Genomic DNA, 569,811 nt, shown 5'->3' with positions numbered 1-569,811 from the left:
TGAGTTTCTAATTCTGAACCCAGAGGCCAGGAGTGCCTGCAGCTGGGAATGCTCATTCCTTGTGTCCTCTCTTTGGAGCTGTGGTCAGACTGGCTGTTTTCCTTCCAGAACGCTGGTGCTGAACCTCCCAGACAGCGAATCCACCTGAGGAGAAATGGAGCATCTGAATGTATCGCTCACCCTGCGAGGGTGATACAGACATGGACACCTGACTTGGGCTCACAAAGTTTTATTGCCATGAGGCCCTTGTTGAGTCTTTGCCCGTGGGAACAGGGCAAACCAGCACAATGTTCAGCAAGGACCAGCTCACATTTCTGCTGCCATTTAAGCTTGATTATTGTTCCTTCTTCTTTACTTCTTTCTTCCTTGCTTTATGCAAAGGAAGCCTCTGATTACTGAAGATTTTTCATTTACATTACTAGAATAACAATTTCTGGGTATATACATAGCAAAATTAAAAATTGAAATTAGTCACAAGGGTAAAGAAAGAGAGGTAAAAGAGCAACAAAATGAGGGCCAAGCAATAGGAAGAGGGATAATAAGGTGATACGTGCTGTCTGATGGTACCTGCTGGCTTCTAAGCTGGAGCTGAGGAGGAGAAACCCAGCTTACTCTTCTGACAGCACTGTAAGAGCCAGACCTGCTTTGGAGGCCAGGAGAGCTGAGCTGGGAGAACAGTGGGAGCCTTCCCCAGCAAGCCCAGGGAGGGCAGGTCCAGCATCCTGGTGTTGCCATGTCAGCACCTGCTCTGGCTTTTTGGCCACAGCCGCTGCCACCTCCTCAGAGTGCAGAGTTAATTCCTGGAGCTGCTTGTGCTGTGGTCAATCCCTGCAGGATGGGGGGGTCTGTGATGGAGAAGAGGCACTAAGGGATGATGGGGCCCGCTAAGTTAAGGGGAGCTGAGGGGGACCCTTAATTCCAGGAAAGGGGTCCCCAAACCACAGGGGAGAGAGGCACACCCTGTTCCCCTGCTGGCTGTCTCTCTGCTGGCTTATTTCTAAGAGCAGACTCTACCACTTTCTTTATTTCTTTTCCTATGCTTCTTAAATCTATGTTTTCCCAGAAATTGGCATTAACAGGCTGCAGAAGAGGTTTCACTCTCTCTTCCATGATCTGCTCTACACCCTCGTTCTTCAATTCTTCAATGTGATTCCTGGCTCCTTCCTCTAACGGGCCCTGCAGCTCCTCTCTCCAATGTCCTTCTTCATTTTTACAGCAGAACCAGCAGGGGAACACGTGGCACAGGCCACAGAGAGTGACAACAGCAGTGAGAATGAACAGCCCTGACACCTGGAAGAGAAAATACTAAAGCTAATTTTCACTGGACTTTACATTCCTAAAGATGCTTTGCACTTTTTTTTTTTTTTTTAAATTAGAACCCTTGTATTATTAAGTGCCACAGTTCTTCTTACAAAATATATTCCTTGCTCCTGCCATGGTCAGGTGATAAGTGATGGCAAGATAGAGACTCACTGGAACAAGGAATAGCAGCCTCTCTCTCTCTCTCTCTCTCTCTCAATCTCAGGGCATTCTCTTATTTCTTATTTTTGTAAAACTTCCTTTAAGAACCAGACACAAAACACACGTGTAATTTTCTAGAATAACCCTGGAGCAAGGTGTTCACAGTTCAGGTTTCAGCCTCAGAAAGAACATGATGATTATGAACTCTCATTTATATAGGCTAATTAAATCCAGAAGCATGGAAAAACAACAGGAAATAGAAATATTGTAAATATATAACATAAAAATCCTAACTGCAACTTAACACTTCATTCTCCACATGAAATGGTTCTCCCATTGCTGTACATCCCAGATTCTTCACACACACACAAATTGGTAAAACACTTACAATCCAAGCTTCCCAGGACTCTTACCTGAGATTTGGTGTAGAACTCACTGGGTAATTCAGCTGCTCTGCTTTGGATGTTGTTTCCTTCATTTCCTGAAACCACACAGTCGATGTATCTGCCATCACACAGGAGGATCACACACCAAATCCCAGGAGGTAAAAATGCCCTAAAAATGATCTGAGTCTTGCGGTAGCACGAGCACTTCCCAACACAGCGAGCCCAGGGAATGCAGGCAGGGTGGGAAGTCAAGCTCAGGACAAATGTAATGAAGGCTGGGCAGGAAAAGTAAGAAATAACATACCATAGCCTTAATGACTTTTCCTGAGGACATTTAAATTCCAGCTCCATTATTTCTTCTACCACAACCATAATTAAGGAATAAAGTGATACAGACAATACATTATAATGATTTTTCCAAACACTTTTGAATTTCTCCCTGACTTCCATTCTGCTCGGTGATCAATACTTCACCAACTCAGAAGGATTCTGTGCCTCTCCTCTTCTTATGCACTTTCTATCACCACATCTGCAAAAGATTAAAGACCCAAGAGGACATAAAAATTAAACACACACAGGAATTGGGTACAGATGCAGTAGGGGTGTAGCAGGGCATCTTGCCCCCCACAAGAGCTTATCTGTTACTTGTTAACTGCTGCGATAACTCAAACCCGACAAGCTGTCTTGTAGTGAGTTATTTTGTCACCATGAGGTTAACACTGGTCTGGCAGCTCCCAACTGCCAATAAAAATCTTACTGTGCAAGTGAGACCTGGAAAGAGAAGCAGCAGTTCTGACTGATGGACACCTCACTTCACAAACTATAAATCTACACCAAACTGTGACAAAGTAGAAATCTTCTACACATTCCCTGGAGATGTGTGGAGTTTCTGCCCTGAGCAGGGATGCCTGCTTTGTGGCTACTCCTCTGGAAGTTGAGTGAAAGGACTCTGTGTCCATTATTGTCATTTCAGTGGTAAGTTACATTTGGCTCCTAATCAATACTACTTCTTTTGCTAGCTTTAATATAGGTACCTTGATATCATGAACTTTTTAATATCATCTACTAGTAGTTCTTTTAGTTTTATACTGTGTAGTAAGTAACTGTGATTAAGATATTTTGTCTGTTATCTCCTGTCTGTTCAGTAAATAAGTAATTTTATAAATAGACCTGAACTGCCATCCTTGGAACTTGCAGGCTGGAGTAATCTCTTATATTTAAGCTGTTGTCAAAAATCCAAGGCTAAGGCAGGGCTTGTCTGAAGCTCCCACTTGTCCTGTGACATTACTGGCATAGTCAAAGGCAGGATGGCAAACGATTTAGAGAAATAGGCTGAAGGCATAGCAGATTCTCTGTGGTGGCACAGCTTTCCTATAGAAACTGACAACCCTTGGCCAGTAGAGAACTGATTTGAGTAGGGAAAAAATACAAGAGAAAACAGATGAAAAAAGGGGGTCACTGAAGGATAAGAAAGGAGAAGGTATTATTTGTCATGCACCGGAACTATGCTTAAAATCAGCTTGGAGATGGAGGGAACAGATGATAAAAGAAACTTACAAGCTGAAAAATGAAATAAAGGAAAGAAAACATGTAGAATTGTCTCTACAATACCAAAATGACAAACTGAAAGAATAGTTAAAAGAATATCCAAGGGAAAGACAAAAACCTTGGAAGAAAATTAAAATCTACATTATTAAAAAAACCAATGCTATGGATGTTCAAAAAATTCAAAAATTGATAATATCCTGCAAACATTGGGAAGGTGATTTATGGGAAATCCCTGGTGAAATTAGTGATGAAAATTCTGAATGGCATTCTGATGAAAGCACAGAACCTCCACTTCTTAAAGAGGAAGAAGTTCCAGGATTTAAAATGAGACCCATAATTAAGACTGAATTTTCCAAAGGACCCCAAGGAGGTCAGAGAAGGAACACGGTCAAAACAGCTCCCTGGGATTCTCTGCAACTGGCAAATCAACAGGAAAAATATGGAAGAATCAGAACCTGAATATTGTGGAGAGTTTGTCTCACTGGGGTGGTTGGACATTATTGGATGGTGCAAAGAATTTTGGGATTTTGGGTGCAGGGTTTTTATTACCTTAGACCTGAGCGTCCTGACGAACCCCATTCAATAACCAGCAGAACTGCATATTGGGAAGGAAGAACAGATATTATGGAGAGAGGGAACAGCCTCAATCCCCATGTAGACAGTTAATGACATCTCTGCTGCTGCTACCAAAGCCGCCTGTGTGCAGGCAATGCACAGACACACAGAGGGAGACATTCCAATCTCTGCAGAGATGGATATGTTAAGACCTCTTGAGAGGAGCTGCAAGTATGCTAAAAAGTCATTTGGTGGAGAGAGAAGAGAAAATCAAAAGAGATGTAATGCATAATGAAGCTTTGCAAGATCCACAAGCCCCGAGGAGGCTGATCCCTAGGTGGGCAGAACTCCTGCGTGATGTGGTAAACCATGCAAGGGACATGGGCAGGGAAAATCACAAAAAGAGCCCAAATACTGAAATGTGGGAAGCCCCCTGAAAGTCAAGTGAGGACTATGAAACATAGCCCCCCTGAGAGGAAAGAAACATCTAATCCACCTGACAGCAAAGGAACGAGCTGTGGAGAACAGCCCTGGCTTTGGGGATACCCAGAGCAGCCTTAAGAAAACAATCTAACAGTGTAATAGCAGAGCTAATCAGGGAAGTTCAGAGGTGGGGTGCGGGGAAAGTGGCAACCTCAAACCCTCCACAGGAAAAACACACCTCCAATTCTATTGCACCACAACAGGAAAGAAAACCCCTAGATGCTGGATGAACTTTGGGCCCCTCACCCAGCACATTCTTGCATATCAACAGTTTTCTGATAACAAGGGGACCCATATCTATTTATCTCTAGGAGCAGAAAGGCAACCTCTGAAGTTTTCAATTGATATGGGAGCTGAAATTTCTTTAATTGGCCCCATGGATGCTGAAAAACTAAATTTATATTTTATAAATAAAAAAAAATTGTTTGACTGCTTTTAATGGAAAAGGTTATTATCTGTTACACTGACAAAGTCCAACTATGGTTACTCTGGGAAAAGCAAATGACTTCACACATATTTGTGACTACAGATCATGAAAAAACATTTTAGGCTGTGACATCCTTAAAGGAAAAGTTTGGCAATTACTCAATGGGCATGCTTGGTCCTTCAGGCCCACAAAAGCCCCACTCAGTAAAAAAAACCCACACAGTAATCCTTCTGGGAAAGATAGAAAAAAGTAAAAGTGGCTCCAGTTTTACCTGCTTCTGCTGTAACTAACATTAAACAGTACCCTATGCCTCCTGCGGCCAAACAAGGGACAAAGGAAGTAATTAAAGGTTTAGAACAGAGAGATGTTATATTTGGGATGCATTCTGCTTACAATTCTCCTGTCTGCCCAGTGAAAAAAGCAGACGGGAGCTGGTGTTTAACAATTGATTATTGAAGGCTTAATGCAAACATGGGACCACTCACTGCAGCCATCCCAAATATTACAAACCTCACTCCTGTGCTACAGGCAGCTGCATATGAATGGACGGCAGTTTGGGATATAAAAGACATGTTTTTATGGTCCCAATTCAGGAAGAAGCTAAACCCAAATTTGCATTTGCTTGGGAAGGAACACAATACACCCTCAGTCGCCTGCCCCAAGGGTATAAGCACTCACCCATCATAGCACACAATGCTTTAGCTGAACCCCTTCCACAAACAAAAACTCAGGAAGGAGCACAAATCTATCAATATATTGATGCTGTGTTGGTAGGAGGTGAGGAGGAAGGTGCAGTAAGAACAAGAGCACTGGATATATGGAATACATTAAATGAGGAGGGGATAGAGGCATCCTCAGCTAAGTGCCAAGGGCCTTCTGAGGAGGTGAAATGCCTGAGGGATTAGCAGGCCAAGTTGTAATTCCAGAGGCAACCATTACAAAATTAGATGCTGTATCTACCCCACTACTAACAAGATGCTTCAAAAGATCAGGGTTACTTTGGGATACTGGAGTGTGGATACAATATTGCTGCTAGCAAGAATTTCTCTTGCTTCTTTCCAGTGCCGTGAGATATTTTTCTCTCTCACGGAAGACATTAGCAGAGTTCTATAAACTATGAACACCTGCGACCTTGCAAAGTCTTGTTTATAGTAGAGTAGGAAAATATTTTGACAGTGGATGTTTTAGGATTTTAGCCAATCACCCCAAGGGGTGGCTGATCCTCTGACCAATTAGACTATGAAGAAAAAAAGTCTATAAAAGAGTTTGTAAAATAATTAAATAAATGAATCTTGCTGCACAATTCCTGCCTGCTGGATCTCTCTTCTCCTCTCTACCCCTGTGGGACATCGTAATACTGGAGAAATCATGTTCCTGGATTTTCTATAATAGCAAGGCCCTTGTACACATTAATGAGGAAAAACCAAAATTGGCAATGACTTGACAGCCACAAACAGGCTTTGCAATGCTGATAGACGAGTTGGAAACTCTTGGGCCAGTTCAGCCCAGTGATCCTATTACTGGGGGTTTTGCTGATTGGGGTTTTGCTGAACATGGGACTTAACATAATGTTTCAGAAAGGCCACATGGACCCAGAAGACCATTAGAGTTCAGCTCCACAGCATTAAAAGATACTGAAAAGAGATATACTGCTTGGAAAAAGGGATTATTATCTCTGACCCACGCTCTTAAACAAGTAGAGAAAAATTCAAACAGCGTCAGCCTGTGAAAATCCAAGGATTTTCAATCTGTTGGCCAGTATTAGGAAAGGCAGGGCTCTGCTAAAGGGAATTACACAAACATCAACGGTGCACAAATGGAGTGCAAATATCTCTGGGGTCACAGATCCAATGGATGTCACTGAAGGGCCAACAAAACCTACAAAACTACAGATGTCTGTGACTCCAGACATGTCAGCTTTAAAACAGCCATATAAACCTGGTCCTATGCTGGATACTCCTGCACTCACTTCAGATGCTGAAGTTGAAGATGTCTGGTTCACTGATGCCTCAGCCAAACACATTGATGGTAAATGGAAGTACAGAGCAGTTGCTCTAAACATTGAAATAGGAGTGGAAGTAGTTAGGGTTAGGGTTAGGATTAGGATTAGGATTAGGATTAGGATTAGGATTAGGATTAGGGTTAAGGTTAGGGTTAGGGTTAGGATTAGGGTTAGGGTTAGGATTAGGGTAAGGGTTAGGGTTAGGGTTAGGGTTAGGGTTAGGATTACAGTTAGGGTTACAGTTAGGGTTAGAGTTAGAAGAAGGAGTAGGAATGCACAGGTGGAAGAGTTTAAAGCTGTATTGCTGGCAATAAAGGAGATAGCAAGGGCAGTGGATATTGATTCTTACACAATCTGGGCTGGTGCCACACAGTGGTTGTGTCAGTGGGACGCATTAGATTAGCAAGTGAATGGAAATTAATTTTGGCAGAAGAAAGTTTGAACATGGTCCTTACAGGCTCAGTTGCAACCAATTGTCACAGAATGGGTCAAAGTTCCTGCAAAGGGCCAAGATTTGCTGACTTCTTCGAAGAACAAGGTGGATCAGCTGACAAAAACTGGAAAAGAGAAAAAATTATCAGTTGGAAGATCTACAACATTGTTATTGATTAGGTGAATGGTTACATTGTGAATTGAGGCATACTGGACAAGAAGCTCTGTTTTTTCAGCACAAAGCAGAGGCTGGCCACTGACCAGGAAGATGTATAAAGGCATTCTCACTCAGTGTCCCCAGTGCCAGCTGAGACTCAGCAAAATCATCCAGACCTGGCACTGCCTTTACATATCAAAAGTGACAGAATGGTCTGGTGCACTTGGCAAATAGATTATATTGGGCCTCTGAAAACATCTAATGGCTACAAATAGAAACTAACAGGTGTGGAAGTGGTATCTGGACTGTTAGTTGCCACTAAAAGCAGGCATGCTGGTGCCAAAGCTATTTCTTGACTCAGTAACTGGTTTTCCAGTTTCCCTGTGCCAGACTCTACACAGAGTGACAATGGATCACACACTTCAACGGTGTGATGGTACAAGATTGGGCCAAAAGGGAAGGTATTAAATGGGTTTTCCATATACCTTATTATCCCAAATCCAACGGGATTGTAGAGTGTGCCAAAGGTTTGCTAAAATGCTACCTTAGGCCACACAAACCTGGATGGGATAAAAGGTTACTCTCTGTGTTGTATCAGATAAATAACCACCATGGACCAATGGGGAGTCCAGTTTCATAAACTTTCTTGAGCCCGATGGTTTTTTGAAACAGCTCAAAATGATAAAATTGAAGCTTTTCAGGACAACTTAAGGGTGGGCCAAGCAGTCATGGTGAAGTTACCCCAAACTGGGATTGTACCTATGACTCTGATGGACAGTTGAGGACCGATGGCCTGGGTGCTATTGATTCTGATGGCCACCAACACACAATCAGTTCCTGATGGATATTCCCCACATTCTAAACTGCTCTTCTCTTTGTACAAGGTTGTTTTATGTTCTCAGCAGAACAGAAGTTTCTCAAAGAAGCCTCGCAAACTGCCCTGTGTGGCAATGGTGAGAACAGTGCTGTGTCTGCACATGGAGGCCAGAAACCTCCAGTAACTCTGGAAAAAACCACCTGCATCATGATGCTTATGGTGATTTTTTGCCTTTTCTTTTATACCCCTGCTATACTTTTTTACAACTTCTGTATTCTTAGTGCTTTTTGCCTACATTTTTGGATTTGTCTGTCAAGCTGAGAGACTCAACATTTTAGAAGCTTCGTATCTAGGGATCAGAGTGCCCCAGAGCCCAAGGTCCTCTCCAGAACACATTCTGTAAACTAAGATAGAACCATCCAGGAGAAGGCTCCTTGGGGAGGGGGGGGGCTCACTCGAGCCTCTCATTGGGGAATCTTTGATAGATCTGCTAATTAGTAACGCCTATAATGTTATACCTGATCTTTTGGGGGTGTGCATTGTGGTGTGCATTGAGGTGCATTTGACCTGGACGTGTGCACCTAAGGATCCTTAAAATAAATACCAAAGTAAAATCCCTTTTTCCCTTCTAACCATGTTTGAGTCTTGATTTTAAGACCAGTAAAAGGCATCAGTTGCTGGTCCACAAAGGGACCCTAAAAACCTTGAAACCCATAGTCTTGGGTTGAAACACATCTTGCTTTGCCCCTCTCTCTGCTGGCAAACTACAGAGGGGCTGGAGCGATGATCCAGGACTGTGACCAGGACTTTAGGACCCAGCACAGAAAGGCAGAAGCACAGAAAGAAAGGTGAGTTAAAGAGGGGACTGATATTGTGCTAGCACTAGGGAAGGAGATCTCTGAGGGAGGTGGAAAGGTTGGGGTTTGAAAGTGTGGGCAGAGAAATCCGCAACTTCATGATTCATGCATCAATCATTGCATGAGTTCTTTTGGTTTCGTTCCTCTGATAGCCTTGATGTTCAAGTATATCCTTACCAGACAGAAAACGGAGTGTACATCTGGATGTGAGATGAGGAGTCACTCAAGCAGCAGTGGGAAGGACTGTTGACTACCTACATGGCTGTGATGGCTCCTGATAGAAATTCCTGGGCTCCTATAAAGGAATAAAGCCAGTTCCAGACACAGAGGGACTATACTGGACAGCACAGTAACTAATGAATCTGCTGTAGCTAAGGCTGCAACAGAATCAGAAACTCTGAAATAGCATGATAAAAAAATCATTACTGGTTTATCATTTTATGTTTGCAGAAAAATGTTTTTAATATTACAGCATGGTTATTTACACCAGATCACTCAGCCATCCCACAAGACCTTACAACTACAATTAGAAAAGAAAGGAGAGCAGTGTCTTTTTTCCTAAGGGTCGCTCTAATAAAACACATGTAGAACAAATAGTACCTGACCCTTGGAAGAAAAATTCACACCTAAAGCTAATGCCAGCTGTGACACTGATAACAAACCACAGTAATTGCTGGATTGATCAAAGGACAGATGCCATGTGGCCCACGGGCTGCTGGGAGTGGGGAGGTGATGTGTTGGGTCATATGAGGCGGCATCAGCTGGGGGACAGTGACCATTCGGAGAGCTCCTTTCCCTCTAAGAGCTTCTCCCCTTCCCCACCCAGCGCAGGAAGTCTCCAACCTGCAATGCTGAGCTTGGTGGATGTATCAGCGCTCCAGTCCCTGGATATCACAATGCAACTGTACATTCCTTCATCTGCTGGCTGGACATTCTTCAGTGTCAGGGACACATTCCCAGTGGCAAATCCATCTCCTGGCACTGATGTCCGCCTGGGGTATTTCTGCATTGGTTCACCCCCAAACTGCCCATGTGTGTAGATGTCCTCTACATATAGCTGCAAACTGGAATCCCCCAGAAAGGAGCAGAACAGCTCCTGGAAGCGTTACCTGAGACAGGGATGGCCAGAAGCAGGGCCAGAGCCAACAGGAGCCATCTCCTCTGCTCCATACCTGCAGTCCCCGGGGTGGGACAGTCCTGCAGCTGACCCGGAACAGGCACAGAAGGGAAGTGAGCAAAGAAGGGAAATCCTGTCCCAAACCCCCCTGATCTCTCTCACCTGGCACCTGGCACCAGCTGTGGCTTCTAAAGGTGCAACACTCTCCGACAGTTGAGTTCAGACCTCAAGAAAACTTGTGCCTTTCCAGAGATCTCAGTTACCCCTGCAGATACTGGGAGCTTCTCTCAGTTCTACATGCTCCAAGGAAGTTGTGACAGGGGATGCAAGAGAGGAAAATTTAATCCAGACCACACTACCTGCTCCTAAATTTGATGAACATGTCAATTAACACACCAGCCTCAATCTCTGGTTTAGACTGCTTGAGTTTCTCTCTCCATGCTCTGAGAAGGGGGAAAAGGAGGAAGAAACCATTTCCCCCACTCCCATGCCTACGAGGTGGGGAAATCCATGGCACTTGCTATCCTGACGTTACTGTTCCTTGGGAACCATCAGGCTGCAGAGTGACAGTGCAATCAGCTCAGCACAAACCTGAAACCATTTAGGGAGCTGCACCAGGGTCAGCTTTGCTGCACTGCACTAAAGATCTTGCCCTTCTCTGGCTCTCTCCGTGGACTAAACAAATTTCCTGTCATCCAAGGAGGGCCCACAAGAATCCTCACTGTTTAATGTGATCAATTACTTCTGAGACCAAAACCACATTCCCAAATGTCCTGGGTTGAAGTGTATTCTATTACCATCCTCATGAGCAGTGGAAATCAGGTGGGGCAGTGTTTCCTTGCCTCCTCCCCCCAGACTATCTTGCTGTTAATGGCCCATCATTGTCCTGCTGCATGACTCAGAGATAACTCCCTCCGGACTGTCTTCTGTTAATGAGCCTAATCAACACTTGGCCTCATGACTCATTACCCCATTGTGAGATGCTCCACCCAGAGGGAGGAACCAAGCCATCCCATCGTGGATATAATCTGAGACTCTGAGCACCAGAGACACTCTTCCCACTGGATTTCCAGAGGACAGGAGCCCCACAGCCACCACTGGACTTTCTGAGGAAGAGCAGACCCCTTCTACTACAGGATCACCATTTCAGAGGACTGCTACCACCACCCTGCCTAACAGGGACTCAGGTTGTATCTTGACTCTGTCAGTGTTTTCTTTTACTTTCTTTTCTTTTTCTTTAATTGCCATTAAATTGTTATTCTGACTTGGTGCCTCCCCCTGGTTTGTTTTCAAACTAGCATACCAAACAAGCAGAAGACTTTTCAAAAGAAGATTTTGTGAAACTAACCCTAAAAACCTCAAAACAACAGTAACCAAACACGCAAAGGCAGAGTTCCTTTGTCCCCCAAGGCTTCATGTTCAGCACTGCTAAACAGACTCGCTGGGACACAGTTTAACTGAGGGCAAGAACTGGTCTGGTTACACCAGAAAGGGAGAAAATAGAGTTGGGTTGACACTGACTCTGCAACACCTCTGAGATCTGCAAAGATCATTCAACTCTCTGGAATCATTAGATGAATGATTTTACTGACAAACAAAGATGATGCATGATGACATGAGGTTTGGTGCTTAGGAACTGACAACTTTAAACTTTCAAGATACTAACCAGGAAATTTTTAAGCTTATTAATATTTCTGCAGGGGTTACTGGGTGCTCTGGGAGTTATCATCATCCTGAGTTACCATAAAATCAAGGCAGTTTCACACTGTTGCAGCTTACAGCAGGAAAGAGTTCCAAGTGGCCAGACTTGGGACCAGCCTTGCTTGCTGGGAAGGAAGTTCCAGCATTATCATCAGCCCTACTTTGCCTCAGGGCCCTGCCCCAAGGGGGTCCCTGGGCCCAACAGCCCTTTCCAGAGGGGGAATTCCACCCTTCTCTCCTGCTCTGCAGCCTCCCCTTCCAAGCTGTACCAGGACAGCACAGCCAGCTCTGGACACCAAAGGCAGCAGAACCATCCTTGGGGAAACAAACACCAGACCCAGAAGGCCAGTCCATAGCTCAGCTTTTCCCCCAAATGACCATTCCCTGTCACTTTCAGTTCCTCTCTGAGCCCCCCTGGAAACACCTGTGCTGCTGATGCTCCCAGTTCTTGCCACGTTTGCTTGAGGAGACCTGGGGGATGGGAAGAGCTTGCTGGTCCCTGTGTGCACAGCTGGGGTGAAGGGAAGAGAGTGGTTCCTTTCTACCCGGACAGCAGCAGCACATTCACCACTTGTTCAGGAGAGAAAGAAACAACAGAGAGCTGCTTACCTGCCTCAGTCAGCAAAGGTGAGCACTGATATGGGACAGGTATTTTTCCTCTTGCTAGAGAAACTTCCACCTGCAGAAGGGAAGGAAAATGAATAGAAGAATCAGGTTCTGAAGTTCGATTACAGTGTTTCTGTAAGTGCCCAAAAAGTCACTTTGATGCCTGAAGGTCACGTGTCTCTGTTGGCATTGTAGGCAATTGGGTGTAAATTGATCTCTGATGGCACTGAGAACTTTAGGATAAGCAGAGATCCTGCTCCATGCCCATAAAATGCGTGAGCCTTATTTCAAAGTTAAACCTGGATTTTACCTGTTGTGAGGTAAGAATGATCTTCAGGTGCTACAGTGGGGATTACTGTAACACGCATATCAAACAAGGCGGCCCGTGGAAAAGAAATATATATAGGCCGATTGTTGGTAGATGTTTCAGAGATGTTTATTTCCCCAGCCGCGTGGCCGGGCTCTGCCGAGGAACTGAGGCAGTCACGGGACCCGAGGGTCCTTGCCCGCGCAGGGGAACACAAACCAACAATGGGGAACGAGGCTGAGCAGGGGCAGGGAAACCCCGTGCCTCCCTCAGGGTCCCTGTCCCAGGGCTACATGGCAGGGGGAGGGACCCCAACATTCAGGTCTTCAATCTATGAATCAAAGATGAACTGAAATGTTCTTATTGACTTTGAACAGACAATTTGAAATGAAGAATTAAACAGTGAGGATTAACTCTGGGTGTGGCTCTGCCTGAAGATCACGGACTCTGTAAGACTGATGTTTTCCTGACAGGTTACATAGGTAATGAAGGCAGGGTTTCCCCGGGAATTGACAAATAACCCTTCAGAGAAATCAGCTTGAAATGGGAGTAATTCTGCTTATGGACAAGGTCACATCTATGAACTGAAGAGCTCTTGGATTCCCTCTGCACTTTCCTCTTGGTGTCACATTTCCCAGCTGTTTCTTCCTTCAAAGTCTGTGCCAGAAGTATTTCTTGCTGCCCTATGTGCTGTTTGGAAAGGTCTCTAACTAATCTGATATCATTCTACGATGAAGCCTGCCTTGTGGATGACAGAGATGCTCTAGATGAAGCTTTCCTGTCAGGGAGCTCTTGTGCTTTATGGCACAGTTGCCTCAATTCCAGAAAACACACACAGTTTAGACTGAAAAAGTGTTGGCTAACAAGCCCTCACACTGATATCAAAATCATCCAGAAAAGAAACTTTCTAACACAATTTGAAGCATTAGAAAGCAGGAATTCTTTACCTGTGCAGGATACACAGAGGATGTCTCCTTATTCTGAGTGTGAGGTGAGACTTACAATAAGGTACTTATCCATCATAATCATACATATTCATTACCATGTGCCTCCTATCTATTACATAAACATCACTTTCTAGAACTAATTGCCATGCATCCACCTGGAAGTCCTTTTATGCTCCTGGAGGGGCATCTAAAGGGGTCTCTGATGATTGTATTCACTGAATGCTTCAATAGTAAAGGTAAAATTTTCTTTGTGCATGCTCTGTTGCCTCTTGTTACATAACTTGCCCAAAAAACCACTGTAGTCTTTTTATCTGTTTGTTTCTGGCTCCAGATAAATTTATCATCCTGTGTGCATACTTTAAATCCTTTTTTTTTTTTTTTTTGACAGTTTGTCTTTAACCTCTATCCAGCACCTTCAGGGGAACTGAAAATTTCTATTCTCTAACCTATTTATCAAGTCCCCTCTTTTCTTGAGACTGTCTTAGTACTTCATTTTCCAGCGCAAAGTGTTAGAACAGCTCTAACATTGAATACAAGGAAGTGCACACGTTACAATGGTTACAGTGAGCCCACAAATGCATTTCATAGCAGTCTCAAATTTGGTAGACCTGAAATAAGCCAATCCTATCAAGAAAAATTTTCTTCTTTCTGCCACTCTTCTACTGCTCTTTCTATTGATTCCTGTCTGTTGGACTTCCAGCCCATCACTAATAGAATGCAGCATTCCTGTCTTATAATAGTACAAACTTCCTCCTTGGCTAGCCAGCAGATAATCTAAGGCCATGGGATTCTGCAGAGCCCCATTCCTCCCAACATTATTTGAGAACATATCCAGAAATTAGTTACATTTAATATTTTACCTACTTTGATCTTTACATTTTCGTAAGAATTTTCATGACTGATTCCTTGGTGAAACTCTAAAACTCTTTTTTGCCAATGAAGACTTCAGTTAAATATCAAGATACTACTTACACTACAGATATAAGTAATATTTTAGTTACAACATTATTCATTATTTTTCCTCAATCTTACTTGGGCTGGGGACCACAATTCAGTTGTCTACAGAGCTGACACCTTTTTCTTTAATTCTAGAATAACACGCTCAAGGTCCTTTGCTGTTCAGCTTTACCGCAGGGTCTGTGATTAACAATACTTGGTAGGGTCCTTTCCACTTTGGTTGGAGAGGTGCCAGGTACCCAGTCCTTGAGGTACCCCCAGCCTCCTGGTTGGAATTCTGGTGCTGCTGTGTCCAGTCCCGTCACTCTGGCGACGACAACTGCCCATCATAAATCCTGCAATGTTTTGCCTAAAGACACAAGGGACTTCTTGAGGTCTGCCCCACCTTTAACATGCACATCCCCTGGGATGTGTGGGGTTTGATAGAGCTGCCCATAGAAGAGCTTAATCTTCCTGTGCCCTTGGGTTGGATCCTAATTCTCAACAAAGCAATTGGGAGCCCTTGTACCCAAGTCAGTGAGGTTCCTTGACAGTTTACTGAGTTGCAGCTTAATAGTATAACTCATCCTCTCTACCTTTCTGCTGGCTTATGGCCGGTATGGAGTGTGTAAATCCCACTGAGTTTCCAAGGCCTTGCTGACCTGTTCTACTATTCTTGCAATAAAATGAGGCCCTCTATCTGATGGCATTCCTAGAGGAACTTGAAAGTGCAGAATTTGTTTTAGCAATATTTTCACTACTTCTTTTGCCATATTGGTGCAACAGGGAAACACTTCAGGCTATCCAGAAAATGCATTCACTAAGACTAAAAGGTATTTATAGCTCACCTTACATGGCAGTTCTGTAAAGCCAATTTGCCAATAATCTCCTGGAGAGTTACCAGATTTGATAGCCCCAATCACCATTTTATTTTCTTGGAGACTATTTCTTGTGCAGTAACAATGACTGCCCATCCATAGGGGAGAAGTTTAGAATATAATGCTTCAATTAACTATCAATCTTTTGCACTCTATTCTGGCTTAATATCTGGTAGGCTAATCTCCCATTGCTACAGATGCCTTTTTCTGCAGCCTCTTTAGCTGCTCTACTGGCCAAGTAATTTCCATATTTTGGCCCTATTTGATTTGTCTGGTGTACCCTACAGTGAATTATTGCAACTTTAGCTGGTTTTTGTACTGCTTCCGCTAAGTGTAATATTTGTGTCCCATGTTTGATCAACGTTCCTCGTGCTGATAACAAACCTCTCTCTCCAGATCACCCCGTGGCATGCGCTACACCAAAAGCATACTCAGAATCCATCCAGATATTTACTTTCTCAGTTCCAATGCCTGTGTTAGAGCAACCAGTTCAGCCTTCTGTGCTGAAATATCTGGCATTGGAGCCTTAGATTCAGTTACCTCGCTCAGGGTAGTCACCGCATACCCTGACATGCATTTCCCATTGCAAACAAAGCTACTTCTGTCCGTGTATAATTCCCCATCTGAGTTCTCTGTTGGGCTGTTCTTTAAATCCAGGGCTGGAATAAACTTCTTTGATTGTTTGTAAGCAATCATGTTCTGGAGTACTTTCTACTTTGGTGGTTGACAGAAAAAAAGCAGGATTAACAATAGAGGTGGTTTTGGGGGTCCACAAGTACCACTTGGTACTCGAACATTCAGCTGGGAGCAGCCAGTGACCCCCCTTCTGTTCCAAGCCCATCTGTACCACACACGGTACACAGCGTTTGTCCCAGAGTCAATTTAGGAGCTTCCTGAATCAACAGCACTGTATCTGTGACTGCTTGCAAAGAGCTGGGCCATCCTTGGCATAAATTAATAATTCAAAAGATCTCATGGGATCTGGCAAGCCCAAAGACAAACCTATGTTTGAATGCAGCCCAAGTACCATCTGTCCATATAATAAAATCTTTATGTGTGGTTTTCAAAAGTCCATTACAGGTTGGACCTGTAATTACTGGATCCACTACCTGACCATTCCAAGAAAGGCACATTCTCTTACAATTTGTGGCTTGTATGTAGTTTCCTTTGACCTTGTAGAATTTCTAAACCCAGAAAGATCATCACTTGGGCCTTCTTCCTCGATACTCTGTATCATTTAATGCTAAAAACTCTAACAATTTAACGGTTAGGTTTTGGCACTGTTATTTAGTTTTGGTGGCTATCAGGATATCAACATATTGTAATACAGCCCCTTAGGGATTAAAGGTCTTCCATTCTCCTAATTCCTTTGCCAGTTGTTTGCCAAAAAATGGTGAGGCTATTTTTAGATACTTGTGGTAAAACAGTCGTGTCTGTGGATTTTCCCACTCGAATGTGAGTAGTTCCTGGCTGTCACAGAAAAAAGCATCTTTTAAATCTATTACACTGAACCATTCTGAATTTTCTTTTAGCATGATTAAGAGTGTATATGTGTTAGTTACCATACTATTTTATTAATTGCTCTTAAGTCTTGGACTAACTTACTGACATTAGCCTTTGTGACTCACAAAATTGGAATACTATATCTAGATTCAAATTCTACCAATAACTGGTACCTTAAAAACTTAAGGATAGGTAATAAGCCTTTTCAGCTTTCCAGTTTTGAAAGGTATTGTTTTTGTCTTACTGGGCCTGTGTCTGATTTTAGTTTGATTCTTACACATTCTGCTCTTTTTGATCCTCCAGGGCTCTCGCTGGCCCACACAATGGGGATTACTGCATCCTTAATTTTTTTTTTATAGGTTCAGTTTGGCAAATCAGTTCCTGTCACATAAGAATTGAAGCTTCCACATATTTAGACTTGGGGATTTTAATTTGAATATCCCCTTCCTGAGGCTTGATCTCTGCATTCAATTCTTGCAGTAAGGTTCTTCCTAATAATGGTTTTGGAGAGTTAGGCAGGTACAAAAATTTATGGGTAATCCGTAATTTTCCCTGTTTGAATTTTATTGGTTTGAAAAAGGAGAGCCTTTCACAAGTCCTGGTGGCACCAACAATTGTGATAGTCATCATATAACTTCCCTTGCAGGGTATTTAATACTGAATAACCAGCTCCTGTGTCTACCAAAAATTCTAGTTTTTAGTTTCCCAGTGTGGTTGTAACCAGAGGCTCTGGTGAGGAAGAAACCTCTGGTTCCCTTCACAAGTCCTCCACTATTGCCATGAGAGGGTTCAGAGAGTCCTGGATTTTAGCTGAGGACACTCTCGCTTCCAATGTCCATCCTTTTTGCAATTTATGCATTGATTTGTTCCCAATCTTCCAAATGAAGGTTGCGGAACCTAACCCCTTTTCCTGTAACAAGACTCCCCACTGCATCTCCCTGGGGTTAAGAATCTTTTGCTGATTCCTTCTATAACTGCCACCACTTTACTGCCCATGCAATGTCAAGCAGCTTCCCTGTATCTCTCTGTCCCCCGGATTTTCTGTAGTTTCATTCTAATATCATCTCAGGACCGTCTTACAAAAATAGGGGCTGGGTTATTTTTACCTTCTTCCATCTCTGGGTCTATATTAGTGTATTTTCAAGCAGTATCTTTGAGATGGTTCATAAATTCTGTAGGGGTTTCCTTAAAATCCTGTCTTACCTCAAATAACGTAGACATATTTATACCTTTTGGAATCACTTGTCTAATCCCATATAAAACCCACTGTTGATATCTAGTTAATCTTTCTCTCCATACAGGTATATTTGGGTCCCATCCAGGATCTGCCAAAGGGAGTTTTAGTTCCAGATTTCTGGGAAGGGTTCCAGCCAGGGTTTGTTCTTCGACAAATCTTTCACCTGTCTTAAGAACCATCTCCCTGTTATCTTTTCAAGTAACATTTCCAACATAGTGTCTATATCCTTCCTATCAGGGTCTTCAGTTTTAATCATCATTTCTAGGGCTTTAGCCATCATCCCTGTTAACTCCCAGCTATCAGTTTCCAATTATTCAGATCTGCAATTGTAAACAGGGCTTGTATTGTTATTGGTCCCTCAGCCCCTGCTGCCTGTCAAAGAGGAGCTATTATTAAATCATTTTGCTTTCCCCACATCCTGCCTGCTGCGGTGCTAAAGCCTTCTCCACCCTCAAGTCTTCTGCCTGAATTTTCTCTTATCTTTATGCCTCTTTATCTACACCTCCAGCTGGCCTTCCTGGTCCTCTACGCACTGGACTTGCAGCTAAATTTAAATCTTCTTCTTCTTCTTGGTTGTCTAAATGTTTAGAGCACTTGTCCCATGCTACACATAGAATAGCAATGCTTAATATTTTCTCCTTATTTTCCTTCTTCAAAGCCAAAACAAAGCAATCAATGGTGCTACGTTAATGCCACAATCCTGCTGCCATGCAGGGTGGTTTCTCAAAGTAAAAAAAAAAATCAGCATACATAGCATCATCCTATTTTTTGTTCTCAATGCAAGAATAGCATTAGTTGTAACAGTGTTATAGTCTAAGGTACCATTTGGTGCCCACTTTTCTTCCAACTCTAATTTATTCAAAGGCTACAGTTGATTACAATATTTAATTAAATTCTCCCTGAAAGCTGTTCCACCGGAGGATCCACCAACCTTCCTTCAGTATTTCAATATACATCCAAGTGGTGCTTTTTCAAAATACCATCCCTGTGGGTCCTTTTAGATTGACCCAAACCTATAATGACAATATATTATTTCATTCAAAAAAAACTCAAGTTCCAAAATACAAGATAACCAGGTTCCAAAATACCAAAAAACCCAGTTCCAAACTACCGGAATAACCTAGTTTTAAAATACCAGAAAACTAAGTTCCAAAGTATGAGAAAACCAGGTTCCAAAACACCAAAATAATCCAGTTTCAAAATAAATACCAGAATACCAAGTTCCAAAATATCAAAGTAACCTAGTTTCAAAATATCAAATTCCAAAATATCAAATTCCAGATGTCTTTTGGGGACGGAATTCTCAAAAGAATGCCTTATTATCAAAATGGGATCTTGCCTGTGTCCCAAATGAATCCAGGGGGATCTGTGGGCTTCTCCAGGAAAGTCCCAGTGTTGACAAGGAAAATCCAGAGACCCCCCCTTGCCTCCACAGGAGATCAAGCAGTTGTCCCACCTGGGTTTGCCAGAAATGATACCAAAATTGGCCAGAATAAATTTGCTAACACAATTTGAAGCATTAGGAAGCAGGAATTCTTTATCTGTGCAGGACACATGAGAAATGTATTTCCTTACTGTGGTGAGACTTTTGTGATGGACTGATTAATTTTAGAATAAGAATGCCTCAACATTGTTTGGGTTTTATTTTGAACTATCGATTGTAAATCTGTTTTTTCTAACATTAATGGAAAGTACTGGAAAAGCTGCATGTGTCTTGGCAGTACCAAGTGCAGTGCTTGGCAGCATGTGACAGTGAGTGCACAGAGAAAGGCTCTGTCTCTGGAGAAAATTTCTCCCGGCAGCTTATCACGGTGAAGAAAGCCTCTGTCGCTAGGGAGACTCTCCAGGCAACCAAATAATCTTTCTCAGGCAGTCGGACCGTGGGAGAGGCTACACAGTGTATGAGCAACAGCCTCCAAGCCCTGACAGAGCCTCACTCATGGCCCCAGCCTTTGCTCTGTCTCGCCCACTGTTCACCAGGCCTCCTTGCCCAGCCTTTACTGTCATCCTGCTCTGCTGCACTGTCCCTGCCACAGCCTCTGCTGTCCTCATCCTGCCCTCAGATCCTCCTCACTGCTGTCCCAATCCTGCCCTCAGCCACCACTGTCCCAATCCTGCCCTCAGCCACCACTGTCCTGATCCTGCCTGCAGCCCTTGCTCCCTGCCATCTTTCCTGCCACTGCTGTGTCTCCTGCCTGATCCTGACATCACTTACTGAGCATCTTGCTGTCCATCAACTGCAGAGTCATGCTCTTAACAGAGCGTTAAAATTGCACCCACACCCCACATGCCGACCAACATGAACAGTGCACTGCCAACACCGTATCGACGCCGTAGCAGCAGCACTCCTGTTCTCTCTGTCTCTCTCACTCCTTCACTCTTTTTTCTGCCTTTTCTATTGCCTCTATTAGGGCCATTTATTTTCTTTTATCAATACATGGCTCACAGGACATGACCTTGTTTGTGTCCAATTTGCCTAAGGAATCTTTAGAATCCCCCCATCTCAGTCTGGGACAGGACAACTTTACAACAGGGCTTTTATCCATCATAATCAAACATATATTAAAATGTGCTTTTTATTTAATACATAAACATCACTTTCCTAGAACTAATTTGCATGGCTCCGCCTCCCACTGGAAATCCTTTTATGTTCCTGGAGGTCATCTAAAGGAGTTTCTGGTGGTCAAAATCACTGAATGTTTCAATGTTAAATGTGATCTTTCCTTGAACTTCTTCTTTGCCCATGTGCTGTTGCTTCATGTTACATGACTTGCTAAAAACACACTGTAGTTCTCTTTATCTGTTTCTCCACTGGTTCCAGCCATGTTCATCATCGTCAGTGCATACTTTACATTCTTTTATCTTTTTTGCTAGTTAGTCTTTAAACTCTATCAAGGGAGCTGAAAATTTCTCTTCTCTGTGTTATTTATCAACACTTTACAATACACTTCTCAAAACAAGCCCTCAATTTTTACAGTACACTTCAATCAGCTCCCAGCTCCCACAGAAAACTTCTCAAAGGCTCTGGCTCATGAGTCACAACACACTTCCACAAGTTCCCACTCCCATGGCAAACTTTGGTACAGAGTATGGGGTAGACTATGACAACCACGTTCTGCCCAGACAAAGCAAGGGAGTAGAGAGATGAAGGAGGAAAAGAGAGAAAGAGAACAGAGAGTATCACCAGTCCTTAGATCCCCCTGCTGCATGGATAGTCCAGAGCTGGGAATAACAAAAGGGGTGAGCAAGGGGGAAAATTTAAAAAAGGAGAGAAACACACAGGTCTGCTTTCCTTTGTGGCTAAACTGTTGAAGCTGCATACTTTCACTATTGTTCTTTGAGCCCTCTTACAAGAATTGAGTCAGGTGGGGAAAGGGAGTTGACATATCCTGAGTCTCAGAGTGGAAAGGAAGCGGGGTCAGAACATGCTGCTCCACCTCCATTTCCTGTTGTTGTTTCTTCTCCCACGATATTGCCAATATCAGCTGTGAACTGGGAGGGAGGAAAGACTCTGGTCCTTCCCAGTTCACACAGAATGGCTTTTCCCTTGGAACAGAGAAATGAAGGGCTGGGCTCTGGTCACAGACGCTTGGCAGTGCCCTGAGTGGCGGTCCCTGCCCTGAGAGAGCCTCCTCTGCTCTCACAGTTGGCAGAACTGCACCCATGAGGAGAAAACCAGCCCTGCAAAGCCCAGCTCCGCCAGTGAGACAAGCCCATACAGCTGCGGTGAATGTGCACAGCCCCAGAACCTCCTCCCTGAGGACACTTTGCTGTCAGGGGGGAGATCAGAGCAGGATGGTCAGTGCTGGCCTGAGCAGCCACAGGGATCCAGCAGCCCTCTCCAGCCTCCCCCAAAGTGGTGCCTTGGTTTGACCTCATGGCTGCACAGCCCCCAAAGTGGCACAGCTGGAACAGCCCAAGGGCTCTCTCAGTCCCTCCCATGTGACTCCAGAGCTCCCACACTGAGCAGCAGGGACACAAGGGCAGCTCAGAGCTGTGGGACAAGGAAAAAATCCAATGAGACATGCTTCATCTCCTCCACACAGGAACCACCAGGAGCTGTCAGCCTGAGCCAAGGAGATGTATCCACAGCTTCTGCAGCTGCCATTCCCTTGCATTCACCCCTCCTGCCTGTTTGCACCCCATGTTTCACTTCATTAAATTGACAGTCAAATAGGAAATGATGTTTTTTCTTGAGGTCCCAAGTGCTTGCGATGTTGTGCTGATTTTCACCTCCTGTGACCTGTGGTACACATGTAAAATGCTGATCAAGTGGGATCCAAATCCTTTCCTGCTCAGATTGACTTGGACACGCCTGTATCCAATTTCTCTGAAAGGTGATTGCAGGTTTTTACATCTCCCCTGTCCTTTGCATGCACTTACCTGGGGCTTTTTGATATCTGAGATAGCCTTACTGGAAGTGCCTTACTTCCAAAACCATGTCATTTGCTTCCCTTGGGGTACCTGTTCCTCCCTTGAGGTTCCTGTTTACCTTTTAGCATAAATCAGTATTTGCTATTCTCTGCAGCACAAATACAAATACCCTTCTTCATGCTGGGAATCAACCACACTTTGGCCAAGGCCAGCACAGACACAAGTGACAGTGCTGGCAATAAAGCCCCCCAGAGCATCTCCTTGGGAGATTATTTGGATTTTCCCTTGTCCTTACCTCTAATAAGGCTATCTCAGGTATCAAAAAGCCCCATCCCTGGAGGGATGTCTGCTGAGATAAGGAGAGTGCTCAATCTCCTGGCAAGACTCCCTTGGAAAGGGAGCTACTTTCAGTTACAGTGAGAAGAAGACAGACCCAGAATCCTCTGCGAGACCCTATGCAGATCCTTTGTAACCCATTGGCCTTTACCCTCTGGCACCCACCCCCTGTATCCCTATAAAGCTAGCCCTCTGCCCCTGCAAAATGGAGAGATGTTTGTCCCTGGCTGTGGGAGACAGAGGAGTAGAAACTCCTGCAATTAAAGGAGGCTTTGATCTACAACCCTGGAAGAGACTAGGTCTGGCTTAATTGACAGAGATTTGTGGACTTTAAGCAACAGGATTACAAACTTGTGTTCCTATCATTATAAGTAAAATTGTACACTGGGTGTTTTGGTGAAGGGTTTTAAAATATAATAGTGTGATTTTATATAGTTTAAGTTAAGAATGTAGATGGTATAAGAGAGACAACTGTGTGTACGTGACATGAGAAGTTATTGGTCAAGACACAGCTGCATTGCAGTGAGGAGTGCCACAGGTGATAGGTCATTAATCTAAAACAAAGTGTCGTTTGAAGTATCTATTGGATTAGAAAGTTATAAATGACGATGTAACCCTAAATCTTGTGACTAGTTGCCATTACTCGGAGGTGTTGTAAAATCTCACGCCTTGACTGATGCGTTTGTTATTTTAAACAATAAATTCATGTAATTGCATAGTCCCATCCTTTAAAGTTATTTTCCTCCGACACGTGAAAGCGCGAGAAACGGACACCTGGCCTCCCCTTCACTGGACCAATAAAGCTACCTCGTGCGAACAGCTACACGGGCCTCTCGTCTCTCTCCCTGGTCTGGCCTGGAGGCTGCCTGTTGGGGAAGATGAAACAGGAAAGCCTTATAAATATGATTGCCTAACAAAAGATTTTGGGAATATGAAAACTATAAGCGACATCGAAATGAAGGCCATCTTTGAGATATAGAGTCTTAGTTACTGAACAACTGGAAAACAATGGTATAGCCGGCTGAAGGTAATCCCCTCTTGATTGAACAATACCCTCTGCTTGCAGACAGGTCCAAGGGTCAGAGCAGACCCTACTAGCTCAGCAGAAGGGGTCCAAGGAGTAGTTTTTAGAAGTTAAAATGTAACACTCTATGGTAATGTAATAACTCTTATAGGCTGTATGTAAATGCTATAGGATTTGTACCTTGTATTAGATTGGCTAGTGAGAATTAGAATATTCACTACAGAAGATGATTTATTGTATTGTAACAAGGACCTCGCTCTCTTAGTGACGCTCTTAGTAACTCTCTTGCTCTTGCTCCTCTCCTCTTAATTCAGCTCTCCTAGTAACTCTTTTTCTTAATTCAGCTCTCCTCTTAGTAACTCTCTTGCTCTTTACTCTCTTAGCTCTCAGCCTCTTGCTCTAGTGCTCTTGATTCATCTCTCTCTCTCCTACACCTTGGGCCTGCTTGGAGCTGCAGCTGGCAGCTCTAAGCAGTGCCCCTGTACCCACGCCCTTTGCAATAAACTCCATGCTCCAAAGACCTGCTTATAGAGATCTCTCGTCTCCCTCCGTCCGTCCATCTCCAGCCGGGCCCGACCGAACCCTCACCCTCATCACCATCAGTTTCGACAGCTGCCCTGCAGAGCTGAGCTGAAATCACGAGCTGACAGTCACTAAAGAGCTGACAGCTTCTGCACAGGCCCTCCAGCCAGCAGCTGAGGGAAGACACCGGGCGTCAGGAAGACGATCTCTTTCAGGACCATCTCTCCGGACCAGTCACAGCTTCCTTGGTCAGAGCTCCTGACCCCACATCAGCTGCCATAACATTCTACCCCATACTCTGTACCAAAGTTTGCCACGGGAGTGGGAACTTGTGGAAGTGTGTTGTGGCTCATGAGCCAGAACCTTTGAGAAGTTTTCTGTGGGAGCTAATTGAAGTGTACTGTAAAAATTGAGGGCTTGTTTTGAGAAGTGTATTATAAAGTGTAAGGGTTTGTTAGCCAACACTTTTCCAGTCTAAACTGTGGGATCATTTCTGGGGTAATTAAGGTGACTGTGCCATAAAGCACAAGAGCTGCCAGACACATGATCCGATGTCTTTGTTCAGCCTCATAAACTGAAGGAACAAGGGGTGGGTGTTTGTCTTCCCAGGTCACCATTTTGTTTGATGAAACCCTGGTGTCCTGGAGGTGGTGGAACATCCACCTGCCTATGGGAAGTAGAGAATTAATTCCTTGTGTTTCTTTTGCTTGTGTTCTTGGCTTTTGCTTTTCCCTAATAAACTGTTGTTTTCTCAACTCACAAGTTTTTTAGCTTTTACCTGTCCAATTCTCTTCCTAATCCTGCTGGTGGGGAAGCAAGAGAGTGGCTGCATGGGGTTTGTCTGCTGGTGAGGGTTAAACCTTGACATGCTCAGAGAGGAACTAAAAGTGATGCGGAATGGTCATGCTGACATATGGGCTGGCCCTCTGGATCTGGTGTTTGTTTCCCCAAGGATGGTTCTGCTGCCTTTGGTGTCCAGAGCTGGCTGTGCTGTCCTGCTACAGCTTGGAAGGGGAGGCTGCAGAGCAGGAGAGAAGGGTCGTATCTGCCCCTCCCCAAATGTCTGGTTTAATATCTCAACCCTAGTAATACCTGAGACAGCCCCTGAGAGCTCTTTTTAAGCGACTAAAGAGCAGCCCTCTCATCTCTAATCAAGATTGACCTGTCTCCCATATTAGCTGTCCAAATTAATGCCTCCTACAAAATTTCATATGGATTTATAACTGCCTGCAAAGCACAAATTTAGTGCCCATGAAAACCCCTGGACAGCAGAAGCAGCAAAATCTAACATGACAAATTCCAAAGTTCACTGCCAGCTGCAGTTTGACATTCAGTGCCCTGAGCTCCCTGTGTAGTTTATGGACATGTGGGTGATGTGTTCAGTGGATCTGAGTTTGTGGCCATCTCACCCCAAGACCTTTGGCTCCATGAATGATGTGAGACTCTCATGGTTTAACCCCAGATGGCCACTAAGTACCACACAGCAGCTCACTCACTCCCTGGCCCCCAGCACCGTCTGGGTGGGGAGAAGAATTGGAAAGAATGTTGTTGGTTGAGATAAGAACAGCTTAAGAATTGAAACAAATTTAAAAAAAATAATTATAAGACTAATAAGAAGAATTGTAATGGAAAGAAGAGAGGGAGAGGGAAAGGGAGAGGGGGAGGGGAGGGAGAGGGAGAGGGAGAGGGAGAGGGAGAGGGAGAGGGAGAGGGAGAGGGAGAGGGAGAGGGAGAGGGAGAGGAAGAGGAAGAGGAAGAGGAAGAGGAAGAGGAAGAGGAAGAGGAAGAGGAAGAGGAAGAGGAAGAGGAAGAGGAAGAGGAAGAGGAAGAGGAAGAGGGGGGAATGAAACCCAACAGATGCCTAATGCAGTTGTTCACCACCTGATGCCCAGCCTGTCCCTGAGCAGTGATCAGCCCCCTTCCTGCCAATTCACCACAGTTTCTATACTGACCATGACTTTCTGTGGTCTTGAATATCCCTCTGGCCAGTTCAGGTCACCTGTCCTGGCCCTGCTCCCTCCTGGTTTCTTGTGCAGCTCCGCACTGGCAGAGCGAGAGACACTGAAAACTCCTTGACTTGGGGTGAGCACAGCTAAGCAACAACTGAAACATCACTGTATTATCAACATTGTTCTCATCCTGAATAAAAAAAAGAAAAAAGAAAAAAGAAGAAGAAAAAAGAAAAAAGAAAAAAGAAAAAAGAAAAAAGAAAAAAGAAAAAAGAAAAAAGAAAAAAGAAAAAAGAAAAAAGAAAAAAAAAAGAAAAAAAGAACAACCCTGGACCATCTACAAGGAAAAAAGTTAACTCTATCCCTCTTACTGCAACCCTAGGGTATATCACTGTGTCCTGCAGCCATAGGGAGGAGGAGAAAAGATCCAGTAGGCAGAAACTGTGCAGCAAGATTGATTTATTTAATTATTTTACAAACTCTTTTATAGACTTTTTTCTTCATAGTTTAATTGGACAAAGGGCCAGCCACCCCTTGGGGGTGATTGGCTAAAATCCTAAAACATCCATTGTCAAAATATTTTCCTACTGTACTATAAACAAGACTTTTCAAGGCTGCAGGGGTTTTGGTTGTTTACATAACTCTGCTACCTCTTCTGTGAGAGAGAAAAGTCTCTCACGGGCTTAGAAAATAGCAAGAAAATCCTCGCTAGCAGCATTTTTGTATCCACATATCCCAGCCAAGACCAGGCCAGAGACCTCACAGTGCTCTTTTACCTCCATGTCCCATAAATACAGCTCAGAACAACCAGCTCAGAGGAGAAAGCCTGTGCTGTGGAGATCAGAGTGGAGCTGAATCCCCATTGTGGTGGTCTGTGGTGAATTGGAAGGAATCCTTCCAGGAGTCCCTGTGTCTCCTTAGCAAGTGAAGAGGGAGAATTTGTGAATAAAACCCAGTGAATTAAACACTTCCCCTGTAGCTCCAATTGTGCTTCGCCAGTGGCCAAACATGGCAGGTGTCTTCCCAGGACACGGATTGATCCAGAACAAGGAATACTGATGTCTGCCTTGATCCACCACCATGCTTGTTTCAACAGCATCCAATTTACTCGATTCAGAGGTAGCTGTGAGATGTTATAGGACCTTCTCTGGGAAGTATGGAAGTATCCAGACACTTCAGTGCTGTGTGATTGACTCCTGCTTGGATGTCATCAGGATGCCCCACCTTCCTTGCTGCTCAATAAACATGGAATATTAAATGCTAATACCGCAATACAGTAATAAAGATATCACACCAGAAGTGTTGCTATGGGGACTGAGATAAGGGCAGTCAGAGACATCCTGGAAATGTCAAAATGCAGAGGAAGCCAGAGCCAGGGAATCTGTAGTGTAGTGCAGCAAAGCTGACCCTGGTGCAGCTGCCTAAATGGTTTCAGGTTTGTGTTGAGCTGATGCACTGTCACTCTGCAGCCTGATGGTTCCCAGGGAGCTGTAATTTCAGGATAGCAAGTGCCATTGAGTCTCCTTCCCCCAGACACAGGCAGGAGAGAGTGAAAACAGTTTCTTCCTCCTCTTCCCCCATTTCAGAGCATGGACAGAGAGACCTGAGCAACTGAGACCAGACATTTAAACTGGTGTGTTAATTCCCTGGAGAAGAGGAGGCTCAGGGGGAACCTTATCACTCTCTACAACTACCTGAAAGGTGATTGTAGCCAGGTGGGGGTTGTTGTCTTCTCCAGGCAACCAGCGACAGGATGAGAGGTCACAGCCTCAAGCCTCAAGTCCTCAAGGCTCAAGCTGCACTAGGGGAAGTTTAGGCTACATATTAGAAAAAAATTCTTCACTGAAAGAGTGGTTCGGCATTGGAATGGGCTGTTCAGGGAGGTGGTTGAATCACCGTCCCTGGAGGTGTTATAAACAAAGACTGGATGAGGCACTCAGTGCCATGGTTTAGCTGACAATGTAATGTTAGGTCACAAGTTGGACTAGATGATCTAAAGGTATTTTCCAACCTAGTTAATCAGTGATTCAAGATGTCTGTTAACTTTAAGAGCAGGCAGTGTGGTCTGGATTGAATTTTCCTCTCTTGCATCCCCTGTCACAACTTCCTTGGAGCACGTTGGACTGAGAGAAGCTCCCTGTATCTGCAGGGGTAACTGAGATCTCTGGAAAGGCACAAGTTTTCTTGAGGTCTGAACTCAACCTTTTGAGCACTTGGCACCTTCAGAAGTTGCAACTGGTGCTAGGTGCCAGGTGAGAGAGATCCAAGGGAGCTGAGACAGTATTTCCCTTCTTTGCTCACGTCCCTTCTGTGCCTGTTGCAGGCCAGCTGCGGGACTGTCCCACCTCAGGGACTGCAGGGATGGAGCAGAGGAGATGGCTCCTGTTGGCTCTGGCCCTGCTTCTGGCCATCCCTGTCTCAGGTAATGCTTCCAGGAGCTGTTCTGCTCCTTTCTGGGGGATTCCAGCCTGCAGATGATCAGAAGTGCAGGAGCTGAGGGTCATGCTCTCCTGAGCAGCCCTGATTTGAACTCCACAAGAGCCAGAGCTGCCCTGCCCCTCTGCTCTTGGGGAATCCATCCCTTTGCAGCCAGAGTTTCTCTCCCTTGGTGGAGCCAGGGAAGCCCTAAGCCAAGGCAGCTCTGCCCTGTTCAGCCCTGCCCCAGTGCCAGGAGCATTTCCCTGCCTGCACGGGCAGTCGGCATTGGCACAGCTGCCCCACTGCTGGTGGCACAGGGCTGCAAAGGGGCAGGGACAGCTGGGAAGCTGCATGGAATGGCTCTGGACATGCTTTTATACTTTTTATTTTTTACTTTTCTTTCAAATAAACCCATCCTGTACAACGTGTATCATCCTGGTTTCTCCCTCTCCTCTAGTATTTTAGGCTTTCCAATTTCCCCAATTACCATTTTGCCTCAGAGAAAAGAAGCAAAGGAGAAAGTGAAAGTGATGCCTTAGGTTTTAACTTTTATATTTTTCAAATCACTGTACAGTTTAGTGTGTAACTCTGAAGTTTCTTGTAGCCTGTTAATTTCTGCTCTCTCATGCTAGGTAGACATTACCAAGCCTCTCCGGGCCTGCTCTCCAAGGACACTAGGCCCATCTCCAAGCCCACTAGACCATCCTAGGCCCAAAAAGTATAAACCAAAAACCCTCTAAAGGGGGGCAAGTTGAGAAGAATTACATCATTAAACTGAAGCTTTAATTGGAGAATTGACCCTGAGATGCAAATGAACCAAACCTATAAAAGTGTGAAGAACTCGTGACCTGTCATCCATCTTGGGGTCCATCTCGGCAATAGCCTCTGGCCCCCAGAGGGTACCTTTAAAGGCCTTTTCAAATAAATACCTACCTTTATTCTCTTACTCCTGTCTAGTCTCTGTTTCTAGGAGGCTTCTCAAGGCATCAAAAGAGTGAATGCCTCAAAGCAAAATCAATTTATCTCTTATAAAAACTGAAGAAAAAGGTGTTACCATTTTCATCACATTGTCAAGTATACACTCTAGGATTTTTCTACAAAACTGACAAATCCCCCTAAAGATCTCTTTGGATTTTATTTGTTCTCATTGTTTGGCTTTTTTCTCTGAAGATCTAATGTCTCATGGCCTTAAGGTGTATGAACAGAATGGTCCAAGGACATTAGTGAATAGCTGCAACTTTGAATTGTTCCCCATTATTTGTCCCAGTCTTCTGTGCCCTTTACACCAGTATGTTTTCTGATTGATTTCAGCCAGATGCTCACTCAAGTTTGGTTTCCACAGGAAATTTTGATGTCACCTCTCCCCAGAATGTAGCTGGAACTGTCAGCCAGGATACAATTTTTCCTTGCACCATCTCTTCCACAAAGCCACTGGACAACCCCCAAGTGCACTGGATAAAAATCACAGATGGGCACACAGAAGACATCTACCCACATGGGCAGTTTGGGGGTGAACCAATGCAGAAATACCGTGGGAGAACATCAGTGCCAGGAGATGGATTTGCCACTGGGAACGTGTCCCTGACACTGAAGAATGTCCAGCCAGCAGATGAAGGAATGTACAGTTGCATTGTGATATCCAGGGACTGGAGCGCTGATACATCCACCAAGCTCAGCATTGCAGGTTGGAGACTTCCTGCGCTGGGTGGAGAAGGGGAGAAGCTCTTAGAGGGAAAGGAGCTCTCTGAATGGTCACTGTCCCCCAGCTGATGCCGCCTCATATGACCCAACACATCACCTCCCCACTCCCAGCAGCCCGTGGGCCACATGGCAGCTGCCTTTTGATCCATGTCACACTTTATTTCTGAGTCACTGAATGGTCTGTAAGGAGCCAAGAAAATTCAAACCCATGTACCACCACTCAGGAGGGAACCCAGGAACTGGTGATGTCACCAGCCCCAGGAGGGCCATGGCAGCCCAGGTAGTTTTAGGCAAGGAAGGAGCCCTAAACCTGAATGTTCCAGGACACCCAGCCTGGACTGCACATTCAAAGGCAGTTGCACTGTGTGGTGAAATGGAGCAGGCAGGAACAGCTTGGAAAAGCTGCAAGGAGCCTAGGGGGAGTTCCTGTGCCAAGAGATGCTCTGGATGCTCCTTGCCCAGCCTGAGCCCTGTTCTGACCTACGTGGGGCTGGCGAGCTGCAATAATCCCTGCTGGGGAGGTGTGAGCCCACCTGAGAGACACCTGAGTGCTCAGCATCCCTGGCCGTGGGACTGAGGGGAATGGGGCCCTCCCTGTTGTGACTTCTCATCTGGGCTGAGATGATCTGGGCTACCAGTTCTCCCCAGCTGGACAGTGGGCACCGTTTGTGTGCAGGTATTGATAACGTCAGGTGGAGCTGGTCAGCCTGAATTCACTGATCAAAAATAGCACAGAATGACAGAATCAGGGAATCATAGAATGGTTTAGGCTGGAAGAGACCTTAAAGATCACCTTGTTCCAACCTTCCCTGCATGGACAAGGATGCCACCCACTAGACCAGGTTGTTCAAAGCCCTGTCCAGCCTGGCCTTGAACACTTCCAGGCTCCTACGTATTCATACTGAAAGAGGAATATAAACAGCAAACCTTCTCCCTGCCTGTTTCATGAAATAGTGGGGAACTCAGAGGCAAACCCATCCCAAACTGTACCTCTTTCTCAGCCAAAGGAAATCTGGCATTTATGGCAGATGGAGTGTGGGAGGACAGAAAGACCATTGGAAAGGTTGTGTGAAGGACTGACAGAAACTGGCAGGAAACTGGGTTAAGCAAGAGCTGTGAATCCAAGGAAGAGCTGCTTTCAGGGAGACTTCTCCCGCTAACAAACTCTCTTGCCTTTAAGATACTGGGGAAGTGTTTGTTGAAATCCGTGTCCCCCAAGGGCAAGGGCTTGAGCTTGGCTGCAAATCACAGGGATGGCCCCCCAAACCTACTGTCCAGTGGGTTACTGAGGATGGACAGGGGCCCTCTGTGGACACTGAAATACACCAGGACAGTGAGAAACTCTTCAGTGTATGGAGTCAAGTCACAGTTACAGGATAGGAAATGGGAAAAGTCACCTGTCAAATCCTGAACCCTCTGCTGCAGGTGGAGAAAAAAACTACTGTGCTCCTCTCAGGTGAGTCCCATTGTCCCCAAAAGACTTTGCTGGAGGCTCATGGTCTCAGGAGCCCTGTGAGGCCCTTCCCAGTGCCAGGGAAGGCGATAGCTCTCCAGTCCAGCCAGACCCATCCTAGAGCACCACAGGGCACTGCAGGCAGGACAGGCTGCAGTGAGAAATGAGCAGGGTCCCTCCTGCCCCACAGGCTGTGCACATCCTGAGGGAAGGCAGACTCTGCCCACCCATGGAGGACTGGGACTCTTTCTGCATTCATCTCCACAGGAACTCTTTGGGCAGGTGCTCAGATTTGGGGGAAATGTTGACTATTGCCAGGTGACACTCAGATATTTTTCAATATTCAAAGGTGCTGCTTTTCCACGTGTGTCTCCATTTGTTTCTGCCTTCTGGATACTTTCACTTTATTCCTTCTCACACTGGTTGCTGGTGCTGTTGCATTTTGAGGTAAGGGCTCTTGGTTCTCAGGACCTCAGAACCATGAAGGCTTTCAGAAGGGAGGCCACAGGAGGTCAATCCCTGTGAGAAAGTTCTCTGCAGAACCTGCTGTGGCAGAGGGTGTTCCTCATGCTTGGTAGAGGAAGACTGTGAAAAGATGGGTCAGAGGAAGTGGCTCGGGGTTTTATGCATCACTTCTGGGACTTGGTATGACTTTTTGACACAAGAAGACATTTTTTTGCCCCTTGTGAGACTGGTTTGACAAGCAGGATGAAACACCAAGTGGAGTCTCTTGCTCTATCCCATGGAAGCATTAGAGTTTGTTCACCCTAATCTCTCTTCAGGAAGAAGCTTTCCATGTGCTCATCTGTCATCCAGAGGCAAAAAGGAGACAGTCTCTCATGCAGCTGAGAGCTTGAGTGGACCATGGTATCTACAGGCAAGAGGAGGAAGGAGGATGGGATTGGGGGACTTTTCCTGATGGGAATTAGAAGGGTCCCTTCCTCTGTCTCCATTGGTCTCATCCTCCTCCAAGCCTCCAGTGGAGCTCGTTCATCAGAGCTGGACCTATTTCCCTGAAGTGTCAGTGGTGCCTCCCACCTTGGCAAGGGCCTCTCCAGAGATCTCTGTCTCTGCAGTCATGGCTGGAGACAGGTCCCCTTTCCCCAGTCCAGTGCCAGCCGTTCCAGCTCTGTGGCGTCCAAGGGCACAGCCATGCTCAGCCCTTTCTGGGAGGCTTTTGTGGACATGGTTTTCCTTCCTGGCTGGGAGCTGGAGCAGGGCCCTGCCAAGCCTGGAGAACCTGTGGCAGAGTGTCATGGCCAAGGGCCCAAAGCAGCCCCAGGAAACCATTGCTCATGGCAAGGCAGGACTGAGCCTTCCCTAACAGCTCTCCTGAGCTCACACCACTCACAGCTTCTGAGATCTGTGCATGGAGCTTCACCTGGATCTGGAGAGGTCCCCAAGGGCTGACAAATGCCCAGGGAAGGACCACCATAAGAACACAGGGGAAGGAAGAAGTACAGCTGACGAAGCCATGGCAGATGGGGCTGTGGCAGACACCTGGGGACATTGGCAGACCCCACCTGACCAGGCCATGTTGGTGACCTTGGCAGAGGCTCCTGGTGGCATTTCGACTGTTCTTATACCAGGTTCACACTGGAGTATCTCTCACCTGGCTGTGGGGTTCCTCTCTGCAGCACCACTGGGAGATACAAACCTGACCTCTCTGGTGCCAGGAGTGTTCAGCGCCCATTTGGTTGAAGCCCTGAGCCCTCAGCTTGGTCCTCAGAGCAGACCCTGCTCTCAGCAGAAGACCCCACTACACACCTCCCGTGCTCCTTCCCACCCTGAGCAGCTCTGCCATGTACTGACAGAGGCAACACCAAAGTCCCAAGCCAAGCCTGAAGAACCCAATTGACTTGTTAAGGAATTTTCAGGCACGAAGGAGAGCTGTCAAAGGAGGCTTTGGGAGGAGAAGGGCAGGAGCAGAACAATCCCTGTGTGGGATGTCAGGAGGGTAAGGGGCCGAGTGAGGCCTGAGCAACCTCCCTGTGAAAGGCCAGGTGGTGCTGCAGAGCCCTGGGGTGTGATTGTCACTGCAGGGAGAAGTGAGGCCAGTCGAGGTCTCTGCCCAGAGCACGTTACTTGCAGAACCCCTTCCAGTGCATGGAAGGAGCATGGAAGGAGGCCTGGCCTTTGAGGTGGGGTGCCTTTGGTCAGAGGGATGTCCCTTTTTGAGCAGAGACATATTCTCCTCCAGCAGAGGGTGTTCCTCATGTTTGTGAAGGAAAGCTCCCAAAGGCACAGCCCATCACTTCTGGGGCTCCTCTTCTTGTCTTTGTCCTCTAAAGGAGGAGTCTCATCCTCAGGCTACCACAGATGGGCAGAGGGACAGTCTGTGACAGCTTCTCTCACATCCTGTGGGAAGCCATTGACATTTTTCACCCTAACCTCTCTTGCAGGCAGTAACAACCAAATTTCAAGGTTTTCCAACAGGGGCAAAGGGCAGAGGCACTCCCGAGCAGGTGAGTGCCAGGATTTCCCCACACTACCTGGAAAAAAACCCTGCTTAGACAGAAGAAGATCCAGAGGCTTGCTGTGCATGAGGGCCCAGCACAGTGAGATCAAACAATCTCTCCCCTCCAGACATTCCCACCTCAAGGACCTCCAGCAAGTCCTTTGTTATATTCCCCATCCCCAAGTAGATGCCCAGGACCCCAGGCTCCGAGGGTGCAGAGCTGCTCCGGCAGTGGGCATTGTCCAGCACAGACCAGGACAGCCTGGACTCTGCTGGATCCCATTTCCTCTGGATTCTAAAGCCAGCTGTTCTCCTGGCCCTGCTCTTTCCAGCTGGGATGCTGACAGGGGAATATTCTTCCCTCCAGGAACACTTGACAATTAGCATGGCCTGGGCTCTCCCCCATGGCCTGGCTGTTGGGCAGTAAGGAGGCCATGGGGTTCCTTTCAATAATCCTCACCGAGAGGAGGATTAGATGAGACTATTGGGCACAGGTGCTCCAGGCCCATGTTTAGAAGGGCTCACAGTGGTGCTGAGACTCCTTTCAACAGACAAAAGCTAAAAGAGAAAGAAGTCTCCATGCCAAGGAGGAAAACTGGAGCCCCAGGAGAGAGGCCAAGGCTCCTTCCCGGAGCAAACTCTTGGTGGAAAAGGACTTGAAATCCAGGGAAGGGAAAAGTAATGGCGCCCACAGGTGCACCTGCCTGTGAATTCCCCATCTCTGTTTTTCAGAGATTAATTATTTCCAGGATTGCTGAATTAGTTTGGATTCTCTGGGCAAAGGGAAATATGGAGCACAGAAATTAGTAAATAGGCAGGACATGAGGGAACTGAATATGAGTTTCTTGTCCCTTCCCTGCATAAAAAAAGGAGGTGAAAAAAAAATCCCATATTGCACCTCCAATAGAAGGTTTAATTCCTGTGAGGTGAGGATTTATGAGGAAGAAAGAAGGAGGAACAATGAATGATCCTAAGAAGAGAACCTCAAGAAGAGAATTTGAAACAGAGGTTTTGAGAATCCCCAGAACAGATTGTGGTCTCTTCTTCAAGGAGACAACATCAGTGTCCCAGTGACATAAGTCTTTTTTTCACAGGAAGGACAGTAAAATCAAATACTGCCGGGGCTCTGGGATATGTGTTGCAGAAGGACCTCTGGCAGATCTCCCAACAAAATCAAACTCTGCAGGAAGCTTTCCAGAATATACAGGAATCTTCACAGTGTTACCTTGAGATCCTCACAATAGAACCAAACAATGAACAAGGTGAGCAGGGCCATTGCCCATCAGAACTTCAGCTCTCTGCAGGCAAAAGCAGCTCCACGGACAAAATTGTTCTGTGAGGTGATGCTCCACAGCTCCTCAAAAGGGGATGGAGGAGACAGTCCTTACACGGGGAACAGCTTTTTTGTTCCATGACACTGAAACCCCTCCATGCTGAAGTGTTCTTTGCAGGGGTCAAGGCCCCTCTTCTCTCCCTTGTCTCTGAAGGCAGTGTGTACCGTGGGCTCTCCATGACCCATGATGTGCTAAAGGTGTCCATCTGCACATCCTCCTACACACTCACCTTCCTCACAACAGAGGGGTGTCTCACACAGCCCGTGGATGTTGTTTGGAGAGATGGAGGGGGGTGATTCCTACCCTCCATCCTGCCCATCAGGCCTTTGCCAAACCCTCAGGAAAGCTCACAGTGCCTGTGCTCTTTCCACAGCCCTCCTGCAGTGAATCCATCCAAACCACTGCCGAGGAGCTGCGAGGGTCTTTGTTCTCCTCTGTCCAGAGCCCATGTGCCCCAGAGCCCTGGGAGCTGGACACTGCAGGGAGGGAAGGACCACAGGAGAGTGAGAGCCCCAGATGAAATGTAGGGCTCAGGCCTTGGGAAAGCCCTGCTGCCCTTCCCCTGGCCCAGGAGTGCCCGATCAGCCTGACAAGTGTCTCCATGGGTAACTGGTGCAGGTTCCTGGGGACCCTTTCTCTGTGAAAGCCCATCACCTTTGCAGTTTGGCCATTCCATGGCCTCTCTTTCCCATCGGGAAAAGGAAGGAGAGGCTGAGCTGATCTCACAGCAGGTTTTAGTCCTCCTTGAACTTCAGAGGGATCAAGCTGGAGCCATGTGCCCCATGTCTGGGAAACAAAATTATCACACCCCCTGATTTATTGTTTCCCCTTGGAGATTCTGAAAAATGAGATTAGAAGTGGCTAAGAGAACAGTGTGTGTGTGGTGGGGGAATAGGGGAGTGTGGGATGGCATCACTTTCACCAACGAGAGAGAGCTGTAGAATGCTGTTTTGATCTGCCTGTCCAGAATCAGAAGCCTAACATGATAATGGACAATAAGCAGATTTTAAGGTATTCTGAAAGTGTTGCACTGGGCAAGTATCAGTTGGCACCAGAAGATACTCAGGTGGCAGCTGCGCTGTGCTGGGGAAGGTGCATCCCTGCAGCAGATGGGAGCATTGAAGAGTCCTGCAGCTACAGACCCTCCCATCGTAGGAACAAACAGAGAGGTCTCCTGCAGAGAAATTCATCTCCCTTGTTTCCGATGAATCGTGCTGAAACCGGGCCAGGAGACACTTCAGAGACAGAGTCAGAGAAGCGGGTATTTGCTTTATTCGGCGCGCCGGGTGTGTGGGGATCGCTCCTCCAAGCACACACACCTGGTGCTCTCTACAACACGGTATTAAGGGTTAAATTATGAATATTCATCACTTTCCTTGGCACAGGTGTGGTTATACAAATTATTTCTCAGAAGTCGTTAATATCATTAGCATACGGGCCACGCATGCGCTGTGTGTCCTGGTGGTCACACTGAGGAAGGCCTCTCCTCTTCCTCGGGGGTCTTTCTGATGAAGGCCAGTATTCATCCTCACAGTGCACTTTTCACCTTTCTCCCTGGGCATGCGTAGTCCTTTGAGGAATGATTCAGCGGTCTCTGGGATAGTCCTTGTCCCCTCTATCTTGAGAAGATTAGGGTGAATTCAGCTTCTTAGGTTTTGTAATTAACATCTTCTGTCTGAACTAACATTTGCTGTCTCCCAATAGTTAACTTGTGCTTACATGAGTTAGTTATTGACTGTCCTTTCCTCACCTGCACCCCAAATTTCCCCTTCTCACACTAAAATTCCTCATTCCACCCCAAATCCCCTGATCGCACCCCAAATTCCCCTTCTACCCCAAATCCATCTTTTTAACCCCAAATCCCTCTCCAGACCCAAATTCTTGTTTTTCCCCAAATTCCAAATTCCTGCCCCAAATCTCACCCCAAATTCTCCTCCTTGCATCCCAAATCCCCCCATTCCCAACCCAAATCTGCCATACCCATCCAAAATTCCCCCGGTCTCACCTCAGATTTCCTCTTTTACCCCCCACCTTCTCTCCTTGCACCCAAATCCCCTCCTATACCCCAAAATACCTGATTTCCACGCCAAATCCCACCTCTTGTCCTAAAACCCCCAAATCCCTCCAATCCCCCCAAATTCCTCCCCATACCCCAAATCCTCCCTTCTCACCCCCAAAATCCCCATTCCCAGTCCAAATCCCATGTTCCCACTCCAATCCCCTCCCTGTACCCCAAATCCTCCATTTCTGCCCCAAGTCCAAAATTTCTCTCCTCCCGCCCCCTCCTGTCCCCCGAAACCCAGCAAATCCTGCTGTTCCCACCCCAAACTCCCCCTTCTCCCCCTCCCCACCCCAAGCTCCCCCTCAGAACCCCCCTGGATGTACCAGGCTCCCCCAATGCCCCCCAAAACCACCCCAATCCCCTGACCCTGCCAGCTCCCCGCTGACATTTTACCGCGGCTCCTCCACTCCCTCCCCTGGGGGGCAGTAGCGCGCCGGACACGATGGGTAGCGCTGCCTACCAAGGGGAGGACCCGCGCCACACCGCCATGCCAGGCAACACAGCGAGGCCATGCCCATTCTCACACCACGTCCACTCCAGCCACACCACACCCCACCCACACAGTCAAGGCCAGCGGCGTCTCCGTGTCCCTCCCGCATCCCCCAACCTGGCTGCCCTTGGGCATGCACCTTCCTGTTCTGCCTCATCTCCGACATGAGAGCCCTGCTCAGCCCAGCCGGCTTTCTGCCTTCTCACTTTCACTGAAATCCCTTTTCAAGAATAAAACTCCTACGATTTTCCATCTCCCCGCTGTAGTCCGTTTCCTCCCATCAGTTCTCGCCAAGAGGCAGTTCCTTTCCGTGGGAAGCAAGGTGATAGGAATGTGGCACGGCTTTGGATTCTCCAGGTCAGGGTCAGTGGTGTGGACCGCCAGAGCCAACAGCGCACAAGCAAACCCTCTGCGTGCTGGCACCACCCGAGAACTGCATGGGGAGAGCAGCTGGACTTCCAGAACACACGATTGGACACGGAGATTTCCAGCGGGGTGGGAAAGGCAGAACAGGAGCTGATAACTGGGACAGGAACAAACTCTGAGGGGAGCGGGCAAACACAAGGAAGCACCCAAAGCAATGGTGCAAGGACTTGCTGTGGCCATGGCAGTGCTAAGGAACAATCCAGTGTGACAGAGTCCCTCTGGGAGAAATCCCAAGGCCACAGATTTTAACTGCTGGGACTGGAGCATATTCACAGCAGCGGCTCCAGTGACTCCACATATCCCAACTTGAGTCCCCACGGAACCACTCACACAGTCCCACCAGGTTTCCTCACTGCTTCAGCCCCAGGTTTGCCATGGCAGAGTCTCAGACGTCTTGTTCCACAAAGCCATTTATTCACGATGCAGTAACACAGAAACAGCTCGAGCTGCTGAATCCAAGCAGGACCCCAAACAAAGCACCCCTGGGCTCGTGTCATTTGTCCCACCATTTTCTCGTTTTTATTCATGTTTCCCACCCTTTTCCCCTCAAGTTTCCCACCACTTTTCCTCTCATGCTTCCCGCCCTTCCATCCCCTCACAATTCCCATCATTTTTGGCCTCATGTTTCCTGCCTTTTTCCCCTTATGTTTCACACACGTTTCCTCCCGTTTCCCATCTTTTTCCCCTCACGTTTCCTGCTCTTTCCTTCCCTCACATTTCCTGCCCTTTTCTCCTCTCACCTTTTTCACCCCTTTTCCCCATCACGTTTCTTCCATTCTTTCCCCCTCACACTTCCTGCCCTTCTATCCCTTCACATTTGCCCTCACTTTTTCCCTCACATTTCCCCTATTTTCTCCCCTCCTGTTTCACACCCTTTCTTCCTCTAATTTCCCGTTCTTTTTGCTCAAGTTTGCTGTCCTTTTCTCCCCTCACCTTTCCCGCAATTTTGTCCCCTCATATTTGCCATTTTTTACTTCACATTTTCCACCCTTTTCCCCCTCATGTTTCACACCCTTTCCCCCTCACATTTCCCCCCATTTTCTCCACTCCTGATACTGCCCTTTTCTCCCATCATGTTTCCTGCCCACAAATCTCCCTTTCCTCTTGAGTTGTCCACTCATGCTGGGTGTCTCCGTGTCCATCCACCTGGCTGTCATCACAGGCCTTGCTCTCCTTTGCTGTCAATAAGGTTTGGCAGCTCAGGGCTCTTGCTTTCTTTCATTGCTGGTTTGAGTCAATTGTTCTTAACTCAACCTGTGACCTTTCACTTTTTGTCTGCATTTCTCCTCTCCATCCCGCTGCAGGGGAAAGGGGAGGGGGAGTGCGAGAAGGGAGCAGCACGTGATTTGGAGTGTTTCAGTGGGAACACAATACTGGGGGAACTGGGGTGTCACAAAGGGCCCCCTGTGACCCGCCACCTGCCCCTAGCAACGGCTCACAGGGTTTGTTGACGTGGAACCAGCACCCAGCCTGCAGTGTCCGGCAGGACAGCGACGGGACAGGACGGGAGCACGCGGCTGGCGAGAAGCCCGCTGGTTTTAGCTCACGTCTTGCCCTGCAGCAGGGAGTAAGGTATTAAACCAAACCTTCCCCCTTGCCTATTCTCAGAACTTCATCTCTATTCAGCAGAATGGAGAAGAGACCCCCACGCCAGGCCAGGGTGGCCTGGGAGGAGGACAGGGCTCCTCAGGAGAGCAGCTCTGCAGCGGAGCCCGCCGAGGTGACCATGGTGCAGCCATTGTGGCCCAGTGAGTGAGGGGCCCTGTGGGACTGGGCAGGGCTGGGATCAGGTTTCCCCAGCAGACGGGCAGATGGGGATCACAGGGGTGGGAGTGATGCCGGAGTGCTGGGGCTGCTCGGGGCAGGACACCAGCCCTGGCACAGCCTGCGCCGAGGAGGGGGAGAGCAGAGGGGCCCCAGCTGGGGCGTGGGCAGCGAGGGTCAGTGGCTGGCAAGAGGCAGTGGTGCTGTGGGATGCTGGACATGTCCTGCCCCTCTGCCAGAGCGCTCCTCAGCCCGGGGCACTGGGCATTGCCCTGCCATGTTGTGCTCCAGCAGGGCAGCTCCTCTGCAGGGCATCCTCCAGTCGGGAGCCGCACGGGAAGGCCGTGCCAGGGCACAGCATGGGCAGAGGGCAGATCTCCTTCCTCTGCTCTCTCCTGTCACCGCACCCGCCTCAGCTCTCTCTTCTCTCCCCCTCCATTAGATGCTGTGTATGGACAGGAAGCCATGGACTTCATCCAGGCCTTTGCCAGCAGCCCCAGCCAGGTACCCACGGCCTGCTGGGCAGCGGCTGTGCCCGGCCAGGGGTGCTGGCTCTGCAGAGCTACTGCTCCCATAGGGCACTGCACCCTAAAGGCTCTGGTCCAACTGGATGGGCATCCTCGCTTCACACTGCCTTGTTGTCTCTATCCTCCAGGTCCAGGATGAGGATCTGAAGCTGAAGTTCCTCGACAGCATCTGTACCCTGGGCAGAGCTGCTAAGGACTGTGGCTTCTGCCAGGACCTGGATGCTTTCTGCAACAAATACAAGCTGGGAGAGAAGATCCAGGTGAGGGGGCACCCAGTGCTCTGGGGAAGGGAGCAAGGAGCCCCAGCAGCCTGTGAGGGAAGCGCTTGGGCAGGGCAAGGCTCTGGGGGCTCTGGGTGCTGGCAGCTGCCAGGTTGCAGCCCAGCTGTGCTCTGCAGGTGCTGCTGCAATTGGAGCCCAAGTACGAGATTTGTACGGAGGTGCGGCGGCTGGCCATGCTCGCTATTGCTGGACTGAGGTACCGGCCCATCACACCTGCAGACCCCTGCCCAGCACTCCGTGCCCACCTGCCCATCCCTCCTGGAAGCCCAGCCCCAGTGCTGCAGGAGACCTTGAGGCGCTGCTCCCAGCACCAGTGTCCAGCTGGGCCCCTCTCTCTTTGCAGCACGCTGGGGACGGTGCTGGAGAACAGAAGCAAACTTTTAAGACTCTGCTTCGGCAGCATCTTTTTCCTTCCTCCAAGCGGGGAAATGCAGAGCCTGGAAGCGTCTCTCTATGCTCGGGTAAGTGCTGGGTGAACTGGAGGAGCCTCCAGTCTGTCCAGGCTGCTCCCAACCACCCCGTGCTGCCTAAGGACCAAAGATCCAAGGCAGGCCACGGTCTCAGCTTCGCTTTCCTACCCTCATCCCTTCATCCCGTGCCAGGCTCCAGCCACATCCAGCAATGCCGGCTGCTCTGCCCCCAGCACACAGCCTGCTCCTGTGTCCCTCCCCTCACACTGGCAGTTCAGATCAGTCTCCTGGGAGTGGGAGGGACAGCAGAATCACGGCCACTGCTCTCTGTCGTCCTTGCAGACCCTGCATGCCATGGACACCATGCTGGAGGTGATGGTGTTCAGCTCTCCTGCCTCCAAAACCAGCAAGATGCTGCAGGACATCTTGGAGGTCTGGCCTGTGCACAGAGTGGGGGGTTACAAGACTATTCCTCACTCAGGAGGGGAAGGAGCCCAGGGTTGTGTCCAGTCTTGTCCTGGCTCCTGCCAAATGAACCCTGTCCCAGCCAGAACCAGGACATTCCCCCAGTGCCGTGCAGGCAAGAGCGCACTGCAGGGAGGGTGCCCAGCTGGCCTGGGGAAGCAGAGGCTGGCCCCAGGCGCTGCTGGAGCACAAGGAGCAGAGGGCAGCCCCTGCCTTCCTTGCTGCCCACCAGCTTTGCCTGGGGCCTTTGTGCCAGGCCTGCCGGGGCCTCCAGGGGCAGGATCCCCACTGCAGGCTTTGCCTGAGGGCACAGGAAGTCTGGAGGGACGGTGCAAGTGTCTCTCAAGAGCGCGGCCCTGCCACTGCTGCTGCTGGAGTGGGCATTTGCTCACAGGGCTCACCTGCAGCTTCTCTCTTCCCAGGTTCTGCTGGACTACTGCCTTTATGACACAGCAGCTGTGCAGGAGAGGGTCATGGGCAGGGTCAGGCTGCTGAGCCATTTGCTGGCCGACTCTTCCACTGTGCAGGTAAGAACCGGCCACCCTCCAGCCAGGCCATCTCCCCATTCCTATGCCCAGGCACAGCCACAACTCCAAGGTGCCTGCAAGGCCTCAGCTTCCCACCCTCAGACCTTCTGCTCTTCTGCCTGCCTCCCCCAGGCTGGCCAAACTGAGGACAGCAGTGCTACCAGCAGACAGGTCCGGATCCCAGTCCTCGGGAAGCTGCTGGGCCATCTGTTTTTCAAGTTATTCAGGAAAGAAGAAACCAGCTGGATGGCACTGGATATTCTCTGCTTCCTCTTCACATTCCTCTCTGAGCAGAAATGTAAGAGAAGCTGTGGTGGGCGGCATCCCCCGTGCACTGCCTCATGCCCAGATACAGCTGCTTGTCTTCCTGGGTCTTGCGAAGGCCCCTTGTTGTGCTTGGTGCAGGTGGCACCATGTCCCCAGCGCTGCTGTCACCTCTGTTCCGGCCCCACGCTCTCTACCAGGCTCTTGATGCTCCCGTGTAGCTGAGCTGCTCCTCCACACAGGACTCCGCCTCACTGCGCCCCTTCCCCATGTCCCCTGGAGAGCTCGTGTCCTGCCCTGCCGCACTCCAGCCCCGCAAGCCCTTCCCCCTGAGCAGTACTGCAGCCACGGTGTAACTGGGAGCTGCATACAGAGCTCCAGGGGCTTGGAGCTTCCCAGGCCAGCTTCACTGGGTACGGACACTGGAGGCAGCTCTCCCTTCCCACCAGTGCCCATCACCTCCTCCCGTGACCGACTGCTCCCAAGCCATTCCTGCATCCCGACGCTTGTCAGGGTTGAGTCGGCTGCTGGCACAGCGGCTGTGTCTCAGCCACACATTCGTGTTTTCCCTCTCTTTAGGTGCCACACCGCCAGCGGTTCGTGCCCAGCTCCCAGCATACTGGGAATCTGAGATCACCTCCCTGCTGGATACGCCCAGCGCCTGGAGAGTTCAGGTAACCAGCCCTCCCCCTTGCTGGGCCTCTCATCCGTGGCATCAGCAGGGAATTGGTGTGCGCAAAGGGGCGCAGAATCAGCGGGGCTGTCCCTGGTGAGAGGCTTCCCGCTGTCCCCGAGCAGGGAACACTGCGGTGTCCCAGCAGCAGCATCATCTCCAGCCCTGCTGGCCACCAGCGAGCCCTGGGTCTCCGTAGGGCCCGTGCCCCATGCCCGAGAGCCCAGCCCTCCTCCCTGTCTCGGGGCCCTCCTCATCCTCCCCTGCATAGGAACTGTGGGCACTGCTGCCAGCTTTCCTGCGGCCACTGCCGCCAGCACTGCCCGGCACCTCTGGCCAGGGCTGCTCACGCTGCCCAGCCAAGCAGAACCCTTTGGGCACTGGCTGGCACTGGCCTCCACTCCCTTCCTTCCTTTCACAGGCCTTTGGGAGATACCTCAGGCCAGCTGAGAGGACAGGCATCGTCCTTGTGGCCATCGAGATCCTGGGACGCTCCAGCCTCCTGGACAAGAAGGCGCCCAAGGAGTTTCTGGAGGTGGCCATGGAATCCCCTCAGCTGTGGCTGATGGATGTAAGTGGCCTGTGGCTGGATTGCCCTGCCCTTGAGCCCTGTCAGGTTCCTGCCTCCCTCCCTCCCTCCCTCCCAAAGCCAGGATTGGGGGATGCCCAAAACCACCTTGACGCAGCAGAGAGGGTGTTAGGATCCCACTTCTGACACCCAAATAATGGTAGGATCAGCTCATTAAAAGATGCCTTGGCCAAAATTAAGATGCAAACAAGACCATATGCCAAGGTCAACAGTATGGATTTCATTTAAGAGTGAATGGGAGATAGAGAGGGGGAATGAGAGAGACACACACACACACACACACACGCATTACATAGAAAGATCGTCACCCACACGTGGGTCCCTGCGGCATCCCCCCGGCCCTTCTTCTGCTGATCCTCTTGGTGGTGGGGATTGCCAAGCACCACCCTCGCCTGTCTTCCCTCCAGGTGCCAAAAGTCGTGAGACACATCTTTGAGTACTGTGATGAGAAAATCACAACAGCCGCTCACAGCTTTCCCACACTGCTTGACCTGATGGCCAGTAAGTGGCCTCAGCGAGTCGTCGCGACAGCTCTGAAGGTCGCACCAATATTCAGGTACAGGCCCTGACCGCCCAGAGGGCTTGTTCCCTGTGGGGAGAGGGACCCCGAGACTCTCTGGCTGCCATGAACACATGAACACTGCAGCACCCCCCAAAGCAAGCGGGGCCCTCCATCCCACCATGCTTCCCAGCCCAGGCCCACAGCAGCCAAAGCCGGCTGGGCCAGCCCAGAGCCAGCACGCTGCTCCTGGTCCCACCGGGAACACCCCGTCAGCCATGTCCACCTGCCCAGGCTGGGCCCCTGCGCACCCCAAGTCCTGCAGGGCTGGCCCAGGCCACGCTGCAGTGGCCGAGGCAGCCCTGCTGACAGCGCTCTGCCTTGCAGCGACAAAGTCTGTCTGTGGAAGGTGATGTTCTCCGTGCGCCAGACTCTGGAGGAGGTTTTGAAGGAGCTGCACGTGAAACTCTGGGACCGGCAAAGGAACATCTCTCAGCAGCAGAAGTCCTGCCTCGCTTTCTTGGCTGTGAGTCATCAGGAAAAGCCCATGTGCCCTTGCCCTCCGCTGCCGGTGGGAAGCTGGAGCCGTGCCAGGACAGCCCTGCCAGCTCTGCCCAGGCTCTCTGCTGCTTTCTTCCAGATGCTGGCTGCTGATGATGTTGTAGAGAACAAAGTGGGTCCATTGTACAAAGCCTTGAGACTTCTGAGGTCGCCAAGAATGGAAATGGTCTCTCTGGTGCTCACGGCCCTTTTGACGCTGTCAGAGAGAGCCGAGACGGTGAGCAGGCTGCTATCAGGGGCAGACATGTGGCACCTGGACTCTGAGGCCTCGGGGAAAGTGGTGGCTTGTCCTGGCCTGCGAGTCAGGTGCTGGGGTGACTGCTCCAAACGCCCTGCCTGCCATGGGATGGCCTGGAGGCTGCCTGGGGAGCTGACCAGGCACAGACATTCTCACGGAATGGAAATTGTCTTTTGTACAGGCAAGAAAAATGAAGGGCCTCCTGTCCGAGTTGCTTAAATTCCTGTGGCATCAGCCTGGGGACATTTCAGTGATGGTCATGGACATCTTCCAAAATGTGCTGGGGCACCTGAAGAAGAGAGAGGCCAGCGCCATGGTTGTGAAAGTGGTGCAGAGGCTCTGGCACCTCTTTGACACAGTAAGGCTGATGTGGGAGTCTGAGCCCTGCAGCAGGGCCCTGGGCAATGACAGCTGCCCTTCAGCCCAACCCTGCAAGTAGCACTGGGAGCAGGCCCCGCTCCCCTGGGCTCCCATGGGATGGATTCTGGGCCTTGCAGCCCAGTGCTGATCCTGCCCGCTCTGGGCTGTGACCCTGGAGCATCGGCCCTCACCTCAGGCACCTCAGCTCAGCCCCTCCTGGCCACGGGCAGGGAGCCGCTGGGTGCAAAGCTCACCTTTCCTCCTTCCTACCAGGAGGAAGACTGTGTGCGGGAGCACTCCATCTGCCTCTTCAGAGACCTGCTGGGCAAAACGGTGTGGAAGGACAAGAAGGTCATGAAGGAAAACGCCTGGAAAGCCCTGGTCCGGCTCCTGCTTCACATGAGTGACCAGGTCCCCAGTGTGGCCAAGGTACCGATGTCCAGGCTGCAAACTGACCAAGAGATGGATGGCTGACACCCCCTGGGGGGGTCCCGAGCATCAGGGCAAGGGCTGCTGGCGGCCGGCAGCGTTCCCCCAGCACAGCCCCTGGGAACCAGCGCCAGCAGGGCCGGACAAGCTGGCACAGCCATTTCCAAGCCCTGCCCTGCCTGCTCCAGCAGGGCTCACAGTAGCCCGGCACCACTGAGGCCTGGACACGTGTGTCCCCAAAGGCTTCTCAGCTGTCCCCACAGGTGTCCCTGCAGGGCTTTGCACCTCAATCCCTCCTGCCCAGGCTTGTCCCCAAGAGACGCCCTCGCTAAAGCGTCCAGGGATGTCCCAGCTTCCTAAGGGCACGGTCACCCCAGGAACAAAGCCCAGGACTCCTTCCACAGGCAAGCCCTGGTGCCACCTCCCAGCTTCTATCCCACAGGCGTCTGCAGAAGCCGTCCTGGCTATAGCAGAGCTCCTCAAATGGAAAGAGCTCAAGCAGCTGGCGCAGACGGAGCAGACGTGGAGGATGGGCGAGTGCTTGGTGAGGACGAGACCCAGGCTGGACGAGGGCTGCCCACAACACCATGCCGGGGCTGTGAGCTCTGCAGCTGGGCCTCCCCTGGGCTGTTGTTGCCCAGAGCGCCCAGCCTGCAGCTGCACCCTTGCTCCTGTCTCGAGAACAGGAGTCTCCTCTAGGCCCATGTTCCCTTCCTGCCCCCAGCATGAGGGAGGGCTCTGAGCCATGGGGGTGCTGGCAGGAGGGGCTGATCTGGCCAGCTGAGGCCCTCTGAGTATTGCCCACACCCTTGTGCTCCCTGCAGTTGGCCAAGGACAGCAGCAGGGCCGAACAGTTTGTGTGGGACAGCAAGCCTTACCTGCGGAGCCCTCAGGCCCCCATGCGAGAGGCGGCCCTCAGGTTCATTGGTGAGTCCCAGTCCCCAGGTCCCTCTTTGGGCAGCCTGGCCCCATCCCCCCAGCCCTGGGGCTGCCACGGGCAGGGCCTCGGCCTCCCTGTGCCCCCCTGCCAACACAGGTGGCTTTGGTGGCCACCTTGCCAGTGCCACCCTCGGGCTGCTGAGGGGGTCAGGCAGGGCCAGGGGCCACGCTGCTGGGAGCACGCTGGGGAGCAGGGGCTGACGGAGCTCTGTGCCCAGGGCTGGCTGCGCGGCACCTGACAGAGCAGAGTGAGGACACCGTGGCTGAGGTCCTCTGGGGTGAGTGGGGAGCCAGGGCTCGGGGGAGCTGAGGCGTCTCTGCACACACAGGGGCTTATCTGGGATCTCTTTCTGTCACAGAACTTGACAGACTGCAAACAGGAGACAAGGATCCCGCCATCTGTTCCCTGGCAGCTCAGACCAGCTTGGTCCTAAAGTCTCCAAGGAAGCAGCGAAGATCAGGATTCTCCCTGCGTGCGCTGTGCTGCTGGTGCCTCTGACAAGAGAGGGACCTTGATGTAAGGCTTGGCAGGGACACACACTCAAACACCTGCTGAATGATTAGGTGTGGAAAGGATGCCCTGGCTTTCTAAGGTCCTTCTCAAAGCGCAAGCCGGCGTTTCCATGACTGCTGACTCTGCCATTGCCCTGACCAGTAGGGACCCATTCCCCCCAGCCCCTGAGCATGGCGTGAGGTGGTCTAGAATAACCTTGGGGTCGTGGCCAGTCCCCTCCTGGCTCCTGCCAAATGGCTCAGCTGCCAGCCCTCAGCCCTTCTGCTCTTCTGCCTGCCTCCCCCAGGCTGGTCAAAATGAAGACAGAGGTGCTGCCTGTGGAGAGATCCAGATCTCAGGCCTGGGGAAGCTGCTGGCACATCCATTCAAGTCGCTCAAGAGAGAAGAGACGACTTTATGGCTCTGGATACTCTCTGTGCCCACTTCAAGTTCATCTGTCAGCAGAAAGGTAAGAGAAGCTGTGGTGGGCTGCATCCCTGCGCACGGCCGCATCCCCCCAGTGCATCTGCTCGTCTTCCCGGCCTTGCGAAGGCCCCTTCTGTGCAGACACGGGGCTCATGTGGGCTCTGCTTCTGTCCCAGAACTTGAAATATTGCGGGCCAGAGAGAAGGATCCTGGGCGCTCAGACCTGCCTGCCTAAAATCCTGGGAGAGGAGTTGGTGTGGCTGGATCCAAGCCCAGCCACTGACCTGTCCAAACTGTGTATAGTTCTAGAAAGTTAATTACCTTCTATATATAATTTATATAAGTAAACCATATATATAAATTATATATATTATATATAATATATGAAAATTATGAGTAAATAAAATGAATAAATTATATATATTATTAATATAAATTTTAGATATTAGCTATATATATAGATTAGCTTTTCAAATAAAATAAACAATCTATTGAAATCGATTACAGAAATGATAATGACTGCAGCACACAGCTCTATCTATGAGTATAGTGCACCATTTTTGAAGCAATATGGAAGCAATTATGTTAAAGCTAGCAGACTTGGGAAGAAAAGTGAGAATTGTGGGTGGGAAATGTGAGGAGGAAAGGGTGGGAAATGTGAGGGGAGAAAACAGCGGGAAACACGAGGGGACAAAATGGTGGGGAAACATGAGGGGAGAAAAGGGCAGGAAACGTGAGGGGAGAAAAGGGCGGGAAATGGAACGCAAAAAAGGACAGGAATCTTGAGTAAAAAAGGATGGGAAATGAGTGGAAGAAAGAGTGCGAAACAAGGGAGAAAAGGTGAGAAACATGAGGGAAAAAATGACGGCAAATGTGAGGGGACAGAAGGGCACGAAGTGTGAGGGGAAAAAAGTGGTGGGAAACGTGAGGGCGGGAAAAAATGTGGAAAATGTCAGGAGAGAAAAGAGCAAGAAATGTGAGGGGGGAAAGATGGGAAACGCGGGGAGAAAAAGATGGGAAATGGCAGGAAACATGGGTGTGAAACATAAGGGGAAAAAGGCAGGAAACATGAGGCCAAAAATGATGGGAAATGTGAGGGGATGGAAGGGCGGGAAGGGTGAGAGGAAAAGTGGTGGGCAACTTGAGGGGAAAAGGGTGGGAAACATGAATAAAAATGGGAAAATGGTGGGACAAATGACACGAGCCCAGGGGTGCTTTGTTTGGGGTCCTGCTTGGATTCAGCAGCTCGAGCTGTTTCTGTGTTACTGCATCATGAATAAATGGCTTTGTGGAACAAGACATCTGAGACTCTGCCATGGCAAACCTGGGGCTGAAGCAGTGAGGAAACCTGGTGGGACTGTGTGAGCAGGGACGCGTTGGGTCACTGGAGCTGCCGCCGCTGTGAAGGGGCTCCAGTCCCAGCAGTTCAAATCTGTGCCCTTGGAGGTTCTCCCAGGGAGACGCGACAAGGTCACACTGGATGGGTTCCTTAACACTGCCATGGCCACAGCAAGTCCTTGCACCATTGCTTTGGGTGCTTCCTTGTGTTTGCCCACTCTCCTCAGAGTTTGTTCCTGTCCAAGTTATCAGCTCCTGTGCTGCCTTTCCCACTCCGTTGGAAATCTCCAATCACACAATTGTGTGTGCTTGGAACCCGAGCTGCTCTCCCCACGCAGTTCTTGGGTGGTTTCAGCACACAGGGACAGGTGGGCTCAGGTCCCTGGGACAAGGGTCCCCACGCCATGAAGCCCCATCACGGATGAGCTTGGGATTGGGGGTCCCTGCAATGGTTTGGGGGTCTCAAGTGGGAGGGTCTGCAGTGGTTCCAGGTGAGGGGGTTGGGGGATGCTGGAGGAAGGCTGAGGGTCCCCATTGGATTTGTGGGTCCCGGGGGCTTTTTGAGGTGTTCCAGAAGGTGGTTGAGTGGCCCCAAGGGCATTTGGGGGGCTGAGGAGGGGGAGGATTGGGGGTTCAAGGAAATGTTTGCGGGACAAGAAGGTGCCCAAGGAGTTTCTGGAGGTGGCCATGGAATCCCCTCAGCTGTGGCTGATGGATGTAAGTGGCCTGTGGCTGGATTGCCCTGCCCTTGAGCCCTGTCAGGTTCCTGCCTCCCTCCCTCCCTCCCAAAGCCAGGATTGGGGGATGCCCAAAACCACCTTGACGCAGCAGAGAGGGTGTTAGGATCCCACTTCTGACACCCAAATAATGGTAGGATCAGCTCATTAAAAGATGCCTTGGCCAAAATTAAGGTGCAAACAAGACCATATGCCAAGGTCAACAGTATGGATTTCATTTAAGAGTGAATGGGAGATAGAGAGGGGGAATGAGAAAGAGACACACACACACACACGCATTACATTCAAAGACTGTCACCTGCACATGGGTCCCTTCGGCAGCCCTGGACACAGCAGCACCACCTTCACCTGTGTTCCCTCCAGGTGCCAAAAGTTGTGAGACACATCTTTGCATACTATGATGAAACAAATGCAGCAACCGCTGACAGCTTTCCCATAATGCTTGTCCTGATGGCCAGTAAGTGGCCTCGGTGAGTCATCACAACAGCTCTGAAGGTCGCACCAATATTCAGGTACAGGCCCTGACCGCCCAGAGGGCTTGCTCCCTGTGGGGAGAGGGGCCCCGAGACTCTCTGGCTGCCAGACACATGAACACTGCAGCACCCCCCAAAGCAAGCGGGGCCCTCCATCCCACCATGCTTCCCAGACAAGGCCCACAGCAGCCAAAGCCGGCTGGGCCAGCCCAGAGCCAGCACGCTGCTCCTGGTCCCACCGGGAACACCCCGTCAGCCATGTCCACCTGCCCAGGCTGGGCCCCTGCGCACCCCAAGTCCTGCAGGGCTGGCTCACCTCTCTTAGCTGCTGGATCCCTTCCTCGAGTGTCTTCCATTGCATTCTATGATGGTACTCCTGCATTCTTTCTTTGTGAATGAACTTTTCTCTCACACTCATTAAGAGCCGCTCCCAGAGAGAAAGGGGCCCTGGCTCCCTCACAAATATCTGGTTCACACCTGGGTCCTGGGTCAATGATCCCAGATACCTTGCCTCACCACTATCCAGTTGCACACCTGTGCCCATAAGGTCCCAAACCCAAAGCAGCCAGGTGGTATAAGGCTCACGCCCCCTTCGCACAATGTCGTCTCGCATACCACGGAGACTGTCGTACGACAGGGACTCAATGATGATTTCTGGCTCTGGCTCCCCTGCTGGTTGTGAGGGCCCTGGTTCCCCATCATCATTAACTGGTCGTACTGATTTGGTCTTACACTTCCTCCTTTGCACAGGGGCGACTGCTGCTGGCTGTGATTGTCCTTGTGGTTCAGCTGAAACCTGGACGGTTGTAACATCCGTGGGTTCCACTGCTGCACCGTCGGACTCACCCTCTTTGGGGCAGGGAGAGGGTTTTTGACTAGCTGAGGAGGTGTATTCCCTTAGCAATTGGCATATCCCCTGGCACACCTGGCCCATCTTCTGGCACATCTCCTGCATCCCTTTCGCCAGTACCCCCACCCAGTTCGGGTAGTCCATTTCTGAGGTGGGCTGTTGGGCGGTATCAGGCTGTGGGGCAGGGTCTCTAGTGTCTGGGGCTGTGTCAGGTTCTGGGGCAGGATCAGGCTCTGGGGTAGGATCTCTAGTCTCTGGGGCTGGTGTCTGGGTAGTTATCCAAGCAAATCTCAACTTATCCTTGAGTGCTAAATAGAGCAGGCCTACCAGCAGCAGTTGGTTAGTACTCAGAGGGAATCTAAACCCTTTGAAAATTGGTGGGGTGGGCCCAAAGAACTGGTTGAGGGGTTGGGAGAAAACTTCCCCTGGTGTCATTTCCTCACAGAAGGTACCATTTTTAACATAACCCCAAAAACATGCACTCAGTGTGTGATAGCCCTTTATCCATGTGCCTACATTCCAGAGGAAGTTAAAAACCCATGAATTCCTCACCTTCTCGATCCATAGCGCAAGCTGGATAACAGCAACGGTAGCCTTAGTCAGAGGACCCATGTTTAGGTAAGGAGCTGCAAAGGGGAAGAATATAGCCACGGCCACATGCCACCCGAACCAGGGTAAAGTAGACCACATAGTGCTGCCTGGCAAGGTTCCTATATCCAGCACACAGAATTAAGCTATCCAGGAACTGTTATTCCTTTTTCACCTCTCTCTCTTAATGCCCTCAGGCCCCACATTTGGGCACCAAGATCTGTCTTGGTTTGAAAGACAGGTGTCTGCTAAGGAAGGCAGAAGCCTCCCTTGAAGTGGCAGATGTAACCCCTTTCCCTCCGAGTTATTATAATTTTGAAATCAAGGGCTTTTAGGCAAAGACGTGGGAAATAGGAATAACAGTTCTGTACTATTATATATATAGCCAGTCAAACAAAACAACAACAACTATGACAGTAACAGCAAACACAAACCCAGTCCCGGCCTTCTCGGCTGTCAGGCTATTTCCCCTCGGGTGCAGTTCCGCTCGCAGCCGGCAGGGGCGCTGGCGGCTCCCGGTGAGCAGGGCAGGTGCGATGGTTCCCCCGCGGCTGCAGGGGGCGCTCCAGAGCGAGCTCGGGGAGCACGCGGCTGCTCTGGTGCCCTGGGATCCCGGGGAAGGGTGGAACAAAGGAGCTTCACAAACCCCTGGGCAGCTGATCCCGGACTCTCGGAAAAAGCAGGCTGGAACGGCAGGCTGGAGCGGCAGGCACAAGCACAAATCCCGGGTGGCAGACGAGATGTATCCAAAAGGGGAACCCCCCGGAGGTCCAGGCAGGCAGGGTGAGCACGGCTACAATGCAGCGAAGGCTCAAAGCAGCAGCGGGGCAGGGCGGCCACAGCCCGGCCTCCAGCAGGGCAGGGGAAGCGGCTTTGGGATCCTGGCGTTGTTTCCAGCAGGAAGAAAAAAACGGCCGAAAAAAGGAACCAGCAACTCCTTTCTCTGCAGCTTCTCTCTCCAGACGCTGAGAGCGAACTGAACCCACACCCAGGTCAAACATAAGAGTAGCCAGGCCCTTTTGTCTCCTCTTAAGCACTCACCGATTTATTGTCTTAGTAACAGAATGGGGGAAAATTCCTTTAACAGAAAAAAACCCTAGATCTCTTAAATCCCCAAAAGCCCTTTGATTTCAAAGTTATAATAACTCGGAGGGAAGGGGGTTGCATCTGCCATTCCAAGGGAGGCTACCGCCTTCCTTAGCAGACACCTGTCTTTCAAACCAAGACAACACCAGTGTGCTATTAGTGCATATGGCTGGAATTCAGCCAGGATATGGAAAAGCCTCCGTGGTAACTCTGCTTGTCGTCTGGATACAAAGGATGTCTGAATTTTATCTGTCAGAAGTTGCAGTGCTTCACGGGCTTCTGGATTGAGTTTGTGAGGACATGTTAAATCTGTGTCTCCATTAAGCAAATTAAATAAGGGTGACAATTCCTCAGTGGAGATACCAAGGGTAGGTCTGAGCCAATGAACAGCTCCTAATAATTTTTGCAAATCATTTAGCGTTTCAATAGAGGTCCTCAGCACAACGGGCTGAGGAACAATTTTCTGTTCAAATAATAGAAACCCTAGCTATTTCCAGGGTGGGACAGTTTGGACTTTTTCTGCTGCAATATAAAGACCAAGTTTGTCAAAAGAAAGACGCAAAAAGGCAAAACAGTTCTGCAATACAAGAGGCATCTGCTACTAGCAGTATATCATCCATATAATGATACAATAGAACTGTTGAAAACTGTTGCTGCACCGGTTGTAAAGCACTTGCTACCACAACCTGGCATAGTGTAGGACTGTTTTCAACGATCCTTGAAGCCCACCGTTGGTGCAGCCCGGAAACGTTGCAGGTCTAGGATCATTTTAGGAGACTGTAAGTCTCTGTTCAGGGAGCCATTTGCAACGTATGAATGATGCACAGTCCCCAGTCCTGGTACCACCAGCAACATTTATTGAAAGTGTACAAAGCTTTTATAGTATTTTCACTCCTGGGTTGGAATAGTGTGAGCCTAGATAGCCAATAGTAGAACTGCTCATACGTCTGCTAGCCAAGAATATACGTGATCAAGTCCCTCATAGCAACATCAGCCTTTCTTCCCTGAGACAAGTGCTTGTAGAACAATTTCTTCTGCAAAACTACTGTGCTTCTGCTACTTGTTCCATTTTACATCTCTCCTGCCTTGACTGAATAGTCCTTTCTTTCTAACGAAACCTCTTTGTTCTCTTATTACAAGTTTTCTTTGTTTTCCTTCCCCACACACAACACATCGCAGAACACCGCAGAAAGGGGGGGGATCCCCCAATCCTCACTCAAAAACCCCCTCGGTGAGTGCCCCAATTCCAACACCAATTTCCCCCGGGGACTCCCTGTCTCCCCACAATCTCCCCATCTCAGAGGGGGTCCCTGACCCCTCCAATGTCCCCCCCCAGGCCCTGCTTGGGAGGGGCTTCTCCTCTTCCTCAAGGGGACAGCAATGGCCTGAGAGGAGCACGGGGTAATGTTGGGGACCCCCAAACCATAAAACCACCTCAAAAACCCCCTTTTCACCTCAAATCATCCCCATTTCTGCCACACCCAGGGGGTCTTCTTCTCCTTCTATTCCTCCCCCTCCTCCTCCATGGGCATGGGAGGGACACAGGGGGGACTGGGCTCCCTCCAAAACCCAACCCTCCCCCAAAACCCCACAAACTCCCCTTTCTCCCCCACTCCCCCTTTTCCCCCCAGTCCGTATTTTCTCCTTTCTCCTACTTTTTGGCCTCAAGGAGCCCCTTTTGCACCTCAAATCCTGCTCCCAAGCCCCCACATTCCTACTCTGCACCCCAAATTTCCCCTTCTCACAACAGAAATCCCCCATTCACACCCCAAATTCCTCCCAATACCCCCAAATCCCCTCAATTCCCCCTCCCCTCCCTTGCCCCAGCCCCTCCCGCCCACCGAATTCTCCCAAATCCTGCTCTTCCCACCCCAAAGCACCCCACACCCCCCCTTCTCCCTTCTCCCCTAACCCGACCTCCCCCTCACATCCCCTCTCCACCCCTCAAACCCCCCCAGGCTGCCCCACAACCACCCCGATCCCCCCCGACCCTGCCCGGGCCCTGCCGCCAGCTGACCGCGCCTCTTCCGCTGCCTAGCGCCGCCTACCGGGGGGGAGGACCCGCGTCCCGCTGCCTTGCCAGGCGACACCGCCTGCCCGGCCGCGCTCCCTCACGGAGCACCCCCGCTGCAGCCACGCCACGCCACAGCCACACTGGCAAGGCCAGCGGCGTCTCCGTGTCCCTCCCGCATCCCCCGGCCTCGCTGCCCTTGGGCACGCACCTTCCTGTTCTGCCTCATCTCCGACATGAGAGCCCTGCTCAGCCCAGCCGGCTTTCTGCCTTCTCACTTCTACTGAAATCCCTTTGCAGAAATAAAACTCCTACGATTTTCCATCTCCCCGCTGTAGTCCATTTCCTCCCATCAGTTCTCGCCAAGAGGCAGTTCCTTTCCGTGGGAAGCAAGGTGATAGGAATGTGACACGGCTTTGGATTCTCCAGGTCAGGGTCAGTGGTGTGGACCGCCAGAGCCAACAGCGCACAAGCAAACCCTCTGCGTGCTGGCACCACCCGAGAACTGCATGGGGAGAGCAGCTGGACTTCCAGAACACACGATTGGACACGGAGATTTCCAGCGGGGTGGGAAAGGCAGAACAGGAGCTGATAACTGGGACAGGAACAAACTCTGAGGGGAGCGGGCAAACACAAGGAAGCACCCAAAGCAATGGTGCAAGGACTTGCTGTGGCCATGGCAGTGCTAAGGAACAATCCAGTGTGACAGAGTCCCTCTGGGAGAAATCCCAAGGCCACAGATTTTAACTGCTGGGACTGGAGCATATTCACAGCAGCGGCTCCAGTGACTCCACATATCCCAACTTGAGTCCCCACGGAACCACTCACACAGTCCCACCAGGTTTCCTCACTGCTTCAGCCCCAGGTTTGCCATGGCAGAGTCTCAGATGTCTTGTTCCACAAAGCCATTTATTCATGATGCAGTAACACAGAAACAGCTCGAGCTGCTGAATCCAAGCAGGACCCCAAACAAAGCACCCCTGGACTCATGTCATGTTTCCCGCCATTTTCTCGTTTTTATTCACGTTTCCCACCCTTTTCCCCTCAAGTTTCCCACCACTTTTCCTCTCACGCTTCCTGCCCTTCCATCCCCTCACAATTCCCATCATTTTTGGCCTCGTGTTTCCTGCCTTTTTCCCCTTACGTTTCACACCCATGTCTCCTCCCCCATCTTTTTCCCTCACATTTCTTGCCCTTTCCTCCTCTCACATTTCCTGCCCTTTTCCCCTACACTACAAATTTCAAGTCCCCAGGCCCTGTCCCATCACACCCATACGCCAGAGTATGCAGCAGGGCAGAGCAGCTCTGGGCCAAACCCACTCAGGCACCCGTGACACAGGAGATCACAAAAGAGGGGATGCAACGAGGAGAGAAAACTCTCGGCGATAAGAATGACTGCAAGCACATCAAAGGGCTAAGGCAAAAGTCCTGCGACACAAGATGTCCAAAAGACAGGAAACGCACGATAGACAAGTGACACAACATGCACCGGGACTGCTCTGCCCTGTGCACCTCGACATTGTGATCAAATGTGAGACTTTCCCTTTATGTGGCCTACTGGGCCCCTTCTTGGGTATCCCCATCTCCAAAGCTGACTCAAAAATCCCTCCCAGTGAGTCCTGACCCGACACCTCGCTTCCATTCCCTCTGTGGGTCATAGCCCTCGACTTATCTCTCGGACATCTGGGGATGTGAATCTGCCTTGGGCACAAAAGAAGGCTGCCTCTCGCTGTCCGGGAAGTTCCTGCTGTCACCGGGCTGTTGTCTCTTAGTTGGCTACAATAAAGAAAACCAAACATCAGTACATGAACTTAGTGGCACATCGGCCAAAACCCAACAATTCTGCCACTCACCATCTCCTAAGAGGGCCAACCCACCTCGTTGCCGCGCTCCTCTGGCCTTCTCCATTTGTATCGGGTTTACATCCTATCCCTCTGCCGCTGCAAAAAAATTATTCGTCAATGTCACTCAGACACACAGGGAAAGCTTAACCTTTCCTAAGTTCTCCTGTGTCAAAGCGAACTGCCTAGGATCCAACAACAGCGTGCATTAAGACGAAGGGCGAGAAAACTGCGAGATGCTGCCATACCGCCCCCCCGAACCCCACACAGACGGGCCACGGTTGCTCGGTCTGAGGTGTGACTCGGGTAGCTAAGCAAAGCTAAAGCTTACCTGTAAAGTCTTCTTTCTATTCCTCCTACCCCCCACTCTACTGCACAGGGCAGAGCAGTTCCAGGCTAAACACAAACAACGCATTATGCTACAAACAGCGTGACACAAGAATGATAAAAACAGCTCTCAGGGAGAAGAATGACAGCGAGGACTGAGACGATGCCAAAAGAGACAACCAATGGCGTGTCTAAGGAGCAGAAGACAAGACTGTAACAGAGTGACCTGTTACAAGAACTGTCAGTCTCGACGATAAAGACAGCTGCGAGACAATGTTCAGAGCGCTCCTCGTATCCTTACGAGTCCCAGGACATTACAACTCACGGCTGGAAAGGATGGACGTCAATACAGCCAGGAACAAGGACTCAAAAGACATCCGACTCGATGCTTCCGAGATGCGATTCCGAGACACGGCCGAGCCCCCCAGTAAAAGAACGAACGATATCAGCATCGTGCCAAGAGGCGATAAGGTCCTCAAGGGGAAAAGGCAGAGATAGCTGATCCAAGGGATCCCAAAAACACTCTAGGCAACACGACACACTAGACAGCACGACACAGGCTGGAGCTGCTCTGCACACCCTACAGTTGCAATCAAAAGTAGAGCTGCTTCCTTTAGGTGTCCTAAGAGGCCCCTTAGAGGGCATCCCTTACCCCTGCACTAATTATTAAATCTCTCCCAGGAATTTCCAACTCACTACTCTGCTATCATCCCATCTCCAGGCCACAGCCCCCAACTTATCTTTCGGATGACTGGCGACATGAATCCACATTGGACGTGAAATGAGTCCTCCTCAGCAGTCTCGGAAGGCCCCGTGATAGCCAGGTTAGCCTCTTAGTCAGCAAGATAAAGAAAACAAAAATCAATGTGCAAGTTCTGGGGCATATAGGCCAAATCCTAGCAGTTCGGCTACTCGCCATCTCCTAAGTGCATCCAGGTCCTCAAGTCTCCGGCTTCGTCTCAAGTCAAAAGCTGTGGCCATTATTTCAATGGACACCTAGGTTAGCAAGGGACAAAGTTACACTGTGCTTCTGTGAGTGTGGTGGATGCATTTGTGTGCTTTAAGATATGTAAATACATCTGCTATGCTTGAGGAAAAGCCTTAGGGGGCCCCTAATGGACACCTTTTCCCACCATGCAGCCTTCAAAACCCCTCCTGGCACTTCCTAGACCAGTTACCCTGCTCACAGTCTCTCTCCCAGTCATAATCCACGACTTACCTATTGGAAGCCTCAATTTCAGATGTCATCTTTGACACGGGGCAGGTCCCTTTTGTGATACAATGAACACACCGAAAAAATTTGAAGTTCCGTACTTGACACGACCCAGAAGTTACAATGCTCCTAAGAAAAAAAAAAAAAAAAAAGAACAAAAACTGAATTTAAAAAAGCACCTCACCCCCCTGAACACTCAACCCAAAATCATGAGCTTAAATACTCCCTGTGTTCAATGCTATCTTCTTCATCATGTCTTCAAAGCCTCTGTTGCTTTAGAGGCCAAAAGTATCTGCTGAAAAAAAAGCTGAGATAAGCTGAAACATCCCCTTCATTGAAATAAGACAAAAGCTCTTATCCCAATCAATCCCAGAGAGGAAATAAACCCCTTTGGCAAAGGCTGGGGTTAATATACCCCTGGCCAGGCCCGCCTCTCATTCCCACAATGCCCTAGAAAAGGGAGGAGGTAATTACCAGAAGGTATAAAAGCTCTCAAAGCAGCTGTACCTGCTTGGCTCTTCTGACTGAAATTCAATGGAAGTAAAGGGCTGGAGTAAAGGGCTGGATAGAGGAAAAAAAAAACTTGTCAGGGAAATGATACCTTCTTTTTTACTACAGCTACATTGAGTGAAAGGGCAGAGACTGGGTAAGAAATAAAACTTCATGTTTTGGCAGCATAGATAGATAAGTGCGATAGTTAGTTGCTAATTTGTATAGTTACACCTTAGTAATTACTAAGTAGTACTCCACATATGACTAAGTAGGATGGAGAAGAATAGTAATTATATGAATGGTGTAACTCTCATTGGGACCTCTAATTAGGGCTATATACGTTACAAAGTAAAATTAACAGACTCCCGGGCAGCGTTAGGGCTACGCGTGTGCCGGGCTTGCGTCCATATGAGATATTTGGTACCAGGACACGGGTAGAAGTGCCCTGAAATGCAGATTTAAGGCCTTAAAATGCTGAAAAAAGGAGAGCTTCCTTCAACTGAACCCCTTAAAGTGAGGAAACAGGGTGTTTACCTCCACTTAAGCTGATACAATGGCAAATAAATGGCTTCTCCCCTTTAATTTAATCCCCTAAACTATTAGGAAAAGACGGGGTTTCCTCACTTTAAATATCTCAAATGATGGAAAAAGGGGGATTTTTCCCTCAGTTCAAACCCTTAAAAAGGGTTAACCCTGATTGGGCTTCCCCCTCAATTTAAACATTAGGATGATGAAAATGCAGGAGTTACCCTTAATTCAAACCCATAAAATAGCACTGTTGAGGTTTTCCCCTTCCATTTAAACTAGAAAATAATGGAAAATGGGGATTCCCTGCCAGCTGATACCCTTAACAGCATAGAAAAGGCAGGGTTTCCTTCAAATGATACCATTAAAATTGCAGGGGACTTGAATTGATTCCCCCTCCATTTGGGCACAGACAATTACAGAAAAGGAAGTTTTTTCCCCCAATTTAAACCCTTTTTCTCCTAATAACCCCTCTCTTTTCTGGGAGCATTGTGGAGGGACTAGGGGCTCTGGGGAGGGACTGACAAGATAAAAGAGGAAAGTTGAAACTTTTCCCCTGGCACCTCATATGCTGCCCCGCCTGCTCAGCTGCCCGGGTGCATCCAGCTGTTCCCTAGCCCCTGCTGGATGCTCCAGTTGTTGTTCCTGGAGGGACACTTGGGATGCCTCTGCTGGCCTGAATGTCAGTGAAACATTGATATAGTTTATAAATACTCCCTCTGCCTGCTACTCAGTCTTTACTTGTGCATCTGCAGGGAGCAGATTTACTCCATCCTTTGATCCCGTAGCTCTCCAGCCCAAATGCCGGTTCTTGCGGACGCAATCTAAGCAGAAAACTACTACGAGTGTTCGCTTTTAAAGTAAAATTCTTATTACATTTGGCTGCACAATTAAAATAAATACTTGTACTGGTGGTCATTGTGGGAAAGCTTTTCAGAGGAGAAAATAACCATTTTGATAGCACAGATGCAATTTTGACAATATTGCATTCTCATGGATTTGGGAATCCTGCCTGTATAAGACATCTGAAAATTGGTATTTTGCAATTTGATACTTTGAAACTGGGTCACTTCGATATTTTGGAAGTTAATATTCTGCTATTTTGAAACTGAATTAATTTGGTATTTGGAAACCTGGTATTCTGGTATTTTGAAACTGGGTAACCTCGGTATTTTGGAACTTGGTGATTTGGAACTGGGTTACTCTGGTACTTCTGAACTTGTTCTGGCAATTTGAAACTGGGTTACTTCGGTACCTCTGAACTTGGTGTTCTGATATTTTGATACTGGGTTATTTTGGTATTTTGGAACTTGGTATTCTGATATTTTAAAACCGAGATTTTGAAACCTGGTTTTCTGGTATTTTGAAATTTGGGTTTCTATTCTTTTGAAACTAGGTTATTCTGGTATTTTGGAACCTATTTTTTTGTAGGCTGGTTTTTTGTTATTTTTTTAGTATTTTGTAACAAGAGCTTTTAGTATTTTTGTAACCTCGGGGTTTGGATTTTTTGTAATCTGTGCTTGGCAGAGACCAGGGGCATCCTAGATGAGTCTCTTGGCTTCATTCACCATCTTCCGCTACAATTAACCTAGCACGGGAACTGTTAAATTGCAGATTATACCATGAGACGCTTCCTGAAACAGAAATAAATTACAGTTAAATGTCTCTTCCTACACTAACACCTGGCCCAGTTTAAATCCATACTTAGCCCGACTCTTCCTCGCCTCCCATTTCCTACCACTCTGCTCAGGGCTTTGCACCTCAAGCTCTTTCCTTCCTCAGTGGCATCACAGCAGAACACAGCAAGGTTTTGCCTGGCACTCGTGCTCTCCATGCTGATCTTACTGGGAACTCTTCTGCTTTTCACTGCACCAGCCACAACAACATTTGCTCACTAAAATAAATGCTTTCCACAATGAACTGCAGGTGCGAGGGAACAAGTGCCGCACAGCAATATTTTTCAGCCTAAAGACAAATACTTACTAAGGTTTGGATCCTGTTCCAGTGCACCAGAACCAAACCAATCTGCTTCTGCTCTGAAAACATCAGCAACACAAAACTGAGCTACCAGCATGAAGCACCTCACTGTTCCTACCTTGCCTGTCCCTCACATCCTGCTTTGTCGTGTCCTACGCTACCATGCTACAGGCTGCTGGGAGTAAGATTCATCCCTGAGAGCCATCACACAGATATCCTTGAACATTCCAACTTCAATGCCAATATTGTAGGAACCTCCTGCATTCCATTCCCTAGTACAGCAACAAGACAAAGTCCTCATCCACCCTGGATCTTCAAAAAGTAGTGTACAAGGTTTAAACAAGCCTCGTGGTTTGAAGGGCACCGTCTGCCCAAAAAGCCCAACTCTGCATCCAGATGAAATGAACATCACAAATAGATCAATGAACATCAGATGCACGGGACACTGTCAGCCTGGACCTTCAATTAACTCCGCCCCTGCCGCTGGATTGACACAGCAATGGAAAAACACGAGCCCAAAGATCTCATGAGAGAGTGCAAAACATATTGAACACTGCTTCTAGAAGGTGCCACATCATTATTTAAAGGTGTGGCTCAGTTGAAGAGCAATACCAACAAAGCCCAGAGACAAAAAGCCTGTTCTCGAAGAACAGAGCTGTGCATTTCAATTCCCTTCTCCTTTCTCTAACAATTCCCACCAGACCTAAAGCTGACACAAGAAGCGCTTGGTGCCCACAAATGTAAATCCAGACCTGGCCATCCCTACACCAGCAAGTCCAAACACAGAGTCTCAGACAATTTGCATTAATTCATACCTAACATTTAGGACGCAGCTCCAGCTGCAGCACAAAGTCAGCGCAGACAAATGATCCCCAGGAGCCGTGGAATTTTCTGCTCCTCCTGCAATAGCGTTTATGGCTGAACAGTTCAGAAAAAGGCCTGAGCACACAGGACTGGAGAATAAAGACCAAGTAACAACCCCTGTGCTTGGAAGGGGCCTGGGGCATCCCAGTCCAGGCTATTGGCTTTTTTTCCCTTTTTTCACTGCAATTAACCTGGAATGGGGACTTTTTAATCCATCCAGACAATCGACACATTTCCTGAAGCAAATCCTCCACATAAATGGGAAGTACAGAAAAGCTCACTGCCACATTCAGAAACCCTTCAGCAAAGCACTTGGAAAAGCAAAGCTGTACGGGATTACCTGGAATGCCAGGGAACTGAAGTGAAGGTGGGAAACCGGCCCACAGCAAACAGCTGCCACTGCTTCTCACTCCAGTCACTACACAAGCCAGCTTCCCTGGAATTTCACACTCAGCGTCTCTTCCAAGCTCCACAGGGGAACAAACAGGTACTCCAGCATCTCCCTCCTTTGTACTTTGGGCAGCACAGACCCACCGGGAGGAACTGCAATCCAAGGGCAGATCTAAACATGGGACTTCTGCTCGCCACTCTCTCCACCTTTTCTCCAGCTTAGCCCTGGGCTAGGAAACAAAAGACAACAAACATTTAAAAAACATCTTTGAGTTGTCTTGAGGATGCCCAGGCCTGGGAGACAGGCCTTCCCACCACCCTCTTGGCCTTTTCCCAGTCTGACTAACTCTGGAAATGTGCACCCAAACCCAGGTTAGACAGGCTGGGGTGTGTTCTGCACACCAAAGAGCACAGCCCCAAGCACCGGGAGCCTGAAGATGCTCTGGAGTACAATTCACAGCCTCGGTGAACCCTGCCATAGTAAAGCAAAGGGGTTTCTCCTCCTCTGAGAGAGGAAAATGCACAACAGCAAGGGCTGACCGAGCCCTTGTGGTCAACTGTGTCACCGAACAGGCTCACTCTGCTATTGTAAAATACTACAAACCCCATGGCTCTGGGGTTCAAAAGCTAGTTTTAGGTCAGCAAAAAGCTCTCCAGCTGGGACAATTCACTGAATTCACTGGTAGATCCCAAAATCTGTTTTCAAGTTTATAAAAACCTACACAAAAAAGTTCTGAGCACGCTGGAATTAAAGGTGCTTCAGGCACAGGTTCCCTGAACTCTGGGAAAACTGTCCTGAGTCTGGCTTTGGGCTGCTCCCCCTGCACACTGTGTTCTTCAGACCAGCCATCCTGCCTGGGAAGGCCAGGGAGAAGGGAAGGGGCATTGGAGGCCCTCTGGGAACCCCCAGCCCCACTGCCAGCAAGCAATGACACTGTCAGTGCCTGCAGCCCTCACTCCAGTTTGTGTCAGTGGGTAATTCCTGATGCAGCACTTGCAGATATAGGTAAGGGGTGGCCCTGGCAGTGCTGGAGCAGCACTTGGACCTGATGGTCTCAAAGGGCTTTTCCAACCTCAGGGATTCTATGGGACACCCAGTGACTGGCCCACCTGCACAGACAGGCACGGGAAGCTGTTACACACAGATTAAACTGCCATGAGCCAGAATACCACCCACCTTGCTCAGCCAAGAGCCCATCCAGCACTCACCGAGAGCTGCTGGGAGCTGAAATTCTCCCTGCTCCCCCTGCCTGGGAAACTCTGCCTCCAGCTCCGGCCCCACCTCCTTCTCACCTCCTGGGACAGAGGAGCTGCATCCTTGCTGGGTGCGCCCGGCTCTGACAGCTCCGACCTTCGGGAGAGCGGCGGGAGCGCGGGGGGGGCGCGCGCAGCCCGGTCCGGTACCGCGCGCGGTTCGAGGGGTCCTCGTCAGGAGCGGGGCGGTGCGACCGGCACGGAGCCGACCACGCCGCTGCCTGCCGCCTCCCGCCCCACCCCGGCGCCGCTGACCCCACCACCCGTGTCCCCACACCGGGAAACGCCGCGGAAAATCGCGCTGAAAGCGCTGGGTCGCTGTCGGCGGCCGGGCCAGGTTCAGGCAGCCGAATAGATGCGTTTCTGAGGAGCGCGCTCCTTCCCCGGCGCCGTCTTGCCATTACCCAGAAGCGCATGCGCACGATGGCGCCATCTTTGGAAGGACAGGATACGCCGCGGGGCGGGTCGCCATCTTTTGTGGGGGATCACGTGACTCTCCACGACTCCGCCATCTTGGGTGCTGGCAGAAGCTACTTCCGGCTAAGGTGCCATCTTTTGTGTGGCACGGCAAAGGGCCCCGCTCCTCTGAAAGGCGTCTCTTCCGCTGCCTGAACCTGATCCCGACTCTGACGCCGACTCTACTCTTGCACCATCCGTGTCCCCACACCGGAAAGCGCCCTGCGAGATCGTGCTGCAAGGCCGGGGCCGGGGTCGGACTCAGACACTCAGAAAGAGGAGAGAGGTCCTTCCGCGGCGCCATTTTGCCAGTCCCCAAAGCGCATATGTACCCGGCCGCCATCTTGGGGAGGACAGCGTCACCCGCGCCCCCGAGCCGCCATCTTGAGTGTGGTATTTGCCACCCGGCGGCTGCAGTGCGTCATTCTGGTCACCCGGGGGCAGCAGCGATTTACGGCCCAGCCAAAATCCCAGACAGTTCTACTGAGACAGAAAAAACCCTCTGAATACTCAGAGCTATTTCTATTGCCTTTATAGAGATATTTTCTTCCATTTTTCAAGCCCTTTACTGTTTAATTTATTTATACAAAAGTTATATTTGCCTTTTTAAACCCTCTATATCTATATTTGGAATTTCTTATACTCTTAAGATCCTGCATAAGAAAAGCTACAGGTTTTTGTATTTTTTGCAAAAACACACCCCCCAAACTTCCAAGCATTTTTGGGCTGTAACCTCCCTTTGAGAGGACCCCGCCTGACCCATCTCATACCCTACTCACCTTCTCCTTCAGTGCATCTTCCCTCTCCCAGTGACATTGGAATGCCCCAAATGACATCATCACCCCCCAGACTCCAATTCCCTCTCTTTTTCCTCGCCACCAAAGAAGGCATAAAATGAATCCAACTACCCTGGACACCAGCTTTAACAATGCTGTTCACATACATCCATCCCCCCTCCAAAAGGGGCATCTGCTAGAAAAATAAAGGGGAGTCAGCCCCCCAAATCATTAAAGTCCCTCCCTGGCTCCTGTCTCGCAGGCTGGCGGCTGCCCCACAGCAAAGGGGCAGTGTGTCCGAGGTGGTGCCTTGTCTCCCATTCAGGCTCTTTGCCCTGTCCCTCCTCTGCTACGGCGTTCCAGCCAGTGCCAGAGGCCTCATCCCTTCCCTGTGACCCTGCTGCAGGGAGATCATTCTGTAGGCTGGAGGACACAGCTACACCACAATAGGAACCTGCACTCACAGACCCACTGTAACAGCTCTAGCCCTCGTGCCGCTGCCACGTCTCCCTCAGTCAATACAGCAGCTGAAAGTCAAGTGGGAAAATTTGAAGAGTAAAATGAAAAATAAATAATCCTATGGTTATCCTTCTGTTGTCTCTCACTGCTGCAGCAGGCAGAGCACCTTCAACATAGACACATACTGAACAGAAGTAACCCAGTGACATAAAAAATCTAAGAACCATGAATACAGGACCAGAGATGTCATCAGGCCCCACAGCTGGGGCCCAGCAGGAACAGGGGCCTGATCCCCACCGTGTATCATCTCATCCAGTGCAAAGGCAAGGCAAAGGTGGCTGGTAAGGGTTAATTCTGTCACGCAGGTAGCAAGTCCCTGCAGCAAGTCTGCTCCATCACTTGGGGGCCCTGACATCTCAACCCAAGTTGTACTAGTGTCACACCTGAATTTAACAGAAAACAGAATAATGCAGGCAAGTATTCCATGCAAGAAAATTAAGAATGTACAGTGTTAACATGCAGTAATTTATTAACTTCTCCTCCTGAACTGCATGCTCCCAACTACCAGGAAGAAGTAAGGATATTACCACCTTTTAGAAGAATCAGTGTCAAAATTCCACTGCCTGACTACATACTTAAATAATTTTGTAGTTCCTTTCAAATGGGCATTTATTATTGAAAAAAGTGTATTTTTAATATTTAAAAAAGCAGGAAACACATTCTAATTACTGTCAAACTCTTCAAAATACAAAAGGAAATAATAAAAATTATTTGCCAAATCTTTTTTGTCTTCTGTCCTTTTATAGGACATTGGACATAGGCACTTGGTAATATTACATGTACTCCATGTCTACTCCTTATGAGTACCACACAGCTTCATAGATGCACAAAAACTTTTAAGACTACAAGCATCCAGGTGGAGGGAAATATGCAAATATACAGCTGTTTACTAAAACTGTTCCATTTCACAAAATTGAAAACATGAGCATGTATTTGAATATGAAAGCATATGTGTCCCACTGGTTTTGTTTCCCTGGTACATTTATAAATATGACAGTATGCAGTTAACTTATAAATTGTAAAAAAAAAAAAACCCACCTAGATGTCATTTCCATTTAACCACACTGTGATCTAACAGTAAAGCCATGTGAAGTATCTTAAATTCACAGTACACAAGTAATACATCACATTATTGCATATTAAAAAAAACCCCATGAGACTAGAAAGCAACTTGAAGCATTTTATGACATATCTTCCTACAAAACACAATAATTAACAAGTGATTTTACATTCATCAGTTTTTCAAGCATCCAAGCAAACATATTCCAACCACAGTTGGAACAACAATTCTAACCCTAACCAGAATTTTTTTTTTCTTCTGGCAGCAGGGACATTTTTCTTGTGGAGTTGCACAGTAATCTAAAAGTATGTGATGTTGACATGGATTCAGGATAATGCTATGATAACCTTCCTGACACACAGGACAATTTTTTGATTGAAGCTGAAACGTTACCCATAAAAAAATTACTGCAGTCAGTAAAAACAATTTCAAAGGACACAGTTGTGCTCTAGCAAATTCATGCTTAACTGTACCAAATAAAATTCTAAGCTAACAGCACAAAGGATTTCAAGTATACCCGTGCATAAACAGCTATGAAAATGTGCCATTAGGTAACAAACCTAGACAAGCAATTATTTACTCCAATCCTTTGATTTTTGGTACTTCCACTGGATGTAGTCCAAGATTTCTTTTTCAAATTCTACTAGTTAAGACCTCCCCACAAACTCCTGCAAGCATATTATGGATGGGTTTTAAAAGGTAGAAATTATATACAGCTGCCAAGTGCACTGCAAGATTAGGACAAACTGAATTTGCACAGACCACAGATGTTTTCAGCAAGTCACAAAGGTGCCTAGGTATTAATTCGTATTAACACCAAAGAAAATAAGACATCTAGTTACCTTTGGGGCTATATGCCTATTCAGTACTAAAACGAGAAAAATAATCAGTCCTGTCCTGTCCTGTCCACCCGTCGAAGAAAAGACAGAACTGAAAGACATAGATAATCTTGTTAAAGGAATGGGAAAAGAGATAATGTTCTGTGCATGGCTCTGAGGCACAATTTTTAGACAAAAAAAAAGTAAAACTCTCTGAATTAGACTGCATGGCCAAAAGGGATATATCTTCCTTGCCTCACAGTACTACCTATATGTAAGGAAGCTGCCTTTCCTTGCTTTGACATGTAACACCAGCAAGGAAACTGTGGAAAAAATTAGGAAACTACAGCACTTACCAGAAGCATTTCTAATACATTTAGGAAGCACTTTCGTAAGATCACAAAGAGCATATAACCAGAAATAATACTTTGCACAAGCCTTGAACTGACCAGCATCAGGGATGGATCAGGTACTCAGTGATTGTAAAGCCCATTTCCAGAACACGAGTTCTCATGTTATTACTATTTTACCACCTAGGAAATAAGAGTGCACCAGTGTTGATGTCAGGGTGTAAGTCTGCAGTAATAGTAAATCATAGAATGGTAGAATGGTTAAAGTTGGAAGGGACCTGCTATGGCAGGGACATCTTTCACTAGATCAGGCTGCTAACAGTCATCAAACCCGTATCTCTCCAATGTGGCACCAACAATCATCCACAGCTTTTCCTCAGTTCACTAATGCAGCTATTCCACCATAGAAGGCTACTAGATTAGTCATGCACAATTTGCCCTTGGTGAAGTCATGTTTGGCCATCTTTAACTGCTTCTCTGTCTCCCAAATGTTTTCACTTGTCTTCCAGGGGGATCTGCTCCATGATCTTAGCAGGCACAAAGGTGAGGCTGACCAGGGAGCAGATCCCAAGGTCCTTGTTTTTACCCTTTTTAAAAATGCATGTAATGTTTCCTTTTTTTGGGTCACTGGGGATTTTGCCCGAGTGCCATGACTTTTCAAGTATCATTGAGAATGGCCTGGCAACTACATCATCCAATTCCCCCAGGACCAAAGAATGCAACTGATTGCATCCCATGGACTGCTGCATGTTCATGTTCCTCACGTGGTCCCAAACCTGATCTTCGTTTTCGACGGCTACTATTACGTATTCCCCTGCACCTCCCTGTCTTGAGGTGTAGGGGCTTGAGAGATGTAGGAAGAGAGACTATCATTGAAAACTGAAGTGAAAAAATTGCTGAGTATCTCAGCCTTCTCCATGACATTTGCCTTTACTTTTCCCGTCCTCCTTACCAGGGGAGCATGGAGGGTGTGATGTGTGCATTTTCTTTAATTTTCCTTTTGTGTTCAACACACTTGTAGAAACCCTTACCATTATTCTTTGAATCCTTTGCCAAATTACACTCCAGCTGTGTCTTGGCTTTCCTGACCTCATCTCTGCTCCAGGCAGCATCCCGGTAATGAAAGAAAAGTATACACTGAAGATAAGCGTGAGGTTACAAGTAATTTGGAATTCAGCCATCCTGGGTTCCAGATCTACTGCCTATTTAAGTGCACATATTCCAGGATTTTGCACATTTCACATTCACATTGCACATTCACATTCACGCAAGAACGGCGTGCATTTTCAAGAAAGGTCCACTACAACTGCCCTGACCTATAAAAACTGGCGTTCAACAACTGCATGGTTATAGTGCTAACATTCATAGTAAGAAGTAATGCCATAGCCAGATGACAACACAGGACATAAATCTGAAACTGCATATTAAAGAAACATCTTCCAGTTGTAAACTGAGGCATAGTATTCTTGCTAAAATGGGATTATACAGACCTGCAGCTCTACAGTGTCTTCTATACCACATGAAAAAATTAGATACCCAGGAAATGCCAGATTTGGAATGTAGAAGTAGAGATTTGCATTTAACACTTCCAAGAACTTCCAACAAATGCCCACGGTGTACCAGGCATCTAATGTATTCTTACCTTTACTGGCTAACAAGTCTTTTTGTGGACAGGCTCCTTCATCTTCTTTATGTGGCATCTAACAGACACTGTATGAGGAAGCAAAGAAAGCAAGAAAATCAAAATTAAATTAACAAGATCATCTTATAGCTTTTGAAATGTACATTTCCAAATACATGTAGTTCTGTCATCACCTGTATTCTGGAGAGGCTAATAACACACGCCACATATTAAACAGTCACGAAATTGTAAACCTAAGCCTCGTAACTGTATAAAGCCAACATGAAATCAGAAGCCCTGTGTTACAGGTTTCCCAAACTCCTCATTTCGTTCAAAACCTGGAAGCTTTTGGAATACCAGCTATAACATGAGCTGTATCAGCTGACTTTCTGGTATAACCTCCCAAGCACTGCATCAACTCAAGAGGTGTGAATGAATGAGCCATGTGTGAAGGATTACCTGTATAAAGCATCTCACTCATACACATGCAGATAGACTGCTGAAGGGTTAAAAAGGATGGTGTTCTGAAACTCTCAGGTTCCCCAACCCTCTTTCCTTAACCCATTCCTCAGTGTCTGGATGAGATGAAGTGGTTGTATGGTTGTGTTAATCATGACCATTAATCCTCCAGAGGCAGGGGCTGGAGTGCAAGGACAAAGGTAGTAACCACAGTCTCCTACTGACCAGGATTCAGCCTTTCAGCACTTAAAACACTGCAAATCCTCTTTTGCAAGCTCAGTATTTGAGTCAAGGGAAGGCACATAACAATCAATGTGCATTCAAAGGCATAGTCCGTCTACCTATGCTCATTATTAATTCAGCTGCTGCTATTAGTACTAGAGGTCTGTAATTTTACAATAGAACAATTATAGAATAATTCACTACAGCTGCTAAAATGTTACTATGTGGCACAGAATGTAAGTGAAAAAATCCAGCAATGCACAGCTCTGCTGTGACACCTGGTGTCAGGGCCAGGTCAAACTACAGCTCCCTCCTTTGATTTTCAGAGAAGGAATTTTGGGGGCGCTTTCTGTGAGTTGACGGAAAGTCAGCCTAAATATCCATCTTCTCTAACTGATGGTGCAGGGACTGTCCTTCTTGGCCAATCCACAACTAAGTCCACACTTTTTCACCCCTGGAGGTGGAAAACTGAAAAATGTGGAGCTGTCATTCATATGTTCCATTACCCTCATCTCATTCACATGTTACTGGACTCATACCTTCCATTTCTAGGACATGTTTCTTTTTCCTCAGGTTCAAACCCATTACTTGGCCTCAGTGTCACCATATATATTGATTCTCATTTGCCCCATTTTTGCTTCTTGCTTCTTTTACTGCTCCTTCCACCAGAGGCTAAAATTCTTTTTTCTTATCACGCCTTTCCCACTGATCACCTTCAGGATCCTTAGGGTGTCATGTCCATGTGGGGCATGGGCAGTCCAAACAAAACATGCCACATATATAAACTGGTGCATGAGTTATTCCTACTTCATGAAGCTGCTAATATCAGTGGTTATTTTTCAGACCATTACTCAGGATATTGCCCTATAATTTTCTTGAACTTATTTTTAACAGTCTGCTTCATTCTTTTTATTTCTCCCAAGTGCTGTGGGTGGCAAAATATGAGCAGCCTTTCTTTAATTCCCTGCTTACTCCTGAAGGCTTGAATTACTTCACTTACCAAATCTCCTTTTTTATCTCCTGCTCTATCTTATGCTAGCCAGTGATCCATACTTACGGCGAATTTCTGTCGATAGATGTTTTTTTTACACTTACAGCTGCTGTATTTCTTTCAGTGGGGAGTAGTAAAGCCATTCCAAAAAGATGCACCTGATGATGCACATGATGATAAGCAAACACAGTTGGTTTTTTTTTTTTTTTTTTAATTTAGAGCAGTTTATATAATCTATTTGCACTCTTTACCAAGGTCCCGAGGGTCTCTAATGTGAGAGATGGAAGCTTGGTCGCATTAGTTTGCTGATAGAATTTAAGGGGGGAAAATGAGATGTCAGAAAGCATCTCACGGCAGCCCAGAGCTCTGACCCCCCGCTCGGACACCCTTCAGTAAAAACAGCCCACGGCACCGAGCGCGTCCCCCGCGGTGCACCAGCACGGCCAGGGTTTGCCCCTCGCTCGGGAGGCGCCCGGTGGCAGCGCCCGCCGGACCACGCCCGGGGCAGCCGCTCCGCCCGCCGGCCACGGCCCCGCTCCAGCCGCACGGCACCCGAGCGAGCGCGTGCACGACCACGACGCGGGCGAGCGGCCTGGGCAGAGCCACGGCGGGGAACGGAGAGCCGAGCGGCCCCCGCCCGGCGCAGTGCCAGGCCCCTCCTCGCCCCCTCCTCCGCCCCGGGGGGAGGCAGCCACGGCGGACAGGACACGTCCCGAGGCCCCCGGCCACCCGCAGGGATGCACTTACTTGGTCGGGGCCCAGGCATGCTGCCGCCAGCCGGGGGAGAACCCGCACCGCAGGGCACGGACAGAACCACGGCAGCGCACGGCGAGAGCCGCTGCCCGCCCCGCCCCGCCCTCACGGCTGAGCTGCGCTCGTGCGCTGCAGAGGCGGGCGGGGCGCGGCGGCTGCTCCCCGGCACGGAGCGGGGGACGGCGGCTCCGCTCTCCGCACAGGCGGCAGTGCGCGCCCGCCGGTCGGCACGGCGCACGGCTGGGGCGGCCAAAAAGTGTTACCGCTGGACCTGGGGGCACAAAAGGGTGCTCGGTTCTCTGTTCCCGGCCTCCCTCGTCGCTGCTCCTGATCTTCAGCTACGAAAGAATGTGTAGCATCAGAGCGCCAGATACTGAGAAAAAGCAGATCTGAGAGCCCTGAGCAAAACAGGAAAAGGAAGACTTCTAGTCCAAGCCAAGATGCCAGCTGTAAAAAATACATCACTTTTCAGGTTTCAGTTTTGATGGGTTACCTATGTTTGTCTGAGAATCAAAAAAAAAAAAAAAAAAAAACCAACCAAGAAACAAACCCTCCGCAACAACCAAAAACATTTTACAATGCCAGCTAATCACTGCAAATGTTACAGCAGCAGAGGAAAAAAGAAAACAAGCAGCCGGTAGTTTTTATATGCTCCTTTGTCACATCTGTGCCTAAAATAAATCACCCAAATAATGGGTTTAATTCCACATTAGTGCATACAGCAGTTTAGTGAGTTTATAGCTGATGGTTAGGCTTTATGAACACTTAGTATTTCAGTGCTACAAGGAAGAAAGTGCTGAGCACAGATGTTTGCAAATAGTGATAATAGGATAATAAATTACTGTAAAGCAAAGGCAAACTCAATGTCACAGACTTACTGCTCTTATTTATGCAGAAAAAATACCTTAATGCATTCAATAATAAGTTATCAAGAATGCCTGGCTGGTGCTGCAATGGGCAGACATACAACACACTATGCCTGAACACTAAGGGATTGTTCTGTCATTGTTTGAGTCAGCCTGGTGGAGGTATTTCTCATATCTAATTCTTTTAGTTTTCTTTAGTTGACAGCCCCAGCTGAAGTCTGATGATAAAGAAGCATGTTTTGGAGATGGCAGAGGCTGGAGGGTGCTGAAGTAGTTGTGCTCCTTCTTGCAGGGCAAGGCAAAGCCATTCTCCTCACCACAACTCAGGGGAACTGAAAGCTGGGGAATAAGAAGAGGGTTTTAAAGAAGTGAGATGGACAGCTCCAGTAGGAGCACAGAATCTGAGCCCCTTAATATTAGACCATGAAAATAAAATTATTCTAGATCTGTGCCTAATTCCTGCTTCTCTCTTTTTACCACCTGTTCCCAGTGTACGCTTGGTCTAGAGTATCGAAACTAGACTAGACTGTTGCTGAGATAGAGCTGAATTTCACAGCACATGCTCATCCTAACTAACATCATGCTGCCTGCAGGCTTTCCACATTCTCCTTGCCAGGAAAATATCACACCTACTTTTAAGACATCAGTACAAGTCAAGAACACTTGTTGATCCTCTGCTCATCTGGGCATAATTTTGGACATTCAGTATGGACCTGCTGGGGCAAGCGCCGGGACAAGCATGCGTTCCAAGCAGCCTCTCTGATATGAAGCATGCCACTTCTCGCAGTCACCCTCCTGCATATTAGCTATTTTCTACCAGATGAGAGGAGGAGTGCAAATTCTTCTGGCATTGGCTATATTATGGCACATGCCACCTGGGCACATTCCTCAGTATGTCTCTGGCAGCTGCCAGCTCTCAACAGTGCTCAAATAGCTCTCTGCCCCAGTAGGAATTTACTGATTTTCTCGTTTCTTTCCAGAAGATTGTAAGCGAACCTGATGGAGCAGAAAGTGAAAAGAACATGTTTTTGTGGGCACTGATTTGGAGCACGAAGTTTAACTTCGGCTCAAGACCCTTTTACAAAGATCTTCAAATACTGCCAAACTACAGCAGAGGCTGCAAGTGAGTGAAAAAGCTAACCAAACCTCCTTTGCCATTTAAAAGACAGAATGCCCCTAGAAGACAATTTAGCAATCATGAGAAAAAATACATTAAGTGCAATCAACACTGAAAAGGTCCTCTTCTTTTTATGCTGGGTTCACTACGTTCCTGTTCCTTCTTTAAAATTTTTTCTCTACATCTGAGACAAAATACGAAAATTAAAGCAATTTTCCTGTGTCCCTCATAGACAGGAGATTGATGATGTGTTTAAACACTGATCCAGTATACAGAAACCCTCCTTACATAACCACAGGGACATTATATATGTGTCTCACCTTCCTACCATAAGTTACTTTGAAGCTCCTCTGGATGGAAACACAAATACAATCCCATGCATTGTGCTGCTCAGACCCTCTCTCCTCACAGAGACAGTTCCCTGCCAAGAACAAAAAGATACGGGGTCACAAGAAACAGAACACAATGAAGGAGGGGAAGGCTCTATAGGCAATATATTCCCAGTATTGTCTGCTCCTTCAAAAGCTCTTAAGTGCAAGAAAATTGGCTGTAACTCTTTTGACATCAAGTGACCACTGTGGTCATCAAGTGGTACTGAGGTGTTGCTGGATTTGAGTTCCAGAACTCACAATACTACTGTGAAGGAGTAGGAATGTTAGGTGTTTGCTCCTGAAAGCTTCTTTCTCTCCAAATAGGGACTGCCCCTCTGAGAGAGTCCCAGGCATCTCATGTGGTTGTTTTTATTTAATGCCTTCCTGTCATTGGCAGAGGTTTTCCTTCTTTGACTGACCTACTTGTGTCAAAGAGCAGAGAAGGAACACATGTGAAGGCTCCTTGCTTAGATCTTTTTAAAACAGGTGGCAAGGCAGAAGTAGTGAGTGAAATATCTACTACGGCATGGGAAAGGCTTTTGTTGCAGTTTTATGATGTAGCTTCTATGGCAGAAAGAAACAGGTGGAGAGGCTGAAAGTGCTATTTCCAAGTGAAAATATGTCCACATCTCATGTCTGCTGTGTCACCTCATTTTACCACATTAAACGGTTGAACCCACATTTTAATTCAAGCTTATTGATAATGTTGGTAAAGGAGAACACCAGCTGAAACTGAACTACAGAACTACAAGCTGAGAATAACATTGTGCATACTTTTTGTCAGCTGTGCATGCTGTGCTTAACCTGGAGGTATTGACTGAAGAGAGACTTGTTTGTCCAAAACTGGCATAGTCCATTGCATGGTTTATCCATATGATCACTCTGGTTTCAGAATTTAGTCATCGCATTACGCAACCAGTAATTGGGGACCTATTCTGACAATTTTTGACTGACTGGCAAAGTTAGATGAGGATCCATGTGGGATCAAGAAAAACCTAAGCAAAACAAAGGGGAATTTTCTAGCTCTACAATCAGGTCCATGCCAAGTAGACAGCAGGAAATAATGCATAGTCACTGCTGCCTGTTTTAACTGATGTGGTATTTCTCATGCTCAGGCGAGAGACTGATAGTAGGCATCACAAAGACACCACTGTCACATCCTTTGTTTTTAAAGAAGTTTGTTTTGTGGAAAATGCACAAATTAATAATTTCCATCTTTTTGCCCTTTCCCTCCTCAAAACATTTCAGACAAACTGGCCTTTTCTAATAGAAATTCCTTTTAACCAAAGTGCCCTAAGTGGCTGTTCTTGTGAATAGAGACCTGAGATATCAGGCCATAGTAACAACAAAGTCTCGTCCCAGTCTATTAAAATCTTGAATGGAGCTTGATATCCATCTCAGGCAGCAATGTGCAGGGGCTGGAACAGTAGCATTACCTCCCTATTTAAATAATTCAGCTCTGGAATGGAGGCAACCAGGGAGAGGGGGTTTTTCAGAATTTCTTATTGGCATCTTGTTGACATGAGCAACTAAATAAGGGTCTTGTCATTACCTTTCCAGGGATAAGATAATTCATATAATGGGTAATTCTTTTCTGTGCATCTTGTAAATATATTGAGAGGAGCCTAAGTTTTCTCTTTAGTTGATACTGCTATTAAAGAGAATTGGTCCAGAAGGAAAGGTTTGAAAATGTCTCCATTTCTACAGTTAAATTCATTTTTCCTCCTTTTGCCTGAGAAGTTTTAAAGCCAAATGCCTGATTATAGTTTTCCAGTTGGGAATGTAATACAGCATTGGTGGACTCACTGCCAGTCACAGCTATCAACACAGCTTGAATGTCTCATACTGGGTACTCAGAGCTAAGTCTTAGCCCATAGAGTTATTTGGTTTAATATTTTTAAAAAAATGTTGGGCAATTTTCCATCTGCCTCAAGCACTGCTCCAATTTATCTGTTTTTTCACTATTAATTGGTATATAACACTCTGAGGCAGATGACACATTCATGCAAAGCAGAATGTAACAAAGGAAGGGATAAAATGCAGTCCTCTTGGCACTTTGTTTTCCTACTAAACCCTTATGACAGTTCTCCTTTTGACACATGCCTCATTATTTAGCTTATAAATTCATTATTCCCACTGTAATCTTGCTGGGTTTCGGGACAGATATAGAAAAGGCTTGTGCTCAAGCCAAGCAGTAAATAACTGAAGTAGCAATCTTGAGAACTGATGTCAATATTTCCAGGGCCATTTCAAAGCTCTTTGTGTGGAACCAAAACGTGAGATCTCCATTCTTTTATTAGCTCTCCTGAGAGAGGTAGTATTGTTAATATTCATCTTCCTCTGATACGATTTGGTTTCAGAGACTCCATGGGAACCAGCCAGATTAGAATAATATAATCATAGTAAATTGCTTGTAGCAAAAATTGTATATAAGGCCCCTCTAATACATACATTCAGTCTCTGGACAGCAGCAAAAACATGATAACTGAATTAGACTTTCAACAAGATTTTGACGATTGATGAAGCAAATACAACCTTTAAAACAAAAGGTTCCCTCCCCCTCTCCTTATCATGTCTGAGCTGTCAACAGAGAAATCTGGTCCACCTCCTTCATGAATTAGTCTCTCTATTTATGTATTGCCTTCCTCAGTGTTCCCATTTGCTATAAAGCTAGCCAACCCAATTAATTTTATTCCAGTATTATTAAAATTACTATTACCATTACAAATGTTTCCAAGGGAGATAATATTAATAACAGTCTCTCCCATCAGATCCTGTCAGTTCCTGAGGTGATTAATATTCCTGTCTGCAAGAAGCATTATATTGTTTAGAGAGGGCATATTGCTTGACTCATAGGCTGTTATTCTTCACGGTCTGTGATGAGTGCATTGTGATCTGCTATTATTGCTTTACTGTTTACACAGCTTGAGATACCTCATAAAGCAGCTAGGAATAAGATGAAATTCAGATAGACTCAGATCTAAGAAATGAGACAACCTTACAGGAAGATCTTCAGCTGTTTTCTTCATTCACCATGTCACATCCCCACTGACTGTTGCTGTCATCCTTTTCCTACCCAGGATGCAGATGGCAGCTGCATTTCTCTGTGTATGGCCAAATCCTTCCTCTCATCTCAGGAAGGATAACTTTCGTGGTTAAGAAATCCCCTTCTCACCAAAATCCTTGAACAGTGCTCAGAAGAGATAAGAAGGAAGAAATTATTATCAAATGGTAAATGAGGCTGTATGATAAACTAGTATGATACTTGAGCAGAAAAAGAGATGATTTGATGGTCCAGAGAGGTCTTAAAAGAGAGGACTGAATTTGATATGGGGGGAAAAGTGAGTTTTGCACCCCAGGGCAAGAAGAGAAGCATTGCAGCTTGCAGAGATAGGTGGAAAGTTTGTTTAGCTTCATGGTATCAAACCCTGGAAAAAAACCTGTATGTTGCTAAGATACTTGTTAATGGGCTCACACTTCATCTAAATGAAATCAAAAACGTTCCACTCCTCAGTCCATGCAGAGGATTTGCTCTGCCATGTAGCAGATTTGATCTGCCATTGGTAGCTTCTCTTTTTCATTTCATATTCTAGAGATTAATCTGCTGTGTTGAAAGAGCAAAAAGTGCACTGTACTGTGCTAATGAAATTTTAGTAGAGCTTGACGGTTTTGGTGAATAAACTGAAATAAGCTGGTTGTCTCTGCCCCCTGCACATCTTCATCTAGTTGAATATATTTCCTATTTTATGATATTGAGCACGTGGTCTCAAAACTGGGCTCACATTCAAGAGTTGCAAATTACTGTTCACAAATAAGGCGGACTCTGCAAGAGTTATTCTAGATCAAGATTAGAAAAGCAAATTTGGGTCTGCATTTTAAAAATCCCTTTGACTGGGAGTCACAGTTTAGGCTTTGGGTTCAGGTCTTTCTGGAGACCCGATCAAACTGCAAAATGCTAGGCTTTTCACTTTCACTTTTGTTAAGACTCGGGAATTTTTTTTCCTCTTTTTTTATGATAAAAAGGTATCAGTGTTAGAACAAACAGAATCTCAGCTATAACCCTGACAGTTTTTCTGAGGTTGATAAAGAACTTTCCATCAAAGCAAGATTCCTGCACAGAAAAAATTGTGCGCAGTACATGCAAGTGAGGAAGAGAGAAACTTAAAATATTTCTCACAGCATTTTTCCTGCTTCCTGATTATCTGGCTCTAAAGTGCCCATTTAAACCTCCCTCCCAACAGATGGGCAGAAATTGCTGGTCTGCTTATGCAACAAGTAAATCCTGCACTTGGTCCAGGCAAGACGACCATACTATCCAGCACCTGAATGAAAAAAACATCTCTATCAAAGAAAAGAAAGGAGAGAGTAAAAAATTAAATGAGACAAAAGAGAAAGAAAATAAGAGGAAATTAAGCAAATGCAAAATCAATTATGTATCTCTGAATTTTGTTAAAACCAAACAGAGAGGGAAAGGAGAGATATCATCCCTATGATGAATATACATCCAATATTTTACAGTAGGAAGTGTTTTAATTGCCTTTATTCTGTATTTAGGTGAATAATCACTATCATAGCTTTCATTGGATATTGCATTATCCAATGGGACAAAAAAATTGTCCCAAATCAGAGCTGGGACGGTCCCTTGATACTGTACACAAACACAGGAGAGAGGATCCTTATCTCAAGAGGGCCTGAGTACAATAAAGGAAACAAGAAGCCAGTGCAGGCAACCTTGTTACTTGAGTGCACAGTGCCCACAGGACACTAGCATGCTGTAGGCAACTGATATTTGGTAGTGTTTGAAACATACAGCATTTTCCTATGTTTTTAAAGTGAAAATTTCAAACTTAGAGAGCAGAAGCTTTCCCAAGAACACATATTTTTCTGAAAAAAAATCTTTTCTTTTCCAGCAGAAAGCTTTTTCAGACAGTGGCTTCCATGTGGTGGTTGATGAGGCCATGGAAATGATGCTCTGTAGTCAGCTTTCTGTCACAGCTTTGCCAGCAAAAGTTTTGATGGAAAGGCTACTTGTTAGAGTCATTTGCATATGGAAAAGAGGATCCAAAAGAGTAGGGAAATCATGGATCTAGATGAAGCATTTCTAAAATGCTAAAATGTAGAGGACCGGTGATTTGGAAGTTAGCATGATACTACATGAAATAGCAATTTCACTGTTTGGAAGAATTCCCCTTTCCATCTGCACTTTTTCATTACTACTACACACACAAACACCTGAAGCCAAGAGAGACTTAATTACTTTTGTCTCTAGATTTAACCTAGAGGTAGATACATAGAAAAATGCATGTTGTGAAATCTCTAACACAAACTGGTAATAGAAAAGCTTAGTTTTAATGACAATTGAGAGTAGGAACTCCATCTGAAACTATTAGAAGTCAGAAGAATGCCTGCATCTTATCAAGCTTTTTCTGCAAGGTCTCAGAAGAGCTGGAAAGATATGAAGGCTTTCCTTCATTCTCTGGCTTGGCTAAATGACCTCGTTAGGGAAAACAAACCCCATTCCAGCCAGCCATTATCATTTCATCCCCACCTCCCCATGCTTATTTCCTTTGAAGTTGAGCAGACTATAAAGATTTCCAGAGACGAATGTGAGCTCCCTATCTCCTCTACCTTAGCTAAACAGTGTGAAGGAACAGCCTTCCTCCCATACATAAAGCTAAGCACCAGCCTCAAAGCTGCTCCAAAATGAGCCACGGAATCAGCCAAGAAATACTTGCAGTAGAGCAGTCAGGAAGGTGCTGAGACACCCAAATGCTGTTGCTCGGAAAACTGAGTTTCAGTCCATCACATCTGGATCTTGCAATTGATAGGGCCACCTCATGTGTGGCCAGAGACACTGGCAACATACTTTGGAAGTTCACCTTTCAAAGGCTACACTGCATGCAGTGGCAGGATCAAAATAGAAAATACAACTGGAGGGAAGAGCTATAGCAAACGGGAAAGATTAATTACACTCCCTATATGCAGCTCAGCTTTTTAAGGTGTTAAGTTGGAAAGACAGTTTTGAACTAAGCTGTAAAATTTACTATCTCATTTGTGTTTTTAAAATTATGTTCCACAAAAACATGAGTCACATTCATACATAATATGCCCCCCAAAAAATCACTACACAGGAAATTTGGTCCAGGAAAATAATTATTTTCCTCTTCATTGTCAAAGTTTCTTTAGGACAGCATATGCATGTTATTTTCTTTAATTCTTTTAAAACAATAATCAGTGTGTGCACACTTGTATAAACATATCTATGTGTGTATTTATGCACATAATAATATGTGTATGTGTGTAAATACATACAAGTGCATATGAGTGAGGGGAGGTTTAGACTGGAAAAAGTTTTATCAGGAAAAAGTTTTTCACCCAGAGGGTGGCTGAATACAGGAACAGGCTCCCCAGCGCAGTGGTCGTGGCCTCAAGCCTGAGTTCAAGAAGCATTCAGACAATGCTCTTAGCCCCAGTGTGGGATTGTTGGGGTTTCCTGTGCAGGGCCAGAAGCTGGACTCAATGATCCTGGTGGGTTTCTTCCAGCTCAGGAGATTCTATGATTCTTTGTTTCTGCATGTAAGTATCTATACACAATAAGCATATTATAATTTATATGCCTGACAGTTCAGTTGAACCTTATGAAAAGCTCATCGTCTTCAAAGCTAGGCTGTCAACTAAGAGAACACAGGAATTGTAAGGTTGCCTGGTGGCCAGGACATACCGATGTGGTAATATACATTATCTATCAGTTACCATGCTCAGTCACTTAAGATGACTTGACCCAACAGGAGTTTAACTGAGGTTAATTAAATAATACAAAATAATGCAATTATGGGAACACAGTCCTTGGAGATGGCTGGAAGAAAAACACAGGGCCAAATTCTCTTACAGTGTAATCCTGGTGAAGCCAATGGAAACCTCCTGAGAATATCATGTCCTATTAGGACAAAAGAGCTGTGTTCTTGCTCGGTGGCAGTTGTTCATCCCTCTGGAGGGCACCAGTTTATACTCCTAATCTTTCCAGGAGGTTTAGGGAAGAATTTCTGTGAAACTCAGGGCAGATGATACCCAATTTGTCTGTTAAACCTCAATCCATAGCTCTCATGGGCAGGTACCATAGTTTCATTACTGTGGTAGCAAACCTTGCAGGACTACACAGCACTTGCTACAGACAGAACAGTTCTGTCTCTGTCCCTGGATTATCCTGCAAAGGACAACTTTAGCAGCCAGGCTGTTAAAAAGAAAAAGCTGTGTAATTCTTTCCAGGAAGTGTCTTTTTTGTCATTCTGCCTTCTAGGCACAGGGTCCACTCTAGGATCTACTACACTGTGTCGTTTTACAGTTGTTCTGCTCAGAGGGTACTTAAAACGGAGCCCATGACAACAGAAGTAAAACAAACAAAAAAACAAAGAACAACCTAACAGGGTGGAGAGGAGGATGAGGGGAAGTGAGGGGCAGTTACAAAGTGAGGGACGGGATATATAGAGTATATAGCTGTTTCTTGCAGTCTGTTTCACTTTTGTTTAAGATGACAGCTCTTTGGGCAGGAAAAATGTATTTCTCCATGTTGTGCTTAACAAGTAATAACAGCAAATTGCCAAGGAGGTCATCAGGACACACTGTATCTTTATACACATTCATACTTTGTTCTCCCAGAGATCCTAGTTGTAGGTTTAAAAATGACATAAGTAAATTATTTTCTTGCTAATTAAATCCACATAGGGACCTGTGCTATACAGATTACATTTCAATTGGTTATTTTATCACTTTTTGCACTATATCTGAAAAGCAGGCTTCATGCTAGATTAGTACAGATTAAGCAGATTGGTGTCCAGGTATGTGTGGGCAGTGTATGTGATAGAAGGATGTGGATGGATAAATTTGCACATATTTTTCCCTTGAACTGGATTCTTTGCAACTCACTTTCCTAAATTCTCCTTGCTGTCCATCAAAGAAAATTATTAATTTATTAATCTATATCTGGCCTACAAGGAAACTAGAGGTTGCTGAAAACAATTCAGGAGTTTACCCCTGCTATAAATAAAAGATGGAATACACAAATTGTCAAGAAAGTCAGCTGGGCAAGGGAGTTTTACAGGTACATCACGTAAATCAGGTGACTTGCAAGTAGGAGAAAACCATGCAGTGAAACAGTATTCAGAGATTAGAGACAGAAATAGGAGTGCTGAATCAATGATGTGAAGCAGTAGATAGTGAATGAATCTGAAGAAAAAAGGAGATAAACAAGATTACCAGCTTGGTTTCATGCAGGCCACAATGGAAGAACATGACCATTACTAAACCTGAAAATGAAGAGGGGTACAGTAACCAACAGAGAAGGTACTAGGGTCTGGGTAACTCTTCTGTCTGGGAAAAAAAGAAAAAAAAAGAAAAAAAAAAGAAAAAAAGAAGACAGTTAAAAAAAAATCCTGGACATGAAAATTACTCTGCAAAACCAAGTCACAATTCCCTTGTAGCATTCATAAATAGTCTAAATCTTGTTTACAGTTGTAATTTCTATTTGATGGAGTTATTGTCAAAGAGATTAGCAAATCCTTTCAGTTCAGAGACATTTAAATTTAGCAGCAGGAAAAAGAAGTTTGTTGAGTGTGGGATCCACCCCTGCTGCTCCAAAACAATCAGAAACAGGAAAAAGTAATCAAAAGGGAGTTTTAATGAGTTATAGAGCTATTGTTTACTGCGGAGGGCTGAAAGCCTGAAGTCGGAGCCTGGAGGACCTCTGTGACCCTGCACTGCCTCTCAGTGGCAAAATATTTGCTTGAAATTACGTCAAAACAACACAATGTATGTGTCTGAAGGCCAAAGGGGTGGGGGGAGTGCTGAGAAAAATAGTGGAAATTCCCTGAGTCTCTGAACGTACTGAAGGCTTTCCCTGAAAAACAAGGCAGTAAACAGCAGCTGTATTCCTACATTCAAGCTAACACAGGCAGTGTCTCTGTGGCCAGCAGGCCCAGGGTAAAGCAATACTGCCATGGTCTCATGAGCCTGCCAAATTCAAAGCTTCACAGGGGGATCTGGAAGCTCTTGTGGAGGGGCTGAAAATGGGAAGCTAATTTTTCCAAGGAAATAATTATACAGAACTGCTGGGGTTTTGAGGGAGGAGACTTCTGTTGCTTTCCCAGAACTCTCCCCAAGGTAAAAAACCACGACATTGAGTTTCTGCACAAAGGCAAGAGTTATGTTACTGTAGTGCTCACCAGCAGTTATGTATTCAGTAGTATGTGTCTGAGAGTGGCCTGCTGCACCTACCTGGTCAGGGAAAGATAGTGTTCCTCTCTGCCTGTCCCTGTTGACTTCTCGGTCCAAAAAAAAAAAAATCTCTGCCAAAATGTTTGTGTCTTGCATTTAATGCAAGTCATGCACCAGGAAATTGGTATAGACCCCTCCAGCCCTCCCAAAAGCATCCAGGTAAGGGGAAGACAACAGAAATGAAAATAAGCAAAAGGATGCAATGTTTCCTGTGGAAAATGGATGCATTAAAATGAACAGCAGACCTTCCCCATAAGAAATAGCAATGAGCTCTGTGAACTGCTCCGACAGCAGTCAGTGATAGCAGGGGTGCTATCATGGGGTGCAACATGTAGACTTGAGTTATGTAAAATAACACATGACCCGCTCAGCCACGTACTGCATAATCCAAAGAATTTGTCTGCCTGTCCATCACAGTAACACTCCCAACAGAACAAACTGAGCAGGGTACAGGCCAGATCCTTGGCAAAAGTACAACATGTGTGATGGTCACGAGCTAGCTGGCCTGTCCAGGCGTTCCTCTCCTGTATTTTACAAACTGCCTTAATTCCATTCAGTGGTACCATGCACAGTTATGCGGCATCCCAAGAGATTCCCTCCTGGCAGCTGGAAGAAACACATTTTGCAATGTGGAGCTAGACAGGAAGCGACTCACAGCAGCTTCCAGGTTAACCGTCCCCATGAAAATTTTGGTTCTTCCAACACCCAATTAAAAGAAGGCTTTCCATTTGTATAGCACTGGCCAGCATGATGTCACTAACAACGCTTAAATTTTGTCATTATTGGCACAAACAATCACCTGAAGAAGACAGATGACAGTTACTTCCCCTGCAGGTAACAGGGAATGGTATTTAACACAGTACAATGTTTAATACAGATTAAAAGTGCTGTTGACAAACTGTCAAGCCAAACCAAGTATTTTTATTTCACCAACACCTACTATGCTATCAACAGGTTTGTTAAGCCCCCAGATTTTATTTCACTTTCACCTTTGTTATAATTCAAAATAGCCATGTTTTATCTGCACAAGATCCCTTGTGGTCATATGGCTTTCCAGGGAAATGTAAAACAATAGCTTTGTCTAGAGTAATGTAATTTTCTATTCACTCATATCACTCCACCAAGAAGCCAAAATATTTTAATTAGATATAATGTGTAAATTCAAGTAAGAATTTAAAAGCAGAAAACACCCATAAAGAGACTTTCAAAGTGGCCTCTAAAATGCAGATTCTTCATTTTTTTGCAAGGCCAATTAAAGATTTTTAGACCATTAATGTTCACAGCACCGACAGCTGCCACTACAGCTGTAAGACAGCATTTCTGCAACTCAGGATGGAACAAAATTGAAGCATTTAGGCCCACTAACTGCATCTGAAAATTTCATACATACTCAATAATATATGCTTGTACATTTACATACTGGTTTTCTAGAATGTGCAGTCATGAGCAGTACTTAAGACCCAATGAGGTCTTACATTCCTATAATTAGCATCTCTAATTATAGTTCCATTTGGTACCTATGTATATGTTCCATTTGGTGTGCATATATATATATATATATATGTTATACAGGTGTTTAATAAGACCCAAGGTGTTTGTTACAAGATACTCTGTTACAATTATCATCTACAATAACTGCAATGTAAGCGAGCCAATACTACACAGTTTTTCAGCTTTTACCAGGCTGAAAACTTTAGGCCCATTTTTGAATTCAGAATCAGATTATGGATTTCCACAGACCTACCAATACATGTAAGAACACTGTGTTTTCATACATACACAGATGCCTAGTTACAATCATTCTGAATAGTTTTTGTCACATACTCTTCAAACCCACAAGCCCTCACAAGCACTCGTTCAGCTGTCAATCTGAAAAATGCCAGCAGGTCTCAAAACGTTGCTTACAAATGAAATGCAAGACATCAGTTTGACTTTTGGAGCAGGAGGGGGGCAGGAATATAGATATATATACCTTTTTTTTTTAAGTCAGCAGCAGAATAAAATTTACTTTCCTGATGAAGAAAAACATGTTTTGCCATGTCTTATATCTGTAAACAAAACTGGATGTGGGAAAAAAGACATATAGTAATAGGCACAACTACCCCCACCTTCCTCACTGCTCACTCTCTCCTGCAATTGTGTAAAGCGAGGAAGTAAAAAGCTGTTAGAGACAGAAAAACATGTTTTTCTTTGAAAGTCCATCTGCAGAAATATTTATCAGCTGTTGGCAAAACACATACAAAATAATAGCCAGGAGCAAATAGGTCCTTTTTTCACTGAAAAATGGAGGACATTTCAAGTCCCTACTGTTGGAAAATGAAAAACATGTTTTTCATTTGCTGGTTTTGTGGGTTTTTTTACTGCTCCCCAAAAGCTGATGAGGTCTTTTGCCACCCAGATCTGCAGTATTATCCAGGGTGTTTTTGCCCCTTGGTCAGTCAAAGTCTTCCTTTTTGATGAATGGATGTCACCAATCATAGAGAAGATAATTTAAAAACCCACTCATTTATCCAGGTGCTGTAAATAATGGCTAGATAATCAGCCAAGGATGAGTACATAGGCAGAGACAGGCTGTGTGCACACCACTGATTGGAGCAATAGGGGCTCTGGCACACTGCCTTCAGAAAGGTTAAATTTTGGAGGGTGAAGGATCCGCAGTGGGAGAGGTCTCTGTAGAATACATCAGATCCACAGTTCAGCCAAAGGCAACCTTTTCCTCGTTTAATGTAAGCAGCCTGGCAGGTCTCAGGGTCCAGGATGGTCTTGTGAACTAGGAGCAAAACCCCTGTCACAGTTCACACTGACCTCTAGAAGCAGACCTCTTTCTTCCCAGCCTCTCTGGCTCCCCTCTTTTCAGCTTAGAGCAGAGAAAGTTGCTCCCAAAGGAAACACACTTGTTTTCAGAGTCCTTCCATACCCGTGCTCAACAGAATCTGCAAAAATGGATTTAAACTCTTTTCCCACTAAGAGGTGCCCAAGGAAGAAAAAAAAATGCTAGAACAAATTATTTAATTTCCCCACATCATTTTCTCAGTGCCCACTATGCTGGGGCACCACATATGCTGAAACCACAGACCTTCACAAGACTTTGAAGAATCCTTCATTATGACAAAAAGGACACTTAGAAAATATGTAGAGATGCAAAATGTCCCAGAACTAGCATGACTTGAATTGTAATGTCTTTAGTGAAGAGATATGCAGAGCAGAACAAGATTCACTTAAAGAGGCTTCTGTATTTCTGTTTTAATGATAGGAAATAATCAGCTATAATCACCCCAGTACCAAATGATTTTATCACTATTGTCTTAACCAAGGAATACAAAAATCACGGAAAGTGTATGGTTCTGGCACAGCTAAGCAAAAATAAAGGTGTCCTAGAGTGATGGAAACTCAGGTTAAATGTTGTCTAGCTTTCTGGAAAAAAAAAAATTCCAATATCCTGATTTTAGGAAAGCAAAAGTACTTTTATCCACATTGAGAGTATGTAAGCTAGCGCCTCCATGGCTCTGAGTGAACAATCTGAAAAATGGTGCAGGCCAAGAACCTTTGGAAGTCTCCTGGTTACATGCACTGAGAAAGGATAGAGACAATAATGACATTATCTTCCTTATTAGAATCAATTACATTAATGAATATATGAGAAAAGGGAGTGGGGAGAGGCAAACTGCTTCAAGAGGCATATGAATAATGAGGTACTATTGTGTCATTTCTGTCCTCATGAATCAAAACACTTAAGAAAATTAAATAGCTTTTAATAATGTCACCTGATTAAATTTTGTCCCTTTTTCTCTGCTTGGATCAGAAGTGGACTCTAAGGAGCTCTGACCCAGCTTTAAAGGTTCATAAATGCTACCACCCAGCATGTACAATTGTTGTGCATCTTGTCACTTCAGACCTCCACATTAAAATTCCTTCAGCTGAACTTTGTTACTCTCCTCTTGATACTCTTCACTGAGAATCCCAGTCTGGGATTGGCATGTAGACAAGAGAGAAGGAATCAGTACAGGAGAAATTGCAGTATCAGTCCACTCTTTATCAGATGCTAAGAAATTCAGAAAGTTTTTTTATTTAGCAGTCCAGCTACAGGCAAGATCTTTAAATCAGACTTCACACTATGTTCTGCTTGAAAGGCAACCATGACACAAATTTATGGGAAGTTGAGTTTCATTAATTCCAGGGCTCAATGCTTCTGAGAGAAAGCACTGCCACAAAATGGGCAGAAGATATGCTTGCTCTGCTTTGACAGAATGGTTGTACAAACGCTTTCTTGTTTTGTGTACACATTCTTCTCCCAGTGATGTCTAAAAATGTTCAAAATACATAACTGGGGACTAATTCACTGAGGAACAATACTTATTTGGCAGTTCTGCCTAGAGGACATCAAAGAAGTGCTCCAAAGTAGGCTGCTCAGATACCTTCCACAGAGAAATTTCAGTGAAATCAAACCTAATGTCAAAATTAGGGATGAAAGGGGTCTTTACACCCTTAAACAGCTGTAATTACTTAGAAGTGCTTGCTGGTGGTAAAGCCATGCCAGGCAGAAGAGTGAGATTTCAGTTCTGATGCTCCACATGAGGAGCATTCCTGAGTGCATTGGTTCCATAAGGCTTTCATGCATCCTGTGTTGCTTATGCACCAAATTACAATCAGTATTAGTGGAGCTTCTCACCATCCATACCAGTCCCCAAGAGCAAGCTCAAAAAGTTGATTGCCTGGCTCAGTGGAAAATTAGTCAGAATTGCAGGAATGCCTCACATCCTTCTTCACGTGTACTTCCACTTGAAGGACATTGACTTGCACTGCAGTCAGGACATGGAATAACACCCTGGAACCACTTGGACTCCTCTAGACACAGAAGAATAGAAAAAAATGGTCTTGGTTGCCTATGAGAGAGACTGAAGAAACAAGAAGGGAGATGCTCAAGATAGGAAATTTTGGGCATTTCACAACTTTTTCATCCCAAATAAGGATCCCAGCATAACTGGTCCTAGGGGATAGATACATCACAAGCAGTTTATCCCACAATACAGGCCACTGTGAAAAATGTTTCCATATTCTGATCACACCACTTTTGTATTACCTCTCCTCATGCAGCATAACATCACCTTTTAAGAGCTAGGTTTAAATTTCTTCCTCCAAAGAACAATCAATAGAAGCACTCATGAACGGGGACCATAGCAGCAAGCTTGTGTCTCATTACATTCTTCTCACATTTATGACTAGGCTAAAACAAGGAAAGTTACATACAGGTTATATTTAGCTTAAAACATAGCGGTTTCTCCCCTAATTTGGTGAGAGGACTGAAGGTGAGCTTGTCTGCCTTATGACCCAGATAAGTCAACCTATCAAGATAAATTGCTTCTCTTGGCAAACATTGCTTCTCCCTTTGAAAATCACTTGCAGTGAAAGGACAGGCTTCTGTGTGTCTGAAAGTCACAGGAAACAATGAGAAACCCTTCTGCTGCCTCCACTACTGGCAATTCAGGTGGCCTAGGTTACAGCAGGCGTAAGCCACAAGTACGTAACAGCTTCCCCTGTTATCTGCTGATTACTGTAGGTACAGTCATAGGCAAAATAATTAGTCTCGATTTTGAAGGCAGCCATTCTAGGATCAACAGCATAGCTTGCTGGCAAGAAATCAGATAGTCTGAGGGGATTCTCCACTGTAGCACTCTATTGTCAGGAAGTATTTGGTGAGAAAGTAGCTGAATGCAAAGGAAAGGGTGACTTCTGAATGTTGCTGTATCCTACTGCTCTATTTCCTTAAGCCTAACACCAGGGAAACTCAGACATCCAAATCGCTCAGCTTTATGGGTGGAGCTGACAGGGGCTTTGCATTTGCTGTGAAAAGATGATCATGTAGGTAGAATTTATGTCCAAACTCAAAAATAAGAACAAAGATTTCTCACTGTTTACCATTTTCACCTACTGCATTTGTTTTTATGCTCTGAGGTGCACTTTAACTCCCTATCAGATACAGCTGACCTGCAGGCTCTTTTAGAAGTACCCACCAAATCAAAACTTTAGGGTAAAATTTTTGACACTCTCTATGAATGCAGAATTACAGAAGTTTGTACTAATTTCAGCTATGCTTCACTGGCTCTGCTAGTAGTGGGCCTTCACTGATGCAAATTGCAAATTATAAGCATGCATGTAGTTTTCTCCAGGACTACAATGGACTGCATTCAAACTGAAAGTGATTTGCTGAAAGCTCCACTTCCAGCTGCTAAAGGAGGCTTGATTGTAAGTGGGAAACTTCCAAGAGGTACTCAATGAGCAAAGCATGAGCTATCAATACTTTTTAGTCAAACTCTACTTGTACTGTCATTAAAAAAAAAAAAAAAAAAAAAGAGTGGCAGTGTTGCCACATTCAGTCACCTCTCCAATGCAAAGTCAGAGGGGCAATATTACAAATTTATGTTCCAGAGATTGGTGGCACAAGATCAATATTTAATCATGAAGATGAAAAGCATTTACAAATGCTTCCAATGGATAGGATTATAATCTGCTAATTAACATCCAGACTGTTCAATGAGGCAGCAGTGTGGACACAGAGGTGGGAGCAGCGGTGCACAAAGAGGCACTTTCCAAGATTTCAGTGTAGGTTATGGCTTGAATGATGAACTTCCACTATATCTGTTTTGGCACCCCACTAGTTAATACAAGTCTTTGTCTACGGGTTGCTTCGGAGACGGTTCCTGTATCTCAGGAAGCAGGGAGAAGAGAAGTTTCCTGTTTTGAAGAAGGTTTAAGAACTATTTTCCTCCAATCGGGCAGCAGATGCCTGGGCAGGAAATGGAGAATGCAGCTGCCAGCCCCACTCTGGGTCAGTGGCTGTGCTAATCAATGCAGCCAAGGTTTACCACAGCCAAAAAGGCCCCAGTGATAAGTAGGTTGCACAGTTAAAGTGAGGATTTGTGGTGGAAGGTGCCTGGACCGAGACTTTCACTGGCATGAGACCAAAACAAATCCAAATACTGAAAGGAAATGGGCGTTTGTCTTCCTCCCTATATGTAGCTCTCATACAACTGATTGCACCCAGTACATAGCTGTGATAAAATGAGGTATGTAATTAATTGCTGTAGTTCAAAACAATGCTCAGAGGTAGCAGTAACCATCATTGCTGTAACCTTTTCTCTCGCTGATGATGCACTGTCATTGCATGTGTTGGAGGGTATCAAATGCATGGTCCCATCAAACTTGGGAAACCAGCCAAAATTTCTCCAGCCGGGTGGAGCTTTTTTCCCCCCTCTTTCAAATGAAATTCAGCAAGAGTGTTTACTGACTTCAAGAACTGAAATTCAGCTCTGTCTCCAGTGCTGATGAGTTTGTTTAAGCCAAGTCTCAGCCTTTTTGACTTGGTGACCAATTTTTATTTCACTGACATCAATTTTACACCTGCATAACATTTGATCCTCAATGATATTGCTCCTCACTTACACTTGGTCATTTTGAGTGATGTCTGAAGCACCTGTCTGCCATTCTTCAGCTCCCAGCTCACCATTTGATTCTCTGTGATGCTATTTCCTCTCGTGCTTTATGTAACAGACAGCATCTGCGAGGGTGTGAAAGTTCGGAGAAAAACAAGTAACTGCAGTAGGCCAATCCATAAAAGTGTACTTTCAGCTACTTCTCTGTTTGTTGCCAGTAGAGCTGTATTGACATTTTCCAAATACAGGCACCAAGTGCTTCAGAGTGCAGAACTGTCACATGCCATTGAGTAAAGATAGACACGTTTCCGGACACATCCTTGCCCAAGCTAAGTTACATTAAATGAAGTCATACCTGGGTAAGACATCAGCAAAAAGTGAGTCAGGATATGAGAATTAGGTATCTGGGCAATTGAGTAGTAAAAAAATTCTCCATGGCAATGTGAGTGAGCAATAAGTAGACCCAAATGTGGGGTTTCTCAGATTTTGCACAATTGACTACAAATATTCTTTTCTTACAATTATACTAAGTGGTAAAAAGCTCATAAACTTGATGCATCAGAGGATCCTTGATGGCACCATAAGCCTGAATGGAAACACATAAATGTCCATCCTGAGAGGACTGGTGCTCTTGCTAGGGGCCCTTTACTGAAAATGGTGAGTGAAACAATCAGATGTTCATTTGATCAAGTGAGAGTCAAAGATGTATTTGGAGTATTTCACAATTGTATTCCTTTGTAAGGAATAAAAACACAGACTAGTCTCCCAGGAAGTGACGCCACTATCCTTGTAGCCTCCCTCTCCTACAGCATGCTGGGGTCTGGACACATCAACCATCCTTCAAAATCTAGTATCTCCTGTAGTCTGAAATGAACTCTCTAAACTAGATAACGGAGCATATTTGAGGTGTTAGTCACTAATAACTAGCAATTGTAATCCCTTCTCTTTTATTGCAAAATAGGGCCGTGAAGTATGCTGCAAAGTAATAAACTGCTTGTATAGAACAGAATATTCATCATGTAGCTATAACCTTCCCATTCTTCTGTTCTTCTCCACTCCCTTTGTGTTTGTCTTCACTTGACTTCTCTTGCCTTTAATGAAGATGTAAAATCAGGGGCCAAGGCTATAACATATATTCAACACATTCTTTGCAGTCAGTTTTGATGTAAAGAAGACACAAATGTAGAGTGAAGGCAGCAAGCAAACTGTTTGTCATAAAAGGTACATTGGTGCTCAAAAATAGGAAAAAATTGTCATTATATGCCAGCAAGTATTGTATTGAATTGTGCTGAGATGAGCAGATGATGCTGTCAAATTTTGACATGAACAAGCTTTGCTTTCAGACACTTCTAGTATAGCCAGGCAATGGGCTTCTGCAGAATGAAGGATTTCATCTCAGTCTCCAATGGACATGACAACATTTGTTTTAATTTCTGTCTTTTAAAGAAGCATTCACCATTAATCTTTGAGACCTCATCTGAGGGATGGTCCTTCAACTTCTTTCTGTACCAACAACTCTCAAGAGAGTGTTAACTTCACACTGGAGGAACTTGGAGTGCTACAGCACTACAAATTTAAGACACATCCTGACAGTGCAACTCCAGTTCTAATACAGCACATCTCTGGCAATGGCTCTTGTGGCTCCCTGGACAACTGGTCAGTACTGTCACATACAGCACTCCTTACTATTCTGCCTCTGAGCCTGCCTTGGTGTCAGTCAGGCTTTTGAGCAGAGAGGAAAAAGAAACCAAGAAAGTCTGAGAGATGACATTCGAGTCACTGAAGGATATAAAGTTTCATAGACACAGGAATTTGTTACCAGGTAGCAATGACATCTGGCTCCAGCGCTGTTACATCACAGCAAAGATAAATAACTGAAAAGTGTTTACCTACCAATATTTACTGTATTTGCCTATTACTATACTCAGCTCATCACAGCTGCCCATATTTTACATTTAAATTTATCTGGCATACCAAGGAATGCTTGTGGTTATTAAAACATCTTCACTTTTTTCATCCTGCTTTAGTAAATTATTTCACTTTTTGTGACATGCAGCACCATTTTACTGCAGTAATTGAAATGCTTTTGAAGAATAATGTTAAAGTAGACCTGATCAGCATTAATCCATGCCAATAGAACAATTTTCCCTGACACATTTAGCCTTTCAGATGTCCCAAGTACCCTTACAAAGAGAAACACGAGGGATTAGCTACCCTATGTATCCTGTGCTATAGATCTACACTCTTGGGTTTGCCAGGTCACCAAGAGAGATGTGCTGTTGAACCACTTTGCCCTGTCTTGAGGTTTCTTGGGTGGCATACTACCCGCTAGAATGTACCAGGTAATATCAAAATAATATGAAAATAGGTGATTTTTCAGGCAACTAAGACCAGATGCATGTAAAGATTTAAAGCAATGTTGGTTTCTGAAATTCTGCCTACTAGGAACTAAGAAGTTTAGCCCAATGTCATTTTGAGGTCAAACACACCCTCCCCCCACCCACTGTATTTTTAGTCCAAATTTCTTTTAGTAAGGCCACTGACACCAAAACAGTGAAAAAGAAACTCCAAACCCTGAAAGCCAAATCTACAAACCCTAAAGAAGAAGAGATAGGAGGGTGAAAGTTCATGAAAAATGCCCTGAAAGACTGCTTATAAAGGAACAGACCTCATCTTGGCAAACACCTCTATGGAATAATATAAAGAGACTTAAGAATAACAATTAGGATGCATAGGTAGTGTATGATGATAGACAGAGTCTGTAGAGCTCCATTAAAATGGCAAAAAGAATGCTAGCTTACATGACAATGATAAAAAAATAAGACTCCAGCGTGCTAGATAGCTCTGATATAACAGGGCACTTAAGTATATGGAGTAACCCTACTTAAAACAGATTATGCACTTGCTTAGATTTAAACATGTACTTAAAACATCTGCTGGATGGGGACCTATAAACCTAGGGCATTCATCTGAGTTTAAAATTTTAAAAATTTGTCAAATAGGTAGTTGGGTTATGTTAATCCATATTATGTTATGTAATCCTTTGTTACAAGACATCTCATTATTAAAAATAAGTCAAAAATATTTTTTAAATATATGCTTCATTTATTGCAATAGATTAGATGTGTCGATTTCACCTTTTGTCAATTAAGTCACGGGTTCTCCCTGGGGAAAATGATTTTTCTGATCTGAACTCTGCTTGCTTCAAGGAATGTGTTATGTGGTGTGGACTCCACCCTTTAAAACCTTAATTGCAGGATATGCTTGCAAAAGCAGAGATTCCTCTTCTAGCTGCAAAAATTTGATTTGACCCTTAAGCATCTCCTGAACATGTTCATATCCATTCACCTTCCCGTTCTTCCACTTGTAATACAGATAATTTCCCATTATTTTTCAAGGGGATTACAGAGTAAATGGATAAATTTCAAGCAGTTATTTTATGGTTCTTATTTGCATTTAGCTATAAAGTTCTCACAGCTTTTCATCATTTCTGTACAGGAAATTATACCCTGGATTGTCTTTTAAGCTAGTAATAAAAAGAATATAAGGCTTTTGCTTACTAAATATACTTTAGTTGCACAGATTTTTGGGGGTTTTCCCTGTTAAACCCGAATTGTAGTCTAATTGCCCATGCAGCAGTTCTTGGAGTCCAAAAATTCATCTGAACTGCTCAAGAACACAGTCATTGGTGAAGACTGTAATACCTCCTAGTAGTGCATTGGTTACCTTTTTAACCACCGCAAACCAGTTCAAAGTCCAAACCAATAAGATCTGATGAAAGAAAGGAGTCAGCAACTCCTGGAGGTACCCTGGCACCCTGCCCTTCACATTAGGAAGCAGATTTGAGCACAGGCAGTCAGAAACTTGGGAGAAGCACTCAGCCTTTGCAGAGCTAGGTCACAAAATTAATCACGGACAATGCCTGCCCCTTAGCCAGGCTTTGAGCTAATGGCATGATGTTAGGAGCAGGAGCTGTCTCCTTGATGCTAAGTGTAGGGTTCTGCTGGAGTGTTCAGCTACTTCCACAGAGAAAGTGAAACTTTTCACAAATCGATTGTTTGGATCAAAACCTATGAAGTGTCATGGTTCATTGTCCTACAGCAGACCAAAAAAAATTTTGTGTGAAGGGCTATAGAAATAGCACATTAATTACAAGACCATCTAGTCTATTTGCAAAATCTCTTTTACAATAGCTTTGTTTTGATAGTAACATATTTAACCGTTCTTTCATTATGTATCTAGGTATGAGAAGACTTTGCAATCTAGACTATGTTTTTCAGTTTATTAGGAAATACCCCCAAATTCTGCAGCCCTCATTCTCAATTCTTCTATGAAAACATGTTTCTTGCCTTCCTGCTGCCCCTTTCCCTACTGTTTAGTTTTTTGCAGCTGTTTAGCCAAAAAGTTATTCCCCTGGAAAACACATTTAAGGGATATTTTTCCAAATCACTTATACTGTGCTTGCTTTTTTAAAATTGTGCATTCTTTTTCCATTGTGCACCATAATCTTTTTCCCACCTTTTGTAAGATCCTAAATCTGTATTCTTGAAGCTATTTCACATGATGCTTTCTATTGACATGTTATTTATGTTACTTGACACAGACATCAAGGCTGCAGGTGGCAAAAATAAAATCAGGGACCAATACATGAAGATGGGAGACAGCTGCATGACTGCTGGTCATAGGTGGACCAGGGAAACCCATTACATTCCCTGCACCAGGGCACAGACCAGACACATTATGCTATGAGGGAATATATAGGCCTTTATGTCAGTCAGAGTAGTAATGAAAGAGCTGTTACTGTGAATTTATCCATCTCCAAAACCATACAGGATTGCAAATGCATGCTTAGAGCTGTACTGATACAACCAGAGCCCTCTAGAGAACCAGAACCCAGCATTCCTGGATACCAGCCTCACTGGGAGACACCCAAGTCCACAGAAAGAAGGGTTTAATTCCCATTTCCCTCACTGCTGGCTTTCTCTCTTGAGAGGTCAGTGCACTACAGTGCAAGGCACCCTGCACCCCATCAGTTACAATGAGACAGCATTGAAAGGTCAAGAAGAAGAGCTTTGCCTATACTACAGAGCACCTGCCAGCAGGATGATATTAGTTATTAGGCCCTTAGCAAAAACAGAACGGCATTTAAAATTAAGTTGCTCTGGATGGTGTTAGCAATTGTCATGATTCCTAGGGGATCCAAAATGTCAACACGACCTGACAGCTTCACACCCCTGCTTGGACACTGGGCAGGTACAATGTGCTACTTCTCCCCATACCCAGCCTTCTGGCCTGCAGGACTCTGGGGTTGCTGCAAACAACCGCCCTGCTCTGGGAAGGAAGGGTCCCTCCCCGACTAAGGGAAGTGAATCTTGAGGTCAGCTCAGCCCTTCTGAGATTTCTTTGCCAGGGGAGGGAAATTTGCCAAGTTGTGCTTACTTGCGTGAGCAATACCAGCCCCACTGGGAAACGCAGAAGGGCTATATTATGCCTCCATTGAGAGGAAGGGGGCGATCCAATTTTGTTTGGGTGTTAGTGCTGCTACCAGCCCGAAAACTAGGTGCCTGCACTAATCTCGTTGAGCCAGATGCTGGCTTATGGGAGAGGGCTGCAGACAGCAACCTGCAGCTTGCCTGAAACTGCTCTGAGCAAGCGTGGTTTGTATGCGAGGGACCGTGCCTGGCTCCTCTGCACTCAGATCCCGCTTCCAGCAGCAGGTGCTGTCGGCTCTGCAGGGATGCTCCCGGTTAGGGAAAAACGCCCGGGGCGGGGCGGGGGCCTCCCCGAGCCTCGTTCCCTACGAGGTTCTAGGCTGGGGCGGTCGTGTCCCTCGGGGGAATGGAGCGGGTGTGTGTGTGTGAATGAATAGATTGAGGAGGATGGATGGAAGGGGGGGGAATTATGGAGAGAAGGGAAGAATGGGCAGGGGGAAAAGGATGAAGAGAGGGAAAAGGATGGGGGGGGAGGGTCGAGGCGATATGGAGGGAGAGGAGAAGCCGGGAGAGGGGATGAAGAAGCGCATGAAGGAGACTAAGTAGGGCACAAAAGGGGGTCCAAGGGCGGTGGAAGGGGAGTGGGGACACGAAGGGGGGGCACGCGAAAAGGAGGCCAAAGGACCCCGCCGCGCCTTTAAATATTCGCGCGCCTGGGCATCCGTGCCGCATCCATGCCCTGCACTCCCCACGGGGACCCCGGGCTCGCCCCGCGGCGGGCGCTGCCTGCACGGAGTCGGTCCTGCCCCGCCCGGTCCGGCCCCGCGCGCCGCCGGCCGTGCGGGGCCCCGGCGCCGCCACCGCCCCCCGACGGGCCGCGCGCGGGGCAGGGCGGAGGCGCGCGGCGCTGACCGCCCCCGGCCGGCACCGCCACCCGCCCAGCCCGCCGTCCGCGTCCGGCTGTCCCGCTGCGCTCCCGTGCCCCCGCAGGGGCTGTAGGGCCGGGCGCGGCCTCGAGGGGCGAGGGCGGCGGGGCCCCCGGGACCATGCGCTGAGCGCCCGGAGCAGCCGGCGAGCGAAGTTGGGGTGGAAGATGAACAACGCCGGTAAGTGCGCGGGCCCGCCGGGAAGGGTCTCTGCTTCTGGACATCTTTTCCCCGGGGCCGGCGAACGCCGGGCGGGCTTCCTTCCTCCGGCACCCTCCTTCCCTCGGGCCGGCACATCCCATCGCCAAGGATGGCACCCCCGGGCACAGCTCCTCCGGGGCTCGCATCCCCCTTCTCCCCGACATCCCTCCTTCGGGGCCGGCGGGTTCGGGGCCGTGCCGCTGGGGCTGGCACCTCTCCTTCGGGCACTCTCCGTCCAGGGCCGGCCCTCCTTTTCCCTGCGAGCCAGCAGGTGCTCAATGGCTCCCCGAGGCTGTGAGTGCCCCATTGCTTGCCCAGCCGGTAAGGGATCAAGGGCGGGCGAGGTGAGGTGTTCCGGGGACAACCAGACTGGCAGACCGGCAAGGCTGCGCCTGCTAAGGAATGCGGCTGTGCGCCCACTACTCCCTCGGATACACTCAACCCTTCACGAAGTTCCTAGGGAATTTGCTGTCACTTTCTTTCCAAAAGTATATTTTTGGGGGGACGTAATGTTTTTTGCAGAATTTGCTCTCTAAGGCAAACCCAAACCCTTCCTCCTCCTTTCTGTTAACTTCTCAGAATTTTTCCTTGGAAACTGGGAAGGTGAAAGACACAGAATAAGGAAACAAGTCATTCAACAGTTAAAACATTAAAAGAAGCCACTGGAAAATTGGGGCAAACTTTAAACTGTTCACCCAGACTTTCTGATTTTCAGGGGCAAGGCATGTGTGTGAAAAACATAACAATCCAAGAAACAATTATGGCTAACTGGAGTTATTTAGAAAAATTTAATGCTGCTTCCAGAATTAAAGATGAAGAGCAACAGCTCTTTCTTGTTAGCCCTAAAATGTTCCATTGTTTCCTTGTTCCAGGTGAATATTTCTGGGCACCTCACTTGCAATGAATGGGTACATCCTGAAGCCCAGAGATTTTACCTTGCCCTACAACTGTTCTGTTGAATCATTGTTTGCCAAAGCATAGGAACATAGGATTGGAAAAGCTCTTTTAGGTCAAGCCCAGCACTCCACTGTTCTATCAGTGTTGTTATACCACTGCTCTGAGTTTAAAGCAAAAGGTTCTCTTTCCTCTTGGAGTAGAGAGTGAGACACTTTCCTAAAATCTGGTGACATTTCCATTCTATTTTCTGATCCTGGTCTGGACTGGATTCTGTTCCTCCCAGGAGACAAACTCATTTGAAAATGAAGCCAGGCAAAAATTGCTTTAGCAATGATGCTCCTACCTCTCTTTCTTCATCTCTCCATTATTTAAAACAGACCAGCTCTAATCTACTCCTGTTGTCAGTGGAAGTGCAGGGTAAGGAATATCAGATGTATCCATTCGTAAAGACCTAAACTTTATTAGCAGTTTTTATTTTTCAGGAATGTAGGACCGAATGGGACTATCTTCATTACCAAAAGCAGTACCCGTTGTTACTACTCCTTTTATTAATTCCTCCAATTATATTTTAAACAAAAACCTTTCAGGTTTCAGCTCTCCTGCTACTCCTGGTTTCCAGACCAGATTCAACACCATTTATTCGTGTGATTACATTGTCCTTTTGCTTAAAAATAGTTCTTTTCCTCTTCTGGTGTTTACCTCCAGGTTGTATTTATAGAGTGCTCATATCCCTTCTCAGCCTTTGTTTTGTATGTTCACACAATGCAAGGAATGTCTCCCCCATCAGTGCAAAGCAGAACTTCCTACTGAATCAAGGGGTATTTATTAACTGGTACAACTTGGGCACCAGCATTAGCTGTCTTTGTATTCTAGTAAGTAATACATAGCACCAGTAAGTAGAGTCATATGTGGAGGCATATATGTCAGCCTTGATCCCACAGAAATTAAAATAATGACAGACAGAAAACTGGAAGGGAGATATGGATTATCCTCAGAGATGCAGAACTGATATGAAAAGAAAGATGAAGCAATCCACCCAAGGCCACAGGAAATCTGTGGTAAGAGACAAGAGACCAGACCAGCCTTATATATAGGACCTTCCAGCCTCTAGTAATTTTTTTGCAAGGTGCTGAAATGATGCTGCCCATAGGAAAAAGTTACAGACATTAGACTCCAGATTGTTCAGATATATAAGCAGACTGTATATTCTTTCAGCCGCTACTAAAAGTGATATAGGAAAAGATGCTGTATGGACCTGTCAGAGAATTTTAGCCATCTTTGGCACCTAAGAAACAATATATGAAACAACAGGTTGCCTGCCTCAGTGTTAAGTTACTGTTGTGAAAACGGAGCCAAACTGGTAACGGCGCAAACACAATTACATGAAAAAGAAATATATGGTAGTAGTTTAGTACCACGATTATTTGTCATGTACCTGTGGTTTTTCATAGCTGAGCCCACCAGCAAGATATGTATGTACAGTCTGCTAGAGACAGTGAAAACACTGAAGAATTTTCAGGATCAAGATGTTTTTGGTATTGAAACATCCTGATTATATTGCCTTTTGATTTTTTCCCCTTCTCCAACAGTGTTTCACTATGGGATGTTATGCTGTTGCATTGTATTTACAGATGACTGCAGTAAAGCTATATAGTAACAGAAATTTGTAAGGTATTGATCTGATATCCCGGAGTCATAATGCGTTGATCTAATCATAGAGGATGCATTCCTGTAACTGTACATAGCAACATTTTATTTCTGCAGAGTGGGATATGCTTTGACAGCCCAGCTGTTAATATTGCAGTTATGACTTTTAAGAAGACAAAATTCCCATGGGAATTGTTGGGATAGTTAGTACTGACTATAGATCTGTCTTCACACTGTGGAGCCCTCTTGCTATATACAGAGTGCCTTTGATCACAGGAACATATAAGATAAGAGAGGATAGATGTTTCTCAAAAGTATCAGACTTACGAAGAACATGAAATACCAATTTTGTAAATATCTGAGGCATTTAGGGGCCAATTGCTGCTGATTTTGATTGGGACCTCGTATTTCAAGTTCCTAAAGTCCAAATTCTCATGCCATGTAAGCCATGTAAGTATCTAATACCTGTTCAAGTCAAACTGGTACCTAAATCTGGACTGAAATCCCATTTGAAAGGAAGTCTTACACTCCTACATGGTTTGAAATTCCTAGTCTGAGTACCTTTGCCATTTCAAGTGACTCCCAAGCAACTATTTTCACTTCTAATGTAACTTTTGTAATCTCAGACTTTTCTCTAGTGTGAAATAAGTGATGCACTTATATGCTGTAAAATAAAGAGAACTATTTCTACATCAAATATTGCACAATTAATGATGTCTCATTTATTTACAGTACATCCTGGGGTCCTACCAGTGACAGCACTGGTGTTTTACGAGTTGAACCCCCTCAAAGGAATGATACTTTCCTTGTAAATCATGCTACCTCATCTATTTAAATCTCCAACACATTGAAGCAGGTTACACAGCTTATGCTGGGTACTTAATTCAGGATGACATTAAAATGGCTTATCTTCATAGGCAGCTTGAACACACCCTCGCTGTCTCACTTGGACAGCTGGCAGAGTTGTAATTACATATTCGAACCTACAGCCTTACGTACTGGAAATGTAATAAATGAGTTTTAGGAGATGGTACTTGGCTTGCCTTACATTCCTGGCAGCATTACTATCGTGTTTTGTGCCCATTTTCTGGCCAGGTCCAAACCCAGCTGTTCATCTGCCAGAGAAGAGCTATCCATTTCACTTACAGTGAAGTTACATATTATTTGGATAGGAAGCTCTGTCTACCATTCTGTCAGAACAATTTATGCTTTAAGGAGGACGCACTATGGTCGAATGATAAATGCAAGCTGAAATAGGCACAGGTACAGAATTTCCTCTCTCTTTTATTTTGTTAAGAACTTGGTGTTGTTTTGGTAGCTGAGGTGTGAAAATTTTCTGCTTACAGCTGTATCGTGCAGTCACACTGTTTCCATGAGATTCTGGGTTTGTGCAGCAGTTTGCACACGCTGCTTTTCTCAACAGTATGAGCTCTTAGCACTGTCATTCTCTGACGTGAGAGGCAGTCTTGAACATGATGGCTGCTGCTATAGGATAAGTTCTTTGTTGTTTTATGTTGTTATCTAGTTCATAAAATAGAAATGCTACCATGAAATAATTTCTGTCCTTCCTGCTCCAAATAATTTTTGTCTCTAATAGTGTTTTTGCAAGCAAAAATAAATTTCTGTTTTTACTGCTATTCTTAAGATTGCTTATTCCCACTTCCTCAGTAGTGGTATTTTGCTTGCTTCAAATGAGGAATTTGATCCCAGTCTTTCGAAGAATGTACAGATTTGCTTGATAATGGCAACTATGTAGATGCAAAGACATACATGCATATCTATGTAGTATTTTAGTAGCACATTCTGATTTAAGAGAAAAACATTTATGTAACAGAAATAAAGGCTAAGGACTGGCTAGCTGTCAGTAGCGAATATCTGTAGTAGTTATCTCTGTAACATTATCAAATGGTGGTATGCATAGTGGTGGGACCAGGACATCCTTCTGCTTGGTAGGAAAGCAAACAAAAACATATAAGATGACAAAGTTTACTTTACGATGCAAAGACTGGTGAAAGGGTAATTAACAAAATAGGCAGGGCAGCTGTATAAACAGATCTGGATCATTAAGTTCGATCCATTCAAACAAATTACACTTAATACATATTACAAAGCAATGAATTTAGAGACAATCAACAGCCTTGGGAACAATTTAGAGGTCACAATGGACAAGCAGATCAACCTGATACAGTAACAAGCTAATGGAAAATTGTGAGAACTGGGCCTAGGAAAGTACTGAACTCTGTATACAGCATCATCAGTATGCAGTGTGGAATTCTTCTTATAGGTCTGCCCCATGTACTTTTATAGCAGCTATTGGAAAACTGGGAAAGGTTCTGAGAAAATTCAAAAGAAGATGCTTCAGGAAGGGCAAAATTGTCCAACTGCAAAGATTTAATGAGTTAATTTTTTCAGTTTACAAAAAAAAGAAGAACGTACCAGGACATAGCTGTAGGGAAGTATATATCTTCCCTAGAGAAAGACTGAACAATACAAGAGAAATTAACCCCATGGAAGAAACAATAATAAATGCTGGAGATACAAACTGGAGATAGAAGCAAGGCAGCACTAATTGGAAATAAGGGCTTTATTTTTAAAATGAACAATTAACTACAGGATTAAAATAACAGTGGTACTAAGGTATATAGTCCACCGTTTGATGGCTTTAGACCAAAGCCTTCTAGAAAATCAGTTTTAACTTCATTCTGATATAGCAATGTGAGATTATAAAGCTCCTGATCAGAGATGAACAAGACTTTCTGATGTCCTTGTCTGGATATTCTCTCTCTGCCTCCTGTTTCCTCTTACTTTCCATCTGTGGATTTAAATCGCTTCTTCTTGGGCAGAAGCAGTGGCAGACAAGACTTGGTTTCTACTGGGATTCTGGGTTTGGTGCAGTCCCACCCCGCTGTTGCAATATTGTCCCTTCACCTGCCATGTCACTTCCATCCAAAAGCTCTGCAAGTCCCTGAACAATGCATTTCTGCCCTCTGTCCTCAATGCCTTTCCCATTTTAACATATGTCTGAGTTGAATTAATGCCAAAGGCATGAAGGAAACACAAGTCCACAAAAGTTCATTCGTCAGAAAAAGCTACTTTCAGCATCTTAAGAGAAGCCTGAACTGGACTGCAGCACCAGTCAAGGCTGGAACCAGTATCTGCACTGTGGAACTACGTACTTTCTTGAGCCACTCACAAAGAGCATGGCCCTGGGACGTGTCTGCATATATCCAGGCAAATGTGAAACCTCAGTGTTTAGTTAGTTCTCGGTGGTGGTGCTTTATAGGTATGGTCCCTTCTAAGCCTTAATTAAATTCTAGGCTAAATTTGAAAACATTTGAAAGTGGGTAGTTGCAGTATTTCTGGTGATACCGCACTACAAAATGTTATTGTTTCAAAGAAACACTTGAACAGTAAAGGCTGCATGGGCTGATTGCTATTCCAGGAGAGCTGGTAGGCTACTGTTCACTGCTTAGAAACTTGGACGGGAGGAGACTAATGTAATGTAATTTCATACGGATCATGGCAGGAATGGAACTATGCAGGGTTGCCTGAAGGAAGGTGGGTAAGGAGAGGAAGCAGTCCTTGTCAGTACAAGGAAGCATCGAACAATAAGGGGAGGAGCAGGCTAAAGGAATTTGTATTCCCCAAGAGTTTCCTTTTAAGCACAAGGTGGGTGTGTCTCCCTCCAACATAAAATACATCCTAAAATAAACATGCACAATTATTTGTGAACATACACATTACTTATGGTGCAATGTTACATTGTGTCCATTTAGAAGTTACAGCCGGAACCTTTCAAGTGGCTCAGACAGCAAAGGAGGCAGAAACTGAAGCAGAATGAAATTGTTGTGATAAAAGGCAAGAAGCTGTGCTTTCTTTTGTTTGGGTTAGTTTTTTAAACAAACACTTGTACTCCTCCCACTGCCTCTCCCTCACACCCCCAGCAAAGAAAAAGGAAAATTGTTTAAGGAGCCTTGTGAAAGGCAAGATCAATGGACAAAGCAGTTAGGAAGAAAACTGTGTAAGCAAACAGTAGTGACCAGTAGCTGGCACAAGTGGGTAAGAGAAGGACATGACAATGCCTATTACCAGACTGTGAACAGGGTCCGTTATCATAAGTTCTCTTCCAATAGGAGTTTTACTGAAGGTAGCGGAAGGAAAAACTCAAGATTATTTGATCCTTTTGCTGTAGAAAATTGTCATTGGAGGGAAAGTGGGTAACTGTTTAAGCTGTATGTCTTTTAAGTGAATGTCTCCATGGTTATTTTACTTAAAGGAAATGAATTAATGACATTATTTTACTTCAAATTTGTTTATAAGACAAAGCTTGGAAGGCCCTGGCGTTCGCTACAGTTCAGTCTTTTCTTCCTTATTCACTGTTTCAGTACAGACACTCTCTGACAAGAACGAGGATGAGAACGTAGAAACTTCAAGTCTTGTCACATACCAGGAATGGACTAGGTGTATTTGTATCCTACTCTTGGATATACATAGGAAAGGCCAGGCACTGCAGAAAGTGGTGTAGTACCTCCAAAGTGACGGTTTTTTCTTGGAGTTAGTCCTAAAAATGTCTTATTATGGCGGTAAAGGTGTAAAGACTCAGTTTTAGCTAATAAAAATGTCATTAATTTTACTAACAGAAAGTTAGTTTAGGATGTTCAGTGATTTCAATAACCGATTTAAAAATGCAAAAGGTAGATCTCGCTGGGGCGCCAGGCTTACAAGATACTAAACCCACTTCTGTTGCCTCCCTGTTTTTAACTGGCAAGAATCTTCAGTACTCTGCAGCCTTCAACTGCTGCCTGCAAAAGAAGCAATGTTACTTCAGCAAAGGTGGTGTGTTTGGCACATAAAGTTTCTGACATAATGGGGAGGGAAAGGTGAGTTACCCGTTCTGTGATTAGACAGACACCCAGCAGCCTAAAGCAGCAGCAGTGGATACTGTGAAGCACCACAGTAACTGCAGACTGGTGAATACACAGTTCTCTCTCCCTCCTTTTCCATGAGTTAAGTCTCCCACATACAGCTGGATTGGATAAAACTCCAGATACAGAATAATTCTTAAGCAGAATACACGATAAGGCGCCTGATTAGAACAGATTTTTCATTCCTTCTGGGCTAAGCTGAGATCACTGACTCAGTTTCCAACTTAGATGAAATCTCTCTGGTGTCTCATAACTCTAGAAAGACTGTTTTCTGATTACATCAGAATGATTCTTTGTCAGCTTTTTTCTGGGTATCAGAAGAAATTTCAGGAAGGTTAAGAAGATCAGAAGAAACAGCCTTTTATGTCTCCCAGAGTCTAACCAAACAAATAGGCTAGTGTTAGTTCCTTACAAATTACTCCAATTATACTAAGATAACAGTAAGAAAAGTGGCATGCCACCAAATATCAGGACAATCAGTGAATCTTTTTCAAGCAGTTTGCATTCAGTATTCCTTTATTCTCAGTACAGTGCACGGCTCAGTTCTAACTGTCTGCACTTCCCCATATCTAAAGTCTGCATTTCAAAATACTCTAAATAAAAACAGCACAGAAGCTACACTTTCTGAAACTTATACCATGATTTTGTATAGGACCTCACATAGGAATGGTGTCCCAAATTTTCTCTTTTGAGATGCTATTCCCTTATTTCTTGTGTGTAGGGAATGAAGATTATGCTCAAAGAATTGTTTCCTTCTCTGTCATGATGAAATAGTTTGTCCTGTGCTTTTCTTTACAATGGAGAACTTTCCTTTTTCCACCACAATGTGCAAATTAAAATTATAAAAATAATTAGAGATTTCTGATTGCTTAACCATGTAATTATCTATTGATGGCTGGGAAACAGCAACAGGAGGAAACAACGTCTCCCTACTTACTACCATCTGTAACTATTTGTTATGCTGGCTTCTTCACACTACGTATTTCATCTCATCAAAAATCTCACAAGGGAGGATCCCTATTGCTGCCCATTTATGCAGTCTTTCAGCATTTCATTTAGTTTTTGAAGAATATTAATTTCAGGACCAAGACAGCTGGAAATGGCTGTGGCAGGCAAACTACTGTGAGTAAAATGGAGATATATACATGATTTAATCCACGTAGCTTCCATCTCGGTTATTGTCAGTCTGCTTGATTTCCCCTGCATGTGTCAGCACTACCACTAGAAATACACGGCTGGTGTTATGTTACAAGATAATTAACTTATTTTAAAATACATTTTGATGTTTAGAGAAGATTGTACCTGCAAGGGATCCTGGCATTTACAGGAGGAATGGAGGATCTTTTGACTACATGGCTGAAGAAGCTGTACACTGAAAACAGAACTTGAGTTTAAACCAGTAACTCTCTTCATGTTTTGGATTGAAGTATTTAATTCAGTCCATTATAGCTCAGCTGCATAATCTGTGTAAAGTATTAGCTGAGCTTTTAGCCAACTATCTTATCCCTCATGATTATGTTTGACAAAGAAAACATAACTCCCGATTTTGTTACCACGGTAATGGCAGATGGGAAGATTGTGTGTCTGGGCATCAAGACTTTGTTTGGTTAGGCTGAGCTAAACCTTAATCTGTTGGTAGAACTAATTTTGTTCAGTGCTGAAATTCCACAAACTACCTATTGAAATTAAAATAACTGTTATAAAGTGTTCGTACTGTGTTACATGAATGGCTACTATGCCTGAAAACCATTAGTTTCATTTCGGTGAAACACTTAAGCATCATTAAATCAAAGTGTTCATATTTAATGATTTGGCAAACATTTCTGTGGCAGAAACAAAAGGTCCCTTAATATTATTACTACTTCTGAATGCAGGAGGTGTTACACATCTGTGGGCACCTGTTGTGTGATACACCCTTGGCTCTGCAGCCGTACATCCTTCTCTCCCCAAATGTGTTGGGGCTGCATCTAGTTCAATTCAGTTTTGACCTTAAACTATGCTGACTGGAATAGCTACAGTGCCACATGGAGGGACAGTCCGTATGCTTTGCTCCTTCAGTTCTCTTTTCAGAGCTCAGCCTTTTATTGGCTGGACTACTTCTGCATTACAAGTCATTGATAAAGTCTATTGTAGGATATATTCTGCGGGCTTTAATAAGAAGCCAAGATGACTAATATGACTTTTGTCTCTTTTCTCCAGAAATCTCAAAACCACCATTAGCACCGAAACCAAAGATTATTGGTCATCTTTCTCCAGCACCTGTCTCCAGATTTTCTCCTTCACTGCCAAGGGCTGATATTCTTCATAACCCAAACTCTGTGTCTAGGGGTCCCAAACCGCCTATTGCTCCCAAGCCGAAATTCTCAGCTGACACTGAGGGCAAATCCAGTGTTTCTACCAACAATAATTTAAATAAATGTGCGAATGGGAAACTGGTGTGTCTTGATGGAGAGCTGTATGAAGGAAACCGATGCAATGCTGATTGCCTAGAATCCGAGGCAGATAATGAATACATTGTAGTTCCTGAAGTTCAGCTGACCAGAAAAGACTGCAATGATTTGGAACATGAGCATGATCAGAACCTAGACTCCTCTGTGGAAAATGAAGTCTCAGAAACTCCAGGAAAGGTAGAGAAGGAAGAGGATAACGTTGCTAGTGATGAGAATACCAGTAGTCGAGAAGTCATCGAAGATGAGCACCGTAACTCTTCAGATACTGCTGAACCAGGGGAACCAGACTCTGAGGAGTCAACCAGAGACTGTGACCAGTCGAAAGCACTTTGTGAGGAGTCCTTAGATGCCCTAGATGGGGATAATGATGCTACCAAGAATGCAGATGAAGATGAGGATGTTGTAGGTGATTGCACTGAAGCTAAAAACAGGCAGGAAATGTCTTACAACCTGGAACTGGTCAAGAACAGTAGTGATTGTGAGACTGACGGTGAGAACATTTTGAATAGAGGTGAGAAACTAATGGGTGATAACTGTAGAGATATCATTGCAATGCCACTGCCTGCAGATGAATCAGTCCCAGCTTGTGAGAAGGCAGAGCAAGAGGAGGAGGAACTGCCTGAGGTTTTAGAAATGGCAGATGGGTGTCTAGCACATGATGATCACCACAGTGTGCATGCAGAGCTTGATTTGAACATGGAAGGAGACTTAGAAAACGATGTCTGTGCAAGCCCCGACATGCTGCCTGAGGAGGCCAGTGAAGAAACAGGTCCTGGCTTAGAACTGTGTGGAGATGAACCCAGCGCCAAAAATGGTTTAGCAGAGTTCATCCATCAGGCAGCAGCTGAAGAGGAGGAAGTAGACCCAGATGAGCACAATAATACAAACACAGGAAATGGCAGTGATGGCTACCAGATCACTGAGAGGAGAAGTGAGAAGACATCAGAGGTAGCCTGTGAAGCAAGCAAAGACTCTGGGAAAGGGGAAGAAGAAACTGTGAATGCAGAGAATATGGATGATGGCTGTTCGATTGCACCTTGTGAGAATGAATGTGGTGAGGAAATACCCATGGAACATTCAGATGAGAATCTTCAAACAGAAGGGGCCTCTCTGCATGAAGATGGTATAATTTCTGATAGTCTACCTTGTGGTCCAGGGATGGAGCCAGAGCCAGAAAATGTGACTGTTGAAGACCATAGTGAAAATACTGTGGAAGCCTCTAAATCAGATGAGTTGCAACTTAAAGACAATAAGGTGGAAGCAAACAGCCTCAGCAAAAGTGTCTCAAGTTCACCTCAAGAGGTCCCACTTGAGGAAGACTTAGAAATCTGTAAGCATGGCAAAATTAATGTAGAATGTGGGACAAAATATGTTTTGCATGAAAATCTAGCAGTCCCTAAAGTGGTCATTGTGACTGATGAATCAGAGGAAAGAGAAACTAGCAGTGATTCCCTAGATGATCCTTATGTGCTTCCTGAAGAAAATGAAATTGCCCATGATGTGCAGACTGATTTAGGAGCTGATCACGGTAAAAGGGGTGAATTAGGCATGGATGGTGAAAACAACTTGCTGCCCATTGATCGTAAAAGTACTGTCACTAGAACACGATCTCTGTCTGGGAGAATGCCAGGTTATGTCCCAGAAACTGTTCCAGAAGAAACTGGACCTGAAACTGATTTACCCTCTTCCCGAAATGTCTCTGGGACAGAAGACTTAAGCAATAATTCCTTTTCATTGGAAGGAAAACCAGTGGAAGCCAACAGGGCTTTACCAACCAAGTCAAGACGCTTTATTTTATATCCTCGATCTTATTCTGTTGAAGGGAGAGAGATACCTATCTCTGTTTACAGAGAAAGTGATGTCTGTGTACTGGATGGTGTTAGAATAAAAAGGACAGAAGACAACCTGTCTTTGCCTTGTGTCAATGGTTCCTCAGGTAGTTTTTCCCAGCAAAATCATCTCTCATCATTTGGCATATCTACTCCATCCTCAGTTGTTGATATACCACCTCCATTTGAACTTGCCTACATCACCAAAAAGCCAATCACTAAAAGTTCACCTTCACTTTTGATAGAGAATGACTCACCTGATAAGTATTCCAAGAAAAAGAAATCTTCTTTTAAGAGGTTTCTCACTCTAAAGTTCAAGAAGAAAAGTGAAAATAAAGTCCATGTAGATGTTAATGTTTCTTCTTCAAGGTCCTCTTCAGAGTCCAGCTATCATGGGCCTCCAAGGCTGATGGAGCTGGACAGGAGGAGCCTAAGTAGCTCACCTCAACTAAAATCGCATGTGGGGAAGCTCCGTGCATCTGAGTCTTCCTCAGCTGTTCTTTTCTATAAGGATGGTAAAAGAAAAGGAACGCCCAAGTCCTTCAGTAGGAGCGTGGCAAGGGTGGAGTCCTTTGAGGACCGGTCTAGACCTCCTTTCATGCCACTGCCATTAACGAAGCCTAGGTCTATTTCTTTTCCCAATGCCGACACATCTGACTATGAGAACATTCCTGCCATGAGCTCTGACTATGAAAACATACAAATTCCTCCTCGAAGATCCACGAGAGCAGGAACTTTTACTGAGTTTTTTGAAGACCCCAGCAGGGCATTATCTGCTGCTAATGAGAATGACGGCTATGTGGATATGAGCAGCTTCACTGGCTTTGAGAACAAGCAGCAAACCACAGACCAGGAAACAGAAAGGTACTGTAATAAATTATTATGTAAGACCTGCTAGCCTTGGCCAAACAAGGCTAGGTATCATAGGCAGATTCTCCATGTTGGTTGACTTATACCCCTCTCAGGAAATGCTTACAAGAAAGATTGGAAGAATACAAGACAAGCCTCTATCAGTGAAAAAAAAAGACTTCAAATTAATTCCTTACCTTGTAAATGAATACTGGATCTGGATCCTATGATTTACAGGCAGAAAAAAAAGAATATTCAAAATGATTTGGTTTATCCAGTGGATCTAGTTTTTGTGGCTGGCAGGGGAAACGGGGGGAGCTTGCTTTGTTCTTCAGTCAGAAAGGTTTCTGACTTTTTGACTGAATGAAAAGAGAGCCTGTTTGCTGGAAGGGGTCCTGCTTAATTTTTTAATTCCTGTCAATTTCCCAAAAATCCAATATACATATAATTTATGTTTCAAAGTACATCAGTTAAGTATAAACCAGAAAATCCCAATCATGAACTAATCAGATTAGACAGTTAATTTTAGAAGTTGCTTTAAGGTCTATCATGGCCTTTAGACAGAGCTCCTAATTTATAAATGAATTAAATAGGTCTGAAATCATATGTACTGCTTACATTAATAACAATCTTTCATCCCATTCCGTTAGGTTATTTGCAAACAAGAAAATTTCTTTTTCATAGGAATGTAGGAGCAATGCACTCAACACCTTTGAATTTGAACCTGTTGTCAGATTATAGCATACAATCAGTGGAATGCAGAGATGTAAATAAGAAGTGTGTTTTCCATTAAGTTCATGTTTAACAGGTAATGAGAAAGCAAGGTGCAAAGCAAATGAATGAAAAGGAATGTCTTTAATGCAGTTGCATTTTGTTAGAGCTGTGTGAAAAAGATAAAAATCTTAGAAGTAAGGTTTTCATGTCCATTTCCATCCATCGTTCTCCAAAAGATTTAATACTTGTGTTTCTTTGCAACATTTATTTTTTCTGGTCTTCTCTCTTGTTATTGTGGATGGAACAAACCATGGGCATTTCACACACCCCTCTTAGGGTATTTCAGACTTAGGGAGTAAAATAATTTTTCTTTAACACCTCTGAATGAGTCTTGCAAACCATTTCTAAGACACAAATGATGTGGGGTAGTGAGTAGGACATGGGAAAAGAGATTGCATCAAGGCTTAAGCACTGGATCCAAACGCATGTGAAACGGAGGGATGTGGAACACAGGCCTATGGCCCAGCTCTTTGGAGCGGATGGCTGCCTGCAGTGTTGGGAGCTCCAGTGATGCTGACACAAGAGACATGGTGGAGCGCAGTGCAGCTTCGCAACGCACACCACCACATCCCCAGAACAACGAGAGCCACATTGCTCACTTGCTTTCAATAGTTTGCATATCACCCAGCACACTGACATTTGCTTTTGAAAACAACGGCAAGTTCTTTGTGTCTGTGAAACGCCACCCATTTTAGGTAGTTCTTGAAGAACCAAGTTAAAAATATTAGGACTACGTCAACTGCTGTGACTTGAGCCCATTTATGAACTTCCTGTGGAAACCTGTAGTTTCAAAGGGAGAGCCAATCCAAACTGGTTCAGGAAGTCTCGAGGTCAAGGCATGAACATAATTCTTCAGCCTGCTGCTTGTTGTGCATGCAGTTTTTGCCATTGGGAGTGAAATGAAGGCTAGGCTCCTGTACAGCCCCTTTATCAAGATAACCAGGGTGGAGGGGAAGAGCACCAGGCAGACATAATTACCGCTGAGATAGCTATTATTTGCTGCATTTGTCAGCATGTTTTGGACAAAGACATGCCTGAAAATCTTAGATGAAATGTAAATACACTCCTGTGTAAATGCACATCCAGTGGCATAACAGACTTGAAGAACCAGTATATGGTCTAATTGTAAAGCAAACAAATTGTACAAGCAGGTGCATTTATTTACACATGTATACATGATGTATGGATATGGATGTTTTATTCACTGCTAAAGCAGTTTGGCCTAAAATACCTCACCATGGATTTAAGATTTCTAGTGAGAATACCTATCAAGCATACCTCTGCCACAACCACACAGGGATAAAAATTACTTTGAACTGCAGCTTACTCATGTCCAGAGGCTGTTTTCAACTGTTTGAGAGTACAAGTGTGTTGGATTAAACCCTTGCAATAGATGGTATTTGAGCCCATGAACCTCTTTTTGGTGCATTCACCTGCAGAGCACTTGTATTTAGCATCTGGTGATACCTTATGGAATTGCTACATTATTGATGAATGGCCAAGTACAACTCTTTATCACACTTCAAAGAACTGATTGTGAGAGTGTTATAAAAGATTATTATAAACCAGGAACCTTCACTACTGTGTATGACTGGGGAACAGCGGGCTGGGAGGGGAGTTCACAGAACCTGTCAGATGAGAAGATTCGCTGTTTCACTTTCTTGCTTAAAAGGACAGACCATGTGTAGTAGATTTAAAAAAATAATTTCTAATTAGAAGCAATCAAGTTTTTATATCTGATAACTGAAGTGTTCTAGAAATAAATCTTAACTTAAAAGTACCATTGCCAGAACAGAACTGGGAACACTGCCCCCTGAAGAGCAGTTATTGTGTATCCCCAAAATCTAGTTATCTGGTATTAATAATTAAACTCTGATTCGGGTGTATGATAATATAGATCATCATTAGCCTTCTGTACGGTGTAAGAATAAGGGGTCTTAAGTGGAAATGAACAAAATTCCCCTACTCTTTACCCAGTCCACATAGTCTGAAGGCCTGAATCAGACCTAGTTTTCATTTTCCTGTGTAATCTACAATGACCTTGCCTTGCCAGGGAAGTTGGACTAGGCGGTCTCCAGAGGTCCCTTCCAAAACTAACGATTCTCTGATTCTCTGATTCACTGGTTTTTGAAAATCACTTCCTAGCTCCTTTTCTCTGAAGATTTGCACTACAGAGTGCAAAGCAACGCAAACCAATTGTTCAGGCTGAAAGAAAAGATAGCTGTGCCCCACCTCTGGGACAGTACACTGTAACCTACAGCATTGCCTTGACCCTTCACAAACCAAAGCAATTTCATCATAGTTACTGGCTTAAATTGCATCAGATGGAAGTCAGTTAGAGATAAAGTATTCTGCATATGCCATAAAGAACAGCTTCACTAACCTAGTTTGACTGTCAAAGCATCAGCCATGCATATGGCAGTGTGATAAACATCAGGGTATTAGGAAAGGGGTACTTCAAACACTCATTTCATAGTTTAGGAGAGAGAGAGAGAATCTTTTATCAGCATTTAGATAAGGTCAGGAAGATGGTCAGGAAGTTTTCAGAATTTCATTCCCCCTTTTTTGCTTTCTGGTTATAAGTTTCAATCATTCTTTCTGCTAAGATGCTCAAAATCCAGAGAGAAAAGAAGATAGGGAGAGGAATAAAAGGAGTATTCCTTCAGTTCCACAGCTAATCCCACTGTGATGCTGAATACTCATAGAAAATAAGCTGACAACCTGTGGTGTTGTAACCTGTACATTCCTATATCCTTCTACATAAAATGGTCATTGATACATACTAGAAGACCCTCAGTCTGATCATCATACTTAACCAGCAGCAGGACTTGCTCAGACTTTGACTCTCAAGTGAATTTTTGTGGGCCAGTGTGAGGATTGCAGTGCTATGTCCAACTGCACCAAGGCTTATGTAATATCTAACAGGTCTCTAGAATTGCCATCTCATGCCTGTAAATTATTCCCAGGGCTCCAACCTTCCACTGTTTTTCAAGACATAGGTCATCTATCTGATGCTTCTCAGCCTGAGTATAAGCAAGAAAGCTGATCACCTCTTCCATATACCATTCCTTTGTAAATGTGTTTTATTCACAAGGGATGTGCTTCTTCCAAGAAGAAGAGAGTGAAAAAAATTTATTTAGTAGAAAGTCAGAAAAAAACCATAGTCTATGTGTTAAGCAAGTGATATATTTTCTTTAATTTGACCAGTCTGAAACAGGAACACACACGTACTTAAGGACTGGTACAACAGTGCCAGCATCTGAAGTGCTAGTGTTGGAGAGGATGCTTCATGGGTAAGCAGCTCTGTTCAGAGTTTTGTAAGCAGTCTTCTTCCTGCATAGCCAGAATCAGTCTGGGCTTCTGTCAGGCCTACATGCAAGATCACAAGGATGATGTCAGCACAGACCAATTCCAAAATGTATACCAAAATCATATTATAGTTAGACAGCAAGAGAACCACTGTTTATGGTGCATGGATCATGGGGGACACAAATCTCCCTTCCTTTAAAAGGAGAAAAATCCAGTGGATAAGCAATTAGTTCCCCCTCCAGTGAATACTTATCTGTCCCCTTGCCTCACCACAGGATTCATCACCCTATGTTCAAATTATGACACTTAGAGTGATTATATCTTCTCTGCTCCCTGCAGGTCATCAGTCACTGACTGATCCATTACCCTTTTGTAGCAAACACAAAAAACAGCCTAACAAAAGTTGAGCATAAGAAACATCTTAGAACATGACTTCTCTGCCTAAAAATTGTCTGAATAGCATGCTACTTGTACGTTTATATGTCTTTTAGCTTAGGATGAAATTTAAATCATTAATAATGACTTTCCTCCAACATAGCATATATTTTTAACCAATGAAATCAAGATGTCATAGTCTGGGTTCTCTCTGTTCCTTCAAATGAGAAGTATGTAGGTTTTGTGAGATTATATCACCAACTCTTAGAGAAGCACAGTATAGTATCTAAAAACAGGATATGGTGGATGAGGTGAAAGTCTAGAGATAATTATGAAATGGAAGCTTCAGTATAAATAGTTCATACATGACAATAGCAATTACCAAGAAAGGACAGTGTTGTCATATTTATCACAGTAAAATAAATACACATTAATATTATATATCTTTTGTTAAACTGTGAATTGAGACCTGTTGAATTGTGAATCTATGTCATTTATATGACCTCAAGGAAATTCACGGTGCTTTAATTTACATGAAAGACCAGTAAGTTTCCTAATAAGAAGAAGGTTCCTGTTACAGCAATACTGGTAGGTTTGTCAATATTTTTAAAAATCAGAGAAGTACTTGGTGAACTGAGGCTCGGTAAGGGTGCCAATTAACCTACAAGGCTATTATTTAATGTTGAGAACAGACACAACTTGACAGTCTGATGTATACAAAGGCAGAAGCAAATGTTCAGGACTGTTCTGTGAAGTCCAGCAGAGTGAGCTGAATTAAACCTGCACGCAACTGCAACCATTACAATGGGGAGAAGCTGAAGATGCTGCCTCCTAATCTTTTTGAATTCTCTGAATAAATGAGATTTTCTTCATCAATATATTCTCCCCACTTTCCTTCATTTTCTTTTTCTTTCAATTAGTGAAGACATTTGAAAGAATTTAACTTCTAAACTTCTAAAATAGGTCAACGAATAATACCCACACCACCGAGAAAAGAAATCAGAACTGTTTCTAAAACAGTGGTCTGTTTTAGTGCTACTTAAATTCACATACCTAAACTCATTCCAAGAGTATGAGAGAGTGGAAGGGCCTCTGTAAAGGATATTAGAAGGGTTTAGGAAGTGTCATTGCAATTGGCCAGAGATCCCTTTCATTCAAATATTAATCAGACAATCAAAAAAATTTTCAAATTATTTTACAGAAGATGTCCGAGATTATAGTCTGGCCCTGGGGAGCTCTATTACTTGTAAGCAGAAAGCACTTTTTCTTTTTTCATAATAAATGTCATTACCATTATTTTCCTTTAAAAACTTTTACCCTTTAATGAGAGGTTAAGTAGGCCAAATCTTCCTCCCTTCTAGTGATCACGTGCTGTAGTCACAGATAGGTGTTTTTAAAAGCTTACATAAGAAAACAGGTGAGAAAGTGCATAGACCACAAGAGAACATAATCTGAAAATTAATCATAGAGCATTATGTAATTAATGCTATGTAATCTATCTAGGTAATCATAGAACATTATGCAATTAATCATATCCAGTGTAGTACATAGCAGTCAAAAGTCCTTAAATACAAAACACAGTCTGTTTGGAAAGTTACTGTCATTAACACATGGAGATGCTGATGCCCTCCTACACTGAATGCAATTACAAGTAGCTGAGCTTGGCCCTCCAGCTAGTCGTTCTTCCACAGGCCCTTCAAGTGTGAACAGTCAGAGGAGCTGACGCTGCGATGGAGATTTTCCTGAGGTTCGATCAGGAATGCTGTGTGCAACTGTCTGGAACACGGAAACAAGTTGAATGCATCTTGCCACATGCAAAAACATCTTCCCCTTACTTTACCTGTTAGGATTTATATTGCATTTGGAAGGGAAGTCCCAATTTGAGACCTGAATTCATTAAGGCAAAAGGCAAGAAGTCGAACAGATACAGTGATTGGAACAAAGGTCATTGACCAATAAGGACTTTTCAGTGTCTTCAGCGAGAGAGCAGGTAGATGTGCCCTTTGCAGTTGACTGTGCTGCTTTCCCAAGTAATTCTTGCTGCAAGTTGTGTTTTCCTTGCCACTCTGGGGATACTAACACTGCAGATCCCAGCATACAGCTGAGCTTTTGGGCAGATCATTGGGGAAAGGGAACAAAAAGCCTTTCCAAGACAGTAGCTGCACATCAGTTTTACTGTTTTCATTGAACTCAGAGCCCTGGAGAAGGAGTTGTGCTTAAATCTGTGCATTTACTGATCCCATATACCATTTCTACTGCAAATCAGAAGTTCCCCAGGAGCATTCCCTGAGGCTGTGGCAGGTGATTGTCAGTGTAGGGCTGGTTGCTTCCTGATGCCTGATTCCTGCAGCAGTTCTACAGTGCTAGGCTTTCTGAGGAAGTGAAGAAGCTGGTAGAGTGGGTCCAAGCAGGAATCATCATTTTGGAAAGAATGTAACTGTTGGTCAGAAAAAGATTAGGGCTCCTTGGTAAAGTCTAAGAAAGTTGCACAAGTAGGTATGACAGTCGTTTAGCATTTGAAATATGCTGCTATGCAGCTGGCAGGAGAATCCTAACAGCAGTGCCAAGATTTTAATCAGCTGTGAAAAAAACAGCTGTGGTATTGCATCAGATGGGCATGGAGAATGGCCATTAGAAACTCCTGAAGCCTTTCACTCCTTGGATAAAAAATGCAGCTGAAGCAGCTAAAGTACCTGATTGTTTTTTATACAGGTGCAACCTGCCCCTTTCAGTGACAATTAATTTAGGTGAACTGTGGCCCAGAGAAAACCATAAGGCTATAGTTGTTTCTGTCCCAACAAAGAGCAAATGAGGGGGAAGCATTCTAAAGATAATCAACATAACCTCATATACAAGTAGCTGTGAAAGGAGAAGCAACACCAAATTTCCAGATGTTTCTGACATTTTGTAGAAGACAGGGGCAGAAAAAAAGGCACAGAGTTTGTTAGCTGAAAAGCAGGTTTTGACCTGTACCACACTTGCCCATATGCTGACCATATCAAGACTATTCTCATTCCAATGAGCAGTCCAGTTACCATACATTCCTATTTATGGTAAAACTCAAGAAGAACTTTGTCAAGAAAATAAAATCAGCTCATGCTTTGTTTTTCTGCTAGTCCTAGCTAGAGCGGCTCAGTACAGGCATGGATGTCAGAGGATATCCAAAAAAGATACGCATGTTCAACACAATTCAAGCTGTCTTTTGCCTCACTGCTATGTATGATAATAGCAATGTTGCTCACATTACCCTGCATTTGTAGTAGAAGCAAGCTATATGTATACTGGAGACAAAGCTAGGCAAAGCAGGCTCTGAGCTACAGATTCAGCATAGGTTTTAGATAGTTGTTTTGGGAAAGATTTTCCCATCCTTTCCTTTTCTTGATTTCTCAGGAAAACAAATTCTAGCTGCTGATTCCACTCAGTTCTTAGTTCTCTGCTTCTTAAATCCTTGCTCTGTGACTACACTAAGCTAGCATGCACCCATAGCATTGATGAGAAGCTTTACAAGACAATTTTGGTTTTGTAGGTCTAGCACTTCCCAGGGCTGGTGATATGTTAATGTTAGTTATGGAGGTAGCACAGAAGTGGTCTACTAATGGGGCTTAGCTCCTTTAAAGACCTGTATGGGTCAATTGTATGGAATTTTGCTGACAATCATTCAGCCAAAGAGAATCAAAGTGATCATAAGCATTATGAGAGGCTTTTTAAAGAAACGTAATTATTTTTTAAATCACTTACGTAAATTTATACATGGTTTTTCTTTATGTCAGTGTGAAATGTGCTGTGCTCTAGATCCTGTAGGTGGGAGAAAGTCCCATAAAAATGCTGTCACAGAGGGAAGGAGGATCAGGGACTGAGCCTAGAGACAAGGGAAAGAGACGTTGTCACTTGTGATCTGGTGAACATGACGGAAAAAAAAATCTCATGAGCTTTCACCAGTTACTGAATTTTGCAGTATAAACCTGAAAGAAAGCTTTGTAAGCTCATTGCAGAGTAAGGGATTCCGGTGATATACTTGACTTCAGGCTGTGCACAACCTATTGAAAATCTTGACAACAGCTGCAGCCAGCTCTGACATGAGTCATGTTTTTATTTCTGTTTCCTCGAGTATTGTCTGAATTGCCCCCGGGAATTAGAAGATGATAGCAGTTAATGCAGGACTTCAAGCTGCTCATAGTCTGTGGGAGATAACCCGTTGCTGCTGAGAGCTGGGCACAAGGCATGCTTCACCTTGCATTGTCAGGCATTAGAGACAGCAAAACAAGATATTAAGTGCTCTTGGATGGCAGAGTTTTTCTAACAAGCACCTTTGAGAAGTGTCTCCAGACATTATCAGTAATGTCATATTAATACCAAAGAAGGAAAGATTTTAATACATTGCCCACATGCAGGTATCAATTTTCCAGCAGCTCCATGACTGCTCTCCCATTTCCTCATATCCGTGGAGCTGTTTGTCTTGGTTCATGCTGGAGATGCAGATGTGTGGGGATGGTATCGGTAGTGAGGAGGCCAGTGTGCTCCCCCAGCACAGCTTTGCATTGCACATCACCATCCTGCATACACAGCACAGCCTCAGAGGGCTGCCACTGCTCAGACACAACATGCTGCATCTCACCCTGGCTTTGTTTATGAGAAATCCCAGTCTCATACAGCTCCCAGGAAATGGTCCAAAGACCTCAGCAGATGTTGGCTTTATTAGTAGATGGACTTGATTGTGATGGCTATTTCTATGATCAAATTACAGTGCAGAAAAGAAGGAATGTGTACACATCACCATCTTCATGTCCTGAGGGCTTTTATGCCTGGGTACACTTCTCTGTCTTCCCTGTCTTCATTATATGAACCAGAAATACATTTCAGTGGGATTACACAAGAGGAGAGAGTCTGCTGTGTATTGCAGATTTGCCCTGGATGATGAATATGGAGCACAGAAGTGATACTGGTGTGATTTAAGCATTCCTAGCACCATGCAGAAAAAAAGCACGTGCTGCAGACAGGGTGATGAAATGTTTGTAATGGTCAGACCTTTACGGTCAATAACATGACATGGTATTGCATGCCATGTTCTGTGCATGCCTTTCTCCTCTCCCACCCCCACCACAAGCCTTACTGAGAAGATTTATTGAAGGAAAGATTGCACATTAGAATGCTGTAGTCTTTCCAGAATCCACTGCTCCATGACATGGCGTATATCTCTAGATTAGATTTGTAACAAAAGCAACAGAATGCTATTGCATTTTAAATGCAAATCCAGTCTAGTAGTTTATGGTTTGTTGTGCCACCCAGCAAAGTTATTTATAGTGTACAACACATTTTTAATTATCCTACAAGAATTCTTCTTTTACAGGACCCAAAGAAGGGTTAATGTAAAAACTCCCTCTAAAAATTTGGTGTTCAGTGGCATACAACACTTAATTTTACTTTAATCGACCAATTAGAGTTAATGGATGGAAGAACATATTTAAGAGGCACTGTTTGTTTTGCCAAGAACCCTCTTAAAGAGCTTATAAAAGGATTCTTTCCTTTAAAATATAAAAGGATCTATAAAAGGATCCAGTAATTGACTGGATTAATTAGATGCTATCCATCAAAGGCCTAGAGCAAACAGATTTAGACCTATCATTAGTGAGCACCTTCCAGTGCTCTGTCTAATTCATGCTACACCAGCTTTATGAGTGTCACAGGGATGTCCTCAAACTTCTTTTTCTCTGAAGAAATACAGCTAGGTACTGGTGAACTGAGACAAGGGATAGTTGCATATGTCTGCTCCACAGTCTCCATCCAGCCATCCTCAGCTGTCCCAAATTAAATACCTCTTCTGTCTGTTGGCAGTTTGTCCTTACGCCTTGAATACATTTACTAAACTTGGGTATTAACCCACTGCACCCCCTGATGGGCCCTCTGGGGTCATCCCAGAGGATGTCATCCTCTGACATCCATGCCTGTACTGAGGTGGACCTCATCAAGGATAGCTAGTTTGGTGTTTCTGATGACAGTTTCTTATCCTCTTACATTTCAGGTATCAGTCTGCATTCTTAGTTCTGAGACTTGGCTAGAAGAACTCAGAAAAGACTCTTCCTTAGCACACATGTCTGCAGGAGTAATGGACTGCATACAGCACAACACATCTTTGAAGTCAAATCTCCTGGTCCTTAAATAGAAAAGGGCAGTATGTGAGGTAAAACTGGGCACCTCAAAATCTTTCCTCTATACTTTCTACTTTCACGTTGTCAGGCTTAAAAAATCCAGACAGTGGCAGTGAGAAAAACTACATCACAATGAATACATCCAGAGTAAAGAGCCACTGTGAGAGTGACATATATTAAGTTGTCTGGACAAGTAATTTATCTTGCCATTCAATTGCAGTTTTAAGAAAAAAAATTGCTTCAGTGGCTACAAGAGATATAAAATATGTGTGCCTAATTGAAAAGTCCAAGGAAAAAACCCCAACAAAATAAAGGAATTCTGTGGTTCATGACATTTTTCCTGACTGTTTCATTTGCAAGTAAAAAAAATAGATACTGAAGTAAATTCTGAACTAAACCATTTTAGAGTCACAGAATTAGGATGGTTTTGATTTTACACAGTTATTGGGGAGAAGTGCCAGAATCATTTAATAGATTCATCCCAGCCAAATGTTACAAATCTATGTAATGTTTAATCATTCCAAATGTGATTTTCCAACTAAAAATGCCTCAGTGAAACAAAAGTACAGCCAACCCTAAATTTGATCTGGGAAATGAACCTGACCTCTTAGAAGACAGAGGAGAGTACTTTCCTGCAGCCCTACAGATTAGCAGTTAAGCTCTGTTTCTCTCCTTCTGGAAATACTCTGCTTTAATGACTGGGTGAATCTCTGAAATGCAAGAAAACTAAGTTCACTTGATCCTAGCTTCACTGCATTTTTCCCCTGGTTTGTCCCCAGATTTGGCTGCATGGTGTTGATAAAGCAATTGATCCTGGTTGTAGAGGGAAATAACAACTTGCCTTCCATCTTAAGAGTCCTGCAGGGCAGCATGGCGTTCATTATGTTGAACGTACTGTGCATATTTTCCATGGAAAGTATGGAATAACGAACTGGTAACAAAATGAAAATAGAACATAAAGACTCTGGTTCCAAGTTTTAGTGACTAAATTACACTGCCAAAAAATAAACAAAGTAATAATAATCAGGAACATATCCCTAATCTCCAACCTATGATATGTGCCATGTTATCAGACAGTTTCATTTTGTGAAATGTATCATCTTTTCTTAAGAGGATCCAGGACTCATAGCCAGAAGAACATTAGTAAATGTGTCATAGTCAGAAAAGTGACTATAGAAGTGGAATCTGGATGATAAATGATACGATGCCAGATGCTCATTTGGGGTACATATGTACCTCTGAGGATGTGAACAGCAATTTATGATTTGACTGCCTTGACGGTTTATGCTAGAACATGGAACTAGAATGAGCTGAAACATTTTCCAAAAGGGAAACATTCACAAAAGAACTGTACATGAACCATACATCTGTTTTGACAGACTTTAAAGCAACTCCTATAAGTTGTAGCCTAAGATATAGAAAACCTAGTCTCTGCTTCTTGCAGGTCTGGTTTTCCAGATCACTTTGAATCAGTCAGCACTGGTAATTAGATTCTGAGTTTCTCATAACCGGGTGCCTAAAACACCAGCCACAGGGAGGAGGAAATACCGACAGATTTTGGTCTCAAAAACCGAAAATGGACACAGTCCTTTTTTATTTCTAGAACATCTGAAATAATTTCTTTTCAGCTGTCTGAGGCTCAAAAATAAATTCCTACACCTCAGATGTTGCAGCAAAGAAAAACAGTTATCTCCTGGTCAAGTCCTGTACAAACTGAGCTAACACTTCAGACTTTGCAGTAATCAGAGTTTTCCATTCTACATATAGCACACAGAATACTTTTTCATCACGGCTTTAAGATGTGAAGGAGTTTGACTTTCAGAGTATGTGTAAAATCAAGTGTCTCAGAGGAAAAACTGGGTGAATGGGATAACAATTCAACAAGAAAGCTTCAAGGCATAAAAAGGAGCAATACTATGGCACAATTCTATTTTAAAAGGTATTTGAGGACTTTTGACACAGGTAGACATGGCACCACTTGAACCATGAAATCTGTGACAGGCCAGGGTAGCTGGGAGGTCTTGGAGCATCCCCTGTGTAAAGATACTGATTTACAATTCAGTGGTAAGTGAACAGATTGTTTAGAGCAGAGAACCTAACAGTGTACCTGCTGCAAAACTTCATGCTACACCGTATGGTATAAGGCCAGACAAGATCTTTTCAGAGTGGTCAGAGTTACCTCTTGACTTCACACAATCATTTGCAAGTGGCCTAAATGCCACAGTTTGTAAAGCAGCATCTATCTGCTGAAGGGTTGTTGAGCATATTTATCAGTAATGTCTTCATGTTAACCAGCCATTTCCTCCTATCAGTCATGTAGTCATTGGGAGAGTGTGAATCATTCACATCTCTTATTTTACCTGTGTTCATCCACTCCCAGAGTAAGGAGAGAACCAACAGCCATACTTTATTGCAGCAGGCAGCTGCAGAAAATCACAGCATAAGATAGGCATAACAGGGCATACTGGATACTTTCAAATCTATAAAGACAGTTGGCCTCTTCATTGCATTTTCCACGGCTCAAATGGAACCTGCCAAGGAGACCCTTGCACAGGTCTCCTTTCTGATCCTCTGTATAATACACTGGGCTTCCTTTTCATGGTGTCCTCTGAAAAGTAAACAGCATAAAGTGGTTGCAGAATACACTGTAGAGACAAGCAGGACTATGCACACACCAGGACACATTGGTGTGTGTATACCCCCCGTGGCCTTGTGCAGTTCCCATTAAAGTCCAGATGAGTGTTAAAATTTGCTGAGCTATTCCACTGCTGCCTAGTCCCATCCTCCTCCTTGACCCTGGCCAAGAAGGCCACTTTGTCCTCTTCCTCAGCATGTTCTTGCAGCTTGTCTGACCCCATTCAGACAGCTAAATGGGCAAAACCTATTCATGTTTCTGGTGCTGAGCTAGCTTCAGGTTGAGGACCCAGGCCATGCATACTGTTAGTCAAATGGTAATGGAGGCACAGTCTGACTCTCCATATTACAACTATACTGCCAGATCTCTGACTGTAATACATACATACAAGGAGGGTTATGCCCCCCTGCAAAGTAAACCAGTAGATGTGGAGCAAATCCTTAATCTGCCTGCACACAGAACACTTTATTACAGAGATACAAACAAGTTTAAGCCACAGAAAATGGTTGATGAGGGCCAGCTCTTGTCTTTGTATTCCTGCTCAACCTGTTAAAACTGGGCCATGGCTTCTGGCTACATCATTGCACAAACTGCTTGGAGTGACAGTAATGATTCTGCTTCTGTGTCTGGCTGTGCTCACAGAGCAGGCTGGGCTGCATTTTCTATGCTGGCACATTTGCCGAGCTGTGCCACAGCAGCAAAGTCAATGAGGGTGCCACTTGAAGAATGATGGCAAGAATCAGTGCTACTTTAGCCTGTGTGGGAGGTTTAAGCATGGGGTCATTTGGTCTGGGGGTGGATACAGAGGAACACTCAAGATCTCTTGAGGAATTAGGGAGGCTGTATTTAAAATACTTCTGAGGCTTGATCCTGATGCATGGAGTGTTGTCTCATAACAGCACTCATTTCTCATCTTTTTTTGTTCCGTCATGGTTTATAAGGCATATTTTACTCCTCTTCCTAATAAGTCAGCAACTGTGCCACAAATTGTCTGTCTAGATATTTAGACTTGGTTGTTGCCTTAATAAATGCAGCAGAGGAAAGTTCTAGGCCCCCACTTAATTCCCCAATACCTGTAAAGTCTAATGTCAAGCAAGCATCCAGACCAAAACAGTAATTTTTACCTTCTCCCCTTGCTCTAGCAACTTCAATGGACTCAGTTGTTTTGAGGCAAATATAGAGTATGGATCTTAGGGCTTGAATGTGAAATGAATAGGCTGATAGGTTTACAATATTTTGTCCCAGAAATGTAAATACCACCTTGAGGCCACATCCAAATGAAAACTCTTTAGTTGAAAATTAGCACCTGGACTTCAGCCTATAAATCCCCCTCATTATGGCTTTTTCCCCATGAAATTTACCTTTGGGGTACACAAGGTTTGCTTTTGTGATCCATTAATAATTCTGAACCTTAATATCATTAGCCCAACAAAATTATCTTTTTGATTTATCGTAAATTGAAGCCAGTACACATGCATGCAATCCCACGTGGGAGCTACTGGTTTGTTCTTTCTTCTTCTGGAGTGTTGGTAGCCCGGGATGCTGTTTGACACCTTATCAGCATCCACTGCTCCTATACCTTTCCCTTAACGCCCCTCTAACTTCAGCACCGTTCTCAGCCTGAGGCATATGTCAAATGGAGGGTTTATGCCAAGTTACTGCCAGACTGATTCTTTAACTGCAGGACAGAAAGTTATAAAGCACTCTGATCTCCTTGCCAGCTGCTACTGAAGGCACTCACATTGCACACTTGGGCACTCTTCTACTGCTGGATCTGACAGACTGATGTTGTTACTGCACTGAAAGTGCCATCTTAAAGCCATACATTACAAGTGTCATTTCCATTTTAGAAATGGCAATTACAAACCAAGGGTGTCCTACTTTTCGTAATACCAGTGTTGAAATTCCACGTTCTGCCCTTATTCTGCTATGTACACAACCAACTGTTGTTCTACTTACGCATGAATGAAATTGAAATCAATAATACTGTAACAATGCTTAGAGATAATTCTCATATTAGGACTCATTATTGTGCAAGGTGCTTGTAACTTCACTTCTAAGAAAGGTACTATTTGCAAGAAATTAGTATTTTGTCTATCATAGCAGACTCAGACTTTGTAAAGTATTAGTGTTGTGTTACTGCTACTTTTCCTAATTTTACAACAAAATACGCTTTTTTTTGAAAAGCAAGGAAAAAAAAACCCCAAAACTGTCATTACCTGCATTGGAAGTATCATTTTCTCTGTCATCTAAAATGCTTTAGGAATACTAATTTTAAGTCTTTTCCCAGTACAACTCTGAACAGCTTAAAAAAAAGGCAATGTTCTCTACTACAAAAACCAAAGCCTCTATCTTCCATCAGTTCTGATGTCTTTTGGAATTAGGTGCCAAGAATTCAGATTTCTGTTAATAAGCAGATCACTAAAAATTCTGGCTGCAACAAATAATGATTGATTCAAGTTTTGTGTTTGTGTTTCACTGACACCATTTCCAAGCTGGCATCCTCCTTTGAGGTTTCACTACTGTTATCACTTACGATTATGTTAAACTGGATATTCTGAAAGGATTATAATGAGTTGGATCCATTTGCTGCTATGATGGTCACATTTGCCAAACTGACACCTAATCACATCTCATCCTGGCTAGATTCCAGAATCAACAGTGCAATTCTGGCTGTACTCTTGAGTTTCAGGACTATATGTGCAAAAGTACAGAGCAACTGCTGTAGTGTACAGACCTAGACACACTAAGGAAGAGGACTTGTAAAGATATTCTGGTTCTGTGTAGCTCACTGTGTAGCTCAATAAGCTCCTTGTGCAGCTATGAAACACATCTGGACCAGATTCTTACCTATATAAAATTTTAAAGCTGTTTATTATGCTTGTAAGACAGAAGAACCATCCACCAACACGGAACATCTCCAGGGGAGCCCTGTGTGTGACAAAGATGCCTTGGTTCTGCTTGGCTCCATTTGTGAAACTCCCATACAATGATTGACACAGACCTTTTTCTGAAGTGTCTATCTGCAATGTTTTTATGAATTCTAATTCTTTAGGCAAGTAGCACTGCTTAAATCTTTCATTATTAGTGTTCTTCTCTAGTGTGTATCTGTCTTTGTGCAGAAATCACCAACTTGGCTGCCTGAAAGCCATTGAGAGCCTGTAACTCAAGAACCCTCACTCCAGCAGACAACAGCAATACTAGCAAGCATGACTGTTAATAGTTCCAGGTAGATTTCTGTATCTCAGCTTAGCCATAAAAATGAAAACATTACTCTGTGTCTTAAGCATGGGCATAATCCTGGGGGTACTCATCCCTTTTCGTCTTAAGGACAAAGTGAAATCCCTTTTAGTTTGCAGTAAACAGGAAGGAGAGAAGTAAAACTGTGCCTCAAGGGAGAGGGACAAAGCAGTTCTGGTTTAGACCCTGGTAGGCATTCACAGTGTCCAAAGCCTTCAGTCTAGCCTGTATTTTAAACAGGACATTGGTCTGGGATTACCCACCTTACACAACTGACTGCCAAAGCACTAAGTGAAGAAACATGCCAAAGATCATAACAAAGAATTTGTAGTAGAGCAGCAGTATCAGCTTTGCTTCCCAGACAGTGGTCTCCCCAGAGAGGTGTACTTCTTATATTCTGAGATGACCATCAGGTGACCAGCTGAAAGCCACTGCTTACTTAGATCTTTTCCTTCTCTTTGTTAATGAAGTTCTAGCTCGTTGGCTTATTCTGTCACTGATTTATAGAGAGGCATAACTCTTACAGAGGGTTCAGAGTGAAATCAGAGGGTATTATTCTGCTCAAAGATCACAAGTATAAATATAAAGTGACTTCACTGAAATTAGGGTGAATCCTCCCCAGTTTTACATCATCACATCTAAAGTCAGACTGTCACTGACATAAGTCATTTTATAGAGGAGGATAGGGCAAAAGTGTTGGGAGGTTTCACACTCAGAGGCCATTTGTACTGTGACTAGGGGTTACTCAGCAAATTATTTTAAACCCATCCTGATAATTACTGGATGTGTTCCTTGTTATCTTCTGTCCCTTGACAAAAATGCAGAATGGAGTTTCAACATAATGCAGATGTATGGTGTGCATGGTCTGGGAGGGAAGAAGAGTTTCACAGCACAATACTTTTGTCACTGCCAAGCACTCAGGTCTTTGTTATGCCCATCTCCTTTGCATTGCAAGGATTCAACACAGCAAAAGATTACCACAGATGGGGAAGGATAGGGTGATGGAGATCAACGGGGCTGGGATTTAGCAAGGGAAAGAAAGAAAAGAGAAGCATAAAAAGACTCTTAAGGAAAACCTCTGCTGGGGCTGTTGGATATAAAAGCTCTGGGGTGTCTGTGAATCTAATGATTTATTGAAAGTAAAAGCTCTGTGGTGGCTGACATGTGATGTAAACAATATGTTCAAAGGAGTCAATAAAGGGTAGAGCTGCCTTTAACAACATATTATGTATTATCAGCTGCCCCATTGTACCTTCTGGCGTGGTGGGGTGCTGGGTGTGGTGCAGCTGAGCGTCAGCCCTCGCTAGTTCATTGCCAGGTCATCTCTGGGGAGGAACTGTTCCCTGTTTACAGGAAATGCAGGACAAGGGCCAGAGGGCCAGGCTGAGCACAAGCTGAGGCCACCACAGCTCACTGCCTCTCCCTCATGCCTGGGAGAGCAGGAAGGGGGCATACCACTTGTCCAAGGCCCAAGGACACTGTGTTTTGTTTTCAGGCACGTCCAGCTCTTACTGCTGATTTGTTTTACCTATTGTTTTAAAGGCACAGGACTGGGGAGGGTAAGGGTGCTCACAGACAGCGGTGCACCCCAAGGTACATCACTGAGCCTAAAGTGTGGATTGGCTACACAGGTGCGTCAAAGCAAAAGCCTCAAAGCCATCCATTCTAGCACATCTGGGACATGGCTAGTTGAAACCTCACTCTCAGGCTTTCTCTTATCCCTTCTCTACTCATAGTGCCCCAGACTGGGCCAGAAGACATTCCCTGAAATGAAGCCCGAACACCTTCGTGCTCCTCACTTCCTGCATTCCGTTCCAAAACTAGACCTGCACCAGCACTGTTGTTCTGTGAGCATCTCCAGTGGTTGAAGCTGGGCAAGTTTTGTCCCTGAAGTTGTCTGGAACAGAGCAAAAGCTTTATGCACCTGACCAAAAATCCTCTTCCCCTCTCTTGTATTCTGCACCACAACAATGCAAGAGCAAAATTCAAATTGAAATGCTTGTGGAATTAGAAAGAGCACCTTTCTGGCCTTGGCAGGCAAACAGCTTATGCCTCAGAGTATGAAATGTGATTATCCCTGTGTTACCTTGCCTTGACAGGCTGTGTATGTTATTAGCAGACATCATGTCTTTCCTGCCCTTTCCAGACTTCAGATACAATATTTGCCTTGATGATCTGGCATAATAGGGAACTGACTGGCTAAACAAATGCTGCACTAATAGGCATCTCCTTTTACTGGCTTTAAATGCATTTGGACTTTAATTTCCTTTAGTAATGAGCCTTCCTTTTGCAGAATGAATTAAAACAATCATTTATGAATGGATGCAATAAAATAAATTATCAGTTTTAATAAAACAGGGTACTTCAGCACCCCATTGCATCTCCCAAATTACTATCGCTGCATTGGGTTAATATGATTTTAATTTTTTACAGTAAGAATGTCACTGTCTGAGAGTTTGAACTAGTAACTACTGGGCTTGGGATTCGAGATAAAGACAGGGATAGGGATACTGCATGCAGAAAAAAGCTGTATTCAATTCTCTTGGCCCAGCAGTGGAGGGTTGGGGTCTTTGAGTGTATCGATTATTTTTCCTTCCCACTGGATGGTGTGAATTTTATATATGTGGGTTTTGCCACATATACCCAGCTGTGTCCAGGTGAGATTCTGGTCTTGCATCCAATACATTATAACTAGTTATGAGCTGAGACTCCTGTGACAGAGGAGTTAAAATGGACACAGGGTAGGGTCTATGGATGGGGAGGTTATGGCAGCAATTTAGTAGTCATTTGTAAATTTAGCATATGTGATCTGAGTTGATGTGTCAAGCTCATCACCACTCAGCTAGACCCAGGGAATATATACTTGTGGAGGATGTACCCTACAGAGAAAGAACAGCTGTTTCTACCTTCTGAGGTAGTTTCTGTAAGCTTGCTTTGCTGACTCAGGTCAAATAACTGCTAGCGCAATCACCAATACACACAGAAAAATATTTAGGGTCATAACTGTCATTTATCTCAGAGCTTTGGTAGATCCAGGTCTAAATGAACTCAACACCACAGCCACTCTCTCCTTAGCAAATATTTGAAAGGATTGTCTTTTAGCAGTCCAGAAACATGGTTTTGTTAATGAATGGATGAAACACCCTAGACAAAAAGACATTCTGTTACCCCACAAGAGGCCGAGCAGAAGTCAGCGCTTACCTCAGAAACCCAGGCAGTTCACTTACTTCCTACTGCCACTATGTGGAAACAGTGAATATGGTGAGCTGTGTGTTGATAATTAATGACAAAAGCACCTTTAATATACTGGTTCCACTGTAGGAATGGGACCAAGGATGTGATTTCTAGCCTCTTCTACTGCTTTCTTCATCTTGTGGTGACATTTTTGGCCAAATAACTGCTATGATCTCCACTTGCAGGCACTTTTGAAACAATAAGAAATTTTCAGAAAATATATAGGGGGCCCTCTGGCCTTCAGCTATATTGGTGGTAATTAATTTGCATAATCCAATTTGCAGTTTGCAACAGGTGCAAAGAAAATAACTATTCTCTCTTTATCTGTCCTGACACTGACTGGGAATATAGAGTGAAAGACCACAGGGAGGCAGCAAGGAGGTAATCCAGGTAGTCCAGGTGTCTGAATGCTGAACAGATACCTGTTAACCAAATGACATCACAATGGTTGAAAGATCAGCACACCCTAAACACTGGTTTTGGAACTCATTAAGCAAGGTGTCCTTTTCTGACCTCTTGAGTTTTATTAGCTGGGATCATCCTTTATGCAGCATATGGAGACAAATTATTAGTTCATTTCAAATATGAAAAAAGCAGAGGCTCCTTAAGTGCTGCACTTGTTCATACCCTTCTTTAGACTGAAATACATTGAAACTTACTTCCAAAAGAAATCAGTTTAGTCCAGGGAAACTAATTCAGGTTGACTGGTGACAATGATTAATGATAAGCCACCCAGTCTCCTTCTCCAGGAACTGCATTTTATAATACAGAAATCCAATTATAGAAGTCCCCTGTCTCTGGACAGACACATGAGAATGATGGAGGTGCTCAGGAGCTGGGATGGGGTAATCTGGATGTCCTCACTGGCCACATCACACTTGTTTTGATCTGAGATGGATTCAGGCACAGGAGTCTCCCACTGGCCTGCTCCCTCCCGTATGATTAACATGGAGGGATTCTCCCCCTCTACTCTGCCCTCCTGAGACTCTATCTGGAGTATCCAGGTCTGGAGTTCTCAGCAAAAGAAAGACATGTACCTGTAAAAGTGGGTCCAGAGGAGGGCAAAAAAATGCTCAGAAGGCTGGAGCACCTCCACTATGGAGACAGGCTGAGAGAGCTGGGGTTGTTCAGTCTGGAGAAGAGAAGGCTCCGAGGAGATCTCATTGTGGCCTTCCAATAATGAAAGGGGGCTTTTAAAAAAGAGTGAGGGTGTCTTTTTACATGGGCAGATAGTGACAGAACAAGGGGGAATGGTTAATGATCTTAAACTAAAAGAGGGGAGATTTAGATTAGACATTAGGAAGAAATTCTTTATCTAGAGAGTGGTGGGTTGCCCAGGGAAGCTGTGAATGTCCCATCCTTGGAAGAACTCAAGGCCAGGTTGGATGAGGCCCTGAGCAACCTAGTCTAGTGGAAGATGTCCCTGCCTGTGACAGGGGGATGGAACAAGATGATATTTAAGGTTCCTTCCAATCCAAACCATGCTATAATTCTGTTCTGTGATTCTGTGATCACTGTGGCACTAAAACCGCATACATCTGAACCCTACACAAATGCTTGCTGCTTCAAGGAGATGCTGTATTGCTCTTGACTGACCAACAAATTTCTAGCACACTTCCACTGTCAGCAGCAGAATCAGTTGCAAGGTAGAAATATGCTGTAACTCTGTCCCAACACACATGATGATACCTTATAGGCACTGGGATGGATCTACTGCACTAGCATTTGAAGGGACATTGCCAGCACATTTTAATAGCCTGACCAGCTCCACTTCAGATGTATAAGGAGCCACTTGGTGGAAAGGATGAATACAGGTATCATAAAGCACAGCTGAGTGGTACCTTGCAGGAAAGAGGACTCCCCTCTTCCCCTCATTATTGCTGCTGGGGCATACACCATGAAGCAGAAGGTGAGATTTATGAGCCTTTCTTTAGGATGCATGAATTAATTAATTGAAAGCAAACTGCAAGCAATCTGATCCTTACTGGTACAGAGGACTTGTATCACACCAGTGGAAGTCACAGGCCTTCCCAAAAGTTTAGGTTTTCGCCAACCCAGATTTTTTTTTTGTTTGGTTTTCCTTGTTTGTCTGTTTGTTTGCTTTGTTTTTTCATGCAGTTGGTGACTCTAAAGGAAGAAACAAGAAATCATTTGGGTGTGTAGCCGAGATGAACATACAGCCAAGAGCATTTGTATTGTTTTGCAAACAAAAATACATGGTCTTCATGGGCCTTTATTACAATAACCTTGGCTGGGTACTTTTGCCACTGTTAAATCACCCACATAAATCCTTACATGTCACTAATGCTGACTGAATAACTTCTAAAAATCTTAAAGAATTGATGTGATCATTGCTGAGGAATGGGGTAGAATTTGCAAGGTCATTTGAAGGATAGATGTGAAAATAAAAGAAGAATTGCACATTCAAGCAAGAGTAAATACAGTATTCGTCAATTTGCAAATCATGTTCTGTGAGCTCTCACACCTGTTGTGTTTCTCCACAGTGCTCTCTCATGCATGTACCATCTGTGCACAAACTTCCCAGTCTGTGTTCTGCAGGGATCGTAGGTACTAGAGACTTTATTTACAAAGTGCTAGTACAATTATTAGTTCAGCTTCCCTCTCCTTGATGGCTTCACTCTCCCCTCAGTCACTGAGGTCACTTGAGGTCAAATGTAAGCATACTATAGGGGCAGGATAACCAGAGAGTCTGTAGACTCCAGAACACTTTTTCAGATGTAGCAATACATGTGAAGAGGTAAAAGTACACAGATAACTAGTAGGGTGCAACCATACAGCTTCTCCCTACTCTGTACCTATCAGCAGCTCTGCTAATTATAATGTAACTGGTGCTAACTAGAAAGACTTTTGCTGCACTGCATCCTCCTGCATTTACTCAGCCAATTAAACGTCAGACTGTCCCAGAAGGCCCATTGCTTCCTTTGTTGTGATGGGTCACTCTTGAAATAACAGGCAATTGCTGAAGGGACAGCAGATAATGTGCCAGCAATCTGTTCTTATCCAGCCAAATCATTGCTACAAGGAAGAGAATTAATTGGGGATTACCGTATCTATTGAGATACTGCAAACTCTTGGACTATTTCTTCCCTTATTCTTCACACTCACACTTTTATTTGCATCTTCCATTGCATTAAAGTTTATTGCTTCCCATAAGCTCAGTTAGCAGTGCTTTCAATGAGCTAAAGAAAAGTATCATTTAGTCATTCCTGGGCACAGTTCAAGCCTTCAAAAAGTAGGAGTGCTAGGAGATCACAGGAGCATAGACATAAAAGATGGATGATGACATGTGAGTTCATTGGATTAAGTGCATGCTGGGTACCAGGAAAGGTGCACTACCCAGGAGCTTCTGTGACAAAATAAAACAGTCGCAGAAGTAAAGACCTGAGTGCTATTGGAGTGGTCAGAGAAGAGGAGAATGGAAATGGTGGCAAATATACCTGTGCCTATCCCAAGTGCAAATGAGATCCATAACATTTTGAGACTTCTCTTTAAACTCAAGCTGGTGCCACTGGGATACAGGTCTACTGCAAACAAAGTCCATTAAATAGTTCAGCAATATTGCAAGTTCTGCTACTGTATGAACCTTTAATAATGCCATTCATAATGATTACAAGACTAATATACTGAGTTATTCTTCCCAAATTATAATGTGTTCTTTTATTAACATAATGCAGTCATTTATCAGAGAGAGAGAGAAAAGGAAGGAATACCTTAATTTCATGGCTTCTGGGACAAACAACTACAAAGTGCAGAAGGACTGTGTGAGTAAGGACTGAGACTGGCTAAATTATTAATCAGCCTCCTGAGCTGTTCCTGTATTTGCCTTGCTCTTGTGCTGAGGTCCCTTTGCTGTTGAAGCTGGACAGGTTTTCAAAAGTGTGGTGGTGCAACCCAAACTGAAAAACTGCAGATAGTACTAATAAGCCAGAGTAGACAATGATGAGGAACAGTGTTACTGCTTGAGCCTTTGCCCAGTCATGACAAATGCACTGGGTGGCCCGTGAGAACTCCTGGACTCTGCACATGAGGGAAAAGCTGCAGGCATAACAGAAAGGCTGACAGCCACACTTGCATGGGAGACACCTGCTTGCAGCTTAGAAATAAATGCAGATATGTAGGGAGTTCCCTTTCTGAAAGGAAATAAGAATCTGGTCAGTGACCTTGGGAGTCTCATCACTGTCTTCTTACTTACATTAGCCCATCTTTGCCCAGCCTTCTGTCACTCTAGTATTGGCTTTGAAGCCTTGGGTTTGTTCACACCTGGGATCTCCAAGTGGAAGATTAAAGAAAAATAAAGAGATGAAGCAGAGCTGTGAAAGGAAGTTAATGTGTCAGAAGTATAAAAATAATATAAACTGAGTAATCCAGGCCCACATTACAGACTGACCTGTCTGGCCAACATGTCTACTGGAAAACATGGAGATGTCAGATTTTGTTTCTCAAGACAAAAGACTTGCCCTGTTGGCTGAACACTGGAACCTTACCCTGGAAATGTAAAAGGCTTGGGGCCACTGTGGTGTATAAGCTGTATATAAACTCCCAGAATGACACTGTGGTCAAAAACCCAAATATGATCCTTGAATGTGAAAACTCAGTAAAGTCAGGTAGGAATAGATGGGTGTTACAGCTGATATACACAGCTTGGTATACATCTTTTGCCTGTGCTGGAATAATGAGTTTTGTGTTGCAGTACCAAGAGCAGTATCAAAAATGGATAGTAGCAAAAGCTGATGCTGAAATGGTTGGTAAATTGAATAATGCTAATGGATAATTGGATGAAGTTCAGAGATTTTAGAATTATTAAATCATAGGTGGCATGACACCAAAATCTTCATCTATTTCATATAGAAGTCAGAATGAAGGGACAACTTGCATACAGCTTGTGAGTACACAGTAACAAAATCTGGAAGACTGCCACCAGGTTTAACAAGATCCAGCAACTGGAATTTGGAGCTAAGCATATACAAATCAGCTTTAGTCATGCTTTGTGGAGGTTTTGAGAACACTGGCAATTTTAATTGAATTTTTTTTTTTTTTAATAAAATGCTGTGAAACCACAGGCCTGTATTGCACTTGCATGTGTTGCACACCAGGTCCAGTACTCTTACTGCACAGCTTTCTCTGGGTCTCTGGCGCTGGATCCATATTCCCTTGAAACAACTCAAGGATTCTGGAATCTGAGTATCTTGTATATCTCGTACTTTAATTGATGCCATTGGTATTACCATTATACTTTTCTCATCCTTTTGATGTTTTCACAGAAAACCCATTGTCACAATATCTAACTTCCATTTTAAAATGTTAGCATGATTTTACTGCATCCGTTTTGAGGGGTTGACTAGGGATGAACAAAGCAGTTCTGGTTGCAGCTAAGCATGAAGTTTTTACTCCAAACTGGGCCAGAACATTGGTCTTTGGGGAAGCTTGAACGAGTTCAGTTAACTTCCCATTGCTCCTTTCAGAGTCTTCTGCTTGCCTAAATGGTTGCCTTTGAACCTAGCAGCCAAAAAAACCCCTGCTTGATAGATCTTGCTTTCCAAGCCTTGCAGTTCTGCAGGGATTCTGTATGTCTGAGCAACTGTGAGTCTTGGAATAACACCATTGAGCTAGTCTGTTCTGTTTTTCTGCAGTGCCTACACTGAGCCCTACAAGGTGTGCCCAGTCTCTGTAACACCAATGGAAGTTGTCACATCAGATGAGGAACAAAAGAGTTCAGAAGATGATGAGAGCAGCCTTGGTAATCCCAGTCTCACCAACAAGGTAAAAAAACCTAAAAATGGTTAATGCATGAAACCTGGAGACAGAAAAGCAATTTGCAGAAGAACCTGGATTCTCAACTCTGCTCTTAGTCTGGTGCTCATTTAGAAATGGCAGAGCCATCAGTCCTTTACTCCCCCACTGCGCTAGGAACAATTTGCCTCTACAGCACGTGGCAAAGGCAAAGAATGTAGTCTGAAGATGGACAGTGGAGGCAACATAAACAGCAAGAAAGGCCTGACTTGAATGTCAGGAAAAATGTCTCACTCCAAAGCATTTAGTTGCAATCTTGAGAATTTAAAATTACATTGAGTGAAAAAAGACAAGGGCGTTATTGGAACCAGTTCTACATTGGCTGGAGTAAACTGTCGAATAGGTCTCTCCCATCTCAAAATTCTCCCATCAAGGGAAAATGCACTTGTGTTAGTATTTATTTTACTGATTTCTGATTAATAAAACAGCTCTTAAACAAATTACAGAGAAGACCATGGAAATGGGACCATAGCTTGGCACCATACAGTGCTTACTTCCAGTAAGCCGACTAAGTGCAGATGTTAAATGGTATCGAGCAGGTTTAGAGACAAATTGACCTTTGTTTTTCACGGGAGGGTGTGTGTGTGTGCATGTGTGCACATACATGTGTGTGTGTCTCTGTTCTTAAAACATAATATGAGCCTAACAATCTACTCCTGGGTGAGATTGTGCAAGCATCCAGAGCATAGCTCATTAGGCATGCATGCAAGAAATGGGTATGTTCTTCTAAAGTTTTCTGATTTGAGCCCCAGGAATTAAGGATGCCTATGAAAATAGCAAATCCTGATTTCCTACACATCTCTCTGCCCTTTCCTTTCGACCTGGTCTCTCAGTGTCAGCTATACGGCTTCCTGATTGTAGATGGCTTTTGTTTGGTCATGAGCATGTGTCAGAGCCTGAAAAAGTCTGTGCAGATGACTCTCGCAGGTAATGGCTAAGTCAGAGTCAGCTCTGTCAAGGAGGAGCATAAGTAGATTGATTCTAGGAAGATAGATCTCTTCAGGCATTTCCAGAATGTGAAGCTTTGTTTAGGGGCAATTATAGAGAGGGGAGCAGAGTTTCCCCCTTACCAGGACACCAGTTCTTGAGAAACACAAAAAGCAACAATGCAGAATGACATTGAAAGGCAAATGAAATTGCTGTTGCTCTAATCTCAGAGTGGGAATAGGTTCCTTTGATTTCTCTTCATGCTGTATCACATTTACCTCTGCCCTGCAGGGTGCTGAGCTGCCTCTGGTACCAGTGAAAAAGACTGTGGTTTGTTCTCCTGGATGACATGAAACAAGTGAAACAGTCACAACTAACCTTTATACTCTTTCCTCTGAGACTTGTGACCTTTTTTTGGTCGTTTGTTGTTTGCACGTTGTTTTGGAAAGGGAAAAGCCTTTAAATTTCTGATTTTCCCTGTTAAGTGAAAAACATTTTTGCCTTTCAGTTAATTTCCTACTAGTTAGCTGACAAACCACCAGCATTTCTAGAGCATGCCCTAGTGTCTTACCTAAGACAGTTAGGTTTCTCAGAATCTCTTAGTTGTGATGCTAGTTGCGAAGTGACAACACAATTGTGACTTGATTTCATGAGGGAAATGCATGCAATCATTGTGCACTTGGAAGCAAATTCAAGACTGCTAAAACCAATTTTATGCCATTTTTTGTAGGATTTTACTCAAGACGCTAAGAAATGATGCTTTTCTAAATGTCTCCCTTATCACATGTCATGCATTTTAAGTGTTCTGCTGTGCTGGTGTAACCACACTGGATAGCTGTCAAAGAAGGCAGCATTTAGAGAGAGCAACCATGTGCTTCAGAGTCTAACTGGAGGTATTCCTCCCACTCTTGAGGAGAACACAAACTAAATGCTTGCACATAGCTGACAGAGAACATCAGAACAGGTCTGGTTGCTTGGTTGGCCTTTGCTTCTCAAGCTAACAGTCAGCAAGGGTCACAGTACCCAGTGCCAGACTTCCACAAGCTCTTGGGGAGCTGCCTTAAAACAGCTTCATTTGACAACAGGCCATCTTTCCAAGCTGACTAATGAACCAGTGAGTGATCTTGTCTCAGAAAGCACTGGTATCCTTACAGAGGAATGTTTTTCCTACTCTACTGCTCCTGTCTTTGTTTATTATCTTCTCACACCAATCTTCCATGAGCCAAGGGAATGCTACCTACCCTAACAAAACCTGCCTCTATAATGACAAAGTGTACAGAACTTGTCCAGCTCCCCCATGAAGTGATACATCCCTTGGAGAAAACTCTTCAGGACAACATGGAGCAGCTATACAACATGAAAGAGTTCAGATGCACTGTCACTTGGAGACAATTGGGAGAGATATGTTGGTCTGGATGCAAAAATAGTGCTGTGGATTTCAAAATGAGCTAATCTTGCCAAAACAGCCATTTAGGGCTGGCTAAGACCCGAATTTAGATTTCCAAAAGACACACATGCATACACTAAAAACAAAACAAAAAAAATACCAAACCAAACCAAACCAAACCAAAAAAACCTTCTGGGGTTTGTTGGTTTGATTTCCTTTTCTCTCCTTCTCAGGGAAACTTGGTTTAAATAAAGGCATGAAACAGCCTAAATGATAAAACTTCCTCCCTGTGTCCAGATATATGAATTTCATTTTGCATTGAGATGGATTCTACCTGCTGTCTTTCATTGACATGAATGAATTCCTGTACCAAAATGCAAGCAGCATGTTTTGGTTTTGCTCACCTGCTTTCTCCCAGCTTGTTTGCTGGTGATTCACAAAACTTCCAGTTTGAAGCACATTTTTTCCTCTGATGTTTCTTTTTAAGGCTCAGTTTTACATATATATAATATCAAAATCTAGCTTTGTACTCACGTTCCTGGTATTGTTTCAACAGCTTGTCTCCTTTGAATTCCTGCTCTCCTAGGGACCAGATTCACATACATGTGGAGAAATTTTCAGGGGCTGCTGGAACCCCTGCACTGTAAACAATCTGAAATATAGCCAATAATACCTCTTGAGGTATCTTTTTACATTATCAGCTTTCTTTGAAGGAGCAAACAGAGGGGCTTTCATCTCTGTTACAGGAATTATAGAGTAAATGAGCTTAATAGTTTGGATTTGACTAGACACCGACTTTACACAGAGTTCCCTTTGTCAGAACTTAGTTTTTGTAGCAGTCTCAGAATTTCCAGCTTAAAAAAGATCAGAAATAGAGACAACATAATCTTGAAAGTGTACTTTTGAGAAGCGCAGCTCCATGCTTTGAAATGGACTAAAATCAATACATACTGGTAGGTTTCACCTATTTCTAGTTATGATCTGAGTTTATGAATTGCCTTGGTAGTTTGAGGAAGATGCTGCATATGCTAGATAATCAGCTACCCCGCCATATCTCGGGCCTCTCACTTTACTGTCAGAATCTTGAAGCAAAAGTCTTCAGACAGTTCCTTTCTTGTAGGTACTTTTTTAGGACTCGGTCTCCTGTGCAGTTGATAACCTTTGTCACCAGCCTCATAAAACCCCCAGTTGTTATAAAACTGACAGAATCCCTGAGACAATTCTAACCCTTGGCTTACTGAAGATAAGGACCCAGCAAGGAGGAGTGATTTTATGATACACCCAGAGAAGAGAAAAAAAAACATCTTTTGCAGAATAGTGGTCAAACTTGCAGGCAAGGCAGAAACCTAGGTTCTTGTCTTTAGGTTCATTGTAGGACAATCAAGTCTTTAAAGGAATTCACTGAGATGATAGTATGGGGAATGCATCTGCCTTCCTACTACATTACTACTACCACTGCATTAACAGCTCTACCTGGGGAAGTAGGTTAGGGTTGGGAAAGGGCAAACACATGTGGGACAAATGACAGCAGAGGCCTCAGGGTGGTCTGAACAGTTTCTGAGGAAATACACAGAGATGAAGCACAGGTTGGGAATCAGTGGGGATGGGTAAGGGGCAGGAACCCACCTACCAATTTAAGAATTCATTTTACTGGCATCTTGCAGAGAGCCATACATGTGGTCCTGTAACGACACTATAAAGCATCATGCCTTGGAGTGGGCTTCAGGAGCTATTTCCATCACGCTGCTTGATTCAGACAGTGTCACACAAATGCTAAAGATGTATGATATATGCTGACCAAACAAAGCAACAGGCTTAAAAATAACCCCAGTAGTCAATGGAAGGCATTTAGACTGCAACCATTTGCACGATTTGCCCCACGGCGATAAGAGGCTGTCTCCCTTTACAGGGTGCCTTTGGAAGGAAAAAGCAGTAGTTGGACAAATGGGTGCTAGAAATACTGAAGCAACATCAGCTATTTTAAGAACTCTGTTATAGTATTAAAGATATATAGCAAAATACATTAAGCCACTAGGCAAAGGAACAATTAAGAATGTTCCTTTAACCTGGTCTGTAAACACAGGAAGGAGAGCTGAAGGGAATCTCAGAAGAATAATAAGAATAAAAGAATGTGATTAATCTGTGTGAATACCTCTAAGAATTATAGTCTTTAAAGTACTCAGGAAATAAATTTAATACAAATCCTAGAACAAGTAATAAAGCCATAGCTGGAACATATAGACGTTTCTTCCATCCAGAACATGTATCTGTTTGCCAGTTAACTGTATGGGAAATCTAAAAGTAAACCAATCTGTATGCAAATACCGTTGAGTTTAGTCTAAAATCAGTAATATGTTACAAGGAACTGTATGAAGACAGCATATGAGGGATGTGATCTTACCCTGGTGGCAAAATGTGAAAGTCTATAGCAACGTGAATAGCATATAGCCAGAGAAAAATGGTATAAAAGAGAGGGAATTCAGATCAGATGTGTCTGAATTTTATGCCAGTGAAAACCCAAAGCATTCGGGTTAGTCACTTGGGACTTCTGGTTTAACATATCTAATTCTAGCCAGACTGGTGGTGTGCTGGAGGAATGAAGGGGAACTTCCTACAGACATAATCCCTAATGCTGTTCCTATGAAAAGGCAGCACTGGAGGTAAGATGCTCCACCCTTCTCCCAAGTATCATAATAAAAGACAGTGGACAAAAAGGGGGCCAGCCACCCCATATGGCAGATGGAGAAGAGCTGCATTGCACACAAACAGGGAACACTAAGCAGAGTCTCAAAGGTCTCACAAGCAGGGCAGCTACTGACTCAACAGTACATGAGAATGCCTTTGCTGCTCCTTACACATTTCCACTGGGTGGGCTTGGTGTCCAGATTCCAGTAATCATTCTGTTTTGCAAACCTCTAACATATTAAAATATGCACTCATGCACAGACACAAAACTGAAATATGCTGGAGTTGGGAATTACAGATTTGTGTGCCTTGAGGAAGCACCTAATTCAGATGCCTTTCAAGGGACAGCTCTTGATCTATGTAATTACACAGATCCTCCAGGACAGCTGCAATCTAGCTCTTCAAGGGTGGGATCTGGAAGACAGATGTGGACGGCTTTTCCTTCTCTCTCACTGATTCACAGAGCTAACCTGAAAAAGTGATTTGTTCTTGTAATGCTTCTGTTTACCATTGGCACTACTGGGAACTGCTACATAGTGCATAATAATTACAAAAGGGGCATTATGAAGTCACTCAGGGACTGAAGCTTATAAAACTGCTATAAGCCTCTGATTGTGACAGTAGCACTCTTGTCTGGGTACCATCAAGCTACAGTACACCTACTCTGAGCTATCTCTGAAATATGACACACAGAGTAAAATGCATGAGGAGATGCAGTTTGTCCACGCTAGCATGGCAAGTTAGTGGCACACACAGTGATGGAGCTTCTGCTCCCATGTCTTCACTAGTTGCCCTGCTTTGAAATCCAGAGGGTACTTACTCCAAAAGAGTACTCCAGAGAAGCGACTTGCACAATACTAATGCTTCTGGTTTAGGAAATTGTTCTGTGATCTACTTGTGCTGCTCTTAGGCCAAACAACTCCATTCTAGCCCCATGCTAGTTGCTGGGGGAAACTTTGCTCCCAGCCCCACAATTTTTTTAAGCTGGATCAGGAGACCAGTCTGGTTCTGATCAAGGTCATGCAAACAGCTGGGTCAGCACAACTGAGAGCTGGCACTATGCTCAGAAGGGAGGGACTGGCACTGTCACCAAAGTGCCATCAATCTTTATGATTAATATGTCTTAGCCAAAATTCAGGGACCTCAGTGTCCCATGGCCTGTCTAGAGCAAGTCTGAGAGTGTCTCTAGCCATTGTCTGTCTTGTGTCATTTAACTGCTACTTGTTTAACTGGGAAATGAACTCTGAGACAGACAACAGTGTGTGTAGACAGACTTCTGGGAACAGGGAGTAGAGTGGGTGCAGGTCCCTCAACTATTCACTTTCTGAAACAAAGTTCAAGTGATTATTATAACACTGCAAAGCTGCCAGCATTTTAGAAATCTTTACTCCCTGCAGCCATTCACCTGCCTAGTCCTGTAGTATAGCTCTCTCCCAGTTCCCTCTTCAGAAGCTCCCCTCCGGGCCCTGCTCCAAGCCTTTGCTTAGCAGATGGAGGCCATGGCAGCCATGTAGGGACCCCTGACTTTGTGCTTCACTGAGTCTTCTTACTAGCATACTTGGTCTGGCAAGCAATGTCACAAACACTTGATACTGTGCTCATTTCCCCAGAGTCCATTTTAGGTCACTGAGGGCTGCTTTTCTTTACAACTACTATTCCACTATTTTAGCTCCCTACTTCGTCACTGCTGAAAAAGTCAAACTTTTCCCAGTACATTCCTTTCAGTACATATTTCTATGCTTTGGTCATCTCTTACTGTAAGGACGAGTCACAAAGTAGGAGCAAAATACCCTATTAGCCACTTGCACCTCAGAGCCTGCAGTTTGCTTCTTTCACAGTTATCTGTGTCTTCCAAGATGCCTGCCAGTTAAGTAGATGCCTCTGAGATTTGAAACAATGTTGTCTGGTGAAGTACTGAACTAATTCTGGAGATATTTATGCTCATTAAGTTTAGACACTTTGTTTAGTACACAATAAAGCCCTTTGCCCCATTAGCTTCCACAGGTCTCACTGACAGCAGTCAGAACAGTCTGGAATATGACCATTTTGATAAAGAACTCCATTCTCCACATAGTATATCCTCAACAGCTGTGAAGCTAGCCTGTTCAAAGCTAAGCACTTTCTGCTTCTTGGACAAATTTTGGACCTGTAAAAATCCACAAAAAATTTCACTCCTCCTTCAATAACAAGACATTTTTCAAACTTGCCATCTGTATTAGCAGCTATTATATTGTACTGTATTACTAGTATTTGAACTGGGGAAACAGCCTGTCATGGAAAGTCCAGGATGCCAGACACTGAACAACAAAGAATAAAAGTCTGGTCACTATTTTTACTATAGAAATATGTCGGTTCAAAGTGCTCTCTAATAGTGCTTTACTTTGTGGAATGAGATGTCTCTTAATCGCCTCTGACTTCTTCTGTTGACAGAAAGAAGGCCAGTCCAGAGCTTACCTCATTGCCCAGGAGCTGATGTCTTCAGAAAAAGTGTGAGTTTGTTTTTACAACCTACCTGTTGCTCTTCTAAAATTGAAGTGTGCAGTCCACCCTTCAGTATTCATTTGATGGCAATTAATTAAAGTTTGTCTCTCTCTGCAGATATGTGGAAATGCTCCAGTTGTTATGTATGGTAAGTAAATAATTTTAATCACTGAAACCTAAATACCCTTTTATTTAGCTGCAATTTAAGAGACATAAAAGCACTGAAGGGATTTAAGTGAATTTGAGGAGGAATGGCTTACTGTGAACCAATCAAATCTATTATTTCTCATCTAGAGGGAAAAGCGTTGGCCAACAGTGCTCGTTGGGGCTGAGACTGGTGTAAGATGCAGACTAAGCCTAGTGCAGAGAAGGAGATGGTGATAAACGGGTGAACTCTCTCTCTTCAGAGTGAGACAGATGGGAACAGAGCTATGAAGCATGGGAATTTGGTTTCAATGGACTCACTCTGCTTCCATTTAAGCTTCTTGTTTTCTCATAATGCAGTACTGGCAATAGCCACTGTGCTCTGGAGATCCACAGTGTCACAGTGTCTTGGTTTAAGACAATTTAAGAGGTGGACACTCTAAAATGAGCTACCTCCCCGTTAGTTTTAACAAATCCCTTTCCACCAATAAAGAGAAAGGAACAAGAGTAGATGTGAGTGAAAAAAACAACAGTCTATAAAAAAATGAAACATCAACAGGCAAAAAATAACAGTAATACTCACTAGTTACAAAGTTGCTGAGATCTCAGGGACTCCCTGGGAACAAAGATAAACTCAAAAGGGCAGAGTAACCCCTCTCCCAAGATGGCACCCTCGGCAGACAAAGGAAAAATGGCTGCCTTGCCTATGCTGTTACTGGGTTAGGAAAATGCTTCAGGACTTTCCCCATCCCTTCCCTTTTCTGCTTCCTCTGGTAAATCCCCATGTAGTGAAATTTGTTTCCCTGCCTGCCCATCCCAATGGAGTAAAGGGATCTTACAAATGTTTTGCATGTTCTCATTATTTCCCTAATTATGAACGTAATTAAGGAAAAGAAAAAGAGAAAAAAAAAAGAGAAGTTAATATGTCAAATGAAAGTAGGAAATGGGCCTAAAGTAAACCCTTGAATGAATGCACTGGCATGCAAGTTAAGCCACTTACAGGTTGTGAAATGTCAGAATAACTGTAATCATGCACTGTGACTTTCCCTGTCCCAATTCCCATTGTCCTGGGTTAGAAAGTTTAATAAAATCTCATCAATTTTAGAATTGGGAGGAGCTATCAGATGCATGAAGTTTAAGAAGGGCAAAATCACAATTTTGATTAATGATTTCCTTATACAGTGGAAAAGTTCTTATGCTTCTTGACCCATACACTCCTTTAGGGGGTACAGGAGGCTTTTCTTCAGCATAGCCAACAAGCAAGTTTCTCAAACAAGATTTAATTATTTGTATGAGTTGGCTTTCTAACTGGTGAGGATGTATGAATGGAACCTGGGTTAGAGGATGAAGGAGAAGAGAGAAACAGGCAGCCTGTTTTCACACTTGTCTGCTAGTTCAGGCACTCCTTGGTTTAGAAGAGGTCAAAAATCTTTATGGGAACAGGCTCAGAGGGTATGTTCCTGTGTTTCATTGATTGCCTTTTGCCCTGGCATACCCCATCTCTACTGCTATAGGCTGACATCTGTATGATACCTACCTACTGCAGTGGCATTCAGAAATAATCTGCAGGTTTCTCTGTTGCAGTCATGTTCAATCCAAAAAGCTACAGCCACAACACTGTCACTTTTCCCACCCCAACTGCTGTTGGATCTTTATATTCACCTGTTGTCCAGTGCATTGTTCAGAATAACCAAACAAACCATTACCAATTTTACAACATGTAAGTCCCTTAGAATGTAGGTGTAATATTGCCTAACCAAGGCAATATTTTCAATACGTAACACTAAAAGTTACAATATCTAACTGCTCCTTTTTCCGTATTTGAATAGTTTTAGGAATACTCACATGAGCAAAAAATCATTCTTTGCTGTGCACTTGCTGTTGACACAAGTTCCACTGGCAGATTTCAGAAACAACCACAAGTGACCACAGCCACCAAATTGCCCTCAAGGTACAACACACCACTCATGGCCAGTTAGGCCCAAAGGCTTCCTTGACAGCATTCCTCAACCCAGGCATACGTTTCTCTCTGTTTCCCATCACCAACTTTCTCAAAAAACAGTTTCTAAATGCTTATCAAGTCTCAAGTTTCATCTTCTCATGTAAACCCACATATTGGTAAGAAAGGCAAATAACTAAACCACACCCTAGCTGCTTTCAGAAAGGAAAAAAAGGCTTTTCTTAGGCCTGCAGCAAGAGCAATTTCCCATCTCATTTCCAGGCTTGGCTCGTGCTGCTGTTCATTCAGCATAACAGAATCTGTTTGGCCTTTCAGTGGAGACTTTAATAAACTGATTGATTGCCAAAATGATGACATTTCCACACACCCACTCTGCTATTGAACTGAAAGACTGGAAACATTGCGTTAGCTCACAAACTTGGTATCAGTTGGTGAGGTAGTAGCGATAATAATCTAAAAGGTTAGCTGTTACTTGCCCTACTCAAAGGTAATGCAATTCTCTGGAGCAGTGAGTTAAGAACTCATTCTGGTCTGAGCAGATGGAACTGGCAGGGCCTTTTAGTCCCAGTCCATGATCTCTTGCTACTCACAGTTTTTCCAAAGTTGATTAGGCTTTGAATTTCCTTCAGGATCATTTAATCTTCAAGCTTTGTCATTCTGTCTCCTATTTTTCTTTCCCAGCAATGCAGGCTGCACTTGACATCCTTTTCTTAGTGCTTGTTCCTTAACAAAATGCTGCAGGTGGCTTTCTCAGCCTAAAATTTCCCACATCACCAAGATGGTTTATTTGCTTCCTTTCAGCCAGTCTGTTTCAAATGGCTTTACAAAATATACACAAATCAAACTTAAGTGTGACTCAGACTGCTTCAGGATCCCTGTCTGTATGGGATCAAGCATTTGCTTGATAGTGTATCACGGTCATGTTTATTTTGCCTTTCCTTTTTGATAGTGGACCTTTGGCTTTTGTACATAAAATCATCTTCTTTGCGTGCGTATAAACCCCTTTGAAGTAGTTATTACTTTGCTCCAAGAGATTTATTGAATTAAGGACAACTCTGCACTGAAAAGACATCAGCCACAACACCTCCTTCTAAAACGAAAGTTGATCCTGTTTCCTGGTCTGCATTTTCCTCATAACAATGGACCACAACTCTTAGAAACAAAGAGACCCAGATTCATGCTTCCTAAGCATTTGGAGACATGGATATGAATATGATAAGAACAGATATGTGCTGGTTCTCCAGCCTCCAGAGCAGTTTGGAATTCGACCATGCACTAGACATCCCAATGCTTATGACTGAAAAATAAATCTTAGGAAGTAAAAAAGAACAAAATCATCTTAGTGCTCAAGCCTCTAACTTGAGATTAAACCTCATTGATTAAACTCTAGTTTCAAAATTCTTGTTGGAAGCACATTCTCAAGAACAAAAAATAACTGCCCAATTTAGGAACCACTGCTACATGTTAGACAAAACAGAATTCCATCTTTCTAATTATTTACACTTCCAGTGAATGATTTGCTGAGCCTTTTTTACTACTGTGAATATCTTGGATGATGTTCAAAGTTCTGCTGGACCAATCAAGTAATTACTTTCCTAATTAAATGTTTTAGTGAATGCAATGTGCTGGCTAAACGAAGAGCTAGCTTGCTGTTAGGCCCTCTGAAGCTCTTATAAAAGCCTAAGGACACACTGTTACAAAAGAATAGCCTGCCCTCACTTACACTAGGCTGAATTTTTTCTCATTTATTTATTCATTGTTGCGTTCATCGGCAGTGGGAAAATAGCTATGTATTGGCCAGGGAGCTCCCACAGTGGGAATGTTGAGCCAAAACAGTTTTCAGATAATCTGTATATCTCTTAAAAGGAGAAGGAAGCCACACCAGCACATCTAGCATCAGGACAACCCCCTGGTAGCAAGGCACGCTGATACAGTATTCTCAGTGCATACTGTACAGTCTGCTGGTTCTGAAATTCATTTGCAGTGTTTTGGATGAATGTGTGTATTTGGCTGCATGTGAGCGTGTGCTGAGGTCAGGGTTCCTGACCTGGATTGTACCCTGCATGGCAGGATTAGACACTAACGTGGCTGCTGTGGTAGCATTTTCTGCTGTTCATCTGGCGTTGTTTCTGCTGAGTCCAGTAGTGAGAAATTTGAGATCACTGTTTCGTACAGATCAGGGGTCATTCAGTCTGCTGTAGGAGATGTGCCACTTTTTAATTCAGGAGTGCCACTTTCACTTTCATCATTAGGAGAGGGGCTGCTGACTATGATCCAGATATCTCCAAGAACTACCATGAGTCAGACTTGGTTCACAGGATACTGTACAGCACCTCATGTCTGCACTTGGCTTTAATATAGAAGCTCTCTTCTCTCCCTTTGAACTCTTCACCCTCCCCTCAGGTATAATGCCTAGATGTCCAAAAGAGCTTTGGATTCTGCAATATGCAGAATCTATTGAATCCACCTTCATTCTAAAAGTGAGAGTGGTTATAAAATTCTGCATCATTTTATGCAATTAGTGTAGACTTGTATAATTTGGGCTGCAACAAGATTTCCTGTTGTCCTCCCTGGCCCTCTCACACAGTGTCAAATATGATCACTTCCCGTTAGTATCAGTCCATTAAAATACCAGCCTGACTAGGGAAGCAATTGCAATTCTAGATATACATGTGAAATTATTTTGTATGCATGTATGTTAATATATGTATGTACCTTGCTGAAAAGCATAAAAGTCTGGATGCCAGGTGGGTGTTGTAGTGTGAACAAGGTAAACATGCTGTGTGCAGATATGATTTCTGTAGCTGAAGTGCTAGTATCCCCACGGGAAGACCAAGGCAGAAAAATGGCCATGGTTTTCCACTAATGCATCTGCTCTGTAAATTCACTACCTTTTTAATTTTTTCTCAGTGTTGCTCCTAATGGAAACTCACACATCTATTTTGAAAATTGTAGAAACATCCCAGGGGAATTTATTCACGCATCAAACCTTTCCCTTTTCCTTAATACAGAGTAGAGATATATGCAGAGAAGCTGATTCAGCTATGACAGCAATAGAGGTCAGACCTCTGCCTGGTATGAATTTACATCATTTTTCTCTGGCAAGGAACTGCAAGAACAGCAGATTATTAACTTCTTCAAAGCATTGCATCGGGTCCTTTTGAGCTAAGACTTCTTTACCTTGTTACCAACAACATGAAGCTAATTCAAAATCTGGGAAGCAGTTCAGCTCTATTCTGCTTTGTAGACGCTTTGTTCCTCCCAATGAGATAATGCAATAAAGAGCAGGTTGAGACTTTGTTTTCAAGATCTGGAAGCAAGATCACCCATATTCCTTAGACTGCAGGCATTCAGAGCTTTTCTAATTCAGCCACAATCTAGCAATTTTGTCATTCTAGTCTAATGTGCACTTTTTGTTCACAGAAATACTATTTGTTTCAGATATTTCTCTTGGCCTGTTAAAAGAGTGGCTTTGCTCTACAATCACCATTTTCTACTAGAACGTCACAGTTTCTAGCTCAAATGCAGGCCTGATGCTAGAACACAATGCTGCGAGCCAGTGAGAAGGAACCTCAATTCCCACCTGCAGAGCAACTGCTGCTCAAACCACAGGACTAAAAATTACTATTGGCAAAGCCAATATTAATGGTGATGTATCCCCTTCTCCTTCTGTTCTCCTGCCATTGTGGTCAATATGCAAGAACTAGGATTTCCATTATGACTGGATTAGAATTGTCTGTACTACTGCTTTAGAAGATGAAAAATAAGAAACCCAAGGAAATCTAGCAACTGATAAGCATTTCTTGAACAATCTCAAGAGGTTTTCTTTCAAATAGAGCTATCAGTTTAACTATACCTGTAAGTCAAAATCCCGACTTTCTCTTCTCCAGCGTCCTCACCTTTCTAATATTAAGAGGTGCTTTCAACCCACTGCAGGTGGTAGATCCATCAGCTTTTTACAGTAAAGGTAGAAATTAACTTCATTCCTATCACTTCCTGACTACCTCTACTAGACTGGTTGCAGTAGTCCACAGTTCCCAGGGATTCATTCATCTCCATTTGATGAATTGATCTAATTTGGCCTACTCTGTTATATACAGAAAAAGGAAACCAACATTCTGAATCCAGAATGAATTACTGCATTCCAAGTTATTTTCAAGTAGAAGCTGAAGAACAGGAATCACCCAACATAGCATATACTTATATGTAGGTATATATGTACAGAGAGGCAGTTTTTTCTCCTGGGTGAACTACTTGCCTGAAGCAGTGGTTTAGCTGACAAGAGACTGGCTTTCCTTCCTTTCACTAGGGTCCTGCAAGGTTAAAGGTTCTCATTTGACTCATGTAGCTAATAAAGGCTAACTAGCAGCAGGGCTGAACTGCAGAAAGGATAACAGTATGTATGGGATGTATCCATCTTGCGAAATGTCTGTTGACACGTATCCAGGATTGTTACAGTTGAAATTTGCAGCTGGACTCTAAAGCCCATTCACTCCCATTGTTGGAGAGATATGATACACAAACTAACTGTTTCTGCATCTGTTCACAAAATCCTGGAAGCTAAACCCAGAACTAACTCTTGTCCCATTAACTACACCTCTTGCCCTTCTATTAGAATATCACATTTCATCTAGATATTGAATCCTGTACAGAACTTTCTTGATAATTGCTCCACCAAAAACCTCTGGTCACTGGCATTGCTGACTTCTTTGAAAGAGTACCTGGAGATAACTACCTGCTACAAAAGTATCAAGGTTGGTGATTCCAGGTAAATTCGGCTACCTTTCTGTAGCCTGGAGCCACGTACATAATTTTTTTTCCCCCAAACCTCACCTGTAATCACTGTTTCCTCTTAGCATCAGCAAGCACTCCCAGCATCCTGCTGTGAGGCTCATAACCTCACAGAGGGTGTCAGATTCTCTTCCAAGAGCCAAACAGATGACAATTACACAGAGCTCCACATAAACCATAAGATCTTGTTGAAACCCTGCATTCCTCCTTGTCTCATACTCTTATAACAAGCTCCAGGTTACAGTTCCCATTTACAGCAGAGAACGGAATTCTTCAGAGGCATTCCTGGAGGGAAAAAAAAATGTAACTTGTGTGTATTAGTGATGTGCACAAACAAGAGAAGAAAAAAACCCCAAATCCAACAACCTTTGTGGTTGTGGGGTTTGATCCTCTTTGTTTCACTTCATTATTTGTAGGGTTTATATCAGGGATGTTAAGGGTGTGGCCATTGGATGGATATAAAGGGCTTATTTACGGGTGCCCAAAATGTAATGAAAATGTTTATGTTTCAGAAATGTATTTTTATAGCTGAGTTGCTAACCCTCTATGTCACCTACCCAGCTTGGGTTATGCTTTCCCATGCACATGCAGGTATAGGCATAAGACTGGTGCGAGATCTGTAGGCTCACCCACCCCTGGATGAGATTGAGCTTTGCAGCTACCACACCAGAGCCTTGAACCAAACAACTTCAGTTCATGAAGCTGTTCTAAGAAAGCTTTGGTCCATCAGGGAATTATATGGACTCAGTGTTTAATACCTCCTCCACTTAGACATTGGGCTTTTGTGACAGACTCAGAGACCTTCAGGTGCCATGACTGATTACAGTCAGTGAGACTGGAAAAGCACTTTGCATCTGATTAATGGCTTCACAAGCACTCAGCATTTTCAACAGTGACATAATTATTTTTTAATGGATGTTTATAGTGATTACTGTTATGCTACAGGGTTTTTATTAATCATTAGAAAGCTGGCTATCCAGACAACTGGAATTTAATTATTTGTCTGAGAATTCATTATAATCAAGGGGACAGACAATTAATAACTAATTAAATCCACTGAGATGCTGTGGGAAAGGAGTGTTAATCCTGTTGCTCACTTGTGGTGGAAAGTGGAAAGATACAGAGCTGTTTGATGTTAATTTGGAAAAGATGACATCTTTGTAACATAATAGATTACTTAAGCACATCAGTAGTGAATTTACTACAACTATTCACTTGTCCAGGCACAATAAGCTGAAAGAACCCTTTAGATTCTTTCCCTTTCCCTGGTCTGGATTAATTATGATGACTGAGGACTTTGAAAGGTTGCAGATTCCTTTGAGTTAATAAAAGCATCCAGAAGACAGCTTGATTGTCTTAGTTGGATGAAAAACTTCTGGATTATACACTGGCTGAAACATGAACTTAGATAGGCTAATTCACATCAGAAAAAATTGGAAATTTATTAACACAACATTGGGATTATTTATGGTACTGGGGCAGAACATATTGTGGAAATCAGACCTAGATAATTAGGAAACATAATTATACTTTTTCAGAAATCTTGATGATATTGTTTTATCCAGGATATAGTTAATCAAAAAGAAAACTGTCATCATGATCTTTTTTTAACCTAGTTCTAGTGGCTTTTCAGAAAACAAATGTTTTAGCTCTTATAGTTGCTAAAAAACCCCAACACTGTATGTTTGACTCTTGGCTAGTATCCATTAGATAATCCAGTCATCCCAGTTCATGGAGAGCCAGTGTGTTCACTGCAGTTGACAGTAACAACAGAAAAGCCACGAATGAATCTGAGGAGACTAAAACCTGATCTTGCCTGGAGGCAGTCCCTTATCGGTGAGAGAGGAACTCTGAAGTTCTTTGACTGGAGTCTCTCCTGCTTCTTACAGAAATTTTCAGCAGGATCACAGTCATAACAATCCAATCCCACCATGCTGAAATCAATACAGCAACCTTGATTTAATCAATCCAAAGTGGGCAATCTAATGTAAAGTATAGATTCACAGTGAAGCATACTCTGATGAGTTTCTCATACCTGGACATTAGCAAGTTTTATGGAAGTCAGTTCTTTTTAGACTCCTCCTTAATAACCCTATCTAATTAAAAAATTTAACTAGACAGAAGCCAGAGTCATGAGAAATGCCATGGTAAATCCCAGTATGGCCCAGGGACGTTCATAAGATTGTCCCTAAAAATTCAGGGAACAGAATTTTTTTTCTGAGCAATAGGTTCCTTCATCACTAGACCATGACAAATGAAGACACACAGCCTATTCCCCCCTGGTTCAGGGCTGGACAGAAACAGTTTGGCATCTTTCAATGAACTGTGCAACTTTAGAGGTTCCTTTTTATCAAGCCCCTCCTTTCTTTCACAGCACATTCAGCCAGAACACACAGTGGAGCAGGAGGCCAGGAAATGGTCTCTGGAAAAATCTAGCTGCCATTTCTATTAACGCATCCAGCAAAATAACCTTCCCAGCAATTGTGAAAGCAGCTGTATTTTTTTCATCCAATGAACTGGATAAAAATCTGTGGGCAGGCAGAGAATGTTTTTAGTGTACTTTTGAAAAAACATCAGATTTACTAATAACTCACTGTTGCAGAGCCGCATGTGAAAAAATAGATTCACAGAATGGATCTGGCCAGATTGATCAGACACCAGAGGTTTCCTTCTCACTAGATCTGCATCAGGTTAAAGCAGAGTGCAGTGCAAATCTGGTGGAAAATGAACTGCTGATGTGATGGTCTTAGTTTGTGGGATGCAGCTAGGGCTTTAAAACCAGCTCTGCTGTGACTAGATGCTTGGGCTTTGTATGTGGTTATAAACTACCTGACCCTTCATGAGATCACCAAGAGTCCCTATTGGGACTTGTTTTTTTTCCTCAGGATGCAGTGTTAGCCTAACCATAACATGTGGTAGACTCTGTCTTAAATCAAAGTTGGTTGTTTTCCTAGTAATGCTATATTCTAGTAAGTCTTGTGGTCTGGACTACTGACTAGACTACACTAGATCATATCATATCAATATGGTCCCCTCCTAGCTTCAAAGTCAGTGAATCTAAGTATATTCAGCTGCAAACCCTCAGTTCAATTATTTTAATGCTGAATTTGAAGACAATACCCAACTTGAGGTACTTACTGGAAAAAACCAGCATGTGTAGGGTGCCTAGCAATACGAGAGAATGCTGCAATGCCCTAGGCCTTACCTTCACACACGCCAAAAAAAAAAAAAAAAGGAAAGGAAGATCAGGTAAGGAAAGATCATATTTTTATAAGAAAGGAAGCTTCACAACCTCTTAGTCTGCAGCTGCTGCACCAAAACAAGTCATCAGGAGCTTTCAGGCTTCACAGTTAATGTGGCCTCTCTACTGACCTGTTTTGAGTATTTACTTTAGTTTTCACTTTCACACTTTTTTCCTCATCCTGCGCAATAAAATCTCCAAGCCCATCATGACTTACTGGGATGCAGAAAAAGACTGGAAAAAGGACTCACAGAATCAGTTTCTGAGGAATTGTACATAAATGCCAAGTTTCTGCTCTCATCACAAACTGGGATGCACTTAGGTTTCTAATTGTTCACTTATTTTCATAGAAAAACTGAGATTTAGATACTTTAACCATGTAGACCTGACTAGAAGGAACGGATAATTCAACAGTAAGAGCCCAGGTTGACCAAGATGGAGAAACACACAGGCTCATCTCCTTACAGGGAATACAGAGGAGGATTAAACCTTTTAACAGTTCTGCTAGAGGACCATCCTCAGGCAAACACTGGATACTGCATTACTGCTCTTCTATCACTTGTACTTTGTAGTAATATGGAAATCAGACCCTTTAAATTTTATTGAATTTTATTGAATGAAAGCTGATGCTTTTGAACACCAGATACTGCTAAGATGATGAATCATCTAGTTACAGTGCCTTAGCTCCTGGCACAGGCAGCCAGAGCCCCTGGGTTAGGAACCTGCCTAGGAACGTCGCTCAGCAGCAAAGTGTTGGCTCTACCTGTGCACAGCCTCAGCCTCCCTGCCCTGTGTTGTGCATCACCTTGCACCCATTGCCACAATTTGATTCAGGCCAAAGCCCAGGCAGCTTTAAATGCCTGAGCTTCTCTAGCCACTGCCTGTGAAGAGGGAACATGAGTGGCAGCAGCAGACAGGGGAAACAGCAGTGGCTGGTAGGCACCTGGAAAGGGCCAGGGCAGCACAGTGACCAAAGTCACTAAAGTGTATCCAGGCCCTGACAAAAGCTCCTTTACAAGTCTGAATCAGAGAAGGATTCTGTAGGAATGGGGCTTTGACCTGAAACCATTTCAGCATTGAGAGCTCTGGATGAAGCAGACGTTAAGCAATGTCTTGCACACAAAATATTTGCTCGCTGCTGTTGGGATGATTTTCTAACTTCTGGGGATCTAAGACAAATTATCACTGCAGTTTCAGATGGAGGTCTTATTCCTCACTTCCAGCTCAAACCTGGGAAAGCATTTTGCTATGCATTCTTAAATAGGTGCCCTATTATGTACCAGAGCTGGCTATATTTTAATATAGAGGAAATTACTCCTATGCCAACATAATTTATAAAACACTTCATGATGAAAACCATTTCTAAGATGAGGAAGAAAGGACTCAGGTTTCATAGGGAAAATTATTTGTTTCATAGCTTAAATTTAAGTTCAGAAGTGTAGGTAGTGCAAATTCTAGCACCTCTAGATGAGGTGAGAAGCTCATCCTTCACTTTTAAAAATTATGTTTTGGGTTAAGAAGCACTGTAAAAATGAAACAAACCACACCCAGAAAAACAGGGGGAAAAGGCAAGGTGAATAAAAAGATACCAAATTTATTGTATGCATAAGGGTCTTATGGATCAATCTGGTGAACTGTTCAATTTTAGGTTGATAGCATTGTGGGATTCAGCTGAAACTGTGTATGAACTAATGGATGGAAGAAAAAATATTCTGTGATCTCCTTGCTATACTGAACACTTTTGCTGTTGATAGCATACCTTTTAATTCCTAGAGAGCGTAGTTTAGGAGTCAAGAAATAGTAATAATAATTTCAGAAAAGATATTTTAAATCTGTTTGCCTCATTTCAATGCTGTTGTTCACAGGATTTCTATGAAGGTATCTTGAAAGTGCTTGGAGATGATGATGAAAATGAACAAGTTAAACTCAAGCAGGGTTTAAGTGAACTCCCTGAAATTTATGAATTACACCAAGACATCCTAGAAGAACTGGAAGAGAGAGTCCTTAAATGGCAAGTACACAATGGCATAGTTTGATGGCCTTAACATACCCTCCACAGCAGGTGGGTGAACTCATTGGTGTTCCCTTGACCATCCCAGCAGAAATGAAGAGTAGAACCTGAACTATGTTGGCAAATTTTGCATACAGACAGGAAGGAAGTAAATGTAGAGACTGTCAGGCTAAGAAATCAAATTCTGAAGTATGTGTCCAGTGAACAGCCCATGACTCTGAAATGGCCCTGTCGGTCAGTGGGAGAACAGTCAGCTTCATATGCATTATCCCCTGCCAGTTCTCAGTCATCACCAAGTGGCTTCACACTCATGGCCTGAAGGTCACAGACTCATGCTGTGGGAAGCAGGAACAACTTATATCAGAACCAATCCTAAAGATCACCTGCTTACAGAAATCTACATAGCAGCTGTGTAGCTCTCAGTTAAGGGACAGCCCCTTGCTCCCAGCACCAAGGCAGGAATCTGCTACCCTAGGCTTCCAAGCCAAACAGACACTGGCAGCCTGTTAATGGACTCCATCAAACATCCTTACAGGGCACATTCTTTCCATGAGAGAATAAGACCATGACTAGGACAGACAAAGCTCCAAAATTCATTCTGTTGAGGAGACCCCTGACTTAAGCCAGGCTGCCAGGTTCTATTGAATGATGGACTGTGAAGCCCCACACCTCCAGCCTGCTGGACTCCAGGAGGCAGTGGTCACTGAGAATGGATGATCCTATTTCTGCACTGAGAAATTAAGGAAGGCAATTAGATGAGGAGAATTTTTTCAGTAACAATGCTAAATGCAGGGCACAGGTCTCCTTGCAGCCCTGCACTTCCCAGTGAAAACACACAACAAGGAAAGGAGAGGCTAAAGGGAACTGTGTTTTGGTTTGTGTCCACCAAGGGACTGTTGGCAGAAAGACTTAAAAAGTGTCATTGATGATTTATGATTTATACACTCAGAACACAAACAGAAGTAGTGTTTCCAGCTGGGATCTAAAATGACTTGGGTACTAAAGAAGCCAGAACCCTACTCTAACAGCATGCTGCCAGTTCCCTAAGACAAAAGGAACACAACCGTAAATGCCCTAAGAGTTCTGTCCAGAACTACTCTGTGGCTCTGGGGATAAAATGAACAACACCCAGGAACTCACGTTCCTCTGTTAAGTACGATTCCTCTTTTGTGAACCCAGATTTAATTCTGTTCTCTCCTTGTACATGCTTTGTAAATATTTCAATACTGTGCATCTGAATACTGGGACAGATGACAGATGACAGTGAGGCAGTGCTGAGAAGCAGGCAGTGAAGGAGAGCTGAAGATCTGATATTACAACAGATGTTATATTCTCCCCCACAAACAGTGCTCAAAGCACTGCAGCATTTGGAAGGTCTGTTTACAGAAGCGGGAGCCATGTCCTGAAAGGAGCCTCACAGTGCTGCTCTGGCAGAGGCTCAGCCAAAGGACCAGCCCTGCAGGGTGCCCATTCTACAGCAGCCCGTGGTGTTGTCCAGTCTGTCACTGAAGCATTCCCTCTTTCCTTCCGTTTAGCCAAGGCTTTAGGTGCTCAGTGTCCTGAGCCACTGTGGGTCTAACACAATGAGCAAGAAGTATGGCTCTGCTTCTTCACTTTTATTTATATGTTTGTTTATTTGCTAGTTCTTTTCTTTCTGTGGCCTTAGGGAGGAACACCAGAAAGTTGCTGATGTTTTTCTCTCCAGAAAATCAAGGCTGAATCACCATACAGCATACATTATGCAGTTTGACAGGAATTTGGCTTTGCTAGATGAAAAGTGCCTTAAATATTCACAACTGGCTACCATGATTCAGGAGTTTGAGGTAAGGCTCACATGTTTTTTTACGTGCACTGATGCATGGCTTTGCCATGGGGATTACTCAAAGATTTTTTTTTTTTCTGGAACTCCACCAGTGTTCACACATAGGGTAGAATGGAAGAATAGTCTTCATAGCCCTGGTGCTAAAATTGAAGTGAGAAATTCACTTGTGCATGATATGTTTGTTTCTATCTCTGTTACCCACAAACTCCTGTGTGCATACAGAATGTGTGTTGGTGAATCTACAGATCCATGAGTATATTTTGCTGAAATATAGTGGAGTGGTTTCTCAGTAACTTATTAACTTATCAAGCTCTTTGGGGATGTGTTAGAGTTAACAACTAGGATTATAACTAAGATGGCAGTTTGCTGCTGAGCTCGCATCCCCCCTGATCTTTGTGTTTCTTCCCTTCCACTGAGGACAGCAGAGCTCTGGTGACAGCCCTTACAGTGTGAAACACCAGCTTTTGAAAGTGGTGCAGCGTGTCTTCCAATATCGTGTGATGCTCACAGGTCAGTAAAATCACTCTTAAAAACCAGTAAAATCACTCGCGAAAGTACCCAATAAAAACACTCCCATGATGTTCTGTGCCTCCACTGTGCTACACATTGACGCCAAAACAGCTAAAATAGGGCTAAAGAAGTATGGGATTTCCTGGGAACTTCAATATGCTTAGTACAGGATTCAGGAAGTGTCAGGCAGCCTGGGAAGAGGCAGGCACTTCTACAGGACAGTCACGTTGAAAGGTCACAAAAAAGTGTAGTCAGGTCCTTTTAGCCATTCCTTCTTGGCTTTTTCCTTCTGTGAATCAGGAGAGGCAGAGTTCAGCCTCACTGCCAACAAACAGGTTTGATTTTTTATTATATCAAGGGCAGTTACCAGAGACAGTAGAAGACAGGTGGACTCAGAGAGGAGACTGCACTGCATCCTGTATCCTTATCAACAAAGCAGCTGTACCCAGTACTGCACCATAAGTCCTATGCACAGTACATCTAAAGCTAGTGATTAGTCAAAAACCCACTCCAATCTTGCTGCATTATAGGAGGCAGAGATATAAATTTAAATTAAGGGTACACTTACAGATTTTACATTTACAGTTATACCTTCCCTTTACATTCAGGACCATATGTATAACTACCACCTGAGTCTCTCCGGAGGGGGTGTTATGTTCCTTCCTGCAAGCCACCCCAAATCTAGCAAGTCTGAGCCTGTGAGGAGAGCAGGCTTTCTGAAGCAGGATGTGGCCCTTAGAAAGAATTGGGAAGTTTAGAACTGGCTAGGGAAGGAAATGGTGAAATGTAACAATGAAACTCAGTGTTGTCAAGTAATTTAGTCAGAACACAAAAGAGCAAGGATCCATAGACATAAAGATAGAGAAATATTTTGGGCATATGTATATGTGTGGGTGGACAGGGATGCAAGATTAGTTATGCATGGTACAGTAACAAGATAGCCATAAACCCTGCCCATACAGCTGATGAAGGGCACAGCATACTAGAAGGGACTTCTATAAAAGCAGCAGAACAAAGTGACCATATGGAAAATTTATTAACAACACAGATTACCAGCAGGTTCATCTTGCTCCAGACGTTTTGATCAAGGATGCAACTCATTATTCACAGCTGGATTTGCTTTTTCAGTACAAGCAATAGAAATGAACACTGGATGCCAATACTAGGACTTTTTTTCTTTCTTCCCTCTCTGGGTGTGTCTACATTAAGGGCAACTTCCCAGACTTGTGGCTTGCAGTACTTAGCAGTCTCACATGATCCACAGAGTGTTTGAGGTGCATGCACGCAAATACTGCATTTATGTAAAGAGAATTGGCATATCCCTGTCAGAAATAGCCCTTCTGTTCTCTGTTTTCCCATTTCTGTGGTCCACAAGATAAATTGCAAACATGCATCATGGTATTTTGTGACGAAGCTGGAAGGGCTTCAGTGAAGCTCCAGTGACTGGATTCCATCTATGCTTGAAACAACTTGAGCTCCTCCTTGTCCCAGGTACTGAAAACTGGGAAAACAACAGCTTTTGTGTCCAGTGAGAGAAGGTCTGCTGGATTAAGGTATTACAGAAAATAGGTTTACTACTTTAGTTCTTAACCTCAAGAAACCAAGCCCCTCTTTGCCTGCTAGGACAGGATGAGTCTGGAACAGTGCAGTCCTTCAGATTCTCAGGCATACTTGTGTGATAACTGGCTGATTCTACCAGATAAGGAAGGGTATTTATGAGGATATTGGTTACCACTTACTGCACCACAACCAAAAGGATTTGTCCACTCAGTCCATAGCTAAGGACAGAGCTTGCAGCAGTGAAAAAGAACACTGAATACTGCCTGATGGCATCACACAATCCCTTCCTGCCTGCCTGAGTACAGGCAGATGCTTTCCAGAATGCTGGTAAAAGCCAGGTAGCATTCAGGATGCCAGAGAAGGCACAGCACTAGAAAGAGAAATGTGTATGGATAAAATATTCAAGGGAACAGACATCCATGCACAGCACCAATCTCAGCACAGAGGTCTCTAGTTCTTGGATGCAGAATTTAGGAGCCTGGACTAACCAGCAAGATAAGAATGAAGTATTTCCAGACTAGGCTCTTAAAACTGTAGCACTTACATACTACAGTCTTTAAAAGCATAAAGACCCAAAGAATAAGCAGATGATCCAAGAAAAGTAGTCCAAAAAACCACTAGTTAAAGGTTTGTATATAATGCAAATATAATTGCTGTCACACTAAGCACTACTGTAGGTATCTTACAGAACCTATTTTCAGAATATGATTAAGTTCAGTAGTAGTTTTTTGAACCCTGCTTGTACAGAACTAGTGTCTCCTTCCTGTGCCCATAAAAAGCATATGATTCATTTACACTAACTATAAATGTAGCCAACAACGTTTGTTCAGATGGGAAAACAGAATTCATCAGAAGAACAGTTATTTGTAAAGTGGTGCTACTCAGCAATTCTCTTGACCAAGAAACAATTTTGTCACTGTTTATTTATTTATACCTACCAAGTTATGTGAGCAGCTCAAATCTGTATCAATGCTCTTGCATTGATTCTCAAAGTAAAATACCATCAAAGATGAAAGTTTTGCTTTGGAAAGTGGCTATATATACGCTTAACTATTTGGGAGTAAAATGCTGTGGGACATTACTGTGGATGCCCCATTCCTGGACGTGTTCATGGTTGGATGGGGCTTTGAGCAACCTGGTCTGCTGGAAGGTGTTCCTGCCCATGGCAGAGAGATTTGAACAAGATGATACTTAATGGCCTTTCCAATCCTAACCAGCATCTGATTTTGTGATTAGGATTTAATGTTTTAGCTAACAATACTACAAATTATGTCGACCTGTATTCTGATTGTTGGATGTCTGTGTTTGTTTGGTCATTTCCTACAGATTACTTGAATAATCTTTGTCCTGATTCTACAGAGTATGAAGCCACACAAGGTAAAATGAAACTGGTAGAAGAAAAATGCTAACATTGCTTCTAAAGAGGTGCAAGATGTCTATACTGGTAGTATATGGAAGATGATTATTTTCAAGATTTTGCATTAATAGGTTAGATGTAAAATCTATAAAAACTGATTACTAATTTAGACAAATTATTTAGGACAAGAATCTTTTTTTTTTTTTTTAATTGAAACATACGGGCTTCCTGTAGTTTTGATGTGATGAAACTTACAGAAGAAGAAAATATCATCTATACAGGCATAGTGCAGACATTGTAGTTTTGCCCCAGCCATGGAGGAAATCCTAGTCCTCTTTGGCTTTGTGAATATTTGGCCGGGTCATTGTAAAGTCAGTTCGGGTGGCTCCCCCTTCCTGATTGTGTACCATTATCTATGGTATGCCTACTGTGCTCTGTGAACTTGGGAGAAACCCAGGAGATTTGACTTGCATATCTGTATTCTGGATTCTTTAAGGCTACCTAAAGTTGAAAGACATTGCATAAAAAGCAGTTCTGCAAAATCAGGAACATCCACTGCTAACACAATCCTGTCTAACACATGAGATAAAGCAGAAGTCTTTTACTCCCACTGAAATCAAAGCAAGGTTTAGTTGTGGTGTCTTGTGGGAGTAGTTTCCAGGCTGGAGTAAGCAGCAGTAACATTGTATTAAAGAAATCAGTTCACCCCTCTTACACTGATTGCAAATCCAAACCAACTCATAGCAATAAAGTCAGCGGTTGACTGAAAGTTAGTCTATTCTGCCCAAGAGACTCATGCAAGATTAGGACCCTAGTCCCTGACCCTAGTCCCTGACAGTATAACTACAGCTATATGAGTAATTTAAACAATAGCAGGGCAGACACTCAAGCCCTCTGACCACAACTGCCTACCTCATTTGTGGTTGGCAGATGCTTGTCCCATTCCTGGCCAGCGATGGCTAGCATGCTCCCAAGTTATGGCCAGAAACTGATAGGAAGCCCTGTGCCACAGGGGATGGGATGTGAAATAGGGACCTAAGCCATGTTATGCCACTGCTCTCAGCACCAGCAAACATGTCCTAGCCTAGATTATTTGCCAGAGGAGAATCCAGGAGTTAATTCATGTCACCACTTCATACACATTTCTGTCGGAAAGGGATGACATGTCCTCTCCCTCAGCAGTAACATCTTAGACTGCCATGCTGTTTGGTGGCTAATGTTGGGTTACATTCATCTCTCTATAACACAAGACATTGACAAAAGTCTGCAACTAGAAAACATTACCAAAAGATTTAGTGCCATGCTAGGTACTTAAAAGGGACCTCATAAGCTCTCTGGGTCAGCACAAGCATGATGCAGTTTCACACAAGAGAATGATGAAGGGAGGAAGGGGGACAGCACTGTGTGACATGTCAGTTGCTAGGCAGTTGCATTATGAAAGTGACAAAGAAGCCAAAGGATGCCCTTGCAAACAGGAGTGATTTGAGTTATTTTCCTACTCCTTTGTGTGATATAAGGTGTTTGTTCTCCTTCATCCCTCAGCTGCCTTATTCATCGTTTCTGAAATCACAGACCAAGCCAATGACAGCATGCTCCAAGCGGTGAGTCCTACCATGACACATGCTCTCCTGGTCAATAGTGTGTTTTCTGCACATCTGTTCAAGTGAATACATATGTCTGCTAAATTCTGAAGCCTCCTCCAAGGTGAGACTCAAGGGCTTGTACAGATCTGCTTTACAGTACTGCAGATATGGAGTTGGTCTATGCCCTTTAGTGCAGCCGTGCAAGATGTAAGACACCATAGCCAGTAGCACAAAGGTTTTTTTCCCCTCTTGGGGCTGCTGAAATGCTGTGTGGAGCAATGAAGGAAGAGGTGGGAATTTTCATGGTTCTACTTCTAGACTGGGATGTTTTTAGATATAAAACATTCAAAGGTACTATCAAATATATCAAAGATAGATTCTGAGCTCATTTACATAATTCTTCCACAATTCTGGGATCCCATTTTACTTCAGAAGAGTAGGTCATGATTTATAATCTTGCAAATGATCACACAACCAGACTGGCCAAACCTTTCATAGGTTAGAACTCATTTCTGAATTCAGATTTATGTATCTAAATAAGTTATATAGTTTTCCAAAGCAAAGTATTTTATCATTACACTGGGTCACAGACTTCAAGTTATTGGGAATGTATCATATGTTGGGGTACTTTTCACATTTTACTTCTCATTTGAATATTGCTGAATTTAACATCCTGCATCAGAATTTTGCTGTGCCTTTACTATATTAAAGAACTCTTTGACATTGCAAACATCATCCCCCTGGTTAATTACAGATGGCGTTCAACTCACTTCTTTATTATTTTATTTCCTGAGCAGAGAGAGGGTTGTTAATAATCATTCAGGCATCAAAACATGAAGTTCAAGAGACAAAGAGAAAAACATCACATGTAGCATCATCGCATCAATGCATATGAGGGGAAGGAATGAAATATCAATCTTCTTAGTAAGAGCTTGTTTTCAGGTAGGATTTTAAGGTTGAAGAAATGAACATACACGAATTGTTAGGGAAGAACACACTAATTGGTTATGAAGATGAAAGAACAGATGCAGGCTGCAGGGTGGATGTCTACTAAGCCTAGAGTTTTATCATAAAAAGGAATGTAATCTGACCCCTCTATAAACTAGAGTCTGAAGTACAGACTTACTAAGCAAAGTTTTCAACTGGTGTGATTCTGATTTTTCTTCTCCTCAAGAAAAGAATTTATAATCATATTTTTCCATTATTAAGCAGTCTTTGTACCAAAATAAATATTTCATCAAAAACCTGAGATCTTGTGAAAAGCTTCCAGAAAAAGCTCAGAGCTTTAGGGATCTCTGTGTTAGAGGTTGAGAACTCTAAGAGCTCAGTTCCTAACAGATCAAGGTCACACTCTTTTTCTGGCACCTCTGCTTCCTTAGATTTCACTCAGATATATGGCAGATTTCTATGAATACTTTTCTGAAGTTAGAAGTATATGTAAGTGCCCAAAATCCACTGTGTTGCATTGCCATGAAATCATTTTCTCTCTACTAAGCCATGCTTTAATATGAAGAACATCATTGTATCATCTGAGCCTTACCGATGTCACAGACTGTATAATAACTGCTATTAATAGTGTCTGTTTTGGAATAATTTAATCACAAATTCCAAATAGATTTTTACACTTATTTTTTATCATATCATCAGAGCACATCTGCTCTTTTTCAAAACTGTAGCATGGAAGAGATGAAACAAAATTTCCTTCTTTCCCTTCTGTGTGAATGCAGGGGGTTTTGTGAAGGTTCAGGTTCATGAGAAACAAAGTTCAATTTTCTGCTAAATCAGAGGTTATCCTCCTGAATTAATATCCCAGACACAAAAGCCACAACCAGCACTTCTTTTCTTTCTCTCGGTTTATAAAAAAAGAAAACATAAAAGCAAATAATTACTCTAATTACAGAAGAAACTGAACAATACCACTTATTTTAGAGAGTTAATAAATTGTTGTGTACCTGGCTGAATTTCTAAGAAATAATATACCTGGAAGGAGGAAGATTTCTGTTGCCACATACCAGCTCATCAAACGACACTCCAAAAGTCTCATAGGAGCACTGAATTATGATCTACATTTTCTACAGACTATCAGTGACCCATTATTAGCTTTTTTTGTTGTTGTTGTTTTATGATAATAAGACTCTAGCAGTTTTTCCTGGGAACTATTAACCCCGGATTTTCAAGCATATTATGACCATAACTATCTCTACAGCATTTTCACCAGGTAGGAAAATACTACTTTCAATTTACAGATGTACAAAAAGAAGTACAAGGCACACCATCACCTCAGAGTATTAGTCTATCTGTAATTCCAGGAGATGAACTAAGCAGGGTTTGTATGACTCTCTGAATGTCTACAATCTGTTAGAGGCCCTGAGGTGCTAAGAGCTATAAATCACTGTTGCTATTAACAGCTGGTGAATTCCTTGGGGAGGCGTTCCTGCTGCATAGACATCATGATAAAATTATGGAAACTGCAGTTCACTGCTAAAAAGGCCACAGCAGAATTTCTAACACCCACATCTGCAGTACTATCTGGGTGGAGTTTTGCTTTTATTCCTTAATTGTAGGATTGTGAAGGATCTTTGAAAGAAAAACGATGATAGTTCTAAAACCAATGAAGAAAGCTAAATAAACAGGGAATCTTGGGGAACTGAAAGGAAACTATACCCCCCCTCAGTTGCCCACATTCCCAGATAAACCACTATCCTTCACATGTGATGGCTGTTCACATGTGACTTCCTTCAGGAAATGAGTTCAATACTTCTCTGTCTGTTTCCTGGTGAACATGTGCCCATATTGCAAACATCAGCATTTCAATAGGCGCTTCTGCCAGCAGTCCTGAGAAAAGCTGGGCTGCTGCAACTTCTCCCCTCACTGTTGTAGAAACCCAGATGAGTAGTACTAGCACTGGCATGAGTGTACTCACAGGAGAACACTGCTTTTTCTGCAGAAGAAAAACACATTTTCATGGTGGAAGCTGTCAATTGGACAAGTCTTGCCAGGCTAAAATACCCTTTAGTGATGGGAAAGTCCTTTGCAAATCTTTTGCAAAAGTCAGCTGTCCCATGATCCCTCATATTTCCTGTGCTATTGCTTTATATGTTTTTTCCATTTTATTGGCCTACAGTATTTTAGAAGTGACCTATAAAATTCCATTTGTTACTTCCTGCATTGCAAAAGAGATATTTGACAGCTCAAATTCTTGAAAATGTTCCAACTGTCAATTACATCTCATGGGCACAGTGCAGCCCTGTGCTGGTCAAGCCTTGTAGGTATTTCCATGTATTTGACATGCAGTTATTGATTAAGAACTAAACTTAGTATCGTGCTAACAAGTGCAATATTTCACTAGGGCAGTAAGATAGGGAGGTATTTCAGGTTTATCCCAAAAAGCAAGCCTAGATAGGTACATTAATTGTGTTAGCTGAAATCCAGGGTAAATTAGCCTTGACATACCATCATGTTGACTTGGATGTGCTCTTTCTGGTATCTGTGATAACTTTCTTAATTAGCTGATTCTGTAGACACCACTGATTTGTATCAGGCAGATACAATGTATGATCTAATCAAGTCTCACTAATCCCAGGGGTATCTTAATGGAGCAAAGGTAAACAGACCATTGCCTGTTGTAGCAGAAAACTGTACTCAAAGGCTGTCAGGTCATGAAGCTGTATCAAATATGGTCCTTAGTCTGTAGTTTATCTGGGTGTATAACTGAGGATATAGGATACAGTGGCTAACTTAGATAGGAGACTCCTAAGTTTTAGGCATATTCCAGCGATGACTCACTGCTGCTGGGCAGCTCATTCTACTGTTCTGATCAGATAAAAACCACAGCTGAATCCTATGCACAAGCCTCTGTTTTAACAGCCTCACCTGCTAAATGGAAGGAGATTTGAAAAGACTAGCAGTATTGCAGAGGTACAGACATCCCTTCTTCCTTCTTATTCACCTGATTTTTTTCTCATGGGAGCATTATCTAGGTTAATCTTATTTACCATTTTCATAGATACGTTCATGCCTGGTGCCAGTACCCACTGACTGACTATGCTTTAAGGCCAGGTACAGTTAATAGTATCAGAGTTTGATCATAAACTTCCTGGTTTTTGCGAAGCATCAAAAAACAAATGCAGCTTCATTGCCTGCCTACTAGTACACCTTTTAAATCCCCTATTGCAAAGGCATTAATCCATTATCACAGAATGTAAATCTTCAGATAATCCTAGCAACAGTCTTAAAGTATCAAAGCCTGCTTTGGATTATCTGTGTCATGCCACTAATGCACAGGCCTTTGGAGCAGGTACTGTACTTTGTCTCTGTCCCTATTTTATTAGTTCCCAGAGCCAGAAAGTCGGCAAAGAAGACAATGTATAAATACATATGGAATTAGAAGGTCCTTTGGAAGGTGAACTGGGGAATCACAGGTAAAAGAACTGTAGAAGGTCATAGATGTGAATGCAGATGATGAGGTTCTGTAAAATCTGTAAGGCAGGAAGAAGACTTTCTGGGTGTAAAATCCTTGGTCCCAGTTCTCTCTGAAACCTAATTCTGTAATATCAGTTCTAAAGAAATAAAATGGTGAGGAGGGGTGAGGGAAGATTTGCTTGCTTGTATAAAAAACAGTTTCCATGCAGTCTTCTAAATGCTGTTTTTCTCTTCCAGGAGAACTTGCAGAAGCTAGTACACATTGAGCACAGTGTGAGAGGGCAGAGCGGCCTCCTCCAGCCAGGAAGGGTGAGTGCTGCAGGCAGACCTGTGCTGGTAAGGGCATTGTTTCCGGCCAGCAGTATCTCTGTGTGGATGGCCACATTTCAGACGTCTACAGATGATGTTTATGGAGCTATTGTGATACGAGTTGGAGCACTGGTTTGTGTTAAAAAACATCACTCTGGCAGTGCACAAAAAGAAGGTCATGCTGAGAAAGACATGCATTTTGTCTGCTTTTACAAAGCAGCCATTTGGCTTTTCACTTCAGCTGTGCTCAGCCACCCCAAGTGTAGTGTATTTTGATGAAGCTACTGCTTTCCTCCTTATATACTCCTGTCAAAAGGCTGCAACTCTAGCAGGAATTGATTGCAGACTGAAAAGGCTCTGCACTTTATATAGCTGGGTAAGAATCTTAAATCAGGACAATTAATTTGTTTTCAAATTTATATTTTCACCATTCCCCCGTGGTGTTTTTAATACAAGGCACTGTTTTTAAGCAACACATCAACAGAAACATGAGTGATTGTACAGCTCTGTCTTGCTATCCATATCAAAAGCAAATTTCTTCTTCTGGCTTTCAAACCTGTCCAGTCTCCTCAGCTCCAACCTGCTTCTACACTTCAAAAGATTTCTTTCTTGAGTTCTGCGACTCTGAATTTCCCTTCAGTCCACCAATATCTTTAACAAAATTCATGAAGCAATTTTCAAAGCATGCATACTCATAGCATAAGAATACTCATCAGCCAAATACTGCAGTCAACTTTTCTTTTTTCTCTCTAACATCAGTATTCTCACTTGCCCTTACCAGGTAATGCTTTAACAAATTCTGCAAAGCCCAGCATACAGAATTTGCAGGATTTGTCTCTTTGATGATAAACTGTTCTAGAGTGGAAAAGTACACCAGATCTGTTCTCCATCTGAAAAGAGCAGATGATTGCTAATCCACTGATGTAGTTTAGTTATGGCAGACTTTTTCAAACATTAGTGCAATGAAGTTCTAGTGTGCTGGTTTAGCTGCTTACATATGCACTCCTACCTACATACATAGTAACAAGATGGACTGAAAAAGTACTGTGCTTGCAAAATTATACAAATTATATGTGCAGGTATAGTTAAGTTCGTGTAGCATACTAAAGCCCAAGGTTACACCTTTTTTTTTTTTTTTGTCTATTTTAGAGGACTTTTAAAGACAAGAATTCTTTTCTAAAGCCCATTACATGTTAGCTTTGCAATCTGCAACAGTTACCTCTGAGCATAGTCCACAGTGCAGAAACAGTGGGCTGAGGACAAGTGCGTTTCCAACCCATTTTGTACTGACACAAATGCAAGCCATGAAGGGCAGCAGAGCTAACCCAGGCAAAGACTAAGCCAGATCATAAGGAGTAAGGCTAGAAACAAGTGCTGAGGTTCTCTACCTCTTCTTGTGATGATGAATGGCATTGGAGTAGCTCTCTCCCCAGGAGAAATACTCTCTTTTCTCAGTAAGATTCAGAATGAAGTCTTAGAATTAAAATCTGCTGTTTTCTCCTTCAGATCTTTGTTAAAGAGGGAACGCTGATGAAAGTCTCTGGCAAAAACAGGCATCCTCGGCATTTGTTCTTGGTAAGATTTTTTTATATTTTTACTGTCTCTCTCATATCTTTCCATGAATTTATGCAACCCTTAAGCCTGGCGGATTTTAGGCTGCAAGTCATTTAACCATCAACAGTGATGTGGTGAGTTAGTTCCTGTTGCTAACAGGCCTGTAGTCCTTTCCCACATCCCACTGGCCCCACATACAGGAATACATGCTGTGCAACTGTCTAGTTGTGCCACAGTTACATACAGCCTTCACCAGGACATAATTTTGCAAAGAAGTGCAAGTTTTCAAGGGAATCAGGAAGACAAGAACTCCTGAATACCTTCAGGAATTAAGCTGCACACTTGAAAATCCTAAGACCTTAGAATATTTAATCAGAAGCAAGAGAGAATACCCTACTGCTAAAGTAGCTGAACACTTTCTTTGGTCACACTTGGGAGGGATGTGAAGCTGAAGGACTGGGTTTTAGCCCCTGCTGTCCACGTATATGTAAATTACCTGATAACTTTGTGCATTGCCTCAGTTTAGTTCCTCTAAACACACACCTCCAGCTTACTGTGGATTAGAACAAGGTTTTCAGTGACAGTTTGCAACATTCTTCTAGGATAATTAGGAAGAATGGACCTTTCATCATTTGGCTGGAACACCCTTTACAAGGGCCCACAACCCTACTGCAAGTATTTGCAAAACAAAACAGATGAAACACCACTGTTTTGGAGACATACTATGAACACTCATGCTTTCTGTTTTGCATTACACACTCTATTGAGCAGTTAGAGTATCTGAGACTCCAGGCTCCTGAGCTCTGTTCTCAACTTTTCAGGTAGTTTATTGTTTAACCACACATATTTTTATGCACTTATCAATATGAAGGGGAATGATACTTGCCTGTGTCTTAGGACTTTATCACCTGCTTACCTGTTAATGTTTGAAAAATTCTTTAGAGCTCCTTCCCAGAAAAAAGCCATAAAGAACTGAGCATTACGGCTGCTATTAACATTGAAATATTGCTTGCAGAATTTATTTTTAAATAAATGGCTTATATGCCTGGAATACCTATTTGCTGTCACCTTTAAGTGCTGACAGCTTTTCACCATGGGATCATTGTAAGGAGGAGAGATGGCTTATTACAGAAGCCATATATTTTGCATTAATCCTTATTTCTCCCTCTTAGTTTTAACTCCTATTTGTGCATGAGCTTATGCACAAGCTTCTTTCCCTCCTCAATCACATATTGCAGTCATAATCAAAGATCAGATGGGATGCGACAAAGTGCTGGTGCTTCACTTTTTTGATGCTTTCAGTGGCTTCTGTGAAAATTCAGACTTTCATGTACTGAAAATGATGGATTTCGCCCAAATCTTCAAATATGGGATAGCTGCAGTTCTGTTTTACTGAGTCAGCATCAATGGACTGTAACAACTGCAATAAATGTCAAAATCATTACTTTGTTGCACTCAAGGGAAAAAGGTTAAGCCAGAAACTCTAGGAACTGGTCTTAAGAAACAATGTTCTCAGCAGTAGTAACTCTGAAGTCTACTGATGACCACTTAATAACAGATGATAATTAAATCCCTACTGATCTCTCTTCTGAAACACTTGCCTTTGCTAGTATTCAAAATTATTTTGGAATTGTGTCTAAAGCTGGGACAAAATTCCAAGACATTGCTACCCTTTTGACTTCCAGTGTCTTTGTTGAAACTGCCATCATAAACCCATTACTATGGCAAATGCTGAAGTGTTACAAACTTAGCTAGTGTAACTGATATAGAGAATTTTAAAGGAAGATCATAAATCAGGTCAGTAATAAATGTTGAGAGGAAAGTAATTTAAACTTGGGATAAACTTATATAAATTTCAAGTCATCCAAAATGGTTGTATCAGCTTGAAGGTCACAGGTCACAAGAGGCCAAAAGTATTACTGGAACAAAGCAAGCACAGAAATTAAGTTTCCAGCACTCTCTAGTTTAGGAACTATTTCCCTATTCCTAGGGAAAGTTCAGATGCTCAAAGTCAGATGTTAACTGCAAGGAGAGAAATGTCTCTTGACAGCTGGAGACATTACAGTAGCCAATGTCTTGTTAATAGATGCTCTCAGTATTCAGAAAAAGTGGTTTTTTCTTCCTTTCAGTCAGCAAGGCAAATTGTGACCAAATGTGCTGTCATGCAAAGAATGGGGTGGAGCTAGTCATAATGGTCACTTTCAAGAACAAAGAGACACATAAACCTGGCTTCTTTCCTGGTCTAGCACACTGAAGTTGCAATCACTTCAGGCTTCCTGTATTAGATATCCAGTAGGGGCAGGGAGAGGGTGATTGGGTCTTTGAAACTATTTGAAACTTATTGGCACACATCTACCTTTGGGTTCAGCGATTTTTTTTTTTACTCCAGTCTCCTCCACATGAATGCTCCTCAGGTTGCAAAGCAATTCCATGTACGGTGAAACTGCAGGAAAATTATTGTGGAAATGGTAACTCCTGCGTTAACACCTGAATGGTCTTGCATTATCTGCTTGTCACTACTATTGCTATGGATTCTCAGTGGTGCCACCACTGCACATGCCACTACCACTCCTGCATTGCTTAAAGGACTATTTAGCCTGTGGATACAGCAAGACACAACTACTGCATAGCTACATCAGCATATTTCTATCTTGGCATATAGCATGTTTTTGCATCGGTCTTAAGGCCCTACCAACCATCACTGCCAATACCTTTCACTAACAGGCCATGCCTGCATGAAAATATTCTTCCCAGTGTCAGTGCTCTCTTGATTCTGATACCTGGGGACACTGTGGAAGAAAAACCTATGCCAAAACCCCAAGACTAGAATAATTTCCTAAACATTTTCTCTTAAAACCGACATTTATTTAAGGCATTTATCTTCTAAAGATCATATTATAATCCTTTGAAGCCACTTGCAAAACCCAGGTTTGTGTATTAATAAAAACCCAAACCTTTCAGAACTTTTTTTTTAATGCTTCACATGTCAGTAGCAACTCAAAAAGGTCACCAGAACCCAGCATGTATAGGTGTATTGGCTTAGCTTTGATGAAATAAGTCTATTTACCTTCACTATCCAAAACAGATTTTTACATGAACAGCATTTTCTGAAGTTCTTAGTAGTGAATTTACTCTGATGGAAGCTAAATCAAGACCAGGACCTGGAAAGAATTTCAGAGCAAGAGTACACACTGGAGGATAACCCTGAGAATTTAATCCCTATACATCCCAGGAGATGAGCCCATCAAACTAAAGTTGTAGTTAGAATATGCTGTAAAACTTGGGTGTGTGCCAGATTCCTACTTGGCTTGTGCTTTCGAGGTATGCTTTAGTGGTGTGCATGCTTTTGCTCTGAATATATATCTGCCTATAAGGAGCACTGTATATCTGTGCAGAGCCCATATAGGCATGACAGTGTAAAGACAAATTTCAAATGTTTCTGCAGGTGTATGTTGTGTGTATCATCATGTTACTTGAGCTGGCTGTTTTGTGCAGGCTGATGGTATTGTTGAATCTGGTGTTTCCTGGCAGGATGTTTTGTGACTTTTGCTGTGTGTCTGTTTCCTGAGTCCAGTCTCTGTTTACAAGGATGTTGTGGCCTCTGTGCAGCACAGTATGGGCTGCTGAAACTAGCAGGTCCCCTAACTGCCCCCCAACTACGAGACTTTGCAACTCAGAGCCTCTCTCTTATCTCACGCTTCTAAGAATTTCTTTACAAAGGCCACTTGTGTTGAAAATGGGTTGCAGGAAGCTGCTACCAAATGGAGACTCTTTAATGCTCTATCTGGCAGGATTGGAGTATAGATTTTTAGAGTCACAGCTTGGAAAACACAGCTCCAGCACACATTCAGACTGCTCCACTGACACTCAGGGGATGTTTAACTCAGACTTGAATAGAAGAAGACAGGGTTCATAATTAACTAGCCTTTAAAACATTCAGAAAAACCAAACACGTGGTAGAAACTTTTAGACAGAGAGTATATTACATATGGATGCCAGCAGTTCAGCAGGGCATAAACTTGTCTGGATCACTCAGTTTGAACACTATAGGTTAGAAAACTTGCACTGACTCTAATGTCACTGCGTACCTGTCACAACACAGGGAATTATAAAAAGAAGCGGGGGGGGGAAGAAAAGTAGTAACAGAGAAGAAAAGAATTAAAGAGGAGACATATCCTTCTTTCTCTGTGTTGCCAACTGTTGTTTTGGGGAACATGTGTATCCATGGAGCAATGAAGAATAAGGATATTTGCTCCAATATCAAATTCTGAGCTGTCTGGGAATCCCAATTATTCAAAAGTATTCTGGCAAACAAGAAGTGTGTCTGAAGCCCAAGGACTTGCGGGAACTTCCCTGAGGGTTCTAGCAGTCCATCTCTTCTACTGCAGATTTCTGAGAGGCTTAAAGACCAGCTTTTATCATCAGCCAGTCCTCACTGCTTCAGGGAACAGTGGGCAGTTGAAGCAGGATGATGCATGAAACCACTGGTACTGATGGTAGTTCTGTCCATACCATTCATATGGCCAGCACTCAGGCCTCTACTGTGCATGTGGCAAAGGAGACAGCAGTGAGTGCAAACCCTTTCTTTCTTCATGAATATGTGTGCCTTGCTTCGCAAGCTTTGAAATATTTGTCATAATTTCACTGTGTCAAGTTGTGGCTAGTGGGACCTCCAAATCACAGCCTGCTGCTAAATACTGTAGGGGAGAAAAAAAGGAGGAAAAAAATGGCAGTGGGCAATTATAAAGCAAAGTCATGTTTAGTAAAATCTTGGGATATTAATCAAGAGTTGTCATGATAATGGTAGGCACCATGGTGTCATCCTTTATCAACAGTAATAAAAGTATAAGCAGCTTTTAAAAGAAATATATAACTTTTAAAATACATAAAATAAATTGAGTTTACTACTCAAGAAGCCTCATAGCAGATTATGTCAGAATCTGAAAATCTCTCTCAGGAGCTCACTTCCTTGGGCTTAGTGCCCTAAATGGTGCTCCATTTTAGGGCCAGTGCTCTTTAACATCTTCATGAATGACAGGGATGCAGGACTCGAAGGGATACTAAGTAAGTTTGCCAATCATGCTAAACTGGGAGGAGCTGTCATCTTCCTCGAGGGCAGAGAGGCCTTGCAGAGAAACCTCGACAAATTAGAGAGATGAGCAATCACCAATCATATGAAGTTTAGCAAGGGCTAGTGCTGGGATAGGGCAACCCTAGTTGTGTGTGTAGACTAGGGAACAAGGGGCTGGAGAGCAGCACCATGAAAAGAGACCTGGGGGTCCTGGTCTGCAAAAAATGGAATATGAGTCAGCTATGCCCTGGCAGCCAAGAGGGCCAGCTGTGCCCAGGAGGGCTTCAGGGTCAGCATCACGGTCTGGGTGACAGAGGGGATGGTCCTGCTCTGCTCTGCACTGGGGCAGCCTCACCTTGAGTATTGTGTGCAGTTTTGGGCATGACAGTATAAGAAGCAGCTAAAACTGTTAGAGAGCATCCAAAGGAGGAACACAGAGATGGTGAAGGATCTGGAGGAGAAGCCATACAAGGAGTGGCTGAGGCCTCTTGAATTGTTCGGCCTGGAGGAGACTGAGGTTAGACCTGATCACGGTCTGCAGCTCCCTCACAAGGGGCAGTAGAGAAGCAGCACCAATCTCTGCTCTCTGTGACAGGATCCAAGGGAACAGCATGAAGCTGTCAAGAGAGGGTTAGGCTGGATATTAGGAAAGGGTTCTTCACCCAGAGGGTGGTGGGGCACTGAACAGGCTCCCAAGGGTTATGGCCCAAAGGCTGCCAGAGCTCCCAGGAGCATTTGGACAATGCTCTGAGGTACAGGGTGGGAATGATGGGGTGTCCCGTGCAGGGTCAGGAGTTGGAATCAGTGATCCTTTTGAGTCCCTTCCAACTCAGAATATTCCAATTCTATGATTCTAAGTAGTTACCTTTTGCGGTTTGAAATGCCTTAAGTACTGGCACTGATGAGCGGCAGAGGAAGTCCAGTTTTCCCATACAATCCTTTGAACACGCAGGAGATAGCAGGATCACCAGGCAAATAGAAGATTTCAGTAGTATTCTCTTATTTCACATTTTCTTAATGTTAGCAATAAACTCTGCCTGTCTTTTTTACCCTTTTCCCACCTGGCTGGTGGAATCCTAGTTACCACTAGTAATAGAAAGTGAAAACAGCTGTCATCTGCTTTCCACTGAAAACGTTCTCAGTTTTGTCTCTTAGCCTCCTAGATAGTCAGTGGGTTGTGAGGAATTTACTGGCTATGCATAGTCCTGGTTAAAGTGTGAATTGTCATGTGGTCAGTACTGTGCAGGTGCCACTGTGCTGATCAGATTAATATTAGTGGAGAGTAATTTATGGAACAGTAAGTAAATCACAGAAAAACTGTTACAAGCAATTTGTCACCTTATTCTAAGGAAATTCTATTGTGTTGTTGCTCCAACTTTGGACTACAGAGAAGAGAACATAAGACTACTACTCTGACTTGATAGTAGGCTTTTATATCCTCAGCTGACAAGAGTTTGAAACTTACATAAAAGATTCCCTTTAACTTTCTTAAAAGAGCTTTAAAGGAGTTAAGACTTATTAGAAGGACAAGGAGAAATACACAGTAGAGTGTCCAGTGCAAGAAAGGATGGGAGGGGTTTTTTTGTTAAAATACTAGAATGAACTGTTTCAGTAATATCTATAAAAATATTGTCTGGTCCTACTCAATAAACTCAATTTGATTTTTAAAAGTCATAAAATTTGAGGCAAAAGTTTTGGGAAGCCACTCTTCAGTATGTTTTGCCTCATTTTAACCAGAATCTGCATTTTAAAGACATACAGCTAAAGCATATACGCCTGTTTTGCTGTGACTCAGACAGCTACTTAATGAACTGGTCCATGAGTGAATACATGTCTTTAATAAAGGCAACAACCGTTTTGCTGTTAAGTCTGAGGTGATAAGGATTTAATCCCATGCCTATTGATTCCATGTAATTTTTCTTTAACCATTGTTCCTGTTCTATAAGAAAGCTGAACTATGACCTTTAAAGAAAACATCCAAAAGGCTCCACTCTCCATTTTCTTTTTCAGGCAAATTAGTGAAACTTTTATACCAGCACTTTCAGGTGGTCAGGCAGTACTATCAAGACCCCAGTAATTCAATACAGGATGTATATCCTATATACAGGACACAGTATTTTAGTGCCAAAGCATTCTTCAGTTTCCTTGGTTTTACGTTGCCTTGCAATCTTTGTTCACAGTGTCCCAGTACAGTAGTCAAGGGTCTGACTGAGTGTATGCAAATAGGTACTGATGTGAGAGGTCTGGGAAAGACAGCAGGAGAGCATGACCTGGTCACTCAAATAAAGCAAGGAATGCATGCAGGCAGATGTTACTTTGGCAATGTTAGAGCCACCAATACTGCTACTTCTTCTAGTAGTAAGGGCAGGAGAGGTCTGGAAAGACCCACAAGGTCCATTTCTACTGCTTCATTAATTTGTTTGTTGGCCTCAAGGTAAAAGGCTGTGATAATGCCTACAATTAAGTTATGCACACTGCGGGGAAGATCTGGTCCCATTTAGTATGGGGCTGTTTGAAAAACATGCATTCTACAAGGAACTATGAGAACCACGGAAATATTTGGGGTGTTAAGGTACAGATTCCTTTTCCTCATAAAATGAAGCTTCTCATTTTTGCCCTTCCATCATCTCTGCTGTGGCCCACAGACCCAGCAAAGCTGTGAGATGTCTGGGTGAATTTCACTAGTAGTGAAGTACAGTTACTACTCTCCAATAGCCAAACCATTCCTCCCTGAATCATTCCTTCAGGCTGTGGCACCTCTCCTCACCTCCATCTCCTTTTTTGCCCAGAAGATGGAAGTCTGTGAATGCCAGCCCTATGTGTAGCCTCACTGCAGCTTCATTAAGGGATCCCCAAGGGAGTCAGACCTGCAGCACCACGCACTTAGTAGGTATTGCCAGCTAGTAAATGCAGAACCTGCCTTGCCAACTTGAACATGTCATTGCCTTTAAAACAAGTAGCTGTTTCACCTGTGCTGGATAAAAAAGAGCTGATTAGCTAACTTGCTTAGTCATTAGCAACAGTCAGAAATGGTAAGAAATAAAGTTCTGCATGCAGACTCCCTGGAGTTTTGTGGAAATGCATGTTTTGATCCAAGCTGTGTTGCTTAGGCCTGTCTTTAGTAACAGTCCCAGCAGTTCATCAAGTTACAGCTTGTTCTGTGTATCCCCCCCAGGAGAATGGGCAGGCAGGCCTGCAAACCATATTGCAAATTATTGATTTTGTCTTTCTTTTCATATAGATGAATGATGTTCTGCTGTACACATATCCCCAGAAGGATGGCAAATACCGACTGAAAAACACCTTGGCTGTGTCAGGCATGAAGGTAATGCTTCATCTGTATTAAAAGCTTGAATTAAAGTTTTATAGTGAGCTGCTGGTGCTTGGCTGGTTTATGTCTCATATCCAGCAAGGGGAAAGAGGGGATAGACCTGTTCTCAGAGTATTCCCTTGTCTCTTACAGGAGACAGAAGGAAAAATGGTATAAAACAAACAAAAATATTGTCTCTAAGTCTGTGACTTAGTATGGCAGCCTTATTCAGGCTGCATAAGTAATAAAGCCAAAATAAGTTACCCTCTGATCATGAAACAGGAAACAGAAAAGATATATTATACCATTTTGTCTCCAGCCAATGCACTATTGTTCCCTTCAATGTATTCACTAGGGCTTAGTCTGCCTGGTTTAAAACTCCTGCTACTCAAAATTTACACAAGCCTGGTTTTCATGTGCCTTTTAACTGTTTTCATCAAAGGCATTAATGGTTCAAAAAGCAATTAGCCAACTTTATGAGGGAAAGGTGTATTGGGAGTAATTTCATGCAGTGATACAAAACCAGTTTCTTCTTCAATAAATTTATAAATTGCAAACACAATTAATCTGTCCTTACACTCTTTCCCTACGTACTCATTGGGACCAGCACCTGTGGAACAGGAGATAGTGGACCAAAGAGTTCTATTGGACCTTCATAACTGTTCTATAGCTAATAATCCAAGTTGAATTTATGTGAAAGAGGATTTGAAGTGACAAGGCAGGAGTCTGATGATCTAGAAAACATACAAGATGAGAATAACTAATCATTAATTTCAGTGGAATGACATAGGAAGGTTAAGGTGTTGTGAAAAGGTGGGGGTGCTGATCACCTCAGGGACCTGAGAGTTTAAAACTAACTCAGGGATCACAGAAATTCCTAGGAATTGCCAAAATATTCTGCTGTTAAGCGAAAAGGAGTTGTGGAGCAAGTACTTACTGAAGTACATTTGAAACACTGAATCACTAGTGTAATGATGCTTGTTAATAAAAAATGAAACTATGAAGCTATGTTTCTCCTCACTGGCTGTTGCTATTAGCAGGCTACTAATATACTCCATGGTAGGGAAAAGATTTTAGCTAAGCTGTAGCTTTTAAGTTGGCTTTTTTTTTTTTTTGCTCTTAAAGAGCCTCGCTGCAGACAGGCATTCACTGAACTGGAGTACTTCACTGTATAATGCCTGCATGTCAGAAAAAATGTGATTTCTATTCATTACAAGCAAAGACCAAAATACTCTGATGCTTGTCAGACTAAACATCTCCTAAGCTTGTCATATTAAAATTAAACCCTCATAGATACTTTATCCTTATAGGCTGGATTAAGTGATTTTTTTTTTCCTTCAGCACACCATCATATTGAAATAGAGATCATTTCTCATTACAACAGCAATACAAAAAAACCCTAATGCCCATCTCTTTGTATTGAAATATGAAATAGATGGTTGGGATATCAAAGATCATATGCATTGAGACACGTATGGTGTACCGATTATAGACAGTTTAACTCATGTCCACACTCATGCTCATGGTATTTGTTCCTAGGTCAGTCGCCCAGTGATAGAGAAAGCCCAAAACATCCTGAAGATTGAATATGATGAACATTGCCTGACCCTGTCAGCAAGGTACTGTTCCCAAATGTCCATGGCAAAGGGTGTTACATTCTAGAGCTGTACCTCTAGATTAGTCCAACCAATACCCAAGACTGAAATGGTGTCTCATTCTTTTTTAACTAGCTTTTTTCAGTCTGCTATTGGTGACAATGGCTGAGTACTTGATTACACAATCAACATTCATTATAAATGCAAGGCTTATAAACTGTAACTAATTCAATTAATGTACTCCCTAAAGACTAGAAGTTGGCTCTTAATAACATCTTAAAGAGAAAGGAAAGAAGCAGCCTGGGTGCTTTCCATTATCTTTCACATTCTTTCCCTGTGACACTAGGAGTCTGTTATCTCCCTTTCATAAGTTCCCTTGTTTCCTCACACCTCTAGGGCTGTAAAACTGCTGGAGAAAATAGTAATTAGGTAATACCATACCACAGATATAAAAGCATTTAATAGTGCTTAAGTGACAAAGTTAAAATTAAACCTTACTGGCAACCTTATAGGTTTTTCTAATAAAAGGAATTTCACTAATGAGTTTGTGTATGACTAGTATTTATAGCAACTGAGAGTCAAGATCTCTGTTCTAGCATCCCAAGCTAGTGCCAAAAAGAGATTGTAGATCAGTTTCTGATCAGAAGATAGCAATGTACTGTACTTTTCATGCTTCTATCCCAAAACTATCCCACTGATTTACCTACAGCTATAGCAGAAAGGTAGGTGGCTTGTTTTCCACATGTAGTTTATTACAAAAGACATAGTACACTAGCAGTGGTATTAAAATTAAGTCTTCCAAATAGCAAGGTCTTCAATGCTTTTAAGTACTGACTTTCCCACCATCAGTCTGCAACTACAGTGTGCAACAGAATGCCTGGAAACACAGCTGACTTCCTAAGTTACACAGTGCAAGAGAAAGACAGGGATGGCACTTTCTTATTCAGAATCAGAATTTGGAGCTCTCATCCTTCCCAGAGCACTTAGCATCTGTGAGGAATGCTCAGCTACCTGTCAAAGCGTTTTGGTCCATTTCCTTTTATAACCATAACCATATCTGAGATTTTCTTAGACCTGCACGCTCATCACAATCCTCAAAATATACTCACAGTAATTCTGAATTACCTGCCAGTTATAAAAGCAGGATGTGTACAGTCCTCCTCTATTGTAGAGGGGAAATTCTGCTGCACGTCCCCTTTCCCTAGGGCAACTGAAGTTGTCATCCCTAGTGAGCAGCTTGGGATGCACTGCTTGCATTATTAGGATGTTTCTTTGCCTTTTGTACTCATATCAAGTCCATGCTTAATTAGCATAAACAAAGTATGTGAGGCCACTGTGAGCTGTGTTTATTTGGTAGTAGATAGAACCAGGGCCTGAGACTAAGGTTACCCTTCTGATAACAGACAGACAGAGACTGGATAGAGCCCCTTCCCTTTCCTTGTGTTGCTCATTCAGTGACCAATCTGCCATAAGTCACCCAAGAACAGTTCCTCCTCCTCCTTTTTGTACTGGCTGACAGAGCTGATGAGATACCAGTGAGCCAGCAAGCCAGCGTGCCCTCCTAACTCCACTGCACAACATCCTTGGCCTGTTACACTCACCAAGAGAAGCACCAAAGACAGAAAAGTGCAGAAAAGGCTTCAAGTGTCCCTAAATACTGTGTATTTTACTGCTCACACTGAGGTGCTGCAAGCCTGCACTAAAGGCCAGTTGTTAACAATCACAAGGCAAACCTCAAAGCCTTTATACTTGTATGAGACAAGGTGAATGCACTGAGGAAATACAGCATGAGTGCCAGGAACTAAAGGCAGTGGGCTAAGGATGACCAAAGCTCAGAAGTCAGCATAGCTATATGAGCAGATGGCACTGTAAAGTCTTTCCATTTCCTGCTGAAAATGGCTTGTTGACCTGAAGAGCCATGTTATTGGTTTTTGCAGGGAGCACAGCACCTTTATGGAGAAGGCTCTTATGCTCTTATATCTTTATTTGCATTTCAAAAATATTAGTCTTGCGCATAGGGATAACTCTGTGGTGCTTATATAAAATACCAGAGAACATACTAGAAGAACACAGTCAATATTACCTCCTAAAAGGCTAATTTAGAGTGATAGTGGTAGCACTGTGACAAAATCCTAACCTGGTCCAATTTCTATGTTCTGTGAAGGTCCCCTGCTGTCTAGTGAAATGCAGTGACAACTTGACCCCCTTTTTCTGCTTAATGATGAATATATCAACCAACATGAATAACTGATAGCACAGAAGATGCATCCCAAAAATCCCACAAGGACCAAATGTGGCAATAGTGAATCAAGGGCTGAGGTTCTCAGAGTTCAGCAGAAATTCCTCTGAGCCTTCATGCAACCAGTCAAATAGCTAATTAAGAACAAGCCTACGAAAATTGACATAATTGATCTTAGTCATCAGCAGACAGGTGTTATTCCCACATTTAGTCACTAATAACCTGCAATTACTTCCTAGAGATCTTTAATTGAGTGGAGAAGAGGCTAAAGGGGCCAGTTAGATATGAGACTTTCGACAGCATGTTGTCCTTCTTACCTGTCTTCCCTAAAGTGGCTTTAATTTCCATCACTATATGGGCCATGATTTCCTTTGTGATTTTTAATCACATCTTAATTCTCAAGTGCAGAGAATTGCCATGAAAGAATTAGCAGGAGAAATGTTTCAATCAGGAAAGTCAGGCCTTAGTGTTTTCTAGGCAGTGGACATGATTTGTCTGGAAGATACAGACATCTTCAGATTTCTTAGAAAGCATAATTAGACACGTGGTAACTTTGGTAGTTATAAGGAGTGACTAGGCTGAATAGAGCTCTGAGCAACCTGGTTTAGTGAAAGGTGTCCCTGCCTATGGCAGTGGGCTGGAATGAGATGATTTTTAAGGTCCCTTTCAACCCAAACCATTCTGGGATTCTATGACTAGTAGTGTGGCTCTTGACAGGGAGGACCTCCTGTCACATAGCTCCTTGGCTTCCAGAGGTTAGCCAATTTGCAGTACATACACTAGCTCAGAGTTTCTGCTCCAGGCTTGTTGAATTTTGCACAGGCTGATGTTTTTCAGACAAGGGCTTATGCTCACATTGCAGAGGGATGCCAAGTCAAAGACCATCAAGAAAATCTGGCATTTCCTCTCTTTTTGTACTCTTATTTTTTTAAGACCACAAAACACAAATTGTTCTCAGATGTCTTCTTGTTTGGTGGTCTTCATGAGGACAGTGTGAGGAAATCACAGCTGAACAGCAGCTGGCAATGATGCCACTGCTAGTTTTTACAACAAAGTCTAGTGGGTAGCTTTAATGTGAGTGGCTGGTATGATCTGGAGAGGGGAGACCACACTGACTTGCATTCCCTCCTGTGACTGAGGCTAGAAACCGCTAGAGCTGTGCAGAGTTTCAGATGAACAGGAAGTGCACAGTTTGAAGTCACAGCAGAAAAAACAGCTAAAATAGGCAGGATACCTCATGGGTGTAACAGAGCAAATGCATCTGTGAAATAACAGGCACCCTGCTGCTTTTGGGGATAGCTGGACTGGCAGGGAAGTGCAAAGTGCTCGCTGGTTTGCCTTGTGCACAGGGGGCACCTAGGGGCCACTCTGGAGAATTACTGGCCTCCACGCATAACTGCAACTCCAGGGAACGCCCAGCTTCCTTCACAAATTGCTGTCCTGGCTTCTTCTGTTCCAGGAGACTGGAGGTTGTCTGTGAAGAAGCTAAAGGAAAAACGAATCATTCACATCTCTATCGTGGGCGACACACTTCTGCATTTCCCAACATGCAATTCATCTAAGCATCCCACTGTAGAGATGAGCATAAACACACTTACTTTGAGCAACCCATATCTGCCAACGCTCTATGCACTGAAAGAGTGCCTGAAAGATAGGGCAGACAGGACAAAAAGAGACACTTCATATTGTCCTGTGTGATCTAGGATTGAGCAGCTTATAGCAAAGCCAGAGACTACTTTGAAATTTTTTCTGGACATTTAGTTCCTTCTCAGTCACAGTCCTAAGCATGGAGCTACACTAATCATCACTCTGAATACATCCAGCAGTCAATTTTGTTCCTGGTCAGATAATTATCAGTTCAGTGTAGTAGAGGGGAAAAGCAAACATTCATGAAGTGAAACTTTTCTCCTCTGATCAGCTTGTTTCAGTCCCTGCTGCACATGGCATTAATTGCTCTGCTGTATTTCATTCCCCAGCTCTTGCTCAGAAAGGGATGACTGGTACAGCTGCATCAGCAAACACATCCCAGATGACTACAAAGCTCACAAGACTTCGACTTTCCACAGCAGCGTGGAGGTAAAAGGAGGCCAAATCTTTCAATGCTTGAAAAGGGAAGGGAGAGAAAGAGAGAGAAAGGAGGAAGGTTATACAATGCAGAGTTCCTAGTAGCCAGATACTCTATTTTCATTTAAACAAGTATGCCAAGCTTGAACGATGAAACTCATCACAGCTCATGGGCTACCTCTGAAATGTTAATCACACTCCATACTCTGTGGCCTTTGCTTAGTTCTTCTGGAGGAAGATTGTTTTGTCCTAAAGGACAAACTAGTAGCTATTTTGGGTTAATTAAAAATAGCTACAAACTTCATAGATTAAAAAAAACCCCAAGCTGCCCATTAGTTACACTAATATCATATACACAATAAAGTCACTACCCGTGCAAACCCCACCAGCCATATTGAAATTGTACCAGTGCAATTATGTATATTATTATCTCATTATTTTCAGTTATACTACTCCCAGTTAAGGAGGCAAAAACATCTGATAAAAAGTAAAAATGCTATTTTAGAGTATGTAGAACCCCAGTTTTACTAAATAAGAAAGAGTGCTGGTGAGGCCACACCTGGAGTGCTGTGTCCAATGCTGGTCTCCTCAGTATGATACATGGAAACCTTGGAAAGAGTCCAACAAAGGGCAGCAAAGTTGATAAGGGACTGGAGCACCTCAGATAGGAGGAAAGGCTGAGAAAGCTGGCACTGTTCAGCCAGAAAAAGAGAAGGCTCAGGGAGGATCTATTGTACGAATACCTGGAGGGTACAAAGAAGAAGGAGCCAGGCTCTTCTCAGTGGTGTCCAGTGACAGGACTAGAGTCAGTGGCCACAAACTGAAACACAGGAGATTCCTTCAAACAGCAGCAAATACTTTTTCACTCTGAGGGTGACCGAACACTAGCACCCAGGGTTGCCTGAGGAGGTTGTGGAGTCACCATCCTTGGAGAGGTTCAGAAGACACCTGGACACAGTTCTTGCCAACTGCTGCTATGTGGCTCAGCCTGAGCAGAGTGGTTGGACCAGGTGACCTTCAGAGTTCCTTTCCAGACTCAACCATTCTATACATCAAGTTTTGAAGACCTCAGAAAGTAAAAAATTAACTCAAAAACAAAACAGGATTTTTTTCTGGCCTGTATCTAATCTACTTTCAAATATTTAACAGAAAAAAATTAGAAATTAATCAGCTTAGTAATCTAAACCAAATCCTTTTTCAAGAAATGAAAAAAAAATTTCTTTTGCAGCTCTGCTTCTGGTGTAAGCTTGAATGTACACGTGGAGAAATTTAGAGGAATTTGATTTGTCTGTGTTTAGATCCTATGTGTCTGCAGAAGTCTAATTTCCACATAGGAAACAATCCTGCAAAAGCAAAAAAGATTGTCCTGCTTGTGCCAAATGCTGAGCTGTTGTGAACTGACAGTGAGGTACCCATAATACTTTGGTGCTGAACCTGAAGTAGCACGGCTCAGCACGGCTTATTAGATTGCATTCAGTTCCACACTGGTCGTGGCTCCCTGGGCTTGGAGCAAAGGCACCTGAACATCACTGCCATGTGGTGCATTCCAAGAACTAGGAACAGCAGATAACATTTTCTAAAGCTGCTTACATATACTGAGATCAACCAGAAAGCATGGATCACATCTGGAGTGGAGTAAATTCACTTTGGTTTTACTGTTTTCTTTATTCTCTGTTCCCTTATCACACAACCGTCCCAAGGTGTAATGACAAAGAACTCAGGTGCTTTTTCGATTGAAGGTTGTAGAGCTTTTTATGGATATTATTTCAAAAGCTGCTAATAATATGCTTTTAACTCATGTTCCTGCCTGCAATTTTCATGTGCAATTAGTCAGATACTGGTCTGATGTGCTAGAGTGTCAGAGCCTGACCCAAAATAGATTTCTGTGGATTTTTACTTTTTGTGCTCTGGCTTTAACACCAGTGTGTACTAGCTTTCAATGCTGAAGCAGCTGTGTGTCACTTAGATAAATGCATTAGGAATGAGAAAAATTGGGGATCTTAGCAGGTGAAGGTAGACTGAAATGAGAGAATTGTATGTAATGGAACTGGTGGAACAGGGCTGACAGTGAACTTTGGAAGTGTGGATGCTTCTTCATTTATTCTTTCATTTTAAGCTAAGGGAAAGGCTTGGAATACCCTTGGGTGAGAGGCCTCCTATGCTGGTGCCTGTGTCCCATGTCATGATGTGCATGAACTGTGGCTGTGACTTTACCCTCACTTTGAGGCGACATCATTGCCATGCCTGTGGGAAGGTAAGAGCTGTGCAAGCTTCTCAGGGGGATTTCATTCACACCTCTAGGACATGGGCTGGCACTGCTGTAACCTGAAAATTTGTAGCAACATCAAGAACAGAATTTGACTTCTCACAGAACCAGTGAGCACTTAGGTTTCTAATGTCGTTAGAAGGCATAACAGTAACCTTGCCTTAAGGTCAAATTAGCTCCCAAAGGCTAGTAGTTAAAGGCTGACAGGGTAATTGTTGAGTGCAGCTGTTATTTATATCTGACACACAGCTAGCTCTAGAGACAATGAAGCAATACACTAAAAATACAGGCTCTGTTCTGGACCAGAGCAGTAGCACAACTACTCCATGTCCTGTCCCTAATAACAGCTGGTAAAATTATCTTCCAAGGAAAGTGAAGAAACTCAGCAGTAGAGCATTGTTTGATCAGTGACTGAAGGGAAAGTTTCCTTTGTACTCCATTGAAGAGCTGCTGCCTTTGGCCCTAAAGTTCAGGCGATCTATAAGCTTTCTTGGTTTTGTCCCTTAACCTCTTACTCTAGAGATTTACTTGTATACATAAACTTGCAGTCCTGTTTTAAACCACGGATGTCTTTTAAACTGATTTTTTAAAAAAAAAATTAATAAAACTACCAGAGATTTTTGACAGGATAAAAAAGCATTTAACTTAATCTTTTTTTCTAATTCCCCAGAGAAAATCAGTCTGTACCTACACAAGGTTTGGAGGAGCATGCAAGCTTGTTTAAGAAAACAAGGGTACTAACAAAGCTACAAAAACTGCAGTAGTATTAAAGTGGTCTTTCTATGATTCATTGATAGGGAAGGTGTAAATTTCTGGGGAGAAGGACACAGCAGTGGTGTGCAGCCAAATACAGTGACCAATTCTGCTTGGCTTACAACAGTGTAAACCTACAGCAATCACATTTCAATCAGCAGGCTTTTCCTGACTGCCACAGATTTAGGAGAGAGTCATGTGTGGTCCACTATCCAACGTCCTCTCCCAGCCAGCTCAGGGGATTTGTTTTGTATATGCATATCTATAAATTTAAATTATATTTATGGGCATCTCTTCTTGCTGGAACAGATTGTATGTCGAAATTGTTCAAGAAACAAGTACCCCATGAAGTACCTCAAAGATCAAGCAGCCAAAGTCTGTGATAGCTGCTATGCAGAACTTAAGAAAAGAGGTAAGATTCCTTCACTCTTGGCACAACTGACAAATCGATTTCCTGCTTGTATAATGGGGAGGCTTTAGAACCTGCCTACTATATTGTGTTTTGTTAAATAGTATTCCTCATTTCAAGCCTGAGGCCTGTGTATTGAGGTTCCAGGAGGGCCAGGCTGTATGGCAGCTAAAACTGCTTACCGAGCCATAAAATCAAGTTTAGCGAACTGTTTTTTCAAACTGAAAGAAGGAAAACTTAGGTTAGATATACAGAAGAAATTCTTTGCTCAGAGGGTGATGAGGCCCTGGCATGGGAGCCTCATTTCCCAGAGAAGCTGCAGCTGCCCCATCCCTGGAAGTGTTCCAGGCCAGGTTGGATGGGGCTTGGAGCCACCTACTCTAGTGAAAGGTGTCCCGCCTATGGCAGGGGGATGGAACAAGATGAGGTTTAAGGTCTCTTCCAACTCAAACCATTCTGGGATTCTATGATTATGAGCCAGGTTCTCTGAGAGCTCCCCTGGCCTTCTGATAAACCAGAATAATGATAAAAACTGTGTCCTACAAGGAGCAGCTGAGGACTCTGAGCTTATCTCCTTTGAAGATAAGGAGACTGAGAGGTGACCTCATTGCTCTCTGCAGTTTCCTGAGGAGGGGACATGGAAACAGTGGTGCTGATCTCTTCTCCCTCTGATCCAGAGACAAGAAACATGAGAAAGGTTCAGCACTTCAGCAGGGAAGATTCTGACTTGACATGAGGAAACATTGCTTTTCCAAGAGGGTGGACAAACATTGGAATAAGCTTTCTAGCGAGGTGGTCTATACCCCATGCCTCTCAGTTTTTAAGAGACATTTAAACAATATCCTTAATAGCATGTTTTAATGTTTGGGCAACCCTTAATTGGTGAAGCAGTTGGACTAGATTGTTGTAGGTTCTTTCTAACTCAACTATTTTATTCTGTGATGTAATTATAGGTGATAACTCTTCCCTGTCATTTCTAATTAATTATCCATTAAAATAAAACAATGTCTTTATGGTTCTTCACTGTCCTCATCCATGTTGTAGCTTTAACAAAAATAAATACTGAGGCTAAATGCAGAGTCACTAAAACTTTTCTACAGGGCAAGTTAATCTAGTTACAGATGAAAACGTGAATTCAAAGCAGAAGAGCTACTGCCTATCTAGAATTTTGTATTATTATCCTACTATATAAGTCTCTCTTCTGAATTTAAGTACACATCCAAATCAAAGACAAAAGGGGGAGAGGGGTTACAAATGTGTGAACAGAAAGTGAACAGGAAATCATTTTCTTGCACAACTACTCAGGCAGACAGTCTCTAAAAGTAAGTTTATTATATTGCCAAGAAAAAAAAAGGTGTGGACAGACGAAATTTAGTTTTTCCATCAGGATCAAGGGAATTCACACTAGCCAAGAAAACACATAAACTGATGTTGTCACAGCAGCCAGAAAAGCATCCCCAAGCCACTGTGTGTCCAGAAGGAGTAACTCAGCTTTGTGCTAAACTAATGCTGTGCTTTACTAAGAGCTAACAAATAATGTGTTGCCAGAAGTGAAATCATGAAGATATGAACTCAGACGTGGGCTTAATGGAAATTTTCAGAAACAGAATAACAGTCTCCCACGCACAATTCAAAGAGAATGAATGGTTCATACAGAAAGAAAGTTGCATTAGTGAATCTATCCTGCAAAGGTGTTACAGAACATAGAGGAGAAAGATGTCAAAGCCATTTGCTTAACGCTCATTTTGAATAAGAACAAGCTGTGTTTTGTGCTTTGTCAGCTTTCTTTCTGCAGGCCTTTTCAAGAAACTTTAGGTTACTACCATTTACTAAGGGTGCTATGGAATCCACTCATCAGACTTAGAGGGGTGATTTGAAAGAAAGACTAAAATAAAAGCTGTGTATTGCATTTTCCTTAGTTATTTGTATTAGTGTGTCATGTGTCTCCCCTAGCCTGATATGTACCAACTTATCTATTTCCCCCTTCTCTATCTGAATTTTCTTCATCTTGCAGAGCGGCCACTAAGTGTGAGCTTCCCTCCAACTTCATCCAGGTGTTCAAGCAGTGCCTTCTCCTCTGTATTCCACAATATTCATTATTCCTCTTTTAAGAAACAGAAGAGAATCCCTTCAGCTCTCATGGAGGTAGGACCAAGCTGCCTGAGAAAGGCAAGGAACTATAGAAAACTGTGTACTCACATTTCAGCAGCTCTGTTTTTAATTTATACTGTGTGCAGTGGGCTCAGCACGTGCCTTGGTTTACTTTCATCATGCAATTATTTTTTTTTGTTTTTCACAGTAGTGTTAAAATACAAAAATACTCTGAGCTCTAAAGATATCACAGAAGTGTCTTGAGCCCACTGAGAAACTCAGAGTACGGTACTTTAATTTGCTCATCAGCCTAGGAAGTCTTGAAAAAACTAAAGTGCTTTTAAGGCACTAGATAGAACAAGAGGGCAGATCCACAGAGCATGATATACTGTTCATCAGTTACCTTTCTTAACAAGACTCTTACTTCCGGAATCTTACTTTGATTTCAAGAGAAATAAAATAACACTGCCTTAGGAAACAGACTTACTTAGTGAATAGTCCTTGGCAATCAATTCAAGAGCACACATGTTTAATCAGGCACTTCCCCTCCAGCTCAAACAAAACTATTTCAAATCAAATGGGTAAAATCTTGATTCTACCAATGTAAACAAAATTCCCACCGATTTTAATGGGGCCATGATTTCTCCAATTATATTAGTTTTCTTTCCAGGAACAAGGTGCCAATCATGTTGATGATTGATTCTAGGTAGCTAAGCTGCCCATTGAACTTGAGCACAGTAAGGTACTCCCATTTCCTGCAGGCATTTATCATTGTATTAAAGAGACCAGGGTGCAAAAATCTTGCTGAACTCATTTTACAGTCGAGACACTGGAATTTCTTGAGGTTTGTTTGTGAAACTGTGCCAAAGATACAAGCATGTAATAAAAACACACAAATTGAGTACTAAAAGAGCTAGCAGGCAGAATTTCAACCCCATAAGGAAAAAAAACCCCATCACCTTTCTATCCACAGGGAAGCAGCACATCTTTATTAACATGAACTATCACTCAATAGCATTACTCCTGGTCCTGGAACATTTCTGTTCTGCTGAAAAACACTGCTATATTAATTCTCAGTCGTGTCTTCTATCAGTGTTACAAAAGCTGATTTTGACTCTCTGCCCTTTGTTTCTAAATTCAATACTATTACAGTTTACTCCTGTAACTAATGATGTACACTGCATTGCATGTGTGCATGTGTATAGCTCCATCTACTCAAAATCTGGATTTTTAAGAACATTAAGCACTTAGACCTCGAAATATTTCTATGAGAGGAGCAAGTCTTCTCAGAAATATTATTTTAAAAATAAAACCAAGTCATTATCAAGTGATTAACCTAAATTAATGTAAAACCATAGCACGGCCCTAAATATATCCACATCTCAAAAGTTTTCAGCCACAAAACTGTAATTCACTTCTGGAAGCATGTACTTTTAAAATACAAAAAGCACCAAAAAACACCAGATGTGGGAAAAGGGACAAGTTTGGCTTTTCAGAACACAACTGTAAACTTATTGACCTCAATAATAACTCAACTGCATATTTACCATTAGAGTTACTGAGAAGTAAGTTTAACTATAAATATTCAAACAGATAAAAAGAACCATAATACCATGCTTATATTTTTTCTGTATCAATACTTTTATGGTTTCACTTAGTGGTTGGTGCAATGCAAACATGCATAATCAGGAGGGGAAAAGCCTTTACTGTTAAAAATATCTAAAAATAATTTCTCCTATCCTGCTCCAGGTGGCAGCCTCAGGAGAGGGAGCTACCATCAGTGGTTACCTCAGCAGATGTAAGGGAGGCAAAAGACACTGGAAGAAACGCTGGTTTGTTATCAAAGGCAAAGTCCTCTACACCTACATAGCAAACGAGGTACTGTGCAATCTGACTTGAAATAGTTTTCTATCTGAGACCCCTTCTTTACTCCCTACAGGCAGGAGACCAGTAAATGGGAAAAGTATAAATGGTAGTTCTTACAACTACCTGCTTCTGAGACCTGGCCCTAACACACTGGCTCAGCCACAGTTCTAGCTGGACCTTGGCAGCCCTCACATGCTGCCCTTCATTATTTGATTTCTTACTATTCATGCTGTTATAAATTGTCAACCACAGTGACCCTTAACATACATATTTACACCTAAAGATTTCAAGATCCTTTGGTGTTCTCTAGTGCACTTAGTAACTGCCAGGTATTTTTGTAGATAGAGAGTACAATGATCCATTCCTAGTGGGGAGGAGAATCTTGTAGTTTGGCAAGTGTAAATAGGACGTGCTTGTCCTACTAGCACTGACAGGGAAAGACAGGAGGCAGTCTGCAGAAGTGAGAATAATGCCAGCTGTGTTGGCCTGTAAGTTCTTCCTTACAGCCAAGGAGGCTGAGTATTAACTAGATCACTTTTATGCTTTCAGGACAAAGTTGCTACAGAAAGTTTGCCTTTGTTGGGTTTCACCATTGCCCCAGAAAAGGAGGAAGGAAGTATGGATACAGTTTTTCATCTCTACCACAAACAGACTCTCTTTTATAGCTTCCGAGCAGAGGATAACAATTCAGCACACAGGTATGGGGATACACTTCCACATTAGCCAGTGCACTTATGTAGGGATTTTCCCCTCCTTCACTTCAGAATGCCTTCGTAACAGATGAAACAAACAACTTTCAGAATTTTGATTAAGCCAGATTGCACGTGACTGGCCTGATTGACATTGAAAATCTAGCTGGTGCTTTTCAGTTCCTTCAGGAAGGAGAATTTGCTCCCTTCTGTATGTAAAGAAGAGACTGAGCCTCAAGAGTCATAGCTAGAAGTCTGTCAAAGGTGATTAGTGTATAGAAACTTCTAATTTATATGTTCAATTTACTCATTTCTTAGTTTTCTCATCAACAAATAATTTTTTTGACTTCCCATTCTAATGTTACTGCTTTCACATAATAAGATACTCACAGAATTTGTAATAAAAATGCCAGCACCCCAAGAAACACAGAAAAGGAAATGAGTGTTTATAGGAGGTTTTGTTGCTTTAAATCATACATCACCAGATTCATCTTTCCTATTCTAAGAAAGCACTTGTACTATCTTTGAGATTTTACAATAAATTACTGGTCAAGATTGCACTAGAAAGCAAGAGTCCCAGTACTCATCTCCCTGCTTTAATCACAGAACTATAGATTCTATAGAACTATAGAGCTGGGGTGGAAAATACAGTGTTCTTCAGGCTTTATGTTCTTAAAATACTTATTTTCTTAAAATGAAAAAAAATTTTACATGTACCATTTTTCTTTCCTCTACTTTTTAGGTGGATTGAAGCCATGGAAGAAGCATCCATATTATAGCAGCTTTCACTCAATGAACTTGGAATAAATTCTCAGATTTCTATACATTTCCAGCAACCCTCTTCTGACTTACAAAACTGAACAGTGTATTTCAGGCCCACTGGCCACACACACTGGATTCACTGGAACTGTTTCCAGCTTGCTCTTTTTCTTCATTCTTCTTACATCCACATTGTTGCAAATGAAAATTTCAAGATAGAGATTATTTATGGTGATCTTTATGTCTGTGCAAATTCAGCCTGTACTATAAGCTGCTCTTCTGATCCCACAATAAACTAAGCCTACATCAAGACCAGAAAATACATGGAAATATTGACTACAGTAAGTAACAGGCTCAGTTTTACTTACTCTAAAGCACTATTGTATTTCATTGGATTGGTTTTGATGTCTACCATGACATGAGAAACAATGTAGTAAACAACAAATGATCATTTAAAGCACTTTATCATTTTTATTGAACTACAGCTTCATTTTCTTCATGTTTCTAAGGAGTTCTGTGGCCTGATGTATTACCCATCCGTTAACAGGTGCCAGCATGAAATTATGCCCTGCATATGCTAAATTGCTTCCACAGAAAATGAATGAACAATACATTCAATTTACCTGGTCTACCAACACTTCACTGACTATGATCCAACATAATTACCTACTATCCATTTATAATTTTACACAAATCACTGTATAATTTATGTTAAAGTTTTAGTTTCATATAACTGCAGTACTTTGAAATGCACTCCAGTAGCTCTACAGATCCAGATGCTGAATTATATCACTTCTCTCTAAATATTTCAGACTCAAACCCAAAGGTTATTTTTAATTTATTATAAACCTACAGACAGTTGTCTCCCTAGTAGTGTTAAGATTTTTATCATCTATTTAAATACTGTATCTTTATTTTCAAAATTCCTGTTGTTTCTGCTGTTCTTGTTATGAAAAATGTCATCAAAAGTTTAATCCATATAGCCAGCACAGCATTTGAAATATGCTGGGTGGGCTGAAATGCACTTGTCTGAACCTGTTCTGCTGGAGTCGTGTGGATCTCCTGTGGCTACACCTGTCTTATGTCAGACTGCTGCCATGCACTACAATCTCCAGGGCTGGATTCTCAGCAGCCAGCTGTGTCTGTAGGACTTCAAAGATGCTGTGGTGCTTTACACCAGCTGAGGATATAGATCTCTGGAGTTGCTGGGGGGGGGGGGGGGGGAGGTTTGTTTGGTTTGGGATGTTTTTTTGTTGGGGTGGGGCTTTTTAGTGTTTTTGGTGGGGGTTTTTATAAAGAAAGTTGAGAAGTGATGTTCTAATCATTGCAATACAATGGTTTTGTCCTCAGTCATAATGTCATAATATTTAACTGAGGAATAGAATGACATCTATGATTAAAATATATCTCTGTATAAAAAAAACCCACGTTCAAGAATTTACTTACATTAGATTATATTGGTGGGAATTTTTATTACTTTCATTTTTCCCTTTCTTCAAGAAACTTAATGGATATCTGAATTTTTGATCCTAACAAACTCTTTTAGAATTGTCCATATTTTTAAAGGTCTATAATATATATCCAAATGGTAAGGTAGATCAGTTTATCACCTGGATAAACAAGCTTAAAAAATACACACCTACCACTAAATGAAAATGTCATTGTTTTTGGGTTTTTGATACTCCTGAGTCTAACCATTCCATTAAGAATATATTATCATGTGCCAACAGAAACCAAGAATGAGAAAAATAGAACTTTTGTATTCTTTAGTTAATGGATGAACAGCAATGTTAACTCTTTGTTTCATGTACGAGCCATGGCCTTGCTACCAATACACTGTAAATGTTTACCCCCCCCTTGAAAACATTTTGCACTGACAAGAAAAATAAGACAACATTGAATACAGAGCAAGATCTCTAGCCATGGTCTGAAACAAAACAAAACTGCACTACAGAACGACAGTATTAGGAAGATTTGGGTGCTGACATTTTAGTGACTGTTGTATGAAGCTTTCAGTTAGAAGCAGGAAATGAATACATGAAAATATTTTGTTGTAAAAAATAGGATACAGTGCTATTAAACTTTAGTTTAAGTAATGTAGAAAAATAAAAGAGCAAAACATAACTGCAGTTCTACAGGCTTTTCCTTTACACAGTTTTTACTTTCTTTAATTCCAGCTTTGCAGTTCTAGTTACTGTTAACAGACACTTGCCTATTAAACAGTTCTCTGACAAACTAAGGAAGAGCATTAAATCAGAAGATGGTACTGGAGGCCTTCTGGTAGAAACAGGATTTAGATCTAATTGGTATGATGATGTGTTTCAGTCACACTGCATTTATCTTCTGTAAAGCCCACCTACTTTACTTCATCTTGGTTTCAGTTACAGATACAAATGGTCTCAATGCAGCATAAAGAAAGAGCAAAAAATGAAAATGTCCTCACAATTTCAATCCTACTTTTAACTGAATTTGAGCAAAGCTAAACACCAGAGACAGAAATTTTCAGAGTTAACCCAGTAATCACCTCTTATAATATGCTAACCTCTTAAAATAGAGGTATATACTCAGTTTACTACTTGAAATTTACTTACACAGCTTCTTCTTACTAATTTATAGCTAGGATTACTCCTTCAAAACAAAAATTTTGCTCCACGTCTTCACAAATTATATAAAAAAAAATTTAGAGTAAGTCACAGCAAATACCTGAGATTCAAGCTGTTCCCATTTGTTGTTTCAGAGTTTTTCTGTTTATTTATCTATTTATTGAAAAGCATTAAGGTTATTAGTTATTATCTGCAAATAATATTTAGACCTATTTTATGGTATATGCCTAGTTAAAACCTGGTTTTTAAACCATTATTAAATTTTTCTTCCTAATCAAAGTACAAGTCATTAGGAGATGGAGAATACAACCTCTATGACAAGATCCTATACCACTTACACAAGCACTGCTGGTCAAGACCTGGGACTGCTACTGTTCCTGAGCTGATTCTCTGCTGCTTTTACCACGCAGCTATGAATACCAACCAGGCTCTCCTGTTTGCATGCTACTTTAACACAAAAGCAGTAAAAACTATGTTGGCTGTAGCCACGTTTGGTGAATATCACTGTTTGTAAAGGTAAAAGAAAGAGACAATACTCAGTGAGGGGAAAAGGTATTCCTTTAAATACTACGGGAAAAAACACTAGTCTAACTCCACAAGTTACTTAGGAACATAACATATGAACTTGTGTGAATTAAAAGCAATGTAATTCTTCAGCCTGGGTAACACTGTGACCACTTTTGATCAAGTTTTGACAAGAAAGTTTCTACACTACAGGGCACTGTGGTATGAGGTCAGTAATAATCTTGGAGGTCTTTCCCAACCTTAATGATTTTATGTAGTGATATTTTTCTGCAGTCTACAAAACCTACAGCAGACAGCAAACTCATTTTTACTGAGACAAACATGGAGAAATGAGGGCAAACCCCCCCACCTGATGGAGGTCAGCAGCTTCCCTCAGCACTGCCCAGCCATGTACAAACCCGAGTGAAAGGCATGAGGACTCATACTTTAAAAATCATCTACTAACACTTAAAAGAGAGATTTAAATCGAATGTGTCTTTAACAAGACCAAACAGCTCTGTTAAAACCTTGTCAGTCACTTGTAATTGTTGATTTCTTTCATACTAGGTATTGGCTCTGCTCTGAAAATTTACCTTGAAAGTTCCCAGAAAATTTTAAGCAGCTGAAATGAGAATTTAAAAAACCCCCAAACAACCAAGCTCTACAATACCGTCTATCCCAAACATTCAAAACACATGAATAACCTCAAATCCTGTTTTATACTACTTGGCATGCCCTGAGTTTTGACCCCCTCTTAGTCCATTATATACTTTTACTGCCACCACCATGGCAAGAGAGAGAGCTTCGGCCTCTTGAAGCCCACACGTTCATTACAGAGGTTCTCTCCTTCCACACCTAGAGCCTCCTTCCCTCCCTGCAAGTAGGCACATCTCACCTTTGTTCTGTCGGGAATTCAGTCTGTTCTCCTGGGAAGGGAATAATTTCCACACGGTCCCTTCACTTCTCTTCTCTTCTTGCATGGCAGCTTCGTAGCACATTATTTCTTCTGAGGCAACTATCCCACTGCATGGGAGGAGCTAAAACGACCTTGTTACCAGCAGGCGCATTTGGAACTGACCACCACTAAACTCCCTTCTCAACTGAGGCTGCGAGCAGTTCAATCTTTCCGGGGAGGAACTGCGGCCCGAGGAGAGGCGGCCTCGGGCCACCCCGTGCTCCACGAGGGGCGGAAAGGAGCCCTGAGGGGAGCAGGCCGCCCTCCGTGAGGGGCGGAAAGGAGCCCTGAGGGGAGCAGGGCGCGCTCCACGAGGGGCGGAAAGGAGCCCTGAGGGGAGCAGGGCGCGCTCCACGAGGGGCGGAAAGGAGCCCTGAGGGGAGCAGGCCGCCCTCCGTGAGGGGCGGAAAGGAGCCCTGAGGGGAGCAGGGCGCGCTCCACGAGGGGCGGAAAGGAGCCCTGAGGGGAGCAGGGCGCGCTCCACGAGGGGCGGAAAGGAGCCCTGGGTGCAGCTCGGGCTCCCGGCAGGAGCTGCGCGATGAGGCGAGGAGCCCTCTGTGAGGAGAGCTCAGGCGTGAGGAGCAGAAGGGGCAAGCAGGAGCTGATTTGTGCCGTTTGGAACCCCCCATCCTCGAGGGCTGGATGGGAGAGGGAGTGAAAACTACACTTAGCAGAAAGCGGTGGCTAGAGAAGGTGGTATTTTAATTTTTGGCTTTCTCGCCATCCACATCTACTTTAACTGGAAATTAGATAAATTTTCCCCAAGTCTGTTTTGCCCATGACAGTAATTGTTAAGTGATCTCTCTGTCTTTATCTTGACCTATGAGCTTTTTCATGACATTTTCTCTCCATCCTGCTACAGAGGAAGAGGGGAAAGTGAGTGACTGGCTTATCATCTGGCTGCAATCCATGGTCAGCTCACCACAGTGTGGTAAATAGATATAATTATTTTCTTTGCTGCCAGTCTAGTTATTAACCTTTACTTGTAATCTCAGTTCTCTTTGATCTTTTTCACCTCCGGCATCTTCTATTAATTTCTCTCCAGTCATAGGTAAGGCCAAAAAGCACTTTTTACTAAGGTTCCTTTATACATCTCTGTATATAAATTTAGCAAATTTCAGCATTATCTAATACAATCTTGCTTATTAAATAAGTTCAGGGCATACACTGTAGTTCTACATTTCATTGAAATTATTGCAAAAACCACAGTGAAATTTGTCACCATCTTAATATGGCTTTCCTCAACCTGAGCGTGCATGGTGGAGCTGTACAGCAAGCATGATTGCTCTCCACCAGAGCTCAGAGTAAAACTTCTGCAAAACCTTCTCTGGGTGGCAGAAACAAGGAAGAAAGAGGAGACAAAAGCTCCTGCCTTCTAAACCTTTCCTCAAATTGCCCATCAGGAAACACTGAGGCCATTCATATTTGGCTTTAGCATTTTCCATTTTTCCTTTCATTCAGTCTCTTTTATAGACTATTTTATGAAGTTAAAAAAAAAAGTCTGCTTCTAAAGCTATGTGCATGTCCATATTTTGAGAGTTTGAAAATTCTTCATGTATTTAACATTACAGTAGTGAACACCCAAGGCATTTTTGAAACATTTTCCTTTATTTATGTATTGCAAACACATCTGTACATCACACACTTTGTTAATTCCTGTTCTGTGAAAATAAGGCTGTAGTTCATACATCTAGTTAATTTCTCATACCCTTACCCCAAAGAGCCAGTTCTAAGAAAAAACAACAAACAACCCTCAAAAAAAACCTAACAAAAAAAATCAGTGTACCGCCTGTGTAACTATTCAGTCAACAGCACATCTTGTTTATGTGGTTGTTGCATTCAGCTGCTATCTCTGCCATACGTTTTCTTTCAGGAGTTACCACCTCTTTTAGTTTTACTATTCATCTAACTACTCCTTAAATTAGCTTCTGTCAAAATTATTAGACTCAAGGGAAACTTACTAGAAGTATAAAGAACATTTTGATAAGGGTAGGTTAGGAAACAGCTACAGTTATGACACGGGGTGAACATCTGATAGCCTGTGAGAAGACGAGCACTGAAAGGTAGTAAAATCTTAAACCACCTCTCTGGTGCACCCAAACCTGTTTCGTGCCTACCACTGTGTATTTGGAGGCACAACATACCTCGCAGCCAGTTTTACCGTAAGAGTACTAATCAGTGACATTGACTTTACAAAATAAAATGAAAACTCGACAGTCTGGCGGTGGCGTTTGTGAGAGCCTTCTCAACTGTGAGCCCACCTTTAACTGCATCTTCAGCAAGAACCAAGGCACACCTGGAACACCAGCACCACCGGCGCACTGAACAGCCACCGCCAGCCCACTACCTCGGGATTCTGGCTCCTGAGGAGCCTCCCGAGCGAGAGGGTCAAAGGCGGCGAGCGTACCTTCCCCTCACTGCCCCAAAGACCGGGTTCCTTCCGGCACTTCCCCGGCCCGGCCGGAGCGGTGCGGGGCTCGTGAGGCCCAGGTAGCCCGGTAGCCCCTCCCCGCCGCCGGCCCCGCCCCGCGGGGGATGGAGGGGCCGCGGCCGGGCGGGCGCTGGAAGAGGAAGCGGGGACGCGCTCCGGGGCGGCGGTGGTGGGGTCACGAACTCTGACCTGTCACAGGGCACGACACACACAACAAAACACCCCCGACCCCAACACAGCCCCGGCCCCCTCCCCTCCGCGGGCCCCACAGCCCCTTGCCGCCCCCGCGGGGGGAGGGAGGGCCGCTGCTGGGCACCGGCCTGCCCGGGCCCGGTCGGGTCACCGCCACTGCACCTTTGGCATCCATTCCTGAGGTAAAAAAACATTTTTTAAAATAGAAGCGGCCCGGTGGGTTTGTTTCGTGGGGGCCAGGACGAGGGAGGGGTCGCGGGGAGGCGGCAGCGGGCCCTACTCTGGACACCCCCGCGAGGGGAGGGGTGGGGTGACGGTGGGTTTAGGGGAGGGGGATTGTACGGCTCCGGTATCTGGCTGGTAAGCGAGCACCGGCCGTGGTCTGGCCTGGTATACGGCTCCTGGAGAGAGAGGAGAGGAGAGGAAACGACCATTGTGGAGTGCTGGGTCGATCGGCGGGGTAGTCCCGTGCCGGAGCCGCTGGCTGCAGTGTGGGCCGGCTGAGGTCGGAGCCGGTCCGGTCGCGGTGAGCAAAGTCTGCTGTCCAGGGGGTGTAGGGCGATGGTCGCGGCGATGACGAGCGCGGGACACACAGAGAGACAGAAGATGGAGTCTGAGCGGGCGGAGGCGGCGGCTTGAACCCGACCCTTTTACCTTTGCCACCGGGAGGGCGGAGGGGAGGGGGCGGCGGGTACTTTGCATACGGGGCTGAGACCGCCGCCATCTTACCGGCCGCTTCCCCACTGCCATGCCTGGGCCTCCTGTAGGCTGACACAAGGCTATAGCGGAGGGGAGGGGAAGGGGCCTAATGGCGGCGGCAGCAGCCCCGCCTGGGCCCTGGCGGGCGGCCAGCGCCGCCATCTTGCGCTTAGTGAATCCCTGGGGGGCTCTACCTCCGCTCGAGGGGCGGTGCCGGCACCATTACAAGCGGGCCGCTCGGCCAATGGGCGCTCTGCGTAGGAGCGCTGCGCCTGTCATGAGGTCATTGGTCGCGCCTGGGGGCGGGCCGGGGGCGCGGCTCCGCCGTGCGCGGGGTGGGAGCTGCCGAAGGCTCTTCAGCAGCGGGCGGGGCGTGGCGCAGCCAATGGGGGCGGGCGGCGCGCACGGCGCAGCCAATGGGGGCGCGGCAGCCCCGGCGGCGGGGGTCGGAGGCGCTGCCGCTGTCTGGGCGCTGTGTCCGTGCTCGGTCGGCGGTTTCCGGGTGGTGCCGAGCCGCCGCCGCCTTCCTGCCGCCGGGACAATGCGCTCCGGGCTGCCGACAGGGTCGGAGCCGCTCCCCGCCCGTCTCGCCCATGGCAGCTTGCTGGAGGCCGCTCGGTGTAGCCGAGTCGAGCTCACAGTGCAAAGAACCTCGTTTCATCAAGACAAAGGAACAAATTTCAATAAGTTTGAATTCGGTCTTTTGCCATGTTTTGTCAGTAGGGCCATATCCTTAGAACCTCTCAAGTGGAATTTATGACTTGCTTTTGAGGTTTCACTGCAGCTTAGGGAAATCTTAATGATTTTACACTGTGTTCTGGACAGCATATACTGAGCTGGCTGCCACCCTGTTGCGCTGAAAATAATGTCCTGGTGCTGCAGGTGCCTCTTTGCAGTTTTTAAGTTTCACCTCTTCTGTTGGTTTGGGGCTTTTGTTGTTGTTGTTGCTGCCTTCCATACTGTTGCTCGGGGCTTTTGCTAGGAAGCCGATTTTGCCTTCTGGGAGTTGACACCATTAAGAAACTTGGCGTGGCTGTGTATGGTCTCTGTGCTTCACCTGGATTTGATCAGATAGCCTCATCTTAAGGTTCTTTTGTGAAGGTCGAAAGTACAAAAAGCCTTGGTGGATAGCACCAACAACAGCAAATCTGTCAGAGCCGTTCTACAGCAAGCACTTCTTTGTGTCTTGGAAAAGTACTGTTAGGAACAAAATATCTCATCTGCAGGGCTTCTGTCATCATAAAGCACTGAGAAAACAGCATGTTATGAGCATATCGTTATGTTTGTTGTGCTTCTTGCTGAATATAAAAGGAAATAAGAGAAAACACTGAAAAGGAATCACTGAACGACTGAGAAACCATCCATAAAGCTGGGTTTGGTGGAAATGGTTCATAGACTTAACATGCAAGTGCAACACTTGAATAAAATAATGACAAGCTGTAGGAGAAACTAGCATAAATAAAATTTCCATGGGGATGTCTCAACTTTGATTATGCATTGTTACAAATCATCTTTACTTGACATATACAAAATTATTTTCACATTTGTCACAATATAAGTGAATCCTTTTAATGATTATTTTGATGTATTTAACAATGTTAGCTTTGTAGAAGTTACATTTGAATGGGGGACATGTTGGTGCTGGAGACATGCACACATTTTTCTGTTACGGGTGTTGCTATTGTTTGCTGTATTTTTAAATTTTATATTAAATGATTGCTTTGCAATTACAAGCAGAGGTTTCCAATGAAATATCAAATGGGCCAGCATTCAGGAATGCCGTTTCGTTACTTACACCTGGATCAGAATCTGAAGTCTGGCCCTGTAATTAGCAAGTCACACTTAAAAACTGAATGCATTAATTGGAAATCTTAATTAAATTTACCTTGGAAGAAACACACCCCAAATAATGATAATTAAAAATATGTTGGAAGTGGTTTTTTCATGTTTTTTTGCCTTTGATTACTTTGGTTTTGGGGATTTTTTTAATCCCTAAAGTTGAAGGTGGAGTCACTCCGAATAGGATAAAATGATTCTGTAGTATTTTCTTCTCATTGTGATAATAGTATCATATTATAATAAAGAAATAGTTTAAATAATGGAAGATACATTTTAGATGTAACTGTTTATTTCCCTTATTGTGTAAGATTGCTCTTAAGAATATGGGTGAACACGGCGGTTTGACGGAATGACTTGGTAAAATTTTGTGCAAAACAGCATTCTTAGCTTGCTGCTCCCTGGTTCAGCATGTGGTGTAGAAGCAGTTTAACTGTAAGGTTTCTCCTGCCTGAGCTGAGGAAAGCACCTTTGAGATCTGTGAATTGCACAAGCTGCATTAGTTCTTGACTTTGAAATTGGTCCTTTCTCATTTATGAAATTAACATCTCTTTTTTTTCAGCTTAAATAATAGAGTGAAAATAGTATATTAGAGGCTTAATAAAGTAAAAGAATAACTGTACCTCAGCAGTTTGAACAGCATGGTTCCAGTATGCATGTCCCATATATGTATATATGAGTGTGTGTATGTATGTGTGCACATGCACACATCAATGGCATCTTCTCTTATTTGACAGATATATCAAGCAGAATTGTAGATTTTCAAAAAGTCATAGCAGAACTTTCTTTACTAATAAGAAAAAACCCCAACTTTTGTGCCTGATGGAAGTTGCTGGCATCTTTCCAAACAGGTTCTCTAATGGTCTTGTTTCACCATGGCAACCAATATGGAGGTGCTGGCTCAGCAGGTAGTGGAGACTCAGCAGGTGGCTGAGGTGAGTGACAGATGATATCACAACAGTTGGTATATGAGATTTTGAAATTAAAAACATATTAGGGTGTTCCTGCTGTTTACAATTAAGCATGAACTGAACAGAAGATCTTTATAGAAAAGTGTTGCTTTGCAGTTGAGGACAAGCATGAAACCAGTGCAACTGGGATGTATTTTGTTCACCCTACTTTGTTCTGGTGTCCCCCGTATTAGGAATGCAAGTAGGAAGTTCAACATGAGCTATAGAGAAACTTGGCTGTATTATAAATTGTTTAAAAAATTAATACAACAAAATTTCTTGTCATTTGATCATTAGATTGACCATTTTGGACATGGAAAGCTTCTGCTCCTAATTTGAATTGTAATCTAGATCCACCGCAGCATTTGAAGTTACCTGTTTTATGTATGTGCTAGATTGAATATCCAGTAAGGGGGTTAATTTAAATCAGGTTTTATATTTTGTGCCTACATTTAAAAGAAAAAAAGCACAAAACCTACTTAAAGTGATATTAAGTGATGTCTTGATGCATATTCACTGCAGCTTGGATGCTCAACAGCTGAAAATTTTAAATCAACTCATAAACTGCAAGTATTTATGGCCATAGAAAATAATTTATTTATCTCCTTTATTATGCAAAATTTCAGTCAAAAAATAAACTGGTTCTTTTGTCTGATTAAAATTACTCAGTTTAATATCCTTCAAGTTTGCTGTGATTTTTTGTATGGTTACATAATTAAGGGATTTAAAAAATAATAAAGGGCAAATGGGCTGAGAGACCTCTGTAGATAAGGCCACTTTTCAGACATTAGTTTGGAGTTTCCTTTCACCTATTGAGCTAAGATTACACCTGTATATTAAAACATATTTTTAGTTCAAGAAGAAGCTCTATGTAAGAAGAAAATATAAGTTTAATTATGTTTTTAGAAGTGGATTTGAGATTCCCTACTCAGAAGTACTTTTTCAAAAAAGAAATTTTGTTGTTTTTAGCGTGGAAAATGGCCTAGTGAGTGTCCTGGAAGTAACATCTATGGAATAGTTTAAAAAAGCTTCCTAAGTTTCACAGTGAAAACCAACCAGAGATTTTTCACTCTAGTTTTCTGTACCAGGTATGAATTTGGCAAGCTGCATTTTTGACAAACACTTCCAAATATACTTGGAAAGAGAAACCTGCAATAGAAATACTGACAGACTTTATACTATTTTGGTAGAACTTGGGTGCTGTAATAACATCTAAAGCACATAAAATATGTGACATTTGTAATTCCTCGTGCAGGAAATGCACCGTGGTAACATAGTGTGATGGTTGTATCTTGCCACTGGAGAGATCGCTCCATCTCAAGAGTGTATGAAGCTCTGTGATTTCTTCCTGGCCGGTGGGTAAATAGAGGGCTTCATCTCTTTACAGTATTCAGCTGCTGCTTAAATTATATGCCTGTCCACTGCATAACACCATGAAAACTTTGTTCATGGAAAAACAGTTGTAAGCAGCACTATCTTGTAAGGAATTCATTAATACTATGACCATGTTGATATTGAATCATTTCGTTATGAATGGCTGGCTGGCTGCCTGCTATTTGTGTCTTCCATCAGGTAATACAGGTAAATACATTACTAGTTGCCTTGAAATATGCTAAAATTCTATATTTGTACTCACCATATCTTAGAGAAAATGTAGAATCAAACTTGGCACTGGCTTTAAAAAATGAGAGATTTTCAGAGTATCATATTTTTTATTGATGAAAATTAAATGGAGTAAGAGAGTCATTGATCATGCCCTGAATTTCAGGTTATGAGCTGTGAGAGACAAGTTGCAAACCGGATAACCTAATGCAAATATTAGCAGCTTTAGCTGTATCTGCATCACTTTTTCAATATAATTGCCACATATGTAGTGTGCATGGGTTTACTGAGAACTGTGATGCCAAGCACCAAATCAGACTGGCATGCAAGTAGGCTACATGTTGTTTCCCTTTCTTGAGCAATAGTTGATCAGCTTTGTTTTTCATGAAACTGAATGTATCACAGAAGTTGCTGAGTGTGCTCCAGTATTGCATGTATTTTTGTACTTATTCTATTTTTAGGACTTTTAAAAATTGTTCTTTTAATGGTTTCAAATGTTTTCACTGCTTTTGCTTGCTTCTGCTTTATAAAGTGTTGCTTGTTTAATTTTTTTTCCAATTGTGCGTTTCTGAACAGACTGGATGAGAGTTCCATTTTTAGTGTTTGAAGTTGCCATTACTTACAGTTCATGAAACTAAAGAACAGAGAGCAGCTAGGGGGTTTGGAGGGAATTTCAGCAGTTTCTCCTCATCCTGAGCAGCTTTTGAAAAGCAGAAGAAATACTTAAGCCTTAATGCAAAAATACATAATGCTGCTTTTCTCAAGTATTTGTTTAGTACTGTCACTGTGCAGTATACAAGTGGCCTAGGTTCAGTTCCAGCACCAACTTAGATTTGATTTGAATACCATTCAAGAAAAATGTGTTTGGTTTTGAAGTAGAGGTGCATTCCCTGTGTAGTACCTGTGATTTTAATGCAAAATTTAAAAAAAATTTAAACAGAGCTGTGTCGGGGGCGGGGGGGCTGGAAATAAGGGCTGTTTCATCTTTCCAACAGCAGCTCTGGTGTGACCAGTAATAATTTTTAGTAGTTGCTAAAACTGTCTTTTGCCAGCTCTCTGACAGCCACAAACTACTCCTGGTGCATCCTTTTTTCCCATCAGAGGCTATAGGGAGAGAGTCACATGAGGTGACTATTGAGCCCTGTGCTTCCTGGATCTTGTTTATGACAGCTGCATTGCTAGAGAATTTTCAGTTGCTTTCAGTTTCCTAAGTGTCCTGATAGGAAACTATCAAAGTCTTGAGCCTTTCTGAAAGCATGTTTTGCCATGGAGTTCAAAAAATACTGGATATCTTTGTCACATAAAATATTTTCTTGACCCTCTTCAGACATCTCTGTTACATCATAAGTAGTTCAGCAATTCAGATTTTGGTCTAGATTAAGACAGTGTGCTGGAAAAGGAGAGTGGAAACACTGTTGTTCTGATGGAATAAGTTTTTACTTTGTTTTAAGAATTAATGAAGTGTGACATTAATATTTTACTGCTATCATTGACCACTTGCTTATTTCTGATGATTTTTCAAGGTGGAGCTTTGCGAAGTCGTTTCAAACAATTTTTGGTTCAAAACCAGCTTTTCTCAAGTTCCTGTTAAGGGTAAAAGACCCAGACATAGCATGAGCCTGAGAGGTATCTCACAGAAAGTGCACATGGGAGCAAGGAGATGCTACTGGGTTTAAGCAGTTTGTCAGCCTCTGAATGGAAGGCTGTTACCAGATGTGGCATAGCTGCTGCTATAAGAAGTGTGGGGTGTTATGTGAGACCTGGTCTGAGATTTTCTTTAGCATGCAGATACACCAGGTGCAGCTTCTTCTGTGACTTTTTATGTGCTATAAAAGATCTTGCACTGGCATCCTATTAGGGCAGTTAAACTAGAGTTCTTCTAGTGGTGAATTCGAATTTTATCTGCCATTCTACAAAGGACCCAAGTGGTCAGGAGAGCTCATTCCAAAGAGAATAATTGAAACTTTTTTTAGATATATTTTACACCTATGAAAGAAATATAATTGGACATACGTTTTTTGTTAAAGCCTATTATTCATTTAATAGCTAAAGATAACTCATTAGGAAAAATATCTATAGAAAAATAAATCTTTCTGATTTGATTTGAGTTGCAGATGTAAAACTTGGTACCATATTTTTCATTTAAATTCTTCAGTTGTTTTATAGGTGCAGTTAAAAATATTTGGTCTGTGATTGCTTAATTATGCCTTAATTAATATTATAGAAAAGAGAATAGAAATTATTGTCTTTGAAATTGGTTTACACATAGTGTATTCAGGCAATACTTTGGCTTTTACTGGAGTGAATATAGGAAATGTTTTTCTACTTAAGTTAGAAAAGATTAGAGGCTTTAAAAATTCCCCTCTATGTGGCCAATGGATTATTCCTTCAATTTATTGCTCAAATACTGCTTTTATAATCAATGTGGTGTGGGGAAATAAGCTACAGAAAGTATTTAAAATTTGGTTAGTCAGTACAGATATTTATTATATATGCACATATGCTCATACAAACACACACATAGATGCATATATACATGATGGACAAATCAGTAAGTTACTGTATCAACTTGACTATATGCCTATGAAGAAACTTTATTAATTTCTAATGATATAAAAATAATTAAATGCTTGGAGAAGCTTAGCTTCAAGCTAATGATTTTATATATACATATATATTTTATATATACACCTATCTACTGGAAGTTTAATATGATTTCAACTAAAATTTAGAAACTGAAAAAAGTAGGAAAAAGAAGATAAATATACAATTATATATATTTATGTTTATAAAATGGGAAAATTATTAATAATTTAAACAGAAGAAACCACATTTAATTTTGCCAGCCTTCAAAAGCACTTAATTGCCAAATACTTGGTTTTAGTTTAATGACGAAAAAGGTAGATACATATGTGTTTAAGTGTATTTTTATATTGCTTGAGCTTTGTGCAGATCTTCTATGTCACTTAAGGCAAATCATTATTAATTTCTATAAACTTCAGCACATGACATTGTTGCTAGTGATACTTACTGGTTTGAGAGCCCAAGCAATTGTATTTTAGATACAAATAATTCTTCTACACTAGATCACAGTTAGTTGGCCTAACATTTACACTGCTCCCCTGCTGTAAATACACTCTTGTAGATAATTATGTATAGATACTATTTTTAGAGAGATGTACAATAGATGATTGTGTTTTCTGTCAAGTAAATTGCCTAATTTCAATAGTGAGCACATTTCTGTGCTAAGGAGTCACTGAAATTAGATTAAAATACTAATGCTCCTTAGACACCTACGTTATTCATTTGCTGCAGAAGCTTTTGTAGTGAAAGTCCACTGGATTTTGTTGTTTATTGCTGTTAATAGGTTTATTGTTGTTTATAAGTTTATTGTTGTAAAACCTGTCAAGTACATGGTCACTTTCTCAAAACTTCATGTACTATAACTTTTAACAAATTTAACTTTTGAAGAACTTAAAAATATCTTCTGTTTTCATCCATTTGCCAGCTTTCACTGCAGCCTGATAAGAATGTTTTGTGGTGGAATGAACTTTTAAGGCTAAAGATGCTCTACAGGGAATCTGATGGATTTTCCTTTCAATTTTGCTAATTTGAAATTAATGATCTCGAGTGTGTTCACATGGCACACACAGGACCAGGGGATCAGGCCCAGCCAGCATGGGTTTAGGAAAGGCAGGTCCTGCCTGACCAACCTGATCTCATTTTATGATGAGGTGACCCAGCTAGTGGATGAAGGAAAGGCTGTGGATGTGACCACCTGTGTTTCAGCAAAGCCTTTGATACAGTCTCCCAGCATTCTCCCAGAGGGGCTGCAGCCCGTGACTTGGACAGGTGCATCTTCGTTGGGTTAAGAACTGCCTGGGTGACTGGGGCCAGAGAGTGGTGGGGAATGGTGCCACATCCAGTGTTCAGTCACTAGTGGGGTTCCTCAGGGCTCAGGTTTGGGCCCAGTTCTGTTTCATATCTTTATGGATGACCTGGATGAGAGGATTGAGGCCGAGGCCAATAGTGTGAGGTTCAGCAAGGCCATGGGCTGGGTCCTGCTGTTGGGTTACCACAACCCCACAGAGCACTCCAGGCTTTGGGCAGGGTGGCTGGAAAGCCGCTCAATGGGAAAGAGTCTGCAGGTGCTGGTTGACAGTGGCTGAGTGTGAGCTGGGTGTGCCCAGGTCACAAAAGAAGGCCAATGGCATCCTGGCTTGGATCAAGAACAGCATGGCCAGCAGGACCAGGGTAGTGATTATCGCTCAGTACTGGCCACTGGTGAGGCCACACCTCAAATCTTGGGGTCATTTCTGGGGCCCTCACTGCAAGAAAGGCATTGAGGGGCTGGAGCATGTCCAGGAAAGAGCAAAGGAGCTGGAAAATGGTCTGGAGAGTCAGTCATTGAGGAGTGACTGAGTGACCTGGGTTTGTTTGGCCTGGAGAAAAGGAGGCTCAGGGGAGACCTTCTCAATCTCTACAGCTCCCTGACAGGAGGGTGGAGCCAGGTGGGGGACAAAAGGAAATGGCCTCAAATTGTATCACAGGAGGTTCAGGCTGAACATACTTTGCAAACCCAGAAAAAGACGTGGTTGTTTAGTTCGAAAATGTTTAAAGAATTTCCATGCAGGTACCTTACAGCTAGCTGTCTGTCTGTCTTTCTGTCTGTCTTTCTCCATGAACAACATGGAAGAATAGACTATTCTTTATTTCCAAGCTGCTTGCAATACATTGTGGTGTAAGGTTTGAAGATGCATCAAAGAAAGGCTAAGGATTCTACAACTAAACAACTGTAAAACAGTTTTAAAAGACCTTCTTGCTCTAATTTAGACCTTTTAAAGGGTGCATAGCTTAGTTAATAATTTGGCATGGAAGAAGATCATCAATTAAAGTGTCCTCTAAGAGTCTGGATTTTTGGGAGTCTTTTTTTCTCACCTAGGTATATTGTTTTCTGCAGCTGAAAGCTTTGAATAGTCCAATAATTAGAAGACTCCTCTATTTCTACATCTCTCCTGTGTATTTTCCTCATTTAACATGCAACTTCTGTGACCTGTGTATTAAAGATAATTAGAGATTGTATGTTCAATTTAGATTATACTTTTACAGCATGTTGGACAACTTATGGTACAGGCAATGGGGGAGTAGAATGGTGTGGCTTCATTAAGTCTTGTGTATTTTAATACCTCTTCCCCAAAGAGACTGTAGTCCATGTTCCTTGATATCCAAACTGTTTTTTCTTTCTTTATGTCATAAATGAACTTCTCTGTATATTAAACAAAGATTTTTCAAAGCAAGCTAAAATTGACACTGCCCTATTGTCCAGCTGTACAAGTTTTGATATAATTCCAAGATTGCTTAAAAGAGGATTTAATAAAAACAACTTGTGACCATCCTGGTTTTGGACATGTTACTGCAGATAACAGGTTCACAGTATGGTTTGGGTTGGATGAGACCTTCAAGAATGTCTAGCCCAACCCCCTGCCATGGGCAAGGACACCTTCCACTATCCCAGGGTGCTCCAAGCCCCATCCAACATGGCCTTGGACACTTCCAGGGATCCAGGAGCAGCCACAGCTTCTCTGGGCAATCTCTGCCAGGGCCTCAGCACCCTCACAGGGAAAAATTTCTTCCCAATATCCAATCTATATGTTATCTTGCATGTTTAATTCAACATTTAACATTTTTGCTCTGAAAACAGCTTTGTGAGGGCTGTTTTTCAAGCTTTTTCTGGGTATCCAGAACTAGATTTGCATTATAGTTTGGTACTCTAGAAAGATATGGAATAGAACAAGAAACAGTAGTATTCAGAAGTAGTGCCAAAGTTAATCTCTGTCATTCAGAAGTACTTAAAAATTACTAAAAAGGGAACGACTTAACACTTTACATTATTTATATATGATGTATTTAATTTTTACAGAAGCAAAAAATGAGACGTGTATAATCAGAAGTTGAAAAAAGTATTTCTGCATTTCAGTAAGCTAAAGGATCATACAGAGTGGTGGTGGTAGTGGTGGTTTGGTTTTGTCAGGTTCATTCCATTTCCAGAAAAAGAAAATATTCTGATAATTCATTGAAAGCAGATCCAAGTTGGTTTAATGACTGTAACCTTTCCAGTAAATATAGATTCTATACTGTAGGGCTATCTGATCTTTTTTAAATACAGGTATTTTTAAAAGTGTTCAATACCTTAACAGTGAATTAAAATTCTGTATGTTATTTACAGGTGCCGACTGTTCAGACTTCGCTATCTGAATCACCAGTGATGACCAGCCCTTCCCAGCGTATCCAGATCATTTCCACAGACTCCTCTGTAGCTTCACCACAACGCATTCAGGTAAAAATCCATTAATTAACCAACTATCACATCTTCTCTTTTTTTCTCCTCCTCCCACTTAGCTTTATACAAAAGCATGCTAAAGACTATGGAATACTTCCTTTAAGTTTTGTGAGAACAGATCATTTTTAGTGAAAACCAAAATTCTTTCTCCCTCAGCATTTATTTGTGCTGACTAAATGGCTGTATATAATAGTTACATTGATGATGTAGCCAGTGAGGAGTATTTACAGAGGTTAAACCTAATCTACACAAGCAAATCTCCTGAGCCCTGGCCACAGCAAAGGGTCAGACATTATCAACAGAACATCTGAGATCACCTCCAGGTACATTCTTCCTCCCACTTATTTAGGAGCCAGCAGGAGATTGACCTATTCAGCATAAAATTGGCCTTCAGGAAGGCTGCACAGTGGCTCCTTGTTAACGGTAGATAATAAAGAGATGTCATTAATGTACCAGAATGTATGCAGTGGCAAATTATATAGGACTTACTAAATTTTAATGAAATACTTGTGCATATTGATATGGTTACTCTACCAGGCAAAATAGAGATCATGCTACCAGACAACTGTATCAGAAACAGAAACCTTCCATCATAAGAGAATCTTGAGAATCAGAGGGTGAAACAATAAGGCTGCCTGATTCCATCTTTCGTTGATAACTTTAGGGAGTAACATCTTACATAAAATTTGTAGGGAAAAAATGCATAGGTAAATGTTAACTGGAGAAAATCTCCTTAGTGACATTTATAAGAAAAAATTGGCCAGAGCTTCATAATTTTTCACTGATATAATTCTGAGATGGAAAGAAAGGCTTTAAAACATAAAATTTACTGTGGTCATTAATTTCTTCAATGTTTTACAGATTGTGACAGATCAGCAAACAGGTCAGAAAATTCAAATAGTGACAGCAGTGGATTCAGCTGTGTCTCCAAAGCAACAGTTCATTTTAGCTAGTCCAGATGGAACTGGTGCAGGAAAGGTGATCTTGGCAGCACCTGAGACATCTAATGCCAAACAGCTTATCTTTGCCACCACAGACAACATTGTGCCGGGCAGAATTCAGGTAAATACAGTAATTTAGATAAACCATGAAATTTTGGTTTTAATTTTTTTTTTGTTTCTAAATTAAGTCTAAATCACTGTAAGACCAATTGCAGTAGTTTTCTCATGACATGGATCAGACATACTAATTTTAGGCTTCATTGTTCAATCATAAATCCTTCAGTCTTCACGTTCCTCATGTATTCCATTGCACTCATCATCCCTCATTGTGTGTTCTCATTCAAGTTCCAAAGACATAAGTGAGTACATAAGATAGGGCTTGTGAGAAGTGCCTGGATTTCTCAGTCTGCTCAAGATTCACAGATACACAGAGATAAAACTCACCTGAGCAAATTTACATGAGTTCATACTTTACATTCCGTATCAAGACATTGCAATAAAGCCATTTAGATCAGAAGCTGTCCTCTGGTATGTTTTTTTGTGGGTCTTGAGCATAATCTACACCAACAGGAGCTTTGCAAAGCCAATGATGTAAACAATGATCTACCTCTAGTGAAATTTGAGATTTCTTCCTAGCAGTCTTAAAAAAAAAGAATGAAACAAAAGAAAAAGTGCTTGGTCCCTCTTGTTACTGTTACAATAGAGAATATTTTAAAGGAAGAAGAGTCATTTTTACATAAATATTTTTTAAATTGTAATAACAGTCTTTTAAAATTCATTTTTCCATACTAAATAGGATATCTGACATTACAGAGGGGTGGGGGTTTTAATTTTTCTTGGTTAAATGGAATTTTCAGAACAGTAGTTTTGGAATCCAAGGCCTTTGGAAGCTAAACTGTTTCTATGATAGATTTCAGCTCCAGGCAATCCCCTCTGAACCATGTATCCCAAGTAGCTAGAGAAGAGGAATATGGGAACAGCATCTGAAAGCTAACTGTCTTTGGCTAAAATATAGCAGCTGTTTGAGAGTATTTGCAAGAAGGGAAAAATACTGTTGATTGCACAAGTGAGGAGACATTTGTGCTGAAAAAAGCTAGCAGTTTTATTTGTAATTTGATATGACTGTTTCAAAAGTCTTGGTTGAAAGTAAGAACTATTGAGAGTAAGAGCTCTCATTAAATTGCATTTTGTACTACTTAATTTGATTTCACGTCGTACTTACTCATAAATTCAGTCCCCTCTTCTTAGCTGATACACCAATCTTGTTCGGTAGGCAAAGCTCCTTACCTTCACGTCTGGCTAATTACATCTTTTTGTTCTGGAATTTTGCTTTAGATAGTGACAGACTCTGCTTCAGTGGAACGTCTGCTAGGAAAAACTGATGTTCAGCGGCCCCAGGTAGTAGAATATTGTGTAGTCTGTGGTGATAAAGCATCAGGTAAGGAAGCATGCAAAGTGGTATTGAAGAAACTTGCTTGAAAGGATGACTGGGATGAAGAGATGGTTCTTCATGTGCTTTTAACTGATTTTAGCTATGCTGATGGCAAAAGCAATTGGGTTTTTAAATGGAAAAATATAACATACTGTGTATCTATACACAAAAAATAGCTAAACTCTGCTTGGAAGAATATTGGGTTTTTTCCTTGAACTGAAGCATGTGATAAATTGACTGAAAGATAAAACAATGATTAAATAGCTCCTGGTAATGGAAAAAGACTACTTGAAGCATGTAGTCAAATTCCCCACAGTGATGGGCAACCATGAAATAAACATGTCACCTAAAAAAGTCTAACTACTCCAGGAAAATGCTTCTTAGTGCTCTCTAACAAACTTAACACTTCCTGGTAGATTTTGTTCTACTACTATCACAAAACAAGGCAAGTAGAGATCACGTGAATCCTCAGTGTTTCAGATCCATGCACTAACAATGGGTCTCAAGATAAAATTTCTGTATTAGTCAAGGGAGTGTACTGTGCTTTCATGCTAGAGAGAAGACACCCTTCTGTCTCTTTTTCTCACTTTCTTTTACTTCTTTGAGTGTTTATGTAATAAAAAACAGTACCATGATTGATACAGACAGGAAATTTAAATGAAGATTGCATTTTAAATTTTGTTGTAAAATTACTTTTTTCTGAAATTACTTGAGCTTTTAGCCAGTATGTTCTCTAAATGTATCCTATAGTCTGTAACAGCAGAGAGAATTATGTCTGTACTTATGCAGAATGGGAGCTACCCCTTCATCGACTGCACATTCAAACATAGGCTTAGCCTTCCTCCCTTCTCTCCACTCTCTCACCAAAACCCCTGACAATAGGTAAACCAGAAATATCTTGTGAGACTGTAATAATGCTTTCATGGTCCAAAATGTTGGTACAAATACAAAACAAATTTAAAGGTTGACTTACAGTGTATTACTTGCTTAAAATAAATATTTCTATGCTAAAATATAAGTAATTTCCACCTGGTAACAATATATATGTTTCCTAGGTCGTCACTATGGTGCTGTCAGTTGTGAGGGATGCAAAGGTTTCTTTAAAAGGAGTGTAAGGAAGAATTTGACCTACAGTTGTCGTAGCAACCAGGACTGTATCATCAATAAACACCATCGGAATCGATGCCAGTTTTGTAGGCTTAAGAAATGTCTAGAGATGGGCATGAAAATGGAATGTGAGTGTTGAGTACTCAATGTGATACTGTGCCTACTGAATAACAAACATGTGGACTACTACTTTTTAGTGTGTTCTCTCTGTTTTGGTATATGTTGCTCACAGGAAACAGAACTTTTTGGCAGTGTCTAGTGGACCTTTCTTTCATCACCATTTTATGGCTGAGGTGCAGTAGTGGTTTGTTTTGAACCACGTCTCCAAGTACTGTTGTCTTTGAGGAGCCCAGTTACAGCCTCAATTAGAATGCATGTTAGAAACACATTGTATGTTTATAATACAAAATATTTTGACACGGATCGACACGAATCTGCGTCTAATATTCTGTTTTGAGAATCTGCTTTCCTACCAGATTATTTTTGTGGCTTTTTCAACCAGTGATGGAAGTGGTTAGTCTTTTTTCTCCCCTTCTAAACTTTTTATGTTAATTTGGTTATTTGTGAGCTGTGTTTTATGAGGCACTGTATAAACTGTCCTATGTTTTAAAATGTGCTTTCATGTTTGTATGCAGTACTTCATACATTTCCAGTGCTAGCAGCCAAAATATATTTTTGTTTTCAGTTTGTATCACCTGTTCTTCAATTTAGCATTGTGAAACTGTTATGAGGTTGTTTTGTGATCTGATCTAAGCAGGAAAATTCCAACCACTGAGTTCAAGGGAGGCAGAACTTTAGGCTGTAAATAGGGAGATAATTGTTGCATTTGCACTCTGAAACTCCAGACCTGTTGTGATGATTCTGGTGCTTTGCACACAATGTGCTGAATATAAGACAAGACATTTGTACAAGAAAAACTGCTGGAGTTCCAGAAAGTAAACCTTTCTTAGCCCAGTATGATTAGGGTATATGTTTACTGACTTCACTGACTTTGGGTCAGGTTTCTGATTAATAATTACGTATCCATCACACCAACAAATTTGATATACCAGCTTTTAAGCCCCTACATTTTGCTAATAGGAACAATATAGCAAAAATAAAATCAGGAAATAAGTAACTCTTGCTGGTTATGAAGATAACTTTCTGTAATGTGTTTAATAATAGTGTTTTAATATTATAAGGATACACTTTTCACTTTCTTTAAAAGTTACAAAGTAACTGCTTCTTACTATTTTTGTTAAACAATTTGCTACACTAGTTTGGCACTTCAGAGACTGAACTAAGTTTGTTTCAATTCTCAAGTATAAATATTATAGATAATGAAGGGGTTAGTTTTGGAACACTCTTCCCTGACTGGGTGCAATTAATGGATGTGAGTGAAGTGTATGTCATGCAGAGAGTATCCTCTCAAGGAATTAACCTGCATCTCTCAGGTTAGAGATTGCATCTCTTGACTTTTTCAGGGCTCCTTCTGGGTTTGCATTGTTTTGTGTCATCCAGAGTAGGAATGTGCCTAACATATAGATATAACTGTGCTTCTAAAAAAAAAAAAACCAACAAATTGAAAACACAACTGCAGAACCTTCCATCTTATAAAATGCCAAAAAAAAGGAGCAATATTTGATTCCAGTTCAGCAAAACTTGAAGCAAAAGGTCAATCTGTGGCTTTCTTAGTTAAAAGTATATATAAAAATATACATAACTCACAGATATAGTAACATCAGAGCCTGTGTTTCTTCACTCTTAATTATTAAATTTCCAGTTTTGCATTGAGCTGGTACACCATCATAACTGCAGGAATTTTACCTACTTTTTGTATTTTTTGTTTGAATTATTTCCTTTCAAATCTGAATGTTTCTATCTTTATGTAGCGGTTCAAAGTGAAAGAAAGCCTTTTGATGTGCAACGTGAAAAACCAACCAACTGTGCAGCTTCTACTGAAAAGATCTATATAAGAAAAGATCTTCGAAGCCCTCTAATAGCAACTCCAACATTTGTGGCAGATAAAGATGGGACACGGTGAGTACCTCAGTTCCATGCATCTTCTTTCACCTTATTTGTGCATATTACTTTGCAGTCACACCTTTCTCTCGTCTACTCTCAGAGGGAACAGAAAAGAACTCTTATGCACACATCATCTGTTTCCATTACCAAGGCCAATGCAGGTTCTGCTTCTCACATAAGTTTTCATGTCTGAGTACAGGTATGTGGTTTTCAGTTCAGAGCTGGCTCTTGTAGAGCCAGGTCAGAGCAGAGGCAGAGCACGTGAATGATATTCAAGCAGAAAGCATGTAGGCTAATGCTGTTGCATAAAACTCATGTATTCAGGGTTAGCACTTCTCTGAAATCAAATCTGCAGATGGCAGACCTGGGCTTCCTTCTCCTAAAGACAGTAGTTAAGGAGACTCAGTGACTGCTGATTCAGATCCTGAGAGACTGATTTCAACAACAGCAAAACAGCAGCTTCCTTTTACTATATGGAATATACTCCAAGATGGTTCCTGCACTCTCTGAGGTTTTCCATAAGTAGTGGGTGTGAAAATGCACATCATTACAAAGGCAAGATTTGGTTTTTTCTGAATAGAATAAAAAAGAAGTCTAGGTTAAATACGACATTTTTTAAACTGTAATTTATGAATGGTTGAGAACCACCTAAAAAACTGGATTTTTTTATTCAGTCTTCATATAGGTGTGTGTGTGCGCATGTGTTTAATTTTTTTATATACATAATTTTGTTGAACAGATTACACTGCAGTTAGGAAGTTTGGGCTGCAGGTTTCTTGGAGAATTGTTTTTAAGTGTTCTCATTTGAAAGAAGTACAGGCACATTTGCTTCTTAGAAATTTCCTTGAGCCACAGATCCATTACAGACCTATAAACAATACTGTAGTCATTAAGTACCACTCTGTTATTTATGTAGGATTCAGATTTGCATAATGCATGATAATTTGCTGCCTGTGCTTGTTCACAATGATAGCTGTTAGTGTCAGACCCCTTATACTGTAATGTCCTGCAGCCTGCACCTGTGTTATGTGCATTGGTATTGTGTTATGGACACTTGGAGCATCACATAAGTGGCAAATAAACTTGCTGACTGCAAAGACTTTCCACTGTCTCCATAAATTAGATACAGCAGAGGGGAAGGATGTTTGGTCAAAAAGCAGCAGAAGTAAAGGCAGCAGAGATTTTATGCAGGCCTTGATTACATGGCTGTTTCTGACTATATTTTGGAATGTAAAAATATTTTTTACTTTTTTTCAGTGCTGTCCATTGTCTAGCTTGGAATGCAGAGTTATGCCTTCCTCTCAAGTCCAATGTAAAACTAGAGCTACTAGGTGACTTCTGAGGGCATGAGAAGACAACAACTTTCCTTAAAGCAGACTAAGCCAGAACAAAAAGCAAATGAGAGGATATGCATTTGAGAAGTTGTCATTGTTTTGCACAGGAAATCAAAAGATATTCCAGTCTTTCTGTCTTTCAAGCTACTTTTTAGAAACTGTTTCAGAAAAACTTAAGTCCTGATGAATAAACTGTAAGCTTCACTAAATTATTTATTTAAAAACTTGCAATTCCTTTTATGCTGCCATAGGTTGTTAAACATTTGTCTGATTAACATAAAATACTATTGACTGTCAGATGCCTTATGCTTTTGAACAGGTCAGCTGGTCTTCTTGATCCAGGAATGCTTGTGAATATTCAGCAGCCTTTGATCAGAGATGATGGTACAGTCCTCCTAGCTGCTGACTCCAAGGTATTCCTGTCTCACTTTAGTGCTGAGCATATCTATTTATTCGTTCAGATTACTTTATCTGTTGTACATAGTCTCAAATAGTTGTTGTTCTTGAGAAGATAAGGTTGTGATAAGTGTGAAGAACCGTACGATTGGAGGTAATAAATTGATCAACAGAATCATGGCTTCTTTGGCAAGCATATTTCTGCAAAAGGTCAGCCACAGATAGTTCTCCATATGATGCCTCATCTGGGACTAGGATTGATAATTAGAATAGGATTTAAAGATAATTGAGAGCCATTGTTCTTCCTGTATGCATTCAGGAGGAAGGAAAAGACGCATAAGGGAAAAAGAACAAAAGTATTAAAAGTGGGAGAAAATTATATATCATATATTAATTATAATTTTGATTTACTAATATAGTTTTTCCTTTTTAGGCTGAAACAAGCCAGGGTGCCTTAGGAACACTAGCAAATGTTGTGACATCTCTTGCTAATCTCAGTGAGTCACTAAATAACGGAGATACTTCTGAAGTTCAACAAGAAGAGCAATCTGCAAGTGAGATTACACGGTATGCAGTTATATTTACACCTTATTTAGCAATTTGTGTTCTATGTGGTGTATCCTTACACTCATTCATTAAAGGAATTTGGCATTGTAGCACCAGACACAGTACAGATTGCCAGATTGCCCCTACTTTGAAACACAAAACCAATTATTTAGAAATCAGATTTGGCTCTTACCCTCTTGTGAAGAACTGTGTCCAGTGTTACAAGTGTAGTGTTCTGAAGCTAGACCAGATTTGATTCTCAGAAAAATAATAAATTACTAGTCTGTGACCTTGAAAGACTCTGAGAATAGCAACACGTCAGTGCCATTTTATTTCATAAGTGTGTTTTATGTAAGCTTCTTCTGTGAAATGCTTGTGCCCTTAGCCCTGCTCTTTAGGCGTCTGTATTACTGCAGATTTATTTTTGGGATTGTTCTGCCATAAAATCTCCTGGTAATGTAGGTTTAGAAAGAGTTTGAAGTCTTTCTTTTCTTTATTAATGAAAAATATGTGAAAAAGGAGCATGGAATATTAAAATTTCCAGCACAGCTTGGGATTTGCAAGGCTGGGGTTTTTTTTGTTGGATTTGTGTGTGTGTCTGTGTGTGTGTTTTTGCCGGGGGAGCCAGGTAGGTTGAATTTAGCAGGATAGGTTAATAAGATAAAATACTTGGGATCCAAAACTGTCCACTGTTTCTCAAAAAGAAGATTTTTAGAAGGAGCTTAACTGTCATGGTTTAGGAATGGTATTATCCAAGTTAATGTTCCCACTTAAACTATGCTGCCACTTGCTCCCTCCTCTGTCTCCAGCTGGAGGCATAAAAGACAAAGATTATGGGTTGAAATAAGAACAATTTACTGGAAACAGCAATGAGACTAGCAAACAAACAGTAACAGCAAAATGACACAGTAATAGCAACAACATTTATAACAAGAGGTATAAGACAAAGAAACGATTTACATGGAAAAGCCCCCAACAATAAACAAATAGCAGACCCTTCTGTCCACTACACCAAGTGGAAGAAACCTCTTGTCCTCTGAAGAGAGAGAGGGAGAGAGGGTCCCTTTCCTGCCCCTCCCCTCCCCTTGTGGTTGGTAGTATAGAATAACCTCTGGACCCCAGCCATGTCCCCTCCTGGCTACTGCAAAAAAATAACCCTGTCCTGGCTGGAAAAAGGACATTAATTAAAACTCTTAAGTCTTTCATTTAAACTCTTCAAGTGAAGTGAATTAATATTTGAAAATACTTGACACTGCAATGTCAATTTATGTCAACCTCATACTCTTTATTTAAAGCAGAAAAAAATTTACAAAAAATCCTCCACCAAAAACCCATCTTGACAAAAAAAGCGTCAAAGCAGCACTATACCATGATACTGTTCCACTGGTATGAAACTGGAACACAAAATTCTTCTTTACATCTAAGCTCTGTTGTCCTAAGAGAATTTACACTGATTTATTTGGGTAATGATCCAGCAACAGCTTGAGTATAAAGGAGACCAGGAACCACTCTCTCTTATGTCTTACCGTCATAAGGCCTTTAAAGCTCTGTCTGTACTGGGAGATCAGGAGTGCCTGGCCATATTTCATCTTAAGGGAAAGGAAATTTAGGCGTATTGTCTAGAAGAAAACCACACTGTTCTCCAGTGTTCCAAAAAATTGGAGATCAAGGATGGGGACAAGGACAGGGTCTTTGTTCTTCAGAGTATATCTGGCCTCTGGTAATCCCCACCTAATCTGTGAGAAGGGGGGATAGTGAATGGTATGTGTAAGAGGACTGTTGTGGGTTAAGCCCAGCGGACAGCTAAGCCTCCCACAGCCGCTCCCTCACTCCCCCACCAGTGGGACTGTGGATAGAATCAGAAGGGTCAAAGTGAGAAAACTCACGGGTTCAGATAAAGACAGTTTAATAGGTGAAGCAAAAGCCACACACACAAGCAAAGTAAAGGAATTCATTCCCTACCTTCCCTGGGAAGTCAGGTGTTCAGCCACCTCCAGGACAGCAGGGCTCCAGCACGTGTAACTGTTACTTCCAAAGATGAGTGCCACCACTTTAAACATCCCCCCACTTCCTCTTTCTTCCCCTTTCTCTATATACTGAGTGTCATGTCACAGAGTATGGAATATCCCTTGGATCAGTTGGGGTCAGCTGTCCTGGATGTGTCACCTCCCAACTTCTTGTGCACCCCCAGCTTCCTCACTGCAGGGAGGACAAGAAGCAGAAAAGGCCTTTACACGGTGCAACCACTGCTCTGCATAACAAAAACATCTCTATATTATCAATATTATTTTCAGAACAAATCCAAAACACAGCCCCATACTAGCTACAGTGAAGAAAATTAACTAGCCCAGCCAAAACCAGCACAGCACAAGACCCCTTTACTAGTACAAATACTAGGATAAAACTATCAGAGCAGGATTTACAGTAGTAAATCCTTTCCTTACAGGGGAGATCTTTTACCAGCAATATGTGGGCACATCTCTTCCTTTTATTAATGCCCAAAGAGTACAGAGGGACCAAACTCTAATGAAAAGTCTGACCTTGTGTCAGCCTAAAGAGTTCTTGTGTATGTTTTATAGCATTTAATTTGAGCAATATGAATTTTTTAAGGTCTGAGGAAGCACTCTTTCATTGTTTACTTATTTATTATTTTTAGGGCATTTGATACTTTGGCTAAAGCACTTAATACCACAGATGGTACAACAGCTCATAACTTGGCAGATGGGATGGACCCTACAGGAGGAGGGAATATTCATGTAATCAGTAGAGATCAGTCAACACCAATTATTGAAGTGGAAGGACCCCTACTTACAGATACACATGTCACATTTAAGGTACGTGCTTCTTTAAATGTCTTATTAAACAAACTAATGCTTAAGATGTATGAGCTCCTACATAATTTCTGGTCTTGTATTCCCAATTCACATTCTTTGCCAGTAGTAATGAGTTATTTAGTACAGTTTTACTTTGACAGCTTCTTGTCATACTGTTGATTATGGACTATAAGAGTAGTTTGTTTTTGCCAGTTATGCCATTGATGATAAAAACTGGTTTATGTCTGAACTATATGTATTGTACTGTACTTTTATTTTTTGCAGCTGACAATGCCCAGTCCGATGCCAGAGTACCTTAATGTACACTACATCTGTGAGTCAGCATCACGACTCCTTTTCCTCTCTATGCACTGGGCTAGGTCCATACCTGCATTTCAAGCTCTTGGGTAAATGGACATACTCTGTTTGAATTGTTTGCCTTTGAATGAATTTAAACACTGATCTGAACACTTCCCAGCTATTTTGAACTTTTTAGTTATGATATTGTTTAATTTTTAATGAACTATTTAAAATGTGTGAAGACTATGCAATATTCTCTGTTTTGAAGAATAAAATAGAAGATGGCAGAGGGGAGGATAACTACAATATCTGATATTACTGTGGTTACAGAAACTAAAGCCGAATCAAAAGCAAGCATTAATTTGTAGAAATTAAATACTTGATTATTATATCTTACTAAAGAATTGATGAACACCATTTCACAGATAACCTGATATGGTTTCCTGTAGTCTGTCTATCATTTCATTTTGCTTCTTGAAATACTTGTAATATGCTAATATCTGCCTTTTACTAAAATGTTTTGCAATTAATAAGGATTAATCCTTATTATTAATTGTTATCAATAACATAATTATACATAGGGTAATACCAACCTGATATGCAAACTACCTAGCATTTGATTTTCTGCTGTTTATAGGCAAGACTGTAACACAAGCCTTGTGCGTGCCTGCTGGAATGAACTGTTCACCTTAGGCCTGGCACAGTGTGCCCAGGTGATGAGTCTGTCCACTATCCTGGGAGCTATTGTCAACCATCTCCAGAACAGCATACAAGAAGGTATGTTGTCAGTCCTGCTAACAATACAGGCATGTTTGTATAACATTGCTCATGAGGTGTTTCCCCATCAGGGGCAGAATTGTTCACCAGGATCCAAGCAAAGGTGAAGCTTTCTCTTGCATAATTATGTTTCCCCTGGTGATCTACAATTTTGTTACACTGACCTCACAGAGATATCTGTGGGATAGAAGTGTCCATAAAGGAAATGGGGTCTTCTATGCCTAACTGACATTACAGAGAAAGACAATACATCCTAAAATATGCCTTGGATGTGCTCAGAGTTTTCTTCCCATCCAGATATATGTTTTTTCCTCTTAGAATAATGATGTCCTCTTCCAAACCACACCAGACTTTTTCCTTCCAGAACCTTCCTTCTCCTCTTTGCAGTGGAAAAACACAGCATTTGCCAATTATCACAACAAGCATATTTTTGCAAGTATAATGGTTTTGGATACTACTGTAATGCAGTAATGATTAATGTATTCTGAAGTGCCCTTGAAGCATTAAGCAACCTATTTTCTTGACATTCTTAACAAGATTTATGTAATTTTATTTTTTAATCCAATGTTGGTCTGTTGATAAGGATGATGATCTCTAGAATGGATGAAAATCTGTTATACTTGCTTTTTTTTTCATTCTTTAAGGATGCTTCCAGTCAATAGGATTGATTAGCATGAAAATAATATTAATTTTTAAAAGGAGGAAAAAAACAATACTAGCAGCTTTAAACTCTGCAAATACAGTATATTACATGAAAACTACCTTAAATTTAAATGTGCGTTAAAAGCAGTTATAGAATACTATTTGGTACCAATTTTTTTAATAATTTTTTGTGCTGTCATTATTGTGCATACAGCAAAAATTAGCAAACAGGTTTTTACTGAGACGTATTTTTCTAGAGCTGAAGGATATTAAATGTTTTTTCCAGTTATCTGCTTTGTACATTTTATAGTTCTACAATCAAGTTTTAATCTACTTTATTAGCTTCATCATGGTAAAGTAAATTAGATGGAAATTTGATTCTTAAATGGATAGTGTGCTTTAATTGCTTTCACAATGAATATAGGGTTTTTTCTTGCTTTGGTTTTGGGTTTTTGCTTTTTCGTTGGTCTTGGCTTGTTGTTTTGTCATTTAAGAGAGCCTGGAGAGCCCCAAAATACAACAAAGTGCTGCTCCTTTCCTGCTCAGAGAGGCAAAAGTTGAAGAGATCAGTAGGGAAACCTGCACGCTGGATGTTCTATGCAGAGTTAGGCTTTTACTTTTTATCTGTTTCAGAGTACACAGAGCTGTCTATTCCACCTCCATTCTAGGCAGTGAGTTTGGGGAGGAGTAATTGGTAGGGCTATCATAGCCTTAAGCTGGTTCCACTTACGTTCTCATGCACCAAAATTGTAAAAAATAATTTCTTTCTATAACTTGTACTTGTGGTCATGCTGCATTAGCTGAGACCAGTCAAGAAAAGAGGATCGTTGGTGTTATTTATCTATTCTGCAAAGTTATCATGTTGTACTGTTTATTATACTTTTAAAATTCAAAAAAAAGTGAAGAAATTTTAGAACTTTATCTAGGAACGCATTAGTGATGAGGCTGCTTAGAAACTCTGGAATTCAAGTTTGCTCTCCTGAGTTCTTCTAGACCATACTTTCCCACTTAATACAGCAATAAAAACATTACATTATGTCTGTCTTAATCCATCTTGAGTAATTAAAAATTTGTATAACAATTAATGATTTAAGAAATGTAGATTATGCTTTCATTCTTATTTCAAGACTGCAAAAAATGGTTCCTCCATTCATTCAATATTCTTATTGCAGTTTCAGAAAATAGATAAAAGAGTAATAAACTATGTCAAAGATTCAGTTTGAGGCACATGGGGTCTAAGCAATCCTATGCACTATTAGGTGTATAGACAAAAATAAAATTCAAGTTAAAATGATATGAAATACTAGCATTGGAGATTATGACTGGAATAAAATTATTCTAATATGTTTTTCAAGGAAAGGCTTTATCTCTTGTGAACTGACTTACTTCTGAAGTTTGATAAAAGTAATTATATAGTCAAAGATTTGCCTTAATGTATTCTCTTAATGTTTTTATTCCTTGACTAGTTTGTAGATATACAGTCCATTACAAGGATTTCTATTTACCAAAACAGAAATCTATCCCTTCCTAGTTTGGCAGCTAATATCACTCACTTGTAACATATCTATAAATAAAACATATTTTTAAACTGAAATTTTAAGATAGTTTATGAATCCAATATAAGGAATGTGATCTTTCAAATGTTAGAAGAATCTATGTATGTGTATTTCACTGAATTTACCCCGTCAGACGGGACAAAGACTATTTACCAAAGCTAATGAAAAGTTCACTCCTAAAAGTACAGATAGAGGAGAAAGTAGCACTGCCCTTACTGTTCTTGCATTCACTTTTGGAAAAGCTAATTCAATAATGTTTGAATTTAAAATTAGGGTTGCATGTTAGCATTTGCTTTGTGCTTCTGTTCATTCCCAGAATCGCTATAGCCATTTGTAGAATAATTCACCATAATTTGAGAGTCTCTGCTCAGAACAGTGTATCACTGGAAAAAGTTTGGTGTGGCAGATTATGGTGTCCTGGCAAAATTACACAGAAGAGTTAACACATTCAGGCCATCCCTACATGTTAAGTGGTTTTAAGACAGCAAAAGACTTGAAAATATCACTTGACTTGGTTTATAAAACTTTATTTGTTAATATATTAGAAATGCTTGAGCTCAGATGAAATAGTAAGCAATATCTTTTTGTAGATAAACTTTCTGGAGACAGAATAAAGCAAGTCATGGAACACATCTGGAAACTTCAGGAGTTCTGTAACAGCATGGCCAAGCTTGATATTGATGGATATGAATATGCATACCTTAAAGCTATAGTCCTTTTTAGCCCCGGTAAGGAATTTAGTAACCATATCTTTTTAAATAATAAGCATTAATATGTCAATTTTTTAGCATTTTTTTAATGAGACTAATGTCTTGAGACGAGACTCATCTGTTAAGTTACAGATTCAATGATTGTTTCATAATGATTATCACAATATGTGTTTTAAAATAACTTCAGAGCAACATATCCATGTTATTTACAATTCCAGTATATACATGTTTCCTGTACATCCACCTTAGATTAGATTCTCAAGTTACCTTCAGCTGAGAATCTATGAGTAATAAATTATCTGGAATGTGTACTAGCAATATTAGTCGGGTAAATGGTGAGGAGGATTAGAAGAAATGCATTCTCAGAGTGACAAAAAGAAATTTGCTTCAATTTCAGTATTCTTAATATACTAATAAGAGGAATAGGTGAAATATGAGCAGAAATACCTATTTTATATGAAACTCTCACAAAATCTCAAAAACTGAATGTAAACAGGCTGTCTTCTATTTGCTACCAAAAGAAATTATAGCAGACAACTAAAACATAGTCAAGTGTTTCTGAAATACGAGAATTTACTCAAAGAAGACACTTGAGCTTTTCTGAAATGATTAGGTAAGGACATTAAAGAAATTGGAAGTGGCAGTCTCTTCAGCTAAGGTGGTAAATGTTTCTAGGACATACAAAGGTTAATCTAAAACTGCTGACAGGATGAGGAAAAGGGAAAGTTTTGCTCAGAAATGCGTATTATTTATTTTAATTCAAAGGTAGTTACCACTTTGTATTTACAAAATACAAAGTAAAAGGGTATGTTGTTACAGGTGTGTTTGCTTGGGGGGTTTTTTGGTTTTGGTTTTTTGTTTGTTTTTTTTTTTTTTTTTTTGCATTGATATTATTTTTTCTCTTTGTAATAAATCTTAAGCAGAAGATTCTGGTGTCCTGAACTGTTATTTTGGAATTTTTTTGGTAGATTGTTCCATTAGAGTTAGATTTATTAGGGGTTTTGTTCAAGTTGGAAAAGAAAGAAACTATCCAAACTCAAGGTAGCTCTGTCCTGTTTCAAGGGACAAGCATTTTGGACACAACACTGAAGGTATTTAGGCATAGTAAGATAGGTGGTATTTTGTGGGTTTGCTTTTGTTTTGCTCTGATCATGTGGCTGTCTGAGGAGCTGAGCCAGCTGGAATTAAAACATGAGACAGACTTGGGAAGATTAAGATATCGATCTATCAAGTAAATAACCCTAGCTACTGCTTAGCCAGCCTAGTTAGAACAAATCTCAGAGGCAAACATATTTACATTTAAAGAAGCAAAGTTAAAAACAAACTCAGTGTCATTGCCTGGTACATGTGTACAGGCTTAATCTTTGACCACCTTCTTATGGATACACACAACTATAGAGAGAAAAGTGAACAAGCTGTTTCTGAAGCCAGGAAGTAAATGTTCACCTGAGTGGTTTCCTTTGTACAGCTAGCATGTTAAACATCACAATACCAGAGAAATATTTCATTAAATGTGAGAGTCTTACAAATAGATTTATTTCACAATGTATAGGGAAACAATCGACATACAGAAATGTTTTGTTTCTTTAGATCACCCTGGTCTGACCAGTTCAACCCAAATAGAAAAATTCCAGGAGAAGGCACAGATGGAATTGCAGGACTATGTACAAAAAACCTATCCAGAAGATACTTATAGGTATTTATTGTTTATAGTACCCAAAGTAATGTTGTGGGCTGTAGCTAACAAAAGTACAAAAATAACATCGTTGATGTTTTTGACATCTGGGGTTTGGGGTTTTTTGACTGTTGATGAGAAAGAACTAGAACCTAATTCATATAAGCAAGCAGGTTCGTTTAAAGATACGTAGAAACAAGAATAGCTGTCTAGCTTCCTCCATGTAAATTAAATTTATTAGTACTTTCTTGGTTTTTGAGGGTTTTTTTTGAGACTTTCATAGTCATGTTTAGAAAAGTAAACAGACTTACTTTTTTTAGAAGTTTGGGGAGTAACTGCTTCAGCTGACTCTAATTCACACTGCTGCTTTTTTCAAGTTATTATTTTAAAGCCTCTTTGCCAACTAAAAGGTGACTATTATCCTTGAAATGTTTTTCAAGTTACATATGCAGAAAAATGTTAAAACTGTCGGTTATCACCCTTGGAAAAAGCAGGATTACATATAACAGAAAACAGTAACCATCTCTCAAACTTCCGTTTATAAGAAATTCCCACATCCCACTTATTTTCTCCTTTGGCTTTTTTTTTTTTTTTTTTTTTTTTTTTTTTTTTTTTTTTTTAATTTTTTAAATTTCCAAGGACTTCTCTGAAATTATCTAGCTTGATTTTTTCACCTCTCAACTATTCTGTTTGTTACGTGCTAGAAACAATTACCATATTTTCTAAGTCTCTGTCAAAATTCAAAATTCATCAACACAATGATTTTCTCCACTGTCAGTGAAATTCTCACCTCTGTCTAGCAAGATATACTAGAATGTTCTTTTTTACTGTGAAAGGTATCCTCATGTAAAGAAGCAATCCCATACACTTAAGCACTGTCTGACAGTGGGGTAACTAAAAATAAAAGAAGAAAAAAAATCTGTCTGAAAAGGAGAGCTTCTCCCATCTCTGTTTTCTGCACCGGTCTTACAGAGTTAACACTGTGGTGCAGTGAAAATAGGATTCTCTGCCTCAGAAATATCCTCAAATCCCACATTCTTCCATGTACAGTTGAGTCCTTCTGGTTTGATTCGTGAGAGCTGAGTATCTACCATACAACTAAATATAAAATTTGTTCCATATACTTATATATACTTCTCATAATAGTGTTTCAGGGAAGAAAATCAGAGTTACATTCTCCAAGCAGTGTCCTGTATTTTAACTAATAGTGTCTGTATCTCCATGCTCACCCACAGACAAGTTTAGAGAACAAATTGGATTGTTTCTGAGCAACTGAGTGCTGGTCCAAATTGAGACAGGAGAGAAGTATTACAATTTTCACAAAAACAACAGCATAGCTTGAATCTTTTTGCCCTAAAGTTTTCAACATACGGTATATTAGCAGAATGGACCTAAGATATTTTCTCCATAAATATTCAAGCATTTTCCAGAGCACCTGTGGTCAGGGCTACCTGAGGTTTGCTATTACATGGTTCTGGTTCAGAAAATTTATTTGGTTTGGCATTTGTGATGTGCATCTGCCATATGAATGACAGCAAAATGCTTTCATCACTGTCCTAAATTTCATATGCATGAGAAGTCCAGCATTTCAATACAATCACTTCATTACATTGGATATATGTTAACATCCTGGTAAATAAAACACCAGAGCATTTGGGAATATTTATGCTCAACAATACATTCCCCCAAATTCCGTCTCTCATTAGATTCTCTTTTTTTCTGTTTATATACGTCCAGCCCCCTTCCCGCTATCTCATTTAGCATGAAGTTGCTAGGCAACTGAGGACTGTGCTGTTTATGGCTGAAATTTTAATTAAGCATTGTACTCTTAAAATTGTGCAAATGTTCGCACTAATCAGTATGAATATTATTAGTCTCAGCATTGTTTGTCCAGAGGGAATTTCAAAAGCAGGCCAAGAGAATTTTGTGTTTGTACATACATGGTCTGTCTACAAAGGGCATTAATATGTCCCTTTCATTGGAAAGCTACTTGGCTTTTCATTTCACTTGCAGGATAGAACAGTAACGATTCTTTTTTTGGTAGCCAATTAGCTTGAATTGCCTCTTTACTCCTATTCATGAATTATGGTCATAATAAAGGCAGATCCAGCTCTTTAGCCATGAAGTATCTTAAATGGGATTTATATGTATTTATAATCCACCAAACTTCTTTTTCAGGCTAGCCCGGATCCTAGTTCGCCTGCCAGCACTTAGGCTGATGAGCTCTAGCATCACCGAGGAACTGTTTTTCACGGGTCTCATTGGAAATGTTCCCATTGACAGCATAATCCCCTACATTCTCAAAATGGAAACAGCAGAATATAATGGTCAAATAACTGGCACGTCTGCATAGTGGGAACAACGCAATTTGAGGGATTGAAGTAATTTTCACAAAAACCATATAATTACGAAGTTAAGAGTAGTGTTTCGGTATGTGCAGATAATTCCAACTTGTTATCAGTTTCCTGACAGATTTCTCCTTGTCTTTTTCTGATGTTGACAAAATTTAAAGCAGCTATTAAAAGACCTGCTATAGGACTTTTTCTGCCACAAGGAATATTTTTGATGCCTTTCATTTAAAAGGCCATAGATGACTGAACATACTTTTCACATGCTTTGTATTTAAAAATTATCAGTGGTTAAAAAGAGTTTTATAATATCAGGTAGTAATAAAATTACTTTAAAAGTAAAAAGAACAGTATGTATATATTTAAAAATATCCTTGGAACTAATGTCTAGCACATGCCAGGGTATAATACTAGCACTTTGTAATCACTTCTTGTCAGATCAACAGCATTATCAACATCCTGCTTATGAGTATGAAAAATGAAAAAAACTGCATATGTCCTTAGTCAAAATGTTAGTAAATGATTTTTGTAAAAATGTAGAATGCTAAAGGAGACAATCATTTAATCTACAAGAAGTCACTTGCTGTTACGTTATGCATGAAATATTAATATGGACTCTTAAATCAGATATCCACATTATATGAAACTATATCTGTTAAATTAGTGCAGTTGTAATACGCAGTACAGTGCAGTCATAGTGACTATTATGTGCTACAGGAATTCCCCACACTAGAGAAAAAAAGTGTTTGTCACAATAATGATTAAATATTCAGGTTCCTCAAAGTGTCTATTCAGACAAACACAATCATGACAAATGTTATTCTAAGATGAAGCCTTTTGACTTTGGGGAAAATCAGTCACTAACTGGAAGAGCAGTAATTTTCAAATAGAGCCGTGTGATGCTATTTGAGTATGCTCTTTGTATGCTCCAAATTTACTCCTCCTCTCTATACTCTGAACACCCTTATGATCTAGCCACAGGTGCAATTTAAGACCTGAAATACAGAAGTAGAGAACCTCTGGCTGTAGCAAGAGTTTTATTACAAAGCTCTCTCACTGTATTTCTCCCTCCCTCCTTGCCTCACTGCGCACTCCCAGTTTTGCAGTGTTCTCAACTTTCCTGTCACTTAGTTTGAAACCAAAATATAGTTAGGATTTACTCTCACTCATGTAAAATTGCAGTTGATGACTGATACACCATGGAGATACAAAATGAACTACTTTTTAATTGTCTCCAGGGATGAGCCATCAACATGTTTGCTAGTATTGGCCATTAGCTGCTACCATAGGTTTTGTTTTAGTATAACTTATTATTATGGCTGTTAAGTATTTTAAAATCAAAGAATTTTTTTTAAGTCATAGCAATTAATACCTTCATCTGATCCTGCCTCATTACATGCATTAATTATTTTAATTATTTGTGTGTTAGAGGCGTTCCTACTTTTGTAGTTTTATGTGACAAAAATCTAATGAGAAGTTCAGCACTTTGGTTTTTCTTCTGTTACTGATATTTATTTAGAAACACCTACTAGGTTGGTGTTTGTGACTTTTCAGAGTCTCATTTGTAGCCAGAAGACCTTAAGGAGCTCTAGATGAGGCTTCTAAAGTAACAAAAAGACCTTGTATATGTCATGCTTGTTAGGAGGCTGACATTTGTAGAACTTACTGTGACACAAAAGACTATTTAATTTTAGCTTCTGGATGTATTAAAAGTCTTCTACGGTTACCATTTTCAGCACATTCAGAATCTTTTTTTCTCAGAAGGATATTACAGAGTCCAGTATACATGCAGAGATTTGTAATATTGCACTTTTATCTCTCTCAGCTTTTGCTATAGCAAATGAAATTGTCATATTGCTCACGTTATGGAAAGTCTGCTCTCTACATGTGAAGTCAGCTTGACTTCAGATTTTAATGCCAACCATTTGATTGTAGTGCAACTGCTGTGGGTTTGTATCAGCACTTCTGCTACACAGTCCCTATGTTAAGGGTATGCAACCTAAAAATTAATGGTGATATTAACATCAGAAACAGTAGCTACCTTGGAAAGAGTTGTGGCTGCTTTTGTGTTAAAATTTAAAATTTTATTGGGTTATGTCATTGTTCTACAAGCAGAATGCATTGAACTATTGTGATATTTTTTTATTGCCAAAAGGATTACAGAGCTTAATTTGCTTTCAGTATTTCATAAAAATCATTTAAGCAGATAAGAAAGCATTTTAATGGCAAATGAAATATTCCTTAGCACAAAAACTAGCCACTGGAATATTTGGTTTTAAATCTCAATACACACCAGCTAGCCTTTTCTTGACAAACATTTCAACTTCCAATTTTTCGAGTAAAAGGGCCCCATTTTCTGTGTGAAAATTTGTTTGTAATTTGTATTACTTGTGATCGTAACAGTTCAGGAAAGAAGATAAAGGCATTATAGTTTTTTGGGAACAAAGGGATCACATGAAATGAAATGTAAAATGTAAAATGCCTTGCATTGCATTTGTAAATCAAAATGATAAATATCATGCTGTTCTGTTTACAAATATACTACACTCCCCACAAATGCAAGGCCACATAATGATATCCTTGATCAAACCCTGGTAGTTACTTCCTCTGCAGATAGTTATTAAATAGCTTATTAGGGATAAAATATTCATTTGTGTAAACTGTGTTACAACCATGCAATCCATAGGTAGGTTTTATTTCTTGTGCATGTATTTAAAAGATGAAAATAAGCAGTTCCATCCTTAAGATTTGGATATTACCACCTAAAAGCTATAAAGTCCCTCTTTGTGTAGCATCATTAGCATGATTTGCTGGCTTGCAGAGGTCAGAACCAAGCTACTTAGTCCTGATACCATTAACAAAAAGTAGTCTTCCTAACTATACACTATTTTGATTCCAAGACTAACATTTTGGATTGTAGAAATTTGAACATATATGGGTGCCTGGGCTATTTCCTCCCCAGGGACAGGACTTTGTGCTTCCCCTCTTTGAACTTCATGAGGTTCCTGTTGGCCCGTTTCTCCAGCCTGTCAAGATCCCTCTCGTGGCAGTAGGACCCTGTGATGCACACAGTACAGCTGCAGAATCAGGCAAGTTTTGCACCATCTCTGCAGAAAATACTACAACACTGACATAGTTCTTGGAATTTCTGAGGTTTGTTCCATCCCTCCTGCAGTGACTGGAAGATGGCAACAGGCTAATCTTAATCTAAATCTTATTGTTAAATTAGTTTGGGGTTTTTTTCTCCATTGAAAGTGCAAACTTTTCCTTATGAATATTGGACAGGAGGGCTTTTTATTATTGTAATAATTATTGAAGAACTATTTCTTGAGTATTAAATACAGAAATAGCTTGTTTTCATAAAGGTGAAATTTAAATGCCAAACTTGTGTTCACAGAACTTGGAGTCAAAGTATCACAGTCACAAACCAATTCTAAGAAAAGTTCATCTCACTGAAGCTCTACTTAGTGCCTCAATTCAGAATTCTCTTCAGAATTTTTGAGGTCCTTTTGCTGCTGCTCTTGAAATGAAAGTATTTTAACTTGGCAGAAATACAGTAGTAAATTATCTGATCAGATTTATCTGAACCTGATCAAATGTGTATACTAGTCATAATTCATTCAGACAAATGTTAGAATTCTGTGCTGAGACTGATGGGGCATGATAATGAGGCAATGCAGGGAATGAGAGTGAGGCAATAATGTCCATTGCCCATGTGCTTCATTGTTTTCCAACTCTTGTGAAGGAACTAGATTTGAATCTTGTAAATAAAAAGCATTTGGGATTAGCTTTTTCATAATGATTTTAATGGCATTTGTGACAAATGGAGGAAGGTATACTACTTTTCTTCCCTTTATTACATTGGACTAAAGAGTCAGAACTAAGACCATGTACAAAAGTAATCTTTCTCTGCCTATTTACTTATTTGCTTATAAATTAGCTGCAATGCTTTTGGTATCTGTGGAGTTACTCTGGCATGAAACTGGTAGAAGAGGAAAAAAATTACCTCCAAGGAGAGATCCTTCTAAGAAGTCATACCAGGCTTTCTTTTAGCTGCCTTAAAATGTTAGATTATTATGAAGGCTTAATTTTCAGAGCACTCAGGGGCAAGAAACTATTGTTGCTCTCCACTGATTACTTGGTGTCATTTACCAAGTCTCCTTTTACCATCTTCTGAAGCCCTTGGCCCCCCAGGCAGCCTCAATGCCTCTGGTGAGGAGCTCTGGCTCCAGGTGTGCGTGGAGAATCCAGCTGGCTCTGCACTGCCATTACAGCCCCCTTTGGCAAAGGGCACATTCTGAGCCTGTGATAGAGAAACCAAGTCAGGGCTGACGCTTCCAGGGGAAATCAGTTTCCTGACTCTTGTTTCTCCTTTGACAGAGACTGTAAAACACTTGCGTGGGTTTGTTGTTGTTGTTGTGTATAGTACACAGAACTCACAGATTCCTGAATTATTTCATTCAGGATACTGCAGGTGTCAGTAGATTTTCCTGCCCATTAAAGTTCAGACAGTAGTTAGGATTCTTCCCTGATTACCTGCTGTTTAATTAGTAAAAGGCAATTTTTTAAAAAAAGCACCAAACAGCATGACTAGCAAAGGGCATCAGGAATACACTTTAACCAGGAAGACAAGACTGGAAATGAATGGGCTGAGGATACTGTCCAAGCAGTGACAAAGCAGCTTCCTGCACTCAGCACCAGTCAGGGCCCTGTTTGAATTGGGTGGGGGGAGCAGTAGAACTGGCAGGTCAGTCAGACACACAGGTGTACCAACACACGTCTACTGGATGATAACCATCCTGAAAAGAACAAAAATGTGATTTTCTATTTGAGATCACTCTCCTCCTCTCCACTTACACTTAATAGTGCAAAACCAGGGGAGGTTGGGGGTTTTTCACTTACTCTTGTCCATAAGAGGAAAAGCAGAAATGCTGGCAAACACAGTCAGCTTCCCACCTGTCCCAGTGTTTGCCACACTGGCCATACAGCCACGGAACAGCTTTAGCAGTTGTTGGCTCTGGTGATAAGCATGGGCCAGCTGTGATAGCAGCACACAACAGCTGCAGTCCTAACACCTCCAAACATCCAGGAGGGGTCAGCCAAATGAGGCCATGGTCACCCTAGAGAGGAGAGTGAGGGGCAGAGAAAGGACAAATTGCCAGCATCTAGTAGATATTGAATGACAGAAAATTAGTTTAGAAAACAGCTTTCTATGAAAATTTACCTAGAGGGCATGGCAAAGGAGAGACAATGAAAACATTTCCTTTTTGCACCTTTTTATTCTAAAGTTGCTGAGTCATTTTGACAGTAAATACTCCTGAATTAAGTTCAGGCTTATTGTTTGATGCCACTAACCCTTCTTGTTAGATAATGCTACAGCCCTACTTCAGCTGCAGTCAGTCTTATCAACATATGGGAAATTATTTGTGCAAAAAAATTATAACATTATTTATACTGGGGTTACAAGTTAAAGTTAAATTCTTTGTAAAGTGTAGATGCCCCAAGTCTGAATATATTAGACTTGGGAAACGTCATAGCCCAGAATTACCTTATTACTCAGCTTTTTATTGTGAAGTCATGCTAAGTTCATCACAGGTAATACTGTTGTAATGTTCCATAATTCCCAAAACCTGTTTAATCCTCTTGAGTTACATGAATGCTTTGAAAATGGCTTACTATTGTTAAATTCATGCCTGTCTTCTTTCTTTTTAAAGGGTTTGATAGAGTTGTACACATCTATGTTGTGCCTCCCACCGTTGTGCATTTCTGCATGTTCAGTTCTAAAACTCACTCAAGCAGCTGATGCATATGTACATAGCTGTATGTATGTGTGTATGAATGTATATGTTTATACCTCTCTGTCTAAATATATTCTGTACAGTGTATAGAAAATGTGTAGTGTATGTATATATGTACAGATATGGAGCCATTACTCATCAATTCTATCTGCTAAAGTTTTTTATTCATTTGCTAATCCAGAGCTTCCTAATTTAGTGAATCCTCACAAATTTCAGAGCTTTGCACCCTATTTTCTAAACCAACCCAAATTCACTATTTTCTGTTCAGAACTGTCAAATATATTCCATTAATTTTCTGGCTTTTACATTATTCTCTTTACCTTTTCTCATTTGGCCTGTAGAATTCTGCCAGTCAATAGTTAATTGAGCATATAATGAATAAATAACTATAGTCATAGAAAATACTTCTCTGCTCATTATATACTCATTCTTTTCCAGCCTCCTGAGATACATTTGTAAAGTCGTGTTTTTTGCAAAGCTTGGTAAGAGACTGATTCTTTGGTTTTAAGTCTTCATCAGTGGCGAATTGCAAATAAACCACGTTGCCACTTATCACTGAACTGCAGCACACAGAACATTGGTAGGAGGTAATGGATGCTGCTTAATAAATCAATATTCATATTGTCATAGTGATCACATGAAACCAACCTGTGAGTTAGAGACTGTGTGCTCTGTTCAGTGAAACAGCAGCTGTGGTACAACAGTAATTAAATAGTAGGGACATTGCAGGTAGTTCATTTCTTAGCAAGCATCAAGACTTCTTCAGGATTTTCACAATGCATTTCAATTGTATATTCACTTTCTGAAGCTGTTCTCTTTATTTTCCAGCCTAAACTGAACACAGCTGGTTGCTTGATTTAGTTGTCAGACTAATGTCTCTTTCCACATTCTGTCCTTTCCTGGGTCTGGAATCTGTGCAGCTTCTGCACTGCATATGACAGTCCCACTGTCCATGTGGGACCTGGGCACACAGTTGTGAAATGAGATGTGGAGTAAGACAATTTCTTATTCATAATGAGGACTCAAACATTTACATTATCAAAGTATAAATAGGTCTTGTTCTTTTTCCCTTTTGATGAAGAGAAAAAGGAAGCCTTCCATAAAGTAAATCTGTTAACTGTGGGTTTTTAAAAAAGCATTTCACAGACCATGCAGGGCAGTAGTTCAGTGAGTCTTGTTTCTGTCATTAAAAGGGGGAAGCATAATTTTCTGGGCATTTATTTCCACCTTTTGTACTCAACATGGCAAAGACTTGTGTATATTTAATCAGATAATAAGACAGCAATCAAAATAATATGAACTTCATGCATGCTTGAAGTGAACCACAAGTCTGAGGAAAGTTTGGAAAGTTTGCTATGGAAAATGCTGAGAATGTTCTCTTTCTTGGTGTATTGATTAGTGAGCATTTGTAAGCTTTTATTTCAAAAATAGGAATAAACCTGTAGCATTTCAAAACCTTATTTCTGCGATTTTCAGCAGGAAAAATATTTCAATTAATGTCAGGAAGTCCTGTGACAGATGGTCCTTCGTTGGTGCCTGGACAATTGGTGCTGTTTGAATGCTTGTTTTCCTCTTTAAAGGTGAATAGAAAACTGAAAGTCTGTTAAAGTCATTGAACTGCAGGAACAGTTTTAAAGTTTAGGAAGCCAATTGGGGCATTAATCAAGATTGAATCTGTTTAAAAATTCAACTGTGTATTCAGAAAAACAAAAAGCAAACAAAGTTCTTTTATATCCACATTTGCATTGTTTGTATTCTGAAGGACAAAATATTTGCTCAAATTTAGTGGCAATAAAGGCTCTGCGATAATACAACACGGGTCCATTTTATGGTATTTTCATGATTGTGGATTAAAGTAGGACTGGATAAATTTCAAACAAAAAGCATAGTCTTTAAGAAGAAAACATTTCACTTACAGACTGTATATGTTAAATTTTTCATATATGTAATCAATCTCATATGTTGGAATATTTTTAATAATTAATCTGTACTCTTAAATACGCTGGAAGCCAGTGTTCATCGTTTCCTAACTGAAAACTGCACGTTGTTGTATCTGTATTGGCCTACTAGGGAGTGCTGAGCTCCTACTAAAAGAACAAATTTTTATAAAAGGAAGCATCTACTTTCAATTCCTTGGGATATTTTCTGGAAGTCTCTGTTCATTATAATTTAGAAAACTATTGTTTATGTTTGTTTTAAAAACTTTGCAAAAGTTGTTAATTTCCCACAGCTTCTTTTGTGAAATCAGTATTGTTGTGTGTGATAGCATTTAAAAATAATAGCATGTTCTTTTTTTAAACTAAATTTTATATCCAATGTCTTCAGTCACAAAGAGGAATTTGCATTGTTGTGTTTGTATATAGAGTATTGCAGTGCATGATTTAGCTCATGCATTTTATTAAATGCTGTTGTGTCATTATATTGTTGTGGTTAATACTAGTAGCTAAATGAGGTTTCTACCATTAAAGTGAATTACAAATATAACTGCATTCTTGAGTTTTATTTTGAAGTTCATTTAATTTCCTCTTGAACAGGAGCTGTCTAAGGCAAATCTATAATTCACAATCTTTTAGGGGAGAAACAGCATTTTGCCTTCACTACAGTGATTATCTTATGAGAGATTTAACCGGGTCTGGTACAGAAGAGAAATCCCATTAACTTGCTGACTCCAAGGAGCTGCTCTAGGAGGAGAGGAGGCTTTTCCTAAGGTTTTAATTCATCTTGAATAGACAAGCTTTGAGTAGCCCCAAACGGATCGCTGCTGTGCCCCGCGCCCCTCACGCTGGCCCCGCCCCCCTCGCGCCCCTCGCGCCCCTCGCGCCCCTCGCGCCCCTCGCGCCCCTCGCGCCCCTCGCGCCCCTCACGCTGGCCCCGCCCCCCTCGCGCCCCTCGCGCCCCTCACGCTGGCCCCGCCCCCCTCCCGCCCCTCGCGCCGCCCCTGGCGCCGGCGGAGGGCCCGGTGCAGCTCGGCAGGGCTGCCGCCAGGGGGCGCGCGGGAGCGCTGCCGCGCTTTCCGGCAGCCGCCGCGATGCCGATGAAGGGCCGGTTCCCGGTGCGCCGGACCCTGCAGTACCTCAGCCAGGGCGACGTGGTGTTCAAGAGCTCAGTGAAGGTTATGACCGTGAACTACAACACGGCGGGAGAGCTGAGCGAAGGCGCGAGGTGAGTGCGGGGCGAGGCGGGAGCGTGGGCTGCCTCGGCAAAGACACCAGGGCTTGCGCGGGCCGCGCCCTCCGCAGAGACAACGCGCCAGTCCTTGTGTGCTTTTCTCTTTGTTTCCAGAAAGTTCGTGTTTTTCAACATCCCCCAGATCCAGTACAAGAACCCCTGGGTGCAGATCATGCTGTTCAGGAACATGACTCCCTCGCCCTTCCTGCGGTTCTACCTGGGTAGGTCCCGCCCGCGCCGCGGAGCCGAGGCAGTGCCGCGGCGGCAGCGGCCTTACAGCCGCGCTTGTGCCCTTCTCCCGCGGCCCTGCCGCGGCCCCAGCGCGCGGAGAAGCTGCTTGACAGGAACAGGGCTTGAGCCGCTAGCAGCTCCCCTAGGAACACCCGCATGGAGGTTTTGCTTTTGCACTTAAAACATTGCATTAAACATTAACTGCAGCAGGGAAGCAGATCGTTAATTTGTATGTGTTCAAAGCCTCTCTAAACGGCATACAAGGGGGAAGTGGTAGCACCTGACACATTATTATGAATTTTTCTTGACAGACAATGGAGAACAAGTTTTGGTTGATGTGGAAGATAAAACCAACAAAGAGATAACAGAGCACGTTAAAAAAATCCTGGGGAAAAGCAAGTAAGTAACATGCAGTAAGCTAACATACCATACACCATACATAATACAAACTTTTGTGGAACACAGAAGGAAATACCACTTTTCCCAGACAAAATTGACACAAGCATGGGGAAGTCCACAAGCTGGGGACTGTAAATCCATCTTTCTGGTAACCTGGGTCTACAGAATGGAGAGGAAGTATTGCAGTTGAGACTTCTGAGAGTAACAAACTGATCTCTTTTCTAGAGAAACACTTGAAAAAGAAGAAAGAGAAAGGAAAAAACTATCACATCCAGCAACCTTCGGGCCCAAGAAGTATCATCTGCGAGAATGCATGTGTGAGATTGAAGGCCAAGTTCCCTGCCCTGCTTTTGTACCACTGCCCAAAGACATGAGGGGAAAATACAAAGCTGCTATGAACAATGAAGCATCAGCCTGACATCTCAAGATCTCAAGTCATGGAGCTGTTTTTCCTCAGGGCTGGACAATGAAGGTGCTTCAGTGAGAGACAACAGAAGTTCGTGGGAAGAAGAACAAGCAAGTTCGTTCAGTACAGACAACTCTGCCTCATAAGCCTTCTTACAGCTACATTTGAATTGTTTGTATTATTACAAACAATGAATATTTAAGTGAAAAATAAATAAAAGTCGAAACTGGCACCAAAAAGGCTGGGGTTCTAAGTATTGCAGTCAACACTGGAAAACAAAATTACTAGAGTCTTACTTCCTATTCATGCCTGGACGCAGACAATTATGGCAAAACCAATATCATGTTTTCTTCGGGAGAGAGAGGCTAGACTAAAAAGTTAAATCTTGGAAGCAGCACAGAATTCCATAATTTATAGAAAGTGGTGCAAAAGTCCATCTTGTACTAACTGAAGACAGCCAAATGATAATGTAACTCCAATCTCAAATATTGAATTTTCTTAATTTATGTAGTTATGAATCAGAAACAGTTCAGAGTCTTCATTTCCAGCAAGATACAACTTTTGCAGTTGATCCTGCAGCTCTCAGAAACACTGACCCAGTCAGGAACGGAGAATGGGCAAACTGCTATATGAAAGATAAGTTTTACAATTATCAAAAAAACTTCTTCTAAATCATCACAGCTTCTGCATCACCAAACACACCACACCTGTAATATGTATAAACATGAGAGACTGTACTCCACTGTACAGACCTTTATGTCAGGCTTATCTGTGCAAGTTACTGTAGAACTGTATCGCAGCATTTCTGAACTCGTGGTTGAATACAAAATTTCACACTGATTGAAGCATCCTGTACAAATTGTTAAGGACAAACACAACACAAAATAAACATGTTGTTTTATTTCATCTCTTTTTACAAAGTTTTCATACAGAGTAGTGCATGCAGTTGTAACAAAAGTCAATGCTAATTAGTTATTGAGCTTTATGCTTAAGACATCTTCATTCCCTTGTGCCTTGCAAGCCTCACAGCACTCCCTATACCAGTGAAGTTCTTCACTTTTGAGATGACTTTAGTATTAGCTGTCTACTCTATCACATTTAACACTGACAAAGATCATGAGGTATGCTAGTCTGTTACCTGCTTGTAAAAATAATGTATTACATATACAATAAGAATACTTTAGTTATTAGTGTATTAGCCAGAAAATATAAACAAGGCAGGATAGGTGCAACAAGGAAAAAAACACATTTAATGTGAAAGCTGAAGCCACTGAAACATTTTTTCATGTTGATACCTAAAACAGCATTAGGTTAGAGTGCAGGAAGCAATCCTCCTGACTAGCAACCAAGTCTGTCCTAAATAACTGCCTGACACTATCTCTCTTAAGTAATTCCAGGGATTCTGTTTAGCTATCCACAGTTTTTGCTGCCTTCCTGAATCTGGTGCCAGGCACCTATGTTCTGTTCAAGACCTTTCAGAATCCTCTGTTCTTTCTTGGTGCAAAATAATACTCGGGGATTCAATCAGCTCTAATAAAACATCAGTGTAAGAACTTCATGGTCTTAAGCCAACCTCTTCTGCACACCTTTCAAATCCAGATTTAGGGTACACCAGACAGAACATCAGGTATCCTTGACTGGCTGGGTCTGAGTTACTTCAACCCCTTACTAGTGCTATTAAGTGAGGATATAGGTGGTTTGGGCTTTTTAAACAACAGTTCCGCAAGTCCCTACCTCCACTTACAGCTAGGAACTAGAGCTCCTGCTCTTTAGGTAGCAGTTATTTGTCTCTAAAATCTTATGCAGTGTTGGGGTTACAGCTATGTCAGTATCAGAGACATAATTAAAACACATGTCCCATTCCACAGAACTTCACACTTCTGAGTAAGGCCACTACTGTTAGTGTGATCTGCCTGATTTTCCTCTATTTCAGCTTTAAATAAAGAACCCTTTAAGACTAACTCACCACCACCACTACTGTAAACATTGATTTTTGATGATGAGCCTGTGCCTCTCAAAGATAAAAATCAAAGCAAGTCTTTCCCTTTTGAGAAAGATTCCATCTTTCTCAAAAGCCCTGCATTTACCCAGCTGTAGGTCCTTCTGCATCACAGGTACTGGCTGTCACCTGGTCATCCCCCAGGCCACAGGATTACAAGAGGTCTTCAATCTGAAGTTCCTTATGTAAAACAGATATGCCTGACTCTCATAAAAACTGAGGGAATCTAACATGAGAAAGAATTGCTATTTGGCACTACTGCAGCCACAGACTTTGTCTCCCAGCTTTCACAAAATTCCAGTTCAGTGGCATCTCAGCTTTCCATTATAAACAAAATTTTGTGTTGTTTGAGTGCTACAAAAAAGTGTTCTCACAAATACAACAAACATGATCATTCTGTCACCCAGATGATTTAAAGGAATGTGTAGATTCCATAATGTAATTAGCGATTGGAGGTTCACCCTTTATATTATAGTTAGAAGTGGTGCTGGCCTGATGCTTCTTTCCCTGGAAGTGAGCACTTGCTCCCTCATGAGCAGGTCTGAAGCCAGCATGATGCTATGACACCAAAGTCTGTGCTCAGAGCAAATGGGAAACCAGAACTGATGAAAAGAAGCATCCAAATTTTACTTGGGAATCTTTATACAGACACTAAAAAGCTACTCATAAACTAAGATCAGTTAGAAAGTTCTTCTCAGTCTTAAAATCCCTTTTATGTATTTATTAGCATTGCACAAACTTGATCTGTGAGCCTGTACATTCAGCACCCTGGAGAATCACAGCAGGTCTTTAACAGCATGTTTCCAGAACAGCATTAGCATCCAGCTACCCTGGGTCAGGAGAGGATGAAAGAGTTTTAGAAAAGTTTTCATCTCTCTTTAGTCAAAGCCACACTTGAAAGGCTAACACTACAGCAGGAAGCGGTAAAGAGGGCAAACCAACATTCCAACCAGTTCCACATCATAGTTCCCTATTAGCACTTAACCCCTTTGACCAAAATAAGCATTCAATAAGACCAGTTAGCATTAAAAGTGCTGTAAAAAAGTTACTTTAAAATTTCTTACAATAAGCTTTTGAGACCAGCAGCATTCCTCAGATTCTTTCTTCAAGACTGTGTAGTAGTGGCAATGTCTAAATGCAAGTGCTTTCAAGTCAGGATTCTCCCAATTTCCTCTTGTGATCTGTACTCCTGCCTGTAAGTATCTGCTTTACCTTCCCATATTTAACAGCAGACTGAATTATTACACAGCCCTATTGCTGCTTCAGCAGTTAGATTTCTCCTTCTGCTTTGCTAATGTGTGCTTCAGTTCCTTTAAGTTCTCTGTCAGTACCTCCACCTCGTCCAGTCGTCCACTATGTTTGGCATCAAATATATAAGCTTTAATATTATCTATCTGTTGGAGAAGCAGCTCTTCCTCTATAGCCTCCTCTCCAGAGATCTCACTGCCATCCTCCACTTCAAAGGGATTGACAGAGGATCCCTCTTCAAATGGATTCCCTGAACTCCAACTGCCCCCAGGCTTTTCAAATGGATTTTCATCCTCTTCAAAGGGGTTTGAAGTACTGCCAGGTGCTCCATTACTTTGTTCATCCTCCTCCTCACTTTCAAATGGATTATATTCTTTTTTACCACTTTGCTGAGCTGTGTTAGAGAAAGAAACCATTGGAGAGGTGTCTTTGGCAAATGGGTTAGCAGCATCTTCCTCTACCTGAGGGGTATCTGTTTCATCCTCAAAGGGATTTAGACAGGCTGGCTGATCCTGGTCTCTGTCACACTGTGGGACATTCTGGGGTTTGAGTGTGAAGGTCAAGTGCTCCTTAGCTGGCAGCTGCTCAACAGCAGGAGTTTCAAAATTTGTGTCCCCTTTGATCCAAGTAGCATCCAAATGCTGTTTGACTTCCCTGAAGTCTAAGGAGCGTGTCCTTGAATGCTGAGACATGAATTTATGGTGCTCTCTTTCCCACTCTTTTTCATGAAAGACCTGAAGTTCCTTCCTCTGTATCTCCTCCTCTTCTGCCTGTTTTTTAGAAAGCTCAATAGCTTTCAGAGTTTGTTGTTGATCATATTCATCCTGAAGCTGCATCAGGTTCTCTTGCAAAGTATGGACCTCATCTATCCTATTAGCTGCCTTTGCTTGCTTAATAAAGGATGTGATATTGTCAATCTGCTGAAGAAGTGGGTCTGCTCTCTCACTCTCTCTCGAAATGCTAGATGTAGGTAACCAGCCTTCAGATTTTCTGACTGTTCCTTTTTTTATGTGAGTTTCATCACCATTAACTGCAGATGCAGACATGGAGATAAACCCCTTCTGCTTTTCCTCTTGTTTTCCCTGTGTTTCAAGAGCGACCTAAACAAAAAAACATGTAGTAAGAAAACACCATGTGCTTGAAAAATTTCATTCTAAATATCCATAGATACAAGTTAGTTGATCTTAAGATATTGCTGGCTGTTGCTAAAAGGGATCAGCTGCAGCTTTGGTTGCTTTGCAGAAAATTCTTACTTTCATACTATTCCTTAAATGCTTCCCATGAGTTTGTGATTATACTAATCAAAATCCCATGACATCTGCCTCTACAAACTTGAGGGAAAGTAGGAGCAACAGTTCTCTTTATAGAGGAAAAAAATGCCTAATGCAGCTGTGCAAAAAGTGGTCTAGATTGATTTGGACATTAATTGTATCACATATTACTACAGCAGACACCTGTAATAGAACATCAGTGTTTGAGGTCACTGGTATCACTGGCTTTTGGAGTGGGATGATTCTTATTTCTCAACTCATACCTCAAGATGAAGTTGGCTTTAGTTTATAATTAATGATGTCCTCCCTCCTAAAGGAAAAAACCCTCTCTCCCTGAAGAGGCATCCTTATTCTAATATGTCATTTTCCACTAACGAAAGAAGTTTCCAAATTCTACTTCTGTGAGTGAATTCCTGAACACAATTTCAAAGTCAATGTAAACTAACACACTTCAGGGCTTGCTCTGCACGCACTGCAGCAGAAACAGCCCATGCACCTGAGTCCCTGCTGCTTTCTAGAAGTGTCCAGCTGCTCCATGCCCACCTACTTCTGTTCTGGGCAGAACAAAGCAGGAGCTAGATGAATCCCTGGGAAAGTGGATGGGACAATATGGATGAAAAAATGACAAACTGAAATCCAGTGTTGAAGGCAACTACTCATACCCACACAGCTCCCAGGCTTGTATCTATGAGAAGGCCTGATACAAGATGTAACAGATCCTAACCTGTCTTACCGTATGCAGTCTTCTCTTCTTCAGTTCTTCATACTGATCCTTGGTTGGCAGGGACATTAGGCCAAGCAGTTTTTCCTGGAAAAAATTGAAATGTTTACAGTACTGCTTGCAGGTATTCAGCCCATTTTTCAAGTCCTGAAGAAGAGATACTACCAGCAGAAACCCCACAAACACATCGAAGATGCTTCTACACTGCAGTCCCTGCTGCAGGTCTGCACACACCTTTGCTGGCACAGCTGCACTGCTGGGTGGGCTCACACCTCAGCAAGGGGAAGAGCCAAGGCTCACACATCTCTTAGGTTTCCCAGGCCCAGTGCTGCTCTGAGTGCAAGATCTGTGTTCAAGACAGCTTATTTAAGGCTATCATAAGTCATTAGGGGAACTACAGAAAATGCAGAAAATGTATAGAACTCAGGCTCCCGTCAAAATAGTTTCAAATCACAGGGCTGCCTGGCAGAGAAGAGAACACTATCTAAAATGTACATTCATCTCACAGCATATGCTCTATTTACCTGAACAAAAAGTGTAGCTGAATATCTTATCATTCGCTGAAGTTGTAGTGTTTTAGGATGAGGTTGAGGATCTTCGTGCAAGCCTAGACTCAAAATCTTCTTACTGGATCAAAGCAAACATACAGCCTCATCAGTTCTAAAACAAAATCAGGAAAAATGCAACAAAAGCGGAGAGACAATACTGGATTAAAAACTTCTGATGTTCTTTTAGATAAACAGTTTTGGATATTACAATTTGTAACACTTTCCACTCCCAGCCTTATAAAAACAAAGAAACCCTGTACAAATAATTCCTTCCCCCTAAATGGTGCTGCTACTTGTTTCCTCTATGTTTAGTTATTCCTACTGCAGAGGAATGCATTAATTTTAAGCTGGAGAAGAAAGTGGAAATTGGTAGTGTACAGGAACAGCATCTACCTTTTCAAATGCTCTTTACAACTGAGCAGACAAATTGATCATCCATATAATCAGTAAAGTCATAACAGAGATACACACATGCTGGGGGTAAAAGGGAGAGAGATGATCTTTTACCTTAAGGCATCTATAAATTCATACATTTTTTGAATCTCCACCCTCAAGTCATTAGCATGATCAAGGTTGTAGGCTGTCTCCCCAGCACTAAGGAATAAACAGAACTTTACTGTAAGTCATGCATCCAGTTAACACCACATACAACATTACGAGTTCCCCCAAGATGACCAAGATTCAGCAATGGTAAGAACTGCTAACACTAAAAAACCTTTCTTTGTAACAGAAGTGGAAAATTATAATCATTTTGTGAACATGAACACTTCATAGAAGATAATTTTATTTATGATTATATTATTACTACTCTAGGAGAAACTGTATTCTAACACAAAAATGCCACTCAACAAGTAATACCTAAAATATACACATGCTTAGCAAATGTATCTATTTTGTGGAGATTTTTTTTTTGAGGCAACTTGGTGGGAAAAAAACTCTGAGTAACTGTACCACTAAAGCACAATAGTCACCTCCACTAGCATGTCAGAAAGCAAAATAATAGGCTCAACAAGGTGTACTATTCAAGATGCCAGTAACTGACTGTCCACAGAGGGACACAAATCAACTACAGACACTTTTCTAGAGTCTCCACTTTATTGATAAAACAAATTAGGATTTAGTGGAGAAAACTCTTCACCAGTTTTTAGCTTCCCTATCCTTTTGTATCACAAATATAAATTATAAGAATCACTTTCTCAAAAGCAACTTCACTACCCACAGGATTCCAATTTCCAGGACACAGTACTAGTCAGAAAACTTTAATTTTGCCAATAACAAGCCTGTTGTTTTCTGACATTTACTTCCATTATCCAGGACATTTGTATTTTTACTTTTCTCCAGCTGCCAAGTCACATAACCCAATCTTTCATGAATTAATGACAAAAGGCAGTAGTACCTTAGCACGTTTTTCACCTTCTGTACTTTTTCTTCCTATTACAAGGAGTGTTTTTACAAAAGCAGTTTTGTTACTAATTTTTCTACAACCATTAGATCTAAAGGACAGGTACAGCAATATTTGTTACCTTTCACTTTTCAAAAGGAAATGCTTCCTAGTCAAAGACCAATGTGTGCATTTCTCTCACTGTACATGCCAAAAGTATAACCTGGCAACCTCTTGCAAAGAGAGTTGGAGACACTTAAGTTACCCCAGTGAGAGAATACTACTGCAAGAAATTATGCACAAAACTGAAATATGAGAATGTTGCTTATTCACTGCAGCACAGGGTAGGCCAGGTACACTCAGAACAAGTGCCAGGTGAAGGTGCTTTACACAGAACAGACAGGAAGTGTTCTAATGATTTGCTGCTGCTGGCGTTCCTCGGAAGCCAGAGCATCCAGCTGAGGACAGCAACAGCTTACTGCAGCTGTTTTGAAGAGGCTCATTTACACAAGAATTGTAGCCTTGTACTTCCTTTTTTGCAAAGATGATATGTCAAAATATGACAGTAGTGCCTCACTGGGAAGTGGCTTTAGAAAAATTAACCAAACAACTTCTCTGTATGTTACCACTAATAATTAATTCAGTACTTCTTTGTATGAAGAGCATCCAGAAGACAACAGATCATGGAACACTGATTTTTCTTTTAATGTACACACTTTTGCAGCCTTAGTACACCACTTCCTTACTACTTCCCACACTTAGAGGAAAAATACATATACTCAAACATAACCAGCAATGGGGCTTACTTTAGTGATTCTGCCATCCTTATGTATTCTGGTGCCTTCTGGTCAACCTTCTCCATGCAGAGTCGAAGTTTCTTGTTTAAAACAAAATATATAAAAAGAGAACTTATATTAAAACACGAATACAAGAACATGCTGACATACATCTTTTCATGCTGCTTGTGCAGATTTAAAGTTAACCATGACGAAAGCCACTTTAACTATTCAGGATGACAAGACTCTCCTGTTATCTTCAGAACACATATGGCATTGTCAGGAACAGAGGAAGAATTACTGTAGACCTGCAAGGTGGACTTTGAATCAAGAAGCTGTTTGAAAGGATGACTTGGACAACTTCTAGCCTTACAACTTTTCACCAACAAGAGCACCAACAGAAACTCCCATTAATACTAACCCAGGTAGTTTGTGGACTCTACTGAAAAGATACCTGGTAATCATCAGTACCAGCTGCAAAGCACATTTGAACGTCATGTTGATAGAGGTGGTTCAAAGAAAGCATTTGCCATCAGTGTGAGGACAAACAATGGGGACAACATCAAGTCCCATAGTTGCAGTGCAGCCCACCAATCAAATGCACAGCATATCACTGGTTTAAACAAGTTCACAATTTTAAGAGATGCATGTCTGAACTACTAGTTCCAGATGAGAATGAAGATGTATTTTAAAAAGATGTTTGAAATTCATGTGGGATATAAATACTATATTGCAACTGATTCCAACATTTCAGATATGTCTTGGTTACGTGGCATAAACACCCAACAGCCTCTTCTAACACAAGTCAGTATTAAGTCATAAAGTAAGAGCTTAGACATGAGGTAACAAGCCAAAAGTCAAGTAGTGACCACTGCAGACATATACACTGTAGCACAGAGCTTGACTTACCTCATAGAGTTTCACAATTTCTGGTGTGTATTCTTTCTCATCAATCTGTTGCTCTCTTTTCAACAGGGTGTCTTTGCAGTGCTGACAACAACGGATTCGGTCATCATCCTTCTCATCCAGAACAGAGCTCACGCTGCTTATGCTGCTAATGCTGCCACGGCGGGAGCCATGGACACTGCTGGGTGAGGAGTTCGGGCTAGTATGAGAACCCAAGGCCTCTTTGCTGGCACTAGTGAGTTTGCCTAAAAATTATACACAGGTAATTTTACAGTAACTGGAGAAGCCAAAAGATTTTACCAACACAAACAAATTGCCCTTTAACAGAAACTTTACATTTAGGTGGTATTAGAAAACCAGGTTGAAAGAGTGTGCTGAAAGACATGCAGGGATTGCACAACAACCACAACTGCAAGTCGGAATTTGGGTCTTCACTGCAAATCCTGCTGTATTTAAAACTAGCTAGAGAGCAGACTGCTGAGCATCACCTACTTTGCTCATGCCTAGGAGCATTCTCATGTTTGAGCCTGCACAGACACAAAACAATGTATAGAACAGGTATGATAATGGTGCCCAGGCATTGTGCTTCAACACTCCAAAAGTGTTCAAGTTAATGTCATTTACGTCCACAGAAAATAGTCTCCTCTCCAGTGCACCAGATGAGGAAAATAAAGGCTTGAAGTGGTTCTTAAAGGCCTATACATTAATTTCCTTAAGTTGTTGTCCCAAGGTGCAACATTTGGACAACACAGACAAAATTGGAAATATCCACAGTATTTTTAAATGTCAAGAACCTTGGCAGTTCCTAAAGTTAACAGCTCCATAGTTATGGTACTCAGTAGAATAAATAATAGCTATATTTAGCAAGAGTACATACTACTATTATTTCTAGTAAATTTTTCAGTGTTATGCAACACTTCCAAATCCGAAGAAGGAACAAAGAAAGGAAAAAATCATTCTTTGTATTCTGTTTCACAGACAAGTGTCTGCATGAAACTGAATGGAAGTTTTCTGCAGAGCCAGACTATTACCAGCATATTTTTTTCTAATGACAAAAAGCCAGGATGCACTCAAAGCAAACTAAGAAAATGAAGAATTAACTCCACAGTACTTACTTGCCAAAGGAAGATTGACAAATTCCATGCACTTCTTGCACATAATAGACCCACAAAGGCGGCAGTGGTGCCGTCGGTTTCGGATACTGAACTTACTGCCACAGTCTGGGCAAAATGGAACATCGTGATCACTGACCCAAGGCACAACAGACTTCTCTATAGCTGTGAGCAGGAATACACACCACATAAGTATTCAATTAATTCTTCAGCTGGTTAAACTATAGGGGCAAATAATCTCAGGTAAGCTCTCACCAACCTCTTATTTTAGCTGACTCAGTGTTTGCTCTGTCAAATGATGTAAGCTGGTAGAAGATAAACAATATATTCAAGAAAATTATACTTTTGCAAAGAAAAAAACCCAACACAACTCAGTCCAACAAGTAAAAGAAACCTGGCATTTTTAAGAGGGAGGAGTTTCTGCCGGTTTTACACCAGACTCATGCAACTTTTGTATTTTTTTTCTAATTCCATATTCATACAAGTGCTAAACAATGACTTGTCAAACCTGTACAAATCAGCACATTGTTTTTGCAATAATCCTTATTGCAGCCAACATTACTGCATCTGAGCCAAAATGCAAGTGTACCATTGACAGATTTTGAAGAATGAGAAGCTGGAAGAATAATGACAAAAAAAATTGGTGAGTAATATAGTGAAATAAAAGATGGAGAAAATAAAACGGGAGAACAGATGGTTCTTGAAGCATGTGGAAGTAGCATATTCAGCTTGAAAATGGTGCATAGAAACAGAAATCATACCCACAGCACAGCCTCAAACCATGCACAGTACTCAAGGTAATGTATAAAGAGAGTCATAGTTTAGTATCCTTTAGAAAGTGTACTCCTAGATAAATGGGCACACTTCATACTGAAATACAATTTTTTAAACCTAGGAAACATTTAGAAGGCTGGAATATTAAAAAGCACCAAATTTACCTTTTCTAACCTGATTATTAACTTATTGACTTCAACTACATAGTGATCAATCCTGGCTGCTCGGTGTTTCTTGAATTCAGAAAGACGGCTTCTCATAGCACCTGCAGAGATAACAGAAAGCTGTCCTCGTCACCCAAGTACTCTGTGTGGATTTAAATGCCTCTTGAAAGACAGATGTCTCTTCACCATTTATTTCTTATGTTCAAATTCAATTTTAAAGACACATTGGAATCCTACATTTTCACAGTGTTGCTGTAAATAAAACATGCAGGTTAAAGCCTAATCTTCAGGCTACCAATAAACAGTGTTTTACTTCTACTACAGAAAACAAGCAGAGAGAGAACGTCTCCAACAATTTTTTTTCTCCATCTTCATTTGTCAGTTACATTTGGTAAGCTGTTACCTACTAGTAGTGTTCTCAAAACCAACTCCCTTTAGTTTCCTGGCTACACGTTGAAAAAAGAGAAGAAGCAAGTCCAAGGATTACCGGAGGTCTATGCAACATCAATTTTGTTTCCTTCTTCTGATCATCTCTACACCTTTAGGGGTCGGAATCAAATCCTTGATGACAGTTCAGATTTCCAGAAAACTGATCACCAAGTATTGAAAAGAACAATACAGCATCTCTTTAAGAAATGTACAATTCACAGTTGATTACGTTGGTTTAAGATTACTCCTTTTCCAATTAAAATCAAAGTTATAGACAAAAAAACAGAAGACCCCAAACCAACCAACCAACAGAATCTTTCTTCCAGCTGGTAGAACTCAAAATCAGATGTTGCTTTCTGATGCTACCTAAGAATCTCACTTCCTCGTGCTAATGAAATAACAAAAAAATCTCCAAAGATGCATTCATAGGAGTGAAAGAGTTCCACTGGGTAACTGATTTAAGCCACTGCTTTGGAGACATCACACAGTCCCTTTCACTGATCCATCCCATGCCAAAATCCCTAAGGTTCATCTTCTCAACTCTCATAAGAAAGCTGTTCTCACTTCTCTAATGTTCACAAACCTTTTCCTTCAATTTACTGTTAGCTAGTATTTACACTATGATCGTTGCTCAAATACTTACAAAGTCAAAAGTAAAGCCATATACAGAACTCAGACCCTGCAGACCCAAAGGACTCAGCCCTAGTCTGTCAGCACCATAGTGGAAACCTTCCCAGGATCCACCAGAGATGGTGCTGCTTCCTCCTCCAAAAATAACCTGTTTTGCCAGTAGCAATATTTATAATTACAAGCTTGGTCAGCTTATCCTTGAAATCCTACACATCTGGATATATTCAGAGGAGTGGGGATTGTTTGGGTTTTTTTTGGTTTGTGTTTTTTTTAAAGTAAGCCCCCTTTTAATAAGAGGTGATCTACACCTCAAATCCAAGGAAAAAGCTGAAAGTTTTATCAATGGATAATCTTTTTGTCAAACATGCAAAATAACAGCTACTTTAAGTGTAGCCCAAAAGCTGGAGATTTTATATACCTATAATTTAGCTATTAATTAGTGGATTATCTGTTTTGTAAAGTCACAAAATGAAGCTAGTTGCACAGAGATAAACACAGATTAAACAGATCTCAGCAGCATGGGCACAATGACATGACAAACAGCTACCTGAAGGGTAGTTTGGGTACTGATTGTATACACGGCTTTTTCTTCTCCCCATTAACTCTGTTTTTCCCACACCCCACCCAATGCAGACAGGCTGCCCACAGTTAATATGCAAACCATTACCCCCTGCTAGTGAATCCAGCACAGCACAGACACAATTCCAAGCCACTTCAGCAATACTGTAGCACTTTCTCAATTCAGCTCAAAAGTTATCCCCACTGTGTATTGCTGTCTAGCTCTCCTACCTACTTCCTGTGGCTCCCACATGTATGGATCTATTCCACCATAGCTGAATGACTCATATCGTTCCTGAGATCCAGAATCAGTTCTGTCATCATCTTCTTGTTTCAGCAATTTCTTCTTTGCTCTTTTGGCCTTCTGGACTAGATCTGAAAAAGATAAACCCAAGTTTTCTAACATGTCAATGAGTCACCAAATACTCATCATGTGAAGCCAGTATAGAATATTCCTCTTCTTTTAGCAGAAAGTTTTTTCCTGGGTAAGTTTATCCTCAAAACATTCTTAGAACCAAAATGCAGTTCAGAGCACCATAGATGACACAAAATGCTCTTTGTTGTCTGTTGTAAAGTAGCCTGAGGTCCTAAGAACAAAACAGTAGGTTAGAACATTCCATTGTGGGACTTCACTGTAAAACAGCAACGTGTCTTAAACTATGGGACCTGTCTCACAGCAAGGGGCATCACATAGTTTTATCTTAATTCTCCTAATTCCCAATTATTTTCTTCAGATTCAAGGATGTTCAACACTGTCCTTGTCTTGTTGCACAAACTATGAATTTCAGTGTGCTTGTACACATAAATAATTTTTAAAATACTCAATAGCCCACAGTTAGGGCTAGGGTTTTGCAAAAAAAAAATTGATTAATATTTCAAAAGTCTATCTCAAGAGAAAAAAAAAATTCAAGACTGCTAGGCCACTATTTCTAGCATACTAAAACAAAACCAGAGAGACTTTTGCAGTAAACACAGAGAATTATTGCCATATTTTAAACATTCTTCTCTCAATATAAAATAACACTGTGCATGCAAGGGGGTAAAAACAGAACTCAAAGGGATTTTCCAAACACTATTGAAAGGTGGAAATCCATAACAGATATGGGACACTCCCAACACCTCCTGCCAGTTCCACCACCCACATTCTTTTCCACGTTTTTGCAACAACAACCTTTCTTAACTCTACACTTTAACTGCAACCACAGTTTTATCTACTGTCAAAACAAGAAATTAATGAACTGGAACCTTGCAACTACCAGAGATTCCCCATATTCTCTACAATCTTCAAGAAATTCTTGGGTATTCACGGGATTATAGTAAATAGAATAAGTAAGATAAAAATAAGTAGATAAGTAGATAAAAACAAAACACAAAACCCAAAGAGGTCAATAATAAAAATCGTGCATAAAATCAGACAATTGACGAGTAATGTCCTTTAGCGCCTACTTTAAAATCAATTTATGGAAAGAAGGTAAATACTGTGGCCCAAAGAGATATGCAGAAGAATGGAACTGCATGCCTTGCCTTTAAGTCCCTTCAATTAATATTTTATTATTGTCAGACATTTGGGAGCACTCGAAGTACGAGCAGGGAACGCGTTACCGCGGCCGCCCTTACTTCGGAGCTGCGCCCTGACGTCCCGGTCTTCGCCCGGGTGCTGCTCCTCGTAGTGCGCCTGGAGCTGCCGGAACGCCTGGAGATCCTTCAGGCACAGCGGGCACAGGAAGCCCTCACGCACTTCGGCCGGGTCCCCGAAGGCCGCTGGGCAGCCCGACGCCATCGCGGCCGCGCGCGCTGCCCTCACCGGCTGCCGGGGTGCGGGGACTGCATCGTTCTTAGGCACGGCCTGAAACGAACCAGGGCAGCGCCGTGCGACCGGCGGTGCGGGACGGGGACGGGAAAGGCCCGGGCTGGGCGCGAGCCCCTCCCCGCGCCCGCCGCCCGCTCCCGGCCCGGGCAGGAAAACGGCCGCCCGCGAGCAGGGAGGGGGCGGGGCTTGAGGCGCACCACCCGCCGGGGGAGAGGCCGCTGAGGGCTGCCCCGCCTGCCCGAGGGGCCGTGGCCCAGCGAGAGCCCAGGGACGGCCTGGGAAAAGCCCAGGGCCGGGCCCGCCTCACCTCAGCGCCCGCCTCACCTCAACGCCCGGTGAGTGTCTCCAAAGCAGGGCGGGCGCGGCCTGTCCCGGCTGTCGGGAGCGACAGAGCGCGGCAGAGGGCGGGGCGAGCGCTGAGACATCGATGAGAGGAAAGGGCGGGGACAAGGAGGGCCGGCCCGACACCGGGCGGGGGAGGCTGCCTAGCGCCGAGCTATCGATGGAGGTTGGGAGCGAAGGCGGAGGACACGGAACGGGGTCGTCGTCTCTTCTGAGGCCAGGACCGCTCGCCATGTCCAGCCACCTTGCAGTAGGCCCCGGTGACGGGCCCGCAGATGTGCGGGGAGCGGTGGCAGAGGTGCGGTGACGGCGCTGTCGTGTGGGGGACGCGCGTCTCGCCCCCGCTCCTTCCCGCCCCGCTGCCCTGGGACCGTTCACACAGCACTGGTGGGTCTGTGCTGTGTGCCCTAATCGCTCAGCACGCTCAAGAGCAGCACCGTTGCCAATATCAACACGCCCAACGTTCCCTTTCCCAGCCTACCGAGTCTTCCTAAAGAAAGTGTCCCAAAACTGCAAACCAGAGCAGCCGGTGACGTGCTTAGCCACAGACGGAGCCCAGGAATCCCACTGCTAGCCTCCTGACAAAGAGCTGTGTAGAGCAACGGCAGGGGCTTTTCCGTATCCCCTTTCTGATGCCAGCTTTTGTTTAGTCTCAGCTGGCAGCAATCCCTTCTCTCACACACTCCCAATCAAATGGAAGCAGTAGGATTGTGTAACCACACTTCGGCCTCGTGTTAGGATTACAAGCTCTTGGAGGCAGAGATTTTTTTACGTGGCAGTGCTATTTACACTGTCCATTAAAGGTGGGTTTTCACTCACCATGCCCTGCTCTTCTACCCTCCAGGTTAAGTCCTTTAAAACCTTTTCAGCACGGATCGTGATGGGGTGGGGAGGAAGAGAACCAGCCTGAGGAACCAGCCTGAGGCTCAGTGCCTTAGAGGATTCGCGTGCTGTGGTGTCGTCCCCCTGGATTTGCTGGAGCCGGGCAGTTTCCTGGCGGTGAGCCATACCTGTGCCACCAAGTGGCACCAGCTACCTTTGCTGTTCCTTGCCCCTTCTATCCTCTGCCGAGGCAGTGAGTTATAACTCACTGAACAGTGAAAGAGCGCTACAGCAATGCACGTGTCTCTAGAAGAACTGCAAGATCCATGGAGGTGCAGACTCGTGGGGAGGTTTCTGTCGGCATTTCAGTTTTCTGGTTTCTGTTTCATGTGCGTCATTTGTCACGAGTGTGCAGGGAAGGGGCAGAAAAAGGGGTGTGTGAAGGGATGGGAGCCGTGGCAGTCACTAGATGGCACAACAAGCACGTCTGAGAGCAGCCGAGGGCCTGTGGGGGCCTCGGCCGTGCACTTCACAGGCTTTAGCTGTAAAGGTTTTTCTCCTGCCTGTAAGCTGTGAGCCCTGTTGACCCGGGCAGTCCATCCTTTCCTGCCGTTCCCAAGTAGTAAGAATCAGGTGTAAGGTTGTATAGAAGAGCAAGCTCTTTCCTTAACCCTGTCTTTCCACAGCTTCAGTAAGTGCTCTTTTTCAAAAATAAAGTCTTAAAGGCTAATTAAAACGGTAAATAGAACAATTGAAGTCTGGTGGCCTCCTCTTGGGATACAAAGCACGCAGTGAGGACTGCCTGCAGTGAGTTGTGAGGAGGATGATGGCATGCTGGCATGTGTGCGAACAATCAAACATTTCACCGAATCTTCAGTTAATTGTGCTCCTTTTCATGTTCTACATTTGACCACACATATGAGAACACGTCTCATCAGATTAATCTTTTTTCAAGTACTGATAAAACACCGTGTAATATCAATCACTCTTGAAAAGAAATTTCACTCAACATTTTTAAAGGAAAATGCCACTTTTTTGCCTGTTTCTGAATACAAATGATCTTTAGCCCATCCTGAAGAACTCATTCCCCAAGAAGTGACTGCACCTGCTCAGTATGATTTGGGTCTTTATGAGAGTATTAGACTTACTGGGAATATCTCAGAGACAATTAGAGAACTGATACTACAAAGTTATGCCAGATACAGTGATGTGTGGAATGGTACAGTTTGCTCCCAAAGGGAAATTTGAGCTTCTGTGTCCCTTAACAGATGTTGAGCATGATCTAGGTTTGTGCTGGTGTAAACAAGAAGATTTTAGCTGCTGTTATTTGGTCAGGCTCATCACACTTCTCCATACAAAGAGTGTTCACAAAGTGAAAACATCCAGGTCAGTCTAAAGCAGTTCAGTTTACAGTGCTTCAAAAGTTAATTTGTTTTCATCCAGCTAGTTGCAATAGGAAGAGGTTTTGGGGACAAATTAAACCTTTCTGCAATTCTACAGGTGCTCTTGGGGACTGCATTTGTATCAGTAATGGCTCACAGTGAATGAATGCAAACAAGCAGTAGCACAGAAGGACTTGCTCCAGCAGCAAAGTCAGATCTGTATGGCCCCATCCTGCCACTGGGATATAAAAGCTCAACCAACAAAACCCCACATCTGTTAGGTAACTCCTCCTCTGCTGAATTCAAGATCATTTGGCAAACAGTGAGTAAATAAGTTGTAAAATATATTTGTGAGTTGTAATAAGTCTTAACTGTGAATTTTAGCATGTGGTCTGTTGCTAAGTTGGTCATTGCTACTGATGTCCGAGAAACTTCAGTGGGAGTATGGCTGAGGAAGGGGACACAGTTGGCCCCATAGCCATGGCACAGCCCTATCAGAAATGTGTTGGGGTCACCTGTGTTCTCTGACTTCTTGTAATAACTTCAGTGCCATTTAGAATGTTTAGCAATGGAATCTGCTCTCAGCACAGGAGAGGTAAATGCAAATTATGCCTGTCTACTTCTCAAGGTATTCAAGTAGCATGTTCTTCACAAAAATGACTTACTGAAAAAAAGGTTTAAAATATCTGAAATTTAACAGCATTGAGTTCAATATAGACTTTGTAAGTAGAGTGTAAACAGAGTGAAAAATCAGACTGTCCTTGGGAAAATCAGAATGTTCTTTGTAAATATTCCCTAAACTAAATAGTCAGTTAATTTAACTTAATGCTGTTTTTTAAATTGGCCTAAATTCAATTTTATAATTTAATGATAGATTTTTAAAAAATTCATTTTAAATCTCTTGAACACTGAAATGCATAGCATGAACCTCAACATTAGCACAAACCTACAACATTAATGATCTTTGATTTTAATTTATCAGAGAAAATGTTTTTGTTTGTTTGTTTAGGTGGATCTAAACCAGAATTTCCTGTATTTTTCATTTTGTTCAGAGAACTAAAATATTTTCATATTGCTGTTCAGTTTACCAAAGCTCATATATTCAATGTACTCGAGTTGCTTATACTGAACATTTTGATACATAACAAATCTGTTTAATTAGTCTGTGTAGACGGGATAGAAGCTACATTTCTATGCCAAACCCATGATTTTTACTGTGTTTGCAGTCTCATCAATCCAAACTGACAGCCTGATGGTTTGTAAGAGTGGCAGCTGACTACTTGTTGATCCCCTTTTATCTGATTTGTCAATTAACTACTTCGGTACCTGCAAGCCAGTCACCATCTCAAATTTGTTTGGTCCCTTAACACTGCTGAATAATCTGTCATATTGCTCCTGAGTGTCATATTGGTCCTGAGTGCCATGGAATGGCAGCACTTACATAAAGCAGGTGAATTATGAAGAGGAGAGATGGGAAGATTCAGAATTCCTTTGCATTTACATTTAATTTAATGGTTTAACTGTAAGAGCTGTGCACCACAGTGCCTGGATTCCGTTCAAGGCTCATTTCAAATGTCAAGTACACCACATTTGGGTGCTGTCTCTTCTAACATCTCTTGTCTTCTGTCTACAGACTTGTGCAGCAACCAATCCCCTTATTGAGGACAGCATGTCTAAAAGCAATAAGCAGAATACCCCCACCAGTTGGTATTTGACAGGACATGATTTATGATTTTTTTTGCAGGGTTGTTGTTGCTCTCTTGTTCAACACCACTTGCTTGTTCAAAGAGCTTGCTTTTTGTCTTGACTGCTTTAGCTCAGAGAACCATTCATAAATTCTTACTATATTTTTCATCTGTCTTGACTTTTCTCCTCTTCCTCTTCTTTTTTCACAAAACTTCAGACACCCCACACAGTACGAGCTTCAAAATCAAGAGGGAATGTATGGTGGAAACATATGCTTATCTGTGAAAATTACTTTAAATCAGCAAACATATTTCAAGCAGACTCTTCAGATCACTTTCCCTAGTTTTCCCAGTCATAATCTAATGTTTTCCCTATACCAATCAACTATTAAATTGTCTATGCTGCATCACATTCATTACATCCATTACAGAGTGAGGATGTCAACTAACTATGGCATGTTGGATCCTCATTTACCCCCATTCCATATTGCAGGGGTATTTGTGCAATTTATTCAGTCCAGATTCCCCCTCTTTCCAATGCATATGAACAGGAAGAAGGGGAGGGAATGTGACCTGTAAGTGAGGAAGGTGTTCCTTCAGTCTCTCAACCCTTCTGTGACATGCTGTTGTCTTGTCTGGTTCAGTGGCCATCAGTACAAACCACAGTGGCTGAAATAAATTCAAGAGCTGTTTTCACCTTTTGGCTGGGATCATTCCATTATATTGGTATCTGTCATGCCCCATCTCTATCAGAAACTGGTATCCCACTCTAGCATACCAATACAATTTATGATCTAGTAACACTCCTTCAGCTGGTGCTCCTTCCATCTTGTGGAAGCAGACAAGGTGAATTGTCTGGTACCTGACAAATGTCCTTTCCTTTGTTTCCTTCTTAGGACTTTTAAGCTGTATTGGTTTCATCAAAGAAACAAAGCATGAATGTCTTCACACAGGTCTAAAAGTAATCTTAAGGCAGGTAGATTAACTCATTTTTCTCAAGGAGTTTCCCATCTGGTTTTATTGAAGGTCTCTGTGTCCACCCCTTCTTCATTACCCTGTGGGAGTGGGGAGTTCATGTTGTTCTTATTGGAAGGGGAGAGAGGCTTCTGCACCCCAGTGCTGATAGTCCACATACCCATTTCCTAAAATCAAAAGGATTTCGCTGTCTTCATTTTTTGTGTCATGTCTCTGTACAATCTAGACCTCACACAGTCTCATCCCTCTTGCATTCTCCACTTGACTTCTTTAGATCATATTTTTTATTTATAACAATGTCCTGAGCGATGCTTTAAACTTGCAGCTGACCCTCTGATGTTAACTGGTGAGTTACCAGGGAAGCAGTGACTCTATCTGTGGTGATGATACTTTTTTCAAACTTTTTTCAAACTTTTTCAACTGATGAGCCGTTATAAGTAGTAATAAAGGTGTTCATTGGCGCCACATGTCCCTTGGAAACACTCAGCCCTTACTAATTACAGTGGGTCAGCAAAGAGGTCAAGGCTCATAAGTGTGTGGGAGGGGGCATAGAACAGTAATAGTGAGAGGTGTAGAAAATAGTTGCAGGAAATATTAATTATACAGCTGGTTCACATGAACTTTCTCCTCCCATTAAAAACAAAGCTCGTTTTGAAGTAAAATCTGTGCTTTAGGAATCAAACTCCCTTATGTCTCAGTAACTGGTAATACCCAGAAATATAAAACTGTAGTGGAATCAACAAAAAACTCATCTGGCGAGGTTGTTTTAGTCTCAATTAAAGCTGGAAATAAGATTTTGCATGACTGCTGCCACATTAGGGCCATTGCACAGCTTTGCTCTGTGGATTTAATTCAGATTCTGCAGAGGAGATTTTTCTACTGACTTCCATGACCTTTGTCTGCTGCTGGTTTGTTCTCACTGAAGAGCCCCAGCCTGCTTGACAGACAGATAGTGCACCTCCTCAGGGAACTGTGCAGCTGCAAGGCCTGGTTCTGCAGTTGTCACAGTGTGAGTGACAGAGCAAAGCTAGTTACTTGTGAATGTTTGCATGGATATTAAATTCTCTTAAGTTCTAATAAAAAGTGACAGTTAGGGGAAGGTATACAATAAAAATAAGATGATGAGAGAGATGTACAATTAACAAATTCTTATAACTAAACATATTGCTAAGAGATTGCACTATATTTACTATTCAAAGAAGCATAGCATTATAGTATAAAAGCTGGCTATTTTCTGCTTAGTTCCTTAACCAAACTCCAGAGCCAAAAAGCTTTTAGGGTCTGGATAAATCTGACAAATACTTAACTTCGAACTTGTGCTTGTATAGGCTTCATAGTCACAAAAGTGTCAAATCCCCAGGGGCAGTCAGTGCTCTGAGAATGATGTCTGTAGGAGAAAGAGTGTACTTGGCCTCTTAGTATGTCTGCAACATTGCAGATAACAGGAAGAAATTAATAAATAGAAATGAAATTTTCATGCAGATACTGGGAGAAAATGTCCTTTTGATTAAAAAAAAATCTGGACAATTTGAAATACTACATTGAGTTATTTAAAAAAAAAAGAACTTTTGAAATATGTAATCCTTGCTGTCACCCATGTTTACCTACTTGATAATTTTTTCTTTCATGTTTTTCACTTATTTTGAACATTTCATAGCAAGTAGTGTTCCCCAGGGTTTAAAAAACATTCATTCATTGCCAAAAATGGTATATGAAATGGTATCCTTCAGAGTAATCTTTTTTCCCTGATAAAATGCAAATGAAACATTTTTAAAGGCATCATAAATAGAAAGTGTGCTGAAAGAAGTTGAAGTATATGGAATGTCCCCAGCTATCTTCTCTAAGGATTTCTTCAGCACTTGTTTATTAGAAACCCCCTGTCAATAGAAGAGGTGTGCCCGTTGTTGCATACTGAACAGCATATTACCTCCAAAGTTAAAAATTGTTTGATAGACCATGTTAAGTGTTGATCAGCTTGTGAGCATCTACCTTCAGTGAAACTTGTGACATGATTAATTATTTTTCTTCAGGGTAGCTAAACCATATGGCAAAGCTGACTTCTGTAACTGAGGAGCTTCAAGTCAGCTAATGTGTCTCAATGGTATTGAGGGTGAATGTTGGTGGAAAATATACTCATATGTTCGTAAAAACAACATTCTAGCAAAATATTGATGTGCTGTAACCTCTTTGAATGTACAAGAAGTGATATGAGTAACTCAGTGTGCTCAGTAACTGCGTATCAATTGCAAAAATCAGTAAATCTATTGTGTGTCATACAGGTGGAAGATTTGAAAAGGGAGTCTATCATCCTCCTGCTTCAGTAGTGTAACAGTTTTAAGTACAAGCATGTGCTGACCACCAACATGCAAGGAAATTGTATGTAGAAAAATACACTTTGATGTTAATTTATTTAGCTTGAGTTGGTTGTATGTTTTTTACATTACTGCACTGTGTTTGCACAACCAATAAGGACACCAGAGTTGACTATTCATGTTTATTGGATAATTCATATCAAATGAACACTTTTGAAAGTCTGACCACAGAAAATAAAAGCATTCCTTTGAGAGGAGAGAAATCAGAAATCCTAACTGGAAGGAAAGGATCTCTTTATTACTAATTGTCTGAGGAGAAGGGATGTTTTCAAGTGGCATGACTGAAGTGTGGACACACCAGGGTGGGAGTTCTAGTGTGAGCTGTACACAGTCAGGAGGGTCACAATGTGTGCTTGAGATGTTCAGGGATGCATTAACCCTTTGCAGTCTGTAGCCTCTTAGGTGTAAAAGGTTTTCCTGTGCCAGTTCCAAGTCAAACTGTGAAGTCACTCATCTGTTTTGTTCCAGTTGAAACTGTTTCTGTCTCTTTATAGTGCTTACTGTCTGGACAGGTTATAGTGTACAAGGACTCAGGTCTCCAGAATGTTAACATTTAGAACTGAAAACCTGCTCTATTTCATTTTGAAACAATTTGCGTATGTTCCTTTTTCTCCCTCACTATTTATTTACTGATTTCACTGATGTGAGGGAAACCATATAGTTACTCTACTTCAGTAGCATCAGAACAGAAATTTAAGAGCATGTTTTATTAATTTAGGAACACATAGCTGGATTATTCTGGGGTCTGAGCTCCTAAGAAAATAAGCACTCTTCCTAAAGTGGGGGAGTTGAAGATTCTCAGTACTTGCCTGTTCCATTCAGATGGTTCCTTTGCTTTAAGTGTGTGACAAAGCCATTAACTTGGATGGGAACATTAACACACTGAAAGATAGGTGCAGAGGTCAGCAACAGGAAGCCAAAAGGGAGTGAATGGAATGTTTTGGTGATCTGGCAGCTTACTTCACCAAATGCAAATGCTACACAATTATTTTCTTATTCCTCTGTTTCACTCTCCCATGCTGATCTCTTTCCTGGGTGCTGACGTTTTTCTTCTACCCTGTCTCTGCTAACATCTTCTACTAAATCAAGCAACAAGCTGCCTTTGTGACAGGTAAATGACTCCTGAAGGTTGCAGGGGCCTGTGTCATCTGAGCTGTCAGAATTCCAGTGCCTTTTTCCAGGATGCTGGTGTTTCTCACCATATAGGTCTACCTCATAATTCCAGCCTCTTTTGCTGGGATGCTGGTGCTTGTACATAGGATATCTTCTGCCTGGATGTTCTCTTTTGGATAACTCATTCATGTAGGTTAGCTGTGCCCAAGGGCTGTTAGCAAACTGATCCAACAGTGACTTTCTGCCAGGAGGCTGTTGCCTTTTCAGCTCCAGATAGATACCAAGGTCATCTGTGTCTCTTTTTCCTGGATGCTGCCTCTTCTGAATGTCTCCATAAGATGTGTCTTTCTCAACATCTCTTTTTCCAGGATGCTGTCTCTTCTCCAGGTTACTTAGGTACTTTTTCCCAGGGTGTTGTCTTTTGGAAAGCCATTGTAGCAGAGGGGCATTTGATTCTGTCCAAGGAAAAGAATAACGTTAATAAGACCCCATAATACTGACTAAGGAAGTTGTAATAGGAATTTGTGGAGCAGGATCATAATCTGTTGCTCTTTGAAAGCCAACTCAGTATTTCCAGCTTACAGTCATAACAGTCATATTAGTATCTCTTACTCATTCTTAAGCTCTTCTTAGTACTTCAGGTCTTGGATCAGCACAACCAATTCTCAGCATTGATGCAAAGAGGGAAGATGGCTTTTCCTGTGGGTGCTTGGGGCCAGCTCATCTTCCACTGTGGAAAGACCCTGTGCTCCTTTTTGCTGGCAGGCACCTATGGGGTGTTTCTTGCAATCCCTGAGTCTGATCTTCTGCTGTGACTAGTGGTAGCAGAGCATCTACAAGGTGGGAGCTGCAGACAGTGAAGCAGCCTCTAGCATTCCCAGCCATGGAAAAAGCCCACTTTTCTTGGGGAGTAGGAAGGAACCAGTGGATTGAGGTAGTAGGTGAATGGCAGCACCCCCACCTCGAATTTGCATTAGGTATAGGGTCCACAACTGCAGAATGTCCTTCATGGGTGCTCTTAGAGCTTCCCTAGGGAAGTACCTGCCAGACAAGCAGGTTTTCTGTGACAGGCTTCTACCATTTTATTATGCAGCAGCTGCTTAGTGATAGTACGGCCTTTCCTGAGAAAAGAGATCTTAGAGAAGAAAGCATCCTTGAAGAACTATCTGCCAGTGTATTGCAGCAGCCCTCTTATCCTTCCCCTCCCCTTAGTTCTAGTGCTAAGTATGAACATCAGAACCTAGAAATGATACCTTGGATCTAATGATCTCAGCCAAGTGCTGTACCATCACCAAATGGGTGTCCCCAGTGGAATATATACCTTTATTAATCTCTTCTTCCTTTTCAGCTTTCTTGAGGACAGACTGAAGAATGAGGCTTTCAGATCTCTGAAGGATGTCATCCAGGGGACTTCTTCCCATGTTCTCACTCTCCTCTGGAAGGAGATGTCCCCCGTTGAAGCAAACACCACACAAGGTCAAGCAGAGGAGTAGCAGTGACAGCTGGATAGATGGCATTGTGGGACAGGGGTTCCTGCAACTTCCATTGGACAGAGAACAACAGGGGAGGAGGATGGAGCAAGCAAACCTAGCAATAACAGGAATATTTCCAGACACTGAAAAAAACAAATATGGCACTGCTGCAGGGATTGAAGTCTCTTAGGGTCTTCCCTCATTTCTGTTACTAACCTCTCAGTTTGTTTTTTATCCTCCAAAGGATCTAAATTCTTCATAATTAAAACCAGGCAGTTGTTCATTTTTCTGGCAGAATAAATATGATATGAACTTCCTAATGCACAGGTGATTCTGAAAAACAGTGATTTTACTCTGCTGCCTGACAAGAGGCAAACTTAATTTCCCCCTTGAACCATGTACCCACAAAGTACAGACACCTACACCTGCTATTTCCACCAGGCAATTCCCTTTGCTAAGGGTTCATTTTAAAATGATACTGGGATTAGCAGCAATTCCATTCCACCTTTAGTTAAAGCCAAACCTAAATAATCCCCTAGTTTTTAACTGGGTTTTTTTATACATTTAAAGTAGCCATGTGCCTGGGTATTTGTCAGGATAAAAAGAGAGCTATGCTCTGTGGGGCAGGGAGATTTCTTGCATGGAAAGAAATGAGGGAAGTACCTCATACTTTTTTCAGAGACATAATAATAATTGTGTCCTCTACTACCTCTTGCCCAGATACCAAGTATTTTTCTATTTCTTCTAGCTAGCACTGAATTCCTAACACACTTAGGGATTTATTTTACAGTAAGCAGAGTTCCTTCAGTAGAATGGAATACATCTTTAATACTACTATAGCAGTCATTTAGCTTAATTATATCTTCAGAACATAAAAGAAATGCACAGTTTTATGAAGTCTTACAAATATCTAAAATAGAGAATAAGTTTATTACCTTTCTTATTGGCAGGTTTTTATTACTTCTGATGAAATCCTTGAGTAACAGCCCTAAGAACATTGCCTAGGCTGTTTGACTCAGAGCAATCTTTAGACAGAAAGGTAGAATCTGCTAAAAAGGAAATTACTTGATTAATTACCTGATTTGTAGTTTCAGATTTTTGCTTGATGCATCTGCCAAGTCCTTTAAAGCTGTTTGTGCCTCTGAGCTTCAGAGTTGCCCTTTTGCTGCCGCAGGCACACGGAGTACCCAGCAGAAGCGTTGCTGTGTGCTCTCTGGATGGCTCACATCTCTGTACTTATACTGTACTGCCTCTGGACCCTTTATGCAAATAGCTCTGAGGTAATTTAAGGGATATGATGTGTTCTTTTTTGTTTGTTTTTTTACTGCTCTCAGAGAGCTACATTTTGGATTCATTTTAAGATTCACACAGTTATCTGCTGGCCTCCATATGCCCATGCTCGACTCCCAGAAATTGTTATTTTCCCATTCTCTGAAGAGATTATGTTGAATTTTATGTAACTCAGCATAAAGAAAAGGAGATTTTCTTTGCTTAACAAAACTAAGCTTGTTTGTCCTCTACTAAGCAGGTGTTTTGGAGTAGATGCAGAGAGGTAGGTAATTAATTAGGCTAGGCAAGAAAGACAATTGGCATATGTTCTTTTTTCTCCCTCACTATTTATTTACTGATTTCACTGATGTGAGAGGAAACCATATAGTTACTCTACTTCTGTAGCATCAAACAGAAATTTAAGAGCCTGTGGCAAAAATGTAATGGATTATATTTAAATAAGTGTATACCATGGGTTCTTGTTCTGAATGACACAATACAGTTTCTGGCATACAATTCCATATTTTCTTGGCATAAGCTTCCACAGAGTATTTTAGAATATGGCGTGCACAGCATTAAGTATTAAAACGTGTTTATGTTGCTGCTATGTGCTTCAAAAAGCACTGTACTATTGTAACTAGAAATAAGACTCTGGTCTCTAACCCATCTGTCTATTTAAGACATTGCTCCACACAGTACTGCTCGTACAGGGGGCACAGCTGCTTGGCATTTCCTAGGTGTAATAACTCCTTAAGGTCTCTCAGGCATGATACCTGAGTTTAAACAATTACTGTGTTGCCCTGTAAATGAAAGTGGGCATTGATAAAATGGGAAACTGCCTGGTTTCATTCTCATTAAAATCTGCTTCTTGACACTTTTGAGCTTGTCTTTAGAGAACATGGATGAAGTCCTGTGTTACAATTACATCCCCATGCAAAGCCCCTCAGCAGGTGCAAAATTATATTCACAGTGCAATGCCCAGGACTTCCTGCCTGACCAGCTTTACCTCCTTGTTCAGATGTATTTTTATCTTATTTTGGACTCATTTAGTAGAGTTTTAATGCTTTGTTTAAAGGAAGAAAGTTAAAATTAACACCTCAAGGAGTCAGGTTATTTTCATGAAAAATGTCCTTTTTCTATTTCACAGCTGGAAAACTGTCTCTTTTTAATATAATATCCTTCCTTTTAGAGTTTTGTTTGGCTTTTTTCCAGCCACATTTTTTTCAGTTTCATTTTCCCTGCAGGTGATTTTTCTATTTAAAAGATTTCTGGAGGTTTATTTTATAAGTGTAAATGTTCTTTCCTCCCCCTCACTGCACAATTACTCATGACACTGAGATGAATTCATGGGTAGAAGGGAGAGTTTGTTTTCTCAAACTCCAGAGTCTTCCAAGCTATACTTTTTTGTCTTGTCACAAATGCATGGATACCCCAGACTTGCCCAGAGCTTGTGTGAGCACAGGGTTTGGCTCCCAGGCGGCATGTAAGTCTGTGGTAGGTTCTAGAATTGCACTGAGATGTTGAACTACTACATTTCATACCTAAATACAGCATTTCAGCACCACTGTGATCCTCAACCCCTTTGTCTAACTGCTGTATTTTATCACAGGTGCATCAAGTCCCTCGATCTTTTGTATCAGCTCCGTTGAGGAAGTTCCTTATTTTTCTTTTAAACATTCTCAAGGGCACCCCAGCTTTTCAAAGGGCTTCTAAATGAAGAAACTGGGAGGCAGACAACTCCTCCCCAAAACCAGAGTCAGACCCTTACATGTGATCTGTGTGAACTGAGGTCTGTGTTCCTCCCCTGCCCAACATGCTGCTTGTATTGCTGACTGCAGTCACCAGCCACGCACCACCAGGAGCTTGGTGCCTCTACTTGTGCTGAGCACTTGCCCAGCTCAGTGTTGGTGTTCACAGCAATGGGGCCTTAGCATTGGGGCTGTCACTGGCCACACAGTTGGTCCCTAAAAATGAAGGTGAATAATGAGAAATTCTGCTCCTATCCCAAGTCTGATCTCTGTTTTAAAGAATACAGACACTCATGTTTAGTGCAGTTAGTCAGCTATGACAGCCTGGAGTCAGGTAGAAAGTTCTCCTTGGCAGATTTTTGAATTTTTACGTCTTACTTTGACTGCCTTGCTGTTGAAACTGTCAGAGGTAAGTAACTGAAGTACATAGCTCATTTTTAGTATGGCCATCCCTCTAAGAATCCTGAAATATATAAGTTGTTGTGGGAACTGCTTTTCTTGACCTATAGGAATAAAAAATACTCTTGTTTGGAATTAATGCTTCACTGCATCCCAGTTTCACTAGGAGATGCTGAATTTTGAAGTGGTTTGCCTTTTGTCACAGATCAGTAGTTTTAAAGTCAGGAAGTGACACCAGAATCTATTCACTTAGCATTCCTTTATTGAAAACAGGTTTGGTTTTTGGTAGTACCTCACAAGAGACACATCTTTTTCATTTAAAAGGTTACCTACATGACGTCACTTCTGTGTGCAAGACTGAGAGGCTGAGAACCTCCACTGGCTACTTAAGGCATCCCATTAATTTTTATTACTTGTACATTGTCACTAGGACTGTAGTTTCAATCTCCTCATCTCTTTAAATAACTTTATCCTCTTGGATATTTCCTGAATTGTATTTCTTGCAATGACTGCAAATCTAAGCTGTTCTGTCTGAACTTCCTCTTGTTAACAGTGTTGTGAATTAGGAATGATTTGTTTGCTAACAGAAATGAGAGGCAAATCAGCTCTTTTGTTTAGTCTGGAAAATGTAAAAGCACACTTTGTTCATATCACTCCTCCCAGTTTGTTCCTTGATTGAACTACTCAGGCAGAAAATCAGGGAGATGGATATCAGTAATAGGTGGACAACTCTTCTTTTTCCATGTGATCTTCTTAACATGATCCTTCCTGCATAAGAACAGGTAAATAGTTTGCCCTGCAGGAGGATGTATTTTATTTTTGTGAGAGATATAATTCCAGCTTTTCTTCATTTTGATTTTGATTTTGACATCAGAGTGCCAGAGTGTGTACAGCCACAATGATCTTTAGATGGTTTATTATTAGACTCATAGTATAGTTTTACAAGGGAGGCAAGCCTTCAGGAGTATAAACCTTTCTTAGACCTGAGGAAATGCAATCGTATCTCAAAGTCTGTCTCTCCTCTTAGGACTAAAAAAGGACTTGTGATCCCCCAGAACTGTCTGCTTTTCATGGTAATAGATGTCAATACAAGATATTATACCTAATCTATAAACCTTGTCTCAAATATTAGTCCTATTACTGAAGGCAGGGTTCCAAGCAACTTCTTTCTACTAGTCCCCAAAATTCATTTGCTAAGTAAATGGACCTAGGCAGTACTGAGTGGATGTAATGACACGTGAAGGAGGTTTTTGAAATGCAGCCTACTGTGGTCACTGCCAGCATTAGCAAAAGTGATCCCTTTGTGCAGACATGCCCAGCCAGGGGGGCTTCACTGTGGGCAGCAGCACAGCTTATCACAGCCCAGCTGGTTTTGCTGCAAGTCATCACAAAACCAAAACCCTTGAGGAATAATAAGGACAGCTTTCCCATTCATTTTCATTAGCTGCAAATATAAGATCTAGGAAGGGAAATGAAGGTAACTTGTCTACCATGTTCTGTTTCTTCCAGCACTAGGCCCCCACCATGGTACTTCTCTTGTTGCTTAGTGCAAGTGTCTGTAGTGGTAAACACTTGTTTGTGATGTGAGCTCTGAGGCCTTTTGGGGACAAACTTTAGTTAGAGCCAGCTGAAGGAATTGGCCTGGAGAATCTTGTGAAATTATTAGAAGTTCTGCTGGCTGATGCTGAATGGCACTTGAAGCATGACCTGAACATGGTAAGGACATGTAAAGGATCCCTTCTGAAGGCTGTGTAACCTTCAATTGACACCCTCCTGCTCAAAAATTCCAGAAATGGCAAAACCTTCTACTCTGACTGTAAGCCCCAGAGTTTCATAGTTTTGCAAATATAAACGTGTTGAAGCTTAATTCTTTGAATTCATTGAAACTAATAGAAAACCCTTTGAGGAAATTTAGTATAGGGAGAGATTAGGCCTTCTGTTTTAAATAATGAGTAGGTTGAGTATAGAAGGAGATTGAGAACATTTATTTCTTTGTGAGGAAGCCCTTAATAGAATTACTGAATAAATTCCACATGGAACACATACACAGCTCTCCTCATCAATTTCAATCCAAAAAGGGAACTATTATATTAGAAGGAAAGGGCAGTATCCCACATAGCATTAAAACTGTTGCCAAAAGGTGTATAAATAACATGTTGCTTGTCTTGACTAAATAGTTTTATTGTTCCATGAGGAAGCAAAACCAAAGCATTATGACATTAATGCCACATACTGGTTTACTGACAGATTTTTCAATATTAAACAGCATATTATGGAGCCAAAACTTGACACGCTTAATTGTATACTTAAGAGTCAGACTAACTCACAGTTTGTTCCTTCTGGGATGGTGGCAGTTTGGAATTAAAGATCTCAATAGATTCATTGTAGTGGTTCTTTATTTTATAATTATCTCCACAATGTTTATGCATGGTCATTTCTATAGTTTTCTAGTTGAAAGAACCCTGTGATTTGGGAAGAAATTGGCCATCTTCAGAAAGAATACCACTGTGCCCTGTTTCTTGTTTCAGGCACAGTCCAGGATCTTTCAAGCCAGATAATGTCACTTAATGAAACAAGCGAGACTCTATGCCTCCAGGCACCAAAAGACCTCCAGCTGCCCAGCTTGTTGTTTTTTCCCAGCTGCTAATGACAGGACTCAAGAAATTCTTGTTCACTTCCAACAGGGATTTAGTCATTGGATGAAGCAAATTCACAGCTCAGTTCACCTTGCCAAAATACCATTTTTGAGCTGGGGTAAGTTTCATCATGTAGCAAGAATAGATTTGGTGACATTTGATTTGGGATGATAGCTTACTTTTCAGAAGCAAGTCTGATTCACACTGTCAGGTAAATTGCGAAGTCAGTTGGACAGTTGTAGATAGAAGATCACTACTTCCATAGCAATTAAAGAAGTTACATGGTTATGTATTTGCTCTAAGATGGTCCCTTATGCTCACTGCTAATGCATACTAATTATGACAGAGAAGCCATAATTGGGTGTGAAGAGGCAGAAATTTGTGAGGTAGAGAAGAATTGCTAAGAGATTTAGTGTTTGGCGCCAAGCGTTTGAAAGTGCTGGTTTGGATTTTGAAGTCCACAATCCTCAGCTTGCAGCCAGTACTCCTGTCCAGTTCACTAGGAGCCATCAGCACAGAGCATATTTGGACAGTCTGCCTGCCAGTCCTGGCTGGTTCAGTTGTCAGGTACAAGGCTCCAAAGCTCGTGAAGCTTGACACACATGGTGCATGCCCAATGGTTGGAAATTGGAGAGCACAAATAAGAAGAGGGTGTAAAAGCAGAATGAAAAGTTCCAGAGCTATCCCTTGTGCCTGACTGTAGAACATCGTGCTCTCAAAATTTAGGTATTTCTACAGCAGCTTTTAAAATTAAAGAAGCTTATATCTTATTGTTGCTTTCAGTTATTGTAAAAGACAGCTGTTCATTTGTATAAATTATTCTGTAAAGTGACCTCAAGCCTGGCTTTAAAGATGCAGTACAAATGTGATTTACCCTTAAGCTGTCTGTGTTGATCTGCTAAGAAAGGGAAATGGGCCTGTGGCAGGACCACCTCAGCAAGGCAGATGTGTTTGTGCCTACCTATACACAACACCCAGTAACAGCTGTTCTACTGGAGGAGCATCCTAGAATCAGATGTAGAGAGGAATTTTGAACAGGAATGTGGTTTAACTAACAAAGTTAACTTCTGGTACTAGTCACATCAGCTGATCTGGTTGAAATAGATAGCAGTTCAGGTATTGCTCCTTCTCCTCAGGTGAAGTGTGCCTGTGATGATGAATGTGTGTTATGCTGGATTTTACTAAATAACTGTCCCTGTCTTTTTTTCTAGTACCTTTATTTTCCTAATAGTTACTAAAAGTTATTTGGTCTGCTCATTTTGTGAGAGCTTAAATTTGCTGACCATGTTCCTGCAGTAAGATTAGACATTTTATCTCTTCAGCTACTGATTTTAAGAGTCCTGTAGCACAGCCACAATGAAGATCAGAATCCTGTTGTGGTAAGTACTATACGAAGTAAAATTTGAAACTGTCTTCCCAAGAGAGTTAGAATGAAATCTAGGTGTATATACATACACCTACATATGCACCTACACCTCTCATATATCCGCACATGTACCTGGAGGTATACGAAATGATTAAGCAAGAGGGTGGAGTAATCATGTCAGTTGTGTTGGCCATAAATATGATATTTCAAGAGTTTGGGTAGCTGTAAATCATCATCAAGCTAATCAAGGCCAGGTTACATTTGATTTGTGAACTTTGTTGCAGTGTTGCAAAAGGATGTGAAAGAAAGAAGACAGTCATTTTATCCTGGCACGGATTTCTTCCCTTGTGTAAGAAAAGGCTTATAAGAAAGTTGGTCACTTGCCATTATCAGCCAGATGAAGACATCTGCAGGTTTTGCTGTCTGATTCCAGCATGGGCCATTTATAGGAAGGTCTTAGCAAATAGTAATGATACAGTTTGGTATTGTCCATTAGTCCCACTGTGTCTGCAGAGCACATGACTACAAGAATAGTTGCTTTTTATTCCTGTCACTTGCAACCATTACTAATGACACCAGTGAAACTGGAAGCTCTTACTTAGAATCCAAGCCTTCACTATAGCAAAGGTATGGATTCGTGGCACCAGAGATGTGGCCAAAGTCAACTGGGAAGTGCTACTGCCAGTACTTGACTAACCACAAAAGCCACTAGAGAGCTGATACGCTGCCATGCGTGCATTGTGCAGAGCACAGTAGGTTGGGAAGCCCTTTCTTTGGTGGGTTGAGTGAATTACCTGGTTAATATGAGGGAAGTTCACAGAGTACTCAGCACAGAACTGCTCCCCTGCCCACTGTGGACAGTTGTTTAGATGGAGCTTGATGCACAAGTGAGAGACTTGGAGGGGGAGGAAGAAGGTCTCTGCAACCAGTTGTTCAAGTAAGACAATTTTCATATTGTACTATGAGCTACATAACCACAATGACCTTTATGTAATTTGCACCTTTATAACTTTTATAGTCATTGTAATAGCAATAGACTTTTCCACTGGTGCTTAATGGGTTTGTTTACAAGCAAACAGCATGAAATGAGAATCAGGAGGTATTCTGCTGCCAATTTGGGGGTGGGGATTATAATTATTGGACAAATACTAGACATTGCTCTTTATGGGACAAGAAAGGCACGTATGTGGTCAGTGAGGTATCTGCTGAGACCAGGAGTAGTACTGATTTTTACAAATGGTTTCTGTGATCTTCTCACGGATTCCTCTCCACATCAGTCCAGGTGGCACACCCTGTGCATCCCAAGGGAAGGTGAGTGAATGAACATGTAGCCCTGGAGTAAAAGTTCCTTGAGTCATTTAACACGTGCTTCTGCTGAGAAGGCTGTGAGGCACAAAGTCTATATGCCTCTCAGGTTTTGTGTCATTCTCTTCCCCCGGGTGTTTTCAGCTGAGCCTGTACATGAACAAAGATACATTTAGAAGTAGCTGGAGAATGGTTTGCAGATGCAAACTACAGCATGTATGTTGTATTTTTATAAGCTCCAAGCTGGGCGGCCACATGGTTATTTGGTTAGAATGGAGTCTGAGAACTGAGCTGATTTTATTTCTGTCTCTTCCACTGAATTGCTCTGTGATTGTTAGTGGCTCATTGAGGCAGAAATCCAACTGTAATTAAAATCAGAGTCAGACTTTTCATAGATGGTAACTGGAATTAGGTAGACCCTTAAATATCTGAGTTTTGTGTTCCCTGTCCACAAATAAGGTATAGTGATACAATACAGTGAGTTTTGATGCTTGTGGCATGCTTTAAAGTCACAAATCATGACAAGAGAAGTAAAAATTGTTATTTATAGTTGGTTGGGGTTTTTCCTAGGGAGCAAGTAGACTTCACCAAGCCCAATGGGCCTGGCATGCAAGTTTAAGTCAAGAAAATGGTGAATAGAAAACTTCTGTTTAATTGGACTCTGGTGAAGGTTTGGTGTGGTCAATTGTGACAAGAACACAATTGTATATCATATATATATATATTAAATATCAGCAATTTCACAGGATCCTTTCTACAAACTGCTGATGCCTTTGATAAACAGTTTTCTCCTCCAGATTTCTTTCTTTCCTTGTCGAAGTTCCTATCAGATTTGAAATGTTCTATGTTGACACTTAAATGATGTGATGGAATTCTAGAATGCACTCCTGGAATGGCTGGTGATGGCCTTCCTTGAATGTAGAGATAGTTGTAATGCATCAGTGATTTTCAACTTTGGTACAAGAAAATGCAGGGTTTGGAATTACTTGGAAAGGATGAGAAAAGGACATTAATAAAAGCAATCATTTTTAAAATTTTCCTCTGTGATGATCTACCTAGAATGATCTAAACCTAGAAAATGCTTACAGATCTAGAAACTGTAAAAAATGTAAAGCAACTAGAAGAAGTAAAAAAACCCTCTTAGGAGTTGCTTTCAGACCTGCATTTCCTTGAGTGACTCAGAGACCATCATGGAAGAATCAAAGTTGAAACTTTCATAACATTATATTTTATAGCTTCCATTCAAAAATATGACCCAATATTTTGACATTTGAAATAGCTTATCAAGACAAAGAAGCTGACAGACTGTTTTTAAAATACTTTCTGGATGATCTCAGCAATAATCTCTGATTATTTCTGAGCTTCTGCTGTTCATGTTGAGTAAGTGAAGCTTAGGTTTTATTGCATGGGCAAATTATGAAAATGCCACGGATTGCCTGATAAGAAGGTAGTGCCTTTGATCACTAGCTGTACTTATAAACACATTACCATTGTCATTTGAATAACAAATTATCTCTAAGACAACACCAGGGTAATCTGATTGACCTTTTACAACTGTGTGCTTTTATTGAAAAACAGTAACTCCATCTTCACTAGAATCACTTTCAGCTCTGCTTGGGGCCAAGTACTGAGCCAAGTAGTTGCATGGGATGGAAGAAGGCATGTAGCAGTTTTCTTTACTTGAAGGTAAATAGCATTGGTCAATACAGCCTGTAAGGAGGAATTGGAAATCCCTGCTAGACGAATGCTAAGTTAAGGATACCTACATTTGTGAGTCTGTTACATAGTTCAGCTGGAACTATGCTATATTGTTTCACGTGTCTAGCTGAAACTTGCTTCTATCAGTGATGGTCCAGCTGCTCTTTAGCGTGGTGTGATGGAAAGAATCAGGAGACTTCAGCCCAGCACATCGCCCTGTCCTTAGCTCTAAATGCCTTTGCCACCTCTCTGATGGACAGGAGTAGCTCTGATCTATTTACGCACAAGATCTTCACAGAATTCTGCAAAATGAAAAGTTCTGTGCATCCCTTATAGTTTCTGCATATGAGCACATCACCTCAGATTCAGGGTCTGACAGGTTTTCCAATAGTAAAAACTTTTGAAAGGCTCCTGCATCAAGACTGGTATAAGACCTTGTGTAAATTGAAGAACAGAGAAAATCTTGCAGAGATCCATTTGAAAGTGTTTACATTATGCATTTCTGTTTCCTCTCTCTAGTGTGAGATGAGAGCCTAACTTAGAAAAAAAATTGTGTGCAGAGTACCAAGAGAAAGTGAAACTCTCTAAAGTGCTTGAACCCCATTGTTGATGACAGGTAATGTGGATTTTGCCTTCAAGAAGCAAAACTTACCATCCCTCTACAGAGGCTAGAACATGTTAGTTGCTGATACCCTCAAGAGTAGGCTTTACTTTGGTGTTAACTAGGGCATTCCATATAGCATAGATGTAAAATGGCCTCAAATCCAGAGAGCAGTCTTGCAGGGAACACTTTCTGACATGCAGGCTGCCTGGGACTGGCATTAACTCTGTCCCAGCCAGACCCAGTACAGCAGTGGTTACAGATGAGCTCTGAGCTATATGTAAAGAGGGCTCTGAGTTTGCATGTTCTTTGCTGGTTTGGATAAAGATGCCAGTTCTGCCAGTCAGGACATGTGCAATGTGCTCACTCTGTAGCAAACTTAAATTGCAAGGTTATTAAGTCCTTTTCAGCCTCAGGTAGCTACAGACCATTTAATTACGAGGTTAGTGATCTACAGTAGCAGAGAGTTTGGGGACCTTATGAGGTAAAACAGTATCTGATTATGCAGTAGATAATGGTTTATTGTCTGAAGACTTCTGCTTCAGAATATGGACTACATGGTGATATAGTCTGGACCTTCCTACTTAATAATTTAGCAGACTGCAAGTTCTGCAGACTACAAGTTTTGTTACCACTAAATTCTGCTGTTCAGAGTTCTCAGCTGCCTGACAAATTGACAGCACAAAAAATTAAAACCAAGGTAATGACCATGAATTTACAGTTAAGTGATGACATTTTCAAAGGGTTATTTTTCCCATTTAGATACAAAGGAATTAGCCAGGTTTGCTCAAGTAGTTGTCTTGGCCACTTTGGTCCTTTGAAGATCTGACAACATATGGAAGAGTGGCAGCCTCTAGGTACCAGCTACTGTGCTCTTTTTCTGGCTGTGAGAGCAGAAGCAGAGCCCTACTATAGAGTGTGAATCAACTTCAACCCTTGAAATTGTATAGATGTAGAATAAGTCCTTGATTACATCCATGCTTCAAAGACACCAAGATAAACAAATGACTCATGAAGTGACTGCCTGTTATTTTTGCTGGGATATTTGGGGAAGGGATCAAATGAAGTTGATGTTTAGTCTCAAAAGAAAGTTTCTTTATAATGGTGCTAAAAAATAGCTGTTTTATGAAGCTTGGAAGACCCTGGAAGATGTTTCTTCTCAAAGGAATGTCTTTTAAGCATCTTCAGTGGATGCAGTTGGTAAATCCTCTGTTTTAAATTGGCACCAGCAATGTTTTGTAGGCCAGCAGAATCAAATTCCTCCCTGTCAAATCTGCCTTGATTTCACGTTCAAGACTGAATCATGGTTGGGGTTGAGGCAATATTTCAATGGAGTTATATTGTAGATGAATTTACTTTTTCAAAGAAATTAAGATAAAGGTTAAGTAGCATGAGGCTAGAAGTAGAGGGGTTTTTTTGTTTGGGTTCTTGTTTATGAATAAGAAATAGTCTATTAATTGTTTCTGGTCCAGTCTGGAGTAAATTTTTTTTATCTGGTAGGCAACAACAACACCTCTGCTCAATGGCATTTCTTCTCAGGATTTGGGCCATGGTAGCTGTGGTGGGCGACAGAGCTAAGGAAATTCTGCTGTTGAGGAATCCATTCAGTGCCAGTAGGTGGGGTGAGGCAGCTGCAGTGGAGCTCCAGGCTGAGCTCTGGGGGTAAGAGCCCCAGGCAAGAGGCTGTGAACTGCTGACCCTTTGCTTAGCAAAGGGCCCAGGGACCTGTGGCCCAGCCAGGTGAGGGACACTCAGAGACATGGCAGGGGACAAGCACCCTCAGACTTCGCCTCGATTAGTCTGTGAGGGTATAAAAGCCCAGTGGTTCCTTTGTCCTTCCTCTGAGGCACCAGATTGAGCTGTTATTTTGTTATTTAGTTATTGCACCAAGATGCTTTAGAGCCAGTAAGGAAATGTGGTCTGACTGTGGCCTGGGGGGTGGTAGCAGCTGTGAAGGAACCCTCGGTCCCAGTTCAGGTGGTGCAAGTGTGAATGCCAAGTGCCTCCTGGATGACACAGGGAAGTTTCCTAACACTGCTTAGACGGTTCTACCTGCAGGTGCTGCTGTGCTGTTCAGAGTCCAATGAACCAAAGGGGAGCTATAGCCATCCTATTATCTTTAACTGGTATAAAGTAATATTGTCCTTGTGTTATTGAATTTTCAGCATCCAAATGTTGATGGAAATTTTGCAATCAGATATGCTTTCTCCAGGGTTCTTGCAGATGCTTCTAATTAAAGTAACTGTGCGCGAACAACTTCGTCTCAATTCAGTAGCAATTCTCCTGGTGCTCAGGAGTGTAAGAGTTTAGGCTTTACTTGTTCAAACCCATATTTTTTTATTCCAGTAATGTTAACACAAACCCTGTAGCAGGTCTAGCAACGGGGACAGAGCACAAATAACAAACGCTTGTGTTTTTAAAGAGACTTACATATCCAACTAAGGAAAAACAATCAATGACGATTTAGATGCTTCTGACTGAACAAGATGTCTTTAAATTAAGTCTCACATTTCATATGAGACTTGAAAACAAGAACACTCTGACTTCCTAATTTAGCCTCTAAAGAGCAAAGAAAGAATTTTGAGTTGTTTGGCCAGGTGACATATCCTTCCACCAGGGTTCTTCAGCAGGGGAGCATTTTTCCTTTGGGCATCTGTCACAGTGAACAAACTGCCTTTAGGAGAGCAGAAAGACTGGGGAGAAAAGTAAAATACTCAATTGGTGACCCTGTAATTAAGCAGCAGTTGGTGATAATTTTCGGATTTTTTTCTTGGTTCAAAGAACTCACTAGTTTTAGAACAAATTGCTGGTGCAAGGCATGGAGCACAGTCATACAGCTGGAGGTACTGAGAGTAGAATTGGGGCAGCTGGTGTTAGACCAGCATCATCTGTGTCACTGTTAACCATAATCAGATCTAATTGCACATAATCACTGAAAAGACAGTCTCATTCCTCTTTCTTCCTATCCACACTGCTCCAAATTCTTGCTTGCATAAATTGTAGGGACTGCTCAGCCCCAGTTGATTTAATTCAGCATACTGATCAGATGGATCAAGAAGGGTCAGAATTTGGCATAGGGCTAGACATTCCCATGACAAAGACTGAAATGATAGTCTGCTTACATCCTGATGTAATAAGACCTGCTTCTCAGTGCAAGTAATTCCAGGATGGCAACAAACTGTGTTGTTGATCTTTGCTTATTTTGTTGAGGGCAGGAGTGGTGTTATCTGCCTATTTAGAAAGACCTGAATAAATCATATGTATCAGTATTAGGAATTAAAAGCCTCTTGGACCTGCTACTTACCTGAGCCACAAAAGGTGGGCTGCTGAATTGCTCTCATAATTATCAAAAAGTTAGATCTTGTATGGAAATAAGAGCCAGAGTGATTAAGAATTGATTTGCAAAGCAAGCAAAGATTACAAGCTTGTTTGTTTTCTCACACCTGCTCTCCACTTCAGCAGCACAATAAAGCAAGGCATAGTTAATGCACTTTTCCCCTAACTGGATAATGCACTCAGGGGAATATGATCAACTGAGGCTTTGGAGATCACACCACCATTTGCCCAATTATACCTAATGACAACACATTGTTCCAGCAAAATGAGTGTATTCTTTGGTAGGTTACATTTCCTTTCAGCCTTTTACCTATTGATCCAGTAGTATCTCATGTAGAACAAACTTCTTTGTCGGGAAGTCATGCTTATGAGACCAGAAAAATCTTTCATGTTAGATTTTTAACACCTGACCAAGCCAGTGAGAAGAAAAGCTTCTTATATGAAGAACGACAAATTTTTGTGATTTTTGTAAAACAAAGCAATAAACCAAATGTCTGTATGGTTTGGGCTATACAGATAATTCATGTTCTGTGTTCTTTATTTCTTGATGTACTTTCTGCTTTGATTTCATAAAGCATCTTCAACTATGTCTGCATTATATAGCACTTAGAATATATGATTACTTTAATCTTGTACTCCAAGTAGGTATATACTCACTTCATTACAGAAAATGAGGTGTTTGCTCAGCAAAGCTGCAGCGTCATGAAGCTCAAGACATATTTAGTTCTTTTTTTCTTTCTTCTTTTTTCTTTTTTTTTTTTTTGTGGAAGTGGAAGGGCTTGAAGAAAGCTGGTAAAATGATGTATCCCTGACTAAAACATTTTTGTGTCTGCTGTGAGCATTCATGACTATAATACAGGCTGATGAGTAAGAGCAGGGTTGGATTCTGATTGCTCTCACACATTGTCTCTCTAGTTATTTTCTTAATAGTTGTAAACTGCCACAAAAGAAATAGTTTTTTCAAATGCAGAACTATATCATGCTAGCTCACTACTCTCATTCAGCACTTTCTAGTTGGATTACTGCTGTGGTCTCCAGACCCTTGCCTAAATGAAAAAAAGCATCCTTGCCCTTTTCAAAAGTAATCCTGATTTTTGCCCAGCCCTAACTTCAGTGTAGTTCCATGGCCAAGGGAATAGTTTCAGTATTGGCCAGCACACTACTTCTGTTTTCACTAAGTCCCCCCCAGAACTTGCTGAGGAATATGAGCATTCCTTTGTCACTCAGAGGTTGCCCCTCTTGTCCCTTGTTCCATCTCTCCCCCTGGGATAGTTGGAGCTGGTTCTATTGACTTGAGTGATTTTATTAGATCTCTTCAGTTAGATGAACTTAAAGGCTGAACATCACACCCAGCCAGATAAGATATAAGATATTTCTCAGAGCCTGTACTGGTATAATGGAGATCAGCATCTGTCCTGCTGGGACATATGGCTACTCAGAATGAGCTCTGGTAGGAACGGATTTTGGAGGAGTGAGTAGCAGTTCCGTCTGTGCCAAATGTGTGCCAATTCCTAACTACTTCCCCTGAAGCAGCCCTGCACATGTGCAGCTTGATCAGCCCTTGAATCTGCTCTGCAGTGTAGGCTGGCATGGGCCAATGTCTTGCAAGCCCTGCTCAAGGTCTTGTAGGAGCTCATTGGAGCTCAAAGTAGATCAGTATCAAGCAGCAGTCCCCTTCAGTCAGAATCCCTCTTTGCTACTTATATACTGAGCTGAGAGAAAAAAAAAATTAAATCGAAGAAGAGTTACTTTATTTAATGATAATAAATTTCCCTCAGCACAAATAGAAATTACAGATTTTCTTGCTGCTTTTGGCTTGTATCTGTGTTTGCATCTTCTCACTTATTTCATACAGGGATGAAACATCAAAAGGTCTGATAAATTTCTCAGGATGTCCCTTTCAATAGGTCATCTTACGCTACTCAATTTAGTCTTTAAAATTTTTGACCTCATCATTATTGATGCACTTCCAGCATTTCTCCTGAAGTGCTCCCTGTATGCTGGCCTCCTTCTTGTAAGAACTTCCAGTTTTGTTCTCACAAAGGTTCTTACCAGTAAATTGAGCTGGGGTAGTATACATGGGCTTTGTACTTCCCTTGTGAAGCCTGAAAGTGCTGAGTCTGAGTCTGAGAAATTCAACTGAGTGCACTGCTCACTGCTTGAATCCATTTTGTCTCCTCCACAACCTTCATTTTCTGTATGTGTCCTCAGAAAGACGGCAAACCTGGCAGCTTTTACTTACAGGAAAACATGAAAACATGTTTTTTCTCTCCCAGTGTGTGAGAACTGGGAGTTTAGCATTCAATGTCACAAGGAAAGAAACTCATTTTGCCACCAAATCATTCCTCCCAAGCTGTCTATCTGAGTATTGATCCTTTGTTCTTAAGTAAACCCTGCAGTTAATCATAATTATTCTGAGACATCTCATTCCAGTTTCTGGATCAATAATGTCTTTGATGGCCTCCTGCAGTGTTTTCCTGTTACACCTCGGGACTTCTCTGTCACCTACTATTCTTCAAGATCTCAGTGCAATAACCTGCTGCAGCGGTGAGAATGCTGTCAGCCCCTTCCCACTCAGGGCTCAGCCAGGAGGACATGATACAAGGCTTCGGATGAGAGTTTTTGTAATCAATGTCCATGTGAACTCCACAGTTTCCCTCACACTGAGGCTGGGATATTTTCCCCCCCATGTCACAGTAGTCAGGCCTAATGCCTATAGGATGATTGTCATGAACCTGCCTTTGAGCAGAAATACGGATAAATATCCAAGTTCCCCTTTTCATCCAGAGGCTCACAGTAAACCTGTCAGGGAGCAGTGAGTCCAGGGGCTCACTGAGGAATGGAGGACCAGGAGGTGAGCTGTTGGAAGCAGCGCCGGACGAGGAGCCCGGATCCCCGGCGGGGGGAGCAAGAAACAGAAATCCAAACCAATATGGTTGATAAATGAACTCCGTTTATTAGCAGTCCAAAGGCACTTATATAGTATACCAGCTTGTTAGCTCCTAAGTGGCTTAAAGCTTATCAAGACACATTTCTATTTCTACATAATTGGACTACATTGGCAAGTTTCCACAGTCTTGTTATGATCAAAAGAATTTTGTGCTCACCCCCCTTGGTTCACTCCCGGATATCACACCTGCAAGTTCTTTACTCCCTGTATTTTCTCAGGCCGAAACAGTTTACTTTCACACAACGACTTTCCCACGGAAAATGTCTCTCACACACACAAGCCCAAAAACCTCTAGCCCAATTGCTTGCACAGTTCTTTTATTGATCCCAATAATTCTATTCCCCAACAGTGAGCAGCCACAAGGCAAGCAGGGCAGGAGCCTTCCAGTGTGGCACCTAAGGGCACACCTGTGTGCAGGGCACAGGGCAGGGCTGAGGATGGAAGCCAGGGTAAACCAGAGCATCAGGGCAGTTTGTGGTGGCAAGGTCCAGCCGGAACATCAGTCCACAGGTCAGGGTCAGGTCTAGTGACAGTAACCAGGGTTACATGGTCAAGTGATTGCCAGGCAGGCCCGTAGAGTCAAGACAGGTGATCTGGGCTTGGTAGACCTGGCCACAGCCTCTAGGCCTCTCCTGTTGGTCCTGCTCAGGTGCTGAGGGAGGCCTGGCCTTTGGAGGCCTCCACCATGACAGCTGTGCTGTGGTGTTCAGCTCCTGGCTCTCCATACTTTAGTGAGTAGCCAGCCCTTGCCGTGCCCTTTTTTTACCCTTTCTCTCCTTCTCCCAGTGTAAAACATGCAGCTTAGGGATGGGAAGAAATCTGAACAGTCAGACAATTTTATAGATGGAGTTGCAAAACAGAATAAATGCTCTGTCCCCTGCTTACCCAGAGTTAGACATGTGCTAATCTTAAATAATTTCTGAATCTTTCTGATAGACAAGGCCAGGTTTTGTTATACAGAAGCCTTGGTCATTCAACAATTGCCAGACAAGGGTGTGGGTTTTCTGTGGGGCTTCTTAAGTTTCTCAGGGATGTGGTTTCTTCTTTTTATACTACTTTGATGATACAAATCCCATCTTGTTCAGATGTGGTTATAGAGAAACCAACTGTATTTGCTATAAATTTCTGTAAGATCTAGTATAACTGTATTCTTATGAAAACTTGTAAGTGCTGATGCCTCCCACAAACTTCAATGGTTTTAGCCCACTTACACACCTGGAGAGTAAGAAATACTTGTATTTGCCTTAGAACTGTAAACACATAAGTCTGTAATGGTATTGGAGTAAAAAGCTTTGTATAAAATATAACTAAAATTTTTAAATGGATCTTGCCCTGTACTCTCTTAGTCCTCTTCACCTGAAAGCAAGGGTGCATTCTTAGATCATAGCTGGGAACCTTCAAGGCCACAATAAGATTTTGTTCAGAGGCAAGGATGTCAGATGGGAATTTGTTCTCTTACTGTATTATAAGGGAACAGTCTTCCTATGCTTGTAAAGTACCTCTAATGAACACAGAGTAAAAATTTTAAGGTATGTTTTAAAATAATTGCAAGTGAATTGTGAATTTCTAGTATATTACTTACCTGCAAGTCAAGAACTGAGCTTGGTCTAACATGTTCCCACACTTTGTTCTTATGAGGAGATTTTACTCCAAGCTTAATTCGACACTGGTTAATGAATTGGAGTATGTGAAAGGTAGTTTTAGGTTAATGCACTGGGATTGAACTACATAATATTGCATAGCCTTTTTGCAGCAGTCTGAATAGAAAATGGGTAAGGGTTCTAAAATGTGGTGCATCCCTAGATGCTGTAAACTGACCAAGATTCAAAGTGGGATTTAAAATCTGTAGAATGTAATTTAATCCTGGATTTAAATATCCCAAATTCAGATGTTGCCATCCAGATCTGAAGTCAATGACCTGAATTCATCATAAAGTCCAGCATCAGTTGTTCACCTCGGGCTATCCCTCGGTTGTGCACTTCAGGGCACACAGTGCATAATGCAGTTCTTCAGCCAGTCTTACTCCCTTGTTCTCTCTCATATACACAGTTAAAATGGAAGACAGAGAAGAAGTGGAAAACAAGGACATCCTGCATTCTTGCATTTCTTTTCTTCCCAGCCTGATTTGTGCTTCTAGGCAGACTGTGAATATTCAGCTCACACAGTATGGCCAAAGCTGAGCTTACCCCTAGCAGTCTGCTGAAAATGGAGAGAACATGCTCAGTACAAGTCTGTCCTTCACAGTCTGTTCCCTGAACCAGCTCATGTGGCCTGAATAACTCAAAAGCCTGCAGTTTCCACATTTCAGCTGTATCCCAGCATTTTAGTGGATAAAAAGTTCTTAGGTATTCCAACTGCAGTTCGCAAAGAACTTTGTAAAGAAAAAGTTATGCAGAAATGTATTTGTGAATTTATAATAGTCACGTTATTGATTTCTAACTGACCTGAATATATGTTTCCCAAATCCTTCTTAGCACTAAATTGGTTTGAATAAAACCCCACTTATACTACACCACCACCACCCCCATCTTTGTCTGTAATTCAGTGTTACAAGCTTAGCTCCTTGTATAACCTCTACGTGGACATGAAGTATGAGGCAGGACAGACATGTAGATGGCAAGAGCAGCTGCTGACAGGAGCGTGCAAACAGGCAGTGAAGCTCTTGTGGTCCCTCCAAGGATGAACACAGTCACTCTTGAGTGATGTAGTGCTGTTGGGTGTTGCTGTTGTACCAAGAACGACACAGTCCAGGATCGGGATCAAAGGCCAGAAGTGGCTATATTTAATTATATAAATCAGCTTATATAGCTCTGTTCACAAGAGTGGCATAACACCGTTGGGTGCTTGACCATCTGCCTCTCAGAGTGATTGGCTGAACGGCATAACACCCATTTCCAAAATATTTTTCCCAGTGTGGAAAACAGAGACACAAACAGCTTGCACCTGCAATATAGTTTACAAAACCTCAAACTGTTTTCCCAGCTAGTTAGCGTGAGAAAGGAGACTTTCCACAGGTGGCTGTAAAAAATAGGAAAATCTCTGCCAGCTCTTTTAGCATCTACAGTTGGGTACTTTTACAGGGGTTCAGACTAATGAGTGGTGTGTTAACATTTAGTCAGTTGTCACTGGTCACAATGTAGACAAGTACTGCATTAGAGGGACAGTATGAACTCCCAGGAACAGCAGCAGGAGCAGTGCCTGCCCACTCCTTTCCATGGTAGAGGGACACCACTTGGCTACCCAGTCTGAGACACATGTTATGATTTATTTGAGCTGCATATCCAGCCCACATAGAACCCTGAAACCTCTGCTATGATGCAGTTGTGCTGTGTGCCTACCCCACTTGTCCAACAGTGACCTGCTACCAAAGGTTTCAGTAGTTCCCCACTTCCTCAGTTCAGGCATTCTTCCCATTTTGTACAACAGAAGGATTAAACCATTTCTTTCTTTATTCTCAGACAGGTGATCAACAAAGTTTGAGTTTTGAGGTTTTCTACAGAAAATAATACTTGTGTTGAGTTAAACTGCAGGTTACAGGTTAGTAGTATACAGTAAGGGCCAGTATGAAAGTCTGGTCCGGACACTGGATGTGAAGCAGGTGCCCTGTCCCTGGAGCTATCGGTGTGTGCGGTCTGCTCGTGTGTGCGTGTGTGTTTCCGTAACACCCGCTGCCGGTGCCGCCCAGCCGCAGCTCGGTCCCAGCTCAGTCCCAGCCCCAGTCCCAGCCCAGTCCCCGCCCCGGTCCCGGTCCCAGCCCGGTCTCAGCTCAGTCCCAGCCCCGGTCCCGGTCCCAGCCCGGTCTCAGCTCAGTCCCGGTCCCGGTCCCGGTCTCAGCTCAGTCCCAGCCCCGGTCCCAGCCCGGTCTCAGCTCAGCCCCGGTCCCGGTCCCAGCCCGGTCTCAGCTCAGTCCCGGTCCTGGTCCCGGTCCCAGCCCGGTCCCAGCTCAGTCCCAGCCCCGGTCCCGGTCCCAGCCCGGTCTCAGCTCAGTCCCGGTCCCGGTCCCAGCCCGGTCCCAGCTCAGTCCCAGCCCCGGTCCCGGTCCCAGCCCGGTCCCAGGTCGGCTCGCCTGGCCGGGGCGCTGCTGCCCCCTGCCGTACGGAGCTGCAATGGCGGGGGCGTGTGCGGGGTGCGGGGCTCCGCCGGGAGTGGCCCCCGTTGCCCACCCCTGCCCTGTGTTCAGTCACGCAGCCGACACGTGTGTGACACGTCTGCCCTCGGGTCTGACTGCTGGGCACCCCCTGGGGTTACGCAGTGCGAGGTGTGGGTGCCCGTAGGCAGCGTGGTGTGGCCACTCACTCTGTGGGTGCCGATCGGCAGCTGTGGGGTGCACGGGCTGCTAAGGTGGGACCCAATGAGCCCAGATGCTGTGAGGTGCCGACAGCGCTGGGTCAAAGAAGGAGATCACATACAGTCGGTTTACGCTCACACTCCGTGCAGCAGCTGTGCCTTGCCAAGGCGGAAAGCTGTCCAGGGTTTCGTTCCAGTGCTCTGCACAGCACTGGGAATCCACAGCAATCCACAGAACAAGGACACGTGCTGGTGTACACAGAGAAGTTGTGCAGATCCGCTGTGGGGCCCAGGTATTCCTTGCTGATGTTGAGCATTATGCTGGCCTGGACCCATGCCTTCTGAGCCTCAGGTGCCCTATACCTGGACACTTGAGAAAGGTGTTTTTAATACAGCACCTCCATCTGCAGTGAGGGTTGATCATATCTACCTAGCTCAAGAGCAATGATATGAGGCTGACTTTCTTGGACATGCCACATGAAAAAGATTAAATTTTTATTACTATTTGCATTAATTGCTTTTCTTTATTAACTTCTTTGGTGTTGGAGCAGTTACAAGAGACAGCATTTTGCAAATGGAAGTGTATTTTTCATTATATTATTGCATTACACCATTATCTAGAGAGTAAAGTCTTCAAGCTATAAGTCTTCAAGAATCCTTCAAGTTATAATGAGCTGTAATTTCATTGAAGGCTCCCTAGGATTTCTGGACCACGAGAGCAAAGCTACAGCAATTTAGTCACAGGAGCCAGAAAATCAAATGGCAGCCCCTTTAATACTCAGCTGGAAATATGCTATTGCTCTGAGATACCTTAGGCTCAGTGTCTGCTGTGATGGAACTGGATTATTTTACCTTTTAAGGACATTTCAAGCCATAGGAACTATTCAGAGCCAACCGTGGCATGACTGTCCTTTTCTGCTCCTTTGACACAGAGGTCAGAGCCAAGGGTGTTTGGCAGTGGGAGGTGGGGTTTCCCTGCTCTTTGGAAGGCTGTGCTCTCCCTTGTGAGCCCTGAGGAACGAAAGTGACAAAGTGCCTAGAGAAAATGTTTGTTGTAGCTGAAGGTATCTGCTGCCTTCAGGGCCTTTGGAAACCAGGTGCTGGATGGCAGTTTGTAGGAAGTCTGCTCACAGTACTGTGAAAGGACCTCATTGCTCTGCACTGAACACTGAACATGTTGCAGCTCTCCTCTCAGCCTAGTGCTGGAGCTGGGCACATTCACTCTTGTTGTGGTGTGCGGCTGACCAGTGTCACTGATGGGTGTGGGATGCAGTGCTCAGCTCAGTTGGAAACACAGAAACGTGTTGGTACCTGGAACTTGGTTTGAACTCTGCTGAAAGTGACAGAGTAGCTGCTCCCTAGTACAGAGACGTGGATAGATGCTCTATCTGCCTGTCAGCATTAGAACAATCTCTGACCTGGGGTTTTGTGTGTTGTTTGTAAATGTACCTGGAGAATTCAAAAACAAAGCACTGTTACTATTTCTTGGACTTCTGGATATAGCCTGAATGGATTCTCATTGAAGCACTTTAGTTCCTGCTGATTCTTGGCCTTAAACTCATTCTAGCCTTTTGTGGTTTTGGAAGTTTAAATAAAAATTACTCCATTGTGTTGGTCCTGGAGGGAAGGGGAGCCCAAGAAGGTTGGTTAATATTCAAGGATCACCTCCTCAGGGTCAAGAGTATTCCATCCCAATGAATACGAAGTCAAGTAAAAATGCCAGGAGAACTGTGTGGATGAACAAAGAGCTCCTAGAGAGGTTGGAATCAAGGACAGGTAACCTGGGAGGAATACAGAAATATTATCTGCGTATCCAGGGATGCAGTTAGGACAGCTAAAGCTCAAATAGAATTGAATCTGGAGAGGGATGTCAAAGACAACAAGAAGGGCTCCTGTAAGTATATAGGAGACCAAAGGAAGTATTTCCAGATTTGCCTGATTAACAGGTGTCATTTTGACTCAAAAGCACTGACATCACATGTGTATTTGTGAAAATCTTACTCCTTACCCCTGTGCTGCTCTCTATACCTCCCAGATGATGGCCTATTTTCAGCAAAGCCCTGCAAGTTGACTCCTTTTTCCCCTTCCTCCTTTTTTTAATGGTGAGCTTTGCCGTTCAGCACGCATTATTCCTGCCATGAGAGCAAAAGCAATGTTGTTCTGCCTGCTACATTTTGGTCAGACTATGCCAGTGAGGGCTAAAAGATAGGCCAAAGCAGCTGTCATTGTTCTCAATGTTCTTAAGCAGGTGTAATGTTCTGCTTTATTTCTTATTTTCAAAGAACAGATAGTTCCTTCCTGCTCTTGGGCTATTGCTGATGTGACGAGAATTTGTCAGAGAGTGCTAACTTACTTAGCCTGAACACCTTTAAAATTATTCTCCTGTCTTTCAGAATGCATTACCTCATTGCTTATCTGCTGTGGCACTGATGCATAACAAGCATGTGAAATGAGAGGGTGACAGAGTGAGAGAACATCTTCCAGAACTTTAGATCTAAGTACAAAAGGATGGCAAAGTGTTCATGCTTCAGCAGAGGATTACAGGAAATTTTGTTTTTCTACAATCAAATTTCCTGGAACCACAGAATGGTTTGGGTTGGAAGGGACCTGAAAGATCATCCAGTCCCAGCTCCTGCCCTGGGCAGGGACATCTTTCACTAGACCACATTGCTCCAACCCCAGTCCACCCTGGCTTTGAACACTTCCAGGGACGGGAACCTGGAACCTGTGCCAGTGGCTCATCATCCTCTCAGTAAGAAATTGCTTTAACTAGAAAAAAAATGAATCTTCCCCAGACAAAATTCCATATTAGTCACCTCTGTGTTAGCAGGATAGCCCTTCAGGGGATGGATTCAAGCACGGAGATTTTGGACTGCATAGCACCCAAGGAAGTGTGACCAGCATTTACATCCAGTCCTATTGTCTGCTGACTACATACGAGAAGAGAAGCTCTGGCACCTGGCCTGTGAGCACCACTGCCAGGAGGAAGATGCTGGAAGCTTGGGTGCACCTGCACAAGGCTGAGGCAGCTGGAGGGCAGCTGTCTTACATCTCCCAGCACCCACAGGGCCTGTGACACCAGGTTCTGCTCTGGGCCCTGCTCCAGCTTGTCTGTCGGGCCACTGGAGGCAGCAAGGACAGATGGTAGCAGACTAAGTGGGGCATGCACTGCTGAGCTTACCCATACTGAAGGAATGTGGTCTAAGCTTAGAGATGCTGGGGAGAGTCCCTCTATAAATCTGGGAGTTAAACAACTTGAAAACTTCATTGTCTCACACCGAAGCCAAAGGGTTCACTTCAAGTGGTGCCAAACAGGCTTATGCTCACCTTACACAAAACTGCCTGGCATCCAAACACTGTAAAGTAACACTATGTAAAACATCAAAAGTCTTTGTGACCCATAACAAATCCTTTTTTCTCCTCCTCTTTGCCGAGAATCATTCTGAACCCTATCCCCAGACATCTGTTGGTACATGCTAATGTAATTATTCCCTCCCTGCGAGAGCACCACGGAAGTGAATTGTATCCCATGGATGTTGGGAGACATCTGAAACGTAGCCATGTCTTCTGACACTATGCAAGAAGGATAAAACTCCCATGTGAATGTAAAGTGAACCACATGTTGGGAGCACACAAAGCAAACTTGTAGTTGTTGCTATAAGGGACATGATGTTGAATTAAAAGGTACTTCCTTTTCCAGGTCAGATCAGGACAGATACTTCACCATTCTAACCAGCACTGCCCACTTGCACTTGTGTTTCTCTCTAACAAACTCCCAGGGTGGCTCCTGTCTTTTATTCACCATTCCTGGCAGTATTGCCAATGCCTGCTGGTGCTTCTGGAATGGAACCCTGGAAGTCTGTTGGAGTTAGTTTGACTGCAGGTCAAAGAACTAAGCTTTAATCTGAATCTAATTTATTAGTCCATTACATTGAATTCAGCTGGTTATTGCATGTCCATCTTCAGTCTGCTACGTGCTTCCTTCCCAGCAACTCCCTATTGAAAGAGCATAGAGTATACAAGGCCAGAACCAAAAAAACCCCAAAGCCAACATCTGGATGCACATATTTACTAGGCTGGGGACTCTCATCTTCCTGAAGGGTCTGGCTCACAACCCACAGGTGGCATCATAAGAACTCACCAGTGTAAGTAATATTTTGAGGAAGGCAGAGAAAGGTAAAGGCCACAAGCTGTGGGTTTTTTCCCCACAGGAATCAAAATCAATTTATAGAAGCACACAGAGCTCCTCTCCAGGTTCATTCTATGTGAGCAGTTATTTGCTCTGGTGCTTCAGCCCAGCTTTTATCATCCTGTGTTCTGTTGAGACCGCCCCAGTCTTCTGTGAAGACTTTCTTCTATGAGTAAGTATTACAAGCTGTGCTGAGTGCCACACATTTCAAGAAATAACTGCTGTGCTTGATTGGCACTGGCGCAAGCCACTGTGTTGGACAAAGACCGGTGAGGCCCAAAATGTTTTCTCCTCTGTGAGGAGTGAACTGATTTTAAGTTGGCATATGATCACATCAAACTCCACAGCTCTGTTACAGTGATAGCAGAAATCTCTGTAGAAGGTATTGGCTCCTGTCCATAGGTACATGTGGGTCTCTAGATTTAGACTGTGCATGCACGAAACATTGTGCTGTCTGGCCTTCAGAGCTACTGAGCTCCTTTGGCTCCAGTTGGTCTAGAAAAACAGGGAAGATGCTACAAAGCTGTGATACAAAAGCTATTCCCTGAATATCTATTTGTAGCTTTGCAATGTTCCCCTCCTTGAATGAGCGTATATAAAATACTTTTTGAAAATTACTTACACAAATATGTAGAAATATATTGCAGAAAGTCCAATTAGAAAGTATATAATTGAGCCAAATATCACCACCAGTACCTGCAGAGAGAGGTAATTGTACTCTAATTACTTTCTTGGCTACCTGTTCATCACTTCTGTGTGTTGTCTAGAAACAGACTTCCTGTCAACTTTTGAATGTGATATTCTAAATCATGTTGTAGTTATTAGACATACGTGTGTAAAGCCAAATTTAATGCTAACTGGAGATCTAACACTAACAATCTGTTAATTATTTGGATTTTTTATTAATAAATAAGAAAAAATTGAATTAATAAATCTCAATGTAGAAGTCACCCTGTGCATTGTTTGTTTATGCTCTGTAGGGAATTTGGGCTGGGTGGGTTCCCTCACTGTTTTCGGTCTGCTACATGTTCAGTTCCCATGTGCTGACGCAAGATCCCAGTGCTTCGTTACTCAGCTTTGGAAAGGAGGGAGGTGAAAAATGGTTTGAAGAGACATTTTAGAAGATCACTTACTAGTTCTGCAAGGTGTTGGTTTAGGAGGTCAGGGGGGAGTAACAAAGTTTCCATCAGATGTAAATAACCTATCCTCATTTCGTAGAAACTGAATCATGGAATGCTCAGCCAGGCCTTAGATGACCAGTTGTTTGTGGAAAGGCATAAGGATATTTGACTGCTGAAGCATTGGAGCAGGAGGAAGAGGTCCATCCATCACAGTCCCTCTCTTCAGTGGAGCTGTGTGTGGTATGGATTCACTTCACTAGGCAAAGATCCACCATGTCCTGCCTTTAGGTGTTCTTGGCCTGTCATGATCCATACACCTGTGCTGTGACTGCCTGGGGCAGTGCTTGAATCCAGCACACAGCTCAGGCCTCCCTGCACACCAGGGAGGTGTGGCAGCCAGGTCTGCTGGAATGAAACCTTGGGCAGGGCCAGAGGGAAGAGAGCTGGGGTTGGTGAGGAAGGTGTTTGAATGGGAAAGGCATTGGCAGGTGTTAATTCTTGAGCTTTATGTGAAAAAATAGAAGTAATGAGCACTGATTTGAAATAAAAGTCAAGTTGTGTAAATCCCAACTTTTTTTGCAGTCAAATGCATTAATTGCATAAGACAAATACAGATCAAGGCAAATTTTTCATCAAATCAGCTTCCAGAGAGTGCAGCCTTCTAAAAATACCCAAGTGAGTCACCCCAGATGACAGTGCTGTGACAGAGGGACAGTCCACGCCGCATCTGAGATGGAGGTGAGCGGTGTCTCTGCAGAGCACACACCTAACACTGCTCCACAGAAACGTGGGTGCAAGCCAGAGGCAGCTGATCAAGGAGCTCTCCTAGAACACACACAGCACCGTCTGACTGTTCCAGAAGTTTCCGTGTGGTCACAACTCCAGTGCGAATTCTGTCTGGCAAACTGGAAGGCAAAAACCAGTTTGTAACCTGGCGCCAAATCACTGAATCCTTCCTAGAGCATCTTGTTACATAAAGCCCTTAAGTGGCAGCTGCCACCACGAGGAGCCCATTTGTCTGGGCTGAGGGGGCCGTGACACACCTGTGCGGGGGTCACACCTGTGCGGGGGTCACACCTGTGCGGGGGTCACACCTGTGCGGGGGTATCGCGGTCTCAAGGCGAGGAGCCACATAAGGGAGTTCACCCGTGGCTGCGCCCGCGGGCCGGGTCGGGCCCGGCGGGAAGGGGCAGCGGGAGACGGAATAGGTGAGTAGAGAAAAACCGTGCCTGGAGGTGCGAGGAGCCCCCCGCCACCGCAACACAGAGACCGAGAGCCACCCAGAGCGCCCCCCGCGGGCGGGACCGGGCCGGGCCGGGCAGGGACCCGGCGGGGCGGGAACGGGAGCGGGAGCGGGAATCCGTGCCAGCCCCGGAGAGCGGAACGGGAACGGGATTAGGCGCGACCCCGCCCAGCCCGGACGTGAGCACGGCAGCGCTGCTGGGGCGGGGCCCCGGCGCGCAGGCGCTGTGGGGAGGGCGTGCCCGCCCTCAGGGCCCGCCCCCTCAGGTGACGCCACCGCGCGCGCCCGGCCCTTCCCCTCGCGCGACGTCACGCGGCCGGGCCGGGCGGTGGCGGCGCGCGGGGATGGAGCGGCCGCCGCTCGGCCGGTGAGTGACCGACGGACCGCGAGATGGGGCATAGCGAGGGAACGGGCGCGGGAACGGGGTGGGAGAACACCCGGAGCCGCGGGACGGGGCGAGGGGACCCCGCCGGACGGGCCCCGGGCGCGCCCATTGCGAGCGCCTCACCCGCCCCCAGACCCGCCGCTCGGCCGCGCTCTCTCGTCGCCGCCCCCGCTCCTGCGGCTGGTTTAGGACCCTGTGGCCGAGTCGCGGCCCCGCCGGCCCGCTCGCCCCGTTCCGGGCCGTCGTCCGGGGCGCAGGGCCCGGTTTGCGCGGAGCGGGCGATGTCCGGCCCGGCGGTGGCGAGCGGCGCCCGCGGCCCGCGGCCCCCGCGATCGTCCCGGTCCCCGCGGCCCCCACAGCCCTGCCGGGGGCGGCCCCACGCACGTGTAGATGGTGCTGGGTGTTCGGGAGGCGCCGCCGCGGCCCCCGCGCTGGTTTAGGGGTGGCTGAGGCGTGTGTTCGCTTCACCGATTCCTGCCCGCCTTGGCTGTCTTTGATGAGATCGTTAAGATACGAATTATTTCATGGTGAACTCAGATTTTGCCGGCTTAAAAGCAGATTCTCAGTGACAGGCCTTTAAAGTAAAGAATTTAAGGTGTAAAGCAGCAGCTTCGGAGCTTTACAAGTGCCAAAATTCACGAGACTTGGAGCTGACACTGTGTGTGTGACTTGTGTGCAGCTGCTGTCACTGGCGATACAGAAGTACCTGATGTGCATTAGTGACAAATGCTGTGGCCACCAAAACTCGCGTGGTGGGTGGAGGCATTGCTTTCACTAAAAAACTCTATCAATAGGGAAACTTAATGAGTCTTCTTGGTGGGTAGAGGTGTAAAGGTCTGAAGTGAAGGCACAAAGATCTGAGTGGAAGCCTAGGGGAGGAGGAGAAAGAGGGAGGTAATGTAACTACCACTGCATCAGCAACAGTGTCCATCATCCACAAACCTTAAAATCCGGTGTTTCTGCAAGTCGGAAGCCCTTAGTAACAATCTGGGCTACCGGTGGGGTCACTGAAGCAGTGATGCCTTGACCTGAGCCAGTGCTGCTGGGTTCTCCTCAGCCTGGAAAGCGAGTGCTGCTTTCCCTGATGCTCACCACTGACTCTGTCTTACCCATGGTTACATGTGGCAGGTGACTCCATGTTTGGTCACCGGATGATCCTTCTCTTAGGGTAAGTTCTTTGTCCATCTGGAAGTGTCTAGAGGCAAGGAAAGCCCAGTGAGTAGGTGGACTCACTGGAAGATCTGTTTCTGTCGTGATGCTGGGGGGACTCTTCCTTCTCTTGTCTGGGGACAGTGGGGCTCCTGAGCTTGCAGGACTTGTGCTGCTCAGCAACTGCAGCTACACAGGGTTCTGGTGCCAAATGAACAAGTTTATTGGAGGTTTGTATCCACTGTGTCCAGTTCAGCTGCCTGATAAACCCACCCACCTGGTTTGGAAGCCATCCAAAATATGGAAGCAAACTGTAGATGGAGAAAGATCTACTTTGTGTGGAATTTGCTTTAGAAAGAACTTGGAACTTCAGGTTCTATAGAGTTTGGGGCTTCCCCCCACCATTTACCACATAAAAGTTGCTGAGTTTAGTTTTCTAAGCAGTTCTGTCATGGTTTGGGCTTTCTCACATCTTATTTAATCATAACTGAAGTTCCTATAATTAAAACCTGTATCTAATTCAGATACAAAATAGAAATTATTGGAAGTCTACAGATTTTGTTTCTGTGTATTTAGAGAGGTGCATTCTGCATGAAATGGGTTGTGTCTAGCAAGTCAGCTCCTCCACTGCTTGGGTGAATGGCCTGTGCCTGACAGTGAGCCGGCGACTGTGGCTGCACTGGAGTCAGGCAAACCTTGTGTTAGTGTCTCCTCTGGTCTTTCTGAGAATTGTTTCTGAACCATTGAAAAACACTTGGTGTGACATATCTTGGACTTAGTTTCTAGGAATTTTTGCTTGGAGATCTGGGGGAGGAGTCTTCCTTCTCCACTGGCTTCCCCAGTGCATTTACCCGTGTGGCATGTTCTCCTCAGGCGGTTCTGTAGCTGTCTGCCAGTGAGAGCTGGGCTTTGGGACCTGCATTCACCGAGTGCAAGGTGTTTCTCAGGTGAGCTGGCTGGTTGGCTGCCTCTTGACAGACCTAGAGTCTCCTCACCCCCAAAACACAGGGAGTGGTTTTGGCTCTGCCTGTCCCCTGAGGCCTGGTGAAGGCTGTTTGCTGTGGCACGCTGGATGCTGCTTGGCACAGAGGTCATGCGCTCTCCGTGAGGGTTGGAGCTCACAGGGACTTGTGTGACCTGTCTGGGGCCAGGAACAGGGCAATATCTCAATAGTGAGACTTGTTAAAGTGGTTTGTAGGCAAGAGCCCTGTGTGGCCCAGGTGACATCCAGAGGTCCCTTCCAACCTCAGCAAATCTGTGAACTTGTTACAGTGTTTCCTAGAGGATAAACTGGCATCTTTGGGAAGAGTGATGACGCCTGAATGAAATGGAATGTGAAGGTGGCAGGCTAGACGTGCGTTGTCTGCGCTTCTAGAAACTGACTATTCTGCTATGATTAAATACTTAAAATTCTTAACTCCTCCAAGCAGTTGAGACCCTGGATATTGTCACAACACAATGAGCTGATTCTTTGGGCTTGAATTTAAGCTCCAAATTCTCAAAATTATTCTTCCAGCCAAGTGTGTTAAGGAAAAAGGAAAGAAGGAAACAAGCAATTGTGTGGAGTTAAATGGGTTTTTGCAAAATGTAATGTCTTCATACTTTCAGAAGCATTTTATGGTAATGCAGATCTAGTTGACTCTTGTTATTTATAGAGAAGAATCCTACTCATGTACCAAAAGTACAAAACATTTATATCAAAATAACATTGAGAACTTTGATTTGGAAGCTAGATCTGACACACCATGTGAAATGCAAACACAGAACAGAAGATCTCTGCCCCAAAAAAGTTTATGTTTTATTAACTTAAATCCAAACCAAAGAAGTTTGCCAACACTCCTGAACATGTATGCCATGCAGGAACCCCCGAGTGTGTACCTCATGTGCATGCTGTGTTTGGGCTTCCATCATGCTCTGTGTTGGTCCTTGTTTTGGACAGCAGCTTAATTCTTTAGTCTGACACTGGTCACATGAGCACTCCTGTGTGAAAATACCCAGTGAACATCAAGGCATTTGATGAGCTGGGAGGGTTTGTCTGAATCAGGGCAGTCTGTGATGTGGTATGGTGTTGCATGCATGCGTGTGATCAAACATTATTTGAATGCTTAGAGGATTTCCCTTCTTGAGATAGTTTATTAGGTTAAAGTAGTCAGAATATGAGGTAACTTCAGAGGCTGCTTCTGATTTGAAATACGTCAAAGCTAACAGAAACCTAGTATTTCAAATGAGTTAATACTTTTCTCTGAAGGGGACTCTGAATATATGTGCTGTTTTATTGTTTATCCGGTATTAATGGCATTTCTTATTATGCTTGTTAATTTTGGCAGGTCTTTCTCCTCTACAAAGAAGTTTTGTTGCCAGGATTTACTCTGAAAATGACCTACAGTACTGACTGCAGATGTCTGCAAATGTAGAAGCTGATAAATCATATCTTCTTCCCTTCCCTGATTTTCCTGTTTCCTGTGGAATTTATACTTCTAAATTTTTTTAAAGTTAGACCTCTGTTGATGACATTTGGATTACAACTGTGAGCATATCTATGCAAAGAGACGAGCTACCCTGAGCACTTTTGAGGTATGTATGCCTGCTATGACTTAGAACACATGGAATGGAAAGGCCATCTGATGAGGGCAAAGAGAGCTCTAGGTGTACATTTTCTAGATTTAGGCTGTTGTGCACCATTTTGCATGGTTTTAGCAGTAGAATATACATGTACACAGTGAGGCTGTGGGAGCACCAGAATACCTGCCCGGCATTGTATGGAGGGTGACCTTGGTTGAACCTGCTGTGGGAGTACTCAAAAGATTCTTTTGGGAAAAGCTTGGTTGTATCCAATGCTCACCCATTCAGTTCCTAAATACCACCATGGTCTGCAGAAATTTTCTTCTTCGAAGTATATGACAGACATTTAATAGTCATTGAAATGCACCTGGGAGGCCATGGTGATTGCTCTATTTGGTTAGATAAAGCACTCACATGAAATCACAGAGTACTTGCCTCGAATTGGGAGGCATCTGGAATGAAGGCTAGGAAAAAAGGACATTTTGCTTGCCTTCCTATGCACAGGTGCTGGCACAGTGGTCTCTGCTCCCAGAAAGGAGCAGTCTCGTAGGACAATATGCCTGTGATGTACAAGAGTAGCAGAGCTGGGTGGGATTTGCCTTGTTGCTGTGGAGGTTTGTTCCAACCCAGGTAACAAGAGATGGACTACCTTGGCTGTTTACGAAGCACAGAAAGTCACCAGCATGCACAGTTGTATTTTCCTGGAGGCTTTTAGCTGGCCATATATATTCTAAACCTGGAATGAGGAAGTTGGCTAACTGCCTCTGTATGGGTTTGTAAGAGGCCAGGGTGCACTGATAACATCTGTTCCTTCTGTAAGCTACTTGGACAGGTTATCCCTTCTGTGATGTAGATGCCAACATTCCGGGGCATTGGTGGTCTTCAGTTAATGGTGGGTAACAGTGAAAGGCAGCCAAACACACACCTCTCTGGCTTCCAGAAAAGACATTCATTAGTAGATTTTGTTTAAAAAGGAAAACTAATTGTGCTGAAAGTAGCTACCTGACTGAATCATTCATCATGCCACATTGCTGTACAGGATGTATTTAGCAGACAACACATGAGCTTTTTTTGATAAGCTCCAGTGATTCAGGCTGAGATGATACTGAAGGGACACAGATCTGACCTACATCCCTGTCTGGTTTAAAACAGCCTGGTGGTGTTCCTGTAATAGGAAGGCAGAATGGGCCATGTTGGCAGTGCTAGTGTGAACTGTGGTAGGCAGTGAAGTGCTGTGGTTGGGAAGGGGATCCCTTACCTGTGCTAAAGGAATTTGCTCCATCATTTGCCTGCAGGCAGAGCTGGGGCCAAGGATTGGCATCTTGGTGAGATTCTGTTAGGAGTGGGCAGAAGTTGGTGCAGCACACTTTAAATGTGTTTCTCAGTCTGCCTGGGCAGTGTTATTTGGCTGTGGCAGTGTGCTAAAGTAGCATTGGGCAGAAAATGGTTTTGTTTCCTGTAGACTGCTTTCATGGAAACTGTAGGAACACACCAGGAGTGAAGTGGTTTGCTGAGCTGCCCACTGCCACCCTAGTGGTGCTTTATGTAGTGTACCAGGGATGTGGACTCTGTAAACCAACTTGGTGCGTTTTTTATTGTATATAAATAAGTTATGATCTCTGTAATCTTGTCAATTAATTGTGCGGATTTTCCCAAAAAAGCTGCTGTTCTGTAAAAATAGAACAATTGCTGCAAACTCTCTGAAAACCTGCAAGAATACACAGATTCTGTGTCTCCCTGAGTGTATATCCCTAAGCAGAGTATTAGTCTTTATTTCCTTAGCTGTAAGATAATGTTATCTACCTTTGTAAAACATTCAGTTTCATGAAGAACGTAAGTGTTGCAGTATAATTATTCAAACTCATATAACTAAAAGTGAATACTGAAGTGTGGAGTGACAGGGAAATTGAGTATAATATAAAGTTTTCTCTTGATGTAAAGAAGTGGTCTGAAAGGTAAAATTGTGTACATTAGAGAATGTTGCATTAAAACTGTCCTACAGCGTGTCTAAAAAGTTTGAAGAACGTTAAAGGACACTGCAGTGTTGAGATGAATGGTGCTGCCATTGATTCAGCTGGTGGGATGGGTTATGGCAGGAAGTTTGCAGATACCTACTCACAGTTTCTTCCGGCATAAATTTGGCAAATTTCAGTATATTTTGGATTTGTGTGAGCTGATGGTATCCTTAACAAATCCCATAGTGGCCTTTGTACGGAAGCTGTTGGCTATTATTTTCCTGGAGGCCAGTTGCCATGGTGATTATCCTGAGGGCAAATAAATGTATTTTTCATGATTCCCAGTTATACTAGTTTTGAGCAAAAGGACTGTGGCCTTTTCTGGGATCACTGGAAGATACTGCACCCATAGCACTCCAGGTTTGTTAATCACTGCCTGCTGAACAAGTTTCTCATGGGCTTTAGTGGGTCATGGTCATAAGGAGTAGTGTCACTTGGCTGTGAAAAGCAGTGAGTGTCCTTGCTGTGATCCTGAGGTTGAATAGCAGTTAAAATGGGAGAAATGAGCACAGAGTGACTTTGGGTCAGAATCTGTTAAGACTGAACTTAGCCCATTCAGGCCAGTGATGGCTGACTGACTAGTAAGGCAAAAGCTCTGTTGGTGAAAGCCAGTCCCTCCAAGGTGCATGGTGCTGTGGTCCTTCCCTGTGTTGGCTTTCAGCTGGGGTAGCCTCTAGCTCTGTTTTCTACTGATTTATATTAAATGCTTTGTGGAGGAAGATATTCTGGATATGTGAGCCTTTCCATAACTGAAGAACTTGATTAATTCTCATTGGATACCTGTGAGAAGTTTGACTGCTTGGGGTGCAGAGCATCCTGTGGTAAGAGGAGCAGGGACTTGTAAAGTGGAGGGGGGTGGGAGGCTGTATCATTGGTTGCTCGCTGCTCTGCAGAGCAGTTCCCATGCTGCTCATGCTTTTGCTTCGTGACTTAGTTCTCAGCTGGTTTGTTGTGCTGAAAGTTTTGGTTCTGGTTGACCAAAGCCCTGTAAATGCTTCAGGTGCAATTCCAGTGTGTGGGAGAAGTACTGGGTCCAATACTGTACAATCTCTTTATTAATAACATATTAATAGGGCCAGGTGAAGAATTTTGTAGGTGATGCAAGGTGGGAAGTTGATAGACCTGATGTTTGTGTTGCCATTCAGAGGCACCTGGATAGGCTTGAGGAATAGGCAGGCAGGAACCTCATGAAGTTCAGCAAAGGGAAACAGGAAGCTCTGCACCTGGGGAGGACCCGACCTGTGTAGCTGCTGTTCTGTAACCATCCATGTACCTGTACTGGGGGTCTGACCAGCTACAAAGTTGCTCTGCAGCAAGCAAACAGGTTTTCTGTGGGAAACCCAAGTTGCAGGATGGCTCTGTAAGGAGCCATTGACTTGGGTTTTGGTTTTGGCTCTGATTAATAAGCCTGCACCTTCTCAGTGGTAGCTGAAATTCAGCGTTATTTCAAATAAGACTGCTCCCTTTTTTTGCTGCTTTGGGTAAAGATTTGTGCATTTTTTTATGTGGACTCTGCCATGAATGTGGGAGGAAACATTCTGATTTTGGCTGAGGTTTTAAATGCATGACTACTTGATTCCCACTGGCAACAAAGCAGTCAAGCCCAATTTTTTTATACCAAATTACTGTCTCTGTGCAGCTGGATGTGGAGGTGGATATTGAAGAGCAGCATATTTGTGAGTGTGGCTGCTTTGCTGTGCTGTGTTTGTGCAATTTGTGTATGTGTCCCTAAAATGCATAGTAAGATCTAATAGAAGAAAAGGACCATAGACGTACATCAGTATTTTTATTGCAGAAGTCCAAAAAGTGAGCAAAGCAGGGAATTCACAAGTCTGTGTGGTAGCAGCTAACATGGGTCCCATTCAAAATGGTGTTGCTCTGAGAGGATAGGGAGTTGTGGCTGTGCTGGGCTGGTTCCTTGGCACTTGAAAAGAGGCCTGGCAGCCTGTCTGTGTGCTGCAGGGCAGGTGCCCATGGCTCTGCTCACACTGTGTCCCTGAGATACACAGGCCAGGCTGATGCTGTTCCTACCCCTTAGGGTACATATGAATGCAGTTACATTGTTCCTTGTCTCAAGCTCTGCTTGAGCCTACCTGGGACTGGGAGAAGTGGCTGTAATGAGTCAAGTTAAAAACACCTTATGCTTGTCTCCTATTTCTGTTGACAGCTGATAACAGGTTTTTAACACTGAGAGCAGGTAAGGAGGTGTGGATGGGGTAGTCTTTTACTGATAGGTGCTCCCAGCTTCCTGCAAGTGCTGACTGAAGGATTTCAAGAAGTGTTTGATGGGCAACCTGAACATCTTGTTTGTAGTCCTGCAGGGAGGAATGTGTTAATGCTTGATTAGAAAAGGCCATGTAAACAAACCAGGCCCAGATTAAGGCCACTACTGTTATATTGATATAATTTTTTAAGAGTTGCACTTAAGTAAAAGCTCCCTAGACTAGCAGTCTTGAAGAAGGATCAGGAGGGAGAGTTTTCTTCTGAAGAGCATGATGAAGCTGTCAGTGGTTGAGCAGCATAAACTGTCAGTGCATCAGCGAAGACTATTGACTTCTGGTCGGAATTTCTGTCTTGCCAGATTTGTGTCACGTTTTAAACAATACTGGTAGAAAGAGTTGGTTTTGAGTCATCGGGGGAGTATTTTACCACTCTGTGTGAGGTTAGTTCTACTTTCTTCTTTCACAAGTCATTGTAGATATGATACTTTCCAAAATTCAGGGCTAAAAGCACATGTTAAAATCACACATAGAGTGGGGCGTGGGTTGGTGGTAGATGATATCTTTCTTACAAGCCTGCTAATTTAACTTGTTTTAACCTCCTTACAACTCCAAGCCTGGAATAAACCTTTCTTTTAGAACTAGAGTTGCTAAATCCTGCCACCTTCTCTGCTGGCATTGTCACAGATAATTCTGCTAGGAGTTAAAATGAGAGGCCATCTCTTCTTCTTTTTTTTTTTTTTTGTATTACTAGCATGCTTAGAAGTCTCTCTTTAATGCCAGAAATAGCTGTAGTATACCCTTTGTCTTCCCTTGGAAGTGGAATGAAAATACCTGTATTTCCACTTTGTGGTTCTCTTGTTCCTGACATTTGAGTCAGCTTTGACACACAGAAAGTGGCAGTGTCTCTTGGCAGACAGGCAGTGAGGAGATAAGAGCAGCTTTGATCTCTCTCCTCCACCCCTTCCTCTCCTGAAAAGATCCTGCCAAAATGCTTGCCATGGCCTAGTATTGTTGCATTTTTCCAGAGACTAAAGAATCAGATCCAGATAATGCAAATGTTAATAGGAAAAGTCAGTAGCAGGAGTGCAACTGACCACAAAAATATTTGAGATGCTTCAAGGAATTAAATTCATTCTTTTATTTGTGGAAGGCCCATTGTTTTGAATATTTGCTTAACACTTCACTCTTTTCCCTTAGGGGAGGTAGTTTCTCTGATTTCGAAATGCAGTATTTAAACTGTAGAAGTGAAATCACTTGTATTCTGATGAGTCCTTGCTGAAGCTCATGTGAGTTCCTGTTTTCTGCAGCTGTTGTGGCCATAGCATCAGATAGGAGGTTTTTGATAACACCATTTTGGAGTAATTGTGTGCCCTGTCTGTTTACTTCCTCTCTTTATCCCAAAGTTGTTATTAGCACGTCTATGGTCAGATTCTTCCCTCAGTCCTGTCTTCTTTCAAATGAGTTAATCTTTTTGTATTGGTTCATATCACAGCCCTGGAAATATCTGTGCTTAAAAAGTCTAAAATGGGATGCCATGCTGTGATTCTGAAAATGAGCCAGGGGACAAAAGAGGTTGGAAATTCCTTAAATTGCTATTTCTGTTGTACTTCTCGTATTGTGAAAGGACAGCTTCAGATCCCTGCTTGGACTGTGGCTGGAGATGTCCCTTCAGTGTTCTTCAGTGAAGCCCTGAGTTCAGAGCATGCACTTGACTGGTTTGTAGAACATGTAAATATGGGTGCAATTTTTTTCCCTTTTGCAAAAAGCAGAGATGTTTTTGAAGAAATGCTGCTGTTTGGCCTAGCTTCACTTTGGTTTTGAAGAAGAGTAGGTGAGGATGTCACTTTTCTGAAACAGGCCACTAAATTAAGTGGAAATGTCAACTGTCAGCCCTCCTGTGGCAGACCACACAGTTTTGAATTGCAGGTTTCCTCTTGAGCCTAGTAAAGCAGACTGTCTTTATAATAATTATTTGTCCAGTTTGCTTTTCTTCTAAAATCCCTGCAGACTGCATTTTTAGTGTTATCTCCCAACTTTTAAGTATGTTCATAAAAAATTTTCAAGAAAATGTGTATGATGTATGTAATTGTCAATGTCAACTAATCAGAAGACTCGTTAAATCTTTCTTTAACACTCATTAAGCTTTCTTGAAGCACTGTTTTTATTAATTTGATTGGAAACAGCCTATATGTAGCCTTTTCCAGGAAAGAATATTTTAAAGTGATTTGAGTGGGTTCCAGTTATACTGCAATGAGCAAGCAGTACTTCCTATAGGGCATCGGTAATGTAGAGGCTGCCCACAGGTGGTATTGAAGGTACTTGATTCTGATGTGCGTATACTCAGGAAGATGTTTCTTAAGAAGAAATGGAAAGGAGAAAGGGATCTATCACTCACTAAGAGAATGTTTGGTATATGCTCATCTGTGACTTGAGTGAAGTTTTCTCTTATCTACAGCATTAATATTTGAGTTTTCAGGATGATAAACTGCATACATTAGTTCTGCTGGTCAGCAGTATTAAATATAAAGTTATAGGAAGGAACTGTTTCAACAGGATGTGGATCTGAGAAGAGGCTGATGTTGAAAGATCACTTTCTGGTATGTCTGAACATGGTGCCCTTGCACATGTGAACCATTAATGGATACAGTGGTAGAAAAAGTGAACTCTTTTTGGTGTGCCAAAGCATAAAATCTTCTGCTGATGAAACCTTTGAAGTTGCCATTTGTTAATGTGTATGGGAAGGCATGGGAAAAAGTGATTCTCTCTCCCTCCCCACCCCTGCTCCAGAGAGGAGGAAGACAATTCTTAATGTCTTTTGAATGACCTCAGGGATCTGCTCCCACTCCTTTTTCCTTGTAACATACTCACCTGTAACAAACAAGTGCCTGGACTGTGTAGAGCTATTTTAGGCTTGTGAGGATTTTAGGAGAAACATTTCATGTTTTGTATGGTCTCAGACATAGTGCCATTTTTGTCCCTGAATATGGTAAAAATCATGTGATTCATGCCTAAACACGCTGCCAGCCTTTTCCTTTAACAGCTCTTTCAGCCATACTCCCTTTCTGGTCTTGGCTTGGGGAGGGTGTTTGTGTATCTATATATCTTGTGTTCCTGGTTTTTCTTTTGGACTTCAATTGAATTGAAAAAAATATTTTCTTGGGTGAATTTTGGAGGAGGACAAGGAAGAATTATGTATGTAAAACTTTAGGTATCTTTTCCATTAAAAATAGATTTGTTTTCTTTCCATTTACCTATAGTGTTTGTATTTAATTATTTCTTCTTCTTCCATTCTGGCCCCAGTTTTTCACTCAGACAATTGTTTTATTATAATGTCTAAATAACACATTTCTCCAGATATTGGGTAGTCATATTATTATTCAGTTGTTTTCTTGAGTCAAATTACTTACTCTGTTACTGGTGTCTTCCTCTTTAAATGTTTTCCAGATGACAGCCCCCTTGAATTTGACACCCATTCTGGTTTCTCATGAGTTCTTTTTTCTGATAGGATTAGCTGTTAACACCCAGAGCTTTCTCTTCTTATTTGCACTGCTGAGCAATGATGCCTTTAATATATCTTAAGCCTCCTTTGGATATAAATCACTTGCTAGGGTTCCCAATTCCCATAATAGGTGGTTTTCCGGTGTGTGACTTGCGTCTTTAGTCTTTCTTGCTAAACTGTTTGCCTGGATACAGAATCCATTTTGGGATGGGTTTCTGAAAATAATCTGGGATTTCTCAAACTAAAATGGGCTATTTCTTAGTAAAAATCACTCCTGTTCTGAGACAACTGAAAAATGCTTTTCTTTTACCACATAGGATGAGGGGGAAGCATCTCCTTCCTAAGATCCCTGCTAACTGTGATGACAACTCTATAATGAGCTGTTAAATTGACCTGTTTATGGAATCAAAGAAATGTGGGGATTACTTAGGTAATTGTACTTGACCTTGTTAAGGGTTCAAGGTGTTCAAATATGGCATAAATAAAAGGTATTTGAAATATTCTATGAAAAAGCGGAATTTTTCCTATTTCCTTGAAAATAGTTTTTCTTCCCATTTCTGTAGTCCTGTACTGTTTGTATCTGTAACAAGTACTTCAGCTGCAGATAAGTCATTTCTGAACTGTGTTTTAATGGTAGCTTCAGAGTTCACTTTGTTTACAAAGAACTGCGGTTTTGAAGGGAATTAATTAAACTGATTAATTTAGAGTAAACTTTCACTTGAATAAAGTCTAACTAAAATCTAATGGGCCGAAGTCTTTTCAGACTGATACTTGTCAAATTTTTTGAAATGTTCATGTTACAAAGTATTTGATAAAGAAAAGAGAAAGAGTGGGAAGAATTGGCAAAAAAAATTCAAGCCGAGATCATGTCTATGCTTTGTGAGTACCAGGAAGTGAAGGAATTCTGCTTAGCCCCATGCAATAGTTTTTCAAAGTTCAGAAGAAAGTGGGAATTTTGGTGGTGTGTCAATGAGGGCTGTGATTCACATGGGGGACAGTACAGGTAGTTTTAGTGCTAATGCCTCTTGGTGCCCACCTGTGGGCACTCTGGGACATGGGCTCTGAACTACGGCAGCTGTGAACAAGTTTGAGCCAAAAGCAGCTGTTGATCTGCAGATCCTGTAGTGCTGTAGGTCATATCTCCGAAGACCTTGCTGTCAAAAAAACAGTTATTATAAATAAAAAAATAACATTAAAACTTAAAAAAAAAAAAGACAGACTGACTGAAGTTCTGTTAGTGGCACCTCATGTGTGACCAGTACTTTACACATTGCTCCTAGCAAGCACCTGGCCTTTGGGTTGTTTGCAGAAACATTGTACAGACCATCCAAACACCCTGGAATGCTCCGTTCCCTCCTTGAAGAGAGCAGGGGTGGGGGGTGTCCTCGGGCATGGGGGGTGTGCCCAGGTGGGATTCACACTTTGAGCTGCCTGCACTCACTGTGCGAGGGCCGTGGCTGGGAATGCTGCGGGTGTCCTGCAGGGGGACAGGGCCAGAGGCTGGAGTCACTGGGGGACAGCAGCTGCCCCGTGCAATGAGCTGTGCAGCTGGGTCCCAGTGCTCGCAGCTTTTACCTCCTGCGAGGTGAGCACCAGGTAAACGAGAGCCAGCTGTTTGACCTGTGCCCGGGAGCATTGAATGACTGAATAGGAGAAGAAAATAAAATCTGTGTGGTGCAGACTGACCTTGCAGGCTGGAGCCCTGGCATCTTCTTCCTGTGCTTTTGTGGTGGTGGCCATAAATCCCAAGAGAAAATGCTCCTTCACAAGAACTTCTTGATTAACTCTGTAAGATTCAGTTTTAACTTCAGTTATATTTGTATCCCTTCAGTTATTTGAAAGAGTTTAAAATAGGACAGCTTCCAGGGGCACTTTCATTTCAATGGAAAAACAATTATTAAAAAACCAAAAATTAGAATTTGGAATCATGCTCACTTTGTTGTTTATGTGTATCTTTCCTCCCATTTCCAGAATTGTGTCTCATACTCAATTTCTTTTGCAGTTCTGTTCAGTGGAGGGACTGCTGTGGGTCAGCCATGCTAAGGGGCAAATGATGGAGGCAAGTATGAGTTTATCCTTTCACTATTGTCTAATGTTGGTTTTGCCAGTTTTTCCTTTTGAACTGTTTTGTTTCCCAGGGCTCCTGGGAAATAATTGCACAAATGAAGGATGATATTAGAACATTCTGAGATGTAATAATGTTATAACGTCTGCTCAGTGTGGTTGTATATGGAATTGTGAATTTTGTTCCTGATGTAGTATATTCTTGTACAAATAAGAAATGTATGTTTTTGAACTTCATGCTATAAAGTATTGTTTCCTCCCACAAACAGAATACAAAGGTGGTTGTAAGGGGAGAAAACAAAAGTGAGCACAAAAGTTGAATCCTAATGCAATTAAGTGTGCTAAATAATTCTGAAGATTCACAATTCTTCACACTTGCGAGTATTTTTTTTTCCCCAAAAGTAGATACTAGAACAAATAAGTAGTTGTAAGGATTTTCATACCAGATGTGTAATTTGCAAAGCTCATTTCAGGCTCATAACAGACTCATCTTATGGAAATAGAAATAGGAGATGACTACAAAGTTCCCAGTAGCAGCCTCTCAGAGGCCATATCATTTCAGAAATCTGTCCTGGAATACACAGAGTGGCTGTGCCTTGTTTGTGAGCTCGCTGTGGGCTGATTTGTTACAGGGTGGTTTGTAAATTGCCATAAGGTTTATTTAAGCAGGTTAATTTTTTCTGGCAGATAATGCATGGAACTCCAGGTAGACTGAAGTAGTTTTCTTTAAGACCAACAGCATTAACAGTGGTAATATGGATAGAGAGCATGCACGAGATCAAAGAGATCCTGGCTGGAGAGCATACCAGTCATCTTAGATAAGAACTGCAGTTCTTCAGTGAGTCCTGACTGAAAAATAAACACTGAGTGAATTAGCTAAAATGAAAAGGGCAGTTATAGGTCAACAGTCAGGTTTGTATTTTATATGCCAAATAATTTGGGGACTCTTACTTTTTTAGATGGTGAATTTTGTTCACTGAACCATTTAGTCTCATGGTTAAAAATTAGCATCTAGTTTTGTGATTTTTGTCCCAAAACATAAATTGAGTGGAGACCTGTGGTCCAACTTCCAGCAAAACCTGTTACCTGAGGGAAAAAAAAAAAAGATTAAGACAGAGCAAGCTCAAAAGTCAAAGCACACTACTAGACATAAAGGCACTTGAATTCATTTAAGGAAGCGTTAAGTATGTAAGTATGTTTGCACATCTTTTTTTTCTTCTGCCACACAATTGCTGCATGAATGTGGGTAAATATATTTTTCTTGGATGTAGTTTATTACTTTGTATTTAATGTGTTACTGATTAAACTGGCCAGTATATTTAGGCTCGATGCTTATAGCATCTTCCAAGTACTGAGATAAAATCCTGCATGATTCCAGTGTTCTCCTTTCTATAAGTACTGAGTTTCTTTTTGCCTCCAACTGATAGCAGTGACACTTGAAAAAAAGAGAGGCAGCTCTTCTGATATTTTTGGATGGCAGTTTGGAAGGCATTTTGAAATATCTGTTTAACCCATTGTGTCAGGCTTCAGATGCACAAAATCGAGAGCACTCCAATTGTAAACTCAATGCATTATGTTTCTGCAGCTGTTTTAGCATAAAAATGAACACTCTCAAATCCCAAATATGCTCCATTTCAAATAATTCTTTTCTAAAGCACAAACCACTTTCTGCCAAGATTGAGGTAGACCTCTGTGAGCTGGTTTCTGTATTTATAGAAGCCTAATCAAAGTTTTCTCCTGCAAAAAACAGTCGTCAGCTTCTGAGCATGTGATCTCATGGTGCTGATGTGAAACTCTTTCAGTTATTGCGTCATTCCTTCCTTCCTCCTTTCCTTCCCCATATCTTTGCTGACCTTCTCCCATAGTTGTTGCTATACAACTGCTGAGCTGCACTGTTGTACAACCCAGTTTTGCGTGAGCACAAGGAATGACTTGGGTTGAGCTCTCGAAAAATAGCTGTGCAGTTCCTGTGCCAGAGGCTGAACTGCACATACCTGGTGCTGATCCCTTGCAGATTGGTTGCTTAATCTACTTTTCAAAAGGCATTCTTGTTTCCTCTCAGAGCTATGGACAAGAGTATGCCAATTGAAAGCATTTCACTTGCCTGTTCTTGCTTGAAGACAGATTTTCACATCTAGTTTTCAGTGCCATCAGTGGATGCTGGCTGTAATAAGCCATTTGTCACTATTTGGAAGTGTTCTGGTTTTTTGCATGTATTAAATACTGTTAAGTTAGGGTCTTGGTATCAGATCTTTGTCAAAGAGCAAAATTAATTCTGCCTAACATGCTCCTCAGAAATTTAACCTCATGTTCTGTTAGATGTTACTATGGGCTTGTTCTTAGTAAACAAAACCCCACTGGTTTCTCCTTGCTTCTCCCCCTTTTGAACAGTTTTTTTACCTTTCTTGCTTTCCTGCACCCTCTGTGCTGGGCTTCTCCCCTCCGGCAAAGAGTGACTTGTCTCACACAAGCTTCTGCAAGCAGCCTAGATGCAACTAATGCCACACGGAGGGGTGCTCCGAGGACTGATACATTTTATTTTGTTAACAGCATGTTTTGTGCACTGGATTTTTAACCCACTACTTGCTGCATGGTTGTATAATAACGATTACTCTTTTGTTTAACATTAGATAAGCATGAGATCACCGTGGCACTGCTGCATGTGTAGTCACTCTTGAAGCAATTGCACACCTAATTGGCTGGCAATCTTGGCATTTTCAAAATAAACACAAGCCTTTTAAAGAGAAGGGACTTATTTCTGTATGAATAGTCAAATAAACCTGTTGGGTGTCATCAATGGAGCCGTCTGGCACTGAACAGTTGTGTGATGACCCTGATCCTGGAGGCAAATCCCAAGATCAAGAGACCAAAAAACAACATGAATCAGAGCAAAAATTATCCAAAATAACGCATAATGCTTTGGAGAACATTAATGTCATTGGTCAAGGCTTGAAGCACCTGTTCCAGCATCAGCGCAGGAGGTCGTCTGTTTCTCCACATGATGTCCAGCAAGCTCAGGCTGAGCTGGAGCCTGACCTGGATTTGGAAAGCCAAAGCGTCTGTGCTGAAATTGATGGTGTCTCCACCCACCCCACAGCTCTGAACCGGGTGCTTCAGCAGATCAGAGTGCCACCTAAAATGAAGAGAGGGACCAGCCTGCACAGCAGGTGGGGCAAGGGAGATGCTCCAAAAGGAAGCCCGCAGATCAACAGAAGGTCTGCTCAGGATATTCAATCGGGTCGGCCCAGATCATCATCCACTACAGATGCTCCCACAAACTTGTCTGTGATGGAGATTGCTTCTTCTATCTATGTAGGTGGAGAGGAGGCCACAGCAGCAGCAGCAGTAAGTTACTCAGATTTACCTTTGATCTTTATCATCTCCTTGTATGTTTTCTTAAGCCCTTTGAAATCTCGTTTTGAAAAGCAGGTTTCTTTCAGCAAATTCAAATGGTGCTGTGTTCAAAAGCTTCTTCAGTGGTGAAGCAAAGAGCTTAAAAGATGCAAGCATTAGTCATTTTCTCACATGGCAGGTGGCTGATTTTATATGTATTTGATCAGTGAAATGAGAGCTACTTTTGAAACACATAAGGTTGTTTGGACGGCACACCACAGTCAAACAAGAAGTGATGGGCTGAGCAGTAGCCAGAGTAGTCCTCCTTAGGAACTGTTATCTAGTTCCTGCAACAAAACCTTGCATTTACCTAGATGGCTTTTTTAATTCCTCTCTCATTTTCTTGTGTCTTTTATAAAAGCAAAGAATTCCAGTTTGACTGGATGGTGCTGTTGGCCTTTTAGGCTGTGAGAGGCTCCGGGCTGCAGCCTGCACAGCTGTCTAACCCCTCAGTGCTGGGTTTCCTGTGTGTGGTTTAGATCTGCCTGGCTGCTCTGCTGACAAGGGATCACTGCTGTCTCCTTCAGTTTGTCCTGCCTGTGTGGGAAATTCACTGAAATGACGGTCTCTGTTCTGTGGCATGTTCTTGCAAAGTTGTGCAGATCAGCTTATTGATAATATCACGACGCAGTGTTTGTCTTACCATTTCTTCCCTTTCCCAGATCAATTTAGTTGAGGCATTCTTGAGGTTTGATGGGGGTTTTTTGTTTGCTTTTTGAAAGACTAGCTTTCTAGTTAATTAGCTTGTTCAGGACACCGATTCAGAGAGTCCCCTGAAAAACAGCCCTTAATAACAAAGGGGTCTACAAAGGCTGGATATACTTGAAGAAGTTTGTTGTTTCCTCTTGCAAGAAACATTGAAGGAGTCTGCCTGGAGCTGTATCCAAAGCTTTTGCTTCTTGCCAACTGTTAAAACAACAGAGATAGTAATAAAGTAGTTGTGGAAAGCATGCACTCTCCTGGGCTGGTTAACTTTGCAGTTAGTCAAGCCATTGAGAGTCTCAGAAAGAGACCTCAAAATAGCTTCAGGTTTATTTGTGTATTTATTTGTCCCTTGGTAGTCTTAGTGAATTTCCAGCTGCTTTTTAATATTTGCACCATCTTGTGACAGTAACAATGTACATTGTAGGTCTAAAGTGACATGGCCAAGGAAATACTGCTATGGAGAATAAGATCTAAAATGAGAGGGAGATGTGAGTCTCAATCCCTTGTACAGAAACCATGTTGCATGTGCCTGTTGTCTGTTACTATCTTTTGACTTTTAGCAGGTAGTCTGTAGAAGGAAAAAAGATGGGTGGGACGGATTCTTTCTTTTACTGGAAAAATTTGGCCAAGTCTGGGTGGTGTACCCCATTTTCTCTCCTGAGAGCAGCTAACAGCACTACCTCACAGTGTCACACAAGGATTGGAAGAGTTATTCAGTGCCACCTTCTAAAAACGGGGATCTCTATCCCCTCACTCCTCCAAGAGCCAGAAAGGTTAAGACTGCTGCCATATTGCTATGCAATCTGCATAATGCTGGGAGCTGTAAAAATCACATGAACTACGCTTAACTTACTTTGCACAGGAAACACAAAGTAAAAATTGGAAAATACAAATGTTGGATTTTTTTCACAGAGGAGGACAGAATGTTGTCGATATTCCATGAAAAGCACTGTGTGTGTTTGCAATATTAACTTAATATCTTGCTGCTATTTTAGTCTGAGACATACTGTCTTTGCTATGGCATGTGTCTGTACATACTAGGTATAAAGGATGTTGATGCCACTCGAAGTTGCAAATTAATGGGAGACAACTTGCAGGTTAAATGCAGATGATTGTACAGCTTTAAGTAATATATAGCAGCTTTTACTGAATTTTCAGTATAGAGATGTAATGCATTTGTAAATCAACTCCACATAAATTTTAAATCACTGATGTGATTATTAGCAGAGCTTCTTGGTTTGTGATTTGGTGAAATCAGTAAAGCATAATGCAATCATTTGGTAAATCACCCTTATAACAGATGTCAGCATTGTTTTCTTTGGAGAAGCCAGCTTAGCATTCAGGGTGCCACACTGCTGGAATTTATAACTAAATTAATGAATTGTTAAATTGCAAAAACTAACTCTTCTTTCAACAGTTTGTATTGGAAAGTTACTTACAACACACTTAAAATGAGAATCAGTAAAGAGCCAGGAAAAATCTGAAATCATTAGAGCAAACTTAAAGTTTGCTGTAAATTCAAACTTTAAACACTGTCTTTAAGTTATGAGATACCTGAAGTTGTTTAACACAACTTTAACCCTAAATTCTCCTATTTCATTTAACCTCACTGAGACTAGATTACATAAGGAAGCTTAAGAAATAGAAACCATTTGTTTAAAGTATCTGGCAGATAACTCTCAGTCATCAGGGCTGAGAGTCCTCTGGACTCCACTCAACCTGTATGGATTGTCTCTACATCTAACTTTCACCTAATTTTTTTTTGTTGTTTCATGCTCACTTTCTCAAGACTTTGCCTATTTGTCTCCCTCAGCTTTTCATGATCTTATCTTTTAAATAAATTTTTGACCTTTTCCTTTTGATAAAACCACACCGATTTCACTTCCTTGGTTTTGGTGTTCGCTGCTGACAGTGAAGCTACGCTGACTCACCTTGCATCAGCAGGGAGTATTTCCTTTGAAATTATTTAAGAATTTCATAAATCCATCTATAATTAGAAAAATGTCACTGAGCTGCGGCATTGATCCATCTGTTGTGAACATATGGGCTATACAAGCCACGAGGAACAAAGAAGCAGTACATAGAATGGAAAAGTTGTGATTTAATAATGATAAGAACTACATAACATAGGATTTGTAGTCAAGCAATATAACTGTTTTCTGATTCCTGTCTTCTGTTGTTGTTTGCTTTGCTGGTACCTCCCCCTATTGTGACACAGCTTGTTCCTTTTGGTGTTGGATGTGTGCTAGTGGTTCTGGGGTTCCTCTGCCCTGTCAGGTAACAGGTGTTAGAGAGAGCTGCACAGGGCTTTGCCCGTGCCCTCATGTCACCTCCGTCACTGTGCTGGCACTGCTCTTGTGGCAGAAATTCCTGCTCTGCTTTCCTTTCCTTCTTTATTTTTCTCCCAGTATTCAGATTTATGACACCTAGGAAGAGTAATGAACATTTTGTTCGCTTCACATGCTCCATACCTGCTCGCTGGGACGTTGAAGTGGGAGGTGATGGGTTCAGTCAGGGATCTGGCTGGCACTGCACACACTTGGGTGCAGTGCACCCTTACTGCTTATAAGATTTGATTGTGACTGCAGAAGGTTTTGCTATGAGTAGATGTAGGAAGTCAGCAGACTTAGATTGCTGAGAAATTAGCCTTCAGTTGTATTTTATCAGAGTCTTATGTTATCAGAGCATTATTCTATGTGCTTTTGGGAACTGCTGTGAAAGTGTCAGTGCTTCTTACTGGAATGGCAGGAGTGTTACCTGTTGCAGAACTGTTTGTCAGGCATGGATGAGCAGGAGCCCACATGCTTCAGTCTAGCTTACTACTGAAGCTTAAGACCTGTTAAACATATCCAGACTATTTCCATATCTTCCATGTTTTGTGGAGTCAAGCCCTGAGCTTCATCCTTCTGTGTGAGGCTGCACAGTGATCTGAGTTTATGCTTGACACTGCCTACATACATGCTGTGTTAAGCTTGGTTTAAAGCTTGTGATTTATTTGCTTGTTGGGTTGGTCCTGCTCGATGCTGTTATGTTTGCTTTTTAGCAGTAGATGCTGTGTCTGAACAGTTTGGAAAAGGAAAAAAAAACCTTAACTTTATCAGCCTGGCCATGTCTACGAGGAAAATTGCAAAAGTGCAAAAGGAAATCTTGTAATTAAATTCTTTGGTATACTAAGAAACTCGGGCCCCACCATGGGGCAGCTGTGGAAGGGCAGGGCTCAGTGCAGCAAAGCTCTTGGAGCTGGGTTCTCCAGCCTGCTGCTCAGAGTCCCCTTCTGCCTGTGTCACATGCAGAGTGCTTTGTGCAAGGAAAAGGTGCTAAACAGAAATGGTATTGATATTATTTTGTCTTGCCTCTGTTCTGTCTTGGACTGTTTAAACTTCTGAGAGCTCCTATCTCATCACCATTTTTCACCCCTTTCTTTCCTGGTGTCTTTGTTCCAGCTATATGAACCAGATGAAAGTCACCTTTCTTCATGTGCTGGGCACCATTTTGTCATTTATGTTGCATTTTTAAAAACAGCTGTAGCCATTGTCTGTCTTTCACTCCTGATCCAGAGTTTCTGGCATGTCAAATGTCTTATTAGGCCTCACTCTTCCTTTTTCAGGAGCTTCTTCTTTCCCCAGCTTGCTTATTTCGCATGGTGGGTCAGTTTCCATCTGTCTCCTGATTAGATACGCCTACACTTCCCTTTTCATGTCTCTAACCCCGTTACACACACACACAACCTCCCCCACTAAACACACTGCCAGAAAGCTTAGGAGGGTAATCTCAAAATGTTGGATTGTTAACTGAAGTGGGGGGTTGGGTTGGTTAGGTGTTGGTATTTTTTTTCCCTGCCAGTGTTTTATGTATGGATGCTGCAAAGTTTTGGAGACAAGAGTCTTTATTTCTTGTTTGTTCTGCGAAGCCCCTGGACCAAGGTTGGACCCTGGGTGCTGGGGCCAGGCTGAAGTGTTACTGCATTGGCACTGGGGCTCACAGAGCTGCCTGCTCAGGCTGTTCAGAGAATTTAAAGGTTCTCTTACCATACAACAAAAGCATAATACAATCTCTGCTTTAAGCACTGGTTTATGTGCAGAACAGGGTTAAGCCTGAAGCAGTGGTCGGAGTTTAGCAAGGGCTGGGATAGTCCCTTTCAGGTAAAGGTGGAAAACTCCAGTGCTGTTGTAACTTTGCTTGTAAATAGGTTGATGTTGTGTTAACTCATGTTTGTATGGTTCTGCAGAATAATGAGTTTTGGATGAGCCTGATTCTGTGGTGCTGAGGTCCTGCACTCCCAATGGGAATTAAGGACATTGAGTACTTTGTGGCGTAAGGGAGAATACATTCTTAATAGTCCTCTGCACACAAAATGTTTTTAGTTCACAGTATTGTTCCATTCTCTGTTTTCTCAATTTGTTGTTGAAGTAAAAGGGCAAAATGTTATCCCAAAACAGCAGATTGGATTTTTCTCAATACTTCATTTGCATATATTTGCATGTGTAATAATCCTGCCGCATGTTGTTAGGCTTTGTATAGAAGCTGAGAAATAAGTGTCGTAGCATTGAAAATATAATAATTAAAATCTTACTGAGATACTTCACTTGGTCTTTTATTTCAAACAGAGTAAATATTTTTACATAGATCTTTTCTTGTAGAGGCAACCCACTGAGCTGAGAAAATCAGGATAGTGGTTGTTTGAAAATGATTGAGCCTGCACAGTTCTCATTTGGGTCTCATGTACTTACAGAGCTTTTTGTGGGGTAATTATTTATGTGTCAAGACATGGCAAATAGAATAATATTGATATTTGAAAGATATGAAACTACTGATACTTTGGGGAGCAGTTGTGTCCGCATAATCTTTTATCCATGCTGGTGACCCACATGCAGGACCCGGCACTTGGCCTTGTGGAACCTCATTCATTGGGATTTTTACTGCTGAGGTCTCTGTACAGTTTGCTGTTGCCTGGGTATGACACCAGTGTTGGTGTTGGAGCATGGCTGTAGTGAAGTCAGGTTATTTAGTCTGGCTTCTGGACAGGTAATTGGTTTTGACTGTTTGGTGGAAGCCCTTGGCTGACACCTTCTGGCATCACTGAGAAGACAGACCAACTTGGATTAATTTAGTATAAAATCGTTTGGTGGATATCCAGCTTTTTGCCTCCATAGGCCCAGACATTTCCAGGTTGCCATTTGCTTGTCTTAGGGCTACAGGAATGATGAGAGAAAGTATTTACTGTCTGGGGTGGGATTCTCATAGAGCAGCTTTTTAAGGCTCCACTCCAGTCCTACTGTATCCTGACAGAACTTCACATGTCCTCATCCACTTGTCAGTTTTGACAATAAGTTTTCATAAATATTTCAAATATCTTTGGATTTTGGTTATCAACTTAAATCTATATTCTGTTAATGTCCACATTTTAGAAAATGACTACATATACTTTTGGCCTAAGTTTACAGTTTCAGTTTGCAGATGCATCAATATTTTCCAGATGTCGATCCCATGAGTATCAAAAACCCACCAGCAATAAGCGTGCTTTTCTTAATTACTTACAGTGACTCTTTCCAAGTGCTCACACTGGTCTGCACACTGTATGATAACGTAAACAAGACAGCAAGGTGCCGCCCTTTCAGTATATGTTGCACAGTTGTGAAAGAATGAACAGTTGCTCTCCAACTGTAAATAGTCTTAGTAGTAACTTATTTGCCAGAAGCTATTTTTGCAAATTCTTCTGTCCTAAACACCATGCAACACACCTGGGATGACCACCTGTGAAAAGGCAAAAGATAGAGTATTTTATAACATTAAAACCACGTGGAAAGTCTGCTGTGGCTATGAACAGTATGTCCTGGATCTATGCAAGGTGACTTTGGCTTTAACCCATACCCCAAAGAACAAGCACTCTTAGCACCATACTCTAATGTTGGCTCTCCTGTTCAGCTTACATTGGTGGTAAGCACTTGGTAATTTTTTTTTTTAATTAATCGAAGTAAAACATCTTGTAATTTTGGCTGTAAGGGACTGGAAATGCTAGAAATTATTTCACTTTCAGTGTCTGCAGCCTGAGTCATGTTCAAGCAGCACCAACTTGCACAGCTCCTATGAGGGAAGAACTTCTACTCATTTGGGAAGGTGAAGCAGGAACCACCTGTACCCTGACAGCCAGGTGTACAAGAACCTCGATGGACAGTGCACAAGGAGCATTTCAGGAGAAAAGGAATTTATCTGTTTCTTAAAACTGGTGCTCTACAGCCCTGGAGCTGCAGATCCAGGCTCCCAGCATATCCGAATGGAGCTGTGTCCTTGTGGCCGGGGCAGCTCTGGCTCCCGTGTGCCTGTGCCACTCTGCTCCCAGCAGAAAAGTCAGCCTGACATTCGTGCTGTGCAGGGTGATACAGTTGCACTGTTTGTGTCTTGCAGCAAGATAAGATACTGTCAGATCATTGAGGGGGCTTAATTACAAGTTAAGATAGGTCAGGAGTAGGCTGAGGGTTATTTCACAAGCTCAGAAATTAGTCTTTAGTTGCTTAATTGCCCCAGAAACCCATTCTGCACCAGGCACTGCTTTCCTTTTCTGGTAACAGTGACTTTTGTGCAGCAGAGAGGGGCATTAGGCTCAAAGTCTTATTTGTGGGCGAAGGGTACACACTCACACACTCTATATGAGGAGAGCCAAGAGTTTAATTTTAGTACAACTGAAGTCTGAAGGGTCTCGTCATTATTAGTCCAGAGAAAGTATTATTGGCATTAAAATGTTATACACATACTTCTTAGTTTATAATCCTTCCTTGAGGTTAACTTGCCCTTCTAGTGTTGCTCAGGTCTTGCAGTCGGTGGTGGTGTTCTAGGCAGGGTGGAGGTGTTACTACCTCAAGCTGTCAACAACTGGAGTCCTTCACTGGGAGGTTACTTGGTTGCTCAATTCTAAGGCTAAAAATGCTACCTTCTGTAGGCGGTGCTGTTAAAACTCAGTGCTGTATCTTCTGCTGACGTGGTTCAGCCATGATAGAGCAAGCTCTGGGGATCTGTGCATGCTGTAACAGGTAGCAGAGCCACTGCAGATGTGCACCGATGTTTTTGACTGGTCCGCATCTTCCACAGTAGAATATCATCCAAGATCATCTCCAAATCTCTCTTAGGACTGGGGTGAATTTCAATAAAATTATGATTTTGAGCCTTTGGGAAAGGGGCTGAACCGTCTTTATCCCCACTGTCTTTAACTGTGGGGATGTCACTAAAGTTAAAGATAATGCTTTGTTTGCCTGTTGTTCACTGTACCAACACTATCTATGATCGTTACTGTCAAATTCCATGGCAACTCAAAAACATTTTAAGTCATTTCTAATTGTAGTTTTGACTGTGATATATATCTTATTTGTCATCCTTTTTGCAAAGTTTTCATGAGTGCTTTCTGAAACAGTTACGTAGAAATTCTAAGTGTAATTTAGTTGGAAATTAATGTTAAAATAATAAAACTTGGGCTTTTCCTTTGCAGTAGCCCATATAGCAAGTGGGTGGCAGAGAGGAGAGACATTGAGTAGTACCATGACACTCTGCCAGGGTGCTAGGATCAAGCAGGGTTGTGGTACCGCTGGGTGTGTTTATCTGCCTTGTGCAGTTTGCAGGTGGAAGACCTGAATAAAAGAGCTAATCTAATCTCCCAGTTCCAAATGGTGTGCAGGAAGGAAGGATATTTTTCTGGGGCATGTTCAAATATTTTACAAGTATGGGAAGGCTGTGACTTTCCTGATGAGGAGTGGAAATCTGCCATACTTGAGCAGCAAACTGGTGCTAGCCAGGAGTAGAAATATGGTCCCTGGAACAACTGAAGTAATTTTTACTCCGAGCAATGCTATGTCCATGTCCCACTTTCTGCCAGCATTGAATGTGTGCAGGACAGATGAGTCTTACCCAAAGTAAGACTGCCTGAACTAAAGCGGATGTGGAGGCCTGGGTTAGCAGTGTTGGGGACTGAGGGAGGCAAAGACATGCTGATGGTGGCTGCAGCCCCTCTCAGCAGCCAAGGTGCTGCAGAAAGGGACATAGGTTTCTCTTTTCCTCTCCATCAACCTCATTTGTGAACTTGATGAGAATTTTCTTAGGTGGAGATGGCATCTTTTAAATATGTGAGTCTCTGGTGATCCTTAAGTGTGAAGGGCTTTGATATACCCCAAACCTGGAAGAGTTCATGGTCAGGTTAGATGGGGCTTGGGGCAACCTGGTCTAGTGGAAGGTGTCCCTGCCTACAGGAGCGGGGTGGAATACGATGATGTGTGAATTGCCACCCCGGTCAGTGACAGGAAGCGGTGCTGGGGTGTTGTGGCGGAGGTGCAGGTGCGGCGGTACGGGGGTGGTTCGGCCCACGTGCGGCGGGTTCGGCTCGGAGCTGCCGGGCCGCACAGCGGCGCTCCGGCCCGCAGGGGGCGCTGCGGGGCCGCGCTGGGGGCACCGAGCGGGCTGGGGGAGAAGGCGCGGGCCGCGCCGCGGGAGCTGGGGGTGGAATAACCCGGGGGAGGAGGACTCAGACACTTCTTGACTCCAGCGCTGTTTCCTGTAGGACCCCACACCCTGCTGTATGCAGAGACCTGGGGCTCGCTGTCATGAATTCAGAACACTGAGGCGTCTTTAGGTGTTTTATTTTGAAATAAGTATAAAACAAGCTGAAAGGGTTGATCCTGAGAATGTGTAGGTTTCAAGACATAAAATTTTAATCTTAAAAACCTTCTGCAGTAAGAAAATGTCTCTTTTGTTGGTTATCTCAAAAGGTCCCTATGTAAAAGGTGAAGTTATCAGGAAGATGCCTTTCAGTTCATTTATATGTGTCAAGCATTGGTGTAAAATTCATACATACGTATTTCTTCTTCTGGCTTTATATGTTGCTAAAAGATAATTTTTTTAAAAAACTGCTAAAAACTGAATTTGATATACAAGCAAAAAGATGTAGAAGATCTCCGTGAGAGGGATATTAAAACAAATAATTCTATTCTTACTGGGCATTTTTAAAAAGAAAATTAGTTATGAGATATTTTGTACCAAAGATTAATTCTAATTGTGTTTTGTGTTCTCATGAAAGGATATCAGTCAGAGGCACTAGTTCATTACGTCAAGTTCATTTTAAATTTGAAAATAAAATTTGGTGCTTTTTACTGAAATCTTGATTTTCTCCATCATATTCTTGAATAAAACCAGAAGAATTCACCAATTAAGCTATTACACAGGAATGAATTGCTGTAGGAAGGTAATATTAGGGGGGGAAAAAAGTGACAATAGTCCAGCAACAGGGGACTAAGGCAAAGAGCTGCATATGTCTCTGTTCAGAGCAGGAGCCATTCATTAACTGTGAAGATCATAAGCATCAGTTTGGAAATGCTGAGTGTGAGGCCTTGGCTCCAGAGACAAAGGAGAATGTTGCTATCATCAATTTTGCTAATCTGACAGTCCCATCTCAGTCTGATGTGGATAATATCCCAGCCAAACTGGCTCCATTCCTTATCTGTATCTGTCTGACCCAGACTCTGAGCCACAGGAGCCTAGTGGGGAAAGGAGAGCTAAGTGTCTGTGGAGGAAATGAGGCACCCTGTGTCCCAGGTGCAGGACAGGGGAGGTACCAGGTAGTCCTTGGGACCTTGGGCACCAAGCCCAGCGGATGAGAGGCTGATTACCCAGAGCCATTGATATCTGCTGTCAGGCAGCATGGAAGCAGGGAGGTTTGGATGCAGCAGATAAGGCTGTCCTGGCTGCCCAGGCTCCAGTGTTTTACTCCAGTGCTCTGGTGGACTCCCACACTGCACCAGTGACTGACTGCATGTGTGCACACACTCGTACTCTCACACCCTCTCACACTCTCTCGCACTCCCACACTATCTCTCACACACTCTTACACTCTCATTCTCATCTCACACACTTTTGCCCTGTTGGTCTCTGCAGCAGTAGGCACGTGAGCTTTCCTGGCACACAAGCTGTTCAAGGTGGTGGTATGGATTTTCTGCAGTAGGAATTGAACGGTGTGCATGAGGCTTCTGAATATAGCCAAACTGCAGAACAAGAAGTACTGACCCAGTTCAGGGAGGAGGAGGATGCAGCTGCTAGATGCAGAATCCCCTGAGCATCTGGTGTCTCCTCTGCCAGTACAAGGAGGTGTTTCTAGTGTCCCAGTCCCTTTAGTTTTCTGTGCTGTCAGCTCCACATGGTCATTACAAAACTGAGGCCTGGTAACTGGGTAATGTACTTTCTATATATTTCAAAAAAAGGAGAGCATTTTGAAAAGGGGTCCAAGTTCTGGCAGGGAATACTTCTGTACAGAACATGTCTGCGTTCAATACCCCTGAGTTACCCCTGACTGGGCAGAATGCTACGAAATCCTGCTCTTGTTTCACAGCTGGGGTTTTGGTGCTGAAGAATGCATCTATTGATGTTACTTTTGGATGACAGTTATAAGATAAGCACCTCTGTTTAATCTTCTTTTAACTTTCCCTTCAAGGTCTATTTAGAGAACCACGCTGACCCTTCTTGTAACCTTCCTTGGCCCAGCTGCAAATGTCTCCTCTATCTCTATCCTCCAGATCACCCGATGACTTTAAAAATAGGCTAGAAACATTTTCCTTAACAAGGCAGATATTCTGGCCTAAGGCACTTTCTTTTTTCTACAAGACTATGCAATCATGCATGATAGTGACCTGTCCTTACCTAGTACATGCCATTGGGAGGGATTTTGTATGGAGTCAATGCACAACTGATTCCTAGCAGTCAGGTACACACCATACCCATACATACTGTGCCATCTGGGGCCCCAGATTTGTCATAGCTGGAGCATGCTATGGGATCCCTTTTAGCCACTGTGCCAGTACTTGCTACCCAGTGAAGCCAAGGCCTGCTAGTGAGCAGCACAGTCCCGGATAACCCAGCACTGATACTGAGTCAAGACTCATCAGGGACATGCTCTGGCATGGGAGCTGTTCCTGATCCAGTAATTTTGCTGTTATTGAGAAACTATTTTCCTGTGTAGGTAAGGCCATGTACTAGAGATATCAATGCCATGGCCGTTTCAGTGTAGTGCAAAATGGAAGCCTTGCTTTTGCATGCAGGAGGCAATTACAAAATGAGTTGGAAATAAAATCCTAAGAAGTCCAAAGCTAAAATACTGAGATAGGAGTACATGAGAAACAGACTTATTTCTAGAGATTTTGAGCTCCTCATTGTGTTTGGGGTTTTCAGTTTACCTCCTCTGTTTATGAACATCCTGGCAGCTGCCTGAGCCCCTATGTTGAGAGCTGGCCCCATGTGCACAGCACAGGCTGGCACTGTGTCCTGGCTGCTGGACCCCTGCAGCCCCCCCGGAGCATTGCTGCAAACCGAGGTTAGAGCTCTGCAATCCACTGTTCTGCAGGATTGTACTCTGTCCATCACTCACGAGTGCTGTGAGGGGAGGAAGAACACTTTCAGGATCCCAAAGCCGCTCTTATCACGGCATTTGAAGAACTGCAAAATGTACCAGTTTTACCACACATCTTTATTGCATATTTATGGCGGGAACACAGAAATACTTTCTTGAATTATTTTCTAGTGATTGCAGCGGGGGCTTCTGTGCTGATTCCCGGGGCAGAGTTGACGCTCCCGTGCCACAGCCTGCGAAGGGAGCGGGAGCCGCGCGGGGCCACGTCCGGTGGGGCTGGGCGGGAGCGCTGGGACGGGGTCGCCCTTCACGGGGGGCCCCGGGGTGGGCGCAGCGCTCGCCAGACCCCCGCAGGGCCGGGCCTTGCCGGTGCCGGGGCGGTGCCGGGGCGGTGCCGGGGCGGTGCCGGGGCGGTGCCGGGGCGGTGCCTGTGCCCGCCCCCCGCAGCGGCAGGCGGGAGCGCCGTGCCCCGCCCCGTCCTGTCCTGTCCGGCCCGGCCCGGCCCGGCCCGGCCTGGCCCAGCCCAGCCCAGCGCCGGGCTCCTCGGGGCAGTGCTGGGCCAGGACGCGGTGCCGGCCCCGGCGCCCGAGGATGCGCAGCCCCCGCTGAGCGCCGCCGGCTGCCGCCCCTCGCCCGCCGCGCCCGCGCTGTCCGGCCCCACGGCGGACCATGGTGCAGCGCTTCAGCCTGCGTAGGCAGCTCTCGAAGGTGGGTGCGCCGCGGGTCCCGGCAGAGCCGCGCCCGGGCGGGGAGCGCCTCCGCCTTTGTTCGCGCCGGCATGGACACAAAGGCTCGGCCGGGGGGCGGGCGGGGGTCCGCCCGGGGCGGCTGGTACCGCAGCGATGCCGGTTATGGGGATCGGTGCAGCCTCGACGCTGGGCCAGGGGTACGTGGGAGGAGGCAGCGAACTAACGGGTGTGCCCGAGAGGTGCCTGTGAGAGCACTCACACGCGTGCTTTGTCCTGGGCAGAAGGTCCTTAGCGGTGTGAGCCGTTCCAGCGACACACCTGCAGGGACGGAGGAGCGTGCCCTGCCCTATGCAGGCTCAATAGCCCTCACTGGCAACACGGGGCTTCAGAACAAAGGAGTTGCCGTGTACGGGTTTTGCTGTTTAATAATTGAAAGTGTTCGAATTTGTTTCAGGAAGCTGCTTTAGGAGAGAGAATAGTTATCTATGTAGTCTTGCAGTTTGTCACTGAATCAATCCATTGCATGTAGTTGGAAAAACGTTTGGAAAAATCCATCCATGAATAAAAGCTGTGTAGGACACTGCAGGTACGAACGGTTCTAGAGCTGCCTGTTTGTATATCACACCATTCCCAGTGAGCAGACTTGACTCTGGATGTAGGAGTTACAGTATTGGACTCTTAAAAGGCAAGCTGAATTTTCACTTTACATTTAAGCTCTTCTTCTCTGTCCCCGCCCCCAGCTCCCGTGTGTGTATTTGTAAAGGTTTTAAAATGCAGTCATCAGAATTCTAAAATGCTGTTGTCAGCATTTAAAATAGGTCAGAATTCACATCCTGCAAACTGCCTTGGGAAAAGCTACAGCTCTGCAATAATGTGGTATCTTTCTAATTTATTTGTAATTTTTTTTTAGTATCTCCTCATCTTAAAGAAACTGTTGTGGCCATTTTCAGGGAAAAGCGAAACTTGCATCTTTTAAGGGTTTGCCTTGTTACGTGTCAAGCTGTGTCTCCAAGCGGTAGAAGTCTCCACAGACACTCTGGAGTTTAATCTTCCCCTCAAAAGACACTTGATCTAGTTAGTAATGAACTTTGTATCTAAGCTTTATTTGTGTAGGGCAGCCAAAATAGTTTAAAATGAACTCATTTGGATAACTCCGTCATAATCCTTGTTTATTGAGGTGGGCAGAGTGATTTGGAAAAATGTTTGTACTGATTTTTTACTATAGGAGAACTGTTTTCAGTTTGGTTTTCTGGCTCTCTCCATTTTTATGTTGTCTGACACAATTGTGTCTTGCACTGCATTAGCTCTGATTGTGTCAAACTTACTTTAAACAATTGTCTGGCCCTGACATATTCTTAACTGCTGTGTTTTAACTGTAAAAGTTGCATAACTCTTATAGTATGGTGAACCAAAGGAGAAAACGAGAGCTTGGTCTGTGTTTACCAAAATAAAAAGTGTACTTGTGTAAGCAATTGGAAAGGATTGTGTTTATCTCAGTTCAGATGTAGGATGAGAACTGCATCTCCCTGTCTCCTTGCTGTGCTTTAGATGGCACTGGGAAGTCCTGTGTGTTGGAGTCCTTGGGGGAAGGGGGGCAAATGGTGCTACAAAGCACCTTTCATCTGCTGGAAGGAAAGCATAGAAAATATGTATAATTTTGCTGATACCTTTACCAGCTGAAATGCAATGACTGACAGACTGTATAAAAATAAAACAGTACTTTATTAGTATTTCTTGTGTGAAAACCTTGGTTCTTTTATGGACGCTGACTTAGACTTCAGAGTTGGGAAATCCTTTCATAGGACGTGGAGCACCTGCTCCTGGGGTGTGTCCACTTCTTGTGTGAAATTGGACATTATTAGATGGTGTGCCTGTGTGATGCAGCTGCAAGGTCAAAATTGCAGTTTCTCACCACATTTAATGATGGAGGCTTCAAATAGAATGGGACTGTGCATATTTGAGAGGTACAAACTGAAAAATGCTGCCACTAGTGCTTATAAAACTTGAGCAAAGAAAAAGTAGGACTTCATGCAGGAAGGAGAAATATGGCCTCATGACCCAGGCTTTAATCTCCAAGAGCTGATTTCCCTTTCCGTGGGGCTATTTGCACTGCATGGCTTCCATCAAATCATTTCAGCTTTCCCAGTCTCCATCTTCCTTCTGTGAATGAGGTTAGTGCCTTTCTCTTATTTACATAATGGCTATCCAATTCTGAAGTACTGTTCTGGAGAGAGCTGTATAAGCACTTAACCGTATCTTCTTAATTCATGAAATGTTTGCATTTGATAACCAATTTGTATCAGGAATTTCAGAAAGTTTTACACAGACCTATCTTCAAGTATTACTTCTTATTTCATGTATACCAAATCACTGTTTATTATTTGTGAGTTACTGCTTAAGTTCCATGTTAGTTTGCCAACTTAAATGTTTGCAACTGTTAAAAATTTGAGTCAGCATTTACTGCGCCTTTATGTTACGACTTAAAGGGAAAATACTTGATGGGTTTTTTTGAGTGGTTTGACAAACATCTTCCCCTGGCCAAATTTGGTTTGTTCACTTTGTCATCCTCTTGTTGTGTGGGAAGTCTCCATGTCTTCTCTTCTCTTCTCTTCTCTTCTCTTCTCTTCTCTTCTCTTCTCTTCTCTTCTCTTCTCTTCTCTTCTCTTCTCTTCTCTTCTCTTCTCTTCTCTTCTCTTCTCTTCTCTTCTCTTCTCTTCTCTTCTCTTCTCTTCTCTTCTCTTCTCTTCTCTTCTCTTCTCTTCTCTTCTCTTCTCTTCTCCTCTTCTCTTCTCTTCTCTTCTCTTCTCCCTCTTCCCTTCCCTTCCCTTCCCTTTTTTTCATTTGTTTTCCCTTCCTCCTTAAGTATCCAAAGTGTTTTCGAAGTATTTTGGTTCAAACTGCTCTCTATCTTGTATTGTTTGGAAATCCTTGGAGGCGCTGCAGTTTCTGTTGCCTGAGATCTCAAGAAGTGCTGTTGCTGATATGTTGCATTTAGAGAAATCCCTCACTCTTGGGGTGATAGTACAAAACTGTATCCAGCTGTTACTCAGCTTGAATTTGTTCAGATGTTTTACCTGGTTTTGTGAAAGGGGAATAATGGAGACAAATTGACAGTATTTGAGGATGGTTTTATAAGGTATCATGCATCCCCTTTTTTTAAAGGTACTCCTTTCCTGGGAAAGATTCCAGTGAGCCAAGTAATTAAGTTCAGTTTAAAGAAAGAAAAGGCCAAAAAAGGTAATTTTTGTGAACTGTGATTGATACTCCATTCATTTAACCAATGCATTAAAATATTAATAATTTCAGGCCTAACTCTTTTGCTCTCAAGTACAGTCTGGATTTATCAGCATCTGAACTATCTCTGTGTTGCCACTGGTGTGCAGGGAGCTTCTTTATGGGAGAGGAACTTCAGTGTGTTATGTTGATCTAACCTGGGAAGAGCTGAGCTAAAAGAAGCTCGCCTGTGTGAAGGTGACAGGGAGTGACTGTGCTTGACAGCACAGGCTGCATTTCTTCTCGTCACTGATACAGGTAAGAAAACGTCTTCCTGCAACATTGCTGCAGCTTCCTCAGGGTCTCTTACCTCTTGAGTTGTGTGTAGTCTCAGGCAGATACAGTCTATCCGGTTGTATCTGTTCACTACCACGTAACAGCTCTCCCGGAGCTCTCAGTAAAACAGTCCTTAAGCAGATAACCAGTGTAGCTTGGCTACAGTTAATAGCAAGGAAAAGTTAGAAGAGGAAGATTTGGAAATTTGATGCATTTCAACCCAATTCTCGTGTTTTACAGAGCAGCAGGCACACAGTTTCCCTGTGGCTCTTCAAATTTGCCCTGCTTGTGGAATTGGAGTGGCATTGTTGTACCCGTGGCTGAGCAAGGCCAGTGGGGTAGTTGGATCTAATGGGACCTTCTGTAGAAGGACATATTCATTACCACATTGGTAGCTCAGTGGATTACCTTTAAATTAACCTTTTTCTCATGATAGAGGTGATGCAACTTACTACTGGGGGCATCTGATAGAAGGTTGCTCACTTTCACAGCAGCCTTTGTTGTGTGCTGCAGTTCTGTCCCTCCCAGGCACACCTCACCATAACTCAGGTGTGTGCCCTCCATTGGGTCATGCAGGAGATTAGCTTCTCACAGTCAGTGCAAGGGCAGTTATCCAGAAATTTCCTGTTGCTTCTAAGGGAAGGGTAGCATTGGGTTTGCTTGTGTTGGCTGTTTGAGTGCCCTATTATAGACAAGCCAACTGGAGTGTCTCAGTGTATTGCTCCTCACGTTACTTGGGTTTGAATCTGTTCCTGCAGGTATTTTTCACGGTGTACAGGCAAAAGGCTTGTCTACACAGGGCTGAAAGGTGGCAAGATGCAAACAGCTCTCTAAGCATTGCTGGCCATGCTGGTGTGGAATGAGTGACTAGAAATGCTGTGAACTTTTCTAGGCATGATGGGTTCTAAAGAAACTTCCACTGCATCATCTTGCTCAGAGGAACATGTGGAAAAATATTATAGAGATATTACATTCATCTTATGAAAGGAAAATGGGCTTCTGGTGCTCTGACTGAACAAGTTGTAGTATCAGGGTTCCTGAGGGGCTTGTTCTGTGCCAATGTAACAGCTCCATGAATGCTATGACACTGAGGAAGTAAAATAGACTTGAAGCATCTTCCACATTGATAATTACAAGGGTCTATAGAACTACACCAGCAGAGATGTTAGAGATAGGATTTGGGAACTTTTTTTTGTGGAGAAAGCATTACTAGTAATCCAGAGACTCAGCCCTGTCCATGCCAGCTGGGGGTCTGGCAAATTGCATGTAATGGCTCTTTGCCAAATAGACTTATGATGTAAAAGGCTGTAAACACAGACTATAGGGCAATGCGGTTTACAGAAATGCATCTTTCCTTGTAATAATGAAGTTCTACAGCTTATGGCAGTTTCCAGAAAATTATCATACCTTATAATAAGTGCTTACATATGGCTGGATGGCAGTAACAATTGGAATTTCCTCACATCAGGGATCAAAAGAAGCATTACAATTGTTGGCATCTTTACTCTGAATTAGTTACCTTTAGGGGTCCTTTGTAGAGATTTTGGCTTGTGTAGAATTTGCCTCTTTCCCCTCAATTCCTTGTGACAAATCAGCTGGCTTTTTCCTCAGCCAGTATTTCTTCAGGGGCAGAGAAGAGTTTGCTCTCATTTTGAAAGTCTTTCTGTTCTGGATGTGACAGTCAGTGATAAAGATGCACTTGTAAACTGGGTTCTTTCCAGAAGGAAAGGAAAAGCTCTTATGCTGGAGGAAGGCCTCGGAAGTTCAAGGGAAATGAAATAATGGGAGCAAGAGGAGTTAGTTCTTAACATTTACATGATATCCAGTTTGGGACATCCTCTTGTGACAAAGAATGCAACAATGGCCTCCAAAATAATTCTTATCAGAGATTAATTGTAAACAGTTGTGTTTGAGCAGAGAAGAGGATGTTTGAGGTTTCATTCACAGGATTTTGGTTGTTCAAAGATGGGATTTGCCTGTTCTTTCAGTCATACCTGTTCAGTGTTCCCAAAGTGGAGGGAGCTGACTTGCTCACCTTACAGCAACCTTTTCCTATGGACAAGAAAAGTAAAAGGAGCAAGATGGTTTTTTGGTTTTGGGTGTTTGGTTGGTTGTTTTTGTTATTGTTGGGTTTGTTGGTTTTGTTTTTTCCTAACTTGAGACATAGTTTGGATCTCCCTGAGATCAACTGGTATTATTCAAATATATCTATATCAATATCCCTATTCAAGGGAGTTCAGCATAGAAGACATTTCCTTCTTGAGTTGCCAGCTTTGAGGCAATTTAAAACAGACAGGAAGAATTTCTAAGGAAATGAAGCAAGGTTTTTGCTCTTCAAAGATTTGCTGTGAAGGTTTTAGTATGCATGAAACAGAAAATTTTATTTAGATTTGAAATATGAGTAATAAAATGTTTAAACAGAATATTGTAAGTGCTGTTGTTTTAAGTTTTGTGATAGGGCATTCAAAGGGCACACACTTAGCAAGAATGAAATCCAAGATCACCAGAATGAAAACTGAAGTTTTTGCTACAAAAGAGGTGTTGTGTTTTTTTCCTGGAGTGCCGTTGGTAAATGTTACACTGCAGAAAAATATTTTCTCTGCATTATCTGCACATTTTGTGGTCTTACTTAACTCTTGGAAGCCTGTGAACACTGAAGTCATGTTCAGAAAATCTGTAACTAGTAAAAGTCTCCGTTCTAGAATCACTAACTTCTCCCAAAGAAAAGGAATTTGAAGGAGTGCTTAAGTTAGCACAGGATGGCCTTTGTGCAGGCACGGTTTGTGCTTGCTCAGGCACATGTGTCTCAGAAGTGCACTGAAACCCACTGCCTTACACTGTGGTGTGAAATGTCCCAGGGTCCTGTTGGTGGTGAACAAAAACTTACAGAGGAAAGAAATATTTCTATCATCAGAAATAAATTATTTCAGCCTGCTGACTTTGGCAACAGGAGCAGAGGAAATAAAGAGTTTCAGGTTGGTGGGGAGGCAGTGTCCCAGTGGAGCCTGAACTGCAAAGCGTGTGCAATATTGGTGCAGAACTGGTGCCCAAAGGTCATTGGTGTTTGGAACTGCTGTATTGGAGTGGGACTAAAGTTTCTTTTCTGCCCACCAAAAAGAATATAGGATTTTATTCATTTGCGTGAAAAGTAAAGAGGAAGAAGAAAATACTGCTTTTCATGCCAGCAGAGAGTGAAAAAGCTAAAGACTGTGCAAAGAAGTCACTGTGCTGTTGTAGATTTAAAATAATTGGGTCGCAGACTGCTGGGCAAGGAGTTTTCTTGGCCACTGCGGTTCAGTCACAGTGCACATAGTGTGGCTGGATCTCCTGTTTCTCCAGACCCACGTGAGGAGTCCCTGGATTCCCCTACAACGCAGCATGGAATACTAGCAGGACTTGGGCACCACAGAGCTGTTGTGGCCTCAGTGCTACAGATTTCTCCAAGCAAATGCCTGTGGTGTGGTTGGCCAGCAAAACCAGAAAGCTGATTGCTGCAGGTTTTTAGTTTCAGAACTCATTAGCTGTCGTTCAGCTGTTTTTCACACTGAACATAATATAAACATCTGCTTTAAGGAGAAATCCTTCCTATGTAGAGTGTGGTTGTTGGTGACGTCTGGTTTGAAGGGGCACTTGTTCTTCTGTTCCAAGTGTTCTCAAAACTATTGGGATATGTTGATCTTTTCTAGTTCTTCACTAACCACTTGATTTCTACATAGTCTGTGTGAGTTTTCTTATGGAAAATACCATGAGAATGTCTTCATTCGTTGTGTGGGAAAAACTGTGGAGAACTGTGAGGGACAGGAGGTCAACTTCAGCATTTCAATGACAGCCTGTGCCAGTGGGTTTATCATCCCTCTGTATTGATGGAGGCAGGAGAATTGTGAAGATTCAAAGAGGATCCTTTTACATGAGCCTAGGCTTAATTATTTTGTTAGATATTTAAAAGTCAGGACTGTGCTATGTTTCATGTTATCCTAATATTGATAACATTCCGGAAATACGGAACTTGCTACTACTGCTCAGAAATGCAGAGAGTGGACCTTGCTGCAGGTGTCACTGGAGAGCCGCTGGAATTTAGTCAGCCAAATGTTTATTGTTTAACTATTGTTAAATACTGAAATTGTATCCTTTCAGGGTAATGGAAGGGATAAACTTTATGCTGTTCTGCTTTTAACTGAGGAAGCTCCTGCACTAGGTACTGTGCAGTCTGTACGTGCTGCTTTGCTGCTGTTGCCCTATGTTTGTGTGGGATTTTTGGGGTGCCCGTTAGCTCGTGCTGCATAAGTGCTCTTGGGGCCGTGGTCAGGTTCATGCTGACAGCTGGACAGGATTGGGTTACCAGGGACTGTGTGCTCCAGCAGAGGCCAAGGAACTTGGCTTTCCCTGCTGGTACCAGGCTCATTCCCATGGGCCCTGGCTGCTTGGATTTGGGAAGATGATGTGCCTCTCCTGGTGTGCTGGTGAGGCTTCTTAGTAAGCTTGGGGGAAGCTGGGTAGAAGAGAGACCCGCTGCTTGTCTGCTGCCCCATGCAGAAACTGAGAAGCTCTGACTGATGTGGCATGGAATGAGCACTTGGTGGAGTTTGTGCAGCTTTGCAGTGCCAGGGCTTTATAGTGTTAGCAAATGCACACGTGCTGCAGTGCACTCGGCCTGATTGCTCAGGCTATTCTGTAGTTTCTAGATGTTATGCCTGGATTCTTGTCACAGTTCATCTAATGGAAAATTTTTAGTACACTTGGACATGTCTCAATGATCATCCTCCTCTTACCTGCTTATGTCCTGGCCCAGCATGGCCAGGTTCCATTCACAGTGTTTGTTACAAAATGGTTTTGTTAATTCATCCATCTAGAAAATGACCTTGTATTTTTTTAAACCTACAGAATTAATAGTTTTAGCAAGGTAAAGGGAAATTTGACATTATTTAACTTCCAGGTTTAGAGAGAAAAAGTGTTTAAGGTTATTAAGATTTGTTGAAGGGCAGCCTTCCAGTGCCTAAAGGGGTTCCAAGAGAGCTGGAGAGGGACTTTGGACAAGAGCATAAAGTGACAGGACTTCACTCTGGCAGAGGACAGGGTTAGGTGGGAGACTGGGAAGAAATTCTTGGCTATGAGGGTGGTAAGGACCTGGCACATGTTACCCAGAGAAGCTGCCCCTGGCAGGGGGTTGGGACTAGATGGTTTTTAAAATCCAATTCAACCCAAACCGTTCTATGATTCTGTGAAATGCTAAGATTTGAAAATAAAAACTTGACTCTGTGAAATATGAGCAGTTTGGACAATAATGCAAGGTTTGTATTATCATAAAGACTGTATTTTACATGTAGCTGTTAAAAAACCATACATATACTTTTTAAAAACCTCACTGTGCATCAGCTGCTCTCTGTCCCTCTGTCTAACTGTCTTTCTGGTCACTGAGGATCGCTGGTCTAGAGTTTGTTCTGCTGCCTTCTGAGTAAACCTGATTTCTAGATTAAATGAATTTTCTGTTCCAGGAGGTAATTAACCTGAGAGATTAAATAGCCAATATGTAGAGAACAGTGTTGATGACTTGGCAGCATTTCAGCTAGAGGCTTGCTGCTCAGTGCTGTAAACCTTATTATTATTCATTTCTTTGCTGAAAAATTAGCAAACAGTATTTCTATCCCAATTTTTATAAACGGCAGTAAATTGCTTTACCTACTTTGTTATGCCACGGAGAAGGAACACTTGATTATTCAAGTGGCTCAGTGGATATTTTGACTGAAACTCCATCTGCCAGTGCAGAAATTAGTTCTATTTTTAACAATGTGAGACACTCTGCAGCAATTATTTGGCCGAGGTGCTTATGAGGGGGTATTTTCATGTACTGCTCTGGACTGTCTTCTGAGTGAGGTTTATGTTTTGTCCTCTGTGGGTACTCTTTGTTGTCTTACCACAGCTGTTTTCAGCTAATCAATGACAGTTGTCATTAAAAATGTGTGGGAATAGTCCTGTCAGGAAGCAGAAAAACAACTAGGTACTTTCAGAAAAGTTTTATTGCCTACTTTGAGGCCAAGTTTTGCGATGGAGAGAGTCATGGGGCAGTCAGGACAGGAGAAGGCAGGACAGCGAGTGCTGCCTGTCAGTACATCCCTGCTGTGCTTGTGTGTGATTCCCTCTGTGAGAGCAGTGCCAAGGATTGCACAGCTGGAAAAGAGAGATGGTGGTTTTGGTGGGATTTGCTATGTAACTCCAACTGTACTCTTTGGTTGCTGAACACTAGTTCCAGTAAGCTGGATTAATGAAACATGCTCTACTGGAACTCTTCACTTATCTTGGGTGATGTTACTGAAAGGTCAGGGAACGACTCTGGCAGCAGCTGTGAGCAGGACAGTGATATAGAGCTGGGGTGGCACAGACAGGTGCTGCTTGGGGGGAAGGAGCAGCCATCAGCCAAGGAAGACCCTGCCTTTTCCATTTTGTTTCTAAGATATTGATTAGAAGTAGTGGAAGTCCTATGAGCTTATTTTCTCTATGAGCTAATTGCCACAGCAATAAATTTCACTTTAGCCCAGCATGGGGTTTGTATATTTGTTAGTTTGGGTTATGTCCATGGCACTGCCAGACAGCCACAGAGCCTTTTGGAGCAGCCTGTGCAGAGAGCATTTGTGTGCACAGGGAGCTGTCGGGGGTGCAAGTGGGGTTTTGGCAGCGTGCTGTCCTGGTGGGCAGTCAGTGACTGGAGTCCCAGCCAGGCTGGTGGTGGTCTGGCAGGACTCTGCAGCTGTGAATGCTGTTTAGTGGTGATTTGGAGAGGTGACCCAGTCACCTGTGGCAGCATTATGATCCAGGTGGGACCTTACCTTCCATCTGAGTGGTCCTAAAGACGAAATATTAGGCAGAGCCTGTGTGGTAAACTGAGACTAAGAATGAATGAATCTGTCTTGGGATCAATGCGTGATTACAGTAAACCCTAGAAATGTACCAACCTGTGTTAGACTACAGCCTCCTGAATTAATTTTTACCAATTTTTTTAGAACATACTTTGAGTTAACCTAGAATGAGACAGGTGAAAATTTTAAATTTTAACAAAGAAAAAAAAAAGAGGTAGTCACAAGAAAGGACTTGCCTTCCAAATATTCAGCAGAATAAAAACTTAAACCAGTGTGAAAGGAAGGAATAACATGTTAATTCTGATGCATTGTAGGGTTATCAGCAAGGTATCCACTCTGGTAACTTCTGCAAAGGTTCATGCTCTAAGTATGGATTTAGAGCATGTGAGTCCTGGAACTACCTGTGTTCTTGCTGAACAAGAAGATAGGACAAGGTTTCCTTTAAAAACTGGTAATAGTTACTGATTAGCTGATAGGGACTGCTGTCAGAACAAAAGGTGTGCTCTCACTACCTAAACTGGAAGTGCATTTATTTCTCCAAAACTGTAAGCCCAAGTGAGGCAGCAGTTAAGTCAGAAAACCAAGCTCGTGTTCTGGCACTGGGGGATGGCAGAAGGAGCAGTACAAGATTTATCCTTTTTAAACCCATCTCTTGTTGTTACCAATTTTTTGAAGTATTTCTGCAGTTCTTGCACCATTTTCATTGTCCTGTCTGTAAAGAAGGCCTTTGCAGATGTTGCTGTTGAGCAGGGTTGCTGTGTAAATGTAGAACTCAGCAGTGGGAGTGGTTGGTAGATTGGTGTTGGGGGGTACATCCTGGTGGGCCATCCTTGGGACGGTATGTGACAGAGCAGACCTCCCCTGAAACAGCATCATCATAATCAGGTCAGATTGCTACTAAGCAGGTAGTTATTACAGTTCCAGAGAGTATACTCATGTACCTTATCCATGTTTGTGACCTAAGATCCATGAGGGAAATACAGTGTAGTGTCTCTTAGACTTGGTGTTCACCTCTGTTTTCCTTGAATGACCATGGTAGAGCCAGCCAGGCTGATTAGTAATTAACAGAACATAATCTGTGTGAAAACATGCTCAGTGAATAAATTCACATCTCTTTAACTTTCTTTTTAAGGCTAGATCTGTTATGAATAGATGGTCAACACAGTTGTCTACCTTGCAAGGCAGTACCCTGTGAGGACGTTCTCTCACTTCTTCTTCCCCAGAGGAATACATTGTCTAGATCACCACCCAGCAGTTTCCCAAAACATACAGGGTCTGTTCATTGTGCTTACTCCAGGCGTAAAATAGAAGCCTCATCTTAAAGTATTTTCCATGGTTCTCACCTGGGATCTGTGCAGCACCTTGTCCTTTGTGGCTCTGCATGTGGTTTCCTCCTGCTCCCCGGGAGAGCCTTTGTCTCTGTCCTGCTGGAGGGAGGGAGCAGGTGCACTTTTTTTTTTAGCCATTTCCAATCTGACACCTTCTGTTTTGCTCTGGTTCCTGACTGGTACAGGGCACCCACTGCAGGATACCAGCCAGGTGACAGGTGTTTCATCTATCTCATACAGGACTGCACAATGCACAAGGTGTCTGTGCTGCCTTCAGCAGGGCAGGGGTTGGATTTGTCTGCAGTTGACTCCTTAACCTGTAACAGGAGCCTCAGCAATCTCCTGTGGCAGGTTGCAGAGGAAGAGATCTTGAGGTTGCACCTTGGCCCAGAGCTGTAGAAGAGGTGTAAAGCGTGTCCTTCAGTGCAGCAGTATTCCCCTTGGAATAAAATGTGAGGTGTTTTTCTTTTCAAGAGTATGTTGCAGTTTTGCTTGTTTTTTTAAAATAAACTTCCAAGACCATTGCCAGCAGAGCTATTTTGCTTTTTGGTTTTATTATTCTCCAGAAAAGTAGACTCTCACTTGAGATGTGTTCCTGACAAGGGTCAGGGATGAAGTATTTTTAGCAGCCTCGGCGGCTCTGCTGCAGTGCATTCATGCCTTGCTTGTTCAGGGTTGCAGTTGCTTTTTCAAACATGCATTTGGGGCTCCTGCCAAGACACCCAGGGCACTACAGCGTCGTGTTACAAGGTCTTGCTTTGTGCAGGCAGAGCTCAACCCAGCAGGGCTGGCTCTGGGCTCTGCCAGCGCAGCTCTGTGGTACAGCGTGTTTGGCCAGTGGAGGGGTGCTGGGGTTCACACTGCATGCTGCCCTCACCACACACTCAGGATGGAGGACTCGCTGCCTGCCTCTGGAACCGTACGTCCTGGGTCTTTCTCCTTTCTTGGATCTCAGCCATACTGGGGTTGTGGATCTGGCTAGTTTGCTGGGCAGAGCCCTGGGTCACCACTGAACACCCAGGTTCTGCACCTCTGTTTGCTGTTGGTGATGCTGCTGGAGTTTGCTTTTAAAAAATCAGTCAGCAAGCTGCTGTGTGTTGTGACACTGAGGGAATGAAATCAAGTGTCTCCTGTCCATCCTCTCATCAGAGTGATTTAAGTTTTTTCTGCCACTGTTGCTCCACAGCAAGCAATCTTTGTGGCCCAGCTTGTGCTCAACATTAAAATAAGGAAACCTACTTGTGCTGCTGAGATGCTGATTTTGTTTTAAGTGCTTGATATGTTCTGGATGTGGGGGTAAAAATTGCACATCAGGAGTCTCTCCATGAATGCACAGAATCTGTGGTTTGAGCAGTTTAGTGATTAGAAAAGGTTTGTTATACCAGAAGTCCATGTCTTTCAGGAGTGTGGTTAATGCTTCTCCAGTTACGGTGATTTCTTCCAGGGAGCTTTGAGCTCTGGCTACCTCATGGGAGTCCTCTGCAAAGTCTTCTGGAATTTGTCCCAAACGGCACAGAATGTGGAGAATTTGTCAGAAAGCACCATGTATAAATTCAGTGAACAACAGGAAATGTGAACAGCTGAAGAAACATGGCTGAGATGAAGTTTTAGTAGTTTTTAAGACCTCTTTAGCTTTTAAAGGCTGCATTTTATCAGGACAGTAAGTTCTAGGAAACTCCGTGTTCTGCAGGAGAGAAACATACTGGTCTTTGAAAGTCTACCTGCCTATTTCAGTGGAAATATTTTGGTCAACTTTAAAATCGGGTGTTTCATGAAGAAAACAATGGTGAACCTCCCAGGAGCTCCCTCCTCTTCGTGCAGAGGTAGAGGAAATCCAGTCCCTGCTGGGATTGCTGCTGTCATCAGTGCTGGTTTGATCTCCCTGTTTTCCCTCTCCTGTCACCTGGGCCTGGGGCTCTGTTGGGTGCAGGTTCTGCCTCCTGTGGGGTGTGGCGGTGGTGGGACAGGGCCCTGTCCCAGGCTGCAGCAGGATGTGGGCTCTGGGTGTCCCTGCAGAGCCGGGGCAGCACCGTGCGTCGGGGCCGCTCCATGGGGATGGGATGGGGAAAATAACACTCTGTGTTCGGCCTGAGCACGCTCCTTCCCAGAGGACAGAGCTGCATTGTTGGGACAAAGAAATGTGAAAATACTAAAAGCATTCAAACTATTTTCTTTTTATTTGGGAGCCTTTTGTGGAGCTCTGCATAGCAGCCAGCCCAGTGTGTAGAGCCACTGGCAAAATTCAAAGATGAGCTGGGAGTAAAAGGAAAACCATAAGCTTTTTGGGTTTTTTGCCACTTACAAGGAAGGGTTCTTATACTTTTATAGGGGACATTATCCGTGTCAGGCTAAGATGCCTGGATATGTTTTGACTGATCTATTTAAAAGGAAGAGACATTTTTAGTCAGTCTGGTTTCAGGTGGTTTATGGTACATACTCTATTGCAGTGACTAATACTTTGGTTTTAAAAGTTGAGCTTTCTTGTATTGTCAGCTTAACTGCAAGTATCTGGGTCTTCAATACCTCTCCAACAAAGCCAGAAAGGATCAGATTTTCTGCTATTCATATCCCAGCAGTTGAAGGAAATATGGTTTAATGGGAAGAGGTTTTGTAGCAGAAAGGACATGTTATGTTTGCTCTTTTATAAGCTGTCAATGGAAAAAATAGCAGTGTTACATATTTAAAAAACTCTTTTGTAGGTCATCTGCAAGGAAGAATTATGTATTTGTTGTTGAAAACAACTTTGAGTTGTGGAGGGTTTCTTTTTCTTTTTTGGTAAGATGGTATAGTGTGTGTTTTGGTTTTTCTGGATCATTTGTTTTCCTGGGTTTTTTTTTGTGGTTGTTTGTTTGGGGGGTTTGGTTGGTTGGTTGGTTGGTTGGGTTTTTTGTTTGGTTGGTTTTGTATTTGTAATTTAAAAAAAAATATTGATTTGACATTCTACTTGTACCAGGGCCACCAAGAAATATCAACCCAAGACAATGATTTATGTTCAGGATGTTCACATCAACCAAGCTATTAAATTATTGGGATATTATCAATTGGAAGCTTCATTAACCTAGAGCAGAAGCCATTAAAATTTCCTGGGCAAACAGCAGTCCATTTTTTTGGAACAAGGGTCATACCCTGAACAGTTGCTAGTTGGATTTCCCTGTACCGTGAAGCATCTTAGGAGATGGTCGTAACCCAGATGAAAAGGAGTCTTAAAAAAACTGAGTTGAGGCTGAAGTCTCTCAATGAGGATGCAGTACAGGAGGGATGGTTTTTGACTGTAAAAGTGAAGGTAGAGGTGCTCTCAAGGCTAACACTAGGTAAGAGTATTTTGAGTAAGACCTATAAGGACAGAGGTAGGAACAACGCATCCATGTCCAAGTGCACAACGCAGCCCCAGCAGACAGTGCTGGCAGTGGGTGTAACATGGGAGGCAACTGACAGAGCAGATTAGACAGTGGTATCTTCCTGAGCAGTCTGTAGTGTTAAAAGAATTTTAATCAAAGAGAAATGCAAAAGCCAGCGTGCTTCCTGCTTTATCAAGAACTCTATTCCAAAGACAACATTAGTTTAGCTGTTTCTTCACTAGCAATGTTTGGGTTCATCATTTTGAGTTTAGGATCACAGTATTTATTTTGAAAGGAAGGGGATGTTAATTTGGGGAGGACTGATGCAGAAGACAAAATAACTTGAAAACACTCAAACACAAGTGCTAGTTTCTATGGTGGTCGACTGCCTCTGTTGGTGAGAAGGAGCACTTTCCTGCTTTCTGTCAGTGTGTTGCACTTGAGTGTACCTTGAGAGCATTTGATCAATATACAGCACTCTGCCCACGTATGATGGTCTGGTGTAAGGTAATTTTGTAAACCTCTGGATAGGATCACTCTGAGCAAAGATTTGTCAGAGCTTGTGACTTCTAGGATAATCAATCAGTGAAGTCACTCAATATTTTGTTCTTAAAAAGGAATAAATGTGAACAGTTTTGTGCCAGGCACTGACTGCCAGCCTCTTACACATCGTGAACCCAGAGCATCCACGGAAACAGAACTCTGATTTTGTTCAAAATTTGCTCCAAAACTCGCATGATTTTCTTTTACCTGAATTTGTCTATGTAGTCACTGCCTCTCTTCATAACTTGCATTCACGTCTTGGTTTGGTGCTCTGGAAGAAAGGTGCCTTCTCTAGAATGTCTTCAAATCTTAGTTATGGCTCAGGGGAAATCTGCTTTCCTCCACAGCTGGTTGTTGTGGCATTATTAGTTGTAGCTGTATAATGTAAGAGTTTACTTCATGAATCATGTCATGCAAATCTGATAGATGGGCTTGCTGAATTTCAGTACTGCTATCAGTGGGTTTCTTCGGCTTTTCTGGTTTTAGGGTTTTTGTAGATTCTGCAAGTTCCAAATACAGCCTCAAATTTTCAGTCACACTGTGGCTTTTGTTACTTTTGTGGCAGAAGAGCATTGAGAAGCAAACAAAAAGAAAGCAAAGCATACAGCTTTCCAGGGGAAGTACAACTGGAAATCATTGTGGACATGAAGCTCCTTCAGAAATTAAGAAGCGTGTTCGAAGATTATCTTTCACTTTTATGCTGAGAGAAGAGCTGTCAAATTCAATATATCCAAGCCACCTTAGTGAGTGTAAGGCCTCAGGTATATTATTGAATTAACAAGCTTGTGTCAGCTAAGCTGCAGTAACCCATCATGTCCTGTGCTTGCTGCACACTTTAGGCTCATTGCAAGGTAGAAACAAAATCTTAAATCTTACATCCTGCCTCGCATATGCGGTGCCCAAGACGACTCACATTTGCAGGTACTGCTGCTGTGCACAGCAGCTGTGTGGGTCTGTGTTGACACTTTAATGAAGTTCAGTCACTGAATGGTAAAACTCAATCACCAAGACAGTTGCTGAAGAGTAAGAAGATGTTTTTTGTGGATTTGAACTTTGGTTGGTTTTTTGTGGTTTATTTTTTTTCTAATATTTTAAAAATATGAAAATGTGAGAAGGTAAAGTTCGGTAGCTCAAAAAACTTTACATGATAAGTAGAAATAATCAATTTGATTTACAGATGTGCAGCAAAACTGAAAACTGGCAAGTGAAATTCTGCTTGAAGAAAATTAAAGTGATTTCAACCACAGCCGTGTACCTTCCCAAGTTGTCATTGGGGAAAACAGAGCATTAAGACTAAAAGAAATGTGTTTTTTGGGGAGTGTGTATATTGTATACCAGTTAGACTTACATATCAAACACTTTGGTGATGTTCATGCCAGCAATATGGAGAAATGACAAACCAAGCCTACTTGGAAATGTTCCATTTTATCACTGCAGTTTTTAGGTTGCTTTATTGATAAACTTAATCCTTTATGCAGACTGGGCATTTTGCCCTGATTGTGGTTTCTGCTGAGCCAGAGTCATGCTGGATAGTGTGCTAAGTGTCTTTATTTTTTATTTTTTGTGTCATGAAGGAAGAAGATCATGTTTTATATGCAGATTTCTAACAGATTAACCAATTCATTGCTTATTAAAAAAACAAGACTAGAAGTGTTTAAAGCCCTTGCTGCAGGTTGCAGGTCTGCTGAAGTTTGTTTTCCCCTTGCTTTCCCTTGTGACTGGAAGCAAATCCCAGTGACCATGAAGCAGCAGCCTTTGGTGAGCCCTCGGCTGCTCATGCCAGACCAATGTGCAGGCAGTCATCTTAGACTTGTCAGTTTTTCCCGTACCTGGAAAAATGGAAAGGAAAGGAGACAGGGCAGGATTTAGTGCAGTTTTGCATGCCCTTTGGATGTAATTATTTAAAGTTCCATTCTGTGTTTGGAAGTGGCGCTTAATCAGTACTAACAGATTAAAGTGAGGCTTTGGATCACCACATGAGTAGCTGGAATAGACAAACTGTTTAGTGTCTCCTAGAGAGACTAGGTTATAAATACTGAGAAGTCCTTTTCTAACTAGACCTCATTTAACCATCTATGCAAATCTGGTCTAGTAGCAATCTGGCAGGCAGCAGCTGCATTTCTCTCATTGTTACTGTGGGAGAGTTAGCTTGATGCAGCAGTGATTGCAAGAATGCCCTTGGAAACTGTCCTTGGTGTTGATACGTCCTAAAGGGTAACCTGCCCATCCACGCAGCCGTTCCCTCTCCATTATGGTCCCTGGGGACATCTGCTGGGTGATAGCTGCTCTGGCTGTGGGCTGCCCAGTCCTGAAGTGCATCGTCTCAGCCTGCCATGGTCTTGGTCACAGTAGTGGTTTTGTGCTGAACTGGTTATAAGAAGTCCCATCAGTATGGTGAGTGAGTGCTGTGGGATGCAGGGATTTATGAACTAACCTTTCTCTCTCTCTTTTGCCCTCCCCGCTTAAGTGCTAATGGAAACATTTTGAGTACTTCTGGAAACAGGTGTGGGGAAAGAAAGGGCTGGTTTTTTTTCTGGTGATTAAAAATGGGACAAGAAACTGTGACTAGTAAAAAGCAAGCAAGTCCTGTGCAGAGCATCCTCTGAGGGAAATCTGCAAAAGGCAGATATAGTCAAAACTGGCTTTATTCCAATGGATGTGTGCAGAGGAGGGGAGCTCCAGCTCCATGCAGTGACTTTGAAGTCTAGGATCTTAAATTAGAAGGTAAATGTTAAATAATGTATTAGCTTAAAGTGCTTCTGGCCCAAATGGTACCTCGTACGTTTAGGCTATTGCAGCATTTATAATCACATACAAGTTCATCATTTGTATATGCCAGCAGAATGTTCAGGTGGCTTTAGCCCTTGTCCTGGGCAGTAAGTGTGGGAGCAGTCTGGAAGGTTTCAGTTTCGGGATTAGTATGGATCAAGACCAGGGATCTGTGATTGGGGTCTTGCAGCTGTGCAGGAACTTACTAATCACCACAGAATTAAGCAGGAAGCCTTCTGCAAGAGGCCTCATATCACTGAGGTTATTGATCCAAGAGTGCCATTGGGATATTAAGTCTTCACTGGCTATACAAAGTTATACAAAATTCTGGTCAATAAAGGCAAATCTTCTGGCTTTGAATTTTCAGTAATCTGTGTTCATTTTAAGGCTTTATGGTAGCAAGTAATTTAACTGTTCCACTTGTTTACTTAAGCAAAATTTTGTAAACTAATGAGCTGTGTAGATACTCTTACATCTTGTTGGTGTGAACTGGTAAATTTAGAGGATATAAATCTCATTACTAAATGTTTCCCTTTCTGGGAGTTCTGTGGAAATGTAGTGAAATTATGAATTCAAAGTTAACTATAACTGATTTCTGTATCTGGAAAAAACTTAGTGAACATACAGTTCACTTGAGAGGTCTTAAATATTTAATATCATATATTGCAGAAAAAGATGCAAAGATTCAATTGAGTATTTAAATAAAATTATTTCGAAACTCAGTTATTTTTTTCCCACTCCTTGCAAGGCTTTGATTTAATGGTTCTTCATCTTCAGTGAGACAGTGGAGGCATCAATATTTCCTGCCGAGAGAGGAAGTTCATCTTAAAGTGCTTATAAGGTTGTCAGCAGCTGCAAAATGGACACAAAACCTGGGCTGGAATGGCTTACCAGAACATATTTTCAGCATTAATTGTCAGTAGTTGACTTTCCAAGATCTTTAGCCGAAGGCTTAGTGCTTTACCAGCTGTGAAGAGAAGTTGTAGCTAATGTGGCCCATTTCACTGCAGACTATCATCACATTGTGTCATTTTATATTAAAGATATCTTTCATATGTCTGACAAATAAGATTTTAAAGTCCTTGGGTTTTAAGGGAATCATCTTTGTCCTGAAAGCAGTAGTAGGGCTTTTGAAAAAAGTTAGGGAGAAAGGTTTCTTTTCCTGAGAGAGAATACCTGTTTGTGGGTCTAGAAGTTTTCTTGAGCACAGCAGATGAGGTCTCTTTCTCTTCCCTATTTTCCTTTCCTCTTCCATACTTTATCACACTGTGTTTTCAGTGCGACCAAGATCCCTTTGCCTCAAGTACAAGGAAAATGGTACTTGTAAAACTGGGACCTTCTTGTGACCTCCCATATGACGAGAAATCTTTGCTAACTCTTGGATGATGCAGTGCTTCCCAGACTGAAGGGAAACATCTCCAAGACAAGTCCTGTATCTGTCTCAGCTTAGGCACTAAGGATTCCATTTTCCCTGACTGAGAAAGTCACAGAAGCTAATTGTTTTGTGGGAGTGAGCTGCTGAAAGGGAAGGAGGATGGCATTTGTTGTTGATGGATTCAAATGCCATATCGAGAATAAGGTTTGCAGTTACAGGTGCAAAAGAGTCCCTGAAGAGCCATGTTTCTGGGGAACCTGTGCTTCAGTGAAGGAGTTAAACTGCTTGAACATCATCCTGCCTGCTGGCTGTCCTTGGGAACTGCGTTGTGGGGCAGATGTTCTGTACTTGGGTAGAAAATACAGCTGGTTGGGATTTATCTAGGGAGGATTTCCTAATTCAGTTAGAAGAAAGCTGAGCTTGTTACATTTCAAGCAGATCAGGAGAATTACAAATTCTTTAGACTTTAGGAATAATGTTTTCTTTCTGAAGTTCTAAAAATGCATTGACTCATGTTTGGTGCAGTCGCGGTTGAACTCTGGAAGTGTTAGCTGATTTTGATGGGCTTTGGTTTTAGCTCACATGCTCCATAGTTCCTAACACATTCATCTTTAGTTGAACTGGCCAAAAAACACACTAGAGAGTACAGGTTATTAATTTGAAAACTGTGACAAAGTTTGCAGTAATTATACTATTTTACAGTTGCAAGTGAGTAAAATTAATGTATATACTGTATCATTCACAGGGATCCTGATAAATACCTGTTTTATCTTTAGCTTGGATATGAAAAAGTATTTATAATATATAACCACAGATTGAGTCAAGCACAAGAATTATGCAATAAACCTAAGAAGCTGTCATGCCTGTGAGTATCAAGAGTTAAGAAAATGAAAACCTAACACACACATCCCAGCATAAGCTGCTGGATGTAATACTTGATTAAAATTGGCTGCCAAGTAAGCACTTCTGCCTTAAGGTTTCAGTCAGCAATTGTTCCTTTGCTTCTCCACTTTCTTCCTTCTCCTCGTATATGCACTTGTGTGTACACACTTCCTTTAGTCGTCATGCATATATACATTGACTCCCAACCCTGCCCACTGGGAATGGCCAGGTCACTGTCTGGCCCTCATGGGGCATGGGGCAGCCCTGTGCAGCATCCCCCCAGGACTGCTCTGCTCCAGTGGGCAGCTCTCCATTTTAGCAACATCTGCTCCATCATCCTCTGCCACTTGTAATTCCCCTTCCCTTGGAGGGGAGTGCTGAAGCTGCATCTCCCATATGTAATGTCTGATTAATTTGTACATTTAGAAGAGATTCTTTGTGTGAAATTTTAGTCTTGCAAATGTTGGGAATGATGCAGTGGCAGAAGCCGATTTCCCAGCTGGCTTTTTGTAATTAGTGTTCAGGATTTGTAAGCTTTTCAGACACCCCTTTGAGGACAGTCAGAGGTGGGAATTCTTCCCTGATGTAGCTAACTTAAAGTTTTTGCTCTTTATATCTAGACTTGGAAGTGTGAAACAGTTCCAAATGTGTAGAGACAGAAGTTGTATTACAGGAGTCCTTGTGCACCTGGAAGATGATCCATTTGGCTCGGTCTAGCCCCCTTTTTAGTAAGACCTGTTTTATACATGCAGTTTTACTTGAGTGTTTGCCCTGCATTTGTGTCAGTGTATGGAACTGGAAGGGCCCATCACCTGTGAGAGTCTCCTGGCTTGGTCTAGTGTTTTTCGTGGGTTTTGTCTGCATTTGATGCAGAAGAAGAGGTGAAATCATTTGGGCGTAAGTTTTGAGTCTGATTTATTTTTTTCCCCCGTCTATCGTGTTGGTCCCACAATGCCTCAATGTCTGATCTGATATTAGATGTGCTGATACCAAGTGCTTGCACATTACCTCCTTGTAATTTGGTTCATACCACTTGCTTGGCTTTCCCGCTCTCCTGTCTTACCTGTCATCCTTCCCTTGAAGAACCTGATTGAGAGGGTTCGAAGCAGACCCTGATTTTGTGAGCCTTGCAGTTTGATTGTGCCCAAAATGAGAGAGGGAAAGGTGCTGATACTCCCAACTCATTTTCCGTTTGGTGAAGTGCTGTGTGCAGACACCAGGTTGGCCTCTTGGTTATCCATCTGAATCCCTAGGAAGCAGGACCTGTGCAAGTGTAAAACCTGTGTCCGAACAGATATTCCAAACCCAGGATCTTAATTAATGACTAGTTTCAGTACTGGATTAAATAAACAGACCGTATATTTCCTTTGCCACAGATTACTGAGGGTTCTGCTTTGCACTTGCTGTATTCAAAGCTCTGCTGCTATCACTCCTAGTGTACTCTCAGATTTTGTGTAGCTGTGCATGAAATGGAGCAATCCAGTTTCTGCTGCACAAGATGCTGTGGCAGGATACGCTCTGATAGGGATTTGGTTGCAGCACCAGCACATGGGCCATGAGCATGTGCCTGCTCTTCCCACTTGCCATGCTGAGCAGCGGTTGTACCTGTATTCCAGGGTCTGTATGAGTAGTGCTCTCAAAAGGGAGGAAGGGAGTTCAGAAGTCCAAACCATGAAGCTTTAGTAACAGCAGTGTCCTAAACTGACAGGACAAATTATAAATTGTACTTCACGGAAACTAGCAAACTGTGAATCCAATTTTTCTCTTAAACATGCCCACAGCACTGTGGGCTCTGGATCCCCTGCAACGCTGAGAAGGGCACATGGTGTGCACTGGCAGTGCCAGTGATGCCACATTCCCCCAGGTGCTTGGTTCAGCAGGTTAGTGCTGCTTAGTGCTGCTTAGTGCTGCCGTGGGGCTGTTCAGGGACAGCTGCCCTCTGCCCGGTCATATCCTGTGGTGCCCAGCTGTGGTCCTGAGCCCTCTGGTCCTTGTGCTTCTTGACAACTCTGAGCCAAATCAAAGGTGTCCTGCTATGGTGCTGGCCCAGTTACCTTCTGATAATTATAGCCCGCTTTCAGGCTTCTCTGCTGTTTCAGTGCCAGGGATTTGTCTTCGTCTAACAGTTCTTCTTGTGTTCTTCTTTTCCCAGTTTCCTTGACACTGGTTGTACTGTCCAGTTGTTGCTGTGAGGAGCCCTAACACTGGCTTCTCTTCCCATCAGTCAGATGTGCACCTTGAGTGTTCGAGTCATTCCCCATGTGAAAAATTCTGGGTGAGGGAGAAGGCAGGGAAGTCACCTTTTCTCCACAGTCTGAGCACCACTTTAGGGAACAGCACAGTAAGGGAATGATCACAACCTGGAACTTGAATTTTCTGCTAGTTTCTCACTCTCTCACTTAATATTTTGCATTACTTAATATTTGGCAGCATTCGGATTTTTCCACGTAAATGGATTTAGCCCCTGCTGTATTTTTTCCCAAAACCTTTTGGTTTTAAGGAGTCCTGGAAAGAGTTCTCATCTTGTTATAGGGGTCATATGAGCCTCTAATCTCTGTAAGTTTTTAAGCTCCATCAAAGCTCATTTGCCCCCACCCCTTCAATTGGTCCTCTTTCCAGTTTTACTGAGTAACTTCAGGAAAGAAATACTCTAGAATGTAAACAAGCTACCAGCTGCCCCGGCTGCATCCCCCGTACTGAGAATACCTGTAGCAGGGAAGGGTGCTTAGTGTCCCATCCCTTCCCTGCCCTTCTCAGTGCTGGCTCAAGTTCAGAGACTTTGTTCTTGACTGAGGCACTTGGAATGTCTGTGTTCCCCCACGTGGCTGAGGCTTGATGCCATCATCTGGCTCCAGCTGCAATGGCTACTGTCTCCTGCTGTGTGAGGCTGTCAGAGAAGGAAGGTGAGGGTGGTAAAGCTGCCAGAGTTCCTGCCGCAGTGAGAGCTGCACAGACTTGCTGCTGGATTGCAACGTGCCAGAGCTGTTTGAGTTTTGTTTGCATGGAAGAGTAGCTGTTGATGCTCTTTTTATGATGGTTTTATTTCTTCGTGGGTATAGAAGTCTCTTTTTAACAGCATGGGACACCAGTGCTCTGTTGCCGTATGAACTCATTGAGGAAAGCATGGGTTCCTTTTGGATGAGTGAGACAGAGTCCTCTTAATGGAGGTGAAATTCAGCCTGGTAGGTTGGGTTTGGTTTTATTGCTCTGTAGCAATAAAAGTTTTGAAGGCTCTCTGATTATATTAAGTAGACTAATGTGCATATTTTCATGGATTTTCATAGATTTGTTTATTGCTTTATATGGTGAAATGATCTATCTGAATAGTAGTAAAATTTATGTGAATCAGACTGGGTTGTACCCAACATAAACTGCTTCCTAAATAAGGCTAATGACATTCTTTCTGCACGAGCAATTTCACCATCCTTCCCTCTCATCCCTGTTAAGTCAGATCTGCTGTTGTTAACAGAAAAAATGTCTTGGGCATCTGTAGGTTTCTCTGTATAAATACTTCTTTCTGAGAGAGAAATCTGCCATATGAATGTGAAACATCTCCTTGAAAAGTGACTCTTTCTTCTTTTTTTTTTCCCCTAAATTTCTTGCTGTTGTGTTAGATTGTGATTCCAAATCCAGTGTGTGCCCTGAACTTGTACAAGAATAGAAATTATTCAGTTTCTGCATGTAGCCTGGATAGTGTTTCTTTAGTGGAGATTTCTCACTATTTTCTTGCAAGAGGGTGGATGCCTCTTGGCCTGTTTCTTGCTCCCTGTTGCTCTGGGGTGCAGCAGATGAAGCCAGGCACTCTCTGTAGTGTTGTGCAATGTGGTCAGTGCATTTGTGATGAGACTCTGCTGCATTCCCTGGATGAGTGGCTGATCACAAAGATGGGGCAGATGTGGGCTGGGATCCTCATTTGGTACTGGTCAGTGACTAATATCAATGCTTCTGTTAAAAACCTTTTTTACAGCTTGAATTTTGTGTTGTTTGTTAGTGCACTTGGAGTCAGAGAATCTCAATATCTAATACTCCCATAAGCTGATAAATTTTTAGAGACCCTTCTACCATTTAACCCTGAAAGTAGCCACATAAAATAGTAATGCAAATGTCAGTTGAATTAGATTTGAATTAGAAAAATGACTGGGATTTGCAGTCATTTTCACGGCAGTGTGTTGCAGTTTGGAATCTATGATACTATGGTTCGTGGTGGTAGTTTCATTTCATTTTCATTCGTGTTCTTTGCACATCTTGGCCTTGGTTAAGGCAGTGCTGCTTCCCGGGCTCTTCCCAGTGCGCAGACCCGCTGACAGGTGTGGCTCTGAGGCAGCCAGTGCTGGGGCAGAGCAGGACGGGGTGGGGCAGCGTTGCTGACAGCAGTGCTGGTACTGCTCCCTCGGTCAGTTCCACACTGCAGGGTCCGGGTGTACACCAGGCACCTGTTGGCAGTGGGGAGATGGGGACTGTGGTTGAGCCAGTCACAGAATGGCACCACAGACTGTTCTGAAATCCACCTTCCTCTTGCCTTTTCCCTCATCTATTGTCCTTCATGTCCTGTTCTCTGACATCACAGAAATGACCACAAAAATGCTTTTAGGGCTTTATCATTTAACATCTCCACACCAACATGGCTTGTCTCCTTAATGAATCAGACATTACCTCTCCTGCTCTGTGCAGTGTTTTAATTCTCAGTTCCTGTTCTAAATGGCCTGTACGATGTACTTGCCATTTCATCATAATGCGTTTTCAGAAGTGCTGCCTGACATACCAATATCATTTGAGACAATGGGTTTTCAGCTGTTCTTCCTCTAATTTTGGTTCCTACAGAACACATTTTTGGGTTTTAGTTGCTCTTACGTCTCTCTTTTCCTAAGGAAAACTGAATTTTGCACATAGGAATATTTTCTTCCAGATTACCTGTGACTTGAGTCAGTCAGGAGTTTCTCCTCTGTTACATTGCTGAAGTTTATATTTTATGAATTAATGTTTCAGTGCAGAATTTCTTCACATTACCTGTGCATTACTGCAAGTGAAGAAAATTATTTAAGAAAAATGCAAACCTACCAAAGCCTAGCACTGTGATGTCTGTCAGAGCCTCAAAGAGTCATTGCCTCAAAGGGACAGACATAAATAAAAAAGGGAAAGTTCAATCCTTGTATTGAGGCTGCCATGCTGCAGGATTCATGCAGCAGGGAGTTCCTAAAAGGTTACTCCATTCCTGTCAGGTTTGGCAGTTCCTGGTATTTCAGCCTTGGGAGCACCTTGCATACTCTGAATTACAATGGTTCTGAAGATCCCAAACTCAGATTAAATATGGCTTGTCTTTGGATCATCTTGTCTCTGTCCTGGATGAGTGATAGTATTTGCTACAAATGGGGAGTATCAGTGAGACAAAGAAGAGCAAGGGGAGAAGTAGCCATGGGTGAGGGTGGCTTTTTACAAATGAGTCTGAAGGAGTGGGGCTAGGTAGCATAAGGTGCTATGGGTCAGAGCTGTCAAACAGGGTGACGAGCCTTTGCTTTACCTCTTCTAAATATGATAGTAAAACACATTTTCTTTGACAAAGAAGTTGAGGGTAGGGGATAAGAGGTTCTGAGGTTTCTTCTTGCCCCAGAGTAGTCTGTGGTTACAGTGCTGTGCTGGCTCTGTTGTGTACTGGAGTCCTTCTGTAACAATTACTTCTAATTAGAGCTTCAGCCTTCCAAGAGATCACGCTAATAATCTGAAAATTTTGTTCAGTGAATATTAAATAGCAGTGTTTCAGCACTGCTGTAATTAGAGCTTATAGTTTATAGGTGGATTTATGTCCTGCTGTGCATCTTTGAATCTCCAGTGTCAGTTCTGCTTGACCTTTGCTCCCAGGTCTGCTATGTTGTGTTGCTGAGGAACAACCGTGTCACTTTGACTCTATTGATCTACTCCTGATTTGGTTGTCTTTTATCCTGAACTATTTTTCTGGCTCAAAGGTATGGTTTTAAAAATAGTGTCAGGCATTGCACAGCGCCTGGGAAGCCCTGTAGCTTTAAATCCCGTGTCCTGGTCCTGCTCCGAGGCTGGAGCAGAGCTCCCCACCGAGGAGCGGTGCTCAGCCTGGGCCGGCACGCAGCCATGCTCGTCCGGCAGCGGCGCTCCGGCAGCACAGCCAGCGCTCCGGCCGGCCGATGGCCGCGGTGCTGCCCGGGCAGTGCCCAGCGCTCCGGCCGGGGCTGCCCATGGCTGCACGGTGATGTTTATGTGGTGCTGCTGTACCTGCGTGTGCTGTGAAAGGGACTTCTGCGAGCCCACGAAGGTGAGGAGCTTGTGGGGCATCACTGGAACAGTTGTAGCTGTCATGTTTGGCTGTTTTATTTAAATCTCCAGTAGAACTTGACCTCGTTTTGTGCATCAGCCTTGGAAGCACTGCATTTTTCCTCGGGGCACTGCTGTTGAATTCCAGTGGTTGTTTTTTTTTAATACAGCTTTTCTTTGCTTTTGAAGCTGGGAAGTATGAATAGGCTCCTGTCTGAGTGAGTGTTGCAATCCCTAAACAAGATCAAATGTGGTGCTGCTTTTTGGGATTTTCTGTTTTTGTTGTTTTGGGGTTTGGTTCGTATGATACAGTGAGTGATGAAAGAGGTGGGAGATGCAGATGCAGCCCAGTGTCAGAGAGAAGTATTTGAATTGGTAGCTTTTTTAATGTGACCTCTTGTTTTGCTGCTTTTAGATGTGCAAAATGTATTTTCAGGAAGTAGTAAACAAACTGCAGAACCATATTCTTCTCCAGGTCAAAAAAGAGTGAGTGTGCTGCTTCCCACTGGGCCAGTGACCTTCAGAAATGGTTAAGTATTTTTCTTCGGTTTCATTGGGCTGTGTAGCTCAGCACTGCCTTTTTTCAGTCTGAGTTAACAGTAAACGGTGTTTACTTCTAACAGTAAACAGGGGATCTTCCCCTCCTCCCCCATTTATTAAATACTGAAGGGAGACAGTAAGGTCTTTGATGCTCTGATCTGCAACGCAAAATAGAAGCTATTTCTCTTTGAATTGTTGCAGTTAGATCTCCCATGCACTGTGGTCCAGTGTTTGAAGAAAAAAGAAATCTGGGGTCCAAACTGGTTTTTTGCCATAGCTGAAGGTTTACCTGGGGTCTGTTACAGTCTGCAGAAGACATGGTTGAGAGGTTGCATAATATTCCTGTTGTGTTTGAAACACGTATGCCTAATGCATTTATTTAATTAACTCACAGATTTTCCCAAAGGAAAATAGTATCTTCTATATGTGTACTTTGTTTCACTTCATTCATTAGTCTTCATAATAAAAGTGACACACAGGTGGTTCTCCAGAGAAATGCCTGTTGCTGAGTTGCAGAGTCTGTACAGATTGTGGTGGTACAGAGCTGTAGGAAAGCCTGGGGGGTTACAGATGTTCCACATCCCGGGTTGATAGAACTGCATGCTTTGCATCTTGACACACCTAACATCAGGCTACTGCATCACATCTTGAGAGCTGAAGAGAGGAGTAGTGAGCATGGGATACCATGTTCTGTGCTCTCTAGGCCAGGTCAGGGTAGCCTGAGCAGCTTTCCACCATGTGTTGAGGAGATGCTACACTGAGGGCTAAATGGAGTTCTCAATGAGGATTCTTGGCTTTTGCAAGAATACTGAAAGCAGCATAGTGATTTCAGTATTTGCCTAATTCATTGTTCCCTGTGGATTTCCAGACGGGTGCTCTGTTGCCTGACCCTGCTGGGTCATCCCTTGAATGTGTCTTCCTCTCTGAGGTCTCACTGCTCGGTGTTCTCTTCCAGGTTTCCGAAGGCACCCGTGCCACGTGCCAGCAGCCCTGAGGAGGGCATGTTCATGGGCTGAAGGGACTGCCCTTGATCATAGTGCTTCTTGTTCTTGACAAGCTGAGTTTGCCACTTGGAGCAACCTTAGAGGTTTAGTTGGTGCTAATGCAGGAGCACTGGCAGCACTTGGGGCAAACATGCTGCTTTTGAACAAAGCAGGAGTCTGAAGTAGCTATACTGCCTACCTGTGACAACTGTGATCTTAGCTGGTACTACATGTATGTTGTACTAGAAGGGCTTCAAATAAGGAGACAAAATGTTAATAAATACTCTATGGGAATGACAAAGCAATATATTCACAGGAAGCATGAATCCTGTTGCTTTGAAATACTTAATATTGTATGAACTGTTGATTGGATAAACTTCAAGGAGGAATTTTGGTTATGGTCACATTCTGTGTTGTACCTGCAGAAAATACTGCAGCTAAAAATAAAGAAATGAAGTAAGTGTAGAAGTACAGTTGCTGGAGTCCTTTAGATTAAACACTTGGAGGGACGTGCATGTTAAACCTCAGCGGAGAAGCATCCCCTGAAAAAAGGGAGAATCCTTGCTCTCGCACAGGGCTGTTCTGTGCAGAAGGATCACGCAGAGGCATTTGTTCTTCCAGACTTCAGACCCAGTTTGTTCCAATGCTTTGCAAGTCAAAGTTAGCTTGCAACCATAAAATTAAACTCTGTTCTTTGCAAATTAATATATGTCATGCAATAATAATCTCTATTCATCAGATAGCAGCTTGAAGCAGAAAAAACCAAAACCGCTTTACTCTTTGGGAAGTGTTAACAAAAATTTTGTCTCTCAGGTAATGAGATGTGACTCAAACACTGGGGAAAACAGGGTGAGATAAATCAGAACCAAACAAAAAACCATACATCATTTTACGTAGTCACTTTCTCATACAAGCTTGTATAAACTTGTTTCTTAATCCACCCTCTTCTGCTGGTTCCTATACTTAACTTTTGCTCAGCTTTACCTCATTTCCTATCCTTATTGTTGTAACTTCTGGCCTGATTGGCACACCCCCCTTGATTAGAAATCAGAAGCTGCTAAAATAAACATCCATGGATGTTATTTTGGCCATATCTTTTGCTGTGTCATCCCTTATCACCTCCTACGAGCTCTTGTGTATAATTCAGTTCTTTCCTATTTTTCCAATCAGATTGTTGTATCCATTCCCTTGAACTTGCCTCACCCTCAGTGTTGCCCTGTTTATTCAATCAACACCGATGATTTTGTGCTTGACTAGTCTGTAGCTTTAGGAAACCATTACTGAATTGGGTCATCAAGCCATACTTTTTTTGTGCTCAAAAATATCTTTTCTCAAGATTTCAGAAGTTTGAGGTCAAGAAGGTGGTGTCTTTGGCAGCAATTCTGTTTCTAAAAGGAATTAAAGGGGCCGTAGACAACTTCTTAAGGGGGATGTTACACTGCATCGTGTCTGTCTGTTCTGTCTCCGGGATGTCAATAAGTACTTGTGGGCCAAACTGGTGCCTGGTCCTGCATGTCCCATTCCTGCTTGAGGGAATAGCTTGTGCAGTGTTCCTTGTCTCTGGGCTGGTAGGCAGCAGAGATGCACGTGTCTGAACCCCAGGTGGGAAAGGTGGAGGTCAGCTTTGTAGCTTCAGCTACCTCTTAACCAGTTAGTAAGTGAAACATTTGCTTCCCAAGAGACAGGGGGCCCTGGGCAGGGAGTCAAGCAGGGGGAACACGTGGAGCCCACTGGGCTCCCCTGCGCTGACAGCAAGATGCTGTGGGGGAAGCATCTGTGACCAGCAATTGGCCTGCACTCAAAAGAATTTGCTGGAACTCCCCTGTGGAATGTGTAGTGTTGGTTATGACAGAAGCTGCCTCTGGTACAGCAAGTGTGGTACAGCAGCAGGATCTTCCATCATTGCCCCCGACACCAGTGGGGGCTGCAGCTGAATACTGGTCTACTTTGGGAAGAATTTCTGCTGCTAACAGCTCTGAGGAAAAGACAGCTGGCTGCTTTAAAGCTAAACTGTTTCTGGCACTTGATGTGGCACATGTAGTCACACCTCCATTTCATATCGAGTTAGGTACAAGGCCGTGGGCAAGTCACCCTGCAGCTGGCTTTATCAAATCTCAAATTGTGGTTGAGGGTTGGTTTGTGTGCTTTGTGCCATTGCTTGGGGGATGCTGCTCTTGGCCCCAGTGCCAAGTGAAGCAGTCCCAGGTCACCTTTCCCTCCAGTGGTGTTTCTGCTGTCCACTGTACAGAGTGGCTTGGGCCTGATGGTGAACCACGTTTGGGAAGGTAGTAAGAACATCCCCAAGCACTTGGTTCCCACTGAGCTCTCACCAGTTCCCACTGAGCTCTCACCTTGGCTCCAGAGGTAGCTGCTGTCCTGTCTGTCCCCAGGCTGTGCCCGTACAGGGTTAGGCAGGGAGCTGCTTGGCTTGGATGCCCCAAAATAGGGGGAATGCCCGACTGCATGCAGATGTGTGAAATGTCACTCCTTTGCAGTTGCCCACAGCCCTTCTGTCCAGGGCAGGGACCTGCCCTCTCCCCTCTCTGCAGAGCAGGGCCTATGGGGCTCTGGGTTGGCAGATGTACCATCAGCGCACTCGAGTTGCAGCAATCATCACTCATGACTATTTTTAACTACTATGAGTGAGGTGTAAAGCCATTTCCTCTTGGTGTTACAGTATTGGTTCCCTGCTCAAGCTGTTGTGTGAGGCAGGCAAAGGTATTGTACTGGAATTTTTTCTTGGATATTTTTCAGAGTAATTTTTCATTTTTTGTTTTCTCACTGTTTTTTTTCCCCATAGCCAGGGTGATCTTCCCACCATTTTGAGGGTTAATTGACCATAGGCAAAGGCTGTATAACTTTCAGAAATCCCCGTTATAATCTAAACAATGAGCTGTGCTGTGAAAAACACACAGTAAGACTTCCTTGAACTGTCCATCTGTTTGTGTGCTTTCCTTAGCCAGGTTTGCTTTGGATTTAGATTTAGGAGCACACTAGAGACAGCTCAGAACAGTTGCTGTCAAGGATGACCATAGGTTTGTGTGGGTGAGTAGCTGGAGCCTGTTAAAAAGCAAAGCTGCTGCAGCTTCCAAGATTCAATTGGTTAGTACAGTTTTGCAGGATAACTGTAGTGTGTCACAAGGAATCACACTGGACCTGTTCTTTGTTTTTCCATTTTCTTTTTCTTGACAGTCAAGCCAAGGAAGATGTTTTGTAGAGCAGGAGCATGTATGCACCCTGAGCACTTGCTGAGGGAAGGTGGATTAGTAAATGAAACCACATGTGAGTGGGCAGTTGTCTCTAGGGGTGGTTCAGTGCAGCAGTATTTAGATCTTCTGTCTGTATTTAATGATGAGAGATGAATGAACAGAAATATTCTCCCTTACATATGCTGTTACACAGGATTTGCAATCATATAAATATGCAACTGGAAATAAATAGTGATCCATAGCATTGGTGGTATCAGATATGTGGCAATGTTGCAGCAGACAGATTCAACTTTCTGTTACAGACAGATCCACAAATGTAGGATGTGGAACCTCTGGTCTGGGAGATAGTCAAAAGCTTTCTGGACATGGTCCTGGGCAGCTGGCTCTTAATGACCCTGCCTGAGCAGGGAGTTGGACCAGGTGAACTCCAGAGGTCTGTTCCAACCCCAACTGACCTGTGATTCAGCAACAACGTTTAAAAAGCAAAGCATTAGAAAAACAGACTCTTAACTCTCAATCAGCTGTAGATCATAAAGAGCTTATTACATCACCCAAGTGGGTGAGGCAGGGGGCTTTGTGACACTTTTTTGTTTCCTTTGGAACCTGTGGTACGTTGTGCCGTATATAATGACTGTGTTGGATCCAGAGGAACAGGACACTGACAGCTCATGGGACAGTGGGGCTGGTGCCACCTTAACCCATGTGTTTCAAGAGTCATGTGCTGCAGGTGGCATGCAGGGAAGTGACTTGTGGCTGTTGATGGCATTTAATCTAATACGTTAATTAGTACCTTATAGTAATTTATGATCTTTAAGTATCTCTTCATTGTACCTGCCAGGGATTCTGTGTGTGTTTGTTCAAATGTGTGCTTAGATGTTTTAATGCAGATCCAATGAAGTGGGGCCGGGGGGGGGGCCTGTTACTCTGCAGATGTGGTCAGGCACAAAGAACGATGGGGTTTTTTGTCCCTTGTGATTTTTATTTCCGGTAAGGTGTTAATTAGAGATCTTACTTACTAACAAACCAACTGTCTTGTAACTATCATCAGAGATTTTGAGTCTCTGCTCCTCTGCCTGCCTGAGGCTGGAGACCATCTGTCCACCTAGTGCGGAGGCGTTGGCCAAGTCCCCGTGCCCATCCCTGCACCTGCCATGCGCTAACGATGCTGTTAATGAGTGGTGTTTCCAAACAGGAAGTCTAAAACCTATGACTCTATGAGTCTCATAGATTTTCTGCCTGTGTGACTGTATTGTCTTCGGCACAGGGAAAAGGAAGCAAAACAACTTCTGAATGTTTTCATGGTTAGTTTTAGCTGCCAGTCAGGTGTGCAGTCACTGGGAAGGTGATTAACCCAGGCACTTCAGGTGCTGTTAGCTCCCTTCCAGGGCTGTGCAGTCTTACTCTGAGCTCCCCTGTCTCACTTTGCCCTGTATGTGTTTATTTTAAGTAGCACAATTTTCAGTCACACTTGTGAAGCTCCAGTCAAGGGAGGAGGAAGCAGGAGTTGCTCTCTTGCAGCAGGCTTGCTCTGAAAGCTGCTGTTTGTTTATGCCAGCTGTCCTGAGTGTTTAAAAGCAACAGTCCATCTCCTTGGTGAATGACCGGTATATGCTTTTACTGGAGAGGTTTTAAAAGGGTGAAATACCTTTAAAGGAACTTCTGCGTTTAATCTTCAACAGCACCAAAAAGCAGAATCGTGAGGTGGTTTTTTGGGCCGTGTGCTGCAGAATAGAGACATTGGAAAGCTTGTACAGGAGGGAAAGCCTGAGAGCATTAACAGTGCTGAGAATTTGGTAAGATCTTGAGAGAGAGAAAGCATAAGGCCCTCACATGATTTCATCTGGTTTGTGGCATAGTGCCAGAGCAGTTCTCAGTGTACCTCCTGGTGGAGGGCACACAGCTCCCTTGAATCTGGACTGTCAATATAATGGAAAATTGTATTGCAAGGGAGATTGACTATTGAACTGTAACCCCTATTCTTATCCAAGCATTGATCATTATAGTATTTAATTTACCTGCATCTTTCCAGGACAGATTGACCATCATCTCAAATTCAGTAGTATGTCATCAGCATTTTCCAGGGACCCAGTTTGTGCTGAGTCTTCCCTTTACAAAGCCTTGTCGATATGGGCAAAGTACTTAAATTATCTCTGTTCTGTTCCAGAACTGCACTTTGCACAGCCTTTTCCTTTTAAATTGGAAGGAACATTTCTGTTATTTCAGAGTAATATCCACACAGCTGATAATTATAAAGCAATTATCCCAGCATGGTTTATTCTATTACTGCTGTTCTAGTTCATTTTTTACCACAGGTGTAGGGAGATAACCTGGGCAGATTTGCTGAAGTCAATTGACTTTAAAAAGGGGGAAGAGAGAGTTTCTACCAAATTTTTCTCTCACAAAACTTGTGTCATGAAAGGAAGAGTATACTACTAGTGTAATTTACAGTAGTTATCCATACACATGCACTAATTAGACCAAACCTGGAGTAAATTAAGCTGATAGAAACTCTTTACTGCAAAGTAATGTGGAAGCCCCAGTAGTTCTATGACACTGATCTGTGCAGTTCTTAGCTGGGAGCCTGTGGGCTGCAGAAAAACTGGTGATAAGCAGTTGTTTGGTTCTGGGACACCAGGTCACTCCACACTCACTCACTCTTACCACTGCCCAGAAGAAAATCAATTATGAAAAAGAAAGAATAAGTTATATCAAATTAATTTATGAAAGTTTTGTATCAAAACTGTGGATCTTTCTGGTTTTTTCATCATGCCATTAATACTAAAATGTCCTTGCTCTGGAGGAAGTAGAGATTGTTACGAATGGATTGACAGTGTTCTTTTGAGAGAGCCCTTGGTTTCTCAACAGTTAACAGTAATAAGATTGTCTTGGTGTGCTGCACAGACACTCTGTGCTCTGCTGCTCTTGGGGTGGCGGCTGGTTGGCAGAGCTGCTCTGTGGGTGAGGCACAGACCAGCTGTGCCATGGGTGCTGGGTGATGCTCCCAGGCCAGCCATGCTCTTCACAGGCAGGGTTTTTGTGTTCGTTTAGGCCACAGGGAGAAATCTGATCAGACAGCCCTGGAAAAATCTTAATGAAATTACAAATTCCAAGAAGAGGTATCTTTACAAATGTATAGTACTTCCAAATGCATGTCCCTACATCTCAGAGACAGCATGTTCTCTGTGCAGTACTGATACCGTGCATAGTGTTGGTCCTGCTGATTAATATTAATTCTTAGCACCAATTTTCCATTTATCTATCCAGAGCTCCAGGGTTTCTACAGCTAAACCCTCTTAAGAGAGCAGTTGATATTTCAGGAGTCACAACAGACCGAGAAATTATATTCTATGGTTTCCAGCAGGTGAACTCCTCTAGAAAATGAATCAATTGCTTTCCCAGGTGTTTGGTTTTCCTGTTGATGGGATAGTGAACAGAGAACCTTAGGGTTATGGGAAGGAGTCTGGCTGATCCCCGGCGCCGGCCAGTATTGTTGCCTGCGGGGTTTTTTGCATTAAACATGGAATGATGACTCGAAAGAGAGGGTACAGTTAACTGCAGCAGCATTTTTTGTTTTGTAAAGCGCATATTCACAAACACGGACATGGTTCTGTGTCTGGGCAGTAGGTGTGGGTCAGCTGGCAGCTGTTCCAGTGGAACGTCCCGGGGAGCTGCCGGCCGGTCCCCGCCGAGCCGCGGGAGCGGAGCGTGCGGGCAGCACTCACGGCAGCTCACGAGCTTCGCGCCGGGACGGGGGCCGCGAGATCCAGAAGACGCGTTCGGTTTAAAACTCATTAATGGAGATTCCGTGCGGGACGCATGTGGCTGAGGCTCCGTGGCTCCCCGGCCCGGAGAGGCCTCCCTGCCGCGAGGGGGCGGGCGGGGCCGGGCCGTGCCGGGGCCGGGCCGTGCCGGGGCCGGGCCGTGCCGGGGCCGCGGTGGGCGGGCAGGCGCGGCGGGCGCGCAGCCATGCACGGGCAGCGGGCGGCCGGCGGGAGCCATGCACGGAGAGCGGGCGCTGCTGCCCCGCCGGGACAAGGTACGGCGGGGGCCCGGGCCGGCGAGGGGGGCCCCGCGGGCGTTCCTCCGCCGGCGGACCCACTGCGGCCCCGACCCGGGGCTGGCCGGGTTCGGAGCGTGGTGTGGGCTCCGGGCAGGAATGCCCAGGTCAGGAACGGCCGGTGCGGCCGCGCCTGCCTGCCCGGTTCTTCCCGGCTTCGCGGCGGGTACTTGGCGGGTTGGATTGCGCTGAAACAGCGTTTAACTTAGGGGTTTTGGCCATAAGTGGGGTTCGTCCTTTGAAACTCGCTATTTTCCTCTCGCTCGGAGACACCTGCTCGCAGGGTTTGCCGCGGCGAGACATGCATGCGGGTGCCTATCAGGCTCCGTTTTTCTGTTAAAATCACTGACCGTAGTAGATCGGTTGTTTTGTGGTAGGTTTCGCTGTTGCTGCTGTTCAAACAGGTGAAACACTAGGAATGACTCGGGTGTGCTGAACTGTACACTTGAACCGTGTGGCTTCTGCTCTCAGTTACCTTCTCGGTCTCTTCACTCTAGCTAGTTGAGCCCCTACCCTTGTACTGACATCTCTGAGTGCTTGGTCTCCCAAGCTCAGGTGCCCTGTTGCACATTTGTGCTTGAGTTTTGAATTGTTTGAGGCCATTCAGTGGAGTCAAGTATGAGGGATTTTGCTTTTTTCTCAACTTTTACTAGATGTCTGTAAAATACATGAAGCTCTCTTGATTTATACTGCCCCCTGGGCAGCTGAAAAAAGGTGCATTTTTTTCAGAATTACAATTCAGAATTACAATTTGCCAAGTTGGTTGACATAAAGAAGGAAAGGCTTTCTGTTGGTGAAGCTGCTGATTAGCACTCATGTTTCTCTCTCTCTCTGTGCTTAGATTGAGCGATTGGAAGTCAGCAGCTTGGCGCAGACCTCCAGTGCCGTGGCCTCCAGCACTGATGGCAGCATCAATGCGGACTCTGTTGATGGGACCCCAGATCCGCAGCGGACAAAAGTGGCCATCACACACCTGCAGCAGAAGATACTGAAGTTGACAGAGCAGATCAAAATTGAGCAAACAGCTCGTGATGACAATGTGGCAGAGTACCTGAAATTGGCCAACAATGCAGACAAGCAGCAGAGTGCCCGCATTAAGCAAGTGTTTGAGAAGAAAAATCAAAAGTCAGCCCAGACCATCTTGCAGCTGCAGAAGAAACTGGAACATTACCATCGAAAGCTGCGAGAGATTGAACAGAATGGGATCCCTCGGCAGCCAAAGGATGTCTTCAGGGATATGCATCAGGGTTTGAAAGATGTTGGAGCAAAAGTCACTGGCTTCAGTGAGGGAGTGGTAGACAGTGTAAAAGGTGGGCTTTCCAGTTTCTCCCAGGCCACGCATTCAGCAGCAGGAGCTGTGGTTTCCAAACCCCGGGAGATTGCCTCCCTCATAAGGAACAAATTTGGGAGTGCAGACAACATTGCTAATCTGAAAGACTCCTTAGAAGAAGGCCAGGAAGATGGAACAGGAGGCAAGGCTCTAGGTGTTATTCAGAACTTTCAGTCAAGCCCAAAATATGGCAGTGAAGAGGATTGCTCCAGTGCCACATCAGGCTCGGTGGGAGCCAACAGCACAACAGGGGGCCCTGTGGGAGCTTCCAGCTCCAAAACAAATACTCTGGATATGCAGAGCTCAGGGTTTGATGCAATACTGCATGAGATTCAAGAAATTCGAGAGACACAGGCAAGACTGGAAGAATCATTTGAGGACCTTAAGGTTCGCTACCAGAGGGATTACACGTTGATAATGCAGACCCTGCAGGAGGAGCGATACAGGTATGTGCTGTGGTATTTCATTTCACAATCCAATGCTGTGATTGCAGAGCACCACAGTTGGGGTAGTAGTGCTCAGCAGGCTGTTCCCAGCAGCCTGAGTCAAATGGATAGTTCTGTGGTCTTCTCAGGACTTTCCCCTCCCAGTTTTGCTTTTTATAAATATTGCTGTCTTGCTGCTCACCTCTCTCTCTGTACAAGAAAGAGATAATAAGGAAAAAGGTTTATTTCAAAGTGTTTTCAAGATAAAATCTCAAGCCGAAGAGGTCTAATAAGGTGTCCCAAACCCAGGAGTACATTGATGCAATTCCTGTTATCAGACAGTGCTTTGCCCTGCAAAAATCCTGAAGAGGTCTAGGTCAAGGCAAATGAGCTAATGTGGACATGACTCAACTTTGCCTTCTCCAACACTCAGATCCATGTCTACCAGAGAAAGTAACATTCCAGCTTTCTTCAGGTTCTCTAAAAAGACATGATCTTGCCCATGTGCCAAAACTAAGATATCCCTTCCCTTCTCTGCTCAGCCCACAGTGGCACCACTCAGGGAAATGAAGTTGAATTAAATGTCAGATACTGACAGTGCTCTTGTGGAGATTATAGGGCACTGGAAGCAGGTAACCCATGTTTCCATCAGCCTTCCCCTCACTGGAAAGAATGGAAAGGTGGAACAGTTGCTGCAGTACTGCTGATCCCTGATGAAGTCACAGGGGAGAGGTGACAGTGGCTTCAGGAAGGCAGCCTGGCAGGCTGCCCCCACTGCCCTGCTGAGGAAAGCTGCCCATGGAGAGGTGCTGAGGGAATACTTCCCTTTCCTTGCTGGGTGGGAGAGTATCTTGGCAGGCTGCCCTGTGCTGTCCAGCAGAACACCTAACATCCTCCCCCTCACATGCTGGGAGCAAGGGCTTTACCCCAGGCTCCGAAGGGAAGAGTTACTAGCTGCCCTTCTGCAGGCATCCAAGACAGTATAGTCAACAGGGTTCTTAAACTTTAAATAATAAATACAAGGCCCAAGCCCTCATTCTGGTGAAGGACAGCAGGCTGTTGTCATGAGGTTCTTTATGGCCTTCATGACTTTGCTAGGATGTGAAACACAACCTGGAAGACACAGGAGAGCTGCTGGAGGCATGGACAGACTTGCTGAAGTGCCCTGTGCCACTTGCTGCACTGGTTTGTGCAGTTAACATGGGTTGCCCTACAGCTCTTTAGACTTGCTGATGCCAAATCATTGGAAAAACTCTGGAAAAGGCTAGCCTGCTACGATCTGGTAGAGACAGCAGGCTTTCTGTGTGCTTTGCAGAGCTTGGGCAAACAAAGCCAGACCAGCACCACTTTCTAATCCCACTTTGCAACAATCAGCAGTTTGACTGAAACCAGCACCCAGCAAAGCAGCTTTGGTTCCTAGTGCCTCAGTGTCATCAAGTCACATCCCAAAGCGACATGGAGCTGGATCTTCTGCTCCGCAGCAGAGAGGTGCTGTTGTCTGTTGCTGTGTAGGTTGTTGTTCCACACATACAGCAGCAGCCATTCATGGTGGAATGCTATATGCAAGCACGGCACAGCTGAAGGAGTGGCTTGATAGTACAATAGCAGACCTTGGGGACTGATGTGTGTTGTCAGCTAAACGAGCTGGCTTCTGCCCAACACCTCTGGGCAAGGTTCATGTGGGTCCCATACTAGCACACCATGAAGTCATATCTGTCACGTGTTGCTAACCTTTGCAGAGCACTCCCCTGAGGTCAGCCCGGACCCCAAGCACTAACCAAGGCAGCCTGAAGTGAAAAGCAGGGAGAATCTGCATCTGGCTTACAAAAGCTTAAGATAGTAATTTAGACCTGTCATTTGGAATGTTGATGCAAATTAATTAAAGGTGTGGCCTTTAAAGAGGACCAGTTAAACTACACTCAATGCCCTTGTATGTGTGGGTAACTGCATGATCAGCAAGAGCTCATGGGTTAATCAAATGCAGATTCTTCTTTTTATAGCTTCTGTATTTTGAACCATCTTGATGATAAAAGCCAACATCACCCTAGACGTGGAAGGTGACGTGATATGTCCAAGGGCAGAGGGTGCTGCTGCCTTGGCAGGGAGGGGTGGCACCTGTTCCCCAACTGGAACCCCTCTTGCTCCTCAGCTCTCTTCAGAAAAAGACTGAAAGAAGGGAAAGGAGGTTGTGGTTGGATGCTGGGAGGCTGGAGATTCAGATTAATCATAACTGGCTTTAAAAGCTGTAAATACTTCCTAACGCTGCTCTGTTTATGGGAAGTTTTCAAAAACAAACACAGAGTTGAGTTAGAGCTTAAAAAAAAAGACATTTTTGGAGAAGCCTTTTGCTTGTCGGGTGACACTGAGTGTTTGCATTGTACCTGGAACAAGGCACATGCCCATGACATTTTCTCACCTGGTCTTTGTCCATTTCCTCTTTCTTGGATCATCTACTGTTTTGCAGGTTCTGATCTTCTTTTCCCCTGTGTGTTTGTGCAGTTTCTGTTTATCAGCCATGGCTTGCCTCACAGGTTTTCCATGACCTCCTTCATCTCCTCCCTCCCCTCTCCCTGCCTCCAAATCTTGTCTATCACTCCATGTGGCTGCTGGTTTGCTAACCATCTCTGAGGCAGGGACTCAGTTGTCCAGTTGCTCCAGTTCTCCTGCCCTGGTGCAGGCTTGGCAGCAGCATGGCAAGAGGCCAGGGTGGGCTGTGCTGCCCGGCATGTGCTGGCCCTGGAGCACCGCTCTGCTCCGCTGGGGCTGAGCCACTGAGGAAGGAAGGGTCGGACGGCACCTTGACTGTCATTGTTTTCTTCTGCACCCGGAGCAGGCGCTGAAATGGCTTGTTGCTTATCTCATCATTGGAAGGTGGCAGTTGTTTACTGATATGAGCAGGGACTTTCTGTGCTATTGAGACTGAAATAAAGTTCCTGCTGAGTATTTTCATTTTGCATGTCCGTTTAGGACCCTGTTTGTACATGGCAAAATCTTAAGCTCACATATTTGGAGTGTGGTCAGTCTAAGGGTTTGGGTTTCTTCCCAAGCCTGACAGCCTTGGAAAGGCCATTCAGGTCTCCCATGCTCCTGTCAGAAGAAATCCTTCAGCCAAAAGGCTAGTCACTAGTGCTTCCATTTGTCTGGGTTTTGATGTAGTCTAATTGTCTCATTCTAGTCTGTCCTCATGATGTGTTTTAAAATAGATCAAAGGAGCTAAACCTCTGAGGTCTGGGTGGGTTGGCAAGGCTGTTCTGGAGTGTGGCTGGGCAGCGGAGGCAACATGTTGGGCCAAGTTGGTGCTCACTCAGCCAGGACAGTGCCGAAACATCCCTGCAAAGCTGTCTGTCCTCCTTCCAGGGAGTCTCAGAGCTGGAAGTACAGGGATGTGTGTTGGTGTCATAAGCAGCTCATGCTCCCTGTCAAGAGCAAGCTCTGTCCTTCATGTATCCTCTAGACAGAAGACTTGGAGCATACTACAAATAACTACTTGTTTTAGCTTTTTACTCCACTATTGGAAGCAGTGCGTTTAGTAGCATAAAGTTGTATTTAGTGACAAATAAAGATTTCATTAAAGTTTGTATGACATAGCTATAAAAAGAAAAAGGTCCATCTCAAGAGACATCTGAAGACAGGTACTAAACTTAATTCACAGTCTACTGCAGAGGTCTTTGTAGCATTAGTTCGCTCAGAGTTTCTTTACTCACCATTCTCACTGAGTGCAGATCAAATGTATTTTTTTCCCCTTCCATATGCTGTATTAGCTGTGTATTTTGCAGCTATGACTTTAAAATGCCTTTAAATCATTTTTTACAAATGAGATGGTCATAATTGTGTTTCTGAGCCTTTTTCAGACCACTTTTCCCAATTCCCACACAGTGAACCTCAGAAAACATGCAGAAATCCAACATGGCTATTTGAAATGAAGCACCCCAGTGATTTACTGTGTCCATAGGAACAGCTCTGATGATCTTTGTGATACTTGTGACGGGCAGCATTGGTCTGCTGCACAGAGAAGTTTTTGGGCTGGAGCTTGTTCTTTTAAGGAGAAATGTCACATTTTAACTAGGAAAAAAGTAGTTCTTGAACTCCAAAGAGTAGTTTTCCATACATGACATGAAGTGGGATTTGATTATTCAGGACATTGCTATATTCACAGACAAGTTTAGTTTGTTCAATAGACCCTGGCACTCATGAGTTACAGGGATGTATTTAATCTTAACCCTTTTGACAGGTGGCCTATCCCTTTTATTTCTTTAATACTCCCACTTAAATGCAAACCAGCTTTCAACAGGGAAACCCTGGTTTTGGGCCCTGTAAGTCACATAAACCCCTCCTTGCTTTTTAAATTTGAACACCAATAGAAAGCAGCAGGAAAAAATTAATTTTCTAAATTGTAGATATTGGGACAAGAAGTGAAAAGAAGCTGAATGGAGGCTGTGTCATTTCAAAAATAAGTCAGGGTAGGTTAGTGGGGACAGGGGTGCGTTTTTTAAAATAACCCAGTTATAGCAGTTGCCTGACACAGTGAGTTCTGGAAGCGCAGGTGGTTCTTGGATGCAAACTGCCTCTGTTCCAGGGTTGAGCAGGGAGTGAAGTGTGGGTTGGGAACAAGCTGGTTGTTCTGCAGTCTTCAGGCCAGGAAGACTGGAGCCAACCCTTCTGCTAATCATGTTCTGTTTAAACTCTTAACTATACGGATTTGCAGGGTTTCCTTATGTTTCCTGTAGATTGAGGTAGTTTTGAAGTTATTAAAATACAATTGTTTCTTGTTAGAGAATAGGATTTAAGCTGCTTGGCAACAGCTGCTTTATAAAAGGCGTTTATGTGAGAGGAGGTTAAAAAACACAATCATGCTATTTTCAGAAATGCTTAAGTTTCTTGTTGTGTAGTAAACCCACTGGACAATTTTGTAATACATGAACAAACTGAATATATTTCAAGTAATTGATGCTGCCTTTGGAGCTTGGAGTGGGTTTAGTTGTGATTTTTTGGTTGTTGGCAAGTTGTTGTTGGTTTAAGTTGTTGGGAACAAAGGACAGTATTAATTATCTGGGCTCCTTCTTCATTAGCCACTCTTCACATGGCCATTCCCTTGTCAGTCTTGGGAAACCATTTCTCTGGTGTGTCCTGGCAGAGTTGCACAGCTCTTTCTGGCACCTTTCTGGGCTGAGCCATGTTGGCTGGCAGTTTTCTTGGTCTCACTGCTGGCTGACCACATGTGTTTTACTGCTGCAAATTGTCATGCTGTGTCTGACTCCTCCTTTCTTTAAAGTAATATTGCTTTGGGAACGTAAATGAAAATTCTCTTCATACCTGTCTGTTAAAAGCAAAACCCCAAGACTGTTTTTAAAGGCTAGCTTTTGACTACAGATTCTGAAACACCGAAAAAAAATCTTGAAAACAATGAGGAGCAGGATTTGTGTCTTAGTTTCAGAAGTTGCAATTAAATTCTTCATTCTCGATAAATAGTGCTTATTAATGTTGTGGGTTTTTTGTAGGAACTAAATTCAGGTGGAGTCAGAAGAAAACCAAAATTTAAACAAGGCATTATCTCTGTGGTTAATTCCTTAGAAATTTCTTGGTTATTAGTATGAAGATTCAGATGATAAGGGCTGTGTGGTAAGCTTTTTCCATCTGTTACAACGAGTAGACAGTGGAAATCAGAGTGGGAAAAGCCCAGTGGCCACCATAGCTGTGCCCATACCTTTGTTACCATTAGAGCTATCATTTGAGTTAATTTAAAACTCTCTTAGGGAGAAGCAAAACTGTATCTCTCAGAATTGTTGTAACTCAGTTTTTTTGAGCAACCCTCTTCCTCAGGACTACCCCTGGTCCATTCACCAGGAGGAAACTGAAAAATAAGCCTGCAGGTTAGTGATTCATGTGTCCTTCTTACAAATAATATGATGGTATTTGCTTGTTAAGTTGCATCATTCATGGGAGATAAAGGAAAAAGAAGTCAAAGATCCATGTGACTTCATGCAGAGATCAGACAGTAACAGCATGTTCTCTGAGGCATCAGTCACATGTCATTTCCTTGTCATTTTTATGCCCATTACTGTTCCAAGTGTAGATGCTTAAATGCTTAAGAGCTTATGGTATTAGAAGGGAAACTGTTTGGTTTACACAGAAGTTTGGGGAATACCTTACTCTATTCTCATTCTGTCCTCCATTTCTTGCATCACTCGACAGTTACCATGTAATTTTATGTTTTCTCCAGGTTAGGAACAGTATCACAGAGTTGACCTGGTAGAAAGGACTAATTCCCAGCAAGAGGGTATTAGTGCTAGAGCATGCTGTGTGCTGGCTGAGGCAGCCATGCAGGTTTCAGTACACAGGCCATGGTGTTCATTGCTTGGTTGTCACTGGTGTCATTTTGCCGTCCTCTTCTCATTAAAGCCATTGTACCATGTGTTGTCATTTCTAGATGTGAAAGACTTGAAGAGCAGTTAAATGACCTCACTGAGCTCCACCAGAACGAGATCCTCAATTTAAAACAGGAGCTGGCCAGCATGGAGGAAAAGATTGCCTATCAGTCTTACGAGCGAGCCCGGGACATCCAGGTGGGTGACAGAAACAAGGACCCAAGTCCTGCCCTCTGCCTGCTCCCTTCAGGAGCTCATTCACTTTTGAAGTATGCCTGCGCTTCAATATTTGATTTTAATCCTTGTAGCTTTATTGCTAAACTGTTGCATTCCAAAAGGTCCTTATTCCATCTCTGACCCTCAGGTATCTCTCCAGGTAACCTCCTCTGTAAAGCAGGGCTGTGGCCCACACAGAGGGAACCTGCTTCTCAGCTGGAGCAGAGTTTGTAAATCAGTTGTGGCAGAGGAGGAGCCTAAGCCCACTCTTTGTGCAGGCCTTTGTATTAGAGACTCAATGGGCCATGACCCAAACACTTTTTTTACAGTAGTGCTCCCAGTACATGGGCCCTGGGATGTAGTTCTGTGTCACTAATTTTACAGCAATGGTCTGTAATACATCTAAGGAAAAATGGCTTTGTGTGTTCCCTGCATTGAGTCAGAAAACAATTATTTCTGTTGGCTTTGAAGAAATAAGGAGGTGTGTGGGGTATGCCCAGCCCCCGCCCTGGAAGGACATCTGCTAAGGAGAGTGCCTAAACCTCCCAGCAGAACTCCCCTGGAAAGGGAACTACTCTTCAGTTACGGCGAGAAGACAGACCCAGAATCCTCTGGGAGACCCTTTGCAGATCCTTTGTAACCCATTGGCCTTTACCCTCTGATACCCACCCCCTGTATCCCTATAAAGCGAGCCCCCTGCCCCTGCGAGGGCAGAGAGATGCTCGTCCCTGGCCTCCCCTTCGCTGGACTAATAAAGCTACCTCGTGCGGAACAGCTACACGGGCCTCTCATCTCTCCCTGGTCTGGCCTGGAGGCTGCTCTGCAGAGCTGAGCTGAAATCACGAGCTGACAGTCACTAAAGAGCTGACAGCTTCTGCACAGGCCCTCCAGCCAGCAGCTGAGGGAAGACACCGGGCGTCAGGAAGACGATCTCTTTCAGGACCATCTCTCCGGACCAGTCACAGCTTCCTTGGTCAGAGCTCCTGACCCCACACCAGCTGCCATAGAGGTGTTTTTTAAAGAAAAGTTTCTTTTAGTATGTAAAAAAAACTGTGAAACTGAGGTCTTGAAGTTGGAGGCCCTTCTACAAAGCAAAGCAACTACTGACCCTTACAGAGAAAGGCCTATTCAGAAACAAGTCTCTTGTCCATTTTAAGTACTTGCTGTGCTAGTTTTAACAGACATCTCAGTTCTGATTGCTGATGGGAGATATTTGTAGTGTGAGCAGAGAATTGTAGGAAGAGTTCTTTCCTTTTTCTTCCTGAGGTGTTTGAGACAGGTGTTTTCCTCTGGAGACCAAGCAGACTGTGCTGTTCACACACCTGTGGATCCAGCTGCAACTCCTGTTGCATCAAACGTTCTTCCTGGTCACTGCTCTTGGGGGCAGCTCAGCAATTCTGCCCTGTGCTTTCAGGGGTCTTAACCAAGGAGAAGCCCTCATGTTTCATTGACCTCCACAGACATGATGCAATGAGAAAGGTAACAGGTGACAATGACCTTTAAGTTAAATTTAATCAGTGTCTGTGGACAGTGGTACAATGGCCCCTGGCAGTGTAAACAGGAGGCTCTCCTCTGGGGGCGTGTTACAACCGTCAGGTTTTGTTCTCCTCTCTAAATTCAGATGGCAGGAAGATTGCATTGAAGTGGGGATTTCTCAACAGCTTTTTTTAATCTTCACTTTATGATTCAATGCTTTTAGTGTGAACTTGAAAGTTGGGACAGCCTATTCCTCAGCAGTGCTGGGGAAAAAGGAAGTGTTAAATTTTGTTGTATGAAAAACTATTTAAGAACATGGGCTGATGTTGCAGAGGAACAGTCGTGGTTCCTTTTTTGGTGATCAGTCTGGGAAAGACTGCTGCAGACTTGTATATCATATTTGCAGTTGGTATATGTGTCTGAAAAAGGTGACTCTTAGGGAAGATTACTGTGACTTTGTATCTTCAAGAGCAGAAGTCTCTCTTTGTGTTAATTGCCTGAAAACCTCTCCTTCTCCCTAGCCCCATGTTGCATGTCACCAATGTTTTAGTGCAGGTTGGGTTGGTCCAGCTGGGGTTCAACCTGGTGAAATGTCTGACAAAATTCCCCCTAAGTCAGTGGGCCATTAGAGAGGTGGATTTGTGCAGGGTAGTCTTCTCCTTCCACCTCCTTTCATTTTGCCTCTACCTGTAGGCAGTTCCATAAACGTCATGCTTCTTACCCTTCTAGACATCTTTCCCCAGCCCTCGTATTGTGAGCTGGAGCTGTGCCAGTGCCACAGCTTGTTGCAATAGATCTTTCTCCTGCAATGGTAGCTGTGCAGTCCCAGCCCTAGTGCCCCTCAGACCTTTCCCTGAGCTCACAGCTCACTAAGCAAGCAGAACGCAGCTGAGCCTTTGGTAGTTATTTTTGTTATATTTTGATGGTAGTTACGTTTTCATGTAGTTTTCTGTGAAGGCTGCCTAGTTTTCTGCGAGGGGTCAGATAAGCACAAGTGGCTGCAAGGAAGGTGTTGGCATTTGAGGTTCTGGGAATGCACATCCCAGAGGAGGATGAAGATTTCTGGCTAGGCACAGCACCTTTGTCCTCTCAGTGGCCTCTTGGAACCAAAGCTGAAGTGACCACGTGGGTGGGTAGCTCCCCCTTCTGGGCAGAAGCTGTGGGGTTGCCCAGCCTGGCATGCCCACATCGAGCCCTCTGGGTGCAGATGAGGTGCTGTGGTGTATTGCAGGCTGCAGTGCCCAGTCGGCAAGGGGCTGCTCACCTTGGACGTGGGATATGGCACTGCTTTCTCTGCTCCCGCTGCAGGGCAGGAGCTCAGTGCATGAGCAGTGTGAGGTGTGGGGATGGTGGTCCTGGCTTGGCCCAGTTGGTGAGGTCACAGCTGTGCACTTCAGTGACTCAATATGTGCTCTTGTCCACAGGAGGCACTGGAAGCATGCCAGACACGCATCTCCAAGATGGAGCTGCAGCAGCAGCAGCAGCAAGTGGTGCAGTTGGAGGGGCTGGAGAATGCCACGGCCAGGAATCTGCTGGGGAAGTTCATCAACATCTTGCTGGCTGTCATGGCTGTCCTCCTCGTCTTTGTTTCCACTGTGGCCAACTGTGTCGTGCCCCTGATGAAGACTCGCAATAGGACGTTCAGCACTTTATTTATAGTGGTTTTCATTGCCTTTTTGTGGAAGCACTGGGATGCCATCACTGGCTACTTGGAACGATTCTTGTCTCCCCCCAGATGATGGCGGCAGGAATGGGCTGCGCCACTCCCTCCTGGCGCTCTTGGTGAGCAAGTGTGGCAAAGATTAGTCAGCAACTACTCCGCTGAAGTTTTAAAGTGTCTGAGTGAATTTGTTTACATTTAGAATAACGTTTTTTCTCTGCAAGATGCATTGCAATAGTATTTTTTAGATTTTATTCAAGAACTCTTTTGGCGAGAATCCTGGATAATTTTTATGTAGCATGGTTCTCTTTGGATGCAAATCTTAAGATTCTTTGAAGTGTACAAAAGAAATGAAAAAAAAAAAAATTTGGAGCATACCAATGGGCAATTTAAAATTGTGGCTTGAACTACTGTACTACACCTGTCAGGAAGAAGAGAAGGTGGTTAGCTTAAGATGAGCAAAGCTCAATCTAGTGCACAGCCTTGAATGATGGTACCACAGCAAACCTGTAACACTAAACTTTTACTGTGAAGTCTGCTCACATTCCATGTCCAAGTGTATGCGTTGAGTGGTTTCTTTCCTTAACAAGAGAAAAACAACAACGTGTGGATCCCTCTCCCAGCTCAGCATCTGGGTTCGCCGTTTGTGCTAACCTGACTTCAGTAACTTTCTGTAAGGCTGGCTAACTTGGCTGAGTGTATGGAGTGGAAGCCTCATGCCATACACAGTAACTGCACAGTCATGCTACAGTATTTTGAAGTAGTCCTTGAAATACTTATCTTTAAGCAGAAGCCCTTGGTCGCACTTTTAAGGTTTTTTTTAATATATGTATATTCGCAGATTTAAAAAAAATCCGAACAGCATACTTGAAGAGTGTAATACTCAAACTCTCAGTGCTTCCTTATTGTTTCTAATAGGATTTTTTATTATTATTATAATTATAATTATTATTATTATTATTATTGGGGGTTTTTTTGGAAGGGGTTGGGAGGGTCATTACTTTTTTTTTCTTTCAAATAAAGAAGTGATGTTTTTAAATGAAGAAATGCGTGAATAATTGTGAGCCGTCTTGTCCTGAAGCAGTTCTGAGGAGGGCAGAGAGTAGTTTCTAGTGTCAGCCTGTCGAACGCAGTACTGTCCATATGCCATTTATCTGTCCTCCTGAGCATGCAGATGCAGCATCATGGAAAACATCTGTCTTCTCCACACCTTTTTGTCATGCAGGGCTTTTTTTTCTTTTTCCAGATGTGAAGGATAGTATGCTTATATTTTTTGTTTGCATGTCATCTCTCATTCCTGGTCTCAGGATAAGAGCAAGGAATTTCTGTTCATCTCTTCCTAGGGAAAAGACAGGTTCTTTTAAGGAAAGAAATACTGACTCAACAGTCCACTTAACAGAATGGTTATCTCAAAAATAGCTCTAATTGAAAAAAAAAAAAAAACTGAAAAGTGAAACCAAAGTTTTCCTCCTGTCAGGCTCTGGTAAGATCATTTGTGTGTCTGTGGTGTGCCATCCTCTTTTTCAGCCACAGGGGCCAGCACTTGGTGCAGACACCTTTGCAAATCTCTAAAGGAAATGTCAGCTTCAAATGTAACCCCAAGTCCCCAAGTCCTTGCAATGTGCCATTGCTGGTGACCTGTTGGTAAGGCAAGAAGCCCTCAAGGAATTCCCCAAGGAATCTGCGTTCACTCTGTGCTGGTTTTTAACTGCTGTCCCTTTCACCATAAAAGTGCCAAGAGTCATCTTTTGTCTTCATGAAATCTAAAAAGCTCCAGGATTCTGTCAAAACCATTTATGGCATTTAGTTAGGTCTTATTGTTTTCCTTCCTTCCAGGATCAACTTCCCTCTAGGAACCAGATGTTACCCAAGTGACCTAAACCAGTTGAAATCATACATAGGCATGTATGAAGGATGTACATCGTATATATACACACACACACATACATGGGCATTGTGCTGTGATTCAGGTCCCAGGTTCTGAGAAATTCCCTCAAACAAGGTTAATACCTTGAGTGTTTTTTGACTGCCAGCAGAGACAAGCCCTCCACTGTCCAACCATCTTTCTTCTTCCAAAGGTTCTTCTGTAGTCACAGGAAACTCAGGTGCCCTTCCCCCAGGGATCCCAGCACACCTCTCTGTCAGCATGTGCACTATACTGCTCCTGTCCTAATTAAAACACAGATTGCCATTTGCAGCTGATTCAAGCCAAAATTGCTTGTACTTTCTGTAGTGCCACAGCCAGAGCAGAGGTGCGTGGCCATTGCCTCCCTTGCTCCTGGCTCCAGTGAGGCTCTTGTCTAGTGACTCACATTCCTTGGCTAACTATCAGCTTCCCATTATGCAGGTTTTGTCAGAAACACGTGTGAATAACAGTAAGAACTGATTTGGCACATAACTGAAATGCTTTGTTGCCTTTTTTTCTGAAACCCAGCCTTTGTACCTCTTTTTCTCAGTTTTGTTCACACTAGAATTGCTTAAGGTAGGTTTTTATGTGGTCAAAGCAGGAAGGAATTAAAAGCCAGTGGCTCTGGACACTCAGTGCCACTTGTCTGTAGTATTTAAGGAAGTGTTTGTCCCTCTTCTTTATATCCTAATTTCATTTATTGTCTCAACTCTTGTCATATTCAGTAAATACCATTTGCTAGTTTGCCAGAAGGTTCAGGCTTAATAGAAACTGACATCTCAGAACTCTTTGGTCAAGGCCATATATATATGGGTCTGGAAAAAGTGTCTGTCTCTTTCTCTCTCAACGGTTTCTTCCATTCCAGAAAGTTGTCTGCAGTAACGTCATGTATGATGCTGCATCCACTTCTCATATCCTAACACAACTGCCATGTGTTTTGCCTTTTGCACTAGCAGAATGTTTTGGGGTTTTCCTCCCTCTTCAAATTTGAAGGTCTGTGATGATTTCTGATAGCTTAATGATGATGTTGTTGGAAATGTGATTCTAGCTTTAAAGCTCCCTTTCCTTGTACATGGTTGTGTTTGCTTTCCTGATGGAGTGTTTCTGGATGACATGTAGGACAGTTTCCGCTGTGGATGTGAGTGCGTGTGTGAGTACCTTTAATAGCCTCCTTTGTAGATAAAAACTTTCAGTGACCATCTCTGAGTTGCCGAATGTTTCCCAAAACATTTCGTATTTGGAGTCGAAGTGATTCAGAAATTGCTTAGATGTGTTTAGCACATACTGCCTTGGCACTTAAAAAGGGAAAAATATAATGGACTGTGTAAGTTCCAAGAGCAGCACCTCCTCATTAACATTTGAGGGTTCAAGTGAACCTTCATCTGTTTCCCCCATTGCCTTCAATATAAAGAAGAAAGAAAATCTTGATGCAAAAAAACTTACTTTTAAAAATGTTATAAAGTTCTTTTTTCTCAGCCTCATTAGTCTCAATGATACTCAGCATGCTCCCAGCAGTTACTCTATTGGTTTATTCCAATCCCATGTGTACTTAGGTGGGATCAGATGAACTGTTGACTTGTGTATGTGTTACACTGGGACAGGAAAGCACTGTCTGTCAGCTTGAAAATACACATTTTTTTAAATTAAAAAAAAACCAGTCATTATAACAAAAGAAGCCAAGCTACAAGGGGTTCAAGATTGGGTAGTTTTGCCAGTTTTTAAGTGAATTCTGAAAGTGGCTGAAGAGTTACAAACCCTGTGTGTCTGTGTTGTGTATGCCAGGTGGTATAGTTGTAGGCAATTGACTTAGCTGTAAGTGTGTTTTAAAGGTGTAAAAAAATAAACAGAAAAACTCACTTGCACGGGTTGAAAAGTACAGAAATGACACTTGTGAACGTAACACTGTAGTTTATAGATCTTAAGCTGCTAATTGTTGAGAGAGATTTACATTTGTCTTGTCTGATTGTCGCAGATTTATCTGTGGCACTTTTACTGTATATAAAAAACTTTAAATAAAGACCTCAGCTATTAACATTGGTCTAGTTTGGATGTTTCCAAAGGGCAGGGGGAGGGAGGCGCTGTCAGGGAGAAAAAGGGTGTGTTAAAACTGCTGAGCCCTAAGAGCTCAAAATGTGAGCAAGTTTTCCGTATCTCTGACTGTCAGACTTTATCCTACACTCAGCCATGCACCACCAGGGCACAACGAGAATAAACTGGTGTCAGTGTCTGGTCTCTGCAGTTGGAGGAGAGGAGCAGCAGCATTGCATTCATCCTCATTGATCCCTTGAGCCCCCTTGTGCCTGGGACAGCCTCTGGCAGGCTCCCTGTGGGCACACAGGCTTCAATGCATCACGGTGTCTCTGCCTCCCTCCCTGCCACACTTGACTCCGTTTGCAGGTGGGTGCAGTCAGATGAGATGACTTACCCAAGTGTCTGTCTTGGAAGGACCAGAAGTTGGTCCTGTATTTTCCCACCTCTGGTTTGTGACCTGCCCCAGATGAGAAGGGTCCTTGCTTCTGTTGACTTTGTCCTTAAGGGATTTCAGGGCCCACTGTGTGTGAGCTGCATATTTAGAGCCAGGTGCAATTGTAGCCTCACCCATGTGTGCCGGGGAGCTCGTGATAGAGCAGTCCCAGCCTGGCTCAGCTTGGAGGAGGAAGGCTGCAGCTGGCAGGACAGCACTCCCTAGCAGAAAGCTGCCTCCCTCTCCCTGAGGAAAGGCAAGAGACTAAAATGTTGGTTGAGCCACTGCTCTGAACAGGGGTATTTTGTCTACCATGTTTCACAGAAGAATTTCTGAATTCTTTATTATTTGTACAAACTAGAAGTGAGTAGATTCTTCACTGGTGTGGAGAAGATACTTGTTCTCTTGGGTTTTGGTCATGTGGTATCAGGAACAAAGAACCAAGAATGGAAAAAACTTTTAAGGAGAAAGTACTGAGTCCTTCTCTCTGTTTTCACAGAGATGCAAGTGCTGTAAAACTGGCAAGAGATCAAAAAGCAAAAGCAGCTGTTTGCAGGATTTTCCCCCTATAATCTCCTCACAACCAGAATGCAAATTCCAGCAGTTTATGGATGAATTGCGTGCATGGTGCTGCTTTTGCTAGAGCTGTCTGGCTCAGGATGGGACATGGTTGTGAGGGTAAATGGTTCTGCATTCTTTTGGGGCGGTCACCTGAGAGGTACTGGCTGTGGCTCAGGACCAACGGGGGCATGATGACCAAAGGCGAAAGCACTGGCCTACTCCCATGTCAACAGATTTAATCTGATAATTTAGGGGATTAGGTGGTGTTACTCATCTCTTTGCTTAGTCTGTGGGAAGTGGTTTGATAGCTCCACCCAGGTCCTGGGGAACAAACAGGGGTATGGCAAGGGTACAGCCGTGCTGGGTTGCAATGGTGGAGGTGGGGAATTGGCTGATGTTTCTCACTGGAGCAGTCATTCTCCCCAACCAAATAACACCACCTTGATGTGCTAATAGTGGAAATTTGGGCAAACAGCCAGCTCCCTACCACAAAATACCTGTCTTCAAGTTGTTCCTTAAACACCAAATCTGCTTTTTCCTTTAAGTGTTGATGAGTAGTTCATCAGCCTAAGTGGATCCTCCCTTGTTGACTGGAGTTAGAAATGGGCAGAGGGTTCTTTGCTGCCTGAGTTAGCATGAAATAGAACATCCCAGGGCAAACCAGCTCTGCTGAGTGGCTCATACCCTAGCCAGATCCCCTCTGAAATTAGGAATGAGAGTCACCTCACATGTGTTCTTTGCCTTTGTACCAGCCTTGTGCCAACCCTGGCCAAAGGGGAAAAAATAAGTAAGAGTGCCTGAGGAGAAAGGCCAGAGCAGGATGGGAAGATGCAATGTGTTTTCAGCCCTCCTCCCCAGTGCAGCTGTGCCTGTAGCCCTGCCTGTTTACAGCTGATAACTCTCCTTGCCTTGCAACCAAGAGGTCTGAAGGCATTCAAAATTTCCTCCACTACACACATAGCAGCATTCTCAGACTGGGGTCACCTATCAGATCTCTGTTGTGACAGCCTGGGGACACCCCTGGCTCCAGTTCATTGTCTGAAGAGCACCTTTATGCCTAACCCTAGCTGTGATCTGTAGGGAGGAGGACTCCTGAGAGCCTGTCTGGCCAGCATGGAGAGGCAGATGAGTGTGACACCACATTGCTCTATCTTGTCAGTCAGTTCCTCAATTCCACCCGATTCTGGCACTGCTGACACATCTGCACATCACCCACGTGCTTCCCCACTCCCTGTGTGTGAACAGGAGCTCTGGGCCAAGCCAATGCCCGTTCCTCCTCAGGTCTGCTGAACGTGTACCTGGAGGGGATGGTGCTGACACAGATGAGCAGACTGAGGGGGAGGCAGCTGCTTGGTTTGCTCTGGGAAGGAGCTGTGACCAGAAAGCATGGCTCATCCTTGTCTCAGGCACACCCTGAGAAGTAAATGGGTTATTTTACAAATTAACATCCTGCTTACCTGGGCAAAGGATCCTGAGAAGAGAACAGGGGTTGTATGAGGAGCAGGTCACATTTCACTGATGGAGCACTCCTCAGCAGAAAACATCTTCAAGGAAGCAACATCCCCCGACCCTCCTGGTCGTTGTCTCACACATCTTTGAAGCCGCTACGATCCTTGGCACGGGTAGAATAGTCCTGTCCCACACTGCTCAGGAACTTGGGGTATGTTCCTCCAAAAATGTTTCTTTGAAAGATCTTTCGCTTATTTCAGATCAGCTCTCCTCCTCCATAGGGCACATCGGCATTTCCCTCCACCTTTGGAAACAGACTGTCAGGTAGGTATCAGCTGGCATTCCGTCTGTCCCGTCCATTCCTTTCCCAGCTGGCAAAAGCTGATTGTTGCTGGGAACAGTCAGACTGGCCCAGCAGGGGCCGAGTCTTCGCTACCCCGAGTGCACAGAGCCGGGCCAGGGGGTGCCGGCGCCTCCTGCAGTTCAGGCGGGGGCAGCTCCCGGCCTGCGGCCGGATGCAGGCTGAACCTGCCCCTTTGAACTGCGGGAAAGCCCCGTGCTCTCCGCCCGAACGGGGGCTGGGGCGGCCGGGAGGGAGCGGAACCGCCTGCACCACACAGGGGTGCTGCTCCTGCGGAGTCGCAGGGATGGGATCTGTACCGGCGGATGGGAACCATTTTAATCTCAGGGTTAGCGGAGAGGCCCTGACGGCTCCGAGGGCTCCGAGCCGAGTGACCCGAGCGGGTCCCGCCGCGCCTTGAGGGGGCTCGCGACCCCCTCGGCTCTGGCGCCGCCTGGCGGCGGGACCTGGGACTGCACGCGCGCGCCGCCTGCGGTCTCAGGCGACCCCTGGCGGCCAGGTCCGGGCAGCGCGGGCGGAGCCGCCGGGACCCCCGAGGTGCCCCCGTCTGTGGGGCTGCGGTTCGGCAGCCGTGCCCCCGCACCCCGCACCCCGCACCCCTGCACCCCGCACCCCTGCACCCCGCACCCCTGCACCCCTGCACGCCGCACCCCGCACCCCTGCACCCCTGCACCCCGCACCCCTGAACCCCTGCACCCCCGCACCCCGCACCCCCGCAGCCCCGCACCTGGCAGTGGCGGGAAGGTGCGCAGAGGCCGTGGAGACGGGCACCGGGAGCGGCTGTTGGGGCTGGCACAGCTCAGCCCGCCCACCTGCCATGCTCGGTCGGTGCTGCTGTATCCCGGAGCAGCGCTGTGCAGCTGGAGGGGACGTGGAGACCCGGACCTGCTCGGTCATACCAACACCTCGCCGAGGCTGCCCCGGGCTCCGGGGCATCCCGGACGTACAAACAGCCCGGCCATGCAAACGTCCCGACCGCTCCCTCTCCGGGCCACCGGCAGCAGCTGCAGCAGCACATCGAAGTCCCCGCGCTGGCTCTGTTGCGCAGGACCCCTCTCCCCCATGGTTCCTCATCACTACAGCAGTAACTCAGTGTTTTTTACTGCTTGGATCCAGTCCTGTATCGTGTTGGCTCAGATGGGGAAGAGCCTCTCCCTGCTCAGGCTTTGCGGTCCCCCTTCCGATCCTGCACGGAGAAGCCAGGCCTGCACTCAGCTCCGTTGTCTGCGTGGAAGGGGAATACACAGACACAGGCTGCAGCTCTGCAATGCCTCATTGGCCCTGCTCTGGAGGGAGCCATTCTGAGGGGTAATTGTTCATGGGACGTGCTTGATGGCTCTCAAACCAGCAGTCACATAAGGCTGAATGCTCTGCTTCTGTTGTTAAGCATGGCTGGGTCTGTGATTACAGTGAAAATCAGTAATTTGTCTGATCTGGACCTTTCCTCTCCTCTCCTCTCCTCAAAGTGGGACTGGAGTCTACAAAGATTTGCTGACAAGCTCCCCCCCTGCTTCATCCACTGCAGCTCTGCTGGGTGCCCAGGCCTGATTTCCTGCTGCTGCCTCTCCTGTTCCATTCCCATCATGGTGTCTTTGCTGGCAGTTCTTGCTCTAGAGGCTTAGTGTCTTCTCTGGCTCCCAGACAACGTGCTGTCGTGCTTGCTGGCTTGTCCCAGCAACAAAGGGGAAACTGTGCTGATCAAGGCTCCCCAAGGACCAGCCTCAGCACTACTCTGCTGGAGTGGTGTCCCTAGCTACAGAGCTCAGACAGAAAGGAACCTTTTCTTGGATGCAGGGTAGCTTCCTAAGAGAAAAAGAAATTGAAAAATCGTATGAGATTTTGAGGTTCTTTGAGAACAGCACAGAGAGAGCATAGGAACAACGGCTACATTGGTAAATTCCCCATTTCCTAACACAGGCCAGGGAAGGAGGGACCCCTGCAGTGGCAGCACTGCAGAGTGATGGAGGCTGGAGGTGGCAGACAGGCCAGCTTAGTAGGCACATGGTAGTGCAGAGCTGGCAAGGAAAAACTGCCTGTGCCCCTAGGGCAAGATAAACCTGTGGAGGTTCAGCCTGAAGATGTTCTCTCCTATTAGCAAAATACCTGTCGTCCATGTGCTACATCCCCCTCCGAGGAGCTGCCAAGAGCTGCACCTTTCTCCAGGTGTTATCTTTGTGGTTAATTACTGGGGGCAAGGTGTGGCCCCGGATGAAAATGGGAAGGCTTCGGAGCAAGGGCTGTGGGGACAGGGCACAGCTGTGAGTTGGAAAATGCAGGGAGCTGGCTGGGAAAGGGCTTTTAACTGAGCTGTTAAAATCCTTCCCCCTCTCCCCATTAGCAGAAGGCGATTGGAGGTTCTGCTGTCCAAGATAATCTTTTGTTTTGCTCTGGTGTATGGACAGTTGTGGGAGCCGCTTGTGGAACCCTGTGCGGGAATTCAAGGAACTTAAAAGGTGAGTGAGCCGGTGTGTCCCATCTGACCCCGAACAACTCAGGTCCTTCTGTGGGGAAAGTTCAGCCCCACAGCGGGTTGCCCGCATAGCAGAGCCTTGGGCCTGGGGCTGGGACTTGGCCGCTCTGGTGACTGTGGTGTGCAAGGGCACAGACAGCTCATGCAGAGTGTGGCAGCAGTGTGGCCAGTGTTCACAGGGAGCCTGGAGCCAGCTACTGTGGAGGGCTGATACATGGGGACAGCCTCGGCTTTTTCTCTCTGCCGGCTGATAAGCACCAAGTGTGTGCAAAGGAGCAGCAAAGCTTGCCTTGCCTGGTCTCCATGCCTGTTACAGAAACACGTGCAAGGCACAGTTTGTAGGTCAAGGTAATTGTCCTTGCTAGGCTTACCTAAACGTGCTTTACACACGGATGTACCAGCGAGCTGGAGTGATAATGGCAGCAGAGTAGATGGATTGCTACTATCTGGGTTACAAAGGGCTTTTATTTAATTATGCTCCATTTTCTTTCCTTGACGCTGAATTCCTGCGCTGGTGCAGGGCTCGCCAGCGCCCACTGCCTCAAAGTGGCAGCAGGCAGCAAGGCAGCAGGTGCCCGCACCCCAGGGATCTGCCCAGATGCCACGCCAGGATGGTTGGAGCAGAGTCACGCAGGCATCAAGCCCAAGCTCAGTACCGAGGTGCCAAAGGACCCCTTGCATGCCAACCAGCTTCCCAGGGGACTGTGGGTGGGTGAAGCCCCTCCCAACTGGCTTGGCTCACACCTCATGCTGGTTTTATTGTGACTGTGGCACCTGGCAGAGCTGGTGCACACTCTTCTGCCTTCTATTTTTAAGATTCCCCTTGAAGCGTGTGCATGGGGTATCTGCTGTCCCTGCAGATCTCGTCAGGGTGATGGTGAAGCTCAGCTGGTGGTAGACCACTGCCTCCCACTGAGATGAAGGCACTGAGGAAGGTCACAGGCCCAGAGACAGCCGAGGCCAGCCAGGACTGTGATAATCCTCCTGGCTACACCACTCAGACTGGAGGCATCACACTGGGGTTTCCCCTTGCCGAGGCATCTCCCCGCACTGAGACCAGGGACAGGGTGGGACAAGGTCAGTCCAGGGTACCCCTGCATAGTCAGGGAGCCAGCAGCCCCGCTGAGGCCCCACTTCTGTATCAGCCACCAGCAGCTCGGGGACCCAGTGCAGGAGTGGGGTGGATAGAGCTGGTGCCCCAGGTGCCTTCCCCCAGTGACACCGGCCACATCCAGGCTGCAGGCATAGACTGAGCACCAGGAAAGTTCTGATGGCCACCGAGGGGCCCTAAGACTCACTGCCTGCCCCACTGGCAGCAGCACTCAAGGCCCTACCGTACGAGTCCCCGTTTGCCTCCAGAGGTGGGAGGTCTGGTGCAGGATTTGGGCAGGGAGAGGGGGCAGAATGGAGCAGGAACTGGCTGGCTTTTCTTGCCATGCTTCCTCTTTCCACTGCCTGTGTCCATCCCTCCTGTCTGAGACCAGACCATGGTTTTTAAGGGTGCTGGGTTTGCTTCTCTGTTAGCCTGCTCCAGCCCTGACTCACTTCCTTTCCCACTGCTGTGCCGCTGGGAATGCTGAAGGATGTCCTTCTATGCACTCCCATCCTGGAGGCTGGCAAAGCGGAGACTGCTGTACTTTGCTCTGTTTCCTTCAGCAATCTCAATAACTCGTCAGATCACTGACACAGGCTGAGGTTCAGGATATGCCGGTGCTCCCTAAACACTGTTCCCCCCCATGGCCTCTTGAGGAGGAGCGAGCCAACACTAATCAGTGATTGGGTTTGTTTTGTTTATTGTTGGCTTTCAGCTTGTGATCTCTTGCCCAGGTTTGGTTTGTTTTTGCTGGAAGCATCTGGAACCCCCGAGAATTTCTGACCATGCAGGTAGCTGTCACAACATACAGGTCATGACAACCTATCCCTGCCCTTTCAGGGGAGGGTCTGTGAAGGGCTGAAGTTTTTCACCAAGTAAGTTTCTAACATATGCTTGGAGCCCTGGATAAGAATGCATTAATTAATATTCAGGGACTCCTGCCAAGCAGCCTGGAAGGCCAGCCCTCCTCCAGCCAGGCACCGGGAGGTGAAATGGTGAGGTTTCTGATGGCATTGCCTAAGGTCTCTTGGAGAAGTGGGAGAGATGTTGGAGCACCTGCCATCCTTCAGTGCATCCCCTCTGTCCCATGAGGGCCAGACCAGTTTTTGTCATGGTCAGAAAAAAAAAAAAATCACAAAGCCTGGTTGCTTTTCCACCTTGAATTACTATCAGTTTTGACAAGCTTTGTCTCTTGGCTCCCAGGATACTGCCAGCTGAATCTAATGCTTTTTGATTTGATAATATATCTAATCTGACTTTCTTGAAAATGCCCAGTATATCAGAGCTTCTGTTTTCCTACTTGAACCATCTTTCCTCTTTGCCTTCTTTCTCTTTCCCAGCTGGGGCCAATCTGTCCGGGAAATAGTCCAATTAATTTCCATCTGATGGGAGTGGATCCCAGCTCCATTCCTTCCGTCTACTTCAGAGTTGAAATCAGCCTAGGTCATTATTTTGAAATCCCTCCTTTTCCTGCTCTGCATTTTTGCTGCAACTTTTCACCCTCATCAGAGGCATCAGTGGAAACACCTCTAAATATTTCTTTCTGAGGGGTCTTCTCAGAGCAACCAGCATGCAGTTGGCATGACGTGGATGATTGAGGTCCAGACAAGGTGTTCCCCACATTTCAGACCTTCCTGTGGTCTTAGCAGAACCACCAATATCCCATGTTGGATAAAACTTAAACTAGCTGGTCTGGGCCAGGCTTCAGTCTTTCTGCAGGCATTCCCTATGGGTCGGGACACAGCACTTTCTATCCTGTGGCTCTCGTGGCTGCTGGTCACCATGTGGGCCAGCCAGGTCTCCGTTAGTCAGCAGCAGGTGGTGAAAGGACCTGTCTGCTTTTGCTCCTGAGGGGATCCCCTGGATGGGCCCTGGATCTGGCATGTTGTCCTCACGGGCTGGTGAGGGTTCTGCCAGTGTGGGGGCCACCCGTGCTTCTCCCCTGTGCAGGACTTGCTGTTCTGCACCACCGCCATCCTCCCACTTGCCATGGTGCCTACCTGGGGCTGCAGTTGCACCTCTGAAATGGGCACTGAGCTGCTTCTAACTTTGTTGTAGTGACAAGAGAATCACAGCTGAATTGTCCAGTTTATGGATTCCCCAGTTAATTAACTGTGATTGATAAGACACTGCCAGAATGAACCACACTGCAGGCTTATCTGTGTAATCCCTGTTTGTGTGTTTAAAGACTGACAGGAGAGCCAAAAAAAAAAAAAAAAAAACCAAACCGAAATCCAGACAAAAAGACAAGGTCTGAAGATGCAGGGTGGTGTCTTGAAAATTTAATTTAGCAGAGAAAATATCCCTTCTAAAACTGCATTATTAACTGCTGTCAAGCGACAGCCATTTGGCCTTCGCGTGCTGTGGATGATTTCAGACAAGTTGTGTCAGACTGCTCTGAAGTGTGGTGTGTGCCATGACCCAGGCCCTTCCCTGGGCTCTGGGTGCATAAAATCTGCATGATTGCTCTGCAATGGGGCTTGTCAGCAGGGACTGCAGCTGGGTTATGAATCACTTTAATTTGTCATGTGAGCTGGTTTCACACCAACATCTCTGGAGGGAAAATGCTGGAAAAGTGGGGGAGGAAGGAGAGGGAATGTCAGATGCTACCCGCCCGCCCCCCCCCCCCATCCCCCAGGCCCTCAGGTTTCTTGATGGAAATTATTTTCCCTTTCCACCAGCTAATGACTAGTCCTAATTTAATTGAATGAAGTGGCCAATATAAAATGTATGTGTTTTGTTTTCACTTCTGAGCCTAACGTGGCCACAAGTCATAGTCTGTAATGATGGGGGGTGTTATCAGTCACACAATCTGACATTTTGCCAAAAGGTCTCTTTTGTGTCTTCTCTGAAGTGTGAAAACAAGGGATGCTGTTTCTTTCGTTCTGTAAAGAAAAATGTGGGTTGCAGAGCCTTAAGGAGGCATTAGATGAAGAAAACCAAAGAAGGAAAGAAAAGTCAAGACCTCTTTCTTCAGATAATTACACAAATACTGGACCTCTAGGGACACTTAATGGAAAACATTTTAGGAAGCACCTGAAAAACTGCCATGGAAATTTCCCATCCTGGCCATCGTATTGTCTCCTGCATCCTTGATTGGGGTAATATTGAGAAAAATCAAAGATCCAGATCATAATTTGATTTTTCCTTTATTTCATATTTACTTATTCAGTTGCTGTTAAGGACAATAAAAATGAAATTACCCACTCCTGACTGAATTCCCACAACACTTAGGTATAGTACAGAATTATACAAAATGTATATTCCCACTGCATGTTATCCTAAGCAGCAAAAGCATAAACCAAACATAAGCCCCTCCATGGAGACAAATTATTCACCCACCAAAGAATTATTCACTGTAGGCAAGTAGACTTTTACAAGGTTGATTTTTAAGTGTGCAGATGAATGTTACAGCTGGTAAGAATTCATTAGTAATGAATCTGCAGCAAAGGAAAAGATAAGGAGACAGAGATTTGTTTTTCCTAAGTGGAAAGGGTCCCATATTGTGATGCTGGAAAATGAATGCTCTGGTATCTCTTCCTTTCTCAAGTCAGGAAAGTGTTTGGTTGTCTGTTTTAGCTTTAAGCTCATAACAAGACCTCCTGAAATTAAAGAATTACTTGTTTTCTTCCATAGAGTTGTATCATTAGACATCTTGAGAGACATCTGCTCCCTAGAGAGGGGCAGTGAGTGCAAAGGTACAATCCAAATGCCTTTTTCCAGCGCTCCCCCTCAGCAGGCTGCTGCTCCTCTCCGGCTGTGCCCAGAGCCAGGGACCTGTGTGGCCACTGTACAGCCTGTCTGGTTTGTGGCTCTGGGGGCACCTGGCAACATCAGGGCTGAGAAACAAAATCCATCTCCTCCCGGTCTGGGCCAGCCAGTCAACACCGCAGCTCTGCCCAAAAAATTGTTAATCTGGCCTTGCAACAAGCAGCTCCTCACAGCAGCATGCTGCAATCCTGGTAAACAACATATGTGAGGATGAGCTGGTGGAGCTGCCATAAAGACTTTTGCTTCTTCCAAATTCTGGCTCCCACACCACACACAGACCTGCTGTTTGAGCAAGCAGAGCCCACCTCTTGGCAGTGTGAACAGGGAGGCTGAAATCCAGCATCTGCGTGTGTGGTGCCTGTGAGTGCCAGAGAGTCCCTCTGGAAGGGTGGATCAGGTCCTGCAGCAGTACAGCACACCTGGCTGTGCCTGCCTGTGTACCTCGTGTGGAGCTGTTCTGTGCAGGCTGGTGTGCTCACCTGTCTGTGTGCAGTGCCTTTACCACATGCCATACAGATGTACTGCTGCCCAAACTGTGAGGGGACCGACTTCCTCAGTTACTTGGTATGTCCTAAATCCGTTCATTCTTCTGTTGCTTTTCCTGATGCTTCCCTCCCCCCTTCCTCCAAAGACTGTCTGTGGAGGATGAGCACATGAAAGGAAGGAAGACTTGGCCCCTTAGGGAGGAAGTAGACATGGGCGCTTTTTTTCTTTTTTTGTCCAATTCTGAAACAAAAAAGCTCCAGCCAGGAGCTGGTCTGATTAGGTTGTAGGGTGAAACAGATACAAAGTTTCACGTGACAAGTAAAGTGGCACATGGAAATTGATATACTATTACATGCTGTTGTTCCCCATCTCTTGCATGGGATCAGAGCTGTTAGATCTGAAGCTGATTAAGTGTGAGACCCAGCATAACAAAAAAAAATGTTGGCTACCAGTTTCTTAATGGTCATTCTGGAGCTGTAGTGTAATATTCCTTTGAAATAAAGACCACAAACAGGCTCTTCCCCTTTTTAAACAACCCCACCCCTTTCTATCTTAAAAAGAAAGAAAGGAGAACAGGTTTCCTAATAGTGCCAGATCTGGAGCAGAGGTGCATTTACATTCCAAAACCTGCATTAGCATCCAACTGCAAGAGTTTCCAAGCAGGGCAAAAGCCAGCAAGACAAAGGAGTTGGACAATTACACTAATTTGTCTGCCTTGTTCTCATTGAAATAATTCAGGCAAGGCCAACTGTGTCGCTTGGATTCTCTAAGGTATAATTTAGGCATGAGATGTTTATAATCGACTCTCATTTGCATCAACTGTGAGAAAAACACAGGATTTATTGGTTATTTCAACTGGTGGGTTAACTATTAGTTTAACCACTAATATTTATCCAGCCTTCTGCATCTGAACAGCCCCATGGCGGGATCCTGCACTCTAGGTACCGTGCTTACTCTGCAAGTTTCCTGCAAGTGAGAGAGGAGCAAGGCCAGGGCCTGCCACTGTGGTTTGAGTTTTGCAGAGCAGAATTGGTGCCTGACCCATATGGGCGTCTGACTGAGAGCTCCAGAACATCAGAGCTGTTGGGAAGCACATGCACATCCTTTTTCAGTCCCAGGAACAAGCTAGAACAAAGATGCTGTTTGCCATGGGCCATGCTCATGTCCCTGCCAGTGGTGGTCACAGAACTGCTTAGCAAAGAGCTTGATAAAATCAGTGGGGCCGTTTGTGAGCTAAGAAGCCTCTCCAGGTGTGCCAGGAGCTTGGAGACTGGCCCCAAGACTCCTTTGTGAGTGCTGCACAAAGAAGTCTAAAAACTGCTCAGCAAGGCTCCAATGAGCAAGGTGACAGATTGACAGTTTTGATTGAAACCAATACCAAGTTTTGCTGGGTTTTTAAACCTAGGCTTAAAAGACACCACTTAGAAGAGGAACATCGATCAAAAGATAAACCCAGTGCATATGAGGACCCTGAAGGTAAAAAGTACCATTAAATAGGTTAAGGGAGCCTGTCCTTTCATGACAAGCTGTTCTCTGTGCCAGAGGACAGAGAACACCAAGAAGGAGATGAGATTAGGAGGTCAGATTCCAGGCTACAGAAATCTCAGCGGCTCTGTCCATCTTGGGCACCTCTGCATGGCTTGCAGGGGAAAGCCTAATGATTGCTGGCCGTGATAGCTTTGGTGCTGCTCATACCTCTTCCCCAGGAACTGACCCAAGCCTTTCAGCTGATTCCTGTGTGCCAGTGGCTCTCTGTGTGGGAACAAATCTTGGGTATTTAGCTGCCTGGCCTGAAAGGATTTGCAGTTAGGGAGGAGAAAGATCCCATATTTCATGGCACATCCTAAAGGCACCTAGTGAAATGCATGTTTTCCCATTGTGACCCTTGACAGATCCAGGGGTCACCTCCCCCAGCTGGCATTCACCAGGGGAGAGTTAAATAGCCCTGGGCTGGAGCTGACCCCACAGAGTGAGAGGGGGACCAACCCAAGTCCTGCACTGCTGGAGGTTATGCTGGTGATTGCAGGAGGTGGGAATCCCAGGTTTGGGTCTTGGAGGAGACAAAAGCGGACAGAGCCCAAATCTGACCTGATGGTGTGTGTCACAGGATTTGCCTCCTTCCAGCCATGGATGAACAAGTCCTGCCAATCCCTACCTCAGCCCGAGAGGCAGAGGAGCTCAGCACCCAGACAGTGCAGCACCTGCAGCTCGTCAGTCCTGGTTGCTTATTAGAACTCATTACTGCTCTCCAAACAAACACCATGAAGCAAAGGGTTGCTGCTGTTCCCCAGCCTTTGCAGGGCAAATGGGCCATTTAATTCACTGGAGATATTGCTCTGCACCCTGTGTAAGCAATGTCACTTGCATAGAGCTCAGTAAGATTGCAGAGAGATTTGTATGAGTCCTTCTACCCCTTGTGGAGCAGGGTAGGCTGAGAAAAGGGACACCAGAGACACCCATAACTCCTGAAATACACTGCACAGCTGTGTACAATGTGATACATAGATGTGAAATAGCACAAAGACTACTGCTTAGATAGAAAGGTGGAACAGCTGAGCTGGCATTCAAGTGATAAAAGTACCCCAGTTTCTAACTGTGTGGTGTTTAAAACAGAGTGTTGAAAGGTCATTTTTACTCCTTAGGTTGTTTGATTACCTTTTCCACTCTTCTCAGGCATATCAGCTGAGGTTGCTTCACTCCCTTTGCTTTACCACTACTTCTGCTCAGTTTCAGGGTCACATTCACTGGTGGGTAAAATACTCGGGGTGCCCATCCCACTGGGTTATCTGGATAAAAAACTGGTTTCAAGTGTATAAAGATTCATGTGACGGTTTCCATCAGCACACTGGTAGCATCACGTATTTCACATTCTTGAATTTGTGAGGAATTCAAACACAAATATGTATCTGTGCACAGAACCATGTGGATTGTGCGGGGACAGTATCTTTGCAAGGTGAACTGGAACCACCTGAGAACTCTCCTATGCTACAAAATTCAAAATGCAACCAAGTCCAGCACAGGGCTTGCTGACATTTTAAATGTGTATGTGCACACCTCTTTTTATACATGTATGTGTTTGTGTGTGCCTTTTGATATATTTCCAAGATTAATGAATATGTTGCCTGTATCTGAGAAATGTGGAAGCCTTTAAAACTGTTGGGGTCACTGTTGGGAAATGTTGAGAACGAGATCACATTTTCTGCATACAACACATCCAAAAACATACAAGCCAGCTCAGTGCAACACGGTATATCTTTTAAAGCAACAAGAAATATTAACCAAAATGTTTAGGATTGTATTAAGCCATACAAAACAAACAATAAATTTATAATTAACCACATTTAACCCTTTCACTTCAAAGCACAAAATGAACATCAATACTGAAGGCTCAATAAGCTCAGTGAGCATGGGAGAGAACAACACTGAAGCCACTGAGGTAAGTCAAATTGGTTGGAATTAACAAGGGTACTGTGGGCTGTAATAATATATTTACAGCCTGATGATTATGCCGTGGGAATGAAGGGAAGGGGATTAAATCCCTGTTTAGTTTAGGTTGCATTTTAGTGCAGCCTGTTCTTCAGTAGTACACAGTTAAAAAATGTAGTCTGTCAAATCCCACTGACATATTTTGGCAATAGATATATCCTCTAATTGAAAGCAATTGTTGTGTTGTAAGCTTTCCCCTTTTCCCATTTGTTTTGGTTAACGAGTAGTGGTGGCCTGTCTACTTAAACACGTATTGAGCAACTGCTCTCGGCGAAGTTAGCATATTGCAGAGCAGGCAGCACAATCCTGCCTGACTTCATAAGGAAAACTTCCTCCAGGCTTTGGTGGAAGATGTTTGAGCAAAGCTGGTAGGATCAGCCTTGCTGGTTGTTGTTGCAGGGCTTTGCTGTATGGGCCAGCTGGGCCTTCCCTGTGTGAACCCTGGGGTAGGAGTCAGGCTCCCTTCCAAGGCAGCCAAGCTTTGTTTTGAGCAATCAGCATGGCCCCTGCTGGGAATCCCACGAGGGGGTGCTCTGCTTTATGTTGAATTTGCTTCCTTTGCTGATAGCCAAGTCCTGCATCCTACATGGCTGGCAGGCAGTCAGGACATGCAGGGCCTGGCACGGATGGGACGTGGACAGTCCCGTTGTGCTGTAATTCTGTGGGCAGTGCCCCACAGCTCTGAGGGGCTTAACAAGCTTGGCCAGCCCATACAAAATGTTGTGAAAACCCTTGTTACCCACAGAAACCCTCTAAGGCTGGTGCTGCCTGGACCCAGCTGAAGAAGGGCCCTGTTCTGCACCTGCACCCGCGCCTGCCTGTGATGCCCATGTTGACAAGAGACAGGTATGGACGAGAGACCGTCAGTGTAACTGGGGTGGAAGGGACTGTGCTTCTCCTGGCCACCACCTCAGCACAGGCTGAGCTTCCCACAGATCAGAACTGGAGCTGCATTTGAACTCACGAGCCGCATCTCCAGCCCTGACCAGTGTGAAGCTGGGATAACTGAGTCCTCCCTAAGCCTCTAGGGAAAATAAAAGCAACAGGTCACCAAGGGGGTCTGGGGAAAACTGGAAAACCTGCTGCTCTTGCATCCAGTGAGGGCCCAGGTGGTGAAAGAGCTTCTCTCCACCCACAGGGCCCAGGTGAAACACAGCACAGGCTACCAAAGATACATGTCTTTATTGCCTTGTGATAAACCTCCCAGTCCTGGCATTACTGTGTGTGTGAACTTTCACCAGCACCGAATCTGTCATTAACCCAGAAAGAAACCCTTTTGTGCTCACAATCTCTGTCTACACAGCTCCTCTCTGGAGGCAAATCCCTCATGGTGAACACGTCAGCTGGCTGCATGCTGCAGACAAGGTTATGACTGCATTACACATCCAGACGAGAGCAAGGCTCTATATTACACTGGGAAAGGCTCATCTTTGAAAACAAAGAGGCTCATGGAAAAAAAGGCTGGTTTTACTCAGAAAGTGGCTGAGGTCCCCATAAATCCCACTCATCCTTGCTCAGACAGGGCTGGGGGCCAGCAGCATGGTGGCAGCAGAGTGTGCTGTGCCCCTGCGGTTCCTGTTACCGCTGCCTGCAGCGGAGCTTGAGACCACACTGGAGCATGTGTTTAGATTAAAGGACACCGGGGAAGTGACCTTGCCTTAGTCTTTCTGCTAAGCACCTAGCAGACTCCCAGTGTGCTAAATCATTAGTAAAAACAGTAATGACAGTCTGCCCTCCTCCATGAACAGTGCCTGCAATACAGATTAATAACAATAAAATAGGGTCTTGGTCCACACTCATCCAAAAATACACTGAGGATTGCTAATCGGTCTATTTCCAAGCCCACTTATTTCTGAGTGCCCTGAAGTGCCTGAGTGAGCACTAGCCGATGTATGAAGCCTGATGATACGGGAGACTAACAGCTGAGTGTATCAGGGCAGGGTAACAGGCACAGCTGGAAAGAACCTGGTAAGTGTGGTGATCAGAGAACAGCTCTTGTTTTGGGCAAAGATTTCTCCGTGTCCAAGTGCTTCTCAGCTCCTCCTCATCTCGCCTTGTGTTTCCCTGGTGAATGGCTCTTTGTTCAGAAATGCTGCTTCAGGGACAGCCCTGTTCTGGCCATCTCTGGGCTGGGACAGTGGAAAGCAAGGGGACTGCTCCACTTTCTCCTACCTGTTACGTTCTTCTGTTGGATAACCACTCGTGGCCTCTGACAGGATGGGGAGAAGACAGGGACTGGACCCTTGCTCTGATGCAATACAGCTATCCAGTGGCCATTTTCCATCAGTACAGGTTTCTGAGACGGAAAGCAAGCGACTAAAGAGATTCAAAACATGTCTGTAAGTGTTTGTGAATTCATCTTGTGGTCAGCTGCCAATCTGCTCTACAATCATATAGAAATGACCCAAATTGCACGCTGAGGGGCAAGGAGTAAAGGAAATGAGAGAAAGGGGGACTGGCTGCCTGAGTCAGAGCAGAAGCACCTTCTGATCCATTGCACTGCCAGTGCTCTCCCACAGCAGCTGTGGGGTGGTAGCTCCTCTGCCAGGGTGCTCTGTAGGCCTTCTGTAGTGACTGACCCCTGGGTTTTTCTCTGCAGGACCATGTGGGGCAAAGGAGGGGCAGCTGCTTTCTGCAGCAGCATGTGCTACCCGATCAGGCCTTCCTGATACACTCAGTGTCAGACACAAAGACATGAAGCACATTGCTCTTCTCCCAGGTCCCTGGGGGTCCCTGCCACCAGGCATTGAGGTACGGGTGGTCCTGCATGCCTGTCTGGTGCACAGCACCTCTGCTCCACCCTGCCATGGGCTGCTGGTGCTGGGCCAAGAGCTGCCAGGGCAAACCTGGCCATCTCTGGCTGTGAGGGTGGACATCCTTTCCAAATCCACAGGGCACTCTATGGGTACCTCACAGATAACCCCTGCTAAATAAATAGATGTTTATACTCTCTGTATTAAAGTGATGAAATCCAGGGGTTTGACAGTGTTGAGTCAGTATAACCTGAGTACTTGCATGAGCAACTCATGTTTCCCCTACAGGGAAAGTGTTCTTGTGTAAATACATTTATCAATAATTAAAGCAGTTTTGAGTTCCTGTGTGCACAGCCCCTCTCCTCCTGCCCCAGCTGAGACATTGGTATCCTCAAACCTGCACAGGAGTCAAAAGGGAAGGGATTTTGTCAGGGGGTGATGCTTTATGGCAAGAGGCTTGTGGTTTAATTTTGACCTTTTTCTCTCCCTGAACAAAAAAGAATGGTGAAATCTATGTATGAGATATTTAAAAACCTCTACTACTCCATTAGGAGCATTATCCTGAAATACTCACTGGAGCTTGTAACAGCCCAGATAATAGGGGTGGGAAATAATTTCTGGAAAATATTCCCCTCAAAGCATCTTACCAGAAAATTGTTTCCTAACAACAACAATAGCAATAAAATCTTTGTCAAATAATCCTTCAATACCACAAATATTTTGTCTTTAATTGTATCAGTGTAGACAAGTGCTTGGCATAGGCAATAGGAGTCAGAGCTCCTGGGGAATTTTTTCTGACAGAGCCAGAACTGGATACCTTTGGGTAAGTCACACATTTTTCAATGTTCTTTGGCCTAATTTTTTTTTATTCACTGTAATCTGGAACCTAATTTGATATGCCTTAAAAGGCTGATTTCACATGGAAGATGCTCTGCTATCAGTGTAAGCAGCCATAAGAAATCCTAAAATAGGCAGATTAAGGGTTTGGGATCATGGGGGTTTATTTCTATGCAATTAAAGACATGATCACATTTAAAAATTGCTAACTTGTAGTTTAAGAAAAAAAATCCACTAACAACTGGGAGTCCCACATTTAAAAACAGCTAATAATTCTTAATTAAGGATATGATTAGCAGAGACAATGAGTTAGATAGCAAGAAAGCACAGCATTTAATTCAATGCAGATTTTCAGTGGACATGGCATGGCCAAGGCAGTCATGCATTAATTAGTGCTCTGAAGAGGGTGAGGAGGACAGGAAGGGGAAAGGAAAATTGGCAGGTGTAGAAATGAGATTAGACAACAACAGAGGATTTTTCTCTCCAGAACAGAAGTCGTGCAGAATCCCCATCAGCCTCACTAACATGTTTTGTAAAACTAAAGTTCCATGCCACAAGAATGGGCAGGGCACTAAGGCACAGCCTGGGGAGAGGGAGAGGGAGGACAGCTCTCCAGGGCTCGCCTGTGCAGCTTTTCCAGGCAGTTGTGACCAAACACCAGCCTCCATTTCCCACCCTTGTTTTAAATGCTGCTAGCTATTTGCAGATGGTGAGATGCCTTCATGCTCAACGCCCACAGTTACGCTGATACAACTGCTGCAACTGCACAGCGAGACCAAGCGCTGACTTTCCTCCAGTGCACCGGTGCTCCAGCCAGCTCTCTGCTCTTGGTGGAAACTCAGGCTGGAGACAAGGATGCTGTGCCCACATCCCACAGCCGCTCCTCTTGCCTGTTAGCTCTGCCCGTGCTTCAGCTTGAAACATCGACATAGTGCTGACCCTGGTGTGTCATGACTCTGGTATTTGACATGTGCTGGAGCACACCCATGTCCCCTCCTGCATGGGGACCTGTGTGTGTCGCCCAGGTCACCCTCCTGGGTGACCTCTGGGGGTGCCCTGTGTCCCGATACTGCGGCAGGAGGCCAGCACTGGGCTGGGTAATTGCTCAGGGCTGTTTCAGGAAGCCTGCAGGGACATGAGCTATATGGGCAAACAAAGTATCTGCTGCAGGATGCGTGGCCCCTTCTGCCCCCATCCCGGGATGGACCCTGGCTCTCCGTACTGCCTTGGCCAGGAGTGCTCCTCAGTCTCGGACGTGTCCCCTCACGACGAGGAGTCAGTTGACACACCCGCAGACAGGGAAGAAGGCAGCAGCGTGAACCCGCTCAGGTGGAGCGATTCCACGGGATGGGGCGGTGGTTCAGGGGCTATCCCCCACACCATCCCAGTGTGTAATTTGGGAAATCACTTTTTTGGGTCTTTCTTGTCTCCACAGTTAAAGCGGCGCCCGTTGGAGGGCAGAGGAGACGCGCAGGCCGGTCTGTGCTCCACTTTGGACGAGTCGTCCGAGCAGAGCTGCTCCAGGGGTGGGGCCGCGCCTCGCCCCCCGCCCGGTCCCCGGGCAGCGAGACAGCGGGTATTGCTGGGGAAGGGGATGTGTGGGCTGCGGGGGGTTGCAAGGGGGCTCCGTGGGGGCTGTTCCGGCTCGCCGTGCTGTTCCGCAGCTGGGAAAAGTGCTTTTTCCCCCGCCCCTTCTCCCCCCGGCCTGTCCTGCTCGAAAACGCGAAGGAGGCGGAGGAGAAGAGGGGGACAGCCCGGAGCAGCCCCTCCCGCGGCGGGGGGACGCCCTGTCCGGAGCCGCCCGGTGCCGCCCAGTCGGCGGCGCGGGGGACATCGGTAACTTCACCGCACGCACATGACGGGCCCGCGGCACGGGGACGCGGTGAGTACCGGTGCGGGGGCGGGCGCGGGGGCGGGCGGAGGGCGGGGGCAGGGAGGGGGCGCGGCCGCGCGCCCCGCCGCCCCTCGCCGCCCCCCGCCGCGGCCGCCACTTCCCGCGGGCGTCGCTCGGCGGCGGGCGCTGCCTCCGCAGGAAGCGGCCCCGCGCCCGCCCCTCCCGCGCCCGGCGACGGGCACATGCACTGTGCGGCGCGGCGGCGGGATGGCTCCGGCTCCGGTCCTGGCTCCGGCGGCGGGCGCTGAGCCGCGGCCCCCCGCGCTGCTGCCGCTGCTGCTGCCGCTGCTACCGCTGCTACTGCCCGGGCGAGCCGCCGGCCTGGAGGTGCAGCGCAAGTTCCTCTCGCCCACCCTCACCAACAACTTCGCGCTGGACGGCCCCGGCTCCCGCGTTTACCTGGCGGCCGTCAACCGGCTGTTCCAGCTGTCGGGGGGCGAGCTGGCGCTGGAGGCGGAGGCGGCGGTAGGGCCGGTGCTGGACAGCCCGCTGTGCCACGCACCGCAGCTGCCGCAGGCTTCCTGTGAGCACCCCAGGGTGCTCACCAACAACTACAACAAGATCCTGCAGCCCGACCCGGAGCAGGGTGTCCTTGTCGTCTGCGGCTCCATCTATCAGGGCCTCTGCCAGCTGCGCAGCATGGCCAACATCTCGGCAGTGGCCGTGCGCTTCCCGCCGGGCGGCAGCGACTCGGTCACTGTCTTCCCTAGCATGCTGAACGTGGCGGCCAACCACCCCAACGCCTCCACCGTGGGGCTGGTGCTGCGCCGCGGCGGCGGCGGCGGCGGGGCGCGGCTGCTGGTGGCCGCTACCTACACCGGCTTCGGCAGCCCCTTCTTCCCCCGCAACCGCAGCCTGGAGGACCACCGCTTCGAGAACACGCCCGAGATCGCCATCCGCGCCCTCAACGCCCGCGGCGACCTGGCCAAGCTTTTCACCTTCGACATCAACCCCTCCGACGACAACATCCTCAAAATCAAGCAGGGCGACAAGGCGCGGCACAAGCTCAGCTTCGTCCGCGCCTTCTTGCAGCACGGGGCCGCGCCGCCCGCCCGCCGCCCGTACGCCTACCTGGCGCTCAACAGTGAGGCCAACGCGGGCGACAAGGAGAGCCCGGCGCACAGCCTGCTGGCCCGCATCTGCCTGGGCGAGCCGGCCGAGGCCACCCTCAACGGCAGCGGCGAGACCAAGAAGCTGACCGAGTCCTACATCCAGCTGGGGCTGCGCTGCGGCGGCGCCGCCGACGCCTTCACCCGCCTCGTCTCCGTCTTCCCGGCGCGGGCAGCTTGGCGCAGCCCCGCTGCTCCTCACGGCCCGGCCCCGGCCCCGCCGCCCCCCGAGGAGCTGCTCTTCGGCGTCTTCGAGCGGGCCGGAGCTGGCGGCGGCCGGGGGCGGCCGCAGTCCGCGCTCTGCGTCTTCCGCTTCGCCGAGATCGAGGAGACGATCCGAGCCGCCCGCAACTCCTGTTTCGTCAGCCCGGCCGCCGGCATGGTTACCGTGCTGGACAGCGTGGTGCAGGGCACTGGCCCGGCCTGCGAGAAGAGGAATATACAGGTATGGCGAGCGGCGGGCACCTGCCGGGGCGAGGGGGCGCGGGGAGCCGGTGGTCGGCGGGGAACAGGGGCCCCATCCCGTCGTGGCCCGTCCCGCGGCCGCTGCTGTCGCCACCTGTCCCGAGCTGGAGCGTTTCCCCCGGGCGGGCGGCTGAGTCCCATACCCCGCTCCCCTCCCTGCTCTCCCCGGAGACCCTCCCGCCTGCCCGGGGACAGCATCGTTCCCCTAACCTGATCGCCGATGCCCCACTTCTCGTGGGTGCCCTGCGCGGCCGGATGTCTGTGGGCATCGCCAGCCCCACGTCTCGTACGGCGGCACAGAGCCCTGCCAGGGACCGCACACAGGCTGCCTTGGCTCCCCATGTTCGTGGCAGAAGTTTGCCAGTCAGAATTTGTTACCGAGTGGCCGTAAATGTTAGCGCGAGACAGAGTCGCCTGTTTCCCTTTTCACTAAAAATATACGATGCTTGGGAAAAAAGAGAGAAAAAAGGGCTGCTTTAATGCTGCATTTTCCCCTTCCTCTGGGACGGGTGCACAGCTAGGCTACATCAAAGATTGTGAAAACATCTGTTTGATTTCAGACGCGAGATAGAGCATTTGGGCTTGGGCTTCCCTGTGCAATGCCAGTGGCAAAGAGAGAAAGGTTTCCCATGGTAACCGGAGTGTTTAGTGTGGCATCTCCACTCTGTGGTAAAATATGTAGTCTTAATGCACTTGGTTCATAGACCTGCTCTTGCAAAGTTGAACAGTTTTTCCCTGGTGGCAAAGTACAAGCTGTCTGACAGCCAGGAAATCTAGTAGTTGGAGTTAATTCCACAAAGACTGGGTGCGTTAAACAGTGGGAGCTTAGTCCTGACATCTTGGCATGGTCACGGCTCTCAGAGGACTTACTGGGAGTCAGGAATCCTATTTACAGGATGTGAAGGCACCCGCAGTTCTTGTTGGCTGTGGCTGATGCTCAGCATCCTTGCGGAGCAGCCCCGGGCGGGATTGGACTGTCTGCCAAGGCGGGCCAAGCGGCAGCCTCGCGTCTGGGGCTGCTGGAGGTGCTTGGGAAGTGAATAGCCTGGAACTGAAAGACAGTGGCAGAAGCACCCATCACCCTTGAGCTTCCCCAGGGCTCCAGGACTGCTGTGGAGATACCGTTTTTTTTCTAACTTTTATTCAGTAAATAATCATGACTAATACCAGTCTGTTGATGTTGAAAGTATCAAGTGTAAGATACTGTATCCAGTAAGGTATTTAGACAGCTAATTCACGAGTGACTCAAGGGGGACCAGGCACAAATGAGATTTCACTCCATCTTTGGTCCCGGCCTGTCACACTGTTCCCCTGTAACGTGTGTCCCTGGCAGCACCTTCCTCTCCAAGTACTACCTGGGTAGGCAAGGAGGGTGACCAGGAGCCTGTTGTCACTGATGCCATAAAGGCTGAGAAGGATGCTGTGTTCTCGAAGGGATGAGCAAGAGGGGATGTGAGGGTCAGGGCAATGAACTAGAATAACTGAGCACTGCCAATCCATTGGGAGTCAGTGGGAACCCTCCGTGTTTGCAACGGTGGAGAGATCAGGCTGCAAGAAAATTTTTTCATGTGGAGAGAGCAGTAAGACTGGTGGTGATACAAGATGGATGGAGAGTCTGGGTTCCACTACCAACTGACGTTGCTGCTGGGTCACTGGCCTTGAACCAGTCATTTAACCCGAGGTACCTCAGTTTCCCACATACTCCTGTATTTATTGTTATTCAGAAACCCAACTCATGTAGCGTCAGATTGCATTTGTAAAGCTGCTTTGAGATCCTTTGATGTCAAGTGCAGCAGGATATAAACGAAGCATAACATTAATATTTGTTCATGCCTAGTATTTCTACACTTTCCACTTATTTGAAGCATATTCCTCTAAAACCGCTGACCGAGCCTGGTGGGAAGCCATCCTGCTAGTCAGGAGAGCCTTCCTTTTTTTTTTTTTTTTTTTGCCTTTTACTTAATCTTTAGCATTGCCAACAAGTTAACAAGCTGGTTTTATTTTCAAGTCCCAGAGTGCCACTGTCAAGAGAAAAGTTGTAATAGTGTGTTTCTTTGAGCTGCAAAAACCTAACATCAATTTCCACCTTCAAGACAGTGAAATACTCTAATATGTTTTTTGTCCCAGACCTGGAAATGCAGCAGTAAAATGTATTAAAGCAGCAGCTGGTCTGGCAGAGCAGATCAGTATCTATCTGTCTTCCCGTTGTGAGCTCCACTTCTCCTCCTCTTAGTGGGTTTCCAGTTTTCCCATTGCGTGTGCATCACTGATAGGGGCTCTGGTGTTCGTAAGTGTGGCTCATTAGTTGTTCCTGCAGACCAGGTACTTGGGTTTTAATCTCCTTTTGGAAGAAAAAAAGCTCTGATATTGGCTTGATTCATTCCAAGCGTGTGTTCAGCCAAAGTAGTCAGTTGTTACAAGTCTGGACCATGGACTGTTAGGTGTAATGCGGTGTGAAAGGACCGCATTGACCCCTTGTGTGCTCTCCAGTCTAATTGGATGCTCCTCTCCAGCAGCACTTGCTTTGACTCAGCTCCAGCACTTACCCTCCAGTGAGGGGCTTTGGGAGAGGGCAGTCAACACACTAGCCCTCCCTGTCAGCCCCCACGGCATTTCTGCTCAGCACTGACTGATGTAGGGCAGGGCTGCTCCCCACCCAGTGCCGTGCTGTGAGGTCTGAGGGAGGCTGGCACAGAACGAGGGGCTTTGTCCCTGTACAGGTCAATGTGGTGGCAGCCACTTGTTTGGCTCCCACTGTGACCGTGTGGGGTTGGCCACACGAGGGGCTGTGGAGGGTGGATGAGGCAGGTGGATCTGCCAGCTGGCCCGTTGGCCTGCATTCCCCAGGCTGGGCAAGGGGAGCTGCCAGCTTGGCCTGGAAACGGCCCCTCTCTTTGATGGAAATACTTACTTGCAATTAAGCACATGCTTAACAGCTTCGTGTGAGACGAGGAGAAAATGTGCAGAGGAGGATGGTCTAGGTCAGGAGTGGGGGCTGTTGGTGCTTCTCATGACTTGCTGAAAAGTCATGTACGGAGGAGATGAATTCACAGCAGCAGCTCAGGGGAAGGAGGATATGTGAGGGAAGGATTTAGGTTGGTTGGGTTCTTGCACCAACAGTGAGTGGGTGAGCTCTAGGATTGCTTCCCCTCAACAGAAATAGTTTTTTATAATGAATTTTGTGTCAAAGGCAGCTAAATTGGAATACTTACATGGAACCATTGCAGTGTTTTGCCCACTCAAAGCCCGTGTGGAATTTGGACTCGAGCCTCCAGAAGGGAAGAGGAGTAGGAGCTCTCTGGAGCAAACTGCCTGTAACAGTATTTGCAGCAGTGTGCTGACAGAGCTTATCAAATTCTTGGGACACTGTGTGGGTTTATAGCTCATATTTGAGCTATTCTTCCCCAGGAGGATCATGGCCCAGTGGGTTTGAAGGTTACGCTGGCTGCATGGCTGGAGCGTGGCACAGCTGTGGGACGCTGAAGCCATTATGAAAGCAAAGCAGGCAAAAGCCCATCCCCAGCTTCTGGCTGGCTCGAGAGCAGTGGCCATGTGGGGCACCCCAGGAGTGTCCCCCTCAGTGCCACTGAAAACAAAGATCTGCCTGGCTGTTCCTTTGGTTAGGCTGCATCACAGCCATGTCCCAATGTAGCAAAGCCCCCACAGTGTCCTCTTGCCACTGCCCCATCTCTTGGTGGTTACTTTGGCAAGGGGCATGGCCAGGCACCTTTGTGTGCACACTTTGCTGTGATGAGCAAGCTCATTTGAGGAAAAGCTGAACTGGAAACCCCATCCCATGCTCCCAGCTGCTCCAAACTCAGTGTCTTCTGTGGTTTCTGCATGAGCCCCATGGTCTCCTAAAAACTCCTGGAGAGTTACAGAAAGCAGACTTATATTCTTGAGGCCTAGATTTGCAGGCCAGGGAACTACATCTCTCTTGGGAAATGTTTTGGGGTCTGCAACCCAAAAAAGGCTGAAAATCCAGTTTGTTTCCTCTGCTGAAAACCATAGGCATAGTGGCATGGGATAATGAAACGTTTCAGCATTAATTCTCAAGTTTCTGGCTCTTGTGGCTTTGTGTCAGATCCTGCATGGTCACTGAACACTGTGTTTGGGGGTGTAATGATGAGATACCCACCACTGAGCTGTACTATAATGGATTGTTAAATAAAATGAACTCCTTGGGTAGACTATATAAACAGTCTCTGTATATATGTGTGCCTGAGCATGGAAATGTGGTTTAAAACCAGTTAGAAAATGTTCCCAAAGAAAAAAATCTCATATACACGTGGGAATATGACAAAGCATCTACTTACTGTCCAAATATACTGTGGCATCTCCATGGGACTGGGTTTTATAGGAGCTGAGTTACTTTGAAGTGCTGGTTTATACTAATTTAGAAATTCCAAACATGAAACTAAATGTGCTCTAACCCTACATCTACTCAAGTAAATCCGGAGGATTAGCCACAGAAAGGAAACTGGGAATTTACACTTAATTTCTTCATTAAAAATGAGGCAGAGCTCTTGTAGCAAGCCTAATTTCTGCATTTTGCAGTGTGGGCTGTTTAGGAGTTGCTGGCACCACCCCAAGGTGTCACTGCCCAGGTACTGTAGAGCTGCACTATGGTTGTTGTCACCATCATGTTTTGCTCTAGGATGCAGTGTTACAGACAGTGGGAGGTTTCTGGCCCTCCAGCTGCCCTGCAAGGGCTGGGGATGAGGGACCAGGCTGCCCATGGAGGGGCCAGTGGGACCCAGGATGTCCCAACAAGAGGTTTAAGCCACAGCCTGAGCTTTCCCTGGCTTTGGACCCAGCCCAGAGCACTATCTACCTGTTATGTCTCTCACCTGGTACTAGTGAGTTGTGGTCAGCTGTTGGTTAGGTTTCCTTGGGAATTTATGTGAAAATACAACCTGCTGCTGCAGTCAAGGTGCACACAGGCAGCTTTGTGCTGCCTGTTGGGAACTGTGTGAACACCATCCTTCCTGGGAAGGCAGGCTCAGCTCTGCCAGTGCCTGGGGGCTCTCCCACTGCCAGGGCTGGCATGACCATCATGTGCTGTGCCAAGCAGGGGAGTCTCCCGAGGAGCAGGTTGGTGCCCCCGAGCTGAAGGTGGGTGGTGGGAATGCTTTCCTGGGGGCCCCAGGGCTCATCCCTGCTTTGCATCTCAAGCTCAAACAGGTCCCAGATTGCAAAGGGAAATTCAGTCAAAAGTGGCAGAAGTTTTTGTGCCTAGAAACAGGAAGTTGTGCCGCTTTAGGGAACAGAAACTGGCTCCTGATTGTGGTACAGTGCCTGCCTGCTCTGGGAGCCCAGTGCTGCTGGCTGGGCAGGCAAAGCATGTGCTGGTCCTTTGGCATGGCAGGGAGGTCATGAGCACGCTGCCAGTTTCTGGAGAGCGCTGCCAACAGCTGGCTGTACAGACCTAGTCATTCCTAGTACCTGGATGCTCAGACTAGATTTGGTTCACTGAACTCATCAGATCCCCTGTAACTAAATAACAGGTTAGGTGGAAAACAGGAAAAGGGTCATTTTGGCCAATGCCAAGGGTTTTCCAGGGTGGGTGTTTGACTCCTCCATGTGAATGTGAACCCACACCCCAGGAGCCACAGTGGATGCTCAGATGTAGGGTTTTGGTGGATGGAAATGAAGGGATTTGCCATCTCTTTTCTGCTGTTTCAAAGTCTAGTTTACAGTGATTGAGTGAGAAGATTGTTGGGGCTGAGGGCACCTGGAGAAGAGAATAAGGCACTGTGAGATGGGTAAGGGTGCCCAGGGATGCTGTAAAAACACCTTACTATGCCTTTTAAATCCCCACAGGTGTCTGTTCAGCTGCACTGTTTCGACACCCTGATGCCCTCTCCCAGCTAGGGGTTGGAAACATAGTAAGTCTGAGCCCCTGGCTGTGGTAATTTAGTGGAAACACCGGGCAAACTGGAACCGGCGGCGGTTAGCGTTAACCACCAGAGTGCCACCACAGGCTACCTACAGCAGCACCGCTGTGCCTCGCCACCAGGCTTGTGCACGGCGTGTGCCGGGGCAGACCGTGGCTGCCAGCGGCTCCCAGCTGCAGGGGCTGAGCCCCTCAGCTGCACCAGCGAGGAGAGATGGATGGGGCATGTGGCTGCTCCTCTGTGCTGGGAATGGGATGGATGGGGGTGTGACTGCTCCTCTGTACCAGGCATGGGATGGATGGGGTTGGCATTCCTGATCGGAGAAAGAAAAATGGCTCCAGGGCGGGTGGCTGTTGCATTGTCCCCAGTGCCCTGCCCCAGGGCAGTGTCGCTACAACCCCATGCACTCGAGGTCTGTTTGGCACAGTGAGCCCTGGGTACAGTGCAGCTCCTGTGCCCGGGCAGCATTGGTGTCCTCGTTTCATGGTGGGGAGGGGGGTGCTCAGTTCCCCGATCGATGTCTCTGATCAGAAGAGTGGCAGTGTCAGGGTTTGAATTGAGGTCCCAAGTGTTTCTGTGTGACTGTCCCCAGCACACATCTCTGGGAGCACAGTGTGACAGGGGACCAACAGCAATGTCTGCAGGAGTGATCCACTTTGCTGTTTCTTTTTTTAGTTTGGTTGGATGGTTTTGGTTGGTTTTTTTAGGTTTTGATTCCTGTTGGGTTGGTAAAGAAATGATTTTAAGTCATTATTTCAAGTTGGGCTGTAACACCTTGCAGTAGGTGGAGGAGGTGGCAGACTATCTACCGCATCTCCCGCTTTGAGAGGCCAGTAGAATTTATTGACGTTTTTGAGCAGAGGGAGCAGTACTAATTCCTAACATCTGGAGAGCAGCTCTGCTGGCAGCTGCTGTTCCAACAGAGCGAGGCTGCAGGGGCGTGGGACAGCTCGTGCCTGGGAAGGCCCAGATTGAACAGGGCCCAGATGAGCCCTTGCCAGATGTGATGTGCTGGTGAGCAGGGTGGATAGCAAAGCCCATGATGATCTTGCCTTGATACCCACTGAGTGTCAGTGGGGCTTGTCCAGCACAGAGAGTGCGCGCTGGCTCCTTACACAGGTCTGTGGGGGTTGGGATGAGGATGTCTCCAAGGAGCAGGGATGTGGTGGCTGTGGCATCCTGCAGTAACAGGGCTGTAGCAGTGATGGCACATGGTCTGATCTGCTGTTGCCAATCCCTGTGCCTTCCTCTCCTGTTTCTCCAACCTGTGGATAAGCACAGCCTTGCAAGGTGGGACAAGAGGCTGCTCAGCACGGGCTTTTTCTCCAGTGGGCAACATGATAGGGGTTAACTTGGACAGTCAAGCTCTTTTCCCTGTCAGGGGGCTTGTTCTGCTGTGCCCCTCCTCTGAAGGCAACATGGCTGGAGCCACAATCACGGGTTTGCTGCCATGCTCCTGAGAGTGCTGCTGTGGGAGCTGTGGAGCTCTGGCGGGGTGGTTGAGCCCCGGCACCAGTGTAAGTCCCAGTCTCCAGTGAAGCTGCAGGCTCATGTTTGCATCTGCAGCCATAGAACCCAGCCGATGCTGTGCCAGCTACTGGAACAAGGCTGTCTATCTTTGGGCCTGGACCACAGGAGGGTTGTTGCTGTGACAAGACGTCTGCAAGTTATGTATTTTAAGTGGAACTGGAATACAAATCTTTCAATTCTAACCCAGAAGCAAAATTGCCTGTAAGTTTGGATTTTGAAAACGTACCTCTATTATTTGAAGAAAATTTGGAACTTGCCTTTCTGTTTCTGTCTCATCTCTGTTTAAGGTATTTTGCTGCTGTGTACAACTCCCTTCTGGAGCAGGAGCCCTTTGGTTATTTGGTTTTCATCCACTGCTGCCTGCTGCCAACATCCAGCAGGCTGTGAGCTGCTTGTGGCCACGCACCATCTCTGGTGGGTCACCTAATTAAAAAGGGCTATTGTAAACCTGGCATGTGTCCCAAACGTGTGTGGAGTGATCATTTTAGGAGGGGAAATTTTACGGTATGATGATAGCACTCGATGAAGAAGGGGAGAGGTGAAAGATGAGGGGGTTTAGTGGAATATAATTCTGAACTTGTTTGGCTTGCGAGTCCCTGTCATCCTTCAGTCTGTCTCATAGACCTAGGCATTGTTGTTCAGAGGCACCAGGACTGTTGTGTTGTTGTGCCTGGTTTCCCAAAGTTGGGAACTGCCTTGTGCAGGATGGGGGCTCAGGTTGGGCTTTTGGCAGTCGGTGTAGCACATCATTAAATGGGGAGGAAATTGGGGCTAAATGTCTGCTTGAAGAGACAGAAATCTGTCTCTGGAGAGCAGATACAGGTAATGTCTAGTTTTATGTGTACAGGTCTCTGGAACAGGGTAAGGGGTAAAGGGCTGGGATGGATGTTCCCCATGGATCCCTGTTGGGTTTCCCAGACAGGACACTGCTCTGGTCAGCATGATGGCAGCCTTGGTGCTGGGGCTGTTTGTGGAACCGCAACTTGGACACACTCACGGAAGATGCTGGAAAAAGATGTCAAGTGTTGGAACTGGGGTTGCAATGTTATGTCCCTGGGATCTCCTAACTGTAGTATCATTTTCTGCTGAGATTTGGTGTCCCAGCAAGCTCAGTGGGTCTTTCCAAAAAGCTTTGAAAACAGCAGTTTCTACAAATCTTGAAGACAAAATATAAAATCATAGAGAAAAAGAAAGCCTTACATGCTTAAACCAAATCACAGCAGTGCTCAGTTGCTGAATCCAGTAGCACCACTGATTTGTAACAACTTTTGAAATTATTCAAGTTATATAATTATTATGACCCTAATTTCCTAATTGGGAGGGGAATGGGTAGGGAGTGAGGACCTCCAGAGATGAAACTGTGGAGATGTCAACAGGCACAGTGCTTTCAGAGTGATGCCTGGAGAACACCTTTTGCTGTGTTCAGGTGCTGCCTGTGAAAGGAGACAGGGTGTGAGTGTGAGCCTGGCTCACATGTTCATCCTTTGCACTTCCATAATCATCTGATTAATCTCTTTACTTGAATTTCTTCTGTCCCCAGAATGAGGGCAGGGGTTAGAGGGGAGGAAGGGTGCACTCGTGATCAGAGCAAATGGTGTGTCTCCTGTAGACTATGTTTGTATGGCTTGGTTGCTTCTGCATTTGAAGTGCTCGGTTAATGAGCAAAAAGGGCTTTATTAACCTTTCCATGGCAAGCTTCTTTAGTGGGCTCTGTCCTCGACCAAGTGGTGGTGTTTTGTTTTTTGGACTCTGGTGCTGAGGCTCTTGAGCAGGTGATGCGTGGGGGGTACCCAGAGAAGGACAGCACTGCAGCACAGCGTTGCTTCTCAAAGGCAGGTTTTACTTAGGATGTGTAAAAGAAGGGTAGAGTTCTGCTCATTATCTCAGTGCTTAATTGATTCAGCAGAACTAATGAGGAAAATACAGGAAAACATTTACTATAAACTATTGCTAAATGAAATGGATTTGAACTGACACATGCAAAAGACCAGTTGTGTTAGGAAAGAAGTTGTTACTTTAATGGATGCTTTTTTCAGCTCTAACTTGCACAGATATGCCTTCAGAGCACTTTGAGCATGTGAAGTGCTAAGTGTTAGTGCTAGCAATAACAAAATAATAACAACCAAAGATTGAGGAGCCAAACTCATGGTTCACCCGGGACTCTTCCCTGTGGAAGAGAGTTTGAATAGTCTGAGGTTGGCTACTGAAGCCAAACCTTAACGTAAATGAGAAACACAGGCTGAGTGGTGGAGGGGGGGCTCTCCCAAGGAAGGAACAGCTAAGAAAGTACAGCCTAAATAAACCAAGTGCCTTACTCTGAGCAGTTTCAAAGGGGGAGGTGTCTGTCGGGCTTCTGAGCAGGAGTGGGTGTCCTTGAGATGAGGCACGCTCGGCTGATCTGCTCAGCCCCTTGTCCCCAGGGAATGGGAAGAGGAGCTGAGTTTCCAACAGGGGTGAATTTAAAGGACATACAAGCTCTTGCTGTTCAAACACGTGCTGTTCCAACTGTGACAACCCCTCTGGAGCCTGTTTGTTAATCCCTCTGCTTGCCCATTCCTGGTGGATTTGATTGTATAATCTGAAGTATTGTATTTAATGCAGGATGAAGGCTAACATAATAAGCTTGACCAGTTTTCCTGGTGGCATGAAGGATGTGCAATTTTAGTTTAAAAAGTGCTATTTTTTCATGTTTCTCTGCTTCAAGCAGTTCCCCATGCTGTTGCACTTGCTGCTTCAGTGCCCTGCTGGGGAAAGCACTGATGGGTGCCAGATCCCTGACGTGTGTGGAGCAAGGAAGGTGGACCCATGCTGGGGCTGCCAGGGCTGGGGAGGGTGTTTTGGAGGAGGGCTGTGCTGGTCCTGCCAGTCACCTGTCCACATTGCCTTCAGCTTTCTTTTCCAGCTGGGGTCAGCATGGTGGGGTTGGGGCTGCTGGAGTGATGGTGGCCATGAGCTGTGCCAGTTGTGGCTGGAGGAAGGAGCAGAGGAGACTTAGAGGGGAATCACACTGTCAGTTGCAGGCATCCAACTTTGGTGCCACTGCTGGACCTGAGGCTGAGGTGGTTGGATGTCAATAGGGACCCATGGTTGTTCAAGCTGTTGTCAGGCTTTGGCCTCACTGTAGCAGACTGGCTGTGCCTGCAGCCCAGCAGTGCTCCGATCCTGTCCCAGTCTCTGTGTCCTCCTGCTGAGGTGGGTTCTGGCAACCAGCAACCGAGTGGGCATATGTGCTCTCTGCCCAGGGCTACCTCTGCCGGAGAAGCAGATGGAGTGTGGGTTTTGCCCTCTGAGGTGATCTGAGATACTGAGAGCCTCTTCCAGCATTCAAACCTGCGCACCTCTGGTGGTTTGAGGTCTGTGGCTGTGGTGGAGGTGAATGAGCATGGCTGTGGCTGCTGAGTTGCAGTGGTTTGGCCTGACTTTGGCTGTGCCTTTCCCCAGCCATCAGTCCTGTGCTTGCTCTGCCCTGCCTTCTAGCAGTCCGCTCTGCCCTGTGCCCTTCCTTACCCCAGCGACCAGTCCCATGTGAGGCTGCCAAGAGTGAAATTTAGGAGCTGGCAGGAAAGAAAAGTTTGGAGTCAAGAGTAGAGAGAGGGAAGAATGATAAGAGATTCACTCCTAGATAAGATCTAAGAGTGGTAGCTCCCTGCAGGGACATGGTCCAGGCGGCTGCTGGGAGCAGAAGGATGTTGGGATAGACCATTACTGGTGTCACATCACTGGCTTGCAGAGTACCCTAGCCCCAGGGCTGGCATTGTGCAAATGGGCAAAACAAGGCAAAACACAGCAAAACTGCTGCCTCCTTGCTTGAGGAACTTGTGATCTAAGCAAACAGTGAAACTAGAGTGCAAATCTCATTTTTAGCCTTTTTTTTTTTTTTTTTTTTTTTAAGAATGTCTGCTGTGCTGCAGGGGTCCTGTGCTGTTGGTAATTCTTGAGAAAAATTTATCCATGTTCACTTTGTCAGAGATTCTCAGCCTGAGTGCCTTCATTGGCCACAAGCACACATTTATTTGCCTCCTGTTGCCTAAAACGTATGATGGGAAGTCTAAGGAGCTCTGTGCTAATGCCTGCCCTTGAGCAGCACTGCAGTTGGAGACTGCTTGGACACATCTCAAGTGCCTCAACAGTGGACTCCTCTTCTGTGGATGACATTTTCCTCCAGGCGTCCCAAAAAGCCTGGTTTTGACAGGTCTGGTTGCGACACTGCAGCAGATAAACGCGTGATTGTGTGTACAAACTGCTGGGGGCAGGGGAGCTCTGCGGGGATGCTGGGGGGTGTTGTTGGTCTGGACTCTGCCCAACACAGAGCAGGGCTTGTACTCTCCTTTTGCATAATGCAGCCAGGCTGGTTTGGCATCGCTGGCTGTGTCTGTTCTCCTATGCAGGATTTCCCCATTGGTTTTTAGCCTGTCCCTACTGCTCAGTGAGAGTCTGTGTCCTGCTATTCTCCTTAGTATCCAAATTATTCTGAATATTCTCTCTGCAGTCAGAAATTTCCCTGAGTCATACCTAAATGTTAATAAAAGCCTAATGGCTTATGTTAAGGAAGGCAAGAGATAAAACTAGAGTCCTTTTATCACAGCCTTTAATGGCCTGAAAATGTCATTTGTGTGGGAGCAGCTGCCAAATTTTGAGCCTATGAAGATGATGGCTAAGTCCCACAAATCAACAAGTTTGGAGCGGATTATCCGGCGCTGGCTGTGTCATTTTCCCAGGACTCCAGGCATGCTGGAAGCCAACACTTTAATCCTCTCTGATACAAAGTCTGAAAGGGGCCGGGCTCCCCTTCTCACTCCGGAGCTCTGGAGCTGCTGCAGCGCAGCCAGCATGGCCTCGTGGAGGGCAGGGGCTCAGGGCTTTCCTCTGCACCGCAGCTTCTGAGTCACAAATTAGCTCCAGCTTTACTTGAGAACTATTTTTAAGGTCACAAACACAGGATGCAGAAATCAGCGCATTTCATGGTTTTCCTGAGAGCTGCCTCACCACTCCTCTTCCTCCTTCTGTTTCCAACAGACTTCCTTCCCGAAGGGACATCCTGCATGCCCAGGGCTGGGGAGCTGTAATGGAAATTCTGGGAAATCACTTTTTATGCTCCTTATAGGCCTGTGATAAAGAACTGAACTCACACTGTGAAGACAGCTGAACTCTTGAGCTCTGATGTGGTGGGAAATCTTTTATCTCTGTCCCACTTTGTTTCTGCAATTTCACTCAGGGGTTAATCTGACTAACCATCCTCTTAGCTGTGGCCCCTTGATTTGAATTAATTTGCACCACTTGTGAAGTTTTGCAGTAATAGCACATATTGCAGTGTGCAGGGGCACAGCAGTGTGTCCCCCTCGTCCTGGTGGCACGTGGGGGCCAGCAGTGCTGCTCGGCTGGTGCTGGCTGCACTGTCCCCAGCTTGTGCCCAAGGAGGCTCATCATCAGTGAGAGTGGCAGAGTCAAACCTTTTGTGTGCAGAAGGTTTTCGATCTAGAATCAGTGCACAGTTCTGAGAGTTACTGAGTATCCAGAGTGTGTCAAAGATAAATAGAGGCAATACAGTAAACGCCCACAGGGTGTTTTAAAATGCAGATTATAGAAAGAGATTGATTTTGAAAGAAAAGTTAACATTTGTGCTTTTCCCACTTCAGGATAGGGCAGCTTGATTTAAGAAGGAGGGAGATTTAACCCCTTCCACTTGGAGATGGCCTTCTATTCCAATCATCCAGTGCAATTCCCCAGCTGTGGTGACTGCCTGGTGCCTGCAGAAGGATGTGACTTGGCTGTATCCTGTTTACTGTAACATGATGGAGTTAGCTGTCCCCTTGGTGCTGTGGGGTAAAGGCAGCAGCAGCACAGCATGTTGTCCCTTCTTTGGACCTGGGAGAGGGAAATACCATATGTCTCCTACCCATCCGTTTGTTGGAAGATCTGATGTCATTTGAAGAAAGGTGTTTCAGAGGAAGGATGTGTGCAGCCAGAATAAAGCTTGGCCTGGGTTAGAATAGTTACATCCTGTTTACTGTGGAAAACACTTTGCACTGATATGAGCTCTGAAATGCGTGATTTATAAGCAGGCAGGCACTGCAGATAAGGGACTTCCCGTGATTTTGGCCACCTGTGAGAAGAAAGGGCCATGTCTTGCAGGCTGGCTGGCAGCGATGCTGGTCCCAGCTCCTGCGCAGCTGCCGTAGAGAGGAGGTGCTGAGCATCCCTTGAGGTCCCAGGTGGCTGGAGGTGCCTCTGTACCTCAGTTTCCCTGCAGAAAGGAGCCTTGGAACTTCAAGTGGTGATATTCTTAAAGAGTAATGAAGAGGAGCTAGAGAAAATCCGTCAGAAAAGTAAATAAACCCAAGTGAATTTCTAAATATCTGTTTGTGAAGGGAAGGAATTATTAAACCAGAAACATGAATGGCTTGCCATGTCCTCTGTTTAGTATAAAAAGGTTGTGTGGCCCAGTTACAGGGCAAACATACACACTTAAGAATTTGGGCTGTGATTTTACTTTTTACTAGAATGAGATGTGGTAAAACTGCAAAATGCATTTAGAGGATACCTGCCACTGCCGGAATGCCAGCCCTGCCGGGGAGTGTGACAGTGTGGTCACAGCCTAGGCTAAACCTGGGGTAACACTGTAGATGATGTGGTATTGGCCCTTGAAACGTGCCCGTCATTTGAACAGCTCTGGTGCACCCGCTGCAGCTCAGAAAAGCTGCTGCAGGAGTGACAGCAGGTGAATTGTTGGCAGTGAGACTGTTGTGATGTTCAGGCATTGTCAAATCCATCCAAGTTGTCTGAGCAGAAATTACATTACAATCTCAGGGGGTTTGGAGTGAGGGGGTCATAAATCTTGGGTGTGTCTTGGCAGGGTAGCAGGAATACAAGACATCAGTTCCACATGCAAATGCTGCTGTCATGCAGCAAATGCACTAATTAATTTAGCACAGGAGAGTCAAGTCTGTTGTCTTGCTTTGGGCCAAACAAGTCAAATGCCTGCTCATAGACCCAGGTCAATGACAAGTCCTTAACCACTGTCCTCTTGTCCTTTGCCCCTTGGCACCTGACAGTGAATGGATGTGGGAGCCCTGCTATCAGCCTTATGCCCCATGTGCCAGCCCTTGTGGGTCAGCTCATTGCCCAGGGCCAGTTGCATTTTCGTGTTCCATGACTCAGCAGTGAGGGGCTCTAGGAAGGCAGAGCAGGGCTCTGAGAAGTCTGTCCCCACTGCTCCTGAGGGAGGATGGCAAGGGAATGTACTGAAGTTTGTGCAGCCTGGTTATATTTGTGTCTCTCCACAGCTGCAGCCGGAGCAGCTGGACTGTGGAGCCGCACACCTTCAGCACCCACTGGCCATCGTGAACCCTGTCACAGCCACCCCCATCTTCACCTACAGCGGCCTGACTGCGGTGGCAGTGGCCAGTGTCAACAACTACACAGTCGTGTTCCTGGGCACGGCCAGTGGAGGACTCCTGAAGGCAAGTGGGGCCCAGCAGCACCAGCATGGGGCAGCAGATTTGGGGTCAGGGTGGGTGTCGGGGCTCCCCCTTGCATCACCTCTGGTCTGCCCAGAGGATGACATCTGTTGTCTGCTTGGTTTGAGCACCTGCTTCCATCAGGCAGTGAGGAAGTCTTTGGGTACTGCCATAACCTGGACAGTGATACATGCTGCCTGATGACTGGTGGCTGTTAATCACTGCTCAGGGCTGCCATGTGAGCAGGATGTTTTTGATGAACCCTAAGCTGAAAATACTATTGTAGAACATTGAATTATTAATTATTTTTATTAAACTATTTTATTAATTATATTAATATCATTGTAGAACAATACAATTATATACACAATATGATATAATTTTAACTACAATGTTTTGTTATTGTTTTACTTGTTGAAGTTATTAAAATTATTAAAAGATCTTCTAATAAATTCTCCCTCTGAGCTGCTGGCTTTGAAGACTCCATGTAGAGAGGGGAATCATAAAGAGATTCTTCTTCACAGCTGAGCTTAAAGCAGGTGTGAACCCATGCTGGAGTCTATTCTAAATAACATGCCAGAGGTGAAGCAGGGTGATGCAATGCCCCAGATCTGCAGCCAGGATGCAAGGCCAAGCTCTCTGTAACCTTAGTGCTTGAAGTTTGCCAGAGAAAGTTTTGATTCCAGGCAGCCACAGCAGTCTGGTAAACTCCTAGTATCAAAAGTCCATAGAGAAGAGGGGGAAAAGGCCTGGAGGAGAGACAGCTGATACCTGCTTTATCTCTGCCTGGGGGGACTGGTGCATAATGTGGGATATTGGATCAAAATACTTGGATAGAAGAAAACTTATCCAGTCTCTTCCCTTGTGTCTAAATGCTCCTGGCAGAAATGTGGGAATAATCACAAAGGAACTCCCTGCTTTGATTTTTGCCCACAGGGGCAGGTAATTTGGGAGGGTGGGAGGGGAGCTGGCATTGGGCCAGGTGCAGCAGGCTGGGGGGCACATGCCACACGCAGCGCAGCCTGTTCACACGGCATTAACAGCTCTGCTCCATTATCATCTCGGAGAGCCCAGCCTTATCTGCAGTGCCTCCATTAGGGAGAGGCTCCTAGCTACCCTGTGCTGGGATAATTTGCTCAGATAGCTGTAATCTAATTCCACAACACAGCTGCATAACCAGAAGCCCTCCTACCTTTGGGGCTCCTTGCTCTTTGGCACGGGACGCAAGATGTTTTGCGTGAGCAAATCATTCAGATTTGTTGCCTGAGAAAAGACAGCAGAGGGGCAGAAATAGTGCTTGCCCAGCTCCTGCCAGCAGTAATTAGGGCTACCAGGGGCATGTATGGGGAATTAATGCAATTCTGCGGCTGCAGATGGGCATTTGGTGAGGGCCAGTGCCACATCTAGCAGTCGTGAGAGGGACAGCAGTGCTTGGGCAGCATGGCTGGGGTAAGACATGCCAGGGTGTGGTGCTCTCATGGGTAAGGGTGGGCGGGAGGGTTCTGTCCTGACAAGTCCCCCATGTCCAGATCTGGAAGGCTGCAGACAAGTGCTGCAGTGGGGTTACCCAGGACTTCACTCACTCTGCTCCCACCAGCACCAGGGCAGTGCGTGTCCTCCAGCCCACCCCAGCCTGCTAGCCTGCTGCACCAGGACCGGTGGTCACTGCCCCCCTGTGCTGCTCTGGGGGCTCTCCCCCAGAGCCTGCAGCCCCCTGGGATCCAGGGAAAGTGCCTGTGTGAAGAAGGTGTAGGGTGAATGTGCCCAGGAGGCAGAGGGACCAAGGCACAGGTATCTGTAAACAGCCACGTGTGGAGCACCTCTCAGCAGTGAGGGAGAGAGGATGGTTGCAGAGCTGCAGCGGAGAATGTCAGGGCTCAGTTCATGGAACATCTTGGGTGATCCCAGGGAAATCATTTAGCTTCTGGCTAGCCAGCTTTTAAAATGAACACAGTGATAGTTCCCTGTTTTTTCTGCACAGCTCTCAGTACTTGCATGTGATTCTTTGCACAGAGAAGCCTCTGCTTTGAGCCTGTGCTGTCATACTGGGGTGTGTCAGTGCTGCTCTAGTGTAAGAATTAGTTAACCTATGTTAATTAATTAATCCACACTTTAGAGAACAGAGGCATACTTGGTCATTACAATTATTGCCTTCCCTTGCTAGTAAGGAGGCAAGAATTTTCCTCACTCCCTTTCTGTTTTAAGCTGAAAAGTGGCTGTCACAAGAAATTGTGTAGCCCCATTGTTATTTCCTCTCAGCAATGCCACATTTAATTTACTGTATTTTCAAGTCAAATTCCAAGACATTCAGAGAAGTGAAAGGCAGGGTGATGCTGTGCACCCTCCTCCATCACTGCCAGCACTTCGGCTGGTGATTCATGAGGCAAGGTAGGACTTGGCACTCTCGTGGCAGCTGCCGTGGTCTTCTGGAGTCAGCAGGGATAGAAGCTTCTTCTGGCTGGGAGTGACAACACTTATTTTTCAAATATTTAGGGAGCAGGGGATGCCATGCTGTACAGCCGTGTTGCTGATTTGCATTGGTTTTCATTAAGTTTTGGAAACTCAGTGTTCTCTGTACAGAATGTGCATATGTATGTGATGAGGGCTGAAGGCTGGTGACACTTGCATGAGGGTAACACAAACGCTGCTGTGCCTGCTGGATGCAGCTGTGCAGGGGTAGAGCCTCCAATCAGACACTTTCCAGAGGTAGTCCCTCAGAGGGACCAGGGACTGTGAGGGTCCTGCACCACTGAGCAAGGCTGGGGTGCCTGTCCACTGACACAGAGCTGACTTTCCAGGAAAGCTCTGTGTGTGCAGCCTGCAAGGTGTGCAGGGATTCACAGTGCTTGACCATGTGGGGCACCATTGTATACCACTTTGGTTTTTGTTTATAACCAAGGAGAAATAATCTTCTCCCCTTAGTGTTTGAAAATGGTCTTCTTCTCTCTGTAGATTAACCTGGACAGTACAATGAAGGTTATTAGCAGGAGATCCATTTCAGTGGCTTATGGAGAGCCTGTCCATCCCATCATGCAATTTGACCCTTCTGATTCCACCTACCTCTACCTGATGACTTCTTACCAGGTGAGATCTTCAGTCCTCAACAAAACAGTTCTTGGAGCACATCATGCATTTGATTTAGCTCAGAGCTGGGAGTGGAAAGGGACAATAAGATTTTCTTTAAGATTAATGGTCAGAGCCAAGATGTTCAGAGCTTTGGCTGTCACCAGGCTTTCTGGGGAGGTGCCTGTCCATTCTCCTGTGCTGGGTGATAACACCATGCAGCCCAGTTTATCAGGTCTTTGTGGTGGTCAGGTAAAAAGGAGAGTGAAAGATACTGAAACTGAGTACACTTACAGGAATGCAGAAATAAGCCGAGGTTGTTCCTGTACAGAAACCCCAAAATGACAGTACGTGGTCTTTAGGAAGGCTTTCAGGAGATGCTACAGACAAAAAGTCTGCCTGTCAGAAGTAGTCCCTGGGGAGGTTTCTGCTCAGCCCTTGGCAGGAGGGCTCTGCAGAGACCTGGAGAGGTGCAGCAGGTACAGACAGATGGTCTCATCTCCATCAAGTTAACAGAGGAGGAAGATGAGAGCTGAGTGTTCCAGGCACTGGTGGTTTGTCCTGAATTACATTTTAATCTGTCAAAACAGATGCGCAACCACAAATGTTACATGTTGCATTTGTATTTTCCAAGCTCTAATTCCCTGCAGATTGGTCATTATCATTTCACAGACCCCTCCCAGGATGCCTCTTTAGCTGATGGCTCCGACTGTCTCATCTCAGCCCCTCTCTGGGCTGTGCCCTCCACTCGAGCTGATCAAACACCCTGTGTGGTGCCTCCTCTGACTGCTTCTTTTCCAATAAATCTGATAAGTTAATTTTTCTTTGGTGGAGTTAGCATCCTGGGAAGCTCCCCAGGAGCTTGACAGGGTTGTGGTGGGATTGCTGAGCCCTGCAGGGCTGGGGAACAGTGACGTCCTGTGAGTGAAGTGGGGCTCCGGCCAAGGAGCCCACAGCCCAGGGTGTGCTCCCCTGGTGGGAGCTCAGGGCTCTTGGCACCTCACATTTTCAGTCCCCACTGTTCCAAACCACTCAGGTTTCCTTCCAAAATGTTTAGAGATCAAAGGAGGAAAGAGTAGAAACCAACACATGCTTTCCCTTCCAACTGCTCCTGCCAAGTGAGTCCCCAGAGGTACTTTGATTTTTTTACAAATCAAGGTTTCTAGAGTGGTGCTGCTTTCTGATCTTTGTGTAAACAGCCAGAAAGCGCTGGGCTCTCTCTGAAAAGGAGCTTTCTGCAGGATTGGGTGAGAGCTTTTCACAGAGAGGGACAAGCTGTGAAGCCATCTCCATCTGACACCTCTGAAAGGTGCAGTGTCACATTCTGTAACCTGGTCATCACATGGCTCCCGCCATGGCGCCAGCTGAAAAGGAGCAGCTCAGCCCAGCCTAGCTCAGCCCAGCTCAGCTCAGCCAGCTACAAACCCTGTGGTTGCCGGAGCCCTTGGGCATCCTTCCTGTCTTGGGGCTCATGGCCCCTGGCTTAGACAGGCTCTGGGGGCCCCCAGTGAGCAGCAGGTGGCTTCTTGGGCTCGTCCCCATGCCGGGTGGCTGTGGCACAGCTCCTGCTTCCAAGCTGTGCCAGAGTCTGTTCCTGTGGCACGGTGGGTGAGTTTGCTCCAGGGTAAGGGGTGTCGCAGCCCGAGGTGCTGGTGTCTTGTCTCCAGCTGCACGTGGCCGTGCTGGTGTGTCCCAGTTGGGCGGGTGCTCCTGTGGGGCTGTGACAGCTTTGGAAGCAGCTGTGCTGTTGTTGTGCAGATGACGCGGGTGAAGGTGGCTGCCTGCAGCCAGTACTCGACATGCACGGAGTGCCTGGCCGCCGCTGATGCCTACTGCGGGTGGTGCACGATGGAGACCAGGTAGGACCAGCCGTGTCTGGTGCGCTTCAGCCTGTCCTTTGGCCCTTGGCCTGGGCAAGAATTTCTGGCGCCTTTTGTATTTCCCCACAGTCACAGTACCAACAGTCTTTTTCCATTCCTTACAAAATACGTGCTGTTAAAAACAATTGCATCTGGCCCAAAGGGTTGGGGTGTTCTTCAGAGCCAAGATTTCACCATAGCTGCATTGTTATGCCACAGGCAGCTGCCAGTGCAGAGAATCTTTTGCAGGTGTTAAACCATGGGACTGGGAGAACCCATACCCTATGAAAGTCCATCTTTTGCCCCTTCAGATCTCATCTATCAGTAGAAGACAATCACACGCAAACGGGTGTATTCAAAATTAGATTCCACATTTGCAAACAGAAGATGTTGGACAAAATGTCATCCTCTCCTCCTGAGTTTGGGTTCAGCCTGGCCTTCCCCTGCCTTCCTCAGTCCTGGTGCTCCACTGGTGCTGTGGGGGTACATGCTTTTATCATGGCAAGCAGACACTTTAAACACAGCAGCAAATGTTTAGGCTTAGCTGCATGGATGAAGGAGAAAGATATAGACACAGGATTTTCTCAGGATCTTCCCTTACAAGAAATTCAACATTTTTATCCGCTGTTTTAAAACTCATCAACCATGAGCTGTTCCTCTGTTCATTTCAGGTGTTCTCTGCAGCATGAGTGCACCAACTTCACAGGGGCCAACTTCTGGGCAAGTGTGAGTGAAGGAGTGCAGCAGTGCCCCTCCATGACCATCCTGGAGCCTGAGATCAATATTGACAAAGAGAACCCGGTGCGTTTGATGCCAATACCCAATCAATCCCCTGCAGCGTCCTTCGAGCCGCTGCCTGTTCTCAGGCCGGGTAACTGTCTGTGCTCCTCCCATGAGCAGCACGGCTCCTTGTGGCTTGGATGTGGGGATGCTGAGCTCTGCTGCATGCTGCTGTATCAGGCCAAGGCTCTCGGGGAGCTGGGGGTGACCTGCTGCACCCCAGAGCCTGAGCCGGCTGGATGCCAAGTCTGCAGGCAAACAGCACCTAGAGCCGAGTCCATAGGCAAAAAAACCCTGGAGCTGCTGCACCAAAAACACAGGGGAGGGTCACAAAATTTCAAATACAGACAATCAGCTGCAGACAGCTGAATCAACTCATTTCCTGGTTTTGTATTGTTGCTATTTTTGTATTTTAATTATATTTTAAAGGTTTTCAGCAAAATATTGTTTGTTTCAAGACAGACCCTGTCTGTGGGCTTGTTTTGGAGTTGCCTACCTCTGAAAAGCTTCTAAAATGTTGAAAATTTCTAAATATAATTTTCTGTGATAATAACTGACTTTTTTGTCTCATATAGGCCCTAATAATACAAATAAATGGAACTATCCCAAACCTGAATGGAACAAATATTTCGTGTGACTATGGAAACAACATCCACACGGTAGCCAGAGTTGCTGGGGATTATGTAAACCAATTTATTTACTGCAGTTTGCTTCCACACGAGAAATATCCAGCATTTCCTGATGACCAAGGTATGTAGAGGCAAACAAGCTGTATCCCTTCTGACCACTTTTGTGGACGTAGTTTTTGATAGGCTTTATTTCTTTTTTCATCTGTATGCACAGTTAACACATACAGGGAAGAAAAGCCCGAAGCTGCTTGTGTTTTACAGGGCATATGACTCCGTAGCGTAGGAGTTCCACCATCTTTACATGAATTGATAGTATTTCAAATCTATCAATTTTTTTCTAAATGTCAGAATTTAAATGCCAGTTCATGTACTTATTTTTATCTGGTTCAAGCTTCTGCTTTAGATTTAGTTTGTACTAAGCCAAAAATGTTTTAGCCCTGGGCAAAAAATGTAGTTTTTATATTGATACTTCAATTGCTGTGTTTAGTTTCCCTCTGAAACACATGCTGCCTTTCAGGAGAAGTTTTGGAGGAAGAGCAAGTGGGTACCTAAAGGAGCTCAGGAGCTCTTAGCCCCCATTTTGCAATCAAAACCCAGACAGAGATGTCCAGTGTCCCCTGTTCTCTGATCGTACCAAAGGGGATGCCTGTCTCGAGGCTGCCTTTGGAGGAGATGAGTGCCCATGGATGAGGTTGAAGTCATCTGAGCTGCTGGCTGAGCTGACCAGATCTGAACTGGCCTGTTAGTGATGGAGTCAGCCACTCTCAGTGTGTTTGGAGAAGTTTGATGCTTCATTCCAGACTTTAGTGCTTGTTAAATTTTCATCCTTCAAGCCTGGAGTGAATGTGCTGTTGAAGATGGCTGACTTGAGTAGGGGGAGAATTAGCTAGTCCTTTTGAAAATTCCACTTTTCCTAGGCCCATTTGTAAAGCTGCATTGCTTTTCTCCCAAACTATCCAAAGAATGGGAGATCATTAACTGCTCTGTATTGTTGGTTACAGCAATGTCCAAATGAATTTCTGGAATCCAGTGCACTGATTTATTGTCCGTATTCTGAAAGAGGCATTGTTTCTTCTCCCTGGTGCTTATATGGCAAAATTGCAAAGAAAAAAATTAAGCAATTTTGGGGGGAGGGAAGGTAGCATGGTGTGTTGAGCAGCCAAAAAAGGGATTTCCGCTCTCTGCAGGTTTGTTGGCATGGGGAAAGTGAGCGGGATTTTAAAACATGGTAACTAACATGTTTTAATTACCACATTTTTAAAAAACATAATTTGGCACCAACTGTACGTGAAGTCAATAATTAAATCTGCTAATTAACACTTGCATAACATGCTAGAATTTTGTGCCGAAAGACATAATGTTCTTTTCTGTGAGAGTAGTGTAAAGTGCTGATTTAGGAGGGAAGAGCTGAAGGTCAGAGGACAAAGGATGACTGGTCCAAGCTCTGAAATGCAGCTCGGAGGAAGCCCTAGAGAAAACAAATCAGATTTAGCCCTTGTTTTCCCAAGGGTCTCTCTTGTCTACTGAGTGTGAGTGTGAGCAAGGGGCTCTTGCAACCCAATATTCTTTGGCTTGATTTTCTCAGACCACGTGGTCGTTGAAACCTCTCTCCGGGTCAACAACAAAAATATTATCCGGGCCAATTTCACCATCTATGATTGCAAAAGGATTGGCAACATTTACCCGAAGAGAGCGTAAGTGACTCCAGTGTACAGGCAGCGGAGCCACCGCGGGTGGTGGCAGGGCGTGGGTGGCACTGGGATGACAAAAGTGGGGTGGTTTGAAGCTGGGAGGGTGCCAGCACAAAGCTGGATGAGGGTCCTCCCATGTGGGGTTAATGGGGGAGCACAACCCCTGCCAGTAGGCAGCTGAGGGCCTGGGCAGGATTTGGCAGGATTGTGGGAGATGTGATGCCAGAGGAGGGTCCTCAAACCATCTGGACACGTTGGGCTTCTTTTAAACATGAATAATATTTTTATATAAAGCTTGTTCTGTTAACCCTTCAGCAGCAGAGTTGGCCTCCCCAGCAATCTGTAGGGGCATCTGTGGAGTGTTGGGGAAGGGAGGGTCATGCTCTCTTGGTTGTTCCAGCCCTGGGTGGGAGCCCCATCAGCTTGATGGGGACTCTGATGCCACACACCAAAACTCATCCACCTCTCAGGAGCATAAGAGCAGGACCTGACCACAGGGCCCTCCATGGCTTCACAGCGCCCGCCAGTGCTCCCATGTCTGTGTAAACAGCAGGGAGAGTCTTTGTCAGATCCAACACATCAGGCTCCTCAGAGAGACAGATGAGGGGAAAAAGCATTTTTTTGGGGAAAACCATTTTTTGTTAAGCAGGGGAGGGTGGCTTCCAGTCTGCTGTGGCCTGAGGCCAGGCAGGGATGCCTGGGGGTGATGGGCTCTGGCCACATCCCCTGCCAGCTCCCAGGGAGAGGAGAGGGAAATCCAGCCTCTGCCATGGGTTTTTCTAGGCACCATTAAAGGCTGAAGAGTGTGAAGATGGGTTGCAGGGCTGAGGTGTGGCCCCTCTGAGCAACCTATACTCTGCTTTTCTCACCATACCTTTGCCATTTCAGGTGCACCAGCTGCCTCTCGGCCAGGTGGAAGTGTCACTGGTGCCCCTCCGCCTACACCTGTGTCTCCAACCACTCACAGTGTGATGACATGCTGCAGATGAAGGTGAGGCCCCTTAAACTGCTGCTCAGGCTCTGAGCCTCCTCCAGCAGTGGCTGGCACTTGCTGGCCGTGGCTTGTGCCCCGCTGGAGTTGGAGCACCGTCCTCAGTTGGTGCCCAGGAGGGGGATGTGGGGGGGCAGATAAGCTGCGCCGTGCCGAGGTGTGTGTGTGAGGAGGCTGGCAGCTGGCTAAATGACTCAGCTGTCCTGGTGCCTCCTGTGGGCTCCATTTCTTGGCTCTCCATCTCTTCTCATACCTGGAGCAATGCTGCTCTTTCTCCACATCTTGGGCCACCTGAGTTTGAGTACAAGAAGAAACAGCCACCCCACCATTCCCTCAGCTTTGACTAGAGGTTGCTGTATGTTAATAATGTGCTGGAGCACCACTGGTGGTGCTCATCTGGAGGAGAAAATCGCCCCTTTCCAAGTTGCAGCTTTAATGCCCAGAGGCTCAGAGTGTTCCTACTACTGAAATTTAAATTAAAGTTAATTTAAATAAAATGGGCCTTTTAGGAATCAGTCTGCTCTAGATCCAAGCCAAACTTTTGCACTGTAAATTGAATATCCTTTTTACACCGGTGCTCTGCTCTTAACTCAGGTCTCCAGCGTTCCCCATGATCATCATTGAGAGGAGTTTGGCCCCGTGTCAGATGTGCCACCCTCACTCTCAGGCTGACCCCAGAGCCAGCTCTGGCATCTGCTCTCCTCCAGGGGGAGGAGGTGGGTGACTTTGAGTGCAGGGCATGGGGGTGAAGCTGAAGCCACCACATTGCAGCTCCATGGGGACCCTGTAAATCCCTGGGAAACAGGGATGGAAAAGTCCCTGCCAGGTGGCAGCTCCCAGCAGCACAGGGCAGTGTGTTGGGATCAGCTGTGCCTGCCTGTGCATACCCAGGTGTTTTGGGGAAGCAGCCTCTTCTTTGTCCACTTCCCAAGTTTCAGTGACTGGTGTTTTCTCTGGCTGTCTCGATGGGTGCTGGGAAGTTGAAAACCATCCTGATGGTTGCTTCTGTTGGGTGTCTGTCCTGTGCCAGGGCCTGGGGAACTCTGCAGGGATCTGGCACGTGCCGGTCTGTTGGGGCAGTGGGTGCTCATCCTGTGTGTGCTGCTGGGCACTGCTGTGCTGCTTGGGCCGGGGACTTGGTGTCAGTCTCAGCAGTGACGCTGGGTGACATCAGGGCTGTGGGGTCACCCGGGGACTGCCCTGGCTTAGTCCTCAATTAGTAAAGGACTAACTTCATCTCCTCAGATCTTCTGCTCCAGAGGTACAGTTGGGCTGGATGCTGACCTGCTTGGGCACGTTTGTTTTCTCTCTGTGCCTCCTGCTGATCTTGTGAGCAGGTGCAGGAGAGGTGCTCTGTAGCCCTGGAAACACGGTGCTTTCATCGTGCAGTCGGAGCTTTTGGTAAACAAACCATTGCCGGTGCGGCTGCACCTGAGCATGGCTCCACAGGGAGAGCAGCATCGTACAGCTCCATCCACAGCATCTTAAACATTCTACCCCTTTCCTCTGACCCAGATGGGAAGGCTATAGTCAGCTGGAAGCTCTATTTCTTGTCACTGGTGAACAGCAGGAGAAGGGGCTGCAAGATGACAAGTTAATCAGTCCTCTAAAGTGTATTTCTCTGGGAAGCTGTGCCAGCTGTGGTGACATGCAAGGACTCACCAGGCCGTGGGAGGTTTTGCTTGAAATTTCAGTTTTAGCTGTGCTGGTTTTCTTTTAACTCTTTTGATTCCCTTGGAAGAGGCTTGGGACTGAAATCTCTCCCCAGTCGTTTGCTTTGCTGTTTTGCTTCCCTTATCACGTTCATCTCTGTTATTTAATCTCCTTGTTTAGGCAGCACCAACTGTGCTTTGTTAAATGAGTGTCCTGACAGAAGTGAAACATTTTTTCCACAGTCAAACAGGCACTTCGAGGTAGTTCCCTGACCCCTATCTAGGTCTGGGGAGGGCAGGAGAGAAACCTGCCACTTGCTGCTTGTCCGGTCCCAGGGATGTGTCCGGCTGCAGGGATGTGTCTGAACAGGCATCCTAGCACTGGAAGGGCAGGCTTGGCCTCTCCTTAGAGCAGCAGCAGCACTGGCATCAGTGGAGCCACAGCAGGATAACCTTTAATGCAAGCAAGAGGAAATCTTGCCTGCTGCAAATGATTCTGCATAATGGACCAAGTATTTTGTTGTCTTTTACCCCAATGGCTCCACTGTCACAGGCATTACTCTGGATGTACCCTGGGGCCATGCAGAATCTGGCTTCATTTTTGCTGTAGTTTCGCAGTGTGATTTACATCTCATGAGAGAACAGGACGGGTTTGTCACATAGACTGGAATTCTGAGTCAGCTCCAGTGTCTGAGACATCAATTTAAAACGAGAACAAAAGTAGGGAGACAGATGACCTTTTAAAATCATTTTTCAGCTTCATTTAAGCCTTTCACTGCAGCTACCCTACTACTGCAGCCCCCTCACTGAAGCCCCTGTGGTTCCTCATACCCTCTCTCCGTGCACACGCAGCCTGTGCACTCTGCAGTGCCTCTGTGCAGGATGGAGACCCTGGAACACAGACTCTCTGCTGGCCAGAGTGAGCAATGCAGGGGGTGGGAGAGGGTCACACTAATAAATCTGGCATTGAATGTGGCAGTGCCATCTTTCAGAGTCATTCTGGTCCTGTCACTGCCGGAGTGGCAGCTGAGGTGCAGGTACACGGTCACTGTGCACCTGGCAGTACCTGTTTCCCAGTGAAATGAATCTTATCAAGGACCCTGATGGTTCCTCTTCCCTAGTTGCTGAGGATGCTCAGCGTGCACCCAGCTAACCTCTTTTTTTTCCTTATTTTTGTACCTAGCAGAAGAAAATTGACTGTCCTCAAATAGTACCTGCCCCTTTGGAGCCGATGCCCACGGGTGTATCTCGAGACATCATGATCTCACTGGCCAATGCAACTTTCTCTAAGGTAAATGAGTTCCTCAAGGCATTGGGAAGGTTTGGAGAGGTATTTGGGGAAAATAAAACTTCCCATTCCCTTGTGGGTGTTTGCTCCACCATGGAGCATGCCAGTGTCATGCTCTCCCAACACCGCATGCCAGCCTGGCCCCAGTGCCCACGCTGAGGAACGAAGGACACAGCTCCGAGTGGCAGGCAGGGAGCCCTGCACTGTTGGAGCCACAGTGTTTTGAGTATAGCATGGAAGCATTGTTTAACTTCAGGTCATCACTGCAGAGCTTGTTTGGTGTGAAAAAGCCTTTTTTGTGAAATTTTCTGACACACAAGCTCTAAAAGCGAAAAGCAGGAGTGGACATCAAGTGGTGCCTTTGGAGATGTGCTGCATGCCAGAAAGAACCAGAGGAATTTGGGGCAAAGAGGCTGAGCACTGGGAAAGTGCTTGAGTAAGCTCTGGTGTTTGTAGAAAGCTGCCCTGAGTAATTTTGGCTCAGATCAACAGGGCTCATGGGGCCAGGTTTGCCTTGTCCCTCCTGATGATTCCAGCATGCTGGGCAGCCGAGTGGCTCCTTCTTCAGGAGAGGAGAGTTTTGGAAGTGCTGGTGGAGCTGTTCTGGGGTGCTGGGGGGTGCTTCCAGGGACTGTGGAGGCACCACTCCCACCACACCTTCTTGCCCTCAGCACAGCAGCAGAGCAGACCCTCGTGCCTGGATGGGGTGGCCTTTTCCTGCACAGCTCCAGCCTCCAGGAAGGAGGCTGTGCCCTCTGCAATCAGAAAAAAAGGGTGAGAAATCCTTCTTCCTTTCTGGATGCTGGAGGTGGCTGAGGAGGAAGCAATAGTGCATGGAACCCACAGGAAATGGAGTCAGCAGGAAAGGGGCAGCAGCACTGCTGCTCTGGGGCAGCTGGAGAGGCTCTGGCAGTCTGGCTTCCTTCCACCACCTTCTGCTCACTGTCCCAGGCTGCTGGATAGGATTTCTTCTCTTTCCCTCTCTGGAGGAACTCACAAGTGCTGCTGAAGCGGGAAGCCCCAGAAACGTGTGCCCTGACCCCTTTGCTGCAGTAGGGGCACTGCACAGGCAGGGACGTGAGGCCAGGGGTATGGGGAGCCTGCACAGCCAGAGCTGCCTTATGCTCCAGTAACACACTGGGCAAGATTCTGCCTGTGTGTTTGCTGAGCCAGCAGCTGTCTGCCAGGAGTCTGGTGCTTCCTTCCATGTCTTTTATCAGATCTGCCAGTTTTCAAAGGATAGTTAGACCTCAGTAGTGGTGGAGCATCAACTGCTTGGAGATAGGATTTTTTCCTGCAGAATGTGGGCACAGCAATAATTTGGTGCAGGATATCATCCTTGTGTTATCAGGAAAACAGCATGGAAGTCTGTCTTTGAACATGTCAGCTGGGTCCTCGTTTGAATTAGAGATTTGCTCTGTGTAGTCGTTGGGAAGAAGAGGAGGAAGGTGACTTTGAGCCCAAGTCACAGGCTGGTTTGGACAAGGTGGCCTGGGACAATGTTGGCTCTCAGTCTGCAGTGCTGCATGAGTTGCACACACCTTGGCCCACAGGAGCTATCGTACCCCGCTGTTGGGGCTACAAGAGCTCAGCCAGGCACAGCTCCTGGTCTGTGTGTGCCATGGGCCAGACACAGCTCCTGGTGTTGGGTATCATGTTTGACTTGGACAGAGCACAGGTGCCAGTGGCAAAATCAAGCTGGGACACAGGCCCTGCCGATCAACTGACAGACAGAGAACTGCACCGAACAGTTTTTGCAGCCATTCTGCCCTTGTCTTCCCTCTCCTAGGAGACAGCTCTGGAGTGCCATTTTGGGACAGACAGGACATTTGAAGCCCGGTGGGTGAACTCCTCTGCCGTGGAGTGTGTACGTGTGCTGGTGAGTCAAGGGGTGAGGCTGCCAGCCCTGCTTCCCCCAGGCTGAGGTTCAGGTCCAAGGGCAGGCAGAGTCTCACCCCCAACCTCCCACCTGGCAGTGGGACACCACTTGCTCTCTTCCCTCCATCCCTCACTCCTGCATTCACCCCTCTGGCAGGAGGCTCTCTGCATGTGCTGATGCTGGCAGGGCACAGACATGTCACCGGTGCTGTGCTCCCAGTTCCGTGGGGATCTGCAGTGGCTTTGGCCCCTGCTCCCCTGGGGCTTGGGAAAGAGCTGCTTATTTACCTTTCTAAATGGAAAGAGTTCAGTTCAGGCAAAATTATTTGGCCACCTTTCAGGTTTGCTGTTTCTGTAGCTTTTATTTTGAACAAGGAATTGGCCTAAGAAAATGCTATGATACTCACTGGAAAGTAGTGTGTGGTTGTCAGAGGGCAAACTGCACCCGCAAAATGCAGCAAACATTCGGGCTTTCACCAGTAGCAATATTGCAAGTGTAAGCTGGAGAAGAGCACTTTCCTGTCACGTCACCTGTATCACAGCCCCACACTGAGAATGTGCAGACAGGCCAGGCTGTTCATTTTCCTGTCTGTTTCTGCTAAAAATAGCAGCAATCCAGGGCTCTGTGCTCACCATGGTGTACCCTGTGTCCTGGTGCCCTTTAGTGGGACTTCAACAAAATGATTAAAACAAAACAGCCGTCCCCCTTCTTCTGCTAAGGATAAGACCCTCATGTCTGGAGCAGCAGTGGTCAAAGAAGCCTCATGAGGAAGGTTAATCCATGTAGTGTGTGTGCAGAACTTCCTATTTTACTAAATTTTTTAAGTTTTTGTTTGTTTTTTGTGTGCAGCTCCACACATCAGAAAAAAGCCATCACTTCCCAGTGAACCTCCAGCTGAAGGACAGACCAGACAGATTTATCGACAGTCCGGAGATGATGACAGGTCTGAGTTGAAAATATTTTTATGCTGCTCTCATCTGGTTGGCTTGAATGGCTCTCAAACCTGGGCAGAGTATATGGCTGCAGGAGAGAGACCATGGCTCCACTGGGCACAGCGCAGTTCCTTCTCTCAGGCACACTCAAAAAGCATATTTACCCAGAGTCGCCCCCCATGAATGTGAGCCCAGAGCCCAGACTGGCACCCACGACATCCCTGTTACAGCCAGGTGAAGTCAAGCCCTGCCCAGAAGTGCAGGCAGCTCAGGTCTCACTGCCAGCAGTGCATGGCATAGGTGACACCGGTGCTCTCAGTCACAGCAGGGATGTGGGCTGGAGAGAAATTCCTCTGGGGGAGAGAAGGGACGGGGCAGAGCTGTTCCCTCAGCTCGCACAGGAGCATGGCATCAAGGTTCCATGTGCTGTGAAAATTGAGTCCTTCTTTTGCTTCCTCTGCTGAGAAGGAATAAAATGTGTAAGCACATTTCACCCCTGGCCTATTCTCTGTCTCTGGGAAGAATGGCTGGATTCCCAAAAAAGCCCTTGCTACATCAGCAAACTGAGGAAGGCAGGCAGTCAGACTCAAAATGAGTCAGACTCAGACAAGGTACCCAGGCAGGATTAGCCCAGTGCATCGGCCGTGGAGCCGGGTTTGCACAGCAGCTACCACACTCTGTGTAGCTGGAGGTTTGGCGGTGCCCCTCGCCACAGGCTCTGGCTGGGGGCAGCATTCCTGAGCTCCTTTGCCTCTCGACAGTATCAGCAGCTGTGGCAGAAGGGGCTGATTTATCTGAGGTGCAGAGGAGGAGAGCCCAAAGGGAGCTTTCCTTTGATGGATGGCTGTGACAGGGACAAAGACACGAGCACCGACAACCAGTGACCAGGATAGAAAGGTTTCCCCGTGATAAATCCCTGTGAATGAAGGAGGATTATCTTGCAAAGTGAAAATACCTGGAAATACCACCACGGGCTGGCATGAGATCTTGTTTTTCTGCAGAAAGAAGAGGGTATAGTTTTGTGATACAGTGGTAACCCTGAGGAGGGGGGTGGGACATTGGGCTTTGGTTGTGTAGAAGACTCAGTTCTGTGTGGGTGGTGCTGGGAGCAGGAACCACAGCAGAAAAAGCATGGTGGAATTCCCCTCCTCCTGCATGGAGAAGGAGCTCGTTTACACAGGCCATGTTTGCATCCATTGGAATTGGCCAGAGTATTTGGAGTTCCCACGGGACTGTAAGGCTGCTCTGGCTCCTCCTCTCCTTACTCAGGCTGGTGTGAGTCACATTAGAGAGACTGCCTTGCATCAGAGACAGAGATCTGCCAGACAAACACGGGCATCTTTTGTAATGTCTTTAATGAAATCATTAATGTAAGTGTTTATTATTTCAATATTTATTAGCTTTTATTGTATACTCTGTTTTGATAGTCCATTGAAGGACTACAAGCTCTGCTGCTGGTTGGAAAACCACCCAGTGTAACTCCCTGGGGGGACTGCAGATGATGTGGAATAAGCTTTTTTTTTTGTGGAGACTAGGAGAGACCCTCGGTACTGGTGATGTTTTGTTAGTGTGGCACAGGCGGAGTGTTGGTGCTGATGATGTTTCATTAGCACAGCAGAGCATTGAGGCTGAGGGACTCATTAGTTGCTCATGAAGTGCCTTAAGATGCTCCTGTGAGCAGAAGTGCGAAATGTGACTGTTTCTGTGTTTTATGTACTCTTGCAAAGTCTCCTTTGGGGGAAAGGGTGTGAAAGCCATGTTTCCTGAGCAGTTCTGACCATTACCTCTGTGGATATCCACACTCCAGTGGCAGAAGTCTTGAGGCTGGAGAGGAAATGTAAGACAGGGTACCAGCTAATGGAGATGTGAAGGCAGTATAAGAAAAAACATGTGGAAGCTGAGCAGATCTGAAGGGAGAAGGCAATGAAAGGGGTCTGTCATCACAGGGGGAGGGAAAGGAACTGTAAACACTGTACAAAGCACAAACCACCCCATTTTTGTCAGTGTGGAAGCAATGTGATTGCTTTGCTGGCAGAATGGAGCCAACTTCACCAAGCAGCTTCCCATGTGGATGTTGAGAGTTGGAAACATGTAGCATAAACTGACAAAAGGTTCCAAGTTCGGGTGTTGCTTGTTTCTCAAGGGGGAGAAAAAGGAAAAGAAAGTGCTAAACTATATAGCAGTGAGAACAAGCACCCAGGCCTTCTGGGAAATCTGCAGGACAGTAGCCAAGTGCACTCTATGTGCAGGCTGCTCTGCTCATCCGCTGGATTTCAGATTTTACTGGGATTAATGTAGCCGGCAGGTGGTGGGAGTGGGAGGGGCCATGTGTGTTTGATTGCCTTAGGCTAAGCAAAGCTGTGAGGGCCTCAGGCCTGGAGCTCATGTTGTCTGTTTTCTCTGGTGGTTCAGTGGAGGTGTACAACTGTGCGACCGGCAGTGCCGACTGCTCCCAGTGCTTGGGGAGGGAGGACCTGGGGCACCGCTGCCTCTGGAGTGAGAGCAGCTCCAGCTGCAGGCTGCACACCGAGCCTCCCCAGGTCTCTGAAGTCTGCCCGCCTCCTGAGATCCGGAAGGTAAGACCCAAAAGCAACGTGGAGGGTGCTCACGGCACGGCGTGGCGTGGCGTGGCGTGGCGTGGCGTGGCGTGGCATGGTGGGTGGTGCAAAGGGCTGGAACTGGCCACACTGTCCTGCCTGGGGCAGAGAAGGATCTGCACATTGTCCCTGGCACAGGATGGGGTCAAGACCAGCACTGAATTATTCACTGACTTTCTATGCTGTTGAGTCACCTGGTGCCAAGGACATCTTGCTAGTGACAGGATTCAGTCTTCATCATGTTAGTGGGAAAAACAACAGCAGCACGATGTCCCAGAGTTCCTGGGGTTGTTTAAAGCAAGAAAGATATGTAGGGTTGGTCGAAGTATCCTTATCAGGAATAGCGTTAAATAGAGCATGGCTGAAATGTAATCGTGAGCCCTGTCTCCGGACACATGAGCTCTGCAGTTCTGCTGAGATTAGGAGTGGCAGAGGGACTTTTGGGCATCATGCATTTTGAAATGAGTTTTATTTAAATTGTATTTAAGTTTATTGGAGGCCTTTGGATCTTGCGTTCTGCTTAGAGGTATGGTAGGAGCCAGCAAACTGGATCCTAACAAGTGGTGAAGAAAATACATAGACCAGATCTTAAAATGGTATCCCTAGGAAAGGAGAAGCTGGAGAGGTGAAACAGCTAATGTTGACAAGTGTGTGGGATTTCTGCTCTTAGGGAGGCAAGTAGTGATATGGGTGCTGTGACATTGCATGGAGGAGCTGCAGGATGCCCATCACCTGCTGCTTCCCTCTTGTCACCCTGGGAGAAGGGTGCTCCCCCTGAGCCTGACTTTCCCACACTCATCAAGTCTTATCAGCACCTCCTCAGAAAATAATGGGAGGAAACCACAACTTTCACAGTGTTACCAAGTCTGTCATTGTTTCCTTAGCAGATAATGGCTGGTAAATCCAAACCCGTTGGAGTTATGCGAGCAGACAAGCCCTCACAGAGCCCTCCTGGAGAGGGAGAGCACAGCCAGCAAAGAGGGCACCAAGCCTGGTGCCACCAGGAGTGTTCCACTGGCTGTGTATGCTATTACCTGTGCAAAGGGGAAAGAGCCATTCCTTCTTGGAGGGGTTTGTTTCACCTGCTGAAGTTCACTCTCACTCTGTCTGAGGGTGCCCCTCATGGTGCTGTCACGGTACCACAGCCAGCACCCTGTCCCCTCACAGCGCTGGGGGCAGCAACTGTCAGGTGAAACCAGTGGTGTAGGAGATGGATTCAAAGCTGGGATGTGGAAGAAAGCATGTTTCTTCCCAGATATGTTTGCTGCTGGAATGATCCGTGACCAAACCCCACTGCCCAACACAGCATAGAAGTGTGATAGTTTCTCCTCTGCCAAGCCAGAGAAAGCAGAGTGTGGTGTTGGGCGCACTGGGCAAGCAGGAGTGTGAGGAGTGATTCTGTCTGCTTCGCAGGGCTCAGGTGGTGCTTGGGCACTGGGATTGGCTATGGGATAAAGGCCAGAAGTTCCTGGTTCTCCCCTGACCTGGTCTAGTGAGAGGTGTCCCTGCCAATGGCATGGGCATTGGGACTAGATGATCTTTGCGGTCTCTTCCAACCCAAACCATTCTGGGATCCTGTGATGCTCTGACTTTATGACCTGCCCTTTGGTGCTGCAGATCGAGCCACTGCATGGACCTCTGGAGGGGGGCACACTGCTGACCATCCGCGGGAGGAACCTGGGCCGCCGCTTCAGCGACATACTTGGCGCCATCAGGGTGGGCAGCGTGCCCTGCACCCCACTGCCAGATCGATACGTCGTCTCTGAGACGTGAGTTGGGGAGCTGGGGAGAAGGGACCATGACCCCTGCATGTCCCCTGCCCGTGCCTGTCCCTCCCTGTCCCTGCAGCCAGGCACAGGGCAGCGGCTGCTGCCCTTCGCCACTGGCACTGCTGCCACCTGCCTCATCCATCCGCAGAGTCGTGTGCCAGACCGGGGAGGCTCACGAGGCGTTTTCGGATGTGGTAACGGTTAACGTGAGCCGGGAAGGGAGGTCCAGGGAACGATACTCCTACGTGGTGAGTGGCTGTCTCCTGAGCGTTTCTTTGGTGATTCCTGTGCCCCTTAAAGTGAGTCTGCAGCTCCCCACGCCTTCTGCAGCTGGCTGAGAAATGGGATCTACAGCTACCCCTACATGTGGGGGTCCTCAAGGAGCCGCTGAGGTGTCGCCTCAGCTGTGGTTACCTGTGTGGGGTGTGGCAGGACTGCAGCAGGATTCTGGTGGCACAGCTGCGCTCCCAGACTCAGTTCCTGTGGCAGTGTGTCTCATCCTGGCTTTATTGACAATTCTCCTGCTATAAAAAGGAGCCTTAGTTTTCTTGCACCTTTTTGCTGAGGTGCTGTTACAACCTGTGAGATGTTTTGAGACTTGTGAAGTCCTGTTGTGCTAAGTTACATTCCATGAACTCACATTATTTAGAACTGATATTTTTGCTGCCAAGATCGTGTTAATTTTTGCATGAAATAATGTGTAGGGATTAGACTGAAGCTAACCCCGTGTCATTGTACAAATGAAAAGCTCTTTACAGCTTTGTGCTGTGCTGTCTCACAAAGATAGCTTTCATCTCTATAAACCTGAGAGAAATCCATGCATTTCTTCTCTTCCCTACATGAACCTTGTTCTTGGTTGGACGGTATTCATGGACAGCCACGCTGGGTGGGTGCTGAGGGCACGTGGAATGCTTGGAGCCTTTGTGCCTCCCCTGCAGCTTCATCTGGGGCAGGACAGCCCATGCTGCAAGCTGCTGTCGTGGGAGGAGACCTGTAGCCCCAGGAAATACTTTGATTCCTGGTGGCTATTGTGAGGGATTTGGGGCAGATCATGGAGTGCGATTCCCCCACCCTGTAGCCAATGAGAGGTTGGGTGTTTAGTTCAGGGAGGGGTACACAGCATGCAGCCAGGTGTGGCACGTCCCATCCCCCAGCAGAGCCAGGCCTGACTGCATGGGGAGAGACTGGTGAGGTGATGGCACTGCCAGGCCAGTCTCAGCAGGAGTTCCTGGATCCTATTTCCATAGTTTCCAGGTGTCCAGGTTCACATCCCAACGGCCCCTGAGATCCAGCAGTTGGGAGTAGATTAAGGTGCCACTGGTGGCATATGACCCAGTGAGAGTCCCTTGGTTTGGGGATTCTCAGGATGTGTGTGCTGAGGTGGCACATCCCTCACTGCTGGTTGCTGTCTGGCTGGCAGAGGGGAGAGGGGCCCAAAGAGTGGAAACGGGCTGGGTGGCTCCTTCACCAGCTCTTAGCTTGTGAGGAAAAGCCTCTCAGGAAACATCTGTGGAAGCACCAATGCTGAACAAAGCCAGTCCCTGACCTCAGCCTGGGTCCATGGCAGCCTTGTGCCGGCAGCTCCTGGGCAAGCTTAGGGAGCAGGCCCCTCCCTGGAGTGGGAGAGGAGCCGTTCCTGCTTGGGTGGCACAGCAGAAAGCTGCTGTCTCTGTCTGTCTCTATTTGTCTGTCTTGTTTGTCTTAGCAAAGTTTGGAGCAGATATGAGGGAGTGCCCTGCCTTGTGCACGTGTGTTGGAGAGGGACACTACATGATGGAGGTGTGTCACACTGAAAGTGGCTTTCACGCCATTTGCAGACCAAGCAACACTTGTTTTCTTGGTTCTCCTCTCACATCTGATGGCATGCAAATGGAGTAGCCTACACCATGGAAGGCTGGTCTTGGTGAGACCTGAGCTTGGGCACTGATACAGTTTGCCTGGAAAAGTTTAAAAGACTTTCAGAGCTGCCCTTCCAAAGAGGGTCCTTCATGAAATACCAAATATTGTTTGTGTGCTATATCTTTCAAAGTCCCCGTTATACATGTCTCTCTAGAAGAGACAGAATTCAGCTGTAATTGTGCTGAGGAGGAAGGAGAGGCTTCTTCAGGACATCATAGCAGGCTATGGATGAGCTGGATTTGCCAAAGCTGCGATGGAGGTGATTGGTGCTGGCAGTGCACCAAGGGCAGCAGCCGCTGGCTCCGGCTACGGGGAAGGGCTTTGGGGAACAAGAATAATCCTCTCTGCTGATGCTGTAGCTGCACTTATGAATATGTGGGTTAGGGGCCAAGGGCAGGAGACAGCTGCCTGCAGACACCCAGGGAAATACAAATTAGCAAAACAGATCTGGTGGAAATGGGTGACAGCCAGAACCAACAGAGGAAGTGGCTGTAGAGGAGTGAAACCATCTGAGTGTAGGACAAGGGCAAGGGTAGATGTTAATACATGGGTTTGTGTGGCAGGGACTGCCAGGCAAGGCATTAGCAGCAGGCTCAGCCTGCACTGCCTGCCTGCATGGGTCTGCTCTGCATGAGCGAGGGGTGGGCTGGGGCTGAGTGGGGCCAGCCCCTGTGGGTCTCCTGCCTCAGGGCATGTGCTGTCTGAGAGAGAGTCACCAGTGCCCTGTGGAAGGGTCTTGAGGTCATAATTTGCTCTGCCCTGGCTGTCCTGCTCAAATGGAGCAGGGACATTGCCAGCAGCCACTCCTGGGGTGTCTGTGAGCAGACAAGAGGGCTCAGTGCCGCGTGAGTTATCAAAGCCTCCAGCTCATGAATCTCAGGAAGATTTCCAGGGGCTGCAAACACAGATAACATACACGCTAATTTCTGCCGCAAATGGCAAGAGGCAAAGCAACTTCCCCCTCAGTTCCCATTGCCTCAAGAGATGCAGATTTGAAGCTTCCTCACCAGGGGTTTGATATTCAATTATCTAAACCCAGGTGGCCATTTTCACCAAGCTCAAGGTGGGGCTTTAACATTATCCTTGCATTTAGGAGGACATGGATCTGGAAGTGCTGAGATGGTGAGGGAGGGAATGAGTGAGAAATTTCCTTTTATTGACGGACCTTGAGCTGTTGCTGGCTCTGGACGCCCTGATGGAAATGTGAGGGGAATGGTGGGATCCTGGGCTCCCATTTGGCCCCATGTTTCATTTACAGCCGGTATTTAGGGACCCCAGAGAGTCACAGAGATTTTGTATGATCTCACTCCTTAGTGTTTGTACCACTTCTCTTGTTCTTAAACCCTGCCAGCAAAAGCTTTTGCTGTGCTGCTGTTCGAGCTTCACAGTGCTGGACACTCACACGGTCTGAATCAATTCCCACGTACAGTGTGGAATATCCAGCTGCAGATTTACTAGGCTAGAAAACATATTTCCCCTTTGTTTTTAGCTTCCTGTGGTGCAGTCCGTGGCTCCTCCAAATGGCCCGAAGGCAGGAGGAACAAGAGTGACCATCAGAGGCAGCAGGCTGGACGTCGGCTCAGAGCTCCGTGTCCTCATAAACTCCTCCAAGCAGTGCACTGACCTCAGGTGGGAGCAGGGCTGGGGGCTGGTACTGGAGTAGTGATAAGAGCCAAAGCATTAGGAAGGTTGATATTGTCCCCCAAGAAGTCAGGCAGAGTGAGGATTTTGGTGAGGGGCACCACTGCATGCTGGAATAGCATCGCCCTGCCTGCCCTTCCCCTCTGTCTGTCTGGGGAATCGGCCCAGCAGATGGGATGGTGTGTGCTGAGAACTGCTGGTTAGCAGGCCTGGAGTAACAGGTAGTTGGCACGGGACTGGAAGCTCCTTGTCATCTGTGGCTGCCACCTGCCTGTCAGGGGGTGCTCAGGCCAGACTCCAGCCTCTGGCTCAGCCACGGCTCCCTGCAGCTCACCCTTCCTGTCCTCCCGCAGCCGCACCGACAGCATCATCACCTGCACCATGCCCGCTGCGGAGCTCACTGCAGCTGTGCCAGTCTGCGTGCAGTTCGAGAACAAGTCCTGTGCCAGCCACAACATCACTTTCAAGTATGAGAAGAACCCGGTTATATCAGACATCAACCCCAAAAAGAGCCAGATCAGGTGAGATCCTGCCCTAGCTGAGACAGCCTGTGAAAGAGAGGGTCAGTTCCAGCTGAGAGAGGGTAGGGAGAGGGTCCTGCCAGGAGAAGGGGGCTTCTCAGCCCTGGGCTGGATGGGTATAGAGGGCACTTCAGCTTGTTCTTGGGGTGCTCCAGGGTAACCCCAGCACGGGAGTAGAAGAGGTCTCACACACCAGGACTATCCATAGCTTGTTTTGATGCATTTAGGAGTGGAAAAATGTCAGCCTTGGTAACTATACTGTGCACACCTGGTGAGTGCTTTGGGGAGTCCCAGGTGGGGGCTCTATGAGGATTCTTCTTGGCAGTAAAACTGCTGGAGGATAAGATGAGATTTGTAATTTTGGATTTCAACCTTCCCTGAGGTCACAGTATTTAATTTTTAAAGTGTGTTGCTTTTAGTTTCACATCTCTGTGGAGTTCTCAGGCTTCTGTTCCTTTGGATACTGTGGTGAAATACCACCCTCCTCACCTGTGGCACCTGAAAAACCCGGGGCTGACTAGGAAATCTGGGAGGCCAGCAGCTGTGCCGGCAGGACATCGCTGAAAGCAGTGCGCCCAGGGGCGAGCATGAGCAGGCTCTGGTGGACTTGATCTCCTTGGAACAAAGCTGCCTCTCTGTTCCCAAGCACAATGCCAAGGCTGCAGGCTGTGGGAATGTCAAGGGAAAGGCAGAGCCATGACTCAGCCAGGCACAGCCCCTCGAAGGCTTCCAACTGCTGAGTGGTGAGAGCAGTGTCTTAAAAGAGACAAGGGAAGAATGTCCTGCCCATAGTCACAAAGGACACCACGGGGGTATTTCTCAGTCACCTTAGTCTGCTTCCTTGGTACTTACAGCAGTTCCCAAATTTCAGAGAACAGGGTCCGTAACTGCAGGCTCTCTCCAGCCTCCGGTGTGGCTCATGCAGTCTGACTGCTTCAGCACATTGCTGGGCTGTTGACCATGAGGCGTCAATAACTTGTGTAAAAGTTTAGCTGGATCTGATTTCTCTTACCATATGGATAAAATAATCCCTATAACCAAATCTAAACCAATACAAAAGTTGTACACTAGTCTGCAGATGTGACAGGCTCCTAGTTAGAAACTTGGGTCATAACTTCCTGGTGATATCCCCAGGCTTCAGAGAACCCTGGGGCCTTGTGCCCAAAGTCACTGTGCTTGGAGTGCTCTTCAGATAATAGGATTTGTGAGTCTTGCTTGTTCCCTGACAAATATTCCAAACAAGTCAAATGTGATACAGGGGAAGGGGAAGGGGAGGGTAGATCTAGGGTGCAGTAGAGTGGTGATGGTTCTCCAGCCATTGCTCTGCCTTGTGCACATCGGGGCTGCTTGTTATTCTTGCTAGTTGACTGCACAGTGAGAGGCCCATGTGTTGCATTCCCCCCAAGCAGATTCAAAACAAAGCAACTTTCACATTTTTATCTAAATCAGAAGTTCCTGGAAGATGCAGGATGAGGGACTTTTCCCTCTCCAAGTCTCATGGTTCTCTGTGGGTTGCTGCAGGGCAGGGGCAGAGACAGGGACAGGGGTATGGGCAGGGGCAGGGGATGTCTCCTGGCCATCGCTTTGCAGGCCACTTACATGGCCAATGGCCAGGACATCTGCTGCATACCCTGGCATGCAGAGACTGCTCTTCTGGGCAGTGGGAATAAGGGGGACAGCTCACTGATGCTGCAAGAGGCTCCCCCCTTTCCACCACAGCATCTACTCCTCCTTCCTTCCTTTCTTCCCTGATATTGTGGTAGCTGTGTGGATCTCTGCTGTAAGTAGGAAAAAGACTTTGGCTGTTGGGTCACATTTTCTGCTCAGGCAGCTTGGAAACATCTCTGAGAAAATGACAGGAGGAAGATGCAGCCATCACATCCCATGGCTGCACTGTCCTCTGCAGTCACCCTCTCTTTCTTCCCTTCTCCTCAAAGTGGGGGCAGGATCATCACCCTGGAAGGAAGAGGTTTTGGGCTGGTCCAGAATGTGTCCATGGCTGTCCGTGGCATCGGCAGAGAGCACACGGTGGGTGTCTTAGCTGGGTGTGGCCCAGTGACGGAGCAGGGCTGCGTGCCTGCTGCCAGAGGGTGGCCAGGGTGTGAAGCTGAGGTCTTGGCCCATGTCTGAGGATGGGCTGGGAGCACTTGTGGTGCTGGGTTCTGACATGCTCCCACTCTCTTGCTTTCAGCGCTGTAAGGTTCACACTGACACCGCCATCACCTGCCCCTCTCCAGCTGCCTCCAACATTACTGTGGGGAGCAAGCCGGCCCCCGTCGATTTCTATCTCAATGGGCGCCTCTATACAGATGATCGCTCGGCTCTGGATGAGGAGATGTACCCCGAGGAGGCTCTGCACATCAGCAAATTCAGCCTGGGGTACTACGCTGACCCCCAGTTCTCCACAGCCAAGAAGGAGAAGTGGATCAAGCACCATCCTGGCGAGCCCTTAACTCTGGTCATACATGTAAGAGGGTGGTTGTTACAGCTCTGCTTCTCTCTGGGTGCTGCCATCTCCACCCTGGGCAGCTCCTCTGTCCTAAATACCAGCACAGTGACTGTCCACAGACCCAGGAGAGACAAGGGGGTCGATGGGAACTGGAGAGGCAGGGGCAGGTGATTTTGGCTCGGCCGGCAGCTTCTGCATCTCTCTGCCCCAGGAGATGCAGCCTGGTCTGGGGATGCCTTCTGAGGCATGATGCCAGAGAGCTGCCCGGGGAGGGTGTTGTAGCAAGGGGCTAAATGAAATACTGGACATGTGGAAAAGAAGGACAATGCCCTGGCCTGAAACCAGGCAGGTGCTGCAGAAGGGCCTGACAATAGGTGTTTATTCTTGCACAAACAGATCATTCATTCTTCTCTTTGGCTACTGAATTCAGCTCAGCTCACAAGGAAGTCAGGGTGCAGAAGCTGAGTGGCCTGGACAATGAGCAATAGTAATTCAAAGGCCATTGTTTGCTGCAGGATATCCTAATTGTTTGCAACATGCTCCAGAAATGTGCTCCCCCTTTCTCAGGCTTTGCAGGCGCATCCCCTGGCTGTCCCCTCCGTTGTACATCCTTCCCCCCTCCCAGATGGGCGCTTACATCCTTATCTTCCATGCACAGCAAGCCTGATCAAAAGCAGATTTTTCCAGGTTCCATAACGGGCTTGTTCATCCTATGTCCCATGCTGAGTGAAGAATGGGAAACAGGAAAATCGGGACTGGCCCGGTTTTGGCCTTCCTGTGGAGTACTGGAAAAATGTCCTTGGTGAGGGAGAGTCTTCCCAGGTCTGCAAAACAGCAGGGAATATGGAAAGTACAGCAGGAAGATCAATTGCAATTCTAACTGCTATGCTGCAGCCTGACATCCTGATTTTATTTCTGTCTTTAGAAAGAGCCTGACAGCCTGGGCCTGGAGAGCAATGAGTACCAGGTGAAAATCGGCTTGATCTCGTGTGAGATCCAGATTGTTTCAGACAAAGTCATCCACTGCTCCATCAATGAGTCACTGAGCTCCTCGGAAAGGCAGCTACCTGTGACGGTGAGTCCGGAGCCTCCGCATGTGGGGCGGAGGGGTCTCCTGCAAACCCCGCAGGTGAAGGACCTGCCCAGCTCACTCCCTGGTGACCCTGCAGAAGGCTGCACTGGTGGAAGGGTGGACAAAGCAGGCCATGCTGGCAGCTGTCGCAGGGCAGCTGGTCAGCAGGATGCAGGGGATGGGGATGAAGGCTGCCCCGAGCTGTGGTGAAGGGCTGCTGTGCTCCCAGTCATGAGGTACCCACAGCTGCCTGCTGAGTTACTGCACTGTGCTGGGGGAGGTTGGTCAGTTCTGGTAAGGCACAGTGAGGTCGCAGGCATGTGAGGCTTTGTCACCTGCAGTGATTTTCTGCTCCTCATGAGACATGTTTGGGGATTTCCTTAAAGCTTTAAGCCATCGGCTCTGCTCCCACCAGCAGAAGGGCTACAAGTGGCTGTGAGAGTCCAACCTTCACCAAGCTGGGTCCCTGCTGGGTCCCTGCGGTATGACCAGGAGGGTGAGAGCAGTACTCAGGGCTTCCAAAGGCTGCTGCTTTCTCACTGCAAAGAGTTCAGTGTTCAGGGTTGCTGTTCCTCTCTGTGTCTGCAAAACTCTCCACACTTTGTTACTGTCCTGTTTTCCAGAGGGTTTGACTGAACTGCTGTGCTTGCCCTCAGTTTCCCTCATGTCATACACAGCCCATTGCCATGCTGGGATGTGACTGTGGCTCTTTGTATCTGGAGAGAAAATGCCTCCACCTCCGTGGAGACCCCGCTGCCCCCTCCCGGTCCGTGTGTTGGCAGGGGATGGATGGGAGCCTGAGGCATGGGCGGGGAGGAGAAGGAGGGCTGAAGGGAGCTGGGGACCTGTGCAGTTGGGCTGCCCAGGAGAAAAGCACAAGGATGCACTACCAATTCGCTGATGGGGTTATCCAGTTTACTGGCAACAATGTGAGGTGTATGAAATTCTGTTGCAAACTGGAAACATGGAAATGCAGAAGTAACATAATTTCTTGAGTCATCTTAACAGGAATTTTAAATAGGGTAATTTTAAAAAAAATTTTGTAAGAACTGAGAAACGGGGGAATCCCTTTGTGGAAGAAAAGGAAATTTGAGTTTGCTAGTCTTGGTGCGACATAAACCAGTCAGGGCAGGTCCCCAGGAAGGAGGAGAAGGATATCCAGCCCTAAACATCACAAGGCTGTTCAGAGTGCACCAGCAATGAATGTGCAGCTAAATAATCTGCTTATACTCATAACTGTGCACCCTTACTAAACCTGCAGACGTGATTGGGGCCCTCGCCTGCCGGCCATTCCACAAGTGGCCACTGCCTTGTAACACACCAGAAATGGCTTTGGTGACACAGGGCAGGCATGTGCAGGGGCCTTGCCTGAGTATTGAGTAGAGCTGTTCAGATACACAAGAGAGGCTTGTCAAGACCTTCAGGCCCATCTTTGTTCGTGACCAAACAGTTTTAAACAGCAGCTGTGGGATGATTTTTTTCTCTGAAAAATGCAAAAGGCTGAGCTGGTGGGGGAAAAAAAGACTCAAAGCACATTGAGGAGCTGCTTCATTGCAGCATTTCAGAGGGAAAAAGTGGAGATCCTGAGGCCAGGCATGTGGCTGTGAGACTGCTGAGTGAACCTGCCCAGGTGCTCTCACAGTGCTGTGGCTCCTGCCCCTGATGAGCACCATGGCTCTTGGACAACGTGCCAGGGTAGAGACCAAAGCTCTCAGTGTCTGGAGCCTTCCACTGGCAGCGGCCATGCCCTCACCAATGCTCCTAGAGCTAGGGCTGGATTTCCCTCAGGATGGAGCTGTGTGTGACATGGTGTCTGGTGGTGGAGGGGGTGGGAAGATCCTGCTTGTGGGATGGCTTTGGTCCAGTGGCTGAGAGCTGCTGGAATTTCACCCCAGTGGGCATCGTTGGGCAGGAGCTGGGCATATCCCACAGGTTTCCATGACACAGGAAGTCAAAGATTAATTTTGATTAATCAAAAGATTAATCAAAACCATAAGATTACCACAGCTCTTCCCTACCTCATTTCAAGTTTTTTGTTCTCGAGTTTCTCTCACTTCTCATTCCGTGGGAGAAGTGAAACTCACATTTCCAGAAGCGAAAGCCTTGTGTGGTCATGAGTTTTCCTTATGAGATGATGCTGTGGAATCCTTTCATCCCAAGGGCCCAAAGAGCTGTTTGTAAACAGCACCCAATAACTTGCCAGCCTGTGATGTGTGCTGGCCTCTTCCCTTCTGGAGATCAGGAGACCCAAGGACTGAGCTCTAGCGGTTTGTGCTTATTGTCACAAGAAGTACAGGCTGGGAGCAGAGCCAGCACCTTCTGACACCCCTTTCACTGCTTTAGCCACGAGATCATTACTCGTCTATGGTCTCATTTATTTTTATTCCCTTAGTTTATTTGTATTTCAAGGACTTTAAAGTTTCTTAACCCTCCTTCTTCTGCATGGCAGCAGTTCTGATTTTGGAGGAGAAAGGCTAGTGCAGCAAGGGTCCAGAGGTTGTTCAGAGCCATAACAAAGCTGATGATCAGTGGAAGTGATAGTCTATTAAGAGCAGCACAGGCACTCTTGTACAGTGCCATGGGCTCTCTAGGAAAGGGCTGTCTCTTCTGGGCAGGTACAGTGGGGTCACGAGGGGGCCTTCAGTTCTGCCACCAAAGCCCTGTGGTGGTCCTGGGATGGGCACCACTGTAGCATCGCAACCTGCTGGGTGTGGCCTTGGCATCCCCCAGAGCACAGGAAGGGAACTGGGCTCCCTTGAGACACACAGAGTCCCCAGGTCTGGCAGAGAAGGGCACAGCCCAGCCTCCCACACAGCCCGGGAGGCTGTGCCAGCACCGTCCCTGAGTCTGCTGAGTGCTGCCTTGTGTCCCCCCTGCTCCTGGCCCCTTGGCAACGTGTTGCTCAGCTCCTGCTTTTTCTCCCTCCTTCTCCTTCCTCAGATCCAAGTTGGCAAGTTCAACTACACAATTGCCATGCTGCACCTTGGGGGAGGAGAAACCGCGATCATTGTCTCCATCGTTATCTGCAGCATCCTGCTGGTCCTCTCTGTCGTAGGTAAGGGAAAGAACGATGTGTTTCCAGGCTGTGCCAAGGTTTTTCTCATTGCATGGGAGGTGTGAAGGTTATTCTGAGTACTGCAGTTGTGCAGTACCTGAAGCTGGTCTGGCTGCAGTAGGTGCATACTCTCTGTATGGCACACAGCTAGTACCAGGACCACAGCTCCCTGCAGCACAGAGCTTTTCCTGGCTGAATCCACAGCTCAACTCTGTTACTTGAACCTGTGATATTTATAAACTTAACCTTTTCCCCAAACACTTAGTAGTTACTATAACACAAAATAAAGAAGCATGTGAGAAACTGGTCTTGGTCACAGGCATGACTGTCCCAGACCATTCCAAAGGTGCTCTTAGCCCAAGGTCCTGTCATCAGGAACAAGCAGTGACAGGTGCCTGGCTGAGTGGGAAGAGAGAGCCAGCATCCTTAGCAAGTCTGAAGCAGGCACATTGGTGTATGTACCTGGCTGGAAGCTGTGCTGCACACCTTTGTCCTCGGGCTAGGGGACCTGCTCATCACATGCCCATAATGACTGTGCAGCAAGAAACCTGCCAGTTCACAGCAAATGAGGGGTTTATAACAAGGATTTAAGTTATTTTTAATAAAGGCTCTAATGCACCCTATTTGTTAGATGCACCACCCGTCATTAGAAACATATTTCTGGAGGCATGGGAAGACTGTCAGACATGAACACTGTAATACAGGTGGTAAACATCCTCAATTCTGTATTCATTAATCAGCTGGAACATATTAATACACAGTTAAGCTGAATACAGACAGCCCAGACCTAAATTGAAGACGACAGTTACAGCACGATCATTAAATTCCAGCTGGTTTTACTTATTTACTGATAATTGACAACTGCCTGAGCAGATACCAGTCTGGTGGTAGGTGTGAAACCAGCTCTGGGTTTAGCTTTCTGCACCCGTGTCAGAGAGATCTGCTCTGATCCCAGTGGCAGCTGCTCCTAAGCCCGGGTCCAAAAGGCTTATTCCCTTCATCTTTTTCAGCTCTCTTTGTGTTCTGCACAAAGAGCCGCAGAGCCGAGCGCTACTGGCAGAAAACCCTGCTCCAGATGGAGGAGATGGAGTCGCAGATCCGGGAGGAAATCCGTAAAGGTAAGTCCCTGTCTGGATGCCGAGGAGCCATGGCTAGGAGGGGAATGTCAGGTTAGCAGGCTTGAAGCAATTCTTCTGCTGTGAAGAAGTTTGTAGAATTATTTGTTGGAGAATTTCTGTCATCACCTGTGAGCTTTGGCAGGGTTTGGGAATGAGGCTCAGTGGCTGGAAGTGTGGCTCTGCCACTGTCCTGCTGCCTGGCCTGGGCAAGCCACCGATCTCCAGTGCCACCAGCTTCTCTGGGGTTAAGGGCCCTTGGCTGTGTCAGAGGATTACTTGAATGTCACGCTAACCTTCAGTGTGCTTTCCACATGGGTGCAACAAAAACTGCAGCACACTCCTCGTAGAGCAATGGGAGAAGTATTCCAAGTGTTGGCACCCACCATCCCGTGGTCCGTGACCCCACCACGTGAGCTGATGTCCTGTCCTGAGGGGACAGCCTGCCCTAGGGCTGGGCTCCTGGGGCAGAGAATGTTCTGTCAGTGGTTGGGGCAAGGTGTACAGTGGTTAAACCCCAATGGGAATGTGCTGCTGTGAGAAAATACAGCTTCAGCCCCCACAAGGGAACAGCTCGAGGAGGCAGAGATGAGATGTGCCATCCTTTCCCATGCCAGCCTTTCTCACCTGGTGGAGGACTGGGCTCTCACCATCTCTGGGTCTCTTTGTGTAAGGTTTTGCAGAGCTGCAGACAGACATGACGGACCTGACCAAGGAGCTAAACCGCAGCCAGGGGATCCCCTTCCTGGAGTACAAGCACTTTGTCACCAGGACATTCTTCCCCAAAGTAAGGAGACAGCGCGTGTCACGGGCACCTCATTGCTCCCAGATACTTCCCAATCAGTTTAGGGCTCTGCTAAAATCATTCCACTGTTATATATTTACTTGTCACATATTTCAGCCTTAATTGTCATCAAAGTGGAGCCGCAACTCCTGGGGTGTCGTACAAGATCGGGGTCATATGACAGAAGCTGGCAGCAACTGTCCCAGGAGTTGCTCCAACTTGCCTGTTTGGGGCCATTGCACACCTCTTCTGAAAGAGCTCTCACATGAGCAGCATGCTGGGGACTCCTCCTCAAGGGCTCCAGTGTCACCCCACTCCATTCGCCAGAGGCTGGAGGGTGAATCTGACATAGGCAGTCAGGGAGAGGGGCTTTTTGTCCTATGCACGGTGCCCCCAAGCATTCCCAGCAGCTTGGCTGGTCCTCAGGAGCCCTTTGGATGTCTCTGTCTCTCTCTTCCTCCCTGTCCAAGGTTGGGTGTGTGGTGCTCCCAGTAAGATATCCCTTGGGCACCCAGTCTGAATCTGTCTGCCCGGAGTCCTTTACCAGAGCTGCACCAGACGTGCTGGTGCCGTCATTCCTGTCACCGGCTGCTCCGCTGCGTGGCTGCGCCCTTCACTGCGGCTGTATTTCACCCCCGAGGCAGCTGTGTGCTGGTGCTGAGGACTGAGATGATGATTTATGACTGCAGAGTGTTTCATTAGAAGCTATTACTCAGGTTTTTCAGTTACCCAGTCTCCATATCTGTGCACACTAGAGGCTTTAAGATTCAGTCTGGTATATGAATGCTAGAGATTTAAACATTTTTCCCATCTGTTTTAAAAGTTACATATGTTGAAACACCCAGAACTCCTCTATTTTGATTCAGTCTTCTGTAAAGCTTTCTCTTCTGGGAGTTTTCTAGCTGTCACATTACTCTATTTGCAGTCTCCTTGCCCTAACAGCCTTGTGTCTCTGCAGACGTCTGCCTCCCCCCATCCTTGTGGTGTTTGCTCATTCGGGAGGCTCTTGCAAAGTGTTTCAAGGCTCCATAAGCCAGCCCCATGCATGTCTTTGGAACGGGTGTCTTTAGTCCCAATGACATGCCTTCCCATCTTATTCCCCTGAGGTGCACAGCACACAGGGAGTGTCCTGGCGGGTGCAGTGCCCTCCCCTAACACTGTGCTTGGTTCCAGTGTTCCTCTCTCTATGAGGAGTGCTACATCCTGCCAGCCCAGCAGCTCAGCTCACAGGTGGGCTCCCAGGTCCAGGAAACACATCCGCTCCTGGTGGGGGAATGGAAGGTGAGTAACCCACTAACAGAACAAATGCTTTTGGGTGTTGCCGACCATTAACACAGACCAGCACTGGATCAGTTTTGGCTGGCTGAAGAAGGCAGATCTGTGAATCTGCTCTTCCAGCGTTGGCCTGGGATCCTTCCCAGCTCTGTAACTCTGAGGCTGCAGTAAGGTCTCCCGCTAGAATTTCTGAAAGCTGACCAAACCCAGCCCTTTTCACCTCTCCTTGTACACCCACTAATTGTTTTGTCAGCTCTCAGCTGCACTTGCTCCATCTGTCTCGTAGTGGGGAGTCCCAAACTGGCCACAGTACTCCAGGTATCCTCAGGAGTGTTGAACAGAATGGAATGGCCACTGCCACTGGCCAGCTGTGTGCTCCTTGCCAGCAAAGCTGCTGGCTGCATCAGGCAGGGGGAGGAGGGGCTCTTCTGCTTAGTATTTCTGTGGTCAGTAGGGGCTGCCGTCAAGAGGGATAAAATGTGGAGAAAAACAGCAAGCAGGGTTTTCCCAGTCTGCTTTCTAAATTTTTCTTCAGATTCCTGAGAACTGCAGACCCAACATGGAAGAAGGAATTTCTCTGTTCTCCACCTTACTCAACAACAAGCACTTCCTCATCGTGTTTGTCCACGCTCTCGAGCAACAGAAGGACTTTGCTGTAAGAGACAGGTATGAGCTTCAGAACCAAAGACTTGGCAGCTGGAGGAGACTGGTTTATTCCTAGCCCAAAGCCATCCAGCCAGTGTCTGGGGCTGTGTGTTTCAGTGGACGGTTGAGTTACACTTGCCTACACTTTTCTGTTAGAAATGGATTGCCATAAACCCTGAAGAGCACTCACTCATTTGGCTTACCAGTAAGAGGATGCAAGCTGACCTGAGGTCCTGCAGCACTGAAAGAGGGTTGGAATTTCTAACAGCCTTAAGAAGGTCCATGAAAATTGTCTGAAAGACTGCCTTTGTGTGTTGGGTTTTTTAGTGCCAGTCAGCAGTTCAGTCTTGTTAGATTGGGGCTTGAGTCCTGTACCATTCTGTGTTTCAGGTGTAACCTGGCCTCCCTGCTTACTATTGCATTGCATGGGAAGCTGGAGTATTACACCAGCATCATGAAGGACCTCTTGGTGGATCTAATAGATGCTTCGGCTTCCAAAAACCCCAAGCTGATGCTAAGGAGGACAGAATCTGTGGTGGAGAAGATGCTCACGAATTGGATGTCCATCTGCATGTACAGCTATCTCAGAGTAAGAGAACCAGTCACTGCTGTGGCAGGTGCAGGGTCACCTCTGCGTGCTGCGGGGATGAGGGATGTGGGGGACAGCTGAGGACCTGACACTTGCTAGCAGTGCCACTCAAATGGTCACTAACAGTTGGCAAACTGATGTATTGAATGGTTCAGGTATAGGAAAGCAACCTGAAATTCAGTTACTTCTCCACTTCTGCTCAGGGATTTGGTGAGCTCAGTCTTCATGGCAGGCTGAAGCATGGATCAATGTTTTCACTATACTTGAGAAGAGCCATAGGGGAGCTGAAAAATAACCAGAATGGCTGGAGGTTTTGGGAACTGCCTGGTTATGTGTTGTTTCTGTGACCAGCTGGCACAGCTATGCTGACCAGTCAGCAGTGTCTGTCTCGGGAGCCATGATGCTCAGGCAGGCCGAGGGCACTGGTGTGTGGGGCCTCTTATGCAGAGGCATCCTCGGGGTTCTACACAAATCTGAGCAAGAGAGGTGGGGTGTCTGTCCCAGAAGGCCGACTGTCTTCTGATGGTAATGAGCAGGAATACGTTTGGCATCTCAGAGCCAACAGCAGTCCATCTGCTCAGTGCTTTATCTCCAACATTTGCCAGTTCTCTTTGGAATTCCCCAGAAGAATTGAGCAATAACTTAATTGATTCCACAGCAGTTAATTGGAGGATACCCCATTATACCCACAGGGAAGAGCCTTGAAAAAGCCTGTGAAAAAATCTCTTTTCCCAAAGTGTTTTCTACATCTACAGAAGCAATTCTATATTGTCTTCATACATATTGTGATGTCTTCTGATCCCAGATGATCACTTTTTGTCCTAAAGCCAGTAGTTTTGTAGTTCATCATCTTTCATTTTAGCTGACACAGTTAGCCAGGCTAATAAAAGAGGAGTTACAAGAGTGGATGAGGATGGCTGTGCCAATGTAGCACAGCTATCCAGCCTGTAAGGACAGAAAAAAGGAAATTAGTAAAATTTTTTTAATCTTCAGATTTTGTGCCTGTAGTTTAACCATTGGAGAAAAAAAGTGCTGATTTTCCCTTTTGGGGTGGGGAGACCACATGTGAGGCATCTGATCCAGCTCCAGCTTGTGCTAAAAATGGACATTGTGCAAGAAGGCTTTCTCACTGAAAAAAGAAAAAGAGGGAAGTGGAGCCTTATCACGTGGGCCTGAAGGCTTGAGCACATTACACGGCTCACTAATGGCAAGGAGCTGCACACGCAGCCATGGGTGGGAGCTGCCCATTCCCGCAGGCTGGTCTGGGGCTGTGGGGGGCTGTGGCCATCCCCAGGGCCAGGCAGTGCTGCTGTGAGCGTGCTTCCCCCTGCTCATGGTCCACAGAGGGAGGAGAGGAATAGGGTGTGGTGGGAGCAGGACTGCGAGGTGACTAGGTCCTCTGCAGAGCTGTTGGGCCACTGGCTGAATGTGCATTTCCAACTGCCTGCAGCAGGTTCTTGGCAGGGGCTAAGGCTGCACACTGGGTTTGCAGTCCCCTCCAGGCCTCCCGTGCCCGGCCTGAGGCCACGGCAGTGCAGAGCATCACTGCAGCCTGTTTCCCGTCTCTGAAAGCAAATAATTTCCAAACTAAAGTGCAATGAAGTTGATTTCCAAGAGACTCTGATATCACACATGCTCCACAGTGAAGGTGGGATCAAAGGAGACACTGAGCTGCTCCTGAAGTATGAAGAGGGAAAAGAATTGGTCAGACAGGAGTGTCTGGAGAGGAAATTTGTCCCAGGTGACACAAGCCCAGCTGTGCAAAGGGACAGGGGCTTGGTCCAGATCAGCAGAGCTGGCATCTTCCCCGCTACACAAATGAGGACAGAGCCCCTGTGGTGGAACAGACACCACCTCCTTCCACACGGCTGGTGTCAGCTCAGGGCTGTGATTTAAATAGTAGTGATAGCCAAAGGCCTCCCATGTGCCTCGCGTTCCTCAGGATCAAACTCTGCTGCCTTCAGAGAGGCATTTCTTGGTTAAAAGGAAGGCTTGCCCGCCTGCCTGTAGCTCTGCTCTGTCAGACATGTGATGATGGGCCTGGTTTTCATTCCTGAATTATCCCCATTAATCACAATGTCTATTTGAAACAGCTGCTGTGAAAGTCCCTGCCGTTGTGCAGTGGAAAAATTCCAAGTGCTTGTATTTTCCCTTGTAAGTCAACGCTACATGCTCAAAACATTTGTTTCACATTAATGCTCTGCCTAACAGCCCGTCCACTTGTGTTTTGGGGGAAAATGATTTGAAGGAGCTGTCTTCAGCTGGGAAGGAGCTGCCGGCCACAGGCATTCGTGGTCTGCACATGTGGAGGGCACCTGAAGGCGTGGAGTCGCCACTGCTGGGGGCTGGCTCAGCGTGTGAGGGGTTGGGATGAGCTAGCAGGGGGCTTGCTGCAAGGCACAGGGGCTCAGAGGCAACTTGCAGCATTTGCACAATCAATGCAGAACTCTGTGCAGAACTGAGTGAGAATTGTAGATGAAATGGTCCATGTCTCTACTTTGTGCTACACTTTTGGTGGAAAAATCTTTAAAAGAAAGCCTTCTCCATAAGCTACCATGGTACCATTGTGCCTGGTTCCTAACAGGGTTGGGGAGTTAAAGCGAGAGTGGGGTTCTGGAATTCAGCTTTTATGTCTGTGTCCACACTTACCCAAGTTTTGCATGTGGGATGGAGGTTTGGTTCTTCACAGAATGCAAACAGATAACTGTCCCAAAATTAGCAGGCACTTGGGATAAGCAGCTGTTTTCTGTGCTTTTCCCACCCTAGCCTCACCAAAACATTTTGGAAATGGCTGTAGTGTGTTCCTGGGAGGACATCTATAATAACTTGTCAGAGTTGTGTTAATAGGGCAGACACATGTGAATCCAGTCTGTGCTCTAAACCTTTTTGTTTTCCCAAGCATATAAAATTGAAGCCCTCCCACGCTCCTTGTGCGTGGAACAGTTCAAGTCCTGCCAGCCTGAACTGTGCTTTCCATTACTACAGTTATTTCAGTGCCCTGGGTAGCTTTAAGAGCCCATAACAGTTCAGTCAAAAATGAAAATGAAGTCTCATTAAAATACATTCACAATAGGAGGAAAAAAAGGCCCCAGACTGTGTTTTTTTAACTATTTTTTTGTCCTGAATCAGCACTGATCTCTTCTGGTTAAACTTCCTTTCTCCTAAGTAGCCAAGTCCAAAGACGGTTTTGATTCCTTTCCAGATGAGTTTTCTGAACAATGCTGGAGGTTTCACAAGTTTGCCATTTTATCTCTAGTCCCTGCCTGCCAGCCCTTCTTTCCCCGCTTTGAAATACGCTGTCTGATTAGCACTTTTGCAGATTTCCATTAGATCCCACAGTTCCTGAGCCTGAAAGCCAAAAAGCCAAACAGAAATAGCATCTGGCCAGTGGAGTGCTGTCGCTGTGTCCCCTGTGGCCTGGCCTGGGCCGAATCCTGCCCGTGCACCCCGCAGCGTGTCCGCAGTGACCGCACAGTGCCGCTGCTCCGCAACTGCTGCCAGGGCAGCCTTGTGTGAGCAGAGCTGGCCCCGACCTGTGCAGCCCATGCTCATTTCAAGCCATAAGGGTTCCCATATTAGTAGGACTTGCCCTTTTTTAATGTTTTTGGAGGCACTGCAGTTTCCCTGCGGCTGGAGCTGCCCACGGTGGGGACGGGCAGGCTCCAGAGCCCAGCCCTGCGTTTAGCCTCAGGTTTGTCCCTGCTCATGTGTGAAACAAACAGGGTTCCTGTTGGTAGCATGGCCAGTGTTGAAGACTGTTGACCCCATGTGCAGGGCCAGCCAGTGGCATCTTGCGGTTGCAGTATGGGGGCAGTGGTACTGCAGCCTGAGGAGGTCTCCGTGTCGGTGTTGTCCCCTTGTTATATCTTGCTTCTGCCTTTCTCTCCAAAATGAACTCTTTGTGTCTTCTGTATGTTCTCCACTCTTTGCAATCCTCAGCTTCTCCACTTCCTGACTCCACACCTTCCTCTACATTCTGGAAGCCCTGCCTTCCTCCATTCCAGCACCCGCAGCCCTGCTCTGAGCCCATTTTTCGCTGCCTGCTCATAGGAGCGTTGCAGGAATCATTAAACCCCTGCGGCAGACCCAGGGAGCTTCCCTGTATTCATGAAGCTACCCTTGAAAAGGAAGTGAGTGCCCTGCTGGCACAGACGGCGTGTGCCCACTGACAGCCCTGCTGTATCGCCCTATCAGCAACCACACCAAATGCAGCGCATCCAAATTGACATCGAACTAATTGCTTTAGCAATTATAGGGCAATTAGAATAAAAGAATCACCAAGTTTTAATTAAGAAGCAGATTGAACAGGATTTAGCAGCTCCTAGCTGAGAAATATCAGAACTGTTGGGTATCTGTTGTCTGAGCAGGCTCTCAGATGGCAGGCCTGTGTGTGCGGGGGGCTGCTCAGAATACATAAATGTGCAGAATTTGCACTTGCATCATTGGAAGGAAATTGAACGTGAACGTTAGGGAGAATGGGATGTGCTCTAACACTGAAGAGTTCCTTAAGAAAATAGCTTATGTTTCCCTTGCTCATCAGTGCAGCAGGCAGAAGTGGATCAGAAATTTGGCATTAAACTGTGTAGCTGAATCACATCACAAATAGGTGCTGCCTTTTATATTTTTTGTTCTTGTTATAGCAGTGCTGCAGTTCACCTCTCTCCCATGAACTTATGCTTGATGAATGCAAGGAGTTAAATGGTGTGTTTGCTTGCTGTCACATGGGAACAGCTTGTTGACCCTGATCCTCTGTTTTGCTGTGATGAGGGCTCTGCTGTGGTATGAGAAGTATGAACGCTGGTTCCCAGAGCCACAGGCCCAGGCTGTGGGCTCACTCCCGTGGAGTTCAGCGGCAAACCAGGCAGTGCAAAGAGCAGTTCAGCTGACACATTCATGAGAAAGCTGGGTGCCCAAATATCTCGGTACTTGGATTTTTGTGCACATCAGCCCTTTCTTGTCCTGCTGAGTGCAGCATGTCATACAGTCTGCACTCTGTTAGATTGCAGGAAGCATCTCTGTAGCACAGTATGCTAGATTCTCCCTGTTCCTGTGTAATTCGCATGTAAATTAATGCACATTTGTATTTTGTCGAGCATCATGTGTGCACGTCCCTGCTCAGCACAGCCATGCATATGCCCCTGCCTTCTGAGCAGCACCCCAGCTCTGCCCGTGAGACAGCACAGGCTGGCACAGCCCATCGAGGGCATTCCACAGCTCCAGTGCTTGCTGCAGAACTTGGATGGGGTATGTTGATGCTGACAGTTACAGCATCCCCAAAAATGGCCTGCGGCTGTTGTTGGCTGTTGTGTCCTCTTCCCCATCTGCGCTGTCATGTTGCCACGAGTCTGAAAACTTCTGAGCAGCCTCAGAGAGATGCAAGTGGGAGTTGGGAGGTGACGGCCCCCCAGTGTTTGCAGCACCTGGGGTGGACTAGTGCTGCTCTCTGGTGTGCAGAGGCACCTTCAGTGTCCACACACAGCCTGTCCCTACTGCACTGTTGATGGAACCATCACCACAATGTCTGGTTTGCTGACTTGGTCTCCTTTCCTTTTCCCAGGAGACGGTTGGAGAGCCCTTCTTCCTGCTGATCTGTGCCATCAAACAGCAGATTAACAAAGGTTCCATCGACGCCATTACAGGGAAGGCCAGGTACACCCTCAACGAGGAGTGGCTGCTGAGGGAGAACATAGAGGCAAAGCCAAGGGTGAGTACCCATGTGCTGGGGCTTCCCCAGAGCTGGCATGAGAGCGAGATGCCATGCTCATAGCATTTGGGTCTGCACAGCTGGTGAGAGAAAGAGGCACCCAGACAAAAAGAGGAGAGGGTTTCTGACAGAAAGAGTTGCTCTCATTGCCCTGCATTTGACTGCAACTGAGGCAGTAGCTGTGCCTCCCTGGTCTCTGAGTGGGTGTCTGTGGCAGCCTGCAGGCCTTCACAGCTGACTGTCCTGCTGTTCAGGAGCTCTCGAGCTGGTGCTGGTAAGGGGCTCCAGCACCGCTGCAGACCCATCCTGCAGCAGGCTTAGAGCTTGTTTAAACAGTGGAGCTTGGCCCATTGCATCAAGCAGAGGCTGAGCAATGAGCTTTGATGGTTCCATTAGTCACCAGTCGGAGCCAAGCAACTGAGGACACGGCTGGTAATGGGGGCTGACCCTTCTCCCTGCCTCGTGGTGGTCAAGCCCCATTGGCAAGACAGCATGAGAGGGAGCTGCTATGTTTCTCCCTGTGTCCTCCCAGCTTGATCAACAGAGCCCTCAGCCCCTGGGGCTGTAAATCAGTGCCTCTCATGATGTAAAGCATCGATGGCCACATTAGTTCAACCTGATTTCCATCAGCACAGGGCCCAGGGCACACCAGCCAGAGCTGTGCAGGCACTGCAGCTTCCAAGCATTCTTGGGAGCCAGCAGAACCAGGCAGGTCACCCCTAACTCAGCCTCTGCCTGCAGAACCTCAACGTCTCCTTCCAAGGCTGTGGGATGGATTCCCTGAGCGTCAGAGCCATGGACACGGACACACTCAGTCAAGTGAAGGAGAAAATTCTGGAGGCCTTCTGCAAGAACGTCCCCTACTCCCAGTGGCCAAGGGTGGAAGACGTTGACCTCGGTAAGGACCAGGTGCATGGGACCAGCCAGTCTGTAAATACAGGTGAAGCACTTAATATTGTGCAGCAGCTGTTGGTGCCTGTCAGAGCAGTGGGTGAAGCAGCACTGACAGGAGGGCAGACATCAGGGCAGCATTTGGTCCCAGACCCCCTGGCTCTTGCTTCCTTCGGGCTGGGGTCTCACTTGTCCCCTCTCTGTGTTCAGAGTGGTTCGCTACCAGCACTGACAGCTACATCCTGCGGGACCTCGATGACACGTCGGTGGTGGAGGACGGCAGGAAGAAACTTAACACATTAGCACATTACAAGGTAAAGCTGCTGACACCTCAGGGGAACTCCGCCTCCTCAGAGCCTGCCCGGCCTCCAGGGTGGGCTGCCGTTCCCCTCCAAAAACGGGATCATCAGGAACAAGCAGGGAGGTTGCCATAGCTCCATGAGAGCTTCCAGGGAATAGACATCTGCCCTGGCGAGCATCTCGTTAATATTGCAACACACAGAAACTAATTAACACTCTTCATGCAAAACAAGTTATCCTGACAACAGAAAGAGGAGGGGAAAAAGCTCTTATTCCCAAGGGCCACTAGCCTAGCTGATTAGTATCACTGTGCTCTTGATCCGCACTCCTGCTGAAATCGCAGCTACAACTGTCAGTGCCTGCTCCGAGAGCAGGGGCTGGGGATACCATCAAGGAAGCGAGGCCAAAAATATGAGGAAACATGGTGAATCAGATTGTTTTCTTGACTGTTTTTCTGTTTAAAATTAAATGAAACCAGAAATACTTAATGATGTTCATACTCCCTGGTATGCCTGGAAGCATAATCCTCACTGGTCTGTAGCCGTGCATGGAAAACAAAAGCAGAGCTGAGTGCTCATTAATATGGTTATCGGGGTAACAGCCGTGCTGTGGAGCGGGGCTGGCACGGTGCCCCGCAGCACAGAGGCTGCGCCAGCCCCACGGGTCCGGGCACAACCACTTCCTTCTCCTGTTTGGGGAATGGCAAACCAGCACCTGCACAGCCAAACTCTCCTTCCTTTTCAAATTGCCTGCTGTCGACATCCAAAAATGTATCTTAGATACATGTATGTGCCCAGTTCCCATCAGGTTTGAGAACCTCACTATCTTGTAATTGTATTGAAAATTCCCTTTCCACGTAGGTGGGGGGCAGGGGCAGGGCAGGTTCAGGGGATGTTTGTGGCAGAACTATGACTGCACCAGCATTCCCCAGCTCCTGGGATCTCCCCAGGACCAGGGAGGCACTGATAAGGCCCCCATCATCAATGTGTGTTCTTCCCTTCCTCCACAGATCCCTGAAGGGGCATCTCTGGCCATGAGTTTGACGGACAAGAAGGACACCACACTGAGCAGAGGTAACATCTTGCTCCTCTTCCCTGCTGCTAGTGACAGGGCAGGAATGTCAGAGGGTCACTGCCAGAAGGTTGTCTCTGGCTGGGAATGCTAGAAGACTGCCAGCCCCCATTCCTGGGTGCTGTGCATGTGGTGGCTCTAAATATGTGCTATCCAGTCTCCTCCCTCTGCCTCATGGGGTGCAGGGTGCTCTCCCAGCCCTCAAGGTGTTTGCACCTTCCATCTCGCACCCTCACTGGGGGTTGGCATCCAATCTGTGCTGACAGAGTGAGAGAAAGGAAGAATCTGAAACCGCTTGGTTGAAAAAGTCTTCTCCCTCCCAGTTAGATATATTCAGTCTCTTGCCAGTGCATTTCTAGGTTTCAGGCTGTGCAGAGTCAAAACAGACCAAGGGAGACAAAAATCCACATTAAAACAAGGAATTTCAAACCCTGTTTCCAGGCTGCCTGCACAGAGCCTGGCTCTCCAGGAGACCTTTGCCTGCTGTGGTGAGGAGCTGCTTGGGACTGAGCTGCCCTGATGATGAGGCTCGGAATAATCCTGGGAGCGTGGGGCACAGCAGGGTCAGGGTGCAGGAGTGCCCCTGTGCTCATCCTGTTCTCATGCCCTCTTGAGTGTCTCTTAAAACATCCCTTGGGAGATCTCAGGTCCCCCTTGAAGTACCTCCTAGGGTACCTGCCACGTGCCCCATAATGCAGTAAACAACCCCAAACCAAGGAGAAGCACTTAGATCACTTGTGGTGAGAGCACCAGCTCGGTGTTGAGGTTCTTGGGGTTCAAATGCCTCTTGACATGGAGATCACTAGTGGGGTGGATTTCAGCTTGGACCCCCTGACTGAGCCACTGTCTCTCTTCTTCTTCACAGTGAAGGATTTGGACACTGAAAAGTACTTCCACTTGGTAAGTATCCTGCTCCTGGCTGCAGGGATGATGGCTGCATGATATTAACTTAAATTTCGTCTGTGGGCTGTAGTGTCAGATGTGGTGAACAAGCTGGACCAGGGCTCGTTAATTCTCTTCACCAGGGTTCAAAGAGGTGAGAAAGGTGATCTGTAGATAAAGTGAGGGACATGATAAAGAATTACCGGGATGGCAGAGAAATTGTTGTGAACGATGGAGCTGCTGGCAGCCACAGAGAGCTCAGGGGCACAGTCAGAGTGTGGCATGGCACAGTGTCAGTGGTGGCATCCAGTGACACCTTGGCTGAGTCACCTGCTGGGAGCTCCTGGCATTCTGCCTGTTTCCCGGGCTGAGCAGGTCTGTGGGTTCCTGCTGGTGTACCATGCTGGAAGAGCAAAGTGCTAAATGCTGCTAAAAGCTGTTACGAAAAAAGGTGTTACGGACAACAACAATATTTTATAGCCTGGTTTGAGGGTTTTTTTTTTCTCTGCAAGCGTTTCCATGCTCAAGTAGAAGCACACACACGCACACACATGCAGAGCAAGGAGGGAGAAGGGATGGGAAATCAACTGTTCACATGTGAAACAATGCCAGGATGGATGTCAGTTGCTTGCTTTGTCATTATGGAGAGTAATTCACTGACCTGACCAGCGGAATATTAATTCGTGTTTTGAAAAAGCCAGTATTCCTATGTACTGTGCTTTTTCTTAATCCAAGCAAAGCTGGTTTCTGCAGAAGCCATGTCATTGCTTCTGGGAGCCCTAGGTGCAGCCCAGACAGGGGTGTGAGAGCCCAGGAGGGCAAGCAGGCTAGTGTGCAAAGGGAGGTGGATGGGTTCATTTCCTTCATCTAGGGTGAGAGAGGCAATAAAGAGCACAGGAGAAACAAATGTCAGAAAAACTGAGTATTATGAATCACTTTTTTAAAGCCATATAAGGGTGTGTTTATAAAGCAGTAACTGCTTTTTAATTGAATTTTATATGTGGTTGAAATTCTTTGCTGAAAGGAAAATTTAGTGTGACACTTCCAGGGAAGAGTGCTCTGACCATGTGCTTTATCTGGGACCAGGTTCTCCCAACTGATGAATCAGTGGAACATAAGAAGTCCCACAGACAGAGCCATAGGAAGAAGGTCCTTCCAGAAATCTACCTGACAAGGCTACTCTCCACCAAGGTAGGAGCCGAGCTGCCCCCGTGCTTGGCAGGTGGGTTTGTTTGTGGTCTGTAGGGAGAAGCCTGCTCCAGGGAAGGAGCACTGCAGGGCTGGTTGCTTCCAGAAGGCAGTGGAAATCCTGTCCTGGATGGCTGGAGCATGTTTAGGGAGGCTGTCAGGCTCCTCAGGGTCCCTCTAGCTTCCCAGCTCATCCTTGCTACTGTGTGATGCCCCACATGCTCTCCCCAGGATGGGCTGGGGGCCATGCAGATGAAAGGAATTCTGGCTGCCTCAGGGCTTGCAATGCATAGCTGAGACCTGAACCCATGTCCCCAGAAAGAGATGCCGCGGGGACAGGAGATGGAGATGCTCAGCTGTGGGAGCAAGAGAAATGTCTGTGTGATCTGAGGTCAGATCTGGCCCATCTTTAATCCCAGCATGGTGCCTCACTGAAAAAAAGATCACAGGGATGGCCAGCAGTCTCTGGTCTTCTTTGTCTGTGCTGTACAGAAAAAGCACAGATGTGAGATCCCAGCAGTAAGAAAGAAAATCTCAATGCCAAAAGACATTAACCCCAAATGCAAGTTCATTATATTACTATCCACAAACAAACTGTTCCCTCTCTGCGTCAGCATCCCCTTTCTCTTCTGACTTATCCAACTGGCAGCAAAGCATTTCCTCTTGTGTGCAGAAGTCACAGCCCCTCCACTGTTCTCCTGGGCTTGGGTGCTGCTGCTCTCACCAGGGTCCACCGTGTCCTTGTCCTGCAGGGCACGCTCCAGAAGTTCCTGGATGACTTGTTCAAAGCCATTCTCAGTATCCGAGACGATAAACCACCCGTGGCTGTGAAGTATTTCTTTGACTTCCTAGAGGAGCAGGCAGAGAAGAGAGGGATCACAGACCCTGACACTCTGCACATCTGGAAGACCAACAGGTTTGGAAAAGGAAATCCTTCTTTTCTTCCTTCCATCTCTTGGGAGCAGGAGCTGCAAAACCCCAGTGTCCTGGACTAATCATTAGGTTGCTAAAAGTAGAAGAGGGACTTGGAAAACAGGGAGGGTGGCGGAGAGGGCTGTGAAAGATGAAGCCAAGCACGGGATTGGAGAGCTTTGAACAAATATGAAGCTCAGGGGAACAGTGAGCTGAAAGAGGAGGCATGGGCAGACAAAGGGCAGAAAGAACTGGCACACACAAATAATGAAAGGAGAAGCAGGATGGTGTGAGACAGCCAATAGTGTTAGCTGCAAGCACTGGGGATCCGAGACAGAGTCTGAAACCATGTCATGTCTTAAAAGGTCATGGAAATTTTAAAACTAGCATATTTGGATCCTTTTCATTTGCCTTCTGCCTTTTCAGCCCTTAGTGGCAGTTTTCCTGACTTACATCTGTAACCAAGGTGAGTCTCCAGGGTATTCAGGGGACTCAGGGAGCGGGTGCTGTGACAGTGGCATGCTGGTGAGCGCCGCAGCAGTGGGACTAGACCGAGTGGTGCTGAGGGACATGAGCAGCAGAAATGGGGTGCAGGAGCCAAAGCAAAGGGGAAACAGTGGAGGAAAGAAAACAGAAGATTTAAGTTGAGAGAGCAGGGAGCTTGGAGAGAGTGTCAAGGAGAGGCTCAGCACTTTGGAGACTGCGGAGACGGGAACTGTTTCCAGCCCAAAGTATGAAAATTAAAACCAAATTGTACTGGGAGAGCAAGCATGCAGATACAACCATTGGGCAACAGCTCTGCCTACTCTTTACTACCTTCACTGGCCTGTAGAGCAAAGACTTACAGTGGCTTTCACTTCTTAGCTGCTGTGGAGGGTAGGAAGGGTGAGCAATAGACTGAAGCTGTGTTGTGGCCAAATCAGCAGTGAAATAACTGAAGGAGAAAATTATGAGAGAGCAGAAAAAAAGATGCATGACATGCATTTTGTGGGGCCAGGCTCACTATCAGAACCAGATGATGGTTACTGTCAGTAAAGAGGGAAAAGGAGGTGACACCATTGCTCCAATCAGCAGCAAGTGGGGAAGCCTGACTCAACAGACCCACACAGGCGAAGCTGCTGGTGCCTCTCTGGGCCTGCTGAGAGCTGCTGAAGGAGCAGGGGCATGTGTGTGCCTAGAGAAGGCTGTATGTACAATCACCTGTCCGTGCCATGTCCTCCAGCTTGAAAAAATGTCTTGAGGATGAAGGTGTGTGCCTGCCCCTCTATCAAGGCAGGGGTCTCTACAGGGGGTGATTAAATAGCAGAACCCATCTCCTCAGCTTTCCTCTCTACTACTCCCTTTCTATCATCGTCTTTCCTGCATTTCCACCCCTCTTCCTCTGGTACACAAAAATTCATCTGGTGCATGTCCCTGGATCCTTCCCTTTGCAGCCTACCACTGAGGTTTTGGGTCAACATCCTGAAAAACCCCCAGTTCGTCTTTGACATTGACAAGACAGACCACATCGACGCCTGTCTGTCTGTGATCGCCCAGGCCTTCATCGATGCCTGCTCGCTCTCCGACCTGCAGCTGGGCAAGGTACATCCAGCGAGGGCACCACACTCCTGCTCAGGCAGTCACAGACATGGACCAGTCTGGGTGGGCAGGGACTGCAGGAGGGCACCAGCCCAGCCACCCTCCCATGGCTGGCTGGAGCCATTGCTTGGGCTCATGCAGCTGAGTTTTGGTTGTCTCCAGGGGTGCGTTTTCCCCTCCCTTCCCCACCCCTTTGTTCAGGTTTAAGCTTGAAATTTGCACCTCCTCTATCACAAACAGTAGCCAGGGAGCGGGGACACACAGGCATAGGCACGATGAGCACAAGGCAGGGCCCCCAGCCTGGGGGGCTCTGAGGGTGGGGGAGACCAACCACTGGGCTGTGTGCTCAGGGTTACCCATCAGCTCCATGAGCTGTCCTGCAGCCATGGAACAGTGCCTGCTGACTCAGCACCGTGTCTGAAATGCTTCCTGACCCAGTTGAGCTGGTGCTGGAGCAGATGAGTATTTTCTGCTATTGTCTCAGGCAGGGGCATAACATGGAACAGTGAGCACAGGTGGGGGCCAGTTCTGCTCAGGGCACCAGCATGGGGCACGGACAGACCCCTCCAGGGAGCCCAGCTCGCTCAGTCAGGGCTGGTTTAGGGGACATCATCAGCATAATGATCCCATAAAGTAGCTGAGGGACAACATAAACTCCCAGTGACAGGATGGAAAATGATGTAGCTCCAGGTGAAGCTTCAGTCATTGCTCTTGGTGATTTCTGCACAACCTCTCACCTAAGAGAGAAGCCCAGGAGGTGAGCCAATCCTCTGAGAACACAGGCTCTGCCTGTCCAGGCATCAGAGACCAGGCCTGGCTCACCTGGAGGTGTGAGGCTGTCCAGGGCCATCCCAGTGACACCATCCATCAGCACATGGAAGGCACCTGGCAAACACTGCCACCGTTGATGCTCTCCTCCTGTGCAGCGTGTCCATCCCACAGTGACCATGTGGGGTTGGAGGCCAGGGGGCTCAGCACACTGAGGGGGGAGCTGAGCCTGCTCCAAGCAAATGCCAGGCTGCATGGGCCAGGTCCCATCTCCCACCCTCAGGCTCCACACACAGTCCCACAGGGCTGGCCAGCAGTAAGACATCCCGTGTGCATATTCTCTTTTCTCCTGCTGCCTTGGCTGAGCACGGTGTTGACATTTGAAACTTCCTGACATAAATTTTATTAAGAAATGCTGTAACTCACCCCCACTGTCCCCCCCAGCCCAGAGGCTGGTGGTGACAGTGTGTGACTTAGGGGACACCCGGCGGTGAGGGGGTGGGCGTTACGCCCCCAGCCCCAGAGCTGCAGGAAGCCTTTGGTGGGAGAGGTTAATGCTGGAGGAAGTTCTAATAAGTGCTTGATTTTTTGTTTGTTTGGGTTTTGGTCTTTTTTTTTGCATGTGTTACGAAACACCTACAATTTGTCCTTGTCAAGTGGCAGATGAGGGGAAGAGGGGTCAGCTGGAGTCAGACAGCAGATGGAAACATTTTTCAGGAATACAATAGCATAAGTGAATGAATTGTTGAGTAATGTGGGAAGGATAAATCCTCAGCATAAAAATCAGTTTGCATGTACACACAGTGTATCACTGAGCCTTTTCCAGGCTGGATTCTTCCCTTGGTTTCAGCACATTGCTCTCAAATACTGCAAATGTGAGAGCAGACTCAGTCCATACATCTACAGTGCACAAGCAGTTAATAAACCAGTGCCCATCTCTTCATAATGGAGACAAATCGGACACAAATTAAAAAATAACTTGGAAAAGAGGCAGCATGGTTTTCCTTTGTGTTTCCAAGGAAAAAGAATATAATGCTATGAGCAGGCTCTCTGTAAGTTGGCCATATTCTCATAATGCCTTGTCACTGGGTTTGAAAATAAACTGCTGTGGGATCTGGTGCCCATTTTCTGTTTCCCCTGCAGCATTAGCCAAGCTACAGATTGCAGCAGCAGATTGGAGTTACCCCAGGCTCCCCTATTCCTGCCTGACACAGCCAAGTATGCTGCCCACGGGCAGAACCTGCCACTCCCTCTTGTCCACAGGTCCCCTCTCCACCTGTCAGAGCACTGGGGAGCAGTCCCACACACCGGTGGCAGGACATGGTGATCTCACTCCCTTTGGTGTCCCTAAGCCTAGGGCGGTTCCCCTTGGGGATGCAACATGAGGCTAGGCGGCCAAGTTCATTCCTGGGGTAATGATATCAGCAGGGCAGGATTGCCTTGAGGTTAAAATTATTCATTCTTTGTTTGCAAGGAGGGCAGCAGGGTTTTGCCTCCACTGGCACAACCCAGTTGTGTGGCTGGGAGGTTAAGGCTGCTGTGTCCAAGCTGACATTAATCAACAGAACTCAGTATTCTCCGTTAATTACTTTACATGCACTCAATTTAGGCTAGGCAGGCTGGATTAGCCAATGCAAAATAAATCAAAGCTACGTGAAAAATGCAAAAGCAACATTTCAACTGACAAAGTTCAACTTGTAAGATGGCTTTGTTCTTTGGCTTAAATCAATGTGGCTGCTCAAGAAACCCCAGCAAATCCATGCAGAAGCCCTTCCCTTGTTGCCAGTTTCCACACACAGCACCACAGAGCCCAAGTGTTTGATCTGGCACAGGCATGCTACCTCACCTGCAGAGCATCACCTGGCAGCAAGCCTGACCCTGGGCGTGCTTTTAGCCTGCACTTGCCTCAAATTAAAACACACACCCCTCACTCCCTTCTCTGGCATTGAGCTGATGGATGTTCAGCTCACACAAGGATGAAGGGCAGCGGGACAGTGCTGCGGCTGCACAGGCACATGGTGCCCATCCACAGATCCTTGATTTGTCTCAGCCCTTCTGCCATGAGCTGTTCCGTGCCTCACTGCTGTCCTGTACCGCACTCCGGCGACAGCTGGGACCAAAGGCGAAGCTGTTCCCTGCGCCCAGCTGTAGCCGAGGTCCCTATCAGTGCTTTTGTCAGGCACACAGGATAATGTTTTCAGCCAGGAACAACACAGTGCCTGATTTTGGTGTCTCACCCTCATTCTAGGACTCCCCGACCAACAAACTGCTGTATGCCAAGGAGATCCCCGAGTACCGGAAGATAGTGCAGAGATACTACAAGCAAATCCACGACATGCCCCCTCTGAGTGAGCAGGAGATGAATGCCCACCTTGCAGAGGAGTCACGGGTAAGGGGGTGGAGGGGATGGGATTGAGTCTGCAGGCTCAGTGTCCTGCTGGAGCCTGGCAACAGCAGGCAATGCACAGAGGCCGCAATCAGCTACTGCTTAGATGCTGGAAGGAGCACACAAGAAAGGACATTTTGCCTGAAACTTCCAAACACAAATTTCATCTGACCTAATTCCAAGCATCTTCAATTACTGCCAGAGCTGCAGTAAACACCCATGAGTTTGCTTGAGCCTAACTAGCTCTGGCACCACTGGGAGTTGAGAGTGAAATTCAGTGCCAAAAGCCAGGAAGTTTAGGCAAGGATCTCTGCAGTCCTGCAGCCACCCAGCCAGCTGGCTCCCAGGCACAACTGCCAGGGACAGCTCTGAGTCCCAGGCAGCCACTGGCAGCCAACCCTGGTACCAGCCACAGGAGCTGGCAGCCACACTCCAGATCAGAGTCCTGCCAGTGATGCACCTCAGGTTCATCAAAATCAAACCTTCTCCCCAGGGTGTTTTAGCTTTGGGCACCAAGCAGGATTTTTCTGTCGATATTCTGCGGTGCAGCTGATGTGCTGCCCCCTCCTGTGAAATGGCTTTGGGCACAGAGGGATACACAGTGCTGCCCAGCATGGGTATTTACAGCTGGCTTTGAAAAGACCAAGACCCATCCTGATGCAAGCAGATGCACCTTCCTTAAAAATCCAATGTGTACCAATGTGACAGTAAAGTCAGGCAAAACCTGCTTTTACTGTATTCAGTGCCTGCTGGCTGTGCTGGAACTCAAAAGCTCGATCCTGCTAATATTCTCCTCTCTTTTTTCTGTCTTTATAAAGAAATACCGAAATGAGTTCAACACCAATGTTGCCATGGCTGAGATATACAAATACGCTAAGAGATACCGCTCGCAGGTGAGTGGGTTTTGTGGCACTTGGGCTCTGGCCTGCCTGGGAACGGAGGAACCATCACTGTGGTAACCCCACAGGCAGACACCTGTATCCAGTCCCACAGAACAGGGAGTATCAGGGTGCTCATAATTGCAGTACAGATGTAATAGATGCATATGCACCTACTCTCTGTCCCTTGGCTGGCAACTTCTTGGAAGAGAAGGCTGGCTATTCCCAGCTGATCTTAACAGTATTTGGCTGGGCTGAAGAAGGGCTGCCAGATGTATAGACCCTTTCAGGAGAGCAAAGCATTCACCCCCAAAACAACTTACACCCCACCAAGGCAGAAGCCCTGGCTGGCTCCTGCCCCTCTGTAACCTGTGGGCTGGTGCTGTGCCCTCAGCTCCATTATAGCAGTGCCTTTTTGTCATACACCACTCCACTGCCAGCCCTGAGCAGGGACCCTAGGACAGCAGGGGTGCCGAGGGTGTGAGCACAGGGGCTGTGGGGCAGGGTGGGCTCTCCCCTTTGGAGCTCTGGCTGGGAGTTGGGCTCCATAGGTCTGGTGGGGGGAGCTGGGCTAGCAAGTGGGCACCCCACACTGTCTCAGCACTCTGCCTGCCTGTGTCTCCCACAGATCGTGGCCGCCCTGGATGCAAACCCCACGACCAAGCGCACCCAGCTCCAGCACAAATTTGACCAAGTGATTGCACTCATGGAGGACAACATCTATGAGTCCTGCAGTGAAGCCTAGGCTGGCTGCAGCCCTGGAAGTGACCTTTCTTGCAGCACAGTGCCACAAGGGAACCTGCCTTCAGCCACAGGCAGACCTTGGTCATACTCAGACAAGCCTTGTGGATGGGGTGGGCCTGGCCACGGCTAAAAGTTTCCCCCACCTCTCAAGAAGCCACAAGACACCTTTCCGAGCAGCTAAAACTCCTCTGGTCTGTGCTGTGGCACCCATAATTTATTTGCTATTGCTAGCCAGAAATGGAGGCATGACAGTTGTGGCAAGCTCAGTTCACCACTTTCCCCTTGGTCAGCACCCAAGCAGTCAGCACTCCATGCATCCCTGTGCGTGGTTCCTTGGGACAAGGCTGCAGAGGCTGGAACAACAGACACAAAGCAGAAGGGTCACCTCAGGGAGTAATGACCACAGACAGCAAAGACCATCACAGCCTGAGCTCCCACTCCATCCCTCCAACATCCTTGTTTTTCCAACACCAGGGACTCTTATCAGCTGTTCACTATCTGCTGCATTCTGTGTATTTTTGTGCCTTTTAATTTTTGTACTGTATATGTAAACATAACCACTCCTCCATCTGAGACTTGGGCAACACAGGGAACTCGAGGCTAAGACAAAGCAGTTGCTTCCCAAGCAGCTAAGGCATGGTGAAAGCACTTTATCCCTCATGGAGACAGCTCTTTGGGAGCTGGAGGGAGCACAGTCTGTGTTAGCATGAGAAGGGCTGTTCCGCCTTTCCTGGGTTCTGGTCTCTCGTGCATGGCGAGCTGGAGCGCAGTGGGGAGGTGAACATTCTACCACGCAGCCAGCTGGTCACAGGCATGGTCCTAGACTGCATGCAGCGGGGGAGGGAAGGACTGTGGCCCTTGCTCCTGCCCCACCACGCTGGCTCCACACGTGTCCCTGGCACTGCCCCACCTCAGCCTCCATAACACCCTTCATGCCAATAGGGCCAGCACCTGCTGGCAGCCCCTCTGCCAGTGGCCTCAAGCCACACGCAGGGCAAACATCAGGTAGCATTGTCTCTGCCTCTCCCTGTGACCATCACCAAACACGAGGCCAGTGCTGCAGAGGTGTCTCCTAAAGCAGCTTATTCTGCTTGCTTTGGGCCCAGCCCTGTGGCTGGTACCTGAGAGCAGCCAAGAGAGTGGGGCTTGCTGCATGGCCAGCCTGTTTTCAGCCCTTAAAGGCAGAGGCACTGGACCCAACCCCTGTCAGCCTGGCAGTGACACAGGCCAGCAGAGCATCTCCAGCACCCAGAGCTGCAAACTATGGTAGAGAGTGCCCCAGCTCAGGCTGGGGTCAGGGAGAAGGTCCCCGTGGCAGACAAATGGAGCTTGTCTGAGACCAGACACCCCAGTGCCACCCCACAGCATCTGCACTGGGGCAACCCCCAAGCCAGCTTGGTGGCCTGTTCTCCCTCCCACAGCCTGGGGAGCTATGACGGCTCTCCTCTCCAGTGTCACACAGGCCCCCTGTAGAGGCTGGATGCCCATGCTACGTGTTCAAAGCCAGCATTCCTGCACGGGCAAAGGCTCCTGCCCATAGGGCTGAGCCAGCACAGCCACCACGGTTGGAGCTGCCATATAGGACAGAAACAAAGTTACTACCTCACTGCAGGAGGGTGTCAGGGAAGCCTTCATTAGTCATCCAGCTGGCTAGGATGCAGTCTGGTATTGGATGACTGTCCACCAAAACTCCTGGGTGATTCACTGCCATGGACAGGTGGTCTCCATTCCATCATTTCCAGTAATGCCACATTTGTCAGAAACCAGAACATCAGAGTTGTGTATGTGTACATAGATATCTATTTTAAAACAAACAATAGACTTTATCCAATATGTTAAAAGGTGGGGAGGGAGGGAGGGAAAGGGGAAGATCAAAGTTTTTTTTAAAGAGAACTACAGAAAAAGTACTTACACTGTGGAGGTCTCAATGTCTTTGCTGAGGATGTGGCTTCAGAATAGAAACTCTAAGAATGTAGCTGGGCTACATTTTATTTTGAAAGTGATTTCACAAAAATTTCTTGATGTTTTTTTCTTTTAGAAACTGTGAATAGCTGCCAGAGATGTAGGCAGGCCCAGCACAGGAAAGGCCAGGGCAAGGTAGCAGAGAATGTTGAGCTTGGCTGGAGGCAGGGAAAGGGCCATGGAGCTGAAGACCCATGTTCTTCGTCACAGGGAAAGGATACAGGTGAGCCAGGAGTCAGTAGAGTTTGCCTCCAGGTGCTGTGGCTGGGCCATGTATTGGAGCTATTGTTCTACTATTTAATTTTTTCCAAAGCCAAAAAAAAAAAAAAAAGAAAAAAGAAAAGAGAAAAAGTAGTTGCTACAACCATTTAAAGGAACAACTTTAGCAGAGGGTTTGTAGTGTTGTCTTGAACCTCCAAGCCCTTTGTAAGATGTTTTTAAACCTTGGCACGTGTTGTGGGTGTAGTGCCCTTACCTGCTGTGTAGTGGAAGTGGCAGACTCCTGGCAAAGCCTATCTTTGTAATAAAACAAGGTGCTGAACCTGTGGAGTGCAGTTCCTGCCAAGCACATGGGGAGGACACACATGGAAGACACCTGCACAGACAAGCTTTGCACATGCAAGACACCATGTGTGGGGTCAGCAGCCCAGTGAGGACAGGTTTGTACCCCTCGGGGCTCTCCACACCACTCCCACAGCCAGTGCAAGGGTCCTTCCAGGACCAGGCACGGGGGGGGACAACTGGCATGAGGCCAACAGCACCTGAACTGACCAATGCTGTGCACATGAAGATCAGTAACCCCACAGAAGCAGCTGAGGCCAGGCACCCTCACCTCTGGCAGGTGCCTCTCCCCAGCTCCAGGAGCCGGTGCCTCCCTGCACTGCCAGACTCGAGTCTGCGGCTTCAGCACCCCAACACCAGCTGTGGCCCAGGGCCCTTAATAACCATGGCATTGCTAAATCTTCCCCCTCCCCTAGTAAGAGCTGTGCTTTCCAGACACCAGAGGGATTTTCTTCTTCCACTAGGAAGCTGATTCTTTGCAAAGCTAAATCCAGCCATTTAATTATTTGGGCTCTCTCAAAGCAAGAGAGCTTTGCATTTCACACCTGGTGGCTGCTGAGAGGGAGGACCCAGCCCCTGCCTGGCGCTGTTGGGGACATTGCCACAAGGGTGAGTGGTGCTCTGTGAGGCCACCCCCATCTGAGAAAGCAGTGAACTCTGCTCAGTTACATTGCCATATTCCCCACCCTGTCCCTGTGGAGACACGAGTTCCAGCTCCATTAAAGATGGATCAACACTGTCAAGGCTGAAGTTTAAGAGAAGTTAGTTTGCTCGGCTCTTGCTTAAGCCCCAAAGCAAGGCCAGGAGCCTTGGAGGGCAACAGCAAGGCGAGTTGCAGATTAACAAAATCCTCTTTAGAAAGAGTTTTACTTCCACTTATTTTCTCCTGCCCAGGAGGTCTGTAACCCTTTACATGATCAGCATGACCTTCAGAAGGGCTCTGCTCTGGGCAGAGCAAGACAAATTCAGGCAATTGAAGCTATTAAATGAAAGTGTGATACACAGACCCACAGGAGCTCACAAGATAGGTTTGTAGGTGGGAACTGTATCACAGACAGGTAATAAGAGCATGAGCTAAGCTGGAGGCTACAGTAACACCCCAAACTTGGTTTTTGAGCCCTAAAACAACTCTACCTTCCTCTTATTATAGTTAAAGCACAGGCTGCTTCGCCTCTGCTGGGAGACACTTGCCCATGGCATGCACCCCGACCTGCTGCCCTGGTGCTCCTGTAATCCCAGCTCAGCCAGGCATTAGCACAAGGGCAGCCAGGAGGACAGAGGGCTGCACACCTCACACAGGCTATGGGCACCATGGTTCCACAACAGAACTGGCCAAGCCTGAGCTTCTCTGTTCCTGGGGGTGTCACCATACTGTGTCCCATGGGTCTCAGGGTCCCTGCCCATCACCTGGCACCAGGGCTCACTGCCAGCCTGCACACACACAGCCCCCAAAGCCCAGCATCCCCTTGGCACCACAGCTGGGGACACATGGGGACAGAGAGAGCAATGGCAACAAGGCAGCTGAAACCTGCAGCATCAGCTCACCACCATGCCGTGCAGGTTAAGGACAGGGCTAAGGAATTTTGGCACTGAGAGACAGAAGTGCAGGGACAGGGACCCACAACAGTCATGCCATTCCATGAGACAAGTAAAGCAGCTTTATTAGGATGAGGAGAACACTGAGTTAAAACCTGTCCTAGGGACTGAAACCAGCCCAGACCCCAAGGGCCTGGGGCCAGCTGAAGCAGGGCTAAGCTCCCTATGGAGCCTTTCTGTCCTCTGCCATGGGAGCTGCCTTCTTCAGCCTGGCCTTCCCCTGCCCAGCTCCTGGAGTCACCCGGGGCTTCCTTGCCTGGTCTTGACCTGCCTGTGCCTTGGGGGCATCCTGCTGTGCCCCCTTGGGCACCTTCCCCTTGCTCTTTCCCCTGGGGGCTTTTTGGGGCCCCTTCACCCCAGCACCTGAAGAACTATCACTTTCACCCCCTCCTGCATTCTCAGCAGCCAGAGCTGTGCTGGGTCCTGAGTGTCCTTTTCGGGGGGCCTGGTGGCGGCTGGCAGTTCTCGGGGGCTCTGAAGGCCCTGTGCCATGAGCCCGGGGCCGGTCAGCAGTTCGGGGCTGCTTTGCTCTATCGCTCCTGGGCTTCTCTGCTGCTCGTGACTGGCCCTGGAGGGAAGGGAAGAGAGTACCTCAGGGTGTTGCCATGCCATGAGCCACCCAACCCCCCTGCTGGTCCCCACTCACACTCACGGGCTTCGCCTTTGGCTGCTGCTTTGCGGCTGTTGGCTTCTGCTTCACGGCACCTGCGGAGGAAGGGCAATGGATGAGTGCAGGTGGGGCCAGGCAGTGGGAGCTGGCTCACAGGACCAACAGCCCTTTACCTTGCTGTTGTGCTCCTGCCACAGGGGCCTTGGTGGTCCCTTTCTGTCCTGGCTTTGGGGCCTGCCTTCTGTCAGGATCTGCCTGGCTCACCTGCTGCTTGTGCAGCGGCTTCTTGAGGGCTAGCTAGAGGTGAGAGAGGGGTGTCAACAGGGCTAGGCAGCACCTCAGTCCCCAGCCCTGTGGCTTCAGCAGCCCTTGCTCACCTTGTAGGTGCCAGTGGCTCCCACAGAAGAAGAGTTGTGGGGCCGCACCAGGTCCCCACAGCTCAGCCCCTTGCTCAGCGCCTGCTTCAGCAGGTACTTGAGGCGGATGGGGTCCACAGTGGGGTACTTGGCCAGGATGAAACGCTTGATGGCAACAACTGAGGCACCCTTCTTCTCATCGTGGGCCCGCAGTGCCTCCTTGACCATCTGCAGGGTTGGAGGGTGCTGGGCCCGACAGCGCTGGGCTATGCCAGCGGGTTTGCCTGCTGAAAGAGGCACCATTTGGGACGGGAGTCCAGTCCCAAGACATTCACACCCTCAGGGGCTGCAAAGCCCCAGAAGCCAAGCAGCCACAACCCTGCTCATCCCTGCAGCCTCCCAAGGACCACAGACACCATAGCCCAAGCACAGCCATAGCCAAGCTCCAGCTCCGAAGGACTCCACAGTATTTGCAAACCCCCTACCCAGCTGAGGTTCCATGGCAGCACACAAACCCAAGCAAGCACAGGCAACTCCACCCACAGCACCAGAAGCCCTACTAGCATACCTAGCTCACCTCCATCCAATTTATCTGATGAGCAGCCTGGCTGCAGGTGCTTGTTGGCAGCTGCTAATTGCTCTGGTTGAAGCCCTGGTGGGATTCAGGGTCTGGAAGGCCCTTTGCTAAAGCTTTGTGAGGGATTAGAGAGAAGGGGCACACCTTAGCAGAGGGTTCAGAGAGGAATGAGAGATGGGGGGTTGCAGGGTGATTGCCCTGAACAGGCAGAAGAAAGGTGTCTGCCTGCTGCTGGGTGGGTGTTGGGGTGCTGAGATTCCAGCTGGCTGACAACACTTGCTGTGGAGTGCACAGGGAACCAGCCCAGAGCATGGGGCCCACACAGACCCATTGCCAGTGTGCTGGTCGGATGTGCTGTCTCCCTTCACCAAGTATGGCCTCACTGGGAAATGGGACTCTGATAATGATGGGGGGGGCAGGCAGGGGAAGATTCCACACATGAGAGGAGGAAAATGAAGAGCTGGTTGGTTAGCCAGCGGAGGCAGGAGGAACAACGCTCCCCCAGTATCCCCAGGCATCACAAGCAGGACGACCATTCACCCCCGCCCATTGAATCCCACCATGTTCCGGGGAGAACACTCCCAGCCCTGGACACAGGCAGCCATATCACTTCCATGACCCCTCCTTGCAGGCACCTGCGCTTGTGAGGAGAACCTGAGTAAATCACCAATGGCTCTTTGGTGTAGAAACTGTGCAAATGTCCCCTGAATGGGGGGGGACCTGCCCTCTTCATGAGGGGACTGCCCTCTTCATGCAGGACTCACAAGCTTTCGTGTGCACTGTCAGTTGGAAACATGAGGAAGCTGTAAAGCAGGATTACCTGATGGCAGGACGGGCTCATGGCCATCTCAGCAGACCCCAGCAATGGACCTGCAAAGCGCTGCCCATGGAGACCCTTGTCAAGGTCTGTGCCCACCTCTCGAGCCCAAGGGCCAGATCCTGGCTGAAGTGCCAGTGGGAGCCAGGTCTGGAGCACAGAGCTGGGAGATAGACCCATTGCCTGGAGCCCCACATGCTCTCCTCCCCCCCGACCTGCACCAGCCTGTTTCTTGCTCCATTTCCAGTCCATTTCTAAATTCCCCAGGAAGGAGACATTGGGGGCACAGGAGGGCTGCTAGGGCTGGCACAACAGAAGGTTTGGGTGCATTTCCTCATCCTGGATCCATCCATCACCTCTCTGGTAGCTCTGTGATGTCTCTGGCACCTGGCTGAGCTGGCAGGAGGGTCCTGAACCCTTGCTTTCCCCTAGCACCACGAGCAGCAGCTGGGTGGCACAGTCTGGGGAGACAGCCTGTGGGCTCGGGGCCAGGCCTTGTGCCAGGGCCAGTCCTGCGCAGGCAGGAGAACCACAGTGCCAGGCATCACCACACTCCTGGGGAGCACAGCCTCATGGACAGCAAATAAACACTGAATCCTTCCTCCTCTTCCCTCCAAAACCACCTCCCAGATTTGAAGTATATGAATCAGACATCAGCCTAAACACTGAATTATTCATAAAACGCTAATCTTTAGATTTCACTGAATATGCAGAAGTATCGATAAAAAAAATAATGAGAGAATTGTACTTGCAAATTGCTCTTTATTAAGGGTTTAACTCGCATGGGCTCTATATGTTCCCTATTAGTCCTTGCAAAGCTGCATAGGATTAGAAATCAGAGAGGATAATAATGTACAAAAATAGTTTCAAATGTTGATAACACTGAACAGTGAGAAAAACATCTTATTTGTATAATTGAACTAAAAATAAAAATGAAGAACACTGCTACAATTGCAATATGCCATCTTGTAGTGCTTTGAACATATGTCGGCATCGCTGAGCCATATGCTGCTGGGTCCTGCCTGCTGCGGCGTGGGGGGAGATCAGCCCTGCGCCCAGCAAGCCTGAACAGCACCAGAGCTGCCCCAAACCTCCTGCTGGGCCGAGGCCAAGCTGACCACAGCCAAAATGGGGAGGGGCATGGGGGAGCTCGTTGGGGACTTGGCCCTAGGGGTCCAAAGATGCCTAAGGAAGAGAGGTGGGACTGTGGGGAAGGGGTGCTGGGGGACACGGAGCAGAGCTGCTGCTGAGGGTGCAAACTCCATCCGTGTGCTGCTGCACCAGTGCTGGAGGACTGAGCACCGAGCTGTCCCTGAGTGCTGCGGCCGCACACGGCTGTGCTGTGCTGGCAGGGCCCTCTGTGCCACCTGTATGCCAGGCAGGACCCGTGCACCAGTATCTGTCCCATCTCCCCAGAGGAGTCATGGTGCCTCCCTGGACTTCTGGCAGATGGGACAGGGCTGGAGCTGGGAGCATCTGGCAGAGCCAGGGCACTGTGCAGCAGCCAAACCTGCTCTGGGCAGCCAGAGCGTGATGGGGCTGAGCGGCTGGGCAGCACTGGCTAGGATCCATCTCTGGCAACAGAGCCAGAAAGTGGCCCCAGCTCTGGCCCCGGCAGCAGCAGATGCAGAACATGCCCTGGCTGGGGTGTCAAGGTGGGTTGAGGGAGGCAAGGACAGCTCTGCCATGGCCCAGGCATGGCAGAGCTCTCTGACCCAGTCTGCACTCAGAGAAGGGGCATGAGTTCTCAGCAAGTCAACAGAAATGCATGGATTTACGCCAGAGGAGCTAAGCCTTTGCATTTTAATTACAAAACGTGTGTACACATTTTCAGCCTTGTTCCCAGGGTTCCTAGTGCCAGGAGCGAGGAGCCCGCCCCACAGGGCCTTGGCCATGGTGAAGCAGGGGTAGGTGGTGGCGGCAGTGGGGCTAAGTTTGTGCTCCCAGGGTGGCACCCCAGGGACTGGCTGCTCCTGTGGGGCCTATGCAGGAGAGACCTGGCTGGTGGAGACGGAGGAGGTCTCTGTCTTGCCAGCAGACGTGTCCTCATCACCCAGTGGGTTCTTGCCACAGCAGAGGGTTGTGATCATGCAGTTACGGAACTGGGAGAGACGGAAGCCCGGGGTGAGGCAGCTAGACACCATGCAGCTCTGGCTGCAGAGCCATCTTTAAGCCCAGCAGAGCTGCTTGGAAGTCCCCAATACTGTGGTGCAGGAGGAACTATGCCTATGGAGCCTCCTGCCCCACTGTCTGCTGCCCACCCCATCTACTGCCAGTCCTGCCTGCTCCAGTCCTGGCTCCTCCATCAACCCAGCACCTGCATTATTTCAGGTGGGATGGCCTTGCATTTGTGAGATTTATGCAACATCAAGGATGAGCTGCACAGCCAGCTTCCCACGTGCCAGGACTAGATCTGCTGGAAACAACCCCCACTCCAGACCACTGGCACCTTGAGATGCTGTAACTCTCTGCCAGCTGTTATAAAGAGAAACACAAAAGAGGAGTTGCCTGGCACCCTCCCAGTTACCTGTTTGTTCATTACGATGTAGATCACGGGGTTGTAGATGGAGGAGCTCTTGGCAAAGAATGCCGGGATGGTCATGAAGATGGGCCCGAAGTCCGATCCCTGGTTGGTGAAGATGTAGATCGCGACGCTGGCATAGGGGACCCAGCAGATCAGGAAGGAGATGACCATGATGATGACCATGCGAGTCACTTCTTTCTCTGCCTTCTGGGTTGTGGCAGACTCCTGCTGCTGGGCAGCAGCCTGCGGGCAGAAGGGAACAGAAACGCAATGGTGCCAGTGGGTGCTGCACTTGCAGGGACACAGGGTCAGGGCTCATGGTAGTCAAGCTGCACATCTGGAGTTTGCTATTTCCCTCTTCATGGATGGCCAGGCTGGCCCCTGGAGGGCCCTCCCTGTCACCGTTCTTGAGCCTGGTGTGGGCCCCTTCCCAGCACTGGGGACACGGTAGCCCTACGGCCACCGCATCCAGCAGGTACCCACCTCCTTGACAGTGCAAACCAGGTTCCCATAGCAGAAGAAAATGATCAACAGCGGGATCGTGAAGTGAACCACAAACATGTAGATGACAAAAGATTCATTGTTGACCTCTGGCTTCAGAGTGTAATAGTCGATCCCACATGAGCATTGCATGCCCTCGGGGATGTACCTGCAAGGTGAGCCCAGCAGGTCAGCACCTAGCAGAGGAAACCGGCTGGAAGCCACAGATGAGCCACCAGCCAGGCTCCCATAGCCCCGACGCTGGGTCCAATGCTTTCCCTACCTGGACCAGCCGAAAAGTGGGGGAGCCGCGCACGCCAAGGCCATGATCCAGGAGAAGGCAACGCCCATGATGGCATGGTTCTCCCCGAAGCGGAAGTTGCTCATGGGCTTGCAGACCACTATGTATCTTTCGATAGCCAGGACCACCAGTGACCAGAGACCAATTTCACCTGCACCGGGGAGAGGGATGGAAAGGGACACAGGGACTTTGAGCAACAGGAAAAGAAAAACACCCTGATGGCAGCATGAGGCCTCCTCAGACTGATGTTCCTGAGGACAACTCCTGGCAGCACCTTAATCTCCACCAAGGGTTTGGAAAGATAAATGAAGAATGGTCAAGGCCAGATGTGGTAGGACAGTGTGAGAAGACCCCTTCTTACTGTACTGCTGACCCACAGGAACCACTTTGCTGCTATGTTTTGAGATCCATGGCTGATCCCACCATTCATCCCAGACAGCACCTGCATCTGCAAGCCTGGGGTCACACTCTGAGATGCGGCAAGTGCCCGTCATCCCAGGATTTCCCTTCACTACCCACAGCTTCCCAGAAAACTTGTGGCACAAGGACCAAACCAGTAGAACAGTAGCTGTGGCTGAAGGCTGAGCTGAATGGAGGAGGGCATTTTTTAGATACACAATTTCTGTTTAACATGTTTGTTTCCATACCAGGTCAGCATGGGGAGAAGAGCCAGCTCTGCTTCCCCGTACCACTATGCACCACACCAGAGCCAATGGCAGATTCAGTTCTGCAAAATGGGAGGAAAACATTGTCATCTCTCGAGTCAGAAAGTGAGCCAAGGAGATGCACAAATCCAACAACTGCAAAATCTGGCATTGGCTGCTTTTCACTGCTGCACTGTGGTTCTCAGGATACTGAGCAGGTGGCTCCCAAAATAAAGTTTAAAAAAAAAAAAGTGTCACTTGTCAGTTTCTTCAGCTCCTACCTGGAAACATGGCAGTGGCCTCAGTTCACATCAGTAGCAGGTCAAGGACATTACAGGTACCATGTTTTTCCAAGATCATCTGCGTGTTTTCCCTCCCACTCCCACAATCTGGGAAATTCCTGACAGAAGACATTTGAATATTTGGAAAACTTACCACCCAGTGTGGCAAAGAAGCCTTCGATGTAGCACCCTGTTACTCCAAAGACGAAGTACCCATTCATGGAGGTGTACATAGTGGTTGTGAAGCCTCCAAATACCATGAAGAGGTCGGCAACCGCCAGGTTCAGAAGGATGTAGTTTAGAGGCGTCCGGAGCTTCTTGTGCTGGATGGTGACGTACAGCGTGAGGAAGTTGATGGGGAAGCCGAGCAGAATCAACATGAACATGTAAGCAGCCAGTGCTGAGTACTTCCAAGGCTCAGCCAGGTAATACTGGGGGTACTCAAAGGGGCTCCGCACCACCCCGGTCTTGTTGGACATGGGCACATAGAAGTCTTGGCCTTCTGTCCCGTTCATGGTTGCAGTTTGTGAGGTGTTTTTTGCTCTTACTCTGGGAGTTCTTTTGTGCAAGGAGGAAATCGCCTCTGAAATGGAGCTCCTGCCACCTCTCAGCCTTCACTGTCCCCCCAAGGAACCAGTTACACTCGCGTCCACAGGGCACCTCTTATAAAGTGCCCCCAGGGTAAGCTCCAGGCACTGGTGTCAGCACGATTAGGGTTTAGAGAATTATTAATCATAATCATCCCCTGGTAATTGGCTTTCCTGGGAAGGTGTTAAGGTGACACCAGTTTCTGGCCAGTGCTGTCATTGTTGGAGACCACAGCTCATATAAAGAGGTAGCTCTGCACTGCACCATTCTTTTGGAGGGGCTCAAATCAGGCAGTAACTCCACTCACAGAGCCTTGCTCTCCCTTTCCATTCCCTGCTAACAGGAGGGATGTGGGCGGTTCAAATCCCAGGACAGTGGGTTTGGGGGCTGCAAATGGTGGCTGGGCTGGGCAGGTGTGGTGTGGTCCCCAGTGACAGAGGGGAGTCCCAGCCCCATTCTCACAAGGGGAATGTGGTCTATGAGACCAGCCAGTCCCCACCAGAAAGCCATCACCATGTAACTGCCAGGCCCTGTGGGAGGCTGCAGAAGGCAGCATGACCAAACCTTCCACATGCTCCAGTCACCTCTCTACTCAGGATTTGGCTGTTTGACCACTGCCATGAAACACTGGCCCCACTGGCAGGTTATGAGTTGTGCCATCTCCTCTGTGCCTGTCTTTGTATCTGATTTGGGTCATGACAACTACATTGGTAACACCTAATAAATAACCTACTCCATCTCTCCTGGACTGGAATCATTCTGCAACAGTGCTGAGAAGGCTGCTGGACTAGGGCACTGTTGGGAGGTTCAGAGCTGAAGCCAACACTCAGCTTCATATGCTGGTTGACAGACAACCTCAGTCTCCTCAAACCTTGCATAATCATCAAACTCCACAGGGAAAGCTATTGTTGGAGCCTTCCATGTCTTCTGTGTCTCTCTGACTCACCACTCTATGCACTCAGTTGTGCTTGAAACATTCCTTGTGCCAACCAGCAGCTGAGTTACACATTTTCTTAATTTTTCAAGGCAGTGGGACAAAACGACAGGAGGTGAGCACAAAGAGACTCTTTGCTCTGCCCCTTTGTAGGTGACAGAGGCTGGAAGGGAGCTGAGCACCCACCTCCCCTTGCTGTTTTGGCTGCACTGAAGGCTGAGCAGAGGGTTCCTCACAGCCAGGAGCAGGTGAACTCAAGGGCCTCATCCAGCACTGGAGGACGTACCAGAGCTGCTGGAGCTCATGGGTGCAAGGTGGGTAGAAATTCATGTCCTCTCAGCCTTATAAACTTCCTCCAGTCCTGGCCTAGTTTTCACCAATGTTCCTTGTAGGTTAGTTTAGCAGCAAGTTTAATGGGAAAATGCACAAAGCACTGTACTCAGAGCAGAGACCAAGCTGGGAAACCTGCCTTCTAAGTGGGGAAGGTGGAAGGAGCTGAAGTGCTGGCACCACAGACTAGGGTAGATCTTGCTGGCAGCCCAATGCAGGCCACAGTCTCGGGACAGTCCCAAAGGTCTTCCTTCACCTTAACATGAAAACACCAGGTCCTCACATACACTGCTTACCCTAAGTCCCTCTCAATTAATTTCTCACACTTGTTGCCAAGGCCAAAGCAGTGCCACTTTCTAACTGCAAATGCAGCTGTTTCACTTGTACCTGGGCACACAGGGATTAAAGGTTTATTTCCTAAAACACTTTAAGCTGATGCAATAAGCCACTGCTGAGGTAGCAGCTGCTGTGCAAAGCTTAGGGCTGGCGTGCGTCACCACTGGACGCAGCAATGGGACAGGCAGGCAGCAGTGAGACAGAGGAACGGGGCAAATTGCTCACAACACCTTCCAACCAACGTGCCGTGGTGGGACCTCTTGTGCCTTCAGGGACTCCTCAGCATGAAGGAGGGCTTCATGGCATAGGGCAGCCTGGACTAGAACACTTTCATCATGTATGAGACATGCGGAGTGTTTCTGCCCAGAAAGCCTGAAACACTTTTCAAAGCTAGACTGCATTCACAGAGTTGTTTAAAAAAAAACCAAAAAGCCTCCTTGCTTGGTCCATTTTGTCTCTGTGTCACAGCAAACCCTTTCTCTTCATTTTTACAATTTTTCATTCCCACTGGCTCTGCACAGCCAGCTCAGTTCCAGAAGGAGCTGAATTCCACCCTGGCTCCCATCTCAAACAGCATTGTTTATCCATGTCAATAGCAGAGTCTTCACTGCAAACAGTGACAGCTGAGTTAGAAAGCAGACGAGCTGTAATTAGAACAGAATGTTTTTAAAGTGGTAAATCAAGCAAACTTGGTCAGGAACCACTGAGGGACTCGGAAACCCGGCAGTGCGATTGCAGGGACTCCTTTTCCAGAGGAACTCGAGCAGACAGACATCCCATTTCACGTGCAAAGTGCTGCTCCCGTGGGAGCAGCTCCGCCAGCACCAACCACCTCAGCCAGTTGCTCACGTCCTTTCCCACTCAGGGTAAAGGCAGGCTGGAACAAACAGGCTGCCATCACAACAGAACTCATGGCAACACGGGCAGTTTATACTGGATTAAAGTCAAGAGAGACATCACTTCCCAGCTCCAGGCGAGCTGGTTACCTACATGAATCTTCCCGCTGCTGCTGGGAATGACCCCGTGACCATCCTCGTGAGATTGCCCTGTCCAGGGGTGTGTTGGTGTTACTGGCACAGAGTTCCCTTCCCTCACAGCAGCGTGGGGGGCTGTGCGTTGGTGTCTGAACCGGCACTGGGAACAGGCCGGTGCTGCAGCTGGGGCTGAGCACTGGGCTCTCCATTCTCCCTGCTCTGTCCCCCTCAGCAACAGGCCAGAGCAGGGCAGGGAACAGAGAGGGACAGAGCTGGGGCAGCTGGCCAAAGGGGTGTGCCACTCCAGATGATGCTGTGCTCCTAAATAAAAGCTCGGGGAAAGGGGGAAGAAGGGAGGATGTTTCTGTGGTGTTTGCCTTCCCAAGTGACGGTTACTCACGCTGAGCCCTGCTCTCCAGGAAGCAGGGAAGAGATTCCTTCTTGCTTTCCTTTGCTTGCACGCAGAGCTCTGCTTCAGCTATTAAACTGTCTTCATTTCAACACAGGAGTTTCTTGGCTTTTGTTCTCCTACTTCCTGCCCAGTTCTGTAGGCAGAGCAAGCCAGCGTGGGGGCTCGGGTGCTGCCTGGGACTGATGCCCCCCGTGTCTCGTGCCTCTGCCAGAGGCTGCAGCGGAGAGCAGCGGCTCTGTCCCCTCCCACCTGCACACACAGCTTGCCCTTGGCTCAGGACTGACACAATGCTGGGGACACCCCACTCAGCAGCACTCCCTCAGCACGGCCCTCCATGGCAGCACCACAGTCTGACATCCTGCACTTTAACCAGGTGAACTCCACATAGATTCAGCCACCACCTGCTCCAGGGTGGCTGTGAGATGCCCCCACTGCCAAGAGCAGTGGAACTCTTCAGATTATATTTGAAGGACTCTAAACTCTAAGTGCTGTTCTTGCCTAAATGGAATAGAAAGGAAAAAGAAATTCAAGACCAGAAGCATCGGTATTATAGCAAATTCTGAGACAACGAATAGTGAAAAATAGTCCCATTTATTTGAAGATCTGTCAATAACTCGTGTGTTATAAGGACCACAATCTGGAGTAAAAACAGTTTCTTAAAGGCTGAACTTGATCCTAGAAACATTCCTGTAAAATTCTGTGGCACTTCAGCTGCTTGCCTGGAAAATGCAGAGCACATTCACAAAAACCAGACATTTTAATTAAAAAAAACAATTACAATTCTTCAACTTGGTTCCACTCTTACATACAAAATGGGACAAGATGACATAACTAAGTTGTTAGGAAAGCTCTACAGATCTAAGAAGTGTTTTGCCAAGCCAACAGGGGAGTCTGTTGTTGAGGTAAAAGACTGGTTTTCTTCATTGGTTTGACTCATCTATTCTCCGCCGACAGAATGGACAACAATTATGCTGGAGTATGAGGAGCTCATAGTCTTCTGTGTGAAACATCTATTAATTAGGAACAGATTTAAGACAAGTTAGCCTGTACCCTGCTCCAAGAAAATGCAAACTGAGCTCAATGGCTGCTCAATAGCACAGATATTCTGGAACTACCACCACAGAGAACTGGTCCTCTTGGTTTCAATCACCTGAGATGCTATAGCCTGGAACAGAGCAGCAAGCACTTCACAGACCTCTGCCAGTGCTGCTGAGAAGGCACAAACCCATTAACTACTTTTGCAAAAGGATGGACAAATGGACAATTAGACAGTTGTGTAAGTAAACATGACTGAATTCCAGCATTTCAAAAAGTAATTTCTGAGTGAGGCAGGAGCAGGACTGAATCACAAGATAACAGTCACTGCCTGATTTTCCTTGCTAGACCAGGCTGCAAATCAGAGAGACAGAGCAAAAGGAAATAAATACAAATCAGCTTCTGTTGGTCAGCCAAGGTTTGCTTGAGAGGCTCTGACTTGCTGTCAGGGCAACTTCTCAAATTCAGCTACAGCCAAGTCTTCGAAGGCAGCTGTTCCTCTATCTAGCACACAACTCAGAGCTGGGGTTTCACTACTCTGTCTACCTCATTCAGGAATGTGCTCAGTACATTTTAGAGTATGAGGTTTCAATGATTAGCATTGTTTCTCACCCATCAGGTTCTGGACAGGGCTTTTTGTTTATTTTTTCAGCCTCTCCATGAGAACACTACCTGAAAGCAGGATGGACACATGGTGATGGAGGCGTCGGGCAGCAGGGAGCGGTAGTACTGCCACCGCAGCGGCCTCGGCCAGCGCTTGATCAGGACGTCCCTCCGGCTCATGGAGCGGAGCACAGCACGGCTCACCACCACTGGGACAAACTCGGAGCCTCCTTGCTGCACGAGAGCAGGTTTGCAAAGAATCGCTGTTACCAGCTGCAAGGCCCTCTGAGGATTTGTAAGTTGTTTTAAGAAGCCAAGTTAAATTCAGTAGAAGAAGCTAATGTAGAACTGGCCCAAGCCTTGTCCCACCAAAGTCCCTGTCAGCTTTATCAAAACCTTCAGTGACAGCAGCATGCAGCCACATCTGTCTCCAGTGAGCTTCTCTTATCTCTTTAACATCATTCCTTGCAAATAACAGCCATGCTCAGTCTCTATGAAACCCTCACAGTAAGGCCTGCTCTATAGGTGTGTTGCTGCTGTACCAGTGCACAGTGAGAAAATTAAATTCCAGCAACGTTTAGTTTAAAATCTTTGTTGTTTTGTGACCTTTGTATTTGTTTGTTTGGGGTTTTTGTGTGTGTGGGTTTTCCTGGCTTGTTTGTTTTTGAGGGGTTTTGTTTGCTGTTTTTAAGGGAGGAGTTGACTGGTTAGTCCATTTGCCTCTCAAGTGCCATCCCTCTCCCAGTTCCCTGCTCTGCAGCTCTCTTTGTACCACACACACACCAGAAGAGCAGCTTTGTAAAGTAAAATTTTCTATTAATTTCTGTTGGTAGATACTGGTACAGTTCTTACCTCAAAGCTCAGTTTTGCTGTAAAGGGATCATCATCCTCAATAATATCTGTACTGTCATCAAGTCTCAAACTCTGAGCATCTGGATGCATGTCTTAAGGAAGGACAAGAATTCCTGTAAAACAGCTCTGCTTACCATAGCCAGCCCTGACAGAATCCTATGAAAGCATCCCAGCAGGACCAGTACCCTTGCTGCTTCAGAGTATCTCAAACTGGCAGTGCCCAGGCCACTATAAAAAGCACCAAGAAGGCCTTGCTGGGATTTCCAGTGACTGGGGAAGTTTATCACTGCAGCTGCTGTAGAACAGCAAGACGGACCACAGCCAGGCATGACATCAGCTCTTACCCGTCCACAGATGACAGAGCAAAGGAAGCAATCTATTGAAATTACATTTTTGGGCAGCTTTAGTCAGAGTTTGTGTGTTCTTGTGCATTACTCTACATCTCATATTCTGCAAACCTCCCCAGCAACTGAGAGCTCTGGATGCCAAAGCATTCCAAACCAAATTGTGAAGTGCTACTTCCCTTGGCTGAGAGAAGGCAGGCTCTAAAGGAAGCTGTTATTAGAAGCAATGCACTCCAGATTCCGCCCATCCTTGTCAGAAAGCAGTTCACACAGAATAGGTGAAGCATGGCATTCCACGGTTAAAAATAAATATTGCACAGGATCAGAAATAAACTGTCCTGATGGAAAAGCTTCTTGACAATGTTAGGTTTAGTTAAACCATACTTTGGTTGTTATACCAACACGATGAAGAAACAAGATGCAATTGTACTTACATCAGTCATATGACAAAAAGAAAGGTTTAAACCTAAGGGGAAAAAATAAACTCAAAATTATTTAATACTTCCCTATGAAAAGGACTGGAAACCAATTCTAATCAAAAGGATACGGTCACTCATCATCTCTTGCCATTTATTCTCTCTTTTACTCACTCTTGGAGCTTCAAGATCAATGAGAGCTACAGCTTCTTCATCCGTGATGCCATCTTCCAAATAGAACTCAACCAGATGCAGCACCTCTAAAAGGTGGGAAAGGCAGGAAGTGTTTGACCTGCAGGAACTCAGGAAATGCCTCATAGCAGATACTCTGCTCCTTCAGTAACAAACAGCCTCTGGCTTCCATGTCAGTGGTGTTCTGCCCACCTTCTCTCATGAAACAAGTTAAATAAAAAAAAATTACAGCAAACTAAATCTCTTGAACTTCTGAAAGGATTATGTTCACCTTCACAGAACACTGGACGCATTTCAGTGTCTGGCAATAAAACAATGCTGTGCTGCTGCCCTGAAGTGAGATCCAGCAACCCCCACTTAGTCAAATTTAACAGCAGTAAAGGAACATTCGTTTACCCAAACAACACTGCAGAGAGAAGAAATTAAGCACTAACCTACTCTGTTAAAATTTATCTACTTGCAAAGCATGAGCAAACCTGACGTCCCAACACACCATAGGAGGAGGCCGAGAAGACAAAAGGCTGTCTGCAGTTAATGCAGACATTCCCCAGGTTATTCAGCAAAGGGTTGTTGGTGGAGCACCTGTAACACAGGGGCACGAGCTCCTGAAAAGACAGATTGAGAGCATGGTAATCACAGACCAGCACATCCCCAACTCTTTGTTTTCAATTAAATACGGGCCCCTTCAGCTGACAACACTGATACAACACCAGCGCCAGTCTGGAGAAGCACTGCTGTGAAAACAGATCCTTCAACATCTGAAAATGCTTTCCCTTTTTAACAAACCAGCAAGTTTTCCCATTAAAAATAGCTGTCTTCACCATTTTAACAATTAAATTTTCACCTTGCCTTTGCAGTAACAGAAGCAGAATTCTGCATTAAATACACAGGGACAAAAGAAGCTAAAGAGAAGTTTGCTGAAGCAAAGTTTTTTGCTCTAAGATTTGGTCAAATTTAGGTTCTCCAATTAATTCATCTCTTTTCAAGAGCAGAGTTATTTTAGGCAGCTCTTAAAGGGTGTGTTTCTATTATTTCAGGAGGCCAGGTGCATGTTCACTGGTACAATGCAATTTATTTTTAGTGAGCACTCCCTGAGACATGGCTTTATAGAACACTGCAGAAAGCCAGATTTCAGTGAAAGAAGAAAAGGTGTTAAAATAAGATTTACGGAAGGAAGGTTACTGAAGGGATGGAGGGAGGAGGGAAAGAGTGTTAGGAGTGGGACAAATGAAAGTGACCTCCAGCTGGAGAGAGAGACAAAGACTGTGGAACAATAGCATGTGAACTGGGGAGAAAAGGGCTTGGAAGAATTAACAGGCAGCGAGGAAGATGACTGCAAGAGAGGAGAGGGAGGATGGAAGCTGCCCACAAAGAGACGGCTGATTTTAATTTGCTCTCAGGAGCAGAAGGAAGTCTGACTTGAAGAGTAACAATAAAAGGACTGTGTTTCCAGCAGAAATATAATTATATAACAGAGAGATGCATAATATATTTCAGATTGTTTTGTGCACACAGGAACTTGTATTCTAGGATTAGGCCACATATTAATGATTAACATGAAACACATTACAACTTACTTCACTGTCATGGAATGGCTTGGACCGGATTGTCAGGCTGCCCAGCTCAACGGATTTCTGGAACCTCTCTGGGATCTGCAGTCCCTGCAGCTTGTCATAGGCATGACGAGCCAATTTATATGCACCAAGAGCTTTACTCTGCTTTGCCAGGGCCAATAATGTATTGCTATAATTTAATTAAGGAATAAAAATACATACAGCATTTAGGAAAACATGCAATACTCTAATCATAGAAGTTGTGCAATTAAGCCTATCCAACACTGGGACTTCAAACAGGCTTTATCCAGAGAAATCTATTTACAGAACTTAATTTATAAACGTGTGAAAGGACTATCAAAACATCTGTGGGCAATTATTAGCAAGGTAAGGAACTGACCTTACATAAATGCTGCTAAGGTTAAATATTCTGACTCTATTTACATAATTTCATTAATTTTGGGGTACCTGTATTTTCCCCCAGCCACAAAAAATCCAAAACCCAAAAATTTTTTACAGTGTAAGTAATCCACTGACACTGAGTAAATACACCTGATGTGATTGGAAAGTGTGCCCCATGTTAGCAACCAAGTGTTGTCCTTCCTTTTCACCAGAGTGAACCAGTAACTGCTGTTTACACCTACTGACCACAAGGCCCGTTATCAAATACTTTATGACAAAGATTCTACATTTATAAGTGAAGTTATGAAAAGGAAAGCTAACATCCCATCCAAAACCAGAAATTAAATGAAACCAAGACGAGGCCTCCCTATGGCATCCAGTGACCTTCTGGCTGTCTCTTAGAGAAAGGTGCATTTCACAGGGCTCACACAGCCCATTCAGGAAGCACTCCCCAGAGACTCACTGGCACTAACAAAGCCATGCAGATGTTGGCCTGACAGACCACATGGCTACACCAGCCTCCAGGGAAGCAAAAGCTCCTGGGTTTCCCCACTTCTGCCTCAGTTCAGTCTCCTTGCAATAACACTATCAGGATTCAGAACCAACATCTTCTTGCAGTGACTGGTGTCCTAGAACTTGCTCCTCTGACACAGATGACACACCAGAATGGGCAGGTGTTCAAGGTGGCCTAACAGAGTTCCGTTATTTGATTTGCACAACTCTCCAAAACTATAACAAATAACAAACTAGTGCAGCTCAGCACACAATAGTTTGAAGATGCTGATGATTCCTGAGGGACAAAAATCAGTTCCCATTAATGACAACCAACAGCTGACACTGAAGATTCCCTGCAGGAGGTCTCTGCCTTGGACCAACAGCAGTTACTCCTTTAATGTATCACGTGGTAACTTCTAGATTTTGTACTGTATTGGAAGGATACACTTTTGAGATCCCCAAAGGAGTCTCCTTTGTTAAGCTGTGAAGCAGAAACCTGGAAATATTGAAGAGGGTTTCAGGCAAGTGAAAGCTGAAAGGCTCCTCCTGTGGTATGAAAAAGACACATTTCTCAACTGGAAAACCAACAACTTACATCAGTAAGCATCACAACACGAGACATCTCTAGTACTGTGTTTCTTTCATCTGTTGAGAAAAGAGGTGTTGACAGAACACAGCAAGTGGATTTTGTATGTCTGTATTACCAAAGCTCATGCCTGATACACACAGAAAAGAGACACAGAGAGATCAGTGTAGCTAAGACAGAACCTTTAACAGGTTATTTAAAAATGAGGGCAGTGTGCACAGCCGCAGTGCGGGGTCTCTAGTGCTGTGATATCTAAAATAGGCTGACAGCAAAGACCCCACAGCACAGAGTCTTCTTTTGGGCAAGGGCACAGAGCAAGGGTTCTCAAATGTTTTACAACAGATCTTTGCACCAACCCTGATGGCAACATGACTCTAATTGCTGGAATTAGTAGGAGCTCCTCACTCCTGACTGCATATCACTGACACACGTAGGAATCCCCAGGTTCAAGTGCCTTCTTTTGTTCAACCCCATTTCCAATGAATAAGGGAAAAACTGACCCTGGCCTGTGCAGGAGCAGAGGCTCAGGTACCAGGGGACCCAACCAAGGTAACCAGCAAAAAGGGCCATGGGTGTGAAGGAGGTCAGGCACTGGCACAGCCCTGCTCCACCTGCATCTGTAAGGAGCTGAGCAAGTTCTTGTATAGGACAGCTGAAGACTGTATAATAAAATAAAATAAAAAAATAAATAAAGTTACTATACAGTACTAATGATGTACAGTGATTCAATATTTGATTGCTTGAAAAGTCCTAGTTATTTCTGGACTCCCTAAGGAAAAAAGCTCAGGAAGCATAAATACACAATTCTAAAGTGAGTATCTTACAGTGTATCTTTGAATAAAGTGATAGACATGGTAAACTTCTGCCAAATGCTGGAAGTGATGAAACTTCTGCAACATTTCAGTCTGCTGTCCTTCGTTCTCTGTAGGAGGCAAAGGCATTGGTGTCAGTCTCAAAGAGCAGTCTATGAGACTCAGCTGGAAGAAAACAACCTGTCATGATTTTAGCACCAGCACTGCCAGAGGAGCTATGTACCAGCTCAAGTATGCCCCATCTACCCCAGCAAATCATATGTTTACAGAGTTGCTATTCTTCTGAGCAAACTTCTGGCCTGTAACAAGCATGGCAAAACACAGAACAGTTGAGGCAATGGTTTGACACAGCCAGAGGCTACAGCTGAGCTACAGGCAGAAAACAGCAGGTGTGCATCCCTGGAAACCTCTTCCAGAATGCCAGAGTTCACAAATAAAATTAGTTTTGAAAACTTTCACATATACCAAATACACTACTAAGCCATTTGGAAAAACATGCATCTCAAACATCTGAGGGGTGACAGATCAGCTGAACTAAAACCAGCAGGCAAAAGGCAGTATTCCCAACCCTCTGTATTCATTATCACTAAACTACACCTGTTAACTATTAACACCTCTCTCCCAGTGAAATACATTTGGGAGACAAGATGACAGCTAGCAAACAATAAGTTTTACCTGTCGGCAGAAATAACTTGTACCCTCCCTAACCTCTGTTCGAACATTTGAGGTAACTTACTCTCCAACATCTTTTATTTACTAGCACATTAATCCTCCAGGCAATGGGTGTGGTGGGAAGGTGCAGGAGGACACATGGTCCCAGGAGGCACGATTATCATCCCACCAGACTTCAGAAGGAGCCTTATGCCTGCTGATGTCACTGGTTTGTTTATTTGTTTTAAATTAGCACATGGGAAAACCAGAGGACTACAAAAATAGCACAAGCCCGAGATATGTACAGCATTAAAAAACCCAAACCAAACCACCCAGCAGTGAAGCAGCTGCAGCAATGCTATCACAATGCAGGACTTGTTTGTCTACGTGCACAATAAGGTAACAAACACCAACTTCCTTTCAGTGACTCACCTTGGGCTATGTCTAAGCACTGCATGGAAAGCATCCAGTAATAATAGGCTGCATCATTAAATCGGCTTTCAACCACGGCGTTGTGTGTTAACTGCTCCAGCACCCTCACAGCCTCTCTCTGCCTGCCAGCCTTGTGAAACGCTACAGAGCCCAAAACAAAGAGGGGTTTACAGTGTGATTATATCAATTAACGGAAATTAATGTTTTTGAATTGAGAGCAGTCTATTCAGCCCCTATCAAATACTCTGTCCAGGGCAGGATAAAAGGGATTATACACTGGTATTTTCCTCCTTGAAAGCAGTGACACTAATGGAACATGAGAAGAATCTGTAGGTATTTTGAAACTTTTACACTGTCTCAGCAACTCTTGAGCTCAAGGAGTATGTACAATACTGGTTGCTGGAGTTTTTTTAGATAGAAAAGAGGGAAGATGCTGTGATAATTAGATCTCTGTACAAACAACAGTGATCTCCAAACACTGCAAATCACAACTTCACTCAAAACTACAATAAACTGTTTGAAGTCAGTGCTCTGGTGTGTATGAATACTTTAAAAATATTGTGCTGAATACTTTAAAAGAGTACAGCACAGACTACACCCTTCTGTCATTTACTAACAGCACCTCCTTTTCTGCTGCACCAAGTAACACCCTCAATTCTCACTTGGCAAACATGCATTCAGCCAATGCAGTCTTCATATAAAGGAACGGGGCTGGGGGGGAATCAACCCCCAAAAAACCCGACCCCACAGCACTGCTGCTGCCTGAGTGAAGCCAGCTCAGCTTGAACCAGACCTCACATGAGACTGCAACAGTCCCATGAGGACCTCCAGCTCCCCCAGTTCTGGGCATCTACACTTGCTGAGCCCCAGCAGCACAGGGCTTTGTGGAGCAAATGGGGCCTATAACCTGCACCCAGAGAGTGCAAACTGCCCTAAACCAGGTGCTCAAAGTCTTGGTGCCAAGACACAAACTCGTCTTGTGCAGAGACAGATCAGGCCCAGCTCGTTCCCTACCTGGGCCCTTCTACACCAGGCTTGGATCCAAGCTGGCTCAGGGAACAGCAGGTGCAGCTGTCACATGGAACTGCACCTGAGCCAAGGCACTGCACTGAAGCCCTCCTGGCTTCACACAGAGCTCACTTCAACAGCTCTGGAACAGTTTGTGGACTGAATTTTGAAGCCTTTCCATAGGATGGAAACTTGACAGTTCAAATGTAATCTTATAAGCCAAACAAACCCCACAAAAAGCTTAAAGAAACAGGAAAACTTTACTTATGCAAATCCAGTATTACCTAAATATAAAGAAAAATTATGTTTTTCACTCAGGTTTCTAAGATGGCTGCTAATGTTTGAATTTTTGTGGGATAAAAATATTAAGACAGGATTATAGGCCAAATACCTCTTACATGCCATACTCAGATATACAACAAGATAGAAAATCTGGACATATATTTAGATGCCATAATTTTTGATAGATCCATCACATTTTCCTATAAAATAAGGAGATTTCCAGTTACTTTAAAACCAGCATGAAAACATGGATTATATTTGGTTTTGAATACCACTGATAAGAAATTCACCAAGGCAGAGTCTGCATATTCTGTAGTGGAGAACTATGGAGCACATATGGAGCGAGCAGTGATCTGTCAGTGACCTTCTCACCTTTTTGGGCTTCTTCAAATCGATCATTCTCTGCCAGCCACTGAGCATAAGGGACATAGACTTCATCTTTGAATTCAGGATGCTTTTCACTCAGAGCAAATGCCTGACATAAATAAAAAATTCATTCTTAGAATATTGCAAGGTTTAAACAGTTCAAGGGTTTAGAATATTCCATGGCATCAATCCTTCAGCTCTAATAAAATTCATAATAAAACATATACACATAATAGAGAGTGTAATCCATATTTTCTCCAATAGAAAACTTATGTGTTTTAAAATAGAAAGCAATCAACAAGAGAAAAGTAGCTTAGCATAATAACAGACTGACTATTGAAACAGGAAGACTTGAAAGTGATTATCCAGGAAATTTAGTAGATTTCCCAGCAAGAGACAAAAAATATTTGTATTTTTACTGAATACATCTTCTAAAGAAATTGAAGTAACACTATAAATGCAATTTAGATTCACTTTCAGAAAACCACACCACCACCAAACACATGCTGGCATACACGATTAACTGAGATACTCTGAACCCTTCTGCAGAAGCCTCCCTCCCTCCCTCCCTGCCTGCTTCTCCCTCACTACGATGCTGGGGGAGCCAGACATTTGCCTCCCTATTTTGTTGCAACCAGTGACAGTAAGAAGCAGTGGTTTTCAAAACAGAAATCAAGGGCACACTTACTTCTTCCCAGTGATGAGTCTCCACGTGGAGCTGGACCAATGCTTTCAGGTCACCAACCTTCATGTAGGTTTCTGCAGCATGGCCAGGGTTATCAAGTTGCTTAAAATAGAAGGCGCATTTGGCCAAAGGCTCACGCTCAGCTTTATCCAGTTTTCGAGCAATTTCGATTAACCTAGACTCAGCAGAAGGAAACCAGATGTTTCAGATTCTGCCTTGGTGCTTTGCCTTTTAATTATTGTCATAAGTTCACCTTTAATGAGTTAACATTTAATAAACATCATAATAGTACTACCATGCAACACCTTTTAGACAGTTTCAGTAAACATTCCAAATAGCATTTCTCCTTTTGCAAACTCAAACCCCTTCCTTCCCTCTTTACTCACACATTCAGCTCTGTATCTCAGACTCCATGCAGAGCCGTGCAGATAGAAGGAGGGAACACATCCTACATGACTCAGTGGCACAGGACACACTTCCCCAACCCTGACCTGAGCAACAGACTCAGAATAAACATCACCCCCTGTGCCACACAGCAAAACAAGCCTGCAAGGGCAGGCTGAGGGGCCTGGCCAAGATCTTAAGGCAGCTCAGCAAATGACCCAAAGTGCCACCTACATTGGTGAGAAATGACCAGCAACAGGAGCAGATACAGAATTTCTGAAGACTCCATGCCCCAGGTGACTTCTCACTAGATGAGAACAGCAGCAATGGGCTACCAGGTACAATTACTGCTGTCATGATTACTCTGAAGGCATTCAAGCTATTTTAGACAATCTCATATTGGAGATGAACCCATGCATAATCTTCACTGCTGTAATACATTTGTTTTTGTAATATATTTATGACCCTACCCTCTAAACATATGCAACTTTTAAAACATTTTTAATCATAGATGTGTTTCAGATACTCCTGATATAAAGGCAGATACCAAACACATATGGTCTTATTTTAAAATTATGTGGAATTCATAATATCTCATCAAAGCTTTTATTATATATTGTCTCTGAGGTGACAAAAAACCTACATATCCACCCAGCCGTGGTCCCCGCTGATTTCGATGGCCTTCATGTGCTCGCCAGCAGAGAGGTACATCTCCACTGCTGCCTTTGGCTCATTGATATCCTTGGCCCAGTCTGCTTGTTTTTTTATCAGCATCTTTGTGTCTTTGGGATCTCCAGATCCCAGAAATTCCTGCAACAGTGCAATACAAAAGACTGCATTACCTTCTGGCCACAAACGTCGTTACAGTCTAAACTCTAAAATACATAAAGGCTTTTGTAATGAATATCATGATGCTTCCTAGGGACAGAAATACTCCATGGAGAGCAACATGGACTGAGCCAGCCTTCAGCAGCTCATCATCAAGGCCCTGGGTCTGGGAGGAAACAGTGGCAAATCTCCCATTTAGACAGTTTTCAATTAAAAAACCAAAAAGCAGGAGGTTCTGGCCAGCCCCAGAGAGGGACAATGCAGGTGCCTCAGAGGCAACACCAATGTCCCCTCTTGCTCTCTGCTAAGCCTGGTTCGGTGGATACAAGTTAAGATTTCTGCAAACTTGTCAGGAAAAGGCCTTCCCAAAACAAAATGGTACTAATCTAAAAACTCTAACAGATCAATTCCAAGTTTCAGATTTTCTCTTGCAAGCCAAGCAGGTATGGATTCATTCTCAAAGACGAGCCGGTCCCAGCACATGCTCAGTTAACAACAGCACATCCACTTAATCATATGCTGGCATCAGGATGCCCTACCACAAATCAACGAAAGGCTGAAGTAATTATCAAGTGTCTTTGCAGAAAACAAGATATTTTTAAAAATATATCGACGAAGTTCTTTTGCAAGGACAGAACCACAGCTGCTCAAAAGTGAGAGTGCTCTGAAGCACTGCTTGGACTTGTGGGAGGAATGCAAACACCAAGCCTGGACCCTGTGTTGACAACCATTTTGGAAATATTTCTAATAGTTAGTTCAGCTTCTTCTGCCAATACTAAAGCTCTGGCACCATATGGTTCACATCTGTTGACATCATGTGCCAGGAAAAAAATATAAAACCCCTCTTCAACACCAGAAGATCGATTAAGGGCAATTTTGTCTGTTAACGGAACAGGCTACTGCCCATTAAACAGCTTCTATCAAAAGAAAAATCAGAACAGAGGAGAAATGACAGGTGGAAAAAGAGTGGAAAACTGTGTATCCTCTGTGTTTCTGGTAAATTCTGACTGAGGTTTAAAAAACCAAAACCAAAGCAACAAATGGGCAAAAACCTCTACAAGGAGCACCCACACACCAGATCTGCTTCACCACTGCAATTCAGCAGTTCTCCACTACAGCCAGAGCTGCACCCCATCTGTGCCAGCTCTAAATGAGCCCCAGGCCTGCCTCCTGCAGCACAGCCCTGCTCCAGGGAACAGCTACACAGGTATCCTGACGGCCTTTGAATATGGAAAACTGCACTGAAGAGTGAAGTCAAACAACCTCTTTGGCATGACTTGTTTTCCAGCTTAGGTCACCAAAATAAGCCCAAAATCAAAGGCTAAGCTCAGCTTCTCACAGTATAAACAGTTTTTTTGTGAGTTGCCAGTAATTAGTGATCCAGTGCTGTGATAACGAGCCTGTGACCAGGGTATCAAAGGATTCCCAACCTCTGCCTCCAGTCTGGACCTTCCGTCCAGACCTCATCAAAGTCATACACAAGAAACCAGGTTCTGTGGGTCCCTTTGAATAATTCTGGCAAACATCAGTGAAAACACCACCACAAAAACACACCCCTCCCCCATATATCTTTCCTTGGATAAACAGCTGATCAACAAGGGGGTTTTACATGTTCTTCCATGTCCTGTGCACTCCCTGCACAAGCTGCCTTATGAAGTATCTTGAATTTCTCTGAATGAAGTCACTCTGAAGTACAGGAGACATGAGACCTCTTGCTCTCTACTGGTTAAATATAGACATGACTACAGCCAAGAATTAAAAGGTTCTTACAAAGACTTATGGGAACATTTTCCTGTATGAATTAAATTTATGTTCAAGAGGAGCCAAAACACTGAAGCTAACAAAGACTCATCAGCCAAAAATAGCGGAAGTCGGGCTTACATCAGCAAAGCCCCCAAATGTTTCTGTTGAGCTCTTGGAAGAAAAAGATCTCTTTGCAGCATGGCTTGGAGAATCTCTGCTACAGAGCTTCTGTGCATGTCATGGTGAATTCTTTGTCCCGGATTGGGCAGAATAAGGCTCTGATGAGTGATGAATGAGACTAAACAGTGCATGCATTCTCAGGGATTTTGATGAGAAAACACCATAGAAGACTTAAAAGCCAAGTAATGCTTCTTATCACCATACAGAAACATCACTTTTTAGAATTATATTCAATTTATTCCTACATGGAAACAGAATTTAAAAAAAAGCCAAGACACGGAATCTTTGGAAAAAATACTGTAGTAAACAAAAATATTCTAGGTTAGCGTATTATGCAGTTTTTAAAATGCATCGATATAGAACTGATTAATCTGACACAAATATATTTTTATTATAACATGGGTATTACCTTGTCATCTTTGGAGGACAAACAAATAAAAAGGGACTCTTGAGTAAGATAAGGTAGAAGAAGGAGTCATACACCCAAAATTTTTAGTTTTGAAAGAAGGAAAATAACTATGGATAATACTATGTAACCACAAGAGTCGCTGGTGGTGTCACCAAAAGAATCCACTGAAAAGCCCTGAATTTCCACAGCCATATTTGAGACTCTACAAAACACAACCTGCTGCCTTGGTAGCAGACTCTGAAGGAAAATGCCACTGTTACACCCAGGCCAGAGACACTTTTCCCCTTATAAGCCAAATGAGCTCCAAACAAATACCTGAGAAAATAAAATTGGAATTCAAAGCCCACATTTTCTTCAAAATCTTTTGTAGGATCACACTTTGCAAACAATTACAGGTAAATCAATACTTCTGCATTTAAATGTTCAGGTGCCAAGTCCTACCTTTGCATGGTCAAACATGCGTAGGTCAGAGTACATCTCGAGAGCCAGGTTTTCATGGCCACTCCTTTTGTACAGCTTTGCTGCCTCATGGAACTTCCCCTGGTAGGCATAAACATCTGCCAGGAACAGGTCATTGTTGTTCTCTCCATGCTTTTTCCGGTCCTGGAAGAATAGAAAAACTGAAGAGAGATGTAGAAAATATTCTAGATCATCAGGACCTAGGTGAGAAATAGCCCTTGTGGAATTAGATTTTCAGGCTTAGATTTTAACTGTTAATAATTAAAAACCTGTAACGGGATATCATAATTACACCTCTCCTACATTTCTGGTGAATTTATAATTAAAGGATTAAATCTCTCCTTAATTAAAATTACGAAGAGGAAAATTAAATGTCACTATACAAACCAAAGTGATGCAAAATCACTTGTCTTGATTTCACACAGAAAAATGAACACATGCTATCATTACACCAGTCTATTTTAAAAAAGGCATCTGATGGGCTCCTCATTTTCTCCCTACAAACTCACTAGCACATAATTTGGCTAAATTAACAATATGTGCAGGTGGGATGACAAACAGGAGGGTAACAGCCAGCAATAAGTAGATTCAGAAAGTATGTTAGCCTGCCTCCAAATACAAACCAGTGACACCTCCACTCTCCCCACATGCAAGAGCTCATGGACTTGGGTCAGTACCAGTCACTTCCAGTGCACCTGTACATGCTCTCCTGGTGACCAGAACTGCTTGCTCTGACTGCCTGGGAAGGGACCATGAGAACAGTGTGAGTGCAGAGCCAAGCAGAAACCCTTCATGTGTGTGCAGAGCCACGGAGAAACCCTTCACATGAATCAAACTGCAGCAGTACCCTGACTGTGAGGGACCCAGGACACAGGTTTGCATGCACATGTGTGTTTCAATGTGTGTGCCTTATCCTGTGTATTGGACACACTCCACTACCCTGCCTGGCATAAAATTATTGCTGCAGTTAGCCCACATCATACAGAAACACATAGCTGTGAACTGGATTTAAAGAAAACTGCATGCAAGGGGAAAAGCGTTCCACAAGCATCCAAATTCAATCCTCGGCTGCCAAAGGGGCTCAGCCATCACTCCCTGGTCACACTTACTGACTGGGCTGACACTGAGCTGGTGTTCAAAGTTCCCTTCAAAAACTTGGTTAAATGAAAAATCTGAGTACTTGTTACACCATTTTTACAAGACTCCACAGAATCTTGCCAGATAGAGGTGGCAACTATGTTTCTCTGTCATCAATTAGGAAAAAAAGTGTCATTACTGAGAGAAAACCATCATATTAATGGAAGATGTATGCTTAGTTACACCCCTACAAGCCTTAAAAGGAATCCAATCCACTGCAGGTGAGAGAACGTGGGGATGTAGAACTCACTGCGGAAGGAGCATTTTCAGGACATGTGAAAGTAAGTTTATGCCTGTTTATAAGGGGAATCTTTCTTAAACAGGATATGACACGACAAATCCAGAATATCCTCAATAAAAGCAGATCTGGAGAAGCATATGTGGAAAAGAAAGGTTACTACTGGTGAGAGAACACCTACCTACACCCTTGAAAAGAAAAAAAAAAGAAAACCAACAGAAGAAGAGGCTCTTAATGTAGACCTTTGTCCTGTGTTAGAGAAAAGTTCACTGCAACCAGCTGGCATTTTGACAGCAGCAGGCAGCTCTGCAGACATGAAGACAAGGAGTGTATCCTTTAAGAGAAGGTGTAAATCTAATTAACACAAGGAATAAGAATTCCTTTTATGCCATCTCCATGCACATCTTTAAGCATTATCTTGCCATCTCTGCAGAAGGACAAGGGTGATGTATGTGTTTTCAAGTGCTCATGACAGACAGTTATTGTTGAGTGAAATTCTATCAAGACGTGTGAAAAGAATAGGAAGGAGTGATTAGAGCACAGTATGGAAGTGTGGAATCCCAAATTCTATTTCCAGTTGTCACAGACTTGTCATGAGACCATGAGTTTGTCACTTCATTTCTCTGAGCCTGTTTCTGTCCCTGCAAGGAGGAGATAATAGTAATTACCTACCTCCAGGGGGTAGGGAAAAGCTTAATGAACTCATGTTTATGAAGTATTCTGTACTAAGCTCTGTCAGCAAAGTAGTATTCTACCAATTATTAATTGAATATTGAATGTTTTTCCAGTTCTCCTGAAGACAGTTTCAGAAGTTCTCATCCCACACCCACATTCTGGTCCATGAAGTTCCAATCCTACGATTAGAATTTGAGTCACCTCTGCTAATCAGGATTTTTCACTTCAAACACATCTCCAACAGTCAGAAGCACTATCCAAACAAAAGTCCTTCCAAAACAGAAAGTAGTGATTTTGGCACAGTAATAAGTTTAAGAAAATACATCATCTTGAACACTGGCTTACCTCTATGCTGCTGATCAGTTCTAAATATCGAAGGTCTCGTACCCTGGTAAATGCCTATTGAAAATAATAAAATAATAAAAGGCATTAATTTGAAAACCCAGAAAAACCCAAATATTATTCTGCATTAATCAAGCTGTCTTCATGCAAAAAGGACAGCTGGGTTTGGGTTTGTGTAGTCCCAAACCTGAAAGGGGCTCTGACTATGACTGTGGCCCCTGAGTTGTTACAGGAAAGGAGACAAGATACAACCAAAACAGCTGGGCCCTGACATGAGCAGCACAGCAGGGAACAGGAGCTGTGCATATCAGTCCCCCAAGAAATACAAAGTGTCAATTAAAATATTACATGCTTTTATTCTGGCTATTTTATAGCTTCTCCATTTTGATGTGAGGTGTAACACAGACAAGGAAATTTCAGGAAACTATTACAAGGAAGGGGACATAACTGATCGTATTGCCAAAGCCTGCTGCATATGCTTCTAGTTTTTAAACCATTCTGAAAATCCAGCATGAAAGGAGCTCAGAGAGAGGAAAGGAAGTAAGAAGACGATAAGATAAAAGTACTCTAAGACAGTGTAATATCTTTGCAAATGGAGATGAATGTACAACCCGAAGTCTCAAGTGGCAAAGTCACGTGCAAGTTGCAGCAACTCAGCACTTATTCCTGACATGCATCACAAAACAGAAATTTAACTCTTTGGGCTGCACATTCAAGATTTCCAACCAAACTAATACTTAAAAGGGCACAGTGTATTTTGCTTACATCGGATTGGACTAGGAGCTATGAGAGCCTTTAATGTCAAGAAGCTGCTTTTGTTCAAATTAATCCGCTCTAATTCTAAGAGGGCACTACTTTAAAATTCCAAGGAGGCACTGAAAACTTCTTTTTAAAAGTATCTATTTGCATAAAGCCATACATGAGACTGGAATTATTCTGATGCCTCCACTTAGAAAAAAAAAAAAGAAAAAAAAAGCATTTCGTTTCCTTTTTTTTTAAAAAAATCTGTTATTAAAAGATGCCTATCATTACAGACCATTCTCAGTGTGTTTTTAGAATGTTTTGTCTTTCATACAATACTCATGACACTCAGTTTGCTCTCACTTATTTGAGAAGAGGTGGTGAAAGAAAATAGGGAAATATTTTATGCCAGAGAAAACTCAGTTCTTCAGTATAGGCACTCTCATAGACCACTCCCCAAAGCAAAGCATGCCACACAGAAAAGGACTGAAATGACACTATCCCATCACCACGACCTTCACAGAACGTTAATGGGTAGATAACAAAGAACAGGAAATCTTCACATTTGTACTGAGGTCATATTAAATATTTAGGGAGGAAAAGGGCAAGTTTGTAGCAGTAGGGAAGCTGAGCATCCTGTGCTGCCACCCGGTGGGCGCTGCTGAACGGCTTCCCAGTTCTGCTCCCCCAAACCCACTAATGCATCTTCCAGCTGAAACCATTTTGTTTCTGTCGAACACCTTGATTTAGAACATGGCATTTATCTAGAGAGATACATTAGACTTCAGTTCAAAACCTCATCTCAAAATCCTGAGTACAGAACAAACAATTGGTTTGTTCGTGGAACAAGACACACTAAGGACAAGCAAGACAGTAACCCAGGAACACCACTTGCATTCCAGTCATAAAACATGCATTATACACACACACACATATAAAATATAAATATAAACCCCAAGCTTTCTGCTAAACGAGTAAATAAATGCTTTACCTTTTTAGCAGTTTCAAACTCCAGCCCTTCCAAGGCTTCCATGGCCAGCTCTCTCCAGTCAGCATCAGTCACTCCTAAACAGGCAATTTGATAGGCTTCTTTAAACATTTTTCGTTCCAGATATTGATACATGGGTGCAGACTGAGGATTGCCAAAGAATAAAACATGTATCAGAAAGCATAATACTAAGATATATTAATAAAATTCTCTACAAACATTGGGGGGAAAAAAGATATATTCTAATCATAACCATTACAAGCTGCCCAGAGAATAAACATCTGGGTTTTTTACACAGACAGAACAACATTCTGGGGTGATCATTATCATATCTTTAAACAAGCTGGGTTAATGACATTCCAAACTCATCCATTTTGAAATCTTCAGTTCCTTGCAATATTAGGAAATAGTTAAGAATGTGAATTCTTCTGGGAATTGAACATACTAAATATGACATACACTGAGCTGTTCTAGTACTACAGAAGCAGAGCAAAGGAGGGGCAATGTGTTCACAAAGGCTAAGAGCACGAGGTGTGGCACCACTGCCGGGCGCGACGCGTCCCTGGAAACACCCAGACACACAGGAAGGGTGCCATGGGGAAGTAACCCTGCTGCCCCAACCTCGAGGACAAAGCTGTTCTATCAGCACTGTGGCTATATAGGCCCAAAAGACACTCAGGCTTTCAAGGACCTGCCCCTGCCCTAAAGGAAATCCAAGTAGGGAACTGCCAGCTGCTGCAGGGTGGCACACACAGACACGTGTGGGTCTGCAGCCACAGCTCGAGCCCTCTGAGGGAACAGGGAGCACTGCAACACTCGTGCCTTAACCTGGGTTTGCAACCCCAGCAGGACACAGGTCCATTTCTGTGTTATTTGTATCCATTTATATGAAAATTGTACACCCTTTGGTACCCCCTCTCTCCAAAAGCATAGCTTTGGAAAAGCTGCCTCTGTGATACTGCACAGTAATTCTGTGGCGCCTCAGTGCCTACAGCACGCCAAAGGCAGACAGGAGTGTCCAAGGCCTGGTGATCCTGTCTGTGGCTGCCACCCACCCTGGGCAACCCAGAGCCTCACCAAGGACCTGCCCAGGGCCTCAGGGGACAGACGGGTCTGTAACACAGGTGTGCATTGGTCAGTACAAGCACAGGGCATTCTGCCTCCTTCATTGACTCTCAGAGGCAAATCCTGCACATGCCTGGATGCAGAGAGTCACAATCTTTCTGCTTTTTTTTTTTTCCTTTTCTTTTTTGGACTTCCATTGCATCTCATGACACAGAAAACAGCATTTTATGGAAGGTATTCCCTAAATTCTGATTATAAAGACTACACATGGACTATACATTCAGACTAAAATATACAGTTTAAATACTGCCTAAACACATCTAGATGAAGCAACAATAAGACAGTATTTGATATATTCAAGAAAACTGAAATTACAACTGGGGAAAAGTTATATAAAGAGAACACAGTAAAAATACTGCAGGAGGTAAGGCCTGCACTATATTAGATTATGTGCATTTCCAAGTAGAAAGGGAGAATCAGAAACAATTACCAACAGCAAAAAGGAGGTTAGCTTAATTAATGCCAAAGAAACAAAAATAAAATAGATCACACAATATAACTTAAATAACAACGAAGGAAGTGTGAACTGCAATCATTTTAGTAATGAAATGCAAGTAAATCTCAGAAAAGCTTCTTCACTTGTTAAACATTCATGTTTATGAGATATAAAGCAACACTTAATGAGATTAAAGGATTACCTGCGGAACTTCAACTGCTGACATAGAGAAAACATGAAGGCAGAAGATCTTGGAGCCATTGTAACCCACAACAAAGCCTTGCAGTTTTTGCTGGTGGACAGGGAAGTTGCTAGCTTTGATATTGAGGTAACCCCCTCCAGAAAAGCAAAGCATATCCTCACACTGGGTATTCCAGGCCACGCTATTAGCATTGGGTTCCTAATGAGCAAAACAACTCAGGATTACAACTGATGCAATCACATCTTTCCTAAGAAACATGCCTCCTTCAGCTAGAACGTTTGACCCATTACAGCCTGGTGTGTACACACACCAATTATTCACATTTGCAATATCCTAAAGCCTAGAATATTCCTAAACAGATTCATAGGGACATATTTTACATTTTAATACACAGCTATAATTGTCTTGCCTTTTATGTATATTTACTAGTGATGTCTACTATCAAACTGTAGAACATTATACCAAATTCCACAATAATATACTGTTAGTTAGAGCATTTAATTGATCATTTCCTCAGTCCATTACACAAAGGAAGTTACAGACCCTATCTTTGCAGCACTCCATCCTTGCCATCCAGTGTGTTATGAAAACATTTAATCAACATTAATAAGTGACTGCTAAACTGCCAATGAAGAGAGCATTATCATGATTCCTTTTATAGCCTATGAACACCAGATGAACCAAGATGTTCAGGCTTTAATTCCATTCGTACTAATAAAACTAAAATGCTCTTTAACTGTAATGCTTCACAGGGAACCAGGGCAGAGTTCTAAACTAAACTGAAAAGGTCACATATCTAAGTGCTCTTTATTCACCTGTTGCTCACATAGATTTCCTGTCTTCTCATTCCTACTCCAACATCTCTGAAAAGGTGGTTTTGATAAACAGATCACAGTTGAATTCTACAAGATGGGATTAATATCTTAAATGAGTTAAAACGAATTCCTGTGCAGCAACACTTTTGGGATGTTCTGTGCTCCAAAGTACCTCGTGCCCTCCCACCCCACCTTTTAAAAAAACCCCAACAACTGTTAATTTTTACCTGAAACAGCAACTCTTTGGTATGAATGTCATAGACGAGGCAGGTGTCGTTCTCATCCACCACGGCCAGCTTGTTCCGGGACGCGCTCATGTCCAGGCAGCGCACGGCTGTGGATTGCTTCAGCAGCACGATCGCCAAGGCGTTGTCCACGAAGATCTTCAGGATCTAGACAGAATTGAAACAAAGTCACTCCAGACATTTCTGTCCCTAGAACAGGAAACAGCATAGCAGGTGAAAACTTCGGTGCTGTTTAAAGTGTGAAATTGCAAGCTTTTTCAGAGACAAACTGCAATAGAATTAGGGAAATGCTTCCAGTTTGAGGTTTCTTGAGCAGACTGGCTGCTACAACATGCTCTAGGTCACAAGCCTAGACAGATAAATCAGATGCTATGCATCCTGGATTCTCCACTAGTTACACAATTTCATTAATACATGAATATAAAACATAGAGAAGACACACAGGATCTCTACTTCCTCGCAATCAGCACCTCTGGGCTCCAGTCTGACACTTCCAGCTGCCACCTGGTGTGTGAAACAGACAGCACCTACACCTGAGAACAGCCACACCCTCACAAGTGGTCATCAGGAGACATGTACCCACCTCCAACCCCCACTAATGGCAAACCTGCTCTCAGTTCACCAAGAACTTAATTTTTGTCAGTTGATACTAACAACTTACAGACTTTTAGGCAGAGTTAAACATATTTGTATGAATTTTACTGTCATAGAATGTGAAAGACAGAAGTAATTAATTTTTAATCCCAAAATGAGATTGTCAAATAAAATTCTAGGCTATAAAAAAGCCTGCTGCTCCTAAGATCTCCCTCTAAGAGCACAGAACACATTTTATTTGCAGTGAAAAAAACACATACCAGACATGATGTGTTACCTGACCATTCTTCAGACCAACTAAGAGGCCTTCTCTTCCTGGAGGTCCTCCAATTACTTTAATGTAACGAATGAGAGATTCCATCAGCCATTCTCGTTCTTTAACACCACTGAATGAGAGGCACTGCAGTCTCTTCTCCTAAGGACACAGCAAGATATAAAACACAGCACAGAGGTGAAGACAAAAATCTGTGTCTGATGTGAGACATTTATACCTATACTAGCAGAGTGTCTACTTCTACATTCAAAAATCACAGAGTTAAATACTCAATTTAATGGGTGAATTCTTTAAGATTTTCCAATCCCATGAAGAAACAAAAACAAACACCCCCAATCTTTTACTAGTAGTTCTCTCCCACCCAAAAGTACCCCTGGATTCTGTGCTAATTTATCAAACTCACTAGAGAGCCTGTTTTACTGAAGCAGTCACCTGAGCCATGCCACAGTAGCTGCCCAGCAGCATGTCAGCACTGCATGGCACAGCCAGACTGCCTTGGCAAGAGCTGTAGCAGATCCCACAGGACAGTCACATCCTGCCAGCCACTGACTGGGACAGCTGCCTTGAACACTGAACACAGCCCAGGACTACTCTAGCTTTTAAGGCACATACCTGGCATAAAATAATGTGATTTGAACACACCACCAGCAAGTTACATTCAAATTTCTTTATGATCTTTTCCTTCACCCGATAGTACATATCTGCAGAGTCATCTGAGTACAACTCGTAAATCAGGATTTTCTCTGGCATCTGGATGGCTAATCTGTTTTTGTAGATTGCAATTTTCTTCACAAGCTCTCTGCCTTTTATCCTAACTAGAAACAAAAAACACAAAAGTGATACAGTATAAGCTGACACAAAAATAACATACAGAAATCAGAAAAGTAAAACTGAATCTCTCTAGAGCACCTCTAAAATTCAAAGCACATTCCTGATCAGGTACGTTTGCTGCTCTGCATCTACGTAATCGACTATCCCTGTCATAGTTTACCACCCTCTATGACTTGTCAACAGCATGTTCTGGAGTCTGGAGCAGTACTTTGATTCCTTGCCATAAAAAGCTAGCAGAAACGAAGAAACAAAATAAGCACAAATGCTTGAGGTTACAAGTAAAGAAAATAAAAGCTAAATGTAACACATAGTATTTTTATCTCATTTTCAGAGATTAAAACCTTATTTTAAAAGCCCCTGTCCCTCCCAGTATCTTTGCCAATCCCACATCTTTCATTAAACTTGTCAGTACTGAACTTGCACACTCCAAGTTTGTGCTCTCCTTGTGCAAAGTGTGTTCCATGGTTTGACTGCCAAAGTGACAACAGCCTGTCAGGTCCATGCAGTGTGTGTTCCAAGTGTCCTGATGGAGATAAATTAAAAGCCAAAACAAACCACATGAGCCTGCAAGTGTAGAATTACCTTTCTGTTCCGTGATGAGATGCTGGACAATAACATCAGTCATGTTGTCCCTGTAGGCGTAGCGATCTTTATAGAGGCCATGGACAGTGCTGAATATCAGCTGGTAGAAGGAGATTGTTCCATCCTGACATCCTACTGCCTGAACACAAGAAGACAGTAATTTTAGTTAATTGGTACATACAGGTGAGAATTGGGAGAGTGTGTGGTGTTTCTATGAACACCATGTCCCTCTTCCTGCGTAATGTATAGACGGACACCAATTACAGCTGACTTATATTTAACCATGGTTCAAGTGCAATGCAGAATGAGGACTGATCTCCCCACAGACCATGGAGACACCATGCTGGGGGGGGGGCTTGGGTTCATTTGGTTGGGGTTTTGGTTAGATATTTTGCAGAGGGGGTGTGTTTGTTTGTTTATTTTTAGATTTGCTTTCATTCTCTTCCCACTTGTACAGGACTCAAGAGTGCAGCATTTTGGGCTGACAGTTGCCCTGTATGTATTTTCTACCCATCATGGAATTAGATTTGGTCAATTGCAGAAGCTATTAGCTGGTGTTTTTAATTATTTTTCCCTCCTCTTTTTTAATCAAAATACAGTAAATGTCTTTCCACTTGACAGCAGGTGTTATGCTCCTTATATCCCTCTTACAGCTCAGGTTTTACTTCTGCAGGATATTTGTAATTCCAGTGGCAGTTCTAGGACCTCCCTAGACACTGCTCCGGTTCTACTGCCTTGGTAGGAATGTCTAAGCAACTAAGTTTGAAATGTATGATCTTACTTTAGGTGACAAATTCCCTGTGAAAATGTCAGAAAAATGTCCCTACTCACCACATAGTTGGAGTCTGGTTTAACTTTGCAGGTCCACACCCAGCTGCTCTGCTCTCCCACAGTGCCCAGGCGTACCCCGTCCCTTGTGAAGAGAGAAACTTGCCTATCTGAACCTCCCAGCAGGAGATATTCTCCTTTAGTAAAGTAGCTGATGCAGCATGGGTCAAAATTGAGCACTCTGTCCTTCCCAATCTACAAGGGAAAATAAAACAAAAAACCAATCAAAACATTAACAAAAGGATCATTTCATTTTTTCTGAAGGCAACAAGTGCCATCGCTCATACCATTCGTCTACTCCATGCATGGCTTTTCAATACCCAGAACCACTGGTTATATTAGGATTCCCAAAGGCAGTTCTAAAACATGTCAAAGAATCCCTCCAGTCCCAAACCATTCTGCTCAGAATGCAACAACTCAAAAAACCCCTTTAACCAGCTGAAAAAAACCACAAAGAGGTTCTCTACAAACCAGTGAACCATGTCACAGAAGCCAGGAGAGCTGCAAGGGCTTTAATGGAAGAACTGCAAGACAGCAGCTGAGCTGCTATGTGAGAAACAAGAGCTGAAGGAGAAATGGTTAAAAAAACAGTAGACTCATAAAAGGCTGGGAAAACAGGAGACACTTAATGTAACAAATAAAGCACCAATATGCAAACACTTTGACTGTGGGACACAAAACAGAACCAAAAATACCCTGTGAGTATTGAATAAACTCTCTAAGACATACCTGTTTGCCACTCAGATGGTAAAAGGAAAGCTTCTGACCCCAATCTGCCACAGCCAAAATGTCATTGCGTTCATCCCTGCCAAAAAAAAAAAAAAGTAGCAATTCCATAGCAATTTTTAAATAAATTTCTTAGAGCTGCAGAACCAAGTAGTAGACTAGCAGAATTCACTTCATGTTACTCTTTAAAAGTCACAAACTGACAGGACAGCAGTTTGTCATTTAAACCTGTGGAAAACAGCCTGGGGACACAAAATCAAAACCAGTCTCCTCTATAGGAATGACCCAAAGCTTGAAGCATCACTTCAGCTGGAGCTGTGTGAGCAGTGGACACAGTGGAGCAAACAATCTCTTGACAGGTGAAGCACCTAGGCCCACATTCTGATTTAGCTACAGGAGTACAAGGCCATCATCAAAGTCTACACAGCTGAGCAAGAGTGAACTGCAATTATCAGAATAACATGTTCATGTGAGGCCAACAGTAGGCTGAGGAAAGACTTCAGGTCCCAAATTTAATTCCAGGAGTCTGACATGTTCTGTTCAGCTTGGAGCAAAACAGGAGAGTCACCTTCTCCACAGCTCCTTGCCTAGGAGGAGATGGTAACCTGAATGTTCTGCTGCAGACTATGCCTCTAGCCAGGGACTGAATATAAAACAATCACAAAAAAAAACCCTAATGAAAAGCCAAGTCACCCTCCCTTTGGTCAGTGCATGCCACATACACCTGGGGGGTAGCACACACCAACATCATGATGAATACATACTAGCAGAACAAACTAAGACCAAACAGGTAACTATTGATCTAGAATTTCCTATCTTTTGAATATTTGAGGTTGCATAATACTCTGCCCTTAGTCCTTTCTATGAAGTGCTGTTCCAAGTAATACAGGTACTCATTTTTCTTTGAAGTTTCACTCACAAGTTGAAAGAGACCTCCTTTTCCTTGTGGTCTTCTATACCTGGCTGACTATCCTGCCTACTGCCAAGCCTGGATCCAGTAGTGAGATCTCCTCTAAATAGTTGTGAACTGAATCCTCCTCTTCTTCATCTACTCTACTCCAAAAATTCTGCCACCTACTGCAATAGCAATTGCTTGTTCATGTATTTGGAAGAACATTCCCTCTGAACTCAAATGAAAAAACATCTCCCCTCTCTCTCCCCCAATCCAAAGAGAACCTACCCCTAAATCCTTAAAAAAAAAATTAACCAAAAAGAGCACAAAACAAGAAAAAAATGTTTCTGTAGATCTGGTGAGGTGGAACCTCAAATCCTGGGGTCAGTTTTGGGCTCCCCACTTCTAGAAAGACATTGAGGGGCTGTAACATGTCCAGGGAAGGGAATGGAGCTGGGGGTCAGGAGCACCAGGAGTGGCTGAGGGAGCTGGGAAAGGGGCTCAGGCTGGAGCAAAGGAGGCTCAGGGGGGACCTTGTGGCTCTGCACAACTCCCTGACAGGAGGGGGCAGCCGGGGGGGTCGGGCTCTGCTCCCAGTAAACAAGGGAGAGAACAAAAGGAAATGGCCTCAAGCTGTTCCAGGGGAGGCTCAGGTTGGGTATTGGGAAAATTTCTCTCTGAAAGGGTTGTCCGGCCCTGGCACAGCACCCCAGGGCAGGGGTGGAGTCCCCATCCCTGGGGGGATTTAAAAACCGTGTGGATGTGGCACTTGGGGACAGGTGTTAGTGGTGGCCTTGGCAGTGCTGCGGGAATGGTTGGACTCAATGGACTCAGAGGGCTTTTCCAACCTAAGCAATCCCACATCTCCAATCTAAAAGGTAACTTGTTCCCAGGTTCTCTATTCAGTTGAAGACGGGCAGCAAAGCCAAAACCCCAATATATAATCACTTAAAAAAGGTAACACAGATGGCATTAACCTGTTCCAGCTGGGATAGAAGTCAAGCCTTTCTGCAATCAATGAGCCAAGGATAATCTATTCAGCATGAAAAAAAGGAAGGATGAAATTATTTACCTGGAAGGATTCCAACAAATTGACCATATTGGAGAGGAAGAGCCCCCTGGCCGCTCTATTTTCACTTTCTCATCACCATTTTTGTTCCTTATGCTGACAATGCCATTGAACATCCCCAAAGCAAGGTACTGGCCATCATTTGTCCAGCTGAGAAAACACACACATACTGAAGTGTAAGCTACTACAAACCAGCAGCAGGAAGGCAGGATGGTATATAGCACACTCACACAGGAATGCTAGATTGAAGTATATTTCTAAGGGGGAGTTCTGGGAGGTAGCTAGTAATCCTACAGTTTGTTTACACATCTAAATCCACATTTATAGCAACAGTACACACTCATCAAGAACATTTTATCATATACACGGAAGTAAAATAAATTAAAGCTTGCAATATTTGCAACATGTGCTAAGTCACAGATACATTTTGGGGATGGCACTCTGGGAGCAGACCAAAATGCTTTAAAAGCCACATTTAGAACATGATCAGACAGAACTGTCTGGTGTTGAACAGAGGGGGCCTAGGGTCTGTTCTGGTCTCTTCTTCAGTCAGATGAATGACTTCAGTTAATGACTCCTTGCTGCAGGTTCCCCAATGATAATACCTCCTTCAATTGAAAACACCAACAGGACAGGGAATGAACTACAAACCAAAATTGCAATTATATCTCCTCCAACTTCATTGTACTGTTGTTGTACAAGATGGATGACCAGATGGAGAGAGAACCTAAGATGCTTGCTCAAGACCAGAATAGGTCTCTGATGCCTTCAGTAGGATTTGGTTATAAACAGGACCAAGCATAACCCAGCACTTTGCTACTGAAAAAGAAGGAGGGAAAAGTCTTTTTTTTTAAAGCTTCCATCTGACTTGAAATGGTTTGTATTGAAACTAACTTAAATGACACAGATAAACTTACCTACAGCAAGTAATCTTGCAGCTTGTTTTATGTTTAGAGACTGACTTCTGTTCAGGAGACCACAAGCCTTGATGAAAGAAAACAAAAAGCCAATGACAAGTAAGTATGTGCCAGTGTTCAGACTGGAAACTAACACTCTCAGAGAACTCAGCTGGGATTTTAGAGGCATCAAAGTCTTGTCCACTGTTAGAATGACACTTAAATACATAATATTTATTATTAAATGGCAAAAAAAAAATCCATCTAAGTAACAGAGGGTGTCTCTGCAAAAAATTCCAGTAACAGAGCCACACATTTTATCCTGTGGCCCCTCACTACACTGTTCTTTCCCACTGAATTTAAGTGATTTAAATCAGTATCCAATGTCACTGAACTTTAGGTAGTTTTGTGTCCCGTCCCTTCTGGAGTTATAGAGCTGCATCTATCTGTGGTTAGCTTAGCTATCCAGCTATAATGGAATTCACTAGTTCAAAGGAAAAGTTCAAGGGAGAAGACATACCAAAATCCCCAGATGAGCAGGATGCCAACTGATGAGTGAGAGGATTGTATGAAACGCACTGGATAGCGTCATTATGCCTAGAATGAAGTTACAATCAGATTTCAATAAATCATTCTTAAATGCCCCTTTTCTGACTTTCAGCAAGTGAGCTGAAAGCTTCAGCAGATGCCAAAATAATTGGATTGGTTTACAGTACATCAAGACAATCTGCTATTACTGTAAAGTAAATCAGTAATAAACCTTATAAAAACTGTCTCCAAGTCACAGGATTCACTGTATTTCATCAAGATTAGCTAAAGCTGTACAGCAATTGTGGTTTGTGAAAGATGTCTGAAGGTTGTATCCCAACTCTAAACAAGTGTGCTTGTGCAGGCTTTGTGCAGTGACCAGCTAACACAAACCAACTCCTGATAAATGTGCAGTCAGGAAACAGAACATGAAGTTGTTGCTTCAGAGGGCTGACTCAAAACAGAGCCAGATTGAAATACACCAAAAGTGCCAAACCCATCTTTAATTTGATCTTTGAACCAGAATTACAGTTTATTATAGAAGACTGGTCATATTATGTTTCATTTTATTCTGACCTATTCTGACTTTCCCTAGTTCTCTGTCAGCCCTCTAAATTCACAGATTTCTCTGGATTCCCCACTGCCTTTTATGCCTTTAATTGCCTTCCTGCCTCATTCAGATGCTTCAGCTGCTCTTTTCCTCCTCCCTCCCCTATCACCCCTTTTCTCTGACCTTAGTGAACCTTCTCCCAAATCTAACAGCTCGTGCTCTTTAATTGCAGCAGTGCATAATCAAAATCGGCTTTTGAGGCACAGAACTGAACAGCATCACTTACGTGTACTTCAGAATTCCTTCTAACTTTGAAGTCCAAATTATCACACTTTTATCAGCAGAGCCAGATGCAAAACGCTTGCCTAAGAATTAGAGATAATTTAAATCCCACACATACAAGAATCACTTTCACTCCAAATACTCAATCAAAGAGAGAGCAAGAAGTTCTTGAACTTGACAAGGCTCAAGTAATAATGGGGCTGACACTGAGTGCCTGGATGTGCTTTCCCATCCACATGGAGTTCCAACAGCTGTACTGTATCATTTCCATGGCCTTGCCAGTACACAGTCCTTCCAGTGCTGTCCATCCCTAGGCTGGAGATTGATGGGAACAGTGACAAGTTAAACTGGTACACTGTCCCGGGAACTGTCATCACTCAAACAGCAGCAGCTCCAGGAAGGCCCCCAAGCCCACAGAGTGAGTCCCACTGAATGAGAGTCATAGACAGTGAGAGAACTGGAAGCATGGTGCAGTGAGCAGGTAACATATGAAGGACCAGGAGATCAGGAAACTCTGGGATAGAAGAACTACAGGAATAAAACTCAGAGGCAGATGAGTAGCAGAAACAGGAATCTCTGAGGCGAGCCTTCTCCTCACGTTGCCCATGAATATACACTCACCCAGTGCTAAACCTAACACTGAAGTCAAAGGGGAGGGGCAGTGGGAGCGCAGCTCTTGGGTTCACAGGTGACCTTGTGCAGGTAGCACCTGTACAGCAGATCAAAGCCTCCACTGGACAACAAACCCCAGTACTTGTTAAAGAACAAGCCTCCAGCACTCACATGCTGTAATTGAAACAACCCCCATTTCTCCATTTTCAATGGGCAATCACAAATGGGAGAGATGCACTTTACAAACCAGGCTAGCAACGCCCCAAAGTGCTATTTACCATCTTTAGCGTAAGCCACGCAGTACACAGTGTCTTTATGTCCTTTCAAAGGCTGAATTAGGGTTCCATCAGAAGTATCATACACCTGTTCAAATGGGGAGAAAAAAAAACCGATCCAAACATACAAACAAAAGAACTTAACACAAGAAAACCTTTCAGTGAATCACAGAACCACATTTGGGTGGGAAGGAACTTAAAAGCTCAGCCAGTTCACTCCCTTGCCATGGGGCAGTGAGACCTTCCACTATCCCAGGTTGCTCCAAGCCCCATCCAACCTGGCCTTAAACACCTCCAGTGTGAGGACTAGGATATAGAATTACTGAAGGCTAACATATGATGCACTTCCTTTTGTGTCTGCGTTTTGAATTGCATACAGTTCATACAAGACAAATGTTTGCTAGCACACAGCTTTCTGTAACATGACAATTCTTAGAAAGAAAGAAGAGTCAGTACTAGAAAATAACACGCCCAAAAGACATTTTTCAACAGCTTGTTTGTCAGCTTGTTTTACATCTTATTGGGTTTTTTATATTTTATTTTTATATTTTACATCTTGCTGTTAAAACATCTTTCTCTACGCTTGATGTTTAAACAATAAATTACTGCTAAGGAGCATCACTAAATACATTATTCTGTTAGCCCTGAAAATAACACTTGCTGTCCTGCAGTGCTGAACTCTAGCTCTACAATCCAAACATCCATTCATCCATCATCCTACCATGCCATCCATCCCTTCCTGCAGTTCCTACACCTGCCCCATCTAAAAGCTTTGCAAGACCTGTAAGCAGCTGGTCCTGAGCTGCTCTTGCAGCAGCCCCAAGGACCCACAGCTTGAGCTGAACGTTCCCACATCTTTCCTATCACCACAATGCCAGGACATGGGCTTGAGTCTCTCCCCTTGTCACAGAGATTTTAGTGCAACTTGCATGAGCACAGCCCCTGACACTCTGTGCCAGGACTGGGGGCAGGTTCATGGATCTCAAACCTCGGGCAAGGCACAAGAAGACGAGATGACGCAAATAACTTAAATCTCATTACTTTTGGAAATAGAGCTTAAGACTTGGTAAGAAATATTAAAAAGCTTCTAAACACTTTAGAATTGGCCTGCATTAATATGTATGTTGCTGTGAGGCTGCACTGACAGAGATAAGGGGATTTTGGATAGGTTATATTCATAAGTTAATGTGAAAGAAATCATGCTCATACAGCTGTAAAGGAGAGAGGACAGGAAGGTTTCCCTACCAGCAGCCTGTTTCCAGCAGCAATTATCAGCTGGGTCCCATCCGGCTTGAACGCGAGGTCGTAAATACTGTGGGAAACAAACAAACCAAGAACCCCGTGTCAGGAGACGGAAAAACACATTCCCTGCCCGTCAGATGTGTCACACGGCCAGCGCTGGTACCGGCACACTGAGCGTGGGTGCGATTCCCAACAAACTCCTCGAGCACAAGGAACCTCCGGGACCGACCCTGCGCTGGGACCCCCCCACCCCGCCCCGAACAGCCGCTCGGAGCGGAACGGGCCGACACACCGGCTGTCCCCGGGGCCGCTCACCACTGCTCGGCCCTGTCGCGCCAGGTGAGCGCGGCCCGCATCGCCCGGACCCAGCACGGCCCGGACCCAGCACGGCCCGGACCCGGCACGGCCCGGACCCGGCACCGCCCGGCACGGCCCTCCCGGCCGGGCCCGCTCCGCGCCCGGCGCCGCTTCCCGACCCCGCCGGTGCCAGGGGCAACGCGCCTGCGCCTGGGGCCCACGGGTCCGCCGCCCCGCCAGGGGGCGCTGCCAGCCCCGCACAGGGACGTCCGCGCGGGGCGGGGCGCGGAGGCCGTGCCGCGGAACGTCACGTGACCGGAGCGCGGGAGATGGCGGCGCCGGGAGCGGACAGCGGGTGAGGGCGAGTGGGGCCGGAGCACGGGGCACGGGCCTCGGGCCTCGGGCCTCGGGCCTCGGCAAAGGGGTGCGGGCGGTGTCGAGCCGGCCTCGGGGTCGTGTGGGGATCCGTGCCCAGGCCCGCCCTGCCGACCCCGGAGCTCCCCCGGTAGCAGGACCTTACCCGGGCTCTCCTTCCCCTGCAGCCCCGGGGACGGCAGTCGAAGCGCGGCGGCGGAACGGCCCGGCCCCAGCCCTCGGAGCAGGGAGCACGGCCCGGCGGGGCCCAGCGCCGTCCCCCGCGGCTGGCAGCGGGTGAGCAGCCGCAGGCGGGCGGGCAGGACGGCCGGGAGGATCGACGTGTGTTTCATAAGGTGAGGCCCGGGGCTGTCAGTGAGCGCTGTGTGGCCTTTCTTGGCAGAGCCACAGAAACGTGCCCAGACACCGCCCCGAAAACTGTTTTTGTACTTTGTTTTGAGGTTGTTTTATGTATTATTGGAGATTTTTAAGCAAAGAGCAGCAGAATGAGAAAGTCATTGCTAATTTACTTTCCTTTCCTACCACAGCCCTGAAGGGAAGAAGCTGAGATCAAAACGAGCACTTGTGGAGTATTTACAGAAAACTGGGGAGACAACATTGAAAGCAGCAGATTTTGATTTCACAGCTCCTCGAGGGAGCACACGCTCAGGGTTGAGAGGATGTGGCATGGGAGCTGTGAGGACTGACCTGGAAAAGGAGGATTGTCAGAGCAAAGTGCAGGAGCTCCATGCACAGAATGGTGCTGAGGTTGGAATTCAGAACATCCAGGCTGGAAATGGACACCTGGGAGATGTTACATCTACTGTGGAAAGCACAGATTTAGTAATGGAAGGCACAAACCCGGAGGGGGGTTTGAAAACCAAAAGAAAGGGGGTAGATGGGAAAAGTGTCCAAACTAGGAAACCTGGGAAGGGCTCAGAAAGGAAGAACCAAGGTGACCCCAAGAGCAAGAGGCAGAGAAGACTCTCTAACACACGGGAGACCGAGTGTGTTCAGAACAAGAGGGTCCGGAGACAGACAGACACACGTGGAGCTGACAGCCAGGGTGTGGGTGCAGGGAAAGCTCTGTCAGCAATGTCCAGGGCACGGCTGAGGTCAGTGGCTGGCTCACAGAGGGAGCTGGGTCACCTGCCAAAGGAGGGGCCACGCTCCAGTGACACACGTGCTGCGACATCTGAAGAGAAATCCTATGGACTGGAGACAGGGAAGGTGCCAGATCCGGGGGATCTAGGTAAGCAGAATGTTAAATCTGACACTGAGGTGGATGCTGAGCCATGGGACAGGACGAGATTCACAGCAGTCAGAATGTCACCAGGTGCGTGTGTGTGAGTGCAGAATGTGATGCCAGTCCTCATGTTCTGCCTGGGCCTCTCCTGACTATTGAGGCCACGTGTTCTGCTTCAGGTCAAGCTGCTCTGACATCCAGATCTGTCTCATTTTTATCCAACAGCATTTAAATTAATGCAGACTTATTCAAGACTGAAACTTACTGTACCAGGCTCTTAAGCCGTACAGTGTCAGACAATAATCTGGAGGAGATTTAAGGCACGTTTGTGTTTTGTACATGAGAAGAATTCCTTCTGTTTCCATCACAGCATAAAGCAGAAATGGTGTGAAACATGACCGCCAAATAATTGGTTCTTCTTCCTAATGCTGAAGTTTTATTTCTTTACAGAAGAGTCTGTCCCACACACACAAGTGGAGAGAAGGAAAACAAGTCCATATTTTTCCAGTAAATACAGCAAAGAAGGTATTGTACTTAGAGAAATACATTTTTTTAATGGGGAAGGGATAGGATGGCTCAGGATCAAGGGATGATGTGGAAAATTCCTTGCAGTTTGACACTGGCTGCAGCTGTGCCAGTGGGACACAGTCCCCTGCAGCCCTGTAAAGGCTGTGTGGGAACTGCTGTGGCTCTACCTACACACAGTGCCTCCATAAAGATAAATCTGCTTCAGAGGTCTTCATTTTAATTTTTTTTTTCATTAAATAGGTAAAGCCATCCTTTCCTGTCTAATAAATGTTCCTGTGTTGCCCCTGTGCAGCCCCCAGCGCACCCAGAAGGAAGGCCCTCAGAAAATGGACTCCTCCACGTTCTCCTTTCAATCTTATCCAAGAAACACTCTTCCATGATCCATGGAAGCTTCTCATTGCCACCATATTTCTCAATAAAACTTCAGGTAAGTAGAGTAGCATGAGTTGGTGTGTAAATGTTGGGAGGTGTTACAGGGCTGAAACAGCTGCCAGTTCTAATGGCATTAATGGAAACATGGATGTAAATTAACTTGTGTCACTGTGAAACGATAATCCTTAGCTGGTAACTTGCCTTGGAAGACCTCACTTGAGAAAGCATATGGATAGTGCAGAAGAACTCCTAGCCCAGCCTCCTGCTCACGGGATTCTTTCACCAGGGAAAATGGCCATTCCAGTGCTCTGGGAGTTCCTGAAGAAGTATCCTTCTCCCGAGGTAGCCAGGGCTGCAGACTGGAAAGAGATGTCAGAGCTGCTCAAACCTCTCGGCCTCTATGAACTCAGAGCCAAAACCATCATCAGGTTCTCAGGTGGGTTCTCCTGACATCTGGAACAATCTTGGTTATGCTGGCAAAAGGCAAACAGCTTTGATCCAAATGCTGCTCTGTGGCTTCTCCTCTGTTTGGTGGGCTGGTGGGTTATTTTGTGCAGCATTTGGGATCCATTGGTGTCACGCAGGCAAAGCTGCTGATCCCAGTCTGAGCTGGGAAAGAAATGCCAGCTGCAGTGTGTTCTGCAGGAGACCAGGAAACTTTTTCAAGTAGAAGAGACACAAGCCACCTGCAGCACTGGTACTGTGTTTGCAGCACTGTTATAGGGTGGCTCTGCTCAGGGTTGCTCTGGTCACCTGCAGAAGGCTCTTCCAGCTGGGATTTTTCTGATTCCGGTATTTTCTATGCTCAGAACCTGCAGAGGAATATTTTGTTCTGAGGGGAGACAGTTGATTAAAACTCCCACGGTGGTTTGTTGAAAAGGTGTTTAAGATTAATCTGTGGGGATTCATGGCCTGCATTCACCAGGAAACACCTAAAACTTGTGGTTTTCATTTGAAATATGCTGAAGACATGTAACAGTGGCAGAGGGTCCTGCCCGGCTGCTCCTTGTGTCCAGGCAGTGAGGGCAGGGGCCATGTGTGCAGGGTGCTGAGTGCTGTGACCTGTCCTGCAGGTGAGTACCTGAGCAAGGCCTGGCGGTACCCGATCGAGCTGCACGGCATTGGCAAGTACGGGAATGACTCCTACAGAATCTTCTGTGTCAACGAATGGAAGGAGGTGGGTGGTGCCCTTTGGGTCCTTCAGCATCCCGCTTGTGCCCACTGACCCCCTGGCATTAGAAAACCAACAACCACAATGTTGGAGCGATGAGATGTTTTAAGGTGTTTTAGTAAATGTTCGACATTTTCCCTGTGTCTCAGGTGCAGCCACAGGACCACAAGCTGAACGTGTACCACACATGGCTGTGGGAGAACCGGGAGAAGCTGAGCATCGACTGAGCTGAGCCAGGGGTTACCTGGCCCTGCCACCTCCCCTCGGGTTCCCTCACAGTTCTCGGTGTAAATATTTGTGTGATGTCATGGCTGGGGTCATCGCTATTTTTTTAATAAACGTGTCCCTATTTTGTAGTGCCTGTCCCTTCCTCAGTGCAGGTCTGTGCCCGCAGCTGCCTCCCCGGCCTGGGGGCTCCTGGGTGCAGCCATCCAGTGCGTACCGTTGCCTCCCGCAGGGCCGGAGCAGGGCCGGAGGAGTCGGGATCTGGTCTCCGTGCTCCTGGACAGGGGCTGAGGGGGAGAGCCTGTGCAGGGAGTGTGGACAGAGCAGACCCTGCTCAGCGCCCGCTGTCCATTCCTGGCACTTCCCCCGGTGCCGCTGGGAGTACTGGTTCGTGCCCAGTCTCATCCAGGGGCTGGCCCCGTGTCTCTCCGGTAGTAGAGGAGGATCGAGGTGGGTTCTGGCTCCCCGAAGCTGGGGCCGCTCTTGGGGACCCTCGGGCAATGTCCGCAGCCGGTCAGGGCTGGCACAGTCCCCGCCTGCGCTGTTCCGGGGCTGGGGCGGTTCTGTCGCTGTTGTTGAGCCCAGCGGCGGTGAAGGGGCCCGGGCGGCGCGGGCCGGGACCCGCCGTGATCGGGTCCGCCACGCCGCTACGTGGCGCCTGCCCGCCCGTTCGTACTGGCGGAAGTAGCTGGCGGACACAGGCCGACGGAAATTATGCCGCAGGTCCTGTCAGCCTCGTAGCAGGCGCGCCGTTCGTGGCGGTGTGCGGGAAGCACCGATCCGCTCCCTCGGGCTGCCCCCGCCGGACTGAACCTGCCCGGTGTCACCTCGCGGCGGCTGCGGCCTGGCGTCCGCGCGGCCTCGCCGGTGCCTGGCGCCCTGTCTGCGCGGCCGCCGCGCCTCACGCACCGGCCAGGACCGCCCGCGTGTCCCATAAGCGCTTGCGCGCGGGGCACCGCCCTCTCTCAGCCGGGCCTGCGGTGGACGCGCCATCGCCACTGGTGAGTCCCGGCCGCGCTATCCGGGGCCATCCGGCCCCCGGGGCTTCTGGCACGGACCGGTTCTATCCCTTTCCCTTTACCTCCGCCGCATCTTTTCCCCGGGGCGCGGGAAGCGGCCCCCGCGGGCAGGAACCCGTCCTCTGCCTGCCGGGGCGACCCCGGATGGGCGGCACTGAGGCCTCACCCGTGCCCCTTCCCGGGCGGCGGGGCCGCCTTGGCCGCACTCTCGGGGCAGCGCCCGGTGACGAGCCGGGCCGGGTCCTCTGGAGCGCGGGCGGCCGGAGCCGTCGGGTCGGTGCCCGCGCCGGCGGCGGCGCGTCCCGCGCCAGGGGGTCTCGGTCGCTGTTGATCTCCACGGTCCTCGCGGCCGCCGTGCGCGGCTCCGGGTGGGAGGATCGCAGGGCCGCGGGGATGACACCTCCCAGGATCGCATCTGGAGAGCTCCCAGTGCTCTGCCAGCTTCGGAGGCGGGAGGCAGAGCCCCAGCAGATGAAGACCCATTCCCTCACCGGCCCGCCGTGGCCCGCGGGGGAAGGCAGTCTGCGACACGCATGGCCCGGGGAGCTGCACCGCACCTGGGCCACGCCCCTCGCTCACCCCACTCTGTCCCGCAGCCACCATGCCTGCTCTCAGGCCTCTCGTGAAACCCAAGATCGTCAAGAAGAGAACCAAGAAGTTCATCCGGCACCAGTCTGACCGCTATGTCAAGATCAAGGTGAGGAGTTACTGCAGGTTCCCAAGGACTGGAACTTTGGGGATGCCTTTGCCATTGGTGGTGAAGGAAAGCCCAGCAGGATGGTGCCAAGCTGCAGCAGATGGGCAGGGAGAATCTGTGGAGGCCAGTGTATGCAGCCTTCAGGCCAGGTGTGTTCAGGATGATCTCGTTTTGTAACTGTTCTCTGCATTTCTGCAGCGCAACTGGCGCAAACCAAGAGGCATTGACAACAGAGTGCGCCGGCGCTTCAAGGGGCAGATCCTGATGCCCAACATCGGCTATGGCAGCAATAAGAAGACAAAACATATGCTGCCCACGGGCTTCAGAAAGTTCCTGGTCCACAATGTGAAAGAGCTGGAAGTGCTGATGATGAGCAACAAGTGAGTATGTGGGGCCTATACTCCCACCTAGGAGAGGTGGCACGGTCGGGGTGAAAATGAGGGAAGTCATAGCTTTTGAGAGTACAGATGCCATCACGGTTCCCTCAGTGCCACTGGAGGGTGGGGGCACAGAAAGGCCTTGGGGCCGGCAACCTCATCCCCTTGGCAGAAATACACAGCGGTGGCAAGCGAGGCTGTGCTGCGTCAGTGGTAACCACGGTCAGAACTGGGGCTCTGGGTCAGACCTGGGCACTGGTCTGCTTCAGTGCTTGTTTTCACTGTAGTAAGAACAATAATTACGACTACCTCTGACTGAGTCATTCACAAGCTGAGCTGTTCTGGAGGAGAGCTCCTGCTTCAGGCCAAATGGATCCAGCTTGGTGAGGGGTGGCAGTTGCGGTTCAGTGCCCCTCCAGTGCTGCCCCCATGCTCAGCTGTGTCTTCTGTACTGCTGGCAGGACAGCTCCAATTGCTCTCCCATGGTGGGATGGCTCCAGAGGGCTTTGCCTTGGCTCTTGGTGCTGCCAGAGCCAAGCCCAGTACACCATCTGTCTCCAACAGGTCGTACTGTGCAGAGATTGCCCACAACGTGTCCTCGAAGAACAGGAAGGTGATCGTGGAGAGAGCTGCACAGCTCGCCATCAAGATCACCAACCCCAATGCCAGACTGCGCAGCGAGGAGAATGAGTAACGAGGTGTATTTAATAAAGCGTCAGTCCAACCCGGGTGCTGTTTTGCATGGGCAGAGGAGAGGGCAGCAGCCTGTGTTTGGCTGCAGGGCTCCAGCAGTCCCGGCTCTGCTGTTGGGGCACTCAAGGAGCAGTGTCATGGTGATGGTCAGTGATCTCAGGGCACACAGCTTCACAAGTATATTTTATTTTCTATACCACCCGGACAACAGACGTCCTTTCACACAGCACTATAAATACTATTCACATCAACCACTCTGTCAGAAGAGTAAGCACAGAGCAGTTCATGGCTAGAGCAATGTGTCATGATGGCCTCATCTTCTAGTTGGTTGTTAGAACCTTTGTCTCTTAAGGCATTTTCTCCTGCACAAAGGAGGATTTGAGCACAGCAGCTACTATGGACTGTGTGCTTGCACCCCTGGCTCCTGCCTGCCACCTCTGAGCCGTGTGACACATTGACCATCAGTGTTCCTGCACATGCCTGCTGCTGATCTGTGACAGGACCAGTAGACCCTTGCGGCTGGTGACACCAACACTGAGGTGCTCCAAGGAGAGAGAGAAGCCAGTGTTAGTGCAAAGTGAAGCTTAAAGCAGGGTTTGTCACTGAAACAGTCACTTATTATCCCTTGGGGAAGATGGTTGAGGTATTTTGCAGTCAAAACCATAAATATGGAAGCCAAGCAACAAAGCTTCGTATTTCCCAAATGCCAAACTGTGAAGCTCCAGGGAGGGTGGGGGTGTCGGGTAACCCCCCTGCCCTGTGCAGCCTCTGCAGCTTGGCAGGTGCAAGTCTCCTTTCCCAAAAGGCCTGTGGGATGAACCCATTAATAAAGACATGGCTTCCAGTTTTTAGCCATGTTATTTAGTGAAAACACTATTAATACATTCTTGGGCAATTTAAGGTAGAAAGTGCATGTGCAGTGATTAAAAAACCTTGGTACTGCAGTAAGGACTATTTGAGGAAGTAGTTTCCATTGCTCATGGGACCACAACTTCAATTGCTTTGGGCACCCCTTTAAACTTACTAAAAAGTGGGAATATTCATCTTCCAGCCCCTCACCTACATGAGGCTGTGTTCCCCTGATCTCAGGTCTCGTTCCAGTTCTGTGAGGTGTCTGATGCGAGTGCAGCTGGATCAAGCCAGCCATGTCCAGCTGTCACATTTCACACACCATCCCCAGTTTCTCCTGTGGCTGCCCAGGGACTTGGACTTGGCTGTGGCAGGAGAGCAGCTCAATTTGTTTCTCCCTGCCCAGCTGGTGTCTGGCTGGGGCATCCCAAGGGCAGGAGGGTGGTGGGGAAAAACATCTTAGCTCATGTCCATTGACTCCGAGGTGGGGAGGGAAGCAGAATCTTTCTGAATGCTCTCAAAAAGTGATGCCATTTCAGGACTGGATCTGATCTGGGATGAAAACTCGGCCATTGCTGGGCTTTTCTCCACCTCAGGGATGGTCAGGAGAGCAGCTACTGCCCGCATGGCCGAGCGCTTCAGCTCATCCTGCTTCTCAAACTCCTGCTTCACTGAACCAGCTTTCACCTGCAAATCCAAAGCCCCGTTTTCAGTTGGCATTTAGAAGAGTCCATACAGGCACAGAACCAACACAACAGCAAAGGCCAGCAGAATACTTTTCAGCCAGGAAGTGAGGGCAGCAGTGGCTCAGCAGCATTGAGGGAGAAGGCCAGGAACAGAGGCAGCTTCGGGCAGGACCCACCCCAGGCCCTTGCACGATCCTGCTCTTACCTTTGTGGAGCAGGTTGCCCGGAGGGGCTCGATCAGCCGCTCGAGCCGCTGCAGCACAGCGTTGGGGCAGAGTACCGAGAGCCGTGCCACCATGATGAACGTCAGCATCTGCGCAGGAGGGGAGGTAAACTGGTGTTGGTTCTCTGTGGCCCCGAGGCTCAGAGCTGGGCCCACTCTGCTGACAGGCCGAGCTGTAGCCACACCATGGGGAGTTCCTCTGCACTTTTGCAAGGGGCTCTGGTAAGAGCTTTGGTGGTACTGGAAACACACCCCTGGCAGCCAGTGGGCTGGAGCTGCAGCTGGCCCAGGTGTGCACCGTGCTGCAGGTGTCTGCAAAGGGCTGACAGCCCTGGGGACACTGCACTGCCTGGCCTGGGGCTGTGGGGATACACAGCCTGATTGCAGCCCAGAGAAAATTACATCAGTTAGGGCACAGCGCCTACCCGAATGTCGTAGTGATCCTTCAGCCCATCCTCCACATGGTTCAGGTAGTCATAGATGTCCAGCCGATCCAGGCAGCTTTCCAGCAGGGTGTACATGCACTCGAACGCGGCTTTCCTCACATCAAGGCCATCATCCACTGTGTGCTTGAATGGCCCCATCTCCACCTGAACCAAGACAAACAGTACAGATGTCACCAAAGAGCAGACAGAGCAACAGCTCCATCTCAGCTTCACAGGCCGCTGCGAGTGTGGCACACAGCCGAGCCCAGTTACCTCCCGAATGAGCTCCCTTCGGACTTTCGTTTCATTGTACAGGCTGGGTAGGACTGTATTCAGTAAATCCCGGATTAAAGAAGGCTTGTTGTGAGCAGCAGAATTAAACAGGGCTAAAGCCACACGGCGAACGTTGAGGTCTGGATCTTGCAGGGTTTGTAGGAAGTCACCTGTGGGATAAGAACACATCAGTCAGTCCTGCAGCCAACAGGCTGCAATGTTTTTGCAGCATTTTAAAAGTATATTGAGGTGTATTTCAGGGAGGCTGGTTATGAAAGCATTTATGGTAAAATAACTAGTGGCATGGTCTGTCAGAGCCATTTGAGATGCTTTCTCTCCCTCCATTTGGGATACAGTAAAGAAACACAACTATCCTGCATTTGGGCATAAAAACAAATGGTGTGACTCTAGCTACCTCGCCCTAAACTCAAATCAGAAGCTTTGTTATTCAAGGAAGTTGTGGGGGATTTTTCTTGCTCAGATCCCATCTGATCAAACGTCTCTGAAACAGAAGGCCCGGTTCTATAGAGCAGATCCATGTGTGGGCTCCCTGGACATCACACACTTCTCATGCAGGTTATATTTTTTTAAGATCCTTTTTGTGGGGTGCTGGAATTCTGAGTTTAAATGCAGAAGGAACTTAAGCATTCTAAAAAACAATGTAACATGCCCAAGAGCGAGGCATCAGTGCATTTAGCAAGGGACTCACAGTATGGTGTTGCTCTTTAATCCCAAAAGCTGAGAAACACGGATAAAAACTAACTGGACTAGATTAGGTTCATACAGGACTGGAAAATCGTTGAGCAGCTAACACCACCCAACCTCTCATGCTCCCAGCTCACACCGCTGTCCATACCAGCCTACCTATGCAGCCTTTCAGGAGAGTGTCGATGGGCTGAGGCTGGTCTGTAATCGTGAACTTGATGGCAGTAACCACAGTGCTCCGGGCATGTGGGGAGCCTGCAGTGAAGAGGGAAAGAAAAACTGAAAAATCAAGAGAGAAAATCACTGCTGTAACTCTCTAATACATATTCTGCCCTTGGTTCTGTTACACATGTTATAGAGATAAGGGAGTAGAGGATTCTTCTTATCAACTCTGTGTTTGAATCTGCTCCTGCACAATCTCCTTGCGTAGTCCCTGTTCCCAGCATCCTCCTGCTCTTGTGCAGACCAGTGCTCCTCTGATCCCCCTTGCACAGAGATCCATCTTGTTACCTGCTCTCCTCTCACCTGGCTTTGCTCCCTATTGTACCCACAAGCACTTTACAAGATGAATTTCCATCAAAAGGCAGCATTTCCCCGCTCTGGCCATTGCTCTACCCATTACCTGCTGACAGCTGTTTCCTCAGCCGGGGCAGCAGCTCAGCAGGGTTCACCAAAGTCAGCTTCCCCAGGCATTCCGCCACCACGTTGCGCGTCCCCTCCTCTGTGCACTCACAGTGCTTGAAGAGCAGAGCCCAGATATCCTCCACGTAAGGTGTGAGGCTGTCGGCTGGGGAGGAGCTGATGACCTCCTTCAGGGAGTGCAGCAGCAGGTACTGTCGCTTGGGCTGGCTTCCGATCTCCTTCAGCATGAAGGGCAGATACTCCTGCAGATTCCCAACACTGACGTTCCCCAGTGCGTAGGAGGCAGCAGATTTCACCTCTTCGCTGGGGGAAGCGAACGCTTCCAGGATGACGGTCCTGAGCTCCCTCTGAGCACTGAGGTTTGTGGTGCGGCCCACCTCTGCCAGGAAGAGGAAAGCCAGCACTTGAACAGCAGGGCTGGACTTGGGACTTTTCACATCCTGGACAAACTGGTTCACTGTTGCAGGGGCTTCCTTTGGGCAGGCTGAGGACAGGGCTGCCACGCACTTTGCGATGGAGTGATACGCCTGTTTGTGCAACGTCAGCGAGGCCCCGGCCGAACCCGAGGAGTAAACGGGTGCCGTCAGCTGCTTCATCAGCTCTGGGTAACCCATGGCAGCCATCTTTGTGAGGACCAGTGCCTGGAAGAAGTCAATGATGGCGTTCAGAGCCCCTCCTTGAAGCAAAGGTGAGTGGACAAGCTGGAAGATTTCAGCAAGGACAGAGCCGCTGATCTTGCAGAGGCAGGATGGATAAACCTTGGCCAAAGTCACGAGGAACATGATGGTCACCTGGGACACGTGCATGTCATTCTCGGTAATTAAGACAGGGAGCTCTGTTAGCACAGCCTCAATCATGGCAGGCTTGAGGCTGTCGCTGTAGTTCCTCACCAGGATGTCCAGAGCATTCAGAGTGCTCAGTTTCAAGGCACGTTGATTCTTTCTCAAGAAGGAAGCTAAAATGGGGAAACCTTCCCCTAGGATGGGTCTCAAATCTATTTTAAGTGGAGAACTAGCAATTAAGGTTAACGCTTTAACTGTTGTTAGTCTGGTGATTTCATTTTTGAGCCTTTCCAGAAATATCTTCAAGGTTGGCTGGAGGTCAGTGCTTAAATGGTCTCCCAAGTTGTAAATTATTTGTCCCATGCAGGAGATGGCACGTTCCTTCACCTCCTGGTCAATGTCAGCTGCCTTCAGCCGCTTCAGAGTACCAGGGAAAAGGTCCTTCACATAGGGCTTGGCATCAAAGGTGTAAGGTTTGTCCAAAGGCCTGATAACTTTCACAAGCTGCTGAGTCACCAGCAAAGCTTCTGATGTGATCTTATAAAAGGGGTCTCCAATACAGGTCACAATAGAAGGCAACAGGGTTCTGACATGAGGGTGAAATACCTCTGGCTGGTGGTTGCAGAGAAGGACGTAGAGGAAGGACAGCGTGTCGATCCGCATGTTGGAGGAGCTGGATTTATCCGCCAAGGAGAAAACAATACCTGTGCAGAAGAAAATATGATGATGTCATATTTTTCCCAAAGAAGGAGGTTCATGGATCTAGCCAGGGACAATCACAGGAGACTTTTCTCATATGCACTGTACAGTCACACCAAAAGCAAAGGCAGGACCTGAGCCTTCCAGCAGCAGGATGCTTCGTAAGCCCACAGGCCAGCGAACTCAGAGGAAAATGTGGTGGTGCAAATTAAAGAATCAGTCAATATAGAGATTTTTTTTAAATGCTACTGCATTTTGCCAAAGGAAATGGCATTTGTATTTCTGCTCTCAGTGTGATAACAGCACAATTCCAGCTCCTTTCAGAGGAGGCTGGAATAGGCCCTCCCAAAAGCATCTTGTCAGGGGACTGTGGAAATGAACTTGATGTTCTTATCCTGGCTTTCAGTGCGGAGGCCAGAATTAATGTGGGAGCTGTTCAGCACATCAGCACAGAGCACAGCTTCATGTGTATGTCCTAATGCTGAGCAGAATAATTCACAGGAATAAAACTGGAACACGCAGGCAAGGAGCACATATGTTCAGAATGGATTTTGCCAACCCTGCTCCTTCACCCCAAACCATAGAAAAGCTTACCAGGGATAAGTGCAGGTATATGATCTGCCAGGCAGCCAGGAAGAACACTGGCCAGTTCTGTCAGGAGGCTGAAACAACCCTGTCTTGATTTGATGCTCTTTTCTTTGAGCTGCTTGTGCAAGGCCTTGATAATGTTTGGAACCTGCAGTTTGGAGAAGCAAATAAGAAGGGGATATCTCAGTCATCTCAGCTGCTCTCAGAGGCTCACTCTGGTACATTTCTACCACAGTTTATTCAACAAGTTTCCCGAGCAACAGCTGCAGTAAGGCACCAGCCAGACACCTCACCTAGAAGCCTTGCCTCAGCCTGCACACACGTGCCAGTGGCTAGTGGAGGGGCAGTGCCAGCTGTACCCCAATGCTCCTGTGCTGTGCCAATACTCTTACCCCAGGAATGGCAGGAGACAGACAGTAAACAGCCAGCCCTCTGGATCTGGTGGCCTCTAGATCCTCTGCCCCAGGGCTCCATCAGCTAGCCACATTCTCAAGGCACCTACTTCTCATTGCTTTGTGACTTAACCCAGCCGCCACCTACTCACACACCTGGTTCTGAAGCATCGTCAGGGGAACATCATCCTTGCCAGAGGCATCGGAAGAGTGCAGCCAGCTCTGGGTGGGCAGTGTTTGCTTCAGCAAGGAGATGTAAGCATTGAAGATATCAGCTTTGACATTCTCTTCCCTCTCTTTGAACCTGCTTATCAAGGCTGGGGAGAGAGTTCTGTAGAAGTCCTGCAGGAGATCGTGCCTGCTGCTGACAATGGCCTCCAGGCACTTGGCCGCAGCCCTGCGGACCTTCCAGCTGATGTCGTCATCGTCGCTGTACTCATCGTCGCTTTCTAGAAACAACACAAGGGAAAACAAGGTGCAGCATTATGAGAAAACTGGAGCTAAAGGATCACTTGATCCTCAGAGCTGCCCTCTCCAGGAGGAGAAAGCAGGAAGGGGAGAAATGTTAACCCCGTGTTCTGCTGAGCACAGCCATCCTCACAAGCAGGCACCTTGCTCTTCATCCTCCCCATTTTCAGTTTCCATCATCTCTTCCTCTTCCTCCTCATTATCATAGTTGTAGTTTGGGTCAAAGGTAATGTACTTCAAACATAGTGCCATCACACTCGAGATGTGAGGATCCATTTCCTTTGGGCACCTATAACAAATGAAAATTTTAAGAGGTAATCAGAGACTAAGCTGTTTTAAATATCCAAGTAATATTAATCTCAAAAGGATCCCAAAGGGCTTCACAGACCATGTGAAGATTTTGATAACATGAATTAAACCAAAGATGCTCCTTCCTGCTGTGCATGAAGCAAGGCCACATTCCCCTATGGGAGGATGCAGTAATTTTTATAAGGACAAATAAATAAATCAATTGCCTTCACCCTGTTGGGAGGAATGAGTTAAAACCAGAAGATTTGGAGAGGAGGAGGGAATAGTTTTGCTCAAAGTGACCTTGCAGCTGGGAATGCTAAAGATGTCAGTGTGGGAAAACACCATTTATTATACCTAATGTTGTTCACCCTCTGTATGTTTTCAGAAGTACAATTCCTGTGGAGAGGTAACACACTCTCACAAACATGCACGAAGCCTTTTGTTAGTGAGGCAGGCAGTGAGCCCCCTTGCCCTTTTCTCAGGATGAACTAAGCCAAACAGAGCCGGTGTCCCCACGTGTCTCTGTCGCCCGGCGTTATTAGCAAGGTAATGAAATAAACCTACTGCTGGCATTTCAGCTGTGGTTTGATGGTTGCCCTTGGTTACCTGTGTGTGTCAGTTCACACATACACACCCTCGCTGAATCCTCCCTTCCTGAGAGAACACCTCAGCAGCTCTGCAGGGCTCTTTTTCCAAGCAGTAAATATTTGACCAAACAACAGGAGAGCTGCAGCTCAGCAGCTCTTCTGCCCAACCCCCTTGCCTGCCTCCAGCTCCCTCCATGCACCAGGAGTGAGGCAGCTCCCTCTGGCTAAAGAACACTCCATGGACAAGGAAAACTCCCACTCCTGCAAAACCAATATAGAAGGACAGCCTCACATGCTGAGGTAAAGCAGCTCATAATTCCAGTCCAACCCTGCATATGCAGAAGAGGTTTCATATGTGAACTGTCTTCCCAACAGGAATGCATGCAGGAAGGCCCTCCTTTGAGGACACTGAATGTATGGATATTTACACCAGGAAGACACAGATGCACTGGATGGTGCAGAGGCATTCCCCAAGGGGACACACCTTCTCACAAAGGACTCGAAGGCCTGGAAACAGTACTCCCGCAGCTCATCATCATCCACGTTACTGTACTGAACAATCAGAGGAATTATCTTCTCCAGGTGTTCTCCTGGGAAAGACAAAGCAAGCAGCAGTGAAAAACCATCCCAGCCTTCACTCACCTGGGTAGCTGACAGCTCAGCCCCCTGCCACTTCCTTCCTGTGCCTGCCTCGTAGAGCATTCCTGCCCCGACCTCATGGGCAAGGAGCCAGCAGCCCACCAAAACCAGCTGTGCTGGTTTTCAGCAGCCGATCCCTGCTCCCTGTTTGCAGCCCCTTGTTGGCATTTCAGTCACAGGAAGAGCTCTGATTAGAGATCTCTTAGGATCTGATCTCAACTCTGGCAGGTCTTTTAGACAAGTAATACAATATGCTGCCATGCACTTCTCCTGTCATTTAAAAGGGGGTGAATCCACTGACCTAGATCATAGAGGTGTTAATTCAAACCAGGGAAGTGCTGCAAGATCTTGAGGAGAATTCACTAGCAAAGGGCAGCCAGAGAGATACTCTGGTGTTTCCTCCCTTCCAAGTGGAGATCAGAGAACCAGGCCAGAACCATAGAGGGGATCACAAGCACAAGTCACTAATACATTAAGAACAGTGACCACTAAGAGGAGCTGCTCTAAAATGCATGTACATTTCCCAGCATCATTTCAAGCTGCTCATTCTACCTATGCGGTGCCCAGCCTGCCTGCTGATGCCAGCCACACACTGAATGTACGTCCTGGTGGTAGACGTAGACTCGTTCCTCTTCAGCTCTGCCAGCAGATGCTCTGTAAGCTCTGAGAAGATGTTTCCACTGCAGGTCAAGACCAGGTGCCCCAAGGCAACGATGGCCCGTTTACGTACTGCCAGCCTGGGGCTCGTCAGCTGGGGCAGCAGGCAGGTCAGGATGGAGGAATGGAACGAGTAGAGTGTTCCTCCCAACCTGCAGTGAACAGAACGAGGCAGAAGGTGAAAGCCAAAAGCTCAGAAAAAAGCCCTCTTGGCAGCAACAAATCTAAAAATCCTTCAGCTATGGAGACTTCATGTGCATTATGGGGACGGGGGGAAAAGGGTGGGTTTGTCATTTTGGTCTGAACACTGACTTGGTCTGTAAAACACAGGGAGAAGTTATTTGTCTCCATCATGGAGGAGTTTTTGACTGTGTCCTTCTGGATGACCCAAGGGTGTGCTAATAATTTCTTGCATGCAGATGACATATGACACTGTCACTCTGACTTATGCAACAAGAGGCAGCCAGGAAAAGAAAAAAAGCATATGTGATGGGCTCATAGGCTAAAAAAAACCTCCCTGCTTTGCCCTCACCCTTCCATGTTTGTGTGAGCTACGCTTCTGTGGGATCCATCACCAGAGGCATGGCCATTCCCAAGCACAGAAAGGCTTGACATGTTATCTCTCATCCCTGCTGGGGACCTGCTCTATTCAGATATTCCCTAGGAGCAGCCAACCAAATCCTGTGGTTTTAAGTCCCAGTAATAGGATTAGGGAAGTAAAGAAATCAAAGGCAGACACATCCCTGCAGCCCCCTGCCATGCACAGCTGCCAGAAGGAAATCCTCTGGTACCTGCTCAGCATATCTGACAGGATGTCAAGAGCTTCCAGCTGCACGGACACATCCTCCTGCTTGCCAATGGCTCCTGTCAGCTGGGCTGTGATCTTTTTGCACACATTTGCTGTCATGGTAGAACCTGCAAGAGAGATATTTTTCCCTGATGTCAGTAAACAAGGAATCTTTTTGCTGCTAGGAACCATTCCTTCCCTTTTTGAAAAAAGAAATCACCACTGGGAGGTCTAATCAGGACAGATTCATGAGATGGCTGCAGAGGAAAATCCTATTGCTGGGAGCCTCAGGCAACCCCTGAAAAGCTGATGCACTTTTGGGATACACAGTTCAAAATACAGCTCAAGTTTTCATTTCATTCCATCTTTCATCACACTGGTATCTCAGCTCTACCATCTCTCCTCCTGATTTCACTAATTGTCCTCTGGCAGGTGAGTAAAGAATTGGTAACTTTTCGGCTCTGAACTCTATGTTTTCCCCCACTGGCCAAAGGCTGGGACTCCCTGTTCCTCAGTGACAAATGGGGACAGACAGTGTACCTGTGGAGGCTGGTGGCAGCTCAGAAATAACTGTTTTGAGGCCGATGCTGGAGATATCTCGCAGCTGCTCCTTGTCTGACAGCATGTTCGTACAGAGCGTATCCACGATGGTCTCCACCTGGTACTCCTTCACTTTGCCAACCAGTGGGCCCAGGCTGTGGGAGGAGAAGCCAGTCAGGATAAAGGGCCTAATCCAACTGCCCAATCCAACTTCAAACCATCACATTGCTCCTTCTTAGAGATCCTGGCCACCTATCTGGGAAAGGCTGACATGCTCTAAGCACCTCCTTAAGCACAGAAAGGAAATATTCCTGGTTCCATATTGAGGCCTCCTCATTATCACACTCTGGATGGATGAGAGATTGCAATAAGTATGGAGTTACTGCAGATACAACCAGAGATAAACAGGCAAAGAAGTTAAGAAGTTGGTCCTCTGCTCAGTGCCCAACTGTTTTGCTTTAAAACCCAGAATAAACCAACCCAAAGCAGGCAGAGACAGGAGCAGGGCCAAAAAAGTCAGAACAGTGGGAATCAAAAAGAAAGGGCCAAAGATAACAGGGAAAGAACAGGGATAGAAGCAGCATGTGGTTGAAAAGAAGGGAATATGAATAGGATCCACAGCAGGAGAAAATAGAGGAACCCAAAGTTGTCTTTAAATGGCCCACCTTTCTGGAGCCCTGGGGTGAACTGAGCCATTCAATGGCATTTCTAGACTGAACACTCCCACTTAGCCATGCTGAGGAAAGAGATGGGAAAGAACATGTCAGCAGCAGGATCCCTTTATCAGAGGATTCACCAATAGAGGAACTTTCTGCTTTTGTTCATTTGGATTAAAAAAATATGGGAATGGTCAAAGACAAAGCAACAGCACAGGCTGCACTCAGAACCAAGGCAGGGAAAAATCCAAATGCATTATAAAGTTCAATGAAAACACCCTTGAAGAAAAGGATTTGGACCTGAAATTAAAACACCATAAGGTCTGTACACGTTTAGTACCACTGCTGTCAAAGACAGAACCATGGAGAAATTCAGCACTGGATTTCAAAGCCTGAGAGAGGCCAAGAGCTCGATGACCAAAATTTTAAATTGTGCTTCTCCCTGAAGAAATAAAATCTTAGGGATGTGCTTTCCATGTGGTAAGCATGTTTGTGACAGCAACACTGAAGTACTTCCAAAATCATCTCTTGATGCTACAAAGGTATCTGTGTGCTCACCCCTTGTGAGTGCCTGCAAAGAAAAAAGTGCAGTGCCTGGCAAAAGAGGGCAAACTGCCTTGCAAAGGAGGTTTGAGGGACGTGTCAAGGGCCAGGCTCCACTCTCACACACTCTGCAGTCTGTGATGGCTTTACTAGTGCCAGGGAACATGGCTATTACTGTCCAGGCTCTTACCACTTGACAGCAAGGTTCTGTACTTCCCCATTTTTGTCCTCCAGCAATTTCAAAAGCATTTTCACAACTTTTTTCTCACTGTCTTCATCTAGCTTTATGGAATCTTTCTGCAGTTCCATCATCAGGTCGTTGGTGGCCATAAACCTGAAAGGACACAGGGCAAAAAGTGGATTGGCTGATGTACAGACACAAATGCATCACCTTTGCATCACCTGGGACAGAACTTGGCAATTGGTGCTTGTATGAAAACACACTACCAAAAAGTAATGTACAACACTGTCCTGAAGAAAAAGGAAAATCACTACTGTCTTACAAGTAGATAACTACCTAACAGGGGTTAGGTAAACAAAAACTCTAAAAGTGGCACTTAGCATGTGTATTTTTTCTCAGCGACTAAATGAAGATGGTTAACTATACTAGAAAAAAATAATGATGACTTTTCACCAATTGCGTGGCCTAGGAAAAGCAGTCTGGGGTCTAAGGATGCACCTAGCTCTGTTCTTTCTGGCTAACCTAGCACCGATGGTATGACTCCACATATGGACAAGGCCTATCACTTTCAAAAATGAAAAATAAAGTCATGACTCCATGCAAACTACACCTCAGAAGTGCACTAGGCTTTATTTAGATTGCTGTGAGAAAAAACAATCAAATATTTATCACTCCAGATTAGAAAGGAAAACAAAGACCCAACTGACAGTTTTCTAACAGGGACAAAATGGATATTGAGAAATTCTGGAATCGGTTTTCCTGGGAGCAGGAAGTGCAAAAGGTGCTGGTATAGGAGTCTGAGGTTCTAAGAAACCTCAATGTGGCTATCGTGTATTAGCTGCTTTCTAATGTTAGCCCTGCACAGAATGGATGTCTAACAGGAACCACAAAGTCCTTCTCTCTTGTTACAAAATGACAGCTCCTTTTTAAATTAGGCTCTGATGTCACTCATTCAGCACATAAGATCTCTCATGTACAGGTCATCGTTCAATCTGCAAGCCCATTCCTGAGCAGCAATGAGGTACGTCTGGAACGAGGGACTGCTGTGGTGTTCCATAGCCAGCCCGAAATCCAGAGTGAGAAAACAGCAGTAATGTGCCCTAAAGATGTTAACATGCAATCTATTTCTGATTCTACAAGAGCTCTTCAGCTGCACTCTGCAGTTCAATGTCTGTGTTGAACCAGCATGACCAATTATGGCCACAGGCTGAACAGAGCCTTCTGCGGCAACACATCCAGCTTTGGACTTGCTGCCTGCTGCCATCCTGCCCCAGGACCTTGGGATCTCACAAACAGATCCATCTGTGAGGGGGGAGCAAGAGAAACTTGGTCCTTTAACTGGTCATGTTTGGCCATGTGCTGGGAGGAAATGGCCCTGCAATACCTCTGTGACATGACGTGTTGGGCACATCTAGTTTGGAGTGTTAATTGTAAATTCTTTGAACAAACTGTTTGTACAACTACTCCATCACTGACTTCTTTATAAAATACCTATTTTGACATCTGAGAACATCAGCAGCTTCTACAAAAATCAACCTACTTTTAAGCTATTACTAAACCCTCTCTTGGACCTCAAAATACCAAGTCTGGCCCAAACATTACCTTCCAGGTTGGTACTGAAAGAACAATATGCTCAGGAATGAAACCTTTCATACATGTCAGTTTTAATTACTTTTTATAGACTGCCTTACACATCGAGCCACCTGCCTAACCCTAAAACGACGCCAACTTTCTGCCGACATAAACAAAGAAATAAAAGCATCTCAGTCCTGTTAGAGAGGCACATTCCCCCACCACACAGAAAAAGTTCTCAGAGCAGCCTGAGCAGAGCCAGTATGTGCAGCATCCGTCACCCGAGGACATGGAGGTCTACTCAACCCTTTTAATGCACTGACTATCTCACAAATTATCAAAACAAATTAGAGGCATTTCTGCTACGATGTTCTTCATTCACAAAAAAAAAAAAACAAACCAACTTGAAGTCCAGCAGTCAAGACTCTTATTCCCCTTCCACTTTCATCAAGCAGCAATCTAGGCAAGGAGGGGAACACCGCTGGCTTCTCTACCTTCCCCCCTCAGCTAGGACAAGCTAGTCGGCTTGAAACCGTGTCAGTAAAACTGATCCAAATCTCAGGCCTCCTGCACACCCGCTCCTGGCGCGGAGGGACCCCCGGTGAGAAGGGGCCCCTCTGGGCAGCCCCCTCCTCCCAGGGCCCCGAGGCGCCGTTCGCGGGTGGCTGCCGCCCGCAGGGCCCGGCCCGTGCCGCGGTGCCACACCTGAAGTCCTTGTCGGTGGAGGTCATCTTCTCCAGCAGGCTGGAGATATGGTAGGAGACGCTGGCCATGGCGGAGCCCGGCTCTGCGGCGCCCGGGTCGCCGCCCGCTCCGTTTCGTGCCGGGCGGCCCCAAGGCGGCGGGAGGAGCCGGGCGAGACGGCTTTGGGGGCCGGGGCGGCGGTCCCTGCCGACGAAGGGTTCTGTCCGGGCCCAGCCGGTGCCTCTGCCCGTGCCCGAGGCCGGACAGGTCAATCCCCGCTCCCGCCCCTCGCCCTCTCCCTGCCCAGCGAAGGCACTGGCCGCCCCCGGAACCCGGCACGAGCGGAACGTCGTCGCAGGCGGGCGGGGCGCGGCGGGACCGGTTGTGCGCGGGACCGCCGTGCCACGTCTGAGTGCGGGCAGAGGCCGGGCCGGGAGTAGCGCGGGGCCGCCGCCGCCATGGTGAGGCGGGGGTGAACGGGGACCGCCCCGGGACCGGAGCCGGGGGGTCCGGAGCAGGAGGGAGCGGGGGCGAGGAACCGGCGGCGTCCCGGTGCAGGGCCCGAGCGCAGCCGGGTGCGGCCTCCCGTCGCGGCCCGGGCAGCCCGGGGCACGGCACAGGGGGCACCGGGCCCAGCCGCTGCCCCCATCCGGGCGGCCGGAGATGGCCTGGGGCTCCAGGGGCCGCGGCCGCGCTTTGGTGCGCTGAGCTCGTTCTGTTCCTTCTCCCCGCAGGTCTCGGTCATTAACACCGTGGACACGTCCCACGAGGACATGATTGTAAGTGTGCCGGGGAGCTGCTCCGCCCGATCCGGTGGCTGCTGTAACAGAGCTGCTCTGGGGCTCTCTGTGAGCAGGGAGGGCGGCATGTAGGTGCCCGTGTAAGAGGACGCTCGTGGGGTGTTGGATGCAGAATGCTGTCTGAAATCCTGATCTTGCCATTTTATACTGGGTGGAGAGGAAAACTTGGCTCGGAGGGAAGGGGAGTTGATGCAAAATCTTAATTTTCATGTGCGGGCTTGTTTTTGCCGGTGTCTGTGAAGTAATAGATACATGTATATATTTACTAGTACAGAACTTCAACTGATAAAACTGGTTTTCCTTTACATGGATCTTTCTGGGAGCAGATGTATTAGTGTGGGTAGGAAGAAAGGTTTCAAAGTAATTTGTAGAAGGAAGGAGCCCAGTTAGGTGAGCCTAGTTCTTCAGGAAGAATTTCTTCACAGAAAAGACTATCAAGCATTGGAAGGGGCTGCCTAGGGAGGTGGTGGAGTCACCATCCCTGAAGGTGTTCAGGAAATGACTGATGTGGTACTCTGTGCTCTGGTCTAGTATCAAGTTATAATCGGTCAAAGGTTGGACTCAATGACCTTGCAGGTCTTTTTCAACCTTAAAGATTCTGTGGTTTGGTGATGATGAAGTTTCAAACATAATTTAGAGCAGTACTAGTACACCCACTTTACATTTTAAGAAACAAAAATACATAACTGGTCACTGCTTTGTAGTCAGCAGCCTGAATTCCCTCTCATGAAAATCCTCTGGGTTGCTGCTCAGTCAGAATTCCCTGGATTCCTCTGTGTAACATTTACATAGTGATTGAAGAAGCAGCTGGGGAAACACATTGCTTATGTGGCATGTCTGGACTGTTTAAAACCGTTCTTTTGACCCTGCCACGTAGGGCCTGGTGCGGCTGTGCTGCAGTGCAGTCAGTCACCAGGCCAAGCTCGCCATGCTGAGCGCAGCTCTCCCTCCCTTCTTGCAGCACGATGCACAGATGGATTACTACGGCACGCGCCTGGCGACCTGCTCCTCGGACCGATCCGTGAAGATCTTCGACGTCCGGAATGGAGGGCAGATCCTCATTGCAGACCTGAGGGGGTGAGATGTCACAACAGGAGAGGTTAATCAGGGCAAACTCCTAATGCTTTGTCCTTTTACCCTTGGGCAGCACAAAGTGCAGGTTGAACTCCAGGGTGAACTCCTCCAAGATTGTGCTGAACAACTTCCCAGAGCTGGGGCGGGGACAGAGCCCCAGTGGGAAACACAGTGGGGATTGGTCATTTGTTTAGTACATTACACCTGTGATTTTCAAGAAGTAAAATACACTAATACAAGAATAAACATTTGGAATTGTTTTCTATGACAGTGAGAGCCCTGTGTCAGGGCACTAACACTGCCATCTTAGCATTACCCATTCCTCATGTCAGGGTGCTAATCCCTCCCAGAACAGTGATTCCCAACAGTGATGCTGTGAGGCAGCTGCAGCTGGAAGGGGTTTTTCTCGGCTTTTCCAAATGCTGTTGTTTCTTGCAGGCACGAAGGTCCCGTGTGGCAGGTTGCCTGGGCTCATCCTATGTATGGGAATATCTTGGCTTCCTGTTCCTATGACAGGAAGGTTATTATCTGGAAGGAAGAAAATGGCACGTGGGAAAAGACCTATGAGTACACGGGACATGATTCCTCAGGTATGGAGGGTTGGACTATGGAGCTGGGAATGGAGACTGGGGAGATGAGGGAATTTGGGTAAGGCTGGATTAAATCTGTTAGTGTTAAGGAAGAAAGCCTCTTTCAAACTGAAGAGAGTAAATCTGTTCAGCACTAACAGGACATTTCCCTAAGGTTGTATTGCAGATAACAATAATAATAATAATTGTATACAGATAACCCTCTGTCCTGATTCACACCACATTTCCATAGGTGTCGTTATACAAATAAAACAGCTTTCAAATAAAGATGGCAGGGAGCTGAATTATTGAGGAAAATACTGTCTGTTTCCAGTAAGAAAAACTACATTTATCATGCTGTATTTTGTTTTAAAATGGAAACTGTTGTGTTCAGATGATTTGCCCTCCCAATGCAGATCTGAAGTCTCCAGCTTTGCTGGGTTTCTGATCTGTACTTTAAATCCTCTGCCTGCCATTCACTTCTCGTTCTAATCAGTGATGCTCCTTGCTGTTGTCAAGAGTTTTTAACCTCATTAAGAGTGCTAGGTTGGTGTTCTCATTCTAATAAGGTGCCAAAAATAAAGGCAGTTTCTGTCATTCAGTAAACAATGCTATTGGCTGGCTTTTGCTGAAATTTGACGCATTCTCAACTTTCAAAGCCACTTGCTTTTGGTGACTATGCCTCTGATACCAGTCAGTGAATTGGTCAGTCAGTTTTAGGTAGTCCCTGTGTGTAATCTGGTCTGTCTTGCCCTTCCCAGTGAATTCTGTCTGCTGGGCACCACACGACTATGGACTGATCCTGGCCTGTGGGAGCTCTGATGGAGCCATTTCCTTGTTGAGCTACACGGGTGATGGGCAGTGGGAAGTCAAAAAGATCAGCAATGCACACACGGTGAGTCGGGTTCTTTGGAGCAGCCCAGAGTTCCCAGAGCGACAGATAACACTGAGGTGATGCCTCAAAGAGTTGGCTAGATAAATACTGAAAGGCAAAGAAATTATGTGAAACATCAGAACCAAGAATAGTTTAAGTTCATCCAGAGTAGGCAGGTATACTTGTTAGTCACTAAAATAAAGTGGAAATAAGATGAAGTTCACTTAACAGCACTGGCAATGCCTGTCTCTCGTGCATTACTGTTAAACACAGTGCTGAAAGTTACCTAGTAAGAAGTGGCCTTAGTCCTAAGAATACCTGCACCAGCTGAATAAACAAGCTGGAGAAACTGCAGGACTCCTGTTCTTCCCAAAATTGTGGAGATTTTTGTTTAAGCAGAACATAATAAGTTAATGGCAGTGGCCCCCAGTAGAAGGAAATTTGGCTTAGGACCAAAGGTTCCTTCTACTCCTGCTTTCCTAAATACTAGCAACTGTGTGTGCCTTGTGTCTTTGCAGTTTCCGTCTCTGTCTCTCCTATTTACCCATCCAAGATGAACTATTTTGTGTGCAAATACCCTTAGCTACCTCAGGCTTTCTGAGTAAGTACCTTAGTGAGATTAGGCTGCATCTGGATTTCTTATTCATCCGATATTCATCCAGAATTGTGCAAGACTTCAGTTTTTCTGAGATGGGCTTATTCTTCACTCCCAATAAGAGAGCATGCTACGTGTTCTTCACCCCCTCAGCAGCCTTTATTTATTTATTTAGTTAATTAAAGTAAGCAACTTTTAACAGTGATGTTTTTCATTAACTAGATTGGATGTAATGCAGTTAGCTGGGCTCCTGCTGTTGTACCAGGGAGCCTTATAGAACAACCTTCCGGTCAGAAGCCAAACTACATCAAACGATTTGCATCTGGTGGCTGTGACAACCTGGTCAAGATCTGGAAGTAAGTGCCCTGTTGCCAGATAAAACCTGACACTCTAGGCTTTGAGTGTCCCTGTTAGTATCTCAAGTAATATTTTCAGCATCCCTATTGTATAATTTTTGAATTACTGTTTTAGAGAAGTGTTTTAAAAATGGAAACTTAGTGGTGCACAGTATCTCCCATGATTCTTGCAGTTTATGCCAGCCCTGTGTGATCTTGTCTCCAAGGGTGGCTTTTTAATGGTCTTTGGTTACCTCTGTCAACTTGGGCAATAGCAGATTTCTGACAGTAACTGAAGGTCAGAACCTCCTTGCCTGTGCTGCTTTGTGTCCCCTGGAAGGGATTTTGTCAGTTCAAGCCATAGAGATTTTTGGAGAAGTGGGAAACACTTGTGCTTGGTATTGTCTGGATGAACAATACAAAGTCTGAAAGCTACAATCCAAGGCCTTCCTAGGCAGGGGATGAGTAATGCTGCCGCTACCCTTCTGACTATATAGTTGTGTTTTCAGGGAAGAAGACGGTCAGTGGAAAGAAGAGCAGAAGCTGGAGGCTCACAGTGACTGGGTGCGAGACGTGGCCTGGGCTCCATCCATAGGTTTGCCAACCAGCACCATTGCTAGCTGCTCACAGGTGAGGGTTCTTTGGAGCGACAGAGGCAGGCGCTTGGTGCGCTCACTTCCGTGTGCTTCCTTCCCTGTTTCTCTAGTAAAGGAATTGTAAGGATAGAGCTGCTCTAACAGGTCCTCTTGGCAGTCCTTTGCTATATCTGGGTCTCTGCATAAGAGCCTTTGATTCCTGTTCCTCCCAAACTCAGAAGCCCAATTAGAAGCATTTCTGGACAAATGTTTATGTGTGTGGGCTTCTGTACCAAAGACTGGCTTCTGTTTTGAAAACCATGAGCAGGATGGTCTCACTAGGAGGAAGACCTTCCAACTAATGTCGTATTTTAGTGTTTCAGGATCAAATTCACTGAACTTCCTTCTAAAAATACTGTCTGCTAATAACTGCCATTCTTAATCAGCTTTGATGTCCTCAGCTTTCATATTGGCTGTTGTGTTCTTGCTGCTAATCTGTAAATGCTTTTTTTTTTTTTTTTTTTAATATCAAGAAGACTTCTTAGTGAGCTCCTGCCATGTGACTGGAAAACAAAATTTCATTTTGGGGAAGTATTTCAGCTGATACATATGTATTTTGGGGGCTTTTCTCTGGTATTTGCAAGTCATTGTTGGTAGTTTTTTTCATCAGAACTGTACTCTTGCCTTGCGTTTATACATAGCAAGGAAACAGCCCCCTTGCTATGCTGAGCACAAATCCATGCAGACACATCAAGGGGTGGTATCTGAGCTGTGATTTGGAAGTGTAGCTCCAAGGGCAAATCAGGGTTATGTTTCCTATGCCCAGACAGCTTGGTCTCTGTGCTTTTGCAGGATGGCCGAGTGTTTATCTGGACGTGTGATGATGCCTCTGGAAACTCCTGGTCGCCAAAGCTGCTGCACAAGTTCAATGATGTCGTCTGGCATGTGAGCTGGTCCATCACTGCCAATATCCTTGCAGTGTCTGGAGGAGACAACAAAGTGAGTACTGCTGCCTTGGCTTTTGCTGCTGTGTGCCCTGTTTCCAGAGGAGCTGAAATGAGACAGGCTGTTGTCATTTGTTTAATGCATGGCTGTCGTAGAATCTCCTTTGCTGCAGTGGGGACATTTTTTCTTCTGATTTATCAAGAGGGCAGGAAGACCCTAACCTTTGGAAAACTACATGCACTGCATTCTGAGTCCTTACTGGAGGGCAGAAATGCAGGCTGAACTTGATTTTGTGGGGTACTGACAATTCACATACTCTGCTCATATGAATGCAGGCTATCACCAAAGCAGTGCTGTGGTAGCTACAAGAAAAGGGGAGACAGGATGTGTTTAAAGCTGAAAGCTGTTCCTCCTGTTTTTGAGGTGACACTGTGGAAGGAGTCGGTGGACGGACTGTGGGCGTGTATCAGCGACGTGAACAAGGGCCAAGGAGGGGTGTCTGCTGTGATAGAAGGGCAGCAGAATGAGCAGTGATGCACAACGGAGTACTCCAGCTGCAACAAGTGATCACTGTCCCTAATTTGCAGTGTGTCTTTAGCTGGATGAGAACTGATTTTATCTAAACTGGACAAGAACATGGGAAACAATTATCCAATTTTATGAGCACTCTAAAACTATTACTGGGAGGCTACAATATGTTGATAATCAGCCTTAATTGACATTCCCTTAAAGTAAACAGTATAGCCAAGTACTGTGCTTGATACTACTCCTTGATACTGTAAGAATTGTTCCCTGCTTTTCTGGTTCAGGGGTCAAATTTGATTGGATGTGCTGTGCTCAGAGTTCAAGCACTTGAACAGAACGGGGGAAGCTGTTAAAATGATGAGGTGTGAACTCTTTTATGCAAGGGCACAAATACTCTGTGCCCTCAAGGGCCAGAACTTTGCTTCAAGTGAGGGAAAGGGCTGGTGGTGGAGTTCTCGGGTTAGCTGGTAGTGTGCTAGCTAGCCCTGCTGGTAACAGTGATGTTGTACTTGTGTCTTTCTGAAAATAATGTGCTTGGCCACGTGAAAGTCTCTGCTTTCTTGAAGATGAAAAGGAGTAGTGGAATGCATATGTCTTCTGCTTTACAGTAATTTCAAACTTGGTTATTTCACCAACATCAATAAATCAGACCATGGTTTGAAGGTTTATTTTTTTAGTCACACTTCTGTACTGTACCTCTGTTGTTTGGATTTTTTTTTGTTGAGATACCAACAGAATAAAGTCCTATTGGTTAAAACTTGGTGTGCTGTATTAAATAATCTTTTCACAGGGACCTGATCAAGGCAGTCTACAGTCTGTCTTCAGCCAAGCCACAGTCACATCTTCCCATCCATGGAATTAGCTTTGCAAGAGCTTGGGTTTTTTGGTGTTTTTTTTTTTCCTGTAATGGTACATCACGAGACTAGGCTTTACGAAGCCATGGCTCTTCCTTTGGCCTTGGCAATTCCCAAGGAGAACGTAAGCAGTGCCAGCTTCCCTTTTCTGCTATTATAACTTTACTCATCATGAGGGAAGAAAGAAGGACGTGAACCCATTGGCACACTTTGAAGTTATTTTTAAAACCAACGTTAAGCCGGCGTTCTATGAGAAGCGCAGGGGAAGCGACAGCCGCACGTTTATTTAGCGCTCCGCCCGCGCGCAGCCCCTCAGGACGCGGCCCCGCCCCGGGCCGGGGCCTTGGCGCTGATTGGGTGTGGCGGGAAGGGCGCGAAGGGCGCGAAGGGCGCTGCGCCCGCTCCCCTCAGCCCCGGCCCGCCTGTACCTCAGTCCTCTTTGTCATTAATTTTACGGTTACATTTTTCTCTAGAGGCACCAGAAAGGAAAAAAATCAGCTATTTAACAGTGAAAGAAGAATGAATAAACATGTTTGTTCTAGTAATTACTACTAGAGCAAGGAGATCTTGAGCTGCTTCCTTGCAAACGCAGATTTCCCCAAACAGGGTTGAATGAGACACATTTTCTGTGCCACAAATCATGAAAAAGCAAAAAGAAAGAAAGGAACTTTTCAGGGTTTTTATTCACAAAGTTATAGTAAATGGTAATGCATAAACTGGCTTCTGAATTGCCAAGTTACATAACAGTGTTAATATAAGACCACACAGTGTCTTACGTATGTTACGTTAAATATTTAGGTAACTCTATAAGGCCGCCTATATCACCTCAGCATATTTTAAAACTATCAGGGTACAAGGCAAAGAATAACAATTCCATTTGGTGACTACAGGAGAACAAAACCTCTAAAGCACTTTTTTGAAACAGAACTGTGTACAAATTACATTTCTCAGTTTAAAACTCTTGGGTTTCCCATTCAGCTCTGCAGTGTATCCATGTGCATTCCTTTCTGGCGAAGACTCATTGAGGTTGTTGCCATGGGTCTCCCAGAATATACCCATGAAAAACAATGAATATTACATTTTCAGTGCCATAAAGTATCTCAATTAAATCTCCTGTAGAATTAAGCGGTTATTGACCAATCTGAATATACAATGTTTCTTATGTCAGTACTAATCTTATCTTGGTTTGAGTCTGGTAAAATAAAAGAAATGACACTGGTAAATATATAGACAGTATCCAAGGCACTTTAATTACAGAATTTTACCAGTTTTTAGTGTAGAGAATAATTTGAGAAATGTGTAGATAATTCCAGTACTCAGGTCTTTAGTTAAAATACTTTTACTTGCTCATAGTAATACATACAATAAACTAGGTACTGTACAAAAAGAGGTGTGAGGCCTTTGTGTAAAGCTAGGAATGTATGCTATTACACAATTCCAATTAAAATAATTACATATAATTTTTTTTTTGTTTCCTGAACTGCACTGTGAATTGCAGCCATTTCTGCACATCAGGCCCTGTTCCCTGTGCTCAGGAGACAGCTCACCTGTCTGTAAGCTGAGCTACATACTCTGACAGTTCTTTTGGTTTATAATAAACCTGTATTTCCCTAGACTGCACACGAGTAGAATATGCTAGCAATAGTACAAATAATGAATATCATAAAAATAAAAGTGATACTTTCTTAAGCGGGTTTCACTTGATCATAAATACACCAGCATACAAGTTTCTATTTTTTCTTTTGCATGTGATCCCTGGGGCTGAGACCGAGGCTCCTACTGCTGGGTGAACCAAGGGACACCCACAAGGATTCCTCTGAGAACACCTGGTGAGCATGGAACCATCAACAAGTCCCCTTACTAGCTTATATTTGACCCATTGCCAAAATAAATACAACAAATTAAATTTCAAGTGTCCTGTAAAAGAAACAAAGCTATTTTAAATTAAAATATTTTCCGTAATCCAAAATATACAACAGTTGCTGTGTGAAACACAGTGAGAAACATTATCATGTAAAGGACACTTAGAAAAAAAAACATTCCCAAAAGTAGTCCTATTAAGTATTAAACATGGTCTTAGAGCTCCCAACAGTGAACTGAAAGGTTGGACTTAAATGGTGTCACATGTGTATGTGGGAGAGAAGCTCAGAGAGTAGAGGAAAGTGGCTGAAGTTATTTACCTACACCTGCGGTCAGTGCAATTCAAACCGAGATGAAGCCACGTAAATTCTGAGAACTTGCATAAAAATCCCCCTCTCTGGTAATGCAGTGGTTTTGAGTATGTGGACTAAGATTATATGGAATAGCAGAGAGTCATTGGAAAGCCTCCCCAAAGACTCTGAGGATTGCTGTCTGCTGTACGCAGTGGGATAACAACACAGGGTATTGCTGCCTGGCCACTGGTCAGTGTTTGCTCTGTAACTCCCCGGACTGCGGTTTAATGAGACGAACAGATGCCTCCTGAAACACACTGCACTGCAAATGAATCATAAATTATTTTGGCACTTGTGTTTGCCATTCCTTTTCACATTGCAGATGAAAAGGCAAAAGGCATTTCTGTGTACAGAGTGGGACTGTGCTTTAATCTGCTACAGAACAGGTATTTTCTGCTGCTTCTCCATGTGGTACTTTTGTTTCCTTTAGTCAGGGCTAATGTTCCTGATCCAAATATGCTACCTAATCTTACATGAAAGGTACACTTTTACCATCTTTCTAATGAGGAGACAGTCCTTATTTCTTCTTCTGGGCTGGCCACTGCTGTAAGTCCATCCAATTTATGATTCAAAAAGTTCAGAACTGTTTAACTTGTCTTCTTCATACAGCAAAATATTTTCCATTAGCTTCTTTTTTTGATCATTTATCTGTATTTTCCAAGATGTCTCTCTGGCTAAGGCTGAAAAACAAAAAAAGCCCAAATACTGAGGAAAAAATCCATCTATTGTCTAAAGAATACATGATAGTTTTAAATTTAAAAAAATGAAAGCAAGCAAGCAACCAACCAACAAAACTGGCTTAGGAAAAAAAGCTGTTAGAAAACTGCTAAATGTTTTGTAGATTTATTAGTAAATTCATAACCAAGGAGCAAAGATTTACTGATATGTGTTTAAAAGTAGGAAGAGGAACCTAAGCAGTTCTGGAGAGTAATTTGTCCCTAGTACTGTAAAACCAAGGCACTTTTACCTTGTGAAGCACATGAGGAGTCCAGGTCTGTGTTTCCCTGTGGACAGGTGCCCTGTGCAGCAGCTGCTGTCTCCAGGATGCCATCACCTCTGGCGCACGCCATGTTTCTCTCCTGCAGTCCATGGGCAGGCTTTTCCTGCTTGATCCTGTCATCACAGGCTGCCACTTTTTCTGAATTGGAACAGTTGTGGCTACGTAACTCCTCTGTGGATTTTTCTGGAGGATTCCATATGAAACTACTGGACTCATCTGATTCACAAGGGACCCGTGACATGTAGTTGCTATACGTGTCGGGTGCCACAGCTCCCATGAAAGGGGCACTGGGGCTGCCACTGGTCAGGATTGCTGCCTGGGTGCTCTCCTCTTTATTCCCCACTGCAGAAGGCACATCCACGCTCAGACTGGCTGTCTCATCATCAGTTTCTTCTGGAGTGTTCATGGAGAATCCGGAAGTGCTGCTTCCACAGATGTAATGTTCTTTTAATTTGTTTTCAGCCATTTCCATAATTTCAAGTACCTGTTTTCAACAACCAAATCTGTGAACGCATAATAATTCCTGCACCCCCTGATTACACATATTCTCTTATGTCAACACTCGCAAAAATAAGCAAGACATGAACGTTCTAGCTTTGCACCTTGATGACAAGGAGACTTGTATTTAAAATATTACCTCTGCTATGTTCGAATTTTTCTTTCTCAGGCAAAGGCAGATGGCTGATGCAAAATCAACAGCCACCTCTTCCAGCAAGTGCCCTGCTTTTCTGTCTAGGTATTTGCAGCAGATTTCCTTGGCAGCCAGTTTTTCCAAATTTTTTACTTTGGAGTGTGAGCTTTCTTTTGCTGTTTGAATTTCGTCGGCAATCATATCTTTCTGTTCAAAGGAAGGAGATGTGTTAGTGAAGGCAAAATGAACACAAGCATTTATTTTTGCCTGAATCTCTGAGAATCAGTATTGCTGTGTATTTGTCATTAGTGCTTCTCCATGTCTGCTTCACAGACTGAAACACTTTAATAAAGTTCATGGAACTGACTGAAATGTTTGTTTTCACTGGAGAGAAAAAGGCCAGTGGCTTTTCCTGCATGTGTGCCATGTCAAATTTCCTAAAGCAGAGCCAGCTCTTCTTGGCTTGTGCTCATTTATATGGGAATGAAAAAGTGCCAACACTGTGTTTAGAGCAGCATTCTTACACAGGCCTTTGTAACACATGTTAAAGAAATCAGGAACGCAGGATCTTTGATTTTCTGAACCCCTCTAAACATTTCTGAATTGCTTGCAAATAGTGAGAAGACTGTTGTTCTCCCCCACAAGGCTTCAGCCAGACGAGAAATCAGGAGCACATCCCACAGAAGAAATGCAGGTGGAGGCTGCTTTCTACACGTGGTTTTAATGCATTCTGTGAGTTTGACTGTTCTGATTGCTTGTGGAAGTGGTTTGTGTAGCTCTAACCTCAGCTTGGGAAACTGGCAGGGATATCAGTTCCAGGCATGAGCACAAGACAAACACCTGATAAACATCACGATGAGCATCTACAGTTCCCGCCTACCCAGGTTTCCCCACTCACTGTGGCTCACACCACCTCTTCCTGGCACAGAGAAAACGTGTGGCAGCATTTCAGCACAAGACTTTGTCTCTTAAATATTTATTTATTTTGGAGTCTCTCCTAATACAATTCTGGCCAGCACTCATGAGTGTGGTATGTGAAATGGGAATATCTACTGTGCTTCTGTTCCAATGGCAGGCAGACTACTGACATTAAGGGAACCAGGATACAGCTCCTAAACATCCCTTCTGCAGGACATGTACAGCAGACAGCAAATATCAAATTGTATTTAAATAAAATTAAAATTATTTTTTATGATGGCAACCCCATTCATTCATATTGGTGTTCATTATTGCTGCTTTTTCTTACCAGGTAAATTGGGTGTCTGTCTTCATCCAGTGCCTTAATCCCTGTCAGTATCTCTGCTAAGACCTAGAAAGTGCATTTGAAAGATAAAATCATTTGTTCAGAATGAACTATAATTTTAAAAAATAAGTTTTTAACTAAAGAAATATTGAACTTTCAGTGCATTTTGATATTTTTGCTTCAGATGGCTCAACAATGCCATCTCAGGGCATTTATGAGGCTTTAGATCTACCTCCAGAGCCAATTCCAGATTTTATAGTACAATAGATATTGCTGAAACAAAGAATAAGAAGAAAGCAAAGCTAAATGTAGATAAGAAATCACACTGAACAGAGTAACTTCCTACTTAAATGGAAACACCTGGAGATGGGTGACATCATAGACTATCAATTATTTTAGCTGAAATTACAAATGAACAAGCAATGTTTGTAGCAGTTCTTGTGGTGAGTCTGCAAGAATTTTGAGCATCTAATTTGTTTTAAGCCATCAGCAGTAATTTTATTTGCAATAAGAAATACTTTTGTTTCCCTTGTTTGAAAGATTCACCTCATTTTGCCACAAACTGAGATATATTTGGAGTGTGAATGTAATTAAAACCAGGATTTCAACACATTATAGAGCCAGCAACTATAATATGAAATTGCCAGCATGAGGTACTGGCTCTTACATTCAATTTGTCTAGAAGCACTAAAAAGTGCAACAGAGCATGGAAAAAAGGCAACATACCACACCACAGCTGAATATATCCACTTTTTCTGTTAACTGCCCATGTCTGACAAAATCTTCTGGCAGGTAAGTAAGAGACGCTTGTAGGACTTTGGTTTTCATCACGGCATATTCTGATTTTTTATCAGAAGAATGCAATCGCAGGCCAGAATGCCCAAGCTTTGGTGTAAAGTTTTCGTCCAACAAGACATTTGAGCTGTGATAATGACAGACAAATAACAATATTGGTCAAATCATTACTTTATCTTGAGGCAAATAATTAGTTTTGTACTTTAAAATTAAGCACTGAAAGTGTCCAGCATTTGGCCTGCTGCATAGGACTGAAAGGATTAAGAATGTTAGAAAGCAAGAAGGGGAAAAACAAGCACTCAAAAATTACTTCAAAAGAATATGCTTCCATCATTTAGGAAAGAAAGGTTAAACAAAAAAGGGCAAAGGCCCTACAAAACAAGGAACAGCAGAAAATACCGCAAATGGATTTCCAAATTGCATAAACTTCAGCCGTGATTGTTAAAGAAATCCTTGAATTACCAGGTGACCAAAGAAGTGCTGATATGCCAAAGTCCTCACCTCTTGATATTCCCATGAAGAATTCCAAAATTATGCAAATACTCCACTGCTCTGACTACTCCTATAGAAATGCTAATTCGCGTCTCCCAGGTCAGTGGAGCAGAATCATCCTGCAAGGAAAGGAGGAAAAAATTGGTAATTAATAGAATAAAACACTGTAAGACATTGGTAGTTCAGAAAACCAAAGGCTTAGCCTGAGTCCTAATCAAACTCCAGGAGAAGAGCTGCTGCCTTTCTGGTGCTTGCAGCCAAGGCACTTGGGCACCTTTTTTTCCTGGCTGTTTCTCAGAAATCAAAGACATGAAATTGTTTTTCCTGCAGTTCCAAGAGGACTTGCAATCACAAGTAGATGGCAGACCCAGATTATTGCTTACATGGCACTGAAGCTTGTTTTGCAGGGAGCCATTGGGCAGGTACGGATACATCAGACAGTGCAATCCAGTTTCCACCGAGAACCCCAGCAGCTGCAGAATGTTTATGTGACAACACCTGCAGGCACAGATCAGCAGTGATTTGCAAATGAGGTAAGAGCAACACAGAAAAATACATTCCTGAGCTGGAATAAGTTCCTAAATTCAAGGCAACTGGAATGGTGTGCTGCAGCTGGAAGCACAGCTGGAGGCACAAAATGGTCCCAGGCAGCAGCAGAAGGCTGACTGAGCAAGAGCCCATCACATTGCAGCAGGGTTACAAGGTGGGCACTGTGTCCTCCCCATCCCAAGGCTGCAGAGTGGCTGTGCCAGCTCAGCCAGGACCAGCAGTAGCCCTGGGTGCCATGTTGCTTGCCCAGGGCTCCCGCCCAGAACAGTGCCTGCAGCAGACACCCCAGTGTCGATGGAACACCCAGCAGCAGGCCACGAGCAGGACATGCATCACTGCCTCTGAAAGCCAACCACTCACCGAAAGCAAATCTGCACTTCTGTATGAAAGAACCTCTGGGTGGAATTTGGGCTTGTGCATTCCAGCTGCAAAATGAAAACATGCAAGAGAATGTCATTAGTAATTACTAGGACTTTGCATTTATAAAGATCTGGTAGTGTCTAGATGACAAGCTAGTGTAGGAAACAGGCAAGTACCACTGATGGCAACGTTAAGTCAAAGGCAACAATTAATTGAGAATTAGAACAAAAACTAGTGTAAAGACACCCCTGATCCGATCATCAATGCAGGCAGCTATACTGCAGGCTACTCCTATGTACAGAGTTAATGCAACTACTCACACGAGTAAAGTATCCATCACGTGTGTTTTCTGAATCTAGGCTTACTTATTTATGTAATTTCATTTTTGCCTCTCCTCTTGTGCAGCTATTCTCGTTCCGTGCCCACACAATATTAAACAACAACTGCTAATGGGCAAGAGATGCTAATAACACACCCTCTTCTAGAAAAAGGTGCAGTACTTGCCTCTTTGAGTCTTTTGATGACATACACCATGTTGTTCCTCTGGCCTTTGTAGATGTCTGCAAAAGTACCTTCACAGATTCTGTTCTTGTCACTGAAACTGTTTGTGGCATCAGCAATTTCCCTCTGGGTCCACAGGAGACTCCCGCTAGGGAGATCAGCCATCGTCTCCTGCTGAGGAGTAGAAGAGCTGCAAGGCTACACATTTGTAGAAGAAACAAGTTTATCTCGTGATAATCCATATGCTTTTTCCTTCTTTCAGTGTCATATTTTCCTTTCCATGTTTTAAGCAATCACTGTGATTGCTAAATGAAACTGTGAAAGGTACCATGCAATCACTCCTTAGGAGTAGGTAATTCCTGTATTGATGTGTTGGGATGATGTAAAACTTTTGCATAGTAGAAGCAACTTGAAATCAGTTACCAATTTGCATTTCCACCCTTCCCAGGAAACAGACTTAGTTTTGTTTAAAAGTCCATATATTTATGTGAACTGATGTTAGTCTGAGTTACAAAAGATATTAATCTTTATGGTTGGGTTATATGTTAAGAAATAGTTGGATGAGAAAGTGGGGTTCCTCACAATGTAATTATGCCCTGGTAGAAACTTTGTATCTACTTTTGAAGCATCTGGTGTCAGTTGCACAACAATTTGTTGCTTCCAGTGTGGTAAGTCCTAATACCAACTATAATTACAGTCCCACTGTAGCCTAATCATGCAGCTTTCACAACCTTAATGTGCACCCAGCTTGAGGAAACAAAGCACTAACTCCTTCTCAAGAAACTCTGAAACTACTGCACTTGGAGTCAATCTTCTCTGCTGGCTGGTACTCCCAGACCATGTTACTGTGGAAGAGCTTAAAGCCTCAGACAAAATAAACCAAAGAAAACAGGCCAAGAACAACCATGATGGGACTAAGGTATGCCCACATATCTGGGAAACACTCTGAGGACAGGACAGATCTAGCTAGACTGTATGAAAGATGAGAGAACTGTGGGGAGGAAGGAACAGGAGACTTCATGCTGAAATCATTAGGAACACGAGGAGAAATTTTCCCAGTGTCATGGTTAAGCACTGGAACAGGGGCTCAGAGAGGTGATGAAACCTTTATCCTGGGAGATTTTCAGTTGTCAGCTACACAAGGCTTTGGACAACATGACTTAAATTCAATACTAGCCCAGTTTTGAGCAGAAACCACATTTTAAGTATAAAATGAAAATAAAAGAGATATGTGAATCTGACTGATCAGTGGTATATACTGTCCTGTCCTGCAATCACACCAGAAATGTAAGTCCACTGTAAAATCTACACGTGAGAGTCCTTCGAACTCAATTTCTATTTGTGGGTATGTTATCCCTTTTGAGCCATGCAGGATGTAATACTGTAAATTTTTCCCTCGCTGGTCCTTCACTGGCAAAAAAAGTGATGTAAACCATAAGCAATCTAACTGAAGCATTAGTACTGTATTCAGTACAAACCCTTTGTAACCGAGCCCAGTGTATTCACTACATCACTGATTTTTGTACAGGTAGAGGATAAACTTTAACTGAAAAAAGACAGAACATGATAAAGGCAATTTTCCTTGTTATAGTCAGTGAGTACTAAGGGGATTTACCTTCACACTTGATAAAACAGGAGGAATGGACTGTAGGGAACTCAAAAGGTCTCTCGGGGGAGGTGGTGGAGCAGGGAGGGAATAGAAGGCTCCTTCAGAAACAGCACCTGAAGCTGAAATAACAGCATTGAAGACACACTTTATTATTGTAATACCACCACCTGTGACTAACTACAAAGGTCTAGGAATTATGAAGATTTGGGGTATTTTTTTGAATTTTCTGACCAGGGATAATCTGTGACAAGCTGTCAAACTGTGAAATTCTGTGTGAAGACAGGTAGCTCTCTTCCTGGTTCCTGTTTGCAGGATGACTGCATAGCCCTCTCCAGCCCTGGCTGGGGACATGGAGCTCCCTGTGTCTGTGCTGTTGCAGATGCTCTCCCCAGTATGTGCTGGGATTCTCTCCCTCCCTCTCCCAGCACAGGGGCTGCTGACCCCTACCTGGTTCTCTGCTGGCCTAGATTTATTGTGCATGAAGAGAGGGACATGGGGCAGGAAATGCATGCACTGGTGTAGTCTTGGTATGGAGCCAGGATGAGACCAAGGCATTCAAGACCTGGGAATCATCCTGAGATCCCAGAGGATAGATACAGCCAGCATGTCTCAAGGCCAAGGGGGCTAAAGGAAGAACAACCAGGAGGTTGTGTGCTAATGTCAGGAATAAGCAGGAGACAGCAGTGCTAGGAAAAAGGCAAACACTCAGCTGTGCCCATCTGGGAGATCAGTGTCTTCATTGTAATATCCTGAGCACAAATACAGCAGCCTTGGCTATGCAGTCATTTCATGTCAGAGCCAATCTGGAGTTCAGTAGTGTACTTACTGCCTGCTGGGACTGCTCCCAGGTGTGAGGAGTCTGGGGATGGCAACAAACTTATCTCATTTTCTTTCTCTCTCCTTTTGCCTTCTGTGGGAGGTACAGATATGATCTGTTTGGGCGGCTCCAGCTCTTCTTTCTTAGGGCTGGTGACATCAGAGGCCGATGTCCCTTCAAAACAGAGCAAAGGGAACGTGAGGATAACCAGGGAAAATAAGAGTCTGACTCTAATCAGTGACCAGAAAATAATCCTAGTCAGGACATAAGGCTTCAAATCAACCTCAACATTAAAATGAACATTCAAGCAATTTAGATGGTATTTAAATTTAGACCATACCCATGACATTAACTTCTACTGAAAATTAACAGGAACGGATAGCTTCAAACAAATACCAGCAATGACTATTCAAGAGATGCAGAGTCTCTTAAAAGAAGAAATCAGCAATAATAGATAATTATCATTTTCTATATAGCATCCTTGAGGTAACGATCTCAAACCACAAACACCTCCCAGCCTAAGGAAGGCATTGAGTTCTCTCAGTTGTCGTGGGTCTGAGGGGAAGATGGACAGAATTGTGCTTGGTTTAGTCAGTTAAACATTTTAGGACTATTTTCAATTGTGTGATTTTAGTGGCATGACTAGGTTTATTCCCAGGAAACACTTTCATATACAGGACTGTTTGTAAGAAAAACTCATATTTTACTCAGCAACAGAAAGAAACAAACCAGAGACAATCTAGGGAAAACAAAAAAATGGTCAAAGCTCAAAAATTATTGATAAAAAGCTTAAAGACTGAATTATCATCTCACTACAGCTCTAACAGATCCTGTGCTGTACACAGCTTGGCAAAACCTCGGAGTCAGGCCTGAAAAAGCAACTTGAAGTCTGATTAAAAGAAGTACAAAGATGCTTACAGTGTACAAGAACTTAAAACTATGTACAGCTGAGGGGGAGTTATTCAGATGAGACTAGGCTACAGTTAGGATGGGAAGAAATAAAGTACAAAAGTTCGAGATACTATGATATATGAGATTGTTAAAATCTCCAAAGCAGATGAATTCTTATCTGTAAATGCATTTAAAACTGAGGTTGAAAAGGAGCCTGGAAATGCTCAGTGTGGGGTGATATAAGGGCTTTCTACTCCCTGATAACATTTTCCTGTTGTAGTTCTAAACTTCTGTTTTTCTATCTGGCACCTTTTATCAGCAATACATTTAACATTTTCTTAAAAATCCAAATGAATGTTTTATTTTTACACAGAAAATACATAAGCCCAAATATTATTACATGGTGGTTCTTGTCCCGCTGTTCTACCAGCTTTGCATCTTACCAGGTGATCTAAGAATCAAACATGCCAAGCCTCTGTTTGCTTCTGAAATCAGACAGCAGCTTTGTGTTGTTTTACTTGTACAAAGAAAGGCCAGGGAAGTGCCTGGAACAAGCAGGAAGCCCAGTGTTTCTCATGTAATCTGGGCTTCTTGTATGGACCATGAGTTAGCAAACTGTGGGAGAGAAGCCAAGCCGTGGCACATTCAGGCAGTGAGGCTGAAGAGCAGCAGTACATGGAGAGCAATAATGGCAGAAATAGGCATGCTCTGTTTAAGGTTTCTATCCACTTTCTTCAATGCCACCCGTGAATTCAGGTCTGAATGAAACCAGGTCTGAAAATTAAAACTCAGAACACTCAGGTATTTTTGTTACTGTGTCAGAATGCTAAGAAATCCCAAATTTTACAAGGTTTTAAAACTAGCTATCCAACAGTCTGCAGGCCTTGAGTCAAAACTGACAGTGCAGCATTATGCAGGCAAGTCCCTGTATTCTGGTTTTTTCCTCACGTAGTTTAACCTAGAAGTCTCAGAACTTAGAATCACTTCCCTTATTCAACCTACTTTTCAGGGTTTTTCATGAGTTTTGCAACTTCCTCCATGTCAGACAAACAGGGCAGCACAGCAGCTAAAGAACTTAAAAAACATTATTATGGACATTCAGAAGTAGGACTGGAGAGTGGAAGAAATTGTTGAAGGGAGGTAGAACTCTTTGGGAAGAAATGTGCCAGCAAAAGATCTCCCTTTGTGCTGTGTCTGATTCCTTTAAGTAGGAACGAATTGAATCATGGTGATGTAAGGACTGCTTAGTTTTCTGAAGTGCCCAACTGAACAAGCAACATATCCTCTGTATCTGCCCAAGAGGGATCACCTGAGTAAGAATATTCAGATACAAAGAAAAATGGAGAAGTAGAAGGTAAAGACTTCAAAGATTTGTCTAAACCTCTAGAAATCACTTCTGCTTATGAGTGAGCACACAGTGGAATGCCTGTATTAGGTTAGTTCCAGAAAAAAAATTAGCTACTTCCACATGGCAGAAGTACCAAATAATCCAGACTTTCTGCTGCTTACATTAAGTTTTGCTATATAAAATTCAATGATAAGATTTTTTCAAATATAATTTCATTGTGATTTTGCAATTTGTTGCATTTGAATTGATCTGGGACAAAATTAATATTGATCATCAAGAAGAATAACTAAAATGTGTTCACTCCACAGGATTTGTCACTTCCAGCCTCTTTGAAACCCCCTTTATGAAGCCTTTGCATTGCTTTACACAATCCAGCCTAATACTGCAGCTTGCCCACAGGTCTATTATCTCACAGGTCTATTATCACAGCAGTTCAATGGCTCGGTGAGCTGGAGAGAGGATGCCCATTTCTTGCCATGATCTCTCAAAATTTACTCTCAGGATGTGATCCAGTGCCACAGGACCAGGCTTGAAGGGCAGGGACCTTTTGTGCAGCCTCTGTGCTCTGAAACCCTATCTGATGTATAAAAGCACCAGTCCTGGTTTGGCCACAGCCTGTCTTCCTGGCACTTCTTGAAGGGTCCAAGATGGGCACTACAAAGGTGGGGCGATGAGCTGTGGGGACCGGTGAGTCCGCCTGTGTCACCTCTTCCCTCTCACCACCAGTTTCACTTGAGCGAGCAGAAAATCACAATCAATGGAGACATTTTAGAATTTGACACAGGATGTGACTCCTAACAAAAATCTTCTTCAACTAGCAAGGGAGATGTCCTAGGAGGGGCCTGGGTGCTGTGAGGAGCAGCACAGACCCGTGGGAGGAAGGGGAACTACTCACAGTCCAGGATGACCTGAGCCGCTCGGTAAAGCTGCAGCCCTTGCAGCAGGTCCAGGAGCTGCTGCACTGTCGCCAGCCTCACTCCCCACCACCACATGAGCTCCCTCGTGATGCTGATCCCTGTCTTCTCCATGCATTTGATTTTCCGTAGCTCTGTTTGATCAGTGATCACATAGGAGGCTGGTGGGAGAGAACAGATATTTCTGTTTAAAAATTAGGAAAAACTGGCAAGGGCAAGCAGGGCAGGCTAAGGTGTGAGACACAGTTTGCTTTTGCATTTGCATATCTTTAAAAGGAAAGATCACCATAAATTACCTATGCAGACATGAAAAAAATTCTGTTCCTAAAGTAAGATATCCCTTTTCTTCCTTCAACTATCCTGGAAAAAATTTTGTTTTATCAAAGACACTTGAAAAGAAGACCCACTTACACTCTTCAGTGTATTTTCCCTGTAATCTTTCTCCTTAATACCTTGTACAAAAGTAAGGTTAGATGAAATTTCTGGGGTGATTCTCCCTAAACAGGTGACAGCAGTGGAGTGGCTGCACTCCCACTTGCATTCCTGAATCCCCGTGCTGTGGTGAGCCAAACAATAACTGAATCACCTGGGTGTTAGTAATGCTCCGATAAAGCTATCAGGGAAATACAGCTATTTTTAGATCCTATGCCAAAGCTGACCCTACACAATGTGTCCCATTTCCTGATCATGCCGGTCACCCAGCTGTATTCTTCCCAGCTCACTTACCCATACAAAACCCACCTCCCCTCATGTTGCCCCAGCTCCACCTCACACACCTAGACACAGCCCCAGAGATGAAGTCTCAGAGGGGCTGTGCCTGGAGGAAAAAGGCTGGGGGCTGGGGTCTTCGTGTGAAGACAAAGATTCCTGAGTTCTCACCATGGCTGGCTTTGGAAGGATGTCAGAAATACAGTTTTATGCATCTGAAGGTAGTGGAGATGAAACCCCTCCAGAGATGAATCCCACCCTACATCAGGAAGTTTAACTGGGGTAAGAGGTTATTCAGCACACAGTTAGGGAAGTCATGTCAAATAAAGGAAGGTAAGCACTAAGAAAAGATTCAGGTTAGAATTGTTTGCACTGGGATACAGAAAAAAAAAAACCAAAACAACTCAGGGACTACATTTTCTGTACTTACTGACTGTACTCAGCCAGCACTGAGAAAAACAGGGGCAGAAAGTATGAGGGAAGATACATGAAAAGACGGAGGAAAGAAAAAAATAGAACATCTGAGCAGATCTGAGTTGTGAAAACAGGCAGTGAGAAGTAGTAGGAGATAGTGCGGCTGGAGAGGGAAGTGCGAAGGATTGCGGGAAGTGAGGGAAAGGAGCCTGGCTGCCCGGGAAGAGCCAAGGGACCACAGAAGTCTGGCATTCCACCTGTGTCTGAAAAACAAAACCAGACCGGTGCCCGGGAATTCCCTGCTTACAGGATGTGCTCTGCCGAGCGCTGGGAAGCGTGGGGGACTGCGCGAAGCTCGCCCGAACCTCGCGCCCTTCCAGCACGTCCCAAACGCGCTGCTGTCCCTGCGTCCCCACGGCCCCGCCACCGGCTCGGGGAGCGCCAGCCCCGTCGCCACGCCACCTGCCCCATGTCCCCCTCACCGAACCGCATCCAGTCGTAGTCGCTCAAGCAATCCATCTTCTGGCAGAAGTCCTCCAGCACCCAGGCGGGCATGCTGTGGATGTACAGCGCCGGACCCGAGCCCCCCCTGAGGGCGAGGGGCGGCTGCTGCAGGGCCATCGCTCCGCGGTCCCTCTCCGGACAGCCCTTCGGCCCCACCGCGGCCATCAGCAGCGGCTGCGCATGGTGCGCGCCCGGGCCAGGCACCGCGGCCGCGGGCAGCGACTCTCACCGGCCTCTCCTCTTTTCTCCCAGAGCTTCCTCTTCTCTGAGGAGCTGCCCTCACAGCCTGTCCCGCCCGGCCGGGGAGGCTCGCTGCCGGGGAAAGAGCCCGCAACACTGCAAGCGATCCCCGGCAGTCTCTGAAGCGCTGCTTCCTGCTCCGGCTGACGTCAGGCTCCGGCCCCAGATGCAAATCAGATTTTCCTTTCCATGACTGGTTATTGCTCCAGCCTGGTTGCCAAATTACGAGTTTCACGTGCCGGAAGCGAGACGTGTTTTCCCGGGTGTTGCGCACAGCTGCCAGGGCCGGCGGTACGGACCGAACGGGATGTGTGCGGATCGGTAGCAGAGCCCGGCAGAGCCACGTCCCCCGGGCACTCTTCTGGTGGCTCCTTCACCCGTGTGACCGTAGAGAGGGGGATGTAAAGATGGATCCCCCCCCAAGAGCTCCACCAGCCACGCTCCCTAGCGTGCTGGGGCCGTACCACTGGGCAGCAAGACACAGATCTCACAATGGCTGAGGAAAGAACGGGCACCACCAGAGAAGGCACTGAAAATGCCGCCAGGTGATGCCGTGCAGGGATCCTCCGGCCAGGGTTTGCCATCACGGCAGCACACAGGAGCTCACTCAATACAATATGGTGTACGGTAGGATATGCAGGGAGTGAGAACTAAAGAACATCAGAAGTGGTCACAGGGCCAGGTCTTGCTTGTCAAGGATTAGGTTTAAAATATGTTCTTGAAGTCAACAATTTTTTCTGGTTTTTTTTTTTAATTTAACCTGATTTTGATAAAAATGTATGATTAATTAATTTGCCAGTGTAAATGCTACAAATACTTTTGGCAAAAAGGAGAGCCTTCCTGCCATACTTCTGCTGCTAGAGACTGCCAGCAATACGTAAGCGTAACCATCCGTCCTTCTGCTCTTGTTCATATTTAGCCCTAGGTCTAAATTTGTATGAATTGCAAGAAGTGATACAAATTTTGACAGCTTTTAATTCACTGTTTCTTTGTACTCTGTATATATGTTACAGTACAACTAACTCTTCTTTTCAGTATCAAACTTTCAAACTTTTGCAGTTTTCTGCACTCCTGGCCTCAGAAATCACGAACCTCTCAAATGAACTTCTTAGCTCCGCTGTGACAAGGAAAAGCTGAAAAATGCAATATTATTGTAACTATAAGATCAAAGGACAGGAAAAAATAAACAAAACTATCCAAAGTGTATTTAAAATATGACAACTCAAAGACTGCCTTGGGATGAGCTGTTCTATCCATAGTACGAGTTCAACAATAATAGTTGCATTTGTGGGGTTTTCCCCTCCCTTTTCCCTGCTTACTGTCCCTCTGACACACATCTAAATGGTTTAATGGGAAAATGATTAGAACATCTCTGAAAGTGATGTAAGATTAGACTGAAATTATGTTGCAAAGAATTACATAAAAGTAGGAAGAAAATACTTCTTCCCTTTGGGTACCGGAAAAACTTGTGAAACCATTTTAGCTATTTGCCTCGGGGGGAAACAAGGGGAAAGAACACATCCAACTGTGTGTATGGCTTCAGTTCTGCTCTGAATGTTGCAAGTAATGCAGGGTCTTACTGGGGAACTGGAATCGACTGATTAGACACTGAAACAATCCTGTATATTCCTGCTGTTGGGCCTTCCCTTTTCAACGTGGTGTGGGCAGGACTCTCCACTGCTGTGTGCTCTCCTCGAGCCCTTGGACACTGCATGGTGTCAGAAACATTTATTTCTCTGGGATTTCTCCCGTTCAGCTGTGCCCCGCCGCTTCCTGCGCAGCAGGTTCCCGGCACACCGCGCTCGCTCAGGCTGGCCCTGACCTGCTGTCACTGCTGCTCCTGAGATGGCCAAAGAGGCTGTGCTGGGACCGACTGAAAGCACCCAGTGCTAACACAGCTGCCACAAGTAAATGACGACTTTCACTCATCACTAACCCACCTGAGTAACTAGTAGGAGACTGCATTTCCCAATGTTCATGTGTTAGAGCCAGCTGGAGTTTCTCCAATCTTTTATTCTGATCCAAAGGACCACTCCAGAGCAGAAAAATACACTCTTATAAGACACACAAGAAATCACAGACCCCACCCAATTCAGAAATACCCAGAACGTGTGTGCCGTGTAGAAACTGTTAAACCCAACACCTAATACCAACTATGTTACAGGAAAAGCTGCAGCCAAGCAGGCCAGCTTTCTGCCAGGGTCTGGCAGAGCTGCCATGCTTATTGCAGTGCACAGCCTCGTAGACATCAGGAGGGAACCCCCTCTCAGGTATGGTTAGGAGCAGAGAAAGCACCCTCTGACCCTCAGGCTCCCTACGGCACTAACCCATGTCTGCTCCCAAGGCCTGCATGGGCTCACTTTCCCCTCAGAGATCTGAGAGGTGGCAAGAGCAGAACTTGCCAGTAGCCCCATTCCTGCCCAGACACTGCCTGAAGCTGTGCTGATAGTTCATGAGAGCCACAACACAAGCCCTGCAGCAACTGGCTGGGCAGGCTGTACACTCCAAAGTGTCTGTTTACTGATCAACCACAACACCTGTCAGAGTATCACAGGGATACAAACACACAGGCACTGGGGAATATACCTGACAGAATTACAGTCAGAAAGCTAGCACACATTTCCATTTTTATGTCAAAGATCAGTTTCTTCAAATATGTAAGAAAAACAAGTTTACAAATAGGGAGGCATTCCATACTTACAAAATACATTGAGATTCTCCGTTTCACATCTGCTCTCAGAATGTACAGCTGGAAGGAAACGTATTCACAGAAATAACCTGCTGTAATCAATCTCCTACCAATCTGCTTCTAACCTGAGCTCCACCACATCTTGCTCGGCAGACAATTCATGTAACACTAAACTATGCTGCTTTGAACTCTCTGTGTGCATTCACTGAAGAGCACATTCCACTAAGACATGGAGGAACAGAATACCAGCAAAGAAATGTTATCTCTGTTTCTGCAGCCTGCCGCTAAGCATGGCCCTGTTTGTGAACTGGCTGTGTGAGCCAATACAGCTCCCACTGGTCCTGAGAAGGCACAGGCAGCTCGAGAGGCCCAGGCTCCCTGAAAAGGCCTCCTACTACAACCCAGACTACAGCACTGCAAGGGGAAAAGACAGAACTTAAAGCATCTACCTCCTGTGAACCCTGTAGAGGCTGCTGGGGAAGCAGCTGTGGGGGACAAGGGTGTCATAGAACTAGGATCTGGTCTGCGTGGCTGAGATCAGCCAGGCAACAATCCTATGACAAAGGCAAATAAGGCATTCGAGGTATGATGAGAGTAAAAGCATGTCAGACCTAGAGTGGATACGACATGGCTTTGTACGTGGAAAGGCAAGAGGCAGAATAACCTCCAAGCATTTACACTTCGTCTTTCCACCAACGTAATGTTTGTCAGACCCTCAGGCGGTGCTGGAAACCCTCATGTACAAACCCCCCATGCTCTGTGACCCACAGGCACATTGAGGCTACACCTGAAAGGGAAATTCCATCAAACCAAATTACTCAAACAAAATGGGTGACACTTACAACCCTTAGTCTGGGCTAAATTAATCCTTGGTGTAATTCACTTTCTAATACAATGAAAGTTACTTTGTATGAATATTTTCCATATAGCTGCTCTGATCTTACCCTACGGTTTGCAATACATGTAATGAAGAAATGAACTGAACCATCAGAACCTGGCATGCCTCCAGGTGCTGCTCAGTCTTTGGGATTTGACTTGCTATCACCAACATTACTGAGTTTATGTTTCAAAGCTTTAAACGGAGGCATCAGTTCTTGGTGTTTCCTGGTGACTCTCGCTGCTCAGACTCAGGGGTTTGCTACTAAGGAAAGTACTGAAGTGAGTAATCATGTTATTCCAGAATTTTGTTCCTCAGTGCTTCATTCCTCTCCAGAGAAAGCCGTTGAAGATCCTTCCAAATATCAGGATGATCCTCCAGCTCGTCATATAACGACTGAACAATGTCCAGTTTCCTGTAGTCCATTGGGCTGACCAGACTGCGCACAACCTGCAGACATCTCTCCTTCAGGGTGAACACTGCAGTTAAACACAAACGCAACACAACCTTGTCATGAGGGCTCTTGGCTGCTGCTCCAATGCCAACGATGCTGCTCTGAGCGTGTGAACACAGGCTACAGCCCGCAGCAGTGACCCACGAAAGGCTGGGCTCTCCAGAGAGCAGACAGATGTGGTTCCTGCCAAGAGGCACCTCTTCCAGTGTCTGAGCAGGTTTAATTTCATGAGGATATGATTTCTCACTAATCGTAACAGGTCTGAAGAGACCAAGTTCAGAATTCCCTAGGGCACATGCAGTCCTGTCCCTTACCTGGCAGTGTGATGTCAGCTTTGGTCACATTGGGGGCTGCCACGAACAGCTCCTGCTGGTTGACAAGCAGCCCATCGTTGGTCCCTGCATCCCGGAACAGCCAGAGGTGCCCTGGCAGGGAACGAGGTGGGAATACACCAATTATGGCACTTTTTAATGAGTGGCTCTGAGAGGCATCTGCTCACAAGGGACGAAGCTACTCTCCAGCTCAGTTCCCTGTGCACAGGCCACTACCATGGCCCCAGTCACTGGTATGAATGGGGAGGAGAAAGGAAAAATGGGGAAATGAGAGGAAAAAAGAAAGAAAGGGAAAAGAAAAAAAACCAGCAGAAGGAAATGGGAAAACGAGAGGGGAAAAGGAAAAGAAAGAGCAAAGGAAATTGAGAGAGAAAAAGGGAAAAGGAAGGGAAAGGTAAAAGTGGGAGAAGGAAAAAGGGAAGAGAAAGGAAAACGGTGAGGGGGAAGGCAAAAGGGTAAATTCCACCGCGACCATCTCACCCACCCGGGCCCCGCGACGCCCCAGCCTGTCCCGCCCCGTCCCGTCCCGTCCCGTCCCGTCCCGTCCCGTCCCGTCCCGTCCCGCCGCACCCACCCCGGTAGCTGCGCATGACGCGCCCGGTGCGCGGCTGCAGGACCGGGTAGCAGCGCGGCTGGCCCTCGAAGTCCAGCCAGACGGGCAGCACGTAGCGGGGGCTGTGGTTGTTGAAGACGACCTCAGAGAGCTCCCGCGTGTTGACAGAGCGCAGGACAGGCTCGGCCCCGCCCGGGCGCCCCGGCCCCGGCCCCGGCCCTGGCGGCGACATCGCAGCCCCGCGCCCGCCCCGGCCCCGCCGCGCGCAGGCGCCAGGGGGCGGTGCTGTCTCGGACCTGCCCCTCGCTGCCGCCCCCTGGCGCCTGCGCGCGGCCCTGCAGGGCGGGGCGGGGCCTGCTGTGAGGGGAGGCCGGGGCGGCGGAGCGGCGCTGGCCCGCGCGGGGACCCGCCAGACCCTTTTAACAAATAGACGGAAAACAGCGACAGGCGTTTGGTGCACAAGTCGTCACCCAGCAGCCTCAGTTCACAGGTCTTGTGACTAAGGCACTGGGCTCACCAGGGCTGCCATAAACACCAATAACAGTTAAACTGCCAGTTCCCTCCTCTCCCGAGCTCTTGCGTGCCAAAACAACATTCCTTTATCCTTGAGCTGTAAATTCCCAAACACTGTATTATCTTTCTCACACACACATGAAAACACTAAAATTTGAGAAAAATTAACTAGATATTGGGACTAAATCCTTCCCTGTGAGGGTGGGCAGGCCCTGGCACAGAGTGCCCAGAGAAGCTGTGGCTGCCAGATCCCTGGCAGAGTTCAAGGCCAGGTTGGACAGGGCTTGGAACAACCTGGGATAGTGTAATTCACTGCGTGTCCCTGCCCATGGCAAGGGCTGGGACTGGATGATCTACAAGGTCCCTTCCAACCCAAACCATTAATTTTGCTTTTTCAAGCAAAATTTTTGTGTGATAACAGATATCCCTCCAAACACAGAATCACAGAATGGGTTGGGTTGGAAGGGACCTTAAATAACATCTCTTTCTAACTCCTCCACCCTAGGCAGTAATGAAGTATGTGAAGGCAGTTTAAGTGTCTTTTTCTCCACAGTGATTGCAAATTACAGTACTAAAAGCATAACAACAGTGCATTTTCCTTGTATGTCTCAACACCTTTCATCAGCTTTTTCTTTTAGAATACTCAGTATTCTCCAACAATACTTAGAGGAGGGATTCTTTCCTAATTTCTATCCCTCTAGCAGCCTGTGAGGGAGAAGTGTATAAATTGGTAAAGAATGATGCAAGAGAAACCATCACCAGTCAGTTACACCTTTCCCAATACAGCTAGAGGTATTAGAACTGCTGGCCATGCTTGTTTGCTGGCCCTTGCACAAAAGGAGTCACTTCCCCTGTGTTCCTTCTATGAGAAGAAAACGGTAAATTCACATCATAGAACGTAGCTCATATCCTGATACTGTAAAGAAGCTGTGAGCAGCACTATGGGGTCACATGGCATATAAAACAGTGAGGCTGATTGCCTTAACTGAAAAAAGCCACTATTCCTCAGTGTCTGGTGTGAATCTTCCATGAAAAGAGAATTGCAAGCTTTAACAGCAACTGCTTCAAACTGTACAACTCAGAGCACAAATTTACATTTGTAAGAGAGCAGAGCTATACAGACATCACTGTGCCTCATCTCCTTCCCGCATTCTTCAATCTGAACACGAACCAGAAAAAGAACACAATTAAGACTCATCTCTTTATGCAAAACTTCTAAAACTTTAATACTTGTCAATTCACCTCTGAACAGTTACACATACTTAGCATGAACACACTGTAATAAAAAGGGCAAACTGGCAATGTGTTCTCAGCCTCTGATGAGCAGAGTAAGAGGCTTGAGAAATCATAGTATGGTCACAGAAGAAAAAAAAAATTGCAACAATATTTTTGTGAATACTGTGGCAGCGTAACTGCGGTAGTTAAATCACCCAAAAAACTCAAATTGCCACCTTGATGTGCCCATGGTAGACACCAAAACCATGAACTTTTTAATACAACTGGTAGAAGAATCTCTGTCCTCAAATAGTAACCACAGACTGTATTCTAAGGCTGTGTGTTACCCCCTCACCCATGGCAATGGAACACTAAAATATGGATTAGACATTTACTGGTAATTTGCACTAAGGTGAGGTAACAGGCAAGAGAATCAGCAGCACAGCATACTGTCTGCCAACTGGAATTTGCTTATCAGACCACAAAAACCAGATACTGGTTTATTATTAGATTACATTTGCGCAATGGTATAAATTAGAAAACTACATTATGGATCCTACCTCTGAACCCTTTATGGTGAAAGTCTTAGTAGTACTGTTAGTCATTTGAAGATACAGCTTGGTAAATAAATTACTGTTACCCCCAGAGCTGCTTCAACATGTTTTCTATTGTAAGCAGAAGAAATAAACATTTAACTGAAAAATACAAGAGAAAATTCAGGCCAGGGAAAGAATTACTAACTCCACTAACCAATTTCAGTTTGGGTGGCAGGGAGCAGAGGTGATTTAAATAGTAAGGTTTCAGAACACACAGTAGAACTGGTAGCTCTCAAGTTGATCCCTGGTTTAATTGTGTGACAATTTCTGCATAGGTTGTTTGGTTTTGAAACTGACAGACCTATGCTCTCAGGTGTCTGCTTTACCAGATGGCTATTCAACAAAGTCTGGAGGTGTCTCATCTTCTTCCACACAGTTTACCAGAAGGATCTTCTCTCTTCTGCTCTCTCCCAGGTGCGCCTCAGCAGATACACTGCAGCATGGAGTCCCCCCACATTCACCCACACGGTCTGAGCTCTGCGCCAGATGTGTCCCACACGGGACAAGGCCTGCAAGCCAAAAACAGCCCAAGAATGGTGTTAAGACAATAACATTATTTTTTATTATTCTTTAACCCATCTGATGACAACATTAAGGGACTTTTCAGGTCCAAAACTGCATTTAAGTGTTACTAATTATTGCTCTATAAGTGGAGTATCTTTTGTAATGATGATGGCTTACAATTTTTCCCTCAATGTATTTTCAAGTGTAAATAGGTTTGATTTTCTCTCACAGAACAAACCTTGGCAAAGCATTTCTTGTCCTGGGTAAGCAGCACAGCCCTGCCCGTCCCTGGGGTGCAGATCCGGCCCATCTCCATCAGGCAAGCTGGGTAGAGATCCCAGTTCTTCTTCTTCGAGCCTATCCTGCAAGATACGTTCAGATCCCCATTGTGATCACCGACACCAGTTCAGTGTTGGTCTCCCAGACATCAATCTGCTCATTCAGGACCCCAGTTACTGTTACTTTCAAACTTCATTTTTAACATAGGGTTCCTAACTCCTTCCCAACCGGGCCCATTTAAGTCCCTAACTGGGGAGCAGCCCAGCCCTGGACCAGGACAGTGCATGCAGCCACGGCAGTGAGGCACAGCACCTTTCCAGTACATCTCACCTCTTCCCGAAGGGCATGTCTGTCACTACGATGTCCACGGAGCCCGTCCGCAGAGGAAGGTTGCAGATGTCCCACTGGATGATGTCCAAGGGAACGCCCAGGGCAGTGCTGCTGCAAGAGCAAAGGCAGCTACCTGAGACATGAGCACTCAGAAGGTTTTTACACTGGGGAGGTCTAGAACATTGGCAACAAAATCAACAAGCAAATATGAATCAGACACTCAAATGCATCATTGCAAAGTGGGTTTCTGTGCATACAACACTGCAGGAAAGGAAAATCCCTCATGCTCGACTCACCTGTCCTTACTCTCGTTTTTCCTCAGTAAGGAGCAGATGTTGTTTGCTGCTCTCTTCACTGCCTGAGGGCTGTTATCCCCTGCAATGTGGTAGCAGTAGGGCCATTCTGCAGCTCCCTGGGGGGAAAATGGTAATAAGCAACATTAGCATCAACATTGCTTGAATGAAAAAAAACCCAGAATAATTTCTCAAACATGACAGAATACAATAAAGCGACTGCAAGTGGATGGCAGGGAATTTAGAATTCTGTAACAGACAGCTGTATTATGCACCTTTAAAGCTCAAAATACTTTTGGATTTAGCTTCTTCCTGCTATGTTCTAGGGAAGAAAAATGAGGTAATTTGAAAAAAGTGTATTTGTATCTGTTCATAAATTGGTGAGATTGGATCTTAAAATTCAGTCATTACCAAGAAGACTTACACATATTATTCAGCTGCAGATATAGACAAGTTTCATTAAGTTTAAAAAATCAAGGAAGAATCACCTCTATTGGTATCGCACCTGTACCACACATGGGATCAACTATGATATCTGTGGGCTGGGGATCACAGAGTCTGAGGAACAGAAGAAAAGATATGGTGAGAAATGTCTTAAAAACCTGAATTTCTGTAAAGAAGGGAAAGTGTACTATTTTAATCACTCTGATTCTACCCTTCTAACAAAAACCTTCATGTGATTATTTTTTCCACTAGTTAATCACTATTTTATAACCAGCAATGCAGTAATAGTCTTTCAAGAATGTGATACACTATTTTGAAACTTGGCTAATACAGCAAATGTTTACTTTGCTTGGCTGGGAAACACCCACTGTTATTACAAGGCATGTGGTGTCAGCAACTCCAGGTTTTTTTAATTTATTTTTCTTTAAGAATTAACAGAAATGGTTTCTGAGGAAGCAGTGGGGGAGATAAAAGGTTTCATTTCTGAAACAAAATGACTTGTTAACCGAGCGTAATACAACACAACTGCCCTGACCTGAGCATGCCGTAAGCCAGAGTTGAACGCAGCGTTGTGGGTCCAAAGTGTGTGATGTTCCGTCTGTGGAGACTCTCTTCAGTTAATGCAATCCCCACCACGACTTCATTGCTGTGAATATTCAGAAGAACCTAAAGAAAAAACTTGAAGTGAATTTCAGGAGTAACAGAAGCTTTCCACAGAATGCCTGGTAAATACTTACAGGAATCTTAGATGGTAATTTAAAATCCAGGAATGATGTATAAAAAAAGCTTTTCTTCTTGGAAGTAAAGCAAAGCACCATTTCAATAGGACAGAATTCAGGAGAGCATTCACACAGTCTCTCATTCACACTGAATCTGTTGCACAAGACTTCTCAAAGTGCTATAACCATTGCAATGGCTTCTTAAAGGATTTGGTTTGTAAGTCTGGGGGAGAAGCCTGGTAACTCCTGCAAGACACAGTGAAGCATCTGCAAAGCAGCAATAAAAATCGTATTTGTGGTGGGGGCTACATTAACTAGCGAGGTGAAATCTCACTCCAGGACAGTGGCCAGCCCTTAGTAAACCAGCAAGAAAAACTCAAGTCTTTCTGCCCCTCAAAAACGGTGGTTCCTCACCACCGACAAGCCAGGGGTGCTGGTTGTATTTTCCCAGCCTCTGCTCTCTCCTGACAGGAAATAAATACCAGACAGTTATTGTTAATTCTTTCTGTCCCCTTCACCCCCAAACCAGCTTCCATACGGAGCATTTCCTGGTAACTTAGATGGGTATTAAACAATGCATTAGAGGATTTACTAAAGCTGAAAGCAAGGCAAGTGCTTGGATCAGAGGACACACATAGTGTGCCAGGGAAATGAATGCTTCAGAGAAGGCCAATTTCAGCATTACCAGTTTTCAGTTCCAGAGTCTCTGGAAGGCAGTTTGGGGTTCTCTAAGCATCAGAAATAAGAACTAAAAATTTGTACAGCAGAAACTTAGGTAAGGCATGCCACTATACCTCCACATCAAAATTAGTCATGTCAGCTTTCCACTGGAAGTGCTCTTGCACAGCTCCACCGAAGTCTCTTGCGGCCTCATTCGATGTGAAGCTGTGCTTGTCTCCAGCTCTGTTACAGGTCACTCGGAACCTCAGCACCTTCGCCTCTCCTTCGCCTGTCTGACCGTCACCAGCCTTGGTCCCACTCTCAGAACTCGCCTGCACTTCAACTTTCACATCTGATTGCTTGTTATCTTCCTCCTCCTCCACCCCATTTCTGGATGTCACTCCTTGGGGCTTCTCTGTATTCTGGCCACCAGTGGGTTCCACAGCCACAGGGTTTTGGGCACAGTCCTCCTGGTCATTAGTGTTATTTTGGTCTGCTCCTCCCTCTTCTCCACCATCATTCAGCTTCTCTCTGCTTGCAGGACTCTGCAGATTATGTTTTTTGCGTTTTGTCTTTTTCTTTTTCAAGCTGTTGTTCAACTCCCAGACTTTCAATGGATCGGTCCAGGGCAGCTTTTTAACCAAATCTTCCAAATCCTTTAGAGCATCTTCCTTTAACAGACAGAAAAAGTTGTGCTTTGAAGTCATTCCATACTTCAAAAAATTATCCTTTGTTTTTAGGTCTCTCGAAGTAGTTTATTAAACATTAATCCACTACATGTTTAAGCAAAGCTTACAGGTTTTTGTCTGTTTATGCCACAACTAAACGGAATTACACTGAAAATCACCAGACCCACAGGACTTCATAATTTATCTTGTAAAATAGACAACGCCATATTAAGTGACCAAAGTGACACTTCACTGTCCTACACCTGTGACCTACAAACATGGCATCAGCTCTTATCTCAGATTCTGCCAATGCAAAGTATTTAACTGGAGAAATTATGTTAAATGACATGGCATCAGCTCTTATCCCAGATTTTGCCAATACAAATTATTTAACTGTAGAAATTATGTTAAACGACATGGCCACACTTCCATTTACAAGCCAGAAAAAGAGAACTGGAATAATATCACAAATTAAAAACTTGTTAAGCAAACAGAATACTTTGATATTAGTCTTAAATTTAAAACAACACTCCAAATCCCAGAACTGACTGAAAAATGAAGAGTAACTCACCTTATTTTCATTAAACTGATAGTCTTTGAACTCCTGAACAACAACAAATAAATTATCCACTGACCTCAGACGATGGACCTAGAAGAGATGAAAAGGCACGGCGACACATTACTAACCGTGTGCCGTAGGGACTGTGTTTACTGTCGTTAGAATTTTGCCATCTTATGTCGTTTCAGAGACTACAGTTTTCCACCTTTAGTCCCCACGGGAGTTATTAGTTTAGGTCTTCGCACTGGTTTAACGTGCCGATCTATTCCATCTCCCTCCAAACCCCGGTAAAGGCGGATACAGCTGCTGCACGCAGGCCGGCCGCGGCTGGGTGCGGAACGCTGTCCGTACCGGAGGCCTCCGAGACCGAAGCGCCGCGCTCGGAGGGGCTGGGACGCACCGACCCGGCCCCGCCCACGGCGGAGCGGGGAGCGGGGCGGGGCGGGCAGCCCGCACGGACCTGAGGCAGGCTCCGGGCCGGGACCTCGAAGTAGATCTTGCCCCGATCCCTGCTGATCCTGGATGCCGAGCCCAGCTTCTCCTGCACCTCCTCGGCCGCCGTCTGCTCGAACCCCGTGGGCACGGTAGCGCCGATAACGGCCGCGAGCTCCGCGCCCTCCTGGGCTGGGGCTGGGGCCGGACCCAGCCCCGCGTCGCCGGCCGCCTCCCCTTCTGCCATGCCGGGCTGCCGAGGAAGGGCGGGCGACCGCCCACACCCACCCACGACAGACCCCCCGGATCACGCACGGCCGCCGGGCGCACCGCCCCACGCGCCACTGCCGCCCGCCCTTTCCGCTTCCGCGCCGGGCGGCACCGCCTCCGCTGCGCGCGGTGCGCGGCTGGGCGCGGGCGGGAGGCGGCGCCGCGGCCCCGCGGAGCTCGCGTGTCCATCCGGACTCGCGGGGAGCGCCTGTCGGACTCTCGGCCGGGGTGGGCGTGCGCGGCTCCGTGCGTGTTCCCACCCGGTGACAAGGGCGTTCATGTTCCTCGAGGAGCGCTGGCGGGCCCGCGGGTCACTCCCCGGCTCCAAGCCCAGCCCTCCGGGAGTGTGGGTGTCCCCGCAGCCCCTCGGCTCCTGGCGCTGAGCTCCAGAGCTGGGGTGGGGGGTTCTGGCCCTTGAGCACCCACATAGTCGCCGGTGCTGCCATAACCCCAGTGCCGTGGGTGGCAAACCGTAGGGGGGCCATTTCTCTTTTCGTTCCTTGTTACTCAGTTGTCTCGATGGTTCGGCTGTTTTCTTTGGTGTGTTTCCAGAATTAGAATTATTTTTTAAAGAAAAATTTAGTGGCTAAATGTTTTTTTCAGGAGAGACAGAGAGGCCACTCTTAACTATCTGCCATGGCCATGCCCCTGTCACCCTGACCAAGTGTGAGCTGCATGAAGCTGAATAGGCACTGTTTTCCCTCCTCATTTCAGGTCCTGGAGTCTTTACACCCAGCACTGAATTGATAAATGTAAGCACAACTTGTCCCTGCAGCTTCTACCTCTGCAGGTGCAGCATGTACTGTCAGCAGCACTGTTTGTGTTCATTTCCCCATGTGTGTTCTGGTTCTGCTGTCACATTTCATGTCGAACAGGAGGCCTGAGGTGCTGCTCCTCCCATTGAACCTTCTGAAGCATTGCTTTGCTTTCAGATGAGAACGATGAGGGAAGGTGTGGGTTGACTTGTGATTCAAGTCTGAAAATATACTATGAAAAACGTGTAATTTGGGTCATAAACATGATGGAGAAAGTTTGTGAAATGGCTTCAATGAGAATTTAAAAATAAGCTAAAGCAGAGGTAGTCACAGATTTTGCTCAGCTTTATCCTGCAGCAACACCTATAGCAAGGCAAAACTTTGTGGTTCAAGTGGGACAACAAGCTCAGATTGCTGAGCTACTTTAGCAGAATTTTCAGCATCTTTTGGTGAAGTTGTTTGCCAGACACTTAAATGAACTCCATGTGTCTGGCCTAGCACCAGCAGCTCTGACCTTCCCAGCTGGCCTCACACTGAAAGGCGAGAAGCGGGGATCAGCTCGCTCTGCTGCAGCTCTTGGAATCTGTCCAGGCACCACTTGGAGAACAGTTTCTGGTTGATGACAGGTCTTGTAGCAGCTCTCCTACCTGTGTTTTGAAAGGAGGGAAAATATGACAACTGTCTTCATGACCAAACCAGAGCTGTGTTGTGTGTCTATTATGAACCCCTTCCTAGAGCTAAGGAACCAGACTGGCTCCCAGGATCAGCAGCATTCAGTTAAAGTGAGCAGGCGCCTGTTGGGCATGTCTGGGAGCCCTGTTTACAGGGAATAGCAGTTCCTGATTAGCTGGCAGCATTGTTTTCGTGGCTGGCTTAGTGCACACCTGAGGAGGAGCATTGCTGTCCACTTGTCTGGAAGGTGCTCCAGGTTTGTCCATTTGGAATCTGTATCAATAGCATGCTGAATCCCAGAGGATGCTGGGTGTTTCTGCACAACTCTGCTCCTCAGGGTTGTCAATGGAATGATGGAAATAGCAATTGTCCAGCTAACCAAGGGGTCCTAATATTATCCTGGAATCATCATTATTTGTCTCACAATATTGGCACACAACTAAAGAACATTTGCCGTACACTTAACTTATTAAAACCAACAACTTATCCTGTAATTAGGACCAGACCAGGTTTCTCCAAGCCCCATCTAACCTGGCCTTGAACACTTCCAGGGGTGCAACAGCCACAGCTTCTCTGCTCAACCTGGTGGCCTCACCACCCTCACAGGAAAGAATTTCTTCCCGATGTCAAATCTCGTTACCTAATTTTTCTTAAGTCTTACTATTTTCATGTGTGTGAGAAAGATAATTTAGTATGGTGTTTGGGAATCTACAGCTGAAGGTTATTTTGACACTGAGAGATTAGGAGAGAAGTGAATTAGCTGTTTAACGGTTACTGGATGGGGAAGAATTAGTCAGTGTTTGTAGCAGCTCTGGTGAGCCCAATGCCTTAGTCACAAGAGCTGTGAACTGAGGCTGGTGGGTGATAAGACATGACAAAGAGTTCACAAGTCTAAGTGAGGAACTGTGTGTCAAACCCTTGTTGCTGGAGGTGCTTGGTTAATGGGACTGTCCTGCCTTTCCTGTCCCCAGCAGATTTTGCACAGAAACAAATAAACCACAATTAGCAACGTGTGCTGGGCATGCAGCAGAGCTGCAGTGTGGTGGTGGTGTGCAGTGTGGGTGGCTGCAGAGCTACTCTGGGTGATCAGAGCAGTGATAAGGCCACAGAGGATGAGCAGCTCATTCTACAGAATGTGAGAGGTGTCCTGAAAATGTCAGACTGGTCAGCCCTGCTGTACTGGTCATACACCTGTGCCCAGGGACCGAGTTTTGTCACCTGTGATATCTGTGAAATGGAAGCTGCTGAGGGAGCCTCATCAGCAAGAAACTCAGTGCCCACACATCACTTTACAACTCTGAGTTTCATGAAAAGAGTGAGAGGTGTTCCAAGGCCTTGCTTAATTTTTACCAGGATAACTGAAATTAACTTACTGGATTAGTTTAAATAATTTGTTAGGGTGTAAACGAATTTACAGAATATAATTTCCAATACTGAAGTGCCAAGTTATGCCTGCACCTGCCTTGCCTGGAAAAAACACTTGGTTTGAGTTCATTTCAGAGCTGCAGAATGAATTTGATGTGAACTGATCTGTTTTGTCTTGCAGTGACGCCTAGGCATGTGTTGTATAAATTTCACCCAGCACTTGAGTTTGCAAGGGTTAAAGTTCTTGGAGCAAGGAAATACATTTTCTTCCAAATCAGCCCCTCAGCACTCAGATGCAAAGGCTGTGCTTCCTGGGACATACCTACAGAGGAGCCTGGGCTTCAGGAGCAGAAAAACACAAGTGGTGCTCCTTGCAGCAGCCCAGGTTTTTAAAGCATTACGGAGTGCTGAGATCCCTAAACATGCAAGGCCATAATGGAAAAGCTGGAGGATGGAAGATCTCATATCCAGGATATGTCATCCTAAGAAACCCACATTGAAGAAAACATTTTAAGCGAGACAGTTGATCTTTTTCAGTGTCTGGATTTTGCTTTAGGCCATCTCAACTTTTACTTTGGACGGAAATGGATCACAATCCAAATTAAACATCATGACTACTCCAAATCCTTGGCAGCAGCATAGCAGAGTCCCATGTGAGCTGCCACATGTCACTCCAGATGTGTTGGTTGTGTCAGTAACAGCCTGTCTGCATCAATGATGTGCAGCCAGGGCCTCTCTGATGTCCCTCATCCAAAGACCATCCAGGTTTTCGGCCACAGCAGCAGCATCCAACCAGCACAGTGTTGGGTCCAGTGGAATGATCTGGGTGTTTCACAGTTTCCCTGGGCTCTGGGTTCCCCTGTTCCCAAGTGCCATCATGTCTTGCAGGCTGATGGGAAGGATGAGGCTGTCAGGGTGTTCAGGGTCCTGCCAGCAGAAAGCCCAGAGTGCCAGGTGGAAAAAGCAAGTGTCCTTCATTCAAGACATCCTGCACCTACTTCATTAGGAGAGAAACTTTTATATTCACTCGTTTGTTTGAGGTGGTTTGTGGAGACTTTATGAATTAAACCTCAGGGCAAACAGAGTCGATTACCTGAAATGTCCTTGGATAGAAGGGAGCATTTCAGCCATCCTGGAAGTGCTGCTTTGGAATGGCTGAGAAGGAACCACAGCAATGCTGCCAATTCAGACTGTGAGGGGGGAAAGCATGAACGGACCAGCAGTCCTGACTTCAGGTAGCATCAGGACTCTGAGAACAGTCAGCATGCTGGTTTTTCTGTGAACTGCCAGGCAACTGCAAATTACATTTTTGTACCCTGAAGCAGCAGCCTGCTGCACCACGCTGATGCCTCCAGTCCGTGCTGTGGTGGTAGCTCTGTGGCTCCCACCTGGATTCAGTACAAGTCTGTCCTGCTTGGGCTTTTCCCTTTGGCTCAGCACTGCACGAGCCTTTTTTAGTTTCTGGCAAGTCACAAATATGTAACATTTCCCAGCTGCCTTTCTGTCCTTGTACTATCATGCTACACTGCAGGACAGGGCAGGATTAGCTCTTGATTGTGGTGACAGAACATTTTAGATCCAAATTTGTGGACAGCAAAAACACATTTTCTTGTGGATCTGAAGAAAATCACACACTTGTGTAGGAATGACTGGCTTTCCATATTCTGCCTATTTACCCACAGTTCTTTTGAAATACATATGAAGGTAGGAAGTGAGTATTTCTGGGATAACCTCCTTGCCTTCACTAGATATACTTGAGGCTCACCTCAAGGTTATCCTGGGCTCACTGTGAGTCAAAATGAGAAGAGACTCAAGAAATTGTAGTCTTTGGCTCTTTTTACATCTCTCCCTACATTCTTAAAGTACCCTCCTCTGGTGAGCTGTCTGAGCTCTCTTATCAGAGATCACACAGCTCTGCCTTCATGGAAACGTGTGCTGCAGAGAATGAGGGTGGGGCTGGACATGGGCCTGGCACATGGGGTTGCACTGAATGGCCACACTGGGCGCCTGGCTGTTAAAGGTCAGTTCTGACAGGAGGAAGGATACTTCCTGCTTCCCTTGAGGAAAATGATAGTAGATGGTAATAGGACTGGATTTAATTGCATCAGGCTTGTTTTGTTTGGAATGGAAAGTGAAACAATACCAGTTAGGGAAGAAATCTCAGAAATAAGATGGGGTTTGATCAGTGGTTCCAAGGTAATTTCTTTTCTTCAAAGTTAATGTCAAACATTGAATTCTGCTTCCTAAACGTTTTTCCTTTCTTCCTACCATAAGCAGTCCTGCCAGAACCTGTGACCTGAAGAAGGAGCTGAGCTGCTCTGGCTATGGTTTATGGGCTCAGTAATGCACAAGTACAAGAATTTAGAAGAATTTGGAGAAGGTAAATTTGATGTCCATCAATGTCAAATCCATCTCAGAGGCCTTGTAACCACTGACCTCAGAGAGGAAATTTTCAGAAATACAGAGTAGAGTTTGTGACTTCAAGAATGTTGTCTTGAAGCCATGTTTGATGCCCCAAGGGACTGCTTCCTGGTTCCAGAGGTTGCTTTTAAAAATACTGTTTTGCATTGCAATATGTGCACAGAGGACTGAAACCAAAAATTTGCCCTTCCAAAGTAAAAATGCTGTGAGCAGTATAGAAAGCTTATCAGGGAAAGATGCATGTGAGGGTGCCAGGCTCTTCCCTCCTGTGACCTCTTGACCTTCTGCTTTCAGGGGACTGTGGGCAAGGCTATACCACTTCCTCCTCAGTGGTATTCCAGCTGCATCCTCTCTGGTACTGGAGTTACTTCCTCTTGTGCTACTCTTGTGCTTCCTCACTGCTACTCAGAAGGTTGCCAGGGATTTACTACAGGAGTGAGGGTTAGTGTGGGGATTTGTTCAGATCACCTTTTAACCTACAGCATCTGCTTCTGACCCAACACTCAAGTTTACTTTGAGACAACTTAGTAAAGAGAAGATTCCTACACACATAATTAAACAAAAAAATCAGGCAAAGATTAAGTAGTTTACAATTCAGGATTTTTCATGGGATTTTAACCTCAACTGGTGCTGGCGAGGTCTGAATGAAGTGTGGGTAGACAGCCTGTGGTGTGAACTGCAGATCAATCAGGCAGGGCTAATGGGGTCTAGTCCTTTGTGCTGCCTCAGTGGCCTGTGTGGGGAAGGGAAGAGGTTGCACAGTTCAGGATTTCTTCCTCTTCAGCCAGAGATAGAACTTTATGGTCTTGAATCTGCTTTGGCATCCAGGACACTGGGATTGCTCACAGTGCTGGTAGAGCTGTCACGAGCTTTAAGGAATGGAAAACTAATAAACCCTACAGTCTTTTTTAACAGATCTGGAAACACAACTCAGAAGGGGAGGGGAATATATAATCTCATGGGGTGGCCCTGCAATGTGCATCGTTGTATTTTTCTGTTACACCTGATTAGCTCCTACCTGAGTCTAAAAGGCCACTGATGCTAAGAATATACAGCCTTGGGAAGCGACCACGGGCACTGCTAAGCATCTTCAGAGCCTGCAGCTGTGTTTTACTGATGCCTTTGATCTGAAGCTTTGTTTTCCTAACAGCTAATTTATCAGTGAGCAAATTGAAGCTTTTGCATATTAACAGACTTGCCAAGTATCACTTAGGGGCCAGAACAGAGGCTAATGGAATTATAAAGTCTCTCCTCCACACCCAAAAAACTCCCCCTCTTATGAAGTCTATTTAATTATTTTCTAGGATGGAATGTACAAGATGCATAGTGTATTGCAGTATCAAAAGAGTTCAGTTAATTTACCTCTGTTAACCTCTGTGTGACCCTGCTCTGGGGACTGGAGGATCTGTCACTCCTCTCGCTGTTGGCCCAACATCTGTCGTGTTAAACCACACCTTCAGAGGATGCATTAAGTGCTCAGCACTCCTGCTATTGCTGATATTTTGAGCTGAGAAAAAATCAGTTTCAGGCTCTTTTCTCTAGAAGCAGGGTTCTGTGTTCCAAGCAGTGGCACACAAGTGCTGTAGCCTCTTTCATTCCGAGCCAGCGTAACCAGCACCTGTCAGTGAGATTGCCTGTACACAAGAGCTGCTGTTCAGACCTTTGTTCCTGGCTAGTCAGTTATTTCCAGCTAATCGTTAGTCATTGCTGTGGGAGGAGCAGCAGAATTATTGTAGTGCTTAACAGACCACAGTGACACGTGAGGTGCTGTGTTTCTGGGCATGAACATCACTGTGTCCTGTGCACAGCAGCTTGTATGGTGCAGGGAGGCTCTGCTGGATGTACTGGGAAATCCCAACTCCCTAAACAGCAGAAGCTTGGCAGAAATTGGAGTGACCTTTGTGCCAATGACTCTGTAGGGAATTTTCTTAGCCTGCATATAACCTGTATGGGCATTGCAGCTGGATATGGCTGCGGACAGCTCAGCTGAATTGTCAGCTAATTTCTTCAAATATGTCCTGCAGAGAAGATTTAAGTTATGTTACTGAAGGGAAATCCTTCTGTTGGGAATATTTGAAAGAAGACTGGCACACACACACTTAAAAAGACATTTTTGGGGAGCCTGGGGTTTTGGGTTTTATTTTAAAAAGTCTGATCTACTAGTAAAAGCTCATTTCTATTAAACATGCTTTTAAGTGGGAAGCCTGCACTGTTTCTTACCACGTGAAACAAACAGTTTGATCACCTCCTTAAAGTCTATTCTGCAAAAAAATGCACTTTTGGAATCCTATCCCTGTGCTTGGGATTTCAAAGCGGGAGAGCTGCTCAGAGCGCCTGTCGAGGGAGTGGGGGAGTGTGTGGACAGGAAACTGTCTCCATGTGAGTCACTCTGGAAGGGGGTTTCCCTAAATGAAGTGACTTAATCTTAGGTATTTTCTGTGAGGCTGTGTAACAATACGCACAAACTAGCTCCAGCATGTGCAGTGCAAGATCTATCTACATCCATCTGTGCCTCTTACTGGGGTGTGGTAAGGACTTAATTCAGTCCAGTGGACTGAGTTCATGGCTTTCAGGGTTATTTTCACCTCTAGAAGCATAAGCATGCGCAAATCTGAAATCTCATTTAAAAAGTACATTTCAAAAGAAAGTATCACCTGGACAGTAGAGGTCTGAGTGCTGCAGTTGTGTGAGAGAGAGAACAGAACTAGGTGAGAATAGCAGGCAGTGGAAGGACTTACTTGAGAGTCACATCCCATCTACGTTAACTCAGCGTCCCATTTGTCTGAGATCGCTGTGTGACAAAAGTCATCTTTACAAATAATTTTTCAAGGCATTTGTACATCAAGGCTAGTGAAAGCAGTTTCATAATTCAGGTGATCCTTCCACCTGTGCCTTA

General features: G+C 45.0%; 17 protein-coding genes, 1 long non-coding RNA gene and 1 other non-coding gene across 41 annotated transcripts; 10 read left to right on the top strand and 9 right to left on the bottom strand.

Annotated features, from left to right (window-relative positions):
• Positions 1-97,752: 97,752 nt before the first annotated feature.
• Positions 97,753-193,138, top strand: FGD5 (FYVE, RhoGEF and PH domain containing 5). Of its 2 annotated transcripts, none has more exons than XM_069027981.1 (21): positions 97,753-97,932; positions 107,622-110,565; positions 135,915-136,044; positions 143,504-143,562; positions 143,672-143,702; positions 155,556-155,701; positions 157,368-157,524; positions 157,949-158,033; positions 160,920-160,970; positions 162,493-162,551; positions 167,193-167,264; positions 168,771-168,839; positions 177,131-177,214; positions 178,739-178,818; positions 183,010-183,109; positions 185,214-185,351; positions 186,426-186,528; positions 188,540-188,670; positions 190,366-190,494; positions 191,032-191,180; positions 191,914-193,138. In XM_069027981.1, exons 1-21 carry the CDS (start codon positions 97,920-97,922, stop codon positions 191,948-191,950), a joined length of 4,767 nt encoding a protein of 1,588 aa, XP_068884082.1. In that variant the 5' UTR covers positions 97,753-97,919; the 3' UTR covers positions 191,951-193,138. The 2 variants fall into 2 exon arrangements, with proteins under 2 accessions (XP_068884082.1, XP_068884081.1); XM_069027980.1 differs by having other exon boundaries at positions 157,946-158,033.
• Positions 193,139-198,622: 5,484 nt separating this feature from the next.
• Positions 198,623-236,905, top strand: NR2C2 (nuclear receptor subfamily 2 group C member 2). Of its 7 annotated transcripts, none has more exons than XM_069027394.1 (15): positions 198,719-198,797; positions 202,002-202,085; positions 209,929-210,039; positions 210,904-211,104; positions 212,319-212,421; positions 213,471-213,650; positions 215,394-215,541; positions 217,180-217,273; positions 217,690-217,823; positions 220,459-220,636; positions 220,901-221,022; positions 221,553-221,692; positions 224,481-224,618; positions 226,191-226,296; positions 228,454-236,905. In XM_069027394.1, exons 2-15 carry the CDS (start codon positions 202,026-202,028, stop codon positions 228,626-228,628), a joined length of 1,890 nt encoding a protein of 629 aa, XP_068883495.1. In that variant the 5' UTR covers positions 198,719-198,797; positions 202,002-202,025; the 3' UTR covers positions 228,629-236,905. The 7 variants fall into 7 exon arrangements, with proteins under 7 accessions (XP_068883500.1, XP_068883495.1, XP_068883498.1 ...); XM_069027395.1 differs by lacking the exon at positions 198,719-198,797 and adding an exon at positions 199,101-199,141; XM_069027399.1 differs by lacking the exon at positions 202,002-202,085 and having other exon boundaries at positions 198,623-198,797.
• Positions 236,906-237,406: 501 nt separating this feature from the next.
• On the top strand, positions 237,407-239,409 carry MRPS25 (mitochondrial ribosomal protein S25). The gene is made up of 4 exons (XM_069028432.1): positions 237,407-237,583; positions 237,704-237,810; positions 238,132-238,219; positions 238,445-239,409. Exons 1-4 carry the CDS (start codon positions 237,450-237,452, stop codon positions 238,635-238,637), a joined length of 522 nt encoding a protein of 173 aa, XP_068884533.1. The 5' UTR covers positions 237,407-237,449; the 3' UTR covers positions 238,638-239,409.
• A 96-nt stretch (positions 239,410-239,505) lies between these two features.
• RBSN (rabenosyn, RAB effector) lies at positions 239,506-253,625 on the bottom strand. Its single transcript, XM_069028430.1, has 12 exons — positions 253,277-253,625; positions 252,760-252,988; positions 251,374-251,517; positions 249,526-249,626; positions 248,847-248,892; positions 248,591-248,752; positions 247,479-247,720; positions 246,600-246,670; positions 244,920-245,006; positions 244,389-244,491; positions 243,877-243,951; positions 239,506-242,972 (listed from the first exon to the last, which is right to left on the bottom strand). Exons 1-12 carry the CDS (start codon positions 253,526-253,528, stop codon positions 241,887-241,889), a joined length of 2,598 nt encoding a protein of 865 aa, XP_068884531.1. The 5' UTR covers positions 253,529-253,625; the 3' UTR covers positions 239,506-241,886.
• A 580-nt stretch (positions 253,626-254,205) lies between these two features.
• LOC138117843 (uncharacterized) lies at positions 254,206-289,849 on the top strand. Its single transcript, XR_011154886.1, has 2 exons — positions 254,206-254,293; positions 287,104-289,849. It is a non-coding gene; the product is annotated as an uncharacterized lncRNA (long non-coding RNA).
• On the bottom strand, positions 261,277-263,924 carry TRH (thyrotropin releasing hormone). Its single transcript, XM_069028431.1, has 2 exons — positions 262,965-263,924; positions 261,277-262,098 (listed from the first exon to the last, which is right to left on the bottom strand). Exons 1-2 carry the CDS (start codon positions 263,158-263,160, stop codon positions 261,524-261,526), a joined length of 771 nt encoding a protein of 256 aa, XP_068884532.1. The 5' UTR covers positions 263,161-263,924; the 3' UTR covers positions 261,277-261,523.
• A 1,715-nt stretch (positions 289,850-291,564) lies between the features above and the next one.
• TMCC1 (transmembrane and coiled-coil domain family 1) lies at positions 291,565-372,427 on the top strand. Of its 6 annotated transcripts, XM_069028441.1 has the most exons (8): positions 291,598-291,630; positions 293,671-293,744; positions 295,125-295,371; positions 305,098-305,154; positions 307,790-308,504; positions 357,871-358,805; positions 365,212-365,347; positions 368,266-372,427. In XM_069028441.1, exons 5-8 carry the CDS (start codon positions 307,956-307,958, stop codon positions 368,578-368,580), a joined length of 1,935 nt encoding a protein of 644 aa, XP_068884542.1. In that variant the 5' UTR covers positions 291,598-291,630; positions 293,671-293,744; positions 295,125-295,371; positions 305,098-305,154; positions 307,790-307,955; the 3' UTR covers positions 368,581-372,427. The 6 variants fall into 6 exon arrangements, with proteins under 6 accessions (XP_068884543.1, XP_068884544.1, XP_068884542.1 ...); XM_069028442.1 differs by lacking the exon at positions 293,671-293,744 and having other exon boundaries at positions 291,565-291,630; XM_069028444.1 differs by lacking the exon at positions 291,598-291,630 and having other exon boundaries at positions 292,151-293,744; positions 308,257-308,504.
• A 19,566-nt stretch (positions 372,428-391,993) lies between these two features.
• PLXND1 (plexin D1) lies at positions 391,994-462,475 on the top strand. The gene is made up of 36 exons (XM_069027571.1): positions 391,994-393,586; positions 408,317-408,493; positions 411,443-411,574; positions 413,312-413,412; positions 414,084-414,213; positions 414,768-414,942; positions 416,407-416,515; positions 417,401-417,503; positions 420,342-420,446; positions 422,233-422,322; positions 423,172-423,265; positions 425,667-425,830; positions 427,469-427,620; positions 427,769-427,868; positions 431,009-431,148; positions 431,514-431,681; positions 433,619-433,709; positions 433,873-434,148; positions 435,056-435,205; positions 438,143-438,257; positions 439,268-439,375; positions 440,047-440,159; positions 441,330-441,437; positions 441,967-442,097; positions 442,467-442,665; positions 448,223-448,369; positions 449,111-449,267; positions 449,471-449,574; positions 450,570-450,633; positions 451,497-451,531; positions 452,600-452,704; positions 453,454-453,617; positions 455,047-455,194; positions 458,208-458,348; positions 459,164-459,238; positions 459,852-462,475. The coding sequence occupies exons 1-36, from the start codon at positions 391,994-391,996 to the stop codon at positions 459,966-459,968; spliced, it is 6,081 nt and encodes a 2,026-aa protein (XP_068883672.1). The 3' UTR covers positions 459,969-462,475.
• A 1,650-nt stretch (positions 462,476-464,125) lies between these two features.
• On the bottom strand, positions 464,126-465,632 carry H1-8 (H1.8 linker histone). 3 transcript variants are annotated; one of them, XM_069028425.1, is made up of 5 exons: positions 465,538-465,632; positions 465,074-465,339; positions 464,870-464,993; positions 464,733-464,791; positions 464,126-464,654 (listed from the first exon to the last, which is right to left on the bottom strand). In XM_069028425.1, the coding sequence occupies exons 1-5, from the start codon at positions 465,551-465,553 to the stop codon at positions 464,250-464,252; spliced, it is 870 nt and encodes a 289-aa protein (XP_068884526.1). In that variant the 5' UTR covers positions 465,554-465,632; the 3' UTR covers positions 464,126-464,249. The 3 variants fall into 3 exon arrangements, with proteins under 3 accessions (XP_068884526.1, XP_068884528.1, XP_068884527.1); XM_069028427.1 differs by having other exon boundaries at positions 464,739-464,791; XM_069028426.1 differs by having other exon boundaries at positions 465,074-465,336; positions 465,538-465,624.
• A 2,796-nt stretch (positions 465,633-468,428) lies between these two features.
• RHO (rhodopsin) lies at positions 468,429-471,191 on the bottom strand. Its single transcript, XM_069028424.1, has 5 exons — positions 470,831-471,191; positions 469,734-469,902; positions 469,454-469,619; positions 468,974-469,213; positions 468,429-468,548 (listed from the first exon to the last, which is right to left on the bottom strand). Exons 1-5 carry the CDS (start codon positions 471,189-471,191, stop codon positions 468,429-468,431), a joined length of 1,056 nt encoding a protein of 351 aa, XP_068884525.1.
• Positions 471,192-474,822: 3,631 nt separating this feature from the next.
• On the bottom strand, positions 474,823-506,576 carry IFT122 (intraflagellar transport 122). Of its 3 annotated transcripts, none has more exons than XM_069028423.1 (29): positions 506,408-506,576; positions 506,096-506,162; positions 504,854-504,938; positions 503,968-504,046; positions 503,124-503,200; positions 502,625-502,691; positions 501,711-501,857; positions 499,750-499,825; positions 499,024-499,215; positions 498,193-498,331; positions 497,392-497,594; positions 496,783-496,920; positions 495,894-496,058; positions 494,852-495,049; positions 493,092-493,232; positions 491,363-491,416; positions 488,950-489,111; positions 485,992-486,158; positions 484,968-485,139; positions 484,286-484,388; positions 482,624-482,764; positions 481,553-481,650; positions 480,588-480,688; positions 479,270-479,435; positions 478,186-478,297; positions 477,632-477,760; positions 476,741-476,820; positions 475,958-476,122; positions 474,823-475,260 (listed from the first exon to the last, which is right to left on the bottom strand). In XM_069028423.1, exons 1-29 carry the CDS (start codon positions 506,446-506,448, stop codon positions 475,171-475,173), a joined length of 3,555 nt encoding a protein of 1,184 aa, XP_068884524.1. In that variant the 5' UTR covers positions 506,449-506,576; the 3' UTR covers positions 474,823-475,170. The 3 variants fall into 3 exon arrangements, 1 of the variants encoding a protein (XP_068884524.1); XR_011154884.1 differs by lacking the exon at positions 474,823-475,260 and adding an exon at positions 477,519-477,550 and having other exon boundaries at positions 476,106-476,122; positions 476,741-476,853; positions 477,675-477,760; XR_011154885.1 differs by lacking the exon at positions 474,823-475,260 and adding an exon at positions 477,519-477,550 and having other exon boundaries at positions 476,106-476,122; positions 476,741-476,832; positions 477,675-477,760.
• A 102-nt stretch (positions 506,577-506,678) lies between these two features.
• MBD4 (methyl-CpG binding domain 4, DNA glycosylase) lies at positions 506,679-510,416 on the top strand. 2 transcript variants are annotated; one of them, XM_069028218.1, is made up of 8 exons: positions 506,679-506,744; positions 506,932-507,099; positions 507,292-507,995; positions 508,440-508,514; positions 508,810-508,944; positions 509,176-509,325; positions 509,963-510,066; positions 510,210-510,416. In XM_069028218.1, exons 1-8 carry the CDS (start codon positions 506,719-506,721, stop codon positions 510,285-510,287), a joined length of 1,440 nt encoding a protein of 479 aa, XP_068884319.1. In that variant the 5' UTR covers positions 506,679-506,718; the 3' UTR covers positions 510,288-510,416. The 2 variants fall into 2 exon arrangements, with proteins under 2 accessions (XP_068884319.1, XP_068884320.1); XM_069028219.1 differs by having other exon boundaries at positions 507,292-508,079.
• A 762-nt stretch (positions 510,417-511,178) lies between these two features.
• RPL32 (ribosomal protein L32) lies at positions 511,179-513,102 on the top strand. The gene is made up of 4 exons (XM_069028418.1): positions 511,179-511,286; positions 511,901-512,001; positions 512,200-512,381; positions 512,943-513,102. The coding sequence occupies exons 2-4, from the start codon at positions 511,906-511,908 to the stop codon at positions 513,070-513,072; spliced, it is 408 nt and encodes a 135-aa protein (XP_068884519.1). The 5' UTR covers positions 511,179-511,286; positions 511,901-511,905; the 3' UTR covers positions 513,073-513,102.
• LOC138117864 (small nucleolar RNA SNORA7) lies at positions 511,702-511,837 on the top strand. Its single transcript, XR_011154901.1, has one exon. It is a non-coding gene; the product is annotated as a small nucleolar RNA SNORA7 (small nucleolar RNA).
• Positions 513,103-513,241: 139 nt separating the features above from the next.
• Positions 513,242-527,044, bottom strand: LOC138117829 (cullin-associated NEDD8-dissociated protein 1-like). 2 transcript variants are annotated; one of them, XM_069028413.1, is made up of 15 exons: positions 526,962-527,044; positions 524,694-524,837; positions 523,305-523,459; positions 522,769-522,892; positions 521,873-522,129; positions 521,166-521,271; positions 519,947-520,092; positions 519,492-519,784; positions 518,950-519,091; positions 516,855-518,360; positions 516,392-516,487; positions 515,528-515,697; positions 515,255-515,419; positions 514,812-514,919; positions 513,242-514,607 (listed from the first exon to the last, which is right to left on the bottom strand). In XM_069028413.1, exons 1-15 carry the CDS (start codon positions 527,027-527,029, stop codon positions 514,380-514,382), a joined length of 3,708 nt encoding a protein of 1,235 aa, XP_068884514.1. In that variant the 5' UTR covers positions 527,030-527,044; the 3' UTR covers positions 513,242-514,379. The 2 variants fall into 2 exon arrangements, with proteins under 2 accessions (XP_068884514.1, XP_068884515.1); XM_069028414.1 differs by lacking the exon at positions 526,962-527,044 and adding an exon at positions 523,970-524,040 and having other exon boundaries at positions 524,694-524,783.
• SEC13 (SEC13 homolog, nuclear pore and COPII coat complex component) lies at positions 527,028-533,989 on the top strand. Of its 3 annotated transcripts, none has more exons than XM_069028417.1 (9): positions 527,028-527,207; positions 527,675-527,719; positions 528,702-528,817; positions 529,253-529,404; positions 530,145-530,278; positions 531,075-531,208; positions 531,697-531,817; positions 532,615-532,761; positions 533,131-533,989. In XM_069028417.1, exons 1-9 carry the CDS (start codon positions 527,028-527,030, stop codon positions 533,239-533,241), a joined length of 1,140 nt encoding a protein of 379 aa, XP_068884518.1. In that variant the 3' UTR covers positions 533,242-533,989. The 3 variants fall into 3 exon arrangements, with proteins under 3 accessions (XP_068884518.1, XP_068884516.1, XP_068884517.1); XM_069028415.1 differs by lacking the exon at positions 527,028-527,207 and adding an exon at positions 527,313-527,401; XM_069028416.1 differs by lacking the exon at positions 527,028-527,207 and adding an exon at positions 527,478-527,515.
• Positions 533,990-534,749: 760 nt separating this feature from the next.
• On the bottom strand, positions 534,750-549,921 carry IRAK2 (interleukin 1 receptor associated kinase 2). Of its 2 annotated transcripts, none has more exons than XM_069027517.1 (13): positions 549,054-549,921; positions 547,431-547,610; positions 544,306-544,470; positions 543,486-543,598; positions 541,874-542,041; positions 541,370-541,434; positions 540,844-540,958; positions 540,470-540,579; positions 539,900-540,095; positions 539,177-539,239; positions 537,937-538,137; positions 537,267-537,783; positions 534,750-536,979 (listed from the first exon to the last, which is right to left on the bottom strand). In XM_069027517.1, the coding sequence occupies exons 1-13, from the start codon at positions 549,238-549,240 to the stop codon at positions 536,861-536,863; spliced, it is 2,199 nt and encodes a 732-aa protein (XP_068883618.1). In that variant the 5' UTR covers positions 549,241-549,921; the 3' UTR covers positions 534,750-536,860. The 2 variants fall into 2 exon arrangements, with proteins under 2 accessions (XP_068883618.1, XP_068883617.1); XM_069027516.1 differs by having other exon boundaries at positions 541,874-542,068; positions 549,054-549,920.
• Positions 549,922-551,295: 1,374 nt separating this feature from the next.
• On the bottom strand, positions 551,296-554,463 carry LOC138117336 (von Hippel-Lindau disease tumor suppressor-like). The gene is made up of 3 exons (XM_069027518.1): positions 554,242-554,463; positions 553,650-553,760; positions 551,296-553,360 (listed from the first exon to the last, which is right to left on the bottom strand). The coding sequence occupies exons 1-3, from the start codon at positions 554,450-554,452 to the stop codon at positions 553,176-553,178; spliced, it is 507 nt and encodes a 168-aa protein (XP_068883619.1). The 5' UTR covers positions 554,453-554,463; the 3' UTR covers positions 551,296-553,175.
• A 1,471-nt stretch (positions 554,464-555,934) lies between these two features.
• Positions 555,935-561,776, bottom strand: THUMPD3 (THUMP domain containing 3). 2 transcript variants are annotated; one of them, XM_069028001.1, is made up of 9 exons: positions 561,461-561,776; positions 561,013-561,090; positions 559,908-560,444; positions 558,930-559,060; positions 558,439-558,508; positions 557,954-558,069; positions 557,658-557,768; positions 557,287-557,410; positions 555,935-557,053 (listed from the first exon to the last, which is right to left on the bottom strand). In XM_069028001.1, the coding sequence occupies exons 1-9, from the start codon at positions 561,677-561,679 to the stop codon at positions 556,922-556,924; spliced, it is 1,518 nt and encodes a 505-aa protein (XP_068884102.1). In that variant the 5' UTR covers positions 561,680-561,776; the 3' UTR covers positions 555,935-556,921. The 2 variants fall into 2 exon arrangements, with proteins under 2 accessions (XP_068884102.1, XP_068884103.1); XM_069028002.1 differs by having other exon boundaries at positions 557,658-557,765.
• Between the last annotated feature and the right edge of the window lie 8,035 nt (positions 561,777-569,811).

The sequence above is a fragment of the Aphelocoma coerulescens genome, chromosome 12 (assembly GCF_041296385.1).
Source record: "Aphelocoma coerulescens isolate FSJ_1873_10779 chromosome 12, UR_Acoe_1.0, whole genome shotgun sequence".
In the NCBI taxonomy this organism is placed as follows: domain Eukaryota; kingdom Metazoa; phylum Chordata; class Aves; order Passeriformes; family Corvidae; genus Aphelocoma; species Aphelocoma coerulescens.
The sequence above is the reverse complement of the archived record's forward strand: the minus strand, read 5'-3'. Positions and strand labels throughout refer to the sequence as shown.

Coding starts and splice junctions, on each gene's coding strand:
- PLXND1 (XM_069027571.1), top strand. CDS start 391,994: ATGACGGGCCCGCGGCACGGGGACGCGGTGAGTACCGGTGCGGGGGCG. Junction 422,323..423,171: donor TGGAGTGTGTACGTGTGCTG/GTGAGTCAAGGG, acceptor TTTTGTGTGCAG/CTCCACACATCAGAAAAAAG. Junction 431,149..431,513: donor AAGCAGTGCACTGACCTCAG/GTGGGAGCAGGG, acceptor GTCCTCCCGCAG/CCGCACCGACAGCATCATCA.
- RHO (XM_069028424.1), bottom strand. CDS start 471,191: ATGAACGGGACAGAAGGCCAAGACTTCTATGTGCCCATGTCCAACAAG. Junction 469,620..469,733: donor CCACTTTTCGGCTGGTCCAG/GTAGGGAAAGCA, acceptor CTCACCTTGCAG/GTACATCCCCGAGGGCATGC. Junction 469,214..469,453: donor TGGTTTGCACTGTCAAGGAG/GTGGGTACCTGC, acceptor TTCTGCCCGCAG/GCTGCTGCCCAGCAGCAGGA.
- TMCC1 (XM_069028442.1), top strand. CDS start 307,956: ATGGAGCCGTCTGGCACTGAACAGTTGTGTGATGACCCTGATCCTGGA. Junction 308,505..357,870: donor AGGCCACAGCAGCAGCAGCA/GTAAGTTACTCA, acceptor CTCTGTGCTTAG/ATTGAGCGATTGGAAGTCAG. Junction 358,806..365,211: donor CTGCAGGAGGAGCGATACAG/GTATGTGCTGTG, acceptor TGTCATTTCTAG/ATGTGAAAGACTTGAAGAGC.
- H1-8 (XM_069028425.1), bottom strand. Junction 464,994..465,073: donor GAGCCACTGGCACCTACAAG/GTGAGCAAGGGC, acceptor TCTCACCTCTAG/CTAGCCCTCAAGAAGCCGCT. Junction 464,792..464,869: donor GGCAGGAGCACAACAGCAAG/GTAAAGGGCTGT, acceptor CTTCCTCCGCAG/GTGCCGTGAAGCAGAAGCCA.
- MRPS25 (XM_069028432.1), top strand. CDS start 237,450: ATGCCGATGAAGGGCCGGTTCCCGGTGCGCCGGACCCTGCAGTACCTC. Junction 237,584..237,703: donor GAGCTGAGCGAAGGCGCGAG/GTGAGTGCGGGG, acceptor CTTTGTTTCCAG/AAAGTTCGTGTTTTTCAACA. Junction 238,220..238,444: donor AAAATCCTGGGGAAAAGCAA/GTAAGTAACATG, acceptor TCTCTTTTCTAG/AGAAACACTTGAAAAAGAAG.
- TRH (XM_069028431.1), bottom strand. CDS start 263,160: ATGCCATCTATCCAGCTGTCACTGCTACTCCTCTGCTTGACCTTGTGT. Junction 262,099..262,964: donor GGAAGAAGAGATTAATAAAG/GTATATATTCCA, acceptor TTCCTTGGACAG/AATCAAATGCCCCTCTGCTA.
- THUMPD3 (XM_069028001.1), bottom strand. CDS start 561,679: ATGGCAGAAGGGGAGGCGGCCGGCGACGCGGGGCTGGGTCCGGCCCCA. Junction 560,445..561,012: donor ATCAGTTTAATGAAAATAAG/GTGAGTTACTCT, acceptor TGTCTGTTAAAG/GAAGATGCTCTAAAGGATTT. Junction 558,070..558,438: donor CAGGTGCGATACCAATAGAG/GTGATTCTTCCT, acceptor TTTTCCCCCCAG/GGAGCTGCAGAATGGCCCTA.
- RPL32 (XM_069028418.1), top strand. CDS start 511,906: ATGCCTGCTCTCAGGCCTCTCGTGAAACCCAAGATCGTCAAGAAGAGA. Junction 512,002..512,199: donor ACCGCTATGTCAAGATCAAG/GTGAGGAGTTAC, acceptor GCATTTCTGCAG/CGCAACTGGCGCAAACCAAG. Junction 512,382..512,942: donor GTGCTGATGATGAGCAACAA/GTGAGTATGTGG, acceptor TGTCTCCAACAG/GTCGTACTGTGCAGAGATTG.
- SEC13 (XM_069028417.1), top strand. CDS start 527,028: ATGGCGGAGCCCGGCTCTGCGGCGCCCGGGTCGCCGCCCGCTCCGTTT. Junction 528,818..529,252: donor CTCATTGCAGACCTGAGGGG/GTGAGATGTCAC, acceptor TGTTTCTTGCAG/GCACGAAGGTCCCGTGTGGC. Junction 531,209..531,696: donor AACCTGGTCAAGATCTGGAA/GTAAGTGCCCTG, acceptor TTGTGTTTTCAG/GGAAGAAGACGGTCAGTGGA.
- IRAK2 (XM_069027516.1), bottom strand. CDS start 549,240: ATGGCCGCGGTGGGGCCGAAGGGCTGTCCGGAGAGGGACCGCGGAGCG. Junction 544,471..547,430: donor GGCTCAGGTCATCCTGGACT/GTGAGTAGTTCC, acceptor TCTGTTTTGAAG/GGACATCGGCCTCTGATGTC. Junction 537,784..537,936: donor AAAATTCGAACATAGCAGAG/GTAATATTTTAA, acceptor TGTTGAAAACAG/GTACTTGAAATTATGGAAAT.
- FGD5 (XM_069027980.1), top strand. Junction 143,703..155,555: donor TGCTCCAGTTGTTATGTATG/GTAAGTAAATAA, acceptor TGTTGTTCACAG/GATTTCTATGAAGGTATCTT. Junction 183,110..185,213: donor CTTTCCACAGCAGCGTGGAG/GTAAAAGGAGGC, acceptor TTTCATTTTAAG/CTAAGGGAAAGGCTTGGAAT.
- LOC138117829 (XM_069028413.1), bottom strand. CDS start 527,029: ATGGCCAGCGTCTCCTACCATATCTCCAGCCTGCTGGAGAAGATGACC. Junction 524,838..526,961: donor TCCACCGACAAGGACTTCAG/GTGTGGCACCGC, acceptor GTGTCCTTTCAG/GTTTATGGCCACCAACGACC. Junction 521,272..521,872: donor GCAGGCTGGGCACCGCATAG/GTAGAATGAGCA, acceptor TGTCTTTCCCAG/GAGAACACCTGGAGAAGATA.
- IFT122 (XM_069028423.1), bottom strand. CDS start 506,448: ATGCGGGCCGCGCTCACCTGGCGCGACAGGGCCGAGCAGTG. Junction 484,389..484,967: donor AGACTCATCACTGGGAAGAA/GTAAGTGTGCCC, acceptor TATTTATGTCAG/GCATTTGCTCTGAGTGAAAA. Junction 475,261..475,957: donor TGTGTCCATCCTGCTTTCAG/GTAGTGTTCTCA, acceptor CCTAATTAATAG/ATGTTTCACACAGAAGACTA.
- NR2C2 (XM_069027394.1), top strand. CDS start 202,026: ATGGCAACCAATATGGAGGTGCTGGCTCAGCAGGTAGTGGAGACTCAG. Junction 210,040..210,903: donor CTTCACCACAACGCATTCAG/GTAAAAATCCAT, acceptor AATGTTTTACAG/ATTGTGACAGATCAGCAAAC. Junction 226,297..228,453: donor TATCCAGAAGATACTTATAG/GTATTTATTGTT, acceptor CTTCTTTTTCAG/GCTAGCCCGGATCCTAGTTC.
- MBD4 (XM_069028219.1), top strand. CDS start 506,719: ATGGCGGCGCCGGGAGCGGACAGCGG. Junction 507,100..507,291: donor ATCGACGTGTGTTTCATAAG/GTGAGGCCCGGG, acceptor TTCCTACCACAG/CCCTGAAGGGAAGAAGCTGA. Junction 508,515..508,809: donor CAGTAAATACAGCAAAGAAG/GTATTGTACTTA, acceptor GCCCCTGTGCAG/CCCCCAGCGCACCCAGAAGG.
- LOC138117336 (XM_069027518.1), bottom strand. CDS start 554,452: ATGTCGCCGCCAGGGCCGGGGCCGGGGCCGGGGCGCCCGGGCGGGGCC. Junction 553,761..554,241: donor CGTCATGCGCAGCTACCGGG/GTGGGTGCGGCG, acceptor GTTCCCTGCCAG/GGCACCTCTGGCTGTTCCGG. Junction 553,361..553,649: donor AGCTGACATCACACTGCCAG/GTAAGGGACAGG, acceptor GTTTAACTGCAG/TGTTCACCCTGAAGGAGAGA.
- RBSN (XM_069028430.1), bottom strand. CDS start 253,528: ATGGCGAGCGGTCCTGGCCTCAGAAGAGACGACGACCCCGTTCCGTGT. Junction 249,627..251,373: donor GTGGGAGCCACAGGAAGTAG/GTAGGAGAGCTA, acceptor TTATCTCTGCAG/GTGCTATGAGAAGCCGTCTT. Junction 246,671..247,478: donor AAATTGTGAAACTCTATGAG/GTAAGTCAAGCT, acceptor GTTTTAAACAAG/AAACTTCGACTCTGCATGGA.